Genomic DNA, 576716 nt, shown 5'->3' on the forward strand with positions numbered 1-576716 from the left:
TGTATCTCAGAAAACCGTCTGTCTTTACTAAATACCAGTTTGTCCTGAGAGTCTCAACTGATCCTACCTTCCATTTTTGAGGACTGGAAGCAAAGGGCCAAAGGTTTAAGATGATAAAACATGCAAGATACACTTCTCACAGATGTATCAAGTTGCTGAATGCTCTTGCTCCATAAACTGTACATCTTCACCTGTCTTGGGAACACATATGAACCATAAAGATACACACTTAGCACTGTACAAATATTAAGTACACCTGTTAATGCAGAATACAAATTTCCAAGGTGACAGGGAAAATCATTTTAATTCGACACAATTAATATGGTAGCACAGGAACTCTGTATCAAATTTCTACCACGAAATAATGTTATATTGCAGCTAAAAAGGAAATTCAGTTCTACCATATGCTCGACAGTTGCAACTTCCTATTTTCATTGCTATCAGCAAAATATGTGCCTACAAATCCGGGTAAGTATGAATTTTACCATTTGCTATTTCAAACTTAGGTTTTCTTGCACACATGCATCTATGTAAGCATGTTTGTTCATGTGTCTAAGTGGTGCTTTCTTAATATAATAAAAGATCTAAGACCAAGAATTTGCATAAATTCTTACATAAATGCCTGTTTCAAGTTTGAGTCATTAATCCCTTCCAATGCTCTTCCAGACTACCCTGTCCTTTTTACTTTATATTTTAAGAACCCAACAAATTAGATTCCAGAATCTGAATTTCCAGTTAAGAAATTATGTTAAGGCAATATGCTTTTCATGAGTTGAACGATGAAAGACTGTGTGCTGAATTATTACTATTGCTGCAACTTCTGGCATTATATAAATTAGCCTTTATTCCTGAATTTGCCTTCTTAGCAAAGTATTTTAAGACACTGTATTATTAGATCACTAAGAATATTGCATTTTGGAAAATGCCAGACAACTTCTATTTCCTCAAATTATTTCTAATCAGAATATCTTTAAGTCCAAATTTAAAGAATTCAAGAAAAATTGGGGGGCTTGCAGAAAAACACAAGATGCCAAAATGATCCTTGTGTTACACAAATGATAGCAATTACAAACATGACAAAAGAAATCTGAATGGATTTGATCTGAAGCTATGGTTAAGTCTACCTCTTCTATGACACAGAGCTCCTCCAAGGCAACCAAGGTTCCATCAGTCCTTAAGCATCACGACCCCTAACGTGCAGCACATGGAGGCCCCCAAATGTGCTCTGGTTTTTCAGAAGCACGGGCAGGCAGGCATGCTCAGAACTCATTACTTGAACATAAACAGCTTGTTATTATTAGAAATGAGCTCAGTAAAATGCACCTTAGATTGGACTGGACAATAATTAAATTCTGTACCTAGGGAACAAGTTTCCTGCCACAGGCCTAGAGCCAAAATAGAGAAGTCACAAGACTGTAAGAGGAAGATCTAGGAGAAAGATTAATGGTACTTACTATGTACCATGAAACTCAGGAACACCAGAGCTATTCACACTATTTCAAAGGATGTTGAAAAATGACCGATAGAGAGGAGAGCACCTTTTTGTTATCACCTCTGTTACCAGTGCAGACTACGAATCTAAAAAAAATGCCTTTGGAACAATTAGATCTCAATGCTCATTTTAAGTATCCCTTGTAACATGTTTATTTACCTTATAGAAATAATCCTAATATTTGTTCCATTATGACAAGACAACACCAGATCTGGATAACCTTCATAAAAGCCAGTAACACGTGTGATAGACATATAATACGTTTATATACTCATCAATATTATAAAAAAATTCAACAGATGGATTTCAAGAGTACAGTCAGGGGAGGCGCTGTGGTGTAGCGGGTATAGCTGTCACCTGCAGCACCAGCATCCCATATGGGCGCTGGTTGGAGACCTGGCTGTTCCACTTATGATCCAGCTCTCTGCTATGGCCTTGGAAAGCAGTAGAAGGCGGCCCAAGTCCTTGGGCCCTTGCATCTGCATTCGGAAGACCTGGAGGAAGCTCCTGGCTCCTGGCTTTGGATCAGTGCAGCCAAGTGGGGAGTGAACCAGCGGATAGAAGACCTCTCTCTCTGTCTCTCCTTCTTTTTCAAGTACATAAATAAATCTTAAAAAAAAAAAAAAGAGTATGCTCCTCCAAATCCCTTCCTTTAGAGACGACCACTGTTAGTTTCAGTATTCAACAGTTCCGCATTGAAATCTTTTTGCTACACATATTTGTCTCTGCTTTTTCCCTGAATCTCCCTTGTCAATAAAAATATCTATACCACTTGAGTAGTTTCCTCATATTTCACTGTATGTAGCATAATTTTTTCTTACTAGACGTTTAAGTTTCCAAGTTTTTACTATAAATACTACTGTGAAGAACCTCATCACAGAAATGTGTTTATGCACTTATCCAATCAATCCCTCAGCAAAAATTTCCATTATAATAACCTGTCCTAAAGAAACACACTGACCTACATTTTTGCAAGCTGTTATTTCAGGATATTCCCTTCACGTCTTCAAAGAGTTCACAGAGGGGGCCGGCATTGTGGTGGAGCAGGTAGAACCACCACCTACGGTGTTGACATCCCATATGGACACCAGTTCCTGTGCTGGCTGCTCTACTTCCAATCCAGCTCCCTGCTAGTGGACTGGGAAAGCAGTGGAAGAAGGCCCAAGAAGTGAACCAGCAGATAGAAGATCCTTCTCTAACTCTTTCAAATAAATCAATCTTTAGTTTTTTAAATATTTATTTACTTGAGAAGTAAAGTTAGACAGTGAGAGGGACAAAGAGAAAGGTTTTCCATCTGCTGGTTCACTCCCCAAATGGCTGCAACAGCCGGAGCTGAGCAGATCCAAAGCCAGGAGCCAGGAGCTTCTTCTGGGTTTCCCATGCAGGTTCAGGGGCCCAAGCAGCTGAGCCATCTTCTACTGCTTTCCCGGGCCACAGCAGAAAGCCAGATCAGAAGAGAAGCAGCCAGGACTAGAACCAGGGCCCATATGGGAAGTGGCACCGCAGCTGGAGGATTAACCTACTATATCATAGTGCAGGCCCCAACAAATCTTCAAGAAAAAAAAGTTCATGGGAGTATCACATTGTGAAAAAGCTGTGTATTGATTTCAAGTGTTTTCGCACCAAAATGTTATCTTCAAAAAAAAAAAAACTTTTCTTTTTTAATTTGAGGGAGGGAGGGAAACTCGAGTGCACATGCATTCCTGTCAATCCGCTGGGCCTTGGCCTAAACCAGGAGCAGGGGATGCTATCCAGGTCTCCCATGTGGGTGCAGAAACATAACTACTTGAGCCACCACTACTGTCTCCCAGGACCTGCATTAGCAAGACACTGGAGTCAGGAGGCAGAGCTGGGAGCTGGATCTAGGCACTCCTGTTAGACGTGTGTGACTTAACCACTAAGCTAAATGCTTGCTCCAAAATAAAGTTCTCTTTTGATTTTCCACAAACTTTTATTCTTTTTCATCTATGTACACATGTGCACACTACACTGCTTTCTTTTCAAATAGCATGTTATAAATTTACCATTTGTCAACCATTCTTATGTATTTTACCTGCACAGGTCTCTGATTGATATTATCCACTGGTTATGTCTTTTCCTTAGGGATATGAGAATGTTCTTCATGAGCTAAGCGTGTTAAATTTGTCACACGTTGTAGTTTATCGGTTTGGCTTTTAGTTCTTTCTGGTACCTCTGCCATAGCCAGCTTTACCGACTCAGAAAACAGCAGGCATGTGCTCCTCCCCTTTGCCTCTTCTGCACTGCACTGTGCAGAACCAGTGCCAGCAGCTCCCTTGTCTGTCGATAAGGGGAAGGATTCTATTATTTCTACACCAGGCTTCTTGTGCGACATAAAATAGGGGTGGGATAAAATGGGGGAAAAACATTTCCTTTATATGATAAAAACCTTACTTTAAAAATGTCCATTTTCATCTATGTGAAAGGCAGAGACAGAGAGGAGGGATTCGGGAGGGAAGAGAGGGGAAGGGAGAGAGAGAAAAGGAGGGGGAAGGAGAGAAGAGATATCGATCTTCCATCAGCTCCTTCACTCCCCAGCTGCCCACACAGCCAGCACTTGGCCAGGATAAAGCCAGGGGCTGGGCAGGGTACCTGACACATAACAGGCACTAACAGTAACAATTACTATCACTAATGTACTGCTGGACTTGACAGTTTACTTGTGACTTTGTCATGTGATAAAGTGTAATCACTTCATTGAGGAATCTGTTAATTCAAAATCTAGGTTAAGTTAGCTTTTAAAAACATTTAGGAAGCTTTCTATCCTTAAACTCTGAGGCAAGTACTATTTCATGAAAATTAACATTTTTAAAGTGACTTTTTGTTTCTAGTGCTTTTTATAAGCAGCCAAGCCAACTACAAAATGTTCAGGCAGCAGGGAAAATACGTAGATGAGGAATGGAAGGAGGAAGAGCAGCAGAAAGAGATGCTATCCAGCCAGCCCAACTCTGCCACCACCATGTAAGCCACAAGATTCAAAACAAGGGCACTGAACTAACACTCAGTGTGTCTCTCCCGCCTCTCTGGTGCCTCTATCTGAGCAGATGGTAGACATTCACAACTCACTAGTGCCCACTCATCCAATGATGGCTATCCTGTAGAGAGCAAATCTCAGTGTGCTTCCTTCAATCACCACCCTAACATTTTAACTTACATGAACATCAAGTGTAAGAGGATTGCAGCAAAGGAAGAATTGCAAGAATAATTCTGGATAACTTCTCCTATGGTTAAATTATGATGTGAATTTAGATATGAAAACTACCAACTTTTCAAGTCACTGGTCAATTATCCAGATTTGCTGTTTTTGTCATCTCTGGGCTCACTCCTACATAATTCCAAGGTAGATATTGGAGAATTATTCCATATAGTAAAAGTAATAATATTCCAAATTACCACATTTTTCTTTTCATAGGACATAGCTACTTTTGTTTACCCCATATTTGGAATATTACTATTCTTGAGACATTTTTATTCCTGAATCAGATTTTTTGTTGAAACTATATTGTAATCACTGTACTAGACATATAAATAACTGATGAAGACAGAGGACTACTAACCACTACCATTTACAGAACACTTACTTAGCATGTGACAGAGGACACTTCCTATTTATTGCATTACATAATACTTCCAACCACTCTACAAGATAGGTATTTCTTTTATTTATTTATTTTTTTTAAGATTTGTTTTATTTACTTGAAAGAGTACAGAGAGAGGTAGAGCCAGAGAGAGAGAGAGAGGTCTTCCCTCCACTGGTTCACTCCCCAGATGACCACAATGGCCAGAGCCGAGCTGATCTGAAGCCAGGAGCCAGGAGCCAGGAGCCTCCTCCAGGTCTCCCGTGCAGGTACAGGAGCCCAAGGACTCAGGCCATCTTCTACTGCTTTCCCAGCCCATAGCAGAGAGCTGGATTGGAAGTGGAGCAGCCGGGACTTGAACAGGCGCCCATATGGGATGCCAGCACTGCAGGTCAGGGCTTTAACACACTGTGCCAAAGTGACGGTCCCAATAGGTATTTCTTTTAACTTCCTTTTCATCTGAGGAAATAAAATCTCTAAACAATCAAGTCATTTACCCAAGATACTGGGGACAAGATTATAATTTAAGTTTCAAAGAAAATACTTTTTTTTTTTTTTTTTTTTTGACAGGCAGAGTGGATAGTGAGAGAGAGAGACAGAGAAAAAGGTCTTCCTTTTTGCCGCTGGTTCACCCTCTAATGGCCGCTGCGGCCGGCGCACCGCGCTGATCCGAAGCCAGGAGCCAGGTGCTTCTCCTGGTCTCCCATGGGGTGCAGGGCCCAAGCACTTGGGCCATCCTCTACTGCACTCTCGGGCCATAGCAGAGAGCTGGCCTGGAAGAGGGGCAACCGGGATAGAATCCGGTGCCCCGACCGGGACTAGAACCCGGTGTGCCGGCGCCGCAAGGTGGAGGATTAGCCTGTTAAGCCACGGCGCCGGCAGAAAATACTTTTACAATCTGCAATAAAATGGGTGGCTGATATTAAATTTAGCTATCAAATAAAGTGCAGAAGTATATTCTAGTAATTATGACGTGTAATGCTGAAAATAGAAACCTACTTTTTAAAAATACCATTTTAAAAAACAATCACCATTCTTGAAAGTGTACTAAACTAAAAAACAGCCTAAAATTTTTATTTCTAAGTTATAGAAAACTTGCCATTAAAATGAGTACTAATGGGGCTGGCGCTGTGACGCAGTGGGCTAAGCCTTCGCCTACAGCACTGGTATCTTATATATGGATGCCAGTTCGAATCCTGGCTGCTCCTCTTCCAATCCAGCTCTCTGCTATGGCCTGGGAAAGCAGTAGAAGATGGCCCAAGTGCTTAGACCCCTGCACCCACATGGGAGACCTTGAAGCAGCTCTGGCCGTTGCGGCCATCTGGGGAGTGAACCAGCGGATGGAAGATCTCTCTCTCTCTCTCTCTCTCTCTCTCTCTGTATCTCAGGCTTTCAAATAAATAAATAAACCTTAAAAAAAAATACTAATATTACTTGATATGATATTTTTGGAGGGGTCATAGATAATTTCTAAGATTAGACATGCTGATTTCATCCCAGATTTATTCAATCTTTTACAAATAAAGCACTTTTAACTGAGCTCTTCAATTGAACATGGTTTGGTAAAATATCTTGAATTTATAAACCCAAATATCAGTGACCTGTTAACAAAAAAAGAAAATAATTTGGGTCTATTTTCATTGTCCACATATACTGGAAGCCAAACATAGTATGTGTCTTATAAACGGAGTGTTTGGGCTTCAAGGAAAACTTCAGGAGGCTGCAGATAGCCACAATCTTAAAAATGTCATCTTATATATTATAATAACAAATAACAGTATAATTTATATGATTATTATTTCATGTCTTGTGTTATGATTTCCACAGATTATAAATAATGCATGTGAATTCAATAATTTTATATTTTATTTTAGTTAAGAAACAATGAAATGCTTCTGATTACTTTGACATTAAAGATACGTATTTACATTCATGAAACGGTAAATGGGAAAAGAACACTTAAACTGAAGTAGTGAGAAAGGTAAAGTGAATGCTTTAACAAAATGGAATCAGTAAGATTCACTTCAAAGAGGCCTAGAAAAAGTCCCCTGCACAGCAATCTTTGTTTAAAAAAAAAAAATCCATCTGCAATTTTTTCATTCCTTTTTTTTTTTTTTAAAGATTTATTTATTTTTTACTTAAAAGAGTTACACAGAGAGAGGAGAGGCAGAGAGGGAGAGAGGTCTTCCATCCGATGGTTCACTCCCCAACTGGCCAGTGGCCAGAACTGCGCTGATCCAAAGTCAGGAGCCAGGAGCTTCCTCCAGGTCTCCCACATGGGTGCAGGGGCCCAAGGATTTGGGCCGTCTTCTACTGCTTTCCCAGGCCATAGCAGAGTTGGATCGGAAGTGGAGAAGCCAGGACCAGAACCGGCGCCCATATGGGAAGCCGGCACTTCAGACCAAGGCATTAACCCGCTGTGCCACAGCGCTGGCCCTAATCCTTTCATTCTAAAAGATTGTCATCTAGGTGAAAGGTTTAGAGTAGATAAGCACTACTTAGAAAAGAGTCTTTTGTATCAGATGTCTAAGTAAAAAATAAATTTAATTCACTTTTGTTCAATATTTATGTCACTCCTCAAACTAATCATCTAATGAATTTTAGATTTTACCAGGTAATATTGCTACTCCAAATTCTATAAAAGTTAGGTTTACTAAGCAACACAGCTGCAACTACAGAACTTCATGCTGGCAGATGGCAGAGAAGTTGTTACAGATCCTTTGTATTTTCTCTTGCAACTATCCAGTTACAAAATAGGAAAATCTAAAAAATAAAGTCCCTGAATTAGCTCCAATACATTTACTTTCACAGACTACATCTAACGTAGCCTCTGAAGTGACCTGTTCCTCCCTGTACCTTGTAATCTACCTTGCCAAAAAACAGGGTATTAAACAACAGGAGGGAATCTGACAACAGGGCACACTACACAGATTTCACTGAATGGCTACTCACATATAACCTTGCATAGACTTTATGTTCAGTAAAATGCTCCCAGATGAGAAAGCATGATAAAATAACACGCAGACAAATCTGTGAGAACAAATGAGAGCACTGGGAAAGCGAAAGGTGCAAACCAAGGACGTGTGACAGGTTTCTCTGCAATGAGCCTGCTCTTTTGAAGAGAAAAGGCTGAAGGATACATTCTTAACTCTGGCTTCCTGGAAGACAGCAGCAGGCAGTGCCGAAAGATTTCTTATCTTAAAATCAAAGTCAGGTTGGATCGCTCCAATTCTAAAAGTGAACATTTACAATTTTAAGTTACCTGAACGGAATCTAAGCATGGATTAGTATAAACTACCATCTGATCACTGGACTGTTCTTTTTGTCTTAGAAGTGCATAGAGTTTTTTGAAAGATACCCAATTTCTGCTTTGAAGATACAGGTTCAAGGTCTATTCTTTATTATTTCAGAAACTCAGCTTGTACAGTGTTCATAATTTCAACATCCTAAAAAGTGTTTCCATTGTGAACTTTTTCAACCACCGAAGAGAACTTATGCCCACACTCAGATGTTCATGTCAGCAGCAGTTGTCTCTGTGAAGAACATCAAAATCACTCAAACATCAAATTGCTGATCTGATAGAACGATTTATTTTCCCATTACAGGAAAGTCACGAGTGACTTGTTCTGAGGTATGTATTTGAGCTGTGAAGGACATCTATTAGAAAGCTCCACACTTGAAGGTTCTCTTTAGGTGGTAACTTTTTATGGCTGAACAGTCTCTGCCGGTACCAGATTCCCTGTGGTATCCAACTGCATACACTTACACGTGCAGGCAGACACAGGACACTCTGCATGGTCCCTAAAAAATTAGGTCAAATAACAGTCAAAAATCCAAATTAAACATTCTTATATTTGTTTTTCTAAAGCATAGGCCTATCTGTACTGCAACTTTTCAAAATGGTATTAGGAAAAATACAGGAATTAAAACCTAGAAGAAAAAATGCATTAAAAGCATCAAATTAGAAAGAACTGCCAAGTCAGATTTGGGAGAGAAAGTTATTGAAAATCAATAGCTTTACTTTCCACATATATAGCAAGCTATCTCACTCACATTATAAATGTGATGGGGATGTACCCCGAGGTTAAATGGAAGCCAGTGAGACAAACTGGGGCAGGAGTATTACAGCAATGAGGAGCACAGGGTCACTGGCATTGTCTGAAGAGAAAGTTAAGTACAGCCTTCATTGCATGAGGCGCTAACCAACCTCAAAACTAGTTTAGCTGGAACAGAACTGGTGTAGTGGTTTGAAATATACTCTATCACTTCATTTGTAATTCAATTATACAACAGACTATAGGAATTTAGTCAGTTTTAAAAAACTATAAACATATACTCTTCCCAAGTAAAAAAAGTAAATAATGCTAAGACTCAAACATTTAACCCATATAAAACATTTAAACTACTTCTTATCTAAGTATTAATTTTATGGTTTATGCTTACACAGGAGATATATATATATATACACACATATATACTGTTAAGTAACAGCAAAAAAAAAAAAATAAACTCATCCTTTGGATTTACAATAAACCTAAACTATCTTATAGATTATGCACATTATCTCCTGTAACTCCAAGCTGACGGAAGAAGAAACGCATGGATTACCTGAACCAACTAAGCATGTGTCCAGCATGGCCACCGTGCCTGCAGTTGTGACACCACGTAAACCAGTTGTTAAACTGAGCTAATTTTTTGTCCTTGCTCAAGTCCACTTTTTCATCTGATTTGGATCCTCCTATGGGAAAACAAAGTCACCTTTATTAACTATGTTAAGTTTCCTAAAAGCTATTTCTTCTTTTTTTAAAGATTCACTTATTTATTTGAAAGGCAGAATTACAGAGAGGCAAAGACAGAGAGGCAAAGAGAGGTCTCCCATCTACTGGTTCACTCCACAAATGGCTGCAATGGCCAGAGCAGTGCTGATCTGAAGCCAGAAGCCAAGAGCTTATTCTGAGTCTCCCATGCAGGTGCAGGGGCCCAAGGACTTGGGCCACCTTCTACTGCTTTCCCCGGCCATAAGCAGAGAGTTGGACTGGAAGTGGAGCAGCTGGGACTCGAACCACTGCCCACATGGAATGCTGGCACTGCATACAGCAGCTTTACCCACTATGTCACAATGCTGGCCCCCCTAAAAGCTATTTCTTGGCCGGCGCCGTGGCTCACTTGGCTAATCCTCTGCCTGCGCGCCAGCACCCCAGGTTCTAGTCCCAGTTGGGGCGCCAGATTCTGTCCCGGTTGCCCCTCTTCCAGTACAGCTCTCTGCTGTGGCCCGGGAAGGCAGCAGAGGATGGCCCAGGTCCTTGGGCCCTGCATCTGCATGGGAGACCAGGAGCAAGCACCTGGTTCCTGGCTCCTGATTGGCACAGTGCGCCGGCTGTGGCGGCCATTTGTGGGGTGAACCAACGGAAGGAAGACCTTTCTCTCTGTCTCTCTCACTGTCTAACTCTGCCTGCCAAAAAAAAAAAAGTTATTTCTAAAATCATGTTCAAAATATAAATCATGCATATTGAGATATTCATTTTGATGTTAGGATCTAGATTGAAGGAATACTGAATGACCGTTCTACATTTTTTTTTTTTTTTGGACAGGCAGAGTGGATAGTGAGAGAGAGAGACAGCCGTTCTACATTTTTTAAAAAAGGTTTATTTATTTATTTGAAGTCTGAGTTAGAGAGAGAGAGACAGAGACAGAGTCAGAGACAGAGAAAGACCTCCCATCTGCTGGTTCACTCCCCAGATGGCTGCCACAGCCAGGAACTGGGCCAGGCCAAAACCAGGAGCCAGCAGGTTCCTTCAGGTCTCCCAGTCCATCTTCTGCTGCTTTTTCCAGGCCATTATTAGGGAGCTGGATGGGAACTGGGGTAGCCAGGACACAAACCAGTGCCCATATGGGTAGCCAGCATTGCAGGTGGGAGCTTAATGCATTACGCCGCAATGTTGGGCCCTGTCTTACAATTTTTTTTTTTTTTTTTTTGGTAAAGATTTTATTTATTTATTTGAGAGGTAGAGTTACAGACAGAGAGGGAGACACAGAGAGGTCTTCTATCTGTTGGTTCACTCCCCCAGTGGCCACAATGGCTGGAGCTGGGCCAGTCTGAGGCAGGAGCTTTTTCTGGTCTCCTGTGCGGGTTCAGAGGCCCAAGCACTTGGGCCATCTTCTACTGCTTTCCCAGGCCATTAGCAGTGAGCTGGATCAGAAGTAGAGTAGCCGGAACACAAACCAGCACTCATACAGGATGCCAAAACCACAGGCAAAAGCTTAACCTACTATGCCCCAGCACTGGCCCCTCCTACATTGTTAATAGCCAATTAAAAATGGAAAAATATAAATGATCAAAATCCATTAAAAACAATCTGAATCAAAGAGTTTAGAGAGAGGCCAGCATTCTGGCGCAGAGGGTTGGGCCGCTGCTCGCAACGCTGCATCCATGTCTGAGTACCAGCTGGAGCCCTGGCTGCTCTGCTAATAATCCAGCTCCCTGCTGAAGTGCCCGAAAAAGCAGCAGAGAATGGCTGGAGACAGGGACAGAGTGGGAGAAGGCACGAGTGTGCGCTCCCACCAGCAGGTCCACTCTGCCTCACGCCCACAAGGGCTGGTGCTAGGACTGCAACAGCACAAAGCCACAAGTCAGGAACTCAATCCAAACAGGGAGTAGGGACCCAAACACTGGAGCCGTGACCTGCCTCCTCCTAGAGGGAACATTAGCAGGAAGGCAGAGCTGGGAGCAGAGTTGGGAACTGGTGTAAACACTAGGCCAAATTCATGCCTGCTCCCCATACCAAATTGTTTTTTATTTATTAGGATCGGGGTCATCTGAAAAAGAGGTTGGTATACAAAATAAAAATCCCTAAAATTTAAATCAAAAACTAAAATGTACATTTAAAAACATTACATATTACCTTCATATGTTAAAAAAAAGCATCTAGATTGAAAAATGATACTAGCAAGTCTTTTACAGATGTTTTTATAACAATGAACAAGCTGTAGAACAGAATATAAAAAGTGGGAACCAGAAACAATACCAGTTCAACAGCTTATATTAAAGAGGGCTGATGTAGCTCTCAGTGTCACAGAGTTAAAACTAAAACTGACACTCTATCAAGATCTTTATTCACTACACTTCCATGCCAAATACTTGAGAAGTTTTTAATTAAAATTTTTGCCATAGTATCATTTTCAAGTTACGTAAATAGCTGGAACATCCCTAATCTTCTGATACATTATATTATCTGCTATTCTCAAAATATTTTCCAAATGTTTACTTAAAATAGTAAAAAAATAAGCAGTATATATAACCGTTCAAATATGTGTATCTATTTACTGGGTAACTGACAAACGTAGCATAACCTAGAATTCAAGGGACCTGGCTTCCAGGTTAATGATTTCCTCTATGCACCGACAGGTTCTGAAGATGAAATAAGAGGAAATGTCAAAATGTGTTGAGACTATGAAAAGCTCCTTGGGCATGCAAAGTTACAAGGTAACAGAACAGGGTAAACAGACTTTTAAATATCAAACTTGGAAGAATTCTAATAGTGGAAATAGTCATAAGAAAATGGTGTAATTCTAACATTTCATTTGAGATTAAAAAAATGGAATTCTGGGGCTACAACATAAATAATATGAAAAGTCACTATACATTTACTTCATTTTTCAAATTGACCTTCTAATAAATCTTTAACTTCACTGATTACAGGCTGCTGTATAAGGAGCTCTTCCTTTCTGTGGACAATTTTGGAGCATAACTTGTTCATGAGCATCTCCTGGCAGCAGGGCTGACACCCAGAATTAATGTCACTTCTTGTCTTGTCATTTTGGGTTCAAACTCACCTCTTTAGTAGCCACAACCAAAAAGCTACAAATCTTGTAGCAGTACTGGTCAGTCCAACTGCTACCCCTCTAATGGCCCATGGTTCAAGCTTAGCTTCCTTGCCTCAACTGGAAGTACACACCAATCCAGCTCAGGGGCCAAGGCCACCAACTCCACATTTTCACCAGAAACCAGACAATGCCAGCAAGCACCTTAAGCTTTTCTTACAAACTTTAAACACGTTAGCATTTGTGAGATCACCTGCAGTATCATGGCTACAGCGTTCACTTTTATAGATTACAAATTAGAAAGCTCACAAAAGCCCTCAAGTCAGTAGACTGCCTTATCTTAGAAATACAAACTTAACCTTCTATACATTTTATCTGCAACATTAACTCAATTGTGCAGGAACAAAATATGCAGAATGATGGCATACCAGGACAGCTAGAAACAGGTGTTCCCATATTAATGAGGCAAAGTGCACATCGAGGAAGGGGTTTTCGACAGCCGGGGCAACTTGTGACTTTGGATTTTGTTGGTGAGCCACTCACACCGTACTGACTGAAACCTCTACCCTGATGAGGCACGGTTGAGCAGCTGTAGGAGATTGACTTGCCACAGAAGTTGCAACTCACAAACACCTGCAAAACAAATGAAAGGAGGAAAAAATGTAGTGAAAATCATAATGGAATAAATAAATGTTGATTCTACGAAATTCTTTGTATGTAGTCTTTAAAACTGTGTATTATATTGTTTAATGATATACTTGCTCATTATAAGTGATTTATTTGCTAAGTTTGACAAGCTCTCATTTAAAAACTCCACTTAGCAGTTACCTTATGTGGGAACCTCCTTTCTGTTAGCTTTGTTTAGTTGTAATCTTCCCAATATCAATGACATTATTGGAAAAACTAGGGAACTTTAGGCTACAATACTTTAGAGATAAGAAGGACTTTAGGATTCACATTGGGTCATTACAAAATATCCCACTATGATTTCTAAACCAAAACCAAAGCTCAGTGATGTAATCTGGGCAAAATTTTCTTCTAAAGAAAATGCTATGTTCCTAAGACAAAAAGGAGTTAACAATCCTATAATGCTAAATAGCCAGAAACCTGGAGTAACAGCAACAGAAGCTGTTCACTCTGCTTTTACAGTAAACTACTAGTCTCTTAATTCAGAATTCTGGTTATTTTAACATAAGCACACTGACTTCTCAGTTTTCTAAACTAAGCAAACAGCACCATCCAGTGCCCACATTGAGGATAACCTAATATTTAGTGTAAACTAAAATTCTGTTATGTCATGTGCCTTATGTGATTTCACATTTTTTAGATTAATACTAACATGAAAAAAGTCCATATATACTGTTAATTTTTTTGAACCCTCAATTCCTGCCTTATTGCACGTAAATAGTGCAAAAGAACTAAATACACAGATGGGATTTATAAGATCATATGTAGATTCTGAAAGGGCTTGGAATATATTAACTTTGGGTGACACTAGGATGATTCAGGTTTCTCTAAGATTCTCTGGGCTGGCTGTGGTTTGCTCTACTGCAGCCACCAAGAAGATGGTTAGAAGTGGCAGAACTAAAGAGCAGGAAGACTAAGGAGAAAGTGCACTCTAGGACAGATAGAGACATCAACGGAAGGGATATGAGGTAGAGGCTGTGGCACAGCAGGTTAAACCATGCCTATAGCACCAACATTCCACACAGGCACCAGACTGAGTCCTGGCTGCTCCACCTCTGACTCAGCTCCCTGCTAATGTGCCTGGGAAGCAGCAAAAGATGGCCCAAGTGCTTGGGCCCCTGAACCCATGTGGGAGATCTGGAAGAAGCTCTGAGCTCCTGGCTTCAGCCTGGCTCAGCCCCAGCCATTGCAGCCATTTGGAGAGTCAACCAGTGGATGGAAGATCTCCCCTCTCTCTCTCCTCCTGTAACTGTGCCTCTCAAATAAATAAATCTTAAAAAAAAAAAAAGATATCAATGGGATGTCAATATAGGCAAACAAAAAATGAGCTAATAATTAAACTGAACTCTACTATGTTATAGTTTTATTCTCTTCAAAACAACACACTCACCTGTGCTAAAGGCTTGGAACTGGGATCCAACTTACTCCTGTGAATATCAAATTCAGCTCGTTTGTGCCAAAATCGCCACGCATCTAATAAATTTCTGTAGTTCTCAATCCAGTACTGAACCCTTTCATCTTTAAGAACATCTAACGGTGAACCCTAAAAGCAAAACATAATTACTTCAATTGTTTCCAATTTCCTGGCTAAGGGAGAGCATTGTGGTAACATCTGAGTATGAGTAACACAGAAGAAAATAGGCCTCTTTTTTTTTTTTTTTGACAAAAGTTGACTTTCAATGATGACACTGATAAAATAACTGATGGAAACGCCATTGATTTACCGTAAGTTCACTTCTACTACTGACACAAATATGTACTACATATATCATACTTGGCCTGGGAAGTGCAATTCTGTTTATGTTAGTACAGTTCAAGGAGGCAAGAGCAAACAATTCACCTTCCTGGTGGAATTCAGGAGAATTCAATGAGAACAATGAGAACCTCTGGGTTCACAAATCCTGTACACTACCTAACCCAAACACACAAAAAAATTGCTCAATCCTATTTTAAAACTAATTCTGAGCCTAATCCTTGGTATCTAACAAGGCACTGTGGACTGAGATGCTGCTTTTATACGCACATTTATTCTTGCCTTCAATTAAAAGAGACATTTATTGACTTAAAAATATTAAGAGGAAAATTCTAAATAAAATTTTTCCTAGTTCTTTTGCCTATAGGCCATAGGGAAAACAGCAATTTGTGTTATTTAAATTCACTTTAGAGCTCTTCTCATTAAGAACTTGCAGACAGAAGGCTTTTAGCCCTGAACAGGGCCTCTTCCTCAACTCTGAATGCTGGAGAAAGTAGAGATGTCTCCACTCCCAGTGACTCCTGGACCATCAATCTGGAGCCCAGTTTTCTCAGCCCAGGACCAGTCAGAGGGCAAAGTGTTAGAGGACTTGGCAAACAACTTACTTATAGGAAAAAGGAACCTGTACTAGCTAATACACATAATCTATCTCTAGACATACAATCAAAAAAGAAGCATGTCTCTCACCTAGTAATTAGGTGGAAATTTCAATTATCATAGTTAAATGTAGTTGATAGATCATGGGAAAAACCCTTCTGTGAACAATTTTATTTCTTAAAATAAAAAGATCTACTAGTCCTAAGTATGCTAACCAGGCAAATTTGAATAATACACTAGCACAGATTCTGTGGTTTAAAAAGAAATAGCACAGAAAAATGAGATAACCTCACAGTCCATTCTTTCCCCTTCTATGTCAGTAAGAATAAACTATTCTCTAGATCTGTTCTGATTGGCAGAGGAAATAATTCAGAGATTGAATATGACTAAGTCAGAAGGCTTTGGGAAATACCTTGGATTTCTAACAGAATCATAACAAGATTAAAACCAAAAGTGATCAGCAAATAACTAAAGGTCCAAAAGTAATAATAAACATCCTCTGAAAAAGTTTAAGGAAGCCAGTTCTCAATACTGAACTGTACACACACACACACACACACACAAATGTTGAATGCCCATATTCAAGGGAAAAAAATCACCAGACACATAAAGAAATAGGTAAATGTGGGTTCAAAGTAAAACAAAAAGGTGGTGAACCAAAACTAAACCTAAAATATCCCAGATGCTAGAGTTAGCAGACAATGAATTCAATGCAGCTGTTTGAAATAATGTTTAAAGACAATGGAAAACAGTATTTTAATTAGTAAGCAGACGAGGAAAGTGAGATGAGAAAGGCAAATTTTAATAAAGTTGAGATTCTATAATCAAAAAGCACAATCACTGAAATTAAGAACTTCCTGGCCAGTGCTGTGGCTCAATAGGCTAATCCTCCGCCTGTGGCACCGGCACACCAGGTTCTAGTCCCGGTCAGGGCACTGGATTCTGTCCAGGTTGCTCCTCTTACTCTTACGGTCCAGCTCTCTGCTGTGGCCCAGGAAGGCGGTGGAGGGTGGCCCAGGCCCTTGGGCCCTGCGCCCGCATGGGAGACCAGGAGGAAGCACCTGGCTCCTGGCTTTAGATCAGCACGGTGCGCAGGTCGCAGGGCACCGGCCGCAGCAGCCATTGGAGGGTGAACCAACAGCAAAAAGGAAGACCTTTCTCTCTGTCTCTCTCTCTCACTGTCCACTCTGCCTGTCAAAAAAAAAAAAAAAAAAAGAATTTCCTGGAAGCTTATAGCACATAGCAGATTACAGAAGGATCAACAAACTAATCAACAGAAATTATCCAATCTGAAGAACAGAGGCAAACAAAAAAAGATGGCAGGAAAATGAACAGTCTCAGGCAGCTATGGACAGTATCAAATGGCTTAGTATATGTGTAGTAAGAGTCCAAAAAGAAAAATAAAACAAGATTGAAGCAGAAAAACGTGTTAAAATAAATAATGTCTGAGACTTTTCAAACCTGATGAAAAACATGAGTGACAGATCCAAGATCAGTGAACTACTAGCAGGATGAAAAGAACCAGAACTGGGCATATCAGAGACACTCTGCTAAAAACCCAAAGACACAGCAGTGAAACAGCCATTTTGCAGCTAAAATGAAAAAGTCAAGAGGATCTGTAACCTGTACTACAAAAAATACTGAAGGAAAATGATACTAAATGAAGCTTTCGATCTACAGGAAGGAAGGACAAGTGAATAAAAATAAAACTTCATGCTGTATTTTCCTCTCACGATTTACATGAATGACAAATGACTGTTCAAAGGAAAACCACTTACATTCTAAGTAAGTTTATAATATATCTAGAAATAAATTACATAGCAATAGGACAGTGAGTAAAAGAAGCTGCAGTGTTGAAACATTTTTACAAAGCATGGCACATGAAACAAAGCAAAACTCAGTGTCAGCTGTGAAGCGATAAAGGGAAAGGGTGAAGCGGAAGTGTGATTCATCAGGTGTGAAATGTGAAGCACAAGGTGGTTATGTTGACCTAGAGAAACCACTTAAAAAAAGATAATGAAAGGAAGTATTGCTAAGAAGCCAACAGAGGAAATAAAGTGAAATACAGAAATATTCAACTAACCCAAAATAAGCCTGAAAAAGGACAAAAGGAAAAAGGACAGAAACAGGAACAAACAGCAAGGCAGACTTCATCTTGACCACATCAACGTGGTCAACTGAGAAACACTCAAGTTAAAGGGCAGTGATTATCAGACCGGAGTTTTACAAAGATCTGACTACACACTGTCTAAATTATTTTAAGTATATTTCATAAATCTTAAAAAGCCATTATACTCTGTAGCCAAATACGTAGAGTTGAATTTAAGACATAATCTCATTTCAGTGAAGAAAAAAAATGCTATAGAAGGATGCTTTTCTTCCACAGGCAATGGCTTGACACCTGCAAGGAGACTTTTTGTGGTTTGCAGGCCTGAGTGCATGTCACGTACGTGGGGAGGGGTGTTTAACTGTGCTGACCCACCCAGTGCACAGCACGCCATCACAGTTACACAAAGATGGAGGGGGAAAGAAGGCACCACCACCAGGAAAAGGTAAAATAGCTGTAAGGACACAGAAAGTCTCAGGGAAATACTCCCACTCCCAAGTTTTACTATATTTCCAACACAAAGTAACGCAGAAGGCAACTATGGTCAGGAGTCTGTTTTGTAAACCTGGACAGTTAAAACAGAAAAACAGACTGCCCAAATCACCCCCTCTGTTAATAAAAAGGGGAAGTGGGAGTTAAGAGAGCTGTGGTATAACTTGCTCTCCGTACTTCCAGGAAGCCTGCAGCTGAGATCATGGAAAGTGGATCTCTGTTGTAGAGGTACAGCTCTGGCATCAATTGGAAAACCACACAGTTGTTCTCGCCTTTCCATCTGAGCTCTATGCAAACTCAGATGCAGTCAAGACTGGTACTTCCCATGATGGAAATGAGGAGACTTGGGGACAGCAACATAAGGCCCCAGTGTTCAGTAAATCAGCTGATCACATTTAGGCTAAATGCCTACTAAAGATCCTAAGCAAGCAAAACTGCACCTCACTTCCAACTGAGGACGAAAATACACAGTGTCCTTAAGCTGCTTCCAAAATGCACCAACCTGTAACATGCAGTAGCTTGCTGTCTGGACATCTCCAGTTCTGTCGACGTAACTCTCCATTAAATCCACTCCATCTTTAGTTAGGCCTGTAAGCAATATTCCTTCCAAGTTTCCAGCCTCTTTCATTTCATTGGTCAACTTATCAATGTATCTATTTAACTGGAAAATCCAAAGTGATTTTTCTAAAGCAATGTTTCACTGTATGGCTATTTTGCACCTCAAAAACATATACTACATTTAGAAATTTCATTACTGTTGAAGAACATTTTAAAACAAAAGTCCCAACTAAAACCTAGACACATCCTCTCCAAGAAGTCTCTATCTATTTTAATGCTGTATCCATATTATTTAAAATATTTAAAGACATTTGGTATATTTTGATAATTATTCTATAAAAGAACTATAGATGGTGTATAATTTTAAACAGAACTGTCCTCATTATTCTGCAAAACTCTTGTTAGTTGTCACAGTAGTATATAAAGAATCATAGGATCTGAGCTGGAATTTCAGATAATCAAGAATAACCATTTCAGGATGTGCATTTGGCTTTGCTTGTGGCCCATGTTGAAGTACACTGATTCAATGTTCCAGCTCCTGATCCAGCTTCCTGCTAATTCAGACTGCATGCTGGTAACAGCTGAAGTAATTAGGTCCCTGCCACTCAGGTGGCAAACATGGACTGAATTTCTAGCTCCTGGATTTATCACCAACCCAGACCTGACCAATGTGGGCATTTGAACAATGAATGTGCAGATGGAGGTTCTGTTTCTTTCTCTATCAGATAAATAAATTTAAAAAATTTTGAAGCCCTTTTCTCTAGGTCTTTGCTGACTATTCTACCCTAAACACTAGACAAGATCCCTCTATATGGCCCCAGAACTTTATCATTATTATAGTACTTGGCAGATAATTTTTACTATTTTTTAAAATTTACTTATTTAATTTGCAGGGCTTATTGACAGAGGGAGAGATCTTTCATATGCCTTTCAAAGGGCCGCAATGGCCAGGGCTGGGCACAGCCAAAGCCTGGAGTCCAGAATTCCACCCGAAGTACTTGGGCCATCAACCACTCTCTTCCCAGGCACATTAGCAGGAAGCTGGAACGAGCACTGGGTTTTGGGATGTCTGCGTCACAAGTGGCTTAACCCACTGTGCCACGACGCAGAGCCCATTCTACTAATTTTTTACATGCTTATCTCTTTCACTAGGTACAAAGCATGGGCAGTCAGTAACAACTCACTATTTTGAAAGTGAAGGGATCTTTCTAAAGCATTACTTAGAGGGGAATATAACATCTTTATGTATTAATTTTACTCCCCAAAGCAAAAATGAACTGAAATACTAAATCAGCGTTCTAAGTAAGTACATTTAGTTATGCAAGACATGTTCACAATGTCTTGATTTAATAAATGCCCTTGTTAGAAACATTTTTACATTAAATCTCACACTTACATAATTACAAAGATTGGGTTTTCTTCTAATTATTTATTTGAAAGTCAGAGTTACAGAGAGAAGACACAAAGAGATCTTCCATCTGCTGGTTCACCTCTCAGATAGCCACTATGCTCAGGGCTGGGCCAGGCAGAAGCCAGGAGCCAGGAGCTTCTGTCGGGTCTCTCACGTGGGTGGCAGGATCCCACATACTTGGGTCATGTTCTGCTGCTTTTCCCTGCCATTAGCAGGGAGCTGGATCAGGAGAGGCTGGGACTCAAACCAGAGCCCATATGGGACGCTGGCATTGCAGGCAGCAGCTTAATCCATTATGCCACAATGCTCAAGATTCATTTCTTAAAATAATGATGTGACAGTAAATATTAATCACTTAAAATGCAGAATTAAATCAGTTCTTACCTGAGTATCATTAAGGAATTTACAAGCAAATGCCACTCTGTCACGAACTGCAACCTTGTTTTCATACTAGAAAGAGAAAGTAGTTAAACTGCACGTGCTGTAAGTTCTAAACTTTCACAGACCAAATATTTTATAAACCGAAGTTTATGTTCAAATGTATTAAAAAGGTGTTATATGCATTCTGGCAAGGCCACTGATTGTCTAAGACGACTTTCCTGCTGCCACTCTCGGGGAGTTCAGTGTTAAGGTTGCTGTCCTGGCAATGTAAACACTTACCTCCTAAACTCCGACCAAGTTCAGCTGAAAAAGTATTCAGTTCAATGTTATAGAATTTCAAAATAAAATATAAACAAAAATATACAGTGTATCAAATTTAAGATAGCATGGAATCTTCCTATCACAGAAGCTGATTTTGGGGAAACTAAGGAAATCTTTCTTTGGTGGTTATGTCAATCAACAGCTCTAGGAAATCTGTGAATTGCCTGCACCAGTATAGAATTTCAAAAGGCTTAGGCCGGCGCCGTGGCTTAACAGGCTAATCCTCCGCCTTGCGGCGCCAGCACACTGGGTTCTAGTCCCGGTTGGGGCGCCGGATTCTATCCCGGTTGCCCCTCTTCCAGGCCAGCTCTCTGCTATGGCCCAGGAAGGCAGTGGAGGATGGCCTAAGTCCTTGGGCCCTGCACCCGCATGGGAGACCAGGAGAAGCACCTGGCTCCTGGCTTCGGATCAGCGAGATGCGCTGGCCGCAGCGGCCATTGGAGGGTGAACCAACGGCAAAAAGGAAGACCTTTTTCTCTGTCTCTCTCTCATATCCACTCTGCCTGTCAAAAAAAAAAAAAAAAAAGAATTTCAAAAGGCTTAAGGACATGTTTCTAAATACAAAGTGACAAGGCATATATATAAGTATTTATAAATAAATTTTATAAATTTTCAAGATTTATTTATTTGAAAGGTAGAGTTAGAGAGAGAAGCAGAGACAGAAAGCGGGATCTTCCAACCACTGGTTCACTCCCCAAATGGCCTCAATGGCTAGGGCTGTGCCAAGATGATGCCAGGAGCTTCTTCTAGGTCTCCCAAGTGGATGCAGGGACCCAGGGACTTGGGCTATCTTCTGCTGCTTTCTCAGGCCACAGCAGAGAGCTTGATTGAAGTGGTGCAGTGGGGACTCAAACCAGCACCCATATGGAATACAGGCACTGTAGGCCACAGCTTAACCCGGTGCACTGCAGCATCAACCCCCAAAATGACATGTTTTAAAGTAGGTAGTTTGTGGCAAAATTTTTAGAAGCTTTATAACAAACTGCAAAACATTTTTTAAAATGATTACTGTAAGTACAGAAAAGTAAAATTAATTTTGTGATTACTAAAAATTAATTTGAAAGTGGAAGATCCAATTTCCAATGAAGCAAGTCTTGAAATACTTTTCACCTTAATGCTTCCTCAATTCTAAAAGACAGTTCTGCCCTAAAGAGAGAACATATTTGGTATAAACTAGATTTAATGCTTAGACTCAATTATATGTGTTACAATTCTAACCTGGAAAAGGTTATCAATACTACCTGTTTTACTTTACAGGCGAGAAAACTAAAACCCCCAAAGGAAAATCGAATGCTTAAACTAACTGGCACAGCAAAGACTTGGGGCTTTATCTTCCGATTTCCCTTTCAAGTTAGTACTTTTTACTATTCTACTGACACGTAACATGTTTTTTTTTTTTTTTTTTTGACAGGCAGAGTGGATAGTGAGAGAGAGAGAGACAGAGAGAAAGGTCTTCCTTTTTTGCCGTTGGTTCACCCTCAAAAAAATTCCTTAAAAAAAATCAAATAACAAAAACATCCATTATGAATAGTTTGATCATATAATTTCTCTTTCAATCAGAAATACATCTAAGAATGACAAACGCTAACTCATACAAAATATTTGGTCACCCTGGTGACAACTGACTGATCTTGAACTGGGCATTTGGCACAGTGGTACAATTGCTACTTGGGACACTTGTGCCTGATTTCAGTCCTGGCTCCTCTGCTTCTGATTCAGCCTCCTACTAATGTGTACACTGGAGGCAGCAGGTGATGGCTCAAGGACTTGGGTCTCTGCCACCCATATGGGAGACCGAGACTGAGTTCCAGACTCCTGGCTTCAGCATGGCCCAGACCTGGCCATTATGGGAACTTAGGGAGTGAATCAAGAGATGGGAGACCTCTGTCGTTCTGCCTTTCTTTCTTTCTTTTTTTTTTTTTGGACAGGCAGAGCGGATAGTGAGAGAGAGAGACAGAGAGAAAGGTCTTCCTTTTTGCCATTGGTTCACCCTCCAATGGCTGTCACAGCCGGTGCACCGCGATGATCCGAAGCCAGGAGCCAGGTGCTTCTTCTGGTCTCCCATGGGGTCTGGTCTCCCCTCCACTGCACTCCCGGGCCATAACAGAGAACTGGCCTGGAAGAGGGGCAACCGAGACAGAATCCAGCACCCCGACCAGGACTAGAACCTGGTGTGCCGGCGCCGCAAGGCGGAGGATTAGCCTGTTGAGCCACAGCACCGGCCCTGCCTTTCTAAAAATCAAACACAGTCTGTATACGTATATACATATTTTAAGATTTATGTATTTATTTATTTGAAAGGGAGAGAGAGAGAGAGAGAGAGAGAGAGAGAGGTCTTACATTTCAAGGGTTCACTTACAAAATAGTTCACTCAGCCAGCCAAGGCTAGGTCTGGTAGAAGTAAGAGACCACGAACTCCCATATGGTTAACAGGGATTCAAGAACTTGAGCCATGATCTGGTGCTTCTCAGTTACATTAACAGAGAGAGCTAGATTGGAAGCAGAGGTGCCAGGACTCCAGTTGACACTCTGATATGGGAAGTGGGCATCCTAAATGGTCATTTAACCCACTGCACCACAGCGCCCACTCCAACACACACAGCATATTTAAATAGCAAATACAGCTTTCAGCTTCCATAGCTGTATATTTCTAGAGCTCAGATCTTAAGTTGAAGGATACAATCTTTATTCCTTCTATATGCATAAATTGCTAAAACTATAAAATTCAAATCCAGCTTGGTATTAGTTAACCAGGTTGAAATTACACACAAGAAGAGCTACTAAAAATAGCTTAAGACACTCTGTTTAAAATAATATATACTTGGGGCCAGCACTGTGGCGTAGTGGGTAAAGCCACCACCTGCAGTGCTGGAATCCCATATGGGTAGCAGTTCGAGTCCTGGCTGTTCCAATCCAGCTCTCTGCTATGGCCTGGGAAGGCAGTAGAAGATGGCCCAAATCCTTGGGCCTCTGCACCTGCATGGGAGAACTGGAAGAAACTCCTGGCTTCGATCGGCGCAGCTCTGACCCTTGCGGCCAACTGGGGAGTGAACTAGCAGATGGAAGATCTATCACTCTCTGCCTCTCCTTCTCTATGTAACTCTGACTTTCAAATAATAATAATAAAAAAAAAACTTTAAAAAAATATATACTTGGGGCAGGTGTTTAACTTAGTAGTTAGGCACTGTTTACAATACTCATGTCCACTATTAGAGTACTTGGGTTCAATACTTGGCTCCAGCTCCTGCTAACAGGCACCCTGGAAGGCAACAGATGACGGCTCAAGTAGCTGGGTGCCTCCCACCCACATGGGAGACCTGTACTGAATTCTCAGCTCATGGTTTCAGCCCAGCCCAGCTTCAGATGTTGTAGTAGGCATTTGGGAAAGATGGGGGCTCTGTCTGTCTGCCTCTCAAATAAATAAGTAAATAAACAATATATACTCATATGTATTAATATATAAAGTACTTTGTGCAACAGACATTTGAAAAGTTAACAGATAAAAACTCCAACTGTAATAAATCATTTATTATTTATTTATATTTTAACAAGTATCTCCTGAACTAGAAATTAGCTTACCAAAACTCCATCATAAGATCCTGTTTCACTTGTCAGAAATGCAAACATGACACACAGATATGGGTTGTTTAGCTGTAATCGTAGAGTGCTGCACATTTCTCTCCAAAGGGAGTTCTTTTCATCCGTATAGCCTGATAACGCCATTGCTACCACATTGAGATTCAGGTCTCCTGCATGTTGAAAACACCTGGGTTAATCTAAGTGATCAAAAGCTCAATATCTTCTATTTCCTCATTTGTTAAATCACAAGCAAACAAAAATCAGAGGGTGACTTCTAACCCCAGAAAAGTAAGCCCACTTGAATAAGGGTTTTGATTCAGACTGGAAAATCTCGTAAGAATCATAAGCAAAAAAATTTTGTATTTGCAAATCCTATACAGGATAAGTATGAATTTTAAATTCTGTGTCTCACTCCAGGCGGGTTTCTATACAGCATGTTATCCTTCGTACCTACATGAAGAAGAGTGAGACCGCCCTACCTGAATCACCGCTGACTTCATCAACAAGCTCATTTATGCTATTTCAAAGCACTGATACAACTATTACTCTACCTCAGCACTGTAAATTTCAAAATTAATTTATCATTCCTAAATCTATAATGTACATACTTATGTATAAATGTCAGTTGCGAAGTACAGAAAGCCAGTATTTCACCATTCCTGCAATGGTATTATACTTTTCATTTCTCTAGGACAAAATGAACTATTAGAATTACCACACAATTGAATTTAGACACATTTGCAACAAAGCGTTTGTTCCCAATCACCTTTTACACATTTGTTCTTAGCAGTTTATATGGCTGCTATAAGCTGCTAACTTGGCCATCAGTCCCATATTAATAAGGCCTACTACATAAGTTTACCTTCAAAGGAAAAATCTAAATGTACCTTTAACTTTCAAGGATATTCTACATTTATTTGTTTTATTTTTGAATTTCTGTTTCTTGATTCTAATAATTTTTCTTTCTTATGGTTGTGCTTCCCACTTTATGTTCTTATCAGTCTTATTGATTTCCATAAACATTTTCCCAAAATTGGTCTGTGCATGCTTCTTCCACCGGTATCCCATATGCACACCAGTTCTAGTCCCGGCTGCTCCTCCTCTGAGTCAGCTCTCTGCTATGGCCTGGGAAAGCAGCAGAAGGTGGTCCAAGTGCTTGGACCCCCATGTGGGAGACCCAAAAAAGCTCCAGGCTTTGGACTGGCCCAGCTGTAAGCACTGCAGCCATTTGGGGAGTGAACCAGTGGATGGAAGACCTTGCTGTTTCTCCCTCTTTCTGCCTGTAACTATCTCTCAAATAAATATTTTTAAAAATTAAAAAAAAATAAAAACAGCAAAGGAATATATTTTGCTTCCATATAGAACATTTATTTCTGAGTGGAAAGGAATGTTTGACTTGGAAGTCTTTTTTTCAAACTTTCACTAGGTTACTACAATTACTGCAATGAGGTTTTTTAATGATTTTGAGTATGGATGTTTAAATGTACAACCAAATTTTCCAGGGAAGCGTGACATGAAAGTTACCATGCCTTTAGGTGGCAGCAAAATTAGAATGGGGGGGCCAGCACTGTGGCATAGTAGGTTAAGCCTATGCCTGTGGTGCCGGAATCCCATATGGGTACCGGTTTGTGTCCTGGCTGCTCCTCTTCTGATCCAGCTCTCTACTAATGGCCTAGGAAAACACTTGAAGATGGCCCAAGTTCCTGGGCCCCTTTGCTCACACAGGAGACCCAGAAGAAGCTCCTGGCTTAGGACCAGCCCAGCTTAGGACCAGCCCAGCTCTGGCCTTGCAGCCATTTGGGGAATGAACCAGAGGATGGAAGACCTCGCTCTGTGCCTCTCCCTCTCTGTAACTCTGACCCTCTAATAAGTAAATTAAATCTTCAAAAAAGGTTAGAATGGGATTGTAGAATTTAAATATATATTCTTCTTTCATTACCACATATTTTCTATTATACTCTCAAATGGGGAAGAACTTTGTTAGTGTAAAAGTAAAGGACAAGATGTCAATCTAGGTGAAACACTATTTTGACTTTTCTACTGGATGTAAACATATTACATTTCATTTTATGTATTTCCCTATGGTTCAATGTAACTATAATGGTTTCAAAATGAACCAGAAAATAAGTCAGTATTCTGAATATTCAGAAATAATTCGCCAGGTGTATTAATGGGAAGAAATCCTGAAGTTTTGGATTAAGATTTGTTTCTCTGAGGAATCTGGCAAAACACCAGAGTCAAAAAGCTTATCACACTTCTTTTTAACAAATATTAAACAAAAATTATGTTTTAATTACAGACTCAAGTAGTAGTAGCACTTTTATAAGTCAAACTATGCTTTTGATTAGAATCCGTATTTGTTGAAATAAAAGTATCAGAGCTTCCTAAAGGTCAACCAATAACCACCCAAAACACAAAGTATAAATTCAGATAAACTTAAATGTATGCCAAAAATGCTTGCAAATTGAAGTTTCCTAACCTTTGGGCAAACAGTTTTATTTAAAAAAATGTATAAGAGGGGCTGACACTGTGGCATAGCAGGTAAAGCCCCAGCCTGTAGCGCTGGTATCCCATATGGTCACTAGTTCGAGTCCTGGCTGCTCCACTTCCGATCCAGCTCTCTACTGTGACCTGGGAAAGTAGTAGAAGATGATAGCCCAAGTCCTTGGGTCCTTGCACCTGCATGGGAGACCTGGAAGAAGCTCCTGGCTCCTGGCTTTGGATAGGCCCAGCTCCACCCATTGTGGTCATTTGGGGAGTGAACCAGAAGGTGGAAGACGTTTCTCTCTCTCAATCTCACGCTCTCCACCTCTGCCTTTCTGTAACTCTGCCTTTCAAATAAATAAATAAATTTTTTTTTCGTTTTTATTTATTTTTTATTTTTTACAGGCAGAGTGGACAGTGAGAGAGAGAGACAGAGAGAAAGGTCTTCCTTTTGCCGTTGGTTCACCCTCCAATGGCCGCCGCGGTAGCGCGCTGCAGCCGGCGCACCGCGCTGATCCGATGGCAGGAGCCAGGTGCTTCTCCTGGTCTCCCATGGGGTGCAGGGCCCAAGGACTTGGGCCATCCTCCACTGCACTCCCTGGCCACAGCAGAGAGCTGGCCTGGAAGAGGGGCAACCGGGACAGGATCGGTGCCCCGACCGGGACTAGAACCCGGTGTGCCGGCGCCGCAAGGCGGAGGATTAGCCTACTGAGCCGGCCAATAAATTTTTTTTTAAAAGAGCCATCTTTAAAAAGAAGAAAAAAACAGTGAACATGGACATATTTGAACAATATTTATAATAGTAAAGAACATATAATGCACATATTTGCTTTTAAATACCTAAATGAAGACATAACTGAAAAGAATGGGCTAATATTTACTGTTATAGACATAAAATTGTGCTCTTTCAACCAATATTTACATTAAAATATTGATCAGATATTTGCAAATCATTAGCCTCCTTTACAGAATTCCACACACTGCCAATATCTTAGAATATAATTGAATACCTTTTCCTGAAGATGCCCCTTCATTCAGGATTTGGATTGCTCGCCGAATATCCAAGTTGAATAATGCTATAGCAGCAGCTCTTTCCCATTCCCCTTCTTGTACAAGTGAATTCAAAAACGGCCCCACATCCACATCTGTTCCCTTCTTTATCCACCCACAAAGCTGTAAAGCTAAGATTCTTTCTTCATTTAAATTCTGAATATCAGTCTGCTTATCCAATCCACTCCAATTGTGTCTGCTGCTGCTCTCCACCACTCCTAAAAATAGAAACATATCTGTTATCGTGAAGCAAACATGGAAAGTAAATTACTCTTACAAAGAATTATTTCAACAGCATATTTAGAATATGCAGAGGCGGTATTTGGCTTAGTGACTAAGAAGCCAGTTAAGTGCTGTGTCCCATTATCAGAGTGCCTGGGATTGATTCCCAGCTCCAGTTCCTGATCCCAGCTTCCCAGCAGCGTAGATCCTGGAAGGTAGCACGGTTTCTGTCACCCATGTTGGAGATGTAGATTAAGCTCCTGGCTTCAGCCCCAGCCCTGACCTTGTCATTGAAGGCATTTGTAGAGACAATCAATGGATGGGAGCTCTCTCTCTCTCAAATAATTAAAAAATACATGGATTCAATTTGTTAGCCACAATTTTCTTAGTTCAAATACAAAACATGCCACAAATAAAACATTTCTCCATGTTTCTAAGTATACCAGCTCCTCTACATGAGCTGATGGAGTGAGCGCAGAGGCTCAGAGGCAAAGCTGAGTCACTGCTGCAGAGAAGCCTCCCTGAACTCAACCCTCATTATCTCATTCACCACCTGTGGCTTTATTTCTTTTAGCACTAAACATAAATTCCCATACTCATTAATTTATTTTTCAGTCTTTTCTCTCACTAGAATACAGGCTCCAAATCCCAAGGTATCCCACTGCTCAGGATCCAAGTAGAAGTTTCTCTATCACTTCTCTCCTTCCTCTGTGCAGGTACATATACACAAACAAATGAGACCAGAGACTAAAGTATTTGGAAAGTTGAAGATAACTATTAACATTAAAACACAGTGGGATGGGGCTGGTACTGTGGCATAGAAAGTTAAGCCTCCACCTGCAGTGCTGGCATCCCATATGGGCGCCATTTCCAGTTCCAGCTTCTCCACTTCCAATCCAGTCCTTGCTAATGCACCAGAGAAAGGAGCAGAAGATGGCCCATGCACTTAGGCCCCAGCATCCACATGGGAGACCCGGATGAAGCTCTGGGCTTCTGGCTGGCTTCCGTCTGGCCAAATCCCAGCAGTTGTGGTCATTTGGCGACTGAACCAACAGATGAAAGATATCTCTCACTTTCTCTCTCTTTCAAATAAATAAATAAATCTTTTTTAAAAAAAAAAATAGAGTGGGAATCATATGAAGGATATTTCTCCCCTCGCTGTACCAGAAAACTTCATATTCTCATTCTTTTCTTACTACAAAGCCATACTATTCTTGCAGCATTATTTACAGTACAATCAATCCTACAGGTAGTGTAATGTAACTAGAATGAAACCTGGTGGCAATAAACAAAGACAAAACTTAACGACTCTATTAATTACAACTCAAAACATTCTAGAATGCTTTATCATCAAAACTGTCATTATTTAACCATCTTTTACTTTAACCACCTGGATTTTCAAAATAAACTCAATTATGAATTAGGCAACATGACTGTCCAATATTACCAACTTCCTTTATTATTTTTGCAAAACTTTACATATGTAACTTAGAGTAATCATACATTTATATAATTACATATAATACTATAATTATATATTTGTAAGTAACTAGATCAACAGTAAATAGGTAAGTTTTTAGAATTCTTATTGCAGACATAACTGCGAGAAGGGCTCCATGGTTCCTGCTCCCTGGCAACCACATCCTTGCATAACTCCCTGGGCAGGAGGAATCTGAGATTCATTTCTTTTCTTTTTTTTTTTTTTTTTTTTTGACAGGCAGAGTTAGACAGCGAGAGAGAGACAGAAAGAAAGGTCTTCCTTCCGTTGGTTCACCCCCCAAAATGGCCGCTATGGCCGGAGCCACACCGATCCGAAGCCAGGAGCCAGGTGCTTCCTCCTGGTCTCCCACGTAGGTGCAGGGACCCAAGCACTTGGGCCATCCTCCACTGCCTTCCCGGCCACAGCAGAGAGCTGGACTGGAAGAGGAGCAACCGGAACTAGAACCCAGCGCCCATATGGGATGCCAGCACTGCCGGCACAGGATTAACCAAGTGAGCCACGGCACCGGCCCCTGAGATTCATTTCTAAACAAGATATTTTTATGTGTGGATTTCAGAATCTTTGAACCAAATTAAACGTATCTTTTAATTCTATTCCATTTCTTGCAGTACCCTCCAAGAGCAGAAGTGACTAAGGTCCTCACTCAATTGCCTCCGAGTGAATCAGAGGGAGACATGCAATGCAGCCCGCCCCAGTCAGATGACTCCTAGGGGTTCTGGGTGCAGAGAAGCTGCAGGCTAGAGACTGCCTGCTTACTTTAGTCAGTAAAAGCTGCCAAGTCACGAAGGTCTACGAGAAAACCACGTGGCAACCACGAGCAGACTCTAGGAACTGAGGGTGGCAAGAAAATGGCTACCTCAGTCCTAAATTCTGCCAACAACCACGTGAACCTGAAAGATGACTCTGAGCTCCAGGGCTGATTTCAGCCTTGTCACACTTTGAGCCACGCCCAGACTCCTGGCCCATGGAAATGATGAAGTAATACACACGTTACAGTTGTCATTTGAAGTTACATTATATGAGAAAGTATTTCACGTAAACATTCTGTCTAAATACCTGGAAAGAGTAAAGACAGCACACAGCAAAGGTATACTCTCCATCATAGCTACTCCATACTTTTACATAACCTGTGTGATGATCTGACATTAGGTTATGGGCAGTACCCATATCAGTACATATTAGAAACTATATCTGACTGCTTTATGAAAAGATGAGTTATTATTAGAAATCCAAATAATAGCTAATTATACTTAAAATTTACTTATTTTACTTCTGAAAAGAAATTTTCTAATTCTAATAAGACTTCCCACCCACTGAAAAAAGGAAGCACACTGCTCTATTTGCAACCATGAAAAATCAGCCTAAAGACAAATATCACTTTTAGTTTATGCAAATAAGTTTTTAAAAACCATGAGAAAACTCTGATTAAAGCTAATAAAAAACTCATTTTAAAAATTAAAATATTTGTTCTGAATAACAAATTCAAGGTAAAATGTAAATTTCAGCTAAAACAAATTGCAGATGTATGTAAGATATTTAAAAACTGGTATTATTTAATTAATGGTAAAAATAACAATTCAGGGGAACATGTTTGCCATGGTGGTTAAGAGGCCACTTGGGATGCCAGCATCCCAGATAGGAATGCTTTGTTCAAGTCCTATCCCCTCCATGTCTGACCCAGCTTCCTGATAATATGTGCCCCCTGGGGTAGTGGTAATAGCTCAAATACTTGGGTCCACTGCCACCATGTAGGAAAACCAGACTAAGTTCCAGGCTCCTGGGTTAAGCCTGACCCAGCCCTGGCTATTGTGGGCATTTGGAAAATGAACCAGCAGGTGGAAGATCTTTCTCTTTCAAATAAATGAAAATAACTTTCTAAACCACAAACACATTTTAAAAGTTATCTATTATGGCCGGCGCCATGGCTTAACAGGCTAATCCTCTGCCTTGCGGCGCCGGCACACCGGGTTCTAGTCCCGGTTGGGGTGCCAGATTATATCCCGGTTGCCCCTCTTTCAGGCCAGCTCTCTGCTATGGCCCGGGAAGGCAGTGGAGGATGGCCCAAAGTGCTTGGGCCCTGCACCCGCATGGGAGACCAGGAGAAACACCTGGCTCCTGCCTTCGGATCAGCACGATGCGCCGGCCGCAGCGGCCATTGGAGGGTGAACCAACGGCAAAAAGGAAGACCTTTCTCTCTGTCTCTCTCTCTCACTATCCACTCTGCCTGTCCAAAAAAAAAAAAAAAAAAAGTTATCTATTAAGATAGGTCAGTAAAAAGCAGAAAATTACTTTTCAAATGATTTCTGACAGTTTAATGATACTCTAATTTTTTTTTGAGTCCACATTTTACAAAAATTTTGTCATGAAAGAGACCAATACATATGAACCGAGTTCACGGCTGGGAGATGGAATTGCACGTCAAGCTCAAGGATATTATATCCTGCATTTTGCCTGCTCAGAGACCTAACTATGTCACATGAAATTGGGGTTATCAAATAAGTACTATGATGTTATCCTGGGTTTTTTTAGGGGGCATGGGGGGAGGGGGAGACAGGCAGAGAGACAGACACGGCTCCAGTTCACTGGTTCACTCCCCAAATGCTGGCAGCGGCCAGGGCTAAAGCCCCAAGGCTGGGATCTGGAAACTGAATCCAGGTCTCCTATGTAGGTGGCAGGAATTCAATCACTTGAGCCATCACCACTGCCTCCCAACAGACTGCACCAGCAGGAAGCTGGAGTCACGAGACCACGCAGGGACTCAAACCCAGGTACTCTGATATGGGACGTAGGTGCCTTAAAAGCTAGGCTAAATCCCCACTCTTATCATGGACTTTTTTTTTTTTTTTTTTTAATTTTTTGACAGGCAGAGTGGATAGTGAGAGAGAGAGACAGAGAGAAAGGTCTTCCTTTTTGCCGTTGGTTCATCCTCCAATGGCCGCTGCGGCTGGCGCACTGCGGCTGGCACACCGCGCTGATCCGATGGCAGGAGCCAGGTGCTTCTCCTGGTCTCCCATGGGGTGCAGGACCCAAGCACTTGGGCTATCCTCCACTGCACTCCCTGGCCACAGCAGAGAGCTGGCCTGGAAGAGGGGCAACCGGGACAGAATCCGGTGCCCCAACCGGGACTAGAACCCGGCGTGCCGGCGTCGCAAGGCGGAGGATTAGCCTAGTGAGCGGCGGCGCCGGCCTATCATGGACTTTTAACTTAACTTTTTAACATAAGTAAATTCTTACATAATCTGTGAAGAACCATTAAAGTTATACCCACAGACAACACTGTGAACACTACCATACAGGATTACACAAGAGACTCAGAGCGTCTGTTCTGGTCCCGACTGAATTCAACGTAAGCTCTTCCAGTAAACTTGTCTTTCTGATCTCCAGTGGTCTACACTTCCCAAGACTTGACCTACTCCTTTCATGGCCACAACTCCAAATGAGCCACTTTATGACCAACAACATCTAATCTCGTAGAAATCTCAATTCCTCCACATCCCTCAACTCCACAGTGGCATTCAGCACTCATTTTTATTTACCAGTATTGTTCTGTCTTTGTTATCATCTCTATCCAAACCAACCCCAACAGTCAACAAGTGAATCGCTCTATTGTCAACAGTCTTCATTCCTTGGCCCACTCCCCTGGTAGAGCAGTGTTGTCCTGCAGTCAAACCTCTGAGGTTTCCCACAATAGCTCTCCCCTTCCTCTCTTTTCCCCATAACCTCCCTGTGCCTCAGCCTCTGGTGGCCGAACCTCTAGCAATCCCCATACCCCATTTCTTCCCCTTTCCCTTGGACTAACATGGAAGAGGTATACACTACTATGTGAGGCGGAACCTGTTATCTACATCCCACTGCCTCCCACTCTTAGACAGACAACTTTTGGCTCCACCCCTTCTCTCTGTATCTTCAACTTCTTTACAGGCATGGGATTCCTCTCACCAGCATTTACACACTCTTAAATCAATCCCATGTGAAAAATTAAAAAAAAAAAATCAACACAGAGGCCCTACCTTGACCCAGATTTGTCTCCTACTTTGAGTATCTTTTTTTTTATTTCTTCATATAGTCATCTTGAATTATTTATAACTGATTACTTCATTTCTTCAAACCACTCAAATTTCTACTCCAACTGCAATTGGCCCCCTTCATCCAATTAATCATTAAATCTGTCCCACTCTCCAATTCACCGTATTTCTCCAGTCCATCTACTACTAACCTTGGTAAGGACTCCACCACTTCTTGCCTGATTACTGTAGGCTTCTACCAGGTGTCCCTACTATCAATCCTGATCCCTCCTCCATCTACACACAGAAGGACAAATCTAATTCTGTTACAACTCTTTAAAGTTCTCCCTTTATCTCAAAGGTGAAAATCTCACTACATCCTTAACATGATTCTTCAGTCCTTCCTGAATTGGCCCAATGCTTACTTTTCTAGCCTCCATTCTTTCCTTACTTGCTGCTTCATGCTCTGTTCCACACTAACAGTTCTTCTTCTGGGCTTACTTCCATTTCTTCCTCTGGGCTCACTGCATATGCTCTCCCTAGTCTGGACTTTCTTTCTGCCTTTACCTCTTCCAGGGACGCTCTAATCCTTCCCAGCAGATTAGGAATCCTTCCTATACATAACTGTTCTTCTGACGCTATAACTGCAGGTTTACTTGCCCATCTTCTGCACTGGATTATTGACTCCCACGAGCAGGGATGACACTTCAATCTCTGTGAGGTGAAGGAATTCATCTAGCTCATTGACAGTTATGTCTCCAGATCCCAGGACCATTCCAGGGACAGAGTGAGCATGTAATAAATATTGACTGGGTGAGGGAACGTACTGCATATGGCAGTTATAAAAGTTAAAGTATTAATTTAGCAATTTATTAATCATTTAATAAATACAGAGAGTAACTGTCATGATGGCCACATCACAGTAAACACTGATATATTATTTATCACCAAAACAAAAACTTAGCTCTGTGCTCTATTAAATTTATGCATGAGGTTACCGTGGGCAAGATCATTCAATATGTTTACTATATGCTGAATACTAAACACACAATTTTAAGAAAAGGTTTTGCCAGGTAAAAGCAGAAATGAAACCTTGGAGTGCCATTTTGGACAGCAATTTCTAACTTTCTGCCTTTGGGTAGTAGAAATAAAAACAAATAAGCCAAACAAAACGAAAAGCTGAAAATGTAGCAATGAGGAAATCCTTCATCAGGAAACCTTTGGTTACTCTGACCTAAGGACAGAATACTCAGCTTGCTTCTACTGCACCAGAAACACAAGGATAGTCCACACTTTGCCTCTTGTTTGTCCTCTCAGGGAGTTTAGCATTTCTCTAAAATGTATCAAATTGCAACAAACACAATAACCAACTTCAGAATAACTGAGAATAAGATCTGATTTTAAACAGTTAAAATACTATAAATTCTACACACTTGGTGTTTAAAGTTTCACAGCAGTAGTTGTAAAATCATGAACCATGTTTATTCAGGTTGATTTATGGGGTAATTCAGGGTATTCGCCCTTTTACCTATATTAATAAAAATAGCAGTTTCTAATTAAACTCATTCATTTTACTACTTATAATAAAGGTTACCCCCCCCCCCTTTTTTTTGGTGGAGGGCTAAAGAGAACACTAAAATGAAGTAGATGTCTATTACACCTTTCAGCAATGTAGATCAAAGTCATTTGAAAATCCTTTAAGAAAGCCACACTGTAAGAACATAACAGTTCAACTCAGCTGCTTCATTTACTCTAAGAAGTGTATTTTGTATTATCTGTATATCCGTGTGATCAATCTAAGTCCTGTTCCGGGGGGAAAAAAAAAAAAAAAAAAAAACAGTTGCATTTACAACTTCTACTGTCCCTTGACTAAATAATGAGAACTACATTTTAGCATCTTGACTTGGACCTAAATTGACCACCAAAAGCTAGAGATCAAACCTTGGTTGAGGAAATAATTATAATAAAATGCATAATTAAATCCTAATAAAAAGAGCAACACCTACTGTTTAAAGCAGTCAGTGAAAATGTAACTTAAGGGTTTCCATCATTTTAATTTTGTTCTTAAAGATCATTAATTACTTTCTTACATCAATGTATCATTAATTCACTCATTCACTCATTCATCAGAGACTATTTCAGGGATGGCTCCTTCAGGTTAGTTAAGCTACATGTCACAGCTACAGTCCTTGCAATTAAATGGCTAAAAGTATTTGGGCAGCAAATACTCCCTCAACTGGAGATCTTTTTGCTTTTGAAAAGCAAAAAGCTGTGATAAAATACTAATTAACAATCAGCATCCTATAAATCATTTAGTGTAAAACCACTAAAAGTGGCCGGCGCCGTGGCTTAACAGGCTAATCCTCTGCCTTGCGGCGCCGGCACACCGGGTTCTAGTCCCAGTTGCCCCACTTCCAGGCCAGCTCTCTGCTATGGCCCGGGAGTGCAGCGGAGGATGGCGCAAGTCCTTGGGCCCTGCACCCCATGGGAGACCAGGAGAAGCACCTGGCTCCTGCCTTCGGATCAGCGAGATGCGCCGGCCACAGCGGCCATTGGAGGGTGAACCAACGGCAAAAGGAAGACCTTTCTCTCTGTCTCTCTCTCTCACTATCCACTCTGCCTGTCAAAAAAAAAAAAACATTAAAAGTGAGTCTTCAAGAAACAGTACTGAATAAATGAACTGACCGAACATTAATGTCACTTTAATCACGACTCCCTCCCAAAGGGTATTTAGGTATGAATACAATTGCATTTAACTCAAAAATTCACTAATAACCAGAAAACCAAAAAGAAAAAGGGATATTTATGTACCAAATGATGAGGGACAAAATAAAGAATACGAAAGTTGGAAACACATTGGAAAAAACAAAATGGGATTTCCTTACCCAACGATGATTTTACAATTGACTTTATTCCTGCATAAACCAATGATCCTTTGTTGCCTGGAGATTTCTGATCCATATCTTCTGTATATTGTTTCATAAGTATTTAAATGCATAGGAAATTCTAAGTGATGAAGTTTTAGACAATATTTCAAAGCTAAACGTATTTTGATTTGGAGCCAATTCATAATAGGCGTCAGGGCAATGAGAGAACTCCTGCTCTGCCGTACACTTCTCTTCCTCCTACACAAACTACAAAGCAGTTATTTCAAGTTCAAGAGTTTTTGAATCATTTTATTTTGTAACTTTAGTATTATGTAACTTGTACTTAGATAGAAAACATTCAGTGCATTTATAACTGACCTTTCAGCAAACTTCAGGGACATCTCTATCTGATTAACCACACAATTCAAATACAAAGGATATAGTGCAGAGTATACCAGAGTGACTTGAGCTGTGCATCTTCATTTCCAGCTAAAATGTGATTTCTCCACACCTGCTCTGTATCAAGTCCGTACCTCGATAAAGCCCGGAGGCGCATCTTTGTTGCTATATCTTTTTCTAAAGAATTATCATTTTCTTCTTCTGTGCATTCATACAAATGACGGCCACAAGCCCACATTAAAGACGTAACTGGACTCCAGGCGAGTGATATCCTTTCAAAAACAGTGAAGTCAGACATTGTTCTGTTGGGAGTTACAACTATCATTCGATTTTGACTTGTTGGATGCCATGCAAAGGAAGCAATGTAATTGTCACAAGGTTGCACACTTCTTTCAATTATTGTGGGCTCAGTTTCATCTCCAATAGGAGTGGGTGTATGCTGCATATCATATAATCTAATAATATTACTATCTCTTGTTAAAGTGGCAAGCAGACCAGTCCTAGTTGGACACCATGCTACTTTCGTTAAGGGTTTTGGTTGCTCAGTCAAAGTCAAAACTGGCTTCTCAAATTTCCTAAGGTCCCATATTGCAACCTGACCTTCATAGAAGGAAGCAACACGATCATGGAAGTATGGATCTACAGTCACCCCTTGAACTGCTTTCGTATTTACAAACATCTTTTGGCTTGTATTCCGAAGATCAAATATGGCAAGGTTACGATGCATACCAGCCAGGAGAAGTTTCTGGTCTCGTGGAAGCCAACAGAGAGAAAGACAAGCATCATTCTGTCCTAATTCATAAAGTGGCTTTGTTACTAATAATGTTGTTTCAGTTTCGCCTGCTGAAAGTCTCACTTTTTCCATGGGAACTATGTCAGGCGTATATTTGCTGCAGATATCCCATATCAGCACTGAAAAGTCAGCTCTGTGTTTATCAAGACCAGCAGCAAGCCAGTTACTATCCAGAGGATTCCATGCAAGGGTATTGCATTGTCGTGCATGCTTTGGAACGAATTCTTTCCCAATCAAATCTTTGAACTTTGAGTTATGATCCTGACCAAGACTTGTAAGGACAACTCGACCATTTGCTTGTCCAACTGCCAGGAGACATTCAGGATCATAATCGAGATACCAGGCAACGCATTTCATGTAAGGTGTATCTGAATTGATGGACAGTAATGTAGCCGCAGAGTCTTCTGATAAACGCAAAGATCCAGCTTTGAGTTCTGAATTCACAGTAGATTCCACATGATAAAGGCTCAGTTCTGAATCACATACAACAAATCTATCAACCTGGTGTGGTGCCCACAGAATGTCAGGTTTGGTACCGCTCATGTTGATGGATGTGCTCACAAAGTCCAGTCAGGCCCATTCACTGAAAGAGTTGTGAACAAAAACTGGTGAGATACCAACAAAGTACAATTTTGAAAAATCAGGAAACTCTCTACACAAATATCCTCTTTGGCAATATATTTGTTATTTCTTCTATCACTATGAATTCAAGACATTTACTTACTAAAAGGGAGAATGAAAAGCCACCACTTCCTCCAATAAAATGAGCTGGTAAGAACCTGAGAACTCTGTTCTGGCCTTATTTCCCATGATCAATTATCTTAATTGCACTGTTACTAGTACTTTCAATTTAACCTCAGGGTTTTAACAACTTCAGCGTGGTGAGCAAATTAATAAGTATCACCAAGCCTTTGAAGGAGGGAGAACTTAAAAGAGCTGTGAACTGTGTTCCTAAGCAATAGTTTAGAGCAGCACTGTCCAAGAGAACTTTCTACAACAACAAAAATCTGCGGTCCAGCAGGGTAGTCACCAGCAACAAGTGCCTACTAAGCATGAGAAATGTGACTAGTTCATATGTTAACTAATTATAAAATAAATGGCCACATGTGCCATCATAACGCACAATGCAGATGTAAAGCATAATGTGCTCCTAAGACACAGGTTTCTTCCAACTTTCCATGAAAAGCAGTAGCTTTATATGGCAGAGTAAACTGTTTAAAGAAGTAAGAAACATGATTTCTATTCCAAGCTCTGCTACATACTAGTTCTATTCCTTAAAAAGGAACCACCAATTTATTTTTTTTTAAGATTTATTTTTTATTTATTTTAAAGAGTTACGGAGAGTCAGAGTCAGAGAAAGAGAGAGAGAGGGGGGCTCTTTCATCTGCTAGTTCACTCCCCAACTGGTTGCAACAGGTCGGAGCTGTGCCGATCTGAAGCCAGGAGCTTCTTCCAGTCTCCCACGCAGGTACAGGGGCCCAAGGACTTGAGCCATCTTCCACTGGTTTCCCAGGCCAGAGCAGAGAGCTGGATCAGAAGTGGAGCAGCCAGGTCTCAAACCAGTGCCCTTATGGGATGTTGGCTCTGCAGGCAGCAGCTTTACCCACTACACCACAGTGCTGGCCCCAACAATTTCTTTAAAGTGACTCATTTTTAAAATGTGAAAATTGACATTAACCTAATCATAAGGTTTATGGATGGTGGGTATATAAGCCAATTACATTTTTTCTATGATATGCTAAAAAACATGACTATTAAAAATGCTTGTAGGCTTATGTAGAATTCATCCTATTTACAACCAGTGGTACACACATCATACTTACTAAGAGACTTTTGGCTTTTAAGTCTATAAACTTTTGAATATTGTTGAAATGGGCTTTTTGAGGAGATAAATATTCTAGCAGTTGAAGCACAAACTAAAAATACCTATGGTTAAAAATGATGTTTTTGGGGCCAGCACTATAGCATAGCGGGTAAAGCCGTCGCCTGCAGTCTCTTTCCTCAATCCTGGATCAGCCTAATTATTTTCCATCTCTGTCCTCCACTCAGGCTACCAAGTGCTACTAGACTGAGGCAGTGTCAATGCTCTGAAGACTGACTGTAAGAAAGTAGGGTGTACGACTTAGCTGCTCTGTGTGGCGCTGACTCAGTAATTCTTTTATCCCTCTTTCCACTCTGGTCCTTTAGAAATCCACCTGTTTTGATGTCAGAATAATCTTTTTATTTTAACTTTGATGTATTCAGAGTTTATTTATTGAGAGGCAGAGAGAGAAAGGAATCTCCTACCCACTGATTCACTCTTCAAATGCTCCCAACAGTCAGGGCTGGGCGAGGCTAAACCCAGGAGCCAGAAACTCAGTCATGGTCTCCCACATAGGTGGCAGGGACCCAAGTAGTTGAGTCATCACCTGCTGCCTCCCATGATGTATATCAGCAGAAAGCTGGAATCTGTAGTTGCACAAGGACTCGAACCCAGGCACTCTGATATGGGACGAGGGTGTCCTAAGTGGGATTTTACCTGCGGTGCCAAACACCCACCGGGAGGATAATCTTTTTACAACACAAATTTGACCAGATGAGTCAACCCTTGCTTAAAACTTTGTAATGGTTTGCAACTGCTGAGTATGCAGAATTCCGAATCTTCAATACAACCTACAAGACTATAGATGGCTTTGGCCTCTACCTGCTCTGGCCTAATGGCACATCATTCTCCTCCTCGCTAACTACACTGTCCTATTCCATTCCTAGAACAAGCCTACAGCCCTAACACCATACCTTTGCAAATCATGTTCCCTCGGATTGAAGCACTCTTTCCTCATTTCTTTTTTTATGATTGATTTATTTATTTGAAAGGCAGAGTTACAGAGAGGCAGAGGCAGAGAGAGGCTGGTTCACTCCCCAGATGGCCTAAACGTCCAGAGCTACACTGATCCAAAGCCAGGAGCTCCTTCCAGTCCCCCACACAGGTACAGAGGCCTAAGGACTTGGGCCATCTTCTACTGCTTTCCCAGGCAGCAGCTTTATCCACTATGCCACAGCGCCAGCCCCTCTTTCCTCATTTCTCAGGCAAGACAAAATCTGCTCAACTTTGGTATCAACCACTCTCTACACTCTCCCTAGGCAAGACTGGGTTATTTAGACATATACTCTTCACTGAACAGTATCCTCTCATTGTAAATCACCCATCTCTCTCTTCTACTAGAGTGTAAGCTCCTTAAGTAGAGGTAAAATGTCTCTTGTCCCTCTATACCTCTAGCAGTCAGCACAGTGAAAGGCAATCAGTAGGTAGTGAATTAAGCATTCGTTATACTTATGCATGTGTTGACTATTTCCTCTGACTCTTCTCACAACTGCTATCTCCAGGTCTTACCAATATCTGTATCTTCTACCCTCCACCATTCCTAGTAGAGGTGAGGTCAAGCCAAGGGCAAGGTATCCACAATCACAACTTGTTCCAGCGACGGGCAAGAGCCCCACAGTGAGCTGTCCTAAGAGAGGATTCATTCTAAATAAGTCATCTTTCATTTACTCTGTAACTATTGATTGGGAAGCTTCCATGTTCTTGGCACTGTTCTAAATGCTTGGAACACAGTAGTGAATGGCAGCAGGTAAGGTCCCTGGCCAAATAACAACTCCACTTCAGTGATGAAGTTAAATCCAATTTTAATAGTTTAAAATTTTAAGAATTAAGAGGAAGGGCACCTTACATAGCTACTTCATGTTAAGACAGCAAAGAGGAAACAGATACTGTCACATAGGCATTTATATTCACACACCTTCACAAACAGAAGCCATCTGTTACTGGAGATATCCTTAGATATGGCCCACCTTCCTATGTCACTAGGAGGTAAAATAAGCATTTTTAAAATCTACAACCTCGTTCTTTATAAACAAACGGTCTCTGGTAAAAGTTGATGCCACATAGAAAAATATATTTTTAAAAATTTATGTGAAAGGCAAAATAACAGAAAGATCAGAGACAGAGAGATCTTCCTTATGCTGCTTCACTCCCCAAATGCCTGAACAGTCAGGACAGGGCCAACCCAAGGCCAAAAGCCCAGAACTCCAATTGCATCTCCCACGTTGGTGGCAGGGACCCAAGTACTTGAGCCATCACCTCCTGCCTCCAAGAATGCACACTAGCAGGAAGCTGGATGGCAAGCTGAGCAGCTGAGACTTGACCAGGGTACTCTGATATGGGATGCAGGTGTCCCAAGTTTGTAGCTTAACAGCTGTGCCACAACACCCGCCCCAGAAAAATCCATCTTGCAAAACACAAATGAAAAGTGTTACTATAATTTTAAAAACTCTTTATTTATTTATATGACTATTAATAGAGAATCATCAGCATTTCTTCTGGTGCTGAACACTTATAATATTTATATTCTTCAAAATTTGATTCAAGTAAATTACACAGAATCATAGGCCTTCAATTAGAAAAAGATTAGCAAATTCTTTTCATTCCATGTGGGACAAAAGTAAAGACTAGATGTTCTGGTTCTTGTCCAAGGTCTCTTAAACCAGCTGCATAATCTGCTAGACCTGTGCAAGATAAAAATGCAGGGCTCAGAGGCTGCTGCCTACAGCAATGGCATCCTATATAGGCACTGGTTCAAGTCCCAGCTGCTCCACTTCCAACCTGGCTCATGGCTGATGTGTCTGGCAAAGCAGCGGAAGATGGCCTAAGCACTTGGACTCCTTGAGTCCACATGAGAGACCCAGAAGAAGCTCCTGGCTTCAGCCTGACCACTGCAGCCATTTGGGGATTGAACCAGCAGATGGAAGACCCCCCTCTTTCTGTAACTCTGCCTTTCAGATAAATAAAATAAATCTTAAAAAAGAAAAAGAAACTGCAGGGCTCCCTTACTTAAAAAACTGTTAAAAGTGTTGAGAGGGTCAAAAAATGTCACGCCAGTCAGAGCAGAGCTCTAAACTAAGTGCCAATCATCCTAAGTGCTGGACCCTGTGCTGCTCCACAGGTTGCACACTGTGAAACCGGCCCCCTCGAGAGGGATGCATTTACAGCACCGTCCTCTGAAGAAATGCGTTTTTTCACAGTTCACTGCACAACACAGGCGGATCCTTGCTCATGAACACCCATCGCTAGGAACCTGGTAAAGAGCAAAGGAAATAACCTGGCCTCAGAAATCCTCCAGTCACTCTCCAGCTCAGACCCCAGCAACTCTCCTAACAGTCCCAGTTCAGAAAACCAAAATAGAACCTATCCTATTTCCATCTCACAAGTCGTGACAATCAAAGGAAATGAGCTCCTTGCATCACAAAGATGGATCACTACTAGCCTCTTAAAGAGCCCAGGAAGCTAATGTTTTCAAACCCTGGAGTCCTTGAACAACTGAGTCCAAGGGGAGGGTTTGCAGTCCTCAGCCCTTCTCCTAGATCCTCACCTTCAAGTTTAACGAGTGCTCACTTCCCACCGATGCTTTCTCAGCCAAGGAAGGCCATGCTGACTTCGCGCTCAGCACCAGAGCTCCACGACAGCACTGTCCTACAAAACACGCGTGAAACCAGACGCTGTAAACTCTGCAGAAGCCACATGCCCGGGGTCAGAACAGAGGAACTAAATAACCCAAGGAATCGAAGCCAGGGTCCTCTCAACACAGAAACAATGCAAAAAAAAAAAAAAAATCATTAATGAGAGTTTAAAAAAAAAAACTGGCATCAAGCCTTGGAGAGCCTACGGGTCCTTAACACTTAACAGCCCATCTCCAGTCCATGCGTGCACTCCCACAGCGCTAAGCGTACAAAGCATCCGAACACAGGCTTTCGGCCGGGGGCTCCTACTTTTCTCAGCGGGGCAAATTTCGACAGCCGTTTCTAGAAATGGCCCACCGCCACCACCTGCTAGAGACGCCCTGCACAGCTCCCGGGCTGTCTTAAGAAAATGTCCTCACACAGCAGGCTGCGGAAGCAGTCGTCCGCTAAGCGACCGAGCAGAGCTCAGGGCACCGGAGGCGCCTCTGTCCCTCCTCAGGCTCCTGTGGTAAGGCAGCGGGGACCGGGGAGAGGCCCTTTAGGAAGTACCTCACAGGGACCAGTGGGACCGGGCGTGTTGCTATTCCGGGTAAACCAGGAACCTGACGCCACTCCCACGCTCCACGCTCGCCGCCTGGCCTCCCGATCGCGCCGCGGCCGCCCGCGGCCCCCGCCCAGGCCCCGCCGACCGCCCCGCGCGGTCATCGTCCCCGCGCCAGGACGGCGAGGCCCACGCGAGGCTCGGAGGACGCCCCGGGCCCGCCCCTGGCCGGGCCTGACCACCGGCCTCTCACGCGCCCCACGGCGCCCGGGCCGCACTCACTGACCTGAGGTGGTGGCGCGGCCGCCGCAGAGCCGCTTCCGGTCTGGACGCCGCCCCTCTCGCCGCGGGTGCCGGGACGCGGGCAAGATGGCGGCGGGCGGGCCGGGGCCCACGACCCCACCACCGCGTCTCCGGGGCCGTGCGGCCGCGCCTCGGCCTCCGAAGGGGAGCTCCCCGCCCGCCAGCCCCGCCCTGCCCTTGCCGGAGCCGCCCCGCCCCTGGGCGTGGCCCCTGCCCGAGAGGCCCCGCCCTCCGCCCCAGCGACCCGGCGCGCCCCGGGGACGCCTTGCAGGCTTGAGCTACTTTGTTCGCAGGCTCCTGTGGCTGTCAGGTACACTGGCACACTTCAGCCCCGTCGGCCCTTTCTTTCCCCATTAAAAGTATACTCTAGGGCTGGCGTTGTAGCGGCGCCCGCACCCCATATGGACGGTTTCACGTCTGGGCTGCTCCACTTCCCATCCAGCTCCCTGCTAATGCGCCTGGGAAAAGCAGCATGATGGCCCAGGTGTTCGCCCCTGCACCTACGTGGAAGACCAGGATGGAGATCCTGGCCCCAGCCCGGCCCAGCACTGGCCTTTGCGGCCCCCTGGGAAGTGGACCAATGGGTGGAAGACTTCTCTCTCTTTCCCTCTGTGTAACTCTAAAAAAATAAATCTTTTAAAAAATTCTTACTCTGGGCAATGCAATAGAAAAATATCAGGTATTTGGCTCCAGATTTGTTCATTCATTTACTCAGGGCACAAACATGTGTGAACATCTTTGGGCACCCAATCCAGTGCTGGAATGTGGGGAGCCAGGAGCAAAGCGACATGTTCTGGGCAGGAAACTGAGCCCAAGCATGACCAAAGGGCTGCACAGTGCTGCCCAGGAGGGTCACCAGTAAAGCTGAGGCAAGAAGGATGAGCCTGGGGCTAACCAGGCAGGGGAACAGAGCACAGTGGGTTGGCAGGAATTAGCCTGTTGCTGCTAAGAAGGGCAAATGCTAAGTCCCGCAGGAGGCCAGGCTGTGGGTGCATGGACGGGGGAAGTGGGGAGAAGTTAAGACAGACACTTCCTAAAGGCAGTAGTGGAGTCATTGATGGCTTGTAGGCAGGTGAGTGGTGTGATGGGTTTTTCTGCAGTTGGAGGGTTAGAGAGGGTATTGGGGTGGGGTGGGGATAAACAGGAGGTGTGCAAAAGAGCCACAGGGGGCCTGGGGCATGCATAGATGGTGAGACCAGGACAGCTTGATAGGCGACCATGTGTGTGACGGGGAGAGAGGATTCTGGGTTTCTGACCCCTGAAACTAAGTGGACGGGGCTGACACAGGTGTCTCAAAGTTTTTAATTGTCTGTTCTCGCTTAAACACAGATGGTCTTGGTAATTGGTAGAAACAACAGGATGAGCCATGTCCTGATGGTCTTTGGAGCAAAAGCATCAGGTAAGTGTTACGTACGGAGCAAGAAAGTGCCATCTTGCTGGGGCAGGGAGGGTGACACGGCAGAATCCCTCGCTTCAGATGCTATTTTGCCAGTCTTCTGTGGTTTTGGCCATAACCCCAAATATCCACACACAACCTCAGAGCCATCGAAGTCTCTCCCTCAGCCACTCCTGATACGAGACAGCCAAGGTCGATTAAAGAAAATTTAAAGTCTTAGGTAGGGATTCACACAGCCTCCGGCATTTCCTCCTTCCCTCCACCACCTTCTTCATTCACTGTTTTCTTTTTTCACTTTGTTCGAAAGGCAGACAGGGAAAAAGATTTTTAAGATTTATTCATTTTATTTGAAAGGCAAATTACACAGAGAGATATCAATCTTTCATCCACTGGTCTCCCCAGGTGGCTGCAATGGCCAGAGCTGGGCCGATCAGGAGTCAGGAGCTTCTTTCGGGTCTCCCACCAGGGTGCAGGGGCCCAAGGGCTTGGGCCATCTTCCATTGCTTTCCCAGGTGTGTTAGCAGGGAGCTGGATCAGAGGTGGAGCAGCCAGGACTTGAAATGTCGCCCAGATGAGATGCTGCTGTCGTTAGCAGCAGTTTAACCCGCTATGCCATAGCGCCAGCCTCCATTCTGGTTCTTAACTTCTTCTGGCTGACACAGAGGAACAGGAGGGACCCAACATGTTTCTCCTTTTCTGAGACCTGGCACCATTGATTTTCTCCTCTGCTATGTTGTGGTTGTGGTAGAATGAGAAGGCCATGCCAAGATGGCCACTGGCCAGCGTCAGTTACTCAGGAATGGCTTTGAAACCTACCTGGCAAACGGAGCCTGCCTGGCAACAGGCTATGATTGGATGGCTTCGGATACTGCCTGGCAGCAGGCTGTGATTGGTTAGGGCATAAACCGCCCCTTGACCCGATTGGCTGCCTTGGCTATATAAGCTGTTGGACCACCTGAAATAAATGAGTCTGCAGGCTGCTCACCTCTGGCCCGCTTTCACCCGACTCTCGGGGTCTATGTGGTGACTTTGCGCCTCTTGCCCCCACCACGCTCATCAGCCCTGTGTGTCCCTTAAAACGGAAGCTGTTTGCCACTTACTTCCTCGTCTCTCTTCCTTGCTGTCTGGTAAGTCGAAAAAAATAATCTAGACCAGAAATGGAAGCTCTGTATTAGAAGGTGAAGTTGTTCCATTAGCCTAAGTCCTGGTTTAATAAGCAACACATACAAGTACTACAGTGTAAGAAAATACAATTGTTAAAACAATTTTTAAAGAACATCTTAAAATATAGATGTTCCGAGCATGCACGTTGTTTCATTTCTCCGACTCTCACGATTAATCCATGCTCACATGGCATATTTGTTTGTGTAATAGGATGTTCAGAATAGGATTTGCATCTGTAGTTTTGGCTACAATCCCTCCAGAATGGTGTAGAATACTAGGCAGTGAATATCCCCACATTCCAAAGTGAGATGAAAGAGTTCATAACTGGAGGACCCAAACCCACCTGAACTCGGAATGGGCTTGGAATGGAAGGGTCTGGAAGAGATCTCTCTGGAGAAACTCATTTCCTAATCGCACTCCTCATCCCCTAGGAGAGGTCGGGTTGTCTTGTTCTCCACACAGAGTTCTGCCTGTGCATCTTCGGAACATGGGGTGGGTGGATATGAGGGTGGGTTGCTGGTGCAGCTGTCTGGGAAATCTGAGAATGGTGCTTGGCTGGCAAGTTTGGAGGCTGAGAGGGGAGCACTGCCTCTCCTGGAATCGGCTTCTGCTCCCAGAGTGTGTTGGGACAGAGGATGCACAAGACAGAACCACAAGCCTAGAGGAGTTACTAGGACTTTGTGGCAGAAGTGAGGGACGTTGTAGGTGTTCCACTGGGAGCAAGTTGCATGAGGTAGAGGTTGTGTTCAAGGACACCAGGCAGAGAAAAGGCCTTGCATTAAAGGCTGCCACTAAAAGAACTTCACCTGAGAGATCCCCAGAGAAACCGTCTCCAAGGCTTACACACGTGCTCTGCAGCGAGAAGAGGCCCTGTGAACACCTTTCAGAATAGAGCAAGGCTGTAGCCAGTTAGCTAGATCTTCCCTGCACTTCCTCTGGGGATGGCCCCAGAGTGCTGTTCAGGAGTTTGGGGTAGGCAAAGAGGCACAGGTGGAGCCATGAAAAAGCTGCCCGGGCAGCAAGCCTTGGCTTGGGGGAGGAGCAGCTTCGAGCTCAGAGCGTTGGTGGCTGTGTGGCACAGACATTTTCATTTATTGTGATGAGATTGTTTTTATGGCTAAATGGGAGAGAAATGCCACTCTGTGCCAAACACTGACCCAAACAGTACTGACCTCCAGGTGACAGGGAAAATCTTGCCTCCCCAAATAGAAAGAGCCGTGGGGAAGGGGGTGGGGGGATAAATGTTTTAAGATGTGTTGTTTGGGGCCTTGAGTTTTCAATGCAATGGTAACATTCAACAGTGATCAGGATAAGAAAACAACTTTACACAACTTTTAGTAACATAATACAAATTATAACAAATACACACATAAAATGTTTACACAGAGGTGTTAAATGCATCAACAGTGTGATGTTGGGGCTGGCGCCGTGGTGCAGTGGGTTAATCCTCCACCTGCAGCGCCGGCGCCCTCGCTGCTCCTCTTCTGATCTAGCTCTCTGCTGTGGACTGGGAAATTAATGGAGGATGGCCCAGGTCCTTGGGCCTCTACACCCGAGTAGGAGATAAGGAGGCTTCAGATCTGCGCAGCTCCGGCTGTTGGGGCCATCTGGGGACTCAACCAGCAGATGGAAGACCTCTCTCTGTCTCTCCCTCTGTCTGTAACTCTACCTCTCAAATAAATAAAATATTTTTTAAAAATATTGTGATGTTATAAGTGACTGAGGCATATGGTTCTGCAGGTTGGCTATGAAGTAGCTCCAGGGAGGCCAAGTGTATTGCTGTTACTCTGACCGGTGTCAGTCAGCAGGAGTCTAGAGGAAGAGGCTCTTGTCTAAAGGGAATGATGCTGTATTGTGAGGAGCATTCACACGTGATCTGTATATCAAGCAAATGCTGAGACTGCTAACAAAATTATCATGGTGATGGGCCAGCGCCGTTGCTCACTTAGTTAATCCTCTGCCTGTGGCGTCGGCATCCCATATGGGCACCGGGTTCTAGTCCCGGCTGCTCCTCTGCCAGTCCAGCTCTCTGCTGTGGCCCGGGAGGGCAGTGGTGGATGGCCCAAGTGCTTGGGTCCCTGCACCCACATGGGCGACCAGGAAAAAGCACCTGGCTCTTGGCTTTGGATCAGTGCAGTGCTGGCCGTGGCGGCTATTAGAGGAGTGAACCAGTGGAAGGAAGACCTTTCTCTGTCTCCCTTTCACTGCCTAACTCTACCTGTCAAAAAAAAGAAAAAAGAAAAAAAGAAAAAGAAAAAATTATCATGGTGATGTTTACACAGTGAATCAAAATAATCTATCCAGAAAAAACTTAGCTTTTATTTTTTTTTAAAAATGAATCTCTAACTATTTATTGAGGGTTTAAGAGTTAAAATTCTAGTTTACATTTTTTACACATGTTAGCCAAGGAAATAGTTATCTATCATATTTGCTTCCTTATAAGTTTGCCAAAAATAAGGTTATTGGGTATAAAATGAAGAATCTCAAGGGCTTTAATTTAACTGGAAAAAACTTTAAAATAGGAAGCTATTTACCTCCTGTGAGAAAGATTGAACTTTTTTAGTTTTTGCTTCTATTCTCAGGAACAAGCTAAGGTCATGTTTTGAAAATGAAATTATCTTTTTGGGGCACCTTAGTTTTGGTGTGTGAATTCTGGTACTCCCACATCTAGGTCTCCAAACACAAGTATACTTCTCTGATTAAAGACTGAAAGCATTCTCTGTTTATATAGAAATCATTCCTTATACCAGTGCTTATAAATGCTGAATTACAGTAAATACGTGTCTTATTGCCCAAGAGTTTTTTTTTTTCTTTCTTGAAACTTCAGTGTAAATGTTTGGGAAATAATATTTCATAGCCTATAAATGATGTTGGCATATGGGCGGTTCCCTTTGACATTATTGGGTACAAGTAAAACCTGCGCTGACTATTAAGTAGAATTGGATAACATTAGTCACTCTCATAAAAACATTGGCTCCAGAAGTTTTTTAGTGGTTGAATTAATATTGATGTGTCTACCAGCTCATTAAAATTCTAGTGACTGAAACTTTCTTTTAACCTGAGTTTGTTTTTTTTCATTTGCAATTAGTGGAGAACATATGAAAAATGAAATAAAATGTATGTATGATACACATATGTACAGGGAGATGGATGTTAAGGGTGATAATTACAACATTCCTCCTCTGGGTTTGGAGCTAATTAAAAAATTTAAATAGCACTCAGAGACAGGGAACTCAAACTGCCAGCATTATAATCAGTGTGGCTCGGACCTGAGACCTGCACCGGGCTTCCTGACCCCCGTCCCTGTGTCTAGAGGTCTTCTATCCAGTGGTTCACTCCACAAATGGCCACAACGGCCGTAGCTGGGCAGATTGGGAGCCAGGAGCTTCTTCCTGGTCTCCCATGTGGGTACGTGGGCCCAAGCACTTGGGCCATCTTCCACTACTTTCCCAGGCCATACCAGAGAGTTGGATCATAAGTGGAGCACCTAGGACTGGAACTGGTGCCCCATGGGATGCCGGTGCCACAGCCCAAGGCTTTACCTACTTACCACAAAGCTGGCCCCAGTGTGTGCTCCTTTCAATACATTTGCTCCACTAGTTCAAGAACCTATGGATGTTAGAGTGTCTCCCCTACCATTCAGGGTAACCTTAAGTCTTCCTCCTCCACGGAGGATTGGAAACGGGGCAGAGAGACACTAGCAGAAGTATCACAGGAAAATCAAACCAAGGGCACAGGTTTTACATGACATACTTGGTGCAACTTTGCCAGTTTAAGTAATCAAAATCTTTGGAAAGGTAAACTTTATTTTTTATTTTTTATTTTTATTTTATTTTTTTTATTTTTTACAGGCGGAGTGGACAGTGAGAGAGAGAGAGAGAGAGACAGAGAGAAAGGTCTTCCTTTGCCATTGGTTCACCCTCCAATGGCCGCCGCGGTAGCGCGCTGTGGCCGGCGCACCGCGCTGTTCCGATGGCAGGAGCCAGGTGCTTATCCTGGTCTCCCATGGGGGAAAGGTAAACTTTAGCAGACAAAGGCTGCACAGTAGTTTCAGTTATTCCTCAAATATTATTGAAGAATGGGTGTTACAAGAGGAGTGAAAAACACAAAAGTGATGCCTTTAACTTAGTGGGAGAGAATATTTTATGATATCAAATACTTCCATCTCGGTACAAAATACTAAGTATTGTTAGGTGATGATAAGTTCTGACTGAATTCCCTCAGTGTTTATCTTATTAAAACTCCCTTATTATATTTTAATTTAAAGAGCAAGACAGAGGCTGGCGTCACGGCTCACTTGGCTAATCCTCCGCCTGCAGCGCCGGCAGTCCGGGTTCTAGTCCCAGTTGGGGCCCCGGATTCTGTCCCAGTTGCTCCTCTTTTAGTCCAGCTCTCTGCTGTGGCCTGGGGAGGCAGTGGAGGATGGCCCAAGTGCTTGGGCCCTGCACCCGCATGGGAGACCAGGAGGAAGCACCTGGCTCCTGGCTTCGGATTAGTGCAGCACACCAGCCGTAGCGGCCATCTGGTGGGTGAACCAACGGAAAAGGAAGACCTTTCTCTTTGTCTCTGTCTCTGTCTCTGTCTCACTGTCTAGCTCTGCCTGTCAAAAAAAAAAAAAAGGGAGTAGGAAGAAGGATTGCTCCCAGGTCACTCATTCTGGTCAGAGGAATATATACGAAATCATATCTAAATATATCTAAATAGATATGTATCTAAAAAAATCTTATTGAAATACAGACTTCATACCAAGAAAATTAATGTAAATGTACAGATAAATTACAACTTTATCACCTGATCACACTAATAACCAACAACCAAATCAAGAACAAAGTATTGTTAAAACCTCAACGGTCCTCACTATTCCCTCCTTTCATTGATTTTTGATGTGTGTAGTAAGAGTGTATTGTGAGGGCCTACGCTGTGGTGCAGCGGGTTAAAGCCCTGTCCTGAAGTGCCGGCATCCCATATGGGTGCCAGTTCTAGTCCCAGCTTCTCCTCTTCCGATCCAGCTTTCTGCTATGGCCTGGGAAAGCAGTAGAAGATGGCCCATGTGCTTGGGCCCTTCGACCCATGTGGGAGACCCAGAAGAAGCTCCTGGCTTCAGATCAGCTCAGCTCCGGCCATTGCGGCTATCTGGGGAGTGAACCAGTGGATGGAAGACCTCTCTGTCTCTACCTCTCTCTGTAACTCTTTCAAATAAATAAAATAAATCTTAAAAAAAGAGTGTATTGTCATTTATATGGTGTGATTCATTGAAGCACTATGTACTTATAACTATATACTAAATGATAAGACATCCACATGATTTTCATACTCTATATATTAGCTACCACAAATAAATGACAATGTGGTATTTGGAGTCTGGCTTATTTCATTGAGCATAATATTCTCCACTTGCATCCATTTTGTTGCAAATGTCAGGATTCATTCTTTTTTTAAATTGATTGATTTATTTGAAAGGCAGATTTACAGAGGGAGGGAGAGGTAGAGGAAGAGCTATCTCTCTCATCCACTGGTTCACTCCCCAAACGGCAGCAATACCCAGGGCTGGGCCAGGCCAAATCCAGAAGCCAGGAGCTTCATCCAGATCTTCCATGTGGGTGAGAACACTTGGGCTATCTTTTACTGCTTTTCTCAGGTCATTAGCAGGAAGCTGGATCGGAAGTGGAGCAGTCCTGTCACACCCACATGGGTTGCTGGCTTCACAGGCCACGGCTTTACCTGCTGCACCCCAACACTGGCCACTAGATGTCATTTTTTTTTTTTTGACAGGCAGAGTGGACAGTGAGAGAGACAGAGAGAAAGGTCTTCCTTTTGCCGTTGGTTCACCCTCCAATGGTTGCCGCGGCCGGCGCGCTGCAGCCGATGCACCGTGCTGATCCGAAGCCAGGAGCCAGGTGCTTCTCCTGGTCTCCCATGGGGTGCAGGGCCCAAGGACTTGGGCCATCCTCCACTGCACTCCCGGGCCATAGCAGAGAGCTGGCCTGGAAGAGGGGCAACCGGGACTAGAACCCGGTGTGCTGGCGCTGCAAGGCAGAGGATTAGCCTATTGAGCCGCGGTGCCAGCCGATGTCATTCTTTTTTATGGCAGAGTAATAATCAATAATTTTCTTTATCCTTTGGATATATCCCCAGGAGTGTGATAGCTGGTAGATCTATTTTTAGTTTTCTGAGGTATCTATACTCTTTTCCATATTGGTTGTAGCAGTCTGTATTCCCATTAATAGTGTGTTATGTACCATTTTCTCCACATCCTCACTGGCACTTGTTTTTTAATTTTTAGATGATAGCTGTTCTAAGTGTGGTGAAGTGTTACCTCATTGTGGTTTTTTTTTTGTTTGTTTGTTTGTTTTGTATTTTCCTGATGGCTAGTGACCCTGAGCATTTTTTCATGTGTCTGTTGAACATTTGTGTTTCATCCTTTGTTCAAGGCTGGTTCATATCCTTTACCCATTTCTTCACTGGATTGTTTGTTTCATTGTTGTTGAGTTTCTTGAGCTCCTTATATTCTGGTTATTAAACTTTTAACATCTACATGGTTTGTGAATATTTTCCCCATCCTGTTGGTTTCCTCTTTACTTGGACAATTATTTAGTTTGCTATGCAGAAGCTTCTTAGCTTGATGTACCCTCATTTGTCTATTTTTACTTTCATTGCCTGTGCTTCTAGAGTTTTATCCAAGAAGTCTTTTTCAAGGCCAATGTCTTGCAGCATTTTCCCTATGTTTTCCTCTACTAATCTGAAGTTTTCAGGTCTTAAGTTTAGATCCTTCATCCACTGTGAGGTGATTTTTATACAGGGTTGAAGATAGATGTTGGTCTTGTTTCAGTCTTCTGCATGTGGAAATCCAATTCTCTGAAAACCATTTGTCTTTTCTCTAGGAAATGATTTTAGCTCGTTTGTCAAAGATGATTTGGTTGTAGATGCATGGATTAACTTCCTGTGGTTTCTAGCCTGTTCCATTGGTCTGCATGTATGTTTTTGTTTCTGTACCAATATCAGGCTATTTTGAGTACAACATCCCTGTGGTATGTCTTGAAACTGGTATTGTGATGCTTCCCATTTTGTTTTTATTATTTATGATTGCTTTGCCTATTCAGGGTCTTTTGTGTTTCCATTTGAATTTTAGGATTTTTTTTCCTACATCTTTGAAGAATGCCCTTGGTATTTTGAATGGGATTGCACTGAATCTGTAAATTGCTTTGAGGAATATGAGTAGTGTGGACATTTTCCATGAATATGGAATCTATTTCCATGTTCATATTGTCTTCTATTTATTTCACTGATGTTTTATAATTTTTATTGTAAGGAACTTTCACATTCTTAGTTTATGCCAATATATTTAATTTTTTGTAGCTATTGTGAACGGTACTGATCTTATAAGTTCTTTATCAGCCAGAGCATTGTTGATATATAAGAATGCTACTGATTTTTGTGTGTTAATTTTATATCTTGCAATATATAACTTTGGGGAGTGAACCAGCAGATGGAAGACTTCTCTGTCTCTCTCTGCCTCTGCCTATCTGTAACTCCACCTTTCAAATAAATAACTAAATTTTTTAAAAAGTGAAAGAGGGATAATTTGAATTCCTCTTTTTTTTTTCCAATTTGTATCCCTGTAATTTCTTTTTCTTGCCTAATGGTTCCAGCTAAAACTTTGAGAACTATATTGCATGATGGTGAGAAAGGGCATCCTTGTCTGGTCCTGGGTCTTAGTAGAAATGCTTCCAGCTTTCCTCACCCCCATATGATGCTAGCTGTGGGCTTGTCATACATTGCCTTGATTGTGTTGAGATACCTTCATTCTATACCCAATTTTTAAGGTTTTAAGGTTTTTTTTTTTTTATCATGAAATGATGTATTTTACCAAATGTTTTCTCTGCATGTATTGAGGTAGTCATACGGTTTTCATCCTTCATTTTGTTGATGAAATGTATCATGGTTAATGATTTGTGTATATGAACCATCCCTGCATCCTTGGAATAAGTTCCACTTGGGTGTATGATCTTTTTGACACATTGTTGGATTCAAGTAGTGTTTTGTTGAGTATTTTTGCATCCATGTTCATCAGGGATATTGGTCCATATTGGTTCTTTTTGTTGTTGTAGCTTCCTCTGGTTTCGGAACTGAGGTAACACTGGCCTTCACAGAAAGTTTGGAAGGGTTCCCTCCCTTTCAATTGTTTTGAATAGTTTAAGAAGAATTGGAATTGGTTCTTTAAAAATTTGGTCTAATTCAGCAGTGAAACCATCCAGTCCTGGGCTTTTCTTTGTAGGGAAGCTCTTTATTACTGATTCAATTGCAGTCTTATTTTTTGATGTATTCAGGTTTTCTATATTGTGCCTCAATTTTGGTAAAATTGGTAAAATTTTGGTGTCCAGGAATATATCCATTTCTTCTACATTTTGTAATTTATTGAATATAGCTTTTTTGTAGAAATTCCCAATTATTCTTTGTATATTTTATTTTTTTTAGATTGATAAAAACTTCCTCTTTAATCAAAGCTTTAAACATGGAATCGATTTCTTGAATAAAATGGAGAGTTTCCAATACATTGAAAAATAAAATCAGAAGTCACCATCCATACAATACTCAGCGGGGAAAAAACAAAAGAACAAGGTCACACGACCCCTGTGACAACCACGGTCTTACTCTCAGATGCTCTGCGGGCTACAGAACACACCGTGGCTTCTGGGGTCACATTCAGGGGAGGCCATGGCCTGCAGAGCACTCGTTGGCTGGGCTGTGGTGGTGTTGGCTTTACTCACGAAGCAAAGCAGCAGGTACCGGCATATGTGAACAGTGTATTGAGCATCCTTGAAATATCAGAGTGAGAAGTAGGAAGGGAGGCAACATAATGTTATCAGAAAGATGTCAGAAAGGAAGAACAGCTGTGTGGCTGGAAGTGGCTCGCCAGCTTCATTTCTTTGGTTTCTTCGGTAGTGGCCGCCGGAACAGCAGGATGTGGGGTTCTGGTTCATGGATCATATAATGGACCCATCCCTGACTCTGCTGAACGCCAAGGTTCCTCCATTCAGATTCAGACATCAAATGGGTTTTAGGGACCAGCTTGGCTATGTCCTTGGGCAACATAACATGCCGGTACTCGAACTCCTCGTTGTCATACTTGTCCGAATAGTAAATCTGTTTGTGCGACATGATCGCTTTGCCTATGGGCCGCCAGCCCCGCGCTGCCAACCTCCAAACAACTCCCAGCAGCACGCCTGTATATTTTATTTTTTAAAAAGATTTATTTATTTTATTTGAAAGGCAGAGTTACAGAGAGGGAGAGATAGAGGGCCTTCCATCTGCCAGGAGCTTCTTTCTAGTCTCTCACATGGGTAAGGGGCCCAAGCATTTGGGCTGTCTTCCACTGCTTTTCCCAGCTAAATTATCAGGGAGCTGAATCAAAAGTGGAGTAGTCAGGAATTGAACTAGGGCCGACCTGGGATGCTGGCACCGCAGTCTGTGCCTTAGCTCTCTAAGCCACAGCGCCAGTCCCTATTCTTTATATTTCTGTGATATCGGTTGTAGCATATCTTTTTTCATCTCTGATTTTATTAACATGGGTTTTCTCCTCTTTTTTGGTTAGCTGGGCCAATGCCTTATAGATTTTATTTTTCAAAAAACAAGTTCTTCATTTCTCTGCTCTTTGTATACTTGTTTTATTTCTATTTTGTTTATTTCTTCATGGGTTTTTGTTTTTTGGCCATTCTATGTTTATATTGACATCACAGGCTCAAGCCTTGACCAGGTACTGCTGCAGAGGGTATGGCTGCTCCTTTGGCTGTTGCTTCTTGGTTTTCAGTTCTCGTGCTTGCTGAGCCCGCGGTGCACGGCTCGTGCCTTCTTAGGCTGCAAGTCCAGGGCTGGTACTTCTTGCCCTTGTTAAATTTCCTGATGTTTTCCTTCTGGGTCTGGTGACAGCGAGAACATGGGGGATAGATCTGCAGATCTTGGAGCACCTGTTGCTTTGGCATCGCGCAGTGGAGGCAGCTCCACATGCCTGCTCAGTAGCTCCTCTCCTTGCCGGAAGGCCTGGGTCTCTGATCGTGGCCACAGCTGCTCAAGCCCCACCACCGTGATGCTAGGAGAGAGAGAGCATTTCTTATTGATTTTTATCATTTCTTTCCTCCTACTAGTTTTGAGTTTGGTTTGTTCTTGTTTCTCCAGGTCCTTAAGATGCATTGTTAGATTATTTATTTGATACCTTTCCAATTTTTTGATGTAGGCATTTATTGCTATAAACTTTACTCTTAACACTGCTCTTGCTCTATCCCCTAAGTTTTTGATATGTTGTGTGTTCATTTTCATTCATTTAAAAATTTTAAATTTCCTTTTGGTTTCGTCTACGACCCACTGTTCATTCAGGAGCAGGCTCCGTCTCTGTGTGCGTGTCTGTTTCCTTTATTATTAATTTCCAATTTCATTCCACTGTGGTCAGAAAAGATATGATTTCATTTTTTTCAATTTGTTGAGGCTTGTTTTATGGCCTAGCATGTGGTCTATCCTACAGAAAGTTCCATGCACAGATGAAAAAATGCATTCGGTAGCTGGGGGATGAAATGCTCTACAGGTCCACTTGGTCTATAGTATACATCAGTTCTGTTGTTTCATCATTGATTTTTTGTCTGGGTGATCTGTCCACTGATGAGAGTGGGGTTTTGAAGACCCCCATTACTACTGTTATATTCATGCTTATATCTCCCTTTACATTCTTTAACATTCATTTTATAAAACTGGGTGCCCTGGAATTGAGTGCGTGTATGTTTACTATAGTCATATATTTTTGTTGTATTGGTTTATTAATCATTATATAACTTTGTCTCTTTTAAGATTTTTTTTTTTTAATTTTTTACAGGCAGAGTGGACAGTGAGAGAGAGACACACAGAGAGAAAGGTTTTCCTTTGCTGTTGGTTCACCCTCCAATGGCTGCCACGGCCGGCGCACTGCGGCCAGCGCACCGCACTGATCTGAAGGCAGGTGCCAGGTGCTTATCCTGGTCTCCCATGCGGGGTGCAGGGCCCAAGCACTTGGGCCATCCTCCACTGCACTCCCAGGCCATAGCAGAGAGCTGGCCTGGAAGAAGGGCAACCAGGACAGAATCCAGCGCCCTGACTGGGACTAGAACCTGGTGTGCCGGCGCCGCAAGGCGGAGGATTAGCCTGTTGAGCCACGGTGCCAGCCATCTTTTAAGAATTTTTGTCTTACAGCCTTTTATGTCTAACATGAGAATTGCTATTCCTGCTCATTTTGTATTTCCATTTGCATGTAGTATCTCTTTCCAACCTTTCCCTTTCAGTCTGTGTCCATCTTTATTGGTGAAGTATGCTTCTTAGAGGCAACATATAGATATGTCTTGCCTTCTTTTTTTTTTTTTAAATACATTGAGTTGCCTATATCTTTTAATTGGAAAATTTAGTCCATTTATGTTCAAGGGTATTATTGATAAGTAATTAATTGGTCCTGCTATTTGCCCATAAATATCACTACTGTTTATTTGAATCTCTTTTATTCTTTTGGTAGGAGGTTTTCTACCTTCACCTTCTTTCATTTTGTTGGTTGTTTTTTTCTACTTCTAAGTGTACTACATCCTTAAGTATCATTTGCAAGGCTGGTGAAAATTTATTTTAATCTTTATTTTGAAAGGTCTTTACATCACTTTCATTTACAAATGAGAGCTTTGCTGGGTAAAATATTCTGGGTTGGTAATTTTTTTTTTCTTTTAGGACTTGTTCTATATCTCTCCATTCTTTCCTGGCCTGTACAGTTTCTGTTGAGAAATCTGCCAATTTGATGGGAATTCCTCCAAAGGTGATCTGGATTTCTTTCTTGCAAATTTTAGAATAATTCTCTTTTCTGATCATGCCCATTTGGGGTTCTGTGTGGTTTCTGTATTTGAATGTCCATATCTTTATCCAAATTGATGAAATTTTCTGCTATTTCACTGAACAAGTTTTCTAATCCATTCTTTTCTTCTATACCTTCAGGAATTCCTAAGACTGATATAGTTGGTCATTTGACAGTATTCCTTAGGTCTTGAACATTGTTTTAAGTCTTTCTACATTTCTTCTATTTTTTGTTTGGCTTAGATATGTCTAAAGACTTTTCTTCTAGATCAAATATTCTGTCTTCTGCCTCAGCAAATCTTGTTTTTAAAGCTTTTCACACTGTTTTTTGACATTGAATGCTTCATTTTGACTATTTCTTTTTGGTTTTTCTTCAGTAGCTATCTCTCCTTCATTTTCATCTATGCCATGTAATGACTTCCTAATTTCATTTAACCATTTCTTGGTATTTTTGAGTAACCTGACAATTATTCATTTGAATTGTTTTTCAGTTATTTTGGCAATCTTCCCTTCTTCATGGTCCAATATTAATGAATCATTGTGTTCCTTTTGGGGAGACATATTGCTGTCCTTGTTCATGTGTTTTTTTGTGTTTCTGCATTGATTTTTGCACATCTGGGAGGAGGTTGGATTTCATTGTGTTTTTTGATTGAAAGCTTTATTCTCTGGAAATGCATCTCTGAGACATGGTGGCTTGCCAAAGGCTTGTACTTTAGTTCCAGGGATGTGTGCTGTGTGGGATCAGGGACCTCTGGCTGGCACTTGTGAGTGAAGCAAGAGTCCAGAGTGTGTCTCTTTGGGCATGGTGGAGCTCCTCTGGCTACAGTCAGTGCGGGGAGGATATGTTGGAGCCAGCCAATGTGTTCAGTCCTTTTGTGTGCCAGAGTCAATCAGCTGATTCACAGCCTAGAGTGAACTCACAGTGCCAGAACACACCACCTGCCCAGGAACATGCACTGTACAGAGCTCTGATCCAGTCTGCAGTCCGTACCTGACACCCTCCACAGCTCCCCCAGGTGTGGAGAGCTCTGAGTCTGTGCAGTCAGACCTGGCACATGCACAGGAATCCAGCTGCAATCTGCGACCTTCTCAGTTCCATAGCCTGTGCCCACACCTCTCACATTCACAGGGTGCAAGCAGTTCACTCTCCACCATGCAAACTTCCCTATCCCAGCCCCTACAGCCTCTGGTATAGGTGAAACTATCCCCTGTCCCTCAACTCTGGACACAGTTCAGCAGCAGCTCCACTTCAGCAGATTGAGTCTGGTGCATTGGCAGGGGGAAGGGGAGCAAGGAAATGGAGCCTCACTTCACAGAGAAAAGTAGTTGCCTCAACCCCCACCAGCTCCCCAGGTGGGACTCAAAGCTAGTGAGGACTGTGGAGTTATTTCTTTGTCCAAGCTCCAGTGCTGGGAGCCATGGCAACCTCTTCTCCCCTTGCCCTGGGAAGATGGCGCTTCCCAGCGTGGAGCCAGCCTCGCTCGTGCAGAGGTGGTTTGTGGTGATGTGTCTCTTCATGCTCCTTACAGCTCCACAGAGTTTGTATTGTGTACTGAACATCTTCCATTGAAGAATTCTCTCGACTCGTCCCCCAGGAATGTGCTCTTCCTTTGTTTCCCTGGTATCTCTCTGTAGCTGAGGTCAGTGTAGCCTCTCACTATTCAGCCACCTTGTATTCCATTCTAAGTCATTGTTGGCTCTGTTTGACTTTTATCTTAAAGAAATTAAAAATGTCAATCACCCTTCCTGTTGGAACCATAATCACACATCCCTTGTAACCATAGATTGCAACTGTAGGTTGGCCAAGAATGCAAGAATCTGGTGAAAAGTCAACTGAAAGCATTCTGTGAGAATCAATTTGCTGTATGGAATTTATAATAAAGACTATTGTCTATTTGGTTGTTTATTTATTTATTTGACAGGCAGAGTTGCACAGTGAGAGAGAGAGAGAGAGAGAGAGAAAAGGTCTTCCTTTTTCCGTTGGTTCACCCTCCTAGTGGCTGCTATGGCTGGCACTGCATCTATCCAAAGCCAGGAGCCAGGTGCTTCCTCCTGGTCTCCCATGCAGGTACAGGGCCCAAGGACCTGGGCCATCCCCCACTACACTCTGGGGCCACAGCAGAGAGCGGGACTGGAAGAGGAGTGACCGGGACTAGAACCCCGGGGTGCCAGCGCCGCAGGTGGAGGATTAGTGAGCCACGGCGCTGGCCTGGTTGTTATTTATAAATTACATACTACATATCCTTTGCATCAGTATAATCAACTTAGGTGTATTATATTAGATATATAGATATGTGTGTGTATAATTTTTTTCCTGAAGGCCAGTTGTTACTTCTCACTGGTTATTGTCTTTTCCTTTCATTTCTTCCACTTTCCTGGGTCTGGAAGCTGCTATGTTCTTCAACTCTTCTTCCTAAATATTAGAATTGTTCACTTCTTTCCATTCCCGCAGCCTGGACTTGAGAGCTTTGTCTCTCACTTGTGTTACAGTAATCGTTTCCTGATAGGTCTCAGCCTGCAGGCTTGTTTTCCTGCAGTTAATTCTTCATACAGCTACAGAGTGATGTTGCTAAAATGAAAGTGTGTTAGCGTCACTTCCCCCACCTCTGGTTAAAATTGTCCAGTAGCACGGCCCAGGGCCGGCCCCTCCCGCACGACGATGGACCCGCGGGGGGGGGGTTTATTTTGACGTTGAGCCCCCGCACGCCAGGATCCCTAGCATCGCCTTCTAGACCGCTGTTGGGGATGGTCCGGACCGGACCGACCCCTGCGCCTTTACTTCCATTTCTCTGTGTTCTGAAAATAAAGCCTAATCCAGACTCAAAAAAAAAAAAAAAAAAATTGTCTGGTAGCTCTTCATTGCTTTCAAGATGAAGTATGCATACTTTAATATGGAATAAAAGACCCCCTGTTATCCTGTGCTCCCTATGCTTTCTCCTTGTGTATCAGTCTGTAGGGTGCCTCTTTCCGGGTCACTTTTAAGGATATTTTCACACTATATTGCTATCTTTTTTTTTTTTCTGGCCTAACATTTTGTTATAAAAATTTGTAAACATTAAGAAAAATTGACAGATTTATATGCCAAACCCACTCCTCACCTAGTAGATTCCACACTTTTTAAAAAGATTTTATTTATTTATTTGAAAGGCAGAGTTAGAGGGAAAGAGACAGAGAAGTTCTATCTGTAAATTCACTCCCCAGAGGGCTGCAATGGCAGGGACTGGGCTGGGCCAAAGCCAGGACACAGAGAGATCTTCCATCCACTGCTTCAGTCCCTAGATGGCCTCAACAGCCAGGGCTGAGCCAGCTGGAAGCCAGGAGCTTCTTCCAGGTCTCCCATGTGGGTGCAGGAGCCCAAGCACTTGGGCCATCTTCCACTTCTTTCCCAGGCCATAGCAGAGAGAGCTGGATGAGAAGTAGAGCAACTGTGACTAAAACTGGCACCCATATGTGATGCTGGCTTTGCAGGTTTGCTTTGTCACAGATCTATCCATCTCCCCATCCCTTTATTCATCTCCCTTTATTTAATGATGCAGTTCAAAGTAAATTATAGGTACCGAAGGACCAAAGTCACTCCATTTTAAAACAATTAAAAAAAGCAGCCTCCATTTCCCATAGCAGACCCGAGTCCTTGTAAAAGCAGGCATTCAGGCATTCCGGAGATGTCAAAGCTTACCAGGGACAGCTAGCTCCGTAGACCAAGGACAGCACAGTAGAGATTGCTCAACAAAGTAACTCCCTGTGCCCAAAGCTTCCGTGCTGTATGTAACTTTTTTCCTGCTGATGTAGCCCTTTTTTCCTTTAAAAACTCTCCCAAACAAAGACTGGGGCCTGACTCCTTCCTCCGCTGTGGCTGTGCCGGTTGGTTGGATGGGGTCCCTGTGGGGCTTGTACTCCCGAATAAACCTTGCTTTTGCAGTTCGCTGTGACAGACTCTCAGGGGGTCTCTGCGGGGATCTAACGATCTGGGCACAGCATAACTTGGGGGCTTGTCCAGGATTGTGATCCCCAAAAGCCCCCCAGCGACCTTGACCCCGAAGGTTTGCTCCAGTCGACGGGGTGAGTTCGTTAGTCTACTTGTTCGTTGTTTAACCGTGTCTAAGTCTGAATCTGTAGCACCGGCCGCCGTTGCATCTGTATTCTGAATCTGGGGAGGGTCACTGCCCGAGCGGACGTGCTCGCAGGGCACACCCCGGAGGAAACGGGAGACGTCCCGAGTCCTCGTCTGGGACCTGGGGAGGTCAAGTCTGTATCTGGGGACCTGGGAAGGTCCAGTCTGTGTCTGGGGACCTGGGAAGGTCCAGTCTGTATCTGGGGACCTGGGAAGGTCTAATCTGTATCTGGGGATGAAGAGAAGAGGGACTGCTGCAGAGTTCTCGTTCCATCCATAAGGTCTTTGGTCTCCTTCAGACTCCTGGAGGTTCGCCCTCGGAGCAGTCGAGACCTCCTGTAATATGACCATCTGAATCTGTCCGTGGGAATTCTGTATGGGCTCCGTGTTTGTTCATCTTTTTGTTAAGTGGTGTTTGTGTTACTTCTGTTGACAACGGACTTAACTGGACAGAACATGGGGGCGACTCCATCCTCTCCACTGAATCTAACTCTTGCACAGTGAAAAAATGTAAAAAAAGTGGCTCATGATAATGTAGGTTAAGGGTTGGGTCGTTTGGGATGGAGCGCCAAGCAGAGTTGGGCGCACGCCGCGGCTGGACAATGCTACCCCCCTGCCCCCCCCCCCCCCCGGGGGGAGCAGGCGGCAGGGACTTTGGACGCGAGCTGGGCCCTCCCCATGGATAGCCCCAGCTGCTACGGGAGTTGCAGCCGCCTTCGGGGAGCCTGACAGGCACTGCATGTGCGCGTGCGCGCAGCGCTCCCGGGGTCGGGGTGCAAGGAGGCAACCTGACCCCCACCCCGCGCCACCCCCCACGCCGGGCCCGCCCCTGCAGCCGTGGTTCCGCCCAGCGGCTCCTCTTGGCCGGCGCCTGGCAGCCGGCTTAGAACTGGTGCGGACCAGGGGAATCCAACTGTTAAAGCATCGTGAGGGCCCGTGGTGTGTTGACGTGATGTGATTTTTGCCCAGTGCTCTAAATGTCAAAGAAATTCAATAAAACGCGGAGAAGCCGGCAGGAGGGGAGCCCAGGGGGACCGGCGGTGGAGTCCTGTGAGCTCTCGCTGGCCCTTAAAAATCCGGGAAGAGGGTGTAAATCTTGCACCAGGCCGTACCCATATCTGCAGCAGGTCTCCAGGGTGAACAGCCTCTGGCGTGTTGGAACAATTGTAAATGTTAAAAAGGACAATTACAATTGGGTTAATTTCTGTAAAGGAGAGACTCCATGTCTATCGCCAGCCTCTGTTGGCGGGTCTCAAAGCAGCCGCGCTGCGCACAAGATTGGCGCAAAATTCGAATTTGGCCTTAGAGACTGGCGTGGACTGGGTAACTCTCCTCCCCCTTGTCTTATCTCAGAATTTGAACTTTACCTTAGAACCAGGTCTGCTCCAAAGTCTACTCTCCCTGTCTTATCAATAAAACAAATCGGATATCCCACCCTTCTGATGGCTCTTCTGTTTTATCTCGTGCAAGCCAGAAGATACTGCTTTGTAACTTGCTGAACTTATTTTACAATTTGTTTTAACAAATTTCTGGGTGATCACTACTCAATGAAACAGTAATAAGTAATTAACACTTGTTTTAGATAAATACAATTTTAATTTTAATTAAATTCAGATAGAGATATATAATATCAGGATCTTAAGTCATTTAGGTATAACTGCTAATTTAAATTGGGTAAAGACAAATAAGATAAGTGTCTAAATGTAAACTTTGGTACTTTCAACACCTTATGTTCCACAGAAAAACTACTTAAATTTGCTAACGTGTTTTCATAAATTGTCCATATAAAAATAGTTCAACATCACTTAAAAGTAATTAATGCTGAAATTTAAAGTGTTACCTTGTTTAAAAATGTTGTCTTGACAGATAAGAAACATCACAAGTATAAAAATAAAATGTTTCCAATAAGTTAAAGAGGGTTTGTAAAAGTCACAAAAAGTTATAAAAATTTTTTTTTAGACACAAAAACTATTACTGACTCTGTTAGAGCAATAAGTTAATCTATTATGTTCTCTTGATGTCTCTGTTAAATTCTAATTGTTTAAAAACAACTGAGTTTTTAATAAGAGCTATGGGTTATTTAAATATGTGCTTATTTTCAAACCTTTAAATAATCACCCTGTAACAATGATCAAATTTGGTCTATATTATGTCATGATATAAAATGATATTAATACAAATGTCTGAAAATTATAAAGTCTGGTAATCGAGTGTTACTAAACATAATGGTCATTTTGGAGAAGGGGCCCCAGAGGCCTAAAAGAGTTAAGTGTGCCTTGTAAAATCCTACAGGTGCTTTCAAAATGCTATGTAAACAAGTGTCTCTTGTTGGTTACTGTTGGTTCTGTGTTTAACTGTCCTCCTATAGGTTGCAATGGACTTTTTCTAGCTACATCTATTGTATTCAGTACTTTGGGATGACTCTGTAAACTGATAAAGCCAATAATGTATTACAGGTACCAACTGGGAAAAAAGTATAGTTAATTGAGGTTACTAAGATCAGAAAGTAATTCAAATCAATTGGTGATTTATAAAAAAGGTTAAAGATTTTAACAACTATTACTGAAACTGCATTATTGTTCTGATGTATGTAACCCTGTAGTTTGCTGTGAAACTAAATGCATCTATCTAAATGTAGTTAGCCTTTAAATCAACTCCTCTGTATCATTTATGTGTGTTTTTCTAATGTCTCTGCTGAACTAATGTTATGTATACAAGAAAGATATCTCAAGTGTTCATATTGCTGTAGAGCTTGATTATATTGTAATCTGTAACAAAATGTCTCCCGTAAGTTTAAACAGCTAAAGTTAATAAAAAATTTGTGTAACCTAAATCTCTATAAACTTGTTAAAAGAAAAAAAAACTGGAAACATTTTATATACTTGTGCTTAAATTTGCTGGTTAAACAAGCTACACCATGTTGGGTATTTAAGAGATGTTTCCAAGTACATGTATTCTTAACATTTGTAAAGGACATTGGACCTTCTTGTAGGTGTTTTCCTAAGTTGTTGTCTAATAATCAAATCTACTTGCTAAATTTTCATTGATATTACTCTTAAAATGTTTGTGCATGGAAGAGCTGCCCTACCTTTTTGACCCTATTGCCATATATGATTATTCCTTGTGAGATTACTTAATTACTTGGATTAAAGACTAGCGTAGAAAATTAAGCCACTGCCAGGCAATACCACACAGAGTAAATATCTGTTTTGCCTCTGGTGATGCAAGGTTTTTTAAGTGTGGCTGGTAACTGGTAAGATTTTGTAGTGACAATCTGGCAGTATCCTTGCATAGCTATTTGGGTAAGGACAAGGTCAACCATGTTCAGAAATCAGAGTAACTCAGCCCAGCTAAATATTCATAAGAAACATGCCTATAACTCTAGACTTCTAGTCTAGGCAACAAAAGTTAGAGGTGGGACTGAGCACTCCCTTGACTTTCATTCTCTGGTCTGATTTAACAAAAACCAGGAGGAAAAGAGAGCTGGGCATCAGAAACAATGTAAAGATGGGTGCAGGCCTATTACAGGCAGCTCTGTACAGTGATCTGCCCTCAAGGAGACCCAATGGGCCAGTCCACTGCAGTGGCTTTCGATGTGGTGAGCCTGGGCTTCAGCAGAAGTCAGCTTATAAAGAGCCCTGGGAGCTCTGTCAGCCAAGAGTTGGATCACTGGAAATGGACCTGCCCTGGAGTCGAAGGACTTCAGGTCAGAGCCACAGATCTTATTGGCTCTAAGCTGAAAAGCCCTTCACTCAGCCCAGCCTCCAAAGTGACCACCACTGTTAAGAGAATGGCCAAGTAGGGTCAGTTGCAGACAGAGCTGTAAATTTCCTGTTGGAGATGCCACCTGCCTTTACCTGGTCAGCTCTCCTCCCAGGCCAGGTAAGTAAGAAAAGTCAACAGAGTGCCTTCCCTAAGGAGGTTCACACCTCCCTTAAAATGTACCCTATGTAAAGAGATAGATAGGTCTAGGTCCCTTAACTTACAAGGCCTAAAGCCACCAGGTTATTATCAAGCCCCTTTTATCAGGTTCTTTTTGCCTCTCAATCGGAAAACTTATTTGTAACTTGGACAACACCTTTCTTGACTCTTCTAATAGCAACTCTGTCCTTTGTTCTGGACCCTGTCTGGCCCACTCCTGGGCCTCATTCCTTTGTAATTTTGCTTATTAAAGTCAGTGGTATACAGACATTCTGTACATATCCTGTGGGGGCAGCAGTAGTATCTTTTAAACAGTATTACCGTAAGTAGTGTACCTCAAAATGTAAATTACCTTGTTTAAAACTGTGACTTTAACATCTGTATAATTAGTGCATATGGTATCTACTCTCCATTATCAAGATAATTCATTATTAGGTAAATTTGGCTAGTAGAAAATACAGTTCTGTGAGCAGTGTTTCCTATTAAATATCAACTGTCTACGTTACACATAGCAGCAGCAGCTCCGCCTTGTTCAAAAAAAGTAAATACACAAAGTTAAAAAGTTAAGACATACTGCAAATAACTAGTCATTATTCTGTGTATAAAAGTAGAGCTAAAATTAAACACTGAGGATTTCTGTAAATTCTTTGTTCTCTGTAGTAGATTGCCGTTTAGCTCCCCACATGTGTGTACTGATAATCCTCTCCCAGTTTTGGCTGGAACTTGCTTTATTCTCACCCTGTCTCTATACTAGTGTCTGTTTAAATGTTTACAGCTGGTAATGGAGCGAACCAAGGCCTTCGGCAACCAGGCGGTCAACCAAATGCTACTACAGGAATGTGCTGGGCTCCCCACCCAGGAGACAGTGGCTTAAGACATCGCCCCATGGCAGCGAAGAGTGCCTCGTTGCTCCATGTCAGCAGGGGTGGCTCTGAATACAGAGTGTCATCCCTCTGCACCTCTTGGACTTCTGGGACTGATGTGGTGGGCTGTGCGCCACTCTGGGAAAGAATACTGCTTTTACGCCGATCACTCGAGCCAAATAAAAGATAACATGGCTGGCTAAAGTCAGGGAGGGGCAGGCAAAACGAAAAAGAGAACAAGAGGCCTCTCAGGGGTGGTTTAAGTCTTGATTCAATTCTTCATGGCAAGCCACCCTACTATCAGGACTCATAGGGCCCCTTGTTCTCCTGATTTTAATTTTAACGTTTGGCCCTTCCATTGTTAACAAACTTGTACAGTTTATGAAACAGAGATTGGACACCGTTCAATTAATGGTCCAACAGTCCCAATATAAACCCTTAAATGTAAAACCTATAAAATATCAGTCCAAAACCCTTGATTGGGTTTTTAAACATGTACGAAAACAAGGGGGAATGAAGAACCAAAGTGACTCCATTTTAAAACAATAATAATAATAAAAAAAAACAATAAAAAAAAGCAGCCTCCGTTTCCCATAGCAGACCCGAGTCCTTGTAAAAGCAGGCATTCAGGCATTCCGGAGATGTCAAAGCTCACCAGGGACAGCTAGCTCCGTAGACCAAGGACAGCACAGTAGAGATTGCTCAACAAAGTAACTCCCTGTGCCCAAAGCTTCCATGCTGTATGTAACTCTTTTTTCCTGCTGATGTAGCCCTTTTTTCCTTTAAAAACTCTCCCAAACAAAGACTGGGGCCTGACTCCTTCCTCCGCTGTGCCGGTTGGTTGGATGGGGTCCCTGTGGCGGCTTGTACTCCCGAATAAACCTTGCTTTTGCAGTTCGGTGTGACGGACTCTCAGGGGGTCTCTGCGGGGATCTAACAATCTGGGCACAAGAGTACCAGTACATTTTACTCCCAAATAATTCAGTGTGGAAACAGTACTGAGAGTTTGAGTTTGATTACTCTTTAAAAATATACATTTTATTTATTTGAAAGGTGGGAAGGGAGGGAGGGAAGGAGAGAGAGAGAATATATCCTATTTGCTAGTTCATTTCGTGAAGGCCTGCAACAACCAGGACTGAGCGAAGCTAAGAGCCAAGAACTCAATCCATGTCTCCCTCTTGAGTTGCAAATACCCAAGTACTTGAGCCATCACCTGCTGCTTCCCAGAGGATGCATGAGCTTGAAGCTAGAATGAAGAGTGTAGCCAGGATTTGAGCCCAGACCCTCCATTCACCGTAGAATGCAGGTGTCTCAAGTAGTGTCTAAACTACCACACCAGTGAATCTGACGACTTCTGAAAATGTTTTGGTAAAAATTTCCATTGTCTTTTACTTGACTCTCTCCTTGATAGGTTGAAGTGACTTTATTTGTTTTGTATCCAGCGCCTCACATACAGTAGAAAGTAAGTTCATATGTTAAGCAAATAAATTTCAGATTTCATCAGAAGTGATGTAGAGAGTTTATTTATACATAAAAGTAATTTTATCAATACTTTGCTCCACTACCTCACCCTCTACCCATAAAACTTATAGAAAGCAACCTACAGTCTACCCATTCAGCATCCTGGGTGACTGAGAATTTTAATCTTTTAATGATACTGAATAAACTGTCACTCTGTGTCTTTCTACAAAGCTCCACAAGATGGTGCCCAAATATCTTTTTCAAACCATAGTCCCTAAAGACCAGTGATCTATCCTAATTTGTTGATATTTGTCATTTCTGAATTTGGTCAATTATCATAAAAATACATGATTAAGTCAAAGTTAATTACATTGAAAAACTATACATGTGTAATTTCAGAATCTATGGTTCTAGGTATAAACAATGAGTGATTAAAATGAGTATTTTTTGGTAAGGTTTAGTAGTATTAAGATTTTTCTTATGCAAATATTCAAAATATTAATTCACTTGAAGTACCTTTCACTGTGAATTTTGTCAATGAATGATTTATCCTTAATACAGAAATTAAGAGTACAGAAGAAGAAACAAACTATTGTTGTATAGGAGGAAATATAGAATTTAAATATAGCAAAAATCAGATGATTCTGTTACTTTAATTAGGGTTGTGTAATCAAGCCTTGTAAGAGATTGGCATTATGTTTGGATAATAGCTATTTAATTTTCTCAAAACATTAGCCCTGGGCTGGTGCTGTGGCATAGTAGGCTAAACCTCTGTCTACAATTCCAGCACAAATTAGGGGCCATACAGCCTCCCTTTCCTTCTAGTTTCTCATGCAAAGACCCACAACTTTTTGGGGAGTGTAGGGACAATGGAAATTGACCCATTGACACCCAATAGTCTATACTTTATTCCCTCCCTGATTTGTGTTTTCACTTTTCACTGGGCCTCAATACCTGCCCACTGTTTGATCAACTGTTAAATGGAATGAATAAGAAAAGTGATTTCTATGTTTGCTTCCAGTTCTGAGATTTGATGTTATTGTTTATCCCCAATCCAGAAATGTTGAAATATCAACTAGAGGCAAATTGAAGAATTTACCAAGATACAGTACAACATTGTTACAAACGTGAAAGGAAAATCAAGGAAGTGAAAAATAGGATTTATTTTCCCCATTAAAAATAAAGTGTAAATGGATCTGATCTTTGTCTTTTGTTGGGTTTTGCATGAAATAGTTAAATTATTCCTTTCAGTCAGTGGATAGAACAGTCTTAACAAAAACATGGACGTTCACACTTATAATTGGGGTAGGTCAATCCACTTTCAGAAAGTCATTACAGAGGTAAATTGTAAATATTTTTAGTTAACACCCAGATTTTTTGAGTACAAAATGATTACTGCTACTAAGGAATAACCAACATGGAATAAGGAAATACCAATATTAAAGGAAAATTGTAGAGAAATGTTTTAATAGATATAAGATTGGGAGGCTGGTACCGTGGCTCACTTGGCTAATCCTCTGCCTGCGGCACTGGCAAACCACATGGTAGGTGGGTTCTAATCCCGGCTGCTCCTCTTCCAGTCCAGCTCTCTGCTGTGGCCTGGGAAGGCAGTGGAGGATGGCCCACGTGCTTGGGCCTTGCACCCGCGTGGGAGACCAGGAGGAGGCACCTGGCTCCTGGCTTTGGATAGGTGTAGCATGCTGGCCGTAGCAGCCATTTGGGGGTGAACCAACAGAAGGAAGACCTTTCTCTCTGTGTCTCTCTCTCACTAACTCTGTCAAAAAAAAAAAAGATATAAGATGGGGACAAGGGAGTTGATGTTATCACCATGCTTTAGAAGGTTCTGTGTGTTGCACATAAGGTACAGTTATTCAAATGGGGAACAAAATGACAAAAAATAAGCAAAACATAGAAGAGAGTAAATAATATAAAGCTAATTGAGCTAATATTTCTATAAAATTATTCTAAAATTCTTTATGAATAAAGTAATCTATTAAGTAATAAAAAAATAGAGGGGGCTGGCACTGTGGCATAGTAGGCTAAACCTCTGCCTGTTGTACTGGCATCCTATATGGGCACCTGTTCCTATCCCAGCTGCCCCACTTCTGATCCAGCTCTCTGCTGTGGCCTGGAAAAGCAGTGGAAGATGACTTGGGCCCCTGCACCCACATGGGAGACTTGGAAGAAGCTCCTGGTTCCTGGCTTTGGATCAACTTGGCTTCGGCTGTTGTGGCAATTTGGATAGTGAACCAGCAGGTGGAAGACTCCTCTCTCTCTGCCTCTACCTCTCTCTGTAACTCTTTTCTTTTTAAAGAGTTATTTATTTTATTTGAAAGAGTTACATAGAGAAGGAGAGGCAGAGAGAAAGGTCCTCCATCCACTGGTTCACTCCTCAGTTGGCAGCAATGGCCAGAGCTGTACCAATCCAAAGCTAGGAGCCAGGAGCTTATTCTGGGTTTCCCCTGTGGGTGCAGGAGCCCAAGGACTTGGGCCATCTTCCACTGCTTTCCCAGGCCATAGCAGAGAGCTGGATCAGAAGTGGAGCAGTGGGACTCGAACCCGCGCCCAAATGGGATGCCAGCACTGCAGGTTGCAGCTTTACCTACTATGCCACAGCGCCAGCCCCCCTCTGTAACTCTTTCAAATAAATAAATCTTCAAAAAAAATCTATGGAATGTGGAAAGGTCAACTCAATTAGAATTTGGTTTGGGAACAGGGATTTAAGTAATGCCATATTTCCTGCCTTTTATTACCAATATGTCATTTTATAGACATGCATTTTCACTCTTTGTTTAAATGATTCTCATTCTCAAAATTGCCTTTGAATGCTTTTATTCTTTCCTTTGTTGACAGATGGATAGAACTAATACTATTTTGGTGTTGTTTTTCCTTTTGTGCTTTCATATTTATGTTCTTTTATAACATTTTATTTTTCCAACTTAATAATTTATCATGTTTTGATTTAATGTGTTTTTATTTACTTTATAGTCAAAGGCTGAATGGCTCCACTAAATAAAGAGTTCAACAAATAAAAAAGTAAAAATACTATAATCTAGCAGGAAAATAGGTGAGGGCTATAAACAATAATCAAATGAAAAGACATTCAACTTCATTCATATAAAGTAAATTTAAAAATAGTCACAAGATCATTAAAACTATAATATATAATGTCTATCAATTTGTTTCACAAAAATTTAAAACAAAGTTTGGCAAATCACTGTATTTGCAGTAAAACCAATACATGCATTTCTCTTTTATTTTACTTTATTTTTTATTTTTTTGGACAGGCAGAGTGGACAGTAGAGGGAGACAGAGAGAAAGGTCTTCCTTTTTGCCATTGGTTCACCCTCCAATGGCCGCCGCGGTAGGTGCGCTGCGGCCGGTGCACCGTGCTGTTCCGATGGCAGGAGCCAGGTGCTTATCCTGGTCTCCCCCATGGGGTGCAGGGCCCAAGCACTTGGGCCATCCTCCACTGCACTCCTGGGCCACAGCAGAGAGCTGGCCTGGAAGAGGGGCAACCGGGACAGAATCCGGTGCCCCAACCGGGACTAGAACCCGGTGTGCCGGCGCCGCAAGGCGGAGGATTAGCCTGTTAAGCCACGGCGCCGGCCGCATTTCTCTTTTAAATTTTAGCTCTCACATACAAGGGAGAAAATGTGATATTTGCCTTTCTGTGTCTGGCTTATTTCAGTCAACATGATATTCTCCAGCTCCAACCATTTTTGCTGCAAATGATAGAATTTCATTCTTTTTTATAGCTGAATAATATTTCATTGTATATATGCATATGAGAATGATTTTTATATATGTATATTTGCTACATTTTTTTATCCATTCATCTGATGATGGACACCTTTTGGCTATTGGGAACAGTGTTGCTATAAACATGGTGGTGTAGCTATCTCTGAGTTCATGCTTTTTGGTTATACCCAGTAGTGGGATTGCTGGATCATATGGCAAGTCCATTTCTGTTTTTTTAAGAAATCTCCATACAGTTTTCCACAATGTCTGCACCAATTTGCATTCCCACCAGTAGTGTAGAAGGAGTCCCTTTCTCCACATCCTAACAATTGTTGCTCTCTTTTGGGTTATAGCTATTCTGAAAGGGTGAGATTATCTCATTGTGACTTTGATATGCATTTCCCTGGTGACTAGTGATATTGGGCATTTTTTCTGTATCTATTGGCCACTTGTATTTCTCCTTTTAAGAACTGTCTATTCATGTCCTTTGCCCACTTCTTAACTGAATTGACTTTTTGTTGTTGAATTGTGAGTTGCTGATATATGCTGAATATTAATTCTTTTTTTTTTTTTTTTTTTTTTTTTTTGACAGGCAGAGTGGACAGTGAGAGAGAGAGACAGAGAGAAAGGTCTTCCTTTTGCCGTTGGTTCACCCTCCAATGGCCGCCGCGGTAGCGCGCTGCGGCCGGCGCACCGCGCTGCTCCGATGGCAGGAGCCAGGTGCTTCTCCTGGTCTCCCATGGGGTGCAGGGCCCAAGGACTTGGGCCATCCTCCACTGCACTCCCGGGCCACAGCAGAGAGCTGGCCTGGAAGAGGGGCAACCGGGACAGGATCGGTGCCCCAACCGGGACTAGAACCCGGTGTGCCGGCGCCGCAAGGCGGAGGATTAGCCTGTTGAGCCACGGCGCCGGCCTGAATATTAATTCTTTTTTGGATAAGTAGCTTACAAATATTTTTCCCATTCTGTTGGATGTCTCTTCACTATATTGATTATGTCCTTTGATGTGCAGAAGCTTCTGAGTTTGATATAATCCCATTTGTTTCATTTTGCTTTTGTTTCCTGTGCCTTGATGGTCTTTGCTATATCAGTTGATAATGTATTTTCCTCCTTTGGATCAACATTGTGAGGGATGGTTGACATTGCAGGGAAGCTAGTGAAACATCACACAAACCTTATTCTTGATCCTTTTCAAAGTCAAGAGGCAGAGAAATAGAGATGAAGAGTGAGACAAACACAGAGAAAAAGAGAAAGAGCACTCCTATGTGCTGGTTCATTCCCTAAATACCCATGATGGTTGTGGGAAACCAGGGTTGGAGCCAGGAGCTGAAAACTCAGTCCAAGCATCTCTTATAGGTAGCAGGGATCCAGTAATTTGGGTCTGCTGTCTCCTAGGGCTTGCGTTGACAGGAAACTGGAATTGGCAGCTGGAACTGGGAATTGAACTCAGGTACTCTAATATGGGACGTGGGCATCTTAATTGCCATTCTAATCACTAGGACAAATGCCAACCTCATGGATAGATAATTTTGATGCAAGTTTGAATTAATTTCTTATCAGCCTCTCTTGTGCAGCTGTGACTTCATTCAGATAAAATGTCCTAGGTTTATGAGGGGACTTTAAATAGTTCATGAATTACAAGATAAGTTTATTTTGGTCCAAAATTTCTTGAAATCCATGCCTATTTTTTCATAATAGACATTTCAGTGAACCTTTTGAATATCCCTCAGGTGTACAGATTTCAATTTTTTTTTGCACCAAGATAAACTTTTATGAACTATTCCATGAACTATTTAAAGTACATTCATATAAGTCATAATAGACTTTGACTTCTTTTAAGTGATCCTAGAACTCCAACATACTATCAGGGCTTAGATGGAGATTTTGTCACTTGTACCAAAACTAATAATTGAATATAGATTATGGTACAGGAGAATATTTTAAAAATTGGAAAAAGATTTTCAAACCAGCAATGCTCTAGAGAGGTGCAGTCTGTTATATCATGGTTCTCAGGCGATGGACAAACACTTAAATATTACTTCTGATAGTAATTCATTCAACAGATATTTATTTTGTGCTTATTTTAGGCTATCTACATTAATAATAAAAAATAAAGACTTTCTTTTACAAAGACTTTATTACAGAACAACAGTCAGAAGGGCATGGTCTGGCCGGCGCCACAGCTCAATAGGCTAATCCTCTACCTTGCGGCGCCGGCACACCGGGTTCTAGTCCCGGTCGGGGCGCCGGATTCTGTCCCGGTTGCCCCACTTCCAGGCCAGCTCTCTGCTGTGGCCCGGGAGTGCAGTGGAGGATGGCCCAAGTGCTTGGGCCCTGCACCTCATGGGAGACCAGGAGAAGCACCTGGCCCCTGCCTTCGGATCAGCGCGGTGCGCCGGCCGCAGAGCGCCGACCACGGCGGCCATTGGAGGGTGAACCAACGGCAAAGGAAGACCTTTCTTTCTCTCTGTCTCTCTCTCTCACTGTCCACTCTGCCTGTCAAAAAAAAAAAAAAATTAAAAAAAGAAGGGCGTGGTCTCCAAGTTGCCTTTCTCCCCGTCATCATAGTTACCCACCCATGCTCTCTTATTTGGACTGGTGTGTGTCCAACTGTGCTATAGACCATCAACTTTTTTTTTCTATGTACAACGTTAATGACTTTATATTAGTGAACTCAAAATTTCTTTCAAGTCATCTACCCAATCAACTTAGTGCTGATTTTTGTAGCTGGGAATGAGAGGAAGTAAAACACAAGTTCAAGTTTCTCTGACATCGTAGGATAGAGTGGAATGACAGTAGGACTCCAACTCCCCACTGACTTCAGTCACAACAGTTCTAAAGCAGGAGGGCTCTATCCCTTTCTCCTCTGTAGGAACCACTTGTTTGCTTCTTCGAGGCACCATTATTCTGTGTGGTGTTAATTTATTCCCAGGAAAAAGAATGTTGACCTTCTGAAAACATCTCACTCCCTAGTGCTCATGTCTCACATAGTGAAAAGTGTGACTAATATGCAGGCTATCAGGTAAATATATGGTTGTTTCTGGAAAATTCTATGGTTATCTCTGGAGGATACCATTTCTTCCTTTTTTAAAAAATTATTAATTTGAAAAGCAGAAAGAGAGAGAAAGATAGCTTCCATCCCACTGGTTCTTCCCAAATGCCTGTTACAGCTGGGCCAGGAGCCGGGAGCTAAATATGAATCTCCCTTTGTAAATGGCAGGGACCTAACTAGTTGAGCCACCACTGGCTGCCTCCCAGGGAGTGTGTTGGCAGGAAGCTAGAATCGAAAGCAGACCCAGGACTCCAGGCTAGGCATTCTGAAAGGGGATACAGGTGTCCCAAGTGGCATCTAAACCGCTGTGCTAAATGCCACCCCCCCCCCCATTTCTTTTTTCTGTTAGTAAAGCCCATGAAACTTCAAACACTGCTTTGTGATGGGGAGAGAATGGAAACAGGAACATTCACATGGATGCTCAATGTAATGATGTAAAAGTTGTTGTAAGTGAGGTATAGGGTCAAATAGAGGATGAGTTAAAGTCTCATTCCAGCATTTGATAAACAATGGGAAAGTTTCTGAATTCTCCTTTGCCTCCCTGTTTGAAAACCTTGACTTATTCTTGTAGCAACTTCTGTGAGTGGATGGTGTGTTTATGGAGGATTCAGAGAATGTATGTGAGTCCTTGCACTGTGCCTGGAACCTGGTACATGACTGTGAGAAGGAGGCTGCTTCCTAATGAAATCCATGAATGTTAACATGACTTCCTAAGAAAGCCGATTTGAAACAGTTATGGCGTGAATGTTTATTCTGCCTTTTTATTCTTTCAGAGGCAGTCCACAGAGAAGCCCTCCTACACCGTGAATTGTCTGTGGGTCAGTGGGCTTCTTGGAATTACATTTTGCTTTGCTAAACATCGACTTAATATGGTTTGAACCCACAGGGTAGGAAATATAAAAAGGTCAATGAAACAGAGATATCAGAAATCGACCACTGTAAACCTACCTCTCATTACAGTGGATCCTAATAATTCTATTCTCTCATTCCCTAAGTGGGAAAACAGGGGCAGAACCAGGACTAAATTTAGACTACTCTTCCATAAACTGTTTAGATGAAAAGTTTCAAAGACTGAAGAAATAAAACTAGCGCAATGACTCTCTATGTACTTAACATCCAATTTCCATAGTTATTAGCACGTTACTTGTCTTGGACAACCAATTTTTAATCTGATTTTGGTGTCGTGTATAACTTCACCGAGCTGTTCAGAATCAGTATCTTAGAGAGCATACCCCACGCAGAGAAATATAGCATAGGAAGAGAAGGACACAGCATCTGAAACAAAAGCAGATTGTCAAGAAATGCTCCAAATGTAGAAAATTCACTCAAGTTGTTTTCACAATAGACTGGAAAACAGACTTGCTTTGAAAAGACTCTGTTTCTTTAAATTACTTACAGATCCCACCCAGATCTTCTTGCACCCTGGCGAAATGCCTGGCCACTCTCGCATTAACTTAGCCTAATAAACATGAATCAAAGATCGCAAAAGATCCAAATGCAAAGACAATTTTTGTATCCCACAAAGCAGAGCAATATCAAGTAGCTAATTCCATCCCTGGCTGTAGTCTTTGCTGTGGACATTTATGCAACCTGTCTTTAATTCCTGACGGTCATTGTGAGGTAAGACATCACTGCTTTGTTTCAAACACTTAAATCGGAAAGGACCATTTGGGAAGACCAAATGTCTTACATACTTGTTATATAAAGAATGTTGTCAAAACTTTGTATCCTCTGCTACTACCGTAAATCAGTTATTAGAGAGAAACAAATTATTGCTAAGATGTAGACATTTAAAATTTATTTTAAAAATATTTTTAAATTTTAAATTTTTAATTCTACTAAACAGGATTGTAGTAATGTTAATACTCTTTGGGATCTTTTTCTTAATTTGGGATAATTTTTTATTCAGTTTTAATTATAGGATATTTGACTAATTTGGCAATTGAAGTAACATCTTTGTACAATCATTTTGTCTTCATAAAGAAATAATCGGGATGCAAACACTTAACAAAATTGGACAACTCTATTAGAAGATAATTTTATTTCTGAAAAATTTTCTTAAATATAAAGTCTCTTAGATTCACTGATCCTGATGTTTACTCAAGTAAGTTTTAGGCAAAAAATTAAAATATTGCATTTAGCTAAAGATTGTCATTGATTCTGCAGTTATCATTAGTAAATCTAGAGATTACATTTATTTCATTTAAATAATGGAATCTCATGCCTTGAAATCTGCTTTGTTTGTATGTGACTTCTAAAAGGGAGATAGATTAGAATTATTAAAAAACTGAAGCAAATAAAATGTGATAAAAATGATTAGAAATGAAGCAGCTCTCAAGAAGCCAAACAAATGAAGAAAGAGATTTTAGTAAGTGAAAGAGAACAAGAGTAGAAAGGTAGAAGTGTGTACTCTAGCTATGATAGAGAACCAGAATGGAAGGGCAAGACTGGTTTGGGTAGGTTAGATCAAAATTGTCAGAGCAAATAGTAACTAAATATGAGATATTGTGATTATTGTAATGAATGAATTGTGTAATGAACATTATACATACTGGGGTTTGGGTATGATTTCATTATTCTATGCCTATAGAACTACATGAGCAGGTAATTAGTTTTGGGGAAAGATAAGTCTCTGTTTAAAGCCAGCATTTCCAAAGCCATAAATGAAGCCTACCAAGGAGAAGAAGATTCTAAGAAGATTCTAAGATTCTAAGGAGATTGTTAGAATCCAGCATGAAAACCACCTCTGTTTTGAAGAGTTGCTTGTGTGCAAAAAATCTCTCTTCCTCTTAGTGAAATTCAATATTCCCAATTTCTAGGATGTTTCTTATGGTATGGACTCAACCAAAGAGAAAAGTCATATGTAATACAAGGGACATTTCTCTTTGTAATGCAATAGCAGCTGTATTTTTCTGTATTGCCCTGCCTCTACACCAACCTTCAGACTTAAAGTTGTACATCTTTTTTATTATCCTCCTTGGTTATTAAGGGAATTGTTTAAGGATGAATGTGCTTAATTTGTTCCTTTTCCTTTGCACATTTTCTTCTTCTTCCCTCCTCTTTTTTAATCCAGCTGTCGTCACATGTTAGTATACCTGAACTGAAGCACAGTTGGCATTTGACCAATTGCACTTGATGCGCCTGCCAGCTGAGTTGCTTGGTCGCACTGATCCAAAGTTCTTTTAATAAACTTCCTGCTAGACAGCGGTATTTGAGGAGCATACTGTGGCATGAAGCCATCTGTTGCTCCATCCCCAACCCAACAGCTTTGCTTCTTTTTGGGTTTACCCATCTGACATGCATGAAAGAAGTCAGTCTTCCCATCTCACTCCTCACTGCCTTTACATGTACTTGTATTTCCATTCTGTGTTCAGAGCCTGGAGAAATTGTGCTTGTCATTTCTCAGTTCACATATCCTAAAGGCAAGATGCCAAAGAAGGAAAATGTGACCCCTTTTCCATAACTCCTGAAGTAGGCAAGCATTTCCAGACCAGGTTGAATACTGGCCCAAAATGAGCTTTCTTGTTCCTTGTCTCTTGGACAGACTGAGCTAGTAACACATCATTCTTTTGCCATGGAAGTATGTGGGTTTAAAAATCATTTAGCATGTAGCTGGACATATTGGCTAATGAAGATGACTGGGGATTTTAATACAGAATTAGATTTTTCATTGTCAATTTACCCAAGTAGTTTTGCAGTGCAGTTCTAAGGGGATGATTCACGGCTTCTAGTCCTTTTTCTGCCCATTAGTTCTTCCAGCTAACACTGGAAGAACAATGTTGTTTTTCAGAAAATCTGTTGCTTTTGCTCTCACACTCTCTTGATTCGTTGAATATTCAGCTACAGTCTATCCAGGAACCCTGTTGGAGACAGAGTTTCCAAAAAATGGGTTTCTATGGGAACAGGAGGGCAATTTGATTTTGACTTGTCTCTGAACTTCTTGAAGTTGTGCATGCCACATTAAGACCAAAATGGAGGTGGTTCTCTACAATCCTGCAAAATACTGGTTTGTCAAGAATCAGTTAAAATGAATGGAATGGCCGCATAGCAATCTGAATTCACCGTGAAAAATCTGGAAAGGACAAAGCAGATCCTGTGAATGTACCTCACCAGACAGAGTATGGCTGAAAAATTTTACTGGCTCCCCTACTCTCTGCTCCTCATCATATCATGGGAAATTAAGACTCCTTGAATACATTTCTTTGAATAGGGACAAATATTTACTAATAAATGCTTGGTTGTGGTGTCATGATTTCTTTGAATTAACAACATGTAAAATCTCAATGTAAATATTTTCCTAGAAGTGTTCATGAAAGCCTCTTTCTGTAGTCACATGCAAATGTTTCAACTCTGCTGGTCTGAAGTAAAAAAGTTGCGAACACTGTATTTTATTAAGACATTTATAACTGGTTTTTCTGTTAAAGATTCTACAAGGCAGATGACGTTTCACCATCTACCATAATGCGGAACAGCTATTTTGCCTTCTGCCTTCTGCTTTTGCCAGCTTTTCTGAATCAAACAGTGTATGGACAAAGAAAGAAAGGACCAAAACCGAATCCACTTGCAAGGAAAAATGACTTCTGGGGTAAAAAAAATAGTTTTGTTTCTGCTTTAAGTATCAGTGTTAACCTATTAAAACACTGATATGAGCTTTTCTGAGTTATGTTCATGTAAAGGGCAAACCACACACACACACACACACACACATAGGGCATTCTACCTGATATCATTATATTATGATAATATATTTTCTATAACTTGAGCACATTAGAGTTTTTACCCACTTGTGTGTTTATTGTTTTAGTTGAGCTTTTCAGAAACCTTGTAAGTTTTAGTAGGACAGAGATTGCCACTTTCATATTACAGATCAAGAATTGAGGTCGAGAGAGATTACGTGGCATATTCAAGGCCATAGGCAAAGTAACGAGTAAGGTACAGAGCAAGTATTCAAACCTAAATTCCCTGTTTTTTTTTTTAAGATTTATTTATTTATTTGAAAGAGTTACACAGAGAAGAAGAGGCAGATAAAGAGGTCTTCCATCCTTCCATCCACTGATTCACTCCCCAGATGGCTGCAACGTCTGGAACTGCCCTGATTTGAAGCCAGGAGCTTCCTCCAGGTTTCCCACATGGGTGTAGGAGCCCACGGACTTTGTCCAACTACTACTGCTTTCCCAGGCCACAGCAGAGAGCTGGGTCAGAAGTGGGGCAGCTGGGACTTGAACCGGCACCCATATGGGATGCAGGCACTTCTTGGTGGCTTTACCCATTATGCCACAGCACTGGCTCCACTTCCCTGTTTGAGTTAAATTTATTTCCCCGTATTTATTTCCCCATTACTCTTGCTACAGTGTATATGTCATACACTCCCTTGACTTCAAGAAAGGTAAAAACAAAACAGAAAACCACGGAGAGGACTCAGTAATGTTGCTTCTGGGCAACTTCTTCCACTATTTGTTCAGTTTTTGAACTGTGATAGACCCTTCTTTCACCCACTGTACAAGAGTTTAAAAGTAAGAAGATGCTTAGTATCTGTAACATTTTTGTTTTCTCTTTATTTGCATGATTTTACAAGGGGGAAATTTATAGACTTGAAAGGAGTTTACTTCTTTACAGCATAAGCCTTATCCCCAAAGTGTCTCTCATATTTCCTTTCCTCCTCTCTCAAAAATGTACACGATATACCTCTGGGCTTTCCTTAAGCATAGGTGTTTCATGAGCAAGGATAATTATTTTGCCTAACCATTTTGTTCTGTTTCAGCCTCTGTTTGCTTCATAGACATTGTCTTCATTGTGGACAGCTCTGAAAGTTCCAAAATTGTCTTCTTTGATAAACAGAAAGATTTTGTGGAGCGCTTGAGTGACAAGATTTTCCAGGTGACTCCAAGTCACTCCTTGAAATATGACATCAGACTGGCAGCCCTTCAGTTTAGCAGCTATGTCCAAATTGACCCACCTTTTTCTTCCTGGAAAGACCTGAAGACATTTAAGCAGAGGGCCAAGTCTATGATTTTGATTGGGCAAGGCACCTTTTCTTACTATGCCATCTCCAATGCTACCAGGCTATTTAAGAGGGAAGGGCGCAATGGTGTGAAAGTGGCTTTGCTGATGACTGATGGCATCGACCATCCAAAGAATCCAGATGTTAAAAGTATTTCTGAGGCTGCCAGAATTTCAGGGATATCATTTATCACCATCGGACTTTCCACTAATGTCGAAGAAGCCAAACTTCGTTTGATATCTGGAGATTCATCCAGTGAACCCATTCTACTCTTGAGTGACCCAACCCTTGTGGATAAAATTTGGGATCGCCTGGTAGGTACCAATGGGTTGGTCATCTATTTCTTGCCATATTATTTATAACTTGTTTCGAATTTCTGTAAGGATAGATATTGGGTCAAAAAAAAAAAAAACCCATAAAGAAACAAAGTAGAATTATCACTTTGAGAGTGGAAAGAAATCTTTCTAAGTCTCTCTCCACTTCTTTCATAGTTTCACCAGATAACCTGGGAAACTACCAGATTCATTCCTGGAATTACATTCCTAATTGTCTTACTCGCCAATGCTGAGGATCTGGGGAGGCTTGCTTTCCAGTCATATACCTCTGGCTCCTGTTTGTATACATCCTAAGATGATGAACACTGTTGACTTGCATTGACTTTGTGGTCAACTGGAGGTCTGCTCTTTTTTGGCCTCTCCCCATGCCACACCGGCAGAAGTATTTTTGACTCTGTTTCATTTATTGTCATTATTCTACTCAAAGTGTAGAGACTTCAATGTTAAAGTCTTCTCCTACTTCGCAGAAGTTAACAAGTCCATCCAATTTAAAATTGCTTGCAGCCTACACTCAACCAACAGCTTCTCCCATCACATTAGTGATTCCCACTCAGCTGGGCTGATTAGCTGTGTTGATGGTTTTCTGGATTCGTTGCTCAGCTACGTATGAGAGCCTTTCCTTGCTGTTTTGGGAAACACAAGGCAAAACAATCAAAATGAAATCCTTCTTTACAACATTCCTCCAGGAGAAAACTCCTGGAGATAAACTGGCTGATTTGTTAAGTGTTAAAAATTGATCTTCTTAAAAATACTGACTTTGTGATTTCCTGAGAAGAGGACAAAGCAGATAGATGTGTGTGCTAGGAACTGAGCGTTTCACATGGCCATTTGCTGATGGTTGCAAGTCCAGAGACTGTGTTGCTCCTTTGTCCCTTCCCCCAATCCTCTTCCCAACTTTACTGTCCCATTTTACACCCAGTTGTTTCTGGCAGAGACTAGAGTTTTCCTTGTTTAAATAATGTGTAAGTGCACTCCAAATATTAAGCACTACTCTGAGCACTTTATATATCTTATTTTTTCAATGTTCCCCACAATCTTATGTTGTAGGGGACATTAGTATTCTGATTTAATGCCTTAAAATTTAAGGCCAGCAAAGACCCTGGAGTCTGCATGCTTAACCTTGTAGTGGCATATTGAGAAGGCAAAGAGTGTCTGGTTTTAAGGTTTCTTCTATTTAGAACTGCCTTTATATGGTTAAGCAACATTCCTCCTCCAAAACTGCTGTGATTTCTGGCCTTTCATACTGGAGGATGGAGGGCTCAAAGGGGAGTTCTGCTGAGATCAGAGACAGAGATGAGAGGCCTAGCCCCCTGGTCCTTGGGACAAATGCTCATTCTGAGCAACGTTTTTCAGGAAAGGGGAACTTTCAGTCGTGCCTGGCTGACACCTAGCTCTGTTGTGTGCTATGGTGTAAGGAGTCCTCAACATTAAGCTTAAAACAAAAGATCCCAGCATGAGCAGGGAAAATCCTGGGGATGAGACCCAGTGTCATCTGTTGCTATCTCCCCATCTCCCTACCAGGGTGAGAAGCTCTCACTGCAGAGGATGGGGCCAGCAGCGAATTGTTTGGCCAGATGTGTCGGCTCAGGATGCCCCTACTCCCTCCAGACACACCCTGGCGGAGAGCTCCTGCCCACCTGAGAACACAGGCTCTTGGCAGCAGACTGGAAGCAAAACTGTTTGTTTCTGGAGAAACCAGAAAACAAGCAATGACGCAGCTCTTCCTTGCTTAGCATCCTGTGATTTCAGCCTGTTTGTTCAGATGGGAGCTCTGTGAATAAGCCCCTTCTTAGAAGGAGATGCTGCTTTCCAAACACTTCCAGGATCCTAAGTACTTCCAAGGCTCCTCAGAGAAGGCCATGCCAGGGTGCAGTGTTTCACACGGTCACCATCTGGGAGGCAGAAATCAACACTTATTCAGATCGTTGGAAAATTCCCTCATTAACCATTTTTTTGCATCTTTAGTGTTTTTTTTTTTTTTGGTTAACTTTTTGGCTTAAAATAATTCTGTATATGACTTTTAAAATAAGTTGATTAGGTACAATTTAAGTTCAAAACTGCATCTCCTTAAAGTGCATGGTTCCTTGAGTTTTTTTTGTTTTTTTTTGTTTTTGTTGTTGTTGTTGTTGTTTTTTTGACAGGCAGAGTGGATAGTGAGAGAGAGAGACAGAGAGAAGGGTCTTCCTTTTTGCCGATGGTTCACCCTCCAATGGCCGCTGCGGCCAGCGCATCTCGCTGATCCGAAGCCAGGAGCCAGGTGCTTCTCCTGGTCTCCCATGCGGGTGCAGGGCCCAAGGACTTGGGCCATCCTCCACTACCTTCCCGGACCATAGCAGAGAGCTGGCCTGGAAGAGGGGCAACCAGGATAGAATCAGGCGCCCCGACCGGGACTAGAACCCGGTGTGCCGGCGCCGCAAGGCGGAGGATTAGCCTGTTAAGCCACGGCGCCGGCGGTTCCTTGAGTTTTGACAGATGAAACTGAAACTACCAACAGGATTAGAATGTAGAACATTTCCATCGCTCTCAAATGTTTCCTCATACCTGTCTTGCTCTTGAGCAACTGTCCTTTCAGCTCTCTAGATGTGTGTATAACTTCTAGGATTTGATACAAGTAAATTTACATGGTGTGTACTTTTTTTGTGTCAGGATTGCTTTGCCTAGTATAGTGATTTTGAAATGAATCTGAGTTGTCTTTTGCATCAGAACTTTATTCCTTTTTTTTGTTGAGTAGACTTTTAATTCATCTACAATGAATAGATTTTACAGGAGCCAAGACAAATAAGGAATCACTGCACATTCCTTGATGCTTGCATAGGAAATATCATGTAAAAACCCAGTGAAAATACTTCAGTTCTGAATTACCCTAGAGAGACCTGATAATTCCAAATTGAAGGGAATATGTAAAATATTTTATTATAATTTACATAACAATATTAAAAGCTAAGAAATAATTCAACTTCATCTCCTGGATATATTGTTTAAAGCTTTAGAAGAGTAGAAGAAGGTATGTGGAAACTTCTAAAAAATTCATTCTTTTAACATCTTTGTAATTAAATATTTATGAGAATAACAATTGTCACAAATTGATCCATTTTTCTAAAACTCCAAATGTACAATATCCTGTCCCTCACGTATGAAGGTATGTCAAAAAATTCATGGAAAAATGGAATTAAAAGATATGTTTATTTTGGATAAAAAATATTTTGAAGTTCATGCATTTTTTTCCCTGAATATTTTGAAGATCACTCATTTGCATGGATTTCCCAACCATTAGTACCAAAATTCTTTGAATTCCATTTTTCATGAACTTCTTGAAGCACCCATATGTATAACATCATAAAACTTGAATCCATGACTTTAAAGTACATTTTTTTGACCTAATGAGGCCTTTGTTTCTTTGTCCTTTTGCACTGAACTCCAGGATTCCCTTAGACTGCATTGGAACACTCCCTCTCCTCTGGCCTCAGTCCTGTTCTCCCAGCTGTTCTTACAGCCTGCTTCTCTGACTGAATGGAAGCCTCACCACTCCCCAAGGCCCCCAGTGCTGGCGACACGGGCCCTTCTGTCATTCTCTTTAAATGTCCCCCATCACTGCTTGCTTTGTCCTCTTGCCCACTCTTGTCTTTGTGACTTTCTTCCTTGTAAACTTTGACATATAGAACACACACCATCCATGACTTGGTCCTTTGCATTCCTCTCTTCAAAGTCACCTGGAAACCCCACCTATTCCAAGAAACCATCTTGCTACCAGACCCCATCTAAGGCCTCCTTCCTACACTGTTGACGTGTGTTGCCCTCTGTTCCTGGGGCTTACAGGCTGAAAGTGCCCTGAGGGATAGAGCTTTGTTCTTTGTTTGAAACAGTCTCATTTATTGTGTAGTTTTAGGTCCACTTTTGTTTCCATAGAGATATAAATTCCAGCAAATATGAAATCAAATGTGTTCCCAAATTAGCTACTTGGTTGGGTTGTTATGGTTTTGAGCCTTCTGATACGTATTTTTAAATAGCAATAAGCAAAGCAGAAGTTCAATCTTCAAAAAGAAGAGATGAAAAGAAGTGTGAATGTATACATCAGGCCCAGTGAGAGGTAAATTCATGAATTTAAAAACAGACATGGCTATTGCATATTGTAAAAAAAAATGGTTGTCAAGTGACAAAACTGACTTTTTCTTTATTTCAGTAGTTTTTTCAATATTACAATTTGACTTGAATTATTAGCTGTTTTATTATTGCCTCTCCTAAAGTCCTCTGATTCCTTTTTCCTGTCTCCCAGAAGACCAAGCTTCTGATATGTTTTAAATATTTTCATCATATTGTATGCACCCATCAGCAACTTGCGTTTTCACCCAGTGGTTTTTGGAAGCTTATCAATGATGAAATAGGCAGGCCCAATGCATTCACTTTAACTGCTGGGTAGTATTTCACTTATTGACCCATTCTACTGTTGATGTCTATTTTAATTATTTCCAATTTTAATGATTAAAATTGGCAAATGTTGAATGTACAAGTGTAAGAATTTCCCCAGGGAAGGTCTCTAAGGGATGTGACGATCAAATGAGTGATCCAGCATTGCCCTGGGCAGCCTAGCATTAGTGTAGCCACAGCTTCACTCCTGTGAGCGCAGCCAAATGTCCTATGGAGAAATAATACCATTTGACAGCTACATGGTCAATGAGTTCACATTTCTCCAGATGGCCCCTTGTCTCTTGAAGATACAAATATCATCTATTTTCAGCCTGGATTTACATTGCCCAGTGATTTGAAGCATTTGGTGGTGGAGGGTAATAGGCAAGACTCTAAATTTTGTAGCTAACATCTGCTGCCTGAGTTTTAAAGCTCCTGAGACCACATGGTCAAATTTCCCCCTTTTCAATATATGGGAAAAACGACCTAGAAGGATCCTATAACCTGTCCAAGGCCACGTGGTTAGTTAATAGTTGAAACTGGATGGCAACCCAGGATGACGCTTAATTCCCAGCCTAACTTTTTTTCCTCATTAAACATTAGTGTTTAAAACATTTCACTGCCTTGTTCCTCTATGTTGTTAGTTGGTATGGCAATGAAGTGAAAACAAAACCAAAGGGTTGTAGGATCCTCCAGGAAGTTACAAACTCTGATTGTTAATTTCCTCCTTAGATTTTTCATTTAAGATATCTTGCAACAGATATTCCAGTGTTTTCTACTTCAATTTCCAGTGTTACAGAATGTAAATCGGTGCTTCAGCATCACTCACAAGGGACTAGTTTGACACAGACTTTCTACTTTAATTCTGCCTATAACCATAGGTCAGTTTCTTTCCAGTGTTTGACTTCTGAAGTGGCTTTTGATGTACTTGTCAGGTGAGACCCAAGTGAGCTGGACTATAATAGTGAGGCCAAGAAGTTGGACAAAAACCAACTTGTGACATTTCTCTAAAATGATGAATCTGAAATAGTCTTGAAAAATGTTCTGGCTAATTCATTCTTGTGTGGGTAAGTATGAAGTGGCTTTGAAGACAGGGATGTAGCTCAAGCAAGCAACCGTGGCCAAGTCACATCCTTAATGCAGAATGAGAAGTTGAGCATGATAGACATCTCAGAATCATTAGCAAACGTTTTTTCATGATGATTTTTCTATATGGGAGAGATACTATTTTTCCACCATTTAATTTTTTTTTTCTGCAAGATGGCAAGTTGAAAATATAGGTCCTTGGCCGGCGCCGCGGCTCACTAGGCTAATCCTCCGCCTTGCGGCGCCGGCACACGGGGTTCTAGTCCCGGTCGGGGCACCGATTCTGTCCCGGTTGCCCCTCTTCCAGGCCAGCTCTCTGCTGTGGCCAGGGAGTGCAGTGGAGGATGGCCCAAGTGCTTGGGCCCTGCACCCCATGGGAGACCAGGAGAAGCACCTGGCTCCTGCCATTGGATCAGCGCGGTGCGCTGGCCGCAGCGCACCAGCCGCAGCGGCCATTGGTGGGTGAACCAACGGCAAAAAGGAAGACCTTTCTCTCTGTCTCTCTCTCAATGTCCACTCTGCCTGTCAAAAAAAAAAAAAATTAAAAAAAGAAAAAAAAAAGAAAATATAGGTCCTTTTTTTAATAGAAATGATACATATTTCTATGAACTTTTCAGATTTCCTGGAAAATGTCATTTCTGATACTCTTAAAATCTAAAAACTGAATCACTTTTTCTTTGGCTGAAATTTTACAAATAGGGCACATGTAAAGCTCATAGAATTTCAAAGAGAAACCCTTTCTCCTGAGGATTACTTTAATGCAAATTTTTGTTGTGCTTTAACCTAAAAAAAAAAAAAGCCACTGACCTTTCTAAATTTCTCTTTTTGAGTTTTAGTATGATTATATAAGGCCATTAATATTTTGTGAAATTATGCCTCTAAAATTAATGATTTAATGCCCTCCAATAAGAGTGTATATGTATAGGAGAAGAAAAAAATTTATATATTCTGCCTCAGTCTTTTTAGGTAAAAGTGAGAACTTTCTCATTATGGCTCATAATTATGGCCAAATTATGAGATTATAAAGCTGATAAAGGAAACCAAAGATAAAGCATAGGGTGCAACAGGGTAAGTTCCTAGAAAATGTAGAGTAATTTTTAATGTGTGTGCCCTTCATGTCTCCTATTCTTCCATGGCTGCGAGTGCTCCTTGGGTGGCTGGATGGTCGGCTTTATTGCTTTTACAAGGTTAAAAAGGCTGAATTGCTATTCTTCTTGAAAATTGCATATCCCATAGGGAATAATTAAGGCTAATGAGAAGCTGGAAGCAGAACCATGAATTGAATTAATGTCTCATTCTTTTTCCCTCCTAGGATATCCTATTTGAAAAGAAGGTAAGCACCACATGCTTTGATTACTGTGAATTACTCTAAAAGCTGGCCTTAGCAAATCATCATGATAATTCACATTAGAAGATAAGGTGTGATTAAATAAAAAAGCTGACTTCCTTTAAAGAAAGGAGCCACTCTGTTTTGAGGCAGCCGCCTGGTTTCTTTTATGCCATCATATCCACTGCAGGTTGGAAAATTGAGAAAAGTAGGAAATGTCCAATATGTATTCTGTTTCTCTGATACCTGGTAATCATGTGAGTCCTCTACTCTGGGCGGGGGGGCATTCCTGGTGTTGGCTACAGTTAGGCGAGAGGGCCTAGCTAACAGACAAACCCAGGATTCCTCTCTTGCCACCTTTTGATTGACTTTAAGCTCACCCTCCTTCCTATTGTGTAGCAAAGAGAATCTGATGATGTCAGCCAGACCACCTGGCAAAGGAAGCTGGCCAGTATCAATGAACTGGATAGGACCTAGCACTGTAGGGGATCACCAGCTCCCGAAGGCTACTGTACTAGACATGAATTTCTTAAAGCCAGGAGTTTGGAGCACCTGAACTTTGTTCAATCCATTACTTATTTAGCATTAGGGCATTTGTAAGTATTATTGCATAAAATAATAGAAACCATCCAAACCTTGTAGGAGTTTCATTGAATTATACATGGTTAGATATATTATTATATTATGACCCACTACAAAATGAAAAAAAAAAAAAAACCTTGCCAATTAGACTTGAATATTGTGCCTTCTTATCAATTCTAATTTGCATTTTATACTTAACAGAGAGAGTCCTTTTAGAGTTATTTGAATTCTGTATCATTTTTTTTGCATATATATAAGGGAAAATGGATGGTTTCTAAAACTTCTTCATGTCAAAGTCTACACCTTCAGAATCACTTTTTGTCTGAACTGTTGATTCCTTTGTTTTTCTACACAATGCTGGCCTCTGTGCCATCCAAAGCATTGGTGATGCCATAGTCCCTAAGTGCACTCTACCTTTTTCCCATTTCATTCTGTACCATCTGAAGGGTGTTTGCAGAAAACAATTCCTTCATCATGATTGGGCCTGCTTGGCAGCTAGTTTGAGGGTTATTCTGGTTTTAGAAAGGTCGATATGAGGGGAAATGTACATCTTGGAATTGATAAAATATCATAGCTCAAATGTTTTTCCTTGCCAAGAAAATGAGCATTTAATATTTGTATTTGATTGAGTTTCCATGTGTGTTATAAAGAAAAACAGCAGAAATTCTAAGTTACCTGGAAATGTTTGTTTTCCCCTGTCAATTGCCATCTATATGTTATATATATATGTGTGCATATATATATATACACACACACACACATACATTTTTAATTTTATTTGAGATGAAGAAAGAGAGCTCACTCCTAGACACTGGTTCCCTTTCCAAATGCCCACAATGGCTAGCACTGGCCAGGACAGAAGTCGGGAACTGGGAACTCATCCCAGGTCTCCTGTGTGGGTGGCGAGGACTGAACCACTTGAGCCATCACTGCTGTCTCTGTAGTGTGCATTAGCAGGAAGCTGGCGTCAAGAGTCAGAGCTGAGAAACGAACCCAGATGCTCTGATGCGGGATGCTGGCACCTTAACTGTTTCTTAACTGCTACCATCAGTGTCTGCCTCTAAGTTATATATGCATTTTTGATGGACTATCTATTTTATATAACCATGGTAAAATTGAGTAATATTTGATTAGCTGACTCCAACTAGGCCTGAGTCTGCCTAAAATAACCGAAGGAAAAAAATCCTTATAAACTTGCAAAGTAAGATTTCTTCAGAAGACTACTTCAGTTAGATATACACTGAATAATACCGGAGTGCTATCTCTCACTGTGTGTTAATACTGTGTTTCTTTGTCAATTCAGTGTGAGCACCAGATGTGTGAGTGCGAGAAGGGGGACCCAGGCGAGCCAGGCTCTCCTGTGAGTATGTTTCTGCTTTGACCTTGCATCCTGTGCTGGGCACAGTCCATTGTCCTGGCAATGACAGCTCTGCTCTCACTTGAAAACGCTGGGATATTTCCTGCTGTTGAAAAGCGGTTGTTTGGAAATCACAGCAAAAATGGATAGACTGCTTCTTCTATTTCTAAAGGGACACATCTTTCCTTAAAAATAGGCCTCAGATTTTGCTGACCTAATGAGGGCAGACTTGGTTTAAAATGATGAGGTTTCTGCACCAAAGACATCTCACTACTTTCATGATCATTAGGAGCAGAATTTCTCAATAATGAAGTGAAAATATAGAAAATGATAACACAGATCATCAGAGCCTTAGGCAAACGTTTACCCCACTAAGGCCATGGCACAGACTGCCCTGGAAGCTACCTTCACATGAATTTAGAGGAGCGGCCACAGCAGAGAGACCTCCCAGAGAGCAAGCTGATCAGGATGCTTTGAGGGGATTAGGGGTGAATCTCTGACATGGAAGCAACCCAAAATAAAAGCAGGATTGACCATAATGCTTCAGTATTTTTTTAAATAATTCAAAGGCAGAGTTTCTTTGGGGGGTGGGGTGGGGTGAGTAGGGGACAGAGAGAGAAAGAGAGAACAATTTCTATCCACTGGTTCACTCCTCAAATGGCCTCAACTGCTGGGGCTGGGCCAGACCAAAGCCAGGAGTTTGGAAGTCCATGGGGGCCTCCTACATGGGTGACAGGGGAGCAAGCACTTGGGCCATCCTCTGCTGCTTTCTCAGGTGCATTAGCAGGGAGCTGGATTAGAAGTGGAGCAGCTGGGACTTTAACTGGCACCTATATGGAATGCTGGTTTTGCAGGTGACAGCTTAACCTGCTTACCACAATGCTGGTCCTGCTGATTCCAATCCTCAAAGGAGTCTTCCTTTATATTCTGGCCTAATATTTGGTAGGTGTCCTGTCTGTCATGGAAAGATATTTGAAGTAACATTGGGATTACTAGAGATGCTGAGCAGTTTTTATTTTATTTTATTATTTTATTTTATTTTTTTAATTAAATTTTATTTTTTATTTTTCTATTTATTTTATTATTTTATTTTAAGGAAGAGAGAGAGAATCTCCTACCCACTGATTCACTCCCCAAGTGTCCATAACAACCAGGGCTAGGCTAGGCTGAAGCCAGGAGCAAGGAACTCAGTCTGGGTCTCCCATGTGAATGCCAGGGGCTCAAGTACTTGAGCCCTTACGGCTGCCTCCCAGGATGGAGAGCAGAGCTGGGACTCGCACCTGGGCTGTGGGCATCCCAAGGGGCAGCCCCAACACGCTGAACATTTCTCCAGCACATATCAGCAGAAAGCATCCATGCTGCTTGTTCAGTATTCAGTTTATTTATGTGGTTCCAAACCTTATCCTGAGAGTTCAGAAGCCCAGTGAAAAAGTTTCACAAAATGAGTGGATAAAAATGTTGAACTAATGCTTGTATTTGGGGGTGGGGAGAATGTGGGCTGTGAATATCTTAGAATACAACATTGACACTCGGGTCTAAGGCCTATGTTTTTTTAAAACCAGGCTAACAACCAAGGCTTTAAAGAGTGAGGATGTCTGCCCACACTTGTTTTTCTCCCTCCCTCCTCACCTCCGTCCCTCCCTTTCTTTCTCTCTCTCTCCTTTTTTTTTTTTTTTTCTTCCAAAACAGTGTTAGATACCTACAGGGTAATGGGCCAGCCATAGAAACTTACTTTTGGTAAAGCAAAGGTCGAACCTTCCCGTGTTTCAAAGTATTAGTTTCACCTTGTTTCACTTAAGAGATTGCCTGGGGAAAGGATGTTCAGATATGTGTGGTTTTTTTGTTTTGTTTTGTTTTTTTTAAAGATTTTTTTATTTATTTGAGAGGTAGAGTTACAGACAGTGAGAGGGAGAGACAGAGAGAGAGGTCCTCTTCCTTCTGTTGGTTCACCCCCCAAATGGCCACAACGGCTGGAGCCATGCCGATCTGAAGCCAGGAGCTTCTTCCAGGTCTCCCACGTGGGTGCAGGGACCCAAGCACCTAGATCATCTTCTACTGCCTTCCAGGCCATACCAGAGAGCTGGATCAGAAGAGGAGCAGCCAGGACTAGAACTGGTGCCCATATGGGATGCCGGCACCGCAGGTGGAGGGTTAATCCACTGTGTCATGGTGCCGGCCCCGTGATGGGTTTTAAAATGAACAGTAAGAAAGCTTGCAGTTGCTGAGCTAATCTGATAAGTTCAGTCACTTACTAATGTTGTGTTTTAATAAGGATAAGTCATAGAATCATGATATTTAACAGTTGTTGAAGACTTTCCAAAATCAGTTCCCAGGAAAGCAACCTTTTTTGATGACTTGAGAACAGGTCTTGCCTTTGTGGGACAGGATTGAAGAGCTCCCTTCTCCCATCATTTGAGGTTGCCCCCTCGATGTCAGATTTTGTTTGCAAAGTTCCTGAGAAGTAACTGCTTAGGGAAGAAGTAGTTGATGGGAAAGGGAAGCATTATCTTCACTTAAGCAAATTTAGAAAATCTGTCTATTCAAGACAATGCAGTTTTCCTTGTGTAATAAAGGGACAAAAGGAGTTGAATTTGCTTGGCAGGTAAAGGTTTTCCAGTTTTCTTTCATTTTATGCAATGTGGATAATTAGAAATTATTAGAAAGTATCAGAAACTAATAGAATACCAATTCACAAAGATCTTTTTCTTTCTCTTTGCCTTCAGGGTACACATGGAAACCCAGGTATCAAAGGTGAGCGAGGACCAAAAGGAAACCCGGTAAATGAATAAACAGCTTTTTTTTAAACTTGCTTTTTGTATGTATGTATGTATGTATGTATGTATTTATACCTAGAAACCTTTATTTAAGGTATGCAAACTTCATGCACTTCATATGTACAAATTTAGGAACACAGTGATTCTTCCCACCCTACCCACCCTCCTGCTTGCATTCCCACCCTTCTTCCTCTTCCCTTTTCTATTCTCATTCTTACTTTTTACAAAGCTCTATTTTCAATTAACTTTATACACATGATTAACCCTACACTAAACAAAGAATTTGAAAAATAATATGAAAAATAATAAATTGTTCCTCAACATTTGAGACAAGGGCTTAAACAGCTTTTTTTTTTAATCCAATGTATCTACTACTTAGATTTATTTAAAGTACAGAACTAATAAAACAAATAGAATCAGCAAAAATCTGATATTTTGTGAGAAACACAGGATGTAGCTCTCCAATATTATCTATCTTGTGTTAGCTTACTGTTACAAGTTCTGAATTACATGAACATTTTCATCAGTAAGTTTAGGAAACCTTGGGATATTGAATAAATAGAACCTTGTACTTAAATGATAGTGGCCCAAATCAATTAAGACAATGTTTCATGAACTTCTAATGTATTTTCACATTGAATGGACATTGGCACTTGCTTTTTTATTTCTTAAAAGATTTTTTATTTACTTGAAAGAGTTACACAGAGAGAGGAAGAGAAAGAGAGGGAGAGAGCGAGCGACTGACTGACCTTCGTGTACTTGTTCACTCTCCAGATGGCCACAATGGCTAGGGCTGAGCCAATTAGAAGCCAGAACCAGGAGCTTCATCTGGGTCTCCCATGGGAGCAGGGGCCCATGCACTTGGGCCATCCTCCACTGCTTTCCCAGGCCTTTAGCAGGGAACTGCATAGTGGAGCAGTCAGGGCACAAACCAATGTGAGACAAAATTTTTACAATAAGAAATAATCATTAGAGATTGTTGTTGCATAGAGCACCAGTCGGAGTCTTGACTGCCCTGCTTCCAATCTGGCTCCCTGCTAATGCACCTGGGAAAGCAGTAGGGGATGGCCCAAGGGCTTGGATTCTTGTGCCCACATGGGAGACCCGAAGGAAGCTCCTGGCTCCAGGCTCCTGGCTCCTGGCTTTGGCTGGGCCCAGCCCTGGCTGTTGCAGCCATTTGGGGAGTAAACCAGGATGGAAGACCTCTCTGTCTGTCTCTCTCTTTCTGTAACTCTGCCTTTCAAATTAATAAGATAAATCTTTTTTAAAAAAGAAAAGAAATAATCATTAAAATAAAGAGAAAAATATCTAGTAAATATTTACATCAAATATAATGGATCATCAGTTAATTGCTATTGAATGTAAAACCTTATAAAATAGATGAGGGAATATCAAGTCTCTGATAATTACAAAGGAAACAATTTCAGGAGAGCAAATAAAGCTAGTAAAGAAAGAAATAGAAATTCATTTGCTTTCTCTTTTAAAAAAAAGATTTATTTATTTATTTATTTGAAAGGCAGAGTTACAGAGAGAGATCTGAGATTTTCCATCTGTTGGCTCACTCCCCAAATAGCCACGACAGCCAGGGTTGCGCTATTCTGAAGCCAGAAACCAGGAGCTTCTTCCATGTCTCCCATATGGATGCAAGGGTCCAAGTATTTGGGCTATCTTCTGCTTTTCCTAGGGTATTAGCAAGAAGCTGGATTGGAAGTAGAGCAGCCAGAACTGAATTAGCAATGAGCTGGTACCCATATGAGTTGCCAGTATTGCTTTACCTGCTATGCCACAATTCCAGGCCCTGAATTTGCTTTCTTTAGATAGTGAAAGAAACCTAAGTCGAGACAGGATCCCCTTTAACACGAATTATTTACAGTTTTGAAACTTTGGAATCCAGAGGATTATTTTCTTTTGGGGGGGAGCGGTTTTTTAGTCCACACAGTTCGGGGTGTGTGTGTGTGTGTGTGTGTGTTTTGAACTTTAAAAATTTTTTCTTATAGTAGCTAAGGCAATAAAGCTAAAATACTAATAACCAGTGATAGCAATGTATCGGTGAAACTGGTTTGTTCTTCCTTGCAAAGGTAATTTGGCACATGTATTTTGAAAGCAATTAGTCAATAGGTAGAAGTCATTCAAACATTCAAATACTCAAAATTTTAACTTGATAGCCTTATTCCTGAGAGTGTTTTTACGAGATTCTGAACAATATATTCAGTTATCTGCATGAGAGGATGTTTGCTTGTTATAGCATCTTTGGTAGCTCTGCAGCATACACACACACACACACACAACTGTACGGTCACTCCTCTCAGGCAAGTCTGCGTTGATGCCATGAGGCCTTTTTCTTTTTGCTGTGTTGATACCTGTCATAAGCTGATGTGCATATTTCATTTATTTAGTGTGCGATTTTGTGCCCCACAATAATTTTTCTAAGTCTTGATGAAATCATGCAGTCATTCTTTAGGACATTTTGGGGACTGTTCTCAGCCCCTTGGAGATGTGCCCGAACGGCTACTCCAAGTGAAGTCCATGCGAAGTGTGCTGCCCACACAGGATGCAGGGGAGCTCTGAAATGGACCTGGGTTCTGCCCCCACACCTCTGGCTTCACTCCAGTGGGCCGAGTCTATCTGAGCTGCCATTGCTCCCTGTTGTAAGGTGGAAATGTGAATGTCAAGGCTATTGATGTTTCCCTAGTTGGATTACCCTATTAACACGGGGCCTCTGAAGAACACATTTTACTGAGCAGTTACTTTGCAGGACTTGGATTCTGACTGAGTTTTTTTGTTTGTCACAGGGTGATGCTCAAAAAGGTGAAACTGGAGAGCAAGGGCCACAGGTACGTATACAACTGGAATGGGATCCCAGGTATTCAGAGTCTGATTGACCATTCCGACCCCGGGAGGGCAGAAATGACTTATATCCACCTGTGCTCTTGATGGCTCCAGCAGCCAGATACGATCTGAGAAGTAGAAATGTGGTGGCACGCTACCTTGCTCAACAGGACTGATGATGGGACAAGGGGTGTTCAACATGTGATGTTCCCTGATGCTTAATTAGGCATTTTTGAAGGGCTCAGATGGGGAAAGCTGTTTATGTGTTTTCTTATATTTTATGCACGGTGAAGAATTAGAATACCAAGAGCATAGTCATTTGTAATCTAATTCTACAGACAAAATAGAATTTATCATTCTGGTTGATTTCTAACCTCGCAAATTAGAAGACAGAAGAGATTTCTTGGGAAATAATTATAGCACATTTTGCATTTTGCATCTCTGTGGGCACTGCAGTAAGTGCAGAGAATAGCAGAGAATCATACAGGGAATGAAATGGAGGCACGTTATGTTGCCCTTCTCTGCCTTCCCTGTCGATGCAAGCCCTGTCTGAGACGGAGATTGAAAAAATTGTTCTCTTGGCGTTTGTAATCCATTTAGTGAAAATATCTCATAGAAAGCTTGGTAATGCCAATAGAAATTAATTCAGAATGTTGTGTTATTCATTCAAGAAACATCTCTTAGGTATCATCCACATATAGAGTATACTAGTACATGAAAATAAAGCTAATACCACTTACAGCTTTTAAAAAGTTATCTCACAGGAGAGATAAGATATCCCAAGCAGCTATAAGAAAGTCTAAATATTGTGAAAAAGGCCTGAGCAAAATATTGGCATTCAGACATTCGGGCATTCAGATGAGATCAGAGCTACCAGGTGAGGTTTTGTGGGATGACCCCTGAAGAAGCACAGGGATGGAGCAGGATGGGGGAGCAGCAGGCACTCCTGATGGACAGGACGCCCTGAGCAGCAAGGGCGGTGAAGGCTCTGGCTTGGGGAATGATGAGATAGGGTACCTGAAGAGACAGAGCATCCGCCATGGTCTGCAGGAAGGGCTGAGGTCACAGTTCATGCTCAAGTCTGGCTGCAAAATTCGTGCTTTGTTGGATAGTGTGAAGCCCCTGAGATTCTGGGTAAAGTGCTCGAAGGCTCCAAAAGAGAGTCTGACATTGGAGCAAGGAAAAAACATTGCTTAGAAGCATGTTTGGCATGTTTGAAGCTGCAGACAGCATGAGAGGTGGCAGGAATTGACAAGACCTTCTCTGTCCATAACAGGAAAGCCACTGGCCATATGTGGCTATGGGGCACTGGGAACCTGGCTGGTCTGAACTGAAATGAGCTGTGAGAGCAGAAATACACACTGAAGTTTAAAGACTTTGTTCAAATGAAAGGATAAAAAATATATCATTGATAAATTTTTAATGAAATTTATCTGTGAGATTTTTATCTCATTTTTTCAAGATAAAATTTAATCAACTGCTGAAGTGACAGTTTTTTGAACCTATTGGGATAATAGAATATATTATTAAAATTGATTTTACTTCTTTGCTCTTTTAAATGTGGTTATGAGAGCATTTTAATTATATATGTGGCTTGCATTTCTGGATCTATTGTGTTGGACAGCATTGAGCTACAGTGAGGGGAAAAAAAGGCAGAAGGGAACATGATGAGGATTTGGGGAGGGGAGAGAATGATGACATGTGGTAGTTAGGTCATGTATGCAGCAAATATTGACTGAACATTCGCTGAGCACTGGCGTTTCTTTTAGAGCTAGGAAATAGGAATGAGCCATGCAGGGATACAATAAGCAGACAAAGAAGCATAATTTCAGGCAGTGAGAAGTGTTCTGAAGGTGTGAACAAGGTAATGACGCGTGCTAGGTGGAAGGAGTGGCAGATACAAAGGTCCTGAGGTGAGAACAAACTTGGCAGGCACGAGAAATAGAAAAGCAGGACCTTCTAATGAAGCGTGGTGGAGGATGAGGCTACAAAAGTAGGCAGGGGTTGGACCACGCAGGTCCTAGTAGACAAAGGGAAGAAGAGTGGATTTCAACCAAGTAAGGTGGGAAGCTGTTGGGGAATCTTACACAGGTGAGATGACAAATAAAACAGGTAAGCAAAAGAAAGAAATTGAAGACGATTGTAACATTTTGACTCTGATTTGTCATTGTGCCGTTACTGGAAATAGGAGAATGTCAAAGACTGATGAGTACAATTTTGGATGCTTTAAAATCATTTTTTTACTTGGAGGAGGGGTGGGGGGAAGAGGGAAGAGGAGAGGAGAGATCTTCCTCCCATCTGCTGGTTCATTTCCCAAATGCCTGCAACAGCTGGAGCTGAGGTGAGGCTGAAGCTGGGTGCTGGGAGCTCATAAATCATTCCAGATCTCCCACGTGAGTAGCAGGAACCTGGTTCTTAAGCCATCAGCTCTGCCTTCCTGGGTTCACATTAGCAGGAAGCTGGAGTCAGGACGCAGAGTGGGTATCAAACACAGGATGGGACCCAGTTCACCTTAACCCGACATCTTAATGGCTTAGCCAAATGCTATTCCTAAATGTTTTAAAACTAGTAATTAAGAAGCACTGAAAGAGAGAAGAAAGAGTTGATAGCAGCCAAATAGTAACCTTACCAGTGACTTCAGAAAGAGTAGGGAAGGAAGAAAGTAATATAAAAAGTAATATATCTTTGTTTTTATTAAACTACATTTGGCTTCTTTGAAAATACAAACTTAATAGTTTAATACAAAGTAATTAGAGAAGCTTAAACATGGTCGTGTGTTTTAAGGGGCAGAGTATGCTCTAAAATTCCCGAGATTGGACGTCCTGGCTCTCTCTACACTGTAGCTATGATTGTTTTAACAGAGGTCCTGACTTCACTGATTCAGGGTTCATCTTCTGTTCAGTGATCACTCATCAGCAGAGAAGGGTTCTTCCTTTCATGATGGCCTCTTCTGATTAAAAAAAAAAAGAATGAAAAGAAAATCCATGCACAGGACAACCTTGTGCAGTCGCCCTTACCTGTAACTGCAGCAGTGGCTTGCTTATTCCATTGCTTTCACCAACTCACTTTATGTGTTGCGATTCTGTTTTCATACTTGAGAATACAGTTGTATGGGGAAAATGTGAAATCACAGTTGAAGAAGACTTGCAGTGGCTTAGAGTTGGTTGATTCCTCAGTCCTTTGGAACATTGGATGTTGTATTACTTAGAGGGCTTCGGGAAGAAACACAGTGGAGGGAGCCGTGCAGGATCCCCCAAATGGCTCTGAAGACAGCAGAGGTGTGGGCCCCCTTATTAAATGTGAGATAAAAGACAATAACATAAAGGTCGCTGTCTCATTAGTGTTGATAAAGGAACCATTCATTTCCTTGATATTATAGATTCCTGACCAAATTTGAAAGGAGGACCCTAAGTGATACAAATGTTTATGTACATTTTAAAGGTCATTATCTCAGCTCATGTTCAAACCAATTTCTCTAAGAAATTTCTATGAAACAGCCTCTGCTGCCATAGTTCATGGTTTAAAAGATAACAACTTTGAAAGGACCCTTAAATGTGGTTGCTTTGACAATGGCTTTCAGGGGACATTCTGTCCCTGTTTGGGGCCAAAAGGGAAAGAATTGGGTTGAAAAAAATACCTGGGACTGAAAATAGAATGTAATAAAGAAAAATTAGGTTATTTTCTTCTCCCTAGTAGATGTACATTTGCCAAGCACAAAGAACAATGAAATACCTTATGTTTATATAATCTTATTATCCAAGATTATACAGATGTGTTTTTGTTATACCTTATAAGTGAAAAACATCTAATACTTTCTCTAACTGTGCCTGGTAATATCACATTTTACTTTTGTTCTCTCTTCTAATTAGGGAATTCCTGGGTACAAAGGTGACAAGGTAAGTTGGTTAACAACATATAGGTTGAAATTTCAGAAAGAAAAGCAGGAACATAAGTATGCTTATGAATTTGGTAAATTGTTTTTGTCTAAGATATCTTCATTCCTAAGTGCACCCTTAACTTTGCTAACGTCATAATGGAACTTGAAGATATAGGTGTGTCTTGTTAGGAGTGGAAGCACTCTAGGATTCCTGAGATTAGAATCCAGCCTCTCTCAGCTCTGGAACATGAATACTTTCAATAGAGACCCCCAGTTTAGCATCAATGCAAGCAGATGCTGGGATACCATGAGTATGTTGTTCCCTGGGATTTAACACCCGCCCTCCTCTCTCCCCCCATGACAACCTAGGCACTAAATCCTCTTCCAGGGAACCTGGGGATTAGCCTGGCTAATCAGGAAAGAACCAATGACTCCAGGGAATTAGGCATCTGGGTAAAGTTTGCAGGTGAGAGGGGTAACATTTGCAAGCAAGCAAACAAAAGGTATGAATAAGTAGATGATTTTATGATTTTTGCAATTTAGAAAATCAGACTGCTTCAAAAGAAATGAACACACTGGTCTGAGCCACAGGAATCTCTGAGCATGCTCAGATGTTCATTGATACATCCGTCTCAGAGTTCCAGTATCTGGTTTTTGTCTGAAATCAGAACATGTCCCTGCCTTCCATTCTGTCGTACAAGTGTCTCACAACGCTGGTGCCTGGGCAAGGGGCCTGGATTCTGAGGCTCCTCTGGCCTCCCACCTGCTGTGGAGCCAGGGTTCTGCAGGGAGACCTGTGCCCTCTGGAGTACACTTGGGGTTCACAATAGCCCCAGGAGCCCTGCACAATGGCTGGGCTCACTTGGCAGGCATCTACAAACCTCCTCCTCACATTTTGCCAGGTCTGGAAGGGAACCAAATGCTAGCTGTCTGGGGAAGGAGGCAAGAATAGTCTTGTGGGGAACTTGTGCTGCCTGGGACATTCACATTTGTGTGCTTATGATGCCTTGCGCTGCCGAAGGAGCTGGAGGTAAGAAGTAAGGTAGGGACCAGGCTGCAGGCCGTGGGCAAGGGCTTGGTCTGCCACCAACCTCTGAGAAATCCCCTAATTCTTTATTCCATTTGAAGATCCATTTGCCGGCCAGCGCCATGGCTTAACAGGCTAATCCTCTGCCTTGCGGCGCCGGCACACCGGGTTCTAGTCCCGGTTGGGGCGCTGGATTCTATCCCGGTTGCCCCTCTTCCAGGCCACCAGCTCTCTGCTATGGCCCGGGAAGGCAGTGGAGGATGGCCCAAATCCTTGGGCCCTGCACCTGCATGGGAGACCAGGAGAAGCACCTGGCTCCTGCCTTCGGATCAGCACGATGCGCCGGCCGCGGCGGCCATTGGAGGGTGAACCAATGGCAAAAAGGAAGACCTTTCTCTCTGTCTCTGTCTCTCTCTCTCACTATCCACTCTGCCTGTCAAAAAAAAAAAAAAATCCATTTGCCAAGAAAGGAAATCAGAAGAGTCTTAGTTTATGAGTCTGATTTATAGTCTCCGACCAGTTAGACATGTAGTATATGGGCCTCTACTTGTTCCTCTTTCCCCTTAGCTCTGCAAATATTAGGGGTGAACTTGTGAACCTGCATACAGTTCTCTAAATACATCCCTAGGAGGGGAAGAGGTAAAAATTCACATGATTTTGCATTTAGTTGTCATAGGAATTCAGAGTGTCTACTTCTTCATCCATGTAGAACTGGATTAATACAAACCTGATGGATTTAGAGGGTGGACAATGAATGAAAAACTGTTTGCTGGTCTGTAAATGTAAGGGGTATCGTGAAGGGGCAAGAAACAAATATTCTTATGGGAAAGTTAAAAAATGTCAAGATGTAAAATTCTCTGTATGTAGTTGGTGATGATTTTGGATGACCTCTTGCCCCAACTTGAATTCCACAATAAGCTAGTTGTCAACAATAGGGACATTTATAGATGACTGTTCTTCAAAATGTTCATGGGAAATGGAATTAAAATATAAGCTTCTATAGGTATGCAATTTTTTTTGAGAGCTTGTTTGGAGGTTCTAGCAGGGGAGCGCAGCTACTCGGATACCCTTGGCCGAAGACCTGTCCTCCTCTAGCGGGGAAGGTCGTCCTCTTCGACCGAGTGCGCAACTTCGGGAGGGACGCAATGGAGCGGTAAGGGAGGAAGGGGACACCCGCCTAGCCAGCCAGATCAGCTGAATCAACCCTGGCGATCAATGGGGTGACAGATGTCGCAGCCAGATTGCCCTCACATCCCACAATTTTTTTTTGGAAGTCTGTGTATTTGAAGGGTCTCCAAAAAGTCCATGGAAATATGCATTATAAAGAAACTGCATGGACTTCCATTTTTGTTACCAAAATAAACTGATCTTATATTTAAAAAAAAAGATTTTATGTATTTGAAAGGCAGGGTGACAGAGAGAGAAATGGAGAGACAGAGAACAAACTCTTCTATCCATTGGTCCACTCCCCAAATGGCTGTAAAGCCAATAGCCCAGAACTTCATCTGGTCTCCTATGTGGGTGGCAGGGGACCAAATACCTTCCCAGGTGCATTAGCAGAGAGCTGGATGGGAAGCAGAACAGCTGAGACTCAAACGGGTGCCCCAGTATTGGATGCCAGCATCACAGGCAGAGGTCTCGCCTACTGCATCGCAATACCGGCCCCAATAAAGTTATCTTTTCATTCCATTTTCCATGAACTGTTAGAAGTACCCTCATGTATGTCTTTAAAAATATTCGCCTAAGCTTCTGGAGAATTACAGATTCCTTGGAAGAGTTCTTGCTTGGAAAAAAGAAGCTCTCAGAGCAAAGTGACCCTAAAGCAAAAGCATTCACAGCAGAATTTCAGCAGAAGCAAACAGCATCAGAAGTCAGAGGCTGGGAACAGTGCTAATCTGTTCATGGCCTTCTAAGGCACTTGATCTCTGGAACTATGCAATTGTGGCCATTCCTCAGGGATTAATGGGCCCACCAAAAAGGAAGGACGCCTTTGCAGAGGCAAATAGCATGAGTACAATATTTTCATTGATGGGAATCTGCCCCCAAAACAAATGCTGTTCCTCGGGACCCTATAGCTAACAAATCTGTCTGGACAAATGGAATGTGAATTCTGGCCAAAAGAATTTTGAGTGTATTTATGGTGCTTTCTATTTGATATTTTGGTGGTTGACTCATTTTATTCCCATCCAACATTAGCAAATTAATTGCTTTCTAATTGAGTCTTTAAGAGTGATTTTCCATTTGCATTCAGAAATAAATGTTCAACTTGTTCTATGGGAAAAGTCAGTTTTTCCTGGGTCAGTTTGACTCACAACATGATGAGGAGAGAGAACAGATTGCTTTTGAACAGAGGCATAGCTGGTTCTAAAGAACTGCCCCTCCTTCTTTCCTTCTCTTGATGCCAGCAAGAGGCTAGGCAGTATTCTCGGTGAAGTGCCAGGTTAGTGGGAAGAGACTTGCTGCCTTTGACGATGCGTTCAGCTATGGGTAAACTGGTGAGAACTTGAACTTGGGAATCTAACAAATATAAACTTGTAGTCATAGGCAAGCTACTCAATCTCTCTGAGCCTTAGATTCTTTATCTATTAGAGATCTATCTATCCATCCATCAATCCTTCTATGTATCTATCATCCATCCTTCTATGAACCTACTCATCTATTCTCTCTCTCTGTCTATCTAGTTTACCTTTTGCAAGCCGGTTGTGTGGCCCAGCCAAAATGCAGAGGTCTGGCACACACTTGGCCTCTGTAATCGGTGGTTAGAGTTGTGATTTCCTTCCCGAGGGCAGTGCTGGTGAAGGTGTGGTCATCGGGCTGGCTGGCAGGCTGTTGACAGTTGCTGTTCTGCGATCTGAGATAAGCTTGCAGCAGGTTGTAAATCCACTTATTCCAGCTATGCTGGTAAGTGCAGCTGACATTTGTTTTTCATAGCAAGACCTCCACAGTGAAGGAAGTAATGCATTGATTTCTATGCTAGTGCAGTGTTCTTAGATCACTGTATAGAGCAGCATGCCCAAGATCAGCTTAGAGATAAGGCAGAAGCAGGAGCTGGTACTGAGGGCACCAGACAGGGAGCCATTGACTACCATATACATTTAGGTAAATCATTTAACTCTCCAATTGGATTTCCTTATCATAAAAATAAGAATTGATTTGGGACTCAGAATAAATACATACATAAAAGCATTTTGAAATTTCTAAAGTGATCTATAAATAAGATGGTATTATAATGGTAAGACAAATAATTTTTCTAGTTGACTATTATGTTTTAGTTGAACTATTAGAAGTCTTGAAAGTCTGTTATAATGGTCTTATATTCACAGGTCCCCATTCTGATACTACTTGAAAAAACTATCATTTTAAAAAAGATTTATTTTTAAAAAACTTTTCTTTAAAAAGTTACTTTTTAAAAATATTTATTTATTTATTTGAAAGAATTAGCAGAGAGGGAGAAAATGGAGAGATCCTCCACTGCCAGTTCACTCCCCAGGTGGCCGCAATGGCCAGGGCTGGGACGGGCCAAAGCCTGGAGCCAGGAGCTTCTTTCAGGTCTCCCACGTGGGTGCAGGGGCCCAGGCACTTGGGCATCTTCCATTGCTTTTTGAAGGCCATTAGCAGGGAGTTGGAATGGAAGTGGAGCAGCTGGGCTACGAACTGGCACCCACATGGGATGCTGGCATCAAAGGTGGCAGCTTTACCTGCTGTGCCATAACACCAGCTCCTTAAAAAACTTTTAATTAACAAAAATTGCATGTATTTATCATGTATAACATGATGTTTTGAAATATGAACACACTGTAAGATGCCTAAATCAAACTAATTAACATCCTCACATACTGTCATTTGTGTGTGTGTTTAGAGCATATAATCACTCTATCAGTGTCTTTCAAGACTATAATCTATTATTAATCCTTGTGTTGTACAATAGATCTCTTGAGTTTATTGTGACCATCTAACTGAAGTTTTGTATCTCTTAACCAACATCTTCCCAGCCCCCCACCTGCTACCTCTGGTGACCCTCATTCTACTCCTGAATCTATGACTTCAATCTTTTGGGGCTCCATATATAAATGAGATCATGCGGTATTTCTTTCTGTGCTTGGTTTATTTCACTTAACATAATGGCCTCCGGGTTCACCCATGGTGCCACAAATGACAAAATTCCCTTCCTATATGCTGAATTATGTTCTGTTGGGTATTTACAAAGAGCCTTCAAAAAGTTTGTGGAAAGTGGATTGAAAAGTTTACTTTGGTACAAAAACTATGCATAGTTTTTTTCATAGTATCTGTTTTCCATGAACTTTCTGAATATCCCTCATAACATCTCTGAACCACAAATTTTCAGTCTGTGAGACTGGGTTAATAATATCTATCTCAGATGGTTCATGTCAAGGTAACTGAAATAAGTGTAAAATGCCGTATTTCTAAACTCTAAACATGATTCAAATGTTAGGGTTTTTCTTCCAGTAATAGTCAAAGGCAGGTAAATGAGTAGAGCTTGATCATGGACACTATGTAAGGCACTTGGCACGGAGCCCACACTTTCCCACCACACAGACCTTGTGGAAGCCTGATGGCACCCTCCCCTCCCATCTCCTCCCTTCCCCTCCCCTCTCCTCCCTTCTCCTCCTCTCCCCTCCGTTCCTCTCCCATCTCCTCCCTTCCCCTCCCCTCCCCGCCACCCCTCCCCTCCATCACACAGATTTGTCCCAGAACCTTCCTTCCCACTTCTCTCAGCAGATGCTACTAATTGGCCAACGTTGATACACTGGAGCCGAGTGTTGTGGAAATGGGGACTCTAGTTAGAGTAGAGCTGGGTTCAGACCTACTCCTTCCACTTACTAGATGTGTGATCTGGGGAAGTCATTTCACCGAATTTCAATTTTCTCAATTACAATAATTGTGAAGCTGATCTCATTGGGCTATCAGTAAATCACATCGACAAAAGTTATCTAATATGTGGTAGATGTTCAGTTTGTTTCCTTTTGTTTCATCCTTTGCTTGAAAATGTTAAATCTCATTTGGTGGCATCACTAATTTGTTCCTGTCAGGTAAGGGTGACTGATAGGTAGAAAATTTCAAGTTCAGTGCCCATTCAACTCACAATATTGAGGATAAAACTGTGTAAAAATTAACAGTGCTTGTGTGATAAGTTAATGGTAATGTTAAAAGAGTCCTAACAAATTTTCTCATATTTATTTTTTAGGGTGAACGTGGAGAATGTGGTAAACCAGGAATAAAAGGTGACAAAGTAAGGAACATTTAAAAAATTATGTATGTATTTATTTGAAGAAAGGAGAGAGAGAGGGGAGGGATAGGGTGGAGGATGGGGAGAGTTCTCCCATCTGCTGGTTTACTCCCCAGAAGTTAGAAGCTAGGAAAGCAATTCAGGTTTCCCACTTGGGTGGCAAAAAACCAATGACTTGGGCCATCACTGCTGCTTCCCAGGGTCTGCATGGCAGGAAGCTAGAGCCGGGAACCAGACCTGGAAGTTGGACCCAGCTACTCTGCTGTGGGACTTGGGTGCCGTAACTGCTGGTCTCACCCCCACCTGCAGGAACGCGTTTCTAAAATGCGAACGATAGCCGGCACCGTGGCTCAACCGCCTAGCGGAGTCAGCACACCGGGTTCTAGTCCCGGTCGGGGTGCCGGATTCTGTCCCGGTTGCCCTTCTTCCAGGCCAGCTCTCTGCTATGGCCCGGGAGTGCAGTGGAGGATGGCCCAAGTACTTGGGCCATCACCTACTGCCTGACTTTGAAATTGAAATCAGGAGCAGAGCAGGGACTCAAACCCCAGCACGTGAATGTGGATGGGGCAACCCAAGTTGTTGTCTTTACCGCTAGGCCAGAAATCCACCCCACACAGTTAGAGTTATTAGCAAAATGCCACCAAGATTTACTAAACTCTTTCAAAACAAATATTGTAATGATGGGTGGGAATCAAGATGAGAAAATGAGGCAGAAGTTTAAAAGAAGAGAACAACATAATGATATTGAAACTGGGGTAGGGGAGGCTGACACAGAGGCTAAGCCCCTGCCTGTGGTGCCAGCATCCCACATGGGTGCCGGTTTGTCTCCCGGCTGCTCCTTTTCCAATCCAGCTCCCTACGGAGGGCCTGGGAAAGCAGCAGAAGATGGTCCACGTATTTAGGCCCCTGAGCCCATGTGGGAGACCCAGAAGAAGCTCCTGGCTCCTGGCTTTGGGTTGGCCCAGCTCTGGCTGTCGTGACCATTTGGGGAGTGAACCAGCAGATGGAAGACCTTTCTCTCTCTCTCTGTCTCTCCCTCTCTCTCTCTCTCTCTGAAACTCTACCCCTCAAATAAATAAATAGAATATTTAAAAAAAGCTTGGATGGAACTGAACACTTTAAAGAGCCTGAGACTTTCTGAGAACTCTTCAACCACAGTGGAGTTTAAGGTGAGGTAGGTCTGCACAGGGTGTGCTTGGTAATCATCTCTGGACAGAATGAAAACTTGATAATAAATAGTTTCTCCTGGAGGGTAATTGAAATGGAGGGTGGACATACAGAAGACAGCCATAGAATACAACAGAAACGAAAGTCAAACAGTGCCTAAGAAACTTCATAAAATAAAAGCTGTTAACACAGCATCAATACATGGTATTTTTCAACTGAAATGCCAGGAAATGCTAAAGGCATCATTTTCTGTGTCAAGAGAAAGGAAAAGGAAACACTGCTAATTATAAGATGCAGCAGAGGAGACTATGTTTAGTAGAAGATTAGGATGCTGCTCCAGACACCCACATCCCACATCAGAGTGCCTGGATCTGGCTCAGACTCTGCTCCTAGTGCCAGCTTCCTGCGAACCCAGACCCTGGGAGGCAGCAGGTGATGATAAAGTAGATGACTCCTTGTTATCCACATGGTGGACCCAGATTGAGTTCCTAGCTCTTGACATTGACCTGGCCCAGCCCCAACTGTTACAGGCATTCGGGGGAGTGAACCAGCAAATGGGAGATATCAGTTTGTCTCTGTCTTTGAAATGAAATAAATATGTGATTGAGTATAAGACATACCCCAATGTTGGAGATGTAAACATTTGAAAAAAAAATTGTTTATAAGAGTCAGTGAAATCGTGTCCTCGTGTCCTTGTGATGAGAATTCACAGAAATTCAAATTTTCAAAGAAAAAAGAGGGCCGGTGCCACGGCTCACTTGGCTAATCTTCTGCCTGCGGCGCCAGCACCCCAGGTTCTAGTCCTGGTTGCTCCTCTTCCAGTCCAGCTCTCTGCTGTGGCCCAGGAAGGCAGTGGAGGATGGCCCAAGTGCTTGAGCCCTGCACCCACGTGGGAGACCAGGAGAAAGCACCTGGCTCCTGGCTTCGGATCAGCGCGGTGCGCCGGCCGCAGTGGCCCCTGGGGGGTCAACCAACGGAAAAGGAAGACCTTTCTCTCTGTCTCTCTCTCTCACTGTCCACTCTGCCTGTCAAAAAATAAAATTAAAAAGGTAATTCTTTCACTCTTATTAAAATGTCAGTATAGGGGCTGGCATTGTGGCAGAGCAGAGCATCCCAATTCAGAGCTGCTGCGCTGCTCATTCAGCGCTCAGCTACTGTGCCTGGGAAGGCAGTGCAGGATGACTCAAGTCCTTGCACCCCTGCCACTCAAGCAGGAGACCAGGATAGAGTTCCTGCTTCCTGGCTGCAGCCTGGCCCAGCCCTGACTATTGTAACCATTTGGGAAGAAGTCTGTTTCTTCCTCTCTGTTGATCTGCCTTTCAAATAAATAAATTCTTAAAAAGTCAGTATTATAGGCCAAGAATTTATATCTAAAATTATATTTGCACGGAATCTTTTTGGTAAAGGCAAGTGTGGACCGTCATTGGCTCATTAATTGGGATAATTTCAATTTGCTGGCTGAGCTGCGTGGATAACCGTGGAAGACTGGGTATTACCCAGAGCAGATTTCCTTCCCTCCCTTCTAAAGTCACTGTGTTCATCAGTGGGTATTTGGAGACACTGACCACCCATTTATGCCACAGGGATCTCCAGGACCACATGGACTGAAGGGACCAAGAGGACTTCAGGTAAGGAGTCTGCAGCCAAAGCTGGGTCTGGATTACAGTCCCTGGCATAGATTTTAGAAATCCCTTTGCCTACTTGTACTCTCTGCCAGTGGAGCCAAAATGTCTGAGCATTGGAGCCAGGCATCAATAGTTTTAAAGACCCTCCCCCCCAATAATTCCACTGTGCACCCAAGTTTGGACATCACTTTTATAATGTTTTGATTAACTAAGGCTCCCTAAAATTACCCTTCCTAAAACGTGCCAGCAGGTAAGTCAGCTTGCTGGGTGAGTAGTTGAGGAGATGAAAAAACTTACTGTCTAGAGAGATGAAGAAAGTCAAAGTAGTTAAAAGTAAGAAGTAACTTTTTTGCATTACTGATGGAAGAGAGATGGAATAACCTATGCATTTTATCTAAATTATAATATTTGTGTTGTTCCATCACTATCAGTAGTTAATACTTTATAATATGGAATGATTCTTTACAGCACTTGTTTAAGTTATACATGTTCTATGGATTTCAGGAGGTAATTTGGACACAATTTTTTCCAGTCTAGTAAATGCTGATTCTATATGTATACTAGTGGGTGACTGTGAAGAGTTAATTACAAATACTTTCCAGCAGTTTACTGAAAATTATACTTGTACCCAAGATTTCTTAGATAACATCTGTCAACTCCTTTGCTTTGTCAGATAACTGTCAACTCCTTTGCTTTGGCCTGGAGTTGTCCTGGCAGAGCAGTAATTAATCATCACATGGTCATTGGAAACTCTTTCAAGTATATAAGCTTTAGACATTTAAGAAGCCATTGGATATTCAAAATCATCCGAAAATGGGATTCAGCACAGAAATAAGTTTGGAAATACAGGTTTAGAAAATAAAGACCTCTTTATGAAAATATTTGCTGTCAGCTTAATGGCCATTTTAGAAGCATCTTACTTGACTCGTGGGATTTTATCTCATCCCATTTCTCAATTGGATGTAATCTCAGTTTAGCTCTCAGTTATATAGTCTGACTTCTAACATCCAGGATCTCTAAGGATCCTAAAGGATTGGTTCATTCCAATCCTTTTGCACTTTTGTACACAGAACTAATTCTTGGTTTTTATCTCGGGACAGGGCATTAGTGGACCTCCAGGGGACCCAGGCCCAAAGGGATTTCAAGGCAATAAGGTAATTTTCTCTATTGATTACCTTTCTCTAGTGCACTGTGGCCATGCAGGTTTTTGTTAGGTAGAAGTCAATGGACTGTGAAGAAGTACATTTGGAAATACATAATAAACTGCAGGTATGTACACAGAATCAAGTTCAAGTACAAGTCAGCAGCATAGGTTTTCCGTTTATTATTCCCTCATTCGAGAGAATGATTGAATATAAGGCATTATCTACACTCTTTGCTGTATTTCTTTCTTATTCCTGACCATTCGTCATTTTATGGCTCCTGGAAACTGAGAAGCAGTAACAAATAGTGCAGTTCAAATCACTGTTTCCCACAGGTGATGCCAACTCCATGGATTATTTATAGGTAAAGTGAATTTACAACCTCTGTACCAACAGATGTCGAGCCATTAAAAAAATTACAAGGCAATTGCAACCATCAGTCCTGACTTCTAATGTCATTCAACAGATAGCCAGGCAAGACAGAAAGGTAGCAGTTGGATAGGTGCCAAATAGAACCCAAAGACACTGGTAAGAGGATCTTTACAAGTTGTGGTTTTAAGGCTCTTGTTCTCCCGAGGAGAATGGCATGAATTTGATAAAAATTAGATTTTTGATCTTCTTTTAAATTCTTCTCAATTCTTGATAAATTTCATGAATATAGTAAATATCCAAGAAATGGTGCTGACTTAGTGACTAGAGCTGTGTGGAACTGGTGCCTGCAGAGAATGTTGTCTCCAACTGAGCCTAGGCAAAGGCAATTTTGTTAGCGCCTACTTTCAAGGGTGATAAGAAATCTCAGTTGTAGGGAGTAGTTGGGCTACTTGAGTGTTCATTTTCCCAGAGAGAGGAAAGAGGGTGACAAGTACAGTATTTTTACTGAGATAATGACAGCCTGTGATTTCCCAGGCCACTTTTAATTGGCAAATTAAAATCAAATGGGCTTCTCCACAGGCGTTGCTTAAGCTTCACCTGGAGAAATGGTCTTTTCCAGTTCTTGCCTGTGATTAATCCTCCCTGGGGGGAAAGAAAGGGTCCTGTTGCATACAGAATAGAAATGCTCATAAAATTGCATTGGCTATAGGTAGAAGTCTTACAGCAGGAAAAAATGTATTTTGACAAGATACACCTGTTTCTAGGATTCTTTTGTTACTTACAAAGATGATTTTCACACATTGGTGAGAAAGAGGCTTAAAATCAGGCATCAAAACTGGAGCTTGCAACAGGGATAGAATCACAGTATTGGTGCCACTGAGCATGTTAGAGACCATTCTGGCCAACAGTTTCATATTGGAAACAAACCTGGAGGTCAGAGGCCCAGCCAGCTCCCATCATCAGCTCCCAGGGCAGTGGAGAGGTGGTGGGCTGGGAGCAGTGTGTGCATCTTAAGTGACAGTGCCACGGCAATGGGCAGGGGGAGGGACAGATCCATGAGAAGGTGCTGTTGCGTGATCACTTCTCTGTACAGCCAGGAAAGTTACTACTTAAGCTATTTTTTATTTTATTTTTGACAGGCAGAGTGGACAGTGTGAGAGAGAGACAGAGAAAAGTCTTCCTTTTGCCATTGGTTCACCCTCCAATGGCTGCTGCGGACGGCGCACCGCGCTGATCCAAAGACCTTTTCTCATCCACATTATAGAGATTAGGCTTATAAAGGTTTAAGCAATGCATGCAAATCTACAGAGCTAGAAAGGGACAGAATCAAGATTCAAACCCAAAAGTCTGCTTTTAACTACCATATTGTATTCATTTACTTATGAAAAACAGCGGTGTTTCCTGACTATTTGGCCTGAGATAAATGCATTTCTTCAGGATGCTGTGGCACTCACCTCTGTCTCCCTTTCAGGGCCCTCTGGCTGGGAACAGCAGTGTGTTGAAAGGTGCATTTCTACTCAATTGCAATGCTCATCTGAAAGTTCAGGGAAGATCAGGGGGGAGTCACTCGGGGAAAAGAAAACAGAATGCTAACTGAGCATTTTCAAATACTGTGTCTCCTATTAGACCTTAAAATAGAAACCTTTGGACATGGAACATTCGCAAAGATTCCCGGAGAGCTTCTAGATGGGTCTGCCTGTGTCTTTGCATTTATGAATGGCCTCTCTCACAAACTACAGTCACTTTATGTTGCTGGAGGGCTTGGATTTTCTCAAGCAAGGAGTTTTCCAGAAAGGGTGGCCAAAGAACAAAAGGGGAAAAAAAATAGTATGTGTTAAATCAAGGAAACATGTGCTTCTGGCCCAGTGTCTCAAATCACTTCTGTCATTAATATTGTCCACACCTAAGGTAGCTTTGTGCCCTGAAAGTCCTTGTTGCCTTAGCAACAAAACCTAGAAGTTTCTCAGAATAAATTTTGGCTTGGAGGCTACTCAGCCTCCCGTTCACATGAGGGTCACAGAGTGTCATTCAGGCACTCTGTCCCAGGGCTCTCTGGAAGCAGCAACAGCAATGATAACCCAAGTGTCCAAGAAGTCGTATCCCTGGGATCACAGTGAGGGTGGAATGCTGGTGGGAGCCTGCACTCGTGCCCAGGTGCCTCAAGTGGAGGTCCCATAAGAGTGAGAAAGAGTGGCTCATGATTGGCAGGCCTTTCAAGTCACAGAGGACAAGTTACCAAATTTAATTCTGAACAGATAAGCACAGTGGAACACTGGGTGGGGCAAGCCCATGTTAGGTCATTTTTGCCATTTCTTGATGTCTGTTTGAGGTTATTGCTGAAGGACATTCTCAGACCTCATGTGATTTGCTGCTGCTAAGACCCTCTTTGTGCTCAGGGTAGGGGCTGGGGGAGGGACAGCACTGTGGCATGTGCAGGAGCCAGCTTGTGACACTTTCAGGGTTTCAGCATCAGAGCTGCAGGGGGCGGGCCAGCAGAGCCCTAGGAGAGAACCCAAAGCCTCTTCCCAAGGCAGAGTATGGTATTTTGTCCTGCGACAATGGAAAAAATGCTGTCACATTTGCTTACACGATGGTTTATCTTGATGGAGAGATGCCCTTCTTCTAACCCCTTTCATTGCTCTCCTCTCTAACAATCATATTTCCTGTGGGGTTTTCCCCTGAAATGCCTTACTTTTACTCCACACTCAAGTGTAAAAAACTCAAAGTCCTTTGGCCTGAGACTTGATCACACTTTATATTCAGCTTACATTCTAAGATGCTAAGGAAACCCATGGAGAAATAGCATCAGACTGTTCCAGTTTAATAAACAGATATGGATACTGGTCAATCTCCAGTGAATCAAACATCCATCACATTGGACAAAGACCTAATGTTAATGAGTGAGCTGAATCTGTGTTTCAAACAGAGTAGGAATATTTAGCTTGCTCTACACCAAACCACAGTTCTTGTACACCTTCCTTCTCCTAATCCTACTCAATCAAGCCTCTGTTCTAGTTTTTGAAGTTCCTAAGAAAAGGCGGTGTTTTCTTTTTTTAAGTAAATGATGTACTAATGAGGATATTATATAAGCTGTAGTAAGATATGCAGACTCTGAGATTAACACTGTAAGCCTGGCAGACACAACATCCTGTTTTCTTCAGAGCACTTTGAAATTGGGTTGATTTTAGTCAGAAGACCGGCTGTCAGTCTTTAATGTCAGTGCTAGGAATGCACATACAGCTACTTCCAAGAGTGGGGAATCACGTTTCCATCCTTTTCCCAGCAATTTGTTGCTTATACTTTTAAAATATTATTTCTGTATTTGTTTATTTGTTATTTATATATTTTTATTGGGGGGGGGGGGAGAGAGAGAGAGATCTTCCATCTGCTGATTCACTCCCAAATGGCCACAACAGCCTGAGCTGGGCAATCCGAAGTCAGGAGCTTCTTCCGGGTCTCCCTCGTGGGTGCAGGGCCCAGACTTGGATCACCTTCTGCTGCTTTCCCAGGCACATTTGAAGGGAGTTGGATTGGAAGTAGAGGAACCGGGACTCAAACTGGCGCCCATGTGGGATGCCAGCAGTGCAGGTGGTGGCTTTACTTGCTACACCACAGCACTGGCCCCAACACAAATATTTCTTGAATGAATGAATAATTGAAAGAGAGAATTAACGGTTTTACAGTAGTCCACCTTATCCACAGGAGGAGAAGATTCCTAGTAGATTCCTGAAACCGTGTATAATATTATATATCCATTCCTATGACAATGCTTAATTTATAACTGAAACACAAGAAAGGACTAAAGTATAACATAAAACAAAAAATTATAAAAATATTCTGTAAAACATTCTAAATTCATGAATTGCTTCATTATGGAAATTCTCATTTAACATCTTCAGAATATGATTTGCCATGGGTATGTGAAACCAGGAACAGTGAAACCATAGGTGAGGGGGTGCTACCATAGATGGGCTGAGTGGCCAGCTGTACCGTACTGGAAACAGAATAGACAACAGCCTGAGTTATCACTTGATGTGGCAGTGTTGAGGTCATCGGAAACCTTTGCAATGGTGGTTTCAACAGCAATGGGAGGGAGATGGTGATGGGGGTGACAGAATCAGAGAACACAACACAGTGGTCTGGAATGTTGACCCTTCTTCCAACACGCTGGTAATAAAGAGCGCTCTGTGTAGACAAAACCCATCAACAGTTTCTGGGCATTAAACACTAATGTGCTATTTATACTTTTGTTTCAAAGTGGCGTAAAGACTTGTGAGTTGAACTTAATTTTTACAGTTCCATATATATTCATACAACTTAAGGTCTCTTGCTTTCTATAATACCAGTATCTTTATTAGAATGGAAAAATCACTACTAAGTGTTCTGGTTCAGTAGATTTAAACACACATTTTTTGTTTTGGTCATTATCTCAAAACTTGGTTTGGCTCAGAGCTTTGTAGCTTTAGTAGGCCAATCTGTTAAACACAAATATTATTTCCAGTTATAGTTTGGAAATAGTGTAACACCAGAAATATGAACAACTATGAAGCATTTTAAACTTTTTCCTCAAACATGTTGCATAGATCTCAGATAACTCAAAATCATGTTGTTTTCAACCACTAAAAGAAATCATGGTGGTGGGCCCAGCAGTTAAGATGCCAGTTAGGATGCTCATGTCCCACATCATTAGATTCGATTCTTAGCCCCAGCTTCCAGCTAATGTTCACCTGGGAGGCAGTGGTGATGGATCAAATAGCTGGATACCTGACAGCCATGTGGGAGGCCTGGATTGAACTCCTGGCTTCAGCTTGGTCCAACTTCAGTCATTGTGGGCATTTGGGATAGTGAAATGGGTTAGGAATGCTCTTTCATGGTCTCTGTCATGCTGCCTTTCAAATAAGTAAGTGATTATAAAGTCATGATTTTAACAGAGTATAATTACATCGAACTTTATGTGAAATAAATCAGGAAAACATATGCAGACATATGTAATTCCTAATAAAGAATAACCAAACAAAAAAAGGTTTTAAGTTCACAGCTCTCTTAACAGAATGACTGTATTTTTGGATTCCCGTAAAATGGTTTAACTATAGGGTTCTTGACTGTGTCAGCTTTTCTGGTTGTCAAAAAGCAATAATGTGCTGTCTGGTTCTTCCGGCAGGCTAGCAACTATGAATAAGGTTGTGACTGCTCAGCATAAAGGAAGAATTCCTTTACGCTTTTAATTATAAATATCTGTTAAATGAAGAACAAGGGCCAACCTGCCAAACTATGTGCATGTTTTTCCTTTAGAGATGTCAGAGTCTGAATGCTATTTCTGTTCTGGGCCTAATTAAAGGGAAAGAATCATTAGACATCCAGCAATTCTTGCTGTGGAAAGAGCTTTGACCTACACGCACATCTGCCCACCAGGACTCTAAATGAGCTTATTAACTCACTTGACATGAGACAAGTGATAGTGACAACTGGAAGTGGCTGCCAGAACATGTGGATGTCAGCCAGTGGCTTCAAGGTAGATGATTTCCATTCCCAAATCTCCGAAGCATACAGCTCTGGGCAGATGGGGTGCATGGTGTGTGTGTGTGTTTAGAGACTGCCAAGAAAAAGGCTTTGGCAAACCAGGGAACCCAAATTGCTGCTAACATTTCCCACAAAGTTGTTGAGTCTCACCTGCACGCTGTGTTAAACTGGGCCCTAATGTGGAGCAGGATCAGCCACCATAGTATCTTCAGAGGGATGTCACATTTTAAAATGTCCTTAACTCTTTCAAGTAAGTTGTGATAGCAACTTTGCAACAGAAAGTTAATGTTATCTCAAGGTTAAGACTTTTAAAATTGTGATAAAATGTGCATAATATAGTGTGCATCATTTGAATCACTCAAGGGTGGTAAATATATTCCCAGTGTTTTGTAACCATTACCACTATTTGTACCCAAAACAGCTTTTTCATCATTCCAACAGAAACTCTATACCCATTGAATGGGCACTCCTCATTTCTCCCTTCTCACAGATTGCGAGGGCAAGCGTTTAAGAAACGTGTCACGTGGGCCTCCTCTTATCATCGATGTGCTGTTGTCACATTAGGGGAGAGTGTCCACTCTAACATTTCCCAGCAGCTCCTTTTTGTACTATGATTCTCAAAAGCTCTCTTGATAGGCTGCTGACTTGTCCTTGCTTTCAGCAAAAATGTCACATATTTCCTTAGATTTTGTTATGTATGATGATGTCCAGTTTTCCTATTAGATTGTTAGAACACTATGCATAACCATTTTTGTTGGTCAAACATGGTCAAGTATTGTCAATGTCTTGTGGCTTGTCCTGACAGCAATCTAGAGAGAGAGATGGGTGACTAAAATCTAATGCTACAATTTTCATTCTGTTCTTCACTAATTCTTTGTCTTGTGGAGTTTTTGTGCTTCAGAAGGCACAAATGATAGCGTGTGTGTAGTGTAACCTTTTTTCATATGCAGGTGAATAATATTTAAAGCAAAAGAATTTAACTAGAGATTTGAAATAATGGTAGTTCCAACCTTAGTGCCATTTGCTAATTACTGTTTGTGAGTAAGGTTACATATGTGATCAGTGTTGCCAGCCGTAATTTAGTCCAACTTGACCACTAATTCAGTGACAAGACCGATCCAGGTAGACGTGTTGTACTGAAATGCTATGTGAGTCAGCTTGTGTACATTCAGTTTCCTCTTGGCTTGTGTGTTGTTTTAGACTGTTCATCTTCATGTGATGGATCTTTCATTATGGATAGAATGCTAGTATTTGATTTTTCTGTTTTTCATCCTATAAACAAAGATATGAGTTTAGTCTGATTTTAAAAAATATTTGTTTTGAAAGTTAGAATTAGAGGAAGGGATGTGAGACATAAAGGTAGAGAAAGAGAGAGAGACATAGATTTTTCAAACTTTGGTTCACTCTTCAGATGGCTACAATAGGCAGAGCTGGGTCAGACTGAAGCTAGGAGCCAGGAGCCTCATCCAGGTCTCCCATGTGGATGGCAAGGGTGCAAGCACTTGGGCCATCTTCCGCTGTTTCCTCCAGTCCATTAGCAGAGAGCTGGATTGGAAGTGGAGCAACCAGAACATGAACTGGTGCCCATTTGGGATTCTGGCATTGCAGGTGCAGCTTAACCCACTGTGCCACAATACAGACCCCCTAGTTTGATTTTTGAAATACTTTAAGAAAAGACTTAAAAATTCTTAAGAGCCACTTTGGTACAGTGGTTGGCAGCCAGGCCATAGGGATTGAAACCCAGCACTGTATTTTTTTACTGTGTGATTTGGGAAAGTTATTTTACCTCCCTATGACTCAGCACTCTCATCCATGTGGTGTGTTAAGACTGGAACTACCTTTTACAGTTTGTGAAAATTAAATGAATGTAAAATTCTTACAGCATCACTTGTTACATTTTTAGTGCCATATGGATTGACAATTTTTATTAAGCTATTGGGTACTTTTATTAAGCTATTAGGTATTTTGACAAGTTTATATCAATCAAACCAAATCTACCCTTCTGTTTCCTAAAAAAACAAGCTTTTTACTAATTACAATACTTTCTGTGATACAACATAAATCAGATGCAAAATGGGGCTCGATTTAACAAGTACATGACAAATATCAACCGTATCCATCCCTCGGTCCCTCCCCTCCTTCCTTGCCTTCCAAATAAAATGTTTATTCCTCCTTTTCTCCCATTTGGAAGGCAGAAGAATATTAGCCATGAGACTTAAAATATTAAAGGTGTTGCCACATGTATATGGGAAATGATTAAAATAAGTCACTGAAATGTTTTTCTAATATTTATAAGAGCCCAAAGTGTGACTGAAATGTTCCTAATTATATTATCCAAGAAAAGCTAAAGTTCTGGCCTCAAACAATTCCAAATCTTAGAGAACCATTTGCTGTTTGTTATTGTAGGAAAGGAAGGCTTTGCTTTTGGTTAGTGCTTGTGTCATGTATAGAGAATGTTGGCTTTTCTCTCGCTGAACTTTCCTCAGGCTGTTTAATTCTGATGCCATTACCATTTCAGCTGAAATCAAAAAAGATAGTTAATTGCATTTGAGCAAGTTTGTAGGAGAAACCATGTAATAGGCTCTTGATATATTTATGCAATTTGTATATAGTTGCTTCTGGTTGAAAACTCAAGTAAACTAGAAGGAACTCCACAGAGGCATTTTCAGGCCCATAGCTCCCCTCAGTCTAGAACTGGTTTTCTGCTTGTTTATCTCCCACAGCTAGCACAGATCTGATGCCCTGGTGACTGCTCACCAGTAAATGTTTGTTGCCTGAGTAGCTAAGGGAATGATAGTAATTAGCTAAGCATTGAAAATGCAAAGCTGAGAAAAATCACATGCATCCTTCCCACAGTCTAGTGGGTAACACATTAACACGCCTACAAATGCAAAGTTGCAACTGTAGTGAATGCTCAGAAAAACAAGAAAATTGTGTTATCGAAACTGTAGTGGCAACAATAGGGATTCCACCTGATCCTTATATTGCTCTGGCAGCAATATAAGGAATGAATTGGAGTGAAGTAGAGTGGATGCAGGCTGAGTGGTAAGGATTTTGGGGTAGTATAAACAAGAGAGGATATTAATTTGGTGGAGAGTATGGAGGTGTGGTAGACAGTTGGAGATGGATTTAAGAGGGATTTAGGAATCATATTGATAGATGTTTGACTCAGGAGGGATTGTGGTATCTTTCCCAAAGATAAACAGCACTAGAAGATGACCAGGTCTGGGTGTGAATGATTATGAGTTTGACTTTGGAAATGATGGCTCCCTTTTGAAATTTTAGTTTCCGCCAACTCCGGCAAGCCATGCCTGCATTCTTTTATTCCCCGCCCACTTAAATGTTGGCACTGTCCATGGTTCTGACCTGAATCTCTGTTGTCCAATAGAGTAGCCACAAGGGGCTATTGAGCACTTGAAATGTGGCTAGTCCAAATAGAAATGTGCTGTAAGTGTCCTCACATTGGCTCTCAAAGACTTAGCATTAAAAATAGCAAAAAAATGCAATCAGTAATACTCTAAAATTATTAATTACATGTTGAAATGATATACTTAACATGTATCAGGTTAAGTAAAATACAGTATTATTTGTTATTCACCTGGTTCTTTTTACTTTCTTAATGTGGCTACTAGGAAATTTCAAATTAGACATAGGGCTCACTGTATATTCCCAGTGGAAGGCACTGCTGCAGTGACCCTCTATTGTGACTTCATTCCTGGCCTGTGGGCCCACAGGAATGCTCAGTGTCCCTGGGACATTGTACCTCATTTTATGCCTTATTCTCTTCTCTTCCTGAACTTTTGCTCCTTTTCTTTCCTATCAGATTAGCTATGACTTCTACTTCTTTGTTCAAATGAGAAAAGCCCTCTATAATGAAACTTTCCCAATTCCTTAAGGCATAATTAAACATTTCTGCCTCAGAAACTTATGTGCTGTGTTAATACTTTTATTATAGGTAATTCACATGCTTGTATTTGTTTTATATTCATTTATCTCTCTAGCCAGATTGTGTAAGCTTCTGCAAAGTGCAGGTGCAATCTGATTTATGTCTCTAATTATGTAACCTGATACTCAATTATAGGCATAAATTGTTATGTACCAGAATGTTATTGACCACCAACCTGGTACAATTGAATCTACTCACATTAAACAGCTACTGTGTGACTGGTTATGACTTAGATATTTTATCAGCAGCATTTTTAATGTCCTCAACAATGCTGCAAGGTAGATATCATTATCATCATTTTGCAGGTGAGGATCTTACAATGTTTGAGCTACTAATAAATGAATGGAGCCAGTATTCCACTGGACTGAATGACTCTAAGCCATGTTTCTTTCCCCTCTGATTGAACATGGGTTAAAATATGGAGAGTATATTTCTATACTATAAAATGGAAAGAACGCTTATTTCCTAGGCTTGGTAGAAGATTAAGTGAGATAAAGTATATAAAGTATCAGGACAATACCTTTTTATAATCATGCTATTCAAGTAGTATAAGTTTTTAATTAAAAATATTTAACATACATACAAAATAGTGCATATTTATGTGGTACAATTTGCTGTTTCATTACACATACACATTGTGTAATATCCAACAGGGTAGATGGATTTATCATTTTAAGCACTTAGCATTCCTTGATAGTGAAAACATTCAAAATCCTATCTGCAAGGTATTTTAATAGAAAAATATATAATATATTACTTTATCTATAATCACATTGCTGTATAATAGAATCCCAGAACTTCTCACTCCTATCTAGCTATAACCTAGTACCTCTTACTGAATCTTTCCCCACCCTTTCTCTCTACTTCCTGCCCCAGTCTTATGAGAACACATATTTTTTCAGAATCCACATATCAGTGAAATCATGTGATACTTGTCTTTCTCTGTTTGGCTTATTTCATTTGATATAATGAACTCCAGTTCTATCCATATTGTTGGAAATGGCAAGATTTCATCCTTTTTTTTTGTGGCTGAGAAATATTCCATTGGGCATATGTATCACATTTTCTTTATCCATTTATTGATAGATGTATACTTTTTTAAAGATTTATTTATTTATTTGCAAGTCAGTTACACACACACACAGAGAGAGAGAGAGAAAGAGAAAGAGAAAGAGAAAGAGAGAGATCTTCCATCCACTGGTTCACTCCCCAGTTGGCTGCAATGGCTGAAGTTGCACTGATCCAAAGCTAGTAGCCAGGAGCATCCTCTGGGTCTCCCATGTGGGTGCAGGGACCCAAGGACTTGAGCCATCCTCTACTGCTTTCCCAGGCCATAGCAGAGAGCTGGATTGGAAGAGGAGCAGCCAGGACTCAAACCGGAGCCATATGGGATGCCGGCACTGCAGGTGGCAGCTTTACCCACTATGCCACAGCACTAGCCCCCAGATGTATACTTAAGTTGTTTTAATTTCTTGGCTATTGTGAATAGTGCTACGTTAAACATGGGAGAGCAGATGACTGTTTGCCAGATGTATTTCATTTCCTTTGGATATATACCCAGAAGTGGGATTGCTGGATGATATGACAGTTCTACTTTTGTTTTCTACTGTAGCTTTATGAATTTATATTCCCATCATCAGTGTGCAAGTGTTCTCTTTCCTCTACATCCTCACCAACATTTGTTATCTTTCATCTTTTTGATGAAAGCCAATCTTACTGGAGTGTGGTGATATATCATTGTGGTTTGATTTGCATTTCTCTGATGATTAGTGATGTTGAGAATTTTTTCCATGCACTTGATGGCCATTTGTATGTCTTCCTCTGAGAAATGTCTGTTTATATCTATGGTCCATTCTAAAACTGGATTATTTGGTTATTGTGCTATTGAGTTGTTCGAGTTCCTTATATATTCTCAACATTAACCCCTTGTCAGATGTGTAGCTTACAAATATTTCTCCCCATTGTGTAGATTGTCTCTTCACTCTGTCGCAGTTGGCAGTGATAGGACAATGAGTCCCACCACCTGGAGCCCCAGTTTCCTCCTGATGCTGGGCAAGCTTAGAGGCTCAGTCTGAGCTGAGGTCTTGGGCTTCTGGATTTGAGTCTGATTTCCTCCCTGTCCCAGCCTGTCTGTATGGTTAGAGTTTAGTTTTCTGCTGGTGGTTGGAGGAGGCCAATTGGCTGAGGAGGGTCCAAATAGTCACTCTACAACTATGGAGTTGTAGAGGAGTGCTCAGTCCAACTGAACTTTTCATAGCAGGCCTGGCACTGGGATTCAGTTTATCCTCCCTCTTTCCAGCAGGAGGTGCTCTCTGGGCTATATCATTTGGAGCTGGAAAGGGGTGATGTAGGCAACTTGTTCCATATTGCTTTCTTCAATGTGACTTTTCTTGTGATTATATCAAGATAAGGCACTATTGGGGCTGGCACTGTGATGCAGTTGGTTAAAGCCCTGGCCTGCAGTACCAGTGTCCCATATAGGCACCAGTTCAAGTCCCAGCTGCTCCACTTCGGATACAGCTCCCTGCTATTGTGCCTGGGAAAGCAGCAGAAGATGGCCAAATGCTTGGGCCCTTGCACCCATGTGGGAGACCTGAAAGAATCTCCTGGCTCCTGACTTCGGATTGGCTCAGCTCTGACTGTTGCAACCATTTGGGGAGTGAATTAGTGGATGGAAGACCTCTCTCTCACTACCTCTCTCTGTAACTGTTTCAAATAAGTAAAATAAATCTTAAAAAAATTAAAGATAAGGCACTGTGATTTTTCACTTGGCTACCATAGCTCTTGTGAAGGTGACTTGGTATACGGGTGTTTGTATAGCTGTTCACTTGGGTATCTTTTCTGGGAAGTGGTCGCTGATACCTCTTACAGAGCCACCATCTTGGTTTCATTCCCTTATGAAATTTAAGATCCAATATCATTAACTCAAACACAAGAATATTCAGAAACCTTCTTTAGTATAAAAACTAAAGGTGCATGTGTGGACATTAAAAAAAAGGAAGAAAACAAACCCCAAATTAATAATAGTTACAGATGAGTAATTTAAAATATTCTTTGAATAGTTTTAATATATGGCAATTTTCTGCTATGAAGATATATTATTTTGATAAACAATAAATTCATATTATAAGAAAAACAGTTAATCAATAACCACCCTCTTTCCCCCATCATAACATCATAGGGTCCAAAGCCTGAGAAATCTGAAGAGCCTTGTCTGTGTGAATCACATTGAGGCATGAGTTTGGGCAGGCCAGGTAGCCTCTCTTGGGGTCATCTGTGAAACGGAAGGGTTTGAGTGCCATGGTCTCATCCAGTTCTGGGATAGCTGAATTCTATGTGCCTGCCACATGGTAGGCTGTCATTAATTGAGAATGATCTGGCTTGGGTAATAATAATGTTCACTAAGAAAGTTTTAAGCTACAATAACTCTGTTGAGGACATGGAATGTTGACAGTAGGTTGTCTAGGACTGGATCAGTAGCTTAACAGGGGCATCTGGAAGCCAGGATCTGCCCAATTTCCCCTGTGTTGTCCTCTTCAACCATTGGCTTTCACTCTAGAGATTGGTGCTTCATGGTCACAAGATAGTTATCACACCTCCATGCAGGAAAAGAGGCAAAAAGCTTGTCATTTATAAGCAGAAAGCTCCCTCCTATCTCACTTGTCAGAAATGAGCACAGGTACAACCAGACTAATCAATGGCAAAGGGAAGGTGGCTCTAACCTGCATTGGACTGGTGATCATTCATCCTCCATCCGAGTGCAAAGAATAGCTGCTCGTTGGCCTCACAGATCAGGGCAGATCAGGGTTCCATCAGCCGGGAAGAAAAGTAAGGTTGAGAACAGCCGTTGAGTAGGAAGGAGAATGGGTGTGCTAGAGCACTCAACTACAGATTTGCTGGATGAATGAGTGAGGGCTTCTTTATGACTTTCATGAATCCTAAAGTATTTTGCCCTGTGGGACCCTTTCTCCATTAAATATAAAGTTAATATAAAGTTAATATAATATAGGGTGGATTCAATGTTACATGTTCCTTATTATTAGGATTATATTTTGTTCTGGTTTAAGAAATTAAAACATTTTTATGGACCCTTAAAGTACTGTGGGCTAGATACTGTCTGTGTCCATGGTGTCTAGTGGATAATTTGACTCTAGATCTTTGTTGCTTTTCCAAATGGATTATAAATAATTGAAGGAAGGATTCTCTACCAGGTTTTGTTGTTACCCTCAGAATCCCTATTGCAACACTGAACAGCTATGCGCTGCTACTATTAGGTTGACCTAACCCATCACTGTTTCTTCCTCTAGGGTGAGCCAGGACCTCCTGGTCCTTATGGTCCTCCAGGAGCCCCTGGAATTGGACAGCAAGGTATTAAGGTAAGAATACTAGTCTCTTTGCCCATTGATGATCTTTGAATTTACAGCAGGGCACAGGGCAGTGTGATTTAAACTCTGTTCAGCCTAACCTTAATAGTCTGAAGGAAGCTTCTTGCAGAAGCTACTTAGATTCTGTATGCTTGGAGAATGAAATGCCCTGGTCAGGGGCAAGTACCATAATCATGACTTTTGTTTTTATTTGGTTGGAATGAAAATGTCTGCAAATACACACTCTCTTGCCAATCTTCGTGTACTTCTGTTGAGATTTTATGGTGTTTAAACACGAGCATGTGAATATGTTATTAGGAAATATCACACCTTAGCCATCAGCTATCATCTTTATCACATTAAGTAAGCATGGAAGAACACAGGCCAGTTGGCCCATGACACTAAATAAATGTTGACAGAAGGTTTGTAGGGAACTAAAAAGGGACACTTCCTTTTCTGGGGTACTTTGCATCATCCAGGCCATGATAGAGCATAAGAGCTTATTTAAACGGCCTTTCCATGTGGAAAATTGCTGAGCAATAAACCTTTGAAGTGGTACTAAAATAGAGATCATAGAAAAGAGTGTACTTTCAATGTAATTAAATGTCATCATGGACTTCAAAAAGTTTGTGGAAAATGGGATTAAAGGATAAGATGATTTGGTGCAACACATTTGAAATCCATGCATAATTCTTTCATACTAAGTATTCATGAAAATTTTGAAGACCCATTGGATAGCATTTCAACAATAAGTACATTGAGACTCCTGGAAGGTGGAGTTTATATTGGCAGAACTTTTGGAGAAGAATTCCAAAGGAGATGAGTCATGAAACAGCTTGAAGGATTGGTGAAATAGGACACAGAGGGGATACGGAAGGGAAACATTCCAGGAGGGTGGCTCAGAGGCAGGACACAGCACAAGCATTGTCAGCTTGATCATCTCAGTCACCAGAAAATGAATGGCCGCACAGTCCATCCTGCCAGTTAGTGCACAGCAGTTCCTGAAAGTTGAAAACATTGTGTTGCATCTAGACAGGAAGAGATGATAAACAGGGAGGGTGATCTGCTCACTTAAATTCTAGAAATTTCTCCTTTATGAATCTTTATTGTGATGAATACAAAAAGTTTGTCTATTTTACTATTTGTTCTTGTTGAAATCTCAGCAGTATTTTGTACTATATCTCTTTTTATTTTTAATCTCAAGCTTTCATTCCATTCTCTTTCCCCCAGGGAGAAAGAGGTCAAGAAGGAAGAACAGGAGCTCCTGGAGCAATGGGAGTTGGTGAACCTGGGCAGCCAGTAAGTCGTGAAAATTTTAAATGGAGTAAGAGGGGAAAATATAGATCCCAAGTGTTCTGTTTTTTTTTTTTTCCTTAAGGTTTATGTATTTATCTGAAAGAGTTATACAAACAGGGGAAGGGACACAGAGAGAGATATTTTAAATCTGTTGGCTCACTCCCCAGATGGCTGCAATGGCCAAGGCTGAGCCAGGCCAAACACAGGAATCAGGAACTCCATCTAGTTCTATGTGGGTGCCAGGGGCCCAAGTACTGGGGACATCTTGCACTGCATTCTCAGGTGCATTAGCAAGGAGCTGGATCAGAAGTGAAACAGCCAGGACTCTAACTGGTGTTCTTGTGAGATGCCAGAGTTGCAATGATTTTACCTGTTGTGCCACAACACTTGCTCCTCAATGCGTTCTTATGCTTAGGATAAATGGTCAAATCAATCCATTTTGTTCTTTTTGAATAGCAGAAGACAGTGAGTATACAAGGACCAGATTTAATATTATTTTGCATTACTTTTGAAATAGAGCCACTTATATGAAAGTGCTCCAAAAAGGTCTTAGAAAAAGGGATTTAAAAGATAAGTGTATTTTAGTGCAAAAATTTTTAAATCCATGTATACAGTGGGTCTTCAGAAAGTTCATAGAATGTGCATATTGTGAAAAAGCTATGCATGGATTTCAGTTTTTGTACCAGTTTACACTCATCCTTTAATTCCATTTTTTCATGAGTTTTTAAAAGTCCCCTCCTCTCTCTCTCTATACTCACATGTGAGCTTCCTCTTACTGTAATTTCTTACAAGATTAATCAGCTTGTCCAAGAAGAAAAGGGTTCTCATTTGTTAACATTTTCTAGGAGATAAAAGATCTGGATTCAGGCCTAACATCTATGCTATGTAATTGACTTTCCTGTAATCATAGAGGAAAAAAAAAAAACAAAAACACAGAGAATGAGGACCTTGTTCATTATCTAATCCATGAGTACCTCCAAGGCTAGGATTGATGATGGTAGAAAGAAAAAAAAAAGTTATTGAGTGTCTGGCTAAGTAGCTTTGAAGTTTAATGTTTTTGGAGAGGAAAATATTTTTCTATCAAAAGAGATCTGGAGAAGTCTTGAATAAAACATGATAACTTACTGCTTCCTAGGTTAGAAGAGCTGTTGGCTCACCAAAGTATGAGTAAATACAACTGATTGTAGACAGTTGGCCTCCCAATTTGGTTTTGGCATTGAATGGTTACTCACATGTAAATATTAACAGAAACGTGTTTCCGTTTTGTAAAGTATGAATGAAATGGCAGCTTATTGTTAAAGCATTAGGCTTTCACTAAAGCCTGAATGTTAAAAAACCAGAACATCATATGGATGATACCTAATCATTTAGGTCTAATCATTTAGAGATCAAGGATCCAATCTGTTTCTGTGAGCTACATAGTGCTTTTGAACCTACCTTCTTTGAGTCTTATATTCCTGTTTAATATAATTCTTATATTCCTGCTTAACAACAACCTCAAAACCTAATGTCTTCGAATAGTGACTTGTAATTTCTCATGATTCTGTGGGTCAGCTGGGGAGTCCTACATCATGTGAACTTGACTGGAGTCCCAGAATGGCGGGAATGTTAAACGTGGCCGCACTTAGATGATTGACAGTCGGCTGCTGGTTGTTGTCTGAGAGCTCAGCTGGCGCTGCTGCCCAGGCCCCTCAGCTCTCCTCCACCTGAGCCTCTGCATGTGGTTGCCCGGGCTCCCTTACATGGAAGCTTAGATGCAAGCAGGAGTTTTCCAGAAACCACTCATTTTGTAAGCCCTGGCCTCAGAAATCATGGCACGATTTCTGTAGTGCACTTGGCTAAAGTAAGTATCAGACCAGCTACTGAGTGGAGTGGAAGAAGACTCCACTTCCCTAAGAAGAATGTCAATCAATGTACTGGGACATCCGTAACTCACTGTAGCCTCGGATTTTAACTTTTTTTTTTTTTTTTTTTTTTTTGACAGGCAGAGTGGACAGTGAGAGAGAGAGACAGAGAGAAAGGTCTTCCTTTGCCATTGGTTCACCCTCCAATGGCCGCTGCGGCTGGCGCACCGCACTGATCCAATGGCAGGAGCCAGGTGCTTCTCCTGGTCTCCCATGTGGGTGCAGGGCCCAAGCACTTGGGCCATCCTCCACTGCACTCCCTGGCCACAGCAGAGAGCTGGCCTGGAAGAGGGGCAACCGGGACAGAATCGGTGCCCCGACCGGGACTAGAACCCGGTGTGCCGGTGCCGCAAGGCGGAGGATTAGCCTATTGAGCCACGGTGCCGGCCAGATTTTAACTTTTATAAAATTAAAATACTGAGTTCTTTCTGATTCTTTAATTTTCAGAACTGGAAATACTGAATTAGAGTTCAGAAAATATGAAGAGAACAAGTATAAATTTAGTATAAGTTGATAATGATGGTATTTTCGTCAAATAGCTTTATTCTTTGCTATTATTATTATTCCAAACTCAGCAATAAACTTAATGAGTTTTACTTATTCATTCTAATTCTTACCACATTTTTATTTTTAACTATTGAAATATTTTAAGCATATTAATAAATATGTTGGGAAGAAAAATTTAGTTGGTAGATTTGCAACCCTTGCTTTAGATTTTCTTTAAAAATCATAAAACATTCTGAATAAAGTTTTCATAGTCTCTTCCAAAAAATGGAAGAGGAAAGAACATTTACCAATTTATTTGATGAGCCAAATGTTCCCCTGATACCAAACAAAATAGTAACAATATATCAGAAGAAAATTACAAACCAATATTCTCTGTGAATGAAGATACCAAAATCCATAATAAAACATTGACAATGTAGTTCAGAAATACATAAAAAAGAATTATACTAAAGAATGAAATGGGACATATTCTATGAATGTAAGGCTTAATAATTGAGAAAGAATATAACATATCATATTAAAAGGCTAAAGGAGAAATATCTCATGGTCAAATCAAAAGACACAGAAAAGCATTTGACAAAATTCAAAGCTCTCCTGAGCCTGATTAAAAACTCCCAAAAAACTAGAAATAGAGGGAAACTTTCTCAACTTCTACCCAAAACCTACAGTTAATATTACACCTAGGAAAGAAAGCTTGGGTGCTTCCCACAGAAATCAGGAAGAAGACATGGATGACCACTCACTTCGGTATTATTTAGTGCCATACTGGAAGTCCTCGCCGGCACAATCAGACAAAAAATAAACTGAGAAGCATGGAAACAAAGAAGAACAGAGAACTGTAACAGTCCCTATTTGCAGTTGACAGTCACGGTTGTAGTGAAGAGTTGGGGAGTAAACTAGTGCATAGATCTCTCTGTGTGCCTGCCTTTGTCTTGCTGTCTTTGAAATAGAATGAGACTAAATAAATGAAAACTTAGAAAAGAAGTTGTTCCCAGTGAAAGTATGTTAGCACTAAACTTCAAGTTTTTAGCTCAATTATGTAATTGGTTTTCTTTAAGAATATTTTAGCTGGTATGGAGATCTGGATTGTATACCAACTCCACGTTCTACTGACAACCATTGCTCCTTTGAGCTGTTTGCAGTCTGTAATTTCTTAGAAATTCGTTCCTTTAACTTTGGCTGACTGTGCAATTTTTTTATGCCCATTCTTCTGTACAGTCATTATGATGCACATAAAAACTGATATACTTTCATCTGTATTGTGTCAGATTTGCCATTTTATGAACCTAAGAATTCAACAGATTTTGGAAGTTTTTAGCTATTATGTCTTCAAATATTTTCCTTTCTGATTTCTTCTACTGATTTAGAAATCCTATTATATTTGGACACATTTTGGGTAACTTTTTCACATCTCACTTATAATCCATAAATTTATCTTGATCTGATGATAAAATACTTTCAACTAATTCCATTGTATTTTTAATATTAGAATATTTTTAACATTCTTTTTTTAAAAAAGATTTTTATTTATTTGGGAGGCAGAGTTACAGACAGTGAGAGGGAGAGACAGAGAGAAAGGTCCTTCATTCACCAGTTACTCCCCAAATGGCCACTGTGCCAATCTGAAGCCAGGAGCCAGGAGCTTCTTCTGGGTCTCCCACGTGGGTGCAGGGGCCCAAGCACTTGGGCCATCTTCCATTGCTTTCCCAGGACATAGCAGAGACTGGATGGGAAGAGGAGCAGCCAGGACTAGAACTGGTCCCTATATGGGATGCCAGTGCTACAGGCAGAGGATTAACCTACTGCATTGCAGCACTGGCCCCTATTCTTAACATTCTTGAAATTATTTCTTTATCTGCCTTTTAAACTATTTTTAGCTATATTTTTTGATTCTTGTATTTTCTTTAAGTTATTAAGCATTTATAGTATATTTTTGGGTCTCTTTTGAAAGTCTGGGTTAAATTTGCTCACTTTTATTAATTATGAATTATTTCTTTGAATGTTTCATACTTTAGAATCTGAATTGATTTTCAGCAGATCTTTCGTAGTGAAAATCCCAAGTGCTGTAGGTGGAGGGTGTTTGAGAGGAATTTGAGATTGCATCTCTTATGTCCTCTAGGGATTTCCTTGATATTAAAGTCTAAAGATGTTCATAGACCATCTAGGTGATGTCAGTCAAAGCCACAAGCCCATTCACAGCACAGGGCCATGCTAGGAGTTTTCAGGATCATTCATAGCCCAAGGCAAGGCATGCAATATTCTTGTCATCCATATTGTTGTGTTGGTCAGGTGGCTTTTTCCTACTCTGCCTTCTCATTCAGTGTATGTAACTGTGAAGTGCCTAGCTTTTTGTGGGAATCTCAGCTCTAATTCTCATGTTCCACTGGGTCAGCCAAATCGTCTGCTACTGTCTCTCCCTTTGGATTTCCTAGATGTCTTGCCAGCACACAAACACATTGTTCTACCCTGGGCACTTAAGTTTTCAGCTCTTGTTTTTGCACCCTGTAATTTGCTATGTTGTCTGTGGGCTCAGTTACACCTATACAATTTATTTTTATTTTATAATTTAAAAAATTTATTTGAAACTAGAGTTAGAGAAAGGGAGAGATGGGGAGGGAGGGAGGGAGAGAAAGAAAGAGAGGGAGAGGGAGAGAGAGAGAAATCTTCCATCCTCTGGTTCACTCCGCAAATGATGGCAATGGCTGGGGCTGGTCGAGGACGAAGCCAGGAGCCAGGAACTCTGTCTGGGTCTCCCATGCATGTGCAGGGACTCAAGCACTTGGCCACCTTCTCCTGCCTTCCCAGGCGTGTTAGCAGGGAGCTGAATTGGAAGTGGAGCATCTAGGTCTGGAACCGGCAACCATAGTGGATGGCAGCTCTGCAGGTGGTAGGTTTACCTCTATGCTACAATACCAGCCCCTACAGTTTATTTTAAGGCAAATTTTATATTGTCTTTCTAATTGTTTGTAGCTAGAGAATTTTCACAATATTGACAGCATATGAAATTCTTGTTTGTTTGCTTTCTTTTCAAGCTACATTCTCAAAGTGATGCTATGAAGTTTTGGGATTTAATTGGAAATAATGTGTCTAAATGTTGCTGCAAAGTGTCATGCAGTCCCCTATTTTCTTTCTTTGCCTGAGTCAATTAAAGTGATTTCACGTTTAGTGCCAGTTTTTCCCCCAATACTGTACTAATATAAGTCTGCTAATAAATTAATATTCCAGTTCTAAAACTTAACTTTGAACTGTCAGATATCATCTTACCTCAGTTTTGGTAGATCTGGTAGATATAACTTTCATGAAAAATAAATTACGACCCTGAAGGTAATCTATTTTTGTGTGTGTGCAAGGTTATTGAGGGCAGTCTCAGTAGGAAAAAATACCCCTAAAGTAGAACTAAAATTACTTTGGGGTTAAAATAGATGACACTGGTGACAAAGGACAATTTCTCCTTTTTTTTTTTTTTTTTTTTGCATTTTTATCTTAATGCTTACAATGTATATTGAAATTACTTTATGGATTACTAACACTATTGAGATTAAGAAAAATAAGGGCTGGTGCCGCAGCTCACTAGGCTAATCCTCCGCCTGCAGTGCCGGCACACCGGGTTCTAGTCCTGTTCGGGGCGCCAGATTCTGTCCCGGTTGCTCCTCTTTCAGTCTAGCTCTCTGCTGTGGCCCGGGAGTGCAGTGGAGGATGGCCCAAGTACTTGGGCCCTGCACCCGCGTGGGAGACCAGGAGGAAGTACCTGGCTCCTGGCTTTGGATCGGCGCAGTGCGCCAGCCGTAGTGGCCATTAGGGGGTGAACCAACGGAAGGAAGACCTTTCTGTCTGTCTCTCTCTCTCATTGTCCAACTCTGCCTGTCAAAAAAATATATATATATGGGAAATCACACTTTATCTCATTGTTAATTTCTCAATTGAGGTTCTGCACTGATTAGACTATGTTAACTGATAGAGTCTTCCATTTTTTTTAAAGAGGAGTTTGTTAGAATTCAAGTAAATAGAAATTTTTATAACAAAGAATTTTTTATGACATAAAGAATTCATAGTTGTAGTTGGTTCTCATGGCTTTTAAAAAGGGTACTGAAGGTTTTTTCCTTAGAAAAATTATTTATTTGAAAGGCACAGTTAGAGAATCTTCTATCTGCTGCTTCATTCCCCACATGGCCGCGACTGCCAGAGCTGGGCCTGTCCAAGGCCCGGAACCAGCAGCTTCTTCTGTCTCCCACGTGGGTGCAGGGCCCAGCGACTTGCACATTCTCTGCTGCTTTTCCGAACACATTAGCAGGGAGCTAGATCGGAAGTGAAATGGTGCCCATTTGAGATGCCGGCACCACAGGTGGCGACTTGACCGGCTACACCACAGCGCTGGCCCCAGCACTGAGTGTTTTTATAGAAGCATTTCTGTCTTTTAAAAATGATCCCTTGCTACTGCCTAATGAATTCAAAGTATAGTTCACCTAACACAAGTGTATGCTATTTTTCTTCTGGTAATAATCGCCTTCCATGCTGTTTAACTGGAAGACCTGGTGTGGGATGTTATTTTGACAGTTCACAGTAATTTGTCCTTGGACTACTGATTTTTTAACTCCTCTGAGTGTCTGCAAGGATTGAATACTCTGAGCAGCTTCAAATACATGATTCTTTAGAGCCTCCAACATTTTCTTCTCACCTGAGCTGATCCATCCAAGAGATGTAGGCGAGGAAGGGAGATGCGGTGTTTATTGCGTGGAACAAGCCTCTCTCTACATCGCTGAGTTTAAGCCATTCTCTCTGAGATTGCCTTATTCATATAAACTTCCTTCAAATGACGTTCTTAACAATTGTGGGGCTCCAGTCATTTTGACAGTATTAGCAGAGGATTACCGAGTGCTCCATGGGTAAGAGCTTTGCATCTGGCTGATGCCAACCTTACACGGACAGTGACGTTCGTGGAAGAGTAAGATACGGTGTTTAACCATTTTGTGTTTGATGCTGGGCTTTGAGAAATGCAACGCCTGTTTAAGGTCACGCTGCTAAGATGTGGCAGAGTCTAGACTTGAACTTGGGTCTGAATGACGCCAAGATCTGCTTTGCACTTTTGTGTGAGACTGTAATCTTCATGACACAGCAGCAGGTCTGTCTGTGGCTCTGCCTCCTGGATGTTTGATAAGCAGTTGTTGAGTAATGAAACATATGGACTCAAGAAAGACTCCCTTTTAAAAAAAAATATTTTATTTATTTGAAAGACACAATTACACAGAGAGGGAGAGAGAGATCTTCCATTCACTGGTTCACTCCCCAAATGACCTCAACAGCCAGGGCTGAGCCAGGACGAAGCCAGGAGCTCCATCTGGGTCTCCCACGTATATGCAGGGGCCCAAACACATGGGCCATCTTCCACTGCTTTCCCAGGTGCATTCGCAGGGAGCTGGATCTGAAGTGAGGCAGCTGGGACTTGAACTGGTGCCCATATGGGATCCCGGCATTGCAGGCAGCAGCTTTACCTGCTATGCCACAGTGCCGGCCCTGACCCCTGTATGTTTAATGTAAATTGTGATTTTTTTTTAATTTGTCATCTCATAAGGGAAGGAGAATAGTTGGTTAATATTTTCCTTTCTAAAATATGTGTTGTTGGCTAGGCAGTTCTCAGTTTAGTTTGCAATCTAGTTTTCATGCTCCTTTCACTTTTTCCTCTAGCGAATTGCTCTGCCTTTAGAGTAAGCGGTCATGGATATTAGCACTTTGATTAAGGTTTTGGAGTGTAAAGAGTGAGATTTCCCAAAAGCATTGCAATTTAAATTGAATTAGATGTAGCTGTGTTTTTTTTCTTGTAATTAAAGTCTTTGCGAAAAAGACTAGGCATAAATACTAAAGACTGTTTCTTAAAATATACAATACTAGGATAGTGCAAAAAATTAAACAGTGACACAAAGCTAGTTTTCTTTCATACGAATCTGTAACTCTGCTTCATTACTGGTGAGCAAAATACTGCATCCTGGTTCTGCTACCGGGCTTGAGCAGAGAGCACCTTTTAGATCACCCTGGATCTCAGGTCCAAGATCACCCAGAGCCTGCAGTGTGCTGGCTGTGGAGCTTGTGGGAAATGTGGTAGATTTTGATCCATCATAGGTGTACGTTCCCAACAAGCTAACTCAAATTATTTGTTTAGGTCCATTACAGTACAAGCTCCAGGGTGTGCTTCTTAAATGTTTGCTTTTGCTGGTTCTTTTTCCATCTTTTTGTCTTCTGGCCGAGCAGGGGGAGGGGACATAAAAAGGAAAAATGTGCAGCCTTTGAAAATTCCTGGCTTCTGTAAAACTCTGGTTCTGGACTTTGGTTTTTCCAGTTGGCATGTTTCTTACTAGTCCGCTTCAAAGCTGGGGCTGTGTTGTTTTTCTGTGTGAGAAGTTCTTTCCTAGTGCTTTCTGAGAAGTGTTACATGGACCTCTGAATTTTAATCAAGAGAGAAAACCATGGTTCTCCTTAATGATCCTATCAAGAGATCCAATTTGCATGTAAAACTGTCAGTGGGTTCAACCCATTCCAGAAATAATGCAAATTACAAACCAAATTTATCAGATCAGAAATTAAAACACATGTGAGAAGTACTCACTGCTTTGCAACAGCCATGTAGTCATTGCTTCATAGGACTCCCCTGATACTTTGTTAAATTATGGCATCCTTCTGCATCCTCCTCCCAGCACTCCGTCCTGGATCTTTAGCTTTTCCTCATAGGATTTAACTCCTGGTTCTTATTCTGAAGCCTGACTTTATCTTCCGTTTTCCTTTCATTTCAGAATTCTAGAAGGCCTTATGCAGTCAAATGGAATGAGTATTTCATGCAGTGGGGATATTATTTGTTACAACTCTACAGTTCTATTGATCAGTATGGAGCCTACTAGAAAAATTTTCAACAAACACTTAAATAGGATGAGTGCATTGTCATGTCCATGTGAACTGATGTGTAACCATTCTCTCTCTTCCCCCCTCCCTTCCCATCTCTTCTCATCCCATTCTGTCTTTCTCTGCCTATTTCTCTTTCCTCTTCTCCCACCCAGGGTCCCCGTGGTCCTGAGGGAGCTCCAGGAGAGAGGGGCTTACCTGGAGAAGGATTTCCAGGACCAAAGGTAACACTACCTTCTGTAGCAGGAAAAGCTTCTTTGCCTCACATGCTCATGAATTAAAAATCTAAAACATTTGTCCTGGCCAGTTACTAACGCCAAGTGCTTTCCTGCCTGTCCTCACCCTAGGAAATGAAGGGGAGCATATACTTCCCCTTAACATGAAAGTACAATGGAATTTGTGATTATAATAAGTAATTGATGAAATTCAACATCATGTAAATTCCATATGTAACATTAGAAAAATCTTTTAGTGTGTAGTCATTAAGGCTACAGTATATTTATTTCCAAAAGTTAAGCTACTGAGTATAGCTATGGAAAGACTTTCCTTATAGCTTTGTTTTGTGAAACAGAGATAAGATACTTAATCTAACAAACCAATTTGTAATCATATTGCCACCAATGTAATAAGAAAGGAAATTTTACCATCAGAACACAAGGTACGAAAGACCTGCCTTCCACCTGGAAGATGGAAATTTGAACTCTTCTACTGCTTCCCACATATGATTCTCAGAGCTCAGTTTCCTCTATACCAGAGGTTGGCACCTTTTCTCTGCCGAGGGCCAGAGAGCAAATACGTTAGTCTTAGTCATTTGGTATCCGTAGCAACTTCTTAACTCTGCTGAGGTAGCTGGCAAGCAGCTGCAGACAATGGACAGATGAATGAGTGTGGTTCCAATAAAATCATGTTTTCAGAAAACAGCAGTGGGCTGGATTTGGCCAGTGGGTCAGCATTTGCTGTCCCCTGGTCTAGGCAGTTTACTCAGAGTGTCTGGCACATTTGCTAAAGGCCACATAGGAAATAGTTTTCCAAAAAAAATCTCTGAACAGCATCAACAGAATTCCAGAGCGAGTAAAGGTAGGTTTTGGAGTTGTTTCTTCATTTCTAAAATCTGTCTCCCAAGCACATCCTGTGAGTATGCACACATGCCCTGCCCAATCACGTGCTGCTGTGAAGTGTTCAAGACCATCCACATCGTCCTTCCATGAGGCCATTAGGATCTGACCGTCCCATTGTGGCCTCCTGCTCTCAAACTGCATCTTGTTCACAGCATCTCCCGCTATGATCAATATTCAATTACCTATGAGAAACCCAAATCTCAACTAGAGGCCAGCAATTTGCTGAAAACAAATCATTCGGACTAAGTTATGGGTGACTGCTGTGTTGAATTGCAAAAGAGGCCTCTGTCAACAAATTTCAGTTTGCTATAATAATGAAATAATTTGTTGGATAAAGGAGACATTACTAATGACCTTGCCATTCATAAAGTATGACTATCAGAAGATAGAGTTCAACAATTTGGAAGTACATTTCAGAGTTTCTTATTTTTTTTTGTCACATGGTATATTTCCATTTATGCATAGCCCAAACCATCTAGAGAATTATTTCTCTTGTAATCTGTGGATTTTTTTTTAAGATAAAGAAGCCAATGAAAAATGGTTGTGTGAAACACCATGAAGAATATTCCAGGCATGTCTTAGTGGCATCTTCAATGTACTTTTATATCATCTGAAGTATTACAAAATAAAACACTCGACTATCACAACCCAAGGGCTCTGCACTGCCTTATTTCTCACCAAAAAAAGGATACTTTATCTTTAGGTTGCTTAAGGGTCAAATACGTGTAGCAATGATCAGAAGAACCAATTTGTCAGAAGACTTCATTCCTGTATCAGTCAAATCACTGGGAGTTTTCTATATGAGTAACTTGTGGCTAATTTGCAACAATGTAGCTAATTTGCCATGATGGGGTAAAAATCATGGAAATAGAAAGCCAGATAGTTATGTTCTCCTAGGTTTCCTGCAATTGCTGTTTGATTTACTCTTGGTTCCATTAAATTCATTAAATGAATGCCATTTCTGACTAGTTACATGGCTTATTTTTCATTACAAAGGCACAAAGTGATACAGTTTCACTGATATTACTTTAAGACCAGAACCATTCACCTAGGTCATGTGAACACAGAAGCATAGCCAAGAATATTTCCCATGAATTCTTTAAACCTAATTTTTAATGACTTTTTATAAATTTTGGTACAAAACATTTAATAAATCATCCAATCCTTACAAGTATTAGTTCATATACTTACATGACAGACAAAATTTCCTGTGTGATGGATTCATTTTCAGCAATATTAAGGAGGCTTTATCCAGTTGGTTGTACTATGTGATGTTGAGTTCTCCCCCCGCCCCTGCCCAGAAATTTCTGTGGAGATCAGGGATTGAGCGCTTTTCTACCTTCTGCAATGCTACATGTGTGTTTGTGTGGACAGACTCCTTCCTGTTTAAGGATTAGGACAAATTTTTTTTTGCAAGTTGCAAATATTAGAGTTCATTAGAATTACCCATTTGTAGTGAGCAGAGAATTTAGATGTTTGATTTACAAAATCAGCTTGCAGCATAATTCATATGAAGTATAAGGTAAACTCTTTTAAAATCCTGATTGTTATTGTTGGACTGATGTTCCTCCCATGTTTCACTTTCAGGGTGAAAAGGGTTCTGAAGGACCAATCGGCCCACCTGGATTACAAGGCCTGTCAATCAAAGGGGACAAGGTATTGTGCATAAGATACAGTGTAGAAAAAATGTTACTATACTCTTTTTTAAATGGATGCATTTTTGAACTACATACAACATAACAACCATGTCACATATGTATCCAGTTATCTAGTTTATGCAAGGCTTTTAATTCTATAGAACAAATTATGATCTGGGAGGTAATCATTATTTATGTTTAATGTCTCAGTTATTTGGGTTCTCTCTTCCAATGATTCCTACCATCAGCAAAGCAGCTTTGAAAGCAAAACAAATGCACTCCTGGCTTAAAAAATAGTTGTTAGAAATACTGACCTGACCTCATCACAGCAGTGCATGTCTGTTCTTAGGCTCTCACTCAAAGGCATTATTTGAAAATGAGATTAAACTAAGGGCACTCGTTTAAGAAAACTAGTGCTCGTGCCCTCTAGCATGCACAGGATAGCACCGATGGTTGAACAACAGTTACCTGATTCATTTCAGTGAGGGAGACCACATGCCATGAGAAACCAATAGAAGTCAGGAAGAGAATGGAGGTAAAGTTTTTCACGGAGTTTGAGCTTGTGTTAGAAAGATTCAAGAAAGCTCTAGTTTGGATACAGTCAGGAAGCACTGGTAATTTTAATATTGAGTGTTCTAATGAATCTCACACTGTAGTTGGGGAAAATTCCTTCATTTTAGCTAGCATAGGGGGATGGTTCTGAGGCACTTGGACAGCGTTTGCTGTTTCTGTCTGGGATCAGGCCTGATTCGGGGGAGGTCCTGTTTTGTCTTGGGCCAGCCCATTGGTGCAGCAGCCTTGTCTGGTGCTGATGATCTGTACCGCTGTGTGATTTCAGCACCACCGCCTGGCTCCTGGCTCTCAGGCTTTGCTTCTCTCTTTTGCACTAATTACTTGTTTTCATTAAAACAGGTGCCTCTTAGAGCCAGATTAGAATTGGGGGTGAGCCCCACGGCCGGAAGGAGCCTCCACTTCCGCTCCAGCCGGGGGCCCTGGCCCTGGGAGGAAGGCCCCGGGCACCGGCCTGTTTTTCCTCTTCTTTAGGGCAGTCTCATCACTGATGGAGTAAGGAATGACCTGTAGATTGTGGGACTTTTTTTTTCTTTTAATTTTTTAAAATCAAGAGTGATCTCTCCTGCTTCCTTCTCACCATCTTCCCAGACGGAGTTCAAAGGCGGCTTCTCAAGCAGCTTTTGGCACCTTCAGCCTCAAAGTGGAGTCTTTTAAAGACAGGAACCCACGTCCAGGAAAGGGGAAAAGGAACTCTGCCAATGAGAGTGACCACAGCAAAAGCAAATAATAATAATATTAATAATAATAAAAGAAATAAATAAATAAAAAACCAATAGCAAAAAAAAAAAAAAAAAGAATTGGGGGTGAGGTTTAGAATAGCAGGTATTGGAGGTTAAGAAGACCCAAAAGAGCAGAGGGGAGTGATAGCTGCCAGGGTGGGGTAAGGGGAGGTGGCTTAAGAAGTATACAGGACCAAAGACCTCCTGTCAGTTTGGGGTCAGAATGTCAACCTCTGAGCATATCATCATAGGAGATATATTGGAATAATGATTGATACTCACAATTCACTCAAGTGTTACATTCAGTCTTAAATGACTTATTTATTAGTAGTTGTCTCTTTTTGCTATCTATTTAAATAGCTGAAATAGTGATAAATAGGGAATCAGATACATTTTAAGATGTAACATAATTTTTTTTTCTTTTACATAGCTCAGCTCTGTTCCTAACTGCAGCTCCAAAATACTCCAAAAATATGCCAGATGCTCCTTCTTCCTTTGGAGCAGTGAGAACTGAATACAAGAGAACCATTCTTTTACGAGTTCAGTAAATTAACTTTTTCCAGTGTTGCTGTGACATGGTATTTGTGTTTTCCCATCTGGAGCTCAGGCAAAGAAAACACTTGGAAATATCAGGACATTATCACATAGCAAAGCTTTTGTCTGCTGTTCCCTTACCGAGTGAAATCCCCCCTCCCCTTCTTTCTTCCTTTGCTATCCTTTGATGTACAACATTACATTCAGAGACTCTGGTCTCTGTGACTCAAGTGATAATGTAAGTATCCCTATGATAAAAGCTCTCAAGTACATATATAATATATTTATTTGTAAAATTAGAACAAAACAAGGAAGTACTTATGACACTGATATTTAATTGCAAATAACACTGCACAAAAGGGATTCTCTCTTATGTGTTACCAAGTATTTGCAGAATAGTGGGGTCTGGAGTCAGAGTGGAGTTGAAATTCACCTAACAGTCATGTGACCTGGGGTGGAAATGGAAAATGGGGGTGCTCGGTCCAGACGTCGCTGTGAGGATTCAATGAGATAAAGCGCGAGGACCACTTGGCCCACTGTGCCACAGCGCCAGCCCGTTGTGCAGGATCTCTGCGGCCACTGTGAAGACTTCAGCTTCCCTAGGAGTGAGATGGAGGGTTCTGAGCAGAGAGCGGTGCAGCTCAGGCGTGCAGGCTCCACCTGGGGCTGCGGAGAGAGCAAGATGAAGGGAGGTCAGTGAGAGGTGACGGGCAGCTGGGCCAGGGTGTCACCGACAGAGGTCGTGGGGAAGCACTCAGAGCCTGGCCGTGCTTTGAAGGTAGATATGACAGGATTTTCTGTGTGCTGAGAGGATGTCTCTGAGCTTCTCTGAAGAATGAAGTTATGGTTTACCCAGAAGCAGCAGCCTAAAAGACAAGCAAGGCTGGGGTGGGGGTGAGATATCCAGAGCTGAGTCTTCGCTAGGCTAGATTTGAGATGCCAAAAATAGACCATCCAAGGGGGGAGAGGGCCCGGCTGTGTACAGATGGGATTTAAGGCCATGACTGGGTGAATTTACAAGTAGATGGAATAAAAGTGAGGAGTGAGTCCTTCGTGTACAGCAATCGTTAGAGGTCAAATTGATAAAGAAGTGGCAGCAGCAGAGACTGGGAGTGAGCGGCTGGAGACCAAGCAAAGGGAGCTCTCAAGAAGGTGAGGGACCGATCTATCAAATGCCACTGACAGGTCAACGGAGTGGACGGCTGACAATGGACCCCTGGGTAAACAGGCTTCTTTCAGCAGCAATTATATTTGGAATACACGGGATCAGCAAACTTTTCCTGAAACAGTTGGGTAGTAAATATTTTTGACTTGAGGGCCATAATAAGGTCTCCTTATAAGAGACATTTTATACAGTTACCTTTATAACAAAGGAACTGGTCAGTGCTGCTCTGGTAGTGCCAAAGCAGCCTCTAGCATTACATAAATGAACAGGTGCGCCTGGGTTCCAGCAACATTTTACCTACAGAAACAGCCAGCCAGCCCCATAGGAGGCCAATGTTTGGGCTAAAAATACTATGTTTTCATGAACAAAACTGGATCACTTGATCCTTCTTTCTGTGCTATTAAAGTGCATTGAGCCCACACTAAGACACACCCTGGAGTGTGCTTCATAGTGTTTTGCTTTGCGTCAGCCCTGATCAAAATAAATCTCATGGAAAGAAAATGCAATAGCATCAAGTTCAGATTAACGGTTGGAATCTTTTGACACAGAACTTGGCTACTTTATTACTTAGAATTCACAGGGCTTTCATTCTAAAGACTTTCAAACAAACAAATAGTATACACCACCCTGTAAAGAAACGTTGATTTTTTTTTTTTTTTTAAATGATCCTGTTCATCCTTCTGCCTGACCCACTGTGTCCTTCTTGGACTCACTGAGTTTCATCTCCTTGCTGTTGCTGGAATGTGCCAAGCCTCCTCTGAGGACTAATTGCTCTGTCTACCATACTTTTCCTCCAGGTTTTTAATATGCATCATTTGCTCTTATCAATGAAGCCATCTTGAGCCACCTTGTCCAAATTGATTAATTTTTTTCTTTAGCACATATCATTAGTCAACAAACTATTTATCTTATCTGTCCTGTGTATTATTTTCTATTGCCCCTACTGCAATGCAAACTCCATTGAGGGAAGATAGTTGGGTCTGTTTGGGTCACTGTTGTTGCCCCGGTATTTGGAATAATTTCTGCATATAATGGGAACTCAGCAGTATTTGTAGAAAGACACAACGAATGAATGGCATTGTTCTTACTCAGAATTCTCACTGTTTTCCCAAATTATTTCTTGGAAGGAGACAGTAAATTTCTTTAATATTAGCTTATTGACCTTGGATCATTTCTTAATTTTTAAAATATATTTTTATAAGATTTGAAAGGAAAAGTTATTTAGAGAACTTAAAAATATTTTTCTTCTATTTATCTCTCAAATTTCAGTTTTCTTGTACCCAGCACATTTTATACTTTTGAGTATTTCTATCATGATTCTAAAAGGAAGTGTGTATGTCACAACATATGGAAAAGAGGAATTTTTTGAGAAAAATGATAAACATAAGCTGATGCAAATCCTCACCAATATAGACTAGATAGCAAAACATGTCATTTATTACGCTGGCGAACTTGAAGTGTAAACTGCTTAAAAGGAATGAAATTCTGTGATTTTTCCACCTGAATTTTTGTATAGTATCAATATAGATTTGATGTAGTGGAATTCCTGGTGAGCAGAGTGTGGAAGAATGAGATCTTGTTATCTTGTCCTGTTTCTGACTGATTTTCTGTACAGGGAGACTTGGGACCTGTGGGACCCCAAGGACAGATGGGCATCCCTGGAGTTGGAAGTCAAGGGGAACAGGTAATTCACGTCCTCTTCCTTTCTCCTCAGTAAAGAATGTACCAGAACGTTCCGGCCCAATCTGCATCTAACGGTGTCCCCTGCTGGCCAGTCCTGCGTGCCCCTCTGAGTGGATTGGGTGGTCAAGCTGTAGAGGGGAACACAGGCAAAGACCAGATGCTCCTAGGATGCGATTTCAATTCTTAGAACCCTGAAGACTTAAAAAACAAACTGTATGTTTCTGGGTCTTTGCCTGTTAACAGGCTAAGAGTTTTGGGGTAATATTTCCTATGTTTAGCTCCCCTTGGTGATATCAGAATTTGGGCACCCTAAAATATATATGAAATGTAGCCCCCTAAAATTTTCCAGATGTCCCATCTGGGGTGCCATATGCTATCGGAATGTGACCCTTTAAAAATATATCAGAAAGTGGCCCCCTACAGTTCCCCAGAAGTCCCATCTGGGGTGCCACATACGTTATCGGAATTTGGGGTGCCATATGATATCACCATATGCTTATTAATAAATCTCTAATATTAATGAGCCCGAGTGAGTTCATACCGAGCACCAGGAACCAGCCACATGGTTAAGCGTCTAGGCCAGGAAGCCTAGAGCGGGTGGCGCAGGGCTACAGCCAGCCCCCTATTGGCAAGAGGCCAGGGGGAGGAAAAAGAAGGAAAGGGCCGGGCACACCCTGTCCCAGGCTTTTAATCCACTTCCAAAGGGAGTGGTTCATTAACCTGATTGGCCAGTGGACGCTCAGGTGTGGCCAGGGAGGGGCATGAGGTCACACAGGGGCTTGCTGAAGGTGTGGTCTTCCAGCTCACAAACCTAACCAATTTTAACCTGTATACCTGCCTACTTCATTGGGAGTAATAGTTTTACCTATTGGTTTGTGTGGGGTTTATTTCCCCTTGAAGTTCAGTGAGTGATAAAATTCCTCTCTCTCCCATGCCCGTAGAATAATATTTCCCACACCACTGACCACATACCGACCTAAAAAGGGTATTGAATATAAGGGCCAGCTACTTCAGAGGTAACTGAATTTGAAGGGCACTTAATTGAGAGGGCCTCCCCCCTGAGTGGCCACCAGCCACAGAGGAAAGCTGAGGTCTCTGAGGATGTCTCGACAAGGGTGGCGGGAACGAGACCGAAATCTGACGATTTTTGAAACAGCTGGTCAATTTTGTTAAACTAAATAAAATAGAGATAGCGTACAGTACTGTTAATTGTTGTTGTGTACAAGCTCTTTTTACATAGTTTCATTTAACCTAAGTGTCCAGCAAATCCAGATTTATGTTGAATATCCTGCTCATTAGAAAATGACAAATCAGTTTGATTAAAATTTATGATTAAGGTCTGAATTATCTTTTGTCTGGAGAATGAATAATGTGTCCTTTATCTGAAGTAATTGAAAGAAAGAATTTTAAAAATGAGATAATTCCAAATCTCATTGTTGACACTTAAGTTTTACTTTATTTCAGACCATCTGCTAATTTGTTGTGAGCTCTATACTTTATTCACTAGCCCAGGCACAGCGAAGTTGGCTGTTACTCCTTGTTCCATTTCTTTGCCCTTGGCAGAGGTCCTAGTGTGCTCCATTAGGAGGATTAAAGTGCGGAAGCAGCCAAGATAAATCTGTAAATAAATATTTAGATAACAATCTAGGACTGGATATTTCAGCTTCTCAGGGATCATGGGTTGACTCTCCTGCCAGGCATTCTCAAGCTCTGTGGTTTGTGTGCTGGCTTCAGCAGGGCTCGTGGTCTGATCCCAGAAGTGGCTGGACGGGGCTGTCACATCCTGGGGCTCTGGGGCTGAGAAGAGGTTGAAAGAAAGGGTGCAGATGGCCGGTGGATTCTGGACCTCCCAGGCCGGCTTCCTCGTGCTTTTAATGCTGGTCCTTGACGGGTTCTTCAGCTAAAAAATAAACTCTTCTTCTTTTGTTTTCTCATCCTCTTTTCTTCTTTTCCAAAAGGAAGAACTGTGAGCTGGATGTAACCTTGTAGAACTGATGCCTCTTGGTTAGGAGGGTGAAGGGATGCTGTTCTGAACAGGAAAATAATTACTTAGCCTTTTTCAGAACTCCCCATTCGATTTTCTTCTCATCCTCAATTTAATGTGTTCATCCACTGAATTTTTTGTTATTAGATCTTCCCATTTCTCTTATAGAAATGGCATTTCCCACTCATCTGTTTGTGAGAGAATTTTTTTTTCCAGCACTATGTTTAAAATAGCTCTGATCATTTCAGATGTTTTACAAAATGAAATGAAATATAAGCACGTGCACACATGCCCGTGAGTTTCTTGGGGGCTGTCCCATTGTCTGCTACTTGTGAACCAGTGTAAAAGTCAAAGCTTCTTAAAGCGACTCAGTATTTATGGTGTAGCTACCTGAGCTTCCCTTAATTCTTTGGGCTGCTTCAGTGTTAGCAACCAGAGGAAGGGGAATCATATGTGTAAATTAAAAGTGAACAATCAATTGTATCATCTAACTGGAGAAAATGCGCTGTTTGTTAGGTTACATCAAAGCATACTCCTAGCACACGGGTGAAGGGCTCTCTTCCTTCAGCTCTAGCTGTGTGTGTGTCTTTCTCTCTCAGCATCTTCTTTTCTGAGGTTACTCTACAACCACTCTCACCACTGGGTTCAAAGTCGTTCCAGGCCAGCTGCAGTTGCTCCTGGAATACACCTGGTCTATGAGAAACCTCACGTGGTTCTGCCCTGACAAACTCTGGATGCCTGGGCTGACCCCATCCTAGCCCTGTTCTGGCTGCCAAAGGCCATCTAGCTGTCCCAGACATGAGTCTTGTGTCCTGAAGACCAAAGTCAAAGTCTTCAAGTGGTTTCACTGAAATCACCCTTTGAGACTAGAGTAAGGAGAGAAGCAATCCAAAAACCATTCGTCTCTACAAGGAAACTCTATAGTCTAGGCCACTTTCCCCATAGAAGAAATTCCCATCTCCCTCCTCGTTTCTCTCCCTGCAGTGTGAAGGAGAGGATCAGGTGTCTGAGTTTGGTGGCTGCTGGCTAGCTATTTGTTTCTTAGAGCCTACAACAAAACTTCACGGTAATAACCTGAAAGACATACCGATTGGCATAACCAGGATACAGTTTTGCCTGCATATGATGGAGATGTGATATGGGTTGACAGGGGGGGTTTTATTTTTCCTATTTAAAAATCAAGCTTGGTGTGATCACTCCATTCATCAGTGTCACCAGGGGTTGAGGCTTCATCACTACTGTGATTCTCCCATCCTGACCACATGATCCAGGGTAGCTACGTGCCTTATTCCAGCCACCAGGGAATGGGAAAAGGGAAGGAGCAGGCATTTTGCTCCCTTTGCATTAACCAAAAATGGCACACATAACTCCATTCACATCCATGGAGGCAGAATCGAGTCCACTCTTGGCTACAGTAGGGCCTGGGAAATGTGATCTTTATTCCAGGCTGCTGTGTGGACCTAGTGAAGTTTCTCTGGCTATGGAAAATGTGGGAGACTGCATATTATAGCTCACGTAGCAGCTTCTACCGATGTGAATTGGAGATGAGTAATCTATGACGGGGTGTGGACTAACCTTTCACTTTAGAGAACTGGAAACTACTCCTATCGAGGTATTTTCTTAATTTTACTGATACCATTTGTTTTTTATTTCAAAGGGAATTCAAGGTCCTATTGGTCCACCAGGTCCACAAGGGCCCCCAGGACAAGGCTCACCTGGTCCCAAGGTAATCTCTAACTGAGATCAGAGTTCAATATATCTCTGGGTAATTGTTTTCTGGTCAACGGTGATGCATTTGGAAGAGAGCAGATAGAATGGATGTCTCTCTGGTTGGCTAATTCTCATGCCCACCAGCAGTCTCACAGTTAAGTCCAACTGCCAAACACTTACAGCAATGGACTCTGAAGTGACCTGACGGTAATTTTCTTCTATGAACTTGAGAATCAGATGATGTCCTAAATTGGAACTATTATTTATCCCTTAAGGATAAGCATGGCGCTTATTATTTTACTGTTGTTTCAAAGAACGAGTCGTCATCGTTGCTGCATAAAATACTGCGCTGAGACAGCTCAGCTGAGAGCACGCGCCCCGAGCAGCGCAGGTGCGAGCAGCTCTCTCCAGCCCTGTGACTGTGTGTCCTTGAGAGTGTATCAGTGACAGCTGAGACGGCTCTCTGCCACTCACAGTGCTCCTGATCCGCAGTCACCTGGGCTTCTCTCGTGTCAATTTTAGCTGCTCTGGATCGTAACTGTCAAACTCTTCGTGATGCCCTCCCCAGGGGCTCCTTAAAATCAGTTTTGAATACACTCTGAGGCCTGTACTTTAATTCATGCCACATATATAATTCATTTGGTGAGAATCCAACCATCTGAAGGCATTTCAAGCTGTCTATCAATTTTTAGAAATCTATGCAGTTTTTTTCACTATGTACATTTTCTTGAACTTTTTAAAGACCCCCTCATATATGGATATTTCAAAAAATTGTTAAAGATTTATTTTATTTATTTGAAAGGCAGAGTGACAGAGAGAGGGGAGGCAGAAAGACACAGGAGCTCTGTCTGGGTCTCCTACATAGGCCCAAGCACTTGGATCATCTCCCCTGCCTTCCCAGGTGCGTTAGCAAGAAGGTGGATGGAAAGTGGAGCATCTGGGACTCACATCTATTCTTCAACATGAGATGCTACCCCAAGAAACTGTTTTATATTAATTTGCTGGTGTAAGATGCTTTTAGGGGATGAAAGGAAGGAATATATTATTTTTATGTGTTGCTATCCTCTATTTCTTACTAGGGAGAAATAGGCCAGATGGGGCCTACAGGCCCTAGAGGACCAATAGGAATTGGAGTACAAGGTCCAAAGGTGAGTTGACTATGCTGCTTGGAGACAAATAAACAATTCATGTAATCTTAGTTAGGTCTCCTTTATAGCAAAGTGCAGTACAGACCATGCGTGTGTCACATGACTCTGTAGAGCCTTTTCTCTCACCTCTTTAACTGTGGTTGCTGGAAAAGTCATAATTGCCTGTATAGCTTGTGTCGTACTTCTACTGGACAGTGCTGTTCTAAACCAGACTCCACTGGGGCAGGGCCTTTGCTCGTCTTCTCTGGAGGACATGACAGGTACTCAAGAAGCATTGTTCCTATAATTCATCCTGAAGGTATGTAAGGGCTGCTGAGTCACGCTGGGCCCCAGTCCTTACTATTGATTGTTCTGCTGTCATTGGCATTAATCTTACAAACATTTGGGTATGCAAGATGTAGGTCTGAGAAGATTATCCATAATTTTATCCAAATGCATAAAATATTTAATTACAAAGGATAAACATTTATGCATATAGTTATAGTGGCTGCCATTTTTTTCTTTTTTTTTTTTTTTTTTTTTTTTGACAGGCAGAGTGGATAGTGAGAGAGAGAGACAGAGAGAAAGGTCTTCCTTTGCTGTTGGTTCACCCTCCAATGGCCACCGCAGTTGGCACGCTGCAGCCGGCGCTTCTCGCTGATCCGAAGCCAGGAGCCAGGTGCTTCTCCTGGTCTCCCATGGGGTGCAGGGCCCAAGGACTTGGGCCACCATCCACTGCACTCTCGGGCCATAGCAGAGAGCTGGCCTGGAAGAGGGGCAACCGGGACAGAATCCGGTGCCCTGACCAGGACTAGAACCCAGTGTGCTGGCACCGCAAGGTGGAGGATTGAGCCATGGCACCGGCCATTTCTTTTTTTGCATTTTTAAAATATTTATTTATTTATTTATTTGAAAGTCATAGTTAACAGACAGAGGGAGAGAACAGAGATAGAGAGAGAGTGAGAGAGATACTCCATCCACTGGTTCACTCTCTGGATGGCCGCAACAGCCAGGGCTGAGCCAGGCTGAGGCCAGAAGCCAAGAGCTTTATCCTGGTCTCCGATGTGGATGCAGGGACGCAAACACTTGGGCCATCTTGTGCTGCTTTTTCCCAGGCCATACCAGGGAGCTGGGTTTGAAGTGGAATAGTTGGGAATTGAACTGGAGCCCAAATAGGATGCCAGGTGGCAACTTTACCTGCTATGCCCCAATACTAGCCCCATATTGCATGATTTTGATGTGCTAGACAATATGCTAAATGCTAGGTATGATTCATATGTGTGTGCACAGAAACATAAATATAGTATACACATGTATGTATGGGCATACACATATTATGTCATTTTCATGTCAATTTCAGAGCAGTAATGTATGTTATAATAAGACTCAGCAGTTAGACTATCTAAATTCAAATCCAAGTTTTACCACTTACTAGATATACAATCTTTCACTTTAAAAAATGTTTCACATATCTTAATGATTATAGAGAATAATACAAAGAACACCCATTTTTCCAAAGCCAAATGTTAATATTCTGTCATATTGACCCCAAAAACCTTGTCAGAAGCATCACAAATCAGGCTGGAGCTCCCTGCCTGTCCTCCCCACTGCCATTGTTGTCTTCCCCTGTCTCAGACATAATCATCATGAATTTGGTGTTGAACACTTTGTCGAAGTTTTCATAATTTCCCATGTTTTAATTCATCAGCCATATGGATAAAAGAGCTTGTCTTTTCTGTGCGTTTTTGTGTGCCTCTAATTCATTCGTTGTAACTGATCTTCAGTATTCCACCGGATGAGCATATCTTGTTAGTATTTATTCAGCTTCCTGGTAATGACTATCTAAGTTGCTTCTAGTGTTTTGCTTTTGCCAACTGCTGCCATAAGCATTCTGTGTTTCCTTTTGTATACGAGTACAGATTTCCCTGGCTTTTAGAACACAGATAGCTAAAGGTAGAACGGGAAGATCCCAGACTTTATATGCTTTCCGTTTTGGCATGGGGGAGTCCTGTCCAAATGGTTGTGCCATGTTGCCTCCTCCCAGCAATAGGTAATGGTGTTCCTTCTCTACCCTTTCTGATGCAAAGTGTGTAAAAATCTATCTCATTGTTTCCGTGGGTATTCCCTGCTAACTAAATGTTTGAACGATTTTTCATGTGCCATTTTACTTTATTTTTTTGAGACCAAATTCTTTTCTAACTAGACTTCATTTTTAATCTGGATATTAACCCTTTCTTGTATGGGCTGTAAATATTGCCTCCTGGAGATACCTTTTAGTATATAGGCATTTTATATTTTGATATTTTCCTGTCTTTGAATGGTTTGTGTTTTTCGAATATTATCTTTAAAATGTGTTGGCCTTAAAGTCATAAAGACATTCTTTTTAATGATATTTTTAGCATTTTGCTTTTTAAATGTAGGTCTTTAATCTACATTGAATTTATTTTTGTGTATGGGCAATGTAGGTCTGTTTTGCCCCCACATATATAACCAGGTATTCATCATCAGTTATTGAGAGTATACACTGATCTGTAATACCCTGAATGACTGATGTCAATTTTCTGTGTTTGTCCCTGTGATAGTGAGCTTTTTGGTACTGTAACTGAAATACCTGAGAGAAGCTACTCGGGGAGGGGGAAGGTTTGTGTCAGCTCACAGTTTGGAGTCTCAGAGAGCATGATGGGCCATTGCATCGGCTCAGGTCCCTGGGGAGGCTGCAGGATGGAGGAGGGCAGATCACATCATGAGCCAGGAAGCAGAGAGCACACTCATCCCGGCTGGTCCACTTGGACTCACATGCTAATTTGTGCTGGAAGTACCCCCACAGACACACCAGGAATACTGCTCTTCCAGGTTTCTAGGTGTTACTTAACCCAAACAAGTTGACGCCATAAAATTAGTCACAAAGATGATAGGAACCTGAGTGCTCTGCCCTAGTCCATTTGTCCATTCTCATCTCTCAGTGCTATTACCTCCCTACCTTCTGACTTATTTAAAATAAGTTTGTTATCTGATAGGGAAAAGCCTTATCTTCTTCCTGGTTATTATTGATTCTAACATATGTGTTTCAGAATTTCTTTTTAAATTTAACAAATTATCCCATTGTGATTGAATCAAATCTACAGATTAAATATTGAATCTTTCAAATGACTGAGTAAAATGCTCTAATTTTTCAGAAAGTATTTATCATGTTGTCCATAAAAAATCTTGTACATTTCTTGAATTTATTCTATGAGTAACTTGGAGAAATTTTTGCAAAGTGAATTTTTCTCTTTTGTACATCTTCTTTTTATTTTTTATTTTATTTTTTTAGAATATTTTATTTATTTGAAAGAGTTACAGAGAGGTAGAGACAGAGAGAGAGATCTTCTATCCACTGGTTCACTCCCCAGATAGCCGCAACGGCCGGAGGTGTGCTGATCCGAAGCCAGGAGCCAGGAGCTTCCTCTGGGTCTCCCACGTGGGTGCAGGGGCCCAAAGACTTGGGCCATCTTCCACTGTTTTCCCAGGCCACAGCAGAGAGCTAGATCGGAAAAGGAGCAGGTGGGACCAGCACTGGCACCCATATGGGATGCCGGCACTCAGGCCAGGGCATTAACCTGCTGCGCTACAGTGCTGGCCCCTCTTTTGTACTTCTTCTAACTGGCTGTTACAGGTCTGTAGGATAGGTATGTTTTATTTGTCTGTTTTTTTTTTTTAATAAAGATTTATTTATTTATTTGAGAGGTAGAGTTACAGAGAGAGAGAGAGAGACAGAGAGACAGAGAGAAATGTCTTCCATCAGCTGATTCATTCCCCAAATGGCTGCAATGGCCAGAGCTAGGCCAATCCAAAACCAGGAGCCAGGAGCTTCTTCTGAGTTTCCCATGTGGGTGCAGGGAACCAAGCACTTGGGCCATCTTCCACTGCCTTCCCAGGCCATACCTGAGAGCTGGATTGGAAGAGGAGCAGCAGGAACTTGAACCGGCGTCCATATGGGATTCCGGCACTGTAGGCAGCTTTACCCTCTATGCTACAGTGCTGGCTCCTTGTTTTAGTTTTGACACGTTTATTTTTTATATCCAGCCACCCTGTAAAATTTTACTATTTCTAATTGTTTGTAGAGCCCCTTACATTTTTATACCCTGTGTACTTACCTATCTAAAAATAAAAATAGTTTTACCTATTGTTTCTTAGGGTCCCCCCTGCCATTTACTTTTATAATTTTGCGCTGCTGAGATCACCAGTACAATGTTTAAAGAAGTGACTTCAAAGGAAGTCCTTCTACAATTTTGCTGTTAAATGTGACATTTGCTGTAGGTTTTTGAGAAATAGTATCTATTAGGTGAGTGAAATTCTCTTCTATTTCAATTGTAACAAACACTGCTTACTAAGGATAAATGAGTATTGGATTTTACCATTATCTGTTTATACTAATTGTGTTTTTGTTCCTTTTAACCTGTTACTACATTTTTAGATATTGAACCATCCTTGCTTTTTTGAGATAAACCCAACTGATCATTATGCATGCTTTCTATGAGAAGAGTTGAACTGACTAATATTTTATGCAAGATTTCACGTCCACTTCTATAACTGTTATATGATTGACATATAACAAATATGCACACACATGTTCAAACTTAATATGATAAGATTTGGCAATGTGTATGCTCTTGAAACCATTGCCACAACAAAGTAATAAAGATATCTATCACTCCCAAGAGCTACCATGTGTTCTCTCATAATATTTTCTTTCCATCTCTCTCTAACTTCTCTCATCTCTACTGATATGCTTTCAAATGATCTGGTACCTATTAATCTTCTTTTTGTCAGTACAGATTAGTTTTCATTTCCTAAAATGGAATCAGACACTATGTATGTATTTTATGAGGTAGGGGTCTGGCTTCTTTTCACTCAGCAAAATTATTTTGAGATCCATGTCGTAACATATTTGAAGAATGTATTCCTTCATATTGCTGAATGGTGCTCCAATGTTTGTGCATATGTATGTCCGCAGTCTGCCTCCATTCATGTGTTGATTGACATTTTGGTTACTTGCAGGTTTTTGATATTATAAATAAAATTGTTATGAATATATATATATATGTATTTGTATTTGTATTTGCATGGACATATGTTTCCATTTTCCTTAGGTGAACACCCAGGAGTGAAATGACTAGGTCATATTGTATTGGGTAGATTTCATTCATTCCCTATTTTTTGTAAATCTTTTTGTAAATAGGGAATGTGTATTCCTCAAAGGCAAAATGGTTTGGTAATGTATGACCATTAAACCAACTAAACCTGTTATCCTCAGGGGAGAGGAGGTTAAACATTTCAGCACTGATTCAATTTGTTTAATAGGTTGATTTACTGAGCTTGCTCATTCTTTCTATTTTTGTTATTTATATTTTTTCTTGAAAAATATGCACTTTCTAATGTTTTCCAATACATGGGTTGAAAATTATCCTGTAAATTTTTATGATTTTTAAGCATATCTACTATGTGTGTAGTTGGGTCTGCCTTTCATTTGTAAAAGTGCTTGTTGTGCATTTTGTTTTTATATATTGATCATTTCTGCTGGAGATTTATTTATGTTTATGAGTTTTAAAAAGTATTTTAGGGCCGGCGCCACAGCTCAATAGGCTAATCCTCTGCCTGCAGCGCCGGCACACCAGGTTCTAGTCCCGGTCAGGGCGCTGGATTCTGTCCTGGTCGCTCCTCTTCCTGTCCAGCTCTCTGCTATGGCCCGGGAGTGCAGTGGAGGATGGCCCAAGTCCTTGGGCCCTGCACCCCATGGGAGACCAGGAGAAGCACCTGGCTCCTGGCTTCGGATCAGCACAGTACGCCGGCTGCAGTAGCCATTGGAGGGTGAACCAACGGCAAAGGAAGACCTTTCTCTCTGTCTCTCTCTCTCTCTCTCATTGTCCACTCTGTCAAAAAAAAAAAAAAAGTATTTTAGGTTTCTGGAGCACTTAACTTTTTGTTTTCAAGTTTTCCCCCTACTTTTGTTATATTCTTCAACTTATTTGTAGGCTTACTATGCTTTTTATTTTCCACTCGCTTTTTTAGGTTAGCAGAGATGACTTTCAAGCAATTCAAAGCATTTTGCTCTTATAAATGCAGTAAGAACACTTTAAAAAAAGATTTAGTTATTTATTTGAAAGAGTTACACAGAGAGAGAAGGAGAAACAGAGAAAGAGAGATGACTTTCATCCACTGGTTCACTCCCTGATGGCCTCAATGGCCAGAGCTACGCCAATTGGAAGGCAAGAGCCAGGAGTTTCTTCTGGGTTTCCCACGTGGGTGCAGGGGCCCAAGGACTTGGGCCATCTTCCACTGCCTTCCCAGGCCATAGCAGAGAGCTGGATTGGAAGTGGAGCAGCTGGGTCTCGAACCTGCACTCATATAGGATGCCAGCACTGCAGGCGGCGGCTTTACGTGCTACACCACAGCACCGGCCCTAAGAACACTGTTGAAAGTGGCATGTGATTTTTCTTTAGATTTCAAAAGACTTTTTATCATAGATTAACTAGAAAGCATAAATAATGGTTGAATATTAGGTCCAGAAGTAGTGTTTGAGCCCCAATTTTTTATTTTATTAGTTTGCTGGAGCTGATGTAACAAAGCACCACACACCAGAGCTTTCAAAAGCACAGAAAATTATCGTCTCACAGTCGTGGAGGTTAGAAGTTAAAAGTGTCTATGGGGCGTGCTCTCTCTAAAACCTGTGCAGGAGGCTCTAGCCTGACCTCTCCTGCTTTCCCTGGCTTCCTTAGCTTGTAACTGCTCCCTCTTAGCTTTGCTTCTTCCCCCACGTGGGGCACTCCTGTGTCTGTCTCCACCTGGCGTTTCCCCCTCTCAGAAGGACAGCGGCCATACCGAGTTAGGGTCCACCCTTGTGAGGCATCCTAACTTGATCGTATCTGCATGGGCTCTATTTCCAGCTACAGCCACACTCACAGGTCCCAGGAATTAGGGGTTAACATATCTTTGGGGAGATCACAGTTCAACTCATATTAACAGAAAACAAGCCCAGAGAGGACAAGCGTCCTGCTCAATCAAATAATTTAATTATAATTACTTAATAATCAATGTCTCAGCTCAGAGGCTTTTGTTAGACACTATATTATATGTCCAATTGTGAGTCCCTCCAAATACAGGTACATGCTAAGTATCAACTTTCGGGAAATAACATCTCTGTTCGTCCACCAGGGGGAGCCAGGCTCGATAGGGTTGCCAGGACAACCCGGAGTACCAGGAGAAGATGGAGCTGCAGGGAAGAAGGTAATGCCTAGTTTTTTCTATTACTAGAGTGAGAACTGCAGAGTCACGTTGATATCTGGGTCCTGCAAGAGCTCAAATGAAACCGTGCAGGAAAAACTGAGTTCCCTTAAGAAGAAATAACAGTCACAGTTCTAAATTTTCCCTTTTACTTGCCCTAGACGGAAAGAGCGCCAAGTCAGACACTGAAGTAACATCACGTCGTCTGCTATCCCTGGCCTCTGGCCGTGGCATTCTCCAGTAACCTCGTTCTCTCAGAATTTCTAGAAAGCACAATAATTTAAACTGTGTATCTGAAAATGCAGTCAGTAAGGCCATTGTAAAGATTTCCTGAATTATTTTGAGTTGACATTTTAAATCCTCATTTTTCAATAAAAGTAGTGAAAAACAGCAGATGGAGAGGCTGAAGGTCTTTCTTCTTTTTCAAAAATATCCACAAAATGTGAATGAAGAGCCAAAGGAAAGTGAGCTTATTGCTTTGGAAATTGGCTAAGAGACTGTACTTTTTCATGATATTTCATCTGCTCCAGTTAAACTGGAGTTTAATGTTAATTTATTCGAGTTGACAAACTTCCAGATTAATTTTGAGATGACAGTGAAGTTCTAGTCTCTCTTGGAGGGTCTCAGCTGAGTCCACTGGCGGAAAGAGGAGACAAGGTGGGATTTTGCGTGCTGTCTGTGGAGGGTCAACTTAGATGTCAGTGCCATTCCCTCCAGGGAGAAGCAGGGCTTCCAGGAACCAGAGGCCCAGAAGGACCACCTGGGAAAGGACAACCTGGCTCCAAGGTATGCAAATGACAGGGTGCTGGGGCCAGCCCCCTGCCTTCTGGTGCTGATCCAAAGAAACCGACGCCGGAAAATTTGATTGTTACTCTTGCTATGTCAGTGTGTTCCCATCTGGCTCAAAATCATGGATTCTGTCTTGTGAACTTTTGAAAGACAGAAAGTACAGATTCATTTTTATTTTCCTAATGTTTATGATGAGACTCAGCAAACAGAAGAGCCCAACATGTTTCTCAATAGGTGATCAGACTGACATTGAAAACACATAGGAGGGAAAAGAAGGAAAAGACACAGCATTGAGACCTGGAAGTCCATACATTTTCTTCAAATATTTATAGACTCTCACATAGTAGGAAACACCACCTTATTAAATGCAATATCACCTTACCATTGTCATAAATGTATTTTATACGCTGTAGAAATGCTGGATGAATGACCTCTTCATGTCAACATGACAATATGCAAGTTCATCAATAGGGTAACATAACCTCCAGCTTAAGTGTCCAGATGCTTCTGTATATACACTTATCAATGCCCGTATATTCTTATTTTTATAGATCAATGAAGTAAAAATGTGTTTATTTATTAGCACTTTAGAATTATCTTAAAATAGTAATTGATAGATTAAGCGGTCTATATCTTATGAAAGTATTAGCTAACTGACTCCTTACTCTTAAATGCGAGAATTTGACATTTAAATATATTTCAAACATTTTAATTTATGACTTACCAGATTGTGGAATCCTTTCTTGAGGCGTGAGGGTAGGGAGGTGGGAATATCTTTTTAACATCATGCCAAATATAAATTTAGAAATATCGGCCTATTCACATTCAGTAGAATTAAAGTTTTCTAGACTATACTTCTGGGAAATAGACAGTAGCAGTTAATCATTGACACTGTGAGAATGAATGAATGATATCTGAGGAAGAGAGGTGGGGTTCAGGCCCTGTATAGGGAGGTTACTGGAGAAGGGGCATTCAGAACTGCAGAAGCACAATAGGACCATGTTAGGAAACCCAAGTGGGAAGGGAGGGTTTCAGGATGGAAGCATAAATGGTATCAAAGGCCACCAACAGGACAAGGAGACCGTGCCTTGGAGAGAAAGCCGCTAGATCTGTGGCTTGGAAGAGGGGTAGGACTATGCCACATAGCCCCGGCAGGACACGGTTCAGCATTGACACATTGTTACATTTAACCTGGCTTCTGGGGTTGAGGTAGAACAATAAGTTAAATCTGGTAGTGAATGGGAAAAAAATAAGTAGTTGTGGTTGAGTTTTTGCTCTATTGGAAAGTGATAATATAACTGAATCTTGGACATTCAACTGTTTTGTTACTACCTGTGTCACTGCTCTCCATTGGCAGGGACACAGGGAGTTAATTACAGCTCGGGACATCCTTCCAGGGTTGCTTTTTCTTAAGAATCTGTTTTGATGATCGCTTTAGTGTAGCCCAGGTATGTTAAAATGTAAGATCTTGGGCCCAATGCAGAACCACTAAATCAGGAACTGGGGTGTAGGGCCCAGCTGTGTGTTTGCCCATGCTCTCCTGGTGATTCTGATGCTCAGGTTTGAAAGCCAGGGGATAGTCGTGGATATTAAGACATGTGAACGCCTCAGCTGCAATACCCAAGGAGCTCTTCCTCTGTGGAACGCAGCACACAGCTGGAGAGAGGGCCTTGCCGCTGGGGAGCTGCAAGGTGGTTTGACAATGCCACGAGACTTCTGGCTGGAGGTAACAGCATGCAAGGTGGTTTGACAATGCCACGAGACTTCTGGCTGGAGGTAACAGCAGTCCTCTGTCATACACAGCACAAAGGGGAACGGCCCAGAGACAGTTTTTAGCTCTGTCGCAAGTTAATTCTCAAACATCTTCCTATCGATATAATTATCAACCTCCTTGGGGGGGAAAGAACTAGACTCCTGCCTAGGAAGAAATGGGGCTGTGCTTTGGAAAATGTCTCATTTTATGTTTCAAAACTGGAAGCAGTGTGAAAAAGCATAGATAACACTCTTTTCTGAAACCATGAACGTCTCACAACCATCTGTGAGTAGACCAAGAGTGCGCAGAAATGTCCATGCAAAGAAAAGTTCCCAAAGGAAGTTATGGAACTTGGGTTTAATGCAATATTAACTCATACTGAGTCAGTGGCGAAGCCTGAACAGTTGTGAAGTTATCCGGACTGCTCGGGAACACTGACAGACCCCACGCAAGGGAGCTGTGCCTGGGGCACATGCTGGTGTCACTTGAGAATCTGGGCCATTGTCAGGTTGGGGAGTGATTGTTCATGTTACATCTATCTTTTATAACTGCTTTGTCAGGGCGATGAAGGGAAGAAAGGGAGCAAAGGAAACCCAGGACAGAGGGGATTTCCAGGGCCAGAGGGGCCGAAGGTATGTTTGTTATTTCCTCCTTAATGCTTTGGGGAGATGGTAACTGTGTCGGATTTCAGTAGACGATTTGATTTCCAAGGCAAGTTTGATTGCTTGTTTCCTTCCCCACAAATACAAAACACCTCCCTCCCAAATAGTCTTTAGAGAACGTGCAGTTCCCAGACTATCATGGAATAGAATGAAGAGGTTGTACAAGTGTGTAATCTTCATGCAAATACTTAGGCTTCTCGGAGAGAATCCATAGGCCAGGATCCTCCAGCGACAGCCAATCAGAAGCTGGCAGAGGGTTAGGCCAGGAGATGCCAGTTCTCTATGGTCTGGATTTGCTGAACAGCAGCCACAGTGGCCACAGCCTGGGAGGGAGTGCAGTGGTGAGGCAGGGTGGCCTTCCGAGGGCGCTGCTTGCCTGGGGCCTCTCAGAGCTGGTCACTTCCTGATGAAAAGGAAACGACTGGGTCACCCTCCCAGGGCTGTTGAGAAGAGAGACGAGTTCGTGAAGCCTGTGTCTCAGGTCCCGGCACACAGTGCGTTCTCAGTCCGTGTGCTATTTGGAGAGGTAGCTCAGCAGCATGGTGAAATGGCAAGTGGGGAATCTACGTCCTGGTCAGCTGTCCAGACCGGCGCTGACAAAGACGTAGGGAGATGGTGAGGCGGGACGTGGAGTGTGCCCTGACTTCATGGGCAGCAGCAGTGAGGCCCTCGGACTGTCTTGGGACGCAGAAACTGCAAACTGGTGTTGGTAAGAAGGCGATAAGGACTATATTGAAGGACTGGATGATTCAACATCAGATTTTTTAAAAAATGACATTGGAAAGAGCAGGTCCAAAAAAAAAAAAAATGGAGTATAACCTGTAGACCAGTGATTCATAGCCTTTAGTGTCAATCAAACTGGAAGGCTGTTACCAATCCAGACTTTATGCCATCCACAGAAATATGGACTCCATAGGTGGTGAGCCCCTGAAATGGAGATTTCTTAAATAGGTGCCCTGTGCTGCAGGCAGTTCAAGAAGCACGCTAGGAAGGATGTCACTGCATCTGAGTGTTCGGGCCTGTGATTAACGGTGACTGCTCTTTATGTCTTGGTTGCTCTTAATATACCTTTTCACTAGGTCATCGTATACAAGACAAGTGTATACTTTCTAAAAGTAAATATAGAACAAATTAAATCTAGAAGTGTCATTTTGTGTTACCCTGGTTTCAGGGAAGAATTTTAAGAGGTTACTGTTTTGTTCCTACGTCGTTGTATTGGAGAGGGTGTTTATCTGTTGCCAGGTCCTGACTGTGCCACGTGCTCCTGCCTCCCACATGTGGATTTAAGGACTGGCACACACACGCCCTGGCCTGGGCTGCCGCCGGCTGTGTGCTCAGCTTGTTTGCACTGGGTGATCAGCGTGGCAGGAAGCCTCGGCTGGGAAGACGAATGTGGCTCTTCCTGGTGACTGATGGCTGAGTCCCTCCTGGAGGGAGAGGCTGGCAGAGTGGGCAGCTCATTCTGCTACATTTTAGAGGACAGGAGCTAGGCAGAGGCAGCGTTAGCTCAGTGTGAGATTCTGGAGAGCGGAGTTGAAATACAGCATGAGCACATTCATTCCACCTAAGATAGGTGCCCCCAAGTGTTTTTCTTTGAATTTTTGTTTATTTTTATTTATTTAAAGCAAAGAGAGACAGAGATCTTACATCCACTGTTGCATTTCCCAAATGTCCTCAACAGCTGGGGCTAGACCAGGCCAAAGCCAGGACCCCAGAACTCCATCTGTATCTTCCATATAAATGGCAGAGACCCAAGCCCTTGAGCCAACACCTGCTACCTCCCACGATGTACATTAACAGGAAACTCATACCGGCAATGGAGCCAAGACCCAAACTCAGGTGCTTGAATATGGGGTGCAGCTGTCCCAAGTGGCCTCTTAATCATTCCCTCTATAACTTTTTTTATGAAGGGCTAGATAAGCATTTTTAGCTACCTAGGCCAGATGGAAAATTGAGGAGATTACACAGGTACTGGAATTACAGCCATCTGAGAATGCAAACATTCTTTGCCTGGGGTTATATGAGCTGGGGCAGGATGGGTGTGACCCAAGGGTTGGATGCCTACTCTAGAGCAGTAGCTTCTGAGCTGCTTTGATTATAAGCCTCTGTCATTAAAATTTTGACCACACCCCAACATAGGTTTGCTTTTCATTTGTAAATTGTATTTATTAACTATCATACTATTGTATGTTATGACATTTGCATAAATAACTGAAATTTTATTTATTTTTTATTTATTTATTTTGACAGGCAGAGTTAGACAGTGAGAGAGAGACAGAGAGAGTTACAGACAGTGAGAGAGAGAGAAAGGTCTTCCTTCCATTGGTTCACTCCCCTAATGGCCGCCACGGCCAGCGCTGCGCCAATCCGAAGCCAGGAGCCAGGTGCTTCCTCCCAGTCTCCCATGCTTCCTCCTGGTCTCCCATGAAATAACTGAAATTTTAAAAGGTGAGGTTTATCTTCTGACATCCCAGTGGGAGTGGTATCTGCATCAGTCACCAGGGTTCTTTAATAAAATTCACATTCCGGGCCGGCGCCGCAGCTCACTAGGCTAATTCTCTGCCTGTGGCGCCGGCACCCCAGGTTCTAGTCCCAGTCGCTCCTCTTCCTGTCCAGCTCTCTGCTGTGGCCCGGGAAGGCAGTGGAGGATGGCCCAAGTCCTTAGGCCCTGCATCCGCATGGGAGACCAGGAGAAGCACCTGGCTCCTGGCTTTGGATCGGTGTAGCACCGGCTGCAGCAGCCACTGGGGGGGGGGGGGGGGTGAACCAATGGAAAAGGAAGACCTTTCTCTCTGTCTCTCTCTCTCACTGTCCACTCTGCCTGTCAAAAAAAAATAAAATTCATATTCTAGGGGCCCAGCCTCTAGGTCTGTTGAACTAGGATCTTTGAGGCTTGAAACACAGAACTATACATTTACCAAGCTCTTAGGATAATCCCTCTATTCTCTCAAGTTTGAGAATCCTTGGTCTACATTCAGGTGGGACAGAGGTATTGCCTGTTGCTCCGGATCAAGTGTTTGAGACTTAATATTATACAAATGTTTTTACTTTTCTACTTGAATGTTTTACTAATGAACTACTTTTTTTAAAAAGACATGCAATGGAAGACTTATATAACATGGACTATTAAATAAAAGCAATAAAGGAAAAAAATTGTAAGCTAGAGTGTACCCCAAAGCTTAAACTGAAGATAGGTGTTACCATTAGGCAAAAAAATTTGCCTCTGAGTTCCCAGCATGCAACACCTAAGGGAAGAACTATGAATTGCATAATTCTTATTAGTTAATAAGAGGATGCACAAGAGACAAAATTTTCCTAACATTCAGGAATTAATTGAATGTATTTATTTAAAGGCATGGAAATCTTGCTTATCAACAGCTTCAGTAGTGGTTTATAAAAATGCTCAAGTTATTTTCATGTTGGTCTTTGAAATAGAGATGATGCTATCATTTAAAAATCTGCAGATCACTTTCTGCTTTTACGGATACAGTCTTCATGTATTTCTCTGCTTAAAAAGTAATGTGTTTGTTTTCTCTTCTTCAGGGTGAGCCAGGCATCATGGGTCCTTTTGGGATGCCTGGAGCATCAATTCCTGGACCACCTGGACCCAAGGTAGCTTTTCCTGGGAATCTTTATCTTTCTTCTCTTTGGATCTATGGTAGTTGCAGGAATATGCATGAATGTATATTTAGAGATATAGGTGTGTATCAGGATATCGGTGAACTACAATTTTTGTTTTGGAAGCACCCTAAGAAATGACCCCATTCAATCCTGATATTTCATAGATAAGAAAACTAAAAACCAGCAACAGAGTTAGGGCTAGAACCCACATCCCCTGTTCTGGTGCCAAGCTTGTCACCACGCCCTGCACTACCTCTCCCAAAGCCTAGACCTCAATGCAGGTGGGAATTCATTGCACTGATTCAGAAGAACCTAAGATTTAGAACTGAAAACGTCGGCAGAGAAGAAATCCAGTCAGTTGTAAAAGCATTAGCAGGCTTTCTTAGTCTAAATATTTGAGTCTAAATTGCCAAATCCCCTCTGAATGGGCCTTTTCTAAACAGCTGTGATAGTTGTAACTGAGGATTTGAAAGTGAACGTGTTGTCTCCACGTCTGAGTCTCAGGGATTCAGCATGTTGCAGATTAGCCGATCTCCTCTTGACCACCTCACAACCTTGTGGTTTCTCATGCAATCTATAGCTTGTAAATGTTCTTTAAAATGCGCAGGGCGATAGGGGAGGACCAGGGCTGCCTGGATTTAAAGGAGAACCTGGACTTTCTATCCGAGGACCAAAGGTAGGCTAATTCACATTCCGTTCCTTTTTCTGCTTATGAGAAAAATGAAGGTAGACTTAATGCAGGATAAGTTGATTATTCTATTCGCAAAGTGTCTATGTTGGTGAATTAGAAGGCAATAATATAGCTAGTCCATTTTTGTTTTTAAAAAAGGCAATCAGATAGCTTACTTTTCACACATGGTGGGGCTGGAGATAGTAGCTCCTTTGGTTAAGTTTTTGCTCACTTGACAGTTGTTTGAAAGCGCTGTTTCAGCCAGGTGTGTGATATATGGGATTAAAATGGCCTCTGGTCTCTTCCATTTTTTTTCAATGGCTGAATTATCTGTTTTGCCAAAACACTGCCCCCAAATTTCAAGTTTGGAAGATTTCCCCTACTCTATCTGAATTATTTCAAAAGACAGGAAAATAATTACAGGAGAAACCAATTTCAACTCATCATGCTTGGTTTTCCATGGCAACAAAGCTCCATTTCCCTCCTCACTCTGCCCCACAGCACAGCAAAATTCGGCATCCATCTCACTCCTCCGTGTCACGTAGGACACCTGTGTGCCCCAGCACAGGCTTAGGGGCCCATCGTCAGCACTTACTGAACTAACAGCAGGTTTATGTAGCTTTGAAGCCAGCTCGTGTGTTTTCTTAACAGTCTCCTCCAAATAAAAGAATGCACATACTTAACCAATGACTTTTAGCTTGAAAACTTGGAGTCATATCTTCAATGAAATATAATGCAAAATCTCTTTTATAAAATGGATGCAAATTGAAGTGGTTCTTACGGAAGGTAGAGTTAGGATCCTGAGCCCACACCGTTCTGACCACTCTCACAGCCCTCACCACTACCCTTGTTTTCCCAGGACTGAGGGTTCCCTAGGATGCAGGGATTTCAAGGCTACAGTTGTGAAAGCCTTGGGCAGAGGGAGACAAGTGTTGATCCTACTTTCCAGCCCCTGAGGTCCGTGGAGCCCAGATATGCACGCTCCTTAGAGCAACCTGAGCTATGTAGATGACTCAAGTAAATGCCAAGTTTCTTAATGTGAGAACTGGAAATATGACATTGATCAATTGCATTTGTGTGACAATTTTCATATTCTTTGATAACTATGTATTTAAAACCCATGGTTATCTATACTTACTTCTCTCTATGGGTACTCACACTTTGCAATAGTTCTAAGATGCCGCTACAGTGCGTAGACCCTGGTCATTTCTGAGCATTGAATGAGAGGATGTTAAAGATACCTCCTTTTCACACACACATTTTGCTAATCTCTTAGGCTCCAATAATACTGTTGCTGCCATTCTGTTCTAATTCATTAGCTTTTAAGCACTGGGAGGCTCAGCTACCTCTTTGAACGTCTGGTGGAGGTTCCAGCATATTAATTCAGTTTTTTTTTTATTTATTTATTTACAGAGTTAGAGAGAGAAAGGTCTTCCTTTTTCCATTGGTTCACCCCCAAAGTGGCCTCCATGGCCAGCGTGCTGCGCCGATCTGAAGCCAGGAGCCAGGTGCTTCCTCCTGGTCTCCCATGCGGGTGCAGGGCCCAAGGACTTGGGCTATCCTCCACTGCACTCCCAGGCCACAGCAGAGAGCTAGACTGGAAGAGGAGCAACCAGGACAGAATCCGGTGCCTCGACCGGGACTAGAACCCGAGGTGCTGGCGCCGCAGGCAGAGGATTAGCCTAGTGAGCCGCGGCACCAGCATTAATTTAGTTTTGTTTACTACTTTAGTGAGCTTGTCAGACCTACAACCCAAACCACACTTCAAAATACCAGCCTCCACTTTCCCCACTAGTTTCTATGAGCAACAGAGCCGAACTTGGAAGTGGGTGACTTGTAGGACATTTCCTTCAGTCCAGTGCAGAAAAGCTGAGTGGTAACAATTCCATCTATAAAAATCTTGTGAGGGATCCTTGATGCAAGTCTGCCTGCTGGTAGCCCCCATTAACAGTAGAAGTAACAAGCCAAGGGCATTCTTTGTGAGAGAGAGAGCAAGAAGATCTCTAGGAAACAAGACTTTGTAAACTGTGAGCTTCAATGTTTTTTTCCCCCTCTGCTGTAGGTGCCAGAGGTTAAGCTCTGACAGCTGCTGATGATTTGTTATGGGCTTGGAAGTTAAACAGAAAAACTGAGACATGAATTAGGATTCCAACTGTCTTTTCCTTTTCCTAACTGGGGAGCAATGACTGCTTTATTTTGTTATTGGCCCTTCCTTATACAAGCAGGGAGAGAAATGTGCCTCTTAGTTTGGGATGGGTCTCAGCTGTGAACATTTAGAGTTTTAATCTTTTTTTCTTAATTAATTAATTTGAAAGGCAGGGTTACAGAAAGGTAGAGGCAGAGAGAGTGAGGGGGAGAGAGAGGTCTTCCATTCCGCTGGTTCACTCCCCAGATGTCCACAATGGCTGGAGCTGTGCTGATCTGAAGCCAGGAGCCAGGAGCTTCTTCCAGATCTCCCATGCAGGTGCAGGGGCCCAAGGACTTGGGCTATCCTCCACTACTTTCCCAGGCCACAGCAGAGAGCTGGATCAGAAGTGGAGCAGCTGGGACTCGAACTGGCGCCCATATGGGATGCTGGCACTGCAGACGGCGGCTTTACCCGCTATGGCACAGCACCAGTCCCATAGTTTTAATCTTAAATGTAGTTGGAATAGCAGAAAAAAATTGCTTTTGTCAGGTGGCCAGTTCCCTTTAGTTGGGAATCTACCCAAATTCACCTGTCCTAAAGGCCTTGTTCTTATTCTCTATCATACAGCTTTAAGAAATCCTCCTGGGGTTTTGTTGCTGACAAGTAGCACATGAAGATTTTCTAAGTGACCACATACTTTCTAAAGATGATTATTTTTTTTTAAAAAAAGATTTATTTATTTGAAAGACAGAGTTAGAGAAAGTGGTGGTGGTGGGGAGAGTGAGAGAGAGAGAGAACACCAGGGAAAGTCAGAGAGCTAGTGAAAGCTATCTTTAATCTCCTGGTTTACTCTCCAAATGGTCACAATGGCCAGTTCTGGGCCAAGCCAAAGCCAGTAGCCTAGAAATCCATCTGGGTCTTCCACATGGGTGGCTGCCATCTTCCACCGCTTTCCCAGTATATTAGTAGGGCTAGATCGGAAGTGGAGCAGCTTGGACTTAAACCAGTGCTCATAAGGGATGCTGGCATCAGAGGTGGTGGCTCAACCCACTGCACTACAACACCAGCCCAAAGATGATGGTTCTTATGCAGCTAACCACACAAAACAAGTCCGTTAGACTGAATAAGAAAAACCAACTATTGGATTTGGTTTTTAAGATGAAAAAAAAAATGTTTATTGCTTAAAGGGTATGTAGGTCTTTTTTTTTTCTTTCCTAATCAATCACTCATTCATAGTAGTACAATTAGGAGCAGTTTTGGGGAGCTGGATTTGGGACAGCATTTTGGACTAAAATAATGGCAACTGGATCTCAGAATTTGCTTGCGTTTAAGGCAAGTACTTGAAACAAAGATCTGTTAGGGGAGTTTTCTCCTGATGTACAAAACCATGAATATTTAAAAATATGTACAGCTCTTTATTAAAGCAAACAACATGAGTTGGCAAGGGCTGTTCATAGAGTTATAGTAACAGAATGAAATATGGTGTAACAAAGAAATACTGTAAGTTTTAGAAGTGTAATGATTCTTTTTTGTTCCTCTCTCCCCATTTTACTTTAGCCAGGCACTGCTTTCGTTTCTACGTGTAAGAGTTATACCTCTGGGAAAACTGTTGCCCAAAAGACAACAACCACCACTTTGTGCTCTCTCTGCAGGGGGCTGATGGCTGCCCCTAAATGTTTTTGATGCCTTAAATGATTGCTATAAAGGAATATTTCCAACTATTTCCCTAGGTCCCAAGATAGGAACCACAGTCTCTTGGTATCTCTTCCCCCAAAAAACTTGTTTTTTAAAAAAACTGATCTGTTTTGTTTGGGGTTTACTTACTGCCTGTGTAATTTGGGCCCCATTATTGAAGACAATACACTTAACAATAAGTATGAAACAGTTACCTTATTGCACACTCGGCATATTGTTTTATATTCTCTTCTCTTTTGTCACAGTGCTTGTTAAATTTTCCCATTTAATACTTCTCCCTAATTTATAATGTAACAGTTGTACTTTCAAAACTGAAATATTAGCTGACATTTCTCAATCCTATGGAGTGTGTTTTCCTAGAGGACTTTGTTATGGTTCATATATGTATATTTCCTACCTTTATCCCACGCATTCATTGCCACTGAATTCAGGTAAATAAGAGATACATGCAGATAACAAGCTGCCTTAAGTGGTGGGATTTCTTCTCAGCGTGTTTGAAATCGATCCTTCGTACTGATCAGACCCATCTTTGGTGTATGAAGTGGTGCTGTGCTATGTCTCATTGTCTCATGACGTCACTTGGTGTTGGAATTTACTCAGGGTGCTCAAGGCCCTCAGGGACCAGTGGGTGCTCCAGGACTCAAAGGAGATGGCTATCCTGGTGTGGCAGTAAGTGTGGACCTTCCTCCCCTCCCCTCCCCTCACTCTCTCCTCCCTTTCTGAGCATTGCGCAGTACAGTGATACTCCTTGTCTTCCTTATGTCGTCCCAGGGACCCCGAGGATTACCAGGACCCCCAGGACCAATGGGTTTACGAGGAGTGGGCGATACTGGAGCAAAGGTAAGATTTTAAAGTGGGCAAGGTACTAGCTTGAAAAAAAGTACAAATAAGTAAGTGACTTAAGTAACGAGTTTTTTTCTATCAGGTATGACAGGACAATAGAGGTGTCTGAAACAATTGATGAAATGATTTATCCTGTTTTATGGACTTCCTGCGGGAACTTGCATTAATATGAACATGCAGATTAACTTTATGGTTTTTCTCCTGGAAGCAATGCTCTCATTTCTTGTCTGTTTCCTCCTTCCTCTGAGCCAGGATCATGGTTCAGGTTGGAGCCCCCCTCTCTGAGTTAGCCATGCCCTATCCCTGGTGCTCCCATCTAGAACCATGCCTTTAACCTTGACCCATGTATGGACAGTCAAAATTCCTGTCTTCCTTCCTGCAAGCTCTGGTTTTGCAAATCTAGTTTCTAAGCAGATACTTCCTCTTGAATTTCTCACAGATATCTCTACCCTAATGTCCAAAATACAATCTTTGAGTCTCACCCGACGAGTCTGTAAATGGCTCTGCTGTCACCCATTGCTCAAGTTGGAAGATCTAAGAGTCACCTTGCTTTCTGCCTGCTCCTCTCCTTTCCCCATGTCTAGTCCTTTGGGATATCCCGCTAGTTCTGCCTCCCAAATGCGAATGCGTCTGATCCAGGCGGCTTTTCTCCTCTCTTCTTGCCAAGGACCACTTTCGTTGCTTGCCTGGGCTCCCTTTTGCCTCTGCCTTCCTATAATGTAGCAAGCAGAGTGGGCTTTGAAAACCATACTTCAGATCGTATCCCATTCTGAAACACACCAGAGGCTTCTCTTTGTGCTCAGAACAAACTCCAACCTCTTTGCATGCCCCATGATACCTGACCACAACCTGACCACAGCCTCTCTTTCTCCCTCTCTGCTGTGTCTGGCTGCGCTGGGCCATTCCACTTCAGCTCATTTCTGCTTCAGGACCTCAGCTCTACTAGGGTGGCCAGTTCTTAAGGCCTCAGCTCAAATTTCACTTCCCTGACCACTCATTCAAAAATCGTCACTGTCTCACCCTGTTGTGCATTTCCCATGTAGCATGGATCACTCTCTGACATTGTCTTGTTCATTCATGGTTCTGCATATTCTAGGGGAGTGTTGACTTCTCCGGAGGAAGTCTGCCCCTCCCTCCCTCACTCCATCCTCCCTCCCTCAATCCTCCCTTCTCTTTCCCCTCCCCCCCTTCCCTTCTCCCTCCCTTTGTCCCTCCTCCCTCTTTCTCCACTCCTAATTTCCTGCCAACAGAACTAGGTATACTACCCAATAGCAGCTCTTTAACCTGTTGAATGCTTGGGGAATAACTGATTACAAACACCTTAAAGAGAAACTGTTTCCTTACAATTGTACCTATTCACATAGTTTTTCTTATGCTTCCAGGTCATTATAGAGAGTAATTGTATGTGCTCAATGCTCAGTTCTTGTCTTGTCAAAGCATTTAGGAATGACAGTGCCCTGATACTGCTCCTGGACAATTGGGCAGGTGCCCTTTTATCTTCTCCTAGGTAGAATGAAAGTCAGATGGGAGATCATGGCGCTCAATACTGTCTCTAAGGGAGATCTTGACATCTGCCCTGTCTCTGTTTCTTGGGAGTAATTGCGAGACCAGGGAGAAGATGTGTCTGAAAGTTCTAGGCAACCTGTACAGCAGAGACAAACCCAAGGTCTTTGCTGCAGGTTCTGGCTTGTTCTGACTCAGAACTAGATCAGATCCTTGAGTAAACCCCAACAGTGTCGCTAAACCACACTGAATTTGGGGACTGAGGTATTCTTTCTTCTTCAAGGCATATTTTTCAAAATGTTACAATGATTAAAAAAAAGAGATATTGAATAGGAAACATCATTATTTTCAACTGTGCATGAAACATTTCTGAAAATGTTTTATGGTAAATATCTCCTTAGGGAAGTAGAAGCTTATTCCTGTGTAAAATAAGGCCTGAAATAAACTCTGTTCGTGTGTTCTGGAATCTGGTGGCCTTCCAGTGGAACCAGATGATCATTTGTTTTTAGAGTAGATTGTTATGATTTTAATCTAAGTGTGTGTTATATCCTGTTAACTTATACTATTACATTGCTGTTTTCCATTTAGCAATAACATTTAGACACAGAGAACATTTGAAAATTTGATCTTTGTGAATATTCTACTGTCAGATTATTTAAGACAGACTTAAACCAGGTACTAAACAGTTTTGTATACCCTTCCAAAAGCCCCTTGTAATTGCTTTTATACGCATTTGAGAGGGAGAGCATTTTAAAAAGATGTTCCTTGAAAAAAATTCAGCTTGCCTGGTTTTTCTTGTAAGAGCCAGCATGTTGCCAGCTGAAGCTCCCCTTGTCTTTGTCAGCCCACACAGGAGGCTGGTGAAGCAGCAGGCCAGAGCTCCCAGTGAGACGTTGGCTGGGACCCCCTCTGCCCGTCGGCCTCCCACTCAGCTGCCTGCAACGTTTCTTTTGTTGCTCGCGTCTCTTTCTCTTGGTGCAAGTTGGGAACATGCATTTCCAGGATAACTCATGCCCTAAAGGTGATGTTCAGGGAGGATGCTGGTCAAAGGGACTTGGATCATCAACTTGAAAGTAAAGAAAATCCCCAAAGGAAACATCCATTTGTAAATAACTTTCACAATCATTTCCCAAAGTCTCTATGTGGACTTTCTTTCTGGAGAAAATGTTTAAACATGCACACACACACACACACTCCCATGAGTGTGCACACACTTAGATACACATAGACAGAAACTGGGGGAGAAAGAGAGACATTTTGAAAAGCTTTTGTCCAGTTAATTTTGTTTGGCAAAGTGGAGGCGAGACTCTCAAAATATGAAAAACTGTCAGTGACAGCAGAAGCCTAAGACCCAAATGTGTGCAAAATTCCTTCCTTCCATTTTGAGTTAAGATGACAAACTGTAGGTATGTGGTAGTGAGGCTGTTTAGACGTATATACCTTGGTATGTTTTTCATTTAAACTCTATGTAGTCACCTTAAAATCTTGGCCTTAAGGCATTAAGTTGCAAAGCAAATGTATTCTGAAATGAGGAAACCATTAAAGTTGACAATTAATTTATGATGGATTTTTCTGATATTTAGTTAAGGTCACATGTGTTTAGCATATGAGACAGACATTAGAATCAAAGCTTCTGTGTTCCAAACATATCAAAGCAGTTCTTGACAGCTCTCCCCTTGTAATGCTCTGGCTTTTTCTCAAGTGCAAGAATTCCATATAACATCGCTGGCTAGTATTTTTCTATCTTTGATGACTTTGAATTTAATTCAAATTTTGGCAAGATCTTTTGAGATGTTTCCAGTATTCTTTCTTTAAAAAAAGGGAAGAAAAACCCTTAAGGGACATAATAGATATGTGGAGATTTCAAACAGTTCATGGAAAAATGGAACTAAGAGATAAGTTTATTTTGGTGCAAAAAAAAATGAAAATCTACGCATAGTTTTCCATAATTGGCAATTTCCATCAACTTTTTGAGGACACAAATTATAGCTTTATAATCTGTTTTTTTTGAACCATGGTGGGAAGAGGAATGGCCAGTTTGGTCTTTTGCTAAGTGGGAAATAACTCATCCAGTGTCATTACTCCTGGCTCAGTGATGGGAAGGGAAGGCAAGCCCAAAGCCCCTGCCTGTAACTCCCAGCATTTCTTCACTAAGACTGGGAGGACGCCTTGTAATGTGAGGACGATCGTGCTATAAAATCTTGTCATCCTTTGAGAAGCTGCAGATAACTCTTGCGCCTACATTTTCATTCCTAAAAGCTTATGAAGCTCAAGAACTGGTAGCCTGCTGTCCCAGCGTCTGAGTTGGTTCTGGCCTTGCAGAAGAGACACACAAGGGGTGTCTCTCCTGCGCTCCACAAGGGCAGGTCCATCCTGCCTGGAGCCTCTCTTAGCTCTTCCAGCCCCTTCAGTGTGTTGGTTCATCACGGGGAGAGCCACGGCCCTCCCCAAGCCTTCTGATAATGGGACTTGCTCCATTCATTGCATAGGGGAAGCTTAATCAGGATTTGGAGTTCTTCAAAGCCTCCAAGGTTGAAATAAAGTGTTTGGGCAAGAAAGACATTAGATTCTTGTTGTAAATATTACTTAACTGCTTCCAGAATACAATGGCCTCACAAGAAATCAAGGACCAGAAAATTTGAACAATTTGCCTTGTTGCAAAATTTTTTTTTTAATGGGGCCAGCGCTGTGGTGCTGCAGGTGGGGCCACTGCCTGCGATGCTGACATCCCATATGGGTGCCAGTTCAAGTCCTGGCAGCTCCACTTCTGATCCAGCTCTCTGCCTGGGAAAGCAGTGGAAGATGGCCCAGGTCCTCGGGGCTCTGAACCCACGTGGGAAGATGGGAGGAAGCTCCTGGCTCCTGGCTTCGGATCGGCGCAGCTCCGGCTGTTGCGGCCAATTGGGGAGTGAAACAGCTGATGAAAGACCTCTCTTTCTCTCTCTATGCCTCTCCTTCTCTCTCTGTGTAACTCTGACTTTCAAATACATAAATAAATATTTTAAAAAATTTATTTATGTATTTGAAAGTCAGAATTACAGAGAGGGAGAGACAGAGAGATCCATCTTCCATCTGCTGGTTCACTCCCCAAATGGCTGCAACTGCCCAGAGCTGGGCTGATCCGAAGCCAGAATCTAGGAGCTTCTTCCAGGTTTCCCATGTGGGTGCAGGGGCCCAACCACTTGGACCATCCTCTACTGCTTTCCCAGGCCATAGCAGAGAGCTGGATCAGAGGAGGAGCAGGCGGGACTCGAACTGGCACCCATATGGGATGCTGGCACCACAGGTGGAGGCTTAGCCTATTATGCCACAGCGCCAGCCCCAGTATGAACATTTTTGATCCCATATTTGTTTTATATATGAGAGGGAGACTATGAATATGGATGAAAGAATGAAACAGTAAATGGATGAATAAATCGGAGCAGCAAGAATGACTTACTCTCTCTCATTCACGGGTGCTTTGTCTGCAACACATCATTTTGGGTATGGTAGGGTTGTTTCTCTTTCCATTCTAGCTTTTCCACTGTCAAAACTCAAGTTACATCATCCTTAAAAAGAAGCATAAACCAAACCCAGAAGAGTTAAATATTTTTAAACAACTGTAAATGTTTGACTATTGTAAACGCATGCTTTATTTGACAAAAGTGGCCCATAGTCATAAATTAGAATGCAAGTCTCTGTGAAATTCCACCGAGTATCATTATTCCAAAAATGTTCCCAGCCCCTGAATCGCCGCTGTGTTCTCTGCAATGGCTCACATATGTGCGCACCACCAGCAGGCGGGGTAGAACAGAGGGCCGATTCACAGCGACGCCTTAGGAATTCTTGGATTTTTCCAGCAGACATGGACTGAGCAAGGAACTCCATTTTGGACAGCACCCAGCCAGGAGGGCTGGCCTAGGATATGGACTTCTCGATAATGAAGTTAAGAGTCCATGTGTCCAAAATGAACTTGAAACCCATCTTCCCATAACATGATGGCAAAATTGCTGTAGGCTGGACAGTCAGCTCAAAACAGTGCTGATTAAAACCAGAGCCGTATAAAGTTTGAAGGCCAGGTGCTTTGAACTGTATGCTTTAGAAAAACAGGAAAATTTGACAAGATGATTTTGCAAGTTAGTCTTCATTTTAGTTCTGTGTGTAAGCTCTAAAAGCAACTAGACCCCAGCCCTCCTTGGGACTTTTAATGCTGCCTTCATCTCTCTACTGTTTTCCTACCATTGTGCTTCTTCCCCAGCCAGACCTAAGACTTTCCCTTCAGGGCTGGAGATACACAGAAAATCCCCACATCACTATCAACACATTGTGATTTTTCTTTGAAGATAAGCATACTTTGTGTGTGTGTGTGTGTGAAGCAGAAAGATGGTGTAGGGGGAGAGAGTGCGAGTGAGCGCTTACTTCTGCTGGTTCAGTCCCCAGATGACCACATGACTGTGGCTGGGTCAGGAAGGAGCCAGAAGCTGGGAACTGAATCTAGATCTCCCACATAGGTGGCGGGGGCCCGAGTATTTGAGCCATCATCTGCCCTCCAGGTTACGCATTAGCAGGAAGCTGGAGATGGAAGTGGAGCCAGGATTAGAACCCAGGCACTTTGATATAGGATGTGAGTATCTCTACCGGCAACATAACTGCTGGGTCAGAACCAGCCCCAACACATTTGTATTTTTAATCATACAGACCAGAGGCTCTTATCTTACGGACTTCTATCAAACTAAGTACAAGAGCCTCCTCCTCTCCCTCTCATGATGATGGTATCAATGTCTCTACATTCAAGGTTTCTAACTCAACTCTGTGAAGAAGCCTCTCTCTCTCTCTCCAGTGAGTTCTTGGCACAGGGCAATGGTTGGCTCATTTTCAATGAATTGATTTTGAGAAAAGGAAGAAATAACAAAAAATCTCCCAAAATCCTAAAGCAAGATTTTAAATTATCAGGGGGCCCTGAGGTATAGCTGTTTTGGAGTGAATATTAAAGTTCTAGGGGTGAAATTGTTTCAAAGAGTTGAAATTTAATATGTTGAAATTTAGATCTGGGAAAATACTTGAAATGTAATAGCAATGTAAGTGTACTTAGTTTACTAAGATTCTCTTAATTATGTTCCCATTGCTATGCTGATGGAATTGGTAGTGGTCATGGTTTCTTTTCACACTGAAGTGTATCAGTGAGAAATGACTGAGGGATGAGCCAATGGCTAGTCAATAATCAATACATTTGTCTATCCATGAGCTTAGCATAGAGCCTCTAAAATGTGCTTTCACATAGTGGCAACCATAAGTGAGGTATAGAAGGGTTAGCAAACCATGACCTATGCTGAATCACCTAATTGATTCCAGAGCAGTGCTTTTGTTGGTGGTAGTTGAAGACTTGGTAGTTACATATATCTTAATTTTACTTAAAAGCCAGAAAAAAAGAAATTTTAAGCAGGTGCTAATAATCACTTTGACTTCTAACTTTATTTTTAAAAAAAAAGATTTTTATTTTATTTCAAAGTTAGAATTATGAAGGTGTGGCATGGAGAGAGAGAGAAAAAAAGAGAAAGAAAGAGAAAGAGAGAGATCCTCATTCGCTGGTTCACTTCCCAGTTAGCTGCAATGGCCAGGGCTGGGCCAGGCTGAAGCCAGGAGCCAGGTGCTTCCTCCAATTCTCTCATGTGGATAGCAGGGGCCCAAGCACTTAGGCCATCCTCCACTGCTTTCCCACGCACATTAGCAGGGAGCTGGATCAGAAGTGGAGCAGTGGGGACACAAACCAGCACCCATATGGGATGTGAGTATTGCAGGCAGTGGCTTTACTCTATGCCACAAGGTCAGCCCCTCCTAACTTTTTTTTTAAAACTCAGTCACTTTTTGGTTCATCATTGAGGATCTTCAGAGTTCCATTCTTCAGAGAATTCTTGGAGGCTGATTCTTTTTATCATGAATTCACTTTGATTTTTATTGTCCCCAAAGTGGTAAAACATAATGTCACTATCAAAACAACCGAGTTACTTCCACAGTTCTCTTCAAAGAATGGTAGGGACATCCTTAGTACAAAAGGAGAGATAGTGATTAAGGTCTTGTTATGTGGATGTGGAGCAGGGGTGGGGGAGAGGAGATAGATCATTTTCCAAATATTACATATGTTTTATAAAATTTGTGAGTGTGATGGGCTTTTCCTTATTACTGGTCCACCTTGAAACCTCTGTCACTTATTAGCTGTGTGACCTCAGCAAGTCATTTAGTCTCTCAGAGTTTTAGCATCTTCATCTGTGATTTCAAATAATAGTGGCCACTTCCCAGGTTATTCTGAGAAATTAATTGAATTACACACAGACATTTTAATGAATTATATATATCTAAATATGTATTAATATATATTAATATTTAAATAACATTTAAATATTATTAGTAGTAGTCATAGCATACATTATTCTGCCAAACCTAGTACCATGTATGATAGATGAAAAGACATATTAAGAGCTTTTTAAGGTTGAGACCAATTTGTGGTGTAGTGGATTAAACTGCCACCTGTAAAAAAATAAAATAAAAAAATAAACTGCCACCTGCACGCCAGCATCCCATACAGTCACTGGTTCAAGTCCCGGATGCTCTACTCTTAATCCAGCTGTCTGCTAATATTCCTGAGAAAGCAGAGGGTGGCCCAAGTACTTGGTTCCTTGCACACACGTGGAAGACCTGAATGGAGTTCCAGGTCTACTTCAGCCTGACCTAGTCCTGGCCGTTATAGCCATTGGGGAATGAGCTAGTGGATGAAAGATCTGTTTCTCTCTTCCCTTCTCTCTCCCTCCCTCCTTTCCTCCTTCTCTGTAACTCTGCCTTTCACATAAATAAATAAGTCTTTAAAAATTTTATGTAGGCAGAGAAATGGATAAGTGCTTAAGGAGTTGGAAATGCTAACTACCCTGATTTGATTATTATATTGAATTATCACACTGTATCCCATAAATATGCCAATGAAAAGTATGCGTTTGGGTAGCAGATCTGGAATTAGACCAAGGAAAACATTGTGGTGAACCACAAAACTGAGGAATGGCAGTGGGAGGAAGAGGGGAAGGGAGGCTTCAGGCAGCTGGGTTCTTGTACAGGTGTGGGTTCTGTGGCCCTCGTGGAGTCTAACTTGAGTTTCTGCCACCTAGGATGTCGTCTTTTCTGCTTGAGAGGGTGTGATTGACAGCGTGGGGGAAGGAAATTCACAGCCGCACAGTCGTGATCTGGGCATGAAAAGGCAGCTGGAGGGAAGTCTACGAAGTTGCCACTTGCGTTAGTCCCAGGCAACATCGAAATGGGAGGCAGATTCTGGAGTCATGCGTGGTTAGAATTGCTTCAGGCTGCAAGTTTTGACAAGTCAAGGGTCCTCTCTCTTCAGTTTCCTTATCTATAAAACGGAGTGAGCTGATGTTGATAGGATTGGGTAAGAAAATGAAGTGTACCTGCTCTATAATAGAGTTAATAAATGCTGGTTATTATTTATCATAATTGTGTTAATATTAGCCAAAGCAATGATTTACTACTGAGAAAATGAATGTGATAATATGGGTGCCCTTTTTCTTTCTTCTTTTGTTGAAAAAGTGACAGCTTCAACGTGTGATTACTAGGACCATCATAAGATGTTTCTAAAGGGTTTAGCATGAGCTGTGCAGCGAAGTTATGGTCTAGGGGAAGCCTTCACTGAGTCACTCACTCACATATTCTGCAGATGATCCTACACTTGGTCATGTCCTATAAAAATGAAAGGAATATTTGCCAGCTGGAGTCACTTGTGGGCCAAGAGGAAGCAGGAGACCCACGAAACAGTTATTTATTTTGGAGGTGGAGGCGGATAAGAGTAGGGCTAAGGCTCTGGTTTTATGAAATTGATGGGAAATAGTGTTTACTCTGTGGTCGGTTCATAGCTCTTGATACAAGGGCTCCCCCTGCAGGTTTCAGCAACTGTAAGATGTTATGTGGGAAGCTAAGCCCAGCCATGTGAGAAATGTTCTAATGTCCTTCATTTGTGAATGTCACTCCATCCACTGACTGTAAGCTTTAGCATTTAACACATATCTTAACTACTGATGATGTGCTGTGGGGTAGCCAAACCGGACTTGCCCACTGCCCTGTTGCTTACATTCACCAGGTGTAGTGGCCTAACAGGGGCACATGGCCTGTGGAACAAAAATCACACATTTGGAAAGATCCCATGATGGTGGGGAGGTAGTGTGTCAATGTATTTGCAGCTCATTTGGTGCCTGATAGCTCCCTACTTGGGAAGTATTGTGTGTGTAGGCCTATGGTGTTGGCCAAATCTACCATCTAAAGGGTAAGGTAAGACTTGATTAAATGTCTGAGATTCATAAAAAAATAGGTATATATCAGGTTATATTCTCGTAGGCTGAAAGACATAAAAGATTTTTCTGATAGATAAAACATAGCTGTATATCCATGATTTTATGGAAAGGATGGACAACCTATGAGAAGGAAATATTGAAATACTGATGCTGTGGGGGTCACACAATGGAAGCTCCTTGGCTGAGGCTCCAGGGCAGAAAGAATAACAAGTTGCCCACAATGTCAGACCATGGCTAACACTGGGCATTGACAAGGCTGGCCTCAAGTCAACTCACTTCTTTCAGCTTTTTCCCATCTGGAGTATGTGTGTGTGTGTGTATGTGTGAATTTGATTAATACTAATTGAAAAGGAACTTCTTAACTAAAATCATGAATTGAGAGTGTCAACTTCTTTCTTAAAAGAGACCCTACTTTATTTTTAAAAAAAAACTTATTTTCCTTAATTTAAAAAAACTCACGTGACATTTGTGGCATACCAAGATCACATGAAGCAGATGTGAGTTCTCATGATGTTGAATCCACCTGTGTGCTCTTTGCCCATTTTTAAAACCTTTTAAATCATGTATTAGGTTTCTTTAAAAGATTGATTATTTATTTGAAAGTCAGAGTTACACAGAGAGAGAAGGAGAGGCAGAGAGAGAGAAATAGAATCTTCCAATCATTGGTTCACTCCCCAGGATGGCCGCAATGGCCAGAGCTACGCCAATCTGAAGCCAGGAGCCAGGAGCTTCTTCCAGGTCTCCCACATGGGTACAGGAGCCCAAGGACTTGGGCCATCTTCTACTGCTTTCCCAGGCCATAGCAGAGAGCTGGATCAGAAGTGGAGCAGCTGGGACTTGAACCAATTCCCATATGGGATGCTGGCACTGCAAGTGGCGGCTTTACCCACTACGCCACAGCGCCAGCCCCTAAATCATGTATTATCAATATCAGTGAACATTACAGTGGCGCTTCCTCACATTCATTGGTGAGACTTTTGTTGTGTATTATTCCTGGGTTTTTAAGAATGTTATTGAAAATATTTTGTGAAAAGTATTAAGCATATACAAAAGTAGGAAGACTAGTGGTATGAGCTCTCATTTACTTATAATTCTTTAGCAACTCGTAAATCTTTTGTTGTCTGTATTCCTCATTCCTCTTCTTACTGCTTTTTTCTGAAGCAATTTTCAGACATCACAGAAATAAAACTTTAATACTCATGTCTCAAATGCAATAACTCTTTTAAAAACAAAATTGTGGTATATTATCAAATCTGAAAAATATTAACAACAATGTCTTACTATTGCAGATATCCAGCATTCAAATTTTCCAGCTTGTGTCATAAATTTGTTACAGTTGGTTTGCTTGGATTGGGAGCCAAATGTTGTTCCTGTGTTGTATTTGATTATCTCTGAAATCTTTCTGAATCACAGTGACTTCTCTCTTGTTTCCCTTGTACTTTTTTGTGGATGTATTGTACTTGGGGATTTTTTTTTTTTAAATTTTTGGCTTATTGATTTGATAGGGAAAGGTGGAGATAGAGAGCAAGAGAGTGTCCCCATCCACCATTAACCCCCAGTTGCCCACAGTGGCTGAGAACCAAGAAGCCAGTCCAGGTCTCCCACATGGGTGGCAGGAACCTAATGACTGCTGCCTTCCAGGGTCTGCAATAGCAGGAAGCTGGACTCTGGAGCTGGAGCCAGAGGTCAACCCAGGTGCTCTGATATGGAGCATGGGTGTGCTAACTGGTGTCTAAACTGCTAGGCCCAAGGCCGGTTCTGTACTTTGATCGTATAGTTTAGTGCTGTTTAATGTACTTCTCCATCATCTACTTTTGTAAACTGGGAGATCTAGAGATCTGTTCAGATCCAGGTCCAGTTTCCTTGACCAGAAGATTCTCAGGTGGGGTTGTGCATTCCTCAGACATCACAGTGAGAGGCGCAAGGTGGTGGGCCACATCCTTTCCAACCTCATCAGGGAAGAACAGAGGTGAACAGAAACCTGAGCAATGAAGCCGTCATATCTGGGATGGCCTTGGAGTAGGCAGGAAAAGCAAACAATTATAAATTGTTGATAAAACATTAAACAATTCTTGGTGCCAAGAATTGCACCCGCATGGGAGACCCGGAAGAAGCTTCTGACTCCTGACTTCAGATCGGCTCAGCTCCAGCTATTGTGGCCATCTGGAGAGTGAACCGGCAGATGGAAGAATCTCTCTCTCTCTCTGCCTCTCTATAACTCTGCCTTTCAAATAAATAAATAAATATTTTTTTTAAAAAAGAATTCATTTAGTATTAAATATAGTTTAAAAGTTTTACTCATTTTTGTAGTTTTACCTAGAAGTCCAAAAATCATGGAAGATATAGATTCAAAACTTGGCTCTGGGGTTTGGTGTTGTGGTACAGTGGGTTAAGCCACCACCTGCAATACTAGCATCCCACATGGGTACCTGTTCAAGTCCTGGCTGCTCCACTTCTAATCCAGCTACCTGCTAATGGCCTGAGGAGAGCAGCAGAAGATGGCCCAAGTTCTTGAGCCCCTGTATCCAAGTGGGAGACCCAGATGAAATTCCTGGCTTCAGCCTGGTCTAGCCCTGGCCACAGCAGCCATCTGGGGAGTGAACTGGTGGATAGAAGATTTCTGTCTCTCTCTCTTTCTGTAACTGTGTCTTTCAGATAAATAAATCAATCTTAAAAAAGAAACCCAGCTCTGTTTTATTATTGTATAACTTTATTGAGGCATATTTTTTATATTGTAGGGGTCACCTATTTCAAATAGACTACTTAATGTTTTTTGAGTAAATTTGTCCAGCTCTATGGCCATTACTTTAAATCAGTTATTTTCACCCCTCCAGTGAGATTCCCCCTGCTCATTTGTAGTTAATCTGTGTTCCGGTCTCTGGCCCCAGCAGCCACTACTCTATTTTCTCTCTGTGTAGATTTAGCTTGTCTGAACATCTCATCTGAATGGAGTCATAAAACATCTGGCTGCCTTCATTGTTTCTGAGGTTCCTCTAGGTTGTGGCATGTATCTAGTTTCTGCCTTCTTAATGCTGACTGTACCACATTCTGTCTCTGTTCACCGGCTGATGGGTATTAGACTATTTCCCGTTTGGGGTTATTATGAATAAGACTGTTAAGGACATTGCTATGCAAGATGCTGTGTTGACATATGTTTTTATTTTCCTTGGATATGTGCCTAGTAGTGAAATTGCTGGATCATGTTGCAAATTTATGTTGAACTTTTAGAGGAACCATGGAACTGTTTTCCAAAGGGCCTGCCCCAGCCATGATGAAGGTTCTTGTTTTACCACATCCGCTTAGCTCTGCCTCTTACTAGCCCTGCAGGCTTGGGCAAACTTCAGTTTCCTCTGTAATAAAATGGTGGGCAGGGATCTGCTGTTTACCAAGTGCCTACTCAGCGTTAGACGACGTGATAGGAGTGCTCATTCCCTTTGTCCCACTTCATTTCTTGTCTGTGAAGTGTGTATCTATTTTTTACATATTGTGATGATTTTGCTGAAGTTCAGGGAAGTTAGATAAACTAGTCCTCGTTGTAGCACTGCGGGATTATTGTGAATGCTGAATTATGCCAAACAACTTACATGAGCATGCTAAGCAAGGACTGGGGCATACAGAAGGTGGCTAACAAAGAGATTCTTCTTCCTCTGGCCAGTTTTAATCATTAGCATCTTTTCAGTTTTTATTTATTTGCTTCTTGCCATCATTAGCGTTGGGTTCCACCACTGTTCTGTTGCTGGTGCCTGCTATGAGACTGCCATGCTTTGGAGAAATGGAAAAGTCCTTACAGCATCTACCCTGAGCTCAACTACTGTAGTGGCAGAAATATCAAGGGTCAGTCCCTGATTCAAATAGCATCAGCATGTTGCATAAAACTATAGAAGCAACTAGTTCAGGATGTAGTTATAGCTGTTAATGGTTATTCTAATTCTCTTCTTTTGTACTCTGTTCACAATAGTGGTAGTTACTCTTCTTAATTCTAGAGAAAGGAGTTCTGAAAAATGTATACAATGTATAGGTTCATGTCACAAGAAATTAGGTAAGTTGATTTGAAATGGACCCATACCAGTTGGTTTGAAACAGGCACAAATGGCAATTAAAAATTCCACATCCACAGAGAATAAATTTCAGAGTCAAATTCAAGAGATTTCAAACTTCAAATACATTTTTGAGAATATGTTTGAATGTGAAATACACAACAGAAAGTTTTTCAAAAATCAGTAAATTGTCATTCATTGTGTCTTTTCAGGGAGAGCCTGGGGTCAGAGGCCCTCCCGGCCCCTCAGGGCCTCGGGGCATAGGAATCCAAGGGCCAAAGGTGAGTCAACTGTTCTGTGCTCTGTGAGGGTCCGAGAGCATCTCTAACAACCAGATCAACAGTCACTTTATAGGAAGTGTTCACTCGGGTGCTGACTTGTGTTGTATTATTATTATTGGTGAAGGGTCTTATTTTTCCATATCGTGTGAACGTTCAATAAAATAGAACATTTATGTTGATTAAGCCATTTGCTTACCCCAAAGAAATTAGAAAGACAGCTTCTGTTACGCAGGTGCAGAGTACCCAGAGTATTTCCTGGAGGCTGTGCATCATCAGATGACGCGTCTTCACTTTGACTGGAAGGGCTGTAGGTGCCTTTTACCAGGTCCCTAGCTGAAGCGCCTGTGTGCACGATGCTGCACCACCTGGTCAGGGCTTGGTCCGAGGGTCTGATTTCTTGTCCTTGTAGAAGGTGAAGAGGAGCTGCTTTGCCCCTGTGCCCTCATGTCAATGTCTGCTCCTCTGTCTGCCCCAGCGTGGTGATGTTTTTCATCCATGTATTCTTTTAATCCAGTGCTTCTCACTGAGGGAGCTTTTGTCCTCCCCTCCCTGTCCTGGGGGAACACCTGGCAATGCGCTGAGACCTTTTTGACTGTCACAAGTGGGCATACTACTGGCATCTAGTGGGTGGAGGAGCCTGGGAATACTGCCAATCATCTTGCAGTGTGCAGGACAGCCCCCGTAACAAAGAATTATCCAGGTCAAAGTGTCGCTAGTGCTGTTTGAGATGCCTGCTCTCATGGTTCACTTACTTGTGCAACAGTTTCTTTAATTTATCCAAAAAGTGAGGTTAAAGAACTATCTGGCCTATTCGTGGGGAGAACAGTTGTCCATGAGCCATCCATCACAAATTCAAATTTCAAACGGTACATTCACACCCAGAATGCTCAGAGATGAATTAGAATCCCATCCTCCGAGAGAAGAGGGAAAAGGCTTCATGAACCAAAGCTTTTACGGAGAACCCCAGAATTACCAAGATTTTTAGTTTATCTGTTTTTCTGGTTTTTTTTTTTTTTTTTTTTTTTTTTTGGTCCATCAACTCCACTTTGGCAGTAGATGATTTTTGAGCCTTAGAGTTCACTCTGGATGAAGCTCTCTCCAAGATGTCAGTAGTCAGTAGGACTGGGTGATGGGATGGGTCTGTTTTTCTTCAGTGTCATTTCATGTCTGTTTTTGAAATGTCTTTGCAATGAGCAAGCATTTTTCTTACAATTAGAAAAAAAAAAACAGTGCTTTTTTTCATACTGGAAAGAAACAGACTGACTTATAGAGTAACTTAGGTTAACCTAGCATTCCTCAAAGTTTTTTTTGTATCCAATGTTAATTTAGGAACTTCTGGGATATACAGAAATAAACCAATTTCTCTATTGTGGGGTTTCTTAGAGCCTTGACTCTATGAATGTGTGAGGGAGGCACATACCATGTTCTAATTTTACTGCACTACAGAACTCTTTCCTCAAGATACAGGAGGTCCCCTAGGAGCACAGACTAAAAACCTCCGTGCTTGCTTGTGGTTTCATCTAGATATTTCCTAAGAAATTCTGACACCTGGAGTGGGCATTTGCCCCCTCAGTTGAGATGCCTGCATCCGTATTGAAGTACTTGGACTTGAAGTATTCCAGCCCCTGCTTCAAGCTTCCTGCTAATGCATGCTGGGGGGGCGGTGGTGATGTGCAAGGACTCAGGGCCCGGCCACCCACGTGGGAGACCAGGGTTGAGCTCCGGGCTCCCACTTTGGCTGTCTGGTTGTTGCAGGCATTTGCAGAGTGAACCAGCAAGGGGGAGCTCTCTCTGTCTCTCTTGTGTGTGCACGCGTGTATGTGTGTGTGTGTGTGTGTGTCTTTCTCTTTCTCTCTATGTATCTCATAAATGATAAAATTTTTAAAAATCTAACATGAATCCACACTAATAACCACTGACTCTTCAGCTCCAGGTCCCAGTGAATTGCCGCTCTGTCTTGAAATGCAGCAAGACTCAAAGGCCGCGTAGGATCCTGTGCCGGTGTTGTCAGACTTGGCGCAGGGCGGCCCTGCTGTCCTAGGCTTTGTGATGGAGCGGAGAAAACCAAATGGAGGACACACTGTGTGTCTCCTCCTGCTTAGGCCCAGCAGCGCTGCCTTACCTCTTTCTTCATATTTGGATTATATATAAGATTTTGTTTGCAGCTGATTTTATGGCTTAAAATATTTACAAAAACACTGCTTTGAATGGAATACGAGCTAGCTAAAGGGCAGCTGGGTGCTCATCAGACTGGGGGGTAGCAGTGATCCTTAGCATTTGTGCCTCCCTCTTCTTACTCTTTGTCTCCCCACATCTTCCAGGGTGACATTGGGCAGAAAGGCTTGCCTGGTCCCCCAGGACCCCCTGGCTATGGATCCCAAGGAATTAAAGTAAGTGAATATCATTGTGATGGAGTCACCTCCCGACTCCCTGGAGTGAGGAGGAGAAGGGTAAATCATGGCAAATGTGGCTTTTATGAGCTGGGTCTAATGTGAGCCTCGCAGTTAAAAAGGCAGTCGGTGTTCAGGAACATCATCAGGGTGTGAGCACGTCTAAGTGCAGTAGTTTCACGAATGCTGACATCACACAAGCTGGGGGCGAATTGCACTCGTCCATGCTTTGCTGTTCTCCCTGAGTTCCAAACCGAGTAGGGGATGTACGTCTGCTGCCTGCTCTTCCGATGGTACCTTCCTCACCGGTAGCTTCCATTCATAGCCCCAGGCTTCCCAGTCTTAGCTCATGATAGAGTCAGCTGGGGTGTGCTTTCAAATACCCGGAGGATTGGCACAGGACTCTCAGGGGGTGCGGTGTGAGGACACGGCTCTCAGCCCTCCCAGGTGACGGCCCAGGTGCGTCAGGCGAGGAACACTGCTCTGAGCTCTGAGTCGGCGTAGAGGGAATTCACAGCCGTCTGCATTTTGCTTTAGTTCTGCCCGGCAGCCGCAAGGTGGTCTCTCCTATCTCAGTCGACAAAACTTTGGCATCTAAAGATGACTTTGCCATTTCAAATCATTCCCTTTCCTACTTCAAATATGCTGACTGAAAGAAAACAAAACCGGCTCACTTGTCTACCTCCCTCCCTGAAACGGACTATTTATTTTTGCCAAGTTAAGCTTTGAGACTGAGTGACTGATATCTGATAACCGTGGATAATCAACATGGACTCTAAGAAAGTAGCAACATTCAAAGTACACTTTTTGGAGTAGCAGAATTCCTTAGGAGATGTAGGAGCTCAAGGTCAAAAATATAAAAGCCCTTACTCCTGGGTAGAGAGTGAGCTTAGAGTGAAGAGCAAAACTCATAGCATCTGTGTGAAGACTCCAATCTATCACGCAACGTCCAGGGGCTCCCTTGGTAGGGGTTTGCTGTCACAGCGGTTCACCTGCTGGGCTGAGTGTCCAGGCACAGGCCAGGCAGCATGTTGATAAAACAGGAACAAAGGAAAATACAGCAAACCCTGGTTCCTTATAGGCAACATTGCCCTTAAGTTCTGCAGTCCAAGGTGGCAGTGCTCGGCACATGGCTTTGCATACGTTTACTTAAGAAATGAACCTGCGTCAGTGTGCCGGTCTTGTCACCCGCATGAGCTAAGCTCAACACGGGCTGCTAGGTCATTTCCTCCACCTCTTTCAGTCCAGTTTTTCTCCCCTCAGTTATCTGGAAAATACTTCCTCATTCACCCTGTGGTGCCCTGGGTTCCATTTAATTAAGCCTTACCGACTGTGACTCACCTGGCTCCTGGCCCTTTCTTGTGCCCTCAAGGTGATGCCATACGCAAACTCCATCCTGAGTGAAATCAGGTCATGGGGCATGTCCACGCAGGGCAAGTACCAAATTCGGAACTGCCACGTCTTAACAAACGAGATAAGCTCTTCCGTGACTCAGGTCTGCAGCCATCAGGCACCAGGCTACCTGGTGGGGAACCTTGACTCAGGAAACCACCATGACCTGTGACACTGTGGTGATCCAGCAGACAGAAGAGCAAAAGTGTTCCCCACAGGACTCCAGGCACTCTCACTGCAACGGGGGCTGGTGGGGGTCCCTCATAGTGCTTTGAGATCCTCCTGAGCAGGGATGTTTCATCACTTGCATTCATTTGTGGACATTGTTCCCACGCCTTCTCAAGGCCACGTGGAGCCGTGGAACCTGCTTCTGTGCCCGTGGCTCTCAGTGAGGAGGCTTTGATGGAAGCCATCCTTGCTGGTAACCTTTGCCACTGGGCCCCCGCCTGTGTCCCTGCCTCTCTTTGCCATCCCAACCATGGGGAAAATAAAGGCTGGGGAGGCAGACATGGAAGGGATTTGCCTCTGCACCCACCTGACTTTGTTGCGAAAATAGTGCCTCAGTTAGTCTTTCAACCAACCAACGAAAGCAGGATCTTTGTCAGGGCGATCAGCTAATTTTTTTTAAAGATTTATTTATTTACTTGAAAGTCAGAGTTACACACAGAAAGAAGGAGAGGCAGAGAGAGAGAGGTCTTCCACCAACTGGTTCACTCCCCAGATGGCCACAACTCCCCAAATGGCCAGAGCTGCGCCAATCTGAAGCCAGAAGCCAGGAGCTGCTTCTGGGTCTCCCACGCTGGTGCAGGGCCCAAGGACATGGGCCACCTTCTACTGTTTTCCCAGGCTGTAGCAGAGAGCTAATTTTGTCAAATGGTGAGTGCAAAGCGGTGAACTTAGTCCCCATCTAGTTCATAGGTTGTAAGGTCTTCAGATTCGAGCTCCAGAGAGCGAGGCGGGCTGGCACGATGCAATGAATTGGCTTACAGAGCACTGCGGGGCCCTGCATCAAGAGTTGGTTGGATCTCGATCCTAAGGTCACAGAAGCGCCGTGATCGGGTTCTAAAAGATGCATTCTACTCCTTTATAATGGGGCGGGGGGCATGATTAGAAGAAATGGGGACGTGTAGACTGCCTTTGCCCACGCCCCTTCCCTTTCTCCCCGTGGAAGTGTGTGGCTGTCCGGGAACCCCTTCTCCCTGCCTTTCCTGGGGCTCTGGGACGACCCCGGGTTGCTGCTGTGGCAGTCCTGATCCCACGCAACCCTGGCTGGCGGATCTGCCGGCCAATGTGAAGAAAACTCAACACAGTACTATCGAAGAAGGCATTTACTTAGAGTTTTGAAAGAATTACATGTATAATCGGAAGGAATGGCAATTTGGGAATGCTAATCTAGTTGGAAAAACCAGACTGAACTCCAAAAAAAGAAAAGAAAAAGAAAATTCAGATGGAACAGGGCTTTTAGGAGGTGGGGGGGGGGCAGCTGGCGCAGGTGTCACCAGGGACGGTGACCGACACGGACGGGGCTCTCTGGGCTTGGTTGCTGCGGCTGTCTCTAGGTGGAAGTTCATTGCGCAGTCACAGCTGTGGTTTTAGGATGCTTATGGCTTTTGCAGACGTGGCCAGATTTAGAAGTGCTCACTGCTTTCTGGGTGGCGATGTGCGTGAGTTCCTTCTCAGCGGGGCTCCCTCACTCCAGTTTTGGAAGGTGCTGCTGGGGACTGCGGCTCCCTCTTTGAAGCTGGTTTCCCGAGCCCTTGCTGCCCCCTGCTGCTCCCCTACAGTCCCCCTGTGGCCCTGCTGTCTCTGCAGTGCGCAGGAGCTACCAGTCTGTTAGGCCTCTGTGCTTTGATTGGCTAAGTACATGAGAGGGGATGTGGCTCATCCATCCCTGATGGCCTTGGTCTTTCAAGTTCACAGGACAGGAGGTTCTTATCGGATGCCACCCTTGTGTCTCATTGTGAGCGTCCAGTTCTAACCGCTTCCCTGCGAGCCTAGTTACGTCACCGATGCCAGAGGTTAAGTCAGGCTGGAGAAGAGATCGAGTTGCATCTCGGGGGATTCCTTGATATAACAACAGCTAAGTGAGGCCAGCTCTTACAGAGACCACCAAGAGGGACATAATGAGGTGGTGGACCATCCAGGTGGAAAAGCCAAGGACAGACAGAGATGGGTCTTCCTCTGTCCTTCGTTTCTACTGAGGAGTTGCGCCCACCTCTCTCCCTCCTTGTGCAAGTCAGCTCCCACGTCCTGGTCAGCCCAGACATTCCCCTAGTCGTTTTTCTCTAGACGCAGGAGGTCCTCTAATAAACAGGTTCCTGGTGGTCCTCCTTGATTTCATGGGGTTTCCGAGAAAGCTATGTGGATGGGGCTTTCCTATAACTCTTGCTACTCCCAAACCCTGTATCCACTGAAAGAACCAGTCCCCATGCACTGGCTTCCTTTCTTCCTTGAAGCCTGGACAGGGCTGATGATACTGGGCATGCCATCAGGCTGTGGTGAGGGTTGGGCCATTACAGGGTGGCCATTTTGTTACCGGTGTCAAGAAACAAATAGGGCTAGTGTTGTGGTGTAGCAGGTAAAGCCACTACCTGTGCTGTGGTACCAGCATCCCATATGGGCACCGGTTTGGTCCCAGCTGCTCCACTTCCAATCCAGCTCCCTGCTAATATGCCTGGGAAAGCGGTACACATGCTGGGCCCTTGCTACCCACATGGAAGACCCAGAAGAAGCTCCTGGCTCCTGGCTTCTGATTGGTCCAGCTCTGGCCATTGGGGCCATTTGTGGACTGAACCAACAGCTGGAAGATCTCTCTCTGTCTCTCTATCTCTCTGTAACTCTACTTTTCAAATAAATAAATAAATATTTTTTTAAAAAAGAAAAAAATAGCCTTCATGACATTCAGGGGAAACTAGTGAGCATATCTAATAACAGTCCTAGTGACTCCCAAGGTGACAAATAGTAATAATGGCTGTAATTATGTGGTCACACAGCTACAGATCAGTCTAGACATCTGGCTCCCGTACAAGGGAGGAAAGTTGGTTTCATGACCTCTCCCCTCTTTATTCTGATCCCAGTGGTGTAAATGAAGGAGAATGAGTCTTGGAGCTGCCCAGACCTTGGCCTTGGCCTGAATCTGGGTTGTGATTTTTTCTAGTTGTGTAACCTTGAAAAAATTAGTTTCCAAGTAATCTTAGGCCACTTATCTTTTTTTTTTTTTAAAGATCTTATTTATTTATTTGACATGTAGAGTTACAGAGATAGAGAAGGAGAGACAGAGAGAAAGGTCTTCCATCCAGTGGTTCACTCCCCAAATGGCTGCAATGGCCAGACCTGAGCTGATCTGAGGCCGGGAGCTTCTTCCACATCTCCCACATGGGTACAGGGCCCAAGCAGGTGGGCCATCTTCCACCACTTTCCCAGGCCAGAAGCAGAGCACTGGATCGGAAGAGGAGCAGCCGGAACATGAACCGGTGCCCATATAGGAGGCCAGCACCGCAGGCAGAGGCTTAGCCTGCTGTGCCACAGCTCAAGCTACTCATCTTTAAAATTAGGGATAACAAGGCCCATTTTACAAACTGCTGTTTGTCAAAAGTGTCTAGTCCACAGTTGTGGATACTCAACCTGAGCTTGGGCTTAGGAGACAAGGGATTTGAATCAAGACTTTTCTTTCTGAGGACCATAGCTATGCCCCAGTTTCCACATCTGAGTATTGGCAACAATAACAGTACCGTTTCCTGAAGTTGTTAGGAATAATTGAACTTCAGTGAGATAGTATTGCAATGCATTTAATACATGTGTGGTAAGTGTTTGCAGTTATTCTCATTATTATTCCTTCCTGTTTCCCTTCTCTTTCCTTAGTTCTTGTTGTATTTTTATAGGAATAAGCCCTATAATTTTGACATCCACGTGATTTAATACTTTAAAACATAATATATTGTTTGTGTTACTTAGTGGAGGTCTGGTTTCAGTACCAAATGTGAGTTGTCTGCATTATCTTTTATCTTTTATTTTTTAACAAAGATTTTATTTATTTGAAAGGTGGAGTTACAGACACAGAGAGGGAGAGACACAGAGAAAGGTCTTCCTTCTGCTGGTTCACTTCCCAAAAGGCTGCAACAGCTGGAGCTGAGCCAATCCAAACCCAGGAGCCAGGAGCTTCTTCTAGGTCTCCCACAAGAGTATAGGGGCCCAAGGACCTGGGCCATCTTCCACGACTTTGCCATGCCATAAGCAGAGAGCAGAATTGGAAGAGGAGCAGCTGGGACATGAACCGGCACCCATACAGGATCCTGGAACCGCAGACGGAGGCTTAGCCCACTATGCCACAGTGCTGGCCCCTGCATTATCTTTTAATTCCACATTTCCATGAACTTTCTGAAGCTCCCTCATAGAACCCCAAAGGTGTAAAAAACTCACTAGAATTTTTTGCTCTATAACAGCCCAGGATGGGTGTTCCTTGTTGGTGGGTAGTTTTCTTCCACATGGAATTACAAAGAACCTTGTTTTCCATTGACGATTCCTTCCCTCTGCAGGGCGTCTTTGCTACTTGCACTTAGCATCAGGAGGGAGTGTGCAGGAGGGGCACACCTGCTTCTGCAAGTCTTGACCACTCACTGCATCAGTGAGAAGTAGCTGCAAGGTGCTGCTTAATTGCAAGGAAGGCTGGGAAATGTAGTCTGACTGTGGGCCCAGGAAGAAAACAGCTTGGGCTGGTGAAGAACTGGTAAATATGCCACACTTGATATAGTTTGTTTCTAGCAAAGATGGAGAAATGAACGTTGTTTCTTTGAAGTATACTGGTGCTTTGGGAAGAGAGTCAAAAACTTAGGTGGTTTCCATGGCAGCTTCCAGACTACTCCATCTTTGTCCTGACGCTATGGGGTAGAGCTATCTGGGACTATAAGCACTGTGTTCAGCCCTGTCATTGCGTTCATCCTATCCTAAAAGAACACTTGAAAGGCCTTTGTAGTCGTACTTATTTCAAGCAGCTTCGAGTACCAGTGGATAATTGAGAAGCTACGTGAGTAGATAGGCTAAGTGCCAGCCAAAGAACTGGAGGAGGCATGGGTTCAAAGGACCAGGAAATGCTCACTGGTGTCTATGACAAAGCCAGGGTCAGAGCGGGAGGGACACTGACCATCCGGCTGGAGACCTGTGGTTCCAAGGCGTGTGCACAGAGACGAGGGGCGAGGAGTGGAGGGGGGGGAGGACATCCTAGGAGGGAGCAAAGCTGGCAGAAAAGGCAGGTTTCGAGAGATAAAGAGGGAGAGGAGGCAGCAGTCAGTGTCAGGTGGGGAGTGGCGAAGTGCTGGCGTCTTAGGGGGCTGTTGCCTTTGAAGCCAGCAGGGGTGTGACGGTGGGCGGGTTGCCCCCACTTGCTGGGTCTAACATGGCACCGCTAGACAATGGCTTTTCTCTCTGAAGCACTCTGATCTACGGATTCAGGACAGACCCCGGAAGTTTGTAACATTCTTGGTTCAAAGTCTTCATGTAATGTCATTTCTTAGTAGATCTGTGCTAAAATCACCATGCTTCTGTAAACTCCAAGAGCTCTTTTCATTGAATCAGGCATTTTTGCTACCTCTGGTGTCCATTCACCTGAAAGGCTACAGCTTGGACTGTCAGGATTCTGTAGCAGGGCTCTCACACAGGCCTGCCAGCCTTCTCTTACCTGTGGCCTGATTGCTTTGAAAGCGTTTGCAGAATCCATTTGACTAGATTTGTGGTTAGAATGGACCCATTACAGCATGGAAAATTACACCCTTAAAGGCCACATGGAAATGATTTATTTAGTAATGTAATTGCCTTCAGGGAAAAAAAATGTCGCGGTAGTTTGATGTATACTAAGTTGCAAACACTGCAAAGGGGTTAAGAAGCGTGGACATCAGGATTTTTTAGTCTTCTAAATTCGTAACTGTGCCAGATGATGATATTAAGGGAGTAGCACACACATGTGCACACACACACTAATATTACAGGTTCCTGGTATTCGAATTGAACATTTTCTTTCTTCTCTCGGCTGCAAACAAGCACCAACACAAAAAATTAAAACAAAGCTAACTTTGGTAATAGTACAATCACTGCATTCAATCTGAACACACCTAAGAAATTAAATAGAAATGCTAAGTCATGTAGCTAATAGCATAGCAAGTAGATCCTGTATGTGCTAATACCAGAAACTTTGTTGTTGAGTTAGTGTTTGATACTTATCTTTTATTATAATTTTCAAGTGCACACATGGTTGCTGTACCTGGAGAGTCAAAACCACATGAGAGGTTTCAACTTTTAAAGTTTGGTGCTTTGGGATTACACCTGCCAAAATGACTGTGACAGATTAAGGCTGGGGCTGAACACTGATCCTGCAAAGTCCCACAAGCCCAGTTTAAAACAGAAGGCATCCCTAAGTCTTTACGCCTTTTATTATCTTTAAAATCAAATTGAAAACAATTGCAGGGGTCATACATGAAAGCCGAAAGCGCTGAGTCCACAGTATTCTGTGCACAGGTTACTCCCATCGGGAATTATTTGCATTTATTAAGTGGGGCTGACTCGGAGGCTGCTTTCTTGCTTTCATTTTCTTCCAGGGTTGAGATACTTTGATCCCTTCATGCCAGTTAGGAAAAAGAATGGTTCTTGCTTTTGTAAATTTCTGAATTTGGTATTATGGCAGGGTGCTCTCCTCTCTCAATGTTAAATTTTCCTTTTTTTAAAAAAATGTGTTCTTCATTTTTTATTTGAAAGGCAGAGAGAGACAGAGAACGATTGTCCATCTATTGGTTCACTTTCCAAACGCCTACAACAGCTGGGGCTGGGCCAAGCTGGAGCCAGGAACTCAATCCAGATCTTCCATGTGGGTGGCAGGGACCCCACTTCTTGAGCCTTCATCTCAGGGTGTGACATTAGCAGGAAGCAGGATTGGAAGTGGAGTAGCTGGGACTTGAACAAGGCATGCCAATCTGGGATGTGGGCAACTCAAGTGGTAACTTACCCACGCATGTGCCCCCAAAGTTTCCTTTTTACTTAGCCAATGCTGGGTCAGGAATTGTGGCAACATTGGGTTAAGCTACTACGGAGACACCTGCATTCCATATGGGAGTGCTGGTTTGCATCCCAGCTCCTCAGCTTCTGATCTAGCTCCCTTATAATATGCCTGAAAAGCAGCAGCTGATACTTCAAGTCCTGAGTCCCTGCACCCATGTGGGAGACCTGCAAGGAATTTCTGGCCCCTGGCTTCATTCTGCCAGGTCCTGGCTGTTGTGGTCATTTGGGTAGTGAATCAGTGGACAGAAGATCTTTGTCTCCCTCCCTCCTGCCCCCTCTCCCCTCTCCCCTCTCTTTCAAATAAATAGTTTCCCACATCAGAATTGGTTCTCCATTGGGTGAGGCTTAAGTCACCATTGTTAGCAGCTTTTAATTCTTGCCTGTGTACTGTGAACACTGTTCCCTGCCATGACCAGCAGCTGTCAGATTTCTCTTCATTTCTACACACTCCTTACACTGCTGGGAACCTAAAAGGAAAAACATATTTTGACATCACATTTACTGAAGTAAATACACTACCCTACTTCAAGGTTTTACTATTTTCCATCAATCTGAAAAGTCAAAATGAGTACTGAGTTGGTAGCAAACACATTGTTGATGTCATGTGTTGATATTGAATATTTAAATAAAATTAAATATCACCGAAAGTTAGAAAAATATATGAAGGATTGCAGAATGACAATATACTACATCAAGTCATCATAATAGAAAGTGTATAATTTACAATTATAGTAGGCATGCTGCTGGTTTAAATTGGTCTTTTCCTCCCCCTTTTATTCCTGAATTTCTTCTCTCCCCCTTCCTCCTATCCACCCACTCCTCTGTCTAATATAGAAAATTGTAGATACTATGTATTTATTCTTTCTCATTCTTGAAACAGATGGTGTCCATATAAAACCAAGTCCAGTGAAAGACATGGATAAATTACTCTTGGCTGCCTCTACCATCTTTGTATCCCATGAATTTCACTGCTGAAAACATATAAAAGGAGTATTATCTTTCTCCCATCCATAAATGGTGACTTGGAAGTTAAGATACTAATACAAGGGATCTTTTAAAAAAGTTTATGGAAAATACAAGTAATGACATAACTATGTACAGATTCAATTTTTTTCTCCAAAATGTGCATATCTTTTAATTCCATTTTCCCATAAACTGTTTGGAGCACCCTCTTACAAATATTCCCCTCTTCTCTTTAGCAAGAGAAGAGATTCCTTTTGTACTCATACTTTGAACTCCTGGAGAGAGGTAGGGCCACAGGTGGGAGCTTCAAAGGAATAAAATTATGAGTTTATTATGAAAAAACTGTGCTTGGATTTTGGATTTTCTTTGGCATCAGAATGAATTCATACTTTTAATTCAATTTTCCATGAGCTTTGTGATGCACTCCTGCATCATGTTACTTTGTTCAGGTCTCGTCATCCTATCCAGTAGGTTCTGGGAAGCTGAAGTACAGAGATGAGGATATGCTGGGGTCACCCAGAGCCGCCCTTGTCCATGGCCTCCCACAGAAAACTGAGTTGGTAGGAATCCTCTGAGGGCCGATTTCAGAGGGAAGGAGCTGATCCACTTGGCCCTTTCACAGGTAAACGTCAATGGGAATGTGAATTTGCATCTTGAAACTAAAAGTTGACACTTCAAGATGTGAGTTCCTTGCAGGCCGAAGAATTAAAAAGCATTTAGTTTTCCTAAGTGCAGTTCTGTGAAAATCTAAGGGCAGGAGTTAGGAGTTAAGTCCAGAAGCCAAGCTGGACTTAACGAGGAGTGACAGCAGGATCTGGGCTGCGTGAGAAGCCTTTGGGTGGGGCTGCAGTCATTGCACACTTGTTGCATACTGCAAGGCTTATCGCCTTCCTTCCGGTCAGCTTCGTGACAGACATACTTTTCTGAAGTTCAAAGCTCTGTGACAAATTGATGAGGAGGAGTCTAGTAATCTGAGCTGATTTTTATTGTTCTTGGAAACTTCTTAACAACTTCAGATTGTTGACTTTTCATGACTATCCTTCTTTTCCTTGTCCAGCTGCAAATAAGAAGTGAGGGCAAATGAAGTCAATTACCTGTTTAGGGTCACTCAGAGAATCTGGAACACAATGGAGCTTATACAGCTTTCTAAGTAGTTGTACATGGCAGACCATAAAAATAGACCCAGATCATCTTTCTTTCATCTTGTGAGAAATTCTTCAAAAGCAATTATTTAAAATTTTTTTAAAGTTTATTTATTTGAAAGAGCCAGAGAGAGAGAGTGAAAAAGACTTGAGAGAGTGAGGGAGAGAAAGAGACTCTTCCATCTGCTTGTTCACTCCCTGGCCGGCCGTGCCTGGACCAGTTCAAAACCAGGAACCAGGAGATTCATTTGGGTCTCCCACGTGGTTGCAGGGGCCCGAGCACTTGGGCCATCCTCTACTGCTTTCCCAGGTGGGTTATCAGGGAGCTAGATGGGAAGTGGAGTAACTGGAACTTGAACCAGTGTCCGTATGGGATGCTGGCATTGCAGGTGTTGGTTTTACCTGCTCTGCCACAGTGCTGGCCCCTCTAAAGCAACTCTTCAGAACTGCCCTTCCCCTCGTGGAGGTGGAAATTAGGGGCTCAGCTACAATGCAGGACCTGGAGCCCTACCTCCTTATCCAGTCATGAAGAAAGGTGACAGGAACAGAGCATTCTGCCTCTGAGACAGAGAGAGGGAATTAGGGCGAAAAAAGAGGAAGAGTGGGTTTTTTTTTGTTTTTTTTTTTAAAGTGAATTTTTAACTATGGAGTTTTTCCCTTCAGTAGCTGAGAAGTTACATATTACTTTTTCCTTCTTTTTTTTTTTAACAATGATCTCTACATTATAAGCTACCAAATTATTCTTTTTTATTTTTATTTGACAGAGTTATAGACAGACAGAGAGAAAGGTGTTCCTTCTGTTGGTTCACCCCCCAAATGGCCACTACAGCTGGCCCTGTGCTGATCTGAAGCCAGGAGCCAGGTGCTTCTTCCTGGTCTCCCATGCCAGGTGCAGGGCCCAAGCACCTGGGCCATCCTCCATTGCTTTCCCGGGCCACAGCAGAGAGCTGCACTGGAAGAGGAGCAACCGGGACTAGAACCTGGCACCCATATGGGATGCTGGCGCCGCAGGCAGAGGATTAACCAAGTGAGCCACGGCGCTGGCCCCATTTCCTTCTTCTTCTTCTTCTTCTTTTTTTTTAGTATTTATTCTTTTTAAATTTTTTATTTTATTTGAGAGAAAGTGGGAGAGAGAGGGGGGGTGGGGAGGACGCACTCCATCTACTGCTTCACTCCCTAATGTCCCCCACAGCTGGCCAGACCAGAACTGGGATCCAGGAAGTGAATCCTGGGCTCCCACATGGGTGGCAGGCGTCCAAGTACTTCATCCAACACCACTGCCCTCAGTGACTGCGTCAACAGGAACCTGGAATTGGGAGCAAAGGTGGCAGACACTCCAGTGTGGGACGTGGGCATCCTTAGTAGCATCTTAACCACTGGACCAGATGCCAATCCTTCATTCTGAGCACTAAATTAAAGTCATTACATTGACCGTACCAACTTTCTGGTTGCACAATAATTCAGAACATTTTAATTCCATTTACTCACCCTGGTGCTATTTTGATATTTTAATCAATTTTTTTAAATTTTTTAAATTTTTTGACAGGCAGAGTGGACAGTGAGAGAGACAGAGAGAAAGGTCTTCCTTTTTGCCGTTGGTTCACCCTCCAATGGCCGCCGCACTGCGTTGATCCAATGGCAGGAGCCAGGTGCTTCTCCTGGTCTCCCATGGGGTGCAGAGCCCAAGCACCTGGGCCATCCTCCACTGCACTCCCTGGCCACAGCAGAGAGCTGGCCTGGAAGAGGGGCAACCGGGACAGAATCTGGTGCCCTGACCAGGACTAGAACCCAGTATGCCGGCGCCACAAGGCGGAGAATTAGCCCAGTGAGCCGCGGCGCCGGCTGACATTTTAATCAATTTTAGACCCCTCAAGTTTTTATTTTTTATGCAGTCACTGTATAATTAGATTTATCCATTTTCTGATTCCTTCTTATTAATCCATCTTGCATCTCAGATTAGAACCACTCTCCTTTCTTGTGCAACTGCGTTCTTTAGAATATTTCTTGGTGGAGGTTTACAACAGCAATTTCTCTCCATTTCTGTTTTCTCAATATCTTCTTAAAATGTATTTTTTATGAGAATAGAATTCTAGATGCACAGTTTTTCCTTAGTGCATAGAATGCTTTCTTGTCATTGGCCTCCCTTATTGCTCTTGGGAAGTCTCCTGAAGATCTATTCCTCTCATTAATAATTTATTCGTTTCCAAGGGTGTTTGAAGATCTCTCTCTCTCACTCCCTTTCTATTGTTTCTGTTTTTTTTTTTTCAGTCTTATGTGTTTAGGTACAGATTTCTTTTTATTTTTACTGCTTAAGATTCATTTGAATTACTGATTCTGTAGACTAACTTCTAGCATTTCTGAAGAATTCTCTGCCTTTTAAAAATTTTTTTATTTTTATTTTTTCCTCAGAAACTTTTTATTTAAGGAATACAAATTTCTTGCATTTCATAATTACAACTTTAAGAACAAGTGATTCTTCCCACTGTACCCACCCTCCCACCCCTCTTCCTCCTCCCTCTCCTATTCCTGTTCTTAATTTTTACTAAGATCTATTTTCAATTAACTTTTTTAAAAAATTTATTTATTTATTTTTTTGACAGGCAGAGTGGACAGTGAGAGAGAGAGATAGAGAGAAAGGTCTTCCTTTTTGCCGTTGGTTCACCTTCCAATGGCCGTCGCGGCCGGCGCGCTGCGACCGGTGCACTGCGCTGATCCGATGGCAGGAGCCAGGTGCTTCTCCTGGTCTCCCATGGGGTGCAGAGCCCAAGAACTTGGGCCATCCTCCACTGCACTCCTGGGCCATAGCAGAGAGCTGGCCTGGAAGAGGGGCAACCGGGACAGGATCGGTGCCCCGACCGGGACTAGAACCTGGTGTGCCGGCGCCGCAAGGCGGAGGATTAGCCATACACATATGATTAAATGTATGTTAAGTAAAGAGTTCAACAAATAGTATGAAAAGAAGTCATTGCTCTCAAAGTGTCAATTTCACTTCTGTAGATTGCCTTATAGGTGCTCTATTAGCTAGCACAGGTCAGGGAGAACATATGGTATTTGTCCCTTTGACACTGGCTTATTTCACTAAGTATTATTTCCAGTTTCATCCATTTTATTGCAAATGACTGCATTTTTTTTTTACCACTGTGTAGTATTCCAAGGTGTACATAATCCATAATTTCTTTGTCTAGTCTTCAGTTGACGGGCATTTGGGTTGATTCCATATCTTAACTACTGTGAATTGAGCTATAATGAACATGGGGGTACAGATAACTTTTTATATGCTGATTTCATTCCCCTTGGGTTAATTCCCAGGAGTAGGATGGCTGGGTCATATGGTAGGTCTTTATTCAGATTTCTGAGGTATCTTCATACTATCTTCCATAGTGGTTTTACCAGTTTACATTCCTACCAACAGTGGATTAGTGTATCTTTTCCCCCACATCCTCGCCAACATTTGTTGTTTGTTGGTTTCTGTATGAAATTCTAATGGGGGTGAAATGAAACCTTATTGTGGTTTTGATTTGCATTTCCTTGATGGCTAGTGATCCTGAGCATTTTTCATGTGTCTGATGGTCGTTTGAATTTTCTCTTTTGAAAAATGCCTGTTTAAGTCATTTGCCCATTTCTTAACTGGGTTGTTTGTTTAGTTGTTGTTTGAGTTTCTTGATCTCTTTATATATTCTGGTGATTAATCCTTTATCAGTTGCATAGTTTGCAAATAATTTCTCCCATTCTGTGGGCTGCCTTTTCACTTTACTGAGTGTTTCTTTTGCAGTACAGAAGCTTCTCAATTCAATGTAAAATCATTTGTCAATTTTGGCTTTGATTGCCTGTGCCTCTGGGGTCTTTTCTAAGAACTCTGCCTTATCTTTTCAAAGTTGCTTCTGACTTAGTCTCCCAATCCATCTTTCTGCATCTCTGATTGGTTAGACCTTTTCATCCTTTTCTTTCTACATATATATCCTTTCATATTTTCCATCTTACATTTCTGAACCACATTATGATTCTTATTTCTCTAGTCTACTTTCCAGTTCACTAGATCTTTCTTCAGCTGTATCAAATCAGTTATTTAACCAGTCCACTGAACTTTTAGCCTCACTACATTTTTTAAAAATATTTATTTATCTGAAAGTCAGAGTTACACAGTGAGAGGAAGAGACAGACATAGAGATAAAGATTATTCATCTGCTAGTTCACTCCCCAAATGGCTGCAATGGTGGGGGCAAGCCAGGATGAAGCCAGGAGCCAGTAGCTTCTCCCAGGTCTTCCACATGGATGCAGGGCCCAAGCACTTTGGTCATCATCTGCTATGTTCCCAGACACATTAGCAGGGAGCTGGATCAGAAGTGGAGCAGCCGGATCTCAAACCAGCACCCATATGGGATGCCAGCTCTGTGTGCACTGGCTTTACCACTATGCTAGAGTGCCAGCAACTTCACTACATTTTCTATTCCCAGAAATTCTATTTGAATTTTAATATCTACATAGTCATTCTGTATAAAAGCAGAGCATGGTTTTAGAAAATGGACTGAAGCCATATCACTTCCTTTCTTCAAATCTTCTAAAGTTTCCTTGTCATAAAAGGAAAGAAGGCAAGACACTGCAAAGCTGTTGATCTGAATGCTGTGCACCTCCATGACTTTATCTTGTGCATCTGTTTATCTCACTAAGTATAAGCAATGCACATTGTGCACATTGGCTTTTGTCTTTTTTTTTTTTCCACAAAGTTCTCTCCATCAGTGGGGCCTGTGTGCACTGTGGTGTCTTCTGCCTTGTCATTTCACATGGCTGGCTCCTTGTCTTTATGTAAGTCATAGCTCAGATGTCATCTCCTTAGACCGTCCCTGTCTGTACTTTTGTGTCCTTTGTCCCAGCCATTGTATTATCCTGTCTTATTGTTGTCCTAGCACTAGCACTATCAGAAACTGTTTTTTCTTTGTTTACTTCTTACCTGTCTTCTCCAAGTTAGTGGAAACTCTTTTAAGGGACTCATTTATTTCATCTGTCTCTAATTCCCTAGGACCTGGCATAGTATCTGGAATCCAGTAAAAGCTTTGTATTTGTTCAAAGAGCAGAGTAATGAAAACTTCTTACATGGTGGGTGATGGAGGTTGCCTGGTTAGTGACTGCAACCAACAACTGTACTATTCATAAAGTGATTCATCCGGGGCCAAGGGCCATTTAAATATTTCTCATTTATGGTTCATACAAAATTATCAGCTTAAAAATTAGCCTGCTGTAGATGTATTGAATTTTGAGCCCTGCCTGCCTCTGCAGGCCCAGGGCAAATGACTCTGCACAGGCCTTCGATGGCCTGTGGGCCAGGCGCTCCTTTAATTCAGTCAGTAATTATTGAATTCTGTCACTAATGTGCACCCTAGACCTGTGAAGTGATGAATGCTTTTCTAATGATAGTGGAATTACTTTACTCTTAGTTTGGTATATTTAGTTGTTCTAACCGGTAGCCATTTGCTTAAAAGAGCTAAAGTTGGCTTTCCGGAATGTGATTCTACAATGCAATGTGATCACAATGAATGCAACAGAAGTGAATGTATTTTTTTTTTAAGATTTATTTATTTATTTGAAAGGCAAAGTTACAGAGAGGCAGAGTCAGAGAGGTCTTCCATCTCTACTGGTTCACTCCCCAAATGGCTGCAAGGGCCAGAGCAGTGCCAATGTGAAGACAGGGGCCAGGAGCTTCTTTCTGGTCTCCCATGTGGGTGCAGGGGCCCAGGGACTTGGACCATCTTCCACTACTTTCCCAGGCCATAGCAGAGAGCTGGATTGGAAGTGGAACATCTGGGACTCGAACTGGTGCCCATATGGGATGCTGCCACAGCGGCTTTACCCTGCTATGCCACAGGGCCGGCCCCGAATGTATTTGTTGAATGTGAACATACCTAAGGTTATTTTCCTGTTTGTTCTTTTGTATGCTCAGTGGGTTTTGCCATGATAGGGTACATATTCAGTAAATTATTGATTAATTTAAGCTAGATCCTACTTTTAATGACTCATGTTATCTATATTTAATCTATTACTAATAGATTAAAATGCTAGGGTGGAGGAAACTTAATACATCCCTGCCTATCAGTAGATCAGCCAAACATTATGCAGGTTGTTATACTTTCTACATCCTCTTAGATTAATAAATTAGAAATAAGTGATATACCTGGTGCTATCCAGCTGCTACATTTTTGACAACTTTGCAGTTTCTACCAGGGACTTTAAGCCTTGGGAATAAACAAATTTTCCTGTCAATTTGTATTTATAGAGACGATATTTAGACTTGTGCTAACACATCCACTACAATTTCTTTTTGTTGGCATAAGGACAGAGAGCTTTTATAGGACTTTTTTTTAGCATTTGCAATCATGCCTTTAAATGGTGCCTCTTAAATTTCAAAGCAGAAAATAGGTTTTTAATCCATGATGATATGAGTTTTCTGAAGGCTCTCCAAGTGGTTCCTGTTGAGTTAGAAAAATGAAATTTGATGAGTTAATAGTGTCCTTTGTGATCATCATGCCAGTTTTACAAAGAAATTAATTGTCCACAGACCACAGTCTTAAATTACATTACTGTGGTGATTTTTGTAAAGTAAACCATCATATTTGCTGTGCTTGCCTGCTATGTCTATACCTCAGTATAGTGTACACATGCTCTTTGCCAGTCTTATGAGATGAATAATGTTAATATGCCCTTTAAAATATGAGTAAAATCTGCTTTTGTTTTGCACTCAAGGAAAATAAGTTTATATACAAGTTTTAAAATCAGATCTTCTTTTCAGCTTAAAATAGAGGATACTGACTCCATTAGTCAGCCCTAGGTCAGCAATTCTGTCATCAAATGCTTATTGACCACATGTTAATACACAAGGCTGTGTTCTAGGTCTTGGGATACAGCATAAGTGAAAGAAACAAGGATTTCTGACTTCATGGAAATTATGTTCTATTGGCAATAAACATAATGACATCCAGAAGTTATATAGTGGGGCAGGCATTTGGCACAGCAGTTACATGGCCACTTGGTACTCCCACATGCCTTATCAGAGTGCCTGAGTTAGCTCCTAGCTTCCTCTAAAGCACAGCCTGGGAAGCAACAGGTGACAGCTCAAGTGCCTGGGTCCATGCCACTCACATAGGAGACCCGGATTGAGTTCCGGGCTGCTGGCTTCAGCCTGGCCAAGCCCTGGCTATGGTAGGTATTTGACAGTGAACCAGCAGATGGAAGACCTCTCTCTGTCCATCTCTGTCTCTCTGCCTTTCATATAAAATGAAAATAAGTAAAACTATAAAAAGCAAGTGAGACAATGTATTGAAAGAGGAAAGAGGAATGGCAAAAGAAGCAGAGAGAAGGGAGAGGAGGGTGTGATGAAGTTTTAAGTTAGAGTCCTCGTGGGAGGGAAGCATCTGAGCACGGACCTGAAGGAGTGGCGCGAGGGAGCCTGCCTGTATCTGGGGGGAAGTGCATCCCAGGGAGAGAGTGTGGAACTAGTGCAAATGCTCCACGAAGAGCAGCAAGACCAGCAGGGCTGCAGATGAGGTCAGTGAGGGAACAGCAATGAGGGTGGATGAGGACCTGTAACCACGTGAACTTGGAGGGTGCTCAGCTGTCCCTCACAGTGATGAGCTGTTTGCGCGGCTTTGACCAACAGTGTGGTGTGGTCTGACTTTGCCTTTGAGACAGAGGCTGTAACCCCTGGGCTGGGAGAGGCTGTGACAGGGCCAGCAGTGTGCCCTAGGGCTATTGCAGGACTCCTGGACATTACAAATGTTGTGTTAAAGTCCAGTTCACAAATGTTAAACTTTTTAGGAAGTAAAGTTAATAGAAGGCATTCTACTATGACAAAGTTGGTGCTAGATATGTAAGTCCAATGGCAAATCTATCCACTGAATTTTTGACTATTGAGTCATACTGAATTGTATGAATTTTATATCTAGACTGTAGTGTAAAGGAAAACAGAAACTCTTAGCCATAGAAGCATCTTCTTATTACCTAGCTGGCAAGCACCAAGTAGAATCTGTCCTTTCTTTCTCTTTGCTGACTCTACGCTGATTCCAGGCTGAGGCACAGTAGGGGAGGCTACTAGCTTTCAAGCACACACATGACAGGAACAAGCGCGTGGCCTGAACTGCCTTCCTTGTCACAGCCCAGGAAGGAGCTATCAGTCGTCTCCTGGGCTCAACACTTCCTGGGATGACTTCTCCATAAACTGAACTTCATCCATAGTAAGAGGTGAGCATGAACGTTTAACCCAAAGCCCATTTTATAACATGAAACATCTTTACAGACTAATTCACAAAGAAAACAGGCCTGAAGCACTTTTAATGTGTGCCCGAAGAGGCCAGCTTCAGCATCCGCGAGGCTCGTGATCTGGCAGCCGTCTCAAGTCTTCACACTTGCAGTTCTCAGAGGTCAGCACACCACGAGTCCTCCGGTTCCCTGTGGAAGCCAGGCTGGCTGGTCCCAGGGCTTCTGCAGATGAGGCTCTGTCTTCTTGAAGAAATTCCCTTTGTGCGTACTTCAACAGGTTGATTCTTTTAAAAAAAAATTATTTATTTATTTATTTGAAAGTCAGAGTTACAGAGAGAAAAGGAGAAGCAGAGAGAGAGAGAGAGAGAGAGGTCTTCCATCTACTGGTTTACTCCCCAATTGGCCACAATGGCCAGAGTGGTGCTGATCTGAAGCCAGGAGCTTCTTCCATGTCTCCCTTGTGGGTGCAGGGGCCCAAGGACTTGGGCTATCCTCTACTGCTTTCCCAAGCCATAGCAGATAGCTGGATCGGGAGTGGAGCAGTCAGGTCTTGAGCCAGCACCCTCATGGGATACCGGCACAGCAGGCAGTGGCTTTACCCACTACGCGACAGTGCCAGTCCCAACAGGTTGACTCTTACTCATATATCAGGGCTCCTAGTAGGTAGCACTTTTTGAAGAAGCCACCCCTTGTCTCCGTAAGTCTGTGTTCCGAGGGTACACTGGGTAATCCCACTTCTCACACTATAAATTCTCGTTCTCTTGCCTAACCACCGGACCATGAGACAGTAGGTATCTTAGTTCCTGTTGCATACCAAGCACCTAACGTGAACCTGGTACTTAGTGGGTATCCGGTGAAGAAAATTTGAGTCTGATTTGTAGCTTCCCTTAACGTTTTTTTTAGAAAGACTCATTTATTTAAAAGGAAGAGTTACAGAGAGAGAGTTAGAGAGAGTTACAGAGAGAGAGAGAGAGAGAGAGAGATGTCTTCCATCCACTGGTTCACTCCCCAGATGGCTGTGCAATGGCTGGAGCTGAGCCAATCCGAAGCCAGGGGCCAGGAACTTCTTCTGGGTTTGCTGTGTGGGCGCAGGGGCCCAAGGACTTGGGCCATCTTCTACTGCTTTCCCAGGCCATAGCAGAGAGCTGGATCAGAAGTAGAGCAGTCAGGACTTGATTCAGCGCCCATATGGAATGCTGGCACTGCAGGGATGGCTTTACCTGCTACGCCATGGAGCCGGCCCCTTCCCTTAGCATTTTTAACCTTGCCAGTCTTCCAGAGCATTTATTTAACAAACTTTAACAAGTACCTACCGTGTTCTAGGCACTAAGTGCTGGGGATAGAAGTGACTATGACAACGAAAGTGCCTATGCGGATTAGATCTGACAGAGTCTCCATTTGCGTTCTCTTTTATCTATTAGGTTATAAAAGCTTAAAATGGGCAGTGGAAGAGACGAGAATAAGGACATGTGCATTGAGTCTTGGCCCTTTACCTTACAAAGGATAAAGTGGCCTTGTTTAGTGCTTTGACTTGATATTTATTTAACATCCTGATAGAATTAGTTGTGGTGTTTTCAGCTCCCAGTGAAAACTGGAATTCGACACAGTCTGACTCTCTAAGCATCTGAACAAAGCAGTTTTCTTCCTATCCGAGACATTTGCTGTCTGCATCCTCCCATATGCTTATTGACAACGGATCGCGTTTGTGATGAAAGTGTTCAGGAGAGGCTTAGAAGGTGAGGTTGGGAACTAGTGAGAATGACCCCTTGTTTCGCACTCTGTAATGAGCCACCTTCTGAGCCCTAGAGAACAGATACATACCACTGACCACTTCTCGTTGTGGAGGAGAACGACATTGCAACCAGCTTTATCAAGAGGAAGCAAAATGTTCTGTAGTTCAACCTTGCTATTTGATGATGAAATCATGAACTGGAACTAATTCTAATAATGTCAGCCAGTGTGCAAAATAAACAGTTTCCCAGAATGATAGCAGCTGTATTGATGGGAGATTTTCAAGTATGAATTAAAGGAACAAGGACTCAGGCCAGCACCTTACCCATTGTGAGAATCGCTTTATCACCTGCTTTGGCTTACTTTGTCAGAAACATTTCCTTATTGGATTTATTCTTTGTCCTTTATCACTTTGCATTGCTGGCCCTTGACATTCATTGCTGCAAGGTTAGGGCAGAAGACCAGGTCATGGGTGGGAGAAATGTGGGGAGTTCTGACTTAGAGATTTAAAGTAAGAACCCACGCCTGGAGGCAGATGCTGCTTGTGACACCCATATACCGTGTTGTAGTGCCTGTGACCAATTCCTAGCCTCGGTCCTGATTTCAGCTTCTTGCTAATGTGCACTCTGGGAGGCAAAAGTAATGGTTCAAATACTTGGGTCCTTGCCATGCACTCGAAAGAACTAGCATTTCCTAGCTCCTGACTTTGACTTGGGCCACCCGAGGGGCCATTGTAGGCATCTGGGGAGAGAAACAGAGGATTGGAGCTCTTTCTGTCTCTCTCTCTCTCTCTCTGCCTGGCAAATAAAACAGTTAGAAAAAGTTACTTTAGAAAAGAATCTGCCTGGCATGTTCAAGGAACATCTCTATCAGTTTAACTGGAATGCAGCGAACTCTGGGCAACAGGAGAAGCTCTGGAAGGGCTTTGCATGGAGGAGTGACCCGACGGTACTCATGTGAGGGAGCAAAGACAAAGAAGAGGTGAGATGAGAAGCTGCTGCCACAGTACAGGTGAGGGATGGTGCAGGCTTAGCTCAAGGCGGTAGTGGAGGACTTGGTAAGGGGTGACTGGATTCCAGATTGGACACGGGGCATAGCATAAGCCAAGGAGCCCAAGATGACTGAGATCTGGGGTCTGAGACACTAGAAGGGTGGAGCTGCCCTTTTCTGAGATGAGAGATGTTACAGGAAGAATGGGGATACAGAAGAGTAGGTGTAGAAAATTTAAAAAAATTAAATTTTGGTATATAAAGATAAACCTTCCAGTGGAGATGTTAAGTAGATATTTGGGGTTAAAATTCTAGAGCCTAGGGGGAAAGATCTGTACAAGAGGTAAAAAATAGATGCAACAATATATAGATCTCTTCAGGTTGGGCTTGAACATGTAGAAGAGCGAGTGTAGATAGAGAAGGGAAGAGATCAAGGTCTGGGCCCCAGGCGCTCCAGTATTTGGAAGTTTCTGTGATGAGGACCTAGCCGAGGAGGCTGACAGTGGAGTGGGGAGGACCAAGGTGCAGTGGTGGCCTGGAGCCAGGAGCAGCAGCCTCTCAGGGAGGACTGAGCTGATTGGGTGAGAACTGAAGCAGGATGGTTAGGTTTGACAGCATTGAAGTCATTGGAGACCTTGACAAGAGGGAGAGCTGTGTACACCCTCCCCCTCTGCCACACACACACACACACACACACACCCCAAGAGAAACAAATATGGAAAATCTTAATGATGGATGAACCTGGGTAAAGAGAATAGAGGAAGTATTTGTAGTATCCTTGCATTTCCCCCTGTAATTTGAACTTAACTTTTTAAGAAGTATTATATTTTAAAACAGTTGGATGGTAGTATATTTTTTGCATGTCCCCTACCTTAAATAACATTGGAGAGAATTTGCCATATTTTTTCACACTGTACTAATATTTCCATTTCATTGGGTTTTGAAAGGTTTATGCTGTACTTAATTTGGTAGATTTTTCTCCCTTAAATGGCTCTGCAATCTGCCTACTTGCAAATTTTTCTGCTGCTGCTAAGCCTTTGATGAGATGTGGTTTTCTACTTCACTTTGAGCATGAGTCTGAGCTTTCTAAACATTTGTGAACACAGTTTCATTATGCACATATTTGTGTCTTTCACTATTAAACCTCCCATCAGGCATTCTCATGCTTTGTCCTGGAAATAAACAAGGCACGGTAAAAACGTGAGTTAACCCAGGGACTGTGGCTTTGTGGGTCTTTTCATAGCTCCCTGTTTCTTGGCCTCAGCTATGCTCCCTACATGGGGGCCTCTGCGGTATAGCGAGGCCAACGACTTGACTGTCATCAGTCAAGTTTTGAGGAAAATCTCAGAGTGAGTCAGCCTTAGCCCCCTGAACCCTGGTCTGGGTTGTCAGGAATAGTTCTTGTGTCAGGTGGAAGCAATGGGAAGGAAAAACATGGTATATAGGTGAAGGAAGTTCAGGGCTGTCTACAGGAAGTGCTAACCACAGGACTTGAAAAATGCTACCTCTTTAATCCTTGTAAAGTATCCAAAAATGGGACTGAGGTCAGAACAATTTTCTGGGAGGGCTGTTGTTAGTCCTCTCTGTGCTATGCATTCCTGGTAGACAACCAGTTTATAGAATGTTAGCGTCTTTCAGTTGCTTTTTGACAGGTGGTAAAACCGTAAGAGCAATACAGAGGCATTGTGCCCTGTAGGTCACATCTCAAACACAAGAATGTAAAAGCACGACGTTTCCATTGTGGCCTTTTGATGTCCCTGACAGTGGTGCCTCAAGGATTTCTGCATGAAACAGGCCAGATCTAAGTGCCCAGATGGCTGGGAGCCTGACCCGGAAGTTGAGTTGGCCTTGCAGACCCTCTGCATGCGGTGGGCTGGAGGTCCCGGGGTGAGGTGTGAGGGCAGCCCACCCTTCGGCCTGCTGTTTGGTGCATCACCCAGCAGCCTACTGATGGCAAGCGGCTAAAGAATACGGGCAGAGCTGGCTGACTGTCACATTGGACCGTGTTTTGGGTATTTATATGATGAACCATGTGACACGTGAGCTGAACAGTTCCCCTCTTCCCAGGATCATCGGGTGATGATAAGTAGACATCATTTTTTACCAGCCTTCACACCTCAAAGAGTGACAGTTGAGACACTTCCGTCTTGACAGCTGGTGCTGCTACCTTCGGCTTACCTATAAAGCTGCCTGCTGTATTCTCTGTTCATCATTAAGTATACACCAGACTCTCGCCATGCATTTACTGCTGGCATTTCTGAAGTTTATGGTTACTGGGGCTAGTTAACTCTTAATTAGAATCTTCCCTCTGGCTACTTGCCCACATACTCATGGCTTGTGGACTTTGCACTATTTGAAATTTTTTAGTTTAGAGATTATGCATATTATTTGGCTTTTCTGTTCCCTTTTTTTAAGGTTTACTTTATTTATTTAAAAGAGTTACAGAGAGAGGTTGAGACAGAGAGAGAGGTCTTCCATCCGCTAGTTCACTCCCCAGATGGTCACAATGGACCGAGCTGCACTGATCCAAAGCCAGGAGTCAGGAGCTTCTTCCTGGTCTCCCACGTGGGTGCAGGGACCCAAGGACTGGGGTCATCTTCCACTGCTATCCCAGGCCATAACAGAGAACTGGATCAGAAGAGGAGCAGCTGGGTCTCGAACCGGCGCCCATATGGGATGCCAGTGCTTCAGGCCAGGGCGTTAACCTGCTGCGCCACAGCGCTGGCCCCTCTGTTTCTTTTTCTTTATGGCCCCTATTCCAGGGGATTTGGACAAGCACTAGCTTTAGGAAGAAGTAGTTAGTGGTTTGTGTGAGATAAGGTGCTGGAGTGGCCTGGGCCCCATCACTGGTTCAGAAACATTAATTCAGCCTTGGCATAGACATTAGGGGTACATAAGTGTCTAACAGAGGACCAGAAAGTATCAGTAAACTAGAAATAGATCTATGTAAATTGGGGTTAAGAAGAGACCAAAGAGGCTGCAGAAACAGAGCCAGGTTTGTGAAGGACCTTCATGGCCAGACTAGAGTCCCTCCTGAATCCTGCCATTCAGCAAGGTTGCCAATCTGCTCTCCCAGTGTCACCTAGGGACGTGTTGGAAATACAAGATCTGGGGCTCTACCTCTAACCAGTGAAGCCGTAACTCTGAGAGTACAGCCCAGTAGTCCCTGTTTCAATAGGCTCTGATGAACAGTATTCTGATGAGCATCAAAGTCTGAGAACCACTAACTGATGAAAAGGAATCCTGGGAGGGTTTGTTTGTTTTTAATTTTATTGAGATGTGATTCACATACCGTACAATTCACCCAGTAAAGAATCCATTTCAATAACTTTTAGCATTTTTCACAGAATTGCATACTTATCACTATAACCTAATTTTAGGACCTTTCCACTGGTCCTCAAGAAACCCTGCACCACTTGGTGGTCACTCCCTATCCCCTTCCCACTCAACCCCTAACTTGGCAGCCACTCATCTGTTTGTACTTTTTCTCATTAGCTTCGCCTATACTGGACATTCTTATAAAAAGAATCACACAATACGTGGTCTTTCATGACTAGCCTCTTTTGTATAATAATATGATCAAGGGTCACCCATAGTAGTATTAGGAGGTCATTCTTTATGGCCAAATAATATTCCACTGTATGGGTATACCACATTTGTTTATCCATTATGCCCATGGATGAGCATTGAGTTGTTTCTACTTTATGACTACTACAAATAGTGATGCTGAGAACTTGCGTGTGCCAGTGTGTGCGTGGACAGATGTTTTCCTTTATTTTGGATATATATTCTCTGGCAGGGTTTTAAGGATAAGCATGACCTGGTTAGCTAAGCACTGGGTGTTTAACCGCTTGGAGCCATTCTTAACCTCAGTCTCCTGCCTCCATACCCAACACATGGCCATTGCACTCCATCAGCAATGGCTCCCTTTCCAGGCGGTGGTGTGGAGGGAGCAGGTGGGCTGTGTAGTTATAGAGCTCCCCCAACCCTGGACTCTGATGGTCTCCTGTGGCATCTCCTCCTCCCAGCCTGCCTTTGAGGATCTGTAGTGTAGATGGATGGAACTGAAGGAAAGACCTGGATTGAGTAACTGTGGTGACAAGTTAGTCCACAGGTGATGGGGTGTGTACCAGGGCAAGTTTAGAAGAGTTAGGTGAGATGATTCTGCACCCCTTCCCCCAGCAACTCCTGGCCTTCTTCCATGCATCTCTGAATATATAGCAGAGGCAAAGCAATGCAGTAAATGGCCATCCCCTTGTTGTGAAATGTTGTCTTTCAGCATCGTTTTCTCCCTGGAAGGAAGCAAATCCCAGAAGAGCATCAATCTCTGGAGTCATTTCCCTGTAAAACCCTAAGCCACGCTGGACACTGCCCGTGGCCCCCTCATTTTAAATGTCGTAATTTTCACTGTGTGGTACTTGAAACAGAGGTGAGCCAAATTATCTCTTTTGACAATCCACTGCAAAGCATGCTCTGTTACGGTCTGATCTTCTACAGTGGTGGTGGTGGTGGGGGGGGAGGCGGTAGATGATGTATCTGTGTCCGTTTCCTGTGGTTGCTGTAACAATTTACTGCAAGTTCAGTCCGCTGGTTCAGAACAACTCGCATTGTCCTCACAGTTCTGGAGCCGGAAAGTCTGCCGTGGACCCTGCAGAGTCAGCAGGAAGGCGTTGGCAGGAAGTCCAGAGGCTCTCAGGGAGAACCCACTTCCTAGCCCTGCCTCTTCCAGGGTCTGGGGTCCCACTCCTTGTGTTCTTTCACTCGCGGTACCTTCCTCTGTCTGCAGCGTGGAGGGTTTACGTCTTGTCTCTCTGACTCAGCTTCACTCTGTTGCTGTCCTACGGCCCCTTCTCTTCTGCTGTGAAGTCTCCCTCGGCTTCCATCTTAGAAGAGTTCTTGGGGTGGAGGTAGAGGTTTGGCACTCTGCATCCCATGCCAGAGAACTTGGGTTTGAGTCCTGCCTCCTCTTTCTATTGCAGCTCCCTGCTAATGGCACAACCTGGGAGGCAGCAGGTGATGGCTCAAGTACTTGGGTCCCTGCCACCCAGAGGGAGACCTGGATTGAGTTCACACTTCCTGGCTTTGGCTTGCCAGCCTCAGCTGTTGTGGACATTGAGGAAGTGAACTAGTGGATGGGAGATTTCTCTGTCTTTCAAATAAAATTTAAATACGTGAATACATGTTGGACCTACCCAGATGATCCAGGATGCTCTCCTTATGTTGAAATTTTTCAGTTAATCATGCGGCAAAGGCTCTGTCCATAGAAACTAACACTCAGGTGTTCTGGGTTAGGCCCTAGATGTCCTTGGGGACCATTATTCAGTCCAGTCTAGCATTAAATCAGGACGACGGGGGCTTTACTGTTCTGGTTGCCTCTGGACCCATGCTTGTCTCTTAATGGACTGGCATATGGCGAAGAGAAGAGTAGTTTGGAGACCATACAACACTTCATGGAATGTTTCCATGCAGCAAACATACAGGGTTTGAATGTTGTGCTAGGAGGCCCCATTTCCTGCCACTGTGGAAGCAGCAGTGCCTGCCCGGGTCAATGATTTCTGCTGTCTTTGCTCCCTTGCAGCTCTGCTGAAATAGACTTGGAGCCAGCAGGATGCTTCCAGAGTGGGTCACAGTGGTTTTCTTACCTGCTGCATTCAGCTGCCCTGGAAGCCAGTGTAATAGATGCTGTTAGGAAAGTGGCCTTGGAGTTCTCTGATTCCGGGATCAGAGAACCTGGTTGGAACACTTCCTTTGGTGGACTCCCATAATCAATTCTCTGCTGGTACTTTTTCATGGATAACTACACTTCTATCTTTTCCACACTGATCCCCAAAGTTTATCATGAAATTTGCCTTGTGCTAACCTCAGAGGCACCTAGGCCCTTAGAGGATTCATGAGGCTAAGCAAGACAGAGTGTAGGATGCAGGGTCTCTAAGCAACTTCTGCCAGAAGATGGTCGGCGTCCATGTGTGTTCTCCCAAGTGCTGTGTGCCATGCAGGCCTCTGACGTCGGTGCCTCTGGTGGCAGGTGGAAAGACGATTTGCCTCCACTTCAGGAGCGGATGACAACTAGGACAGCAGGCTGTGAGCACCCAATGTGTTGTGAGATGCTTGCTACAAGACAGGTGCAGGCTGATGTGGGGGATATGGCTGGGATGAGGGTGGATCAGGAAAGGCTTCTTGGACAAAGAGGTGAGACCAGACACCAGAGTTAGTGATAAACCCTGTAGGGTCTCTATCTAAAAGTCATTGACATGGACAAGATTACTAGGGACAATACGAAGGAAAAGCAAGGGCCCTGACAGACAACTCTGTTAAGGGCTCAGGGAGCACCAAGAGAGGCATCAGAGAAATAAAAACCAAACTGAAACCAAACCTACAAACCACGAGAAACCCAGGTGGAGAACCAAGAGACTGCATGGGCAGATAGCAGGCAAAGAGCTTTCCACAGGAGACGTCCTTGTTCCTAGCGCAGTCACTGGCCCTGAAATCAACCCAGTATCTCTGTATTTGTCACTTGGGATGCAAGTATACTCAAATGCCTGTGAGACAGTCATGAGTTTTGCCAGGGGCAGGAGGGCAGGACAGGTTATGTGTGAAGTGAGTCCAGCTGATAAAGCACCCTAAGGCATGGTGCTTTTTTCACTTGGACCTCTCAAGGTATTTAAATACAGGATTAAAACTGAGCAATCTTATTATCAGAAAACAGAATGAAATTCTATGAATTGGATAGAAAATGGGGAGCACAGGTTCATGAAGCAATCCAACAGTTTAGTGAAGTGGCTTGACTTTTGTTGTGATTGTTTGTATGTACTCATTTGCCCCTTGTTCAATCACTTTATTATCTGCTAGTAGTAATAAACAGGAAAAAGGGAAGCACATGTTCAGTGTTTAAGAAAACTGGTCGGGGGCCGGCATTGTGGCCTAACCAGTAAAGCTACTACCTGCAGCGCCAGCAACCCATATCGTCACTGGTTCGAGTCCCGGTGGCTCCACTTCCAATCCAGCTCCTTGCTAATATACCTAGGATAGCAGTGGAAGATGGCCCAAGAGCTTTGGCCCTTGCACCCATGTGGGAGGCCTGGAAAAGGTTCTGGCTCCTGGCTTTGGCCTGGCCCACACCGGGCTATTGCGACCATTTGAGGAGTGAACCAGCAAATGGAAGATATCTCTCTCTCTCTCTCTCTCTCTCTCTCTCTCTCTCTCTCTCTTTCTCTCTCTTTGCCTGCCTCTACCTCTCTCTGCAACTCTGACTTTCAACTAAATGAATAAATCTTAAAAGAGGGAAACAGGAAATAGCAACTCCAAAATGAGGACATTTGGATCTAACTATTGTGAGCTCAGGTAGGTCAATTTGAGTATTTACAATTGGCTGGATTCTTTCTGATGATGGTCAGTGGCCTCTGTCAGTGAGAGCTACCTGCTTCTCCTAGACAACCTTGCGTCAGTTAAAACCAGTTTCAGACAGAATTCTACCATATGTTTAGCTATCCATTAACAAGCAGACACGAAAGCATGTACCGAAAAAGAAAAAAGTACCAAAAGATCAAAGATCCAATTCTACATCTTTTCAAGCACTTTAATGAGTGCTTTGCATAAAATGATCACTCTGAGGCAAATGCAGCAATAGTCTCAGGACAAATTAACCTTTAGTCAGCTCACGAGAAGGAATTCTGCGTTACGAGGTGAGGGTAGGAGGCACCTGTTTGGCACGGAGTTGTAGAACTAGGGTGCTGTACTAAAACTGTTTGGTTCATGGGCTCCTCAGACGCTTATGCCCCATTCGTACAAGCAGCAAGGTACCTGCACAATATTTTGAGCTACCATATGCTTGAGTACCCTTCCTTTCACCAAAAATAAATTATTTTTTCTTTTCCTTCTGGAGAAAATCCAGCTAATTGTAGTTGAAGTGCCTACTACATTTCTAGCCACCATATATCTTAAGTACTACTTACTTGGTCAAAGGGAAATTATTGCTTCTTTTCCCTCTGGAGCACGTGGACTGCTGATTACGATACAGTCATGCTTTGCGCAACAGTGGGGATGTATTCTGAGAAATGTGTCATTAGGTAATTTCATCAGTGTGCAAACATCGTAGTGTACACTTATACCAACCTGGACGGAACAGAGCAGTCACTTGACGTGGGCTCTTGATGCAGTTAAGAGTCATGGCAAACACAGAGTGTATGAGGTTCTTGCTGACAAAATACAGTGTATTGTTGAACAATAAACATTTTTTAAATAAGTAGAATGAGTACACTGTAAAACAATGATAAAGAGTATAGTGTAGAATGTACATAAAGCCGTAATGTGATTTATTATCATCATCTAGTATCATACACTGTACATTATTGTATATGCTCTACTTTTATATAATTAATAGCACAGTAGATATGTTTACGCCATTATCACCACAAACACACGAAAAATATGTTGTGTGATGACTTTCACATGGCTTCAATGTCACTCATTGATTGAAATTTTTCAACTCCATTATAAACTTAATGGACCACTGTTGTAAATACAGTCCATGTTGACCAAACAGCACATGACTGCATTTCAGCTGTTAACTCAGCACCCTTAGAGTGTAAATTAACTCGCATATACACATATTTGGGATATTCTCTAAGCAGAAGGATATGAAGGTAAATTACAGGCAGTCTAACAACTGTGTTACCTTTTTTGCACAAAGAAAGCAAAAGTCACTGTGGGAGGCGGAATAATGGCTCCCAAAGATGGCCACATGTCCTCATACCCAACCTTGTGAGAATTACCTTGTGTGGCAGAAGGAATTCTGAGAAGGAGAGCAGCTTGGATTAGGTGGGTGGGCCCTAAGTATAGTAACAAGCAAGGGGGAGGCAGAAAGAGCCTGTCAAAGAGGTGATGGTGAAAACGTTCAGTGGAGTGGAGGGAGGTGGAGGAGAGCGAGAGCCCCTGGCAGCCATAGCAGCTGAGAGGTCGGGGAAGCAGCCATTCTCCTCCCAGACTCCAGGGAATCCAGGCCTGTCAACGCCTTGACTGTGACCCAGCAAGATTGATTTCAGACTTCCAAATTCCAGAACTGTAAGAGAATAAATTGGTGGTGCTTGTAGCCACTCAACCTAGAGTAATTCGTTACGGCAGCAACCAGATATGAATATGGCCATCAGTATTCGTGTCAGCAGTATCTTGGTCAGCTCCTGGAAGTCTCCATGGAGGCTGTTCTGCAAACCTTGCTGTCCTTGGCTCACCATTCTCGTGTTTTTTTTGTTTTTTTTTTTTTTTTTTTTGACAGGCAGAGTGGACAGAGAGAGAGAGACAGAAAGGTCTTCCTTTTTCCATTGGTTCACCCCCCAAATGGCCGCTGCGGCCAGCGCATTGTGCTGATCCGAAGCCAGGAGCCAGGTGCTTCCTCCTAGTCTCCCATGCGGGTGCAGGGGCCCAAGTACTTGGGCCATCCTCCACTGCTTTCCCAGGCCACAGCAGAGAGCTGGCCTGGAAGAAGGGCAACTGGGACTAGAACCCTGGGGTGCTGGCGCCACAGGCGGAGGATTAGCCTATTGAGCTGCTGCGCCCTCCTGTTCTTGGGTTGTTAACAAAGGCCCTGCACTGAGGGCCACGGAGAGAGGAGAAAAGGAACACGTGGTACAGGTTTCCAGGAACAGACCCCAGATCAGCCCAGAAATCTATGAAGAGTAAATCCCCACCTCTCACTAGACACAAGGGGACTAGATCCCCATTGGAATGAAAATCAAACAGAAAGAAGCCATGTTTTTGTTCCATTAAGTCCTTTTAGGACAATATCTGGCCAGGTACCAGACGAGCCAGCTGCACTCCAGCAAAAAGTCACCCGATAGCAGGTGACTTACTCATTGACTTACTCAAGTGACTTTGTCTAAACCAAAGGCGCTGCTGTATTGAGCAAGCATTAGGCTGCCTTAGTCCCCATTATAGAACATTAGCTCATCAAATGGGACATGAAGTTAGAAGCATTCAATTCCACAAAGAAAAGGGTTTTGGAAGCTGGAAACTATCGATTATCAAGTTAAAGAGCAGAAACCACTCAGCTTCTACTTCATACCAGGATAGTGCTGAAGAAATGTTGTGAGCCAGGTCTGTGTTGGGAGGGACTGTCAGCTTTGGGCTTGGGAAAGAGTAGTGTTTAAAATAATGGTTGACATGCAAGAGTTAATTACAAAAGCCTTGGTTTTATCATTTACACACTTTAATAAGCACATTCACACACAGACACAATATATGGCAGTTGATAGGTGATTGCTTCAATCAGAACCTCAGGGAAATCAATGCCCAATGGTAGACGGTTGGGCCGATCCAGACGTATGTCGATGTGGATGATTTTATGTACCACAAAGGCCTCTGAGAAAGTCCATTTTCATTCTCAAATGAACTAGCTGTGCCCACAGTGCAGAAATTAATCCCTTTCAGTACAAATCACTTCCTGGATTCCAGGCCAAATGCTATGTAGGCAGGTCACCGAGTCCTCACTGTACCTTTTGCCCACTAAGTCAACATCTTGGTACAATACTGGCTCCTTTATTCAAGCTGGCACAGGGCCTTCTTCTTCACTCTCAAAATGACAACTCCCTTGGCCCCTAATTAGCAATACCATAATCACCATCAGAAAGGACGGAAGACAAACAGGAAGAGAAGCAGAAGGAAAAAAAGGCATCAAGAGGTTTTGGGGGCCCCTACAAAGTGATGGTTAAAGGTTTAAACTATTAATATGGTTGTACAATTGCATCCTAGCAAAGAAAATTCTAGACCTTGGCTGAGCATCTCCTCTCACCAGAGCTTCTATGCCAAGTGCTGCAGACCCTGGAATGTTTCAGTTAACTTATAGCTGAAGGGGAGCCAGGGGATTCATTTGTTTTCCATCTGCAATGAGGTCTTTGCGGTTTCTCACACAGGACTGCAAATCTCCTTGGAGGAGAAATGCAAGCTTCTATTTGAGCTGGGAATCCTGGCCATTGACACCTTCTATGATTGACTTTAAGCCATCTTCCCCCTTTTTAAAATAAGAAACGGAAAACAATGAAGAAAGCAACTCTACAGTAAAATGGAAAAGTTATAGGCATGAAACATATAATATGGCCAAATGTGCTCACCAAATTGAGCCTGTATTTGGGCTAAAATCACATTCAAGTACCATAGCTGGCTCTTGTCCCCTCTTCCCATACAGTAGGTGAGGCTGAAATCCTAGAATATCTCATTTCCTTTTCCCTTTGATAGAGGACCCCCTCTGGTCAATGTGAAGTCAGCATCTCTCAGAAATCAGTAACTCCGAGTTATAAATAATTACTCCCTGTGACTACCTGTGAGATGATGAAGGGAGCTTGGGAGGTGTGAATCCTAGCAGAATGGTAGCGGGAGAGGGCCAGTCATGCTGTGCGCCCTGGGCTGTCACTTCTGTGCTAGCGTTTATGTTAACTCTGTAGAGACAACAGTCACAGGCTGGTTGTCCATAGCCAATGTCAAACTTAGGAACCAGCTGTGGCCAAGCGGGCCCATGCTGCTAGTGGTTGAAAAGATTAGGCTGGATTTGGCATGGATACAAGGGCTAGGTAATGCCATGGTTTCTGGTACCAGTGGATGTTTCTGGAATGTAAGCAGCAAAGTTGTCTCTGTAGGCAGAAATCCACACTCGGGACTTTGCTTTAGGTTTTTTGGTGGTGGTGTTTAGCTTCAGCGCTCCTGACATTTGGAGAGTCTATCAATACACTTCAGCTGCTATGGTGTTGATACATGACATCTTTTTACAACCAGTTAGGGCATTCATTGATTCACTCATTCATTTTATAAATTATTTTCATTTTAACTTTCATTCTGAAATAACTTCAAACTTCCAAAGAGTTGTAAAGATAGTTTGAAACACTCCCCTACATCATCTACCCAGATGCCTTAAATGTTAACATCCCCACATTTGCTTTATCAAACTGTGTGTGTGTGTGCGCACATGCATGTTATTTTCCTCAAACACTTCAGAGTCGGTTGTAGCCATGGTACTCCTTTACCTCTAAATTCTTTAGGATTTTTGCAACAAACATCAAATTCTCTTCCATAACACAGAACAATGATACACATCAGAAAATTATCATTGACATGATACTATTTAATCTGCAAGTATAGAACTTTCTCAAATGTCACCAAGCATTCTTTTAGTTATTTTTCATTTTTTAAAGAATGTTTCTCACTCTTTAGTAAATAGCTTCTACACAGTTCACCCTTTTTTCAGGTACAGTTCTGTGAGTTCCAGTAACCCCCTAGGAGGCCTGTTCTATTCTGGGCTGGGCATGATTTTCTGACCCTCCCCAAGCAGTCGTGGGTCTCCCAAGGTCCGGGCCCAGGATTCCCTTCTTGCCCCTACTGGTCGTGGGTCATCATCTGTGCCCCAAAGATGGCTGTGTTTGCTACTCTTCCTCCAGCAGCCTGAAGTTGTTCCAGTGGGGGCTGCATGCCTTTCCTGGGCGGGGGGGTGCCATGGTCTGAATGTTTGTTTCCACCCAAAATTCCTCTGTTGGAATTTAAATCCCCACAGAGATGGCATCAGGAAGTGGGCCCTCTTGGAGGGCACCTCTGCCATCAGGAACAGGAAGGTGGTCCCTTCCGAAGAGGCCCAGAGAGCTCCCCCACCTCTTGTGAGGATGCAGCAAAAGGCGCCACCTGTGAACCAGGAACCGAGCCCTCACCAGACACGGCTCCTGCCAGTGCCTTGGTCTTGGACCCCTCGGCCTTCGTGGGGAATACCTTGCCATTCTTTAGAAACTGTTTCTCTGGCAGCCCGAACAGTCAGAGACACAGGGATTGCTGCTTCCAGGGCTACAGCACAGGAAAGTGTTTCCAGACGCTTGCTGGCTCCCAAACCCAGAGGGCTCGGGTCCTCTCACACTAGGCCACACTTGGCTTTGAGCAACTGGTTGAAAATTTTAGCTGAATTCCTGTTACCTGCTTATGGGATGGCTGGCATCTCCACCAGGCAAGCAAGTGCCCACGTCCTGCGTCTCCTGACAGAATCCTGTGTCTCCACAGAGGCTGAGTTAACTGGCTGCCCTGACCCACACTGTGTGATGCAGTCATACAGGCTGGGATCTTACAGATCAGTTAGCGGTTTTCGGTTGTTGACTTGGGAATGAGAGTAGCATTTTTTTTTTTTTTTTTTTTTTTACTTTTCTGCTCTCAGCGGAAGCTAGATGTTCATTTTACATTTTTGATCATCTGTGAATTTGATACTTTTTTTCTAATGCAATTTACTGAGAAAACATTTGGGGAAAAAAAATCCTGTTTCCTGACATACCAGTGATGCGAAAAAAAAATCAACAAAAACCATACCTCCACGTCGATGAAAGCTTTCAGGTGGCTGTTCGTTGTTTTTGGAAATTTCTCTCCCAGAGAACAAATCCTCATCGGAAAAATGAAAACCATCACAGTGTAGGAGTACAGGTCTAAGACTAGAATATAATGACACAGTGATTAAGAAGCTAGGTTTGGAATTGGGGTTTAATTATGCCTTCTAGTAGACAGGTTCTCTCTTGCAGCTGCTTCTGACACGTACTGAAATAATCATTCATCATTTTCCTGGGACTTCTAACGAAAGCAGTCTGATTGGCTAGCTGTCGCCTCTGCCAAGCTGAGGCACGGATTTGCCTGCTTGCTTGCGAAAAGCTATATAGTCTACCCTGAAAGTTATGAGAACCTTCAAGTATTTGAAGGGAAGCTGGTAATTAAAAAGAAAAAAAAAATGTGTTTATTACAAGGAAGTGCAGCTTCCTGGAATAGCTACAGTGTGCTAACTATTATATTGAAAATGTTTAATATTATGAAGTAACACACAATAAATTCCTGAACATGGAACGGATCCCAACATGATAATTGGTTGCTCTGAGGTGTTGCCCCCAGGGCATGGCAATGAAGCCACAGTAGCTTTTAACCTTGTTGGGAAATTGTATCCTTTCTTTTTTTTTTTTTTTTAAAGATTTATTTATTCAAAAGTCAGAGTTACACAGAGAGAAGAGAGGCAGAGAGAGAGAGGTCCTCCATCTAATGGTTCACTGCCCAGATGGCCGCAATGGCCGGAGCTGCCCCGATTCAAAGCCAGGAACCAGGAGCTTCTTCCTGGTCTCTCCCATGTGGGTGCAGGGGCCCAAGGACTTGGGCCATCTTCTACTGCTATCCCAGGCCACAGCAGAGAGCTGGATCAGAAGAGGAGCAGCCGGGACTAGAACCAGCGCCCATATGGGATGCCGGCGCTTCAGGCCAGGGCATTAACCTGCTGAGCCACAGTGCCGGCCCCCGGAATTGTATCATTTCTTCAAGACAGCTATTTACTCACAAACATTGATGGGATTTCCTCTGTATTAGCTGCTGCGGGAATGTGAAATGTTGTAAAGGAAATCATTCTGAATAATTATCAGCAGGCTATGGGCTCTTTCTTGTCTCACTTTGCCGAAATACAGAATTCCCAGCAGCGAGTCCCCCATTGTAGCAAAGTCCTAGCTCCTTTGTCTGCCTCTGGGGGTCAGGGTAAAGCCACCCATAGATTTCTTTTCCATCTTCCCCGTAAACTGAACCTTAGTGTCCCATATACTTGGCCTGGCACCTTCCTTGACCCCTAGCTTCAGGTACTAAGGGTCTGAAGCATCTCCCTGACAACCCAAAGCTCCTGTCCGTCAGGTACCTCGTTGAATGAAGATGTCCTTATTGGCCTCCACAAAAAGCCTGAGAACAAATTGACACCAGTGTCCTTCACTGACACACCTCTGTGTAGAGGGTAACTTTCTTATGCTATTTGGGTGTGTTTTCTTTTTAAATTAGAACAGAGGATGAGGGAATCTCAAACAGCCGTCTCCCAGGGTACTTGGTCCCACTGTGTGGGCTGGCCGCCTTGTCTGCACCAGGCTGGACATTTTAACCTTCCCAATCTCGGTGAGGCTACAGATCCACTTTTCCTAGAGCAGGTTTTCCATGAGAGGAACAAAGGGATCGGTCTGTGGGTCTACACGTTCCCATCAGTTTCTCCTCACAGCACCTGTGTAGGTGTGCTCCATTTGCAAACACAACAGATTTTTCTCCTTTTTGCTCTTGAACATTCTGCCTGGCATCCAAGTATTGGTTTAATATTTTGGACAGATTTAATTGGACAAAATCCTGTCCAAGTTTCTGGAACTCCCAATGCCACCAGGTTTCCTTTTAGGAAAAAATATTTTCTATTGACTGTAAACTGAAAAAGGAAGACCAAAAATCCCTGTGTGTCCCCTCCGACCAACTGAGCAAGTAACCAAGATGCTCTTCTTCAGGATCAGTATCTGTGGGTGGGTCCAGGCCATTGTCCTTAGCATGACAAGGACACCCTCCCCATGGGGGGCCCATGGTGTTATGGTGTGGGGTTTAGCTAAAGAGATAGCAAGGAGAAAACACATTGTATGGCCATTGTATGGAAGCTGTTGTAAGTCCTCTGGTGTTGAGGCGGCGAGATTGCCTTCCCATATTGTGATCCATCTGGAGACACAACCTGTCAGAAGAGAAAAGGAACCTTAGAGTTCAGCCAAGCCGCTCTGTGGAGAGAAGTTCAGAGTTGGGTTCATGAAGAATTGATCACTTCAGTTCAACTTTAAAGAAGCTTTACTTGTATTCATTTTGTTTTGTACTCGTCTGTATTTGTTTTGATATCAGAGGTCCTTCCTAGGGATTATACAAGTCTGTGAAAATATCTATAAAAGAGTATTCACTGAGGCATTCTTTATCTTCACTTTTTCTTAAAGATTCATGTATTTATTTGAAAGTCAGAGTTACACATAGAAAGAGAGACAGAGAGGTCTTCCATCTACTGGTTCACTTCCCAAATGGCCGCAACTCCCAGAGCTGTGCCGATCCGGAGCCAGGAACCTCCTCCAGGTCTTCCCACATGGGTGCAGGGGCCCGAGGACCTGGGCCGTCTTCTACTGCCTTCCCAGGCCATAGCAGAGAGCTGGATTGGAAGTGGAGCAGCTGGGACTTGAACAGGTGCCCATATGGATGCTGGCGCTTCAGGCCAGGACATTAACCCACTACGCCACAGCGCCAGCCTTTATCTTCAATTTTTATGGGGTATCGTGATATTTTGATGCATGCACACACTGTGTAATGTCTAAGCATTTCCTCATACATTCAACATTTCTTTATGGTGAAAACACTAGAAAACCCATCTTCTAGTTTTTTAAATAGAGTAATATACAGTACACTAACATTACCTGTAGTCACTCTACAGTGCTATAGAAACCCCAAGCATCTAACTCCTGTCTGACTCTAACTCAGCCCCCACCCACCAAGCTTTACCCATCCGCCCCACTCTCCTCCTCCCTCGTGCCACCAGTAACCATCATTACACTCCTAACTTCTGGAAGACCACCTTTTTTAAGACGCTGCTCATGAATGAGATCATGTGTGACTTCCCTGTGTGTGCTTGTGTTATTGTACCTAATGGCCTCTCGTTCCACCCATGAAGCATTATTTTTAATAAAGAAATATTGGGAATAACCTAACTGTCCCTCAATAGAGTAATTATTTGTATGCTAGTCGATGCATTCACAGCTTGATATCAGCCAGGGTAGGAGTGCTTACAGCACCAAACTAGGCAAATACTATAAGTCAGGGCCATCATTCCTCACCCGGATTTGGTTGTTCAACATTTGATAGCCATTGAGTACATTTTGAGATATGTGTGTCTCAGAACACACAGAATGCTATAATAGAGTTTTGAATCTACAATTATGTTTCTGACCCAGAAAAAATTCTGAATTGTCTTGAGAAATAAACAGAACATTCTTTTCTTGTGTCTTTTGTAGGGAGAACAGGGACCTCAAGGCCTTCCAGGGCCAAAAGGCACAATGGGCCTTGGTCTCCCAGGCCAGAAGGTAAGTATTCTAGGATTGTAGAGACATGTTTAGGTTTAAGATCTTATAGCTTAATCCCAGAAGAGTTCTGGTCTCTGTGTGTGCACGCGTGTGTGCATTGGGGTGTGTGTGTGTAATGCTTCTCCTTACAACTCTCACAGGGAAGAAAATCCCATTGAAATTGAATACATACTTTATATCTACACACAATTTCACTTTATAAATTCTCCTTTTCTGCATTGTTAAAAGCTGGATAGTGAAGGAATACATCATTACCACATACCATGTAGGAGATACCAGCTAGCTCAGGAGTCTGGTAAATTATATAGTAGTTCAATTTCCTGAAGGCAATGAGCTGATCAGAAGGTATCTCAGGTCTCCTGACTTTGGGATTTCTGGTTCATCCTGATTTAGATTATGGGACCTCAGAGCATGAAAATAACCTGTCCTCCATTTTCTTCATATGGTGTATTTTTATCAACAAGAACTGCACGTCTTCAAGAGATTCCAGTTGCCAATTAGCCAAATTATAGAGGTTTTTCTTAGTTGGCTTTAATGATCACTTTCTGAACTTGCCTTCTTACCATGTTTTAAAGGGAGAGCATGGAGAACGGGGCGACGTGGGAAGGAAAGGTGACAAAGGGGAAATTGGAGAGCCCGGATCTCCAGGAAGGCAGGCAAGAAGCGATTTTCAAAGTCCCACCATGATTTTGTATTCTAACTGCTTCCAGCTTGTACTGACTGTTACTCTTCTCCTGATACGTAGGGGTTACAAGGACCCAAAGGAGACCCAGGACTTACAGTGAGTATCTAACATAGAGGGTCATTGAGGGTCTTGTGCTTGCAAAATTCTTACATTCATGTTTTGACTTTAGAATTCTGAATATGTTGGATGCAGGTTCTGTTTAAATGATAGCAACTGCTGCCATCCCAGCACTGATGCGTGAGGTCATTGAGTCTGAATGCGAAAGGAGGAGTGACGGCAGCAGCCTCGTGTGGCCTCGTGGTGGATGCACGTGACCACTCCTCTCTGACCACTGTAGAAATGACCACGCTGCTATTCTTGATAACAAGGACTTGGGCTGCTTAAAAGGCCAAATGACTTTATTTAATGTGTTCCTTCTCACTTTGACCGAGGGCTCTTTCTCCCTGAACTAGTTCCTTTAGGTGGTGTTCAAGGAGAACAGCAGTCACAAAATTGGCATTGCGTTGAGAGGACAATGGAATCTTTTCCTTTTTTGGCTTCTTCCATGGTTCATGATCCAGAGATACTCATCTTATGCACATTCCGGAAAAGTCAGGTGTGAGCTGCTAGGAGCACAGGCAAGAGCAGACTCAGCCTGTGACGAAGAAATCTGCGTGTGTGTTGCGGACCTGTCTTCCTTTCCTCTTTGTTCCCCACCACAAATGAGACCCCCACCGTTGCCTTCAGCGGGTGAGGCAGGGAGGCCTGCAGCAATTCCTTCCCTAAAGTAGCAGGGGAAAGTATAAGCACGTGACCCCTGGAATACTCCCTGTAGGTGTTCACCTGCCCCAGTGTTCCAGCCTGGGGAGTAGGACTCTTTTGCTTCACCCGTTCACTTGTTTATTTAGTCGTTAGCACATCAACGTTTGTTGGGGTTGGGCTCAGAGATCGGCACTGGGGAGATAGTAGAGAATAAGAGACAACTTCCCAGGATTCAAGGAACTCACAGTTTACTGGAGAAAAGACACAAAAGATGTTGACTTCATAGTGGGATAAACGCTATGACAGCAGAAATGGTTATAGGGGTTCAAGGCAGAAAAATTGATGTATGATGATGTTTGGGTCAAGATAGTTTCTGTTTCTTGAACAGAAACTTTTTAGCCAAGATGAAGAGGCCGTACAAATGGAGACACTATTTTGACAAATGGAGACACTATTTTGTTGACCTTGGCTTTCTAGAGTATAGAAGAAGGGACTAGCATGAAGGGAAGAACAAGGGATAGAAGAATTTGCATTAACTGAGAATCTAGTTTGTGATGGGTAACCTGCTAGCCCATACCCATCAATTCCACTGCTACCCAGTACTGCAAGTGCTTGGGGGACCCTGCTTTATAAAGCTGCACTTTGGACTCCCAGTCCTTCTCCTGTTGCAGTCCTTCCTCTGGGCAAAGAGTCCCCAGAGCCTAGGGTGTCACCACCCTGGGCATGTGCCCCTCCAAGTCACACTTTAGATACCCAGGATTCCAGAATTCCTGGCCCAAATGACCCCAGATTTGGAGAACTGATGAACTTGTCCTAATGCATGGGCTCATCTAGGAGGTAGCCAAAGGGTAGTGTTTCAAGAGATACTGCTGGAGCGTGGAACTGAGGACTGTGTTAATCAATGTTGGCCAAGGCTCCATGCAGTTCAGGGAGTGTTAGGGATAGGGTACAAAAAGAATGGGGCAGGCTGATAGATACAGCCTTCTTTTGCCTAAGATCCCACATGTAATCAATGTGACAGCTCCGTTGGCTCCATAGCATTCTCTCTCCTTCAAATGAAAACATGCCAAGTCAGACAGAAATATGGAGCAGTATGCCCCAAGCTAGTAGGTAGCAGAGCCCTTCTGGCTAGCATGGGGCTTACATTAAAGTTGATGCCAAGTCCAGGCTGTCGCCCTGTGAAAGCTGTTCTTGGAATGCCTCTTTTGGCTGATCAGACGAATCCCCAGGTGACTATCAATCTCAGGTTCATTCCAGACTATGAACTTTTCTTCAGAGAGGCAAATACATGGGAAGAGTTAGATGCTTTCCTAATTCATGCCAAATGTCTTCAAGAGACCCAGATTCTGTGCCTGTCCTTTTTCTGTTAGCAGTTGCTGCTGTCAACCCTCAGTTTTCTCTTCTCTGTCTTCAAACCAGGAGGAAGGAGAGCCAGTAAAAGCAGGGTGGGGGTGGGGAATGTGCGGTTTATAAAGATTATTAGTTAAATCGCATCATGAAATCATATGATGATTAAAAAGTATCATTTTATATTATAAAAATGGAAAGAATATATTTATCAAAAGAGTTGGGGGAAGAGTGGCCGGCACACTGGCTAAAATAGGCTGAGAAGCCCTGCTCCACATAATCTCCTTTGCAGTCCCTGCTTGCACAGTCAACTGTAAGTTTCTAAAATCTGCTTCCAGCATATACTGTGCCCTAAAACACCAGATCATGTGTGTTATCACCCATGAGACATCTCCAGCTGCACGTCCTACAGGGGCAGCAAACTGCCTGGCCCAAGCCAGGCCCCGTCATCTTCATGAGCCTGCCCCTATCACATGCCTTCTTATTTCAGAGCAGTCATCTATCTCTTCTTAATGTTTGACAAATTATACTTATTTGAAAAACAGGGAAGTTGGAGGAGAAGGAGGAGGAGGAGAAAAAGAGAGATCGAGAGAGCAAGAGCGAGAGAGAGAGAGGTAGCAAGATCGATCTTCCATTCACTGATTGACTCCTCAAATGCCTACAATAGCTGGGGCTGAGTCAGGCCAAAAGCAGGAGCCAGGAATTTGAGCTGTGTCTCCCACACAGGGCGGTAGGAGCCCATGTCCTTGAGTGATCCCCTGCTGCCTCCCAGGGTGTGCATTAGCAGGAAGGGGGATCAGAAGTGGAGCTGGGACTCACACCCAAGGACTCTGGTGTGGGATATGAGTATCCCAAGAGCATCTTCACCACTGCACCAGACATCACCCCATAATCTGCTTCCTCTTGGGCTCCTCTCTCCCTCATCCTTTCTTCCAGTGACTCACCCTTCACTCTCCCTCTGCAATGTCCCCTCTACTTCTGCCACTCTATCACTACCGCCACAGTTTTCTGGTCTCATTTTCTTCTCCGGAACTATTTAGAACCTTTAACCCTCCCAGTCAACTGCCTTGATTATTTCTGTTAAATAAAGCTACCGGCACTCTTCTCTGGTGTACCCTCTGTCCAGGATCAACTTTGTACCTTCTTCATGACACCAAGGCCTTTTAGATTCCTTCTCTTGTCTCCATTTTTTATTTGTTTTTTCTGAGTCATAAATTTACTCAAATACTGTACAGCAGTGTGTGTTGTGTGAATGCTGTTCCCCTTGGCTGGGTGCTCCTCCTCTCCCCTGTCCTCTGCCGCCTGCCCTGATGCTGGGAGAATCCACCTCTGTGGACCACAGTCCCACTGCATCCTTCCACCCCTGGGATTTCCAGCAGATCAGCACATTTCCTTGGCTCTGCCAAGCTCTTGCAAGTCTTTCTCTGCTTCCTACTACATTGGAGTCCTTTGATTCATTTATTAGCATTGGTACCAAGTTTAAGTGGAAAGACTGAATTATTCCAGTCACTTAAAAGAATGTGAGGAAAAGATTGATATATGTGACTACTTAAAGCATTTTAAACCTCTTTATACAATAAAAACATGTTGAAAAGAAATAAAATCCATTGTCAATGTGTATACCTTGCTCTTACGAATCAACAAGAGGCAAACATTCCATTAGGAAGCCTAGACAAAGGGCATGAAAAGAGTATACAATAGTAGACAATACAACTTGGAAATCAGCACATGGAACAAAATTTAGCCTCGAAACAGAATAAATGAAATTTAAAACAATGAGATAGCTTGTTCTGCCAAGTGGCAAAGATTATATAATAACTAGTATTATATATCTAAAATAAAACAAGTTTTCTTAGCTACTGCTGTTGGAGGTTTCTGTTCCTACGACTCTCCGAAGTCTAGTTTGGTAATGGGCTTCAAAGAGTTTTAAAGTGGTCATGCATTTGACTTTAGTGGTATAGTTTCCAGACTACTTAATGTGAGAAAGTAATTATGATTTAAGTGAAAAGCTAGTCATAAAGCTTGTAATATATCTCCAAGTACAAAATGTTAAACAGAAATACATAGATATTTCTACATGCAGTTAATATAAATGTATAAATAATATACTCTTTCTATACATGTTCTAGTTTTAGATTTATTAAAGGTCTCTCTAAATTTGGAAAAAAATGATAAGGCCTAAAAACAGATAGCCATTGAATCCTCATTTTACATAATTCTACTAATGTAATTCAGCATCATATTGGGAATTCTTCTTAAATAGCAACTTTGAGTCATTTGGCTATATTCAGCTTATAATAAAAGTATTAAATTATACTGAAATGTCCTAGGGAGTCCCCTTATACACCACCGTTAAACCATGTCAACAGCTATGCTGCCTCTACTCCAGTTCTGTCATTGCTCTTAAAACTTTTTGAAAAACTAAGGTATACAAACTTCATGCATTTCATATATACAGACTTAGGAACATAATGATTCTTCCCACCCTACCCTCCCTCCTGCCAGTGCTCCCAGCCTTCTTCCTTCTCTCTCTCCTATTCCCACTCTTAATTTTTCCAAAGATCTATTTTCTATTTACTTTATGCTCATAAGATTAACCTTACAGTTAGTAAAGAGTTCAACAAATAGCATGAGGAAAAAAAAAACCACTATTCCTCAACAGTAGAGACAGGGGCTGTAAATAATCATTGAATCTCAAAGTGTCAATTTCAGACTTTATTATTGTACCTGTTAAGCTTTATTTTCTTAGACTGGGCCCCCTGAGATCTGCATTTCCATGACTTGTCCCTTTTGGCTGCACGTCTTTGGTAAATGTAGCATCTTGCCTTGTGTAGTCTCATCCTAGTGGCCAGTAAACATGCTGCACAGGGTAGATTTCCCTGTGGTTCCCAGGAGGCTTCTAAAGGAGCCGATGGCAGCAGGTCAAGGGAAGAGCATTTGGGAACACAGGAGCGTTTTCTAGAAGAGCCCAAGTTAGAGTATTCAGAAGCTGAGGAGGAAGCTTGCTTAACTGGGGCATAGTACAGTAATGGGGAGGGAGGGATACACCATAGAGTGGGTTCTCATTAGGCCCTGGTGCAAGTCTTGATTGCTCTGCACACACGGTTTAGATCATAACACTGACTGCACATGCTGCACCATGCCATTGGAGGGAGTGCTTAGTGGGGCTCTGTGTGCGTTCGCCTCACTTAATCTGCACCACAGCCCTGGGTCACAGACATTGGTAGGTCACCTGAAGGCCAAGGTCACACAGCTGATAAATGCTAGAGCTGCAGTTTGAATTCCAAAAGTCTGAGCTGTTAAGTTTTATAGCTCATACCCATGTCAGTTGTGACGTACTACATCCGACTTCTAACTTTCATGCTATATTATTTTCTGCAGTGGAAGGAGTAAGTCAAATGGCCCAATACGGATTGTAATAAGACATATCTCTTAGGACTACAAGAAAACATATTATAGTCATATCTTCCATGCTAATATGGTTTTCTTATTTTCCTCCAGAGAGAAGAAATCATCAAACTTATTGTTGAAATATGCGGTAAGATTTGACTACCAAAATCCACCCATCGCTTTAAAGTAGCAGCTCACTATGGTGAGATGGTGTGTTCATCCAGAAGATGTGTGATAATTTAGCTGGTGGAAAGTGTGAAGCCCATTTCCAAAGTCAGTGAGAAACAGAAAGGTAGCAGCTAGAGAGGCCATGGGATTCCTGGAGCATGGTCTTCCCAGGCTAAAGAGCATGAAGGAACCAGCCTAGGGGGTGTGGGCAGCTGGATGTTTGTAAACACCGTGCCTATTTGCACACAGTGGCATTTACCTGTGCTTGGGAAGAAAAATCCCACAAAGGAAATATGACTGCCAGAGCCCAGTTGGTATCTGAGTTGGCCTGGTTGGTGGCTCTGATATTCATGTTTTTCCTGAAGCCAAGAAGTCTTTCTGAATCTCCAGGGTTGCACTTGTCCAAGCAGGAAAGCAGAGGCAGGGGTCGCCATGATTTGCAACTATGTCTAAATGCTTCAGGCTGAAAGATTTAGACTTACAATAGAGGAAGTCAGGGAAAGAAATTAGTCAATAGGCAGGAGATGAACAGAATAACAATGAAGGAAACATTGGTGTTTTTTTTTAAAGATTATTTATTTATTTGAAAGAGTTACACAGGAAAGGAGAGGGGAGGGGAGAGAGAGGGGGAGAGGGGGAGAGGGGGAGAGGGGGAGAGGGGGAGAGGGAGAGGGAGACAAGTCTTCCATCTGCTGGTTCACTCCCCGGATGGTCACAATGGCTGAAGCTATTCCGATCCGGAGCCAGGAGCCAGGAGCCTTGTGGGTGTAGGGGCCCAAGGACTTGGGCCATCTTCTACTGCTTTCCCAGGCCATAGCAGAAAGCTGGATCGCAAGAGGAGTAGCCAGGACTAGAATTGGTGCCCATATGGGATGCCTGCACTTCAGGCCAGGGCATTAACCCGCTGAGCCACAGCGCCAGCCCCAACATTAGTGTTTAAAGTGGGAGGGATGGGGCTGGCATCATGGCTCACTTGGTTAATCCTCCGCCTGTGGTGCCGGCATTCCATATGGGTGCCAGGTTCTAGTCCAGCTCTCTGCTGTGGCCCAGGAAAGCAGTAGAAGATGGCCCAAGTCCTTGGAACTTGCACCTGCATGGGAGACCAGGAAGAAGCACCTGGCTCCTGGCTTTGGATTAGCTCAGTGCTTGCCGTGGTGGCCATTCGGGGTGTGAACCAACAGAAAGAAGACCTTTCTCTCTGTCTCTCTCTCTCACTGTCTATAACTCCACCTGTCAAATAAATTTAAAAAAAAAATGGGAGGGCCATCACTATCCTTCTGTACACTGGGTCCTGGAATTGGTTTGCCCCCGCCCCCTTTCTGAACTTAAGAGTAGCCTGGCTTTCTGTGGCTTCTGGCATCTGGAAGTCCCGGGAAAACAGCGCGTGGTCTTTCTACAGCAGGTTGTTGGGCAACGTGAGTGTGCAAATCAAGAAGCAGTGCCTGATCGTTTGTGTTTCCTGCTCACTCTGGCACTGGTTTTGAATGGTTGTTTGTTGACCTAAGGAGAAATTGACCAGTGACCAGTTCTGTGTAGGGCGACTCCCCTCAAAACTTTCATAATCTGGACAAAGTACAAGGCTCTCTGAGAACCATGAAGTCTCCATAATTGTCACTGTGGAGGACAGGCCATGCCAGTGAGCAAATCTCCATTTCCATGGAGCACTATGGTAGAAGGCTGGGACATCAACTTTCAGATTTAGATTAAATCCATATGGAGGAATGATGAAAAACAAATTTAGGGTGGTGGTTACCTTTTGAGAGAAGGAGAGGAATGTATTTAAGAAGGCCTACATAGGGCATGCTCACTCTTTCAAAGTATTTTATATTTTAATCTAAGAAATGAGCCTGTAGATATTTGTTAGTTTATCAAAGACAGTATGTTTTTTCCTAGGATGTTATGTTTGAAAAAGAATCAAGTCTAGGAACCAGAAGGGAGGCAACTATCAGTTATTTTTATTTTTTTTAAAAGATTTATTTATTTATTTGAGAGGCAGAGCTACAGAGAGAGGGAGAGACAGAGAGAAAGGTCTTTTGTCTACTGGTTCACTCCCCAAATGGCCACAATGGCTGGAGTTGGACTGATCTGAAGCCAGGAGAAGGAGCCTCCTCCAGGCCCCCAACACAGGTACAGGGGCCCAAGCATTTGGGCCATCTTCTACTGCTTTCCCAGGCCATAGTAGAGAGCTGGATAAGAAGAGGAGCAGCCAGGACATGTACTGGCACCCATATGGGATGCCAGCGACACAGGTGGAGGCTTAGTCCACTACACCACAACACCGGTCCCATTTGTCAGCTATTTTTACAGTCACAGAAAAGCAAAGTTGATATTCAGGCCTCAGGTGCATCCTTTCTCTTCTCACCCCTCCCCTGCCACTATGATGCACTCAGCCTGCAATGCTTTGATTTTTTCGTTTATCGTTTAGGTTGTGGACCCAAATGCCAGGAGCCCCCCGTAGAGCTGGTGTTTGTGATTGATAGCTCAGAAAGTGTGGGGCCAAAGAACTTCCAGATCATCAAAAATTTTGTGAAGACTCTGGCTGACCGGGTTGCCGTAGACTTTGCCACAGCCCGCATCGGCATAATCAACTATAGCCATCAGGTGGAGGAGGTGGCCAATTTGAAGCATTTCTCCAGCAAGGATGACTTCAAGCTGGCTGTGGACAACATGCAGTACCTGGGGGAAGGCACCTACACAGCCTCGGCTCTCCAAGCAGCCAACGACATGTTCAAGGTTGCAAGGCCAGGCATACAGAAGGTGGCCTTGGTCGTCACCGATGGGCAGGCAGATTCCCGAGATCCAAAGAACCTGACTGAGGTGGTGGAGGAAGCTCGGAACATCAGTGTGGAGACATTCGTACTTGGGGTGGTGAAGAAAAATGACCCCAACTTTGACATGTTCTACCGGGTAATGATTTCGATTGCTACTGACCAGAAACATGTCTATCTGTTTGACGACTTCTTTGACCTGCAAGGTAAGCCTGGCTGCCCTGGGAGAAGGAATTGATGCTGTTCTTCCAGGTATCCCATCACTGGACCAGCTGGACCACAGGGGGAAATCAAAGGGCTCCCGAGGTTCACGCCAGGGTTCAATTGTAGTGCACAAACTCCGACAGGCATCCTCTGCTTTAGAGGGTACAATCCGTTGTCTTTATTCACACGCAGCAAATGCTGAGTCAGCCTCGCAGTTGTTCACCTCGAGTGTCCCCGCTCCATGGACAGGGATTGAAGAGAGAGAATAGGACTTGGAGGTATTGCTAAGATCGGTTCACATCCAGAAAGTTACCTAACTGGAATGAATGGTAGAGCAAGCCAGCAGCAAGACAAAACACAACCCCAGAATTAAAATAAAGCATTGAATGAGGTGTTATGGTAATGGAAAGAGATGAGAAACACAAGTACCTGGGATTTTCTATTCTGTTTTAGTGAAACACAGAAAGCAGTGAGTAGATAGGTTGATGTCAGAAATTTATCACAAAGAATAACCTTTAGCTCGACCCCATGCAGTCAGTGTTAATCCATGAGCTCCATATGCTAATTTTACCCTTTCACCGTAGCTGGTATTTACTAATGAGGCAGCCCAAGATGCTGACTCATTTGCGATTAAATCATGGTCAGTGTCGGTTCACAGGAAATACACTCCAGTTATTTGGAAACTGATGACTTATCCAGATAGGGCCCGTCCCTGGCAAGCGTGTGAAGGGAGAGGCTTCAGCGGGGCTCTGCTGTGCCTTCCAGCCTCCCGACGCTATGAGCACAGACGCTCGGGGCTGCAGGTGCTGCCTGCCCCAGGGCAGCACAGCCCGCTCAGGAGCTTCCATGTTCACCTCCCCTCCTTCTCCAGAGCTTTCTAACCTGGGGTTCTAACTCCTCGTCACCCATGTAGGTGACCGGCGGGTTTATTGGCTACAATCCATCCCACTGGGCTGTTCATGTGGTGGAATGGCCAGAAGAATTATACATTCCCAGGAAAAATTATATTTTAATGACTGAAGAACTTTATTATCTTATTTGAAGGCATTAATAATTTGTTAGAAGCAAGAACCAGTGAGGAATGTATTTTCAAAGTGCCTGGCCTTTTGCTTGTGCTAAAATCAGAAGTATAGCCTATTCAGCTTCTTTTTTGAAAAAAATTTCATCTGTGTATTTTCCTTTTATTTGAAAAGGAGGAGGAAAAAGAGAGATCTAGCCCAAATGCCTGCCACAGCCAGGGCTAGGCCAGGCTGAAGCAAGGATGCTGGGCCTCCAGTTGGGTTTCCACAGGGGTGGCAGGAACCCCAGTATGGGCGCCAACGCCTGCTGCTTCCCAGGGTGTACATTAAAGGAAGCTGGATGTGGGTGTGGGGGGAGGGACTCAACCAAGCCCTTTGATATGGAATGCAGGTGTGCTAAGCAGTGTCTTAACCACTGTGCCAAACACCCACCCCTCTGTTCAACTTCTTATGGATGAGGTCAGCTTTTGGCTTAGAGTAATTCACAGTTAAGTGATTTGTTGGGCAAACAATCAATAAGATAATTCTGTTGCCTCTTTGTGCACATATTATTAATTTATTATAGGTGATCTCTTACAGAGGATGTAGAAATTCTAAGTTCAAGACTGCAGCTCTCTAACTAGATTTTAAGTAATTTTTCATTTCATCTCCCTTTTTCACTTCTAAGAAACGCTGAAGCGAAAATTGTCTCAAAAAATTTGTGCGAGTATTGAGTCCTACTTTTTTCAAGTTTTTGGTTCACCTGCTCTTCAGCCTGAACTTGGGATATCAGGGGGAAAACTCAGTGAGTCTACTCCGGAGCCATGGAAGGAGATTTTGGAGTCGGTAGGTGACCGTCTTGTCTACTCTGTGGGCCGAGAGTGGTGCGTTCTGTCTGTATCATCAAAGATCTTCTTGCCTGGGGTGGTCAAGGATCAGTTGGGGAATTTCCAGGCTCTTGGTTCTCAGTGTTAGCACCTCAAATCCAGACTTCCAGTTGAGATAGCTCTGGAATAAACATGAAAATAGGATTTTAAAAAAAGACCCTATTTTATAGATGTTTTAAAATTCAGTATTGCAAATGCTAGTTTATATCATACCACTGCCATGGCCACATTATCACGTGCACTGGAACAGCGAATGCACACTGCTTGTCTTTACCTGCTTATCATGCTTTTCAGGCTCCTTGGTACCAGACTACAGCTCTCTCTTCCATCTGCGTACCTGCTCCCTGCTCTGTACTCTCTTGAGGGTTTTTCAAGCATTCACACACCCAAGTGACACCCTCCCAGCCTGCGAGCCACGGTGTGCTCAGAGTGGGGACTGGAAGGGAGGCTGTGTGTCCAAGCTCCCAGTCACATTGCTCGAGAACTACCTCCTGCACAAACTGAGCCGAATGTGTCTGTCCTCATAGCAAGCTTCCGGGGATGGACCTGGGCCAATCAGATCATGAGCAACTGATAGGTTCTTTTGGGTAAAAACCAGGGATCCTCTAGTAGTTATTGCTAACTGGGTACTGTAACCCCTTGCCCAAGAAGTTATAACTAAAGCAAGTCTAGGTTGATTTCTGTTGCACATATGGATGTCACCTGCACACAGTTGTCGTGCCCTATCCCCTAGTTCAGTGAATTCCTGTACAGTCCTTTTGTGAAGGCTTCCTGTGCACGGAGGAGTCATGAGCAAGTGCAGCAGTATTCAAGCATCCGGATTCAGCTACCTGTAGTTAGACAGAGGCCTGGAGCACACCCAGCTCATAGCAGGACGCAGGACCATCGAGGAATCAGGACTGGGATGCCATGCTGAAGGGCACAGACTACAGGAGTCACTCATCGGACTTTAATTTCTTTTTAGTCAACTCCATTGACTTCAGCAGGAAAAGAGCGATGGTGAATAACAGACGTGAACACCACAAACATGTTGATGAATGCTGCATCGTAAGGCATGTAGTGAAGACACTTCTCACTTCCCATTATCTTGTAGCTTTCAGGCTTCCACCTCGGTGTCCTAACCTAGAAAGTTATATATTACCTCCTCATTCTACTTGTGTACCTGTTCTGGGGAACCTAGTAAAAATAGTAAACATGGGACTGTAATTGTCTATATTTGTGCTCACTGTATATCTTTCCATCGATTTGCATAGTCAGTTTGGAAACCCACATTTCAAGCCAAATAAATAATCCAGTACCAAGCAAAGTCCAGTTTCTAATCTAATATTGAGCAAGTGTATTAATCTCACTTAAGTTAAAATATTTTCAACCAAAATACAGTAGGGCCTCAAAGGGTTCAGAAAATATGCAGTTCCTTTTTATTCCAATTTTCCATGAGTTTCGATGCCCCTCACTGCTTGTATTTAATTTATGACCTCTATCGCTTATTTAAAGTACTCAGCTGAGTATGTGTGCATGAATTAAGGATGAGTTTATAATCAATTTATCTTGTGGTAATATTTGCACTTTCCAGGGAGAACAGTATTTGTCCATCCTAAGCCATGGATGCAGAGGATCTTCTGAACCAATGCATAATTAATTGCATAAACTTCATCTAGAACACTTCAGCATCTCTTTTTGGTTCTTTAGGTTTAACTCCTTTGCATTAGTCCTGCTGCAAGCAAGCAGTTGGCATTAACTGCAGGGCCATCAATGAAGTCTAAATCCATTTGCAAGATGAAGCAATTGATAATTATATCCAGATTTTTACCAATTGCTCTGACTCCTTGCTGTTCCTCAGCTATACTTCCTTCATGCCCTGACTATTGCTGACTTCAAGATTACCACGAGGCTGGGTCCCTTTGCTGGGCAACCTAAGAAATACTCTATTCAGGATTTAGTTTTATGACATAAAGTAAAGCCATTCACAACATTTATTTTTTGACCAGTCTGGCATGAGATTTTTTTAAAAAATTTTTTTGACAAAATGCTATATTAGCAGTAAAATTGATATACACAGGCATTTCTTTTTTTTTGTTTTTATCTTTTAATTAAAACTGTTTGTGCTCCCACACATGAGGGAGAACCTGCAAAGTTTGTCTTTCTGTGTCCGGCTTGCTTCACTCAACTTGATGCCCTTCAGTTGCATCCATTCTGATTAGGATTTCATTCTTTTTTATAGCTGAACAATGCTGCATTGTGTATGTGTGTGTATATATATTTTTCTTTATTCATTCAGCTGATGATGGATACCTTGATTGATTCCACATTTTGCCTACTGTAAACAGTGCGGCTACAAATGGTGGCATGGGTGTTTCTTTGATACCATGTGTCTTTGGGTATATACCCAGTAGTGGGATTGCTGGGGCATATGGCAGGTTTATTTCTAGTTTTTAAAGAAATCTCCATGCTGTTTTCCACAGTGGCTGGACTCATTCACATTCCCACCAACTGTGTATTGTAAGAGTTCCCCTATCTATATATCCTTGCCAGCATCTGTTACTCTCTGTCTTTTGGATAATAGCCATTCTGAGAGGAGTAAGGTGATATCTATCTCATTGTGGTTTTGATTTGCATTTCCCTGAAACCTAGTGATGTTGGGCATTTTATCATGTATTTGTTGGCCACTTGTATGTCTTTTTGAGAACTGTCTATTGAGGTCCTTTGCCCATTTGTTAGCTGGGCTGTTTGTTGTTTCTTGAGTTGCTGATATATTCTGGATATTAATCCTCTGTCTCATAGGTAGATTGCAAATATTTTTCTCATTCTGTCGGCTGTCTCTACACTCTGCGGATTATTCCCTTTGGTGTGCAGAAGCCTCTGAGTTTGATATAATCCCACTAGCATGGTTTGCTTTGGCTGCTTATGCTTTGGTGTCTTATCCAAGAATTCATACCTACACCTGTGTCTTGAAGTGTTTTCCCTATATTTTCTTCTAGCAACTCATAGTCCCAGGTCTGAAATTTAGGTCTTTGATCCATCTTGAGTTGGTTTTTGTATATGGTGCAAGGTAGGGATCTAATTTCATTATTCAACATAAATACATTGTTTTTTTCAGCACTATTTATGAAGAGATTATCCTTTTTCCAATGTACAGTCTGGGCACTTCTGTCAAAAATCAGCTGACTGTATGTTCAGGGGTTAATTCTGGGCCCTCTATTCTGTTCCATTGATCTGTGTTTCAGATTTTATGCCTGTACCATGCTGTTTTAATTAATACAGCTTTGTAGTGTGCTTTGAAGTCAGGTATTGTGATACCTCCAGCTTGATTTTTTTTTCCTCAGCATTACTTAGGATATTCTGGATCTTTTCTGAGTCTATGTGAATTTTAGGATTGTTTTTCTAATTCTGTAAAGAATATCATTGGCGTTTTGATGGGCATTGCATCAAGTCTGTAGATTGCTTTTAACAGGGGTAGAAATTTTAGTATTCTTAATTTTTCCAATACATGAGCAAGGAATATCTTTCCATTTTTTGGTGTCCTTGATGATTTATTTTACCAATGTTTTACAATTTTCATTTAGAGATCTTTCACTTCTTTGGTTAAATTTATTCCTAAATATTTGAAATTTTTTTGGCTATTATGAATGGGATTTCTTTTTTGGTTTCTCTTTCAAGGAATTCATCATTATTGTACAAAAAAGCTACCTCTTTTGGGTATGTTTGTTTTATAACCTGTAACTGTATTGAATTTATTTATCAGTTGAGCATCTTTTTAGTAGAGTGTTCAGGTTTTTCCACGTACAACATCATGCCATCTGCAGACATGGGTACTTTGACTTCCTCCTTTCCAATTTTGATGCCCTTTATTTCTTTCTCTTCCCTAACTGCTTTTGCCAGTTTTGCAACTGGAGCAACTGGGACATAAACTGGCACTTCAAGTTGTGGCTTTACCTGCTTTGTCACAATAACAGACCTAGACTTCAGATTACTTGATTTTTTTAATTTCAGAGGCAGAGTGACACGCATAGGGGAGGGAAGCAAGAAGAGAGTGAGCAAGAGAACACCCCCATTCATTGGTTCTGTCCCTGAATGCAAGAGCTGGGCCTGGCCCAAGTCAAAGACAGGAACTGGGAATGCAAACCAAGTCTCTCACACAGGTGCCAGGGACTCCACCTGTGTAACCAAGTTACCTCCCAAAAGCCGCACCTCCAAATGCCTTCACCCTTGGGATTCAGGTTTTAATGTATGCGTGATGGAAGGACAGGAACACAATGGAAGACTTCACAGAGGAGGTGGCATTGAACATGTTAGTGGAGGGAACGTTTGTAGCAGGAGGAGCATGTGGGCAATGGGACGTTCCAAACTGCATGGTCTGAAGAAGGATGGGCAGCTCAGGCTAATTGCAGCCCAGGGTGTGTGTGCTGAACGGTAAGAGTTAAAGCTGGGTAGATAATCTGAGGACTAATTGTGATCGCTTCATGCGTTCAGCTGCGGAGCGTAAACTTGGTTCATAGCCAGGCAGCCGAGAGCCAACAAAGGTGGTTTTTAAAAATTATTTATTTGTGTTTATTTGAAAAGCGGAGAGAGGGGGAGGGAGATTGATTGAGTGCCTATCCATTGGTTTATTCTTTTAGTTTGTTTGTTTTTAAGATTTATTTATTTACTTGAAAGGCAGATTTAGATAAAGGGAGAGAGAGAAAGAGGTCTTCCATCTGCTGGTTTACTCCCCAAATGGCCGCAACAGCTGGGGATGGGGCAGGCCAAAGCCAGGAGCCAGGAGCTTCTTCCCAGTTTTTCACAGAGGTGCAGGAGCCCAAGGACTTGGTCCATCTTCTACTGCTTTCCCAGATCATAGCAGAGAGCTGGATTGGAAGTAGAGCAGCCGGGACTGGAACCGGCGCCCATATGGAATGCTGCCATTGCAGGCAGCAGCTTTACCTGCTACGCTACAGCGGTGGCCCCAAGAGGCATTTTTAAAGAAAAGGTTGCATTTGGTTCACAGAAGCCAAAGTCACTGGTCGCAGTGTCAGGATAACCAGAAGAGCTGGGGAGACCAGAGGCTGGGTTCAAGGTGTGGTAGTCCAGGTGGAAAACAATGAGGCCCTAAGATAGGGAATAAAATCGAGGTGTAGCAGTTCTGAAAGTCGATTGTAGGGTAGAACTAGAAGGATTTAGCAGTTTTGGTGTGACTGTTGGATTTCTAGCTTTAGGGTGGGATGGATTAGAACACCATATGGGGTAACAGTAGGACTTCTGCAAGGAAAATAGTTTGGTTTGTACCATATCGAGTGCCTAAGGGACACAGAATGGACATGCCTCTGGTCTCATGTCCCAGAGCATCTGACGGCCCCATGAGACAAGTGACACTAGCAGGCTATGAAAGATGAAGCATTCTGGTGGCTGGTGAGGGAAGAGCATAAGAAGAGTGATGGATAAATAGTGTCGCTTTGTAGCTAAGAGTCACAGTGAAGAGGAAGCTGGGCATCAGCTAGGTCTTTCTGGGGGTGCTGATGATTAAGATGGTAAGAGCTTGCCATGCGCTTGAACCTGGATAATGCATCTTGTCTTTAGGCTTTCTGACTCCGGCTGTCTGCACCAAGGCAAAACTGAAGTTTTAAATAATTAATTTCCTAATATTTAGCCTGAAGATACATTAATGTATTTATATCCACATCTAAATCTCTGAGGGTACCCTAGAGTTTAGAGGAAAATGAGATTAAAAGATAAGGTTATTTTGATACAAAGCCATTTTTTTCCTGATTTTGAAGATACTGCAATTTTTATATAGTTCAGTGACTTCTCAACATTATGCAGCTATTTGGCCATAATGCACATTTTCCATGAACCATTAGATTTCATTTATTTTTGCTTATTTGAAAGGCAGAGACAAAGAGATGGATAGACAGAGATTTTTTATCTGATTCACTTATCACATGCCCACAACAGCCAGGGGTAGGCTGGGCCAAAGCCTAGAGCCAGAAACTTAATCTGGATCTTGCATATGGGTGGCAGGGACATAAATACTTAAGCCATCACCTGCTGCCTCGTTTGGTGTGTGTTAGCCAGAATCTGGAATCCGAAGCAGAGCCAAGACTTGAACCTAGGCTCTCTGCTGTGGGATGTGGGCATGCCAAGTGGTGTCTTACCCAACATGCCAAATGCCCATTCCCCTTATAAAGTTTTTAAAGACCCCCATTCATGAATTGCAAAAAACTTTTGCTCCAAAATACACTTGTATTTCAATTTTGTTTTCCAAGAGCTTTGTGAAATACCCTAGTGTAAATAGGCAGTAAATGCACTCACAAATACAAAAACATATTTATGTCTCTGTGCATTCACTACTGCCTCTAATAAATGTAATTGCAGTATCCAAACATCTTAAATAAAGGGAATCTGTCAAAACTTTCATTTCTTAGATTGCTCCCATGTATACTCTGAGGAATAATGCAAAACAAGAAAACAACTCTCTTAGAAGTCCCATTTTCCTTTTTGTGTCTCTCTTTCTTTTCTTAATTTTTTTTTCATTTCTTTGAAAGGTAGAGTTACAGACACAGAGACAGAGGAACAGAGAGAAAGGTCTTCCACCCGCTGGTTCACTCCCCAAATGGCTGCAATGGCTGGAGCTGGTCCAATCCGAAGCCAGGAGCTAGGAGCCAGGAGCTTCATTTGGGTCTCCCATGCAGGTGCAAGGGCCCAAGGACTTGGGCCATCCTCTGCTGCTTTCCCAGGCCATAGCAGAGAGCTGGATTGGAAGAAGAGCAGCCGGGACAGGAATGCACGCCCATGGGAGATGCCTATGCTGCAGGCAGAGACTTTAGCCTATAGCACCAGCCCCCATGTCTCTCTTTTTTACTGTCCATTTTATCTTTCCCTTAGCAAACCTACCTCTTTCTTCTCTTCTTTCTAAAAAATCCATTGTTGGGGGGAAAATCTCATATCAATTATTTACACGTCAGTGTCAAAATCGAAGTCAATGAGTTTCCACCTTGGAGAAGGACTTATGTGGTAAGCAGTCTATCTGATTGTGCAGTGAGGCTTGATTCTGACTCAGACGTCCTCTAAATATATGGGAGCAGAGGTGCTGGGAAGTAGAGGAAGTAGAGGATGTCCCCAGGTTTAATAACTTCATAACACTTGAGGGGCTGACACTGTGGCGTAGGGGGTAAAGCCACTCCCTGCAGTGCCGGCATCCCATATGGGAGCCGGTTCAAGTCCCGGCTGCTCCACTTCCGATCCAGCTCTCTGCTATGGCCTGGGAAAGCAGCAGAAGATGGTCCAATTGCTTGGGCCCCTGCACCCACGTGGGAGACCCGGAAGAAGCTCCTGGCTTCAGATCGGTGCAGCTCTGACAGGAAACCTGGATGTGGCCTCCCCATTCTCACTTGACCGTTCACACCCATGGGTGCTGTCATCTTGTGCTCTGAACACCCCTCCAGCCACCCCACCAACTCATTTGCTCATCCATGCCTCTCCTCTCTTAGATCAGGATCTCTTCACTTTTTGTCTGTATTAATGATGCTATCATACAGTCATAATCCATGTCCTGTCTCTTTTCTGTGTCCTCTCCAGTTTATCCTGTTGATTGTGTCATTTATTTTATGTATATAAACATATATGTATATATTTCCTTTTGGATGAATTTCCTCAAAACTCCCATCTATGAAATGACGGCATTTTTAAAAAAGATTTATTATTTATTTGAAAGTCAGAATTACACAGAGAGAGGAGAGGCAGAGAGAGAGAGGTCTTCCGTCCGATGGTTCACTCCCCAGATGGTCACAACAGCCGGAGCCGCATGATCCGAAGCCAGGAGCTTCTTCCGGGTCTCCCACGTGGGTGCAGGGGCCCAAGGACTTGGGCCATCTCCCACTGCTTTCCTGGGCCATAGCAGAGAGCTGGGTTGGAAGAGGAGCAGCAGGGACTAGAACCAGCGCCCATATGGGATGCCGGCGCTTCAGGCCCGGGCGCTAACCCACTGTGCCACAGCGCTGGCTCCAATGGCATATATTTTTAACTTGGTGCCAAGCCTCTGGGATAGTACAGCTGGAAAAATAACATGTTTGAGTGCATCTATAATTTCTTCCAATGTTCTGTGCCAGGAACATTATGTAGGTTGCTCAATCATATCATATTGAGTGATAAGTGAAGTAGCTGAATCAAAGGCTTTGATCAATGCTCTTGGAACTTTCAGCACCTAGTGTTCAGTTTATTTCAGTTTCTTCACTGATGGGAAAATTATGTTGCTTTCCTGCTGTCAGATTTGGTATTTTATAAGTGGCCTTGACAAATCACCTATCCAGGTATGTTTGTATTGATCAATACCACCATTTGACTTATTTATGAAATAAAATTAATAATCTCATTGTGGAGGTCAAAAAATTCAAATTCTTGGATACAACCTTGTGTAACAACAAATTGTTAGTGTTATTGTCATGTGCAGGTGCTCAGGCACCCTTGTATAATGTTAATAATAGACTTACTGTCCTTAGGATAGGAAATGCTCCTGTCCCAGTGAAGAGAAAACAGGAGCAGCAAAACAGGCTGTCACCTGAGCTGGGACACAGCCTTGTGGTCTCGATGCTGAACCACAACACTTGTGTTTTCCCCGTTTTGATATTTCAGAAACTGGGATACATGTTTGATGCAGGTGATCTTGAAATGCTGTCTTACATCTGGGGTTAGTCGCATGACGGTGATTCCTTAGAAGGGAAGCCTGACATAGGGGAGTCCCCCGTTTTCTTGAGGTCTCAGCTTCCTGTCTGTCAAGGCAGGGGGTCACTCCCATAGTGCCAGTCCTCTGCTGTGAGAATATCATTACAGCAGCCAATACGTCCGCTGAACAGTGCCAGAACCAGGAGCATCACCCTAGCGCGTGAGGAAGTTACGCAAAGCAAATCCTGCACTCTGCCCTCCGTGAGAGCGGGAAGCCTGGGGCAGTCTGGGGACGAGCAGCCCCAGCTCCAGGTGTCCCAAAGGTGCTCAGCACCCATGGAAGGCAGCTGAAGAGCCTTCGATCTGTGTACATGCGATTGCTGAGCCACCTGGCAAAGACAAGGTATCCCCGGGACAGCTCCTCTCAGGAGCTCCAAGTCCCTGGCTGTGGAGCCAGCGGCCAGAGACCAGATCCCTGCGGCTGAATGGGGGAGACTCTGACCCCACTGCTGGGAGAATACTAGGTCTGAACACAGAGGCCTGCGCAGGTGATCATTAGTATTCATCCAGGGAAGACATGAGCTCAGATGGGAAGCGTTTGTGTGTAATCTGTGAAAGGCACTGGGCCGTAAATTACGAGGAGAAACCAGAAACCAAGAGACCTGCACGAATCGCCTGGTGCCTGCTCAGTCCGGATCGCCCTCAGCTCCTGCATGCTTGCTTCGTCTTCTTACAGATAAGCCAGAAGGCTGAAGACAGTGACGTCAGCACATCTGCTTGTCCAGCTGCATGGAGCAATCCCAAACTCCAGTTGTCGGTTCCCACCCCCTAGGCTCTTCTTTTGCATCTTTGACTGTGGTGGGCCCCTGCATGAAGCTGAAGCTGGCCCTGTCCTCTGGGACCGGGCAGGTGGCAGGAAGAGTCTGGCAGAGCTGCTAGGCAGGCTTGTATTTGTAGGCTTTTGATTGAGAAACAAGTGCAGGAATCCGGCAAGCACCCGAGCATCCACCCCAGAAGTAACGGAGCGTCCCCGTGTCCGCTGCTCCAGCTTCAGATGAATTCCAAGTCCAGTGGGTTTCCCTCTGGATCTCCTCCCCCTCCTCCTCTCTCCAGAGACTCCCACTGGCATGCATTTAGCATGTTTTCTGCCAATGGAGTTTGGAAGAGTTAAATCTCCTCTCTCAGAGTTGGGAGGTACAGTGGGGCCTAATCTTTCTTCTTGTCTTAAAGATGATGACATTAATGCCTAGAGGGAATGAATAATCCACATTTGTCTCTCCACCCCCTCTCTTTGCACATCTTTATCAAGTTCAGTGTCAAGATGAGAGTGACAGAGACTCTGACCTGTTGTGAATGTATTCAGTGGCTACTGTCAGCCTCTTCTATGCTATGGAGATTTAAAAAGAAAAGAAAAAGGAGAAAGGAGGGAAGAAAGAAAGATGTTGTGTGGTTTAATTTCTCTTGCTGGAGAAGTGCTACTTACACACGTGAAACAGGAAAGATGAAAGATAGAAGAGGGGAGATTTCTTCTTTATCCTCCTTCCATCCCAAGTTCATTGGCTGGGGGTGTGTATCTGAGATGGTGAGACAGATTGTAAGAGAAAAAGAAGCACGGTTATTAGCATGTGTACACCTAGAAGCACTAGGGATGAGGAACCCAAAAGGATGGGTACAACTTGAGCTTTATTTTGCATCTCATCAAAAGAACGGTAACCTTTCGAGGGTGACAAGTCACAGGAAAGGAGCTCAGAGTTTCTGGGATAGCACATTGAGGGAAGGTCAGTAGATGGGGGTCAGTAGAAGACAAGGTTTCCTTGGTGAAGCTCATGATGGGCACCCCTCTGGTGCTGCCTCTGATGATCTAGACTTCTCTCTTTACACATTTATGTTCTGCTTTTAGGCAAAGAGGAGTAGGAAGAGAGCTTTTCTTGGATCCGCTGCTTGCCAGTTGTCTTGAACTCCATCAGTATCCCAATGTGGCATTTTTGGAGGGGTGGCATCTTCTGTCACCGTGTCATAGACTAGGGCTTGGGGTTGAATTCCATGTGACTGGGGCCAAGGATGGAAGAGTCACAGTAATGTGTATCATCTCAAAGGAGGAGAAGAGCCCTCACTGGGGTGGTGCAGGAGGGTCTGCAGATGGGGATCAGCTTTTCCGGGGCTGTGCTAGAAGGGTTGCTTTTGAGCGCCTGCTGCGCAATGGAGAGGAGGAAGGAGTGAAAGGTGGCGGCTGCGCGTTGAAGAGGGTGAGGTTATAGACATGTGCAGGGACAGAGTGTGGAGAGGCTCTGTCCAGCGGCTGAAGTTTTCCTCTGTCAACCTGATAATTACCTAATTTTGCAATCATAGTAGCTAGGGAATGGTGAGATTTTAGGGAAAGAGACTCCTAGTGGGTGTGCAAATTTGTAAACAGATTTTGGAGGGTACTTTGTCTCAAAGCCTCAAATATGCACGTTCTTTGGCCCAGCAATTAGTTATGAGGTTTATAACAGGAAATAGTCAAAAAACTCACTCTGGTTATGTATATTATATATTTAAAACTGCTTTGGAATCCTGGTGAGCTATATAGAATGATCATAGCTTAGTAACTAAAAATAGGTACCATGCCAAGTTAAACATACAATTTGTTATTGTTGCTGTTGTTTAAAAAAGTGTATGCTTATAGGAAAACATCTTGGAGCTGGTATTATGGCATAATGGGTTAAGCTGTCACCTGTGATGCCAGCATCCCATATGGGTGCTGGTTCAAGGCCCAGCTGCTCCATTTCTGATCCAGCTACTTGCTAATGCACCTGGTAAAGCAGTGGAAGATGGCCCAAGTCTTTGGACCCCTGCACCCACGTGGGAGACCTGGATGAAGCTCCTGGCTCCTGGCTTCTGCCTGGCCCAGCCTTGGCTATTGCAGCCATTGGGAGAGTAAACCAGTGGATTGAAGATCTCTCTCTCTCTCTGTCTTTCTGTCTCCCTCTCCCTCTCTGTAACTCTACCTGTCAAATAAATAAAATAAATCTTAAAAAAATACATTAAAAAAAATAAAGTCTGAGGAAAAATATGCCTGAAAGTCAGCAATTTTTATCTCTGGAAGGTAGAATTATCTCAAATTTCTATTCTTTCTGCTTTTCTATATTTTCTGAAATTCCTTTCAATGAACATGTTTGCTGTTGGAATAAGGATGAAAATTATAAAAATTGCAAACCATAATGATTATGGATTTATTTAAAGAATCTAAAATCTCATTGAATCTAAAGATTGTTGACATTATTTTCATTTATGAAAAATTATTTTTGCTTGTTTTAGAACCTATGGAATACTATTACCATCAACAAAATTCCCAAAAGATTGTGATTAAGAAAAGACACATATTCTTAAACTTACAAGAAGTAAAGAGTAACTTATAAGGCCTCAGAACCTAAACACAGTAAAGATTTAAATTCTGAGTAACTTCTATTAAGAAAACCTTGCTGGAAAAGGGTTTAGTGTACTGCAGATGGTTAAAACACTGGGCATGGCTGTTCCACTTCTGATCCAGCTCTCTGCTATGGCCTGGGGAAGCAGTGGAGGATGGCCCCCATATTTGGGCCCCTGCACCTGCAGGGGAGACCAGGGGGAAACTCTTGGCTTCTGGCTTCAGATCAGCCCAACTCTGGCCATTGCGGCCATTTGGGGAGTGAAGCAGTGGATGGAGGACCTTTCTCTTTCTCTCTCTCTGCCTCTGCCTCTGCCTCTCTGTAACTCTACCTTTGAAATACATAAATATGGGGCCGGTGCTATGGCGCAGTGGATTAACGCCCTGGCCTGAAGCGCCGGCATCTCATATGGGCGCCGGTTCTAGGTTCTAGTCCCGGCTGCTCCTCTTCCAGTCTAGCTCTCTGATATGGCCTAGGAAAGCAGTAGAAGATGGCCCAAGTCCTTGGGCTCCTGCACGCATGTGGGAGACCCGGAAGAAGCTCCTAGCTCCTGGCTCCTGGCTTCAGATCGGCGCAGCTCTGACCATTGCGGCCATCTGGGGAGTGAACCAGCGGATGGAAGACTTCTTTCTCTCTCTCTGCCTCTCCTCTCTCTGTGTAACTCTGACTTTCAAATAAATAAATCTTTTAAAAAATGCATAAATAAAAAAATCTTAAAAGAAAAAAAAAAAAAAGACTTGGGACACACTCATTCCCATATCAAAATGCCTGGGTTCAGGTCTTGCCTCTGTTCCTGATTCGAGCTTCCTGTTAAGGCCAACGCTAGGAGACAACAAGTGATAGCTCAAGCGGTTAGGTCCCTACCACCTATGTGGGAGACCCGGAATGTTTTCCCAGTTCCTGGCTTTGCCTGGCAGAGCCCTGGCTTTTGTGGGCATTTGGAGAGTGAACAGGTAGATGGGAGAGCTCTCTGCTCCTCAAATTAGAAAAGAAAAGGAAAAAAAAAACAAAAGAGGGAAGGGAAAGGAAGGGGCGGGAAGGGGTGGAGAGGGCAGGGCAGGGAGTTCCTTAGATAGCAAACATTTCTCAGAACTTCTTGGAAGCCAAGTATCTTCAGCCTTTGGCACTGGCTGGCATCTGGGTAATGAGAAGGGCAGGCAGGGGCGTTTCCGGCTGAGGCTTGTGTATGCAGTCCAACAGATGGCAGGAGTTGTTCCTGGTTTTATTTTACCTGCTTTATTGTCCTACAATCCCCCAAGTCTTAAAACTGATTAGGCTCACAGCAGATGTTTTGGAATATATTGCTAAGTTCTCCAGTGTTAAGAAATGGAAAGAAAGGGGCCATGGCCAAAAAAAAAAAAGTAAAGAAATTAGTGATTGTTTTCCCTCCTCATAGCAGTGACTGAGAAGAGAATGGAGACAAAAGGCTCCCAAGGTCACACCTCGAGCACCCTGTGTGCAGATCTCCACCTGGGTGTTCAGGAATACGTGATACAGAGGGGAAGGTGTTATTTCCTGAGCTTTGACTTGAAATAGTTCCTATCAGGGACTTGGGGATGTGCAGAAATGCTGAACTTTTCCTTAAATGTTCTGCAAAGCAAGGTGGCTTTTTAAACTCGGTATTTTTATAAACAAAAATGTGACTTTGTGTGTGTGTGTGTCTGTGTGTAGTTCAGTGTCCCTGGAGTTCCGGATGAGGAGAAGGAAACTTCAGAGCCTACACAGGCAGATGGTTTGGTTGCCACTACTTCATTGGAGGCTGCCACCCGCCACGGGCCATTGCTCAGCCCCACTCTGCATGGGGCAGAGGCTGTGGAGACCAGAACTCCAAGCCCTACACTGATTTTACAGCCAGGGAGTCTGGTGCACAAAGGTAAGAGATACCTGCTGGCCGGCGCCGTGGCTCAACAGGCTAATCCTCCGCCTTGTGGCGCCGGCACACCGGGTTCTAGTCCCGGTCGGGGCACCGATCCTGTCCCGGTTGCCCCTCTTCCAGGCCAGCTCTCTGCTGTGGCCAGGGAGTGCAGTGGAGGATGGCCCAAGTTCTTGGGCCCTGCACCCCATGGGAGACCAGGAGAAGCACCTGGCTCCTGCCATCGGAACAGCGCGGTGCACCGGCCGCAGCGCGCTACCGTGGTGGCCATTGGAGGGTGAACCAAAGGCAAAACGGAAGACCTTTCTCCCTGTCTCTCTCTCACTGTCCACTCTGCCTGTCAAAAAAAAAAAAAAAAAAAGAGATACCTGCTAATCAGCTGCTGTGGCTCCAAAGTAAGGAAAGCAGAAGGGTGGTCTCTAGAATCTCACCCAGAGAGAAAATACTGTAACTCCAACTAGGAGAGGAAAAAGATTCTTCCCCCATTGGATTGTATATAGAATTTCTTTTTTGACAGGCAGAGTAAAACAGTGAGAGAGACAGAGAGAAAGGTCTTCCTTCCGTTGGTTCACCTCCCAAATGGCTGCTATGGCCGGCGCGCTGCACTGATCCGAAGCCAGGAGCCAGGTGCTTCTCCTGGTCTCCCATGGGGTGCAGGGCCCAAGCACTTGGGCCATCCTCCACTGCCTTCCCGGGCCACAGCAGAGAGCTGGACTGGAAGAGGAGCAACCGGGACTAGAACCTGGGGTGCCGGTGCCACAGGCAGAGGATTAGCCTAGTGAGCCATGGTGCCAACCTGTATATAGAATTTGAAAACTGGATAGCTGTGCAATAAATATGGTCTATAGAAATTTTTGAAGCTCTTAAGGTATTTATTATTATTTTGATATAAATGCCCTTAGGATTGTGTTCTCTTGTTTGCCATGGACCCTACTGCTCCCTATTGTCTCACCTGTACTCTTTTACACTTGTAGGCATTTGAATTTTTGATCCCTTGATTAAACAAAAAAGAGAAAAGAAAAAAAAGCCAAAACCTAAATTCTGATCCATCAACCTATCTTTTATGGAGTTAATATCTACAGAAAATCTGTTCTCAACTGTGTATTTTCTGCAGAACACACGAAAGAGACAATATCCTTGCTCAAAGGAAGCTTAGATCGTCTTGAAAACAAGTTACACAGAATACAGTATTTGGTTTTTGTTTTTAATAACAGATCTACTGCAAATCTGCTGCTTTCCACTTGGTCCAAGGAGTCTTCACTGGAGAGGGAGATTTAGATGTTAGTTTTAGAAGAGAAATGAATCAAGACAGTCTCCAAATCTGGGGAAGTGATTAAAGGCGATGGAGAGAGGGCTGGTTTTGCTGTAGAGAAATGCAGCCTTTGACATTTGAACCCTCTCTCGGAATTCAAGAACCAGAGAGCAATTGCCTATTTGGCCTTTGCTTTTGGCTTCTCCCACCTAGGAATGACGTCCTCAAGTAGGAAATCCCACAGGAAAGGGCTCTAACCACTGGGGAGCTCTGGTTCGATGGCCTCCTCCATATGGGTGGCTTCCTTGTTTGGGCCATGCTTTGCTTTCTTGCACTTGATACATTTCTGAAATTCATCTGTGCACTGACACTTGGATGTCCTATCCTGTTTTTTAGTTCTTGGAAGAGCTGCTCTTTGAAAAAGAGGATTGGGATTAAAGAGAACCCCTTGTTTGGCTTCTTTTGAAACAAAGAATGTTCATTTTTGTAGTAGGCACAACTACATGTGGTCATAGTGATGCTCTCTGTGAACAAACTGGGAGGGAATGTGCACAGAGGCTGAAATCATTTCATCCCAAATATTAATTTACTTTTAGAATAAATCCAAAGTAAATGAAAGAAGTCCCATCTTTGCCTGTGGACACATCTCCATGAAACTGTTAGCCCGTGAAGTCACACCTGTGCTCTCAGGGAAATGGGCATTTCAGGGATGTTTCGAGAAGTTCAAAACCTTTTCTGTTTCTAAGGTGCTGAGTGTCTAGTGGTGGAGTTTCAGGTGGTGAAGGTTATTTCCGGCATTCGCCAACTCTTCTTTGGCTAGCTTGAAGCCATGCTTTCTCAATTAGTCTGTTAGTGTGCACGGAGAATAAATATTTGTAATAACTCTATAAAGCTCTTATTCTTTTAATTCTTTGGTTCAAACCCCTATTCTAACACAGGATCCTTTTCGCCCCGCAGATCCCAGATGTAGGGAGGCCCTGCAGCCTGGCACCTGTAGGGACTATGTGGTCCGCTGGTACTACGACGAGCAGGTCAACGCTTGCGCCCGCTTTTGGTTCAGTGGCTGCAACGGCTCTGGAAACAGATTCAACAGTGAAAAGGAATGCCAAGAGATCTGCATTCGGGATTGAGCAAGGGAATCAACTCGTCTCCACCAAGAGCCTGGAAAGAGCCTCTATAACGTCACAGTACCCACCCAGTACAAATAAAGCACGGTCTTCCAGCGTGTGCTGAGTATTTACAGCTCGCGAACACGAGCCAGTCCTCCCAGCAGCCTAGGACGCAGGATTCTCAGGCACACATGCGCAAGAGGACCCTGAGACTCTGGGAGGTTTGGTAACCGGACACCCCAATAACGATGGCAGAGCTGGGGATGTGCACTTGGGGCTGTGTAATTTTGATGCCCATCTGCTTCCCAGCAGGCATTGAGGTTTGGATGCCTGTGAATTCCTGTTGCACGGATTATCTCAGATTAAATCCCCAACCTTGCCCACACCCATCCCCCTCCCTCCCCCAGCTCTGCGAGTAGGGAAAGGTAGGTGGTGATGGAAGATCGCTGGCTGGGACACGAGAAGTGATGGGAACAGGTTTGTGTAGGCGTGCTGGGCGGGAGTGGGAATGAGGAAGCTGGCTCCAGTTTTGCCACACATGCCTTGAAAATGGTAACAGAAACCAATCTGAGTTAAAGTTACTTAACACCAACGATCACAGCCCATTCCTCTGACATATTTTTATAACAAAGCTTTATTGGGTGTTTAAACTATGTATTTAAACAAAGGAACATTTCACCTGCTTCCTTTCAGTTTTATGGGTTAGAATGAGAAGGCACTTGGCAGGCATGATCCACCTGGAGCTCACATCTAGTCTTTAAAAACAAAAATGATTCATTTGAGAGGGAGAAACACAGAGGCCAGGCCGAAGCCAGGAACTCAATGCAGGTCTCTCCGGGGGTGGCAGGCATCCAAGTACTTGAACGATCACTGCTGCCTCCCGGGGTGCACAGTAGCAGGAAGTGGGCGTCAGAATCCAGAGCTGGGAGCTGGACCAAGGTGCCCCGATTCAGCACACAGGTGTCAACCACTAGCCCCACTGCCCACCCTTGTATCTGCTTTTGAGCAGGGCTTTTCAAAGATAGGATTCACACTGAGAAATGAGCCACCAAACTAAAATGTAAGTAATGGAGAGTTAGAATTGGCTCTGTCGTTTTGCGAAAGTTTTGTGAGGTTGTGTCTGGGGAGACCGTTACTTCTGAGCTGTTTGTGTGGATTATCTCACGACACACCTCTTCTCAGACCTGTGACCTTCCTTCCAGTTCAACAGTTCAAAAAAGAGCCATCACAGCAACACTAATATTAGTTTGAGGGACTTAATTAATAATTGACAAAAGAATACAGGCAACACACTTGTAAGTTACAAACACACCAGTGAGGTGAACACTTGGAGAATGAACCAAATATTCACAATTCTATTGAGGCCACCTGGCTGCCCCTCCGCTATCCCAGCTGCCTGTTCCATGCCAGGGGTATTGCATCTTGAACTTCAGTGTTTACGCTGTCAGTTCACAGTTAGTGTGCTCTGTGTATCTCTAAACAATGCCTTTTCAGTCTTGCAGACTTTAGAGCTTTCGCAAAGTGGTGCTATGTGCCAGCCTGCTGCAAATATCAGTCAACGTGATAATTGATCCATGTGTCTTATCATATATAAAATGCATGCCTAAATAATTTAGTGTTTTAAACTTTAGAACATTTATATCATAATATATAATTCTCCCAACTTGCCAGTTTATTATAATTCACATGTTCATTTACTTTCAGTTATGTAGTATCTATGAGAATATAGCACAATATATTTAACCATTATCGTCTCTGTGATCAATTTCATTGCTTCTATTTCAGATTTTTCACTGTCCCACCAATGTTGCTGTGAATGCTTTTATTTATATCGGTGGGTGCAAATACGCCGGTGTTTTTCTAGGGTATAGGCTCCAGAGTAGAATTGCTAAATTTCAAGGTATGTAAATGTTCAAAACTAGTCAATCATATCAAATTTTTTGATGTGTTCGTGTCAAATTATTATAAATTTTCACCAGTCAATTGAGAGATTTTCCATAGCTTGATAACTTTGTCCGAGCTTGGTGTTGTCAGATTTCTTAATTTTGTTGATATAGATGTAAAATGGCATTTTATTTTAATTTTTCATTTCTCTGATAGCAATCCTACTATATGTCTGTGCTGCTGCTGATTTGAAATGCCTGTATACAACTGGAGAGGACTTTTTTCTATTGAGTTGTCTTTTATTGAATTCTTAGAGTTCTTGTGTATTCAGAGAATACATTCTTTGCTTACTATTCACGTTGCTAACATCTTTGTAACTTGTCTTTTTGCTTTTTGTTTTAATGAATGGAAGTTCTTAATTTTTAAAAAAGTTCATGGAATGTTCACGCTATCTTTTTAAAGAATTATTCAGTTGAGAGTCAGAGAAACAGACGGTGGTAGGGAGGAGAGAGTAGAGGAGGAGGGAAGGAATATTAATGTCACCCCTAATTCAGTCCCCAAATTCCTGGAACATCTGGAGCTAGGACAGAAGCTCAGTTCAGGTCTCCAGTGCGTAGCAGAGGCACCGTAACTTGAGCCTTCACCATGGCCTCCCAGAGTCTGCATTAGCAGGAAGCTGGAGTCCAGTGCCAGCACCGGTGATCAAGTGCAGATGCTCTGATGCGGGACGTGGGCACCAGAACCACTAGGCTAAATGCCTGTCCCTGAGATGCTTACTTTAAATGCAGTCAGGTTTGCCCGTCTTTACCACTAAAGCAGGTCTGGGCTGAGGGCAGGGAGCATGTGTGTTTGTAAACAGCCATGGGCGATTCTGCTCGGACACACCAGGGCCACGTCTGAATGGTACTGATCTTGGGAGAGGTCTAACAGTTGACTTGCTTTGTTAAGCGACAAGCTGTTTGTGTGCTTTCCCCACTGGTCTGTGACTCAGTGTCTTTAGTGAATAGCAATGCAAAGATAGTCATGTTCATGTGTCCAAAATCTTTTCCCCTCCTTATTAGTATCTCTAAGTCAACTGTCATTAAAAGTATGATGTTTTAGAATGAATTGGAAATGTTTGAGTGACTGCTAAAACAAGAATAGCTCCAAATTATTTCACATATATATTTATGACATTTTCATCTTTAATTTTTTTAAAACGCTGGACTGATTTTATTTCTAAAAGTAGTCATTTTATATAAATTGGTAATCTTTGAAAATATTCTTCTATTTAATTAAGGTCATATTTGACACTAAATATTAGGAATTTTTAAACCCTGTTTTAATCAAATTAAGAAAATATGGTCTTAGGCTAGCATCGTGGTGTAGTGGTTTAAGCCAAGGCCTGTGATGCCAGCATCTCATATGAGCCTGGTTTGAGTCCCAGCTACTCCACCTTTGATCCAGCTCCATGCTAATGTGCTGGGAAGGCGGTAGGAGATGGCCCAAGTACATGGTTCTTCTGCTACCCACGTAAGAGACCCGGATGGAATTCCAGGCTCCTGGGTTTGGCCTGGCCCAGTCTTGGCTGTTGTGTCCATTTAGGGAGGAAACCAGTGGATGGAAGATCTGTCTCTGTCTGTGCCTCTGTGACTCTGCCATTCAAATAGGCAAATCATTCTTTACAAAAAGAAGAAGAAGAAACAAAAACATGAGTTGTGAAGGGTGTCGTAGAGCAGTGGCCAAGCTGCCACTCAGGATGCCCGCACCCCATGTTCAAGTGCTTGAGTCCCAGCGTCCTCATCCAATCCGGATTCCTGATAATGCACCTGGGAGAGACCAGCTGAAGGTCCAAGTACTTGGGATTGTGCCGCCGACCACACACACACACATACACACAAACACACACACAATGTGGGAGACCCTGGCAGAATGCCTGGCTCTTAGTTTCAGCCTGGCCTAGCTCTGGCTGTACTAGACATTTGTGGAGTGAACCACCAGGTGAAAAATTCTGTTTTTGTGTGTGTGTAAAAAGGAAGAAGAACTTTTCTAGAGAAAATTGACTTTAAAATTAATTAGTTAATACTTTTAAAACAGAAAACATGGGCTCTTAGAAGCAACAAGAATCTTTCGAGCCTTCCAGTCCTGTGTCTCCGCTGCTTTTCACCTTTGGACAAGCACCCTAAGAGGTGGGACATTCCTGGGGTTTCTGGTAAGCCATTGTCTCCTCCTGAGGTGGCCCCTTCTTAGATAATACTGACTCCCACTGTGGGAGCTGGAGCCGGGGGTCTCCTGTGCCTTCTGCTTTGACGCTTGCAAACTCCTGCTCTGACCTTGTGGAGCTGTGCCCAGTGACCGTGTTACTCAGGACAGCCATCGTGTCTTCTCCACTCTACAGCTTCTCCTATCCATGGCTTTTTGACCATCCTTCCCTCTGATTCTGTGCGTGCCCTCCCATTTGTAAGGATGCTCTTGTGATGGGAATCAGAAAAGGAACAAACCTGCACATCTCATCTCTTGTTCTACAAATGCTGTTCCTGTGCTCTGCCTTCAAGGGGGCTGTTGCATACATGGAATGCATAGGTAAGCTTCTCTCCATCTCAGAAGCAGAAAGAACCAGAGGAGTTGCTTCCTAGGATCCTAAATAACAATTTAGGACTTAGGGATTACAAAAACAGCAAAGCAAAGGACTTCTCTCCCCATCTCTTTTTGAAGTTGATTGGAGCCTTCATTTTATTTTTCCCATCCTTCAAATCTGCTCTTGAACGCCATGCTGTTTCTGGACATTATCCTAAAACATCATGACACTCTCCAGTTCTTTCTTCCTTGGCACGTCAGTGGGTATTACGTTGAATCTGTCATTCAGCCATCTTTCCTCCCTTGCATCTTGATGAGGAGGGCTATGATTTGCCTGTGTTTGCAACTTGGGATTTTTCTCAGACTGATTCTCTGACAAATGAATCACTGCTTAGACTTACCTTTAGCTGTGTGAGCAAACAGATGGACATATGCATCCCGGGAAACAGAACAAAGGCAAATCTTGCCTTTATCTAATCATCTCACCTCTAAACGCCTAAGAAATAAATGTTGAGTTGGTATAGATTCTGTGGTGTGTTACATGCTTTGTTATTGTGTTAGGTAGGTAGTCAGTTATGAGCTTATGTGTGTGTAACAGGCCTAAAGAGAAGACATCTATGTCTAGCATATGCATCTGCATCTCAAAGTCATCCCGATAATGTTTCAGGGGCAGCCTGGCCCTCGCATCCTGTCCTGCCCCCTTCTACCTCATAACCTGCCAGGTGGAGGTCCCCACCCCCTCCACCTGACAATCTTCCACAATCTCCCAGGTGCAGCCCAGTATCTGCATCTCAAACACCCTGCTCCCTTCCTCCTGTCTGATAACATTTGCATCCATAAAGTCCTTTGTGTCAGAAGTTTTTCTATTTACATCCAAAAAGCCCTTTGTTCCAAGAGGAGCAGAGGTGGGGAAGCCAGACCCATCTCCTTAAAAACCCCCAGCCTCAACTGGACTGCGCGCTCAGCCCTCTGCATCTTTGCTGAGCCGCCCGCCTGGCCTGGTCAGGTGTAATCTCTCCACTCAACATGTAACCTCCCTCCTTCCTCCTCCCCAGTCTCTCAGGCTCTGTCTGGAGAGGTGCCCATCCATCCTTACAGATGTCCCTTCCTAATAAACCTTGCTATTTTACCTCCCCCTACTCTCTGTCTCACGCCTGAATTCTTTCTTGCGCGAAGACAAGAACCCTGCAATTTCTCCGGTAACAATTGGAAAAATATTGACAAATGTAGTAAAAATGGGCTAAAGTCATGCTTCTCAAAATTTTTGAGTGTTAGCTGAGCTTTTCCCGTTAAATTTGCTTTGTGGGAACCTCCATGGTCACTGCCAAGCGGCAGCTTCTCCCCGTGCGTTTCTGTGGGTGGTGCCGTTCCCAGCCCGTGGCCTTAGCTGCACTGAGAAGGGTTCCCGGATCCCTTCCTCCCCCGACTCCTCCTATCCGATTGCTCAGAGGATCTGCCTGTCTTCTTTACTCCTGATCCTTTCCAACCTGAGTCCTTCTCGCTCCTGGCTTCCCTACTGCCCCCCTCATCCCCAGTATTCTCTCTCTAACTCCCATCTTTATCCATCCAGTGCTGTGGCGTTCCAGCGACTTTGACCCGATCATTTTTCTCCTTAGAATTCATTAGGGGTTCTCCATTTGCTTCCAGGTGCAGTGGGAGCCTGGTAGCACAGTAGTCCAGGTTCTCAGGGCCCCACTGCTGTTTACTTTTCCAGTCTCTCTCTCCCCATGTCCTCACACGTGTTCTGCAACTCAGCTGTACTCAACCATCTGAGAACACCGCTCCTGTCTCTTAGGAATTTTCCCTTCTTTGCTTCCTCTCTTCCCATCCCCTCCCTCCTTCTCTCCCTTCTTTTTTAATTTACTCAGCGTTAGGGAATACTTTCTAATCAGTGGATAAGCAGCTGTCTTACTCTTTTTTAACATTGTTATATCCCTTCCTTTAGTTTAATGGCCATCTTTTCTGGTTGTTTAGATGTTTCCAGCCTTTTGCTATTATGTCTGGAATTTAACAACCATCTTGTATACACTAGTCTTTGGGTAAGTGTATCTGCAGGGTGTATTTGCAGAAAAAAAAATTGTAAGAGCAAAGAAGTGTACTTTTTTGAATTTTTTTTTTCTTTCTTTCTTTGAAAGTCAGAGTTACAGAGAGAGAGAAGGAGAGACAGAGAGACATCTTCCATCTGCTGGGTCACTCCCCAAATGGCCACAAGAGCCAGGGCTGAGCCAGGCCAAAGCCAGGAGCCAGGAATTTCATCCAGATCTCCCCCGTGGGTGGCAGAGGCTTGGATACTTGGACTATCTGCTGCTGCTTTTCCCAGGCCATTATCAAGGAGCTGGATCTCGGGTGTGGAGCAGCCAGGACATGAACCAGCGCCCCTTTGGGATGGCAGGGATGCAGGTGCTGGCTTACTGTGCTACACAGCACAATGCTGGCTCCAAAGCGATGTCCTTTCTGGCAGGTTTGCCAAGTTACCTTCCTTAAAGAAGCTCCCAGTTTACACCCCCAACTACTGAGCCTGCTAGCTCTTCCCGTCCTCATCATCACTGAATGTTATCAGTTGTTTAATTTTTGCCTGTTTGATAGGTGACAATGGGTTCTAAGTTAAATGGTCATCCGTATTTCTTCCACTTTCCCATTTTTGATTTTTCTGAAGTATTTTATATATACAAGAGACTAGGCTACATAGAAGCAAGTTTATAGTAAACTAAGCATGAAAATACCTGGGGAGCTACTGCCCAGCATAAGTAAGAGATCATTACCAACTCACTGGAGCCCCTCTAGGTTTGCCTTAAATGGATAAAGCCAATCTCAACTTAAAAATAAGTGGTCATATGATTTGTGATGCCCAATAATGTGCTACATGAATCCCCAGAGCACATATAGGCAGCCATGTGCTATGTGGACCTTGAGGTTACTGTGTCCAAAGTTATCTCATGTGGCTTCCCAGAGGCCACTCTTTTAAAAAAAAATAATTAAAGATTGACTGATTGATTTGAAAGACAGAGGTACAGAGCAAGAAGGAGAGACAGAGGGAGACAGGTATCTTCCATTCACTGGGTTGGACCAGGCCAAAGCCAGAAGCAAGGAGCTTCATCTGGTTCTCCCACATGGGTACAAGGGCATATGCATTAACAGGGAACTGGATCAGAAGTGGGGCAGCTGGGACTCCGTCTGGCGCCCACATGGGATGCCATCATCACAGGTGGTAGCTTAACCCACTACATCACAGCACCATCTCTTAGAGGCCACTCTTGAGTGTAGTTCAAAACAGTATGTGGGTACTTAAAATGTTCATGGAAAATGAAATTAAAAGACAAGTTTAGGCATTACATGTTTGGTGCAGTGGTTAAGCTGCTGGTTAGGATTCCTGCAATGCAATTTTAGAACACATGGATTCAAGTTCTAGCTCTTATGATTCCAACTTCCTACCAATGTGCACCATGGGAGGCAGCAGTTTTATGCTTTCAAGTTCATTTGTTTTAACTCTTGTCTTGACTATTCTCTTTCTTCTTCTTATTTACATTTCCTTTATAGTTTCTTGAGGTGGATGCTTAAGTCAATGATTTGAGCCCTATCTTCCAGTGACATTGTGTGCTACAAATTTTCAAGTTCTGCTTTAGCAGCGTCCCACAAGAATTTATATGTCACATATTTATTTTCATTCAATTCAGAACATTTTCTAATACCTTCTTTGATTTATTTTTTAATCTATGTTTTATGTAGTATAGAAATGGTTGAGAATTCTCCAAATATATTGTGTTAATTATTCCTAGTTTAATTCCATTTGTGATAAGAGAACATACGATATGGGATTTGAACTCTTTAGAATTTATTGATACTTACACAGGACCCAGAATATGTACTCTCCCCAATATCTTGTCCAGTCTGGCTGGTGTGATGAGTACTATTCCTTGTCCAGTACTAGCATCTGCTCCTTCTAGTCCTTTCTGTTGCTTCTGTTTATGCATTTCACTGGTTTTATCACGAGTACTTAACTAAATATTTCCAAGTCCTCCACCTGTGAATTTCTCTCTTTTGTAGTACTGTGCTCAGAACTCTAGCTGCCTCGGTCTTCCTTGAACTCTCGGTTCTTTTGTCTCAATCCAGGGATCTGTTTGGCCATGCTTTGGTTTTCTTTCTCTGTGCTGCAGCCTGGAAACTCTTGAAGTAGTAATCCGGGGTCTGTCTCTCTCCTCCCCCTGCCTCTTGGGTATCACTATTAGTCCTTGCCTGATTTACAGTGTCTTGTAAGCCATCTTTATGTATGTTCTGTTTTTTGTTATTTTGAGCATGGAGCAAATATAATCCCTGTCACTCCATCTTGCTTGGACTCCAAGTTGTCCACCTCTTTCTCTCTCTTATTCCAAGAAAGTCAAAGTGTTGGAACTAATTCCTGCATGGGCAGAGAACTAACCAAATCTTAATCCCCACTCTTGTCTCACATCAGCCAGATCAGGGACTATAGTCTCCCAACCACACACTAGACAAACTCTAGCAGTAGGAATTTGTGTTTGTCAACTTTCACCATGGTAACGACCCCAAAACTAAGTTGCTTACAAAAGCAAACATTTGTTTCTTGCTCACATTACTCGAGGGTAGCAGTTGGCGCCAGCTCTGCTGGGCTCAGCTCGGTTCGCTTGGTTCAGCTGGACTTCCCTGGGTAAGTTCAGCTCTATCTGCCTTCTCTTTCTAGAACTGAAGACAGGAGTGTGCTGTTTTCTCAGTGGAGGTCCAACACAAGAGACCCCTGGCAAAAACAGGCACACCCTGCGCATTTGTGGAGAATTTCACGTCTGTGCACTTTCCATTGGCCAGAGCAGAGCAAGAGCGGGCTCAGTCAAATGCGTGGGGGGGGATGTAGGCTTTCCCTACAGGGAGATGGCAAGCACAGAGAAAGAATACTCAGGAGCAGCTGTGGTCTCCTGCCGCCATGAAGACTCGTCGTCTCGTGCTGTGTTTTCTCAACTCTGAGTTTTACCAGCACAATGGACATTTCTTCATAATACCACACCATAGTATTTCCAAGAGTAAATTTAATTGAATGATTATTTGTGGGATTGTCTTTCTTCCACTAGAAAATAGACTTCATGAAGGCTGACGCAGTGCCAGCATGATGGCGTGCCAGGGACTATCTTTACTCCATGCCAGGGCTGGGGTTTGGAGCAACACTCAGGCAGGCCTGTGTTCTTGGCATAATTCCAGATGAATCCATCCATAGCCACACCTAATTCCAATAGCTGGCATCAAGAGAAGTCGAGCACTAGGTGAGAAGTTCAAGGCTCCTGTGTTGGGCAAGGGGTAGTGGTGGTGTTTAGAGCTTAATATTGCATTCCCGTGTGTCACAAGGGCTGGGCAGGCTCCAGTGGAGCTGCAGTTGGATCCTTTATCAGGGTGCCTGAGTTCAATTCCCAGCTCTGTCTCCTGACTCCAGCTTCCTGCTTATTTATACCCTTGGAGGGAGTGGTGACAGCTTAAGTAATTGGGTCCCTACCACTCCCATGGGAGACCTGGATTGCGTTCCAAGTGCCTACTAGTCTAGTCCTGGCTGTTATGGCCATTTAGGGAGTGAACCAGTTGTTTGGAGTGCTATCTCCCTCTCTCTCTTATTCTGTCCCTTAAATTAAAAAAATACAAAAAAAAATGGAATTGAAATATAAGTTTATTTTAGTGCCAAAAATATTAAAATCCATCCATACAAGTGGTCCTCAAAAATTTCCTGAAAAATCTGTATCATGAAAAAACTGTCCATGGATTTCAATATTTTTTGCACCTCTCTCTGTCTCTCCCTTTGCTTTTCAAATAAGAAAAAATGTTTATTTTAGTGCAAGCAGCAACTTAACTACCATGCCAAACACCCATCCCCAAACTGTGTGCTTTAAATACATGCTGTTTGTTGTATGGCACTTCTATCTCCACAATGCTGCTCAATATCTTATAGCACCTTGGAGGGAGGAGGAGTGAGAAAGAGAAATGAGAATGAGCTGATCTTTCCGCAGCCTGGGTGAGAAAGAAAAAGGCGTCTCCAGGGAAGAGAGCTCCTGCGCGTGGTGGGTGCTCCCCTCTGGCCCAGAGGTAACTGTGACCTGAGTCTGATCGCATGGCCATTCCTGCATCTTAGGGGAGTTCAGGGCGTCTGAGCCACGGGTGGGGATGGCAACCTCCTCCTCCTCCTACCTAACTCAGAAAGCAGGAGGAGCAGTCGCAGTAAGAGCCCCAAGTCCTCCGAACCCAGCTTTGTCCTGTTGTCTCCCTCTCAGCTGACTGCACCGCTGTGGAGCCCATCTCCCAAGTTCACCTTCAGCTCTTGCATTCCATAAGTCACCCAGTCCTACCAATTCAATTCCGGAAATCTCCATCAAAGCTGTCCTCCCCTCTCTATGCTAATGGTGGCTCCCTCTGAACGTTCTACTGCCAGTTCTTCCTAGATTCATCGAAACTATTATAAGATGCAAATCATATTATTTTCAAAGTATCCCCAACACCTCCACAGTGAGGTAGTAGGGTGCCTTGTGGGCAGGACTTTCTCCACAACCCAGTTTTTGCTTGCTTGCATCACTCTCTCCCCCCGAGGTGCACAGGATCCAGCCATTCTGCCTCATAAACCCAACATGGAAGTTGGGTCTGTTTTTGGTGCTGTTGCCTTTGTGTCTTTTTCCTTTAGCTCTTCTCCACAAGACAGCCTTCTACTTTTTCTCAAGACTTCATTAAAAATCCTATTTTTGATGAAGCCTTCCCCAACTCCCTTAAAAAAAATGACACCCTTTTGTTTCACTTCCCAAATAGTTTTGCCCTAGTGGCATCTACTAAGGGTACAGATGCTAAAAGCACCTGAGGTGGTGAAGCTGGGTTTCTGCAGTGGTCTGGGCTGGGAGAAGTGACCATGAAGCTAGCATAATGCAAAAGGAAGAGAAAGGACTGCTTAGGTTTCAGTATATTCCTTTCTTGGAACTATGGGGAGACTAAGCTCATTTTTAGAAATTTAACATTATGGGGCAGTTATTTGGCAAAGTAGGACACCACTTGGGATGCCTGCATCCCATATCAGAGTGCCTGGGTTCAAGTCCCAGCTCTGTTCACAGTCCAGTTTCCTACTAATGTGTACCCTGGGAGGCAGCAGGTGATGACTCAAATATGTGGGTCCCTGCTTCCCAAGTGGGAGACCTGGAGTGAGTTCCAGGTTTCCAGCTTCAGTCCGGTCCAGCCTTGGCTGTGGCAGGCATTTGGAAAGTGAACCAATGAATGAGAGAATCCTCCTGTCTCCTCCCTTCTTTCCTCCCCTCCTCCTCCCCTGCCCTTCTCTTCCCTCTCCTCCCCCCGCCCCCCGCCCCGCCTCTCCTTCCCTCCTCTTACCCACCCCGTCCCCTTCCAGATAAATGATATAGTAAATAAAGATTTTAAAATGAAGTGTAGCAATGAAATATGAAGAAAAGTCATTTAGATGTAAGAAACAGCTGTGTTCTGGTCCTTTAGAAGCTTGCCATTACTAATCCCACTCACTGGGGAAACAAAGGGCGCTGTGCCCCTTAAAGGAGGCCATAAGCAGGTGTTTCAAACGGGGGTTCATGCACCACACTCAGGGAGGACAGGGAGCTGTACCGCACAGTGGCTGATGTTTTGTTTTTGGCTAGTGTGCACGTTCTGATTCATTTTAATCAAGACCTATCCCCTATGGGGAAAGCAACTTGGTAGAAGGAAGCAGCTCCCCAGAGACATTTTCTTAATTCATTTCTGCTGAAATATTGTGACTGTTTTATCTCATCTGATAAAGGAAACAAATTTAAATATCATGAGATAATAATGCTTTTAAACTGAACCCTATGGATAACATTTGTATTTCCACTATCAGGAGGCTCTGGCAAATAATCTTAATTGGAAATTTGGCACAAAGAGAAGGAAAGTTTTGCCCCTGATATATTTGTTATCTGCCTTTCCCCAGAACTGTTAGTTTCAAATTAATGGATATCTCTCCTAAACCCATTTTACCAGTCCAAATACTAGCCCTCCTTTGTAATTTCTGTTTTACACTCTGCTTAAATGAGCTTTCGAAAAGAATAGATTTTTCATTAATTTATTTTGAGAAAAGCCTCCCAAATCAACTACTACAGGAAATTTAGTGATACCATTTGATGTCCTGAACCATCAACTACAGAATAAACATGAACATATCTGAAACACTTGAGTATATTTCCAGAACATTCTGTATGTTTTATTTAGTATCCCACTTCCACAGTGGAAAAAAATTGTTCTTTCCAGTTCAAACAACATTGTACAGCCTCTAGTGGGGCTTTTTGATTCTCTAAATTTTCTTCATTTTAGGAAGAATGTGTATTTTTCTAGAAGAGTTCTTTCATGAGTGTAGATTCAGATTAATCAGAAAATTTCTGAGCTCACTTAAAATTGGAATTGTGGCTGGCATTGTGGCGCAGTGGTTAACTTGCCACTGGCAGCACCTGCATCCCATATCAGAGCTGCAGTTCAAGTCCAGGCTGCTCTACTTCCAATCCAGCTCCCTGCTACTGTGCTTGGGAAGGTAGTGGATAATGGTCCAAGTACTTAAGTCCCTGCCACTCATGTGGGATATCCAGATGGAGTTCCTGGCTCCTGGCTTCTGCCTGGCCCAGATCTGGCTCTTGTAACCATTTGTGGAATAAACCAGAGGATGGAAGATTCTCTCTGTCTCTGTCTGTCTCTGGCTCTCTCTCTCTCTTTCTACCTCCTCATTCTGCCTTTTAAATAAAATTCTTTTAAAAATATAAAATCAGGGACTTCTATTTATGTTAGGGCAAATCTTTGTGTTGAAAAGCCTGGGAAAAAGCAGTGGAAGATGGCCCAAGTATTTGGGACCCTATCACCCATGTGGGAGACCCAGATGAAGCTCCAGGCTCCTGTGACCTGGTCCAGTCTTGGCTGTCGTGGCCATTTGGGGAGCAAACAAGCAGATAGAATATTCCTACCCACCCCCAAACTCTCCTCCTCTCTGTCTATCCAAAAAAATATTTGCCCAAATTTATACCTTTGTACCAAAATTGTCCATTGACCTGAACAATAGACAGTCATGGAGATCTTGGTAAAAGCATCTCAGAGAAGTATCAGGGCTGGTGCAAGACTGAGGGGCCCAGGGAGTGAATTTGGAAGAAAGGAAGGGGAGACAGCAAGTGCAGTCAGTGTGTTCTTTGAAGAAATTTAGCTTGAAGGTAAGAGGAAAAAGACTGAGTAGTAGCTAAAAGGGGACCTGGAGTGTACTGGTTAGGTATTGCTGTATAATAAGCAACCCTAAAACTCTGGTTTCAAGCAATAAGCATTTAGGATAATAAGTATCTATGACTGAGTCAGATTTTTTAGACTTATTTATTTGAAAGGCAGAGTTATGGGGGCAGAGGGCTGCAGAGAGGTCTTCCATCTGCTAGTTCACAGCACAGATGGCCACAACAGCTGGGGCTGGGCCAGGCTTAAGCCACGAGCTTCATCCAGGTCTCCAACTGGGTGCAGGGGCCTAAGGAGTTGAGTTGGGCCATCTTTTGCTACTTTCCCAGGTGCATTAACAGGGAGCTGGATCGGAAATGGAATAGCTGGGACTCAAACTGACACCCATGTGGGATGCCAGCACTGCAGGCAATAGCTTAGCAATGCTGACTCCAAGTCGGATGTTTTGATCTGAGCTTTGCTGGGCTCACCTGTGCATCTGTGGTCACTTGCTGACTGGCTTAGGTAAGATGATCCTGCTCACAGTTTTGAAAGTTGATTTTCTTTTGTCTGGACTGATAGAGGTGACTGGGTCAAATGTCTCTCATCATCCAGCAAGCTAGTTCATGTGGCCATAGCAGGGCTCTGAGAGCTGTGGTCTGCAAGGTCTATTGAGTCCTAATCATGAGCTGACTTGCCATGCTGTCTGTCACAAAGCCACCAAAGTTCAAGGTATTGGGGAAGAGATTGACCTTTCCATAGGGGTAACTCCAAGGTTTCATTGCACAGTGCATCAGTAGGAATAAAAATTGGGTCTACCTTTTGCAATCAATTGACTACATGAAATGAAGGCCGATTTTTACAGTTGTTTTGTTTTCAGTGTTAACGATTTGCTTGTGATCAAATGATGTTGGAAGGGAGTCATCCTGAGGGATAGGTGGATGATATGAGAGAGATCTCTGAAAGAAGGAAGTTTCTGACGTGGAGGGAGAACCTGTGAGCCATGGTACAAATGGGAGTTAGCTGGAGTTCACCGCTTCCATGACAACAGGAGGGAAGGGGGACAGTTGGGTGCAGGGCAGAGACATGTGTTGACTGGGTAGTGGGATGTTGAATAAATTGTCAGGTTCCTTTGCATTGAGAAGAAAGAGGCAACGTACATTGTCAAGAGTGAGAGGAGAGTTTGGAAGGGTTGGATGTCTACGAATGCAGAAACCATGCTAGCCAGGGAAATGGTAGGTTTGGATGAGAGTCTGGAGATGACGTCAGGCTTCTGTCAGCTAGCAGGCTGCTGCTGTCTTCTCCAGCCGCACTCAGCTGCTGCTTTGCAGGCGTGGACGAGCTAGACTGCTCTGTCCATCTAAGGGCGAAACTTGGCTGGGCCAGTGGACTGGCAGGACAGTGGAGTAACGAAGGAGAAAGAGTGGTGGGTGGCTCGTGGAATTCACAGCAGACTGACAGAGAAGCAAGAATGGAAGGTGGCATGAATTCGTTTCCTAGGCCTGCTCTAAGAAGTTCAAAATCAAGGTGTCAGCCGGTCTGGCTTCCTCTCCAGCTTCCCTCCTTGCCTGGCAGATGGCTGGCTTCTGTGTCCTCCCACGGTCCTCCCTCTGTGCACGTGCGTGGCTGTGTGCTGATACCCTCTTCTTGGACACCAGTCACAATGGAGGAAGACCCACTCACGTGACTTCATTTTTTTATTTTTAAATGTGTCTTTCATTAAATATTTTTTGAAATTTATTTTTATTCTATTTGAAAGGCAGAGAGAAAGGGCGGGAGGTGGGGGGCGGGGATCTTCCATCTGTCGGTTCATTCCCCAAACGCCCTCTATAGCCAAGGCTGGACCTCGTTGAAGCCAGGAGCTTGCAACTCCATCTGGTTGCCCCACATGGGTGTCAGGGACTCACATACTTGAGTCAACCTCTGCTGCCTCCCAGGGTGCACATCAGAACAAAGCTGGAATCAGAAGTGGAGCTGGCTTTGTCTAGACTGTTGAGGAACAACTTACTATTTTATTCCTTTTAGTATTTTTGTTGTTGTGGTTGTTGTTGTTGTTGCTCTGTTTGTTCTACATAAGACCACTGGTTGAACTCTGTAATCAATGCACAATCATTCTTAGGCGTTTAAAATTAACAGAAAAGTGATCTCTGTTAAACATAGGAGTGGGAATAAGAGAGAGAGGAGATACATAGGTTGGCACATGCTCACTCAGACTTACCTCCAATGGTGGAACTAGAAATGTGCCAGGGGATTTCAACTCAATCTTACCAAGGAGGCAGGTACTATTGCCAGCGCACTTGGTAAAGTGATAAGTATAAATACACAACCGATCAAAAAGATAGGGTATGTGTCGAAGAGATTTCACAAATAAGACCAGTGTAAGCAAATAATGAAGGATAGAATTAAAAGGGAGAGAATGATCCTGCGGGGGAAGCAGGACACACAGCAGACTCATAGAATGGCAAACGCCCAAAACAGCACTCCTGCCTCAGAATCAACCCTTGGGACATTCGGATCTGGCTAAAAGGTCCATGAGAGTCTCACAGGCATGGACAGCCATAACACGGTGGCAAAAAAACAATCTAAATGAAAGATCCTGGTGAACAAGACTCCAGCAGAAGGAACAGGCCATCAAGGAGAGAGGCGCCTTTCTCTGAAGGGAGGAAGGAACCTCCACTGTGACACGGCCTTGACTAAACAAGTTCAGAGTCGGTGAACTCAAGGGGCTTCCATAGCCTAGACAGCTCATAGCAAGAGTCTCGGGTGATTGCTGACGTCATAAATAAGAGTGCCTATTGTTAACAATGGGAGTCACTGGGTACATGCTCCCCACGTAGGATCTCTGTCCTTAATGTGTTTTACTGTGAAACTTAAAAACACTTCTAGTCGAACAATACCCTATACTTTGTGCGGTTGTGTGAGTGCAGCCTATTGAAATCCTTGCTTAGTATATACTAAGTTGATCTTCAGTATATGAAGGTAATTGAAAATGAAACTCGATGAAGGGCAGGATGGGAGAGGGAGTGGGAGAGGGGAAGGCCATGGGAGGAAGGGAGGTTGGGGGGGGGGGAAGCCACAACAATACAAAAGTTGCACTTTGTAAATTCACATTTATTAAATAAAAAAAAAACTATATCAAACAAACAAACAAAAAAAAGTTAATTAAATTTCTAAGAGAAAAAATAAAAGTGGAGCTGGGACTCAAAGCAGGCACCCTCATGTGGGAGGTGCGCATTCCAAGTGGCAGAGCTGAACTGCTGCATCAAATACCCGTGCCTTCGTTTTATCTTAACCTCCCGAAAGGCTCTGTTTCCAAACACAGTCACATTTAAGGGCCTGGGGGTTAAGACTTTTGACCATATGCATTTTGGAGGGACACAATGCAGCCCAGAACAGTGGTGATAACTGGGAAATGAAAAGATTAAGTCCAAGAACCAGTGTCATGGGAGTGGATAAGAGAATTAGAACACACATTTGTGTTTAGACAGTGGGACACCTGCATTTATTACTTCAGAGGAGTCTCTGCCCCTCAGGCTTTGAGTTTAAAGCAAGGCTTTGAGAGTGGGGGACTGGACAGGAAAAGGGGAACTGTGCGCTCAGGAGGCCAGCATTCTGGGGGGGGGGGTTCCCTGGAAGTGGCAGCCACTCAAGCTGAAGCAGGATTGGGGTCCAGGGACCTGTGGTCATGAGGCCCTCTGCGTTGCTCTTTGAACTGAAGTCAGATAACAACCCTGAAATAGCGGGAAATGAATGTTACTCTCCCTGTCACTAAATCACGGATTTCGAATTCTATTCCACAAATTTGCCTTCCTAGTGCCTCATCACTATGGTTACCATGTTTTCCAAACCAAAAACCCGAGACACATAAGCTGGCCATGGGACATAAATTCAAAACCTGAGGGTCCCAGGCCTTCACTCTGATTAGTTAATGATGGTAGTAGGGTATGCCAAGTGAGCCCATGTTGTAGTAATAACAATAATGGCATAAACCAAGTGAATGCCTATTATGTGCCAAATCATACACTGAGCCTTTAACATTTTTTTTAAGATGTATTTACTTGGAAGGCAACGTGACAGCGAGGGAGAGTGCACGCCCTGCCCGGGGCTTAGGGCCCAGGACAACCAGAGCTGGATTCTGGACAGGTCAAGAACAACTCGGAGTCATTGAAGGGTTTATATATCTTTTACTCACAGTGGCAGTGAGAAAGGCACAAGGAACAGCTACTTGCCTCCACAGTGGAGAGACCACAGAAGATAGCTGCCTTTGTGTCCATGGCAACAGACACACAGACACACAGACACACACACATACACATCTACATACACACACAGCCACTCAGCCACAAACTAAAGGCAACCGTGAACATGTCCACATCCAAGCACAGGCAGCCATGCCTAGCTTGCATATATGAGTTTACAGACAAAAGCGGTCCAGAGACAATCCATTAGGTAACAGATTTGTGGGCAGCTGGCCAAGCAGGTGAGCCTGTCGGTTACCATGACACCAGTTAACATAGAGATATGGGAGCACAGAGATATGGGGGGATGGGCAAAAGGCATGGACTGGAAAAGCACCGTAGTCCCAACCTCATCTCCTCGAGAAACAGAGCGAGAGAGAAAGAGAAAGAGAATATCTTCCACCTATTGGTACACTCCTCAAAAGGCTGCAACAGCCAAGGTTGGGCCAGGCCAAAGCCAGGAGCCAGCAACTCCCACACCTGTGGCAAGGGCCCAAGTACTTGTTCCATCTTCTGCTGTCTTTCCCAAGTGCGTGAGTGAGGAGCTGGATTGGAAGTCAGAAGAAGAGCATTTGGGACTGGAAGCAGCATTCTGATACGGGGAAGGCTTAAGCCACTGCACCACAGTGCTGGCCTTGTTCTAGCAATACTGGGCAAAAATCAAGTCAGACACCTGTATACCATGTTTAAATCTTCAATCCATTTGGAATTACCCTTGAGGTATGTTGTAGAGATGAAGGCGTTTCTGCTACATGGCTCTCAGTTCACTGAGGCCCTGTCGTGGACAGTGCGCTGCACTGTCACCTTTGTCACAAGTCAGGTGAGCAGACGTGGTGGTTATGTTTCCGGGGTCTCTAACCTGTTCCATTACTTTATTGTTGCAAGGTTACCATATCATGAACCTAGTTTTACAGACGAGCAAAGATGGTTACAGGAAGGTTAAGTCACCTTGCCCCAGGCCACAAAGCTGCCAAGGCCACCCTGTTACACCCATAATGCAGGTTGAGTATTCCTGATCAGAAGAGCTTGAGGACAGAAGCATTTTGCATTTTGGGTTTTTTTTTTCATATTTTTGGAGTATTTTCATATACAAAATGAGATGTCTTGGGGGTAGGATCTGAATCTGTGAAACCTGGAATTCCGGTGCTTCCTGTACACTACATACATACCCTGCAGAGCATTCTGTATGATGATTGGAGCACATCTGTGTTCTGACTGTGACCTGTCAAGAGTTTAGGTGTGGAATTTTCCACTTGTGATGTCATGTTGGCATTCAAAAATCTTCATATTTTGGAGCATGTTGGATTTTGGATTTTCGGATTAGAAATGTCAACACGTATGTGTATCTGAAGAGCACATTTAACAGAAGTTACCACCTTTTCCAAAGAGGTGAAACCGCATTAAGAATGAATGGAACAAGGTTCAAGTGAGACAGCTCTGGATTTGTCATCATTCCAACATTCATTAAGAGTGCCAGCCATCAAACCCTCCAAAATGTGTCTTTAATGTTGAAATGAGCTAAGCAACATCTATGTAGGAAGGCTGGACAAAAACCAAATCAGACCACACAGCACATAGCACTTTCTACTGTAATTTGTTTTCTAAGTCCCTTGATAAAACCATTTCAACTTGAAGATACTCATCAATGAATTCTCTGACAGCATATGTTCTGAGCAACTTTGATGGTTTTAGTTGGTTATTGGTTGGTTTGTTTTGGGGATTAACTCTAATAGGACATCAAATTTGGTTCTTCCTAGGAAAAATAAATGGATAGTTGTCAATGCTAATGACAAAGAAACAGAGGAGGAGAGCTCGCTGAGAAGAGAAAAAAAATAGTAATTTTGGCTGCATAGCCAAATAATAATTGGGCTAGTAATTTTTATTTATTTATCTATTTGACAGGTAGAGTTATAGACAGACAGAAAGGTCTTCCTTCCGTTGGTTCACCCCCAAAATGGCCACTACATCCGGCGCTGCGCCGATCCGAAGCCAGGAGCCAGGTGTTTTCTCCTGCTCTCCCATGCGGGTGCAGGGCCCAAGCACCTGGGCCATCCTCCACTGCCTTCCCAGGCCACAGCAGAGAGCTGGCCTGGAAGAGGAGCAACCAGGACTAGAACCTTGCACCCATATGGGATGCTGGCGCCGCAGGCGGAAGATTAACCAAGTGATCCATGGTGCTGGCCCTTGGCTAGTAATTATAACTAGCCATCAAATCCCAGTCTTTACTTTCATTCTACTTGGCAAATACTAGCTACCCTGGGATTATGAAGGAAAAATACACAGAAAGGTAGCAACTTGACTAAAGCATGACTGGGAGATTAAATCGGGATTAGGATGCACTGCTCGTTCCTTAGCTCAGACGCTTGCATTTCCTGATTTGCTGCCAGGAATCTATAAATGGTGGAAGCAGGTTTTGCAGGCAATTTATATCTCCAGCAAGAATAGGTCCTCCAAAAATTATTTTTTCTTCTCTCTCCTGTCTGTCTCTCACCTTCTTACCACTTCTATTTTTTTCTCCACCTCAATTTTTTCACTTCACCTTTCTTTTCTTGTTATGGTTTAAACCCAACTGCTTGTGTTACTTCCTGGAGCATTTCCCTGCAGCCTCGTGGAAGGCTGAGCACCAAGCAGTGTCTGGGAAGTGAAATGGTCCTGCACTTGAGACGCTCTCGTACAGCAAAACCCAGCCTGCTCACTGTGGCTGTGCAGGGTGACCTTGGTTCCAGAGTCGGTTTGACTATTTGCAAAGTGATTTTAAATTTACCCTACAGCTATGTTTGGGGAAGTGGGCGGTTGGCATAATGGTTAAGAAGCCTCTTGAGAGTCTAGTTCTAGTCCCAGCTCCACGCTTGATTCCAGCTTCCTCTTCATGTGCACCCCAATAGGCAGCAGGTGCTGGCTCAGTCCTTGGATGCTTGCCACCCACATGGGAGACCTGGATGGAGTTCCAGGCACTGATTTCTGTGTAGCTCAGCCCTGTTTGCTATAGGCATTTGAGAAATGAGCCAGCAGGTGGGAAACCTCTGTTTGCCTTTCAAAACAAAACAAAAGCCCCTCCCCCCCCCCATACAGTGGTTCTATCGTGTCCTAGCTAGAGCTCGTGGGGCATACCAGCTCATAGCCGGATGTGGTGCCCGGGTCTGCCCCTGAGGACAGATGCCTCAGCTGTCACTCAATGAGGGCTACAGGCACTGGCATCATCTTCCAAGTCCCCTTGCTCTGATTCAAGACTCCTCTGGAAGCAGCAGTTATGATTCCCACGTGCTGTGCCTGATCAGCTATGTTTTATTTGGGTCCTAAAGAATAGGAGAGACTGAAATTTAACATCAGTCATTTTTTTAAAGACCTGAGCTCATGCAATTCCTCTGGGGAGCTGAGAGAAGAAAACATAGGGAAAGAAGCCCAAAATTCTCTCTGGAGGCACATTTCCCACTAATGGTTAATATGCAGAAGTCATTTAAATGGAATAAAGCTTTTAATTTCAGGATGCATAAGGAATGCCTGAAGACCATTTTTAAAAGCAGAAATAACCATTTTTCCTCCGCTTGCAGAATCTGAGGCTATTTTTTAGCTTTATTAAATGCTATATGCCTCGGGCTTTGCTTTTTAATAATTCCATTTTCCCTGGAACTGTAACTTGGAACCATTCTGGGATCTAATAGTGCCCTGGAATTTTAAGCATGCGAGGAGGATAATTGAGAAACTCCATTATGTTTGCCTCCCCCAGTTCCTTAGAGAGCAGTTACAGACATGTCTGGCACCATCTAAGACCCAGAGCCCTTCACACTTTGGGCGGAGTCCAAGATTTCTAAACCTCTGTGTCCTGGTCACAGACCATGAATGCGGCTTGTGTCTGGGAGCAAAGTAGAAAGCGTGGAAAGAGAAGTGGGGGGGCCTTTGAGTCGGTGACAGGACCCCCCCACCCCAGACCTGGAAGGGGCAAAAACAATGACCCCTCTCCTCATGCCCCAGATTTCTGGAATCCAGGTGCAGAAGACGAAAGATGCTGTCTATGGTCTAGAACTGGATTCTTCCGCTTGTTCCGGGTCTCCGCCCCTCCCCTCGGGCCACCCCCAGCTCCTCTGTCCCCTCCCTAATGCTACTGTCGAAGAGAGGAGCGGAGTCCGCTGGAACCTCTGTCCCGCGCTCCGAATTCCAGGAGGCGCCTTTGCCGGCGTGCCGGTTCCTAGAATCCACTGCCTGCTGGCGTGGGCTGGAGGTTGGAGGCTTCGTTCATTAAAAGTCCGGGCTCGTGTAACGCATCCGTCGCTCTAAGGAGCCCGAGCCCGAGCTGCATGATAAAATCCGCCGGCTGCTGCGAGACGGAGGTTTTGCCGTGGTCTCTGGGACACAGGGCAGCTGTCTTGTCTCTCCATCCCCACACAGCCCCATCCGCTGCAGATGGGGCTCTGCAGAGCCCATTTCAACATCAAGTTGGAAGGAAATGGAAAGTTGTAAGCAGAAATGAAGAGAAACTCCACTGGAATTAATTTCGTTTTCTCGGGCAGCTTGCTTTGCGGAGGCTAAATTTATTCAGCTGAGGGTGTTGAGGCAGTGGGTGGGGGTGGGGTGATGTTTACCAGCCCTCCTCGGCTACAGCCCTCAGACTCAGCTCCAGGGGAAATCGAAGGGCCAGCCATTGTGTAACGAGAAGTGCACTGCACGGGGAAGACAGACAGGGCTGGTGCACACCCGCATCACTCTGCTAATCTACTCACTCGGCTTTGTGTTGCCTGCTCTCCTGGTGCACCCCGAGCAGCAAACTCACTGCAATCCAATAGCTTGCATGTTCTTCTCTTACACATCGTAGGTTCCTTCAGAGCCAGAATCACGGCTTGCTTCTGTGTATCCTGAGCCCCAGTGCGTGGACAAACTCCCAGGCACAATTCCCAGGGAAAAGGCAGTAAAACATCAGAGGAAGTGTTTTCGAAAATTAGAAAAATCGTGCACGTGAGAAGTCCTTGTTCATTGTAGAATACTTCCAGTAGTGAAGGAAATCAGAATTTTCAGAGGACCATTTGCATGGTCGAAAATCCCTTTTTCTGCTTTTTGTGCAAGGCTGAGTTTTGGGTCAATTTGCCCCGGCTTCAGAGCCCACTTGTTGGGTCAAATGCCAGTGGAGGTGTGGCTGTAAAGGCGTTTTGAAGACACGTGTAAGTAATACTTAAGTGAGTAGACTGAGTAGAGCACATTGTCTTCTATCGGGCTGGGCCTCATCCAAACGGCCCGGAAGCCTTAAGAGCAACACCTGACGCCCTGTGCGGAAGCAGGGTCTCTGCCTCCGGCTGCCTCTGGACATGAGCGGTGCCATCAGCTCTTCCCTGGGAGGCTCTCCACTCTGCAGACTTCAAGCTTACCCCAACCGGTGAGCTACGCCTTCAAACCAATCTCTTTCTCTGTCCATCCTACTGGTTCAGTTGCTTTGGAAAACACTGATATAAAAAGTAACATTTACCTTGAGAACATCATTAACGTAATTGGGAATTGACAATGAGTGTGTTGGCTGTTCTTGCTACTCTTGAAATGTTGATGCTTTTTAAAAAAAGATTTATTTATTTATTTGAAATGTAGAGTTAGAGAGTGATAGAGCGAGAGAGTGAGAGAGCGCGGGCGCTTCCATCTGCTGGTTCACTCCCCAAATGGCTGCAATAGCCAGAGCTGGGCAGATCCTAGCCAGGAACCAGGAACTTCTTCCGGGTCTCCCACAGGGTGCAGGGGCACAAGAACTTGGGCCATCTTCCACTGCTTTCCCAGGCACACTAGCAGCGTGCTAGATTAGAAAAGGAGCAGTCGAGACTGGAACCGATGTCCACAGGGGATGCCAGTGCCGCAGCAATGCTACACCCTCTGCCCCAGAAATGTTAACACATTAACAAGGAGTCCTGCAGGGAAATATAGGTGACACCTGGGCATTTGCTCCGCCTAGGGGAGCACTTGTGAACATTTTTCTAGTCTGATCACTCAGGCCTCGTTTTCAGCCACAGATTCTTCAAAGGGAAGGTGACACCGGCACTATGCTGGGTTATTGACTGATTAGCTAGCAAGGCAAAAGTGGCATCAGATCTGAGGGGCAAATAACAGTCCTTCATCCTCCCCAACCATCTAGATGGAGTCAATAAAATACCTTCCTATTGAATGCTGACTTGTTAAGAGTGCTGAATGACCTCTTACTGGAACTGAAGAACCAGTTGAAGAGCTTACACCCTCACTACAAAAGCACGCTACCTACGAAAGGAGTCAGAATGAAACCCACATGTGGACAGCAGAGCCATGCTGGGGAATGATACCTACTAGGTAAATGAAGTTTCTTACAATCTTAGCTTTTTCTTCCAGTTCTGAAATTTTATATTCTAACGTAAACCAAGTAGTATTTGGAGTTTTATGAAGCAAAAATATTGCCTATTTTTAAGGAAATACAAAAAGAATACTATATCAAATAGCATCTTTTTAATTTTTTTTTTGATAGAGTGGACAGTGAGAGAGAGAGAGAGAAAGGTCTTCCTTTTGCCGTTGGTTCACCCCACAATGGCTGCTGCGGCTGGTGCACCGCACTGATCCGAAGGCAGGAGCCAGGTGCTTATCCTGGTCTCCCATGGGGTGCAGGGCCCAAGGACCTGGGCCATCCTCCACTGCACTCCCGGGCCATAGCAGAGAGCTGGCCTGGAAGAGGGGCAACCGGGACAGAATCTGGTGGGCTGGTGCCACAGGCGGAGGATTAGCCTATTGAGCCGCGGTGCCAGCCCTCAAATATAGCATCTTTATAAATCCAAGAATGACTTAATGGGATCATTGAGGAAATATCTTAGGCATATCTAAATATCTAAGTGAAACAGACCTAGACTGTTTAACAACAACAACAATGAAAATATTTATTTATTTGAAAGGCAGAGCAAACACACACACAAACGGGGAGAGAGAAAAAACCTTCCATCTGCTGGTTCACTCCCCAGATGGCTGCAATAGGGAGAGCTGGGCCAGGCTGAAGCCGGGAGCTTGGATCTCTATCTGGGTCTTCCATGTGGGTGGCAGGGACCCAACCACCAGGGCCATCATCTGCTGTCTTCCTAGGTACACTAGCAGGCAGCAGGCTGGGAAGTGGAGGAGCTAGGACTTGAACTAGCACTCTAATATGGGATGCAGCTAACTAAGTAGCTGAGTCAAGGCCTTCATTTCAGAGTGCAGAACTCAGTTCCTGGAGGTAGGATGTTTGCCCAGTCATATAGCTACAGACTTTGATGAGTTGATCTATCTAGTCACACAGCTAGCTATATGGTAAGATTACTACCTAAAAACAGCTCTCGCTACCAGGTTTCTGCTCTGGGTGTTTGGAAATGGGGTAAATGACCCACTAGGTGTCTGTTTCTGGCCTCAGTGTCTGATAGTGAAGAAACTGCAGTTATAGCCTTCCGGCTCTGGGCTGCTCCCAGATTGCAGGTGCCCAGGGGGGGCAGCTCAGCTCTGAGTCACACCTGTGAAGCTGGTGGGCTCCGGGCCGTCAGATTCCTGAAACAGAACTTCAGCTGGTTTCACAGGGGAAATGGGCTAGAACCAGGAGGCGGGCACAGCTGTAGCTACTTGCAATGCTGCTCTGGGGTTATTCACAGAGCAGCTCTGAAAGTGGAGTTGAAATTGAAGAGTGTTCATGGGGTCTTTTGAGTGTGTACCCTAGGCCTAGAGATGATCTACACTCAAGTGTGTTAGAATTTTAAATCCACACGACCAAACTGTGTCTCACAATCTCAAGGTCTGGATAGGCCCTGTCCAGTCCACAGTTCTCTGGAAGCAGGTTGTAATCTAAGACAGCCCCAGGGCAAGTTTGATTAGGACATGTATCCACTTCTAGGCATTGCGCTCTGAGCATTGTTTTACAGTCATCACTGACTTGCTCGTAAAACACCAATTCTCCGTCACATTAATACTGAGTCTCAGCTGTAATTTTCACAATGCAGTTTCTTCTAATTCAGCTGTCATCCCAGAACTTTCTTAAAAAAAAAAAAAGTATTTATTTATTTGAAAGGCAGAGTGACAGAGAAAGAGACAGAGAAACTTTCCATCTACTGGTTGGCTCCCCCAAATGACCGCATCAGTCAGGTCTAGTCTGGCTGAAGCCAGGAGCCAAGAACTCCATCTGGGTCTCCCACATGGTCAGCAGGGGCCCAAGCATTGGGGCCGTCATCCACTGCCTTTCCAGGTTCATCAGCAGGAGGTTGGGTCAGAAGAGGAGCAGACAGGACTAGAAACGGCACTCCGATGGGAGATGCGGCATCCCAAGCAGTGGCGTAACCCACCGGGCCACAACACTGGCTCTTCCATCTCTCTTCAGGATTAGGTTAGAAGGTAACCATTGGTCAGTGTTGCAAGGGCAATGGATCTATCTCAGAACAGAACCCAGTGGCTGAGTAGGTGTTGAGACAGTCGGCGGAGGTAAGCAAGGTGACCACTGTTTTGCTCTTTCCACCTGGATGCAGGGTGAGGCAGCAAACGCCTGCTCAGTGGGGGAGTGGGCTGCCTGTGCCCTGAGAAGCCGTGGTACAACACCAGGTCTGGTCCCCCGTGGATCACAAGGTTAGCAGTGTTCACCTGTTTGAAGCAGTACTCAACGTGAGTCCTCGCACTGGTTTTGTTGATTGACCACTGCACGGAACACTGCCCAGCCCCAGGTCTTTGTCCTTCCATGGTGCAAAATCCAGGTCTTCCTGCCTTGGCTCAGTGCCCTTCATGTGTGCACCTCACTGCCACTCACAGGCAGTCCCTTCAGTGATCCAAATGCGAAGAGAACAGTGATTCCTAACACACCAAGCGACTGTACAACATCATGCATAAGCAATATATTGAAATGCTTTCTATGGCAAAAAGCCATCCATGTTTCTTCTTTTATTTTCCTCATTTGTTTAAAGAGACTTATTTCTTTATTTCAAAGAGTTCCAGAGAGAGAGAGAGAGAGAGAGGGAGGGAGGGAGGGAGGGAGGGAGGGAGGGATCTTCCATCAGCTGGTTCATTCCCCTGATGGCCACAACAACCAGTGTTGAGCCAGGACACTGCCAGGAGCTTCATCCGGGGCTCCCATAGGGTGACAGGGACCCACAGACTTGGGCCACATTCTACTGCTTTTCCCAGGTCATTATCAGGGAGCTGGAATGAAAGTGGAGCAGCTGGGACACAAACTGGCGCCCATGTGGGATGCTGGCTTCACAGGCAGCAGCTTAACCTGCTGCACCACAGCCCTGGCCCCATCTGTGTTTCTTTGTAGATTTTGAGTTTGGTTTAATGTCAGCTCTGGTTTTCCCATTCATTTCCCTCATATCCTCGCCAATTACAAGATCATAAACATCGTGTTCTTCAACACTCCTAAGAGCCAAACCAAAAACTCTGAGAGGACTTCAAAGAGCTCACAGGAAATACATATTATGAAAAAACCAGGCATGGATTTGAAGAACTGTTGCACTACAATAGATTTATCTTTGAGTTACGTTCTCCATGAACTCTCTGAAGTTCCCTCATGCTTCCATGCTTCCTCTTGCTCCCTGTGGAGGTCTAACCTGTTGGGGTCATAATTTCCGTTCTCTCCCCACGTATAGGAAAGTCTGCTAACCATTGCCCATGTAATTAGCAAGACATTCATGCTTGATTCTGCTGTATCTGGTTCTTGTAAATCAAATTATTAGACTCAGATGACAAGAAAGAGGCTCGCTGGTGTAACTCATGACAGTAATCCCCAGGGAGGGCAGACAGTGAGGAGAAAGGGTCTCTCTGCCCAGGGCCTGCTTCCATCCCAGGACTGTCAAGGCTAGGATGGCCAGATAGCCAGGGGGAGAGCAGACCAGAGACGCTGCCATTCAAGACAGGAGCTGCACTGATGACCCAGATGCGGTACTGTCTACTCATTGCTTTCTTGTTTTTCATTTTCTATATATATATATTTATTTGAAAGGCAGAGTGACACAGAGAGGGAGAGACAGAGATCTTTTATCCACTGTGTACTTTTCAAATGGCCACCATGGCCAGGGCTGGGACAGGCTAAAGCCAGGAGCTCAGAACTCCATCTGGGTCTCCCACATGAGTGGCAGGGTCCTATGTAAATGAGCCACCTTCCCCTGCCTTCCCAGGCACATTAGCAGGGGGCTGGATTGGAAGTGGAGTGGCCAGGATTCAAACCAGCACTCTTGTGGGAAGCTGGTGTGGCAGGTGTACCACAATGCTGGCCCTTCTCATTCCTTTCTCTGGCTGATTGGGAACTGCTTTTTGTTCAGGTTGAAAAGTTAAAGCAATTAGTAGTATTTGAAAAATGATTGAAGAAATGTGGCTGCTTTTACAAGCCAGAGGTCCTCAGCAACAACATGTAATTTTTATATGTGTGAAATGAAGGGCATAGCTTAGATCTAAGTTTCATGTCTGCCTTGGGAATTCTAGAATAACAGAGCTGGCTGTGAGTCCAGTTTCTATAAGAACATTCTCAGACTCCTGGGAGAAAAGGCAAAAGCAACTTCAGGTCTGATAGATTGCTGAGGGAGGGGCCCCCTCCACTGGGCAGAGATCTTTCCCCATGGGGACACAGTCTGGGAGAGCTGGGGCTGGCTGTAGCTCACTGGTGGCAGAGCAAGTCTGGGGCCGATGGAAGAAGTTGTTGTCCATATTCTTAGCAATGCCATCCACAGATGGTCCTCACCAGGGACAAAAGTCAGGTCTGCAAGGGCTAAGGTCAGAATCACATTGGGTCAGATTGAGAGCAGGATGGGACTGTGTGAGGGCAACGCAACTGTTGCTGAGGTAACGCCAGAGTTTTGGTTGTTAGAAGAAGATAGGAGGTGGCTTGGTTGGAGACAAAGACACAGATGCAAAGCAAGCCGTTGGCAGAACACTGAATTATCTGTATGCTGTGTGGCAACCAGTAGTGACCTTCATATGCACTCTGGAAGGAGGCTAAGACCTTCTTTTCTTCCTAACACTTAAAAAATTTAATTGACACACAATTACTTTTATTTAAGGCATGGAGTGTGATATTAATACATGTGTTTACATATAATGTGTAATGATCAGATCAGGGTAATTAGCATATTTATTACCTCAAACATTTGTCATTTGTGTTGGGAACATTTGAAATTCTCTCAACTAGCCATTTTGAAATATTTAATCAACTATTGTCAACCACAGTTACCTGTTGTACTATAGAATAGTAGAAGTTATTCCTTCATTGTACGGTACCCCGAACCCGTTAATTATCCTCTCTGTCTTCCCTTACCGGTCTCCAGAACCCGTGTTCTACTCTCTCTTTCTGTTAAGTCAACTTGTTGAGCTTCCACACATAAGTGAGGATATGTGGCATTTGTCTTTCTGTGCCTAGCCCATTTCTCTTAACAGAAGTCATCCAGTTCCATCCATTGCCACAAATGACTGAATTCATTCGTTTCACATCTAAATAGTATTCCATAGTGTGTATACACCACAATTCCCTTATCCATTCCTCTGAGGATGGACACGCAGGCCGATTCATCTCTTGGCTATCATGAATCATGCTGCAATCAACATGGGAGTGCAGATAGTTCTCTGACATACTGATTCCCAGTAGTGGGACTGCTGGATGATATAGTGGTTCTACTATTTTCTGAGGAATCTCAAAGCTGTTTTACATAATGGCTGTACTAATTTACATTCCCATCAACACCATAGGAGAGTTTCCTTTTCTCTTCCTCCTTGCAGGCATTTGCTATTTTTTATGTTTTTCATAATAGTCATTCTAACTGGGATGAGGTGATATCTTTTTGTGATTTTGACTTTTCATTTCTCTGATTAGGGATATCGAGTGTTTTTGTCTATGTAAATTTGTCATTCTTTTGAGAAATGTCTATCAGATTATTTACATAATTTTAAATCAGATTGATTTTTTTGCTGTTGTTTGAGGTTTTTTTAAATTCTTAATAGTTTGCAAATATATCCTTCCATTCTGCAGGTTGACTCTTAACTCTGGTGACTGTTTGAAGAAAACATAGGGAAAATGCTTCATAACATTGGTCTGGGCATAGAGTGTTTGGGTATGATCCCTAAAAGCACAGGCAAAAAAAAAATCAGAATTTGAAAAATAGGACATGGGTCAAGCAAAATTTCTTGGACCATGGGATGAGAGCCATCCTGTTCTCTCCTTCCCTGGACCAGCTTTGCAGGAGCTAGAGCGCAGGGGAGCCCTGGGAGCAGGGGAGCCCACGTGTCCAGGTGGCAGCAAATGTAGCCACGCGATCAGCGCTGCCCAGAGCATGGCCACGTGCCCCCTGCAGAACAGACACAGACGGCCACAGAGGAAGAGAAAACACCGCCCAGGTCTTTGGGACTGGAGAGAGTTCTGGGTGAGGAAAATACAGTGTGTGCTTCCCCGGGCTTTGCTTCCCACCTTAGCTGTGGAAATCCTGCAGAACGAGGCTGGGGCAGGAACACCTCTGCTCCTCACAGTCGCCATCAAGCTTCCTCCTCGCAACACACAACATAAGCAGAATTCAAAAGGTTCATGCAAATTAAGAGGCATTTATTTTGGCACAAAATGTTGGAATCCATGCAGTTCTTTCATGATATACAATTTCTGTGAACTTCTTAACATTCTTCTCATGCATTTTATAATTTTTTCCATCAAATAAATGTATCTTCTAATTCTAATTTCCATGAACTTTTGGAGTCTGCTTCTAATACTAATTTCCATGAACTTTTGGAGTCTGCTTGTACGTTGTCCCATGGCTGTGCCTTAGTCTTTGTTCATCTGAATGGCACTGAGCCACCCTCCCACTGTGAGCTCTCAGTGGCCTCTCATGAAACCTACAGGGCAGTGCTCATACTGACGTGGCTCCTGCTGCCACCTGCATCTCTCACAGCTCTCCTCCTCTGTGTCCCCTCACTGCCAGCCACACTGGCATCCTTTCCGGCCTCCAGCTCATGGTTTGCACTTGCTTTTCCCTCTTCCTGGAAGGCTCTTCCCAGTTCTGGACAGCAGTTCATTTGATCTTGATCTCTCAAGTCTCCGCTCCAGGGTTATGGCCCGCCCTGACCTCTCTGTTTAGATTCACCTGCCATGTTGTTTATTGGTTCACTTTTTCTTGCCTCTTCTGAGAGCAGGTGCCTTGGATGTCATGCTCACTCTCTCTCCAGGACTAGCATGCTGTCTTGTGCATAATGGGTCCTCTAATGAAGTTGTGTTGTTTGAATGGATGAATGGAAAAGTTCTCAGGAAAGCAGGGTTGAGAGGAGAGGGTGAGAGAAGGAACAGGCCCCACAGCTGTATGCCTTATTGAAGGATTCTCAGTCATTGCCACATCAACCCATTCACCCCATCCTCCCCAGTGCGTGGCCATCGTTCTCTCTCATGCCTCTTGTCCCTTGACCCAAACCAGGGGTGTCAGCTGCAGACATCGCAGATTTTGGTCATACAGGAGGTAGGTTCCAAGGTCCTGTATGAAGGAAAAAGATCTTTATTCTCTACATGTTCAAGTTCATAGCTGAGGCCTTGATGAGAAAAGACAATTTAGCACGAGGAAAGCATACACATTTATTTAAGAGACGTTTTCACCGGGATGGAGACCTTCATCAGGAAAAGAAGACCTAGAGAAAGAAGGTTGAGCAGTTCTTCTTACAGGGTTTCTGAGGAGTCGCTAGTGGCACAGCAGTAGGACTCAGCAAACCGAGTGAAGGGCAGCAAGATTTTTCTGGGTGTCCCTGTGTCCTTGGCTCCTTTCCTCTGGTTATACGGAGGGCAGCTCTCACATGAGGGCTTATAACTCACTCCTTGGGCAGGTGAGCAAATGTTTCAGAGGTTTTATGACCTGCTTCAGGGGAGAAAGGCAGAGGGTGGGGGCAGGAAATGTGAGAGGCGACTTTCCTATTTCATCTGTTTTTTCCAAGGAGTCATATTTTGGGGGTAGTGTTGATATGGGCAATGAATATATTAATTTCTGATGCAGGTTCTTGTCTCTGCCATAAATAGAAATACTAAATGGAGACTAGTATTGTGTGCAAATAGGAATAGAATCTATTTAACCGCGAGGGAAGAAATGTACATTCACATGTGAGTGTAGGCTGCCCCACAGAAACAAATACCCATAATGAGTGGGCCAGAGGTTTGTCTGTGCACAAGACAGAAAATGAGAACAGTACCTATAAGCAGTATTTCTTTTGTTTTTTCAAATGTCATTATAGTAGTTTTATTTGCCAAAGTATGAAAGTGCTTAAATTAAAAGGGCAATTTTCATTGGTCAACTAAAGAGCTAACTAGTACTATCAGTTCTACAATTTCTGGATTATTGCGTGTTTTCTGGCTTTGAATATGTCTTATCTACTTTTTTTTTTTAAAGATTTATTTTTTGAAAGGCAGAGTTTACAGAGAGAGGGAGAGACAGAGAAAGAGAGAGAGAGAGAGATCTTCCATCCACTGGTTCACTCCCCAAATGGCTGCAATGGCTGGAGCTAGGCAATCCAAAGCCAGGAGCCAGGAGCTTCATCTGCTCTCCCACATGTGTGCAGGAACTCAAGCACTTGGTCCATCTTATGCTGCTTCCCCAGGCATGTTAGCGGGGAGCTGGATTGGAAGTGGGGTAGCTGGGACTTGAACTGGTGCCCATGTAGAATGTCAGTGTCTCAGGTGGTGGTTTTACCCGCTATGCCTCAACACCAATCCCTATCTACTTTGACCTGGTTTTAGGTATATAGCATATTTTAAAAAATCATCAGGCCGGCGCCATGGCTCAATAGGCTAATCTTCTGCCTGCGGCGCCGGCACACCAGGTTCTAGTCCCGGTCGGGGTGCCAGATTCTATCCCGGTTGCCCCTCTTCCAGGCCAGCTCTCTGCTGTGGCCTGGGAGTGCAGTGGTTGATGGCCCAAGTGCTTGGGCCCTGCACCCTATAGGAGACCAGGAGACGCACCTGGCTCCTGCCTTCGGATCAGCGCGGTGTGCTGGCCGCAGCGCAGTGGCCATTGGAGGGTGAACCAACGGCAAAAGGAAGACCTTTCTCTCTGTCTCTCTCTCACTGTCCACTCTGATTGTCAAAAAAAAAAAAAATCACATTTATGAAGAGACAAATACAACTTGAGATGCATGACCTTCTAACTGAAATTAAATACCAAAACCTCCCTCTCTCTCTCTCTCTCCTTGTTTCTCTCTCTTTCTCTCTCAGAGCAGTACTTCTAAGTGCAGTCCACAGTAAAAAGAGCTCTCTCAATGCCTTCTGCTCCTTTTTGTAAAGAGGGGGATGCTACTTAATAGGATACACAAATGAGGTGGGGACTTAGCATGTGCGCTGGTCCCAGATATGAGAGGTGCATCTTGGAAAGGTGGGGATATCAAGCCCACAGTTAAAGACATAGGGTTACACTGCAGGGCTCCAAGGATTCCAGCTCACCTAAACCTTAACTGCCCTAGGTATGCTGTGTCAGTGTGCCCTGGACTCGGCCGTTCTGTGACATGAAGAGCTTGGCAAATCCTGTGTCGTCTTAGAACATCTATTCCGTCTGCTTGCCACAGTGCCCGAAGCCCTTCCATGAGCACTGCTCAGTCACACCTTTGAATTTTAAAATGTTGCCTCCTGGGGCCTCCCTCTTGTGAGTGTGAGCAGTTCTGTGCAGGGGAACAGGAATGATTGCCACCGACCACACAGAGCAAGCCTCCTGCTGCCCAGTCCCAGGGGCTGAAACAAACCAGGGGAGGCTCTCTTGCCAGACATGAAAAGAACCCAGTGACCACCACTCCTACCCTCATGGCAAAAGCAAACCCATTAAGAAACAGAAGCGTCATTTTTAAAAAGTGTTTGAAATGTAGAGGAAAATAATAACTCCCCAAAAGATTCTTAGTGGAAACAGACCACTGTGACAAAAGACAGGAAAAACAAACGGAAGTTTATTGATGCACATATTTCATATGTATGTGGAGCTATCCAAAGAATGAGCAGTTCAAAGAGGAGAATTTAAGATCCATTATATATGATCTTCAAAAAGAACAGTGTGTTTTTCCGGGGAAGTGATCAGACAAAAGAAAAGGACTTTGAGTCCTTGTAAGTGTGGACTTGGGAAAAGGTAAACAAATGGCGGATAAAAGTTGCTTAGGAAAGCTGGTTAATATAAATTCCTCTGGCACCCTTGCCAGCTGATAAGGGGCAAAGCTGTCTTCAGTGGATGGCCTTTGTTCTCCTGATAGGGGAGTTTTTTGTAAATCTGTGTCCTGCTTTTAGGCAAACAGAAGGAAGGCAGAGAGTTCTCCTGTGTCCCATTCTCTCTATTTGCCTACAGCTCAGCCATTCCCCATCTTTTAGGGAAGTGTGGGCCGTCCTCCCATAGAAGCAAGTGATGGGTGGAATCCAGAAAGGCCACACACAGCCTGGTGCTCAGTAGCTCAGTGACACAGATCAGATCAATGGGGGCCTTCTGTGGCTCCACCAAAGCCATCACTCGGCTCAGAGGGTGTAGCCTCCCCTGACTGCTTTTGGAGGCCCCCTCTTCCACAAGTGTAAGATTGACAGGGTGGGACAGATGATGGCCCTGAACCTGCCCAACCTGCCTGATGAGGTAATTGTGAGGCTAGGAGGTGATCAAAGTTAAGCTCTATCCTAAACTATGCAAATGAAAGCATTGCCATGGACTCCAGCGGTGCTGCCCTGGGCTGGGGCTGCTCTGCCCTCTGCCTCTCTAATGACTTGGGAGAGTTTCCAACAAGAAAATCATTTGAGCCTGGCACATTCTATGCTGTAACTGTCAGTGCTTGTAGACGTCTTAGCCAGTTTTCTGTTGCTAGTAACACAATATCACAGACTAGGTTTTTGTTTGTTTTCCTTTTCAAAGAGGTTTCCTTGGCTCACCATTCTGGTGGCTAGAAAGTCCAAACAGCATTGGCCTGGTGTCTGATGAGCTCCCTGGCTGTGTCCCATCAAGGCAGTTGGCATCGCATGGCAGAGGCACATGTGAGAGAGCTCACAGGCAAAGGAGTGAACCAAGGAAGCCAAACTCTCTTTGCTACAACCCATTCTTGCAGGAACTAATCCAGTTCCATGAGCCCTGGTGCACCCTCTCAAGATAGCCTTAATCCATGAGTGGCAGCCCCAGAATCTAACTACTCCACATTAGGACACCCCACTGGGAGATCTGCCTCCTCCCAACACCATTACATTGGGGGCCAGCCTGCAGCACATAAATCGTATCCAGACCATAGCGGTATATGACACCTTGAAAGGGAACACCTTTCCCCCTCCCGCTCTTACATTTTTTATTTTTCTGTTGCATCACTTCAACGTCATACACACGCATCCTTCCAAAGTCAGCCCCCCTGCCCTTACACATGTCTTCATCCCATTGATGTTGACCTCTGTGACCCCACCCATTCTCTGGAGGGCTGGTGGACTCTACCAGGGTCTCTGGCAATCATTGCCAAAGTCTTCTGCAAGCCCACGCTTCTCCGACTTAGCTAGACCTTTGATGGAGGTTTCTGACTTTGTAATTCACACGTAGGCCCTTGAATGTGTCAAGTCTTACTTTCTTTTGCAACTGAAATTTCGGCTCTTGTGTTTGCTTTGCTTTACCAGGCAGTCACTAAAGCACAAAGCTTTCTATTTCAGTAGCTCAGGCTTTGTTCGAGTTATTTGCATTGCAGCTCATGGATTCTTTCCCACAACCTTGGTTTAATCCAGGCCCCAGAGGTGTACTGCATTCACATTTCCTTCAAGTAGTATAACCAAAACAGCTCACAGATAACCAAGAAAGAATTCAATCTGAAAGTGTTAGGGAAAGAGGCACAGAACAGAGAGGAGGCAGATATACAAATCTACAGCCAGACCAAATTTATCCAGAGAAAATAAATCCGCAGAGGTGACCAACTGCCACCATGCTCACAGACCAACCACGCTGCAGAGGCTCCGACCCCAGCAGGCTGGGCCTTTCTATATCTTAGGGGAACTAGAGGTGGGAGTCAGGGCAGTAGGCAGAGTTGAGCTTCTCCGTACTGGTTCTTCTTGTTTGGCCCACTGGCTTCTAAACCTGGGGAAGAATGCAAGGGGTGGGGTGGGGACTAACACAGGGTGTGAGAAGAAACTGATCTCTTGAAAGAAGGCAGGGGAATCAAGAACCTGAAATGGCTGAGGCTTCTGTCCTTGTTCCATTAGTCCTGACTCAGTATAGAAAAGGAGATGGCGCGCCAAATTCTTTCTGGCTACTTCCTGCCGATGTGGGGTGTAGATGTGGGATGAGGATCTGTACTCTGGATCACATCATTCCTGCAAGAACCTTTGGAATAAGTTAATTACACATGGTGGAAATAGCACTATAATTATGAGGATAAAAGGAGATATTAGAGACATTGATATTGGGAGATATTAAGGAGATGTTAGAGCCTAGGGTGGAAATGACGGCCGAAGTGAGGAAGACAAAGAGGAAAATCCAAAAGCAAGAGTCCTGTCCAGTTAGCAGGAAGAGAGGTGTATGCATGGATGCTACCAGGAAAGAACGCTCCCATTTTGTTTAGTGTGTATGTGCTGGCAAGGAGCTGTGGGACGGAGTTAGTCTGGCCTGCTTCTAGCCCTGGGCTCGCTCGTTTCCTCCCTCTGCTTATGGAAACCCTGGCTGCTGTCAGGGGTTTGGGCGAGGATGAAGCTGAGTTCTTCAGGCTGAGTAGGGGCGGAGTAGGGACCCATGGTCCAGACAGGGTCTTGAGGGGGCTGCAGCACTAGCTACAGAAATGGTCTCTGTTCAAGGTTTCAAGTGCATGGCCATCAAGAATTTTATTGCCTGGAATAAATGAATCTAACAAGCAGATTAAATACACAGGGTCCAAAACAAAAGATTAGTCATTAGAGAATCTAAGAAAGATGCTGTCCAAGCCAGGAGGGAGTTTTCCCATTGCTAGGCAAACAGAAACTGACAGAAGAAAAAAGGTAAAGTCATAAAGGAAGGTCAAGGTTGACTCTTCTAACACACCTATTTTTTTAGACAAAGAAAAGCTTGAAGATTGCTCAAGCAACTTGACCAAATGCACATCAATAGACTGTATTAGCCTGGAACCATGGCCTGCTGCTTCCAGCCCCACCTTGTTTCTGGGAAGACAGGGAGTGCTTTGGTAAGGAGAGCCAAGGCAAACCCTGCCCAACTAGCATACCACTTAGGGTTAGCTTCAGTTGGCCTGTAACAGAAAGTGAATGCGTGGCAGTGTACTGAACAAATATCTACCTACATATCTATATTATGCAAGTTTTTTATGAAAAAGAATTCACAAGGTAGACAGTCCCTGAATGGCTTGGAACCTCTAGAGTGTCATTGAGTAATCTGGACTGCTCCTAGATTCGCCATAGACCTTCTGCAAAAAGTGTCCACACCCCTTCCATCGTCGGGCTGGATTTCCAGCACCACATCCATGTTTCAGGCAGGAAGACAGAGGTGAGCAGCAGGCATTTATGCCAGCTGAGTTAGTCCCTCTTGGAGGAGAACCTTTCAGAATTCCCCCATTCTATGCCTTCTGTCCACATCTCATTGCCTAGATGTGTGCTGTCTGATTATTTTCAGCTTCAGAAGAGGTAGGTCCATGAATGCCCTGGAGAAAACTGGCGCTCTGTGAATAAGGAAGAAGAGGAAAAATCCAATAGGCAGTAAGCAGTCTCCCCACACTGGAGAGGGTTTGCTGTAAGTGCCAACAGGGAAAAATATACCTGGGGAGAAACATGGGGATGAGGAGCCAAGGCTAGTGAGAAGCCTCCTTTCACATAATCCCCTGGCAGCCTTTCGCTCCCTCCCTCTTAAGCACCTGTAAGGGAAAGGGGAGCAGAACAGAGAGAAGACAGGATACGAACTCAAAGCCAAGACAAATTTATTCATGAAGAAAAATAAATTTGCAGAAGTGGCCAGCTGTCAGTGTACACACAGACGAAACACGTGGCAGAGGGCACGGCCGTCCTGCAGGCTGGGTGGGTCTTATACATCTTAGTGGGGGCTAAGGGCCCGGAGGGAGGATGGGGGCATCATCACAGGTGAGTTTCTCCATGCCGGTTTTCTCGGGCTTTCACACTTGGAGAAGAATGAAGGGAGTGAGATGGGCTGAGCTGGTCTCTTGAAAGAAGGCAAGGAGAAAGGGTGAGAGGGCATTTGTCTACTTTCAGGCAAGGAACTAAAATGGCTGAGGCTAATGTCCTTGTTCCATTGTTCCATCAGCACCCACTTCTCCCCTCGGCTTCTAGGAAACCCCCTGGTTTTCTCCTCTAACGTTCGCCTTTTCTTCTCTGTCTTGTGGTCAGGTGGCCCTGAGTCTCAAGCCAAGGACTTCTCCCTGGAGGGTTCACCCAGCCCCGGGCTTCGTGTATTCCTTATATGCTGAGGACTCCCCAGTTTTATCTCTGACCCTGCCCTACCTTCTAGTCTCCCACATCTGTCTGCCTGAATCCCCCATTTAGGTGTTTAATGGGCCTGTCCATTCTAACACACCAAAGCCAAGTTTTTTTTTTCAGCCCCTGTCCTAGTCGCCTTTTTGTGTTGCTGTAACAGAATACCCCAGACTGAGTACTTTATAAAAAAAAGAAATTTATTTATCAAAAATCTGGTATTGTGGCATAACAGGTCAAGCTGCCACCTGTGATGCCAGTACTCCATATGGGCACTACTTCCAGTCTTGGCTGCACTTCTAATTCAGCTCCCTGCTCTGGCCTGGGAAAAGCAGCAGAAGGTGGCCCAAGTGCTTGGGCCCCTGCACCCACATGGGAGACCTGGGAGAAACTCCTGGCTCCTGGCTTTGGCCTGGCCCAACCTTGGCCATTGTGGTCATCTGGGGAGTGAACCAGTGGATGGAAGATCTCTCTCTCTCTCTCTCTCTGTCTCTCTGTATCTCCCTCTCTCTCTTTGTAATTCTGACTTTCAAATAATAATAAAATCTTTTAAAAAAAAATCTGGAGACTGGAAAGTCCCATATCAGGAGGCCAGTATCTGGTAAAGGCCTTCTTACTGAATAATAACATGCTAGCAGATATAGCATGGGGAAAGGGAGGGGGGGAGGGGAGGGGGAGGGGTCCAGAAAAGAAGGGGATCAAATTCACTTTTACAGTAAACCCTCTCTTGCAATTACAAACTTCCTGCAATAATGACATCAACTCATTCTTAATGGACTCACCACATCGTAAAGGTCTTCTCCACACCATTGTATTGAGAGTTCACTTTCTAGCACATGAGCTCTGGGGGACATGTTTAAACCATAGCAGCCTCCATAGCACATTTCTCCCCTCGTGTTCTGTATTTGCATAACCACCGTTCACACACTCAAGCCAAAAGCCCAGTGTCATCCTCCACTTGTCATATTTTCTCCTTTTCCAAGGCAAGTCCTTCTAAGTGAATGCGGAACCCGAGCCCCTGCCACCAAGTCCAGCCCTACGTTCCTGGCCCAAGCCTCTACCGTGTGAGTTCTTGGCAGGCCTATCCCTCTTCAGTACTGTCTTCACTCCAACCCTGCTTTTCAATGGTCCCGTCTTCATATTGCAGCAGCTGTCGGTCTTCTAAATGTGAATGGCATATGTCCTTGCTATGTGGCTTTAAATTGTTGTAAACACAGTTTACTATGTGAGCGACATGCATATGTTTTGTGAAAAGAAAACGAAACGTAATCCTCCTGCTCCTGGGAATATTAGGCCAACCATAGATGTCAGTTAGTCGCCTCGACTCTTGGGCTCCAAAATACATACATGCCTAAGATGCTGGCAGGCACTTTGAGAGCTAAGTGTTTCGAAGCTGCTTTCTGCTAGCCTTGGAGCCATTCTCCGAAACCTGTCCCGCTAACCACGGGCACCAGCATGGCTCCCTAGCACGGTGGGATCTTGTTTATTGTTGTGGATCTCTGCTGTGTTGGTCAGGGATCTCTCTCAAGGATGCCTTGTAGGAGGGATCCCTCAAAACTTTGCATAGTCTTAATGGAGGCCTGCTTCTGTATTAATTGAGCAACTAGTCTTTAATAATTGGACTCAATGCCAAATTGAAATTCAGCAGCTTCCATTCTAAGTGAACAACTAAACTTCAATAATTGGACTCTAATTGGAGCTCACCTCCTGTGTGGTTAATAGGCCTTGTCTGCTAAATGTATTTCCTATGAGATTTGTTCTCATTATTTTCCCCTGTTTAAGCATTGAAACAAAAGACCCCCGCCCAACGCCCAACTCTTAGCATGGCAATAATCTATGTGGTTCGTGAAATCAGACTTTAATCCTCTTTCTTTTAACCATACAAAGTGGTCCTCTTGGAAATTGGCAAATGGCTTCTAGAACCTTCTTTAGTCTCTATAACCACTTCTGTTTCCTCCATTGTTCATACTTCTCTAGCTACTGGCCTGCTTGCTGGTTCTTAAACACCAAGCATGTTCCTGCTACAGAGTCTTTGCACTTGGCTGTTCCCCACGCAGGAGTTCTTTGCCTCCAGATCGTTCCATTGCTCGTTCCTTCTGCTGAGTATGTCACAGCTGCCGTGTTACTTCTTCAAGGAGGTCATCTCTGCCAGCATGGTGCCCGCTGTTCTTCATGTGCTTACTTGGCATTATTTCACGTTCATAGCATCTACAAGGGTACTGCAAAGAGTTTGTGGAAATTGGAATTAGATGATTAGCTCATTTAGGAGCAAAATGGTTGGAAAATATGTATAGTTGGTTTTTTTTCCATAATATACATTTCTGTAAACTTTTTGAAGTGGGGCTAGCACTGTGGCACAGTGGGTTAACACCCTGGCCTGAAGCGCTGGCATCCCATATGGGCACTGGTTCGAGACCTGGCTGCTCTGCTTCCAATCCAGCTCTCTTCTGTGGCCTGGGAAAGCAGTAGAAGATGGCCCAAGTCCTTGGGCCCCTGCACCCACATGGGAGACCCAGAAGAAACTCCTGGCTCCTGGCTTTGGATTGGTGCAGCTCTGGCTTTTGTGGCCAATTAGGGAGTGAACCATCAGATGGAAGACCTCTCTCTCTCTCTGCCTTTCCTCTCTCTGTGTAACTCTTACTTGCAAATAAATAAATTAATTAAAAAAAAAACAACTTTTTTTGGCCGGCGCCGCAGCTCACTAGGCTAATCCTCTGCCTTGCGGCGCCGACACACCGGATTCTAGTCCCGGTCGGGGCACCAATCCTGTCCTGGTTGCCCCTCTTCCAGGCCAGCTCTCTGCTGTGGCCAGGGAGTGCAGTGGAAGATGGCCCAAGTCCTTGGGCCCTGCACCCCATGGGAGACCAGGATAAGCACCTGGCTCCTGCCATCGGATCAGCGCGGTGCACTGGCCGCAGCGCGCCTACCACGGCAGCCATTGGAGGGTGAGAGGGTGAACCAACGGCAAAAGGAAGACCTTTCTCTCTGTCTCTCTCTCACTGTCCACTCTGCCTGTCAAAAAAAAAAAAACAACTTTTTGAAGTAACCTCATATAGCCATATAACACTATGGCTATACTGATTGGCTTATTTGCATTTTCTGTCTGTCTGCTCCGGGAATCTAGTGTTGCTCAACTTTATCTTCAGTGCCTGTTCAGTGGTGAGCCAGTGAATGAACAAGTGAATTCGTAACAGAGAAAACAATATTTAGGGCATTATTAAATGTAATAAGCCTTTTGTGTCTTTATTAGGGAGGCTTATATAGGGCTTTTGAAAATCATTCTTTATCCCAGAGAAAACTCCCAAGAAACAGGTGAATCCAGCGGGCACCAGCCTACCAGGTGTCTTCTGACAAAGAGCAGGATGTTTAGGTTATGTTTACGTTACTACCAATTCCTTCTGTCTGGTAATGACCACTGCTGACTTCCAACCCCAGCATCCCTATCCAGCAGGCAGTGAGAATCCTGGACAGTAGAACATGAAGACGTTGCTTCATCTTCAAAATGGCACTGAAGCTATAACCCAATCCAAGCCCTAGAAATAGGGGAAAAGATGATGTTCTGGACCATGGGGACTGCTACTGATCTCAACTTTTAGGAACTGACTGGGTCCCTACCATCAAAGTGGATCTTGTAGATAGAGTAAGAATGCAATGGAGTTTCTCTTTTCTTTTTTAATATTTTATTTATTTGAGAGGTAAAGTCACAGACAGTGAGAGGGAGAGACAGAGAGAAAGGTCTTCCATCTGCTGGTTCACTCCCCAAACCGCTGAAGCTGCACCGATCTGAAGCCAGGAGCTTCTTCCAGATCTCCCACATAGGTGCAGGGGCCCAAGCACTTAGGCCATCTTCTGCTGCTTTCCCAAGCCACAGCAGAGAGCTGGATCGGAAGAGGAGCAGCTGGGACTCAAATCAGTGCCCATAGAAGATACTGGTGATGTAGGCAGAAGATTATTAATCTCCTGCGGCACAGCGTTGGCCCGTGATGGAGCTTCTGATCAAGCGACTCCTTGAACTGAGAGTCAGTGAGAACAGCACATACTTACAGTAAGGAATCAGGTATTCATGTGACCAAGAAAGAATAAGAGCAACAAGCAATGAGATGGAATTGTTTCAAGAAAACCTGGAGAAGTCAGTGATCCACAGCCAGTCAGGAGACCACCAAAGGGGAGAAGAATACCCAAGTGTGAGTGCACGAGTGCTAGAAGGGCCAGTTGCCAAAGCAGCAGTAGATGCTCTGTCTTAAAGGCTAGTTCACATTTCTCAAGACAGCATTAGAAACAAAAGAAGAAAGTCCCAGAAGAAACGATGGAACAATTGCTTTTGCTATTATTCTAGGAAAAGGAAAGCTTTTCTTAGCAAGCCACAAACCTCAGAATCCACAAAGGAAAACCATGTCAAATTAATTATATAAAAATATCGCAACAAAACATCATTAATGATGAATGATGCACAAATGACAAACTTGGAAAAATATTTGTCTAGCCTATGCCAACTACTAATTTCCTTAGGATATAATTAATCAATGGGTACTGATGACAAACCAATGGAAATCCAGACCAATGACAGCAAAGACATTAAATTGCTTACAAACATGATCATTTTGAACAAGCCAGCTCCACTCACTGCTATTTAAACAAAACATAATTTTTGTTTTCCTAAAAGCTTTCTCTCTTCAGGTACACCACCTCTCCCCCACCCCCACCAGCATCCTTTAAAAATAAAGATTTATTTATTTATTTGAAAGGCAGAATGAGAAAGAGAGGGGGAAGAGAGAGAGAGAGATTTCTTCCATCTACTGATTCCCTACCCAAATGGCTGCAACAACCAGATGTGGGGCAGGTAGAAGCCAAAAATAGGCAACTCCATCTGAGTCTTCCATCATTTGTGGTAGGGGAGCAAGCACTTGAACCATATTCCACTGCCTTCCCAGGCCCATCAGCAGGAAGCCAAATTTGAAGCGGAGTAGCTGGGACTCATACCAGTACTCCACTATGGGATGCCAGTGTTGCCAGCATTAAGGATGGTAGCTTAATATGCCATACCACAACACTGTCCCCTCACCTGTACCCTTTAAAAGTCAGGTAGTTTAATGTATCAATCCAGTTTCGTGAGTTTTCAGTCAGTCATTAAAAAATCTTGTTGGCTGGTGCCGCGGCTCAATAGGGTAATCCTCGGCCTGTGGCGCCAGCACCCCAGGTTCTGGTCCCGGTTGTTCCTCTTCCAGTCCAGCTCTCTGCTGTAGCCCAGGAGTGCAGTGGAGGATGGCCCAAGTGCTTGGGCCCTGCACCCCATGGGAGAGCAGGAGAAACACCTGGCTCCTGCCATCGGATCAACGTGGTGCGCCGGCTGCAGCACGCCGGCCGCGGCAGCCATTGGAGGGTGAACCAACGGCAAAGGAAGACCTTTCTTTCTGTCTCTCTCTCTCACTGTCCACTCTGCCTGTCAAAAAAAAAAAAAAAAAAATCTTGTCCCAGTTTACATTTTGGTCATGTTCATAAATGAATCCTCAATCTCCTACTCAATAAAACTTCAATGCCACGTTCAGTCCCCCTGTTCCCCTCCAGCACAGGCTAGAAGGGGGCTGTTCTGACCCCAAACCCTCCTTCTCTGTGAATGATAGGGAGGCAGGGAGCTGCGCTCTTGCCTAGGCCAACACTGGCCCCTTCTCTTGGTCATCACCATCTCTCTCTCTCTCTCTCTCTAACACTGATTGATTGTGGTTTCCACAGATGGGGACAGTGGCCGAGGCCAGCCCTCCAGGACAAGGAAGCTCCTATCAGGGGCTCGTTCTCCTGTCATGGCCCCAGGAGCTCTGGCTGCAGCCTGACCTCTTACCCCTGCATCCCTAGGTCAATCTCGGGGACGGCAGGGCCATCGCACCTGTCTTTCCTGATGACGCCTCCTGTCTCTGCACCCTTCTTTTCCCATTCCAAGTGGGCTTCTCTTGCAGTGAGATGGGAGGTGAGAAATTCTACCTGCTGTGCTTTCTATCTTGTTCATGGCATGCATTTTGAAACTTAGGTCTTCAAGGCAAGAAGCGAGTGTGTTAATATGGGTTAGCAGGTTTGAGGCACAGGGTAAGAGGGGGTGATAGGGAGAAGGCTCCCTCCCCTGCTGCTTCCAGTCACGACAGCTGGGTTACTACCTTCTCCAAAGGAAGCACAGCCTTGAAGTGCAAGTGCTGTTTTAGTTGGCTGGCGAGTGGCCTTGACAATAATACTGTGATTGTCACCTGCCTCCTTCCCTGTCTCTGTTAACCGTTTGTCCAATGGGAAACCCACAGGATTCCCACAGCCTCACTGCCAGTTTGTGTTTACAGAGGAATCTGTGTGCACACTCGTGTGAAGCTCGGTGCACAAACATGAGGGTGTGAGAAGGCCCGTCCCTGCCTAGAAATGTGGTTTTATACAGAGTCCCCAGGAGACTAACCTGGGAGGAAATTCTACCTCAAGTGCACTTGGGCAATAGGGCACCTCCAGGTGCTCGGGCCTTGAGGTTGTCAGCCCTCTAGGGCTGACCACAGTGCTGAGGGGGCTGGGTGAACTGTGGCCGTCAGTTTCATATCCTACAGAGTGCTGTCCATTGTCCCCAGGGGTGTGGCACCTTGGGCCTGGCCCCACTCTTTACCTCCCTTTGACTCTGAGACCATGGAAATCTTTTTGGTACTGTGGCTTAGAATACCAGGGACTAAGACTGCTTCCCCTGGGACCTGGCCCTGAGCCCTGTGTCCCTGGGGCTCCATCCCCTCCTCACTCAGCTCAGCCAGGGCCCTGCTCTGCCTGCCCCATAGCCTTCTCTTCTCCTCGAGCCAGGGGCTATCTCTCCTCACCTTATTCTTCTCAGTCTTTCTGAAAATGAGCCCCTACAGTTACCCTACCCTTGTCTCTCTCCAAGCTTCTGTGTAGGTCTGCATTCCACATTTGGACAAAGCTGCCTCCGAGACAGTGGGGCAGCCAGGATGCCATGAGCTGGGATGGGGGTTGTGGAGGAGATGAGAAAAAACAGACAGATGGAGAGAATACGAGTTAGACACTTCCTACAAAGGAGTATTTCATACAAGTCTTGTCCCTGTGCCACACTTCCTCCAGGCTAGAATTCCCATCACACTGGGAGTGTATTCTCACACTGGGATGTAAAGGTGAGTTTCCCAGAGCTAGGGCCTGCCAGCTTGAGACGTCACAGGTGGCTGTTCTGTATGTCAGTCTCAATATGAGTCAGCTTCCAGACTCATACTGGTGGGAAGGAAGGGAGTCTTATTTCAAAGACACCTACTCCTGAGGTTGTTGAGTTCATCTGCAAACCCATGTCCTCCTGAGCTTTCTCTTTGGTTGGACGCACAGGCGTGCGATAGTCAAATAACTGGACGTGAGTAACTTGCCTAAGCACACAGCCAGTGGGGTTTAAATGCTCCCTTTACACGATCCTTTCAGCTTGCAGCCTCGCTACTATCCTTGATTCAGGATGGAACTTTTCTATGAGTAGGCAAGTTACAGCATTATCTATTTCTGCAATCTAAAGGGTTAAAAAATCTCACCCCAAAGAACCAGAAGTCTTCTCTATCTACCTAATGCTCCTATCTGAAATTCTACTAGTTCACTGTTTGTTTGTTTCCAACTGGCAATGTCTCTGGGATAATGAATGTATCTGTTTAAAAACGCAAGTATCACCCTTGGGCAAGGGGATGCGTTCATGTGACATGATTTTATCTGATTGCATCCAATTGGAAAGGAGCAGCTAAGGTCCTGACTCTGCTAATGTCCTGAGGAATGTGCAGAATAAGGACTGGGAAACTGGGGTGTACATGTTATACCCCCAGTCTTGTGCTTGCAGCTGTCAAATGAGGCCCGATAACGCTTTTTAAAGGAGCCATAATTGAACAACACAGAATCGTCCTTCATTGACGAAAATCCGCTCTTCCCCCGTGTCCACTCCTCAGTGAGGAGTCTCTCCCTGGTCTGCAGAGTCCTCCATGCAGGGATTTGTCACTTCTGCCACACCCTGAGGGTTCAGGAGTCACATCTTCACATCTTGTCGTAGGCGCCGCACTTTGCTGGGTGGTTTGGTTTTAACCACTTTGCTTGATGTGTAGGCCCTTTGCTAACTCCCCTGAATAGCAGTAAAGCCAAAAACAGAGAGGGTTTAAAAACTGATGACAGCAGTGAAGAAGCGCATTCCAAGCAAGAAAACTGAGCACTGTACCTGGGCTACTGTGGCTGCTGCGGTGCGGGACCACACGTCCTCCAGGGTTTCAACAGCAGCCTTATCTAGCTCCGTGGCAAAGGCTGCCCACCTTGTCTCACCTGGGTCACACCTCACCACCAACACAAGTTCACCTCCAACAGTCCAGTTCTGCCCTTTTGAAGAGAACCTACCGAATTGTAAGATGCAGCAGTTCAGCATCTCACTTCTTAGATGAAACGGACAAATTCATAGAGAACTACAAACTTCCCAGTCTGGCTCAAGAAGAAACAGAATAGCTGAGTAGACCTGTGGAAAGCCAAAAAAAAAAAAAAAAAAAAAAAGCCATTAAGATTTTTTTAAGAGAATCTGAGGCTCAGATAGCTACACTGCTGATTTTTAGCAAATATTTAAGAAAGAAGCACTCTCAATACTAAAAAGCAAAGCAAAACAGAAAGAAAACTCTCTTAGAAAGTAGAAGAGGGTAGGGTGAATGTTTAGCTTAGTGGTTAGGGAACCATATTGGAGTGCCAGCTCTAGCTCCTGACTCCAACCTCGTGCAAATGTGGACCCTGGGGGCCAGCGGCGATGGGCTCCAGTGATTAGGTTCCAGCCACTCATGTGGCAGACCTGGATGGCATGCCTCGCTCCCAACTGTGGTCCAGAGCAAGGGGCCCCTGGGGCATTTGCTGAGTGAATTAGCAGACCGGACTCTCTCTCTCTCTCTCTCTCTGTCTCTCTCTTTCTCTCCCCCCCCCCCCACCTCCATGTCCCACATCAGTTCCATTTGCCTAAAAGCTCTAGAAAGACAAAGTGGATGGGGTTGGGGACTGACTACAGGTGAGCATGAGGGGATTTTGAGGGTGATGGACGAGTTCTAAGGCCCAATGGTAATGGTAGTACAAGCGTATGCATTTCATCGAGTGTACAAGTTTATTGTAAATAGTCTAGTGGCGTACAGTCTGAGGTACTGTGCTCATTAACCCTGAACGGTAGAATCTATAGCTACATTCCACACTCTGCCTGCTACTCCACCTCCTCCATCTGAGCCACTCGCTGGGCCTCTCATCCTGCAAGGTCATGCTGACTCAGCAAGTCTTTCATTCACAGCTCTGGCCAGTGCCCATTTAAGCCTGGGAGTGAGGCTTGTCCCAGGTCCCAACAGGTTGTTTCAGGCCTGTGTGTGCCTGCTTGGCCCTTAGATAATATTGCAAGCTAGCAGATTTTAGTCTGCGATTTGTCTTCATAATCTTTTGCTCTCTTATAGTCAGGGTTCTGATTTCATGGTTGACTTAGTGACTCTGAAGTGCCTCGACCTGATCCTACAGATAACCTCTACAAAGAGACTGACGTCTGCAAATTGGCCTAGGTGCGTCACACAGAGGTCGCCTCTGAAGCCCAGCACCGTCCTGGAGAGCTGCCACGGTCCCTGCTTCAGGTCACTTCTGGCCCAGGAGGTTTGGGCACTGCCCCACTGAAGGATCCCTCCCTCTGCTTCTCCACCCTTCTCTCCTGGTGGAGAAGCACTGGAGTATCTGCTCACTCTCCCCCTCTGTTCTCAGTTGTCTTTCCCTTCTATGGTACAGGAATTTCCTCAACGTCTAACCCTCCTGGGTAATTGGGAGCTACGGAGGAATACCATGAGCGGTTTTGTCGTAGTGGACACTTGTCCTGTATCCTAGGTATCTCTAATGCATCAAGAAGAAGTAATTATTAAAATCTGACCAATGTTATTAACCAGTCATCTTGGTGAAGGGTAGCACAAATGAAAATAGACAAAGTGAAAACACTATTTAATACAATTTTATTGTTCCAGGTCGTAGGGAATGAATACTAAAATAGTTATCAGGGACATTTTAGAGGTGGAAAATTTGAGAACTTAGTAGAAAGGGAGAGGAAAAATACTCCCAAGATATCGATAGCCACCATTAAAACTTGAAAGTACGGTTGCATTCTTGGTGACAGTGGCAGGTGGGAGTAGTAAGGGAGGCGGCTTACCAGGAGATTTGGTTTTAGCTTGAGTAACCACGAGGACCTCAGGCAGAAGTAGCCAGAATGTGTTCAGGAGAGAAGTCGGTGACTTGAGAGTCAAGGAGAGAAAGTACCGGGCGAGAGGCTAAAGGGGAAAGAGCGAGGGGGACAGTGCTGGTCCCTCATGCAGCTTATGGGCCCTTGGGCCACGGGTCTTCTTTTTCGTCTTGACCTCACTGGGCATGAACTTTGGCCCTATTCAATCTTCTGCGTGAGACTATTAGTTCACCTAAAGATATTGTTGCCTCGGGCTGTGTCAGATAAACATGCCTTCAAGGTCGGTCCAGAGCCATCCGGCCTCCTGTGGCTGCCTGGTGTGGGTGGCACTGCCACAGGACCCACTTGTGAGCTGGAGCAGCTAGGACGGCAACCAGCACACCTCCTGTTTGAAGAAACTCACCCTGGGGGACCACAGGTAGGAAAATAACTCCTATTAAAAACAGTGCTTTGGCAAACAAAAACATGAACAACATGAATTCCTTAGGCTGGAATGAAGCCAGCCAGAGATGGCATCGACGCTGGGCAGTGCGTGTCTTTAAAAAGGAAAGGTGATGTAAAAGTCATCTCGTTGGTAAAGGGGAGATCAGAGGGAGCAACACCTACCTACACTGCTGCCTCCTTCTAAGAGACGGCCCTCCCGCTGCTCTGCTGCCTCGGTGGCCGTGAGTGGATGATGTCGCTTTGACTCCCTTGGCTGATGTGGCTGGGCAAACAACAGGTGTCTGATCCGAGGTGATCCAGTTTCCAGGTCTGCCACAGGTAAGCTGTGGGTATTCACTTCCTCAGGCTGCTGTAGCAACGGGGGAGGGGGACTTAAAACCAGGGAACTGTCTTCTCCAACAACCCTGGAGGCTGAGCCTGCAACCAAGGAGCTGGCGGCACTGTGCTCTCTCTAAAGGCTCTCGGGAAGATTTCTTGCTCTTCTGGCTGCCGATGTGTGCCTGCTGTCGCTGCCTCTGCCACACCGGCCTGCTCCTTGGGTGTCTTTTGTTTCTATGCTGAAGTGTGACCTCTTTGAGGATACCGGTCATGGTCTCAGGATCATCTAAGGATATCGGTCATGGTCATGTTGCATGTAGGGCCCACTCCCATCTAATATGACTCCACTGTCATCTAGTGACATCTGCCAAGATTGTGTCTCCAAATAAGGTCACACCTATAAGGAGTAAGTCAGGATTTGGACACGTCTTTCTCTGAGACACAGTTCTACCCCCAGCACTGCGTCAACGTTTTCCTCTTGAGAATGTGAATGAAGAAACACGCTAGGAACTAACCAGCTGGCTGTGGGGTTGATGGTACAATGGTGTGATAACCCCAATACCCCCGAGTTGGTGTGATAACCCCGAGTTGGTGTGATAACCCCAAGTCTGGGCCATGCTGCTGAGAGTCCTGTGCAAGCAGGGGTTACTCGGGGGCGGAAGAGAGGCAGCATGGAAACCAAGGATGCTGGGAGGGTCTGGGAGACTGGAGCAGCCACGGGGTGGGGGGCAGGGACCCCAGCGGGGTGACGATGCTTCTGAAGCTGCCCTGCTCTTTCCTGACTTCCCACCTCCAGTCCCCCAACAAGCAGCTTTTGGAAAATGGCGCTAAAAGTTCACTTTGTGTTGGTGCAAAGGAAAGAAAAGAAATCCATGTCCATGAAGGATCTCCACGGAAAACGCAGGTTATCAAACTACCACAGATTTCAAAAAGTTTTTGCTCCAAAACAAACTATCACTTCCTGCCATTTTCCAAAAAATGTCGACATCCCCCGCATGGCAAATCTCCCCTTTTTAACTGCTCTAACAACTGGTTCCTTAGGATGACAGGAGCTAAAGTGAAAGAGTCCAAGCATAGTCTTTGTTTTAGCTACGAAGGATCCAAGGCCTGGAGACATGCAGAGACCCCAGCAGGGCCCCTGGTCCTCCTTGTCTGGCTGCAGGCAGTGGGAGACAACATTTCCATCAGCACCGTGCTGGAAGAGGAATAACTCCCCACAGGCCACCAGGAATGGGCCCGCGCCTGCCTGGGAGGCACGGAGGGGCACACACTGCCTTTCTTCAGGGACTCCTGGAGTGCAGGCCAAGTCCTGAGCACACAGGCAGGTTAGGGTGTGCTGGTTCCTGCTTGCCTGCCCAGCCATTGTCTCAGGGAGGCTGGCGCAGGGCTGTGATGGCATAGGCTGACTTAGTCAGGAGCCGCCTGCCCTGGTATCTCCCTCAAGCCAGCACGGAACTCCGACTCCTGGTTTCCTGCCACGGGCGGACGTGCAGCCGTCGGAGCCCATGAAAGGTGGGGAGGTGATGGGGAGGGGCTCATTCTGGAATTATTTTATACCCCATTCCCACTTGCTTCTCTACACCGCAAAGAAAAGTTTTGTGTAAATAAAAAAATAATTTGTCATTCCCGAGCTAATACAGTTGATGCCTATTAAGAACTTCCTTATAAAATTCTCCTTCACTGTGAACGCTTCAAGGACTGAGAAATTAATGCTATTTCGAATTGAAGAGGAGAAAATGCAGAGAAAATGCAGGCCTCTGGTTGTGCTGCTCAGCCAGGGAGCCCCAGCAAGGTTTGACGAGACAGGGAGAACGCAGAAGGGGGCCTCGTGCAGCGCCCTGGTCCGTCCCCTGTACGTGAGTGCCCTGCTGGACCTGGCCGGAGCGCCTAGCAGCTGAAGTGCTAGAGAAGCGGAGGACAATTAGGCCGCGGAGTGCTGGCCATTCACCGCAGATGATCTCATTTAATCCTCGGGACTACAATAAGAAGTAGGCTTAACGAGTGGGGAACCGGACCCGAGAGGTTAAGGAGATTTCTGGTACTTGAATTTCTGGTTGAGCAGAAGCTCCGGGGAGATCAATAGCACTGCTTGTTTGCCTCAGCGTCTTCCTTTAGAAGGACCGAGAAGCTTAAAAAAGTGCAGTGAGAAGCAGCCTCCCCTCCCTGCTGGCCTGTGTCGGAGCAGCTAAGGACTAGCGCCCGGGGTACCGGCCGGCTCTTCAGACCTTTGCACCACGATGCAGGGCAGATGACAAGGGAGGGAGGTTTTAGTGCTGGGCACCTGGGGGGAGGGGCTGAGAGTGGGGGGAAAGGGAAGAAGGGAGAGGGAGGAAGGGGGGCATGTGAGGAGCAGACGGGAAAGTCTGTGGATGACAGTCCCCAGCGTTTCTTTGATTGGGTAGCCCAATGAGGACGCGTCAAGCACCAGACTAAGAAGCCTACCAAGCTCCAATCATGGCGCCAGCTGTCTCCTGCTGAAGTAGAAGATAAAGACCTGTTGGTTTATTTAAGAGGAGAAACAAAGCAATGGTGTTCTTTCTCCAGAGTAGAAAAGGAAACCAGCCATTCCAGCCCCGACATAGATTTGTTCTGTGTCATGCTGTCCCGACACCCGTTTTTAGGCCTGGCACAGTTACCTAAAATCCAGTCGCATCTGTCACCTTCGGCCTGGTTAAAACGTCCCCTCCCTGGGTGGCAGTTTGGGTTGGAGCCCATTTGTTTCTCATCCCACAAACTCAAACCCAACACTTGCAGAGCTGCTGACCATAATGAACTTACCAGCCCAAACCAGAGCTTGGTAAGTGACAGCCCCGCTCGCAGGTGTTTCCTTTCAGACAGCCATGCCTCCGCCCCTCATGACAGTGAACCGGGTGACGCCCCTGGACCTCCGTAAAGGCGTGGCCCCACACACCCTTCCCCGAACTCACTCAGGTACAGGGCCCAAGCACTTGGGCCATCCTCCACTGCCCTCCCAGGCCACAGCAGAGAGCTGGACTGGAAGAGGAGCCACTGGGACTAGAACCTGGCGCCCATATGGAATGGTGGTGCCGCAGGCAGAGTATTAACCAAGTGAGCCACGGTGCCTGCCCTGCTATAAACTATTTCATCCATCTTTACTGAGGTGTGATAAACAAACATGGTGTTGGACCCTTGCTGGCAAGGGTCCGACAAATGGTGCCATGACTCGGATAGTTGGACCGGTCACTGGAAGCAGGAAAGAAAAAATTAGAATGTGTGGAAAACACGGGAATCTAGGCAGTAAAGTCTAGGGTTGGTACCGGGAGAAAATTAGAACGTGTGGAAAACACGGGAGTCTAGGCGGTAAAGTCTAGGATTGCTACAGCGGAAAAAAGGAATTCCTCGACAACCAAGTTGTCTTTTAAAAAAGTAGCGGGGACGCCCGTGACAGCAGCGGCTGTAAAGCGGTGAGTTAGAACAGGAACAATGGCGTAGGGTCGGAAGACAATTGAGGGCAGCAGAGAAATTGCCTGAAGTCCTTAGGTTATGGCAACTGATCGACCAAGCTCTCCGTAATGACTCGGAGGAAATAGCAGCCCTCTTAGATGAAGGGGCTGATCTACTAGAGGAAACGCAGAGAAAATCTCAATCTGGGAGCCTGGACGGAGACAAAGAGGACGGAGACAGAGAGGACCAACATGGGTCGGGACAGAGAGAGGATGAGAGACCCCTTCCTTCTGTACCCCCCTATTCAAACCAAGAAACTCCTCCTCCACAAGAGAGACAAAAGGCGGGGGCTTCTCCCCGGAACCTCAAGAAAAACGGGCAGGAGAACGAGGCACTCCCCCTAAGTGGGAAGAATATCACCACATAAATCAGGCTTTCCCTGTGATAGTGGACGTGCAGGGCAACCGGGGATGGACCCCCCTGGACCATAAACTGTTGAAGGAATTACAACAATCGGTACAGTTATATGGACCACATGCTAACTTTACTAAAGCGGTCCTAGATAACATAGGCACCAATGGAGTAGTCCCAGAGGACTGGAGGAACCTAGCTGAGGCAGTGCTTGGTGGGGAGACTTCCTCCTCTGGTCCGCAGCTTATAGAGAGCTCGAGAGGGCTCAGGCCCATGATAACGCTAGGAACAGTCAGCCAGCCTGGAACGAGGATATGCTAAATGGGGAAGGAGCTTTTAATGACGAACAGGCCCAGGCTAGTTGCCCTAATGAGGTTTTGATGCAAGTGAGAGAACTAGCCTGGAGGGCGTGGAAGGTCATTCCAAGGAAAGGGGAGATCAGACACAGTTTATCCAAGATTACACAAGACCTGACAGGTCCCTATGCTGATTTTGTGAACAGATTAATGGAGGCTGCTGGCAATATCTTTGAGACCATGGATGAGGCTATGCCCTTAGTCCGAAGGTTAGCCTATGAACAAGCAAACAAAACCTGCCATGAGGCTCTAAAGACTCTGGCAGCACAAGGACATTCCCACCTTTCTAAAAATCTGTAGGGATGTCATAGATGAAGTAGCCTCGGGAGAGCACGCAGCAGTTGCCAGGGCCAAAATTATATGCAATAATGGGCTAGGACAAAGATGTTTTAAGTGTGGAAAAGGTCACATGAAAAGGGAATGTACAGGACAGAGACAATTGGGACGCCAATCAGGACTGTGCCCTCGATGCGGTAAAGGCAACCATTGGGCAAATGAGTGCTATTCCAAGCAAGATAAGGCAGGCAATCCGCTCCTATCGCCCACCAGATTAAGTGGCCAGAATAGTACATTCCAAAAAAAATGAGTGGCGGGCCCCCACACCCAGGGGCCCGAAAACTCAATGGGTGAAAGGACAAACCATGGGAGGAGTAGGACCGTCTCAAAAGGACCGGCAAGCGTTTACTGCACAGAGCTGCGAGCCACCAACTATTTAGTATTAACACCTCAAATGGGAATCCAGGCAATAAATGTGGAACCTTGGGAGCCCATGGATGATATCCATGGTTTAGGCGTTACTATAGGAAGGGCTACAAATTCATTAACGGGGCTTATTCAGTTGCCTTGCTCACAGCTCGAAGTAATGTTCCAATCTACTAAGGGGATAGGGCAGCTGTTGCCATTGCAGCCCGTGCTCAGCTGCTAATAATAAGCCCTGTAAAGGATGCTAGAGGTAATCAAGGAAAGCATTTTGCAGCCCTCACTATGACTCTTGGCGAGCGCCCACTATGGACTCTTATTATCAAAGGAAAGGCAATCAAGGAGCTGTTAGATACGGGCGCAGATGTTAGTATTATCTCCAAACAAGACTGGCCTCCTTCATGGCCCCTCCAGGAAAGAGATAACATCTCGGTAGGATTAGGCACGGCTGTTGCCCCATCTCAAAGCGTGCAAGTGCTAGACTGGAAAGATCAAGAAGGCACCACAGGCAAGGTACAACCTTACGTGTGTGTTATCCCTGTAACTTTATGGGGGAGGGATGTCTTAGAGCAACTTCATTTGCAGACCTGTTGGCAGCTGCGAGAGAAGACACCCTAGAAAGAGCGTTTACCATGCTAACCTCATGCTTGCAGACGGCGGGGTTACAAATTGCACCAGAGAAGATTCAAAAGGGCACTGTGGTCCAGTATCTAGGACTAAGGTTAACACCAACCACTGTGGCTCCTTTAGATTTTGTCACATCCACCGCAGGACTTAAGACCTTAAATGACTTCCAAAAATTATGTGGTAACGGCCTTATTGTAAACTAACCACTGATGAAATGCACCCATTGTTTAACACTTTGGAAGGCCATTCACAGCTTGCCTCACCTACAGCTGCAATCTTACAGAAGGTTGAAGAACGCCTTAAAATCACGCAGATGCAAAGACGCCAGAGCAGTTTGCATGTGTCGGTGGACACATTCTCTGGAACTGTGTCAGCCACGGCTCTAAACAAAGAAGGAACTCAACAGATTATTCAACACTGTCTACAGTCCTTTGCCGCTTGGGGGTGCCCAAAATTATCAAAACAGATAACGGGCTAGCGTACACTTTGGCCTGTTTTGCTACATTCTTAAAAGAATTCGGCATAAAGCACGTTACAGGTGTGCACTATAATCCCCAAGGGCAGGCAATAATTGAACAGACTCACCTGTACTTAAAAACTTTAATAAACAAAGGAGGAATAGGAGAATATGTGGTAGCTAATTGCGATGCACTGGCTATAGCTCTATATACTATAAGTTTTTTTTGAATAGGAAAAGGTCTGGCAAAACTCCTGAGTTCATGGTGTTTACTTGCAGTATTGTTTGAAGAATTGTTTTGTCTTAAGGAAAAAGATGTTGCACATGATTTGTACTGCAGCAAATCAGCGAAGTGACCTGAGTTAGATATATTTGAAGGTATTTTGAAAGTTACGTTCAAGGCTAACACCTAAGCTTTGTGTAATGTAAATAAGAATGTTTTTGTATCAGTTTTTTCCTTTGTAAATAGCATTAACATTGTTACTTGAGGTCTTGCTTAATCACTTTTGTTGTCCTGAGGACTTGAATTTCAAATTTCCTTACATTTTTCATACAAAAATCATAAATATCTGTAGTGGTCTGACAGGCTATGCTTGCTATGTATCGTTCTGACCCTCAGCAACAGATATGGCTTAGCATGATGAAGCGGTAGCCAAAGACGGGTAATCACTGGCGAGTGCCCCTAGCAACCTAAGAAGCAGGTGGCGTATCGCTGGGAACCTAAGACAGGCACAACTCCGCGCCATAAATAACAAAAAAGGGGGAACTGTGGGGAACCGCAGGCTGGCCACCTGTGAGAATCTCCTCATCTACATAGTTTGCAGCAATCGGTGGACCACAAGGCCTACGAAAACAACCAGGTGAAACAGATGAAACAGAATGGACTCTGCATAAACAACTAGGAAGAACCAGGTGAAACAGATGAACTTTCGACCTGAGGCTATGCGCGCCCTTTCCTCTGATTGGACGATATCAGCATAAAGGGACATTGGGATCTGGGCGGGCTGGCGCAGCGGGCACTGCCGGCGCTGCTGCTGCGGCCCCTCCTCCTCTTTTCTCCTCTCCTCACTTTCCTTTTGCCTCCACAAGTAAAAGTTCCTTGAGAGCCGATGAACAGTGACCTGTCGTGACTGAGTTGGACCCTTGCTGGCGAGGGTCCGACACATGGTACATATTTAACTCGATTCAGGTAAGCATCATGACAGGGTTTACCTCAATAAAGCTAATTAATTATCCACCAATCTGTAGGGTTACCTTTTTTTCCCTGAAGGACACACGAATTTCTCAGAGCACGTTTCAGGTCTGCATTGTTAACTGCAATTGCCAGGCTGTACATCAGGTTTCCAGAACTTCTTTAAATTCTGTTGGGAAGTTTGTACCCTTTGACCACCACCCGCCTTGCCCCATGTACCCCCCCCCCCCCCCCCCGTCCCTGAAAACCACGATTACACTCTGGTTCTCGAAGTTTGTGGATTCCGCTTTTTGACATTTGTGAGTTTTTAGATTCCGTGCTGCTAACCACTAGTCTATTCTGTCTCTATGAGTTCAATTTTTAATTTCATTTTTTAGACTGTGACGATACAGCATTTGGCCTATTTCAGTTAGGACCATGTCTTCTAGGTTCATCTATGTGGTTGCAAACATCAATATTTCCTTTTTAAAGGCAGAATAATATTCTATTGTGTATATACACTATTTTCCTTATCTATTCATCCATCAACTGATACTTAGGTTACTTCCATGTATTGGCTATTGTGAATAATGCTGCAGTGAACATGAGAGTGAAGATAACCTCTGGGTGTGTGTATGGATGAGGGGTTATTGTATAAGATGATAGTTGTAGTCTCAGCTTTTCTGAGGAGCCACTATATTCTTATAATAATGGTAGTACTAATATACAATCTCATCAAAAGTTTGGCTTCTTAAACATATTTTTCAGCACTTATTTTGACATTTTGATTACAACCATTCACATGTATAAGGTGATGTTAAAATTTTGATTAACATTTTTCTGATGTTCCGTGTCTTAATTCATTTTCTGTTGGTATAACTGAATGGCATAGACTGAGCATAGATGGTGTCATTTAAAAAGAATAATATGTTTAAGATTTACTTACGTATTTGAAAGGCGGAGAGACATGGAAAAAGATCTTTAATCTGCTGGTTCACCCCCTAAATGGTCACAATGCCTGAGGCTAGGCCAGGCTGAAGCCAAGAGCGAGGAATTCCATCTGGTCTCCCCTGTGGATGGCAGGGGCACAAGTGCTGGCGCCATCCTCCGCTGCTTTTTCAGGTGCATTAGCTGGAAGCTTGGTGAGAAGCGGAGTAGCTGGGACTCGAACCAATGCTCTGAAATGGAATGTCAGCATTGCACAGAGGCTTAACCTGCCGTACCTCACTGCTGTTCCCAGGCCAAATGTTTAGCTGGTTTTGAAGGCTGGAAAGTTCAAGATTGGACTGCAGCATCTGTCTAGCTCCTGGTTGCTGGTGCAGACTCCCTGCAGAGTGCCAAGGTGCCATAGGGCATCATGTGATGAGAAAGAACAGTCTAGCTCAGGTCTCTCCTCCTCCTCTTCTAAGGCCACTGTCCCACCACAGCAGGGCCCCACTATTATGGCCTCATTTAGCTTTCATGACCTCCCAAAGGTCCCACCTCCAAACATTACCCAGCATTCAGTTTCTACAGTACCTCACCATAGGGATTACATTTCAACATGAGTTGAAACCATAACGTTGAGTACTTCTTCATACACCTGTTTGCCATTTGAATGTGTTACGTGGGAAAATATCAGATCCTTTGCCAAAGCAGGTTGTGCTTTGCTGGTGAGTTGTAAGAGGGTACTTCAAAAAGGTTGAAAAAAATTAATTAAAAGACAAGTTCAGGAGTGGGCATTTGGTGCTCTAGTTAAGTCACCACTTGGGATGCCTGCCTCCCGAGTTGGAGTGCCTGGTTTGAGTTCTGGCTACTTTTCATCTCATCCCGCTTCTTGCTAATGCACACCCCTGGAGGAGGCAGGACATGGCTCAGGTGCTTGGGCACCTGTCACCCACACGGGAGACCCGGATTGAGTTCTGGCCCTGGCTGAAGCCCTGGATGCACAGGCACTTCAGGAGTAAACTAGCAAAGGGAAAATCTGCACCTGTCTCTCTGCCTTTCAGGTAAAGTGATAATGAAGAAAATTAGACATTTACTTTAGTGCAAAAATACTTAATCCATGCATAATTTCTTCATAATACAAATGTACCATGAACTTTTTGATGTATCCTTAGGAATTTCTTATATTCTTATATTATCCACTTATTGGATATATAATTTATAAAAATTCTCTGCATTCCATGGGATATCTTCTTCTTCTTTTTTTTTTTTTTTTTTGACAGGCAGAGTGGACAGTGAGAGAGAGAGAGAAAGGTCTTCCTTTTGCCGTTGGTTCACCCTCCAATGGCTGCCGCGGTAGGCGCACTGCGGCCGGCGCACCGCGCTGATCCGATGGCAGGAGCCAGGTGTTTCTCCTGGTCTCCCATGGAGTGCAGGGCCCAAGGACCTGGGCCATCCTCCACTGCACTCCCTGGCCACAGCAGAGAGCTGGCCTGGAAGAGGGGCAACCGGGACAGGATCGGTGCCCCGACCGGGACTAGAACCCGGTGTGCCAGCGCCGCAAGGCGGAGGATTAGCCTAGTGAGCCGCAGCGCCGGCCGGGATATCTTCTTATTTTGACTGTTTGCTTTGCTGTATAGAAACTTTGCTTTGAAGTGGGTCCATTCGTTTTTGTTTTCTTACCTGTGCTTTTGATGTGATATCAAAACTCGCTACCAGGTCTAACACCAAGAAATTTTTCCTCCATATTTTCTTCTAGTAATTTTACAATTCAGGCCTTACGTTTAAGAGTTGATTTTTGCATATGGTAAAAGAAGAGCCCAATTTCATGCTTTTGCTTCCAGATATCTAGTTTTCCCAACACTATTTACTGAAGAGATAATAACTACTCCATTGTGTGTTCCTGGCACCTTTGTCCAAGATGGTTTGACAGTATGTACATGAGTTTGTTGCTGGGCTCTGTGTTCTGTTCCATTGGTCTCTGTGTATTTCTATGCAAGTAGCACATTATTTTGATTGCTAAAATTTTGTAATAAAACTTAAAATCAGGTAGTGTGATGCCTCCAGCTTTATTATTTCCCAAACTGACTTCAGTTGCCTTGGATCTACCCTAGTTCCATGTGAATTTCAAAATGGTTTTTCTGTCTCTCTAAAATAAGTCATTGGGATTTTGATATGTATCGCAGTGATCTATAAGTTGCTTTGTAACAGGAGTCACTGTGCACTTGCTCCTCATGTGGGATCTCTGTCCTTAATGTGCTGTTCAATGTGAATTAATGCTATAACTAGTACTCAAACAGTGTTTTACACTTTATGTTCTGTGTGGGGGCAAACTGTTGATCTTTACTTGGTATATACTAACTTGATCTTCTGTGTATAAAGAGAATTGAAAATGAATCTTGATGTGAATGGAATGGGAGAGGGAGCGGGAATTGGGAGGGTTGCAGGTGGGAGGGAAGTTATGGGGGGAAAAAGCCATTGTAATCCGTAAGCTGTGCTTTGGAAATTTATATTCACTAAATAAAAGTTTAAAAAAAAAATAAATCTTCCAATCTATGAACACATCATCTTTCCTTTTATTTGTGTCATCTTTGTTTATTTCACCAATGTTTCATAATTTGTCATCTCATTGATTAAATTCACTCCCAAGTATTCTTTTTGATACTTCTATAAATGGAAATGGTTTTCTTAATTTGTTAGGTCAATCCCAATGCTTTAGTTGATTCTCTACCTGGATGATTTACCCATTGTTAAACTGAGGTGTAGAATCCCCTTATTGTATTGTTATATGTTTCCCTCCAGATCTGTTCATATTTGTTTTATATGTTCAGGTACACTGGCATTGGGTGTATATATTTACAGTTGTGTGTCCTCTTGATTTATTGACAGCTTTATCATTATGTAATGGCCTCTTTATCTCTTATGACAGTTTTTGGCTTAAAGTCTATTTTGGCTGAAATTAACACAGCCACCTCTGTTCTCTTTAGGTTACTGTTTGCGTGGAATGTCTTTCTCCATCCCTTTGGTTTCAACCTCCATGTGTCCTTCAGCTGAGGTGAGTCCATTGTAGACAACATGTATTTGGACCTTGTTTTTTAAGTCAATTCAGCCACTCCATTTATTTTGATTTGAAAATCCAACATTTATATTGAAAGTAATTTCTAATAGGTAAGAACATATTATTTTCATTACATTGTTTTCTCCTTTTTAGTTTCTTTGTTCCTTTTTCTCCTGCTGTCTTCCTTTATGATTTGGTTTTTTTGTAAGAGTATACTTTGATTATTTTACTCTTGTATATGTGTCTATATTGTCTATATACTAAAGGATTTTTGCCTTGGGAATACAATGAGAATTACATAATGTGTCTTGAAAAAATATATTTTAAGCTGATAACAACTTAAATTCAAGAGCATGAAAAAACTATACTTCTCCCTCCAACACACTCATTTTGTTTCTTGATGTCTCTATTCCTGCATTTTTCCATTAATAAAATATTATAGCTAGTTATTTCTAATTTCTTTTTAACTTTGATATCATAGTTGAAATTGATTTGCACCAGCCATCAAGTATTACAGTATCTTGGATTTTTCTATGTATTTATCTTTGGCAAAGAATTTGACTTATGTTTTCATGTTGTAAAATAGTATTATTTGATTTAAAGAACTCCCTTTAGCATTTCTTATAAGAGAGGTTTGAGGTGATAACTCCCTTGATTTTTGTTGGTTTTGGAAAATATTTTCTATTTTCTGAAGAGCAGTTTTGCCAGATAAAATATTTGTGTTTGGTAGGAGTTGTTGTTGTGGTTGTTACATCATTTGGAACATAGCTTCCTATTTTCTCCTGACCTGTAAGTTTTCTGCTGAGAAATCCACGGACAGCCATGTAGATATATATAATAATATGATAAATGACTTTTCTTCTTGCAACTTTCAAATTTTGAATTTCAACAATTTGAACAAAGTGTGTATCACTGAAAGTCATCTTGATAAAGAATTGTTTGAAAACTGAGCTCCATAGATTTGGAAGTCTATTTCTCTGAATATTTGGGAGATCTTCCATTTACTTACTAATATAAGTTTCCTCCTCCTCTTGCACACCTGTGCGTGCATTTTCTTGCTCTCGCTCACTTGCTCTCCTAAAACAGCTATGATGGGTATATTGGTTCACTTAACAATGTCTCACATGCCCTGTAGACTCTCTTATGCTTTATTTTTTTCCCTTTCTTAATTTCAAAAGCTTTGAGTTCATGTTTATTTTTGCTACTGAAGCTCTGTATTACATTCTTCATTTTATCCTTGTATCCTTTAGCTCCAGAATTTCTGTATGGTTCATTTATGATTTCTTTCTATCTCTTCCTTGAAACTATCATTTTACTCATGTGTCTTCCTAAATTTTAAGGGAAAAAGTTCCTTACTACGATTATGTTGAATCCCTTTTCAGGCAATTCATATACCTCCACTTTAGAGCAGTTGGTTACTGAAAGTCTTTGTTCCTTTGGAGATGTTATGTTTGCTTGATTTTTTTTTTTTTTTTGACAGGCAGAGTGGGTAGTGAGAGAGAGAGACAGGCAGAGAAAGGTCTTCCTTTTTGCTGTTGGTTCACCCTCCAATGGCCACTGCGGCCAGTGCATCTCGCTGATCCGAAGCCAGGAGCCAGGTGCTTCTCCTGGTCTCCCATGGGGGTGCAGGGCCCAAGGACTTGGGCCATCCTCCACTGCCTTCCTGGGCCATGGCAGAGAGCTGACCTGGAAGAGGGGCAACCGGGACAGAATCCGGCGCCCAGACCGGGACCAGAACCCAGTGTGCCGGCGCCGCAAGGCGGAGGATTAGCCTGTTGAGCCACGACGCCGGCCATTTGCTTGATTTTTTTTTGTGTGTGTGTGTGTGTTTCTTATGGCCTTGCCTAGGTATCTGCACACTTGAGGGAATAGTAACCTTGGAGTGAGTGCAAGGGTGCTGGCTGGTGAGGTGGACACTCCAGTTGCAGGGTGAGTTCAGTGGTATAGTCTCTATCTAGCTCTGTCAGTTGAGGCCACCATCAGCAATGATTACAGAAGTCCTTGGTGGCCCAAGCTGTGGCAGTGTGGTGGAAGTAGCAGAGGTAAATATTATTGAGGACCTTGGTGATGAAGCCTGGTAGTGTCCTCCCCTTCTCCCTTTACCTTAAAGGGCAAGTCATGGCCAGAGGTATCCCTTTGGGCGCCAAGGCTGGGTATACACATGTGTGGGCATGCCTGCCTCAGTGATCCTGTTGGGTTCTAGGGCACAGGTATATCTACAGCAGTGATAGCCCTGGCATTTTTAGTGCAGGTTCTGAGAGCAGCTACAGAGACAGGGTCCTGGGCTCAGGGGTGCATGGAGATACTGTGGTGCCTGTATTCAGGGCCATGGGCACGTTTGGTCTGGTGGTAGTATGCATGTGGTAAGATGAGTGAGAGTGGATTATTTGGAGAGCTGGGGTTCAGGTCTCTGGTGTGAGCTACAGAGGAGACCCAAGGAAGACATGGTACAGTGGTATCCCAGGTCCCTGTGTCGGCATAACACTGACAGCTCAGTTCCTGGGGACGAGGAACAGTATTTCCAAGTGGCAACTTGGGCTTGGACGGTGGAGTGCCACAGGAGAGGTGGCTTTGCCCCTGTGAGTTGTGTAGTGCTGTGGTCGTTTGATCACTGGGAAATGGACGCAGGCATGCCTCCTTCTCTGAGAGCAGCACAACATTACAGACTGGTGTAGACCATTCGGGTCCATCAGTATCGACTATAATTGTAGGGGGTCCTTGGCTCCTATGATTTCAATGGTCAGAGAGGGAGGGAGGAGGAGGAAGGTCGAGGTCAGTCTGTCTTCCATCTGCTGGTTCACTCCCCAGTTGGCTGCAACGGCCGGAGCTGGGCCAGGAGCTTCCTCCGGGTCTCCCACATGGGTGCAGGAGCCCACTTCCACTGCTTTCCCAGGCCAAGCAGAGAGCTGGATGGGAAATGGAGCAGCTGAGACTCGAACCGGCACCCTTATGGTACTCCAGCACTGCAGGCAGCAGCTTTACCTGCTATGTCACAGCACTGGCCCCTCCATGTGTTTTTCTATGCAGCCATTTTCACCATTTGCTCTCTGCAAAGCTGATGAGGCTACCATTTCATGATACTGCAGCGGCCTCCCAGAGCTATTTTCCTGAGTATATGTTTGTTGATTTTTTTTTTTTTTTTTGTCTTTGTGGGGAACTTGAGAGTTTTGACCTCCTTGCCTGCTACTGATGGTGGTAAAGACTAAGGAAATCTGATCCTGAATGAGGTTTTTTGTGAAGATTACTGTTCCTTGTTTTACTTATAACTATAGCTCTTCTATCACCTTTATGACATCTTCATCTTTGTCATTGATTTCTATCATGAATAAAACCTACAAACCACCCATTCAAACAGCCCTTTCTCAACACTTGGCCCTTACTCTTGATTGTGATAGTGTTATCACAATAGCGGCAGGTGCTGTCATAACTACCTCACTTTGCCAGTATCCAGAATTGAGGGAGAAGTGCCTGTCAAACAGTGTGTGATACTCAAGTCAGGCCAGAATTTGGCCCAGCACTATCCTGTAGAAAAAGGAGCCACAAGCGTAACCTGAGATTTTTCAATAGCTACATTTGAAAAGGTAGAAATTATTAATAGTAATAATCTACTTAAGTCCAGTCTACCAAAATTACTTTCAACACATAATCGGTATTAAATATTAGAAATAGTTGAATTAAACTTTCAAAACCATGCGTATTTCACATTCACAGCAAGTTTCTCTTGACTAACCACCATTGGAGTGCTGCGTAGCCACCTGTGGCTGATGGCTACTGTATGGGAGGACTCAGACTGGTCCTAGTCTACCCCATCCTTCACACTCCTGTCGGATACATCACTCATTCCTCCTTGAAAACACGCTGCTGCAGTCTGAATGTGTCCATCCAAAGTCAGGGTGAAATGCTTATCCCCAACATGCTATTGGGAGGTGGGGTCCGTTAGTGGTCCTGAGCTGATGTAGACTCCACTCTCCAGTGTAACTGCCCTGAGAAAAGACGCAGAAAGCTAGCTCCTTCCGCATGGGGGAATGAGATGATGGCCTCAGGCAACCTAGCAGAGGACTCCTGCTATACGCCATATTGGATGGCACCTTAATTCTGCCCTTGCCCATTTCTAGAACTGTCTGAAATAATTTGTTTAGAAGCCACCTCATTTATGATATTTCATCAGAGCAGCCCAAAAAAGATGGAGGCACACTGCAGGATTCTGTGCCTTGTATTTTGATAGGTACTGTTCTCTACACTTAGAAATTCCTGCCTTTTCTCAGTCGTTAAACTCTTGCCCAGTGTCATCTTCCAGTGTCATTTCAAATATATATAAAGTGGATTGTGTAGAATTCATTGTAAATAAAAGGAAACTGTCGTCTATGAATCACTAAGCAACCGGGGACAAGTGAAACAGCTGCCAAGGTCAAGTTTTCTGCCTAGCGTGAAACCAGAAGGTTGCTGTCTTAGTCACTGTGATCCTGCACAACAATTGATTGTATGGAGGGGCCCATGTGTGGCACAGCAGGCTAAGTTTCCATTTGTGACTCTGGCATTCCCTTACTGGAGCGCCGGTTCGAGCCCTGGCTGCTCCGGTTATGACCTAACGCCCTGATACTGCACCTGGGAAAGCAGCAGATGATGGCCCAAGTACCTGTGCCCTTACCACCCACGCAGGATACCTGGGTGGAGTTCCTGCCCCTGGCTTCAGCCTGACCCAGCCCTGGCTGTTACACTCATCTGGGGAGAGAACTAATGGATGGAAGATGGCTCTATCTCTCCCTCTCTCTGGTTTTCTCTGTCACTTTGCCTGTCAAATATTCTTTATAAAAAATGGAAAAAAAAAAAAAACCTCATTATATGGAAATAGCTCACATTGTGTGGTAGCTCACCAGTTCAAGGACAGGCTGTTCTACTTCCTACCCAGCTCCTTGCTGATGCACTTGGGAAGGCAGCAGAAAATGGCCTAAGTACTTGATCAGTGCTGCCCATGTTGGAGGCTGGGATGAAGTGCCAGCTCCCAGCTTAGGCTTGGCCCACCCCTGGCCATTGCCACCATTTGGTGAGTGAACCAGCAGATGGAAGGCCTTACCTCTCTCTCTATAACTCTGCCTTTCAAATAAATCTTGGAACAACAACAAAAGTTGGATTTTTTATTCTGTTTTCAGGAAGAATGATAGGGCATAAAACTTATTTTTCTTGATGTCTATGATTTCTTAATTGCCTTCAAGTTAAGAATCCTTTGCCAAACTGGCATATTTGGGTGGGGGGGCATATTCTAAACCTCTGAAGGGGTGGGGAAACTTTTTGCCAAGGGCCATTTGGATATTTAAAAACTCGATCTGGATCTCCCAGGTGGTGACAGGCCAAGCACTTGGGCCATTTTTCGCTGCTTTCCCAGGTGCATTAGCAGGGAGCTAGATAGGAAGCAGAGAAGCTGGGATTCGTACTGTACAAGGGAGAGAAGTTGGGCTTGGAAACATTAAGGCTACCTAACTCATAAACAGCTAATAAGCAGTGATGTTGGGTTTTGCAGTCTGAATGTGCTCCCATTAAATGCATGTGTTGAAATGTAGTGAACAGTGTTATTGTGGTAAGAGGTAGGACCTTGAAGAGGTAAGCAGTGAGGGCAGAGTCTTCCTGGACGAGATGAGCACCTTATAAGAGGGTGGGGGGATCCAGCTGGGCCCTTGTGCCCTTCACCCCATGCTGTGTGAGCACACAGCAACAGATGTCTGTTCTGGAGAGACTGGGCCCTTAGCGGACACTGGTCCTGCTGCTGCCTTTACCTTGAACTTCAGCCCCAAGAACTGTGCAAAATAGATGAGTGTCTTCTTTTGATAAATCATTCAACCTGGAGTATTTTCTCATAGCAATAGGGGTGGTCAAAGATATGGAGCCAGAATCTTCAGGAATCCTGAAAACATTTGGTCAAGTCAACGTGTTTGGTGTAATTGTCAATTACTTTTCATAATACTTCTTGAACTATAGATTTGTGTGCACTTATAAGAAATAATAGAAGCAGAGGGAGAATCAGGATACCCAGTTCTCCACACAGTAACATCTTGCAAATCTACAGCTCATGTTCACAGGTAGGGTATTTGTGATGGTGTAGGCAAGAGACCAAGTGTCTCTGTTACAAGGATTGCTTGTTGTGCCCCTTTGTAGTCACACCCGCTTGCCTCCTGCCTCAACCCCCTCTGTAGCCCCTGGAAAGCACTAACTTGGTCTTCAATTCTATAATTTTGCCATTGTAAAAATGTTATGTAAATGGAATCCTGTGGCTTTCTTGTTGCTATGGACAGAAGATGTGAAGCAAAGCATATGTGTTTCTCTGAGTTACAAAAGTGAGTGTAGGCTATATGCACAGAAATTGAAAGGTTATGCAGCTGGACAGGTGGCCAAGGGCTAGCCCCATATGCCAAATGGAATAATGAGGGCATCATTCTATAGGCCATGGGAAGTTATTTATGGATTTCACTTGGGAAAGTAACAATTTTGGGTATGTGATTTTATTTTATTTTAGATTTATTTATTTCAAGTCAGAGAGAGAGGTCCTCCATCTGATGGTTCACTCCCCAATTGGCCACAATGGCTGGAGCTGCACCGATCAGGAACTTCCTCTGGGTCTCCCACATGGGTACAGGGGCCCAAGGACTTTGGCCATCTTCTACTGCTTTCCCAGGCCACAGCAGAGAGCTGGATAGAAAGTGGAGCAGCCAGGTCTTGAACTGGTGCCCATATGGGATGCCGGCACTGCAGGCCAGGGCATTAACCCACTGTGCCACAGCGCTGACCCCTTGGTTTGTGATCTTAAAAAGGTCACTCTGACAGCTGGGTACTGGATGAGCCCAGGCCGTGAGCAAGAAGAACAATAGGGACCTAAGTTCAGTGTCCAGAGAGCTTTGGAAGAGCTGAAGCAGTGACAGAAAGGGAAGGCACTGAAGAGGCATCAGGGAGGCGGAGGGCTGCAGGTCAGGACCCTGGCTCGTCCACCTGGTTGGGTGCATGGAAGTCTGGCCTGGAAAAAATGAGGTCAAGGTCAGAGTTTGCAAATGATGAGTTTGGTTTTAAATACCAATTTCAAGGCACTTGTGAGACATTATGGAATGTCCAGGAGAATATATGGGGTTGCTGTTCTAAAGAGGACTAGTTTAAAAATAATGATTTGTCAGTCTCACCCTTATACGTAAGGGGTGATGGAATCCCTAGGGATGGGGGGATTCCTGCAGACAGCAGTGCAGAGATGGCACTGAACAGGGCAAACCACTCTGCTTCTGTTTTTGTCAGCAAATTAAAATAACCATCAAACTGGCCACATATTTCTAATGGAGAAAGTATGCATAACAAGGGTTAAAACGTTAAAGAACTCTAAAGATTCAAAGGCTTACTACTGCAATAAAGATCATCTTAAAACATAGAACAACGGAACCGGCATTGTGGCAGGTTAAGCTGCACCTGAATCGGTGCCCACCCTTGTGGGAGAACTGGAGGAAGCTCCTGGCGTTGGCCTGGCTCCACCCTGACCGCTGTTGCCATCTGGAGAGTGAACGAGCAGACGGAAGATACCTCTCTTTTTCTCTGTCACCCTGCCTGTCACATAAATCTTTAAAAATAAGCATAGAACTATAACAAGATACTGGTAAGTTTTTAGCCTATTTTCCTTTTAGCACTAAGAGCTTCTTCAGCCTTTTCTAAACATACAAGTCCTGTCCTATTTTTGCAGAACTCAGAAGGGCAGATGGATAATTACAGTGATCTGAGTAGTTGTTGGGCAAAAACAGCAGCTTCAACAGCCAGGATGTTATAATTAGGGTCAAATCCTTAACCACGTTTTCCCAAAAAAGTAGAAGATTGGGACTCGGTAAAAGGCTTGGGTCCTCCCGGGAAGAATGAAAAGGCCACGTCCACAGGGATCTTGTCTCCCAACGGTGCATTAGTTTTGAATTTTCTGCTCATGTAATGCTCTGAGTACTTTTTGCCATTGCAGAGTGGATGTGATGGAGGACAGCCAGTTACATGGGAGAGAACCGAAACGTACCTATTCATCCCGGAGGGACTGCCTCCTCTCCTCCACTCCCCACTCTATCCCAGCCTCATCATGGGGATGACCTATCTCCTCGCCTTTCTTTCCATCTCTTTTTCTTAATAGGATCCATGGCAAAAAGCTCAGGGGACAAAGACACTAAGACGAAGTTAAAGACGAGGTACTCAGAAATATCTATCTACATAACATTCCATGTTAGAACTGCAAATTCTGTGTCTGGGAGATGAAATCACAGACCACTGAATATTCAGGAGAACTCACAAATCCTATCAGCCTGTTGATCGGTCTGCTTCTCTCCCGTTAGGGAGAAATAGGAATCATTTATCCAAATTCTTGATGTCACATTGATTAATGAGTGCTTTCATTCATGTAATGAGTATCTGTCCAGGAAGGCTGTGAGCAAGTCACTATGTTGGACTCAGGATGAGGCTTGGGACCTGCGGAGAGAATTGCTTGAAAAAATCATTTATTTTGGTGGATGCTAGTGATTTAATAGGATCTTGATTGTGATGTTATTAAAGTTTACCTGGAACTTCAAAAAATTTGGTTTCATCTAGCGGCTGTCAGGAAGCCAAAGGCATACACACTCTGAATCCCCCGTATTTTCTCATTCTCTCCCTGAATATAGCTGTCTACAGGAAATTACCTTATTTATCACTGCCAAAGATTTTGAGGCAGCGAGTGAGGGTTTCCAGTTCCGAGCTGAAAACGAGAGACCTGTACAGTGCGGTAAGGAATCGCACGGAACCCTGTGTTGCATGGAGGCTTCCTCTGTCCCTGGAAAACCTGAACAGTAGGGTGTCTCTGTGTGCCGTTCAGAAGCTTTGCTGAATCCAGCCATGCAGCCAGTGAAGGCATTCAATTGCTAGGGCTGGCTTAATAATGGGTTTAATAGTGGATGAAATTCGGGCAGTTGCCATCCACTCCTTGCCTATGTGTCCCTCTACTTTGCGGCTTGGCTTTATCGGTAGTGTGGAAAATTGTTCAGAGTTACCACCTCCCGGTTACCTTAGTGGTGCTGCTAAAAGCTCCCTGCACAGAGGGGTCAGCACGAGGCCCCACCCTGTGGTGCAACAGCGTTGGGGTGGGGGTTGGGCCTCAACAGGGACAAAACAGATCTTTCACAGGTCACAGAAAAGTGATTTGGGGGACAGGAAGAAGTAGAGAAGGGAAGGAACAAAAGAAGGATTTACTGCTTTTACCTGAATGCGTGGCTGCTTATTGCTTCTAAATCCAGAACGTGTTTTATAGGCTGGCTGGCTGTTCATCTCCCCAGTAATAAAAGTGAGCTGAAATACTAGCCAATTTAATTCATCACTCACTCAATGAATATTTATTATGCACCTGCTCTGTGTGGAGCTCTCCAGGCACAGGGAGACAGATGTGAGCAAGACAAGGAACTCCTATTCTTGGGTTGGGTGTTGGGGGGAGAAGCATTATAATAGCAACATCCTGACCCTGAGTAGCCAATGTTCTGTCTGCCTGTCCTTGGCCTCCCGTCCCCATGGTGTGTCTGTACTGGACACCACAGCAGCTATGCACCCTGACACTCAGTCTCGGCTGTTATACCTTTGTGCTTATTCCTCCTTGTGGCCTCACTTTCTGCCTCATCCACTCCTACGTTGGCAGGAGCAGAAGCACAAGAAGCAGTTTTTAGGATTAAACAAGACCTGAGGCCTGAGGTCCCACCCTACCCACTTTGCTGTCTCTGAGGCTTTCTGGGTCGGCCACACCCCTCTTTGGCTCAAGCTGTGCTACAAGCCCTCAGCCTTAGGAAGGGTGAATGGTTACCCACACTGCTCCCTGCACCTGTTGGCACACGCAGCTTTGGTGGCCAGGACATGCCTGTGCTGGGAGATGAGGGAGTCCCTTTTCTTGTTCATGCCTGCACACTTCAGTAGGAGTGATGCCCATACACCATGCTCCAAAGTATCACTCAGCCCATTGGAACAGTCCTTGTTGAACAACTGCCGCCTTTGAAATTCAGAATAACCACAGCCCCCTGAGACCTGAGCCTGGACACCCCAAGGAGAGTGGGAGAGGGGAAGCCAAAGCCCTCGCCCTCTGCTCTTGGGCACAGCCACACTGGATTAAGCCTGAGATTGCTCCCTTCTAGGACATTTGAGAAGCCTTCCCCTAATGCAGCTCGAGTCAGTTACTGGCATCTGAGAATATTGTTAAGGTATCATGTTTTGTAATGAGAATTGTTAGATTTTGTGTATGTAGTTTACCCCAAGGTAAAAGCCAGTGGTTGCTGTTGGTTGAGGCGTAGGCTCCCGTAGGAGGTGACAGCGGAAGTCCGGCTTCCCTGCCCAGCACACCCTGTGTTTGGGGACAGGTATTGTGACTTTGCATCCCCTCTTCTTCCTCTACTCGGTAACGTTGGGCACTTGCCAGTCTGAGAGTTTGCCATGGGAAGAGTGTCCTTACCGGCTATGGAATCGATCAAAGGTGTGGTGTCCAGGGAGCTTCTCTGTGTCAAAGAGAATTGGGTCCTGCAGGCTCTCTGATCTGCCACAGAGATCAGACTTGTGAAATAGAGAAAGGAGATGTGTCGCACAATGTAACGAAAAAATGCCAATTGAAACTGTGCTCGTACGACTATAAATTCTAGTGAGGCTTGGAATAGAGATGTTTTCCAGGGCTGACAGCAGAAGACCTTGCTGGAAACAAAATCCTCGCAGGATCATGCGTATCGTGCCTCTTGGCAGTCTGCATCCTCAAAGCCGCCAGAATGGATGAAACCCAGCCAGGATGCTGGGAAAAAACCCAATGTCTATGACAAGCTGTCAGACGGCCATTAGCATTGCCCTGACCACAGAGGAGCTCAGATCTGGAGGTTTCGCCTGATCACACACACTTGCTCAGTAATGAAGTATTGAGCCAACTCTTGAAATAAAAAAACCTAGAAGTCTCCTTGGAACTATACTTCCATTTGGAACATGTTCATCCCCTGATGTGGGCATGTCCCCACTGGGACTGTTTCCCCTCTTAAATTTCAACTAAAATGGAAAAAATGACTTAGTCCATTTAAGGTGGAGCTGGGTTCTGGTCCTGCTCTTCCAGACTAAGTATTGAAGCTGTAGGTAGTTCTGCTGTATTAAGTAGTAAGTTGGCCTCTAAGACATTTTTGAATAAGAAACTAAAGAAATTCTGAAAGAATATGAATAGGATTGATAATATTTGCCTTCTGATGAATTCACCCACTTGTACATTACATATATTTTAAAAATGCTTTTACTCAACAAAAACATCACCTTTTTCTATTTTCCACATTTTAGAAAATATATTCCTTTTACCACATAGGAAATTTGAGTTTATATTTAATATTACTAAGAGGCCATGGGAAATGCATCCTCTGCCCATACTTATTGCATTAACAATAAATACGTAGTTTATCTAAGGTAGGTTCAATCTATGGAATACGATGATTCAGAAATTGGAGTGACTGGGCTACCCTCCCATGCTTAGATTCCTGTGACTCTGTAGTTAATCCTCCATCACTCACCTTGGGTGTGTAACGTTAGGATTTGCCCTGACAACAAAGCATGTGTTAGGCAAACTGTGGGGTGAACAGCTTTTTGGAGGTGTTTCTTCCTTATCCGGCTAATAACTTGGCTTCGATGGGGTTATAGCCAAATCCAAAAAGCTGCAAGGAGAACAGATTGAGTGCTTGTAAGGCTGTGATTACTGAGATGTGTGTATCCCTGGGCTCAAAGTCTTAGAGAATCATAACACAGTAGACCACGCCCTACCAGCTGTATTCCTGAAAACACCTGAAGAAGTACTGTTTGAAGCTGAACACTTTGAAACCTCATGCAGAAAAATTAGAAACACTTCAGACTCAGTTTGTATGTAAGTTTAGGAGATCTCTCTTGTTCATAGGTTTACTAAAATAGAAGAAAGCCAGAACCCAAAATAGAAATTAGTCATACTATTTTATTTTACATGAATGATGATGAGTAATTTACAGTTAATTTCCATTTATCAGTTACTGGAAGTTTAATCCCTCCCTCACCATTGCAGCGAGAGGTATCTAATGTGGTTTTGCTTTGCTAAGGATACCTTTGCAGGACTCCTTTTCTTCTGGGTGTATCTGTTCTCAAATATACCTATGCTCTGGCAGAATTGCACCAGTCATAAAAAAAAGTGCTAGGCCAGGATGTTGTAGGGAGTCATACTCCTGCTGCCCTGCAGCTCTCAGCCTCTGGGCATAGCCTTTGTTTCCTGGGAGATGTAAGACAGCACAGCACATGCAAACACCAGGACCACTCACGGTGAGGGAAGAAAGAGCAGGAGCAGCGTTCTCTCCTTCCTGAGGCTCCCCCACTTACTGGACAGAGACGCTTGCAGTGATAGGCGCCTCTGTCTCGTTGGTGTCGCATCAGACGGTTAGCTGCAAGGGAGTCCAGTAGGGGCAGTGTCTTGTGGTGATGACATTTCTGCCCTAAACAAGTGAGAATTCTGTTCAGAAGAGGAAAGTGGAACCAGCAGACAATTGGCCATCTTGGCTATGAATATTTTTCTGAGTTTGTAACTCTGGAATTCTGGGTTTCTGTCTCTACCTCCCAGCTTCTCGGCCCCCAGTGCTTCTTTCTGTTCATACTACCCAGCAGGCCTGGGTCATCTTGAATTCTCTTCTTTGATCTTGCCAGCAAGGTGGGCTCCTTGTATCCATGGGTTCTGCTTAAACAGAGTAATCCAACTGTGGATGGATAATACTCAGGAAAAACATTATATTTGTACTGAATATGTACAGAATATTTTCCTTGCATTATTCTCTAAATAGTTTAGTGTAACAACTACTTATATAACATGTGTGATATATGAGATGTGATAACTAATCTAGAGATGTTTGAAAGTGAGTAGATGATACATGAATATAACATTTTATGTAAGGAACTTGAGCATCATATTTTGCTAGACGTGGTGTCACGGAATCAATCCCCTGTGGATACCAAAGGACAATAGTGTTTCATTGCACAACTTTCCATTCCTTTCCTGCCAATTTCTCTGCTTCCTTTTGTCTCTGCCTAATTACTTTATTTTTTCTGTGTACCCCAACAGCAGCTTCTTCTGATCTCCCCAGTAGATCCCTTTAGGACCTGGAGATGTGCCTGCATGGGACAGAGTTTCTTCTGGGGAGCAGAATTCCTGGGCAATAACACTAACTGAACCCAGACAGTCTAATTGTTAGCCAATTTTGTTAGCTAAGAATATACCCGAAAATAAATTTGTGTCTTTTTCTAAATCTCAGTAAGAAGCAGGCATTAGTCAGCTATTTTAATATCTGTAAAAGTTATATATCCATAATATTGACGTGAGATTACTGGGAGTTCTTCTCAACGGAGCTGGGTCTTTGGTTCTGGATTGAAGGACCAGGGGCTCAGGTGCCCCAAGGATATTTTACTGGGCCAAGAGGAAGAGTTAGTCAAGTATAAGGTCTTCTGATATATATGGGAGTTCTCTTTGCAAGCATGTGAGAGTACTTCAAAAGGTTCATGGAAAATGGAAAAGACAAGCTTGTTTTTAGTATAAAAATCTTTTGAAATCATGTCTAAAAGGGTTTTTATAGGAAAAACAACTATGAAAATACTATACATGGGCTTCAAAATTTTTGTACAAATAAACTTGTCTTTTAATTCCATTTTCTCCCCCAACTTTTTGAAGTCCCCTTGTGTTGATGAAGCTATGAAGAGAACATACATGCACCCAAACGGAATGTACTTTGAGATAGGGAGGGTTGGGTGGCTGAGATGCTAAAGTGGCAGCCAGACTCTTTCAAACACCAAGTGAAGTGAAAACATCAAGTCCACAAGGCAGAGCCATGTGCAGCAGCTGGGGCACCTTGGGGAAGCTCCACTCTCATTTGTTCCCAAGAAGCAAACTCGCACAGCCTCAGTGTACTCCCCGGGACCTGGGGACATGACTACTTGGGACAAACTTTCTTGGGAGAAGCAGAATTATTTGGCAGCAGAACTAACTGAATGCAGACAGTCTTTTTCATGGCCCCATTCTAACCAATGCTTGCTTATTAAAATGCTGCACATGTAAGAACTTTCCATGCTGTGTCTTTGCGTGATTGGGTCCTTGAATATCAATTTAGTGTCCCACTGGTATGTGAGAAGATAAAATACCTAGACATCGAGAGTGAGAGTAAGGGAGGGGCAGGCCCAGAGATGTGGAATGCTGGCAGCCCCAGTTTCAAATAAGGCCAATTGCTGCTGCTGAAGGGAGTGAGCTGCAGTGGTGAGTGGTTGTATGGTGAGTGGTTGTATGGTGAGTGGTTGTATGGTGAGTGGTTGCACGAGGTGTGCCAACTGGAAGAGCCTGGGAGACAGGTGAGCACTCACTGGGCTGAAATACTGGAGGACACAGACACACAGAGCCTTGAAGAGCCAGCAGCTCATGAGAACCCCTATTTAAAATGATTTAATGTTCAACAAGTGCTGTTGCAATTTATACAAAGTTACTACATTTGTTTTCTATCAACAAGAGTGATTATGTAATGCTCCAGGTTTTCAGATGGCTGCTTAACAGGCATTCCAGTCTATCAGAACCTATAAGACATGGTATAACATGACCGCTGACTCGGTGTCTCTGTTGGGTTAGTTACATCTGGATCAGAGCTTGCTGTAGAGTTGCTGCTGTTAGAACTTGGGTCCCAGATCTGTGGAAAGCTATACTGATGGGGAATTTTGAATCTTGATCCCTAACTCTATGGGAACTGGCTTTCTTTCTCAAATTAAATCCTTAAACCGTCTAAGGAGCCTCTGAGAAGAGATAATACTTTTTTGACAACTACAACTATAGAACAAAAATGCAGTTTGTTTATAATCTTGAGTTAAGGATACTTAAACTATAGCAATAAAATGCACATACTCCTATAGCTTTTGTTCAGATATATTGTAGAAATAAGGATATTTTATTTGTAGGTGATTATGCCATTAATTTCTAGTCCTTATTGTGGAGTATAAAAATGATAAAACTCTAAAATCACATGATCTATACTGTTTATCATTTGTAGGATATGCTAATCAAGTGTGTCAAATTCCCAAGCCTTTTTGGTTAAAATATATTCATGAAATCGTAACTGGATAACATAATCTATCACATGGAAGGCTCCCACTGGTGGGATTGAGGAGTTTTCTTAACGGCTACGGTAGTCTCAGCTTATTTTTGTTGTAAAGGAAATTCATAGTGGCAAAATATCCTGGAAAGGAGTCCCTTAGCTGTTGCAGATATGTTGTCACATCAGTTGTGATGGTCATATCTTCACTTTTCTTTTTTTATTTGACAGGTAGAGTTATAGACAGTGAGAGACAGGTCTTCCTTCCATTGATTCACTCCCCCAATGGCTGCTACGGCCAGCGCTGCACCGATCTGAAGAGCCGGGTGCTTGCTCCCGGTCTCCCATGCGGGTGCAGGGACCCAAGCACTTGGGCCATCCTCCACTGCCTTCCCAGGCCACAGCAGAGAGCTGGACTGGAAGAAGAGCAACCGGGACTAGTACCCAGCACCCCAACAGGGAATAGAACCCGGGGTGCCGGTGCCACAGGTGGAGGATTAGCCAAGTGAGCCACAGAGCTGGCCCATTTCTTCACTTTCTAAACCTGGTTCTCTGAGAAAAGTAAAGTTATGTCAGTGTGCTTTATCCCAACTCAGATTTCCTTATGAGAGCAAATTTCTTTTTTTTTTTTAATTAAACTTTTATTTAATGAATATAAATTTCCAAAGTACAGCTTATGGGTTACAATGGCTTCCCCCTCCCAAAACTTCCCTCCCACCCACAACCCTCCCCTTTCCCACTCCCTCTCCCCTTCCAATCACATCATGATTCATTTTCAATTCTCTTTATATACAGAAGATCAGTTTAGTATATATTAGGTAACAATTTCAACAGTTTGCCCCCATATAGCAACACAAAGTGAAAAAAAATACTGTTGGAGTACTAGTTATGGCATTAAATAAGAGTGTATAGCACTTTAAAGACAGAGATCCTACATAATTTTTTTAATTAATTTTCTATGCCATTTCCAATTAACACCAGGTTTTTTTTCATTTCCAATTATCTTTATATACAGAAGATTGATTCAGTATATAATTAGTAAAGATCTCATCAGTTTGTACCCACGCAGAAACACAAAGTGTAAAAATATTGTTTCAGTACTAGTTATAGCATCACTTCACATTGGACAACACATTAAGGACAGATCCCACATGGGATGTAAGTACACAGTGACTTCTGTTGCTGACTTAACAATTTGACACTCCTGTTCATGGCGTCAGTAATCTCCCTAGGCTCTAGTCATGAGTTGCCAGGGCTATGGAAGCCTTTAGATTTTGCTGACTTTGATCTTATTCTGATAGGGTCATAGTCAAAGTGGAAGTTCTCTCCTCCCTTCAGAGAAAGGTACCTCCTTCTTTGATGGCCCCGTTCTTTCCACTGGGATCTCACTCACAGAGATCTTTAATTTAGGTCTTCTTTTTTTTTCTTTTCCATAGTATCTTGGCTTTCCATGCCTACAATACTCTCATGGGCTCTTCAGCCAGATCCGAATGCCTTGAGGGCTGATTCTGAGGCCAGAGTGTTGTTTAGGACATCTGCCATTCTATGAGTCTACTGTGTATCCCACTTCCCATGTTGGATCTTTCTCTCCCTTTTTGATTCTATCAGTTAGTATTAGCAGACACTTGTCTTGTTTGTGTGATCCCTATGATTCTTTGACCTATCAGAGCCATTGATTGTGAACTGAAATTGATCACTTGGACTAGTGAGATGGCATTGGTACATGCCACCTTGATGGGATTGTATTGTAATCCCCTGGCACATTTCTAACTCCATCATTTGGGGCAAGTCTGATTGTGCATGTCCCAAATTGTACATCTCCTTCCTCTCTTTTTCCACTCTTAAATTTAACAGGGACCACTTTTCAGTTAAAATTTAAACACCTAAGAATAATTGTGTGTTAATTACAGAGTTCAACCACTAATACTAGAACAACAACAACAACAAATACTAAAAAGGATAAAGTGTTACATTGTACATCTAGAGTCAGGACAAGAGCTGATCAGGTCATTGTTTCTTATAGTGTCCATTTCACTTCCACAGGTTTCCCCTTTGGTGCTCAGTTGTCGCCGATCAGGGAAAACAAATGAAATTTGTCTCTTTGGGACTGGCTTAATTCACTCAGCATGATGTTTTCCAGATTCCTCCATCTTGTTGCAAATGACTGGGTTTCATTGTTTCTTACTGCTGTATAGTATTCTATGGAGTACATGTCCCATAATTTCTTTATCCAGTCTACTGTTGATGGGCATTTGGGTTGGTTCCAGGTCTTAGCTATTGTGAATTGAGCTGCAATAAACATTAATGTGCAGATGGCTTTTTTATTAGCCAAATTAAGTTCCTTTGGGTAAATTCCAAGGAGTGGGATGGCTGGGTTGTATGGTAGGGTTATGTTCAGGTTTCTGAGGAATCTCCAGACTGACTTCCATAGTGGCTTAACCAGTTTGCATTCCCACCAACAGTGGGTTAGTGTCCCTTTTTCCCCACATCCTCTCCAGCATCTATTGTTGGTAGATTTCTGAATGTGAGCCATTCTAACCAGGGTGAGGTGAAACCTCATTGTGGTTTTGATTTGCATTTCTCTGATTGCTAGTGATCTTGAACATTTTTTCATGTGTCTGTTGGCCATTTGGATTTCCTCTTTCGAAAAATGTCTATTGAGGTCCTTGGCCCATCTCTCAAGTGGGTTGTTTGTTTTGTTGTTGTGGATTTTCTTGATTTCTTTGTAGATTCTGGTTATCAACCCTTTATCTGTAGTATAGTTTGCAAATATATTTTCCCATTCTGTGGGTTGCCTCTTCACCTTCCTGTTTCTTTTGAAGAACAGAAACTTCTCAATTTCATACAATCCCAAATGTTAATTTTGGTTTTGACTGCCTGTGCTCCTGGGGTCTTTTCCAAGAAGTCTTTGCCTGTACCTATATCTTGCAGGGTTTCTCCAATGCTCTCTAATAATTTGATGGTTTCGGGTCGTAGATTTAAGTCTTTAATCCACGTTGAGTGAATTTTTGTGTAAGGTGAAAGGTATGGGTCTTGCTTCAAGCTTCTGCACGTGGAAATCCAATTTTCCCAGCACCATTTATTGAATAGGCTGTCCTTATTCCAGGGATTAGTTTTGGATCTTTGATCAAATATAAGTTGGCTGTAGATGTTTGGATTGATTTCTGGTGTTTCTATTCTGTTCCATTGGTCTATCCATCTGTTTCTGTACCAGTACCATGCTGTTTTGATAACAACTGCCCTGTAGTATGTCCTGAAATCTGGTATTGTGATGCCTCTAGCTTTGTTTTTGTTGTACAAGATTGCTTTGGCTATTCGAGGTCTCCTGTGTCTCCATATGAATTTCAGCATCATTTTTTCCAGATCTGAGAAGAATGTCTTTGGTATCTTGATTGGTATTGCATTGAATGTATAAATTGCTTTTGGGAGAATGGACATTTTGATGATATTGATTCTTCCAATCCATGAGCATGGAAGATTTCTCCATTTTTTGGTATCCTCTTCTATTTCTTTCTTTAAGGTTTTGTAGTTTTCATCGTAGAGATCTTTTATGTCCTTGGTTAAGTTTATTCCAAGGTATTTGATTGTTTTTGTAGCTATTGTGAATGGGATTGATCTTAGAAGTTCTTCCTCAGCCGTGGCATTACCTGTGTATACAAAGGCTATTGATTTTTGTGCATTGATTTTATATCCTGCTACTTTGCCAAACTCTTCGATGAGTTCCAGTAGTCTTAGTAGAGTTCTTTGGGTCCCCTAAATAATGAATCATATCATCTGCAAAGAGGGATAGTTTGAGTTCTTCCTTCCCAATTTGTATCCCTTTAATTTCTTTTTCTTGCCTAATAGCTCTGGCTAGAACTTCCAGAACTATATTGAATAGCAGTGGTGAGAGTGGGCATCCCTGTCTGGTACCAGATCTCAGTGGAAATGCTTCCAACTTTTCCCCATTCAATAGGATGTTGGCCGTGGGTTTTTCATATATTGCTTTGATTGTATTGAGGAATGTTCCTTCCATACCCAGTTTGCTTAGAGTTTTCATCATGAAAGGGTGTTGTATTTTATCAAATGCTTTCTCTGTGTCTATTGAGAGAATCATATGGTTTTTCTTCTGCAGTCTGTTAATGTAGTGTATTATGTTGATTGTTTTGCGAATGTTGAACCATCCCTGCATACCAGGGATAAATCCCACTTGGTCTGGGTGGATGATCTTTCTGATGTGTTGTTGCATTCTATTGGCCAGAATTTTATTGAGTACTTTTGCGTCTATGTTCATCAGGGATATTGGTCTGTAATTCTCTTTCAATGCTGCATCTTTTTCCGGCTTAGGAATTAAGGTGATGCTGGCTTCATAGAAAGAATTTGGGAGGATTCCCTCTTTTTCGATTGTTTTGAATAGTTTGAGAAGAATTGGAGTTAGTTCTTCTCTAAATGTCTGGTAGAACTCAGCAGTGAATCCATCTGGTCCTGGGCTTTTCTTTGTTGGGAGGGCCTTTATTACTGTTTCAATTTCTGTCTCAGTTATGGGTCTGTTTAGGTTTTCTATGTCTTCCTGGCTCAATTTAGGGAGGTTGTATGTGTCCAAGAATCTGTCCATTTCTGATAGATTTCCCTGTTTGCTGGCATACAAGTCCTTGTAGTAATTTCTGATGGTTCTTTTTATTTCTGTGGTGTCTGTTGTTACATTTCCATTTTCATCTCTGATCCTATTGATTTGGGTCTTTTCTCTTCTTTTTTTAGTTAGTTGGGCCAATGGGGTGTCAATTTTGTTTATTTTTTCAAAAAACCAGCTCCTCGTTTGGCTGATTTTTTGTAATGTTTTTTTGGATTCAATCCTGTTGATTTCTTCTTTGATCTTAATTATTTCTCTTCTCCTACTGGGTTTGGGTTTGGTTTGCTGCAGATTTTCTAGATCCTTGAGATGACTTGAAAGCTCATCTATTTGGTGCCTTTCCAATTTCTTGATGTAGGCACCTATTGATATAAATTTTTCTATTAACACTGCTTTTGTTGTATCCCATAGGTTTTGGTATGTTGTGCTGTTATCCTCATTTACTTCCAGAAAATTTTTGATTTCTCTTTTAATTTCTTCTATGACCCATTGTTCATTCAAGAGCATGTTGTTCAATCTCCATGTGTTTGCACGTACTCTAGGGATTTCCGAGTTGCTAATTTCCAATTTCATTCCTTTGTGGTCTGAGAAGCTGCATGGTATGATTCTAATTCTTTTGAATTTGCTGAGACTTGCTTTATGGCCTAGTATGTGGTCAATCCTAGAGAAGGTTCCATGTACTGCTGAGAAGAATGTAAAGTCCTTAGATGTAGGATGAAATGTTCTGTAGATATCTGTTAGATCCATTTGGGCTATAGTGTCATTTAAATCTACTGTCTCCTTGTTGATCTTCTGTCCTGTTGATCTGTCTATCTCTGAGAGTGGAGTATTGAAGTCCCCCAGTACTATTGTATTGGGGTCTAAGTCTCCCTTTAAGTCCCTTAACAAGTCTTTTAAATAAGCTGGTGCCCTGTAATTAGGTGCATATACATTGATAGTCATTATATCTTCCTGTTGAATGGATCCCTTAATCATTAAATAGTGCCCCTCTTTGTCTCTCCTGACAGTTTTTGTGGTAAAGTTTATGTTGTCCGATATTAAGATGGCTACGCCCGCTCTTTTTTCATTTCTGTTGGCATGGTATATATTTTTCCAGCCTTTCACTTTCAGTCTGTATGCATCATTGTTGGAAAGATGAGTTTCTTGTAAGCAGCAAAAAGATGGGTTTTGTTCCTTAACCCAATCAGCCAATCGGTGTCTTTTAACTGGACAGTTCAAGCCATTAACATTCAATGTGACTATTGAGAAGGAGTAACTTTGCCCTGCCATTTGCCAAAGATACTTTCTAATATATGGTTTGAGATTCCTGTGATCTTTTGGTGTGAGGTTTCCTTCCTTTATCTTCTTTCATATTGGTGACCGTGTTCCTGTTTTTCTGTGTGTAACACATCTTTAAGCATCTTTTGCAGGGCTGGATGAGTGGCGACAAATTCTTTCAATGTCTGTTTGCTGTGAAAGGTCTTTATTTCACCTTCATTCACAAATGAGAGCTTTGCAGGATATAATATTCTGGGCTAGCAGTTTTTCTCTCTTAGTATCTGGGCTATATCTCGCCATTCTCTCCTAGCTTGTAGGGTTTCTGATGAGAAGTCAGCTGTGAATCTAATGGGAGATCCTCTGAGAGTAATCTGGCGTTTCTCTCTTGTACATTTTAGGATCTTTTCTTTGTGTTTCACTGTGGTGAGTTTGATTACGACGTGTCGTGGTGAGGATCTCTTTTGATCATGTTTATTAGGGCTTCTATGAGCTTCCTGTACTAGGATGTCTCTGTCCTTCTCCAAACCTGGGAAATTTTCTGCTAGTATCTCACTAAAAAGGCCTTCTAATCCTTTCTCCCTCTCCATGCCTTCAGGAACTCCTAGAACCCGAATGTTGGTTTTTTTAATAGTATCCTGTAGATTCCTGACAGTATTTTTTAGATTTCTGATTTCTTCTTCTTTTCTTTGATTTGACTGTTTCCTTTCCTGTTCTCTGTCTTCTAATTCCGATATTCTCTCTTCTGCTTCACCCATTCTGTTTTTAAGGCTCTCTAATGTGTTTGTCATTTGATCTATTGAGTTCTTCATTTCATTATGGTTTCTTGTCACTATCACAGTTTCATGTTCTACTAGTTGTTTCATTTCATTTTGATTCCTCCTTAATATTTCATTTTCACGAGAGAGATTTTCTATCTTGTCCATTAAGGATTTCTGTAATTCAAGAATTTGTTTTTGAGAACTTCTTAATGTTCTTATCAATTTTTTGAGATCCGCTTCTTGCATTTCCTCTATCTCTTCATCTTCATAATCTTGGATTGGGGTGTCTTGTTCATTTGGGGGCATCATAGTGTCTTCCTTGCTCTTATTACCTCGGTTTCTACATTTGTTATTTGGCATGTTGGAGATAATTTATGGTGTTTTTTTTTTTTCTTTTTTTTTGGCTGTGGTGTTTTTTTCTCGTTATACTATGCCTCTAAGTGTGCTGTCTGCTTTGATGGATCCTTAGTGGCTGTGATGGGTGTGGCCAGAGAGCTTCACTTGATTCTTCAGGTTTAAGGCTGTGCAAAAAGCGACTCACCCAGATTGTTCTCTCCCTTGCTCCTTGCTGGATTTGAGTGTAGTTGAAATCTGGCCTCTGTGAGTATTCGTTTGATCTACCCCTGGGACCACACAAAGAGTTTATGCAGCCCTCAATGTGTTCTCACGTTTCACCCAAGTTCCAAGGTTACTGAGTTTGTGAACTTGTTGGCGGCGCTTTACATATGTAAAATGGCGTCTGCTCTTTGTATTGCTCAGTGAGTGAATAGAGAGGCCTCTGCTTCCCCCCCCCCCCCAATGTCTCGGGTTTCTGACGCCTTTGTCTTACCTTCCGTTCATTCCCGCGCTGGCGAGATTCTGCGGCTCGTCTCCCGCGTTGGGTTTCCACGCAGTGGGCTCCCTGTAGGTCCTCTGTGTCACATCCACTAGATCCGGAAGCGTTTCCTCTGCAGTTTTTTTCTTGAATCTTTTCCTGAGGCTACAGTAATTCCACTTTTATGAAACTTTATTTTCCCAAACTACGGCACACATCCTCACTATCCGCCATCTTGGCTCCGCCCCCGAGAGCAAATTTCTCTCTGACTTCTGTGTTCTTATTGGACCGATAGAGTGTGTTCATCTTCATGTTTCAATATAGCCACTAAATATGATAGGAAAATTATCTGATTTTTTTTATTAAAAATTTCTTGGAGCTAGCCTGTGGTGTAACGGGTAAAGCCGCCACCTACAGTGCCAGCATCCCATACGGGCACTGGTTTGAGTCCTGGCTGCTCCACTTCCGATCCAGCTCTCTGCTATGGCCTAGGAAAGCAGTAGAAGATGGCCCAAGTCCTTTGATCCCTGCAACCCCATGGGAGACCCAGAGGAAGCTCCTGGCTCCTGGCTTTGGATCTGTGCAGCTCCGGCTGTTGCAGCCATCTGGGGAGTGAACCATCGGATGGAAGACCTCTCTCTCTCTCTGCCTCTCTCTGCCTCTCTAACTCTGACTTACAAGACTTTTTTTTTTTTAAATATTTAGTTTATTTGTAATTTTATTTAGAGGCAGAGAGACACAGAATAGAGCATTAGAGAGCCAACTCCCAGCCACAGGTTCACTTCCAAAAATGCCTGCAGCAGCTAGGGCCAGAGCCAAGAGCTGGGAACTTGATCAGAGTCTCCCACATGAGTGGAGAGAATCCAGTTACTTGGGCCATCACTGCTGCCTCCCTGGGTTGGCGTGAGCAGGAAGCTGCTGTAAGGAGCTGGAATTGGGAGAGCAAGCAGGTACTTGGCTGTGGGACACAGGCATCTTGGTTACTAAGCTGAATATACGCTACACACTTTCTTTTGAAGTCCTATTACTTTGGCTGTAAATGAGCAGACTTGTGTTTCTTGTGACTTTCTTTTTTTTTTTTTTAATATGGTTTTACTGAACTGTATGTCATTTCAAAGCAAAAGTAGTTTATGATGTCAATTCTAACATATAATACATTTAAGTCATTACATGAATTTAACTTTTTATTTATGTATTTCACTGTAGTGCTGTGACAACAAAATGACATCTGTGTACCAGAGCATACATACATACATCAACAGTAAAATGTAACCTTCCATTACACCACTGCTAGAATATTTAGCTTTTAGTAGGAGACATAAGCATGTAAGATGGCCACACCAAATAATTTTCTGTTTTTTTCTTAATCTTAATTTTTTAGCAATAATATTTTTATCAATGTCAATGTTAATAGAACTATAAGTTATCTGGGTGATGGGGTACGTGTGTGTGGGAATCATTCAACTGCCTCATGTTGTAATTCTTGCTAGAGTAATCTCACACACACCAATAGGGAACTGTCACCATAATTAAGGGCTAGCTACTGTTGTTAGTTGCACAATGATAAAGTTCTCTTGAAAATATTGGTTAGCCCACTTATATGTGAAAAATGCCCTTTCCACTTATACAGAAGAAAAAAATATTCAGAAAGTTATTTTTGGCCTTGCTATGTCAAAAAGTCAACTGTACAAAGATCTAAGTTAAACTAAAATTATAGACAAATATAAAAGAGTTGCCAATGCTCCTTACACTGCAATGGAGATGTGCTCCTTGAAGAGTCTTCAAAATGTCTGGAAGATATGTACAGGAAAACCCTATGCGTGCATTGCAAAATTCTTTGCACCCAAATAAATCTATCTTCTAATTCAATGTTTCTGTAAGATTTTTGAAACACCCTCATGTTGCCGTTGATTTCTCTACAATGTTGCAGTGGGTTCGTTTCTGAGAAGAGCAGCGTGGTGGGGGCAAGAGGCGCGGAGTCAACACACAGACCCCGGGAGTCGGGTGAGACCAGGCTTGTGGCGAGCAGCCGGCAGACTCGTTTATTACAGTTGATACAACAGCTTATATAGCCAAGACCAGCCAATCTGGTCAAGGGGCGGTCCATACCCCAACCAATCACAGCCTGTTGCCAGGCAGTTTCCAGAGCCATCCAATCACAGCCTGTCGCCAGGCAGTTTCAAATCCATCCAATCACAGCCTGTCGCCAGGCAGTTTCCAGAGCCAGGTGGGTTTCAAAGCCATTCCTGACTAACTGACGCTCGCTTGCCAGTGGCCACCTTCACATGGCCTTCTCATTCCACTATACCCTCATATTTTTTATCTGCAAGTATTGTAGGCTTCTCCTTGACTTCAGTAGGAAAAGAAAAAAAATCACCTTTTAGCTCTAATAAAGAAGAGCAAACATTTCAGATAATGTCCAAATTTTAAGGAGGGGAAAAAAACAAAAACGGGACTTTATTTCTTACCAGGGGTGCCCCATCAATACCCCTCCAAGATGGCTTCAGTGGCTGTGTGGGGACAGGTGTGGGTTTTATGACATCTGGGGCGCAGTGTCTGAGGACGGTGGGCCTAGCCTACTTCGTTGGTACTAGCCCAGCTGATGCTTGTGGCTCAGTTCTATGGTTGTGGCAATAGCAGTGTGCCTAAGAAGTCTGCATGGTGCCCTCTGTTCTTCATATGCATTTCAACCTCGCATGTGCACTTCAGGACGTCTGCTCCGATGCAATGGTTAGGAAGGCGCACGGCAGCCCCCCGAAGGCTGCTCTTACATCTCCATGTGGTTAGGGCAAGTCTGTGGCCACTCTGTTATCTGGTTTCTCCGGTGCTATCACCCTTTGGATTCCTAGGAGTGGGCACCTGCTCTGTAACCCTCTCTACCAGCAAGCCCCTGACCTCTGCAACAGTTCCTACTGGGAAACTGCCGCAAAGAGCCAGTAGCCACAGGATCCTCCACATATATGCAATTGGGAACTGGGGCCGTTTGGGAAACCGTAGCCGGCTCCTGACCTGCTGCACTGCCGAGTGCCGTGGGAGCCTCTCCAGCTTGCTGCAGGTCAGCTCGTCCCTCCGGCAGTCCCAAGTGGAGGGTTGGGCCGGGAGCCGCCCTTGTACTCCTGAACTCTTGTCAGTGAGCTGGAGGAGCAGGTGCTTGGCGCACACAACACTTCTGCCCCTCGCTTTCCTGCTCCCCCTCCTCCAGCCAGTCCCCAGGAAGAAGAGTGGGTGCATTGTCTGTTACCCTGTGATGCTGTTTTCTGCCACAAAAGAGCAGGTCTGGGAGCTCTTCTAGCATGGACGGCAGAAGTTTCTTCTCCGGCCCACTGGAGGACTCGGTCATCTGGGTCCTCCAGGCTGGAATGGGATAGGTTAAAGGGGAGAGGTGAGAGTGTCGTGAAAAAACCCTTTCTCAAGGCAACAGCCTGACTTGGAAGTGTTTTATTTTTTTAATGCGTAATCTACTTTCTTTAGGCTAGAATACAAACACTTCAAGTTTTTCTGTATTTCCTTATTTTAAAGTGGAATCTTTGCCACTGTACACTCAGCGTTCAATGTCATTTAGTACCCAGGCCAAGTGGGAGAGGACTGAGAGGGGCACTTCAATAATTATGACAGTTTACCCTGTCACAAGATATGTCGCAGTGTGAAGTCGCCTCATTTCTGAGGGGATGACTCTGGCTACCAATTCCTATACAAAAATCATGGGAGAGGCAGACTTTGGGTATAGGATTTCTCCTGGTGGAGGCTTTGTTATTCTTAGAGTTATAGAGAGGCAGAGAGAAAGGTCTTTCATTTGCTGGTTCACTCCCCAGATGGCCACAATGGCCCAAGCTGAGCTGATCCAAAGCCAGGATCCAGGAGCTTCTTCTGGTTCTTCCACATGGGTGCGGGGGCCCAAGCACTTGGGCCATCTTTCACTGCTTTTCCAGGCCATAAGCAGAGAGCCTGGATCAGAAGAGGAGCAGCCTGGATACGAACCGGTGTCCATGTGGGATGCCACCCCGCAGACAGAGACTTAGCCTACTATGCCACAGCCTCTCTTGTTAAAGACGGGGCACAACAGGGGATACCATCAGCTCCAATTGATCACTACACGTGAAGTGTCAGCTTAAGGTTTAAAAAGAAATCTCCGAGGAGATTGAATGCATTGATTTCTTTCAAAGGTAACTGAAGCAGTTGACAAAGGCACACTCCATCTACGCTCTCCCTGAGATGCCGCACACAGAGCGGCTGACCACAGCCATTAGTATCACTGCGCTCAACAGGCTGAGTGGCTGCTTTAAGAGGGATAAGGTTTGCATCCTCTGTTACTCCCTTCTAGATATCCCGTGTTTCCATAGAAATTTTAAAATATCTCATTAGACAGGGTATGTACTGAAGCTTCTTTGGTACATTTTTCAATACAGTTTGAAAAATAGCACGAACTCCTATCCAGTGATTTGCCCAAGAATTCCTCCCACGGCTGGGCCAGACCAGGAGCTGGGAAGTCAGTGCGGGATCCCACGTGGGTGGAAGGAGCTCGGTCACTTGAGCCCTCGCTGCCGCCGCCTCTCAGAGGTCACATTAGCAGGAAGCTGGAGTCGGGGGCCTGGTCTGAGGTTTGCACTCAGGTACTCTGATACAGCACATGGGTGTCTTCACTGCCAAGCCACTCGCTCACACCTTGATATAATCAAGAATATTCCAATGCTTGACAGCGTACCTGTTCTTTGGGCATTTTACCCCTCAGCAGGTGGATTTGCCATTTGATGTGTCCAGTGCTTCTCAAGTCACACAAATGCACATATACTCAAGGCTGTGTTGTGACTGAATCACTTCCATGTACCTGCATGATAGCAAGTGCAAGTTTAAAATCAGGGTTCGAACATTGGAAACAACAAGGTGACTGGGGCCAGTGTTGTGGTGTAATGTGTAAAGCTGCCATCTGTGAAGTTGGCATCCTATACAGGAGTCGATTCAAGTCCCAGCTGTTCCACTTCCAATCCAGCTCCCTGTTAATGGCCTGGAAAAAGAAGCAGCAGATGGCCCAAGTGCTTGGGCCCTTGCCACCCATGTGGGAGACCCAGATGAAGCTCCAGGCTCAGCTCTGGCCATTGTGGCCACTTGGGGAGTGAACCAGCAGATGGAAGATGCCTGTATCTGTCTCTCCCTCTCTGTAATACTGACTTTCAAAAAAATAAATCTTAAAGTTAATGACTAACAACTCAAACTAGCTATCTAGGCTTCTGACAAGTCATTATCTGTGCCTGCATTGAGAAATACCCCCCGTGTGACAAGCTAGATGACGCCATGACAGATAAGTCACTTACAGAGAGCTAACTCACGGCCGCACATGTTGACTGATGTTGTCTTTTTATATGTTCATTGATAGAGAGTCGTGGTTGACTTGGTTGTCTGTAGCAAGGTGAGAGGCCTAGCGATCCTCCCGAGATGATGAAGTCTGTGTCCGCGCTACTGAATGGAGCACACCCACCTTTCAGAAAGGGAGGTGCTCCCTCCCCTGAGTGACGTTCAGTGCAGAGGGGTCAGGTGGAACATTCAACATCAAGACGTGGTGTAAACTCCATGTGCGTCGTCCCCGGTGAGATTTGGAAATAGTTTATAAACTGAAGCCTATGGATCCTTTGAATTTTACCTCCAAATATTTCTTCAGCGCCTCTTTCTATGTGAGGCTGGTGCAGAAGCCAGCTCAGGCTTCCATCCTTTGTACTCCAATGGTGAGAGCGGTCGTGCTCCGTCCACTGCATCCACACTTGCTCGGCGAACATTTGGTACTGCTCCAAAAGGCTCCCGGAGGCCTTGGCGCTCATCCTGAGCAGGACAGCAAGATAGTCCTACTGTTCTGGCCAACAGACTTCTTCATCTTACTGTGCTTCTAGAAGTGTCTTCATCATTTATAGTCCAGTGCTTCTGCCCAGTTGAACTTCCCTTTAACCTGGTTTTGAAAAATCTAAACCCTGGAGAAGTTTTTTCCTAGATCTGGGTGGCCACATGTTGATGGTATTGATTGGAGAGGAGGCAGCAAGAATGTGGTAAACCAGCCCCTAGAAGCTGCAGACTCAGACCTACTATTTCATGGCACTGCGGAGTGCATGAGGGCTGTAAGCCTTAGTTACACAATCAGGAATTGCAGATGTGAAATGAAAACAGAGGGCCTCTTTCTTCATCCCCCTCCCTAAATTGGTAGATGTCTTTGTAACTTGATCACAACTCATGGGGTGTAATAGAAATGTCAGTGGCATGCAAGTGTACTTTGAAGAGTTAGTGGAAAAATGGAGTTAAAAGTGAAGTTTATTTTTCTGAAAAATATTAAAAATTCATGCATAGTTTTTTTTTAATAATACACATTTTCTATGACCTTTTTGGAGACTCCTGTAAACACTTATGGTGGCAGATGAGATTCTTGGGCTCTATTTTCCTTTCTGAGATAGAAAATGTTGGTCATTTAGGATAAGGACTGAAAGGGTCAGAGTCTGATCTTAGGAACAAGAATACAAGAAACCAGAATGGGCTCCTTTGATTGTCTGTTCTCCAGCATAGATGTGATTGGTTAACGTATACAGCTTAAGGATATCGAAAGGATTTTTTAACTCCTTGCATATCTCAGACACTGGCTAAGTGAGATATCTACTTGCTAAAAACATTGCTTATGCTTATTTTATGGATGAGGAAAGTGAGGATCAAAACTTTGATAAATTGACTTAAGATTCCTATTCAAGAAAGTTAATTAATCACTGCTTCATTAGTACATATGGATAATGAAGCCTACCTTGGTTAGAGATTGGGAGGATTCATGGCAAATACATGGCAGGTGCCTGGCACCTAGAACTAGGTGTTGAGATGTACATACTCTGCCAATAAACTTTGCTCCCCCAAGTGTCTCCTCTGCAGAATGAGTTTTGGTTTCTTTCTCTTCCAGTTTTTTTTCTTTACATCCATAGATTAAAACTCATTGACTAGTCTTCTGTTTATTCTTCTGTTAAAGTACTGTAGTGTAGTAATGTCCATTGCACCACGCATCTCCCAATGGAGTCGTGTTTTAAACTCAAAGCAAGATGAGGGAAGGTATATATTTCTTACTGTATTTTTTTCTTTTGAATTTTGTACTGTGGACACATATTTTTCAGAAAGTACAGATATTTATAAAATGCACTCAAGGAAAGTATGTTGTAAACATACCTTATCAATTAAATGATTGTCTTGTCATATTTATCAAAATGCCACCCTTGAACAGACGTTAGCTCAGGAGAGGCAATGTCATTGCCTCCAGACCACCCTAACAAAGAAAAATTGCAGTACAGTGAGTCACATAAAATTTTTTGTTTTTATATAAAATGTATGTTGGCACTATGCTACAGTTTGTGAAATATCTACAATATTCATTATGTCTAATAACACAACATACCTCAATTTAAAAATATTGCTTGAAAATCCAATCACCTGTGCCTTCAGTGAGTTGCAATAGGTTTGCTGGTGGACATTGCTGATGGTGGGGGTGGCTGTGCAATTGCTGAAAATCGGACAACAATGAGTTTGCCACATCAACGATTCTTCCTCCCAGGTTTTCCTGCAATAGGCAATGCTGGTTGGTAGCTTTTCATTCACAGAACTTGTTTCAAATTTGGAGACAATGTCTCAAACCCTGCCATTACTTTACCAGGTTGATGGAATATGTTCAGTCCTCTGGCATATCGACAATATTTCTAGCATCTTCACCCTAAGTCACTTCTGTATCGAGAAGCTACTCTCATTTCAGGCATGGAAAGCCAAGACACTGTGGCAAAAAAAAAAAAAAAAAAAGACCTAAATGAAAGATCTCTGTGAGTGAGATCCCAGTGGGGAGAATGGGCCATCAAAGAAGGAGGTACCTTTCTCTGAAGGGAAGAGAGAACTTCCACTTTGACTATGGCCTTGTCTAAATAAGATTGGAGTTGGTGAACTCAAAAGGCTTCCATAGCCTTCACAGCTTAAGACAAGAGCCTCGGGTGATTACTGATGTCATAAATAAGAGTGTCAATTATTAAATCAACAACAGGAGTCACTGTGCACTTACTCCTCATGTCGGATCCCTGTCCTTAAGGTGTTGTACAATGTGAATTAATGCTATAACTAGTACTCAAACAGTACTTTACACTTCGTGTTTCTGTGTGGGTGCAAACTGTTGAAATCTTTACTTACTATCTACTAAATTGATCTTCTGTATATAAAGAGAATTGAAAATGAATCTTGATATGAATGGAATGGGAGAGGGAGCAGGAGTTGGGATGGTTGCGGGTGGGAGGGAAGTTATGGGGGGGGGGGGAGCCACTGTAATCCAAAAGTTGTACTTTGGAAATTTATATTTATTAAATAAAAGTTAAAAAAGAGAGAAATCACTCTCAACGCTCCTGCACAAAAGTACACTTTAACTCTTTACTTATTGAACGTGTTTACCCCGAGATTGCCTCAGTTCGTCACATCTCCAGGCCCCACTTTAACTCCAGCTCTTTTGCTGTTTCCGCCTCATCTGCGGGTACTTCCTCACTCAGTCTTGTTCCCCTCAGAGTCATTCATGAGGGCTGGAATCGATTTCTTCTGAACTGTTACTGCCATTGTAACATCCTCCCATGAGTCATGAGCGTTACAATGGCGGATCTTTTCCTAAGGCTTCTTCTTTTTTTTTTTTTTTTTAACTTTTATTTAGTGAATATAAATTTCCAAAGTACAGTCTATGGATTACAATGGCTTTTTCCCCCCTATAACTTCCTTCCCACCCGCAACCCTCCCAACTCCCACTCCCTCTCCCATTCCATTCGCATCAAGATTCATTTCCAATTCTCTTTATATACAGAAGATCAATTTAGTATATATTAAGTAAAGATTTTAACAGTTTGCACCCACACAGATTCCTTAGCCAACATCATTTACTTTGCCAAGAATCACCACCTATGACAGCTATCGTCTTACAAGATGTATTTTTAAAAATACAACATGCAATTCCTCCTCACACCGTGAGCTCCAGAACGGATATTGTGTTAGCAGGATTGAAAACACGACTCTCGTATGTCTCCAACAGAACTCGGGAGTGACCAGGTGTGTTGCCAGTGGACAGTCACATGTTGAAATGAGTTTCTGTTTTCTGGCCTCAACAAGTGGACTTAAAATACTCAGTCAGCCATGTTGTGAACAGACGTGCTGTCATCCCGGCTCTGTGGGGTTCCAGTTACAGAACATGGGCAGGGTAGACTCCGCACGATCCTGAAGGGCCTGGGCGGGGGTTTTCAGACTGGGAGCTGGGCACTGCCTTCGGCTTAGTCACCAGCTGCGCTAGTCTCTAGAGCCAGTCTGTCCTCTGAACCTCTGAAGCCTGGCAGGGACTTCTCCTCGCCAGCTATGCAAGCTCTGGATGACCTCTTCTCCCCGCAGCAGGCCTCGCCGTCTGCCTGGGTGGATCTGTTGCTGCCGTGCTCGCCTGCCCCAGGTGGGTCCGGTGGATGACTTCCTGCAGCTCCTACCTCATCCCTGCTCCTGCCCGCTGCCCTTGTGCAGCTTACGTCGGCCTCTTTTCTTAAGCCTCCCGGAGCAACCCGTGCTGGCGTCAGACTTTTCCTCTGCAGGTGTGTCACCTTTCTCAACCTTCACAGAACTGGAGAGTCAGGGCTTGGCTCTGGACTAGGTTTTGGCTTAGGAAAATGTGTGGCTGCTTTGATCTTCTATCCAGACCACTAAAACAGTTTCCTTATCGGCCATGAGCTGTTTGACTTTCTTATCATTGGTGTGTTTATTGGAGTAGTACTTTTAATTTCCTTCAAGAGATTTATTTTTGCATTCAAGACTTGGATAGCTGGAGTAAGGAGCTGAGCTTTTGGCCTTTCTCATCAACTTTCAACCTAGGTTTTCTCCACTAAGCTTAGTCATTTCTAGCTTTTGATTTAAAATGGGACACAAGGGACTCCTCCTTATACTTGAACACTTAGAGACTATGGTAATGTTATCAACTGGCCTCAATTCAATGCTGTTGCATCTCGGGGAAAAGGGTAGGCCCTGGGATAAGGAGAGGGAGGGAGGGAAAACAGCCAGTTGGTGAAGCTGTCAGGACACATTTGGGTAAAGCTATTATTTATTTTATTTGAAAGAGAGACAGAAATCGAGATGGTCCATTCACTCCCGTGTGTGCACAGGAGCCAAGGCTGGAGAAAGTGGAAGCTAGGAACCTTGCAGAGTGCACATTCGCAGGAAGTGGGAATGGAGGGCTGCTCTGGGTCTGGAACGCCAGCACTGTGACGTGGATGTAGACATCCCGAGTTGCTGGCTTCACCACTGCCAAACACCCAACCCCCCGGCAACATTTTTTTTTTTTTGATATCTTAAAGATTTATTTATTTATTTCAAAGAGCTACAGAGAGACAAGGAAAGACATACAGAGATCTTCCATCTGTTGGTTTACTTGGCTGCGATAGTCAGGGCTGAGCCAGGCCAAAGCCAGGAGCTTCCTTCAGGCCTCCCACGGGGGTGGCAGGGACCCAAACACTGGGGCCATCGTGTGCTGCTTTTCGCAGGCCATTAGCAGGGAGCTGGATTGGAAGCAGAGCATCCGGGACACAAATGGGCCTGCATATGGGATGCCACAATGTTGGCCCCAGGCAACATGTATCTAATGTTCACCTTTATATAGGAGTGTAGTTTGTAGTGTCCCAAAAACAATTAGAATAGCAACATCAAAGATCACAGGTCACCGTAACAGGTATAATAGTAAGTTTTAAATGTTGTCCTAATTACCAAAACGTGACTCAGAGACGTGAAGTGAGCGTGTGTTGTTCAAAGTGGCAGTGCCGGACCTCCTTGATGCATGGTTGTCACAGTCCTTCAATTTGTAAGAAAAAAAAATGCAATATCTGGAAAGCTCAGTAAAGGAAAGCATACAAAAAGAGGATGCCTTTACAGGTATTTTAGGGTTGGTAAGTTCCTTAGCACTTAGGCTGATGTCCTGTGACATATTTAGTACTTAGAAATATTTTTATCCAAGGAGTTTTTGTGCGATAAACTATCACCAGCAAAAGACTCTTTCTGCAGACACCAACAGGAACCCCTCTGCCCCCCCAAAAAAATCTCAGGCACCCAGACCCAAAAAAACCCAACTTGCCATTTGGTACATAGCCAAGTGTATCCTTAACTAAGATACAGTTGATTTAATGATGAAACAAAGTTTCAGACCTGTCCATCAAAAGCTAATACCCCGTTCAGGAAACTTTGACTTGGAAAAACTGCCAGTTTCTGGATTGACTGCATTTCTCATGCCAAAGCTAGTAAGTCCCTAAGCCGTCCAAGGAAGCCTGTTCTTTGTGTGCCATTGCCCTTCCTCCTGCCTGTGCCAACAGTGGAGATCCCATCTGCTGATAAGATTTAAAGAGCACACAGATCCTGAGAGGGTGATTTTTTTTTTTTGGGGGGGGGTGGGGGGGACAGGCAGAGTTAGACAGTGAGAGAGAGAGAGAGAAAGAGAAAGGTCTTCCTTCCGTTGGTTCATCCCCCAAATGGCCGCTACGGCCAGCACGCTGCGCCGATCCGAAGCCAGGAGCCAGGCACTTCCTCCTGGTCTCCCACGCAGGTGCAGTGCCCAAGCACTTGGGCCATCCTCCACTGCCTTCCTGGGCCGCAGTAGAGAGCTGGACTGGAAGAGGAGCAACTGGGACAGAATCCGGTGCCCCGACTGGGACTAGAACCCGGGGTGCTGGCGCCGCAGGTGGAGGATTAGCCTGGTGAGCCATGGCAATGGCCACCGAGAGGGTGATTTTAATCTGCCCGAGTCAGGTTTCCTGTTACCTTTCTGTTTATTTGCCCTTCATTCCAGGAAGTCTCAGCCCACACAGACCTTCTTCCATGGCTGGTTCCCCATGCAGCCCTGACCTTGAAACACCTTCATTCAACAGATGACGTCATCTTAGACTTTTCGGTAGCTACAGCCTCACTCATTGGCAATAAAGTTTAACATTCCAATAATGGGCAAAATCAAATTTCAACTACTCTGCACCATACTGATGTTTTAGAGGGAGATGCTACCGAGTAATAACAAGGGCTTGGGCGGTTGGGAGCAGTCAGCAAGTTGCTCAGGATGGTGCCTGCGGAGGGCTTGGCCTGCACTGTCACAGTTCTGGTTTGCTTTGCTGCTTCTGGAGCCATGTGGGAAGGAGCTCCTTCCTACAGAGAGAAGGCCTGTCTGGCCACTTTGGGTCAGATAATCATTGAGACCACCAAAGTCTTTGGATATCGTAGGAAACCCAGAGACTTGGTCCCTGCTTTCTAGAATGCCAGTCCGTTTATTAAAAGTACAAGAGTTGCACACCGTGGTTGTAGCACAAGCTGCCAGAGAAGAGCTGCCTGCTCTTCGGCAGCCTGAGACGACGGAGAGAACGGGGAGGGTGCACAGTGACCATGGACTCAGATCAGCTAGCTCATCACGCGTTGCCTCGTGGGTTCCCCCCAGTGCGGGGCCAAGGAACCCCCACTGCCTGGCACTCCCTCCACCTCCACGGTGGGTGGGAGGAATCCACAAAGCCAGCGGTGGGGGATTAGCGTAGTAAGTTCATGTCCCACAGATTGCGCCAGCAGAGGAGAAGCATGGCAGTCTGAGTGGGGATGACCCGGGTTGAAGAGAACAATCTCCAGCTCCCCACGGGAGACTTTTCCTCCCAGGTGAGCAGCTGGCCCTTTGCGTATCAGCGCAGTTAGCGGAGTTCAGAGACCTTTGCTTTTCAGTTTATCCAACGTTCCCCCTAAGGCAAGAACATCTGCTTTGTGAATCTGGGGAAAACATACTTTTATTTCATTATGCACTGAGGGAGCTGTGAATTCCGGTTGCAGAACAGCACAGGGACATGAAGAGGGGAAGGTGAACGAGTCAGGTCAGAAATCTGGTGCTTGGATGTTTGCTCACAGTGAATGCATGCGACATCGCCAAACTGGTCATCTTGCCGTCTATAAAAGGATATATGCTTTTGACAGAGTTAGAGAAAGACAGAGAGAAAGGTCTTCCTTCCGTTGGTTCACCCCCAAAATGGCCGCTATGGCCAGCGCACTACGCCGATGTGAAGCCAGGAGCCGGGTGCTTCCTCCCATGCGGGTGCAGGGGCCCAAGCACCTGGGCCATCCTCCACTGCCTTCCTGGGCCACAGCAGAGAGCTGGACTGGAAGAGGAGCAACCGGGACAGAACTGGCGCCCATATGGGATGCTGGCGCCGCAGGCGGAGGATTAACCAAGTGAGCCACAGCGCTGGCCCCTATAAAAGGGTATTTTTAGAAGGTCATGAAAATGAAATTGTTTATTTGGGTGCAAAAAATTTTGAAATCCATGGTTGATTTTTTTCATGTTCCACATTTTTCACAAGGTTGTAAAGACCCCCCCACCCCCCAACGTGCATGGACTTAAAATGCTGTGCATCAAAATAAACTTACCTTAATTCAACTTCCTGCAAACTTAAAATTTTTTAAAATATTTATTTATTAACTTGAAAGAGTTACACACAGAGAGTGAAGGAGAGGCAGACAGACAGAGAGAAAGGTATTCCATCTGCTGGTTCACTCCCCAGATGGCCTCAATGGCCAGAGTTGGCGCTGATCCAAAGCCAGTAGCCAGGAGCTTCTTCTGGGTCTCCAAGGCGGGTGCAAGGGCCCAAAGACTGGGCCATCTTCAACTGCTTTCCCAGGCTATAGCAGAGAGCTGGATCGGAAGTGGAGCAGCTGGGACACAGACCAGCACCCATATGGGGTGCTGACACTGCAGGTGGCAGATTTACCCACTATGCCACAGTGCCGGCCTCCTCCTGCAGACTTTTTTTTTTGACAGGCAGAGTGGACAGTGAGAGAGAGAGAGAGAGAGAGAGAGAGAAAGGTATTCCTTTGCTGTTGGTTCACCCTCCAATGGGCGCCGCCCCGACCAGGACTAGAACTCAGTGTGCCAGCACCGCAGGCAGAGGATTAGCCTATTGAGCCGCGGCACTGGCCTCCTGCAGACTTCTAGAAGTGCTCTCGGCCAGCGCCGTGGCTTAACAGGCTAATCCTCCACCTTGCGGCGCCGGCACACAGGGTTCTAGTCCCGGTTGGGGCGCCGGATTCTATCCCGGTTGCCCCTCTTCCAGGCCAGCTCTCTGCTATGGCCCGGGAAGGCAGTGGAGGATGGCCCAAGTCCTTGGGCCCTGCACCCGCATGGGAGACCAGGAGAAGCACCTGGCTCCTGGCTTCAGATCAGCACGATGCGCCGGCCGCAGCGGTCATTGGAGGGTGAACCAACAGCAAAAGGAAGACCTTTCTCTCTGTCTCTCTCTCTCACTATCCACTCTGCCTGTCAAAAAAATAAATAAATAAATAAAAAGAAGTGCTCTCATAGGGTCCGGTAGAAGAGTCACCGGCCACCAGTGGAAGGACACTGAATTCTGATTCTACAGGACTCCACGATATCCACATTTCCTGTCAAATGGCAGAACGGCTTTTGTTGAGGATACGTAATGACCGTTCTCTCTCATTTAACCTCCAGAGCAGATGTTTGAGGCTGCTTTCAAAGAAGGGTCAATCAGGCACGACGGGAATAAACCCAGGAGAAGGCGCACAGGGGTCAACCTGGAGAGTGCTGCAGAGCCCTCCGATCTTTCCAGGTGCAATTCATGTCCCAGTGTCCTGGGTTCCGTCTGCGACAATGCGCTGGCGATTTATTCCAGCTGTCTCAGAAAACACACGCCCCCAAAGCCGAGGGAACTGTTGGGATCAGCCGTCCACATCGGTTGAACACTCCCTACCGTGTTCAAGGCATTGTTCTTTTCTTTCAAAGATTTATTTATTTGAAAGGCAGAGCAATAGAGAAGGAGAGAGAGAGATCTTCCATCCTCTGACTCACTCCCCAAATAGCTGCAAAAGTCAAGGTTTGGCCAGGCTGCACTCAGGGGCCTGGAACTCCATCTGGGTCTCCCACAGAGGTGGCAAGGGTCCAAGGCACCTGCTGCTGCCTTCCCAGGCACATTAACACAGAGCTGGATCAGAAGCGGAGCAGCTACATCTCGAACCAGTGCTCTGTTAAGGGATACTGGTGTCGCGTGCTCCACCTTAACAGGCTATGCCACAACGCAGGCCCCCAGGGCATTGTTCCGTGGGCTCTGGATAGGACAACAAACCGAAGGGGCATGGCTACTCTCTTCAGGAAGCTTGCACACAACTTAGTATGCAATGAAATCTTTAAGATACCAGCAGTGATGGCAGGAGTTCTGATGAAGATAAGACACGCAAATGGGATGCCTAGAAGATTCTGGGCAAAGAGATGATGTCTGTACAAGCCTCTAGGCTAAGAAGGTATATTCTGATAGGTAGAGTGAACATATGTGTTTGTGAAACCCAGTGCACCCTGATAACAGCATCTCGGCAGCCCTGGGAGCACCTATCCTCCAACAGGGACTTTGTAATTCCTATGAAAAGTCAGCACTACACCGGCGTCCCCAGCCCCACTCCCCACTCCTCTCGCATACCTCTTAATTCCAGATTTATTTGCAAATATGGGGTTTTCGGATTGGGTTTCCTTTTTGTTTTTCAACAAAAAGCCTGCAGAATTGTTCTTTTTTTTTCCCCCAAGCTACTTCCTTACCATTTTCAGATAGTCTGATGCCAGCGTTCCCACAGAGAACGTGGTAACAAGGGAGCAAGGCAGATGTCTCCTGCTCATCTGCAGAGCTGGAAAGTGGGAGGCAACACGGGCAGTTAGAAGTGTCTTCATTTTCTGGATAGGTGGCCTTGGGACATAGCACCTAGGCTTCAGTGCACAGAGAACTGGGTGGTGGCTAATAGTGCAACTAACCCAGGCCCTCCACCAGCAGTTCTTACTTGCGTTCTAAATCATTCTGGCCTGCACTTAGCCATGCTCTCAGCTGCAGGTCCTATGTGCCCAATAGGAACGAAAGTGTCTCATCTAAGAAGCCATCTCATCATGGTTTCTGGGTTAGTGCAGCTCGGTGGTGTCTGCAGGGCCCCAGGCTCTCCTCTGCCTTCTCGGCATGTTAGCATTTCCTCTAGACACGTCTCTGCTTGCAGTCACAGATGCTGGGCTGCAGGAGCCCGTCCTCTCTCCATGCCGCTTGACGATGGCACCAGGCAGTGCTCCCTGTCCGCCCGTAGCTTCGTCTTGTATTCAGAAGCAGCTGCTCTCCCGGGCGCTCCCCACTTCCCAGAGTCATCTTATGCGTTTTTGGCTGGAACTGTGTCCCAAGGAGGTGGGATGTGTATTAGGGTCCTTCAGAGAAACAGAACCAGTAGAAAGGGTTAATGTGTGTGTGTGCACTTATTTGTGTATATATATGGGCTTCAAAAGGCTCGGAGAAAGTGTGTGTTATGAAGAAACTATGCAGGGACTTCAAAATGTTTTGTGTCAAAATTCTTTGAATTCTAACTTGGGTAAATTTCCTTGAAGTGCCCTCGTGCACATATGTATATGTACAGATACCGTGGGCGTTTGATCAGTGGTTAAGACACTGCTTGTGTTGCCTGCATCCCGGGTCAGAGTGCCTGGTCTCCAGTCCTGGCTCTGTCTCCGATTCCATCCTGCTCCTCACTTGCACTCTGGAGGCAGCAAGTGCTCGAGCCAAGTGTTTGTGTCCCTACCACCCCGCCACAACTGGGAAACTCCTGCCAAAGTGACACACAGCACCATCACAGGAAGGTATTGGGGACAGTGAGATGGACTAACTTGACCAGAATATACACCTGAGACAACCATGACCCATCCCCTAGGGCCATGCTGCTGCCTGAGTGGGACCAGGGTTCTGCTATACATGCAGCAGCAGAGGATGGTGGTTAGACTGGCAACCACTGGTGTCTGCCCCGACCCCGAGAGGATTCTGATGTAGGTGTCCAAGGACCACACTTCAGGGTTGTCAAACAGCATCGGGGTTCTACCAGGGTGATCATGAAGCTTTATCAGTTGTCAGTGGCCAGGACCTCACTGACGCAGTTGGTCAAGGTTGAGGCCTGAGCGTGAAGATCTTTGCAAAGCTGACTAGGTGATTGCAATGGGCATCTGTGATTGAAAACTCGTGGGGCCAATGGTTTGATTTCTCTGAACACAAGTCTGTGGAGGTAATGTTAGTGCGATGCCAGTGTTTATCAATAGAGTACGGACCAGATGCAGCTCGGTTGGTATGCGTTAAGGTGAAACCAAGCTTTGACAGGTGCGAAGTTTTGAATCTCAATTCCCCCTTCTCTTAAGCTAGATGGTTTCAGGGGCTGATTGACGGTTTCCTCCAGAGAAACAGTGCTTTCCAAACCTGTGAGGAGCAGGCTGCCCTCAGCTGCTGTGCTAGTTCTATATTGATACAGAAACCAATGACCACAAACGTAGCAGCTGAAAATACCACCAATTTATTATCTCCCAGTTCTGTAGCAGTCCAGGCTGGCTAGGCTGGGTTCCACCCTTGCTCAGTCTCTCGAGGCGCTGGGTGGGCTGGGCTCCTCTCTGGAGGCTTGGGTAATCCACCTCCAAGGAGATTGAGGTTGCTGGTGTGATTCAGTCTCTTGTCCGATGTAGGACTGAGGTTCCTGGGTCTTTTTGGCTGGTGGTGGATGTCAGCTGTGGTCCCCTCCCTACTCCTGGAGGCCATCACAGTCCTCTCCACATTCAAAGCAGCCACAGTACATCAAGTCCTCAAACCGCAGCTCTCTTGGACTTGATTCTGGCCCCCTTGGAAAAACTATCTTCATAGGTTGATGTGATGACCCTGAGCCTGAGGGAATAACCCAAGATAATCTCCTTGTTTATTAAAGAGTATTTATTCAGCTTCCTTGTAGGGTTAGAGAGACCGAAGTTACCACTACATTGTAATATAGCCTAATCGTGGAAGTGACACTGTATTTCCAGGTCCTGCGCCCAGGATGGGACATCTTTGAGAGGCTGCTTCAGCCGTCCTTCCAGCTCCCTGTCCAGCATCCCTTCACCCCAGGTGCTCTTATCCATCCTTGAATATTTTTAAGAATTTTTATTTGAGGCCGGCGCCGTGGCTTAACAGGCTAATCCTCCACCTTGCGGCGCCGGCACACTGGGTTCTAGTCCCGGTTGGGGCGCCGGATTCTATCCCTGTTGCCCCTCTTCCAGGCCAGCTCTCTGCTATGGCCCGGGAAGGCAGTGGAGGATGGCCCAAGTCCTTGGGCCCTGCACCCCCATGGGAGACCAGGAGAAGCAGCTGGCTCCTGGCTTCGGATCAGTGCAATGAGCCGGCCGCAATGGCCATTGGAGGGTGAACCAACGGCAAAAAGGAAGACCTTTCTCTCTGTCTCTCTCTCTCACTATCCACTCTGCCTGTCCAAAAAAAAAAAAAAAGAGTTTTTATTTGAAAGAGAGCTGAATGAGACGTGATTCTTATCCTCTGTGAGTCTGAAAGGTCATCTAAGTTTCAACTAAATACAGAAAGATTGTCTCCTGGAAGTCATTTAGTACAATGGCCATGAGATTCCAACTAGTGATTTTATTTTACTTTATTTTTTTGTCTTGAACTCATCTCCTCACTCTTAAGATCAAGACCAGGGTGTTCCATGGGTGAGTTGGTGAATAGGAAAATAACAATAGACTATGTTGTGAAACCCGAAACCAGCTCAGGCATGTGGCTTTAACACAGAGAATTCTCTGTAATGCGTATGCTTGTATGTTCGTTCGGAGTTTGTGCAGAGGCTCTCCAGGCCACGCTCCCCTGCCTCTCTGACAGGATGATGTCCCAGGCCCTTAACTGTTTCAGAGTTCTTTGATCCAAGAGCTTAATAAGTTTCAGCCTCAGGAACAGCTCAGACCTGATCTTTGTTCTATATTTTAAGACCTGACTATAAAGATCAAGAACTTGCAGAGAGCTAAGAGTATGTTTAACTTTCTAAACTCCTCAGAGACGGAGCAGCTGTGGGGCTGTGCTGTCTAGGCGAAGCCTTGGAGCTTTCTTCCAAATGTGGCTTTTAATTAGTTTAGGTCAGCTAAACAGACAGGGTATGGCTTACTTCTGAGACGTAACGATGCTGAAGGAATGAGAGATACACTTTAGCACTTGAAACTTAAGTTTGGAGCCGCACTGAAACCTAACTGCTAATGGATTGAGGACAAGCTTCTCCTTGCTCTTTTTTTTTTGACAGGCAGAGTGGATAGTGAGAGAGAGAGAGAGAAAGGTCTTCCTTTTTACCATTGGTTCACCCTCCAATGGCCATTGCGGCCGGCTCATTGCACTGATCCGAAGCCAGGAGCCAGCTGCTTCTCCTGGTCTCCCATACGGGTGCAGAGCCCAAGGACTTGGGCCATCCTCCACTGCACTCCCGGGCCATAGCAGAGAGCTGGCCTGGAAGAGGGGCAACCGGGATAGAATCTGGCGCCCCGACCAGGACTAGAACCCGGTGTGCCGGCACCGCAAGGCGGAGGATTAGCCTGTTAAGCCACGGCGCCGGCCTCTCCTTGCTCTTAAGACCATATGGGAGCCAGTGCTGTGACATAGTAGGTAAAACTGCTGCCTGTGGCGCAGGCATCCCATATGGGCGCTGGTTTGACTCTTGGCTGTTCCACTTCTGATCCAGCTCTCTCCTAATGTGCCCAGGAAAGCAGTGGAAGATGGTCCTAGTTCTTGGGGCCCTGTACCCATGTGGGAGACTTGGATGAAGCTCCTGAATCCTTGCTTTGGCCTTGCCCAGCTCTGGCTGTTGTGACCATTTGGGGAGTGAATCAGCAGATGGAAGACTTCTCTCTTTCAAATTAAAGGAAGGAGGGAGGGAGGGAGGGAAGGAGGAAGAAAAGGAAGGAACCACATAGGTCAGTTTTTTCTTTTTTAATTTGGAGAGAATCTTCCATTTTCTGATTCACTCCCCGAATGCCTACAACAGTTGGGGCTGGCCAGGCAGAAACTGGGAACCCAGAACTCCATGTGAATGTCCTACGTGAGAGGAAGGGACCCAAGTCTTGGTATGACCTGCTGCCTCCCAGGGTGCACTCTAGCTGGAAGCCAGATGGTGAGCAGAGGCGGGACTCAAACTCTGGGGCATATGGAGCGTGGGCATCCTAAGCAGTGCCTATACTGCTGCACCCCAAGGCCTGCCCAAGCTGTGTCCATCCTTGATTGTCTGAAATGAGAGGATTTTCATTAGGTTGAATGCCAGTCAATACAATGTGTGTGTTGTACACGCTGCAGGAATCAGGGTGGGGCCTTCTCTCCTTTGGTTTTCCGAGGGAACCTCCTGACGGAGCTCTGTGTAACTTCCCCAGGAAGTCCGTCAGCAGGAGCGCAGTGACAGATACAGCATGGTCACTGGAGGACTCTGGGCAGCACAGATTGGATGCTTCCATCTCAGGTTCATTCAAAAGGCTGCCGCAATGTGTCTTGTTCCTGACAAGGATGGGGTTCAACTAAAACTAGCAAGCCACGAAAATGTAAACAAATACTAAAAGAAATAGTAGACAACAGAGCATGACCAAATGGCAACTCGGATAACGCTATTTCAACACGGATTCACTAATTATGCTTGATACGTGTGAGGAAGTTAAGATTGAACACATTGGGAGACACCTGGACATTGGTTTGAACAATGAACAAATGGGAATGGCAGAACTGAAGTTTGAGTGAAACCAAGAACTCAGTAGATGGAATGTCTACCAAGAAAACTTTTTATTGTAGAGCTTCTGGGTGACCTCTCCAAACTATATTCCCAGGAAATGCGTGGCCTCCAGGAGGCAACCTCATTTGCCCTGCACAGCTTGTTAGGGCTTTATCTTGGGAGAAAGGGCCTTCGGCATCTTTGAGTTTTGCTCTTTAGTTCTAACCCCTGAACCCTAAATGCTCACTTTGGTTTAGTATGTGTGAAGGATGACATCATTGGTCCTAGAGGACCAGTACCTGTTGGCTGGAGGAGCTACCTCTAGACTTCTAAGTTCCTGGAGGCAGGGCTCCTCTTTTCTCTGCAATCCCATGAGTAGCAAAGTATCTAGGGGCAAGGATAGTCATGTATACGAACGCAATACTTGGACTTGAAGAGCAGAGGGAAACCAAGGGAATGATTAATGAGAAAGACTTTGGGGGAAAAAAAAAAAAACCAGCCTAGGCAAAGGCCTGAATGAAGCATATTTGGAAGCTGCTTCGCCTCTCCTCTGCTTCCCCTACTCCACATCAGCCGTCTCCACTGGGCCGTCCCCACTTCACGGTGACGGCTCATCCACTGGGCCGTCCCCCTTCACGGTGACGGCTCATCCACTGGGCCGTCCTCACTTCACGGTGACGGCTCATCCACTGGGCCGTCCCCCTTCACGGTGACGGCTCATCCTGCCGCTACTGACAGACCCTGAGAGTCGTAGGAAGCACTCACTGGTGAGATTCTTGGAGTAACACCCTGAGAGTAACAATCACTAATAATCGGTGGGAGAGTCTACCAAAGACCTGATTGCTGGTGACAGAGCGGGGCTGTTGGCCCCCACTTTCTCAGTGGTATCAGTTTCTCCCATATGACACATTTAGAATGAGCTCCAGTGGACACACATACATACTCCTTGGGAAAAGAAAACAAAAGGTAAATAAAGCCCCAAGCATACAAGGGACCTTCAAGTATTCATGGAAAATATGAATTATTTTTAAACTATGCATGGATTTCAAAGCTTTTTGGTGCTAAAATAAACTTCTAATTTTATTTTCCGTGAACTTTTTGAAATACCCGTGTACAACTAAATTTGCTCTGCTTGAGTATTTCAGTCTTGAGTCAAGGTAACAAAAGAGCAACTTTAATTGTGTACTGAAGACAAAGGAGGTGGTGGGGCTCCCAATACATGGCTGAAGTTCCCTTAAGTAAGACTAAAACATCAATGTAGAAGAACAATCAAGTTTCTGACCTATTCCTGGTGTGCAAGACAGTGAGGTAGAAACTGGGTCTATTGTATCTGGGTTCCCTCAAGATAAATCCCCCCATTTCCATTCACACCGAATAGTGAGGGCCTCAAGGGAAACATTTTGTACTGTTGGTTCAACGGGGTGGATGAGTCTTCCCAAGAATGCTCCATACTGTTGGCCGGGACCATTCGAAGTTCACTGCTCCCATCCTTGGCTCCAGGAGCCTAACTGTTCGCTTTCAAATTGTTTGTGTCTTTCCCACAGCAAAGAGGGTGTTGATGGAGTCTATTCATTAGGGTATCAGAGGATTTAAAGTCTGTTACCACACCCCAGCCTCTTGGGTGTGACTCTGACTTGTATTGAAGTTAGCAAAAGGCACGCTAGCTTACTCTGAGTGTGCACAGCCTTGGGTTGAGTCTTGGATAGAATGACCACTAGGAGAGGTGAAAGTGGAAGTAACCGGAACAACTCCTGATTTTCCTAACCATGCTATAGGTGAAGGGTGAAGTTGATTTTTAGTTTTTAGAGAGGGAATCCCCACTAACCTATAATACAGAATTACAGAAAACAATGTCAGTTCATAGGAAATCCCTACTTTAACTTCACTGAGAACACAACTAGCTCCCTGAAGCTAAGAACAGCACTGCTGGGTCAAGTCACTGGTGCCTATTTTCATTGGTTCAGTTTTCCTTGTCTCACTCAGTTTCCTAGCAACAGAAGTTTTGGTTAATTCTATACCGAGTTTCATATACAGAGTAAAAATGAACTCTTTAAAAAGACATCATGATGATCAGGTAACTCTATGCAGTGACCTAGAGTCATAATCTGCATTTAGCTAGGATTTGTAAAGACTACCGAATTAGTAAGAGGCCACATATATTTCTACTGCCTAATATATAGCAAAAGTTATAGATTAAACCATTAATTTATACTACTAGGAGATTATCAGCCTTAAAATTAGCCCATTTATGACTGAGGGAAGATTTATGGGCACACAGCAGTTTTTCTTTCCACCAAGTCTGCGTATTACTCACGTACAAAGACAATCTCGATGTGGCTCAGGTGAAATTTCACTGCTCTATTCTGCTTTTCCTGCTCTTCCTCTGAGTCGCTTGACAGCTGGATGCCAGTTTTCCATTTGACACCTTTGTGTGAAGATTTGTCCAAGTAGCCTGAGAGGGTCTAAGTGTAGTAAGACATGGAATAAAGGGCTCGCCTGGTGAAGATCGTGAGATTTTGGGAAGAAAAGCCACGACTTACCTTAGGACCACAGGGGCTAGCTGCTCAGTGTCTACCTTAGGCTAAGAAAACCCAGGTGATTTCACTTATGTCCCCAACCCTTTTCCATTTCTACTTCCAAAATCTTAGTATTTAGAGGAAGATGGATTTGGAAGTCACTGGCTTAAAGGGACAATGATGAGTGACTTCATAAAGTAATATTCTGCTCAATTTTGAGCCAGTTTGTAGAGCAAAGTGACCATGTGAAGACTAGATTTCAAGATTTGAAACCCTTAATGCACTGAGACAAACAGGAACAGAATTCAGCCTATATTTGGCTGTTGATGCTCTACTTGTGCAAGCAACACAGGACTCTGTGAAATACACTTGCTGGTACCAGGTCACTGGACAATCTTATTGGGGCCACAAACCAAACTGCCACATCACACTCTCCCCATGTAAACATGGGATTCTCTGACAGCCAGTGTTTTCATTGTCAGTTTCCCAGTAAGAGGTCACTTTTCCAGCAGTATGGGGTTGGGGAAAAAAAAATCTTCATTTCTCTGAGTGCAGATGTCAATCTGGCTCTCATTCTACAGATGGGACGGCATCTGGAATGCCTCTATTGGGGCGGTTGGGTTACTTGTCATGCCTTGAAAACACATGGCAGAGAAGACACGGAGAAGCCTGGTGAGAGGTAAGAAGACCTCTCTGGAGTCAGCAGCTCTCATAAATTATTCTTTGAACTTTTCCTTACAATGAAGCTTTCTGGTCTCTTGAGTGCTACGGGTAATAAGGACAAGTCTTCACCCAGGGTCACACAGGATGCTAGCAGGGGCATCCCCAGAGTAAGCACTGCCCACCACATTAGATGGTACAGGAGTTGACAGCTCTGGAAAGGCGGCCTGGGAGTTGGGTGACAGGGTAATTCATTTCTGGGTACAAGAAATACCTGGGAACCTCTTGGGATTGTTAAGGGAGGCGGTTGATGGCAATAATGACAGGGTTCACGGGAAAATGCATAACATACAGCAGTTGACTATAGTGTCTATACAAAATGTTATCTAAACTGATTTCTTTTTGTGTCTATACAAAATGTTATCTAAACTGATTTTTTTAAAAGATTTATTTTATTGATTTGAAAGAGTTACAGAGAGCGGTAGAGACAGAGAGAGAGGTCTTCCATCTGCTGGTTCACTCCCCAGATGGCCACAACGGCCAGAGCTGCGCTGATCTGAAGCCAGGAGCCAGGAACTTCCTCCGGGTCTCCCACATGGGTGCAGGGGCCCCAGGACTTGGGCCATCTTCTACTGCTTTCCCAGGCCGTAGCAGAGAGCTGGATCGGAAGAGGAGCAGCTGGGACTAGAACAGGCGCCCATACGGGACGCTGGCACCTCAAGCCAGGACTTTAACCCACTGTGCCACAACACTGGCACAAACGGTATGGGCCTTTGGGGAGTGAGCCAGCAGATGGGGGCATTCTGTTTCTCAAAATTTTTTTTTTAAAAGTTGAAAAAAGGATTCTTAAAATGTATTGGGTCAATTAGACAGTCATCCTATAGTTACTTTCCTACATGACTAAACACAATTAAAGAATATTGAGAGGAATCAAAAATAACAATGTACAAAAAATAAACTGTAAAACAGGAACATTTAGCATTTACTATAACAGGAGGTTACTTCAAAAAGTTAACAGAAAAATGAAACTGAAAGTTTTTTCTACAAAGGTTAGTTTCTCTCACTAAAATTAGAAGTTATGGATATTTTCATCTTGTAAGAGATGCTCATTTTTTTTTTTTAAGATTTATTTATTTATTTGAAAGAGTTACACAGAGAAGGAGAGACGGAAAGAGAGGAGAGGTCTTCCATCCGCTGGTTCACTCCCCAATTGGCCACAACGGCTGGAGCTGGGACGATCTGAAGCCAGGAGCCAGGATTTTTTTCCAGGTCTGCCACGCAGGTGCAGGGGCCCAAGGATTTGGGCCATCTTCCACTGCTTTCCCAGGCCACAGCAGAGCGCTGGATCTGAAGTAGAACAGCTGGGACTAGAACTGGCATCTATATGGGATGCTGGCACTGCAGGCAGCGGCCCCAAGAGATGCCTCATTCTATGAACTATACTTCCTATTCTCCCTTCTTCTGCTTGTCAGATCTGACAGTCCTGAACAGTAGATAGCCTTGTTCTTGGACATCAGGGGTCCAGTCCCTTTAGTTCTGAGACCACTGTTGATCTACTGAACAAAGCTAAGGATGTGTGCTATTGATCAGAATCAATTATATCAACACACATCTCCTGGAAGTCACTACTTGTGATGAGGTTTTGAATCTAATTTTTTAAATGTTGGAAGGCATCAGTCCTGGCCCCTTCTCATGAATTATTTCTATATAACCTCAGCACCTGTGGAATCAGGTAACAAGACATGTGTGTATACTTAGCATAGGGAGCTGAGTGCCTTTTAAGTTTTCTTCCTCCACCTCCACTTGGAGAAGCTGTGCTTGCATTCAACTGCATTTCCCACGTTAGTAGAACTTCTGGGTGCCAAGGACTACTAGCAGCGACAAGACATGCTACCTTTATTATGTAACTGATCTATATAACTCCCTGTGGTCTGAACCATGTGCTACCAAACCAGACTCTTCTGCCCCCCTTGTTCCAAATAAGGGGAAAACACCTTCTAATTCTGTTCCTAAGAACTCCTTGCTGTCACGAGTGCCATTCAAAATCTCTAGGACCATTTTGGCACGAGATGACATCAGCTGGGATTAAGGACATTGAGGGCAGGCTCTGAAAGGCTTTCAACTGTTGAAACACACCCCCCCCCCCCAATTTTCACTGTGGAGGTCGCAGAGAAAACACTTCCTTGGGTTGGAGGGGTTGGAGGTAACTCTAGGATTATGTTGGTGTGCATTCTGTGTGCTGCCTCTCCCTCCTCTTAAGTGACGTCTAGAAAAGCTTCTTAAATTAGAGGGAACGGAAGGAAGTTCATGAAAGAACATCATTAACAAAGTGGGGCAATGATACAACGTCTTCATAAAAAACTGCTGCCAGTGACAAGGGAGAAAAAGAGCGGGGTAGGGGAAGGTTCAAACAGCCAGAAAAAAGGAGGGGAAGTTGGAGTTTACCTTCAACCCATCAAAGAAAACAGCTTATTATAAACATCTCATCAGTATCAAAAAGAGAAGTATTCATGTAACCATAACCAAGCCATTCTGTAACTGGTACACGTACACACACACACACACACATATCATTCCAGCAAACAATACAAAATCAAGAAAAACATCCCGGGGTAGAACTAAAGGAAAAGCTGAATCGTTACTTCTATCCCAAACTACTTTTTCTTCCTGACCTAACAAAGACAGCGAAGTTAGTGGAAAGTGAAATTCAGTCTAGATGCTACTGATGGCATGATTCTGCTGTCGTGGGAAAAGCAGCAGGGAAACAGTGCAGTTTGGAAAAAGTTCTGTGGGGAAAAACTCATTGAAGTTAAAGCCTGATCAGCTGTTAGGACATTGTATCCAAACCAGTATTAAGATGGTACAGGATACAGCAATTGTACAAATGAGAAAATATTGTTAATGTTTCATCAGGCACTCATTAGAAAACTAAGGTTAAGTTCTAGGGTGGAATCTTATTTAAAAAGACAGTTTTTTGATACTGCAAAGTAAGCTGCTGCATTAAGCTAAACAATACAGAGGTAATTGTATGTGAGAACTCGGAAAGGTTCATGGAAAAATGGAATTTAAAGATATATCTTGGTGTAAAAAACAGAAGAAACCACTATGGGTAATTTTTCCATAATGCACATTTCCCATAAACTTTTTGAAGGCCCCACTTACTGAAAAGTGTTTCCATGTCCTGGATGAGATTTTAGTCCTGCAAACAAACACCAAGAACAGACTGCAGAAAGCACCAGGTTTGGCAGAAGAGATGATGCCACACAGGCAGTTTCAAGAATGCCAGCAGCCGACATTCTAGGCAGCAATACTAAATGCATGAGTTGGTAACAAATCACTTATGACCAAGTTCATGTCTCACTCACACAGACTTACTGGAGAATGCCAATGTTGCTGAACTTGATCCACTTTAGCTGTTAAGTGTTCGTTCAGTCTTAACTAACCACGGCAAGGATTTCTCTGGGACAACTGATACTGTCCGCATTATTAGCCAAACCCTTCCCTCCAGCAAGGAAACACATTCACATAATTCTCCTGTATCTTTTCCAGTATTATGAGGTTATACTTTGGAAAACTTATAGTAGTAAATCTGTGTGTTTAGTACATAAATCTCCTTTCCAATGACATCAATTAACAAACACAGCTACCTGGAAAATATTTGGTTATCTGAATATGTGAGAGTATACAGCTGTGCTGCTCCAGCAAGAGCAGCATTACCTAACCCAAAGAACTGTACACACAAAACTATACATGCACACACCGGAACAACCAACTAGTGAACCTAATGAATCTACTGGGTTACTGAAAATTGAGGCATACTGGCCAGACTCAAGGGCCTTATGAACACTTGATAATAACTTGCCTAGAATGATGTAGAATATAGGGCCGGCACTGTGGCGTAGCTGGTAAAGCTACCATCTACAGTGCCAGCATCCCATATGGGCACTGGTTCAAGTCCCAGCTGTCCAGTTCCAGGCTCCTGACTTCAGATTGGCCCAGCTCTGGCCACTGCGGCCATTTGGGGAGTGAACCAGTGGATGAAGATCTCTCTCTGCCTCTGCTTCTCTGTAACTCTGCTTTTCAAATAAATAAATAAATCTTAAAAATGTAGAATACTAGGTAAATTTTTATGCATACACCAGAAGTCCTAGACACATTTAATATCAATGGACCTGAACTCTGCATGAAATATGCCTTAAAAAACTTTTTTGTTCAGTGCATTGCCTTCAGTCAGCTTTCACACAGGCCCAGAGCCAGCCAAGCTGTGAACATTCTTTACTACTAGGTGTGAAGAAACGCCTAGATGTTAGTAACTCCTCAGCATATAAAAGTCCGTCATTCAGGTCTCAGCTCAAATGCTTCTTTCTGATGTGTTCCCTGATGCCCTATGCAGGAAACTGCTCCAACAGCTCTCTGAAATGTCTTGTTCACTCATCTTTCTCAATCTCACTCTCTCACACACACACACACACAAACAACAGAGAAGGTGCTTCTGTTTTAAGGTATGCTGTTCTAAGTCAGAGGTGGAATATTTTGTTACTTTAAGGTAAGTAATAGATATTGCTATAAAATTATGTAAACTATTCAAACTGAAGAACTATGATTGGAAAACAATTTAAAATTTTTGGAAAAATAACCCAGAAACTACCCATAAAAGATATTTATCTCACAACTGTTATAGTTTAAAAATAACCAGATGAAACAACTTTGAACATGGTAATTTATTTTATGCAGTTGTTTAAATCTGTTGCTTAAAAATTTTCAAAAGGCACTTTAAAAAACATTTAAAAATACATTTTTCTGACTTAATGGTGATCACTTAAAATAAGCAAGTCACCAGACATTTTCAAACCATTCATGACACTATTACCTTAAATAATTTTAAAATTCCAAAACACAGACATTCACTATGTAGTACAACACACTGCTTAGCAGTAAGATTAGTTTCCCTCTAACAATATACTCCACGCAGATTATTACTTGGCAGGGCCCTGCAAAGTTATTCAAACTTAGCTAATATCAACTGAAAACTAGAGAGGTAAAGGAGCTGAAAACTAGAGCAGTTCTCTCAAGAGAGTTTGTAAAATTTCTTCTTCCCATCTGTGTTAAAATTTTTTTCAACTCAGATATAAATAACTCCTTTTTTTAATCAATAGAACTTACATTTAGCATAAAATATACCACAGATTGTCCCCCAGATTTCTTAAGTACAGTTCTGTCTACTGTAAGGAAGTAGAGAAATGAAGCAGGGTTTTGCTGTTTGTTTCTGAGAAAAGGGTGAGTGGTGACAGGATCAATAATTGTAGATGTAGAAATAGTTTAAAAACTATAGGCTTTTAAACAACACAAGCATCCTGAGAGCCAGCAGGCATTATTCTTAGATGTTTACTTTCAATCTCATAGGGAAACCTATAGTTAATTAAGCCAAATTAACCTTGTAAAGGCAGCTTTAAGAATAGCTAGAAAACAGAAGTTAGTTTTAAAAGAAATAAAGAAGGGCGTTAACACAAACAAATTATCAAAGACAGAACAATGGTCTAACAAACTGAAACTTTTAAGAATAAAAGGTTAGATGGGAGCTAACACATTGAGGATTCTTTCAAGTACAGTAGCGCCTCAATCTGGAAACAATGGTTTAATAGGCGCAAGGAAGTGCAAAGCTGATACTCAATTATGGAAAGTAACCAGTTAGCAAATCCAATGCCCAATTTTAATTATCATATTCAAAAAATATTAAAAACTGGTTAGTGATTTATTTGTGAAGCTTTTTACAGTAATAAAACCTCCTCTGAAGTTTTAGGATTTGGAAGGAAACTCTGGGACAAAAATTTGCCTTGTATCTATGAACTTGCCATTAGAGAACATAAGAATACTGCTGTAAGAGAACCTAAGACATCAAAGCCTTATGTTCTGAGAGCACATCAAAAGCCTTCGCTCAAATGACGAAGATCTTAATCTAAGATGATAAATCATTATCATGAAATCTGGTTTGATGTACTCTATCAAATACTAGAATTTTTTTTTACTAAGACAAATGATTCTTAAAAGTGATGAAATTTTAAATTGATATTATGAATTAGCAGAAAAATGCTCTGCATATTATAAAATACCATTTTGCTACCCCTATTTAAAAACTCTAGTTACAACTGTGGACACTTTTGATTACATTTATGTATGCTTTTAATGAAGCAGTATGTACTTATTAATACTTAAGGAACCCTGCCTGCCCCACTGTGAAATTGCTGAACTTCAGAGAATTACAGATTTTACCATGGGCTTTGATATTAATCAATCTGGAGGAGCTAAAGAATTTTGCTAAAATGAATGATGTAGTGACCCTTGAAATTGTATTTTAAGTATTTTACACTGAATATAGTGTAATCCTGGACTATACTGATTTAAAACATTAGTTATTTAAGTGTTTGAAAAATATGTATAGTGCAGTAACCTTTGGTGTGTGCCAGACTGTCGGCACCAGAACCATGTAAGTAGCTGGGTAATGGTTCTCAAACTAGGGTGAAAATGATTCACCTCTAGTGCTTGTTTAAACATAAACGTTAGGCTCGCCTGCGAAGTTTCTGAGGCAGTGGGTGTAGGGTGAGGCCAGAGAGAGGCTGCATCTTGGACAAGTCCCCAGGTGGTGCTGATGCGGTTTGTTGGGACCACACCTTGGTGGCCACTGCCCCAGGCCATCTAGTAAGAATACAGACTCTTGGGCAACATGCTAAAGTTAGAGATCTGGTGGACTAGGGTTTTGAGATCTGTACTTCAACAGTTCCCAGGCAAGAGTGTGAGACTCAAAATAAGAATCACTATGACAACAATTTGGCTGGTTAGTCTAGTACTGGTTGATATACTGTCACATACTATAAATTAAAATGGAAATAATGCTACATGACTAACACAGGACTTGAGCGTAAATCCTAGCTCTGTTAGCTCCTAGCTTTGTGACAGTGGAAAAGTGATCTTAACTCTCTGAACTTCAGTTTCCTCATCTATAAAGTGAGATTATCACCCAAATGGTGAGGATTCATGCTGATATACATAGAGCATCTAAGCACAGTACCTGTCAAATAGTAGGCACTAGATAAATACCAGCTATTACTTATAAGTAATGTTTAAAATACTTACTTCAGTGTCTCATTTAATCATCTATTTAAATATTTACACACAAAGGTAAGAGAATAATAAATCTTATTGCTCCCTGTTCTGGCCAGTGTTCTGAGCCTTACATACATGCACTTATTTAATCCTCATGTAAATCCTGTGAGGTAGGTAGTAGTATTATCCAACTTACAGACAAGGAAACTGAGGCACAGAGAAATTAAGTAAATTGCTCAAGGTAGCAAAAACAGTAAGTGATGGAGCAAGACTTTCAATCCAGGCTGCCTAACTCCAGGGCCCAGGATTCTCCTCAACATTTACTTTTCATGAGTAAATTTTAGGGTTTCTGGATGTTTATGATAAAGAATTTATACTTCCAGTAAAGAAAAGCATATATGGATCACAAAAAATTTCATGTCCATATCATGGCCAAGAGCTGTTCAAAGAACAGAATGAATACCTTGAATTCTTGGCAGATGATATTATCATGAAAACAACAAACAACAACTGAACAGATAAAAAGTGGTACGTGTTTTCATTATGCAGAGAGAGTACTCCACAACCAGCCACTGAAATGAACATCTTCTCAACAGACCATCCAGGGAGGTCATGGTTTTGACATGTTTTGGCACAATAAATATATTTAGGGAAGCAGCACAGTCAATGGTGTGACAGCCAAGTAAAGTTAGCATAATGACATGAAAAATGCCAATAATTTGTAACATAAAAAGTAATCTGATAAAGTCTAATATATTCTGTTACAATACACTCAGCACTTAGATTACTAAAGACAACAAAAATTGAGAATTTTCTTTCCTTCCAGAAACTCTTTAGGGAGTCACTACAATGAAAATGGAATTATTTGTGACTATTTTTGACAACAGTATTGGATGGGTATTCTGCTGTCCACTGGCAAGACAATTACCCCACAATCGTTAAGTCAGCATCAAACTTTCCATTGTGACCCATAAAGTATTTGGTTTTTTAATAGGTGACAGTTTAGCTTGTTTAAAAACATTAGAAAATGCAGAACGCTTAACTAACAAAATCTCCCATTCAAAATATCTTGCCAGAGTAATAGCCACCTGCGATCCTAAAAGTGCTTTACAAACTTTGCTTTAAACAAGTTACGAAAGGCACAAACAAGTTATCTTTCAACAGAAAAATAAAAGGAAATATAATTATGTAGTTGGAAAAAGTTTTAAATAATCAATTGAAAATGTCACTTAATGATTCCTGAGAGTGGCACTGATACAAAAGAATGCCTAAACGGCATGAAATTTACTTATTCGTTACCTAAAAGTAACGAGAAATCTGGGAACCAAGTAACTTAAAATGCATGTTTACAGAAAGCTATTAATGCTGTGAGTAAATAAATATTAAAAGTGGAGAATAGTATTCAAGAGTGGTTAAACATATTTAGAAAAGAAATAACCAGGAACTGGGGGGCTAACTGCTAATTAGAACCCAGGATACAATATAGTCAAGGCCCAGGATAATTTCAAAATGTGGTTTTATTAATGCACTTTAGGATAAGTGCCATTCTTACTCTACGTTCTTCTGGAAGAAATACTGCCAATAATAAATAATCTCAGCCAAACTTTCACTTGACAAAAATGCTGTTTGTTGGGGTTTGGTTCATTTATATCATACTGCAAATATAAACTCATTTTTTTGAGTTTATAAACAACACTGAGCAACAATATTTCCTTCTAGAATTTTCTTTAAGGCAGATCAGTTTAGCATCATTTGTGTTACTAACAGTGCAGTACTGTTCTAGCAAATTAACTGTTTGAGTTTCTCAGTGACAATAATATACATGGTCAGGAACAGGCAACAAAATCTTTCCTGGTTCCTCTCCCTGGCCACCATTTTAAAAACACAAATTATTCATATATATATATATATTTATATATTACTGTATCAAAACACATTTTAACAGACTTCACAGCTCATTTAAAGCTTCAGTTTACAGTCATTTATATGTCAAAGATCTCTATTATGGAATGTTCACTTAGCATTGCTCACTGAGATTCCAGGGTTCTGTATGTCAAAAATGCAGAAGTCCTCCTTCAATGCAATAACAGACATTTTATCGCTGTTAATTCATGGTTTCTTTCAAGGGTTTCCTAATTTTACTTTTGAATCTTCATTTTTGTTTGCTTGACTTATTTCCTTTAATATATTTTCAGGTAAGTCAGGTTGATATCTGTATAAATAACCATATGGACGAAGATGATAAACGAGGTATTCTAATTCATACATAGTTGTAGAATCAACATAATGAAAAGAAACTGCAAGATCAGAACAGCAACCCGGACCCTAAAAAAAAAACAAAACAGTGGAAACACGCATTGTTAATAAAGCACATTGCTAACATACTAAATAGCTACTTATCAAGGAAATACACAGTTTAAAAGAATCTAAGCGTGAAAGCTGGCAAGGTAAAGCAGAGGCACCTGACTTGCTACTGTCATTATTTTCATTATGTATTTATTTAACTTATTAGAAGAAAATGAGAATCCTTCAGAGTTTCTGATGATTTAAAAACAAGAACAAATGCCAAAGTATTTCTAACTAACACTACTACATTCTTCAGTTTTGTAGATAAAATTCTTGAGGCTTCTTCAAGTGAAAGGGGCAGCTACACAAAGGATAAAGCTTTATTTCTCCAACTTCTGCTTTCTTTTCCTAACTCTCTCACTGGAACTTTCTGCTTGGTTTGGTCTTAAAGAGACAACTACTTGAGCATCCAATGACTACAAAGCCTTGCCTCATTGTGTATCCACAACCTAATACTTTATAATCTCTGTAAGCTTCTCTTTCCTCATCTGCAAAAAGTGGTTGCTTAAAGGAAACAATGTGTATAAAATATTTGGGATTATGCTTCCTTATGATAAATTCTCAATATTATCTACTATTGATAAAATAATCACATTCAGATCCCATCAGGATGGTCAGTTAGGTTTAAAACTCTGTTCAGTTATCCAGTTCTCATAGATTGTTTATTGGGTTGGCATGAGAAAAAGCTGAAAATAAAACAAAAATTTATAATAAATGAGAAGCCAAGAAAACAGAAAAAGAAACTGATTCAGAATCAAATAGTCACAAGGTCAGTCCTGGGATGTGGCAAATGTTTCATCCAGCTGACCCCAACTAAACTTCAGACTCGGACGTCTTGGCAAGGAACAAGGGAGATAATCTGGCAAGTTCTCAGAGAAGATTCATAGTCAAGCAGCCTGAATTTCCTGAGTGGTATGTCATCTGTTAAATGGAGAATCACTGCAAGGATTAGCTATCCTGTCTATGTAAGTCACAAGGAAACTGGTGGTGGACAGCAGAAGCAGCAGGGATTGGCTTTAGCATTTCTTTTTACAGCTAATCACCCATAGCCAAGGTCAAACGTCCTAGACCTCAGCACTACTGACATGTTGGGTCACATAATTCTTTGTTTAGGGGGGCTGTCCTGTGCCTTGTAGGATGCTAAACATCTAGTGGGTTTATAATTCAGTGAGTTTCTATCCACTAGATATCACTAGTAACCTCCTAGTTGAGACAGTGAAAAAATCCAACATCACATGGTATCCCATACATAATGCACAATTTTTATGCATCAGTTAATTTTTTTTTTTTTAATGTCTCCAGACCTTGGCAAATGTCCCTGCAGAAACAAAGCTGCCTCTGGTTGCAAACCACTGTTCTAGCTGATGATTTGAAAGCACTGGCTTGTGCAGAACAGAGTGGCATCATGAAGTGTTCTTATTTGCATGTTAAGGGTCACAGCAAACAAGGCAGAGAGAACTAGTGACTCGCCTAAAGGCATTATTAATAACAGAATTGAGTCTAAAAGCTTACTTTCATGGTTTCTGGCTTCAACACAGCAATGCTTACAATAGTAAAAAGTTTACTAAACAAGTATCAGCAGCAGAATGTATAAATTATGGTACATTCATAGATTAGTCAACCGTTTAATAAAGCAGATACATATATTAATGCTGATGAATTGCAATGTTGTATGAAAAGGGCAACTTGTACAAAGATGCATATGATATAGTTAAATGTATCTTAAAAACCCATAAAACAATACTGCATTGTATTTGTGAATACACAGAACAAGTAGGACGATATTAAAATGTGCATGGTAATAAGCAATACTAATTTCATGATAGTGTTAACTCTAGGGAATAAGGTAAGACAATCAGATTGGGGAAAGCATGTAGTCCTCAACCATACAACATGTTTTTCTTTCAAAAATTAAGCAAATGTGGCAAAGGATTAATATTTAGTAAAGCTGGCTGCTGAGTACACAGTATTATACTCTTCTCAAATATCTGTACTTTTGGAATTTTCATAAAAAGGGATAAGTCCATTAGCCTGTTCCCGAAGTCTCCCATTTTTAAAAGGTCTTTTTTTTTTTTTTTTTAAGATTTATTTTATTTATTTGAAAGAGAAGTAGAGAGAGAGAGGTCTTCCATCCACTGGTTCACTCCCCAAATGGCTGCACCGATCTGAAGCCAGGAGCCAGGAGCTTCTTCTGGGTCTCCCACGTGGGTGTAGGGGCCCAAGGACCTGGGCCATCCTCTACTGCTTTCCCAGGCCACAGCAGAGAGCTGGATCGGAAGAGCAGCAGCCAGGACTGGAACTGGCACCCATATGGGATGCCTGTGCCACAACACCAGCCCCTAAGAGGCCTGCCTTAATCAAACCAGAGTACTCCATCCCCTTGTTGGCTTTCTTTTTCTAAAAGGCTCTTAACATTCCCTGAATTCATATTAAATCCTTAGCTAGTTTGGCTGTGTTCACTCACTTTTCCATTTTCAATGGCTGACATAAACAGGACCCAAAGATAGTAATTAAAAGATTATTGCTGATGCCCCTGGTCTCATCTGTTTAGTTATACTATCACTCTCTATAAAAAGGAACAAGGAAGATTCCTAGTTATTGGCACTAAAGACAATATACTATTTTTTTTTTCTGAATCAATGAAAGTCAACCAGAGAGACCAGCATTATGGCATAGCGGTTAAGCCAATGCCTGCAAACTACATGGGTGCCAGTTTCAAGTCCTGGATGTTTCACTTCTGATCCAGTTCACTGCTGATGTGCCTGGGAAATGGCCCAAGGGCTTGGGCCCCTACATTCATGTGAAAAACCCAGATGAAGCTTCAGACTCTCGGCTTCAGCCTGTCCTAGCCCTGACCATTGCAGCCATCGTGGGAGTGAACCAGTGGCTGGAAGATCTCTCTAACTCTGCCTTTTGAATCTTAAAAAAAAAAAAAAAAAAAAAAAAAAAAAAAAAAAAAAGGTGGGGGGGGGGGCAACCAGCACAAGTATTTATAGTAATAACATTTCTAAACTTACCTCTATAGGAGGATAATAGTTATAATTCCAGTACCAAAAGGTTCTGGGGAGATAACCTTTGATTAAGTGGTGTTCTGGTACAAAGGGATGAAAAGTTTCTTTTCCAGTGGTATCTCTGGAATCTCCTGCTTGGACATTTATAATTTCCATGCATCTTCCCAGTGCTAAGTCTTCAATGGAGGAACTATGTGTACATTTGTCTGTTTTGAATGCATCAACAAATCTCCGTAGGGCTTCTTTGCTTAGTACATATCCCGCTCCTCCACTCATGTAGCCCTGCTTTACATAGGGCTTAAATCTTCTCCCGAAGTAAATGGGTTCTTCAGGGTCATATTTTGAAAGAAGCCATCTCAAGTTGTCTAGTATGACATATGTATCATCATCAGCTTTCAGAAACCAATCGGCATCTTCTAAATAATGGTCATGAACATACTGAAAAGCTTTAATTGTTTTCCAGTATAGCTGATCTCTGCCTTCTTTGGTTTTTAATCCCACAGTAGGGAAGTCTTTATTTTCTTCCGAACTCATAAACAGCACTTTATTACAACGCTGAGCCCATGTTACTTTGACGTGTCTGGCCTTTTTCTCTAGATTTTGAGGGCCTGTCATAACCCAGCAAAGAATTTTAACTTTCTGATAGAGGTTTTCAGCGATGTCTGTGTTTTCATCTATTAAACAAATATTTTTAAAGAGTTATATTTACATAGACAGAAAATCCAAATAACTTGCATTGAAAACATTTTGTAAACAATTTCAAAGTCCTTCCTATCAGTAAGGATTCAGCTGAAGGAAAGCAAAACTCAACCAAATGTGAACTGACATTCTGATTGACTGGTTTAATGTCACCCTTACTGAGATCACTGTAGCTAATAAGAGTTGTCACTATGACCTAAATTGTTAATCAAACTGGTCTGGGAACTTGCCAGAAATGCAGATCTCGGGCCCCAACTTGGACTGGATCAGATTTTTTGTTTTACAAGTTGTTCTAGTAACTCAAACATGTTACATTAAGTATTGCTTTCAGTAGTCTCTGCTTGGTATTTCATGCTACCAAGCAAGCTGCAGCAGGTTTTCAGTAGAACACCGACAGGAATTTCTCAGTTGCTGAAGGGACACCTGAAGTGGCAGTTCACTTCTGAAGCTCGCAAAGTCCACTGTTAAAATTTCCTTTTGCCAAAAGTTTTATTTATTTGAGATATTAAAAAGATTTATTAGAGTCAAAGAACTCCAGCCAAAGCAGCATGGAGAGGGACTTCCAAGAGAGGAAAAACCCAAAGGGCCCCATAGCACTGGGGTTTTTAAATACAATTTTGAAGGAAAAAAACTTGACAAAAGTTGTATTTTTACTGTTGAAAGGCAGAGTGACAGAGATAACTCCCATCTGTTGATTCACAACCCGAATGCCCACAACAGCCTGAGCTGGGCCAAGCTGCAGCCAGGAGCTCAGAACCCCATCAAGGTCTCCCACATGGGTGGCAGGGACCTGAACACCATCACCTGCTGTCTCCCAGTGGGCACATGAGCAAGAAGCTGGACTGGAAGTAGAGCAGAGATTCAAACTCGGGCACGTGGGTGTCCCAAAGCAGAACCTTTAACTGCTTGACCATGCCCACTCCACTGATAAGAATTTCTACAAGGACCCTGAGGTAACCCTGAAGGCTTTCATGAGACCCCAATTCAAAGCAGAGGAGTTAATGGCCAAACTTAGTTCTGATGCTAATATACTTCAGTCCAAAATGCAAATCAATCAGTCAGAAACAGAGCAAGGGGTACAAGTGGAATTTCCAAGACTGTCTTAAAGCTTTATTTTTAAAAATTATCACTTTGTAAAGAAATGAAATGAGGACCTGGGAGTTGGCAATGCGGTGCAGCAGGTTAAGTCGCTGCTTGTGATACCAGCATCCCATAGGAGAATGCTGGTTCAGAGTCCCAGCTGCTTTGCTTCAGATCAAGCTTCCTGTTCATGTGCCTGGAAGGTAGTGGATAATGGCCCAAGTGCTTTGGGCTCCTGCCATCCACATGGGAGACCCAGATGGAGTTCCTGGCTCTGGCAGCCATTTGGAGAGTGAATCAGTGAGTGGAAATCAATCTCTCTCTCTCTCTCTCTTGCTCTTTTAAATAAATAAATCTTTAAAAAATAGGGATCTTATGCCAGAATACAAAGCAATGTATAGCTCCTTTCATCAGGGATGTCTTATACTTACTCCCCACCCCCTGCCGCCACTACCACCACCAGAGTCCAATTCAGTAAGCAGTGAACTGAAGGACATAAACTGACTCACATTCTAGTACAAACTTATTTTCTGGGTGTAAACAAACAATTCAAAGTGATCAGGCCAGAACCCCACAATCTGAGTAGCACTGATGTGGAGAAAGAGCTCGATGATGAGATTCTAGACCAGTGCTTCTCAAATTATCTGTGGTAAAGGACCAACCTTTATTCCTTACAATTAGACCTATACTTTTGTGAAAATGCATCACTTGAAAAAGAAAAGAATCATAAGCCCTAAGTTTTTAGACTCAGATGAAATTACTGTGTCAAATTCCTATAAAAGTTTAGTTTCAAGCGTAATATTTAGTTGACCAGTGTGAGTCTTGCAACCCATAGTTTGAACAATTCTTGAGGCTGTACCCACAGGAAGTATACCCTTAAAGTTAAGGTCAAATAAGGAGTTACAAAGGCTTGGACCTGGAAAAAAATAAAAAAGGTTATAATCCACAAGTAACTGAGAGGGAGTTGGAAGAAAAAGGGTGGGGTTATCATGAAATTATTCATATACCCCTCCAAATTCCAAGAATTCAATCTAAAAGGACAAAACTACGTAATTTTGTCAGAAAACATTCACACTGCATATACTTGCGGAGCCAACCTTTTAGCTCCACAGATACACCAATCACTGAATGGACACAATGGTGCATACCAGGATCCCCAATATGTTTCACTTAAGACAGCTGTTGGGGCTGGCATTTTTGTGTACTGGGTGATGCCACCACCTGCAACACTGGAACCCCATATGGATGCCAGTTTATAAGTCCTGGCTGTTCCACTTTCAACCCAGCTCTGTTAATGGCCTGGGAAAAGTAGCTGAAGATGGAACAAGTATTTGGGCCCCTGCCATTCTTATGGGAGGCCTGGATGAAGCACCTGGCTTAGCTTTGGCCATTGGGGCCATCTGGGAAGTGAACCAGTGAATGGAAGATCTCTGTCTCTCCCTCTCCCTCATATTTTTTTTTTTTAAAAACTTTTTCCTTACTGCTGAGGTCTAGTAGATTCTCTCATTCTTCCAACTACTCATTAACTGTAAGGATACTTCAAAAAGTTCATGGGAAAAATGGAAATTAAAGTTGATTTTCCTGTAAAAAAAATTTGAAGTCATCTAATTTTTTCCCCAATTCACATTTTCCATGAACTTTTTGAAGGCCTCTCCTATTTGTACACAGGCATGTGCTGGCAGAGGAGATGAAAGATGAGTAAGACGCATCTCCTACCAGAGAGATTCACTATCTCGTGGGGGAGCTTGCTGGACATCCAAACCAGTGACTGCTACCTACTGAGACACACCATCATAGAGGTATTTACCAAGGGTTCAGTGTGCTGAGCGGACAGCAGTGGGAGATACACAGCAATGGGTTGAACACAGAAAAGCAACAAACAGTAGGAAAAAAAAAAGATGCAAAAAAAAAAAGATATTTAAATGAGTAGGTCACCAAAATAAAGCTGGACCCATCCAGCTGAAGCCTAAATTTAGGGAGACTGTACTGTGAATGGGAAGAAAGATATTGGAAAAGTAAGAAATGGGATTGGTATGTGGAAAAAAATACCTACCATGATTTCATAGTTTTTAACTTAGGCAGATGATACTGAGCTATATAAAATTAGGAATATAAGAAGAACAAGTTTTAGGAGTTAAAAGGAAAAAACTGTTCAATGAGACAACTAGACAGACTTAACAAACTCACATGTTATGAATCATTCAAGGACAAATAGGAAGGTACTTCAATAAAGTTCATGGAATTGGAATAAAGGTAAGTTTATAGTGGTGCAAAATTGTTTGAGCTCATGCACATAAGGAGTTTCAAAAAGTTCATGAATAATACATGAAAAAATTACACATGGATTTCAATTACTTTTGCACCAAAACAAACATCCTTTAATTCCATTTTTCAAAACCTTTTTGAAGTACCCTTGTATGATGTGTCTAACATGTGTCCTTAGTGCAGCCTGGCAGTGCTAGGGAAGCCTGGCTCCAAAGGATCATGTGAAGCTAGGATGCTGCACCACAGAGCCAGCGCACAATGGTCAAACTTCCGTGCTAAGAACACAGAGCACCTGTTCAGAACTGAATCACGGTTGTTTAAACAACCACATAACACAGCAGCGTGTGATTGCCGGTTGATGAAACTGGATCAGGCTTTGATACTGACCCTTTAATCTCTTCTTGAGAGGTAGGGAGAAGTCACTTACTATTGGAAAGATAAGAAAAATAACTCTCAATGGGGGAACCTCTGCATCCCATAATTCTAATTGTTTTTTTTTTTTTTTAAGGTTTATTAATTTTCAAAGAGTTACAGAGAGGGAGAGAGATCCTTCATCTGCTGCTTCACTCCACCCAAATGACTGCAACAGCCAGCGCTGGGCCAGGCCAAAGCCAGGAGCCAGGACCTCATCCAGGTCTCCCAATTGGGTGACAGGGTCCCAAACACTTGGGCCATCTTCTGCTGCTTTGATCAGGCCATTAGCAAGAGCTGGATCGGAAGCAGAGCAGCCAGGACATGAACCAGCGCCCATATGGGATGCTGGCATGGCAGGCAGCAGCTTTACCTGCTTTGCCACAACGGCAGCCCCTCAGATTGTTCTCAAGCTCCCTGGGTATTCTTTTTTGTCAAATCACAATTTGTAGAGATCTTTGTATTGTGTAAATGTTTTCCTACACTGTCTGGAACTGGGCTAAAGTTAAAGACGATAAGAAATAGATAAAAAGTATGAGAGTTGATGGCATCTTATGATTTAATAAAATACTCTAATATCTACAGTTTTTTAGAAATACTGCTTATGTTACTCTTTAATAAATCATACCTTTATGTTGGCTGGAATCTGCATTGAAGTTCATTTGTCCTTCTAGATGATTCTGTCCATTATCATCTGAATGCCTAGCATGGGGGTCATTATGAAGAATGTTAGGCTGGGTGTCACTGTGTTCTCCCAGCAAAATACTAAACAGTTGAGAACATAAAAAAAATCCTATTGCTGATCCACAGAGAAAGATTAAAAAATTCAGCCAAGATTTAGAGGCCATTTCCCGAAAGTTTATTTCTGTAAGAAAAAAAATAAGCAAGTGTTATAAAATTATAAAGCAGTATATATATGAAGAGTAAAAACTCTGATAATGCTTAGCTATAATGAAATGTTAAATCCTTCCATATAAGAAAACATTCCTAATAGTATTTTTTTTATTACCTATAACTTTATCCCTCTTGTCACTAAAATAGCACATTATGGACAATTTAATAAAATCGATGAGTAAGAATGTGCTACTCACAGTAACAGAAACATGGTCATCACTATGAAAGAAGATGAAGGCAGAAAATACCCCGGTAAATGTACAAAGGAAACCCAAAGTAAACAATAGGAATGTTTATGGAAAAAGGCAAGGCCAAGTCATTACTTATCAAGAGTCACCTTAATTGTAAATAGCCTCAACTTTCCTGTTAAAAGACTGGCTGAAAGGACTGAAAAACAAAACATTTATTTGATGCCTACAAGAAACACATCTCACCAACAAAGATACAGGCAGACTGAAAGTAAAAGGATGGAAAAAGGTATTCCATGCAAACAGAAACCAAAAAAAGAGGTGGCGTAGCCATCTTAATATCAGACAAAGTAGACTTTAACACAAAAAAAGAGACAAAGAAGGGCACTAAGTAATGATTAAGGGATCAATTCAACAGGAAGATGTAACTATTATAAACATAAATACACACCTAATTACAGGGCACCTGGCTCTTTAAAAGAAATGTTATAGATATGGAAAATGCTGAAATTCATATGGAGACACAGGAGACCTCGAATAGCTAAAGCAATCTTATACAACAAAAACAAAGCTAGAGGTATCACAATACCAGATTTCAGGACAAATTACAGGGCAGTTGTAATCAAAACAGCATGGTACTGGTACAGTAACAGGTGGATAGACAATGGAACAGAATAGAAACACCAGAAATCAATCCAAACATCTACAGCCAACTTATATTTGATCAAGGACCTAAAACCAATTCCAGGAGCAAGGACTGTCTATTTAACAAATGGTGCTGGGAAAACTGGATTTCCACGTGCAGAAGCATGAAGCAAGACCTCTACCTTACACCTTACACAAAAATCCACTCAACATGGATTAAAGATCTAAATCTACAACCCGACACCATCAAATGATTAGAGAACATTGGAGAAACCCTGCAAGATATAGGCACAGGCAAAGACTTCTTGGAAAAGACTCCGGAGGCATAGACAGTCAAAGCCAAAATTAACATTTGGGATTGCATCAAATTGAGAAGTTTCTGTACTGCAAAAGAAATAGTCAGTAAAGTGAAGAGGCAACCCACAGAATGGGAAAAAATACTTGCAAACTATGCAACAATAAAGGATTAATAACCAGAATCTACAAAGAAGTCAAGAAACTCCACAACATCAAAACAAAAACCCACTTAAGAGATGGGCCAAGGACCTCAATAGACATTTTTCAAAAGAGGAAATCCAAATGGCCAACAGACACACGAAAAAATGTTCAGGATCACTAGCCATCAGGGAAATGCAAATCAAAACCACAATGAGGTTTCACCTCACCCTGGTTAGAATGGCTCACATACAGAAATCTACCAACAACAGATGCTGGCAAGGATGTGGGGAAAGGGACACTAACCCACTGTTGGTGGGAATGCAAACTGGTAAAGCCAATTATGGAAGTCAGTCTGGAGATTCCTCAGAAACCTGAATATAACCCTACCATACAACCCAGCCATCCCACTCCTTGGAATTTACCCAAAGGAAATTAAATTGGCAAGCAAAAAAGCTGTCTGCACCTTAATGTTTATTGCAGCTCAATTCACAATAACTAAGACCTGGAATCAACCCAAATGCCCATCAACAGTAGACTGGATAAAGAAATTATGGGATATGTACTCTACAGAACACTATACAGCAGTCAAAAACAATGAAATCCGGTCATTTGCAACAAGATGGAGGAATCTGGAAAACATCATGCTGAGTGAAATAAGCCAGTCCCAGAGGGCCAAATATCATATGTTCTCCCTGATCAGTGACAACTAAGACAGCACCAAAAAGGAAACCTGTTGAAGTAAAATGGACACTATGAGAAACAGTGACTTGACCGGCCCTTGTCCTGACTGTTGATGAACAACTTAAATACTAAAAGGGATAAAGTATTATCTACTTAATACTATTGGTTGAACTCTTTAATTAACACAATTATTCTTAGGTGTTTAAATTTAACTGAAAAGTGATCCGTGTTAAATGTAAGAGCGGCAATAAGAGAGGGAGTAGATGCACAGTTTGGGACATGCTCAAGCTGACTTGCCCTAAACGGCAGAGTTAGAAATGTGCCAGGAGATTCCAATTCAATCCCATCAAGGTTGCATGTACCAATGCCATCTCACTAGTCAAAGTGATCAGTTTCAGTTCACAATTGATCATAATGATAGGTATAAGAGTCAAAGGGATCACATAAACAAGACTAGTGCCTGCTAATACTAACTGATAGAATTAAAAAGGAGAGAACGATCCAACATGGGAAGCGGGATACAAAGCAGACTCATAGAATGGCACATGTCCTAAACGGCGCTCTGGCCTCAGAACCAGCCTTAAGGCATTCGGATCTGGCTGAAGAGCCCATGAGAGTATTGTAGGCATGGAAAGCCAAGACACTCTGGCGGAAAAAAAAAACAAAAACAAAAACAAAAACTAAATGAAAGATCTCTGTGAGATCTCAGTAGAAAGAATAGGCCATCAAAGGAGGAGGTACCTTTCTCTGAAGGGAGGAGAGAACTTCCACTTTGACTATGGCCTTGTCTAAGATCAGAGTTAGTGAACTCAAAAGGCTTCCATAGCCTTGGCAACTCATGACAAGAGCCTAGGGTGATTACTGATGCCATAAATAAGAGTGTCAATTGTTAACAACAGGAGTCACTGTGCACTTACTCCTCATGTAAGATCTCTGACCTTAATGTGTTGTCCAATGTGAATTAATGCTATAACTAGTACTCAAACAGTACTTTACACTTTGTGTTTCTGTGTGGGTGCAAACTGTTGAAATCTTTACTTACTATATACTAAATTGATCTTCTGTATATAAAGAGAATTGAAAATGAATCTTGATGTGAATGGAATGGGAGAGGGAGCGGAAATTGGGAGGGTTGCGGGTGGGAGGTATGTTATGGGGGGGAAAAAGCCATTGTAATCCAAAAGCTGGACTTTGGAAATTTATATTTATTAAATAAAAGTTAAAAAAAAAGAGAGAGAGAAATGTTATGGGATCTAAAGGGGGAGACATAGACTCAAATCCAGTAGTAATGGGGGACTTCAATACCTCACTTTCAGCAATGGACAGATCAACGAGACAGAAAACCAGCAAAGCAACAACAGAGTTAATCAATACTATAGACCAAATGGACCCAAATAATATCTATAGAATTTTTCAACATACAGTTGCAGAAGACACATTCTTTTCACCAGTGCATGGAACTCTAGGATAGACCAAATGCTAGGCCATAAAGCAAGTCTCAGCAAATTCAAAAAAATCAAAATCTTTTTTTTAAAAGATTTTATTTATTTATTTGAGAGGTAGAGTTACAGACAGTGAGAGGGAGAGACAGAGAGAGAGAGGTCTTCCATCCGTTGGTTCACTCCCCAGTGGCCACAATGGCCGGCACTGCGCCGATCCAAAGCCAGGAGCCAGGTGCTTCTTCCTGGTCTCCCATGCGGGTGCAGGGGACCAAGGACTTGGGCCATCCTATACTGCTTTCCCAGGCCACAGCAGAGAGCTGGCCTGGAAGAGGGGCAACCAGAACTAGAACCAGTGCCCATATGAGATGCCGGCGCCACAGGTGGAGGATTAACCTACAGCACTGGCCCCAAAATCAAAATCTTACCATGCATCTTTTCTCGGACCACAATGGAATGAAGCTGGAAATCAATAACTGAAGAATCTCTAAAACTTATGAAAACACATGGAGACTGAACAACATGCTCCTGAATGAACAGTGGGTCACAGAAGAAATCAAGAGAAATCAAAAAATTTCTGGAAACAAATGAAGACGACAGCACAACATATCAAAACGTATAGGATACAGCAAAAGCACTGTTAAGAGGAAAGTTTATAGCAATTGGTACCTACATCAAGAAACTGAAAAGTAACAGCAAACAAAATCCAAAACTAGCAGGAGAAAATAAAAGGTCAAATTAGAGAATGAGCAAAATTGATTTAAAAAAATACAAAAGATCAGCAAAACGAGAGCTGAGTTTTTGAAAAAATATACAAAATTGACACACCACTGGCTCAACTAACCAAAAAAAGAAGGAAGAGGACCCAAAAATAAAGTCAGAGATGAAAAAGGAAATTTAACAACAGATACCACAGAAATAAAAAGAATCATCAGAAATTACTACAAAATGCTATAAGCCAACAAACCAGTAAACCTAGAAGAAATGGACAGATTCCTGTTCACATACAACCTACCTAAATTGAGCCATGAGGACATAGAAAAATCTAAACAGAACAATAACCAAGATCAAATTGAATCAGTAACAAAGACCCTCCCAAATAAGAAAAGCCCAGGGCCAGATGGCTTCACTGATGAATTCTACCAGACATTTAAAGAACTAGCTCCAAAATTTCTTCAACTATTCAAACAGTTGAAAGGGTGGGAATCCTCCCAATCTCCTCCTATGAAGCCAGCATCACCTTAATTCCTAAACCTGAAAAAGATGTAACAGAGAAAGAGAACTACAGACCAGTTTTCTTGATGAACATAGACACGAAAATCCTCAACAAAATACTAGCCAATCAAACCCAACAACACATCAGAAAGGTCATTCACCTGGATGAAGTGGGATTTATCCCAGGTATGCAGGGATGGCTCAACATTCACAAATCAATCAATATGATACATCATGTTACCAAACTGAAGAACAAAACCACATGATTATCTCAATAGATGCAGAGAAAGCACTTGATAAAATACAACACCCTTTCATGATGAAAACTTTAAGCAATTTGGGTATAGAAGGAACATTCCTCAACACAATCAAGGCAATTTATGACAAACCCATGGCCAGCATCTTATTGAAAGGAGAAAAATTGGAATCAGTCTCACTGAGATCTGGAACCAGACAAGGATGCCCACTCTCACCACTGCTATTCAATATAGTCCTAGAAGTTTTAGCCAGAGTGATTAGGCACAAAAAAGAAATCACAGGTATACAAATTGTGAAAGAGGAAGTCAACTATCTCTATTTGTAGATGACATGATTATATATATAGGCGATGCAAAAGACTCCACTAAGAGACAACTGGAACTCATAGAAGAGTCTTAAAGTGGCAGGATATAAAATTAACACACAAAAACCAACAGTTTTTATATATACAGACAATGCCATGGCTGAGAAAGAGTTTCTAAGATCAATCCCATTCACAATAGCTACAAAAAAATATATCAAATACCTTGGAATAAATTTAACCAAGGATGTCACAGATTTCTATGATGAGAATTACAAAATATTAAAGAAATAGAAGAAAATACAAAAAATGCAAAAATCTTCCATGTTCATGGAATGGAAGAATTACTATCATCAAAATGTCCATACTACCAAAAGCAATTTACATATTCAATGTGGTATCAATCAAAATACCAAGGACATTCTTCTCAGATATAGAAAAAATTATGCTGGAATTCATATGGAAACACAGGAGACCCCAAAGAGCTAAAGCAATCTTATATAACAAAAACAAAGCTGGAGGCATCACAATAAGAGATTTCAAGACATGCTACAGGGCAGTTATAATCAAAACAGCCTGATACTGGGACAAAAACAGATGGATAGACCAATGGAACAGAATAGAAACACCAGAAACCAACCCACACATCTACAACCAAGTTATCTTTGACAAAGGAGTTAAAATCAATCCTTGGAGCAAGGACATTCTTGTCAATAAATGGTGCTGGGAAAACTGGATCTCCATATGCAGAATTATAAGGCAAGACACCTACCTTACACCTTATACAAAAATCCACTCAAAATGGATCAAAGACCTAAATCTACAACTCAATACCATCAAATTATTAGTGAACATTGGGGAAGACCTGCAAGATATTGGCATAGGCAAAGACTTCTTGGAAAAGACTCCAGAGACACAGGCAATCAAAGCCAAAATTGACACATGGGATTACATAGAATTGAGAAGCTTCTGCACTGCAGAAGAAACTCAGCAAAGTGAAGAGGCAACAGACAGAATGGGAGAAAATATTTGCAAACTATGCAAGTGATAAAGAATTAATTTGCTTTAACTATGAAGAGCTCAAGAAACTCAACAAGAACAAAATGAGCAACGCAGTTAGGAAATGGGCAAAGGACATACACACACAGGCATTTTTCAAAAGAGGAAATCCAAATGGCCAACAGACACATGAAAAAATGCTCAGGATTATTAGCCATCAGGGAAATGCAAATCAAAAACCACAAATGAGGTTTCACCTCACCCCTGTCTAAATAACTTTCACATGGAAATCAACGAACAAGTGCTGGCAAGAATGTGGGGAAAAAGGTACCCAAATGCACTATTGTAAACTGGTAAAGCCACTGTGAAAGACAGTATGGAGGTACCTCAGAAATCTGAATATGGACCTACCATATGACCCAGCCATCCCATTCCTGGGATATTACCCAAGAGAAATTAAATCAGCACATGATAGAATTATCTGTACCCCCATGCTTACTGCAGCTCAATTCACAATAGCTAAGATATGGAATCAACCCAAATGTCCTTCATCCGAAGACTGGATAAAGAATTTATGTGCTATGTAAACCAAGGAATACTACACAGTGGTTAAAAAAAATGAAATTCTTTTGTTTGCAACAAAATGGATGAAACTGGAAAACATCACACTTAGTGAAATAAGCCAGTCCTAAAAGGACAAACACCATATGTTCTCTCTGACCTGTGGTAACAGAGTACCTAAAAGGAAATCTATGGAAGTGAAATTGACACTGAGATGCAAAGACTCTGAACAGCCTTAGTCTCAACTGTTGAAGAGCAGTTTTTTCCATACTATTTGTTGAACTCTTTACTCAGTACAGAGTGAATCGTATGTATATAAAGTTAATTGAAAATACATCTTAGTAATAAATAAGAATGGGAATAGGAGAGGGATGAGAAGAGGGATGGGAGGGCGGGTATGATGGGAAGAATCACCATGTTTCTAAAATTGTATTTATGAAATGCATGAAGTTTGTATTCCTTAAAAGGTTTCAGCGGGGAGGGGAGTCAATGTAATGCTTTGCTTTGGATGTGGCTGATTCCCCAAAGGTCCACGTGCTGGAGGCCTGGTCCCCAGAGTGGCAGTATTAAGAGGTGGTGCAATCTTTAAGAGATGGTGCGTAGGAGAAGGTGATTAGGTCATTTGGGGCACAGCGTTCAGAAGGGAATTAATGCTGGTGTCCTGGAGTTAGTTCCTATGAAATTGAGTTGTGAAAGAGCAAGCTGGCCCCTCTATCTCTCTGCCTTCCTGCCTCACCATGGGGATCACTTCTGCACTGTCAAAGCATGAGGCCCTTACCAGAGGCCAAACCAATGGGGGAACTGATTTTAGATTTTCAAACCTAAAACTATAAGCAACAGGAAATGGGCTAACACAAGTAATAAGTAGCATAATCATTGTTCAGGTGCTAATAAATATATCAATATTTGCCCACAGAATTTCCTATTCTTTCTACCAGGATCCCTCATAGACCCACACTTACTATGATCTTTCTTCCTGGCAGCAATTACCACTTCCTCTATTCGCCAACCCAGCAATCAGGAAACTTTTTCTACAGAGTACCAAAGTAAAATACTAAGTTTCTCTGGGGTACATGGTTTCTGTTGCTGCTGCTGCTGCTGCTTTTTAAGCAACCCTTTAAAAATGTGAAAATTTAGGATGAAGAAGGTTGGGCTCAGCGCAGTTTGGGGACCTCTGGGCCATAACTGGCCTGCATCTATTTTTGTAAATGACGTTTCATTTGAATACACATCAATGCCTCGTCTCTTATGTACTGACCATAGCTGCTTTTGCACCACAATAGCAGAGATGAGTAGTTGCAACACAGGCAATCATCCCACAAAGCCTTACCTGGACCCCTACTGTAAAAATCTAACCTCTGCTCTAAAACCCCGACTTCGCTGCAGTGCTGGATGTAGCTTCCCCTGTTCACTTCTTTTATTGTTATCCCACTGGACTACAAGATCCAGGGCAGGGTCTTCAGGAATAGGCAGGATACCTGAGACATAATGGCTGCTCAACACATGCTTAACTGCTGAGCCGATAATTACTATGTGGTAAAATTTTTAAGTTCCTATTAAATTTCTATGAATGATCCTAAATCTGTAGTTTCCAATTCCCCAAGGTACTTTAAAAATTGTCTGCAAAGGGCGGTGCTGTGGCGCAGCAAGTTAAAGTACTTGCCTACAGCTCCGGGAACCCAGCTCCTTGCTAATGACCTGGGAAAACAGAAGATGGCCCAAGTCCTTGGGGCCCTGCACCTGAGTGGGAGACCCAGAAGAAGCTGCTGGCTTCTGATCGGCTCAGCTGCAGCCACTGCGGTCATTTGAGAAGTGAACCAGTGGATGGAAGACCTCTCTCTCTGTAACTCTTTCAAATCAATAAAATCTTAAAAAAAAAAAAAAAAGCTAAAACTCCATCACCTGCCAAATGCTGTCCACAAACTATTTCAGGTAAAATTTAATTTCAATTATGTACTTCATTAAAAAAGTTAACAGATAATCTGCACACTGGCACAATTCAAGACAAAGCCTGTGTTCTTTCCATTATGTCTTAAAACTCTCCACCCAACCACCAGTGGAGCACAATGAACAGTGTAGGGGCCTGGGAGACATGAGCCCCCAAATCAAAACTGTGATGAAATATTTTATAAAGACAAAATCCATAAGATAACAATCACTACCACCACAATGAACCAAAATAACTTCACATTGTTGTTATTTCCTAAATGGCTGACTGGATTCTACTGACATTTAATCAGGAAAACTGAACAAAATGTGAAAAATATTTGAAGACCCTGTAAAGATAAGAAGGCAGTGACAATTAATGGGGCAAAACCTTTAAGAGGCAAGTCAGGAGAGGGGGACTTGACTCAGCACAGCTCTGCGCAAGACAATTACTGATTGCAAAAGAGCGAAGAGGAGATGAGCAGCAATGAAGCTGACCAGAAATACAAATTAAAACAGAGACTGGGTCCTGACAGCACCTAGGCTTTTAACTGAGGATCCTGAAAGGTTACAACCTATGAATAAGGGTGAAATAAAAACTGATGAACCCTCTCAAGAGCTTAAGCTTAGGATAGAAACATCTCAACAACTGACTGATTACTGGGATAGCGTGCTCTAACCCAGCTGCAAAAATATTCTCCAGGAGAACTATACAGAACAGGGGTGAGGAATGTCTGGCCTGGGGGCCATGTGAGGCCTTTGAGATCGTTCTGTCTGGCCCTGTCAGGCGACCACAGGCAGGACTCAAAATTCAGTAACTCTACAGCAGGCCCATTTTTAACCTGATGATTTTGTGTGGCCCACAAATGATGTTATAAGTATCTAAATGGCTGCTGGCAGAAAAAAATGATCCCCTCCCCTGATTAGAACTTCAAATTATCACTATAATTTTTGTGTATTGATAATAAAAAATAACCAAGCATCAAGTGTGACTGAAAACAGCGGAAAAAGTTGCCGATAGAAAAAGTCAAGGGCGACTCAGGATAAAATCTTTTCCTGTCACTAGTCTTGAAATAATTGTTCTTATGGCCTGAGTTGTGACAGAGCGCAGTAAGTCTCCACCCGTGATGCCAGCATCCCATAGGAGAGCACCAGTCTGAGTCCTGGCTGCTCCACTTCCCACCCAGTTCCATGCTAATGTGCCTGAGAAAGCAGAAGATGGACCAAATACTTGGGTCCCTGGCATGAGGGAGACCTAAATGAGACTCCTGACTTCAGTCTGGCACAGCCCTGGCAGTTGAGGCCATTTGGGAAATCAGTGGATGGAAGACTGATCAAATTTCTCTCCCTTACTCCCTCTTTCTTCTAATTCTGCCTTTCAAATAAATAAATAAATAAATAAATAAATAAATCTTAGATAATCACTCTTTTCTTGGCCATTTAAAATTGTTTGATTAAATTAAGAAGTAGGCACAGGCTGCATAGCTCAAAGAAAATAAAATACCACAATGAAAACCAAAATCCCTAGGTATCCCATACGCAAACAGTTGAAAAGACAAAGGTCTAACCCTACAAAATAGAAGCAAGACCTCAGTAGAATATAGTAGTTTTAGTACCGGAAGAAGAAAATTACCAATATAGCACTTCTTCACCCAGCAAAAATATCTTCCAAAAATGAACTTGAAAAACATTTTTCAGAAAAATAAAATTTGAGACAATTCATCACTAGCAGACTTATCCTAAAAGGAATACCAAAAAAAGAGGCAGAGGAAATTTCAGAGGTATGAAGAAAGACAGCTATAAAAAGGATATATGAATAAATAAATACAAATGAATCCTGGTTATATAAAACATTTTTAAAAGGTCCATAAGATATTAACTTTAAAGTCAATAACAACTCAAATGGATCATTAAAATATGCAAGGACAAAAGTTTTAGAAAAAAATTAAAAATAATTGGTATCTATAGCTAGGAAAAAGTTCTCAGAGTTGATGCCAAAAGGAGAATTCATAAAACGGAAAAAAATTTTTTTAAAGATTTATTTTATTGATTTGAAAGAGTTACACAGAGAGAGAGAGGCAGAGAGAGGTCATCCGTCTGATGGTTCAAGGCAGGAGCCAGAAGCTTTCTCTTGGTCTCCCATGTGGGTGCAGAGGCCCAAGGACTTGGGCCACCTTCCACTGCTTTCCCAGGCTATAGCAGAGAGCTGGATCGGAAGTGGAGCAGGTGGGTCCCGAACCAGTGCCCAAATGGGATGCCGGGGCTTCAGGCCAGGGTGTTAACCCGCTGCGTCGGCCCCGGGAAAAATTTCTAAACTACAGTTTTATCAAAATTAAAATCCTTGCTTTTGTGAAAGATCCTGGTAACAGGATGAACAATCTATAGATTGGAAGAAGAATGTACAAACCAAATACCCAAAAGGGAACTAGCTTTTAAAAAGCAAATGAGCATTTAACCTAGTGATTAACATGCCAGTTAAAATGAGCAAGTCCAGTTCCATCTCCTGACTCAGCTTCCTGCCAGCAGACTATTGGAGGTGCAACTGGGTTCCTGCCACCCTCACGGCAGACCTGGATTGAGTTCCTGGTTCCCAGCTTCAGCTTTGCCAGGCCATTGTGGGTATCTGGGTAGTGAACCAGCAAGTGGGAGCTCTCCCTTCAAATAAATAAAACCAAAACAAACCAACCAACCTACCTCAAAAGCAAAACCAAAACAAAACCCCAAGAAAAATGTAACTAAAAAGTGGCAAAAATATTTCCTGACATTTTACCAGGTATATACAGATGACAAGTAAGCACAAAAAAAAAAAAAAATTCAGCTTCATTCTTCACCATTAAGAAAATGCAAATTACAACTATGAAATACCTGACACACATGTAAGGTTGGCTAAAGTAAAAATTTGTGACACCATCAAATGTTGGGGAGGATACAGTGAAAATGGGTCAGAAAACATTGTTAATGGAAATGTGATATGGTGTGTAGTCACTGTGGATCAAAGTAAGCACCCAAATAAAAAATGTTTTAACCCATTAAACAAACTTAACTTCTTATCAAAGTGGGGAAAATATTAAACAAATTTGAAGGCTATGACCCTAATTTGTTGAAGCTCTCCATACCTACCTATCCCTAATCTGAATAGTGGTCTTGGAGACTGAGTCACAATTTAAAAAAATTAATAGATCATTTATCCTCTCAACTGATTACAATATTTTAATGCACATTGCAGACATCAAGTCATACTATCCCCACATACTTCTATATTCCTCCCTGCAGACATAAACATCTTATAAGCCACAATGCCATGAACAAATTCCTAACATAATTAATGCTTTGAACTCATCCTACCTGATCTGTAATCTAATTTGTCCAACAGTCTTCAATAATCAACAGTCCCAATAAGCTCAATCTTTTTACAGTTAGTTTGTTCAAATCAGAATTCAAACTGTATTTGCATTCAGAGAAAAAATAAAGTAAAACTTTAAATAACAAATAGATATTAAAAATGAAAAGCTAAATGAAACATATTCCTCTGGGGAAAAAAAAAAAGCTATCAAAGTTGACTCAAAAAGTAAAACTTAAGTAGGTAAGTAACTTAGAAAATAAAAATTTTAAGTGCTGTAATAGAGCCAGATTTCTAAAGTTCAGATTTTTCTTGGATGGAATCTATCTTTTCAAAATAATTTTTAAGGGGCCAGCGCCGTGGCTCACTTGGTTAATCCTCCACCTGCACCGCTGGCATCCCATATGGGCGCGGGGTTCTAGTCCCAGTTGCTCCTCTTCCAGTCCAGCTCTCTGCTGTAGCCCGGGAAGGCAGTGGAGGATGGCCCAGGTGCTTTGGGCCCTGCACCCGCATGGGAGACCAGGAGGAAGCACGTGGCTCCTGGCTTCGGATCAGTGCAGTGCTGGCCGTAGTGGCCATTTGGGGAGTGAACCAACAGAAGGAAGACCCTTCTCTCTCTGTCTATAACTCTACCTGTCAAATAAAAAAAAAAAATTAAAAAAATAATTTTTAAACCAAATTATTCTAGAAAAATAAGGAAAACTTAACGAATTCTTTTCTTTGATTCTAACATCTAACAAACAGGACCCTTCCCCAATACTCAGCATTGAAAACCTCAATCTAAATCTCACTCCAAAATATCAAGACTATCAAAGAGAATGCAGGGCAATTATTAGTTATTTTCTTAGGCTGGCTTCTCTGGAAACACACTCATGGTGAGGCACTCGTGTGGCAGTGATTGATTAGCGAGTATTCCTTGGAAAAACCTGGAGGCAAACAGGACAGGAAAGGCAATGTGATGATCAGCAAGGGTAAGGGTTCAGTGAGGGTCCAAGGAGGGTACTTTTGGCTCAGTCCCTCAGGGGAGCTCTCAGAGTTTTACTCATACAGATTAAGGGCTGCCCTTAGGAAACAAATTTCCCATACATTTCCACAGACTGTACACTGGCAATGCAGGCTCTGGATTTGTAAGCATGGTCATCCAACAGAGAATCTTAGAAACTACATGTTACATATGAGCACAAATCAGGAAGGAGCCTGAGAGTGCCAAGCAAATAGAGGCCTGGAACAGAGAAATGACATAATTTGCTGCAGTGAGTTTAGAATAAGGTGAAAGTTAAAAGAAAAAAACCTGTCTGGGGAATAGGCATTTATAGTAGTGGTTAAGAGGCCTACATCCCACCAGAGTGCCTGCATGTGATTTCTGGTTCTGGCTCTGGTTCCTGACTCAAGCCTCCTGACAACACAAACCCTGAAAGGAAGCAAGCAATGGCTTAAATAGTAGGATCCTGCCACCCATGTGGGAGACCCAGATTGAGTTCCTGGCTCCTGGCTCAGACCCAGCTCAGCCCCAGGCACTGAGAGCATCTGGCGTGTGAACTAGCAGATGGAAGCACGTTCTTTCTTTGCTTACTAAATAAAAAGAAAACTAAATCTTTAAAAACAGGAAAAAAAAAAAAAAAAAAAGATCTGAACTAGAATAGCGGCTAGGAAAGGTAGGCAGAGGTACCAAAACCATGACAGAAGGACTAAGTTCTAATATTCCACAGCACAGTGGGATGACTATTCCAAAATCATGTATTATGTACTGTAGGGAAGAACTAGAAGAGAGGTGTTCAGAGGTTCCATAGAGAAATGGAAAAGCGAATTACCCAATTTGATCAGTTTATGCTGTATACAGTCACTGAGTTATTGCTTCCCACCAGATAAAAATGTTCAATTACATGTTAATCAAAAATTAAAGGGAAAAAACCATGGTTTGGATTTGCACAATGGAACCCCCAAAAGATTGAGCAATGAAACACTCAAGTAGATCATCCTACAGTTGAAGATCACCGGTGATCAGCCCCAGCGACATGTGCTGAGATTAGTTTTTCAGTATCTACTCTGAATTATGAAAAGTCAGCTAAGAATCATCACTTTAAGAAAAAGCCATTAGGGGCCGGCGCCATGGCACAGCGGATTAAAGTCCTGGCCTGAGGTGCCGGCATCCCATATGGGCGCCGGTTCTAGTCCCAGCTGCTCCTCTTCCGATCCAGCTCTCTGCTACGGCCTGGGAAAGCAGCAGAAGTTCGCCCAAGTCCTTGGGCCTCTGCACCCACATGGGAGTCCTAGAGGAAGCTCCTGGCTCCTGGCTTCAGATAGGTGCAGCTCCAGCCGTTGCGGCCATCTGGGGAGTGAATCAGCTAATGGAAGACCTCTCTCTCTCTCTCTCTCTTTCTTTCTCTCTCTAACTCTTTCAAATAAATAAAATAAATCTTTATATATAAAAAAAGAAAAAGCCATTAATAAGAATAACATGGTCCATTTAAAGCAACTTGGAAGAGTCTGCACAATGTCACAGAAACTTACGCAAAAGCTACCATTAATATCATGACTGAGATGCAAGATGACATATAATCACATTCATAAAATGATACTAATTTTCTAAATATCAGAGAACAAAAGCAACTTGCACAAATTAAAATATAATAAAATTTAAAATCTCAATAGAACTTTTATAGTTCAGATAAAGAAATCTCCCTGAAAGGAAAAAGATAATGGGAAATTTAAGAAAATTTGTTAAGATCAGTTTAGACATCTAGATGAAAGAGAGGAGAGGCCGGTGCTGTGGCACTGGCACCCCATACAGGTATCAGTTCAAGTCCTGGCTGCTCCACTTCTAATCCAGCTGCCTGCTAATTTGCCTAGGAAAGAAGCAAAAGATAGCCCAACTGCTTAGACCCCTGCACCCACATGGGGAACCCAGAAGAAGCTCCCCGGCTTCTGGCTTCAGAATTGTCCTGCTCTGGCTGTTGCAGCCATTTGAGGAGTGAACCAGATGATAAAAGATCTCTCTCTCTCTCTCTAACTCTTTAGAAATCAATAATCAAATATTTCAAAGATGTTCCCACATTAAAAGAATCCTATGAAACACAGCACAGCAAATAAGGAGACCCATAACACATAACGAAATTAGAGAACACGTCGGTCCAAGGAACTATCCAATAAGCATTCAGAGAAAGAGACAAAAGGCCACATACAAGAAATAAGGAATTAAATGGTGTCAGGCTTTTGCACAACACAAAACAATGGAGGAGGTGCCAGTGTTGTGGTCAGCAAGTTAAGCTGCTGCCTACGCTGCCAGCATGCCCTATGAGTGTCAGTTTGTGTCTCACCTGCTCCATTTTGGATCCAACTCCCTGCCAATGAGCCTGGGAAAGCAGTGGAACACAGCAAAAGTACTTGGGCCTCTGCCATTCATGTGGGAGACCTAGATGGGGATCCAGGCTCTTCGATTCTGTCTGGCCTAGTGCTGGCCACTGCAGCCAATTGGGGAGTCAATCAGCAGATGGAAGGTATCTTTCTCTGTGTCTCTCCCTTTACGCTAACTCTACCTTTTAAATAAATCTTTTAAAAAAATGTAATGAAGGAACCCTTCAAAATGCTGAGGAAAATTATTTCCAATCTAGAATTTAATACCCAGCTAAACTATTAAACAAGTGTGAGGGAAGAATAAAGATATTTTAAAGACATGACAGATTTTAGTTACCCCATTATTCAATGTATCTGTTTTAAAGCACCCCAAGACATTCAAAAGTCTGGAGGCTGAAAAAACATTCAGAATGCTATCTGTATATATGAATTATAAAATTTAAAAGTCAAATCTAACATAATTTAGCACGTAAAATTGGTAACACTGAGAAAATTACTAGTCAGGATATCCTTTTTTTTTTGACAGGCAGAGTGGACAGTGAGAGAGAGAGAGAGAGTGAGAGAGAGAAAGGTCTTCCTTTGCTGTTGGTACACCCTCCAATGGCCGCCGTGGCCGGCGCACTGTGGCCGGCACACTGCGCTGATCCAAAGGCAGGAGCCAGGTGTTTATCCTGGTCTCCCATGGGGTGCAGGACCCAAGCACTTGGGCCATCCTCCACTGCACTCCCGGGCCACAGCAGAGAGCTGGCCTGGAAGAGGGGCAACTGGGACAGAATCTGGTGCCCCGACCGGGACTAGAACCCCGGTATGCCGGCGCTGCAAGGCGGAGGATTAGCCTATTGAGCTCCGGTGCCGGCCAGGATATCCTTTTAAATTATTTATTTCCATCTTTTCTTCAACTTTCTGCAAGCTGTTACCTAAATTTCTAAAATTTTATTGTTAAAAAAAAACATTTACTTATTTATTTGAAAGGCAAAGAGGCAGAGGTGGCCGGCACCGTGGCTTAACAGGCTAATCCTCCGCCTTGTGGCGCCAGCACACCGGGTTCTAGTCCTAGTTGGGGCGCCGGATTCTATCCCAGTTGCCCCTCTTCCAGGCCAGCTCTCTGCTATGGCCCGGGAAAGCAGTGGAGGATGGCCCAAGTCCTTGGGCCCTGCACCCACATGGGAGACCAGGAGAAGCACCTGGCTCCTGGCTTCGGATCAGCACAATGAGCAGGCCGCAGCAGCCATTGGAGGGTGAACCAACGGCAAAAAGGAAGACCTTTCTCTCTGTTTCTCTCTCTCACTATCCACTCTGCCTGTCAAAACACACACACACATACACACACACACACAAAAGAGGCAGAGGCAGAGAGAGAGAGAGAGGTCTTCCATCCACTGGTCCACTCCCTAGATGACCCAATGGCCGGAGCTGCACTGATCTGAAGCCAGGAGCGTGGAGCTTTTTCTGGTCTTCCACGTGGGTGCAGGGCCCAAGGACTTGGGCAAACTTCTACTGTTTCCCAGGCCAAGGCAGAGAGCTGGATAGGAAGTGGAGCAGCTGGGACTCGAACAGGTGCCCATATGAGATGCCAGCACTGCAGGCAGCAGCTTTACCCACTATACCACAGCACTGACCCCTCTAATAATCTTAATAGCTTTCTATATGACTTGCTACTGTTTAAAAAAAACATAATTGAGAAGGGTAAATATTCTCTATAAGCATGTTCCCTTCTTTGTCTTCAAAATGCAGGTGGCTTTTACTCACCAACTCTTAATCTAACGAACTCTTAATAAAAACTAAATTATGAAAAGTGTCTAGATATAATATGCCTTCAAGTATTTGCTAAATAGGAGATTCACAGCCAGAAGTTATAATCCTAAAAATAAAAATGAAAATTATACAAACTAAAATATACCCACTAAGGAGATGATATAATCACTAAAATTTTTTTGATAATTGTAATATGGAACATAGTTAGAACATAGCAAAATCTTATACATAATATTATTTCAACTATGTGCATTTAACAAAGCTATCCTGGGGCTAGTGCTGGGGTGCAGTGGGTTAAGCCAACACCTACGGGGTCAGTATCCCTTATGGGCATCAATTCAAGTCCTGGCTGATCCAATATGGGTGTCAATTCAAGTCCTGGCTGCTCCTTTTCCAATCCAGCTCTCTGCTATTGCCTGGGAAAGCAGCAGAAGATGGCCCAAGTCCTTGGGCCCCTACACCCACGTGGGAAGACCGGGAAGAAGCTCCTAGCTCCTGGCTCCTGATAGGCGCAACTCTGGCCATTGCAGCCATTTGGGGAGTGAACCAACAGAAGGAAGACCTTTCTCTCTGTCTCTTCTTCTAACTGTCTGTAACTCTACCTCTCAAATAAATAAAATCTTTAAAAAAAAATTAAAGGATTGGGGCCAGTGATGTGGCATAGGTAAAGCTGCCTACTGCAGCGTCAGCATCCCATATGGACACCACTTCAGGTCCCAGCTGCTCCACTTCTGATCAAGCTCTCTGCTATGGACTGAGAAAGCAAGTTCTTGGGCCCCTGCATCTGCATGGGAAACTTAGAAGCAGCTCCTGGCTTCAGAATGGCGCAGCTCCTGCTGTTGTGGCCATCTGGGGAGTGAACCAGATGGAGACCTCTCTCTGCCTTTCTGTAACTCTGTCTTCCAAATAAATAAATAATCTTAAAAAAGAAATCAAAGGAGTGTCACTACTTTAGGTTTTTCAAATCTCAATGTTTGGCTTAACAGAAAACAGCTGGATCTGGGAATTCTATATCTCCTCCTGCATTCAATTTGTTGGATATCACATATCATGTAGTTTCTAGAAAACCTGACAGTATACTTGTGAGATAATGAGTGAAAAAAAGTCAAATGACATCTTGATACTAGTATGAGTAGTTCTGACTTTATGAACCTACAATGGTCTCACAGAGACCTAGGTTTCTCTGGACCGCAACTGAAAATCGTTTCATTAATACGACCCCAAAATTTCCCATCTGAAAATACTGAATGGTGACTGCTAGCTTGAGGATCATGAAATTAAACAGAATGGAAACTTGAGAATTCTTTGGAAACTTCAACTTCCACGTCCCACAGAAATAAGGAAGCATGTTTTTATGTTTCATTCGATTTACATTCAATTTCTTAACGTAAGCTCTAACCAGGCATGGAAATCCAGTCTGAGTGTTGGCTATTATGGAGTACATGTGAAATGAAATCTGTATGTCACTTTCTACTCTCCCCCGTCTTCATTTTGATATAATAAAGTGGTGTAACGTATCACTAACTTTGGATATCACAGAAGCAAAAAGTATCTGTGGACTCATGGCACACTAGTAAGCCATTCTCACCTTTTGATCTTCTGAACTTGGTATTGGTGGGAATATTGGTATTTTTTTAAAAATGCAATCACAGTTTGAGATTTATACCCTTGATTTTAAACTTGACTGCAAGCTTTTTGGGAATCTTTTCGAAGGAAGGTGTTCCTGTGCTGTTGGTTGAGTACTTTTTCACATGTCAAATACAGATGCTCTTCCTCGTACATTGGAATTCCCTCCCAATCCTAAGTCAGAAAAGCACATTTAATACCCCCAACACACCACTGCAAAGTAAAAAAAAACATAAAAGTGAACCACTGTTAAGTCCAGATGCTCCGTGACTTTCTATCAAACTCCTATCAAGTTTTCTATCAAAGTCACAGGCAAATGGGGACCATCTGTACTGTACTAGGGAATAAGGAAATACTTATTGGTGTATTTTCTTGTTTATAGGATAAGCTCCCAGAAGGCAAAATATATCATCTGCATAGTAACATTCAAGAACATTATAACTGAAAAATATTAAATGTGATGCCCTGATAATGAAAGAAAATAGCTATAGAGAAGGAAATGAGACCTTAAGGCAGGAAGTGGGAAGAAAACAGCTAGAGAACACAGAAAGCAAACAGCAAAATGACAGAAGGGCTTCCTTATTAGTAATTACATTAAATGTAAATGGAATAACCTCTCTATTCAAAAGGCAGATATTGGTCGAATGGAAAAATATCCACCTACATATGCTTTCATTTGTTTCTAAGGACTTTCTAATTTGTCCTTTGATCCATTGGTTAATTTTCTTTAAAAAAAAACAAAAACAAAAACACCTGTATATCAGTCTAGAATATTGCCTTCTATTTTTCTTTTTCTTTCTTTAAAATTTATTTATTTATTTCAAAGGCAGAGTTACTGAAAGAAAAGGGGAGGGAGGGAGAGAGACAGAAACCGATCTTCAATCCACTGGTTCATCTCCAAATGGTTGCAGTAGCTGGGGATGCGTCAGGCCAAAGACAGGAACCAAGAGCCCCATCTGGATCTCCCACATGGGTGCAGGGGCCTCAAACACTTGGGCCATCCTCTGCTGTTTTTCCCAGGTGCATTAGCAGGGAGCTGGATCAGAAGTGGAGCAGTCAGGACTTGAAACGTACTGCAGGCGGAGGTTCAGCCTTCTATGCCACAGGGCCAATTCTGGTTGTTTAATTTTCACAAATTTCTGTATTTTCCGGTTTTCCTACTGTTATTGATTTCTAACTTCATCATGTTGTGATCAGAGAAGACACTTTGTAGCCTATCCTTTGAAATCTATTCAGACTTTGAAGACTAACTTAGTTTATCCTGGGAAATGTTCTTTGTGTACTTGAGAAGCATATGCACAACACTTAGTGGGTAGAAAGTTCTGCATTTGTCTGTTAGGTTTAGTTGATTTATTGTGCTATTCAGATCCTCTATTTCCTTCTAACTATTCATTATTGAAAGTGAGGTACTGAAATCTGCAAGTATTATTACATAACTATCTGTGAGTATGCAATAAAGTGTTAGTATCCAAAATATACAGAGAATTTCTAAAATTCAACAAAACATCAACTGATTAAAAAATGGGCAAAGTACTTCAATAAATATTTCTCCAAAGAAGATATGAAATGACCAATAGCATAAGCAAACATGTTCAATACCACTGCTCATTAAAAATACAAATTAAAACTACAATGAGATGCGACCACGTACCCACTATGATGACCACCATCAAAAATCAGAAAATAAAGTGTTAGAGAGGATTTAGAAAAACTGGAACCCTTGCGCAGTGTTAGTGGGAATGTAAAATGTTTCAGCTACTGTGAAAAACAGTACGGCAATTTCTCAAAAAATTAAAAATAAAATTACCTATGATCCAGCAATTCTACTTCTGGGGGTATACCCCCAAACTTGAAAGCAGGGTCTCAAAGAGATATTTATACAACCACATTCATAGCAGTTGTATTCACAGTAGCTAAAAAATGGAAGCAAAACAAGTGTTCAACAAGTGGGCAGACAGAATGGAATATCCACATGTAAATAATGAGCTATCTTGGGGATGGAACTTAAGTCTAAACACAAAATTCATTTACCTTTTTTAAAATTTTCAATTACTAATTTTTCATTTTTTTGAAGGTACATAGAGATCTTCCAATCTTCCATTGTTATTTCACCTCCTAAATGGCTGCAACAGCCAGAGTGGGTCAGGCTAAACCCAGGAGCCCAGAACTCAATCCAGGTCTCCCGTGTTGGTGGCAGGGAACCAAGTACTCAGCCATAATCTGCTGCCTCCTAGGGCATGCAGGCTGCAGTAGGAAGCTAGATCAGAAGCAAAGGAGCTGGGACCTGAACCTGGTACTCCAATACGAGATGCAGGCTTCTAACCCACTGTGTCGCATGCCCACTCCCCGTTTACATTTCCTACACACACAGGTTGAAGGTAACTTTATTCAGTATTTCTAGTGCACCTGCATTCTGACTGCAACCTGTCACCATGAGGTCAGGTATGGAATTTTCCACTTGAAGCATCATGTCAGTGCTCAAATGTTTCAGATTTGGGAGCATTTCAGACTCTGGATTTCAAATTCAGAGATGTTTAACTTGTAACACCTCCAAATGTTTCTAAGATTTTAATGTTTTTAAAATGAAACAAAAACTGGAAAACATCTTTTTGTATTTTTGTTATCACGAACTGAGATTTTCCAAAAACTCAGAAGCTAAGACTACTATAAAAACTAAATTTATTCTTTGGATAAATTTCTGGCAATGATACTGTTGGCTCAAAGGTATGTTTCTACATAAAATGAGTGTATAAAAATACTAAAAACTGCTATAAATAAAAAGACAAATGATCGACCCAATATAAAAATGGATGAAGAAAATAAGATTCACAGAAACAAAATGTAATGGTCAAGAATGTTCAAATTTCCCATTTAATTCAAGAAAAGTATATCAAATGAAGAGGTTTCTGAAGTTTTTTAATAGCCACATTGACACAGGTATGAGAAAACTAGCACTTAAGCACTCTTTCTCACAGTATTCACTTTCATTCTCTTTTGGAAGGGTGGTTTGCAAGACCTTCTTCAATTTTTAACCCAATTTATCTCAATTACTTCATAATCAAAAGTGTATGGACACAATCAGAGGTATGCCTACATATTTATGACATCCATAATCGTTGAGATGTTTGTTGATGATGAATTAGTGAAAAAACAAAAATGCATCTATACACTTGAATGCTCTGTAAAACAACGCAGGGCCAACACTGTGGCACAGTGAGTAGAGCCACTGCCCAAATGCCGGCATCCCATATGGGTGCCAGTTTCTGTCCTGGTTGTTCCACTTCCAGTCCAGCTCCCTGCTAGTGGTCTGGGAAGGCAGCAGAAGATGGCCCAAGTATTTGGGCCCCTGCCACACATGCGGGAAACCTGGAAGAAGCTCCTGGCTTCAGCCTGGCCCAGTGCTGGCCATGTGGCTATCTGGGTAGTGAACCAGCAGACAGAAGATCTCTCTCTTTTTTTTCTTTTTTTAAATGTTTATTAACATAAAGAGTCTCTCTGTCTTTGTAACTCCAACTTTCAAAATAAAAAAAAAGTGGTTTTTGTTTTACTTTTTTTGTTTTAAAGATTTATTAATTTGAAAGTCAGAGTTACACACAGAGAGAAAGAGAGGTAAAGAGAGAGAGAGAGAGAGAGGTCTTCCATCCGCTGGTTCACTTCCCAACTGGCCGCAATAGCCGGAGCTGCGCAGATCAGAAGTCAGGAGCCAGTAGCCAGGAGCTTCTTCCGGGTCTCCCAGGTGAGTGCAGGAGCCCTAGGACTTGGGCCATCTTCTACTGCTTTCCCAGGCCATAGCAGAGAGCTGGATAGGAAGAGGAGCAGCCAGGACTAGAACCAGCGCCCATATGGGATGCCGGCACTGCAGGCGCTGGCTTCACCCACTGCACCATAGCGCCACCCACCAAAAAAAAAAAAAAACTTAAAAAAAAAAAAAAAAAAGTATAATCATCTATGCTGACCAGGAACATATTTGGTACTTTTCAACACAACCTCTAAAAACTAGACTAAGCTGCACGGGCAGGAAGGACAAAAACTTTTTTCATTTTATAACCTGATGTTTTAGTTTTTTTTTTTTTAAATCAAGTATATATCAACTGTTTTCCTGAAAAAAATTAAAGATACGCTATTTTATCTGGCAAGTGAAATAACATAGTAAAATCTAAAGTGCACTAATTTCCCCATGTTAGTTACCCAGAAAGATCCCTTACCCTTTCTGGAGTTCTCCAAGCTCCAGGTTCACAAACACAAACACCCAAACATTTCCACCTGGAACACAGGTAGCTCAACTTCAACATGTCCAAACTGAGTCAGTACCTTTCTCCCTGAAACCTGCTTATCTCACCTTAATTACTTAATTACCTATTTTACTCCGAGCCACCTCACTGCCTAAACCAGAAATTAAGGACACAGTTCTAATGCTTCCCCTACCCTGACCCCAAATCCAGTTACCAAGTCTTGCTAATTTTATTTCCTAAATATTATTTCAAATCCATCATCTCCTCCTCCATTTGTTTGGCCCACTTGAGACCCTCCTCATTCCCCTAAGCTACTTATCTAACCTGCCTCCCTATCCCAACTGCTATCTCTCTTCCAACTGCTCCCACTACCAGAATTACCTTTCTGGCATGAAAAACTCTAGCTGTATCACTTCAAAACCCTTTCATGGAACCCTCCTGGCTTTAAGACAAACATTAAGCATCTGTGATTGACACGACCACAACACAGCTAGACTCGTTTCCAGCCTCACCTTCTACTACTCCATCCCTTCTAATTTACGCTTCAGCAATCCTGAACTAGCAAGTCGCTTCAGCACACTGACCCAGTCAGCTTGTCCATGGCTACTGTCTCTTCCCTCCACTTCCCTCAGCCTCCTCAAATCTCTTCACCTTGGCAACCACTGATATCGCGAATTGGAAAATTCTGTTTTCTGAGCTGTCCTGTTTACTTTAAGATGTTTATCAGCAGCGTCGCTGGCCTCTACTTACCAGATGCCAGTAGCAGTCCCCCTCATTATGATGTGCAAGAATATTTCTAGACTGCTAAATGTGTCCTGCGGAGACAATCAGCCCCAGTCAGGAATCACTCCGCCAACTTGCTAAACTTAAGTTTCTCATTTGTACATAAACCATCTCAACAAGAATATATAAGGGCCGGCACTGTGGCATTGCGGTTCGAGTCCCAGCTGTTCCACTTCCAATCCAGCTCTCCGCTAATGTGCCTGGGAAAACAGAGGAAGATGGCCCAAGTCCTTCGGCCCCTAGCTCCTGGCTTCAGATCAGCCCAGCTCTGGCCATTGGAGCCATTTGGGCAGTGAACCACTGGATGGAAAATCTTGGGTGTGAGCGCTAATTCTGCCTTTGAAATAAATCAGTAAATCTTAAAAATATATATATATAAAGACTACTTGTACAACTAGTTGATTTTTAGGAGGCCAACTGAGTGAGCTAACTACAGAAGGAGGAAAAAGCTTAGCTTTCCCTACACTCTGCATATTTCAGTCTATACCTTTTCTCACCTCTCCACTACTAGCACCTTGGTCTGAGCCATCCCCTATTTATTTATTTTTGAACTGCTACAATTTCCTTCTTCCTCTACCTTCAGTCCGTTTTCACCAGTGGCCAGAATGATCCCTTTAAAACTGAAATCTGATCTTGTTATTCATTTGCTCAAAACCCTCCATTGTCTTCCTAACCTCACTCAGAAAGCCAAAACCTTAAAATGATTCAAGCAACCATCAAACTACTCCATCCCTTTCTGGTCTCTTCCAACATCTGCTGGTTTTGTAGGTCAAAAAGGGACAAATGGCAGCAACTTCATCAGATGGAAATACAAGCTGTTTCCTACACCATATTTTAATGCAGGACTCCCTGCTATGCCTTAAACACACTTTCTGTTCCCTGCTGGGAACACAACCCAGACAGTCACAGGGATCACTCCCTATTTCAGTTCATTTACCTCTCAAAGGGTCTTCCCTGGTCACCCTTTCCACACCCACAGCACCTATTACCATCTCATATCACTTATTTATTAATCTCATGTACTGTCTTTTCCATCTTCCTCAGTGGTTCTCCAACCTGAAAACGCCTCAGAATTACTTGGAAGGATAGTTACAACAACTTCCTAATCAAGAGATCGGGATAGAGTCTGAGAATTGGCATTTCTAATACATTCCCAACTGACAGAGATGCTGTGGATCCAGAGACCACATTTTGATACCAGTACTTCCAAACATAGGCTTGATGAGGCCAGGATTTTTGTCTATTCACTGTTTTATCACTAAGATAGGGCACACAATGGGCACTGGCATATCTAAGTGGATACCGGTATTTCCTTTGTTCCCACTGTATCCTCTATTTCAGCCTGTCACATGGTGCTACACACTACACTTACTGAACACTGTAAAAGATAAATTACATAGTTGTTATGGGTTACATTGTGAGGTTTTTAAATTTTATTTTCCATTTGAAAGCAGCAAGACAGAGAGAGAGAATCTTCCATCTGCTGGTTCACTCTCCAAATGCCCCCAAAAGCCAGGGCGAGGCCAGGATGAAGGAGCCTGGAACTCAACCAGGTCTCCCACATGGATGGCAGGGACCCAAGTACTCCAGCCATCACCTACTGGTTCCCAGGGTGTGCATTAGCAGGAAGTTGGGGTAAAGCGGAGGAGCTATGACTGGAGCCAAACACTCCAATATGCGACGTGGCATTTAAACCACTGCAGCGAAGGCCTGCCCCTGTGGGCTACATGGTACCCCCCATGTTGAAGTCCTAACCCCAGTACCTAATGCATATAACCTTATTTGAAAATAGACTATCTACAGACATAATCAGGTTAAGCCAAGGTCACCAGGGTGAACCTTAATTCAAAATGACGGATGTCCTTATAAGCAGAAAGCACCCTAAGAAGACAGCCACACAGAGAATTCTCCATGAGACAAGAGAGGCAGGGAATGAAGCGACATAGCTGCAAGGCAAGTGAACAGGAGGAAGCCAGGCAGTGACACCAGAAACCAGGAGGCACGGAACACATTCTCCACCAGAACCCTGAAAGCTGGGCCTGCTCAACTTCATGCTTCCAGACATCCAGCCTCCAGAACTGACACAAAGTCCTGTTGTTTTAAACTGCCCAGTTTGTAGAACTTTATTAACAGCACTTGAGAAAACAAGAACCAAGAATGCAAAGGACTACACCAAGCTGTATAATTTCAAATTATCCAACTTCTACAAGTTTAAACGCCATTTAATAATTTAAGTATGGGCATATAGCTCTCATTGTTAACTAATCAGATCTGTTTCCAAATCAATGTGCCCCATGGGGATGCCGCTGTGGCATCCCATATGGGCACCAGTTCTAGTCCTGGCTGCTCCTCTTCCAGTCCAGCTCTCTGCTGTGGCCCGGGAAGGCAGTGGAGGATGGCCCAAGTCCTTGGGACCTGCACATGCATGGGAGACCAAGAGGAAGCACCTGGCTCCTGGCTTCAGATTGTAGCAGCCATTTGGGGAGTGAACCAGTGGAAGGAAGACCTTTCTCTCTGTCTCTCTCTAACTCTGTCAAAACAAAAAAACAAATCAATGTGTCCCTTAAATGCGCAAAGCAGCTCTTACTACAGGTGCCAGATGATTTATTCAGATTTTGTTTTCTCCCACTTCCTTATAGGCTTCTTTACATCATAAATACCAGTTTATCTAAACATATTTTTCCTTCCAAGATATACTTCTTATCTTCCTACTTTACAGATTCTGGTGTGTTTTCCCTCTAGACACTTGAATTAGATGCAAAATAAAAAGGTAAGTACACACTGGACAAGACTTTAAGATAAAATGCTAATTTCCCCCTTCACAGGACTTTTTTTTTTACTTTCTTTTAAAAGAAAGACCTTAATCCCACTAATTTTGGGTAAAAAAAAAAAAGTGTCATTCCTTTTTCAACCTTGCGGTAAGATGTACACTAGTGTTTCAAGTGTGTTTTAAAAGAAAAGGTAGTTGTATTCAGAAGCTTCAGCTTTTAGGCATATCTGAACTGAACTGCAGCATGAAGCTGTTTATTTTCTATTTAAAGTTGACTTATAACTGCATTGTCACAAAAATTCCAATGATTTTACCACAAAAACTCTAACTTACCATGGTTTATAAAGCTAAGCGATACTCACAATGCAATTTTATTTTTTATAAAAATGAACAAATAGTATATAGCATATACCCAGTGATACACTTTTGTATTTCTATGATTAGGCAAACATTTAATTCATTACATGCACTTCTATGAAAGTCTATGATAAAAACTAAGAATTTCTGGATGGTGACTTTACTTAGAAATATAAATAGTAAAATATTAAAAAGTCTAATTCTGAAAAACTTTAATGGGGCCTGGCATTGTGACAGCGCAGGTTAGGCCACTGCTTTTGATGCTGGCATCTGGTGTTGAAGTGCCCGCCTGTTGGGAGTCCTGGCTTCCTGCTATGTGCCTGGGAAAGCACCAGACAGCCTGAGCACTTAGGCCCTGCCACCCACGTGGGAGACCTGAATAGAGTTCCAGGTCCAGTTTCTGCCGGGTCTGGACCTCCCTGTCGCTGTTGCAGTGATCTGGAAAGTGAGCCTGCAGATGGAAGACATCACTCTTTCTTTGTCTCTCTCTCTCTCTCTCTCTCTGTTGCTCTGCCTTTCATAGAAATAAACAAATTTATATTTCATATAAATAAATAAAACAAAAACCTTAATGGTTAATAGCCACAAAATATTTTTAAATGACACAGAAACACAAATTCTGGACAAACTTTAAGAGGCATTTAATTGCTCCCCACTAGTACTGAAAAATCATTTTCTTTCCCTATGAAGAATTCTCAATGAGTCATAGCTTCCTTACTAAATCACTGTTTTACTTAACATATGGTGAAAAGAGTTAACTGTTTGGTAACTTGAAACTTTATATTCACTTAAATTGTACATCAATATATACCAAGGCTGGCAGGAAGTAAGTCTGGTTTACTACATTAGAACACACAGCCCTCCCGTGCCTAAGTGCCTAAGGCTCCTTACACATTTATCTGATAAGAGCCTGCCCAGCTGTCACCTAAACACTTTCCACAAACTCCCATTGCCACCTTCCAAACTCACACCAGAATTAAACAACTTGAAATTACGGACGACACTTCTTCCCGGCATCTGGACAGAGCTAACTGTGTCCCATGGTCATAAATCAATATATTCCTGTCCCTCACACGCTGGCCTAATTAGTCTTTGACACATTAGCGTCCTAACTTCATACCTATCTTTTAAACTCAGAACGCAATCAGTGCACCGCCGGCGTAAGAGTGTACTCTTAAAAGGAAATACTGTGACATCCACCAATTACTCCGAGAGCAAGGTTACACATGTAATCAACGTTTTCCAGAACGCGTGTTCTTTTTTTTTTTTTTTTTTTTTTGTCGCTGAAGTTGTTTTCAACGACTGGGGGGAGTATACAGACTAAACGGGTGTATTAAGAATCCCCATCCCTAAATTAAAGTCATCATTAAAAGCACGCATTTATGGAGACTCAAAGCTGTGTGCACAACTTCCATCCGCTGCGAATCCCAACACAGTTTGCTGGGGGCAAGGGAGAGGCAAAATAATAATAATAGTAATAATAATAGTAATAATAACAACTCCCTCCCACCTCCCCGCAGAAGGGCCCCGAGACGCACCTGCCCCGCTCACCGGCTCAGCGGCGGGGAGGCTGACAGGCTCACATCGGCGGCTGGCAAACCCGACGATCCCCACGCGCCCCGGCGCGCTCAGGCACTTGTGGAGGGCGGCGGGCGGCTCCGGCCCGAGGGGCTCCGCACCTGAGCCCGCGTCCGCCGGACGCCGGCTGCCGAGCGCGGCCCGGGGCCCGGGGCCCGGACCGCTAGGCGGCCCGACGCGGATCGCGGGGGCCGAGAGGAAGGAGCCGCGGCGGGGAGGCTCCGCGTCGCCCCCCGGGCGACCCGAGGGCACCGGGAGCAGGAAGTGCCCCGCGTCTCCCTCAGGAGCCCGGCGACCCCCGGCCGCGGCCCCGGGACACCTGCTTGGCCGCGCCCGGCGTCGGCCCCACCCGCGACGCCCCCCGCGCCCCCTCCCCACCACCCCGACACTCACGCGAGCCCCGAGCCGGGGAAGGCGAGGGCAGCCCACCCTCGCGCCCGCAGCCTGAGGGCGCCGCCGCCGGCCGTACCTGACCTCAGCCGCAGCTCCCTCGCGCCCCTCCCGGGGGGCGGAGAGGCGGACGGCACGGGACCCGCGCCCTCCGCTCCTCTGGGCAGCCGCACAAGTGGCTCGCGGCCGCTAGCCGGGGCCGCCCGCTGCCGCCCAGATCAGTCCCGCCGGCGGCGGCGGCGGCGCGGCGGCGGCGGGGGCCGAGGCGGGCCCGGCGCGCGCTCCCGCCCGCTCGCTCCGCCCCTCCCCGCAGCGCGTCCAGGCCGCGGCCCGCCTACGGCGCAGCCGCCACCCAGGGGTCTCCTAGCGCTGACGTCGCGGCCGGCGCACCAGCCCCGGGGCAGGGCGGAGCGGGAGGGGGCAGGGCGAGGCGGGGCGCCGGCGACGTGCGCAGGCGGGGATTGGCCGCCGAGCGCGCGCTCCGCCCTCTGCGAAGGGGTCTGGGAAGTCGGGGCTTTCGGGAGCTGTGGGTTGGGTTGTGGGCCCCTTGGGGCTGCGCTGCTGCCGGCGTCCACGGCTCTGAGTGAGCTGTGGTGCGGGGTCGTGAGCTGGCCTCGCGGCGGGACACTGAGACTGGGGATGCCCGAGGGACCTCTGAGGAAGGGCAGACGGACCCCCGGAGGACGCTCTCGGGCTGTCGCCGGCCCTTAACCCTGTTCCTGCTCCCGCGCTGTGCCTCAGCGAGAGGCGCGCACACGGGCCCTGGGCAGCCAGATGAGGGAACCGGGCGACGCCGGAGCGCGAGCGGCCGCCACACGCGGGCCCCGCGGTTCCGTGGGGGTGGTGTCATCGCCGCTTTCCTGGGCACAGGGCTGGGATCGGGAACTTTCTCTAGGGTGGAGTTAGGGGGCCGGCCCCAGGGCTGGGGATCAGGAACCTTCTCCGGGGTGGAGTTAGGGGGCCGGCCCCAGGGCTGGGATCCGGAACCTTCTCTGGGGTAGAGTTAGGGGTTCTCCGGGGTGTAGTTAGGGGGCCGGCCCCAGGGCTGGGGATCAGGAACCTTCTCTGGGGTGGAGTTAGGGGGCCGGCCCCAGGACTGGGATCGGGAACCTTCTCTGGGGTACAGTTAGGGGGCCGGCCCCAGGGCTGGGGATCGGGAACCTTCTCTGGGGTAGAGTTAGGGGTTCTCCGGGGTGTAGTTAGGGGGCCGGCCCCGGGGCTGGGATCGGGAACCTTCTCTGGGGTGGAGTTAGGGGGCCGGCCTCAGGGCTGGGATCCGGAACCTTCTCTAGGGTGGAGTTAGGGGGCCGGCCCCAGGGCTGGGATCGGGCACCTTCTCTGGGGTGTAGGTAGGGGGCCGGCCCCAGGGCTGGGATCAGGCACCTTCTCTGGGGTGGAGTTAGGGGGCCGGCCCCAGGGCTGGGATCAGGCACCTTCTCCGGGGTGGAGTTGGGGGCCGGCCCCAGGGCTGGGATCGGGAACCTTCTCTAGGGTAGAGTTAGGGGGCTGGCCCCAGGACTGGTATCGGGCACCTTCTCTAGGGTAGAGTTAGGGGGCCGGCCCCAGGGCTGGGATCAGGAACCTTCTCCGGGGTAGAGTTAGGGGGCCGGCCCCAGGGCTGGAATCGGGAACCGTTTCTGGGGTGTAGGTAGGGGGCCGGCCGCAGGACTGGGGATTGGGAACCTTCTCTAGGGTGGAGTTAGGGGGCCGGCCACAGGACTGGGGATCGGGAACCTTCTCCGGAGTGTAGTTAGGGGGCCGGGGCTGGAATCGGGAACCTTCTCGGGGTAGAGTTAGGGGGCCGGCCGCAGGACTGGGGATCGGGAACCTTCTCTGGGGTGGAGTAGGAGGCCGGCCCCAGGGCTGGGATCGGGAACCTTTTCTGGGATGTAGTTAGGGGGCCACCCCCCTCACGGAGGAGGTGGGAGCTGAGTGCCTGCCCGCAGCCCGACTCCCGCTTCCTATAAACTTCCTACCTAGTGCGCGGGGCACCGCTGTGGGGGAATGTGGGCTCAGAAGCCGCACTGTCGGGCTCCGTGCTCTGGTAGCCCGGACGTCAAGAATTACAAAGACATTTTGGCTGTGGATTCTGGTCCAACGTCAAAGGGCCGGCCCTGGTGATGGCCATCTTTTCTAGTCCAGAGGCAGCACAGGGCATCACAAGACAGGAGCCCTAGCCAAGCGGGGTGGTGTAAGCACGTTAACCCACCATGGTTTAAAGGTGACTAATCCACTGGGGAGGGCAGAGCCCGGTCACCCCATGGAGGCTGCACCTGGTCACACCTGCACGTGTTCTAAGTGAAATTTCGACATCAATTTCAGGGAGAAGAAGCCACGTTCACGTCAGAGCAGGCTGGAAGCTTGGCTCCTCCACCTGTTAGTGCCGCTGGCGAGTTACTTAACAACAGACCGGGAACACTGTACACCGTACGTTAGCTATTACAGTTGTAATTTTTCCTTTCATTTGGTGAGGTTCAGCTCGGGCATGGTTTACCTATATGTGCCCTCATCAGACTCCAACGTGGTTTTAAATGTAAAGCCTGTCTAGTGATTCTCATCCAAATGTCCCATTTTTCAGATGAGAAAACAGAGGCCAGCAAGGTACACTGATAGGCCCACGCTGGAGGCACGGGTATTCTGATGTCGGGTCAGCCTTGTTCTTTCTTCCCTTGCCTCTCAGCTGCTGTGGCTGCTGCCCAGCCACACCCCCTTCCAGAGCCTTCCACAGCATCCTTCCACATGGTGAAACAAGGCAAGGAGAGGCATAGAGGGCACAGTGCTCCAAGTAGAAAGTAAAACTCAGGACTTTTTATTTCATTTTTATTGTACGGAAAGTTGTAATGGAGGAGGAATAACCCAGTGAGCAAAGATAAGAAACCCTTCCCAGGGTTTTATAGAAGCCATGGCCATATTTAGGAAAATCACTGGCAAAAAGAAATGCTGATAGGAACAAGACTGTGTTAAATTACCCCCACCCCATAAACACACTTTGTGGTGTGTATTTTTAAATAGCTATTGTATGAAAACAGTACATGCTCTTTCAAATAAAATCAAAGAGTTTAAGCAAAAATGCAGGGAAATTATTATTTGTCCAAACCCCATAATCTAGACATGATCATTTTTAAAATTTTGTGTTACCTTCTTCAGACCTCTGGAATGAAAAATACATAAAGACATATAAATACAACATTTTTATAATTTGGATCTTAGACACACAGTTCTTTTCTCCCTGAACAATGTGTCACAACATCATTTTTAAAAATAGCATAGCGAGAGTCAGCTTGACGGTACAGCGGGTTAGGCTGCCACCTACAATGCTGGCATCTCATATGAGCACTGGCTTGAGTCCTGGCTGCTCCACTTCCCATCCAGCTTCCTGCTAATGTGCCTGGGAAAGCCCAAGTGTTTGGCCTCTGCCATCCACGTGGGAGACCCGGATGAAGCTCCTGGCTCCTGGCTTAGGCCTGGCCAAGTCCTTGCCTCTGCAGCCATTTGGGGAGTGGACCAGTCAGAGGATGAAGAATCTCTCTCCCTCACTCTTTAAAACTCTGCCATTCAAATAAATAAAATAAATCTTTTTAAAAAAAGATAGAATAGTATCTATTAAACGGATGTACCATCATTTATCTGGCCAGTATTCTACTGATTGACATTTGTGGGTGTTTTCCAAATGTTTCTATTGTAAATAACTCTTTAGTGAATTACTATATATATACACCCTTGCCCAGCTGCACAATTATCTCCTTGGACATATTTGACATTTTTATGAACCAATTCTTCAATGTTATCAACTAGACAAAAGATTGAGTAATACATTTTCTATATGAGACTCAAAACTGACCACAATATCCCATTTGAAACACATTTGAAACTCAGGTAAGCTTTGGACAGTTTTGCTGTGTCTGGTGTCTAGTGTTTTAATAAAGAGTGTCAGACTTCCTGGGAGTGGAGAGGTAAACATTGCTAGTTGTCTAAACCAATATCCTTTCTTTCTTACTGGAGAGAAAACCTGATCTTTTTTTTTTTTTTTTTTCGGGATGAGAATGTGTCCTGTTAAAACTTTTCAGTTCTCCAGTTTCCTTTAAGTTACGGCTGGCCAAGTGACCCATCAATGAAAGTTGTATAGAAGCAATGTCACCTTAGCCATTCTGCCTGTCCCCATCTTTTTTGTTTCCTGGAACAGACATGATACTGAAGGTGGAGCAGCTATTTGAGGGTGCTTCAAAAAGTTCTTGGGTTTAAAAGATAAATTTATTTTATGAAATCCTTGTGTAGTTTTTTTTTTCATAATATACATTTTCTAGTAACTTTTTGAAGAGTATGCATGTGTTTCAAATTGATTTGGTGCCAAAATAAACTTATCAGTTCTATTTTCTAAGAATTTTTTTGAAGTACCTTCTTATTTTAACCATAGTTACAGGAGCCACACACAAGGTTAATAGCGTAGGAAGCCAGAGGTGCCTGGTTCATGGTTGCGTTGGGTGGCTGGCTTTTCAGCTCTGCGCATTTCTGGATTGTTGTTGCATGAGAAAAATTAGTCCCTTCTGAAAAAAGGTTTTCTCATTTGAGTTTTATGCTATTATGTGACACCAATTGCTACAAAAGATAGGTCCTGTTATTTATTTAACTCTCCATAGAGAATGTTTCATAGGGTGAGATGAAAACAGACAAAAAATTCAAAGCAATAGCAATACAACATTCTCATCTGTAACAGATTTTGTTTCCCTGTAAGTACCTAATTCTCACAAATACATTAACAAGTCATTTCATAATAATTAAGCTAACTTTTGTAAATTAAATTATATTTACCTGTATGGTGATTTATAAAACATACCCACAAATGCTTTGGTGCCTCTTCTTACAGGGTAGCGCTTGCTCCCCCTTAGCTTAAGCTGAATGTAGTGACTTATTCTAATGAAGAGGATGCAGTGGAAATAATGTAGTGTGACTTCTAGGGGAGTTTACTGAACATACCAGCTTGCTTCTTGTTCTCTTTCCCAGATTCCTGACTGGATGGTAGCTGTCGTGTCATAATCGTACAGTTGCTGAGGCCACTTATGGAGAGGTCTGCGTGAGTCGATGAGGTTTCCAGTCCACAGCCAGGGAGGAGGACACCCTGTAGTCCCAATCAAGCCCTCTAATGGCTGCATAAATCTTTGGTCAGCATGTTTTTATTTTCTTTTTTAAAGATTTATTTATTCACTTGAAAGGCAGAGGGGTGGGGAAGAGAGAGAGAGAGAGAGAGATCTATCCTTCCATCCACTGGTTCACACTGCACACAAATGTTTGCAACAGCCAGGTCTGGACCAGACTGAAGCCGGAAACCAGGAACTCCATCCTGGTCTCCCACTGTGAGTGACAGAGGACCAAGTATTTGGGCCATCTGCTGCTGCCTTCCCTGGTGCGTTAGGAGGAAGCTGGAACAGAAGCAGAGTCATGTAAGCCCACGAGTGCAGCTTAACCTGTTGTACCACAACACTCCCCTACCCCCATCAACATATTGACTCTAGCCTCAAGAGACTCTGACACAGAACCACACACCTAAGCTGCTCCTGAATTCCTGGTCCACAGAAACTGTGAGATAAAAATTTAAAGGACTATAAACCACTAAATCTGGAGATTATAAACCACTAAATCTGCACTGTGGTGTAGCAGTAAAGCCACCACCTGCAGTGCTGGCATCCCATGTGGACACTGGTTTGTGTCCTAGTTGCTCCTCTTCTGATCCATAGCTCTCTGCTATGGCCTAGGAAAGCTCCTCTTCTGATCCACAGCTCTCTGCTATGGCCTGGGAAAGCAGTAGAAGATGGCCCAGGCGCTTGGGCCCCTGCACCTGTGTGGAAGACCCTGAAGAATCCTGGCTCCTGAATTCAGATCGCTGCAGCTCCGGCCATTGTGCCATTTGGTAATGAGCCAGATGGAAGACCTCTTCTTCTCACTGTTGATAACTCTACTCCTCAAATAAATAAATAAAATCTTAAAAAAAAAAAAAAACTTGGATTCTGCTCCCAGTTTTACCACTGATGAGCTGAATGATTTATGGCAGGTCACTTAACTAAATCTCAGTTTCCTTCTCCATTAACTGGGGACAATAATCCCAATGTGCTTCAAAAAGAAGTCATGAGATTTATGTACTAGGGAACTTTGAAACCTTCATGTAAAAGTGAAATTCAAAGTTTATTTTGGTGCAAAAAAGTTGAGACCCATGCATAGATTTTTCATCATGCTCATTTTCCCTGAACTTTCTGAAGACCTTATACTTATGGACTTTCAAGATTTTTATATCACAATAAACTTATCTTTCCTTTAAAAAAAATTTACTTATTTACTTGAGAGGCAGAGTTACAGAAAGAGAGAGGGAGAGACAGAGAGAAAGGTCTTTCATCTGCTGGTTCACTCCCTAAATGGCTGCAAGGGCCAGAGCTAGGCTGATCTGAAGCCAGAACCCAGGAGCTTCTTCCGGGTCTTCCATGTGGATGCAGGGGCCCAAGTACTTTCCATTTTCCACTGCTTTCCCAAGCCATAAGTAGAGAGCTCTATCAGAAGAGGAGCAGGCAGGACACAAACTAGTACCCGTTTAGGATGTCAGCGCTGCAGGTGCAGGCTTAGCTTACTATGTCACAGTGCCAGCCCAGACAATAAACTTATCATTTAATTCCTCTTTTTCATGAAAGTTTTAAGTGTCCTTGTATGTGACAGTAACTCCAAAGCATTAATGAGTGTTAAATTAAATTAGGCTAATGACATCTACTTATTTTATTTTTAAACAATTGTGCGTTAAAATTTTCATCTGAAAACACTGAGGACTTTTCCTTCAAGAGCTGGCAATTTATTTAGTGATTTTACTGTGTACCTTTTAAAAATAGTGGCATTATTCATAGCAAGCAGTTTGGATTTAAGAGTATAACAGAATGGTAGCTTATTAAATGTCAGATCCCATTTTAATAGCCTATTGAAAATTTATTGCACTTTAAAAAGCGTATGTAATTATGACTGGCTCCTTTTTCTTTTCATGAATTAATTTGTGACTGTGGCAGAGTATCTGCCCTCTTTATAGTAACAGTAGTACTTAAACATTCTTAGTAATAAACTTGTATCTAACCAATAATTTGGTCTCAGAGTTTATCCTAGAACAAATTGCACTGAACAGCAAGAAAATGAATGATAGAATATACGTCTTTCTCTTCCAAAGTACAGACGTAGGCCACACAGGGGAAGGCTTTATACACTGGAACACCGGAGGTAGAGATTCTGCAATTATTGACAATACACAAATTGGCATAAGTAAGCTAAGAGGTAAGTGAGAAAGACAGAGCTTAGTGCAAGATTTAATCCCGATTGTGTAGTGAGTGAACTATGCAAACTCCCTGGTTTGGTTGTGTTCTTGTTGTTTCTTGCTTTCTGCTATTCCACTGTGACCCCAAACTATTGGCTTAACTAGACATCAGATTATTTGTAGTTATAGATGTCTCCAGATAGGAAAAGGAAGGATTCTAGGGGGAAAGAGGACAAAGCTTCATGTACAACATTTCCAATATGAAATGGGGAAGTACATGAGAAACAGACGGCAGGGGAATGGGCTAAGGGACAGCCTTCTGGTGACAGTGTGTTTTCCTGCCCTCAGACCTCATTGTCCAGTCTTCATGCCCTACAGCTACAGCTCCACAAAATCCACCAAGATTCTGAGACTCTTGGAAAGGCTGGGTGGTTTTCTGAAATGACTGACACAGGAATGGGGTAAAGATGGAGACCAGAGCAGAAGAGGAGATAAGGACAAAAAAAAAAAAAAGCCTAGGAAATACTTTTAACCTCGAGGGAAGAGGACTCAGCATGACTCACAACATATTAGCTTGAGAGCAGGCACTGCTACGTGTGCACTAAGAAACTGGTGTCATCTCGGGAAACGGTCTCAATTTAAGAGGTTAGGCTCCCTGGGTGCCTCTGATTCCCTGCAGCAGCATCATAATATTTCTTAATTGTCTTCCCTTGTGGCTCACCAAAAAGTAGAAAATATTTGTTATAAATGGAATGGGTGAAGTTTGCTTTAGTTTGAAATCCCAAAGGGGTAAATTATTTATAAGTGTATTTTCTGCTTCTATTATTGTAATGAACTAACTAACTGACTTACAGATTTTAGCTGCATAATTTTCCTCATTTCTTTTAAGTTGTATTTCTTTATTAAATTTTATTTAAGATGCACAAATTTCATATATTTCCTATATACATATTTAGGAACATAGTGATACTTCCTACTCTACCCTCCCTCCCATCCACAATCCCTCCCTTCCCTCTAACTCTAAGTAGGGACGATGGTAGACCCTTTGTAGGGTTTTTGGCACTCTTTTCTCATCCTTCTTCTCTAATGGCCATACACTGGTTGAGTCCCCAGAGCCATGTTTGTGTCGGAGGACCTTTCTGCCTCCCTGACCATAGCTGAATGCATAGGGCTGGGTCTGTAAAGCAATCACAGTCCACCAGGTCCTCTGTGCTGGGCATGTGGAATTAGACAAAGAGTTCTTATTCCCTATTGAACACAGATGGGACTAAAATGTGAGTTGTAGCCCGATCATGTAACCCTCAAATAAGGGGAAGTTGCTCTGCAGGGATAGAGAGAGAAATTTAGTAGGTATGGCTGACCCTGGGCTATGGAGCTCCTCCAGCGCAAGAGAAAGAGGAGAACAGTTTGGATCTTCACAGATTTCCCCTGGCCACGGTCCTACAGATGGCCTGACTGTTCTTGAGTTCCCTGAATTCCTACCCTATATTCTTATATTGCATTACATTACACGGGCTTTGTTGCTGTTGTTAAATTAGCTGGCGTGTACGATTTTTCCCATCTTTAAAATACATTTGATCACTTCATTTAAGAGAGATAAAAAGTTCTCCTCATTTATATGAAGTACAAAAGTGTGTTTGAAAGCTTTGGTCTGAAGGAATAACATAAGGCATGTGAATATATGCAAATATTATATACAAATATTATAATCTTTTGAGTAAAGAGAGCAAGATGGCAGAGTAAGCAGCTCTAAGCTCTTGTCCTCCCACAGAAACAATGCAAAACAAACAGAAACTCCTAGCACTGATTTGTGAGAACTATGGAAAACACTCCAAAGCCTGCAGCAATCAACACAGCCCTCAATCAAAAAAAGATACCCCAAAACAATGGGCTTGGTGATTTTACTCATCCTCCCCCTACTCACCCTCCTGCATGCAGAAGTTTTCAAACGTCCATCATCTAAAGGTGGCCCCAGAGAAGCAGCTGTTTTAAAAATGGTAGCAGCCTGCAAGCACTAGCAGCTCGGCACTGTTTCCCTAGACCCAGGAAGGAGCAAAACAAACCGTGTTTGCAAATTATTGTGTATGTCTGTTCTAACCAGTCTAGAGATGCTCCCTCTCCCCCACCAAATTCATATGCTGAAGCCGTATTCTCCAACATGACCACATTTAGAGATGGGGCCCATGAGCAGGTCAGAAGGCTAAGTGTGGGCACAGGGAAGAGCCTGTGAGATAGAGCCGCTGCCCTTTAAGAAGAGGAAGAGAGGGGCCAGCACTGTGGTGCAGTGGGTTAAAGACCTGGCCTGAAGTGCGGGCATCCCATATGGGTGCCGGTTTTAGTTCCAGCTGCTCTCTGCTATGGCGTGGGATAGCAGTAGAAGATGGCCCAAGCCCTTGGGCCCCTGCATGCATGTGAGAGACCTGGAATAAGCTCCTGGCTCCTGGCTTCGGATCAGTGCAGCCCTGGCCATTGCAGCCATCTGGGGAGTGAACCAACGGATGGAAGACCTCTCTCTCTGTCTCTACCTGTCTCTGTAACTATGTCTTTCAAATAAATAAAACAAATCTTTAATAAAAAGAAAAAAAAAGAAGAGGAAGAGACCCCAGGGCTCCACCCTGTGTCCTTCCATACTGTGTGGACCCAGGGAGCAGGTGGCCATCTGCAAGCCAGGGTGAGAGCCCTCATCAGAAACTGGATCAACCAGCACCTTGGTCTTGGAGTTTTCAGCCTCCTGGACCATGAATAATAAATGCTTGCTTTTGAAGGCACTCGGCCTGTGGTGCTGTGTTGCAGCAGCCCAGGCAGACTGCGACCCTGGTTGCCTTAGGCCTGATGAGAGGTGCTCCTTTCTGTTTGGCCCAGGTCAGAATTTCCTCTGGAAAAGCTGGAAAATACTGCAAACGAATCAACATCCTTCAGACACCTGGGCGCGAAGATAAGGTAGAGACATACAGAAGGCTGCCTAAGGCCAAAGCTGGAAAGGGTTCCTTCAACAAAGTGGGACGCTCAAAAGCAACCGCATGCGCAGGGGAACTCACAAAGTCTTGCACATGCCCAGAGCATGACACATTGTCTAAAAACACCCGAGGAAGCCCTGAACTTTCACCCGGGGCTGATCCCTCGGCACACCGCACGTCCAGCTAAGACTTGAAGGAGGCTCTGGCTCAGAGCCAGCTTGTTAGGACTGGGAGAATTCCTGGAATTCAAGAAACTTTTTGTCAAAATTCAGGGGTGGGGAACCTTATTTTCTGCCAACGGTAACTGGATATTTATAAAATCATCTTGGTCCATACAAACTTACCACATTAAGAATTAGCCTTCTGTAGATTGAACTTTGAGTCCTGCCCATGGTTACTTTGGCAAGGCCAGATCAGATGATTTGGGGGGTCTTAACATTCCCCACCCCATTAGCTGAACACAAATTAAGGAAAAGCCACTTCAATGACTATAGTGACAAGGAATGGAGTCTTTACAATAATAGTTTGTGAAAGGCGTTAAATAAACGGATTGCCACATCCTTCAACAACCAGAAAATAAAAAATTCCAGGAAAGGGGGGAAAACCTGCTTTCCAGTTACAACATTATGAGAGTCTGATGTTCAGTTATCTTCCACTCCCCAGATCACAAGGCATACAAAGAAACAAGAAAATGTGGCCCACTTAAAGGAACAAAATAAATTTATAGAAACTGTTCTCAAGGAAGACCAGACATTGCATTACCACACAGTGACTGTATTGTTTTTGTTTTTTAAAACTTTTTATTTATTTTCATTTTACTTAAGAGGTTGAGAGACAGAGGGAGAATGAAAGGCAGACACAGGGAGATCTTCTGTCTGCTGGATCACTCCCCAAATGTCTACAAAAGCCAAGGCTGGGCCAGGCCAAAGCCAGGAGCCTGTAATGTCATCTGGGTCTCTTGTGTGAATGGCAGGGACCCAGTTACATTCGCCTACATTTGTGCCTCCCAGGGTGTGCATTAACAGGAAGCTGGATGTGAACCAAAGTAGCTGGGATTCACACTGGCGCCCTGATGTGAGATGCAGGTGTCCAAAGCAGTGATTTGTCCACTGTGCCAAATGCCTGCCCCTGCAGTGACTTAAAAACAACCATCTTAAATATGCTCAAGAGCTGAAGGAAAATATGAACCAAAGGAAACCAGGAAAATAATAGGTAGATAAAATGAGAATGTCATTAAAGAGATAGAAACTATAAAAATGAACCAAACAAATTTGGCTCAACAATTTTTTTAAAAAAAGTACAGTTAAATATTTAAAAAAATCTAGGGGAGTTCAGTAGCAGAATTGCACAAGCAGAAGAAAGTTGAATATAAGTCAATTGAAATGATCAAGTCTGAGGAGAATAAAGGAAAAAGAATAAAGAAACTCTCACTCATTGTCAAAATGCAAATAGCACAGCCACTTTGGAAGAGTTTGTTTCCTTACAAAAATACTGTTTGCATATGATCCAGCAATTGTGCATACTCAAATATGGACACATGAAGTGAAAACTTATGTCCCACAAAAACCTGCATACGAATGTTCATGGCAATATAAAATGACGCAAGAAGGACACATGTGGAGCAGGAAAGAACTGATGGAGGGGAAGAGCATGGGGAATTTAAATCATTTGACTTCTTGTATTCAAATGGCCTCTTGAGGTGTTGCTGCCTCTTCTCTTTGAGGTGCAGACTCTCCTCACCTTAGGCACCTGGGGTGCGCTGGGAGGGAGGACTCTCTAGGGTGTGAGGGAGGAAAGGAGGTGCTCTGCTCCAGTTTACTAAGATTCCTGCTAATAGGGGAGAGGTCGGTTCCCTTTTCTTCTATTATACCTTAAGTGTGTTTTAATGAACCGTTAGTGACAATTTCTATAGAAAACTATATCCTTCAGATTGGATCACCTTAAAATGAATTTGTGGAATGTAGCTAACATTATCTAATTTTTTTTTTTTTTGACAGGCAGAGTGGACAGTGAGAGAGAGAGACAGAGAGAAAGGTCTTCCTTTGCCGTTGGTTCACCCTCCAATGGCCGCTGCGGCCGGCGCACCGCGCTGTTCCGATGGTAGGAGCCAGGTGCTTCTCCTGGTCTCCCTTGCAGGTACAGGGCCCAAGCACTTGGGCCATTCTCTGCTGCACTCCTGGGCCACAGCAGAGAGCTGGCCTGGAAGAGGGGCAATCGGCACAGAATCCGGCGCCCTGACTGGGACTAGAACCAGGTGTGCCAGCGCCGCAGGCGGAGGATTAGCCTATTGAGCCACGGCCAACTAACATTATCTAAATGTTGCAGATAAAGAAAACAAAGGTGGAAAAATTGTGACTTTGCCAAAGGCATTGCAGTCAAATTAAGCTAAAATTGAGATTATGTGCACCTTTATTCAGTCTGCAAAATTTCCTTTTCTCTTGGATCTCTGGTGAGGTTAGCCTTGAAGAGATTATTGTGGGGTGAGGTTGAGGGGATGGGGGCGGGCAAAAAGGACAGAGACAACCAGCACCATCCAACAAATATCTCTCTCTCTTCCTCCCTCCCTCCCTTTCTTCTTTCCTTCCTTCCCCTCTCTCTGCTTCTAATTTCCATTTCTATTTCTCTTCCAATCTTTCTTTCCCCTCTCTTCTTCTGTGTGTTTCTTTTGCATCCTGGGCTTATACTGCTCTCCAACCTGCCTCCTTTTATTTTCAGTTCTAGTTTTTAAACCTGCTCCTTCTAGTAGAGAAAAGAATGTTATTATTACTGTTATTTTTTTTGAAGTTCTTAACTCTTTCTGGCTCTGTGCCAAGCATTGTAAAAGGGAAATTACATAGAATTTAATCTCCAAAGGCATACAACTTATATTGAGTGCCGGCTGTGGTTTTATAACACTCTTATCATTCCTGATTTTTTTTTCTGTTTTCCAAAACAGTTAAAAATCTGGTGATAGCAATGAATTGCCTACTTCCAAAAATGCATAAATTGCAGACATAACCTTTCTACATACAATTTCAGAAGATTCTCAATCTCTCTGCACCCCTTAGGAGTCTATGATCGCAAATCAAGACCCCTGATAATTATCTCAATGTATTTCACAAATGGGAAAAAAAGGAATAGTGTTTTAAAACAATATATTTTAATTCATTTCATCAAGAAAACCAATAGGCTGTATCATAGCCATTTTGTGTGAGTGGGGAAGGAAAAGAAGAAATGTTGTTAAATTACAAATAGATCATAACATCTAAAAGGAACAAACATACAGTACATCTACTACATATATGTATATATATTTATGATACCCATGTGATACAACTGTCACAAAAATTATAGATAAAAATATATACATGTAAGTGTGTATATAAAGTATAAGTGCATATAACATGTCAATTATATATAATACAGTACATATAAAATTTTTGTGATGGGGTATCATGAAGAAATTAAGTATCAGGGCACTAATGAACACCTGAGTCAGAATTCTAACCCACCTCTAACTCCAATGCCCCATGGAGAATTTATCTTTTCTACTTAGCACAAAAATTGTACCGATGGAATATTCAAATGTTGACTGAGTTAAAATGGACAGAGTCAAGTGAGGAGCCCAGTAGTAGATCATGGAGACTAGAGAACACGCTCTCCACCCGACCCCACCTCCCACTGAATTTATTTTCTTTAGAGAAAAGGGAGGGGTGTCCTAACCTATTCTAAGAGTAGGGGGACTATACAACATTTCAGGGAAATACGGTAGCTTTGCCGTATTTCATCAGAGAACTCTGTGGCCTCCAAGCATGTGAGAGGAACAAGCTCAAATACACCAGTTCTCAACTGAACAGAACGTGCCGCAGACTCATGGTGGAGTAGCTTGAGGAAACCGTTTTCCATCTAGCAAATCCTCTACGTGCTAATGGAGGCGTCCTGAGGTCCTTGAAATACAAAGAGCCATGGGAAACCTGCCTGGGAGGGAGATACAGCAAGTTGAGTGTGAAGACAGTTCTTAAGTGAGAACTCATTGACTGAAGACACTGTTCAGAGTACACACGTACGGACTGTAACGGAGGCCCGCTAATGAAGGACAGTGGAATTTGAAGAGCGACAGTGAAGAACAGGACACAGTATCAGAATGTGGGCAAGGCTGAGCTAGACACCGATTTTACTTCAAAGCAATGTCTCTAGGGAATCTAACCAACTGACTGGACGCCAATGTCATCTTAGACTTAAGACAAAATGCGTGACTGTGCTGCTGTGGTTGATAGGGTCATGATTTAAAAATACGCCCATCTCAGCTTCAGGTCAGAGCAAGTTCAGAACGCAAAATTTTTGAATTTCCTAAGAACATGCTAAACAGCGGGGAACAGTGACAGAAAATGTCTGCTGGCCCCATGCCCCTGAAAAGCAACTGAGATAACACTCCCATGAGTCCCAGGACACCGGTGAGCCTTGGCCCACCTAACCAGGACCCATCCAGGGCAAGCATGAGTCTGGCAGCTGTGCAGAGGCAGTGGAAGGGGAGAGAACAGGAGTTTTGATGAATACAGAAACTGCCTGCACACACTCAGGAAGAGAGCATCTCACCCTGGCGGGACTCTCAGCGAGTGAATATTGTGAGGATGGCAGTGAAAAGGAGAAGGTTCCAGTCTTCAGTTTCTGGTAGAATAACAAGATGTCAGCTACCCACTAAGGGACCCTGGAGAGATCAGAAGGTTTTGGAGTGGCTTAAGCACTCAAACAACTCCAAAATAGTGGACAAAACTTCTTTCCTGTGAAAAATCCTTCCATGAAGAGAATTTGGATTGAAAGAGTGAGTCAGAAGGTAAAGGGCCATGAGGCTTTGAACAGTGAGAGGCAAGGGGGCAGTTGAGAGGAGACAGAACCCTGACAGTGATGTGACTAGGCTACCTACATCTATATGCATCTACTTTTCTCTCTTTCTATTATCTCTACCTGTCACTCTGGGTTCCTATCTGTCTATCATCTGTCCATCGCTGTCCTGTCTATCCATCATGTGCTAATAATAGAGGAAGAAACCCTCAGCAGTGAAGCTACTAAGGCTACTATGGAGCATCCCAGTCCCCTACAGGGGAACCGCTTTGGAAAGTCACGGAACATAACACTGAACAAATATATTACTGTAGAAAATGGAAAAAAAGGATGAAACAATGGATAATTAATGTATAACAGAAAATACACAGTCAAAAAGAGATAAAAGGGGTTGGTGCTGTGGAGTAGCAGGCAAAGCCACCGCCTGCAGTAGCAGCATCCCATATGGGTACCAGTTCGAGTCCCGGCTGCTCCACTTCCTATCCAGCTCTCTGCTATGGCCTGGAAAAGCAGTAGAAGATGGCCCAAGTCCTTGGGCCTCTGCACCCATGTGGGAGACCCAGAAGTTCCTGGCTCCTGGCTTTAGATCGGCCCAGCTCCGGCCACTGTGGCCATTTGGGGAGTGAACCAGCAGATGGAAGAACTTTCTCTCTGTTTCTCTCTCTCTCTCTATCTGTGACTCTCCCTCTCAATTAAATAAATAAATCTTAGAGAGAGAGAGAGAGAAATAGAGAGAAACAGAGGGAGAGAGGGAGGGAAGAACTAAATAGTAAAGCAAAGTTATCTAAATGAAATCAAGGGAGCAGTAACAACTGTCAACGAACAGCATCTGTTAGGATGAAGACACTGAGAAATGAGATGGCTACCCATCAACTGGGGATTGATAGAATTCATAATTAGATTTAAGTCACTGACCTGTGAGGGCTGATCCATTTCCAGTTTACCTTTACTCATACGCATGTTCTCTTTTGGTTCTAGCTGAAAGCCTACAGTGTTTTACAGATCACTCATCCCTGGTATCTCTCAACCTCTTAAATCTACCAGACGTCTTGCTCCAGTGCCCATCCTTCAGCTGTTTTTCTCGGGCAAATGCCTCAAGGCTAAAAGTAATGGCACATACCAGGCTCAGATCTTGGGATTCTCCACCTGAGTGACTTTTTAATACCATGACCTTGTTCTGAAACTACCCAGTTTACCATAATCCAAAATAGAACTTGCTAAATACAGTTAACAAAGAAAGGGGAAAAAGACAAGAGATAAAAAGTGTTCAGAAGGAAAATGATAGTTACAGAAGGCAGGAAAAGAAGACCCAACAGAAGTAGAACTTACGTTAGAAAAAGAAAATTGGAACAATGGAAGAAAGCAAATAAAATGTCCTTAGCACAAGAAGATTCTCTTGAAACAAAACAAAACAAAAATAACACCTATATTCAAAGATCACACTATTAACCTTGAAAAAGAATGCAGAATTGTCAATACCAAAACATATTCCAGTAAAATTGGGCAAATAAAAACTTTTTGGCCTTCCTGTTACTCTATTTCAATGACACTCACAGAAGCATTCAGAAGGCCAAAGCTCCCCCCAGAGGCCTGGAGGAGTTCATGGAAAGAGACTCTCTTCTGCGGAGGACCTGGCAAGCAGGCAGTATCGCATCTGAGGTTCCTGGCTCTTCTCGGGTACATAATGGGACTGAAAACAACCAGTGTTCTCTCCACCCTTTCCAAGTGAGCTTCCGCCAGCTGGGCTGGGATCACTGGATCATTGCTCCTCATCTCTACACCCCAAACTACTGTAAGGGGGTCTGTCCTCGGGTGCTGCGCTATGGTCTCAATTCCCCTAATCATGCTGTCATTCAGAACCTTGTCAATGAGCTGGTGGACCAGAGTGTTCCTCAACCCTCCTGTGTCCCTTATAAGTATGTTCCCATTGGCATCCTGTTCACTGAGGCCAATGGGAGTATTTTGTACAAGGAGTATGAGGATATGATTGCCCAGTCCTGCACATGTCGGTGACAACCAAGGTACAGTTAAGGTTTCCCAAGAAATTGGAAAAGGGTTTAAAATAAACAAAGACTGATATCAAACCAGCAAATTATCCTCTACCTAATCTATATAGCTCCTATTTCTTGCCTGAAGTGCTACTGTTTGTCTCTTCTCCCACTTGCGAAGGACTCAATTTATAACAGTACTTCTAATACCAATCCACTAGCATGGATCCGTGTGGTTTGACCACTAGTCAGAGCCCTTATGCTTGCATTGGGTGTTCTCTTGGAGGTGTGTTCTCTATTTTCTTGACCTTTTTTATTGTGACTGTCAAAAGTTCTAGTCCATGGTGGTAGACCTTCAGAGGTTGTTCCATCAGAATCTGGGAGTGGTAGACTGTTCATAATGCCCATCCTCTAAGGCTCTCAAAGATTTGCAGTGGTGAAAGTAGGTTGAGATTTTATATTCCTCTTCCTTGCCTCCTATCTCCTAGAAACTGCTAGTTCCTAATCACACTGCCTCTCTCTGTGCCTGTATTGCCTTGTATATATTGTACCTAAAACGTTTCTCAAACTAGAATTTAGGTAACGGTCTCTAATAGAAATCTTTTTCTAAGCTACCAGGGCTTTTCCTCTCAGCCCCTGAATCTGGAAAAAGCACCTGGGATTCCTTCATCATAGGATAAGGACAACCTTTAATGAGACCCATGAGGAAGCTTGAATATGGAGCTTCCTCAGATGGCAGTCATTTCAAAACTCGGGTGTGTATGACGAGGGCCATCACCTGATGAGGATTATGTACGGAGGGATATTTTAAACTGTCTATGAAACAACAGATTTCACAGGGCAATTTTAAATTTTATATAACTTAAATTCTTGTTAAATATCCCACAGAGAGCTCCCTGGTGGCTCAGAGGCTAGGAGCTGGCCTGACTTAGGGATGCGAGGGAGCAGAGGATTGTGGGGGAAGGGTGCAATGTGCTGAGTCCTGGAAGTGAGTTCATTCTGTGCTTGCCTGTTTCCTGTGGCCAGTTTGGCTCTGGGCCTGGGCCTCTGAGGGAGGCAGGCTCGCTGTCTTTTGGGAGGCATGGGACCCTTGGGCCAAATGATGCTTGTAGCGTGACTCCTATCTCTATGCTGTATTTTAATAATGGGACTGGGCTGTGTTGCAAATAAATGATTTTTTTGTTGTTAAAAAAAAAAAGCCTTTTTGGATATCTAGGCATAAAGACTAAGTCATTCATAAAGGGAAATAAAATCACATCCACTTCAGATTTTTCGCTACCATAAAATAATTGAACAACATATTTAAGATACTAAAGGAAAATATGAATCAAGGATTTTATACACATGCAAACTTACTTTAAAATATCAGAACTATAGTCAAACAAATTATAAGCATGCAAGAAATCATGGATTATTTATTTCTTTATTTTAAAAAAAGATTTACTTAGGTGAAAGGCAGAGTTACAAGAGAGGAGGGGAGAGAGACAGAGAGACAAGGAGATCTTTCATCTGCTGTTTCATTCCCCAAATGGCTACAATGACTGGAGCTGGGCCAAGCCAAGTCCAGGAGGCAGGAACTCCATCCAGGTCTCTCAAATGGTGACAGGGGTCCAAACTCTCGGGCCATCTTCTGCTGCTTTCCCAGGCACATTAGCAGGGAGCTGGGCAAGAGGTAGAGCATCTGGGACTCAAACCAGTGCTCACCAGCTTACTCTGCCACACCATGACACTGGCCCCTCAAGGAATACTTATTAATCCCTGAGAATCTACCTAGAAAATGAGCCTCAACAAAAAATTTACAGGCAACACTTCAGCTGAGTTACAGATGCACAATAGCTTGCCAGTAAATGCTACTGGGACAAATGGGTAGATGTATGTACACCGGGATAGAGGAATAAAGTAGAAGAATTTCAGGATGTACCTGGGTAGGAAAAGGAAAGACTTGTCCACATTCCTGGTTATTACAAAACCAAGAACATGAAGTCAAATAATGCTAGTTCTGGGAAAAAAATTTTAGATGAGTGCTTTCACATTCTTATTTTTTAAATAAATAAACTGTCTCAGTGATTTGTACAAAATGCACAGATGGTTCATGGCTGAGCCAGGAAATGGATTCAGGGTTTTCTGATGCTTGGTGAAGTTTTCTTTAAAAATGTGTCCACTGCCATTAAATAGCATTACTCATTTTCCCTATCAAGTAAACAAATTCTGTTTCATATATCTCTTAATAAAATCTTTCTTGAGGACTAGGCCATGATTTTTTAAATTATCTTTATTTTTATTTTATTTTTTCTTAAAAATTTTTTAAAAAAGATTTATTTACTTGAGAGCAGAATTACAGAAAGAGAAAGGAATATAGTGAGAGACAGGAAGAGAGAGATCAATATTCCATCTGCCGGTTCCTTCCCCAAGTAGCCACAATTGCCGGGGCTGGACCACATGGACACCAGGAGCCTGGAACTCCACCCAGGTCTCCCATGTGGGTGGCCGGGGCCCAAGGACATGGACCATCCTCTGCTGCGTTTCAGAGGCACATTAACAGGAGATGGATAGGAAGCAGAACAGCCAGGACTCAACCCGGAGCTCATAAGGATGTCAGCATCACAGGTGGCAGCTTAACTCTCTGTGCCACAACACTGGTCCCTTTTGTTCATTACTTTTAAAAATTTTAATCAATTTATGTTTATTATAGAAAAATTAGAAAAACTCTTAACTTACAGTCATACCACCCAAAGTGTCATTAATTATAAATATTTTTGCATTCACCTTTTTAGACTTTCTGCTCTGAACAAATGCATACTTACACGTTTAAAAGAAAATGGGGATCATATCATCTATTGTTTTATAGTCTTTTTCACGATATATAATCATGATCATGCTTCATTATTAACATATATAGAACTAACTCACCAAAAAACACTAAAGTGGATTTTATATCAAGAAAAATGGAGATTTTAATATTACCTTACATTTTATTTTCCTAAGCATTTTATGAATTTGATACATTCAGTGTCACAAATAGTTTAACTGTTATCTGTCTCCCTTTATATTTGGTTGACTTAAGTCTTTGTTTTAAAAGATTAATTTATTTATTTGAAAGGCAGAGTTATGGGCCAGTGCCACAGCTCACTAGGCTAATCCTTTGCCTGCAGCACTAGCACCCTGGGTTCTAGTCCCTATTGCTCCTCTTCCAGGCCAGCTCTCTGCTGTGGCCCAGGAAGGCAGTGGAGGATGGCCCAAGTGCTTGGGCCCTGCACCTGCATCGGAGACCAGGAGGAAGCACCTGGCTCCTGGCTTCAGATTGGCTCAGCGCGCCGGCTACAATGCGCCCGCCATAGTGGCCACTTGGGGGGGTGAACCAACGGAAAAAGGAAGACCTTTCTCTCTGTGTCTCTCTCTCACTGTCTAACTCTGCCTGTCAAAAAAAAAAAAAAAAAAAAAAAGAAAGAAAGAAAAAAAAAAAGAAAATGAAAGGCAGAGTTACAGAGAGGCTGAGGCAGAGGGAGGGGGGTGCCCTCCATTCGCTGATTCACTCCCTAAAGCCAGCAGCCAGGAGCTTCTTCCAGGTCTCCCACAGGGGTGCAGGGTCTCAAGGACTTGGGCCATCCTCTACTGCTTTCCCAGACCATAACAGAGAGCTGGATCAGAAGTGGAGCAGTGGGAACCTACACCCATATGGGATGCCGGCACTGCAGGCGGTGGCTTTACCAACTACACCACAGCGCTGGCCCCCACATAAGTCTTACAGTTGCCACGGTGATCAGTGAGAGCTCTTTGGTGCCTCCAACAACCCAGAGGCAGTATCACTAGAAAGAGTTTTCGCCCAGGCAGGAGAGAAAATAAGAAGGGGAAAGAATTGCTGTGTGCTGGGGGAAGCTGTGAGGAAGTCAGCTTGCAAGTGAGTTTGTCTGGTTCTGTTTGCCAGGCCTCTGAAGGAGATGCCATCAACAGTTCAGGGCCTGGAGCTGAAGAAGCCCAGGCAGGTGGTGGGGGTGGGGCTGGGGGTGGAGCCACAGGGAGCAGCACAGCCTGACCTCTGGAGCTGGGCAGGGGGAGCACCAGGCAGCATGCCTCTGCCCCTGCATTGCACAATGCAGCCCAGAAGGCAGCCTTCCGTACAACCAAGGGGAGAGCTAGCTGCAGCTGGTCTCTTGACCTAGGACACCGTCCTTTATAGACATTTGATATTTGCTAATTCAAATTTTTTTTGTATTGTGAACAAAATGACTTATTTATTTTAATTCATCAAACCATTTTTCAGGCCCCGGAAATTCATGTAGACCTGAATACTTTGTCTAGATTGCCCAAAGCATTGGGCAGGAAGAGTCTGCAATCAATACTTGGGTCCTTGTCTACTACATAGTACCTGCTGTCATCCTGTCTCGTAGGCAATGTAACAAGCAGGGCTCTCACCTCTGTTGATCATGGCAATACCATGTGTAGTAAAATCAAACAGAATCACAGCTATGGGGACTTCTGCTGGTAGATTGGATTTTCTGGGTTTCTTGCCTCAAACATACCCCTAATGCTGAATAAATCCCTTGGGGAGAAAACAATAGCACCCTCGTTTATGCTCTAGAGAGATGGGGCAGAGTTATTTAGTCTGGATAGTCATGTATGTTGTATAGGATTTACTTACTATTTTACCCATAGCCATATGATTTGGATTCAATGACCAGATCAGCTACTAGCAGCTAAGTCGTTGAAGAAGATGATTTCGCCTTTCTAAGCCTCAGTTTTGCCATTCAAAATAGGAGAAGAATAACAGTACTTGCCTCGGAGGACTGTTGTATGGACAATATGAAGCAACACAGAAAAGTCATTTTAGTACAGAGCCTGGCATGCATTACTCTCTTTGATAATGTTAGCTATTTCTCTAGTAATGCCACTTGCAGTGGTATCACCAAAACATGTTTTAACAGAGCCATGCCAACAGTGAATGTTTGCATGTTAGAAGTCTGTCTCTCTCTCTCTCATACACTGAATATGGTATGAATCACTGTTATCAATAGTCATGGTCTTTGCTTCCAATAAGGGGCTGGCAAACTCCAGCCCGCTGTATGTTCTTTTGTGGCCTATAGGGGGTAAAAAACGATTGTCAGTAGTTGGGAAAATTTGGAGATTTAGAGACGTTAAGCCTTGGCATAATGTGACTAGGGCATTAGTTGTTAAGAAGTGCAAAGTTATTTTAGAAGTAGAAATTTCCCTGCTGAGGAGAGAATATTTCTATACGCAGTTAGGATCCATAATGTGATTAAGACTTCTGCCGGCCAAATTTCTCCACAAGGCTTCTGTTTTCTTGTTTGTAAAATGAGAATATTAAGAGCATCCACCTTGGAGAGATATTATGATCACATCAGGCAACATTTGCAAAGTGCTTAATGTAGTTCTTCACGGGTCTCAATAACTGTTAGCTGCTGCTGCTGTTATTGTTGAGGGTATTATTATTATTACTATTATGAGAAATGCAGAGACCCAGTCTAGTCCCTACCCTGGCTTTCTGTGGGCATTTGTATCACGGGTTTCAGCTCTGCCAGCTTGTACCCACTTACAGGTGGCAGTGACTTTTCCACGTGCAACCTCTGCATGTGAAAGACTCCACCCTTTCTTCAGGAAGTTTTTGCAAGCAGGGTGTCTAACAAGTAGCCAGTTCCTCTGGAAATGGTGGGTCACATCTTTTTGACAGAGTTTTTGCACTGTCTTCATGGCTCTGTATTCTAGTTTGGTGTCGGCAGTATATGATGGGGAGTTCAAATAATTCTTGGAAAATGGAATTGATAAGTTTATTTTGGTGCAAAAATTTTTTGAAGTCCATATGGTTTTTTTTTTCACAATATGTGTTTTTTTCATGAAATTTTTAAAGACTTGATGGGGCTGGCACTGTGGTGTAGTGGGTAAAGCTGCTGCCTGCAGTGCTGGCATCAGATATGGGCACCAGTTTGAGTTCTGGCTGCTCCACTTCCAATCCAGCTCTCTGCTAAGATGAAAGATGGAAGATGGCCCAAGTCCTTGGGCCCCTGCACCCAGCTGGGAGACCCAGAAGAAGCTCCTAGCCTCAGATCAACTCAGCTCCAGCTGTTGCGGCCATTTGGGGAATGAACCAGTGGGTAGAAGATTCTCTCTCTCTCTCTATGTCTCTCTCTGTTTCTCTGCCTCTGCCTCTCTGTATCTCTGCCTTTCAAATAAGTAAATAAATCTTTAAAAAACAATAAAGACTCCTCATATGCCCAGATTTCACAAATTCTTGCACCTCTTTTGACTTGGTTTTTCCATGAACTTTGTGAAGTCCAGGTGTTGCTGTTATTGGTAGCGTTGTGACCTGGTGTCCTCGGCCCTCGACTCCGGCCCAGCCGTCAGTCCTGCTCCACCCCACACCCAGGATCCCAGCCCTGTTGCCGGAATTTCCGTTGCCAGCGCTTGTTTCATCGGGTCAGAAAAGCGACTGGACTGACCTGTGGTATTCAGCAAGTCTTCTGGATCTGGGCAGACCTAGGTTCAAATCCCAGTGCCATTATTTGCTGGTTTCCTGAACTGAATCCATCACAAGAGTTTTCTGTGAGATAGCTTCTATCAGTAGTAAAATCGATAAGGAAATCTATATCCCAGTGGGTTTGGGAAAGATGAAATAGAGTAGTAGATGTGATTGGCCTAAAGAAAGACCCCCAAATGTTAGTTTCCACTTAAATTGTATATAGTCAAATTTGCATGTGCTTAGATGTAAATATTTCCTTCTTTCTTTTATATTGCAGTACAAAGGTTGCAACAGATATATGCAAATAATGGTTTCAAGTTTGTTTTCCTGCCATATTTGAATAGTAGAGATGATCACGTTCTAGCTAATAATATACTGCCATTAGGTAGGTAAGCCTCTGCTACTATTCTTCAGGCAATTGCTTTTCTTGGAACCATCTGTATCTTTGTGCTTGACCTTGGCTTACTTTCTGATTTTACTACTTAACACAACCATTAGCTTGTGTGATTACCTTTAATTAACTTGTATTTGCCCCATAACCTGTTTCTTGGTGGGCCAGGTTTCTCCTTTGCAAATTATGACAATTCAGTCAACTCATTTTTCCCTTTGTAACTAAATTAGGAATTTCTGTCCCAATATTTCTCTCAGAGGAAATACCAACCAAAATATGTTTAATAATAGAACATATTTTTAAAAGGAGAAGTTATTGACTTTTTTTAAATTAGTAAAAATACACATCTCATTTTTCTTGTAGGAGTTGTGTTTGATGACTCTCACTTTCAAGAAACAGCATACTGGCTGTGTCATTGCAGGCTTCCATCTATCTAGCTGTATACACTGCGACGCCATAGCTATGTACTTTATAATTGATTAAATGTGGCCTTCCTGATCATCCTCTAGGGCTTCAGTCAAAGATTAAATCTCCTCGCAGTGTTGTTTTTTTGAAAAATTGGTTGCAGTTATGTTGCTTTGATTTCTATCACTATTTTAATTTTCCCTAATGTTCAAATAACAGGATTAGCTGGGTGGTGGCTTATGGAAGAAGGGAGGGGCAGGTGGCTAGGAGAGACATGGTGGGTGCACACACACACACTTACAGGCACAGAGTATTGACAAAGAGTGCAAGGAGTTCTTTGTCCTTCCAAGTGTCTAAATTCTCGGTTCTTTTCTCCTCCAGGGAGGATAAATCAGCTTTTCTAAATTCTGGGATCTTTCTCGAAGGTTTTGAGCGAAGCAGGAGACCTGTGCCCAAGGGCCTAAGCAGAGGAAGCCAGGTCCTGGGGATTAATGTGAGACCCAGGTGGTGTCAGGACCTCCGTTCATGGGAAAGAACCTGGGAGTGAGCCCTGTTGCGTGCGCCACACGGTGGCCAGATGAGCAGTCCTCCCCAGCCCTGTGTCCTTGGGAGTGACTCAAAGTCTGCAGCAGGCAGGCTGCCATTCTCGTTTCCCTGAACTCCCAGGTGTAGCTTAAGGAGAACTCAGAGATTTTATACTTCCTTGGTTGGCTCTACTTTGATTCTAAGGATCCCTCGGACCAGAAACACCCTACTGTGCTCACCAGCAAACGCACTGGAGACTCATGCTCACCCAGGACCTCTGACCACCTCGGTAGTCATGTAACACACATTTATTGAGTGCTGACTAGATGTCCAGTTCTAGACCTGCAGTTGGACGTTGGAAGGAGATAGGACAGAAATCCCTCCCATCGTAAAACTTACTTAAATTTTACTAGGTAGAGAGCGTCACACCATAAGCAAACAAACAAAATGTTTAGGATGTCAGACAGTGATATGAGCAGTGGAAAAAAATCAGAGAAGGGGGAATAGAGAGTGTGTGAAGTGATCATTGCGATATTAAACAGGGTGGTCAGTGAGAAGCAGACATTTTAAGAAAGACCTAAAGAAGTTTGTGATGATTTCAAGGACAAGCAATTCATGGCACAGGTAGTAGTGTATGCAAAGGCCCTGGGGTGGGAGCATACCATGTGTTTTTGGGAAGAGCATAGTAACTGAGACTGAAGTTGAATGAGAGAAGAAGGACTTAGGAGGAAATGTAGTACATCATAGGCCTATTAAAGAACTCTGCTCTGAGTTCAGGACCACTGGACAATTTGGGGCTGAGGAGTGATATGATCTGGCTCTGTACGTAGAGGAGCAAGAATGGACGTGGTGGTATCAGTTGAGGGGCTATGGCAAAAGGCAAGACAACTTGGAGTCTCAGTACCTCCTAAGGAGGTGATGAGAAGTCTCTGAGTTTGAAAGCAGAGTCAGCAGACTTGCTGATACCTACTGCATGTGGGGTGCGTGAGAGCAGGCACATCAAACACAACTCCAAGACTTCGAACCTGAACAACTGGAAGGATGACATTTCATATCTTCTTGGGATGGGGAACTGAGGAAGGAACATTTTTGCCAGAAGATCCCAGGTTTGTGTAGGGTGTGTTAACTCGCATTGCCTGCTAGTTGAAGATGTTACGTAGGTAGCTGAATTTCTAAGTCTGGGGTTCAAGGAAGAAGCCTGTGCTAGAGACACACATCGGGGGTCATTGGTGAAGAGATGGTAGTTAAAGCCGCATGGATGGCTGAAGTTCTTGCTCTTGTGATCCTAATGTTCTCATGGGACTTTGGGGGCAGAGTAGGGTACATTGGTACACATCAGACAGGGTCTCATCAGAGAACTGGTGATCCAAACACCCAAGGGGGTTAACCAAAATAATGCTGGATAGGAGTAGAGGAGAGGAGAGAAAATTTTTGCAATTATACCTTAGCAGTTTGTGCAGAGTCCCTGTGCAGGAGTAATGGGAAATCTAGAAGTTTCTGTGATCCTTGTGTAAACAAGAATGACAGTGTGCACTGCTGCCCAAAATAGCAGTTGTCTGGTTCATGGGAGGGATCCGTGGAGAGCAGCTCGGCGGCAACAACCAGTCTGCAAGCGGGAGTGGAGGTCTGGGACTTACAAGGCAGGCCCAGCTCTTCCCACTGCTGAGAACCTGCATGGTGTCCCTCCAAAGGCCTGCCAGCGGGTTCCCACCAAAGCCAAGAACATGAGTATCTTTAAAATTCCACCATGAAGTGGAGGAAGATGCTCACAACTGGATAGTAGTGTGGACTTGAAAACATGGTTGGCAAAAGGCTAACGAAACTGGCAAACGGCAAGTATGTTTTAGAAAAGCATTTTTAAATTGTGAACTAGGTATACTCAGGGCCAATGAAGAAATCGATGAGATGTCCTACTGGCCTCAGTGGGAGCACAGTAATAATTTCATGAAGGCTACTTATGTTATGAAGCCATGTCACATTTTGAAATCAAACAGTAGTTTTAAGCCAATGGCCATGTCTACTCCCACTTCACAGCCAAACTGGCTATGTGACTTTTATTTGGGGCCAGCACTGTGGTGTAGCAGGTAAAGCTGTCGCCTGCAGTGCTGGCATCCCAAATGGGTGCCAGTTCAAGTCCCAGCTGCTCCACTTCCAATCCAGCTCTCTGCAATGGTCTGGCTCCTGGCTGAAGAACAGCACGGCTTTGGCCATTGTGGCCAACTGGGGAGTGAACCAGTGGATGGAAGACCTCTCTCTCTCCCTCTCTGCCTCTCCTTTTCTCTGTGTTTAACTCTGACTTTTAAATATATAAATAAATCCTAGGCCGGCGCCATGGCTCGATAGGCTAATCCTCCACCTTGCGGCGCTGGCACACCGGGTTCTAGTCTCAGTCGGGGCACCGGATTCTGTCCTGGTTGCCCCTCTTCCAGGCCAGCTCTCTGCTATGGCCCGGGAGTGCAGTGGAGGATGGCCCAAGTCCTTGGGCCCTGCACCCCATGGGAGACCAGGATAAGCACCTGGCTCCTGCCTTCGGATCATTGCGGTGCGCCGGCCGTGGCAGCCATTGGAGGGTGAACCAACGGCAAAAAGGAAGACCTTTCTCTCTGTCTCTCTCACTGTCTACTCTGCCTGTCAAATATGTGAGATTTTCAAGACAGAGACTGCTGAGTCTTAGAGAAAGCGTGGGTCCATTGTGAAAGCAAGGCCTTGCTTAACTGCACTGGCCGCACACCTTGCCTCATGGCCTTTGAACTTAGCATCTTCTCTACCTGGGTGCCCTCTCTGCAGGAGGCCTTCCCTGAACCCCTGACCTATGGAGATTCATAAGCTAAGCTCTCTTCTCCTTTATTGACCCTGAATTATCTTTCTTCGTGGGACCCTATTATTTTTAAAAAGATTAATTTATTTGCTTGAAAGGCAAAAAGAGGGAAAAGAGAGAGAGAATGAATGAATGAATGAATGAGGGAGATCTCCCATGTGCTGGTTCAATCCCCAAGTAGCCACAAGAGCCAGGTCTGGGCCAGGTTGAAGCCAGAAGCCAGGAACTCTTTCCTGGTCTCCTCTGTGTGTGGCAGGGAACCAAGCACCTGGACTGTCTTCTGCTGTCTTCCCAAGAGTGTTAGCAGGGAGCTGAATTAAAGCAGAGTAGCTGGGACTAGAACCAGCACTCCAGTATGGGATACTGGCTTCCCACGCAGTGGCTCAACCCACTGTGCCATTACACCAGTCCCCCAGACCCTACCATTTTTATATGTTTTTGTTGTAGTTTAGTTTCCCTCCACTTGAATGCAAAACTCAAGGAAGCAGGAACTTTGTCCCCAGCTCCTGAACAGACACAATGAATTTCACAAATATTTACTGAATGGATGATTCAATGAAACCCATGACTTTAGTCAAGGAAGGCCAAGTAGCCTTGTATGATATTTTATTGTCCTGATTTCAAATGCTCTTAAGCTTTATATACCTAAAGTAAACATTGCCTTTCCTGCCTCTTTCCAAAAAGTGCTCATGGTGTCGCTGCGGCGTTTATAGCCCACAGCTCCGCATCAAGGACAAAAGGAACGCTGTGAGCCTTGCGGAGTCTCTCGTCTCCCTGAGCCTTGTAGGGACAATTCTGTTAAGAAAGTCCGCTTTTGAAAATTTTGTAAAGCTCCAGAATCTTCTGCTTCAATTTCCATTTATAATTTGAAGCCCCCAAAGGAAAAAATGTCCAACTTCTACATGAACAGCAAACCTGACCTTGGGGTTGTTCCTTGTGAATGTGTGATAAGGACAAGGAGGCCATGGCCACCCCCTGCTGTCACTGGGCTGCTTCTTCCCACTCCTGTCCCCCACCTGGGTGGAGGGAAGAGAGAAGGGCAAATCACAGTCGATCGAGGAGAGATTGCAGAAATTTATCTTCAGATGCATCATCTTCTAGTTCTATAAAGGTTATTTGCTAATAAAGCCTTTATTGTCAACCCCCCACCCCCACCCCATCCTGTAAAGTCATTGCTTAGACAGTCCCTGTGACCATGGCCATGACCTGTCTTTCATCAGATGGCAGGCACAGCCCGCTTCAACTTCTCTAGCGTGATTGCCTTTAATAAAACCCAAGTCATCAGGTCTCAAAGCTCTCATCACTTGGCGTTTGCAGACTAATTTCTTTATAGTGTTCTTGACCCTTAATCTGAGGACTGACATTAGATTTTTAGCTCACTGGTCTTCTCTTTTCCTTTCTTAGCACAAGAATTTTCTGTGTTTTGTTTGTGAGGAGTCCCTTGACTCTTGAGATTTATAATGTGTTTTTTTTTTTTTGAAGATTTATTTATTTATTTGAAAGGCAGAGTTACAGAGAGGCAGAGGCAGAGAGAGAGGTCTTCTATCTACTGGTTCACTCCCCAATTGGCTGCAGTGGCCAGAGCTGTGCTGATCTGAAGCCAGGAGCCAGGATCTTCTTCCAGGTCTCCCATGTGTGTGCAGGGACCCAAGGATTTGGGCCATCTTCTACTGCTTTCCCAGGACATAGCAGAGAGCTGGATGGGAAGCGGAGCAGCTGGGGACTCTAACCAGCCCGATTTTACCCTCGTGCCTAGCCTTACCTTTTTTGCCTTTAAAATCGATTTTGCTATAATCCCACAGATAACACTACATCGTGATAAAAGACCAACTTGTCCAAGTGACATTTTTCATGTTCAAGCTTCTCTTGAGTTTCTAATGAAAAGTTTGTTTTTCCTTTACTGATTTAGTTTTTTTTGTATTTAAAAACGGGTCATGGTGGTGGTGGTGGTGGTGGTGAGGATTTGGCACAGCAGTTAAGATGATGCTTGGGATGCCTGATGCATGAGAGACCTGGGAAAAGCTCCTGGCTCCTGGCTCCTGGCTTCAGATCAGCGCAGCTCCGGCCATTGCAGCCCTTGGGGAGTGAACCAGCAGATGGAAGATCTTTCTCTCTCTCTCTCTCTCTGCCTCTGCCTCTGCCTCTCTGTAACTTTGCCTTTCAAATAAATAAATAAATCTTTAAAGCATCAAAATTAGCATCCTATGTTGGAGTGCCTGGTTCCATTCCTGGCTCAGCTTCCAACTCTTCCCAATTCCAGCTTCCTGCTAATGCACACCTGGGGAGGCAGCAGGTGGTGGCTCAAGTCCTTAGGTTCCCACTACCCACGTAGAGGAGCTGGAATGAGTTCTGGGCTCTGCCTTTGGCTTGGCCCAGCCCTGGACATTATGGACATTTGGGGAGTGAACCAGCAGATGGAGGATCTCTGTTTCCCTGCCTTTCAAATGAAATGAAAATAAGTAAATAAAAATTAAGAAAAAAGCAAATATGCACAGTTTTGGAAGAAATTTTAGCATGCACAGTGTAACATACTTTAGTCTGACCCCTGTCTTTTTCTTTTAAGCATCGCTTTGCCATTTCAGTCCTAGTTCTCATCTGTGTGACTAGCGGTGAGTGCTCACTGAGCATTCACTCATGGATGAAGCACCAAGATGAGCACTGTACTTGTCCTGTTCTGAGTCTCAGCCTAGGCCCTAGATACACACTACTCTTCAGTTACCTTTCAGGTGAGGAAACAGCAAAAATCCCACCCAAAGCAATAATGTAGAACATGGCCAAGCTGAAATGCACACGATGTCACTCAAGAGTTTGTGCTCCGTTCCAATGTATTTTAGTGCTTCTGTGTGAGTCACACCTTGGATAATCATCCCTCCCCAAGTCCATTATTTCTTCAGTTGTCCATCCTACCTTCACTACAATTGTTCACACTGTTGCTAAGGCAGCAAAGCCTGTAGCTCGGAGCACAGGCTCTGGAGCTGGAGGCAATGCATCCAAATCCAGGACCACCCACGAGGTATTTCATCTTGGGCAAACTATTTGGCCTTTGTGTCTCAGATTCCTAACCTGAAAGTGGAGAATAATAGTGCCTACCTAATAGGGTTGTCATAGTTAACTGAATCAACACATCTAAAGTTTATTTTGAACAGTCTCTGGTATGTGGGAGTGCCCCATAAATAGTGAATATTGCTATTAATTTATTAATTAAACACAGAGAATTACTGAGTGCTTCCCCCCTTTACTAAGTGCCTGGTACCACACTGAATTCTGAATTTTGAGGGAAGACTTAAGACAGTCTTTCCCTTTGGGTGTTCAACTCTACTGGGAGTCCTGAACGAAGGGCCCCCGAGGAGAAATCCTCATGCTTAGAAAGGCAGCGCTGATACTGGGTTCACCACGTTAGGGAGGAACTCTTCAAGGAGCAGGTAAAGCCGGGGCTGTGGCCAAGTTTGTAGATCTCTCAAACAGGTGCTTTCTCACCGGGCTGGTTCATCTCCCAGGACAGTCTCCTTTAGTCCTTATCAACCTGCTTGATTTTACAGAAATGAGGAGAAACTATGTGGACAGAGTGAAGTCCCAGCTTCTAGCCATCCCTACCATGGCCCCAGTGGTGAGAGCGAAGCCACTATTTCAGAACTCGTGGCACAACCTAACCACCAGCTGAAAGCAGCCACACAAGAGAAGCCCCAGTAGGACCAGCAAAGAATCACGTAGACCACTTGCACACTCATGAGGTGTGATTTGGGGGTGATTTGCTATGTAGCAATGGGGAACTGAAACACCCAGTGTGCACCACTGCTTCTCAGAAGTGAGAATAGCAGGGTTCTTGCTTTCTGGTGTTTAGGAAATAACAGCTTTTACCACTAATCAAGAACTTCCTGTGTGCCCAGCACTTTACATGTGCTGTCTTGTTGAATCCTCATGATAACCACAGGAGGCAGGTAAAGTGGCAGGTGAGACATCCAAGCTTTGGAGATGCTACGTAATTTCTGGGTGGCCTCGCAGGTAGCACAGTCACAGAAGGGGGATGTGTAATGTGAATGCCTCACTTCAGGCTGTCCGTCTCCAGCTTTTTAGTGGCCGTGACAGTGGTCTCCTGCACATCCCAGTGCATGGTCTCCCACCCCTCCAGTAGGTCCCACCGTCTCTGCAACTGAAGGCAGTGGTAACACACAGATGTCCATGGGATCCTCCGACTCCTGCTTTCGGCCCTTATGAAAGAGGCATCCATCGGTACTCTGATTCGCTCTTACCAATCCCCACTGCCGGGATAAATTCCGAGGCATCCAAGGCCTCTCTTGTTTTTCTAGCTGCAGTTCTGAGCATCCCCTTTCCTTATCTTTTTCCCAAGAGGAATCACGGGGGGTTCCCTCAGGCCACCCCTCCATGTCTGCACACAAAGTCCTTGGCCAGGAAATGCCCCACTCACCTCTTCAGACTTAGCTCAGTCTTTGCCTTGACGCTGGAGATGCCTTCCCTGGTCTCCCTAGCCTCAGCTGACCACTTCTAACTTGAGCCCCTGCTGAGACTGAACCCTTACCTACCACGTCATTCGTAACACCTTGTTGTTTGGAGTCAGCTTTTATCCACCTGGCTGTGAGCTCTCTAGTCTTACATTCATCCTGTGCCCCCAGCACCCAGCCCGGGTTGGTCCTCAGTGAGAGAAGGGATGCAGGCAAGTAGACCAGTGAGAAGCAGTGAGGGTGAGGGTTGGGTGGCATTGCCAAGGGGCTTGGTGTGCCACCGCGATCCTGAGTTCTTCCGTCCTTACAGGGCCACCCTTTTTTTTTTTTTTTTTTTTTTTTTTGATAGGCAGAGTTAGACAGTGAGAGAGAGACAGAGACAAAGGTCTTCCTTCCATTGGTTCACCCCCCATATGGCCCCCACGGCTGGTGCTGTGCCAATCTGAAGCCAGGAGCCAGGTGCTTCCTCCTGGTCTCCCATGCAGGTGCAGGGCCCAAGCACTTGGGCCATCCTCCACTGCACTCCTGGGCCACAGCAGAGAGCTGGCCTGGAAGAGGAGCAACCGGCACAGAATCCAGCGTCCCAACAGGAACTAGAACCCGAGGTGCCGGCGCCACAGGCAGAGGATTAGCTTAGTGAGCCGCGGCGCTGGCCCTCCACCCTTTCATCCAACATCCAGTTAGTCTGCAGCTCTCACTCCACATTCTGTGGGAAGCCCAGCCTCACGCTCCCCTCCTTGGCCTCGCCTCCTCGGTATCTCAGGAGCTGCAAGGAGCAGGCGTGGAGGGGCTCTCCGTTCCTTTGGTCAGCTCTCCTCCCATTCCTCGCTTATCCTGACATCGCCATTCTCCGGTGGCTTCGGCCTTCTCTATATTGCTTTGCTCTTGATGGATTCCATCCGACTCATTTGTTCTCCCCCAGACAGCTTGAACACAAGCCTGTAATGGTCGGAAGATTTGATTTTTTTCCCAAGGCTTTCAAAGTTTTGAGTGGATCATATATTCCTATAATTCAAATCTCTGATAATATAAAAGGGGGCATAGTAAAAATTCTCATTCCTGCTTTTTCCCTCCTCTGCCTTATTTCCCTACTTTGCTCAGCCTAGGTAGCTACTTGATTAGCTTCTTTGCTACTCTCTAGGTTTATTGATGCAAAGATAATACAGCGAAAACACAGAGACATTTTCCCGTTTGTGCTGAACATTGCTGGTAAAAGCTATGAAAAGAAGCTGGCTGAAGCCACTTTCAAATCTGTGCTGTTGTCTGCACAGGAAAATCCTTTCTTTGTTTCCCCACAGGGATGATTTCCACAGGGACAGTGTTTTTCAGAAAAATGGAGGACGCAATGTCTGAGACGTGAATTCTTGGGCAATACGGCAGCAGGTAGTGCGCTTGTCCTGGGAGATGTGGGAGCAAGGTTTCTGCAGGTGCTGCTCCAGACTTCTAGTCTGTTCCAGTGGACAGGACCACCGGCCAGGAGAGAAGGGACGGTGATCTCAATATCAGACGTCACTGTCCTGAGCTATGTCCAGCACTGCCCCGCTGCCGTCGGGCTGGGCCTCTGCTGACCCCTTGCCTCCGTCTTTTTACTCCTGGCACTCTCCTACGACCGCCCTGCTGTCCCCAGGTGTCGCTGAAGACTCCTTATTCTTTTATGTTTTATACAAGCAGCAGTTTAGCTTTGGGGAGGTCACATGTGAGGCAATCCTTTGGGAATTCCCAGAATAAATGGGGGTTTCTTGACTGTCATTTAATGTTAGCAATCAAGCTCTGCTGTTGTAATTTGCATATAATAATTTGCATATAGATAGGAAGGCATCAGAGCACCCCCTCCTTAAGATTAATGAGATAAGATTCTCATTTCACTTATTATCTAACACACATCTCACTTTGGGGTTAATGTGTTCTCTCCACTTATTCCCGGTATTCTTTTTACAGCAAGGACAACTAGTCTTCCCAAATATTCCAGGGGTTCTCCCACATTCCTCAGTGACTTATTCTAGCCAATGAACTGTGAAGAGAAGTGGCTTTATGTCTCCTGGCCTGAGGCAGTTAAGAGCCAGTGTACCTTCATCTGTCCCTTTAGCAGAGGCCAGGGTTCCACTTGACATAACCTGATCCACGTTGGACTGTGACATGAATGAAAAACAAGCTGTTGACATTTTTTTACATTGATTGATTAATTGGATTGCATAGCTGTGCTACTGGAGCCAATACTTTTGGAAACCGATTACACTTAAAATCTCTAGAACAATAATGTATGAATGTATATCTTGTGTAGGACACATTCCACGTGAATCACAGTTTGCAAATCTTTAGTTTAGACATTTGGAGGTCCTCTGGGTATATAAGTGAATTCCGTGGAAAGTGTTCTAGTATTTTACCACTCCTATTCTCAAAGCCAGCAGGGATGTTAAATATTCAATACATCCTAGTTCTTATACTGCCTTCAGAGTGACTCCCGTTTCTATATAGTCACATGCGGGTACACGTTCTATATGACCCACTTCCAAATTTCTTGAGACCTTCCCAAAAACAATTATGCAAATTCTGGCTTCAGCTCTTTTTGTTTGTTTTTTCAAGATAAATTAGGTAACCTTCGGAGAGTAGAATCAACTTGGAGTCATTCTACTTAACAGCCTGTCCACTGTCCCTAATGGCCAACTCCATTTTCTGTTATGCAGCACAGGTGCCTCCTAGGCCCTACTCTGGCTACTCGAATACCTCAGCGGTCCAGGCAGCAGACATTTCCATCCTATTTCCATGGTATTTTCATTGGTTTCTGGCATTGCCACAGAATTCACAAACTGGGCAGCACTGAAGTCACAGCCTGGGGTCTCCAATGTTGAGATCCAGGTGTCTGTCTGCAAGGCCATTTGCCCTCCAAAACACTAGCGATGGTTGGGCTCCAGGGCTCTCTCCAGCCTTCATTGTTCCTGGGCTTGGCTTGTGGAAGTGTGCCTGCAGCCTCCAGGAGGGGCTCTCCCCAGGTGCGTGTGCCTGTGTTCAAGGATCCTTGTCCTAAGAACGCTGGAGTAGGGGGTCACACTGCAGTGGCTTCAGTATTTCCAAGTAAGGCCACATTCTAAGGGCTTGGGTCTTACGACTTAAACATGTGAATTTTGGGGGACACAAACTTACAGCATTGTTAGTGTTTGCAAAGACAATCATACAAATATAATAGTTAATAGCTAAGACCTCATAATCAGACTCATTTGTGTTAAAATTCCATTTTCTGCCACTTTTTTTTGAAAGGCAGAGATCAGAGACAGATAGACAAAATAAACCCAAAGATATTTTCCATGTGTTTATTTGCTCCCCAAAGTCCCCCAACAGCCAGGGCTGGGCCGAGCTGAAGCCAGGAGCCAGGAACTCAATCTGGGTCACACACACATGGAAGCCGGGGGCCCAAGTACTTGCAGCCTCATTTGCTGCCTGCCAGGGTGTGCATTAGCTGGAAGATGAAATCAGAAGCAGAGCTGGGGTTGAACTCAAACACTCTGATATGGGAGCGGGCATCCCAAGAGGTGTCTTGGTAACAAAACACTTACCCCCCTATCATTTTCTGCCACTTGAACCTCAGTTTCCTAAAACAAGGTCACTGGACATGACCTTGTAAAGTTGTTGGAATAATTAAATAATGGGTTTGCAGCATGATGTTAGGTGGGGCTCCTTCTGTTTCCATTTTGGCCATGGCCTCAAAAACCAAACCAAAGTGATTTATTGTACAGCACTGCCACATTCCAAAGCGAGTTGCCGGACCACTAATGCAGGATGTGCTTAGAGAGTATTAAAAGATCTGGGCTGGTGTGTGCAATCACTTGGCTCTGCTGATGAAGTTTGATGGGGCCAGGAAATTTCCCAAGAAAGAGTTGTTCTTCTTGTTACCCATGTGGGAGGAGAGAACATCGCTTCCCCCTCACCTCAGGTCAAGTGACAGGGACACTTGAGAGCACTTGATGGGGAGTAGCCAGTGCCGTCTGACACAAGGCTGTGAGAGTAACCGTGGAAGGTTTTGGCTGGTGGCTGCCGGCTCAGCTGCTTTCCCACTGAGGGCAGAACAATGAGTTGGGAATTTTCCAAGTCCCAGGCTGGCTGGGGGTGGGGTGGGCTGAAGGTAGCTAGCCTTAGCTTTGCCAAGGGAGCTTTCTGGTTTCTTCCTCATAAAGAAGATGGGCTTTACCACTGGATGTAGAAATGGAGGGGTCTTCACCCAGCCTGGCAAGGAGCCGTGGTTGCAAAGCAGAAATGGGGGTTCCTCCGAGGATGATGTGACAGCGCTGAGCAGACGGAACCACCCTGGGAACCCGCCGGGCGAGCCAGGGTATGTCAGACTGGGTTAGAGACTTCCCCACCTCTGCCTGGCTTTCCTACTTCCCACTTGTGTTCTGACCTCACAGGATCCCAGGCAATCCAGTGGGCCAGGGGAATGTGGAGAGGAGGAGGAGGAGGAGGAGGAGGAGGAGGAGGAGCAGCAGCAGCAGCATCTTACAGAGGAATGGCCCGGAGCCCACCGCGCTGGCGACAGCAGATTTTCCAGGCCAAGGAAGCAGAAGCTCCTACTAGCGCTGCATAGGAACCAGCGGGGAACATGGGGGACGCGATGTCAACCCTGGACTGGACATTCTAATGGCCAGAATGAGATCATTCTGGGGGACCAAAATGAACTGGAGGACTTTTTATGAGTAACTGAAACATTGATGAGCCCTGCCTCATTTTGTTCACAGGGAGGGGACAGACCTACCTACAGAGTCTGCGTGGGAAGGAGAGAAGAACAAAGCTGTCCTCTGCTTGCATCTTCGCTTGTCCTGGCAAAAAGTCAGGATTCAGTGCATTTTGCCATTAATTGGACGATGCTGTTGGTTATTTTTATCAATTTTATATTTTTGAAAGACAGAGCATGAGAGAGAGAGAGAGAGAGAATATCTTCCATCTGCTGGTTCACCATTAGTAGGAAGCTGAATTGGAAACAGAGGCGGGACTTGAAACCAGGCACTCTGATTTGGCCAGGCACAGGATTTGGGCATCCGAAGCAGAGGTTTAACGTGCTGCGCCACAACGCATGGCCCCCTGGAGCTGATGAGCCTGGGTGCAGGAGCCGCTGCTCAGTCATACCGTGTGGCATCAGTCTGCCACAGGAGCTCTGGGGTTCTGGAATGCACTGCCCTTGTACCAGCTGGGGATGGGAAAGTCACCATCATCCTTGCTGGCACTAGTTCTGGCCCTTGAGGAGCTGGGCACGGCGTGTTGGAATGGTGCTACAGAAAAACCCAATACCAGCTCTATTGCCAGCAGCAGAACAGCGCAGCGACCAGGTGGCCCAGTCTCATGCCTGCCTTTCTAGTCTATTCAGTTGGAAGTTAAACTCACACTCAGGCCTTATCTATAAGTGGAGGAATCAGAGAAAGCTGATTTTGAGCTGTTCAGCTTCCACAGAACAGGAAGAAATCATTGAAGGAGGTTGGAAGGGATGCTAAGAGTCCATGTTTCATGTCCACCATGATGATCTCACGCACATGAAAAGGATGCATTCTGTGGGTGTTCCCAGCCTCTGACTAAAGGACCAAATACTGGATTCAGCTAGGCTTCTCGAAAATCAAATTTTTTGAGGTGTTATTTGCATACAATAAAATGCACCTATTATAAGTGCCCTGCTCCATGAGTTTTGATGAGGATAGGTAATCACCAACACAATCAGGATAAAACATTTTTCCATCACTCCCCAAAGTCCCTCTGTGTCCCTCACTCCCTACCCTCAAGAAAACACTGATCTGCTTCCTATCCCTATAGACTAGTTTGCCTTGTTCTAGAATTTCCTATCAATGAAAGCATGCATCAAGCTACCACTATTTTTAATATTTGCAAATCGTTATTTTCTTCTTGCCAAAAATCCAGCACGGCATAGTGAAACAAGAAGCGTCTCTGAAGTCAGACAAACTCAGTTCTGAGACCCAGCTTTCCTATCCACCCACTTTGACCTTGTGCAGCTTGAGCGTGCTGAGCTTAGATGGCTTCTATGTAAAATGGTAATTAGAAAAAACACCCGTGACAGAACTAATGTATGAAAAATGCGCTTTTGGCTCTCCAGCAGTGTAACCATCATTATTCTTCCTGATGCTGGCCTATCATTTTCTGCTACATTCACCTGCACCACAGTGCTCCTGGGGCAGGTGTGACTCAGGGCCTCCCTGTGGGAATGCTGAGGCAGCGGTGAGAACATTCTCTGGAGTTTCAGATGATTGGGATTCACTTCCGGGTCCTGCCACTTGCTCTGTGACCTCATGCAAATTCTGAACCTTGCTATGCCTCAGTTTTCCCTTCTAGAAAATAGGAATACAACACTACCTAGTCTGGCTGGGGGATTAAGTGAGACAATGTGCAGTACTGAGCAATGTGAATGCTCAGTAAAGGTTAGCTACGACTAGCAGCATTATTATTTCACGTCGACATCTCTCTCGGAGTAGATACCATGCCTGTACCTTCACGCTAGCTCCTTATCCCAAGAGGAGTGTCTCTCCCATCTCTAAGTTTTCCTATTTTAGACTCTAGGGCCTGCTTCTTCCTACAAAATGCACTTATCCCACACTTCCTATTAACATTGAACCATAGAATGTGTGGCTCATACTCTCTCTTCTCTAACTCTGCCTTTTCTTTTCTTTTTTTTTTTAAGATTTATTTTATTTATTTGAAAGACAGAGTTACAGAGAGAGGTAGAGGTAGAGACAGAGAGAGGTTTTCCATCCAATGGTTCACTCCCCAGATGGCTGCAATGGCTGGAGCTGTGCCAATCTGAAGTTAGGAGCCAGGAGCTTCTTGGGCCATCTTCTACTGCTATCCCAGGCCATAGCAGAGAGCTGGATCAGAAGAGGAGCAGCTGGGACTAGAACCAGCACCCATATGGGATGCCGGCACTTGAGGCCAGGGCTTTAACCCAATGCACCACAGTGCTGGGCCCCCTAACTCTGCCGTTAAAAAAAAAAAAATCTCTGTGTGTCTCTGTCACTCTGCCTTTCAAATAAATATATATATATATATATTTAATTGTGGTTCACTCACACCTTTCATTATATAGCTAGTATAATGGAAGCCCAGAAAAGATAAATTGCTTTCCCAATGCCATATCTTTAGAACATAGATTAAGTCAGAACTCTTGGCCCTATGTCTACTGCACGGTCTAAAATGCATAGCAGGGATCCTGCACATCACACTCTGTAGCTTACTTGGTTATTGAATGAACAGCCATACTATGCTCAGTTGATTTCTAGAGCCAAATCTAAGAGCTTTGCTTGTCATAATGCATAAGCCCTCATTATTCTCCAAGAAAAAAGAAATATAGTGATAAAGCTTACCAGGAAAGCCATCTGAAAATAAGTTATGTATATAACACAGTGTGAGGTGGGTATGCTGTAAGGCAGAGTATCCTGTTTGGATTTTTATATGGTAGATTTAGATCCCTGCTAATGTCTCATTTTCAGGTTTTTTATTGACAAGCCATAAATTTAAGAAATCCTGCCATGTAATTGCAAAGTAAATACTATATCACCAAATCAGTCTTTGGGTAAACACTTTATAAGGAAATTTCAATATCTTTAGTCTAATAAGATAAAAGCCTTTATACTACACCCACATAAGGCAAACACACTGGCTAAAAACAGTGAAATATAGGTGAACCACTGTGGTGCTGGTAGCAAGGTAGCTGTTATACAGCTCCTCTATCATTGAGGAGCCAGAAATGTCACCTCGGACACCCACGCTCGTGTCCACAGGCCATACACTTTGGTTGGAAATGACTAAGAAAATTCAGTACACCTGTTTTGGGAAGGAGGAAAAGCATGGAGGCAGCAAGTTTGCAGGGATACTTCCTTTGATGGAAAGAGAGTTGAAGAGCCATCTCTCCTCTCACAGTGCGTGAAGACTTGTGCAACAAGGATTCCAAAGACCAGCCTTCAAAACCAGTGATTTCAGAGACAGAGTCACAGAACTCAGCATCTCTTTGTACTCAGGGCTAGGATTTCAGACCATGAAAAGACACAAAGTCAGATCAGAGAAGGGAAAAGGTGTAGGGATAAAGCAGGGGGAAACCAGGCCCAAGTTTCCAAGAGTTCTCTTACAGTGGAGTGGCTTAATTCCGTCGATAATGAGTTGTGATGACACACGCAGGGTGTTAGCTACTTGGATAGTTCATTACAGAGTTGGTGGCCAAGGTTTCCTTTCACATCTATTCTTATCGAGGACTGGCCAAACAGGAACCTTCTACCTAAAATTCCATACTCCAGAAAGCAGGTATTCCAAACATAGCACACTGTTGCACAAGTGGTCTAGCCATAGTGAGACATGATTGTTATTAAGGGAGCATTTCCTTGTATGGGAAACTTACCAGCCAGGTTCTTGGGGGCCAGCCCCAGGAATCTCCTGCAAGCAGCCCTCTCTACAGATAGCAGTCTCGAGCCTGCTCTGGTCTCCCTGCTGCGTGCCCTGTTGTCCTCATCCCAGAATGCATACAGACATGGAATGATGACTACCATAACCCCAGTTGAGATAACTCATCTACAGCATAGACAGATTAACCAGCCTGTCTGAAGTTACATCAATTTAGTTGGCTAGGACAGTTCAGCCGAGGCCAGAGGTGTGGGGAACAGGTTCTTCTCCATTTCGTGTTTGCTAGGCTATCGAGATGCTACTTCTTGACATGTTTGCTGCCCGGACTGGTACAGCTGGAACAGCCAGGTCTACTGTATATCCATGCAGATCCACCAGTTGGACATCTTGGGCTTCCTGACAGCATCATGACCCCCTGTACTTGGACTTCAATAAGATGTTTGGCTGTCCCCCTTCCTTCTGGAGACACAGTGGAAGCCCTGGAACATCACTTCTGTCACCTTCTGTTAGTTAAGCGAGTCACTAAGACTAATCTGATTCCAAGTGAGGGGAATTAGACTTAATGGCAGGAAGAGCAACATACTAGCCATCTTTAGTACTGTATTCATCACACGTTCATTACTTTAACTAGAATACCTGAGGGGAGCTACTGAGGAAGGATCCGAGTTTGCTTAGGCTACGGTTTTGGAGATTCACAGTCCTAGGTCATGTGGCCTCATTGCATCAGGCCTTTGGAAAGCCTGGCAGAAGGTGGAGGGATCCCAGCAAGCCAGGATGCAGAGACTCAGGGAACACACTCTCATCTTCCCTCTGCGGGGTCTCTCCTTACAATGGCATCACGATTTGATCATGAGCTACACCCTAGCAACTTAATGCAGTTCAGTCACTTCCCAAAGGCCTCACCTTCAGGTGCCATAATTGGATCTAGCCTCCACCTAGTCCATCAACCATTAATCAAATGCTTTTAACATAAAACTTTGGGTTTAAACATCTACATGAGCTTGGGGAGACAAACCCTGTTCAAACTGAAACAAACAATAAAACTTTTATTGGATTAACTTAACATATGTCCATCTCTACTGTAAATATCCACTTTATATGTTTTATCTCTCCTATAAGATGTCCAACCTTAAGGGTAGGAACCCAGTTAACCTCATTTTCCAATTTCCAACGGCGTTATGTACTACTTTGCTTATAGCATACATTGGGTGACTAGTTTGAATATCAAATGCTTACTTCATGTCAAATATTGTATTAAGCTCCTAACATTTATTGTCTTATTTAATCCTGACAACTACATTGTAAGGTAAGCATTATTATAATTCTTAGTTTTTAAACTTTTTATTTATTTATTTGAAAGACAGAGGGAGAGAGAGAGGTACAGAGACAGAGAGATAGTGGGAGAGAGATCTTCCATCTACTAGTTCACTCCCCAACTCCCCACAACAGCCAGGGCTGGCTCAGGCCAATGCCAGGAGCCTGAAACTTCATTTAGGTCCCCCAGGAGGGCGGCAGGGACCCAAGTACCTGAGCCACCACCTGCTGCCTCCCAGGGCGCACATTAACAGGAAGCTAGTTCTAAATCGGAGCAGCCAGGATTCCAGCCCGGCACTCTCGTACGGGACGCAGGGTTCCCAAGAGGCATCATCTTGGGGTGCATTGCTTCCTAAGAAGCACTGCCTAGACCCCCATTCCCATTCATCCTGTTTTTCAAGGAGGAGACTGTGGCACAGAGCTGTTAAGTAATTTGCCTTGGGGCAGATAGCTGCTACTGTGATGTGAACTCCTGTTGACCCTAGAACACTTACTACATCATTATCTTCTACTGTTCTTCATGAGCTGGACTTTGCATGAAGAGGAAATCCTCAAAGATCCAAACTGTGGTCCTGAACTGTACAGAAAGTTGGACAGATCCTGGATGTGAGAGGCCTTTTACCTGGCTCCTTTCTGCTTTACTGGAAAAGGAAGGAAGGAGCCAGGGCGGGAAGGTTGAGGATGGTGATGGACTTGAGAGGCATCCTACCCAGCAGTCATGGTACACAACCTTGAATATTACACAATCCTGAGGCATTTGTAATCTTGAAAAGCTGCTTTTTAAAACAGAGAACACAAAGGGTGAGATAAAAAAAATAACTGAAAAACATGATTATTGCAGATCATGTTATATGGGCTTTGGCTTATATTTGATCCTGAACAACTGATCATGTTTTAGTTTCAAAGTCTCATGTGGTAAGGTAGAGTCTAAGGACAAAATGTCTGACTCCGGATGTATCTGTCGTTGGAACATGGTTAAAATCAGAAATCGGTTCCTTGAAATACAAAGGGGAGTGATTAAGTCGCCACCTAGGGAGCCCCCTGGCGGAGTAGGCTTTCTGATGGGAAGGGGTGCCAGGGGAGTGCAGAGTGTCTGAGAGGGCAGGGCGCACGGGCCAGGAGAGCATCCTCAACCACAGGTGCGGACCAGCCTGAGGCGGGGAGGGTAAGCCATGGAAGCCGTCCATGGAAGCTGTCCATGGGACGGTCACTGGGGCATCGGAACTCTAAGAGTAAGTTCTGCTGTGGGTAACAGAGAACTCAAGATGGTGATGACTGACACTGTGGGAAATTTATTTCTCACTGAGTCAAAACGCATCTGGAGGAGAGCAGGCGAGACATCTATGGAGGCTCCACCGGCTTCAGGAGATCCAGCCTCTGGGTCTCCACTGCTCTGTGCTGTGCACTCAGTTTGTTCCTACCTGGATCTTAGGAATTTTTTTCTGGCAGCCAATAGGAGATTGGAGGTGAATGTGTTAGCTGCTTCACACCCTTTGCTACTGAGTTATACAGAAAGTGACTCTCAGAACAAACTGGCTCAGAATTTGTAACAAAGCATTGGTTTGTCAAAATACAAATAGTCTATTTTTTCAATTCAACAAGGTCTCCATTTTCACTCCTCCAAACTCCAATCTCATTGGCACAAAATATTCAACCGAGGCAGGAATGACAGTACTCTAGAAGCGAACTGGTTGTCTATGGGGTCAGAATCCGGAAGCCAAATAAACCTCTAAACCCAAAGGCTGAACTCCAACAGTTGGAAATTGAGGCACAGATGTGGCTTCTAAAGGTGTAGGCTACAGGCCTCGCTGGATTCTGTGTCTATTTACGCCAGGGTAGGAAGTGTCTCTAAAACATTTTAGGGCACCTTATACCAGGACAGCTTAAATTAGCCAATGAGAGCTCCTTGTAGCATTCATTATGCTAATTGGTAGTCTGTAACTTTCATTCACCCTTAAAAATCTGTTTCTGAAATTCATGATTAGCAGAGTTCCATGTTGATCCTGATACGAATGACAGGAACAGAGTGTTTCTTCACTCTTAGCAGAGCCACTTAGAGTAGCAGACACTGAGTCACTTCTAGGATCCGGGCATTTTGACTGTGACATCCGTGCTTCCTCTGGATCATGAACTTCCCGTTGAAATCTTTGCAGACTATACCTGGGTTGTAACTTAACCAAGATAAATACAATATCTTAATTTAATGTAATTGTCATCCTCAACTGACGGCTTGTTGATGTCCTTTGCTTCAATCCCATTGGCTGGAACTTGGTGACTTGGCCACATCCCGCTCCTACAGCCTTTGTCCTCAGAAGCCAGGTGCCCAGATAGGAGAGGTGTTACCACTGCGGGAGAAAAGATGAACAGATGGTTTGTGAGCCCTGGAAGGCTTCCTGTGCAAAGAAGAGACTCATCCTTGTTGCTCAATATTTTCACTTGCGTTGCAGTAAGTAAGTGCTACTCCACCCTTGGACTGTGGGAACTTTTCCAGGTATGAGAAGCAGTTCTATGTCTTCCCAGAAACCGGGTCAGTGCTGTGGCAGTGGTTGGACAGTAGGTAGATGTGTGAAGGCAAAAATGTCTTCCATAAATTCCCTATGTTATAGGCCATGTGATGATCTTGCTATTAAATAAGTGTCCGTAGACGGCCAGTTTCAGCGTCACCTAGAAACCTATGAAAACGCCAACTCTGCACTTTAGCAAACTCAGCAGAGGAGCTGTGTGCCCAGCAAAGTTTGAGAAGTGCTGTTTTCAGAACACACATGTGCCGGAACATTCTGTTCCTTCGACACACATGCACGAGAACAGTTTGTAAGTGGAACCAAAGTGTTCCTCCCAATGGAGTAGCTGACTGACGGCACGAAAGAAAGTGTGGGAGAGTTCACGGGCAGGCGGCACACTGTAATGTAGACATTGCTCCGCTCAGCATTTAATGCAGGCTAACTTCTGATGCAAAAGCAATTAATCAAATATTTTTTTGTCTGTGATAACAACCAGAAGAATGTATTAAACATGGGTTTGGTTGGAGGAAGGAACTATAAATCATTTCTTTTTCCAACTTTGTCATACTTTTCAAATTTTTCTTTGCTGAACATAAACTATTTTAAAGTGGGAAATATTGTTGTTTGAAGATGATATGAAAATATATTTGTTTTAGCTTAAGAAATCAGTTAGATAGCCGAACAAAAAACCAATCTCCACTGGTCTGGGAGAGAACAGTTATGGTATGGGATCATTATGAAGCCACCCAAGACAAACGCCAGCAGCTGCCAAAGTAAACCGCTTATTCACAGGAGACGGGGCAGGCTTATTCTGGAATATTACTCTTAATTGCTTACTTTTGCAAGTCGAAAATTTTAATGTCACTTCTACACTTTGCTTAGGAAGTATTTTCATATTGGAACTTGGCACAAAAGTTTAATAAAATTTTCTCCTACTAATTGGAATGATTCAATGCAACCACATTTGTCGGACACTTGAAGGTTACACAGCTCTGAATTTTTTTTTTTTTTTTTTTTTGGTGGGGACAGGCAAATTAAAAGACACAGTGCCTGCATTTGAGAACTTGCTTTGTAGGACTGTTGCAAAATTATAACTCTCTCCCCAAAATAGGGCTTTTTAAAGGATGTTTAAATCATTTTCATTCTGGTTGAATGTTCTTATAATTCTATGGTTTCTTTCCAAAACCTGCGATCCATTTGACATTTGACATAAAACCAAGAAGAAACTCTAGGACAGGGTTTCCTAATAGCAAGTTGGAAACACATTGCAAGCATCGGGCGACCTCTGACTGCCTCTGCAGCATGATGAGGGATGCTAAAGGCGGCGCGGGGCCTGTGCTTCCTTGATCTGCCGTTGGCAGAAACACAAGAGTGCTTGCCATGGAAAATTCGTGCCTGATCCTGGAGTCTTGAAAACAAATTTCCCCAGGAGAAATTTTCACTCTCATGGTGGGATTGCATTAAACTCACTGGAGACAGCCAAGAATTGGTGAGAAAGATTCCACATTCAAATTGTTTCTAATTCTGTGGGCATTTTAATTTGTGTACTAATTAGTTTGGATGTTCATTTTCATGCATTGTCTTGCTAGTAAAGAAGACTTCTATAAAAAAGAGAAACCAAAACCAGAATGTTAAAATAATAAAGATAAGGCTTTTTTTTTTTTTTTTTTTTGGCAAGGTATAGAAACCTGCTTGTCAGAAGGGAAGACTTAGGGGCCGGTGCTGTGGCGCAATAGGTTAAGTCCTGGCTGCTCCTCTTCCAATCCAGCTCTCTGCTATAGCCTGGGAAAGCAGTGGAGGATGGCCCAGGTCCTTGGGCTCTTGCACCCACATGGAAGACCTGGAAAAAGCTCGTGGCTCCTGATTGGCTCAGCTCTGGCTGTTGCAGCCCTTTCGGGAGTGAACCAGAGAAAGGAAGACCTCTCTCTCTGTCTCCTCTCCCTCTCACTGTCTGTAACTCCACTTCTCAAATAAATAAATAAAAACCTTAAAAGAGAGAGATTTATTCAGTGTTACAGATAGATGACATAATTCTGTGCAGCTGGGCCTCTCACACACAAGAAGGCTGCTTAAAACCAGCACAGATCCTCTGTCTCCTCCTCTCTTCACCTAGTGCTTTTTCCATACCCTGTGTCACTTGCCTGCACACATGCTGTTGAAGCTGCTACTAACCAGCCCTGAAAATGTCCCTGCTGCTCCCAGAACATCTTGATATTGCCATAATTAACATTCTTTAAAATGTTGGCACAATTTAAATTGATAGAAAAGTCAGAAGAAAAATACAAAGAATTTCTGCTTATAACATGCCTAGGTTCCGGAAATAGTACCATTTTAATATGTGCACTGTATCCCTTTTCTCTTTGCTCACCAAGAGGCAGGTAAATAGAGAGATAGAAGGAAAGGTCAATCAATATACATCTTATTTTCTGAACCGTTTGAGTCAGTGGCAGACATACTGTCTTTTGTACTCACTCTAATACATATTTCTGGAAAGTATTTTTGTACATAATTACAGGATAATTTCAAAACAGAGAATGAATATTGATATCATCCAGTCATCCGGTCCTGCAACACATAACTGGTTTAATCAATGACTGATCACTTACAGGCTAGTGATCCTGTAATAGTACAATACCACTGGCCAACCCCCATTGCCCAGGGATGTAGTCATCTGTGGGACCTGACATCACAGTGCAATGCTTAATTCATGTGGTCAAGGTGATGCCGGTGCCAGCAAACCTCCTGCACTATCAGTGGGGTGAAGGTGTAGCACATGCACTAAGTACAGGATGTAAGGCCTGAAACTGATAGTGAACAGCCGTTACTGCTTTATGTGTTTACTACACTATGCCTATGTCTCCTCTATTTTTAAAACACTGATTGCATTGATTCCATCAAGAAACCACAATGATTGACCTACATTGCTGAGGTTTGTGCACATACACTGTCGTGTTTGCATGCTAACCATGCGTTTCTCAGAATGTATTCCAGTTGTTATGTGACACGTGGCTGTCATATTATTATCTAATTATGCTTGTGGACTTCAGAGTTAGTCAATAAGTTTTAAAAAATCCAGAGTATGTTGCATCTGGCTGTCTCACTTCTAGTCTCTTAAAGGGAACCAGTCTCCTGGTCTTTGAGTTTCATGGTGTTGAGATCTGAGGCTGCCAGTCAATTATGTTGTAGAACGTCTTCAGTTTGCATTTGCCCGATGTTTCTTCATGATCAAGTTCAGGTTATGCATGCTTGGCAGAAACATCACAGAACTTGGTGTTTTTCTCAGTGTTTTATCCAAAGGCACGTGATGATGTGAATGTGTTCTGTTACTGTCTCACAAAGACAGCAATCAAGGATCAATAAATACCAGATGAGACTCTCCAACATGAAAAGGAAAACACAATAAACCAAGCGAGAAACAAGAGTGACATCAAAGGAAACAAATCATTTAGGGAACAGATTCAAAACAGGAGAGGCTTTTCCAAGTGGTGGCTTCTGAGATTTCAAAGCTATTGCATACACAAAACAAGAAAGCTCATAATATATATATATATATATATATATTTTTTTTTTTTTTTTTTTTTACGGGTAGAGTGGATAGTGATAGAGAGAGAGACAGAGAGAAAGGTCTTCCTTTGCCGTTGGTTCACCCTCCAATGGCCGCTGCGGCCGGCGTACCGCGCTGATCCGAAGCCAGGAGCCAGGTGCTTATCCTGGTCTCCCATGGGGTGCAGGGCCCAAGCACTTGGGCCATCCTCCACTGCACTCCTGGGCCACAGCAGAGAGCTGGCCTGGAAGAGGAGCAACCAGGACAGAATCCGGCACCCCGACCGGGACTAGAACCCGGTGTGCCGGTGCCGCAAGGCGGAGGATTAGCCTGTTGAGCCACGGCGCTGGCCCCGAAAGCTCACAATATTAAAAGAAATAACTTTAGAGCATAAAGTTGTAACTGCAGAAATTAAAAACAATTTTAAAGATGAAATCAAGAAGGTCACCTGGAAAACAGAACAAAGAGACAGGGAGGCTGGCCAGGTAAGAGATAAAAGACACAGTGCAAGAAGTCTACTACAATCAGATCTCACTGCCTACAAAAGAATATCGCACAATGACTGAAACTTGGTGAGACAGAGTTCCTCATTCACACACAGAAGGCATTGCCAAGGAGATTTGGTGACTTCAGTGAGTCACTAGGAAACTCATTCTCTTACCTTTCCAGTCTACCAACTACTAAATATTTTCCATTTGCACAGCTACCTCATGGTCCAAAATGGCTGCTAGAGCAACAACCACTATGTCTGAATTCAGGCCAGAAAAATAGTCAGAAGGACAATATCAAAAACCGCCCCTCAAAGCTGAGTAATAACTTGAAACAGCTTTCCAAGAATCTGACTTACATCTTGCTGGTCAGACACAGCTCAAGGAGAGCTGGGAAAGGTAGTCCTTTATTTCCAGCCATGAAATGATGGCTAAAAGCTAAGGAGACATACTAAGGGGTTGGTGTCCAGTTAGGCGGCTGTCAGAGTTTGATGCTTGCTTTAATATGCAAAATAACTTCCAGTGAAGTCAGAAAATACAAGTAACTAAATTCAATTTATCTAACAAATACCTGATAGGATATATATATATATATTTAAGAAAGCTTTTATTTAATAAATACAAATTTTATAGATTACAGTTGTTCTTCCTCCCATACCCGCCCTCCCATCCCCACTCCCGCCCCACCTCCTACTCCCTCTCCCATCCCATTCTTCATTAAGATTCATTTTTAATTAACTTTATATGCAGAAGACCAACTCTATACTAAGTAAAGATTTCAACAGTTTGCACACCCCTCCCCCCAAAGTATAGAGTACTGGTTGAGTAGTAGTTTTACCGTTAATTCACATAGTACAACACATTAAGGACAGAGATCCTATGTGGGGAGCAAGTGCACAGTGACTCCTGTTGTTGATTTAACAATTGACATTCTTATTTATGACGTCAGTAATCACCCGAGGCTCTTGTCATGACCTGCCAAGGCTATGGAAACCTTTTGAGTCCACAAACTCCATCAGTATTTAGACACGGCCATAGTCAAAGTGGAAGTTCTCTCCTCCCTTAAGAGAAAGGTACCTCCTTCTTTGATGGCCCCTTCTTTCCACTGGGGTCTCACTCACAGAGATCTTTCATGTAGGTCATTTTTTGCCATAGTGTCTTGGCTTTCCATGCCTGAAATGCTCTTGTGGGTTTTTCAGCCAGATGACAGGATATTTTTTTTTTTGACAGGCAGAGTTAGAGAGAGACAGAGAGACAGAGAGAAAGGTCTTCCTTCCATTGGTTCACCTCCCCCATATGGCCGCTATGGCCGGCACACTGCACCGATCCAAAGTCAAGAGCCAGGTGCTTCCTCCTGGTCTCCCATGTGGGTGCAGGGCCCAAGCACTTGGGCCATCCTCCACTGCCTTCCCGGGCCATAGCAGAGAGCTGGCCTGGAAGAGGGGCAATTGGGACAGAACCGGCGCCCCAACCAGGACTAGAACCCGGAGTACTGGCACCACAGGGGGAGGATTAGCCTAGTGAGCTGCGGCACTGGCCCTGCAGGATATATTTTTAACACACAGTCCTAACAATTGGAAGTTTTAGAAATTTGTGTAGAAAAAAAGTGTGATTTTAAACAAAATAGAACGTATTCAACAAATATATAAAAATGCTCAATTTTTTTAAAAAATTAGAGGACTATAAATGAAAGCAAAATTAAATATTTTCCAGGACAAGCTTGGAAGAATTAAGATACTGAAAATTACCCATGTCTGTGAAGAAAGTTTAAGAAAGATTTTTCTCAGCAACTGCGGGTATACAAGTGTAAGTAAAATGATTTGGGGGTGAAATTTTGGCATTATTGATTAAAACATAAATGTACTCATCGTCTATTGCTGCTAAAACAAATTTCTGTGAACTTAGCGACTTAGAAGGACACATAGATAGATACATGTTCATCTATTTATTAGCCTAAGTTCCAGAGATCAGAACTGGGACAGTTCTCACTGGATCAGAGTCGCAGCATCTTCAGAGCTGCGCTCCTGCCTGGAAGCTCCTGGGATACCGCTCTAGGTTCTAGGATTCTCGCCTCTGCAATCTGGTTCCCCTTTGTTCTGTTTGCGGAATTCAGCGCCGTGCACACGTCCTCCGACGTTCAGCCTCCCTACTGCCCTGCTGGCTGTCCACAGAGGGAGGCCCAGCCTCCTAGATCCACTGAATTCTCTGGTCTGTGTTCCTCTTCATTTGTTTTCATGCTCGGCACAGTGGCCCACATCCCTGTCCCACTTCCAATCTCCTCTTCCCTCTGTGTCCCCTCTGCCCCAGTCAGGAGAGCCTCCCTGTAAGGAGACTGGCCCACCCCGGCAATGCAGAACGGTCTCCCCTGTGACGGGCAGGGGCTAGAACCACACGGTCAGAGCGCCTGGTAGTGAGCTAACACAGCCACAGGTGTTGAGGACTGGGCCCGGGGAGGGGAGCTTGATTCTGCCATAGGACAATGCACAGGTCCCTTTCCTCTGACAATAGCACACATGGACACAGCTCACATACCATGGAGCCCGAGCTGGGCAGGTACCGGGTACAGATAGACAGAGAGAACTTTAATTACCAAGTGTTGAACTTTTCATCAGCATTGTGAGCTACTAAGAAAAAGTATGGGGCAACGCTTCTATGGTTCTGGGGACATTTTAAACCCAGATATCTATGCTGTGGCCAAATTATCAATGATGGTGGTGGGGATGCGGCGTGGGCATTTCAAATATTAAGGATGAGACATTTTATCTTCAATCCAGCATTTCTTAAAGAGATACCTTGGGGATGGACTTCAGCAATGAGGGGGCCAGGGAAGAACAGGAGAGCTGGGAGACACAGGGCGAGGTCACTAACCCAGGAGCCCCTCCCAGTCCCGGGAGCCTGTGGGACAGCAGCCTAAACAAGACGCTGCCTGCAATCAATCATAGCAGAGCCATGAGGACCCCAGAAACGGCTGGGCTGGGTTGCACTTGCTTGTCATTGAGAGCTTGCAAAGCCCAACGATATCATAAGGGCAGAACACGTGGCCCGAAGCGACAGGACATAACCTGTTGGAAGCAACTGGTGACATGGAGAACAAATAACAACAACAACAACAAAAAACCCTCAGAGGTTTTTGTTTTGTTTTGTTTTGTTTTGTTTTTGACAAGCAACAGGCAGAGTGGACAGTGAGAAAGACAGAGAGAAAGGTCTTCCTTTGCCATTGGTTCACCCTCCAATGGCCACCGCGGCTGGTGCACTGGCGCTGATCCGAAGCCAGGAGCCAGGTGCTTCTCCTGGTCTCCCATGCGGGTACAGGGCCCAAGGACTTGGGCCATCCTCCACTGCACTCCCGGGCCACAGCAGAGAGCTGGCCTGGAAGAGGGGCAACCAGGAAAGAATCTGGCGCCCAGACCCGGTGTGCTGGCGCCGCAGGCGGAGGATTAGCCTATTGAGCCCCTGCGCCTGGGCCAGGAAGCGTCTTGTTTACGTAAGACTGCCAGTGTGAAGAGTGACACTGCCACAAAAAGCCTGGTCCCAACCCGGACGTGCAGCGACAATATGCGGGAACAGGTCTCGAAGGCGGTGTAGACAGAGGCACGGGGACTGCCTTTAGGGATGGGATCCAGAGGGATTGCGTTCTGTCTGTAGTCTCTCAGTTTTCAGAAGTGATCCCGTATTTATTGTCATGCAACTTAGGGTTGATAAATTTTAAAACCAGGTAAGGAAAACTGTGACATTAGTAAGGAAGGGAAACCATGGGCTTCGGAGATAGGAGCTGGCTTCTTGTCCTGACTCTAGGACTTGGGAGCACTCTCCGGACAGTCGGCCACCCGACAACCCCCTGTGAGTGAGCAGGGCGAGCCAGGAGGCAGACAGCAATAAAGGACCCTCTGGGCTCCCATTCGGCTCTGCTGTGCCCTGTGTGGGAAGCGCTATGCCAGGCACCAGAGACTGAGATGTGCCAAAGAAGATGGTGTGGGTCAGAGCAGGAGGTGATCAGGAAGCCCCGAGCCACAGAGGGCCAGGGTCGTGCTTAGGGTCAACCAGGGAGTGTCCTGTTCACCCCCTAGGGAGATGAGCGGGTCCCTTAGCCCTAGGGAGGGCCCAGTGAGGCATCTCCTAAGAGAGGTCCTCAGAGGGATTGTGCAAGACAGGCAGAAGCCAAACAAAGGGCACGGGCATGGCAGCAGAGTAAGCAGTGGTGTGCAAGGTCGTGGCCCTGAGAGGGTGGAACCCTACAGGGATGCAATCCTGATTGGGAGGGGCTTGGGAGCCCTACTCAGGGCTCCAGAGTTTCACAAAAATGGCTCTGGTGATAGCCCAGGGCATAGGGCAGACAGCAAGGGAACCGTGGTTGCTGGTGTGCTGACAGTTTGGCAGGGAATGGGGTTGACCCTCCGAGAAGTGTCTCTGCCTTCGCTGCCCAACTCGTTCCTCCACCCCCCCTTCACTGCGCTGGTCTCCCTCGCAGCGTCTGCAGGTACAATTACAAACCTCTGTCCATTCACTTGCCGCACTCCCCCCACCCCCCGCCCCCACCCCAAACAGCAGGCACCCTCGGTTGTGTTCAGCATTCTAGGGCCCAGGAGGCATCGCTCCTGTCTGCGGCTTCACTCTCCAGTTTCAGTTACCTGAGGTCAACCGTAATCCAAAAAAGGTTAGATAGAAAATTCCAGAAATAAATAGTTCATAAGTTTTAAATAATCTTCACCACGGTAGCTTATAATTGTTATACTATTAGTCCCTGTTGCTACTCTCTTACTGTGCCTGCTATGTAAATTCAACTTTAGCATAGGTATGTATTATAGAAAAAGCCATACATGGTCATATACAGTTTGGTATGATCCATGCTTTCAGGCATCCCCTGGGGGCCTTGGAATATATCAGATATGGGCGCACTGTTGTATATGCCCTGTACCTGCAGAGTAGCACGCTCTCGGGAATGACTTGTTCAGTAAACAAATGTCCAGAAGAAAGTAGTAACTATGGAGACAGAATGGAGAGGCAGATTTGGGAGCTATTACAATATGGAGAAGACAGAACTTGCTATTAGGTTAACAGAGTAGCGCTAGAGTGAGAGCTGGAGTTAAGGGCGGCACAGAATCTTCCAGAGTGTGACATGGAGAACATCAAAGCCATGATGGCTCAAGTAATTCTTGGGTCCCTCCCACCCCCATGGGGACCAGGATTGAGTTCCCAATTCCTGGCTTTCGCCTTGCCAAGACCCAGCTATTGTAAGCATTGTGAGAGTAGATGGGGGGAGGTAGCAGCTCTCTCTCCCTTTGCCCTTCTGCCTGTCAAATAAAGATTATTTAAAAGTCAGCTCATCATTGGCATGTCAGTGTGTGTCGGGCGAGGCAAGATAGGGGTACGGGGAAAGGATGGATTGTAGCAGGGAAGCTACACTGCCTCACCTTTCTGCACAGGTGTTACCTCTGCCGACGCCTACTTCTTACAGTGATTCCTAACCCGCACTGCACCCTGGATTCCCCAGTAGTTTCAGGGAAATCTGCAGACCGGTCCCCTCCCTAGAACAATTCAATACAGAGAGCGGAGAGCGGCTCCGCGCAGGATTAACTGTTGAGCTGCAGAGCTCACAGCCAAGCTCTTTGATCTCCAGGCTTCCAGAGGGGTGGCTCCCTTCCAGTCTCTTTGGATTTCGCCTGGGGCCTCTCTTGCCCCACCTGCTGCAGGAAGATCAACTGCCTCACATGCTTCCTCTTTGTCAGGGCAGGGCTCTGGCACGGAAGCCCCACTGCAAATATTTGTCTCTCTCATTTACACTGCTTTGCGTGTGTGTCACCTTGGTCAATGTTTGCATTTGTAGAAGGCTGCACTTAACAATGCTTAATTATATGTTTTGCTTAGAAGGTGTAAAGGCTCATGTATTACTTGAGCTTTCCTGTTTCCTTTTGAACCTTGGAAAGTATCCAGACAATCTTCTTCATGCATTGAGCAACTTGGGTCTACAAGAATAACTCAGATGGAGCAATACCCAATGTCTAACTTCTTCCAGCAACCAGGAGCACCTTACGGTCAGTAGTATGGATGGGGGAGGCACACCTGCTGTGCACCAAAACAAAATCAGGGCTGGGGTTAAAACCAGAGGTGACCCCTGTATATTCCTGTGGTGACTGAGACCCCATTTACTCAAAGTGATGAGAGGCTCAGCAGTGCTGAGAAACTACAATGAATCCTGGCTGTTCATGAATGAAGGTGTGAAAAATTAATGTCTTTTCCTTCCTAGTTTGTGCAGCATTTGACAATAAAGGCTGCTTGTCTCTTATGTTTGCTCATTTGGTTTGCATTCACACTCTTCATGCCTACCAATCCTGAAGGCGAGTTTTATGTTTTGCAAGCTTTGCCTTACTGTATGGTGAAAGTCCTAGGAGCGCAGGAGTGGGGCAGTTGTCTCTTTCAAGGTCAAGCCTAGTGAGGAAGCAGAGTAAGGGCCTTTGGTGAGAACGAACCCGGGCACAAGACTGAGAGGCACTGGTTGGGCGGAGTGGTTGGCTGACTGATCTGCTGAGAGATGGGATGAGGGCAAGGAAGACCACAGGGATCTTGTGCACTGCTTGTCTGTGGTCCCATCCAATCCAGTCTCTCCTTCCTCCACTGTAGCCTGTACGTCGGTCTTCCCAGTCCAGAGCATTTTGTTTCTCACTTAAAAACATGGCACTAGCTCCTCCTGTCCAAAGAATGAAGACCATATTTTTAGGGCCTAAGGGAGTATCAACTAATGAGGACCCCTGACTGTAGCCCTATCCCAGCGATCAGTGTAGAAAGGGAATTTTCGTGAATGTGTTTGCAGAGTAAATTTTTGCCAGCTGGGGAGTAGATCAGTGATTGAAGGCAGCCCAGACTGGAAGTTCTCAGAGAAGCAAACCTACCACTTGTAACGCGGGGCCTATTTTCCTGCTTCAGGCATCACTCCAAGTTGATCGCTATGAACAGGCAGAGAAATCCATGTACATTTCTTCCAAAGGCAAGGCTCTGAACCTAGGCGCGATATCGGTCAACCCGTTCCGAACTTTTTTCAAATGACACGGTCATGTTTTGTTTATTTTGCTGCCATTTGCATAGGGCACTTAGAAGCCTACAGTTTAAGAATGCGACAGACAGATCCAGAAGTCTCAAAAATGACACAGTATAGGGCGTTGTTATTGTTTGTCTTAAAGCAATACTGCCACCTCTTGGTGGAAAGAGAACTTTCTCTCAGGGTTTTAATTTCAAGTTCTAAGATTGGAGCAAGTTGCAATCAACCATGGCCAAAAACAAAAGTGAGGTTAATTCAACACTCACACCCCACTGGTCCCCACAAGCCTCCCTCGAGACACAGCTCACTGGATTATCAACAGTATGCCGTAAATCCAACAGGAGAGAGGACATTTTTGCCGCTTCAGGAAGCTGGAAACTTTGCCTTCGACATTTGCTTACAAGACATTTGCACTATCATTGTCTCATTCTTCATTTTCATTCCACATGACAAGAGTTTTAGGTTAATATATTACTCTTTCCTATCTTTTGTGGTAGAAAATTGTCCTGATAGATCTCACACTTGGAGGAGATGTGTAGCCACTGTTTAGCTTAATGTTTTTGGCAAATTCTACTGTATTCATTAACTTTTATCATTAAATGTTACTATTTTTATTGATGGATGCAATAAAATTTACTTTAGCATACAGGAACAAGCTTTTAAAATAAAATTAAGGTAATATATTGTTTGAGAAGATACTAAAACGTGTGTTAGCCACGATACTGATATACAACAGAGATCATGAGTATTCTGCAGACAGAAAACAAGATAGCAATTTTCTTTTCAGCACAACTGTCTCTTATTTGCTTATTAATTTGTCAAACATTTAAGGATCTGACCAAATGCCTGCCTGATGCTGGAAGTTGGGAATCTGAAAACTAACAAGACATGGCCCATGCTCACTGAGAAGTCATGCTTAGGGAGGTAGCCATGGACATAATGATCAATTGTCATAACACTCTGCAGAAAGTAAAGTTATCAAAATATTCTGAGGAGCCAGGGAGAGGCACCCAACCGTGATGGAAAGATAAGGGGACAACAGGGTGGCTGGGGGAAGCTGAGTCCTATGTAACGTGTAGGCCTTGGCTTGGCTCAGGGTAGGGGTTGGGTGGTGGGAGGGTGGTGTGGCCTCTGCAGTGTTTGGGATTTCCAACCAGGGTGGTACAGCAGGGATGGGGACCGGGGTCAGAAGCAGGGACACAGAGTTAGGTTGTCACCAGAGACACGGTGCTGCAGGGGCTCGGGGCAAACCCTGAGTAAGCAGAGGGACGTGGATTCACAAAGACCCTCTGGATGCCAGACCAGAGATTCTCAGACAGCCGGGATATTCAGGCTTGGGATCCTGGAGCACCACGTGCAGCCTTTCTCCCATCTCATTTTGTGCCCTTCACTGGTGTTTATAACACTTTTTATAGAGTTGAGATAAAATCCACACCCCTAGCCTCCCTGGAGGGCTGGAGAATGGGGCTGCCTGGGGCGGGCAGAGGCGGCACTGGCAGCTCCCTGGAGGCTGGTTAGGAGGATGCTCACGTGCTAATGGGGCTGCCTTCATGAACTGACGTGGCTCCTCTGGGGACTGGAATCTGAAACGTCACCTTGGAAGCACGTGAGTAACAAGCATCCGTGTGGCAGAGGAGTCTCCTAAGAATGAGAAATTTCCCCTGCCTTTGAATTGGGGATTGGGAGTGACCCGAGGGAGCCCAGGAAGGGAAGAGTAAAACGGCGGTAAAGGTGCAGGGCGTTCAGACACCTGAGTGCCTGGACCACTTTCCAGCTCTGCTTCCTGACCCCCACCCTTCCTGTTAATGCAAATCAGAAACAGCGATGATGGTGCAAATGATCGCATTCCTGGCACCCATGTGGGAGACCAGGGGCCACTGCAGGCATTTGGAGAGTGAACCTGAGGACAGAGTTCTCTCTTGATATCTGACTCTCATATATAATTTTTTCTTTAAAAAAAAAGGAAGGTGATGAGGCACAGCAGTCACATAACAGCGAGGGGTTGGACAGTGGCCAGGAGGAAGGGAGGTGTAGGGTGGAGAGGGGTCAGCCGCCCATCTCCATCTCAACTTCGGAACTCTGGGCTTGTCGCAGGAAAGCAGCCCTAGATGCCACATAAACCACAGAGCACAGCTGTCCCCCAATACAACAGTCTTCACAAAGCCAGGCTCGCTGTGGACCACAGCTCGCCAAACCCTAGAGTGGGGTGTCCCGGGAGGAGACGCGTGTGAGTAGCCCACGGATGCCAGGGGAGAGGCGCGTGGGGCAGGCGAGGTTGCAAGTAAAGAAAGGCTGATGGAGCTGTTTCCAGAGCGAGCCGCAGGCAGCAGGCCCCTGGTGGTGGTGAGGGGACCAAGACCTTGCCCACGGAGGCCGAGCCCAGGAGGCGACAAGGTCATGGCACACACGGGGATGAACCTGGATGTTGGTTGTGCTGCTGCAGCCAACTCTGTGGATACAGGAGGAGGTGAGCAGTCCTGTGAGAGCCATGGAGAAGATGGGATGAAGGAGCAGGTGCGAGGCACAAGGCTGACACACAGTGCTGGGCACTTGGCATCTGAGAAGCTAGGTCAGAAGCCAGATCGTGGGCTCTGGTTTTCCTGGGGAGATGGTCGTGTAGCACAGAGTGGGTCCGGGCTGGGTGGTGGAAGCAGAGAGGCACAGGGTCCTCTTGGACAGGTCAGGGGGTCCAGGTCTCTGGGAACAGACACTGCGGGGTTGCAGGTGGAGCCTGGGATCCGGGAGGTGGTCTGAGAATCAGTGCTGGGGTGAGCATGTGTGAGTCGGGGCGTTTCTAGGAGGTTATGACCACTGATGGGCTCCTTGGATTTGGGGTGCTCAAAGGCAGTGAAACAAGGGGATTCAGGGTCATGAAATAACATGGCTCCCGGCTCTCTGTGGGGAAGTTGAAGTCTCTCAGGGTGGGGGGGTGGGGGAGATTTTAAGCAGTGCGGGTGACCGAGGGCAGACGATGACAGCAAGGAAGAGGCATGAGAGGAGGTAAATGTAGTGCAGGGGTGGGGTGGGGCGGGGCAGGGCAGGGCAGGACAGGAGCAGCCACTGCATGCCTGGCTGCCCGCCCCTGCCCACAGCCCTGAAGGGAGAGTGTACCTCCCGTTGCCAAGGAGACACCCTGGGGCCATCTGCACACCCAAGGCAGGCCAGGCCGTCTGTTTGAGATAGGAAGCAGTCTGTTGTTTATCTGCAGCCCCTCCCCTGACGCAGGCAAGCCCTGCTGTGTGCCCTCCTGGGACATCATCTTGTCAACAGAGAGCCTGTCTGCCTCCCAACCTGCCCAGCGGCCCCCTGCTGCTCTCTGCCTGGCCCAGTCTCTATTCAAGTTGCAGCTCCAGCTAAAAACACTCTCTTCCATCTGCTCTCTCTTTCCAAGACATTCCTGTCTCAGCACGCTCACAGAGAAGAGTGGACATCTTAAGTGACTGTCAGTTAAGCAGGTTAAATTGCCCAGCCTGCAGTGCTGGCATCTCATATGGGTACCGGTTCAAGTCCCGGCTGCTCCACTTCTGATCCAGTTCTCTGCTAACGTGCCTGGGAAAGCAGCAGAGGACGGCCCAACCACCCATATGGGAGATCTGGAAGAAGCTCCTGGCTCCTGGCTTCAGATCCGCTCAGCTCCAGCTGTTGTGGCCATTTGGGGAATGAAGCAGCAGATGAAGACCTCTCTTTCTCTCTGCTTCTGCCTCTCTGTGACTCTTTCAAATATATAAATCTTAAAACAAAATAAAAATAGAAAATGACGGTGCCACATTCTACAGGGGCTGTAAGAGCTGGTTTGGAGCAAAACACACTTAGAATTGTGTGGTGGGGACAGGGCAGGTGGAGACAGTTGGTGGCTGCTCCGCCTTGACCTGGGAGCAGGGCTGTGCAGGGGGAGGGGTCCGAGGACTGAGCAGAGGGAACCCCAGGGACGGGTTCAATGGGACACAGGAGACAGCTGGCGTTTGCTGATTTAAACCACACACAGGTCACATCTTATGTTTTCTTACCATTTCGTTCACTATAGTACTCCCCCCTCTTCTCTCAGTAACCCAAGCGTTGCTTTTGGTACCAAGTATGAGCAGCCCTTCTGGTCCAGAGAGCGTGACAAGCAGCACCCAGGAGCTGAGGCTGAAGATGCCAGCACGCGGGGCCGGGCTGTGCCTTCATCTCTCGAGCCTAGAAACAGAAGCCGAGTCCACGCTACTTCTTAGCACTGGTGCCTGCAAGGGGAGCTTCCCTGCCAGGTGTCCACTGGAACAGCTGGGGAAGGAAGGTGGTGCTTTCCTGGGTTCCGACAACCACCTGACCTCAGGGCTGGCATTGGTTCACTCCATTAAGACCCAAATCCTGGGGCCTGGTGCTGTGGCGCTGCAGGTTAATCTGCGGCTTGTGGTGCTGGCTTCCCTTGTCAGATGCTGGTTCATGTCCTGGCTGCTCCACTTCCAATCCAACTCTCTGCTAATGTTCCTGGGAAAGCAGCAGAAGATGGCCCAAGTCCTTGGGCCCCTGCCATGCACATGGGAGACCCAGTTGGTGTTCCATGCACCTGGCTTTGGCCTGGCCCAGCCCTGGCTGCTGCAGCCTTTTGGGGAAACTAAATCAGCAGGTAGAAGACCTCTTCTCTGTCTCTCTCTCCCTGCTCTGCCCTTCAAATAAATAAATAATAAATCCATCTTTTTGGAAGACAGCCAAGTGCCCTATCTCTCCAACAGGCTTCTCTCAAAATAGCCAATGCCTGGCGACAGCTGCGAGGCGGCATGCCCCTCAGAGCACAAAGTGCTTCCCGACCCTGTGAGAGTGAGCTGGGAGACAGACAGCTGTCAGCCTCCCGTTAAGATGGGAAGCTGGGGAGAATGTCCTCACTTTGGAGATCAGAATCAATCCTCAGGGCACGAGCACTCTAGATGCCATGTCTGAGCAAGTCTTTAGCTATCACCCAACACATCGGTCCACAAATGAGAAACAGGAAGAGACGAGAACCATCCGTATCTCTCTAGCTCGGGAACCCATTCGTTTTCTAGGCGTTCGTGTAAGAAGCATGGCTATTTCCTTTTGAATAAGCTCAGGTCTGGGTCTCCCACTCCAACACTTCATACAGAACAAGCAGGTGTAAAGCATGCTTATTTCTCTGTTGACCATCATGCCGTCACCTGGCGGGGAAGTCGCCATGGAATGTTCATAGCTTGTCTTGGTTTTTCTTACTTTGTGGCTCAATGGTTGGGAGCCAGCTATGGGCTGGTCTGCAGAACTCAATAGAGATACCCACCGCCCTGGACGTGCTCTGTTCACATCAGAGACGTGTTCATTTTGAGTATGTAAATGAGTAATATAGGAATTAGGCTTTCTGTTCCTTGGGAAGTTGATCCTAAGCTGTGGATTCTGAGGTTAGAGATTGGATGAAAGAATGCATGGACAGGGCCTCCTTGACTCGAGGCCAAGGCCCTGGTCTTGTCACGAGCTCTCTAATGAGCAGCAGCAACTTGTTTTCTGGGAGAAGCTGCACAGTACAGCGGATGTGCAGAGGTGAGCCAGGGAGAGGCAGTGTTCCTGTTCCACCACTCACAAAGCTGTGCCTCCTTATCTTTTTTATATTTTTTCCCAAAATTCCTATGTCTTCAAATACGTTTCATTTTCTTTTTTTGCAAAGTTTTATTTATTTATTTGAAAGGTAGAGTTACAGACAGAGGAAGGGGGAGAGAAAGAGAAAGGTCTTCCATATGCTGGTTCACTCCCCAAATGGCTGCAATGGCTGGAGCTGGACCAGTCTGCATCCAGGAGCCAGGAGCTTCTTCTGGGTCTCCCATGTGGGTGCAGGAGCCCAAGGACTTGGGCCATCTTCCACTGCCTTCCCAGGCCATAGCAGAGAATCGTATAGGAAGTAGAGCAGCTGGGACTTGAACCAGCACCCATTTGGGATGCTGGCGCTGCAGGTAGTGGCTTTACCCGCTAAGCCACAGCACCGGCCCCATGCAGTTTTCAAAGTATCCCTCTCCTTTGGCTTTTTCCTGTGTCACTCTCTTTCCTTGGACAAAGTTGCTCCAGCTGCATATATGACACAATCGAAGGACCTTCGGGTCTCTTTGGGGCATCTTCTATGGCTGGGTTGTACTGAGGGCAGGCAGGGCTGCTTTGGGTCGAGGGAACACCTTTGTGTGTATTTGTAATGGGTGCCCCTGCTGCTCAGGCACTAAGGGCCACACCAGCTCATCGGAAATGGTGAGAACAGAGGTTGAATCTCAGCCACTCTTGCTTCTTGCCCAGCCACCCTCGGCGGGTGTAATCCTGACAATCACACGCAGCGACCCTGAGTCATGAACCCATGTGAATTCTCCAGGTCATTGAGGAAGAAAAGAAAACATGTCAGAGAAAGAGTGGTCCTGGGAGAAGGAAAGCTGTCTGAGAAGCCAGCCTAACGGGAAGCTGGGAAAACATTGTCGCTCTTATCTAAGTGCTCTGATGGGTGGCCCTTAAAAAGGAGCTTTGCTTTCTGTTCCAGCAAACATTTTCTGGGGAGGATTTATTTATCTATTTTAAGGACAGAGTTATACAGAGAGAAAGAGAGGTAGACACACACACACACACACAAATGGCCTCAATGGCCTGGGCTGGGCCAGCATGAAGCCAGGAACAGGAGCTTCTTCTGTGTCTCCCACATGGTTGCAGGGGCCCAAGAACTTGGGCTATCTTCCACTGCTTTCCCAGGCCATTAGCAGGGATCTGGATCAGAAGTGGAACAGCCAGGACTAGAATCGGCACCCATATGGGATGCTGGCACTGCAGATGGTGGGTTAACCTGCCATGTCACAACACCAGCCCCAAAGACTTTAAATACAGAAAGGAAGAAGAATTACCTACAGACCCCCAGGTCCAGGGCAGCCCATTCCAGAGGGAGGTGGAGCCTGCAGGGCAGATCTGTTTACCCAGAATCACCGCTTCAGGTCCATTGAGAGAGAAGGGGGTGTTCCTACCTCTTGCAGCTCTTTTCTACTCAATAAAGTTAGCATCAGCAGGTAAGCAGCGAGGAGATTTGATTCAAGGACACGCATAATCAAAGCTGGGACTTTTCTAGATATCTGGAGAGAGGACAGCTAAGGAAGGAGAGCATCCTGCTAATTTGGTAGGCAGGATCTCTGATCACTGCAATTATTGCGTTAAAGGAAATGGAACTAGCACAGCGAGATGGTCCTTGGGAAACAGCTTATGTAGGACAAAGGACGCGTGTTATGTAAACAGTCCTCCCTTAACATATGTTGAAATTAGGACAAGGTACAAAACACAGACCTGCACACGAACAAATGTATAAGCAGACGGCCACACAAAAGCAACTCTAGGAGGAGTGAGCATTTAGCAGGGAAGTCCAGATACCCACATCTGGGGCTGGCATTGTGCTGCAGTGGGTTCAGCTGCCACTGGCAATGCTGGCACCCCATGTCAGAATCCAAGCTGCTCTGCTTCCAACCCCTGGCAAATGCACCCAGGAGGGCAGCAGAAAACGGCCCAAGTGCTTGGCCCCCTGCCATCCGTCTCTGGATGGAGTTCCTGGCTCCTGGCTTTGGCATGGCCTACACCTGGCTGTTGCAGCCATCTGGGGGATGAACCAGGGATGGAAGAACTTTCTTTCTCCTCCCTCCCCTTACTCTGTCTTTCAAACAAACAAATAAGTGAAAAACAAATAAGTCATTCAGGTGTCCATATCCCACATCAGAGAGCCTGGGTTTGATTTCTGTCTCTGGTTACTGACTCCTGTTTCCTAATAATGCAGATCCTGTGAGACAACAGTGATGGCCGAAGTGGCTGGGTCCCTGCCACTCATGTGGGAGATTCTGATTGGATGCCCAGCTCCCAACCTTGGCCTGGCCCAGCCCTGACCATTGGGGAGTGAGCCAGCTGATGGGAACTATCTTTCTCTGTTTGTCTGTCTCTCAAATTAATGAACAAAAGCAACTCTAGGAATGTGTTCTATTCTTCTGTATAACTTTTGAAATATTCTTTCATTATCTTAGAAACAAAGATATAAAGAATAGTTTAAAGAGTAATCAAATAGTACAAAGAATAATACAAATTACACAGCTTTATGAAAGCTCATGTGTAAACACCTTTTAATATTTAAGATTTGTTTTATTTATTGGAGAGTCTGAGTTACATATAGAGAGGAAGAGATGGAGACAGAAAGATCTTCCATCTGCTGAGTCACCCTCCAAAAGACCTCAACAGCCAGGGCTGGGCCCAGCCAAAGCCAGGAGCCAGGACTTCATCTCAGTCCCCTGTGTGGGTGGCGGAGACTAAGCACTGGGGCCAGCCTCTGCTACTTTCCCAAGCACATTAGCAGGAGCTGGATCAGAAGAGGAGCAGGTGGAACTCAAACCAGCGCCTTTATGAGATGCTGGTATTTCAAGTGGTGGCTTAGCTCGCTGTACCACAACACTGGCCCCTAAATATAATTTACATAATAAAGGAAGCTTTAAAAAATTCCAAAATGTCTATCAAGATTTTAAGCACAGCTAGACAATTGATGCTCCTCCCGACACTCACTGGGGGATCGTGAGACACGCCCAGTGACTCCTGCCTGCTGGCATTGCAGCCTGGTGTCAGCTTCTCACGTTCAGGGTGCACTGAGTCTAACGTCTCATTGGTAATGACTGGGCTTTTGGCAAAAGCAAAGGGGAGGTCACTTCTGATACTGGTGACCAAGAGTCAATGCTTCTCTCTTAGGGACTCTCTCTTGGTCTCTGGCTCACTTGCTCTGAAGGAAGTCGGTGGTCATGTTGTGACTGCTCCACTCACGACAAATGCAAAGGCAGACCCTAGCCTGGCGCCTGGAGAGGAACAGCATCCTGCCAGCAACCACACCAGTGATCTGGGAAACAGGTGCTCCCACAGTCGAGCCTGTGGATAAGACCCCCACTGTGGAGAGCACCTGGGCTATCGCCTGGTGAGGAACCCCGAGACGGAGCCACACAGCTGAGCTCTACCCAGAAACTGTGAGATAATAAATGAGTATTAAGTCACAGGTTTGGGGGTAATTTGTTTTTGAGGATATCATACACAATATGGTTTTCAGAAACATGGTATAGCCAGAGAGGTGTAGCCCAAAGACTTGGTGACAGCAATATCCCAGCAAGGGGATAAGTCCCGAGCTGTCCATTTTAGCAGGCTCTGGACATTGTGTTAAGAGGGGATAATAACTCCCTTTTGTGATGATCAATGAGAAAATTCTGTAAGGTATTTTCTTATTCAGCACATGGTAAACTCTCAAAAATAAGTCATCATGATCAGTATCCTGAGAAGTTTATTTAAGAGTTGGATTCCGAATGAGTTTGAGGGTGTGAATGGAAGATGGTAGTGTCCGGAAACCAGGGGAGACGCAAGAAAGCAGCGAGGCTCTGGCTGTGTTGGCGGGGGAGGCAGATTGGGGCCCCAGACAGAAGAGCTGGGACTCTCATGAGTGTCCCGTGTGCATTCCTATGCCAGAGGCAATCCTCTAAGGAAGCTAGGCCAGGCCACCTGATCCCGTCAGCTTGTTCAAATCTGTTTTTTCAAGTTTTCAAAGATCTCTACTTTCCTTTAGACTAAATTGGGTGAAAATATGTGCTTGCCCACACCCTTAGTGATCACTTCCTGCCTTGGTTTTCTCCTGCTTTCTTCTTCCTCAAATAATGATCCTACATCTTTCAAATACGTCTCCTCTCTGCCCTAAACTTAGGTGCAGTCGCCACGTGAGTGCTGTGGCCCCTCGCCTTGTGCCGGTTTCCCTGACACCTCCCTGGGCACATCTTCACTGCCTTGTGCCTGGATTACTGATGGGTTTCGAAGCGGGACTTCCCCTGCGGCCACCAGGGAGGAGTCTGGGCTCCCAGCAGGTGTTTTTCTAATCCTCATTGACAGTGAAGCTGAGAGATAGACTGAGAGTGACAAGGCCAATGAGAAGGCAATGGCCTGGGCAGAAGCGTGCCGACTGAGAAGCAAAGGGATACAGACGCTGGGGATCAGCGGGACACATAGTGTGGGCGGCTGTGGCAGTGACACTTACCAGGCCAATTGAAGGCTTAAAGAGGTGACAGATTTGCTGGGAGCAATTGCACAGAGGCCAGACGGCCTGAGGAGCCAGGAGGCTAAATTAGGTCATCAAGTTTAAGACATGGAGCAAGCTGAGCTGCTTGGGCCCAGCATTTGTGTTTGGAATCAATAATGTGGGAGAGTGATTCTTCCCAGCCACCCCCACCCCACCAAGGGGTATAGTTGGGATGAAAAGAAGGCAACCATTTACACCCTGGCTCGCAGGACTCAACAAAGAAGAGGTTGGTTTTTGACAGTTCCTCCCGATGCTGTGAAATCCAACCACCGGCCCAATCAGTCCCAGTGGCTTCCCCATGGCCACCTCTCTCTTAACCGCCTCAGCAGGAGCCTAGAGATCGAGCACGGCCTTCAGTCCCAGGCAGGGTCTCAGCCCTGGGTTAGAGAGATATAGACAATATGCACAATCCCCTGCCCTTCTCCCTAGGTACCAGGAACTGTGTCAGACAGGGGCACACAGCCCTTCCTACAGGCCTGCCCCTGCCCAAGCGAAACTTCAGTGTCTGGGCCAGAATTTGCAGATGACCATATTGGTCTTCAGCAGGTTCCTTTCTGTGTAGCAAAACTAGAGGGAAGATCTGAAAATAGAGCTCTGGTTGCTTCTCACGTTAAAGACATTTAGACTCCGCAGAAATCTGGAGAGACAAGCATCCTCACACCTGCACACAGGAGGGTGCCTGGCTGTGGGTGGGGCCATCAGCATGGTCTTGCTCATCTCTCATAGCTTCCTCACAAAAAATAATCTATGACAATTTAGTTAAAATCGTTGCATGTTTTTAATTTCCACACACCGTAATGGTAATAGATTTGCCCAGACACCCACACCAGTGAATCAGCTACTGTAAGTTTCCATTTGTCTTTCTGACCTGATCTGTGTACCATTTGGAATGAGAATTCCTAATCCAAGAATAAACACATTCTGTAACACCTGTGATTCCAAGGTTCTCTGGCCCCAATGTTACATAGAATTGAAGACGTCTCCTTGAGCACTGGAAAAGATACAGCATAAGTCCTGGAAACTTCCAAAAATAACAGCTTTTTTCATTTAGTGGTTTTGTATAGTTTTCATTGTTTGCCATTTGTTTGGTTCCATAAGGAATAGTTCTGGAAACCTTTGAGGGTTGCAGGTTATAAGGCAGGATGTGTAGAATTAGGTCTCCCTCCCTGTCCTATCTTATGATTTCTGGGGCTGTCCATCACAATGTGGAAGGCCAGCAGGAGGGAAACATATCACAGCAACATTGATCAATAATCACCGTTACTGCCACTGTTTGGCCGGCACCCACCACGACTACACCAGTGTCCCTTTAAGGCTTCAGTCCCTTCTGGTCCCTTAGGGAAGCAGCGCAGTCCTGAGTTGCTCCCAGCCAATAATCTCTCTAAACAGACACCACGGAGCACACACTCTACTATCATCGGCTCCTCTTCCTAGGCTTCCCCCCAGCAGCACCCACATTGTGACCGGGTCTCCAATCCCGAGACAGAGGAGGCCCGTGTCTGCCTGAGGACAGCAGCCGCTTGTAGTCTCTGTCTGGGGTGAGCTCTCTCTGCAGTCAGTGTTTTCCTCTCCGTCCACACACACTGGAGTCTCCACCATCCACAATAAGAGGGCTTCACGACCTTGCTGGCCACAAACCTTCCTGAACAGGATTGTTGTTGTCACCTGGTAAATCCCCTTCTGCTCATTAACAACTACATTCTGCTTTTAGCACTTACTGCAGTTTAGAGAACAGACAAGACAGTAGGATTTTTCTAAGGGGATGCTGACACATCGGTTATTCAGATATGTCCTTGGGGATGCTGCTATACTGCGGGAGAGTTCAAGCTTTGGAATTTTCCTAGGGTTGATCAAACCTTGAAACACTTGACCTACTACTCAAACTTATAAGTGATGGATGTGTAAAATAAAATTCCAACTTCTTAAGTTGCAATGATAAATATTATTGTCATATAAAGCAGAGAGCTTATGTTCAGCTTGTGTGTCTAATGCATTCTTTCTCAGTATGAAGGGTTTGAAGAACAGGGAATTCAAGCCAGGGGACCTGCTTTATCGTGGGCTGGTACAGCGTGTGGCCTCAGGCTTAATGATCAGATGCACCTGTTCTTATAAGACTCATACAGCAGTCCTGAGGGATCAGGGCTCATGTTTGTTAGTGGTTCAGAGTATCTTAGGATACCAATCTCTCTGTCTCTAAAACTTTCTGTAATTTATGAAGTCCAATATATATATTCTTTTCCCCATAGACATGTTGATGTCTGGTTAGCCCTCTCTGCTTCATGTTAGCGTGGAAGCTGGCATTTATTGAATAATTACTGTATACCAGGCATTATTTTAATCATTGAACTGACAAAAGCTTGTTTAGTTGTTATTCTAACTTGAGAGAGATTGTTATGTTTATTTTGCAGGTGGGGCTTTACAAAGTTTATTATTTTGCCCAAGGTGACACAGCCAGTAAGTAGCAGACTTGGATTTTGAACCCAGGTTTCTGTGACTTCGAAGCTGTCGTTCTTAAGCCTTACACAGCCTGTGGCCTGGACGCAGCTCTGGCTTGGGGTCCAGAGCAGTGATTTTCATTTTTGTTTCAAATCATTCTGATCGATGGAGATTAAAAAGAAATACACTGTGTGCTCCCCCTTTGACCCTGGTGAACCAGGCTCACCAGGACTGAGGCCTCCACTGGTACTTTGTCACTAAGGCTCCATGAGGAGCTCTTGCCTACACGGAAACCTGTGTTGTGAGGGCTGATATCCAGTTACCTACTGCAGCCATGCATAAACTCACCATGTAGAACCTGAGTACTTCCTCTTCCTCTCAGATCTCCTGCTCATGCAATATTCCCAGTAAGACAAGGACACAGCAAACCTCATACGGGAAGGATTTTGGTGAGCAGTGACTTCAAGTTAGATCTCATTAAATAGGAGACTTAAGGTTTCCAGTGCTGTCTCTACCCCGTCTCCCACCATAGAAGCATCAGAATCATACAGCACCTGCCTCATCTGTTAGTCCACGCTGCTGCCTTCCTTCTTACTGCCTGCCTTAGAGTGTGCACCAGTCCCTCTGCCTTCCACCCTGCACGCTGCCTCCAGAGCTGTATCGTCAGCGGACACGGCACCACTTCCTGTGTCACAATGCGGTATCATTCAGCCATCAAGTTGAAGGAAATCCTGTCATTTGCAGCAACATTGTTGGGACTGAAGGACATCCTGTTAAGTGAAATAAACCAGACACAGAAAGACAAACACCACCAATTCTCCCTCGTCTTCGGAAGCTAAGAAACAGAAACAAAAACAAAGAAAACCCAATATGAACGTTGAACAGCGATTATTACAGGCTGGGAGGGGTGGAGGGGTAAACAGAGGGAGTTTGGATAGTGAGTATCAAATCAGAGCTGGATTGAGGGAATAGTTCCAAGTATCCCACAGCATGGAGGAAGACTAGAGTCTGTGATAACCAGGTACACACTGCATGAGCAATAAAAAGCTCAAGCCTCCAGTCATTCATAAAGCAATTCCGCAAACGGCGAAATGTTGACTGTCCTTCTCTGAGCAGTACATGTTGAATGCTGCCATTGAAATGCTGCTCTGCGGCCTGTAATTGTGCAATTATTGCCAATTTGCAATTAAAAAGAAAAACCTGTGTTAGCCATGTTCTCTCGCAAAGGAAGCGTGCTCTCAGCATTGCTTCCCAGGACTTGTAAAGGCGGCTCCATTGCATCTACCCAGCCCCAGCTTGCACCCTGGTCTTCACACCCCTGCGCTCTGGTGGGTGACCGCTCCTGCACCCACCCTGTCCTGTGTGCCCCTCCCTTCTCTGTCTGACTTCACCACTACTACCCAACAAGCCGCAGTGCTATGCTCCCCACGCCTGCCTGACCATGAAAATCTTCGATGCTCACTTTTAAACGCACGCACACATCACGCACTCACGTTTAGTTCACAGAGACCTGGAGATTCTAGAAGCTGTATTTTATAAATCCTTCCAAAGTAAACCTTGGGATCTGCTGCATAATTAAAACTGCTATTGGACTGGAAGTCATGTGGGATTATGCTTGTTTGGTCCTGGGTTTGAGTCCCATCCCAGCAATTCAGTTCAGTTATACCCTAGTTATGGGATGTTTGGCAAATAACTTCTAAACTAATATGTAGGGATAAAAACACCTATTTTTCAGTATTAGTATAACCACTTTTTTTTTTTCAATTAGGGGATATTGAAAATATAATGTACATCATGTGGAATTCTGTAATTTTTTATTTTTTTACCTTAAGGGCTTCCTTAAGTTTTGTTTTGTGTTTTTGTTGTTGTTTGTTTTCTGAATGGCTGAGAACTACTGATCCAGATAGAATGTATGGGCCAGGATTTTCTTAAGGAGACATGAATTTTACTGCATTTAAATATGTAATTGTTTCCTGAATGCACTGCTTGGGCCAGACACTCGAGCTTTCCAGGAATGAGCACATTTAATCATCACAGCACCATGTGTCACGGTCAGGATAGAGACAAAGTTCTTGTTATGTGCAGGCTTAGAAACCAATTATATTAACTTATATTAATATATAAACATAATATACATTATAAATCATAAATATGTAGTATGTAAGATATTAACATTTAAAGATTTATTTATTTACTTGAGAGGCAGAGTAAGAGAGAGAAGGAGGGAGAGATCTCCCATCTGCTGGTTCACTCCCCAGATGGCCTCAATGGCTGTAGCTGGACTGATCCCAAGCCAGGAGCCAGGAGCTTCTTCCAGGTCTCCCACGTGGATGCAGGGGCCCAAGCACTTGGGCCATTTTTCACTGCTTTCCCAGAAGATAACAGGGAGCTGGATCAGAAGAGCAGCAGCCAGGACTAGACCTGGTACCCATATGGGACGCCAGCACAAGGAGTGGCTTCACCTGCTATACCACAGCACCAGCCCCAAAGTATATTAGTTTGATTTAAAAATAAAAATAATTTATTAACTTTTGTCAAAGTGAGCTTTTTTTAAAATTTATGACAGGCAGAGTGGATAGTGAGAGAGACAGAGAGAAAGGTCTTCCTTTTTGCTGTTGGTTCACTCTCCAATGGCTGCTGCGGCCGGCACATTGTGCTGATCCGAAGCCAGGAGCCAGGTGCTTCTCCTGGTCTCCCATGGGGGTGCAGGGCCCAAGGACTTGGGCCATCCTCCACTGCCTTCCCGGGCCATAGCAGAGAGCTGGCCTGGAAGGGGGGCAACCGGGATAGAATCCGGCGCCCCAACTGGGACTAGAACCCAGTGTGCCGGCACCGCAAGGCGGAGGATTAGCCTGTTAAGCCAGGCGCTGGCCGAGCTTTTTAAACTTAAAAAACAAAGGTTGTTTTCTCTCGTGATAGCTTTTTGGTAAACAAAGCAAGAAAAGGAAAAGACAAGTTTTTTTTTTTTTTTAATTATACCTCAAAAAACCAACCGGACAAAATCGATCACACTTTAAATTTGTATAGAAGGGGATGGGGCAGGGGCCATTGCTGTGGTACAGCAGGTTAAAGCTCTGGCCTGCAGCATGGCATCCCATATGGGCGCTGGTTTGAGTCCCGGCTGCTCTACTTCCAACCCAGCTCCCAGCTAATGTGCCTGGGAAAGCAGCAGAAGTTGACCCAAGTCCTTGCACCCCTGCACCCATGTGGGAGACCTGGATAAAGCTCCTGGCTCCTGGCTTTGGATTGGCTCAGCTGCAGCCTTTGCAGCCATTTGAGGAGTGAACCAGCAGGTGGAAGATCTTTCTCTGTCTCTACCTTTCTTTTAACTCTGTCTTTCAAATAAATAAAAGGGGGGGGGGTAGAATGTGCATCTGGCATAGTGATTAAGATAATGTTAGGGATGCCTGCGACCCATATCAGAGTGCCTGGGTTTGAACTGGCTCTGCTCCCAATTCCAGCTTCTTGTTAACATGCAAACTGGAAGACAGTGGTGGTGGTAATGCAAGTACATGGGTCCCTGCCACCCACACGGAAGGCCATATGGAGTCCCAGATTCCTGGATCTGGATTGGCCCAGCCTTGGCTGCTGCAGACATTTGAGGAGTGCACACACAGATTTAAGATCTCACTCTCTCTTTCTCTCTCTGTGTGTCTTTCTGCTTTTCAAATAAACAATAAACTAAAACTAAAAACCCTAGTACATATTTTGTGAGCAAAAATGTTTGACAACAGGAAAGTCCCCTGAAACACAGAAGAGGAAGCCTGTCATGAGCTATGTGAGGGAGGGAGAGGGAGAGGGAGAGGGAGAGGGAGAGGGAGAGGGAGAGGGAGAGGGAGAGGGAGAGGGAGAGGGAGAGGGAGAGGGAGAGGGAGAGGGAGAGGGAGAGGGAGAGGGAGGTCTTCCATCTGCTGGTTCACTCCTCAAATGGCTGCAATGGCTGGAGCTGTGTTGATCTGAAGGCAGGAGCCAGGAGCTTCTTCCAGGTCTCCCACTCAGGTGCAGGGACCCAAGGACTTGGGCCATCTTCTACTGCTTTCCTAAGCCATAGCAGAAAGCTAGATCAGAAGTGGAGCAGCCAGGACTCAAACCTGTGCCCATATGGGATGCCAGCACTACAAGCCGCCACGTTACCAGCTACACCATAGCGCCAACCCTGAAACCTCCTTTTTTCTAAAACACAGGAACTCCTCAAAAACCTGAGCTGGAGATCAGCCCTCCCAAGGGATGGCAGAGGGACTCCAGGAGCCAGAGCCTCTTTCTTCAGGGGCCTCCTTCCGTTCTGACCATGGCTTCCTTATTACATCTCAATGAGGGTCCCTCTCTCAGTACACCCTGAGCTAGAATAAAGTCTATTCTCTGCAATGCCCAGAAATCCATATTTCTGGGGCTGGAACTGTGCTATAGCAGGTTAAGCTACTTCCTGTAGCGCTGTCATCTCATAAGGGCACTGGTTCCATTACCAGCTGCTCCACTTCTGATCCAGCTCCCTGCTAATGCACCTGGGAAAGCAGCAGCAGATGGCCCAAGTGCTTGGGCTCCTGCACCCTGGGTTCAGTTTGGCCCAGCTCTAGCCATTGTGGCCTTTTGGGCAGTGAAGCAGCAGATGGAAGAGTTCTCTCTTTGTCTCTCCCTCTCTCTATTTTTCTGACTTTCAAACAAACAAATCTTAAATAACAAGAAATCTGTGTTTCTTTTCTCCCAAGTGCTCTGAAGACAGGCTTTGCCAAGTGGGGTCCACACCCACCTCTCTTCTCCATGTAGAGGCAAGGAAGGCACTCGGCTGACAGCTGGGGCGTGCAGAGCTGGGAGAAGAGGGAGAGAGGTCCCAACACAGACATCCTTGGGCTACCCCGTCTTTGCCAGGCTATTTGTGGTTTTTTCCCTGGGCCCTTGGGTTCGCCACTTCCCTTCCACTCACACCCCTCCTTCTTTTTACCAGACCTCCATTCAGAGGGTTTTCCTCCTCCAAAGCCACATTAATGAGTGATCACAAAATGTACTATTTCCATTTTCTGAATTTAGTGCCCAAAAATTTAAAAATTCAAATCACTACCCCAAATCTTATCTTAAAAAGTCAACTGTAGTCATTTTTTTGTTTTTATTTTTCTACTGTGCCTTCTCATCTGTAGCCATGTTGACATAGCTTTGCAATAAGAAAATTAATCCATGGTTCTTCCTCATGACTGTCCTTTAGAAAGTATTGAGGAGTTTAAAAATACCCAGATGACTAGGTTCCTGCACAACATAGGGTTCCCATACAGCTCCAAAGTCACACTCCTAGGTGTATAACCAAGAGAAACAGAAAGATACATCCACACAAAAACATACACCTAAATATTCACAGCAGCGTTATTCATGAGAGTAAGACAAGTGGAAGAAACTCAAATGTCAACTGATGAACAGATAAACAAAACACAGTATTTGCACACACTGGAATATTATTCAGCAATCAAAAGAAGTGAAGGCTTGACACATTCTACGGCAAGGATAAACCTTGGAAGTATTATGCTACATGAAAGAAACGTATTACATATATTACGATTCCATTTATATGCGATGTCCAGATTAGGCCAGTTCAAAGAGACAGAAAGTAGAGGATGGGGGGCCAGGGGTGGGAACAGGAAATGGGAAGTGAGGGCTAAAGTGTGTGGCTGTCTTTTCTGGAGTGTTGACAATGTGTTACAATTGAACTGTAATGATGGCTGTACAGTTCTGAGTACACTAAAACCTGCCCAGTTTGCACACTTTGAATGGGCGAATTGGATGGTATATGAAGTAGACATCAATAAAACTTCTAAAAAAGTGATAGCAATAAACACACACACACACTATCCAGATGCCTGGGCCACGCTGCAGAGCTGAGGTTTCTAATGTATGGAAGTGTATTTGAGGATCATTTCCAGTATGAGAAGCACAAAAGTGAGCAACATTTTTACTCATGAAGTCTTCATGGAAAGGTCCATTTTTGAATTTCCACAATTAAAACTAGTAAGCATATTTTTTGTGTGGTAAATACTGGCAGTAGTAGAAAAAAAACCTTTTAAATGTTTGTAAGCACTCTTCGACCCATTCAAACCCTATCCACGTCGAGCCCTGTGAGGTTAGAATGGTGGGGACCTCTGAGGGGAGGCAGGAAACATCTGACCTTGTTCCTCCCACCTGGAGAGGTGGGCGCAGGTGCTCGGACCTCAGGTGCAGAGAGCCAGGTTAATTATATTTCTCAGCTCACACAGCCTGTCACCGTTTTGTGTCCATGCAAGGCCCTCTTGTTCTATCTACTCCTGTTTATCCCCTGGACCCCCACAAGTGACCATTCTCAAGTGTTTCATGTCTATTTGCACGAGTTCTTATACACACAAAACAACATACATTCTGTAAGTTCTAATTTATGGAAATTTACATAAAGGTTATCAGGTTATCCATCTCCCCTTGATTTTCAGACCTGGCTTGACATTTTGGAAGGAATGGGATGGCTCACAGCCCTGGAGTGAACGTTCATCTACCCTGCTGTTTAGGGATGGCTGCTACATGCATTTCTCCAATAAGGAGGCAACAAAGCAAACGGCCTGAGAACTTCGGCTCTGGGTTCTAAATGCCAGGGTTCAAATCCTAACTCCTTCAGTTAGCACCTGCACACTCTTAGATGAGGGTATTTGCACAAGTTTACGGAAAGTGGAATTGTAAGATATGCTTGTTTGAGGAGGTAGACATTTGGCCTAGTGGGTAAGACGCTGCTTAAGATGCGTGCATCCCGTGTGCGAGTGCCTGCTTTCACGTCCCAGCCCCATTCCTGATTCCAGTTTCCCACTAATGTGCATTCTGGGAAGCAGTAGCTGATGGCTCAAACGATTGAGTTCCTGCCACCCATGTGAGAGACCTGAACCGAGTTCCCGGCTCCCCGCCGGCTGGCCCAGCCCAGGCGGTTTTGGGCATTTGCAGAGCAAACCAGCAGGTGGGAGCTTCCTGTCTATGCATGTGTGTGTGTGTGTGTGTGTCTGCCTAACAAATGATTAAAATGTTTAAAAGTGAGAGAAGCTTCTTTTGGTGAGAAAAATTTCGAAATCTGTGCCTAGTTTTTTTCAAAATATGCATTTTCCAAGAACTCTTTGAAGAGCCTGCATAGATTCTAGAACCCCCTTGGCTTTCATTTCCTCTCACTTGTAATGCAGGGGCGGGGTGGGGGGAGATGTGGTGGGGGGACACTTCTGCAGATATCTCTGAGGTTGGGGGACTGATCTGAGCATACCCGGCTGTCTCTGGCGCTGCGGAGAAGTCACACCGCACATCACACCATGAGCCATTCGAGCCTCCCATCCGTGTCTGGAAGCCAGTGGTGCTCAGTGGGTGCCTTTGCTAATGGCAGGTTAAATCCTACTTACGCCCTGGGCTCTCGATTCCAAATCACTCTGTCTCCAGCAGGTTCGCACTCAGCAGACAAACCCGCCTCTCAATTTTTAAAGAAAACAGAGAGCTTGAAGTACAATCTGGGGTGCCTCTTTTCTTACTCCAGGAAAAGCGCCTTACCCACTTGCTGCTTTCCTGTTTCAGAGAAGTAGAAATCCTGCCTCCCCAAGCTTAAATCCCTACCACGGGGAAGTAGGTAACAAAGTGGGGCACAGGAAACGCACAAACAATCCACGTGAAGAACACTCTCGGCTGGCAGGACATGCTTTGGGGCTAACGAAGTAGGAGACGTTGATTTGGATGCTAAGGGAAGGCCTTTGGGTGGGGGCTGACGTTGACGCTAAGACAAGCCTGTCCTATGGAGACCACCAGCAGCAAAATCTGCACTCAGAGAATAAGATGAGCAAAGGTCCCTGGGGAGAAGGAACTTGGCCTTGGAGATGAGAAGGGCAGCTCAGGATGCCCATGATAGAGTAAGCAGGAGAGAGTGAGTGAGTGAGAGCAAGCAAGCGAGCGTGCGCACAACAGTGACACCAGGTCTGAGCATGGCTATTGAGTGGAGCTTCCTGCAATGGTGGAGGTGCTCTACACCTGCTATATAAGAAAGTACCTGCTGGCCCAATGCAGCGATTTATACTTACTACAAATAAAATAAAATCTCAAATCCAGCTTTCCAATCCCACGGTCTACATTCAAATGCTCAGTAGCCACCTGTAGCCAGCAGCTACCATATCAGATAAGAAGAGGTTGACGGAGGAAGTAGGAACCAGCGAGTTGGGGCTTCGTTCCCCCAGGGTCAGCAGTTTGGATTATTTGCCCAGAGCAGCAAGAAGCCGTTGGGAAGCTGCAAGCAGGGGACTGCTGTGCTTGATGGACACGATGAAGCTCTCTGAGGCTGGTGACAGCAGAGGTGTGGGGCCATCCAGGAAGCAAACTGGAAAACCGGTGGCAGCCCTTGTGGGTGCTTGGAGAGAAAGGAGGACAGCTTGGACCTGAGCAGTAGTGGCGCAGGGGAAGATGTGTTTTGGTGTAGATCCAACAGAAGAGGATGATTTCGATGTGAGACACAAAGGAAAGGCAAGAAATAATGATGACTCTTAGACTATGGATTTGAGGAAAGTTCCATTATCCACATTAGCATAATTAATTAGTGTTATTAACATATTAGTGTAATTAACGAGTGCATCCCGGTTACTACACTGGGAGCATTCCAGGACTGTTTGATGTTGTCCGTAGATCTTTGCCTCAATCTTCACAACTCCATTCACGTCACCATTTTCCAGGCCACCAGTGACTTCCTCACCATCCAATAAAATGGTCCATTGCTTGTTCCAATCCAGTTTAATCACAACAACACGAGCAGCCGGTGATTCACTTCTTTCCTCACTGGCTCCCACACCACTCGCCCCGAGTCTCTTCCTGCCTCTCACCTGTGTTTCCCGGCGGTCCCCTTGCCTGCTCCTCTCCAGCTGCCTCCCAGTGCGGCATCCTCAGGCTCCATCCCTTCCTCTCGTACACAACCAAGGTCACCAGCTTCACTCTCCTGTCTGCATTCCCTCTGTAGTCTGCAGGCTCACAAATCTGTACAATAGAGCAGCCCTTCTATGATTCAGGAGCCTGGATAGTTGATTAATATATGTACATTATCTCCTTTAATCCCTCTTGGGACTCTGAGGAGTAGGTATGGTTATTCTAGATGTCAGATGAAGAAGTGATGTCTCAGTGATGTAAGAGGTTTCCCACACTCCAAGATTTCAAAATGGCAGAACTTGAACTTGAGCAAGGTCCACGTGGCTCCTTAGTTGTGGTTACTGCCGTCTGCAGCCCCGGCTCAGGCCTCACATGTCCAAGCTGATGCTTTGTGCATTTAGCTCTGACGCTGGGAAACAGGCGGAACAAAACTTTATCGCCTGTCCCTACTCATCACAAACAATGACAAAACCAAAACACCTGCTTCCTTGTATTCATGATTTGGTTTCATGATCCAACAATCCATCAAGGTTCTAAAATTAGAAGCACGTTTATCAGTTCCTTCTCTATCTTCCTGAATTTAACTGGTCTCCAAGTCTTACAGAGTGTGCCTCAGAGATGCCCTTTATTTGGGGAAACTTACCTTCCTCGAGTTTGGGATCCATTCTAGCCTGCACTGGGATCACCTGGACAACTCAGTAAACTCCAGGTTGTTGGGCCCCAGGCTCAGAGAATCCAACTCTGGGCTGGGCTGCGGCATGAGAATGTGCTTGTCTAAAATTTCTAGGGGATGCTTCTGCTCCAAGGACTACACTCTGAGAACCAGTGGGCTAGAGTGAGCCATGACTCTCAGCCACTGAACACAAAGCAGGTTCGCTGGAATAGCAGCCGTGTAGAAGAGCCAGGTGCATATTGAAGTTCCCGGGTCAAGTTGCAGCTGCTCCGCTACTGATCCAGCTTCCTGCTAACGCAGACTCTGGGAGGCAGCAGCTGATGGCTCATGTACTTGGTTTCCTGCCACCCATGTAGGAGACCTGGGTGGAGTTCTGACCTCCTGGTTTCAGCCTGGCCCAGCCTTGGTTGTTTCAGGCATTTGGGAAGTGAATCAGTGGGTGGAAGAACTCTGTCTGTCCATCTCTCTGGGTCTCTCTCTGCCTTTCAAAAAAACGAAAATTTTTTTAAAAAAAGAAGTGCCAGGTGCAGCAGATGCAAAAGGAGGGAGGGATTTATTTTGTGTGGGGCTCACAAGTCGTGCCCCGGGAAACCAGCTGTGTATATGATGAGCACCTTCTACTCTCCCAGCCCTTTGCCTCAGCCTTCATTAACGTGGTACATTCAATTTGTAGTGCAAAAATTATTACTCCGCACTGCGAACACAACTCATGGTTTAAAATGAAGAGAGTGGGAGGAAATCAGATGCAGAAGGGGATGGTTTGGTTGGTGAAAGAGATGCCATCTAGCTTCCTAGAGGGGAAAACCAAGCTGCCACCAAAGGGCTGGGAGTGGGGCTCTGTGGCGGTCTGAACAGGTCCTGTGAGTGAACACCTCATTCCCCATGTGACGTCTCCTTCCCTATGCCCCAGTCTCTGATCTAAACCAGAAACCGCCAGGCTGCATCAGAGTCCGTGCCCCTGCCTACGTGATGATGAAATGTCTGGTGTGCATTCAAATTGCCAGACGGGCAGGGCACAAGAGGGCAGAGAGAAAGGAGAGAAAGCTGCGGCTGGCAGCTTCCTCTGCTTCCGTGTCTCCGCTCTGCAAGAGCGCACTCCCCTCCAGGGACTCGCAGAGGCCCCCGGATCTCGGGCTGTGCCCTGCAGGGAAGTGTGTGTCACCGCCCTGCCCACATCTGGTCAGGGCAGGATGCTTGGCTCAGGGTCGGAACCCATGAGAGGAGCACCAGACGGGGAAAGCCAGTGCTGTGAGCATGCTGTTTATTTTCTCGCTCTCATCACACTGTTAGGGCTGCAAGCCAATGCTTCCTTTTAGAAAACAAAGGCAGCAAATGAGAGCCCTGAGGGGTATAATGCACCCGATTTTAGTCATTGCACAGAACAACATCCTAAGAGCACAAGCAGCCACGGTCAAGGAAAGAGCAGCTTCACAGTCCCACTCTCCAGTGTAACTGATGAGCCACAGCCCTCGGGCAAGAGACAGGGGCTCCAGGCCTCCTGACTCTGCACAGATGTTTGGGAACAGTGTAGTTATCAGGGGTCCCAGCCCTGCCTGCTACTGAATCGCTGGGAACACGGACATCCGGGAACACACGTCTCTATTTTTGTTAACTTGTTACTGATGCAGATATGTATCATAAATGTAAACTGAGTTTTCACACACTGAACAAACCAGCACCAGATCCGGAACGCGCCATCCCCACAAACCACAGTCACCAAAGCCCCTTTCCTGCCGCTGGGGCCCAGTGAGAGCCGTCAACATCTTGACCTCTCGCATCAGGAATTACTTTTGTTGTGTTTTTGAAATTAAAAAACAAAATTAGGGCCAGTGCAGCGGCTCAATAGGCTAATCCTCCGCCTGAGGCATCAGCACACCGGGTTCTAGTCCCGGTCGGGGTGCCGGATTCTGTCCTGGTTGCCCCTCTTCCAGGCCAGCTCTCTGCTGTGGCCTGGGAAGGCAGTGGAGGATGGCTCAAGTGCTTGGGCCCTGCACCCGCATGGGAGACCAGGAGAAGCACCTGGCTCCTGGCTTCGGATCAGCGCGGTGCGCCGGCCGCAGCGCACTGGCCGCAGCGGCCATTGGAGGGTGAACCAACGGCAAAGGAAGACCTTTCTCTCTGTCTCTCTCTCTGTCCACTCTGCCTGTCAAAAAAAAAAAAAAAAAAATTAGAGGCTGGCACTGTGGTGCTAGCTGTGGTTCTGGCATCAGGTATGGATGCCGGTTTGCATCCATGCTGTTCCACTTCCAATCCAGCTCCCTGCTGATGCGCTTGGGAAAGCAGGGGTAGATGGCCCAAGTCTTTGGGTCCCTGCACCCATAAAGGAGACCCAGAAGAAGCTCCTGGCTTCAGACTGGCCTAGCTCTGGCTGCTGTGGCTATTTGGGGAGTGAACCAGTGGATGGAAGCTCTGTCTCTGTCTGTCTCTCTCTCTGGAACTCTGCCTTTCAAATAAAAAAGTAAATCTAAAAAAAATTAGAATGAGAACAATACATGCTCTCATGATTCACCCCATGTTACACATCGCTGTGATTTGTGCATTTTCATTGCTATATCCTATTTCACTAAATGCTTAAACCACAATTTATTTATTCATTTTACTATTGATGAGCACCTAGGTAGTTAATTTCTAAATTGAGATACACTAATATCAGGAATGTCTATCCAATAAAAGTCACCGTAAAGAGAATGGTATGTGAAAAAAAAAATGTGTAAAGGAAAATATTACTACAAATAGTTAAAACAAAGGACCTGTACCCTGGGGAGATGGATATGCATATATTCTACATATTAATAAGAAAAGCTTAGTTTTAATGCTGCGGCTCACTAGGCTAATCCTCCACCTGCAGTGCCAGCACACCGGGTTCTAGTCCTGGTCAGGGCACCGGATTCTGTCCCAGTTGCCCCTCTTCCAGGCCAGCTCTCTGCTGTGGCCCGGGAGTGCAGTGGAGGATGGCCCAAGTGCTTGGGCCCTGCATCCGCATGGGAGACCAGAAGCACCTGGCTCCTGGCTTCGGATCAGCGCGGTGCACCAGCTGTAGTGCGCCGGCTTGCGGCAGCCATTCGAGGGTAAACCAATGGCAAAGGAAGACCTTTCTCTCTCTCTCACTGTCCACTCTGCCAGTCAAAAAAAGAAAGAAAAGCTCAGTTTTAAAAATACTTAACACTTCTCAAAGAAAACGTGCAAACGATCATGCTCCATTTCATTACTGACACAGGAAATGAAAGCAAAAACACCCACCAGAATAATTGTAATTAAAAAAGACACGAATTTCCCAGCTGGCACTGTGGTGCAGTGAGCAAAGAATGTTGCCTGTAACAGCAAGTTCAAGTGCTGGCTGCTCTGCTTCCAATCCAGCTCTCTGCTATTGTGTCTGGAAAGGCACTAGAGGATGGTCCAAGTGCTTGGGCCTCTGCCTCTCATACGGGAGACCTGGATGGAGTTCCAGGCTTCTGGCTTTGGGCGGGCATAGTCCTGGCTGCCATACCCACTTGAGGAGGGAACCAGTGGATGGAATATTTCTCTCTTGCTCCCCCTGCACCTCTGCCTCATGGCATCACTCTGCCTTTCAAACAAATGAATAAAACTTAAAAACAAATACAAAGTTCCAAACAATAATATTGATCAGTGGGAATTCTCTTAAATTGTTGGTGTGAGTGTTAATTTATACAACTGCTCTGAAAACCTCTCTGGTTTCTTTGAAAGCTGACCACATGCACATCCTAAGATTTAGCAATTCTGTTCTCAGATACACACCCTACAAGGAGGGATGCACTCGTGCCCCAAAAGCAAGCGTAAGATGTTCTTAGCAGTTCATGTGTAACAGCTCAAAACCACCTCCTTTATGCTTAAGATGTTCTATAGGGGATGTTGAGGACCTATCAGCTGAGAACCGCAGCAATAAATGAACTTTTAAAAGCTCCTTTGCGTGTGCGCACACACACACACAGCTCCTATCTCCTATCTCCATATCTTCCCCAGATGTCCACAATGGTCAGGGCTGGGCTGGGGCAGAACTGGGAGCTGGGGACTCAGCCCAGGTCTCCCGCATGGGTGGCAGGAATCTAATCACTTGAGCCATCATTGCTGCCTCCCAAGGTCTGTGTCAGCAGGAAGCTGGAGTGTCAGAATGAAACCAGATATGTCAGTGTGGGATATGGGCATCTTAACTGCCAGGCCATATGTCTGCCCCAAGTACACTTTTGATTGAATTTTAATTAAAAATTGTATGTGCTGGTTTAGTAGAAATCCTCAAGCTTTTACAGGAGTTTAAATAAAGCTTAAATGACATGTATGGTAATCATTTGTTTATAATATACAAAATGGCCACAAAGGCTGGAGCTGTGCCAGGCTGAAGCCAGGATCCAGGCACTTCTTCAAGATCTACCACGTGGGTGCAGGGGACCAAGCACCTGGGCCATCTTTCACTGCTTTTCTCAGGCCATTATCAGGGAGATAGATTGGAAATAGAGCAGCCAGGATTTCAACCAGTGCGCATATGGGATACCAGTGTTGCTGGTGGCAGCTTAACTTGCTATGCCACGATACAGGCCCTGATACATTCAAGAATAAAAGTTATTTACAGATTTTATTTTTCTACATTTTAAGTCAATTACTTATGTTTCTTAATCCTTTCTATCAGTTTTTTTCTTTTTTATTTGAAAGGCAGAGTTACAAAGAGGTAGAGGGAGAGAGAGAGAGAGAGAGAGAGAGACAGAGAGAGACAAAGAGAGACAGAGAGAGACAAAGAGAGAAAGAGAGAGAGAGAGAGAGAGATCTTCCATCCATGGGTTCACTCCCCAAAAGGCCAGAGCTGGGCTGATCTGAAGCCAGGAGCTTTTTCTGGGTCTCCCACGGGAGTGCAGGGACCTACGGACTTAGGCCATATTCTACTGCTTTCCCAGGCCGTGGCAGAGAGCTAGATGGGAAGTGGAACAACTGGGACTTGAACCAGTGCCCATCTGGAATGCCAGCACTGCAGGCGGCAGCTTTATCCACCTTGCCACAGCACCGGCCCACTGTATCAATTTTTCTTATACTATTTTGTTCTTTTTAAGACTTCTTTAGATTTCATGCTAAGTTTACTGTATTTTGTCTTTCTTGCTGAATAATGAAAACATTTAAGACTATGGATATTTGATATAAATTTAGCTTCATCCTATAGGAGGTTAATAAAGTAGCCTCCCAGGAAAGAGTTTGTAATGGCTTCAGCTGGAGGAAAGAGCAGAAGGGAAGTAGAAAAGCACGGATTGGATTTGGATCGACTTTGGATGGCAGGTGTTCATGGATTGGATTTGATAAATGAAAGGGGATGATGAAAGGAATGCTTACTTGATATTTCTAGTTTAAACAAAGCCTTCTTTTGGTTTGTTAATATGGTTCATCATATTCTTCCTAATCCAGATTGCTTTTTGTCTCTTGCCACTAGGTAACTTTTAGACAATCAACCTCCCAGGGGTCCAGAAGTACCTGCATATTGTCCTTGTGTATTAACATCAATCCTGCATTACTCTTCAGTCTACTGTGTGACTCTCACTGCCAAATCCAAGTTGACTGTTTTGTCTCAGTTCTCAATCACAGCAAGCTATCATGGATTGACTCATGGTCTGCTTGTTGAAACTCAAGAGGTCACAGGTCTCTGGGGAAAAGGCTTTCTCAATCCTAGTGACAGTGGACTGCCCTTTTCACAGCTCTCCTCTTGAAGCCCCAAACACAAAAGCCTCTTACTATACTTTCCAACAGTTTTCCTGAAAGCATCCCCATCTTATGCCTTAACAATGGGTCTGATCATAATTTTTTTAAGTCTCTGCTTTTTAGGCCATGGGCAAACATGCTTGAGGGAACCAGAGCACAGAACGACATGTTATATAATCTAGGCATGCACAAAAGAAAAATTAACAGGCAGTACATCAAGCTAAGAGGCTTCTGCACAGCAAAGGAAACTCTCAACAAAGAGAAGAGACAACTGACAGACTGGAAGAAAATATTTGCAAACCACACATCTGATAAAGGATTAATATCCAGGATGTATAAAGAGCTCAACAACAATCCAATTAAGAAATGAGCAAAGGCGTGAAAAGGCATTTTTCAAAGGATGAAATACAAATGGCCAACAGACACTTAAACGGTTAGGCTCACTAGCCATCAAGGGAATGCAAATAAAAACACAATGAAGTTCAACCTCACCTCAGAATAGTCATCTCCAAAAGTCAAAAAATAATAAATGCTGGAAAGGACCCTAACATGCTGTTGGCAGGAATGTAAATCTGTACAACCATTATGGGAGACAGTATGGAGATTCTCCAGAAATCTAAAAATAGATCTACTGTTGACCTGGCCTTCTGCCTAGGAATAGACCAAGGGAAATGAAATCAGCATGTGAGTTACCTATACCACCATGCTTATAGCAGCTCAAATTGTAATAGCCCAAGATTGGAATCAACTCAGATTTTCATCAACTGATGCCTGGATAAACAAAATAGGGGGTATATGTACATGATGGATACTACTCAGCCATAAAAAAGAATGAAATCCTGTCTTTTGCAACAAAGTGGAGCAACTGGAGACCATTGTGCTTAGCGAAATAAACCCAGACTCCAAAAGACAAATACCACATATTTTCTCTGATTTGTGGTAGCTAATATCTAAAAGTACAAAAAATTTAATGTATATATGTATGAAATGACATCTTAGGATTTGATTGTTTATAGTTTTATCTATAATAATGTCTTTTGTAAATACTCTATACTTTGTCTATACTCCGACGGGACAGTGGTCTTTCTACTTTTTACTTGTTGAACTCTATTTAGTGGAGGATAAAGCCTGTAATTATAGATTACAAAGTAAATTTAAAATATGCTTTCACAAAAATTAAAAGAAAATAAGGTGGAGGAAAGGACAGAGGAAGGGCAGTATCATTATAAGAATTGTATAGGAAAGCTGTTCTCTTTATATTAATTAAAAAAAAAAAGATTATAAGGCAGAAGCCAGAGCAACACTGGAGCTGGGCACACTGGGGCCCTTTCAGAAGGGAGAGTTTCCTTAAGCACAGAAATCTGGAGATAAAAGTCCAGTGCACCCTGCTGACTGATTCTAAACCTCTCCAATCAAAATTTGCCTTCCTGGGCATTTCCACATACCAGCGTTCTCCTACTTACTCCTTAAAGCCTCCCCTCCACCCCAGTCAGGGCAGACTGGAGTCATATTCTCCTATCTCCTTACTTGCAAGTAACGATAGAGTCTTTCCTGCTAGAAAGGGCAGGCTTCACAGAGTGTGACTGGGGATGGCAGGTAGGGACCTGCACCGGCGCTTTTCACATTTTAGGCTAACAACACTTTGTCATGGCGGGCTGCTCTATGTCTTGCAGGATGTTTAACAGAATCTCTGCCCGCTCTCCAACTGGTGCCCGTAGCACATTCACAGTTGTGACAAGCAGAAATGTCTCCAGACATTGACAAATATCCCTTGGGGGCGGGGCACTGCCTGGGTTGAGAAGCACTGGACTAGAGTTGGGAAGAAGACCTAGTTCACGTTTTTTGTCTAGGAGGAGCAATCCTCAAGGAAACCCTGGTCCTCTTTCTTTCAAGTGGCTTTGGGTCTTAGAAAACTGGCTAGGGTTCTGCAATTCTTTATTATGCGGTTCAGGCATGGCCTCGGGTCACCAGATAGCCTATATGAATTGAGACATTAATGGATTTCTCAATGCATTGGATGTGTAAGTCTCCCCACCCCAATTCATTGTTCAAACCCTGACATCCAAGGTGATGGTTGTAGGGTGAGGTCTTTGGGAGGTGGTTAGGTTCTGAAGGCAAAGCCTGATGAATGGGGTGAGGTCCCTTGCCACTTTGTGAGGACAGAGAGGAGCAGCCATCTCTGAGGAAGATACCTGCTCTGCTGGTGCTCTGATCTTAGGCTCCCCAGCCTCCTGGACTGTCAGAAATAATTTTCTGCTGCTCACAGGCTGCCAAGGGGACTGAGACATACGGTCATCAACTATGTCAGTTCTAGGGACACCATGATCAACTCTGGAATGGAAGTTATAGATCTATATGGGTTACACTATTCTGATTACTGTTTGGCTCTACTGTCTACAAGGCATCATACCTTCCTTGTCGTTTCAGATGAAAAGCCACCTAGGATCCTAGCTACTCTCCATGAAGTCAGAAACCCCAGTTGGATGATAACATTTCTCCTTCTCCTTCCTAACCTTTAGAGAAGAGTACCACAGTGCGTCATGGGTTCTGGGATTTCCTTCCCTAACGTGCCGTCAAAGCCTTAGTGAAAGATGTATCCTTTGGGCCACTCTGGGTGGTTTATTTGGAGACTGGATCACTAGATAGGTCTTACACAGTAAATCCACTTCAGCAGACCAATCTCCCCAAGTCTTTGTCAGCATACCAGGAAGGTTATGAAACATCCAATCATTCACGTAAACTACTTTTCACTCACGATTTCAGTTACCAACCAAGCACTTTGAGAGCTCTCTCATCCCCTTGAGTGTACACTCTGCTTCCGGAATCGCCACTTAGTGCTCCCAAATCAGCCAGTTCCCATGGATCCAACATTATGCTTCTTCTTTGATCCAACAGGATCGAGTCCAGTACACATTACCGACGTGGTATTGATATAAACCGACAAAATCTTGGCATTTTTTTTTTATGGTGTACACTGACTTATGAGTCACATTGTATTGCTTACCTCCCGGGCCTTGAGCCTGGTCGCAGGTCTAGAAGTAGTGAGAGGTGTGAGGGTAGCTCTGGAAGACGATCAGCTGTCCCGTGTAGAGCAGTTATCTCAGGGAAAGACTGTATCCTTCAGGCTGGGAAAGATCAATCTCTTTAGACGGGGTGGAAAACCTTCCTTTATTGGCAAAGAAAGCTCAGTAGAATTTAGGGGCTTAAGGCCCCCAATTTCACTGCAATTTGCTCACATATTTACAGTCCTATTTTTCAATCCTAATCCTTCCTAACCTTACTATAAGAGACACTGCAAAAGTAGAGTGTTTGACTTGTGTTAAAGTTTAGCCACACTGGATGTCATACTTGGTTTTGAAAAGCCATAGCTTTATAGTACAGAGTACCCTTACCCTGCAGCACAGCCTTGTGTCCTAAAGCTCGCCATTTTCTTCCCTCACATCCTGTAGTGCACTAAGAGCCAACCATTGTATCCCATACTCTTTCTTTATGGTCACTAAAATCTTCATTGGTAGCGATTGTTCCACCCACATTCCCACCTTCCACAGACACTTGGTTACAATATGTAAACTGGTGATAATTTAAGTAATTCTTTTGGATGCCATGAACCAGCAGTGTTCTCTTTCCCACTGGCTAGTTACATCGGGAAGCCAAGTCCAGCTAACATAAAAGCAGCCCTAAGATTCTCTTCCTGTGGAATCACTCTGCTGTCAATTTCTGTATCAATCAGGATTCAATCAAGGAAACGACCATAAGTGGTATGAAGCCCAGGATTTATAATGGGGTGTAAACTTACCTATGAGATGAGGTCTGCAGACAGCTGTTGCCTCAATGTCTCCCAGCAGGTGTAAGGTCACTGAAGTTAGTAGCTCTAGGAGTTAGGAGGAAAACCTGAGTGTGAAACAGGGTTATTTATGGGCAACCTGGATCTGCACCTGTCTTAGTGCCTTAATGGTGCAGGTGATTCCCTCCCCCTCCCCGCTGTTACTCAAGTTCTGACCCAGGACTTGGAGAGAAAAGAAGGATTTTGGGCCCAGGTACTGTCCCACTCCAACAAGGGGAGCCAATAGATCTGTGAGTGACCACAGGACACCCCACACTAAAGAGGGGATCCTAGTTAGTAGTTCCAATGAGCTACATCAACAGTGGAAAAGCAACAGAGGAAGGGTTGTATTTCTGATTGGCTTTGGAAATTAATCTAACAGCATTTGCTGATGGTTGGACTTCCTAGAGAGGGAAAGAGTAACTCATATAGTTTACTTTGAATAAAACCCTACAGCCCCCGTTTTAGAGCCTTTTTTCTTATTTTTGGTGTAAAGCAGACTCTATGGTTGACAAGATTGCTTCTGGCTTGCAGAAACTACCCCCTCTCCCCCCAGCATTGTAACTCAATTCCCCATTCAATTTTGACTGCCAAAACAGGATAGAAAGTCCAAGGACACTTTATTCCTGAAGGGACAATTAAACCCAGCGTCATGAGCTGTGAGAGAACTCACCAGAGCAGCTTGACACAGAGCGAGGTGGCAGAGGGAAGGAGAGCCAGATACTGTCTCCTGCAACGGAGCTGCAACCTGAGGAGTTTCCTTGACAGCAGTCCCGTCTTAAGCCAGGATGAGTATTTCCTGTGAGCCAGCAGGTTTTCCCAGGTGGGTGATTGGCATCTGCGTGGGGCTGGGGAGCCTGCTGCACCCTTAGGTTTGGGATTTCCCCAGTGCCCTGGGGAAACCTTCCATGGCTAGCAACAGACATTAACTATTCCTGTCTTTAGGAATGCAATCCACTTGCTGCTTCTTGAAACTCTTTGCTCTGGTGACGGCCAGGTCACCATCTTTTCCTGGTTCTCTTTCTTTCCCAGGGTTCTGCCTCTTCCTCTTTCAGTGGTGTCTCCAGTATCACAACCCCAGGACTCTGCCTTTTATTTTGTTCTCTTTTTTTCTAAGGAGGATAAATTTCATTACCTAAGGGAATGGAACCAACACCTTGCACATTCCTAATACATAAGATCTCTAATTAAAAAACCAACTGGAATGTTTTTGAAAGATCATATGTATTGGGAATGCGCAAGGCCTGTGGTGGTGGTGGTGGGGGGGGCGCATCAACTGGCAGGTGCTACTATGACGTTGATTTCAAATCCCTGGGGTGATGGTGAAAAATAGCTAATCCCAGTTTTCAAATGAAAAAAACAAAGTTCTGTAAAGTTCAGAATTTTGCTCTAGACAATTGGTAGGTAGATTTGCACTAAGGACCTACTGACTTACAAGCTATTGTCAAACATAATTATGGTTTATTGCTAACCAAAGATCTCATTCAGACTTAAATACCCAGGTCCATGCCAAGGGTCATCACCTGGGTGCACTGCGTCACTTCCAGCTTAATCCACAAAAATCCATGTTAGTCTTGTCAGTCTCACCCATCTTTCCACCACTCCAGTCCCCCATCCTACCCCAAACATGCAACTCAACAAAACACATGTCTTTCGGTATTTCTTATTCTTTTCAAAGTAATGTTCTTCCAAAGTTTCCAAGCCAAGAAATGTCTGCAGGCTTTAGCCCCTGCACTGCCGGTGTCTGACTGTTCACCAAGCCCTTCCCTGCTGGGGTCGAGGTGTCTGTAAGGCTGTGGCTGCTGCATTGTGCCTCGTCTCCTTCCTGACTTCTGTCTCTGTTCCTGCACTATATTTGGTTCTCCACACTGCTGCCAACTTATTCTCTGGGAAAAAAAATCAATCTAATTCTGCCAGTTTGATTTAAAAATCTCTCTTGATTTCATTTGGCCTACAGAATAAGTCTCAATCTCTTTGGTACACTACCCAAGGCTCTTGCCAACTGGCCTAGCCTGCCTCTCAGTTAGCTACTTTTCACACACATATAAGTGCTTATTTTTTAGATGGATACAAACACTGTTGAGATATAGAAAAAACAAACTTATTTGAAAGCTTGACAAGTCATGCTGACTTTTTTCTCACATGTTTTCTCAATCAAAATTTACTAAAAAAGCAGAACAATTGTCACGTGGAGTTGCAATTCTGTGGTGGGAAGGGGATTTCAGAATATATTGAGAACCAACTAGATCAGCTATTCAGCAAGTATTTACTCTAGATTTCAGAGTTTCAATGATTTAAAATAACTTTTTTAGTCAAAACCAGTTGGAAGAGTATAGATTGTAAGGTCAAAGGTGTATACGTATGGATAAATTCGATTAAATTTGGTATTCAGGGAGTGCATTAGTCCATTTTCTCTTGCTATACAAAAATACTTTAGACTGAATAATGTATCCACAAAAGAGTTTTCTCAGCTCATGGTTTTAGAGGCTGGACGTCCACGATCGGGCAGCCTCAGGGACCAGGGCTGGTGGATAGCATCGTGGGGGGAGACATCACACGGTAAAACCTTGAATCTTAGGTCAGGCTCTCCCAGATGCAGACCCAGCCCAAGGTTTTGCTAGTTATTCATTAAGGACAGGTTGCAAAGAGAGACCAGTAAGGGAACCAGGGGGCGAGGAGTGGGTGGAGACAAGTAGGACAGAGAAGGGAATGAGGCCAAGCAAAGAAGCCCCTGGCTTGGCCTGACCCCACTGGAAGTTGTGGAGCATACATCATCTCTGGGTGTGCCTTGCCTGAAGGGAAAAGGGGAAGTCAGTCCCTGAGAGGAAGAGAAACTTCTGGCCACGTCTTGCACTGTGTGTAGGCAACGTGACTCCATCGCCAAGCATCGATCCTCTGGAGAGGGCCGGAGTTGAGAGCAGTTAGCAGCACAGCCCTCAAAAGCTGGATATTACAGCCGAGCTGCCAGAAGGCATCCAAGAGGGGTTTTAATGGGGCCCTGAGAGTCTGTGCACTACATAAGTGGTTAATGTTGCTATTTCTAGGTCTGCCTGAGTTGTTAGTGGTCTGAACAAAGCCGTTAGGGATCCTGTTACATAAAGTTTCTGCTTCAAGGACTGAAAAGCAATCTTTATTATTAATAATACTTGCCAAACATCATGAAGTGTAAAGGGTCTGAGATTTTCGCCCAGCGTTCAAATGAACAAGTTAATGGGACAGTTTCATGGGTGCTGGCAGAGGAGATGGACCCCTGAGTCAGGATTTAGCTTTAGGAATGGTGGTAGCGGGAGCATTTTTTTGGTGATGGTTCCAATGTGAAGGGGCTCATGCTCTGAGCAGATGGGGTTACAGAGAAGAACCTGCGCTTAGAGAACCTTAATCTTTTCTAATGAGCAGTAAGCCAAAGTTCTCCTTGTTCCAGAGGGAGAATTATTTATCTTCTAAGCTATCTCTTCCACAAGCATTCTTAAAACTGTAGTAAGTGACAAAAGCAGTCAGGGGGCCAGCCCTGTGGTGCAGTGGGTTAATGCCCTGGCCTGAAGCGCCGGCATCTCAGGTGTGCACCGGTTCAAGACCCGGCTGCTCTACTTCCTATCCAGCTCTCTCTATGGCCTGGGAAAGCAGTGGAGGATAGCACGAGTCCTTGGGCCCCTGCACCCACGTGGGAGACCCAGAGGAAGCTCCTGGCTCCTGGCTTTGGATCGGCGCAGCTCCAGCCTTTGCGGCCAACTGGGGAGTGAACCATCGGATGGAAGACCTCTCTCTCTCTATCTCTGCCTCTCCTCTCTCTATGTAACTCTGACTTTCAAATAAATAAATAAATCTTTCTTTAAAAAAAAAAAAAAGCAGTCAGTACCTCTGTTTGCAAGATGTGCAGACATGAGGCACCCGTGGAGAACTGTCTCCCAGCAGCAAGTAGGCGAAGGGGCAGAGCCTTTGGTAGAAAACCTGGTGATGATACCCTGCCCCACCCTACTACCCACTGTTCCTGGGGACCTTGGCTTTAAAGCATAGAACTGGGCTACATCAGAGTTGACCTGGGCTGTGCAAGAGGCGCACAGACTCCTCAGCTGCTATAGTCAGATGGACAGAGGACACCCCTCTTACCCTTCTTTGGGAGGTCACCATCAGGACCATCAGGGTGGAGAAGTCGTAAATGGATTGGTCATCTCCAACAAGCTTCAGACCTCATTGCATGTATGTACATGCTGGGGTCTTTCACGAAGGAAGCTCCTGAGTCTTTGCTGACATCTGTGAGCATCTTAACACATAATTTCCAAGACAGCAGCAGATCTAAAGATGGCTCATCACTGATTCTTTAAAAGTCAGTGTCATAAAAGCTTTGGTGCATTGCAGTTTGCGGTTCTCTCATTCAATGCTCTTAAAATCATAAATACTATCTTTCTCCAAATCTTCATTTTGCATCTAGTGTTCCACTGCCTTACCTTGCCCAACATGTTGAAATCATGTTGTCTCATTCTCCACGTTCTCCACCTGCCAACCTGCCTGTGGTTTTGGTTCTTCTATTTTTCAGTTAACATCTTGTCTCTCCAGATCTTTTATTTTTCTTTCTCATTCATCTTCCCTGATACGTACAATGATCTCCAAACTTGGATCAACTGGTTACCCTCTTCCTTCGTTTCTGCTTCTGAGTATTTTTTTTAGAAAAAATTCCCTCCCTGGTACACATTTGTTTTTACCTTTGCTGAATTTGATGTTAGCAACCATGCCAAAGGTGTTTTATTTTCCTTTTTGGTTATCCTACATTTTACCACTTCATGATACAATGACAGGAAACCTACAAGACTTCTTTGGGTTTTCGTATGTGTAAACTGTGTCAGGTGCTCTAAGTATGCTCAAAGGATCCTTCCAAACACAAGAGTTGAGGTCTTCAATATATATGAGGTATTTGGGAGTATGGCACATTTACTAATAGTAACAAATAAGGAAAAATTACAGTAATACCCACAAGAACAACTCAACTTGATTTAAAGTCATCATAATGTTGCAAAATGTATCAGGCATTCCAATCACAAGAAAATGGAATCTCAAAGAATGACTTGTTCAGTGTTACACAGTTATCACTAGAGGTCCTAGGATTTGAGCCCAGGCTACTCCCTGTAATTACCATAATCTAATTCTGTGATGGGAGATGGTATTCTGTTGATGCTACCTGAAAAACTGGTGTCTTCACTAAGGAAGAAACTTGTAAAACTTTGTTATTGCAGGACATGATAGAAGCCTAAACTATATGATGAATTGTATTTCATTACTCTAATTTATTATTAAAGCCTACCTAAGCCAGAGTTGCCTCTCAGTTAAATTACTGAGAATAAAGTATAGCATCTTAACCTATTTCCACAAGCCCTGGACTAATCTATTATTGACCAGCCACCGTCACACACACTTTATACACTCATGCTCACTCTAATACAAAGCTAACTTATTTTTGGCGAGATACACCATGGTTTTTAAGCTTGATCCTTTGAACGACCCTGCCTAGAACAGTAACAGCATGAATTAGTGCTAAGAGCTCAAAGAGGACTTTGAAAAAGTTTAAATGTAGATAAAGACACTCTACCAAGTGATATAAAGCAGCCCAGGAGGACAAATGCTGCCCAATTACACTTTACCTGTCTGAAGTAGTCAGACAGAAGTAGAGTAGAATCTGGTTGCTGGGGGCTGGGGGAAAGGAGAAATGAGGAGTTGCTAGAAAACAAGTGCAAAATTCCAGTTATGCAAGCAAGGTGAAGAAATTCTAGAGATATGCTCTACACGCCCCGATGGATAACAACATCATATTTTACACCTAACATGTGTTAAGAGAGCAGATGTTGTGTTGAATATTCTTACCATATTTTTTTAGAAAAAGAATGGTATCCCAGCTTTGTAAGTATCAGAATCCCTTTCTTAACATCAAAAATTGCAGCTGCACATTATTATAGCTATGCTTTTTAAATATATTCCATGGATTGAAAAAATACATGAATGAGGTCAGTATGAATTTAGTGAAGCTTTGAAACAAATTTAATTTTCTGTGCTGCAACAGTACGGGTATCCATCTGTAAAATAATCATTCATGCATATGTGAGGAATATCTGACTGTAAGGAGGCAGGACCAATAGTCCAGGGCCTTGGGAGACAAACCTAGAAGATTGAAATGTATCCCCTAGGCAAATTGAAGTCAAATGAGATTTCAAAGCAAAACAACAGAATTCAAATGATTGTGTTTTCTGAATGATAATTTTGTCAGCAGTGTGGAGACTCAAATGCTAAATGGAAAGACCAGTGGCAGAAGGTCCATGCTGAGGTAGATGATGATATCAGGAGCCCCAGCGAGACAGAGACACCTTGAGTCCTACCTGGATGGAGCATGCCAGAGAAGGCATAACTAGGGCTATTTCCATGGAAAATACATTGGTGGATGGGACCATGGGGAGAGTGGGAATAGCAGAGGGAGCAACATACTGACTTCTTCTGGTATGGAAGGAAATAGGAATAGCTCAGGGCATAGATAACATTAAGCTTGACTTTATATATATGTATCATTGTTACATACACACATATGTTACATACATACATATGTGAAGTGTGTTCTACAAGGTAATGTCCACCAAGCAGAAACTGAGGCCATATGAATTAGAGCTTCAGGTAGCAGTAAACCCAGTTGGCCTGAGCATAGAGATTTAGGGGAGGTTTGTTTTTAACCCCAGTGCAAGTTTTTAGTCCTGACTTCTCTTGAGAGAAGAGTAAACTTATTTCTAGTGTATGTTTACCTTGACCCTTGTCAAAGGAGTTGAAATTTCTGGGGATTCCGTATGTTGTTCCAAGCGTATCTTTACCCCAGGTGATAAACAGCAAAGGTACATAGGAGGTGTGATTTTAGTTTCAGTGTTTTTGTTCAGATTCTCCTAGAAACAGAGGCTGAGACAAATGGTTCTAGTACAAGCAGTTTATTTTGGAGTTTCAGGAGACACTGATATGAATTGGAATCATACCACCCAAAAAATAATAGCATAAGGAAGGAAATGGAATATTAAGATGAGTGTACAATCCATAAGGGCATCCCGGGAAATGATGCAAACTACACATCCAAATGGTAGACAACCCAGGGATTTATGCGCCAGTGGCCTAGAGTTATGGGTTGAGGGTCACTCCTCATGGATCATATAAATAAGATCAACTGTCTGGTAATAATAATGATAGAATTAAAAAGGAGTGAATGTTCCAACATGGGAAGTAGTCTACACAGCAGACTCATAGAATGACAATCGCTTTAAACAGCACTCTGACCTCAGAATCAGCCCTTAAGGCATTCTGGACTGGCTGCAAAGCCCATGAGAGCATTTCAGGCATGGAAAGCCAAGACACTGTGGCAGAAAATGTCCTACATGAAGGATCTCTGTGAGAAAGACCCCGGTGGAAAGAACTGGCCATCAAAGAAGGATATACTTTTCTCTGAAGGGAGGAGAGAACTTTCACTTTGCTTATGGCCTTGTCTAAATACTGATGGAGACTGTAGATTCAAAAGGCTTCCATAACCTTCACAACTCATGGCAAGAGCCTCAAGTGGTCACTGAGGTCATATATAAGAGTGTTAATTGTTATATTAACAACAAGAGTCACTGTGCACTTACTTCCCATGCAGGAACCTCTGCTACAATGAGTTGTATGTGAATTAACTGTAAAACTTGTTCTCAAATTTTTTTTGTGTTTGTGTGCAAATTGTTGAAATCTTTACTTAGTATAGAGTTGGTCTTCTGTGTATAAAGTTAATTGAAATTGAATCTTAGTGGAGAATGGGACTGGGAATGGAAGAAGGAAGAGGAGGTGGCCTGGGAGTGGGGTGGGAGAGCGGGTATAGTGGGAAGAATCACATAAGTTGTACTTATGAAATTTTTTAAAGATTTATTTATTTATTTTAAAGTTGGAGTTACACAAAGAGAGAAGGAGAGGCAGAGAGAGAGAGAGAGAGAGAGAGAGAGAGAGAGAGAGAGAGTCTTCCTTCCTCTGGTTCACGCCTCAATTGTATGCAACTGCCAGAGCTGCGTTGATCCAAAGCCAGGAGCCAAGGAGCTTCCTCCGGGTCTCCCATGTGGTTGCAGGGGCCCAAGAATTTGGTCCATCTTCCACTGCTTTCCCAGGCCATAGCAGAGAGCTGGATTGGAAGTGGAGCAGCCAGGACTTGAACTGGCACCCATAGGGGATGCTGACACTGCAGGCAGTAGCTTTACTCTCTATGCCACAGCACCAGCCCCATACTTATGAAATTCGTACTCCTTAAATAAAAGATTTCTTTGGGGAAAAAAATCCACTTTTATTTATTTTTATTTATTTCAGGAACATCAGGCGGTAGCTCAAGTAGTTGAGTCCTTGCTACCCACATAGGAGACCTGGACAAGGTTCCTAGCTTCTGGTTTGGCCTGGCTCAGCCCTAGTGGTTGTGGGCATTTCAGGGAGTAAACCAGTGGATAGATGGAAAACCAATCTCTCTCTCTCTCTCTCTCTCTCTTTTCTCTCTCCCCATTTCAAATAAATAAATTTAAATGTTTTAGAATTTAAAAAATGGACTTGGCTGTGTTCCAATAAAACTTCATTTATTGATGCAGAAATTTGAATTTTATATAGTTTTGATCTGTAATGAAATATCTTTTTTGGCAATTTTTCAACCATTTAAAATGTAAAATCAATTCTTAATTCAAGGCTGCAGAAAAACAGGAAATAGGTCAGATTTAGTTTCTGGCCACGATTTGCTGGTGTCAGTCACGGAAATGGAGACGGATGAAGGCCTCCACCTGTGCTGATGTGGAGCTTTGGTCATTTCCTGCCCGGTGAGAGAGTCGGTGCCCAGCCGACAGTGTCCTGTACAATTTTGCCTCATTGGGTCTCGGCCACCCAGAGGGCTGTACTCTCTTCATCTAACCAGAGGGGGTTTCATTTTTCCCATTTTTATATAGATTTTATAACTTTTTTGTTAAGTCCCCATTTTTTATATGATATAATTCATATATAGCAATGTTTACCATGTTCACCTTTTTAAGGTGTGGAATTTGGTGGTTTTGAATACTTTCATGAAGTCATACCATCATCACCATGTAATCCTAGGATGGTTTTTCATTGCTCTAAGAAGGAACTCCATACCATGGGCAGTCACTTCTTGTTACCCCCATCTCTCAAACTTTGGCAACCACTGACTGCATCTCAATGGATTTGCCTGTTCTAGACAATTCAAACAATAGATTCACATGTGTAGATGTTTGCACCTAGCTTGTTTCATTTATCATATTTCAGTGGTTACCCATATTACTATTATTCTTTTTATGGCTAGTTATGAGCCCATTATGTTCATATACCACATTTTGTTCATCCATTCATCAGCTGATGAACATCCAATTTGTGCTTGTGGCTCTTATAAATAATGCTGCTATAAACACCCAGCTACAGGTTTTTGTGTTTATGTGTTTTTTTTTTTTTTTTTTTTTTGACAGGCAGAGTGGACAGTGAGAGAGAGACAGAGAGAAAGGTCTTCCTTTTGCCGTTGGTTCACCCTCCAATGGCCACCGCAGTTGGTGTGCTGCGGCCGGCGCACCGCGCTGATCCGATGGCAGGAGCCAGGTGCTTCTCCTGGTCTCCCATGCGGGTGCAGGGCCCAAGGACTTGGGCCATCCTCCACTGCACTCCCTGGCCACAGCAGAGAGCTGGCCTGGAAGAGGGGCAACCGGGACAGGATTGGTGCCCCGACCGGGACTAGAACCCAGTGTGCCGGCACCGCAAGGTGGAGGATTAGCCTAGTGAGCCGCGGCGCCGGCCTATGTGTTTTCAGTTTTGTTGGATACACATCCAGGACTAGAGTTGCTAGATCAAACAGTAACTCTATATTTAACTTTTTGAGGAACTGCCAAACCAACAGAAGATTTAAATCTACTATACGATGGTTGCCACCTGGCTGATGGTGACTGTACAACATAGTCACTTATAAGATGCCTTATGGTTTCAGAGATATTAAAATGTGAAGAAAAAACAAAAATGTATTTTGGGATTGTTGGAAAAGGTTATAAGGATATGTCTTCTGTTGTACTGTTACAATTGAGAAAGAAAAGCAGTAGCAAATCGTGGGGGCATAGGCATCTAAATCCACAATCAGTGATTTTTCTTATAAATTGTAATTTTGGAATGCCAGCTTACATGTTTGTCTAAGTGAGTTGGACCACGTGTCTACTTATGGTTTATATTACCCCTAGGTCCTGGAAAGATATGATTTTTGGATGTAAATGTATAACTTTGAGATTGTGTTATCTTCAAAAAATAGCACATTCTTCTAAGACTGCTTGGGCAGCTGTCCAGATAAGTTAGCCTAGACTTGACCGTCTGTGCGCTTTAGAATGTCTCAAGCTCAGACAGTCTGAGCAACAAGGAGGGAGCCATGAAGGAGAGACGTGCAGAGATTTCCCCTTATAGATTTGGAGGTGAGGCAGATACAGACATCTGATGACCATGGGTCCAGGAGGAAAGGGAAGCTGAGGGTTGGGGTGGAGATGGTGCAGGTAGTCACCAGCGTTAATGGAAGAGATGGTCTGCATGGGCATCTTAGGCTGTTCATGCTGTTCACGTTCAATAACAAAACACCTAAGGCTGGGGAGTTTAGAAAGCACAGAAATGTATTACTCTGTTCTGGAAGCTGGAAAGTCAAGATCAAGGTGACAGGAGACGTGGTGGCTGGTGAAGGCTGCACTCTGCCTCCATGATGTGTCCTCGCCTTTTTGTATTTCTTTGTGGCTACTTCACATGGCTTCACAGTATAGCATCACCAATCTCATTTGTCAGCTTAGGTTTCCCAAGGTACAATTCTAGGATGGAGAGCAAGCTAGAAGCCGTATCTCCTTTTATGACCCACACTGAGAAGTTGCGCAGTATCACTTCTGCCACATGTTGTTTGTTGAGGCAGTTACAATTGTCTGCCTGATTAAGGGAAGAGAACACAGATCCTACGGCCCAGTCACGTTGCTAGAAGAACAGATAGAATGGGATACACGCAACCATCTTTGATTCCATCAAAGGCCATCCTCCACGAGTGTAAGTTCCATATTGCTTCCAGTTGTAAATGGCTTTTCTTAACAATGTCCTCCCAATTTATCTTACCCTGAGCAACTTTAGAACATCTGTATCCCAACCATTTGCTTCTGAGAAGTGGTCCTTTCTCCTGCTACATACACTGGACCAGATAATCTGTGATATTTCCCAGGAATAAGTCTGCCTTTGTCTTTCCACTTATTCCAGCTTCAAAGTTAGGGTGCCTTCCTTGTAGTTTTATTTAGCTCCTGGAGAGTAAACAAATCACAGAAGTCCATTTTGGGGGGCTGGCATTATGGGGAGTGTGAAACTGCCATCTGCAAAGGTGCTCAACCAATACTCCATCTCCAGGGATAACAATCCTGATTTCTGTCACCTCCTAATTTATTTGTAATCTATTACCTGAATTACTGTTTAAAATCTGAATTAAGCCACCAGCGTCCCATATGGACACCAGTTTGAGTCCTGCTGCTCCACTTCCAACCTGGTTCCCTGCTAATGTACCTGGGAAAGCAGCAGAAGATGGCTCAAGGGCTTGGACCCCTGCACTTATGTGGTAGACCCAGACAAACCTCCTGTCTCTGGCTTTGGCCTGGCCCAGCCCTGGCCAATGAGGCTATTTAGGAAGTGAACCAGCAGATGGAAGATCTCTATCTCTCTCTATCTCTCCTCTTCTCTCTGTAACTCTGACTTTCAAATAAAAAAGAAATCTTTAAAAAAAAAAGCCCATTCTTGTGGCTCTGATAAGTTCACTTAATCAATGTTTACTGAGTATCTATTATTTGGCAGGCACTATAACATAGAGAAGAGGTTAACGTGATGGTGACAGGCTGTGGAGCAACAGTGGCTCCAGTTTCATGAGTCCCAAGGCTTAGGTCACCACGCAGCCCCTTTTAAAACATACAAGAAAAGAAGCCAGAGCATTACAGCTGCAAAGTAAAAAGCGAGGGATGTGTGGGGCGGAGAAGGTCAGGGAGAGTGTCTAGGCTAAGGCCATGCTGGACCACACTCATCCCACACAAACTCCTTGGTCTGGGTTTTAGTCTACGTGTAAGTGTGGATCTCTGGCAGGTTTAAAATGCTGGTTTCATTCAATTTGATTCATCGGATGCGTGTGTTAAAACAGTACTGTGGCAGCTGGCATGATTTGTAGGAGCAAGAGGGGAGGCGAAAGACAGGGGAGGTGTGGTGCAGGGAGGACAGACGGTGATAGCTGCAGACATGAAGAGGTGTGGATGCATCGAGCTTTGTTTTTGACATGGAGTCAAAAAGAGCTTACATGTATTTAATTAGAAGATAAGCCCCCCAAAATCAAAGACAACTCCCACGTTTTTAGATTGAGCCTGTTTCTGTTATGTAATATCTTTGCTCTTCAGGTGTTTATGAGATCATCCTTAAATAATGGAATGGGAAAAACACCTTTCCCTCCAAAAGTAGCTCCTTTTTCTTAGTTTTACACGTGATGCTGCGAGGGAGGGTTGCAGGAAACGCTAGGTGATGGAGGGAATGGGATTCCTGTTCACAGCCCTGGGTTGATGGTCAGGGCCATGACAAGACCAGGAGCAGGCCTGTAATTGGCCACTGTGCCGTGGAGCTGGTGGGCATGGCCACACCAGGCCCCACGTCGCTCATGGCAGAAGCCATGTCGTGGAGTTCCCTTGTGTGTGAAGCACTATGTGAAGCATCTCTAATCTTCCAGTTCCCTCTCATTTTCACAGCTGGAGCTAGAACGTTGTTTTTCTGCTTTCAACTGACAGGAGAAAGAACCAAAACCCAATGAACTAAAGCAATGTTCTCAGCATCACACAGCTGGCAGGGGATTTACCCAGAATCCCAGCACTTATCTGTCGTCTGATTCTAAAGCCAGATTCTCCTGCAGGTTCCCAGTGTGAGCATCCACTCTCCGCTGCCCAGGGCACTCTAGGCTTATTCCAGTCTCGTGACTTCAAAAAGCACTCCCTTTGCTTCTCAGAGGTCCTGCATTACACAAGAGCTTGTAATGGTCACCCTACCCAAGTTTGAAGGAGAGTGCCACAGAAACCAGGCTTTAAGCCCAGCGAAGGGGTGTCAGTTGATCCAGGAGGAGCAGGGGAGGGGCAGCCTGGAACATTCTTCTCCATGGTCTGCAGGTCACCGACTGATCATGCAACTGTAGACTTCTGAGTTGATTGAAGAGTGAACAGTGGCTGGTGCCGGGGCTCAATAGGCTAATCCTCCGCCTGTGGCGCCAGCACACCGGGTTCTAGTCCCGGTTGGGGCGCTGGATTCTGTCCCAGTTGCTCCTCTTCCAGTCCAGCTCTTTGCTGTGGCCCGGGAGTGCAGTGGAGGATGGCCAAGTCCTTGGGCCCTGCACCCGCATGGGAGACCAGGAGAAGCACCTGGCTCCTAGCTTCGGATCAGCGCAGTGCGCAGGCCGCAGCGGCCATTGGAGGGTGAACCAACGATAAAGGAAGACCTTTCTCTCTGTCTCTCTCACTCACTGTCCACTCTGCCTATCAAAAAAAAAAAAAAAGAAAGAAAGAAAGAAAAGAAAAAAGAGTAAACAGTAAAGTGGAGTGGAAGTGAGGTGTGTTTTCTGGGCAGACAGTCCATAAGGAGGGTGGGCAGAGAAGCACTGGATCTGTAGCAGGTAAGGCAGATAAACACATGGCTGCTTCTCCCACTTGGGTGTTACTGGTTTTTGCTATGATGTGACTATCTCCTCTCTGAAATTCATGCTGAAAGTTTATCCCCATTGCTGTGGCAGGAAGAGCTGAGGTCTTTGGGGAAGTGGCTCAGTCATGAGGCTCCATTCTCAATCAGTGCCTTAGACAAGGGCTAGAGGGAACTGGGTTGGGCCCTCCTGGCTTGTCCACTCTGCTGTCATCTGAGGACGCAGCATCTGCTCCCTCTTGCCCTTCTGCCTTTCACCATGTGAGAGAGCAGCTAGAAGGCTGCCACCAGACCCCAAATACCAGCCCTTTGATCTTGACCTTTTCAGCCTCAAGAATTGCTAGAAACAATAGTCTACTCTATAAGTTATCCGGTCTCTGGTATTTCGCCATGGCAGCACAAACAGCCAACTCATGATGATTCTTACTGTAGAAGGAGAAATGTTCTCCCTCTATTTTCCCAGCTTCTCCATCCGGGGGCCTATAAATTAGATGGGTGAGACATGCTAATAAAGGAAAGCCAACATGTTATTAACACAGTGGAGGGCACATCCCAGGGAGCACGCAGTGATGAGTAACGTGAAGGGGTGTGCCTCTGTCCGTTTTCTGTGGCAGTGGCAGGATACAGAGGCTGGGGAATGTGTAGAGAACAGAAATGCGTTTCTCAGCTCTGGGGCTGGAAGTCCACTATGAAGGTGCCGGCACCTGTAAGGTCCTTCCTGCCATGTCACGATGGAGACAAAGCAAGCATGCAAATCGGGGTCTCTCTCGCTCTTCTCATAAAACCACTGATCCCATATAACCCCAATTACCTACCAAAACCCCGCCTCCAAAGACCATCAACATTATAATTTGGTGATTACATTTTCAACACATGTGGTTTTGAAGAACACCTTTAAACCATAGCAGGGTGATTAGCACTTGGATTTATATAGCACCTTAGTGAGTTACATCACATTTGCAGAGAAGTGCCAAGACTAAGGGGAAGGGTATTGGGCTTCCAAGGGTGGCAAAGTAGGGGAAGGTAGGTGCATACATGGGGAACTATGGCAGACAAGGGTTGTTTTAGTAGGCTTTGTTGTGCAGATCCACCTTGGTGCTGTCTTTTATATCCTCTTCGTAGTGAGGTTGTATCCTCTCCTGGAGTGGTGTGTGTGTGTGTGTGTGTGTGTGTGGTGAGAGAGGACACCTTCACCAGGGGAAGTGGTGATGAGCATTTGGGAAATGGGGCAGGGCAGAGAGCCCATCCCATGTCTGTGTTTTTCCTTCTTATTATTTATTTTTTATTAGGCAGAGTTAGACAGTGAGAGAGAGAGACAGAGAGAAAGATCTTCCTTCCATTAGTTCACCCCCCAAATGGCCACCACAGCCAGCGTGCTATGCCGATCTGGAGCCAGGAGCCAGGTGCTTCCTCCTGGTCTCCCATGCGGATGCAGGGGCCCAAGCACTTGGGCCATCCTCCACTGCCTTCCCAGGCCACAGCTAGAGAGCTGGACTGGAAGAGGAGCAACCGGGACTAGAACCCAGTGCCCATATGGGATGGTGGTGCCGCAGGCGGAGGACTAGCCAAGTGAGCCATGGCACTGGCCCATGTGTTTTTTCTTAATTGCCTTCAGCTCAAAAGAACCCTTATGTCAGAACTCTGAACCCCCTCACATTTAGAGGCATAAAAATGAATGTTTGCTTAACCCACGGAGGGAGTCAGGCAGACATGATAACGTACATAGGAAAGGTCAAAAAGCACAAATGCATATATATAGGGAGAGGGGTGTTGCATTAAAGGGGCAAATGGGAGTGCATTTTGTTACACAGGTTGGCAGAGAAGACAAGGACCCTCCTCAAGACAAGATAAAATTTGCATATGTATCAGTGCCCATAACCTGCAGAGCTCAGAGGCGACAGAGGGACTGGAAGGCGAGAGCCTGGAGGGCCGTCTTCTACACAGGCGTAATTTTCCCTGGAAACGCACATTCTTTACTGCATTAGACACATGGCAGGAGGAGAACACGGAGATTTCTGGATTGAATTCAGCGAAGCAGAGCTGTGACCATGGGTTGAGTCGGGAACAGTAGATATGGTCTGGACAGGATAATTTAGGATGAATGTGACAGAGGCTGAGGAGGCACCCAAACTGGAGGCTGAGGTCAGGTTTCCAGTGCGGTACTGAGGGAGGGTAGTTGTCCCTCGTGCTGCAAGCTTGTCCTTTCCTAGGGTTGGCACAAGACCAAGTGCTCAATAAGCCTCTTGCCAGTCTCTCAACCACCTGTAATCATCAAGGAAAGTAACTTATCTTCCAGTGTCAGGAGCAGAGGGCCTAATTTCAGCTCTTACCAAACTGGAAACCACTCTGGTCCTAATGATATGGCCCAGCCTTGTGGCACAGGGGGTAAAGTTGCTTCCAACACCAGCGTTCCATATGGATGCTGATTTGTGTCCCAGTTGCTCCACTTCCAATCCAGATCCCTGCTAATCGCCTGGAGAAAAGCAATGGAAGAGGACCCAAGTGTTTGGGCCCCTGCCACCCATGTGGGAAAACCAGATAAAACTCCTGGCTTTGGCATGGCCCAGCACTGGCAGTTGTGGCCATCTGGGTAGTGAACCAGTGGACAGAGCTCTTTTATTCTGTCTTTTCTTCTCTCTCTCTGTAACTCTTTCAAATATAAATAAATCTTTTTTTTAAAAAAGAGAGGGTAAATTTAGTTACTTTATCTTGAAAACACGAATACACTTAGCTATATAAACTAATAGAACTTATATTTTTCTTTTATTTATTTATTTATTTATTTATTTTGACAGGCAGAGTGGATAGTGAGAGAGAGAGACAGAGAGAAAGGTCTTCCTTTTGCCGTTGGTTCACCCTCCAATGGCCGCTGCGGTAGCGCGCTGCGGCCGGCGCACCGCGCTGTTCCGATGGCAGGAGCCAGGTGCTTCTCCTGGTCTCCCATGGGGTGCAGGGCCCAAGCACTTGGGCCATCCTCCACTGCACTCCCTAGCCACAGCAGAGAACTGGCCTGGAAGAGGGGCAACCGGGACAGGATCGGTGCCCCGACCGGGACTAGAACCCGGTGTGCCGGCGCCGCAAGGCGGAGGATTAGCCTAGTGAGCCGCGGCGCCGGCCTCTTTTATTTATTTTTTAAGGCAGAATAATAGAGAAAGAACAGAGAGAGGGAAAGACATCTTCCATCCACTGTTTCACTCCCCAAATGGTGCAACACCCTGGGTTGGGCCAGGCTGAAGGCAGAAGCCCATAACTCTATCCTGGTCTTCCAGGTGAGTGGCAGATGCCCAAGAACTTGAACTGTCCTCTCCTGTTTTCCCAGATACATTATCAGGGGTCTGGGTCAGAAACAGAGCATCAGGACTCAAACTGGCAGTCCCACATGCATAAGATGCTGGAATTGAAGGCAACAGCTTAGCCCACAGTGGCTCAATTGGACTTGCCCCAAATGGTGGAGTTAGAAACGTGCCAGGGGATTCCAATACAATCCCATCAAGGTGGCATGTACCAATACCATTTCACTAGTCCAAGTGATCAATTTCAGTTCACAATTGATCACACTGATAGGTCTAAGAGTCAAAGGGATCACACAAACAAGACTAGTGTCTGCTAATACTAACTAATAGAATCAAAAAGGGAGAGAATGATCCAACATGGGAAGCGGGAGACACAGCAGACTCATAGAATGGCAGACGTTCTAAATAGCACTCTGGCCTCAGAATCAGCCCTTAAGGCATTCGGATCCAGCTGAAGATCCCATGAGAGTATTTTAGGCATGGAAAGCCAAGACACTCAGGCCAAAAAAAAAAAAAAAAAAAAAGACCTAAATGAAAGATCTCTGTGAGTGAGATCCCAGTGGAAAGAATGGGGCCACCAAAGAAGGAGGTAACTTTCTCTGAAGGGAGGAGAGAACTTCCACTTTGACTATGACCCTGTCGGAATAAGATCAAAGTCGGCGAACTCAAAAGGCTTCCATAGCCTTGGCAACTCAGAGCCTAGGGAGATTACTGATGCCATAAACAAGAGTGTCAAATTGTTAAGTCAACAACAGGAGTCACTGTGTACTTACTTCTCATGTGGGATCTGTCCTTAATGTGTTGTCCAATGTGAAGTAATGCTATAACTAGTACTGAAACAGTATTTTTACACTTTGTGTTTCTGTGTGGGTGCAAACTGATGAAATCTTTACTTAATATATACTGAATCGATCTTCTGTATATAAAGATAATTGAAAATGAATCTTAATGTGAATGGAATGGGAGAGGGAGTGGGAGATGAGAGGGGTGTGAGTGGGAGGGAAATTATGGGGGGGGGAAGCCATTGTAATCCATAAACTGTACTTTGGAAATTTATATTTACTAAATTAAAAAAAAAAGAAAGAAAAAGAACCACATTGTCTTGCCTATGTTAATATTACTATGCTAGTCTTCTGTGATTGTTAACGTTAATTTAGTTTTAGTTTTCTCATCTCCTATGCAGGCAGATAGCTTATGCACTTTAGGAGATTCCTGAAAGACAGAATAATGGCTCCCTAAAGATGTCTGTGTCCTTATGCCTAAGCCTATATAGGAAAGGAACTCTATTACTTTCCCCTCTACCACCTTAGATCCTATTGCTGGGGCCCTAAGAGAGATGAACAGGAAATAAACAAATTTATTAAAATGAGCATCATGTATAAACATTCAGTGATGAGAAGCTCAAAAGAGTGGTTAGTATTTGGGCTTATACAGCATCTTAAGAAAAGAACAATTGATCAAAAGAGAAATGATAAGACAAAGGAAAAGGATTAAGTTTCTAGGGCGGCAAATTGTGGGAAGGTTAAGCTGTTGGGGAACAAGCGGGAGAGAAGGGTTAGTCCGTGGGGTTTGTTATTTAGATTGCTTTAGTGCCATCTCTAGGCTGATACAGGTATAGCGTTATCCCAGGTGATTAACTCCTGCCCTTCCTGGCAGAGAGGAGGGGCAGGGTACCGTCACAAGCTTATGTTCTTCTTGGCAAACAGGGAGAAGGCAGAGAGTTTTTCTTTTATCTGTTCCTTTCCCATTGTTTTCATCTCAAAAAATAATCCTTGGGTGGAATAGTTTATGTTGAGGTGGCATATTCTGCTACACTGCACCTGTGAATGTATTAACTTGCGTGGCAAAAAGAACTTTGCAAACACAATTAAGCTAAAGATCTTGCCATGGGGAAGTTATCTTGGCATATCTGGGTATGCCCAATGTGATTCCAGGAAACCTTATGAGAGAGAGCAGGAGAGTGAGAGTCGGGGAGGATGTGGTAACGGAAGCAAAGGCCCATGAACGCAGGTCACCTCTAGAAGCTGGAGGACCATGGGAATGGCTTCTCTGCTCGAGCCTCCAGAAGCAATGAGGTTCTGTTGACACCTTGACTTTAGGACTTCTGACTTAATAAATAAGAGTTTGTGGGGTTTAAGCCACTAAGTTTGTGCTAATCGGTTATAGCAGCAACAGGAAACTAATACAGACCTATCAGATCCTCAGTGGGAAGCATCAGTAGAAGGTCTGGACCATGAGATCCTCTTTTTTTTTAAGATTTATTTATTTATTTGAAAGTCAGAGTTACAGGGAGAGAGGAAAGGCAGAGAGAGAGAGAGAGAGAGAGAGAGAGAGAGAGAGGTCTTCCACCTGATGGTTCACTCCCCAGTTGGCTGCAAAGGTTGGAGCTGTGTCGATCCAAAGCCAGGAGCCAGGAGCTTCTTCTGGGTCTCCCACATGGATACAGGGGCCCAAAGACTTGGGCCATCTTCCACTGCTTTCCCAGGCCATAGCAGATAGCTGGATTGGAAGTGGAGCCACTGTGATTAGAACCGGCACCCATATGAGATGCCGGCACGGCAGGCGCCAGCTCTACCTGCTATGCTATAGCACTGGCCCCTAGTTCCTTTTAATCTCATGCCCCAGCTCAATCACTTTGCTGTTTTCACCCATCCTGCACTTGCATCATGAGCCTTTTCCAATCTTAGTCAAGCCCCTGCCAGCTGCCTTGGAAACCCCACCTAAAATCAAACTTCTAACCTATAAGTGTCAGCCTTGCTGTGTATTTCTCTCTCTTCCATTAAGACACTGCCAAGACACTGTAAGACATTGTTTGCTTACCTCAGTAACAATGAACTCAGCTTTGTCTCATCAATAAGCTGGATTTGGTGATATTTGGGGAGCCGGTGTTTGACAGTTGTCCGAGGAAAGCCATTACCACTGCCTGCTCTCTTAAATTACCGCTTGTAGGGCTGAGCAGGGCTCAGTAGGTTCAGTGATGAGAGATCATTAACACTGCATCCAGCCAGCATATGCCAGACTTGCCTGGATGGAATGTTTGCCTTTGTCTTTGTTGGAGGGCTAGGATTTGGGAGGAGGTGAATGGGGCGGGGGTTCCCATGGCCCACACTTGTGGTGGGATCCAGCTTGGATAGGGATTCCCATCAGGATAGGCAGAACAGGGAGGCAGACGGGGATGGGTAACACTCAACAACCTCAGGCAACGCTGGCTGTCTCCATCTCAGGGTCTCTCAATCAGGATTCCCAACCAGACACCTGGAACTTGTGAACATCTTGGCCCAGAATTTCCCAAGGAGAGTAGCCCATAGAGCTTTCCTTCCACATGGGGGGTCTCATCTGGGAAAGGTTTTGACAAGACCCTAGCTTTGGCTCTTTAGGTCTTGTTAATGTCAAAACCCCACATTGCTGTCCTCATCACCCCCGATACCCCCATTTTATTAAGACGTTGACTTCCCCCACTCCATATTCTCCTATTCTGTAAGCCTACTTAATGGCTCCCCCTCCTTGCCTTCTCAGTGTCACACCTAGATTGCATCATATCAGTGGCTCTTTCAAAAAGCCTGACTTTCTTGCCCTGTCAGACTGCACCTCTGTCCCAGTCTGGAGCAGATGACTCCACGGTAGCCTCTTCTCTGCTGTCTGCTTCCCTGGTTTGGGCCACAGCTTTTTGTCTCCCCCCTGATTGCACTAGAAGTGGATGGTTCCCGGCCACTTTGTGAGCTCAGTGATATTCATCCTCCCTATGCTCAGTCAAAATAGAGGGAAGATTGCTAGGCAGGTGGAAGTGCTGGCCACGAAATGATCTCAAAGGAGTGTGCCAAGTCCTAAGGTCACCCACCCACCAGTGACATGTTCCAAGTGTCCTAGTAGTGACAAAGTAGATAGATTCACGGTGACAAAATCTCTAGTGATCTGACATGAGACCAGGATGCAGAATACCACTTTTGCAACTGGAAGCATTTCTACCCTCAGGACCAGAATTCTTTCTCAATATTGCACAAGAAGACAAATTATGTACAGAAATTTATTTGTGAGCCAGCATTTCATGCAATGAGTTTGATGACATTAGTTTGATATTTAAATGGCTCATGGTTTCAATCTTATTCCACATGGTGGTAACAATTTTTAGAAGGTTGGCATTTGGAGGGAGGGCCTGGACAAGTTTGTAGCTTGGAATTGTCAGAGGCCAGGGCTGTGCTGAACAAACAAATTGTGTTTCTTTGAGCATATTTGTGGTTCCCACGTTGACCAATTTATCTCTATGTTAGAATCATTAATTTAGCTTGAGTGAAATCTTCTCTCCTTGCTTAGTCTTGGCTATATTGTGCTTGTTAGAATTACCTATTGCTGGGGCCAGTGCCGTGGCTCACTTGGTTAATCCTCCACCTGTGGCGCCGGCATCCTATATGGGTACTGGGTTCTAGTCCTGGCTGCTCCTTTTCCAGTCCAGCTCTCTGCTGTGGCCCGGGAGGGCAGTGGAGGATGGCCTAAGTGCTTGGGCCCCTGCACCTGCATGGGAGACCGGGAGGAAGCACTGGGCTCCTGGCTTCGGATCGGCGAAGCGCCGGCCGTGGCGGCCATTTGGAGGGTGAACCAAGGGAAGGAAGACCTTTCTCTCTGTCTCTCTCTCACTGTCTGTAACTTTACCTGTCAAATAAAAACAATACCTATTGCTTACACTCAGCAGGACCTCAGAGCTCTAATCTCATGATTCTAGATCATCAGTGACTTCATCACTGCCAAACCCAGTAGCCAAGTTTCATGGCCAATCGTCTTGGCCGTCCTCCCCGTCGTCCTGCCGTATTATTCTGCTGGCTGCTTGATCCTTTCCTTCAGGATTCTCTTCTTGGCCCTGCTGGTGCTTCTTGACGTCGAAGGGATCACTCTATGCCACCTAAAACACGCCACTTTGGTGTGAGGATTATTTTGAGCTGAACGTAAATGATAAGTAGCAGAGGAAGGAAACCCTCTCTTTTCTCCAGCTGTCTAGAAGTGGGGCCTGCACTTCCCTTTGTGAAGATGTCCCCTTGTCTCATGCCAGGAAAGGAAGGGCAGCTTTTATCACTGGAGAGGAAGGTGGCACTGAGAAGGGGCTGCACAAACAGAGCCTCTCTAGATAACCCGTGAGCTTTGAAACCCCGGCTCTGCCTTCCCACCACTTTCCACCCTGGGAGCACGACTCCTCCCCTTTGTCTGGTCGTATCTCTACAGTTCAGCATCCTTTGTGAAAACAGAATGAAACATGCCAGGTCCAGCTCCCTCTGTGAGTCTCTGCTTCTTTTTTTTCCGAAGAAAAAAAGCGACCTGCTTATGCTTTCTCCCTTGTGAATAGGTCTCCTGTCGGTTCAGTTTGCAGATCTCAGCTCTAAACTAGCCACTCTTCAAAAGGTTCAGGAGAAATGTGAATTGTGAAAAAACTATGCATGGATTTCAAATTTTTTTTGCGAATTTGTCTTCTAATTTTACTTCCCACAAACATTTTGAAGTACCCTCATGTAAGAGGGTAGAGGAAAAGTTGTGTTTTAGGCTGTTTATCTTCCGTGTTTCAAATACAGATATTTTGTAGTCAATTCAGCTCTCTCTGGCTCTCAGGCCAACTGACTCTGCTCCTTAAATATGCTGGTGCTTCGATCTGTGCCATTTACTCACCCAACCTATATTTTTTGGGCACCTACATTGGTGTCACCCTGAGGAGCAACTGGGATTAGAAGAAATTCCCTGCTTTCTTGAAGGGTAGCTTATACAGTAAGAATACAAATACATAATGTTATGCATGTTTGATAAGTGAAATGCAAAAAAAATAAAGCATACTCAAAACATGAGGACATGTACCCATTATTCCTAAAATATTATGACGTGAAGACTGATGAGAAACATTTTGCTTGTTTTCATCTAATTTAATCTTTACATTTTAAATAGCTTATTATGGCTTCCCACAATTTGTACAAGATGTTTATCATAATTGAAAGCTACCTCTAATAGAAGGCAAAACTGGGATGTAACCCAAGTTTAATCTGACTACAACACTATTTTCTTGGGCAGGCATTGTTCTAGCAATTAAAATGCCTCTGGAGACATCGGGATCCCATTCACAGTGGCTGGCTTTAAGTCGAAACTCCCCTCCTGATGCCTGTTTCCTGCTAATGTACATCCTGCAGCAGATGATCGCTCAAGACTGTGGGTCCCTGCCTTGTGTGTGGGAGACGCGGCTGGAGTTCCTGGTCCCTTGTTCTGGCCCGGCCCAGCCTCAGCTGATGCAGGCACTGGCAGAGGAAACAGGGAGTGAGAGCGCTGGCCCTGTCTCTGGGTCTCAAATGAATAAAAGAAACAATTTTTAAATTTGTTTCAAAATTGTACCATGTATTGCCAAAAGCAAGGGTAGTTCGAAAATTTGTAGTGAAAGTGGCATTAAATGGCATGAAGTCCATTTTTGTGCCAAATCTTTGAAATCCATGCATAGTGGTTTCCTAATGCACATTCCCATGAACTTTTGGATGTCTCCTTGTATCTGCCTGCTGCCACACATGAAAATCGTCTGTGAAGGCTGAGAAAAGAGACGTACAGGTGTCTCTGCTCCAACCCAGATCTGCGTTTCCATGGACACCTCAGTGGGCGGAGTTAGACATCAATTTCAGAAAAGCACCGGATAATATGAAACCCCGAATACCCAGGCCCCAAATGTGTCAAGGACCTCGATCAGACATATGCAAAACAGACCACGTTGTTTTCTGATCTCCTCTTCTCTGTCTTTTTTATATTTATTTGTAATGTCACCATCCTTGCGAATTGAGGAGCCAGGTGTATCAGTCTGGACCCAGTCAGGAGACAGAAACCACACAATAATGGGAAAGTTCAATATAAAAAAACCTTATTAATTGTAAAAGGTGATAGAAGCAACCCAAGATTGGCCAGAAAGTGAAGTGGAAAGAATCTGAGAGCCGCAGCTCCACGGGGCAGCTACTGCCCCAGGGCTGAGATAGTGGGCACAGGTGGGACCCCGCCCTGCCAGGCTGGGCCCTAGAGTTTGTTGGAGAGGGTGGCAGGGAGGTCGCAGTGGTCCTGTGTGGGCAAAATTTGCCAGAAATCAGCCCCGGAGGGTGCGGAGCAAAGCAGCTCACAGAACGGATCTCACTGGAGGAGGCGTTCTGCAATGAGACGGTGTGAGGAGGCGCCTGGCTGGTGACTGCCGGCTGCCAGCACCTGGGAATGCTTCCAGGGCTCAGGAGCAGGTGCAGGGGAGAGACGTGCACGCCTGAGCACCCCTGAACAGGAAGCGAAGCCCTACCTCCTCTCCCTCTACTGACAAAGCTTAACCTTGTACCAGCTGGCCACGAGAAACTATTTAGAGGGACCCAGATCCAATTTCACAGAGAAGGCTTTGGGTAAATTTGGAGCCGGGAGGCTATAAACTGATCCCAGGCGCATGGGCCACTCATCGTAGACTCACTCCTGGGTCCGGCCGGCACCACGTCCTGCAGAGCTTGCTCTGGGCACGGCTGGGCATCTCCGTGACTGTGTCATTGTCTCTGTCTCTTTCTTGCGCCCCTGGCTCCTGAGTCTGCACACCACAGCTCTCCTTCCCACTGCTTTTAGAGGCATTTCTTTTTCTTTTAAAAGATTTATTTATTTATTTGAAAAATCAGAGAGAGAGGGAGAAACACAGAGAGAGAGACAGAGAGCGAGCTTCCATCTGCTGGTTCACTCCATGTGGATGGCAGGGGTCCAAACACTTGGGCCATCTTGCGCTGCTTTCCAACGACACTAGAAGGGAGCTAGATAGGAAGTGGAGCGGCCAGGACACGAACCGCACCCCCATATAGGATACTGGTATCACAGGCTGCAGCTTCACCCCTACACCACAGTGCCAAGAGACTTTTTTTCTTGAAGCCAAATGCATATAGCAATGGACTAAGATAACTCCTCTACTGAGATGACCTTGTGGCACAGTGGGTTAGGCGAGCATCCCAGATAGGAGTGCAGGTCTGAGTTCTGGCTGCTCTGTTTCTGATCTAGCTCTCTGCTAATGTGCCTGGCAAATCAGCAGAAGACGGCCTGAGGGCTTGGGTCCCTGCTCCCCATATCAGGGACCTGGATGGAGTTCTTGAGTTCGAACTTCAACGTGGCCCAACCCCAGCTGTTGCAGTCATTTAGGGAGTGAACAGCATTTGGAAGACCTATCTCTCCCTCTCTGTGTCACTCTACTTTTCCAATAAATAAAGTAAAACTTTAAAAAATAATTCCTCTGGGGCCAGTGCTGTGACGTAGCTGGTAAAGCCGTCTGCAGTGTAGGCATCCCATATGGGCACTGGCAAGTCCTGGCTACTCCACTTCCAATACAGCTCCTGTTAACATGCCTGGGAAAGCAGTGAAAGATGGCCCAAGTCCTTGGGCCCCTGCACTCACGTGGGAGACCTGGAAGAGGCTCCTGGCTCCTGGCTTCAGACTGACCCAGCTCTGGCCCTTGTGGCCATTGTGGAGTGAACTAGTGGATAGAATATCTCTCTTGCTTTCTCTCTCTCTCTCTCTCTGTCTATCTCTCTCCCTCCCTCCCTCTTTTTCTATTTTTGTCTCTCTGTAACTCTGACTTTCAAATAAATAAAATAAATCTTAAAAAAATTCCTCTGTACAAAATGCAAACAAAACTAAGAGATATGATGTGACCAGATCTAAAATGATACAATAAACAGGTTTGGCAATGTGGTACATATGGAAATGGAAAATTCTCTTCTTGAACTTTCTGTCCTGTGTTTTAATATATTGAATTATGGGTTGGGATAGGTAGGTGTAAGGAATTTTAAGAATCAATGAACAGGATAGGTTCTGAAGTTTTGCTTTCTCAAGTCTGTACTTCACATGCCCTCCCTGTGGGTTACTGATTGATACACAACTTAACGAGTGAGCCCTACATCCACTCCCTGAAAGGTACTTTCTGTAGACAGGGCAAGTTCTCCATCAGGCACAGGGCTGAGGCACAATATGAAACCGCTTTCATGTCTTTGAAAATCAGGGGGAAAACAAACTTTTAGAGCAAGGAAAAGACTTCACTATGTGATATCAGCATAATTATCTGAATACCATCACAGTTGTAATGTAATTTTTAATATTTTTAATAGAGGAGAGACCCATGGAGGCAGGGTGCTTGGAGCCCATGAGAGTCCCAGTGTGGTCCTATATTGGGGGCTCACACAGAAGCTGGGGACTGTGTAGCATTTTCTAACCTGTTAACTGTGGACTCAGAGTGACAGCAGGGCTTGGTGAATCTGAACACTCTTGTCGTATTGTTCTTAGACGGAATGAATAGATTCCAGAAAACAATTATTAAACATATCCTTGATATGGGTTAGAACACACATATATTTTAAAGATTTATTTATTTATTTATTTGAAAGGCAGAATTACAGAGAGGCAGAGAGAGAGAGGGAGAGACAGAGAGAGAGATAGAGAGAGAGAGATAGAGAGAGAGAGGTCTTCCATCTGCTGGTTCAATCCCTTAATGGCTGCAACAGCCGGAGCTGAGCCAACCTGAAGGCAGGAGCCAGGGGCCTCTTCCAGGTCTCCCATGTGGGTTTAGGGGCCCAAGGACTTGGGCCATCTTCTGCTTTCCCAGGTGCATTAGCAAGGAGCTGGATCAAAAGTGGAGCAGCCAGGACTTGAACCAGAGCCCATATATGATGCCAGCACTGCAGGCTGTGGCTTTACTCGCTATGCTACACTGCCAACCCTTAGGATGTATTTTAAAGTGTCTCTACAGTCATTCTTTCATATATATTCTCAGCAATATTATGGTATTAAAATACCATAATATTTATACAGTGACGGTCTATGTAATTTTATAAGAAAAGTGATTCAAAAATTAGAATGAGAGGCACTGATTAGTAGATATCAACCCAGCAACTGTATCAACATTTGGAAACCTTTAATTATTATGACTAATATACTCTAGACTGAGCTAGAATGTCTTCTTGGCCAAGGATGTACATGTACCATACATAAATCTGAGACGTATGGCACCTGTTGCTACTAGTAGACAATAACTAGGACCTAGTGCCTTTACTTGGAAGGGGAGGATTTTATTCTAGTTTTCTATGGTCTTATTTGAAGTGAGGACATTGGAGATGGGAGTTCATGATGCAATGTAACTGGCCATGCCTAGATCCGAGGGTACAGGGGTGCAGGTGGAGGACACAGCATGAGCAAAGTGCTGAGGCACAGATGACCTTGGGACACGTGAGGAAGAGAGTCGTGTAGGGTGTCTGGTATCTGGTCAGCAAGGGACTGGTGTAAGAGGAGGCCAGAGAGGAACCAGCTCACCTAAGGGTTGAGGAGTGAAGTTAACTCCTTCAAGTGCTCCTGATGGGAGTACCCAGGACATGATGTGTGTCTGCGAAATCAGTGGCTGTTGTGTTGAGCTAAGGGGGGATTAGGCGGAAGAGCCAGTCCCTGCTTTGGGAGCTCCAGGTGCTCCCAGGATCAACCCTCACTCACTATTCCCTCTGCCTTCCCAGCTAGCACTGGCACTGAGCACTCTGCTGGGGGGCATGGCTCCCACTCCAGGCTGGAGCCTCAGTCATACGTGCCATTCCCTTTTTTGGGGTCATTATTTACTATTCTCCCCAAATCACTGCCAGCACCTTTGCTCTCAGCAGTGAAAGATCCTTGGAGGAAATAGGGCATTGGGGGCAACCTTTTTGAAGTAAGTATTCCTCACCAACGTTCCCTTCCCAGACTTGGGCATGCCAGGGCATACCAAACCCCCTGCAGTCTATTTTCAGCAAAGCAGAATCTGGGCCTGTCCCAAGTAATCCCTTCGCGTCAGTCCCATGAGCTAAATACTAGTGTCCAGGAAGTTCATATTCCGGGAGTGGAAGATGAACACTAAATAACTTGAGTAGCTTTTTGTTGATGTATACAAGAGAAAACAAGGCAGGGGAGGGACTGAATATTTGGTTAAAATATCACAAAGCGAAAATAGCATGATTTTATGGCAAACTGGGTGTTTATGAATTTCCCCGTCTGCTACTTTACCTTTCGAATTGTGGTTAGGAGGTGAACAGATGGAACAGGGCCTTTAGGAAATCACGAGAGGATTGATAGCGGACTGGAGAATGCACTAGGAGGCTTTCTGTTTTCCCCATTCAGATGTGTGCAGACAGAATCCCTGTGAGTAATGGATCGAAATGAAGAAAAACAACGATCAGTCATTATTGCAATCATCTTCTCACGTAGCGTTCACACGGTAGCCAAGGCTTACAGACGCAAACGTGGAGATGCATGTAAATTCGCTGGCAATCTAGTTGTTTTTCAACCTGTGTGGCCTTGATATTGGGATGCTGGTGAGTGTGGATGTTTCTGCATCACCTTCTACAGATTTTTAAAAAATGTAATAGATGCACCAGTAAAAATTGTTTTGGAAATGTGTGTGATAGTGGATGAAATACAAACTTCAATTATGACTGAAGTCATAAAATGAATTTTAAATAGAAAGGTTGAGATGAAGGCATACATAGTAGTTTGGGATTTCTGGAAAGTCCAGGCTTAAAATATTAATTTCAGAGTCACCAACATGGAAGTATTTTTCTGAAGTCATGAGTCTGGACAAGACTGCTGAGTGGTGAGTGTAGATTTTAAAAAGAAGAATAGAAGTCCAAGGACCAGGCTGTAGGGGGCTCCGATATTAAGAGATCAAGAAGATAATAAAGAACAAGCAACGGAAACTGAGTGACTGGTGGAAGAAAGGAGGAAAATCAGGAGAAGGTGTATCCTGGAAGCCAAGCGAAGAAAGCATTGAAAGGAAAGAGGGGGATTAACTGTATCAAGTGTTGCTGATCGGTCAGCTAAGGCGAGGACCGAGAACTGGCCACTGGCACTTGCAATGCGGATGTCACTGGTGACTCTGAGAAGCGCAGTTTTGGTGGAATGTGGGGAAGAAACTCATCTGAACAGATGTAGGAGAGAATCGAGGAAAAATGGGAATGGATTTAGAGCAAACGCTGGAAGAATTTCTCTGTGAAGGGGAAGAGGGAAGTGGAGCAATCCATGGAGGAAGATAGATATAGCATTGCAGAGTCAGCAGGTTGTATGTACGTGTGGGGGTTTTTACACTCCGTTTTTTTAAGAGAGGAGAAATAATAGCACCGTCACACACTGAGGGAAGATTCCTGGAGTGAGCCTCTTGGCTGTTCTATACCATTCCTTTCTGTTTTTAGCTAGATTCTATTCTGTTTCTTAGGATGATGTCGCCAGGTTTAACAATGCCGCTTTCACACTTCGGGGCACTGCCTCTCCCTTGCTTTTATTCAAACCACTGTTTGTTCAGGTCAACAAAGACCTCAGTGACAGCTCTAACACTGACGTTTGCTCCCTATCTGTGAAACGTGGTGATCCCAGTCCATCGCCCAACAGGTTCAAGTTCTCCTTTCATTGACTTTTATCCAATCCTGGTTCTCCTTTCCCCCTTGCTCTGTGCTCTCTGTCTGTTCTGCCTGTTCCTGTTCTGCCTGCCCCCCTCCCACCGCCTCCAGTGGCATCTTAACTACTATGCCAAATGCCCACCCCAATGGCAGAACTTTGATGAAAGCCATTGTTTATTTGTCTCAAAAACTGTTGCTATCACTACTACATTTTATTATCTTCTAACCCTGCAACTCAAAACTCCTTAGTTTTTGATCAAGACATCCACTGCCTGATGAGTATAGCTTAGACATTTCTACCTGGTGGGCATCAAAATAAATTCATAATATCTTCCCCTCAGGCCAAGGCCTTCCCTACCTCCTGAATGATCCTATTTCAGCAGCTCCATCTCTGATATCCCTTAGTTATTATCATAGTTTCTACTTTACTTTATTCCCTAACTGTAAGAACACTGTAGATTTTCTCTGTCCTCCATCCTGCGTCCATTGGTTTCTGAGTCACTGCCAAGGCATCTTTGGATTCCACTGCAGCTGATCTCAGCTTGCTAAGTGAGCCCCTGCCGCTAGGCTGTCCACTGCAGTTGGTTCAACTCTCATTGCCAAGATTAGCGTTTGAAAATGTCACTCTGATCATTGTACTCCACTCAGAAACCTCTTGCGGCCTACGTCGCCTACACAAGCATTTCTGCTCCCCCTAGACCATTACTCTATTAATGGCCATGCCCTCCTTGCCTGTGAGTCACTATGAACAACTGTGAGGGTTATATTTTAAGATACATGTAGATGCCTCTTATGCTGAGGAAATCAAAATGAGTTTCAAAATCTTTACTGCATTTTAAATAAATGAACTAAATGAAAAGCAAATAACCACTTATTTTTCTCAATGCTAAATAAATTTACTCATTTATTGCTTTTTCTCATGTAAGTCTAAAATTTTTGATGCTTGAAAGACACTGTTTCACAGCCACATAGCAGCTGGATTATTTTCATGTAAAAGCTCTCAGTTTAGGCTGGCGCTGTAGCTAAACAGGCTAATCCTCCGTCTTGCGGCGCCGGCACACCGGGTTCTAGTCCCGGTTGGGGCGCCGGATTCTGTCCCAGTTGCTCCTCTTCCAGGCCAGCTCTCTGCTATGGCCCGGGAAGGCAGTGGAGGATGGCCCAAGTCCTTGGGCCCTGCACCCGCATGGGAGACCAGGAGAAGCATCTGGCTCCTGGCTTCAGATCAGCGCAATGCGCCGGCTGCGGCGGCCATTGGAGGGTGAACGAATGGCAAAAAGGAAGACCTTTCTCTCTGTCTCTCTCTCTCACTGTCCACCCTGCCTGTCAAAAACCAAACAAAACAAAACAAAACCTCTCAGTTTAACTAATATTCCCAGCTAGACGCGTTTTCTGGCCGTGGACCCTGGAACGGGGCAGAGTAAATTTTCATAAGAAACTCGGAAGGAGCATGGCCGACTAAAGGAAGGAGAAGAGGAGGCTGGGGATAGTAACGCCAGGGGCTTGTCTTTTATTATTTTTTAAAAAGATTTATTTATTTCATTTGAAATGCGTAGTTACAGAGAGCCAGGGAGAGACAGAGAGGTCTTCCATCCACTGGTTCACTCCACAGATAGCCACAACAGCCCAGTGCTGGGCCAGGCCAAGACCAGGAGCCAGAAGCTCCTTCCAAGTCTCTCACATGGGTGGCCAGGGGCCCATGCACTTGGGCCATCTTGTGCTACTTTTCCCAAGCCATTTAGCAGGGAGCAGGATCGGAAGTGAAGCAACTGGAACTCATACTGGTGTCCATATTGGATGCCTGGGTTGCAGGTGGCAGCTTAACCCTCTATGCCACAATGGCAGCCCTCACCACAAGATCTTTTCAAAACAGGAAGGGAATGAATTCTGCTTTCTTCATAGCTCAATTAAAATCATAAAGAATTTCTCCTGCTCTTGCTAGCATCCAAAAAAGGTATTCAGAGGAAGTCTGAAAAGCAGATTGCATGTACTCTAAACACATCTGGGATTAGACCGTGATTTCTATTCTAGCCTTGCCCGGTTAGCACGCTTCATGGGGCTGGCAGCAGCTCCCTGTGTCACCCACCCCACACTGTGACCCTGCTTCCTGGTGAGTTCTACGAAAGGCACCAGAGGGAGATGCTATGCAAGTTACTTTATTCGCAGCAAATAAAAAGACCACAGGAAGTAATTTCCAAAGCTGTGACTCTATGAGCAGGGGAAATGAGTATCTTTTATTTTAGAGAAATGAGTCTTGTAGAACAGAAGTGCTCAATATCACATATAGGGTTCGGTACAACCCACACAGGTGTAGTTTAGAAACATGGTTTAGGGGCCGGTGCTGTGGCGTGGCGGGTAAGGCTGCTGCCTGCAGTGCCAGCATCCCATGTGGGTACTGGTTTGAGTCCCGGCTGCTCCACTTCTGATCTGGCTCTCTGCTGTGGCCTGGGAAAGCAGTGGAAGATGGCCCAAGTCCTTGGGCTCCTGCATCCGTGTGGGAGAACAGGAGGAAGCTACTGGCTCCTGGCTTCGGATCGGCCATTGCAGCCATTTGGAGAGAGGACCAGCAGATAGAAGACCTCTCTCTCTCTCTCTCTCTGCCTCTGTGTTACTTTGCCTTTAAAATTAATAACATAACCTAGGCTGTATGTTGAGGTAATAAGGCTTAAGGTCCTCCTGGGAAAGAGATCTCAGTACAAAAATGAAGTAAAGGTGTCCTAGTGATACTTGCTGACCCAGCCGTGCAGGTGTTGCTCCTGAGCTGAGTTTGGGACAGTGCAGGGTGGCTGGTGACAGTGGTGCCTTGACTCAGCAGCTCCAACGTGACGTGGGTCCCGCTGCGGTTCCACTCCGGCCAGTGTCGGATCATCCCGCCAGACTGGTGAGCAGGTGGACAGCTCTTGCTTTTTTTCAGGGAATTTCACTCTCCTCTATAGCAACTCTCTTTTTTTTTTTTTTTTCAAAAAACATCAAGTCCCTGTCAGCCAGTTAAAAACGAGTATCCTAGCTGTGGACTTAAGACCCAGGGACCAGGCTTGCTGATTAAGGCCCGAGGAACCCCCTGGAGCTGAAACTCTAATCTAACCCCTCTCTTCTCCGGTGTGGGCCGGGCCTTCACGTAGGACGGTGAGAAGGCCTCAGGACAACTGATGGATCCTGGCCATCACACCAGTGCTCCCAGAAGATCTCGTGGCCGGGCACCGGACCCCGACACCCAAAATGCAGATGGTCTGGGAAACGCACTTTCCAGTGGGGAGCCAGTCCCCTGCTCTGTCGGAGTCCTCATGCGCTGGAGAGCCAGAGGCTCCACTCTTCATACTTCTGGGAATGTTGGCCTGGTCCAACTCAGCTTCCTTTCACGGGGATCAGCCGACACGTGGGACTGGGAGAAGGGCTTGGCGTAACCTTGAAATTCAGGCCAGGGCCACTCTGGCGTTTCTCAAGTCTCTCACTGGACAGCAGGCCCCAATGGCCTGTTAGGGCGTTGGCTGAAAGCTACATTCTGTTCTTCCTTCCTCAGAGATGAATTTGTCCCTGAGACTCGGTGCAGCTTGGGGCGAGGCCATGGGCTCCGGGCCCCTCAATGAGTTTTTCCTTTACCCCTTCCCTGACAAGATCTCTGTCTCTCTCTGCTCCCCTAAAAGCTTTCTGTACCTCACCAGGTCTCCTCAGTTCCTACAAACTCGAATTCCTGGTTCCATTAGTGGGTATTCCCTAGATACTTTATTTGTTCATTCTGGGTTAAAGTCTAATTATCCCATTTGCAGACAGGTGACTTTTGGATCTAGACTCCCATTAGATGCAGCTCCCCACGTGACCTGAACCTGTAGACCAGTCTCAGCATGTCTCTGGTGTCCCCTATCTTCCTTCTTGGGTCACTTCTCTCTGGTCCTTCCTATGTAGCATACACCTCAGAGATTACTGGAGATTTTATTTCCCCACTCTGCCTTTTTGTAACTTCACCTGCTTAGTCACAACCTCGGTGGTAACCAGGATTGGCACTCTCTAGCTCAAAACCCCTTTGTTTGCTAAGGCTCTCGCCATGAAATCTCACTGCTGAAATCAGGCCTGTTAGATAAGACTCATGGCTAAGAGGCGTAGAATGACTAGTTTTCTTCGTGAAGGGGAACAAACTGACAGTGTATGTTTGACCAGGCAGAGGCCCAATCTAGCACACCGCTGATGAAGGGAACTGATCATTCCATGTGTGTGCTATTCTGATAAATACATACCCAAGGTTATAGGCATGGACCTCTGAGTGAACATGGGCAATACGTGCTAACCCCACTCTCACCTTCTTCCCTTCCCTGTGGGCTTCAGTGCATATCTGGACACCACAGGCAGTGAGAGAGCTTTGAGAGACGTCTCAAACTCAGGAGACGTAAGACCTGAAGAAGGCTTCTGTTTCTATGCTCTCATTCCAGCCAGGAGACAAACCATCTTCTTTGAGATTTCTTTGATCCTTGAGCTTAAAGAAAAATTCTTCATCTTTTTCAGCACCACCATCTGGCCTGCTTACAAGCCAGAGGATGGAGAAGTTAGCCTAAGTGAGTTGTGAGAAGTGCCAGCGCCCCTACTCTGACTCCCCATCTCAGAACTCCATCTCCTAACTGGCCTCTTGTCTCTGTCTCCCTACATGTGCTTTGATATGCATTAAGTTCTTTTCCAGAGTATCACAGGGTCCTTGGGTCTGTTTAGTGATCCACCATGGACCCTCTGTTTTAGTGTCTGACGACTGAGGTTTTGGATCCCCAGTGCAGGAGAGCTTTTTAATCAGGCAACCGTTGCTCCCATTGTTTTAACTTTGCTTGGGGGTTTCTAGGCAAGAATCTAGGCCCAATAACCTTATATGCTGTTTGTACATAGGGATTAATACTGATGATGAAGACTTGGACTTTATGAGACAGCTCTTGACCTGACTTCTCATCACTGAGGCTGGTTGGATGGACTGCCCCACAATCAGACACTTTCTGGTCTGGAGTATAAAGTTATTGTCTCTTTGTGGGGCCTCCAGTTTATTTCTTTTCTTTCTTTTTTTTTTTTTTTTCTCCAGCCTACCTCTTCGCAGGCTCCTACTGGAGCCTCCATGTGTTTGTTCCCCTTTATTCTGCCTCCTATCAGAGTCTCCTTAGGAATCTCTGGAGGAGTGCTCGCTGCTCTGATGGATGTCCTCTCCCATTAAACCTAACATATGGTGAATCATCTCCAGGACACTTCTGGTCCCTGGCACATTGGTCCCTAGCCCACAGTCACCCTTGGGATCTGCCTGGCAGCTGCCTGAACCTTTTGGTTTCAGAGGCAGCCCCAAGTAGCCGACTGCTGACAGGCATCACTGGCCTAAGGTGTCTTTTGGGGTGGGGTGGTAAATAGAAAACTAGACTCCAATTCAGTTAGAATCTAAAAAGATGTCTTTGGTAAATAGCAATCTCATGCATGAGAATTTGGTTCCACTGTAACTGAACGCTTGGTTTACAGGAATTTCTCTCTTTTTTATCTGGGAAAATCACTGCCTTTAAAAAATATTGCTTTGTGGGGCTGTGCTGTGGCACAGCGGGTTAACAGCCTGGCCTGAAATGCTGGCATCCTATATGGGCACCAGTTCTAGTCCTGGCTGCTCCTCTTCCGATTTAGCTCTCTGCTATGGTCTGGGATAGCAGTAGAAGATGGCCCAAGTCCTTGGGTCTCTGCACCCACATGGGAGACCTGGAAGAAGTTCCTGGCTCTTGGCTTCTAATCAGCACAGCTCCAGCTGTTGTGGCCATATGGGGAGTGAACTAGCGGATGGAAGACCTCTCTCTCTGTCTCCACCTCTCTCTGTAGCTCTGTCTTTCAAATAAATAAAATAATAAATCTTTAAAAAAATATTGCTATGTGGGACTGGCACTGTGGCATAGCTGGTAAAACCACTGCCTGCAGTGCTGCCATCCTATATGGGCACTGGTTTGAGTCCCGGCTGCTCCACTTCTGACCCAGCTCTCTGCTATGGCCTGGGAAAGCAGTAGAAGATGGCCCAATTCCTTGGGCCCCTGCACCTATGTGGGAGACCCAGAAGAAGCTCCTGGCTCCTGGCTCCTGGCTTTGGATCAGCACAGCTCCTGCTGTTGCAGCCAATCAGGGAGTGAACCAACAGTTGGAAGACACCTCTCTCTCTCTCTCTGACCTCTGTGCCTCTGCCTCTCTGTAATTCTGCGTTTCAAATAAATAAATAAATAAATCTTTAAAAAAAATCGCTTTGCAACTTGCTGAACTGGTTTTGCAACTTGGTTTAACAGGTTTCTGATGAAATAGCAATGGGTAATCAGTGCTTGGGAGAGCCCCGTAAGGTAGATTTTGCAATCTTGGATTTAATGTCAGTGATTTATAGCTAGAGTTTTACAAAAAGGAATATAATTCCATATAAATGTAATATGACCTTAATTCAGATAGAGGTATGGTAATATCAGCATGTTCAGCCATCTAGGTATAATTGCTAAATGTAAATTGGGTAAAGGCAACTGAGACAAATGTGTCTAACTAAACTTTGGTACTCTTAGCACCTTATGTTCTATGGGAAAACTATATGGGTTTGCTAAAATATGTTTATATAACTTGTCCATATGAAAATATTTCAACACCACTTGAAAATTAGAATTAGAATCTGATCCTCTGTTAAAGCCATGATTTTTTTTTTTTTTGCAAAAGTCTATTTAAAAACTCTAGCATCTCTTTTTAATAGTTTTTGTTTAATTGATGACTCTGTTAGGTTTCTAGCCAGCTCCAGTAAGTTATTTTCTCTTCCCTAGTCCTGACTCTGTTAAAATTGTTCCAAGTTATGTGATGATTTCATGTGCTAACTCTTATATTTAAGGTTTTATTTCCGATTCTTGGGATAACCAAAGAGACATAGATTTTTACATTCTGTTGAAGCAATCTATTGTGTTCTCTTAATGTCTCTGTTAAGTTCTGATTGTTTAAAAACAGCCGAGTTTTTTTTTTTTTATTAAGAGTTATGGTTTGTTTGAATATATACTCATCCTAAAGCATTTGAGTAATTACTTTGTGACCATGATCAAGTCTGGTATATATTATATCATAATGTTAAGGGATCCTATTTCCTCTTTTTTTCTCTCAGAAACCATTTATTTAAGGAATACAAACTTCATACATTTCATAATTACAACTTTATGAACATGGTGATTCTTCCCACTGTACCTGCCCTCCCATCCACTCTTTGACTCCTCTTCCTCCCCTCTTCCTCCTCCCTCTCCTGTTACCACTCATTTTTTATTAAGATCTATTTTCAATTAATTTTATACACATATAATTAAATCTATGTTAAATAAAATGTTCAATAAATCATATTTTTTTTAAAAACTGTTCCTCAGCAGTCGAGAAAATGGCTCAAAGACATTGCTTCTCAAAGTGTCAATTTCAATTTCCCTGACTGCTAGTGATCCTGAGCATCTTTTCATGTGTCTGTTGGCCATTTAGATTTCCTCATTTGAAAAATGTCTATTGAAGTCCTTTGCCCATTTCTTAACAGCATTGTTTGTTTTGCTGTTGTTGAGTTTCTTGATCTTGTCCTATTTTCTGGTTATTAATCATTTATTAGTTGCATAGTTTGCAAATAATTTCTCCCATTCTGTTGGTTGCCTCTTCACTTTGTTGAGCGTTTCTTTTGCAGAACAGAGGCTTCTCAATTAGATGTAATCCCATGTGTCAATTTTGGCTTTGATTGCCTGTGCCTCTGGAATCTTTTCCAAGAAGTCTTTGCCTATGTCTTGATGGTTTCCCCCAGTGTTCTCTAATAATTTGATGGTATTGGTTCATAGATTTAGGTCTTTGATTCATTTTGAGTGGATTTTTGTGTAAGGTGTGAGGTAGGGGTCTTGCTTCATACTTCTGCATCTGGAGATCCAGTTTTCCCAGCACCATTTGTTGAAGAGACTGTCTCTGCTCCAGGGATTGATTTTAGCTCCTTTGTCAAAGATAAGTTGGTTGTAGATGTGTGGGTTGATTTCTGGGATTTCTATTCTGTTCCATTGGTCTGTGCATCTGTTTTTGTACCAGTACCAGGCTGTTTTGATTATGACTGTCCTGTAGTGTGTCTTGAAATCTGGTATTGTGATGCCTCCATTTTTGTTGTATAAGATTGTGTTAGAGGGGCTGGCACTGTGGTGCAAAAGGTTGATCCTCCTCCTGTGGCACTGGCATCCCATATGGGTGCTGGTTCTAGTCCTGGCTGCTCTTCTTCCCATCCAGCTCTCTGCTATGGCCTGGGAAAGCAGTAGAGGATGGCACAGATCCTTGGGCCCCTGCATCCACATGGGAAACTGGGAGGAGGCACCTGGCTCCTGGCTTCAGATTGGCACAGCTCCAGCTGTTGCAGCCATTTGGGGAGTGAACTCTACCTCTCAAATAAAAATAAATAAAATCTTTTAAAAAAAAGATTGCTTTAGAAATTGGAGTTACCTGTGTTTCCATATGAATTTCTGCATCATTTTTTCTATATCTGAGAAGAATGTCCTTGGTATTTTGATTGATATTGCATTGAATCTGTAGCTTGCATTCAGTAGTATGAACATTTTGATGATATTGATTCTTCCAAACCATGAATGTGGAAGACTTTTCCATTTTTATGTTTCTCCTTCTATTTCTTTCTTTAATGATTTGTAATTCTCATCATAGAGATCTTTGACATCCTTCATTAAATTTATTCCAAGGTATTTGATCACATTTATTGAGTTGCGAATGTTGAACCATCCCTACATACCAGGGATAAATCCCACTTGGTCCGAGTGAATGATCTTTCTGATGTGTTGTTGGATTCAATTGGCTAGTATTTTGTTGAGGATTTTTGCATCTATGTTCATCAGGGAAATTGTATTGTTCTCTTCCTCTGTTTCATCTTTTTCAGGTTTAGGAATTAAGGTGATTCTGGCTTCATAGAAAGAATGTGGGAGGATTTATTCTCTTTCAATTGTTTTGAATAGCTTGAGAAGAATTGGAGTTAGTTCTTTAAATGTCTGGTAGAGGTCAGCAGTGAAGCCATCCAGTTCCAGGCTTTTCTTTGTTGGGATGGTCTTTATTACTGATTCAATTTCTGGCTTGTTTATGGGTCTTTTTAGGTTTTCTATGTCTTCATGGCTCAATTGAGGCAGGTTGTATGTGTCTAGGAATCTATCCATTTCTTCTAGGTTTACTGGTTTGTTGGCTTACAGCTCTTTGTAGTAATTCCTGATGATCCTTTTTATTTCTGTGGAGTCTTTTATTACATTCCTTTTTCATCACTAGTTTTATTGATTTGGGTTTTCTCCCTCCTTTTTTTCATTAGTTGGTTCATTGGTATTTCAATTTTGTTTATTTTTTCAAAAAACCTTTCCATTTTGCTGATCTTTTGTGTTGTTTTTTGGTTTCCATTTTGTTTATATCTTTTCTAACTTAATTATTTATTTTCTCATACTAGTTTTGGGCATTATTTGCTGTTGTTTTTCTAGATCCTTGAGATGCATTGACACCTCATTTATTTGGTGTCTTTTCAATTTCTTGATGTACGTACCAATTGCTATAAACTTTCCTCTTAACGGTGCTTTTCCATATCCCATAGGTTTTGATATGCTGTATTGTCATATTTATTTATTTCCAGAAACTTTTTGATTTCTCCTATAACCCACTGATCATTCAGGAGCATATTGTTCAGTCTCCATGTGTTTGCATATATTCTAGAGATTCATGAGTTGTTGATTTCCAGCTTCATCCCATTGTGGTCAGAGAAGATGCATGGTATGATTGCAATTTTTTGGAATTTGCTGAGACTTGCTTTATGGCCTAGAATGTTGTCTATCCTAGAGAAAGTTCCATGCACTGCTGAGAAGAATGTATATTCTGCATCTGTAGGATGGAAAGTTATGCAGATATCTGTTAGGTCCATTTGTCTATAGTCTCTATTAACTCTGCTGTTTCCTTGCTGATTTTCTGTCTGGTTGGTCTCTCCATTGCCAAAAGTGGAGTATTGAAGTCCTCCATTACTACTGGATTGGAGTCCATGTCTCCCTTTAGATCCATGAACATTTCTTTTAAATAGCCAAATTCCCTGTATTTAGGTGCATATACGTTTATAATAGTCATATCTTCCTATTAAATTGATCCCTTAGTCATTACATAGTGCCCTTCTTTGTCTCTTTTAAGAGTTTTTGTATTAAAGTCTATTTTGTCTGACATTAGGAGGGCCACATCAACTCCTTTTTGGTTTCTGTTAGCATGGAATATCTTTTTCCATCCTTTCACTTTCAGTCTGCCTGTATCTTTGTTGGTGAGATGTGTTTCTTGTAGGCAGGAAGTAGATTTTTTTTTTAAATCCATTCCTCCAGTCTATCTTTTAACTGAAGAGTTGAGGCCATTTACATTCAATGTAACTATTGATGAGTTGGGATTTTGTCCTGCCATTTTTCCATAGCCATTCCTCTTGTTTACTTTGGGTTTCCTTTGTACTTTCACTGGGATATTTTCTGCCTTCACCTTTCATAGTGATGACCATGTTTCTGTGTTTCTGTGTGTAGTACATCCTTGAGCATCTTTTTTGTTTTAAAGATTTTTATTTATTTATTTGAAAGTCAGAGTTACAGAGAGAGGAGAGGCAGAGAGAGAGAGAGAGGTCTTCCATCCGATCATTCACTCCCCAGTTGGCCACAATGGCCGGAGCTGTGCTGATCTGAAGCCAGGAACCAGGAGCCAGGAGCCAGGAGCTTCTTCCAGGTCTCCTACATGGGTGCAGGGGCCCAAGGACTTGGGTCATCTTCTACTGCTTTTCCAGGCCATAGCAGATAGTTGGATCGGAAGAGGAGCAGCTGGGACTCGAACCGGCACCTATATGGGATGCTGGTGTTTCAGACCAGGGCGTTAACCTGCTACGCCACAGCACCGGCCCCTCTTGAGCATCTTTTTTAAAGCTGAATTGTGGTGATTTATTTGAAAGGTAGAGTTAAATAGAAGCAGAGGCAGAGAGAGAGAGAGAGAGAGGTCTTCCATCTGCTGGTTCATTCCCCAAATTGTTGCAAAGGCTTGAGCTGTACTGATCTGAAGCCAGGAACCAGAGCTTTTTCCGGATCTCCCGCATTAGTGCAGGGGCCCAAGGACTTGGGCCATCTTCTGCTTTCCCAGGCTATACCAGAGACCTGGATCAGAAGTGGAGCAGCTGAGACTTGAACCGGAGTCCATATGGGATGCCAGCACTGCAGGCAGTGGCTTTACCCTCTACACCACAGCACCGGTCCTGGAAGGTCTTTATTTCACCTTCATTCATAAATGAGAGCTTTGTAGGGTATGGTATTCTGGGTTGACAGTTTTTTCCCCTTAAGACAGAATTTCGTCATTTGCTCCTAGCCTGTAGGGTTTCTGATGAGAATCAGCTGTGAGTCTAATTGGAGATCTTCTGAAAGTAATCTGGTGTTTCTCTCCTGCACATTTTAGAATCTTTTTTTATGTTTTACTGTGGAGAGTTTGACTACAATGTGTAGTGGTGAGGATCTTTTCTGGTCATGTCTGTTAGGAGTTCTATGTGCTTCCTGTTCTTGGAGGTCCCTTTCTTTCTCCAAATTAGGGAAGTTTTCTGTAAATATTTTGCTAAAAAGACCTTAACCTATTAACCATTAGCATGAGATTGGGGAGGGGGGCGTCGATCCCCAATACCTTAGGGCCTTTGGAGGACTTCTAAACTATGACCCAAACCAAAGCATGTTGAAGTCTACCCATTTCCTGTGGTGGCTTCATAGTCCTGATCCCTTTCCTCTTGTGCTTTTACAAGGGAATTGCTTTCTCCTTATTGGCTTCTTCCACCCTGTGCCTCGGGGTCTGTTCTTGGCAGGGCTTCGTCTATCCGAGCTGCCCGTGGAGCAGCTTCCTGGAGAGTCACTCTTGAGTCACAGCACTGGGTTTGAAGCCCTGGCTCCGTCACTTCTGTAGCTGCTCGGTATTGTGACGCTAACTTATCTTTTTGAGCCACCTGCTACTTCTTTAACTGTCAAAAGAGAAAATAAGGGGAGGGCTTTTGGCACAGCTGTGGCTTGGAACGCCCACACTCCCTATCAGAGTGCGGAGTTACAGTGCCTTCCTGCTAACGTGCCTCCTGGAGGGCAGCAGGTCTTGGCTCAAGTACTTGTCCTCCTGCTGCCCATGCTGGAGACCTGGATGAAGTTCTGTGCCTCTGGCTTCAGGCTGGCCCAGCCCTGACTGTTGTGGACATTTGGAAGATTTCTGCGTGTCTGTTTTTCTTTCTTTATCTCTTTGCCTTTGAAATACACTGAAAATAAGGAAACAAAAACTTAAAAAGAGAAAATAATGATTGTTTCCTGTGTAGAATAGAGAGGACTTGCACAGGATGCATTGCAGATAAATAAATGGAGGCCAGTAGCCTCCTGAACATCAGCCTCAGCCCAGACGTCATGACTCCAGGTGCTCCACGCTTACAATTCTCTGTTCATAGTAATACTTATTCTGATTGTAGCCACTGTTCTTCCCCTGTAAAATTTCAATCTCTTATATCGAGATTTTTCTTTCTCTTTTTTATCAGCTTTGCCCATATTTTCTTACATATATTGTTTGAATCCACAGGCTAAATCGCTGGCTCTGTTTTATTTGGGACCAAGTAACTGATTGGAAGAATTAAGTAATTCCCGGTTCTGCGACATTTAAAGTTGTACAAAATGAATGTATCCATAATCCATGTTAACGTGTCACTTTTTGCAGGTGTCATCATAGAGTGATCTATGGGGAATTTGGAGCTTCCTGGATTTTCCACATTGCTCTTCAACTTGCTGATTTAAACGCAGGCTTCAGGGAGATTGTTCTGGAACTGGAGGACAAGTAGGGGCCGTGGAAGTAAAGGTCAGGAGTGCTATAGCTAACAGAATTCCAGTGCCTGACTCAAAGGGTCCTACACGTTGGACCGAGCAGAAGCCGCAGCTGCAGAAGCGTGTGTTACCTTGTGTGGGATGGGCAGGAGACACGTGGAGGCTTCAACTCTGCATCAGGCTGTCTCATTGTGGCTCCATCCTGCGTCTTGAGAGCTCATCTCTCCAGGAGGCTTCTGGAAGTCCTCCCTGAGGGAGCAAGTTCCTGGTGAGAGGGAAGTTCAAGAGTGGGTGCAGGGCAAGGGTTCAGGTTCCTGGAATGCAAAGGTGATGTGATTGTTAACCTGCAATTCACCCAGTGTTTGGGAAACCATGCACCCTGCTCTGAAAGCATTTTAGTTTTGGCTGGTGGAGTGGATGAGTTTATAAACCAGGTGACACTCTAATAATGCAGTGTTATCTGGAGAGGGGATCACAGACTCTGGGTAGCTTTAGGGTTACTGCTAACAGCTGGCAAGTCTGAAGGCTTTCACAGCACTTTCGATAGACTTAGTAAATATGAATTACTTATCAGCAAATACTAACTTCACAGAGGACGATTACGTTGAATAAAATGCAACTTTATTTAAAGACATCATTAATTTCAGTGAAACTTTTTCTTACCCACATTTTTATTGATGCATTCCAAAAAGTACCTATTGCTATCCTTTTAGTCTTTTAAATTATCATATATATAATTTTTTAAGGAAATGGATCTACCTACCAAAATACTATTGAGAGGAACTGATTTAGTTGATTTTTTCAACATTGTCTTAAAACAAATTCCCTTTTAAGGAATGCTTTTTTATCTTCATCTACTTGAAAGGCAGAACAGGAGAGAGAGAGAGAAAGAGAGAGAGAGAGAGAGAGAGAGAGAGAGAATCTTCCACCTGCTGGTTCACTCCCCAAACCAGCAACAGGGCTGGACCAGGCCAGGAGCCCGGAATTCCACCCAGGTCCCTCCCATGGGTGACAGGAATCCAAACACTTTAGCCTTCATCTGCTGCCTGCCATGTACATCAGCAGGAAGCTGGATCTGAAGCTGAGTAGCCAGGACTCAAACCACCCCCAATAAAACTTCATGTGAATTAACACTCAGGGTGGAGGAAGTGTAATCTGGCATTGTAGATTCCTTTTGGGGATGGGGACTAGACTTGACAGTAGAGGATTTTTCTTCCGATTCCTCAGTGATTTTAAAAGCTCCTGAAGTGCTCTGTGGTGAGCGGAGTGAAATGTGGGGAAACAGACCCACGTAATGTAGTTTCCATTTGTGTTGGATCAGGAAGGACGTGAGTTGTTTTCCATCCTTATTAAATCTGCACATGCTCAGTTCTTGTGTCTTAGACCAGCGTATGGGGTAGGGTTCTGACGGGATGTAGGTGGCATTCTCCAACTGGGATACTCTCGGAAGAGCAGGGAGAGTTTAGGAAAGCAAGGTGGCTTGGTACCCTAGGGCCTGAAGGAGAAGCGGAGGGGAAAGGGCCGGCCAGGAGGAGCTGTGGTTCCAGGAGAGATGCTTCCAACTCAGGAGCTGGGGAACAGACACTGAGACTGTGCCAGCCCGGCCTCTGCATTTCCTCGTAGTGACTCTCTGGACACTCTCTGGGAAGACAAGTGGCTCTGCAGGACCGGTGGAAGACACTCACTACCTCCAGATCTGCGGGGGAGCTTAGACAGTGCCTGCTTCCACTGTGTAGGCAAGGGGATGGGAAACAGGCTCTGGATTCACACCAGTCATGATTTGGTTTTGTACCGTTGTGAACCTACGTGTTTTTGGATCAATTCCTCAATGTCTTTGAGTTTTTGTTTTTCATTTGTAAAATGTATATAGAAGACTTAATGTCCCCAAGTTGATCTTGGGTTTGATATGTTGATTAGAACATAGTAAAGTCTGTTTTGATATTGAAACATTTGGAGAAGGAACCTTTTTAAAGTAAAGATTTATTTATTAGAAAGGCAGAGTAACAGAGCAACAAGGAGAGGAACAGAAAGAGAGAGAGAGAGAGAGAGAGAGAGAGAGAGAGAGAGAGAGAGATCTGGAGATCTTCCACCTGCTGGTTCACTACCCAAAAGCCCACAACAGCTGAAACTGGGCTAGGCTGAAGCTCAGAGCCTGGAACTCCACCCAGGTCTCTCATGTGGATGGCAGGGACCCGTGTACTTGCGCCCTCATCTGCTGCCTCCTAGCGCACTAGCAGGGAGCTGGAATGGAGAGCTGAGCTGGGAGGGAATCTGATAAAGGGAGCAGGCATCCCAAGCAGCGACTTAACCTGCTGGACCTCAGCGCCCACCCCAAGAAGGGACCTTTGGACTTAGACATCAGCATCTTTGCTCTCGCCCGTCAGCTACCAAGTGTCTCCTACAGGCTCTGTGTTTAGGGATTTTATATTCTCTGCAGTTTTGAACTCGGGCATGTATTCTGTGGGGGATGTCAAACTTGTATGTTGTAAGAGCATCAGCTGTGGTCTGATCTTAGTAAGGGTCCTGAACACATAATTTTTTTTTTTTTACTAGTTTTCAATTTGCTTTTGTGCTGATGTGATTAATAAGATACAAACTTATTTAAGAGTGTTACAAAGTCACAGCACTTTTTTTTGCAAGTCATGGTGTATTTTCCTCTATCACAGGGGCCCCAGAGGCACACTGTCACCTGTGGGTTGAGAAACATCTTTTTTTCAGATTCTAAAAGGAGTCTTTGCAGATAAAGCATTTCAGAAGCACGGTTGTATTTGGGCTTCAAGAATCAACTTTACACGTCAGTGTCTTGAGCCAACCCCTTCCTGTGCTGCACACTTACTCTGAAGGCAGTGCTAGGCCCCATTCAGTAGCGATTTGTAAATGGAGACCCCCCCCCCCCCACTTCAAACTCTCCATGTAGATCCTAAACGGGAAAAAGTCAATTTTACAGCAACGCCCCAATAGGGGAATGGGAACGAACTCTGGAAAAGCAGGTGCACATCATAAGCGCATCTCCCACACGTGCAGTAAGAACAAGGAAGCATCGCAGCCTCCTGCTCTTCCATCAGGGGCTCCCGGGCAACCGGGCTGTCCTGGTCCTGCTGTTAGGTAGGAAGTAATGTTAGGTAGGAAGTCAGTTATGAGCTTATGTGTGTGTGATAGGCCTAAGGAGAAGACATCTATGTCCAGCATATGCATCTGCATCTCAAAGTCATCCTGACAATGTTTCAGGGGCAGCCCAGAGTTCGAATCCTGCCTGCCTCCTTCTACCTGATAACCTGCCAGGTGGAGGTCCCCACCCCCTCCACCTGACAATCTTCCACAATCTCCCAGGTGCAGCCCAGTATCTGCATCTCAAACACCCTGCTCCCTTCCTCCTGTCTGATAACATTTGCATCCATAAAGTCCTTTGTTTCAGACCTTCAAGAGAAGTTTTTCTATTTACATCCAAAAAGCCCTTTGTTCCAAGAGGAGCAGAGGTAGGGAAGCAGGACCTATCTCCTTAAAAACCCCCAGCCTCAACTGGACTGCGCGCTCAGCTCTCTGCATCTTTGCTGAGCCGCCCGCCTGGCCTGGTCAGGTGTAATCTCTCCACTCAACATGTAACCTGTAACCTCCCTCCTTCCCCCCCCCCCCCCCCCCAGTCTCTCAGGCTCTGTCTGGAGAGGTGCCCATCCGTCCTTACAGAGGTTCCTTCCTAATAAACCTTGCTGTTTTACCTCCCACTACTCTCTGTATCACGCCTGAATTCTTTCTTGCGCGAAGACAAGAACCCTGCAATTTCTCCGGTAACACTGCTACGGCTCTGGGCGCAGCGTGACCAGAGGGGCGACTGCGCATGTGGCCAAGCCCGGCTTTGTACTCCTGAGAGTAGGAGGCCAGGGGGGTGAATCTGGACAACTGACTTCTAACTGCGGCTGATGCACAAACAGTCCTGTTACAAGGTTATTTTGACTTCTGACAAGATAGCTCCACATTGTAGGGATGGAAACATGCCATGGTTCCAAGAAGTCTTATTACAGAGTGGCAGGACTGGAAGACCCTGTTGCAGTCTGAATTTCTTTTCCAGAATCTTCCATCTGATGGTTCACTCCCCAGATGGTCACAGTGCGCAGTGGCCAGGGCTGGGCCAGGCCAAGTCCAGGCCTGGACCTCCACCCAGGTCTCCCAGGCGGGTGGCGGGGGCACAAACTCTTGGGCCATCTTGGCTGCTCTACACAGAGACCTGAATCTCCCCTCTTTGGGGGCTCCGCTGCGGCGTAACCCTGTGCCACAAGGCGGCCCCACGGGTTTTTACTTTAAAGCTGAAAGCCTAAAGAGGCGATTGGACCCCCGGACAGCCACGTAAGTTGTGGTAAAATTCGGACCCTAACTCAGTCGGGCGAGAACACAGCCTCTACTGAGGGTGAAGCCAGCAGGCCGCGGTCTGGGCTCCTGGGGACCCATCTCAGAACGCACGCCCCGAGCTGCGACCCACGGAGGAGGGCGGGGGCTGACCCTGCCCGGCCACACGAGATGTACTTAGTACAAAGAGGCCACCCTTCTAGGTAGGCCTGACGGCCTCACCGTGGAGTAGTTTAGCAAATTATCGGGGTCTCCACCTCTGCGTAGGAGCCGCTCTCCCAGTGAGGCGCAACGGCAGACTTTAAAATCCAGGGAGAGGCGGGGATCTGCATTGGTGGGGGCACTGCCCCCACACCGGTTACCAAGCTGAGAACAAGCCAAGCCCTTACGTGCAGCCCAGCAGCCAAGGTCACCCCGGGCCCGCGCGCTGGTCCTGCTCAGCCACCCGCAGGCAGGCACCGCAGAGCTGGGGGCCGCCTCCCTCCGCAGCGCGCGCTCGCTCGCACCCGCGCCCCCGCCCCGCCCGGGCCTGTGCCCGCGCCCCCGCCCCCGCCCCCGCCCCCGCCCCGCCCGGGCCTGCGCAGGCCCCGCCCCGCGCGCCGGTTGGCGCTCTCGGACATGATGAAACCGCGCGCACGCCTTACGCGAGCGGGCGAGCCCCGAGCGCGCCGCAGCCCGAGCCCTCGCGCGCAGGTGAGCCGGGCCCGCCGCGGCACCGGGGAGCGGGGCGGAGGATGCGCGGCCCACGCCGGGCGCGCGGGGCGGGGCGCACCTGCCGGCCGGGGTGCCCGGGGGACCACAGGAGGTGCGGGAGGCCGGCCCCTGGAGACGCGGTGCTGTGGTTAGCTGATGGCGCCGAAGCCCGGGGCGCTTCTCGCACCCGAGGGCTCTGCGGCCGGCTGGCTGCAGCGCCCACGTGGCCACGCGGTCGCTCTCCCCGGGCCGGGAGGGAGAGTGCTGGCGTTGACAGCTGGCAGTCACAGCCCGCTGTGCGCGCTGCCCCGGCCGGCTCCGGGACCGCCCCAGCAGAGAGAGCTGCTCTGGGCGGTGGGAAGGCCGAGGGGGCCTGGTTCTCCGTGGCTGGCTCCTGGTGGACGTTACAGTTTCAAATGAAGGGGCGGTTTCTTCGCGGCCCGTGGTCTCCGTTATGTTTTCAGGGTCGGGTGCCCCTGGTGCCGGATCGGTTCTTGTTTTAGAAGCACCGACCGCTGCTTCTGCAGGGATCGATCGCAGAGTCATCAGAAATAGAGCGGGCCTTGCACCTGTCCAGGAGTAGGTCAGTGAGGCCTTACCGTGAAAGTGAGATGCTAGGCGGGGCTTCGGGACTTGCTGCAGACCTGAACTGTGCCGAAGCGGCGCTGTCCACTTCCTTGGGCGCTAATTGCACACTTGCGAATTGATGGCTGCTGCAGGGGTAAAATATGCTGGATTTTGACTATTTTAGGAGGAAGAGTTGCAGCTCCTGTCACGGTTTTATGTTGATTACGTGCTGTAGCAATACTGTTTTTTGTACATTATGTTACATTGTTTAAAACTGATTTGTTTTTTAATGGGGCTATGAATAGATTTGACATTACATAGCTGGCTCCCGTTTCTGTTGGATAGCACTGCGGTAGAAGTTAATGAGGAAGTGCGGAAATTGCTGGAACAGGCGGCGGCAGTGGGCACGAACATTGCAAGCAGGGGCTTTGTGCGCCTCTAAGAGTGATCCCTATAACAATGATAGGTTGTAGTTTTAATTTGCTTTCTTCTTGCTGAGAAACAGGTGCAGGTCACGGACTTGTTCGCAGTCTCCCCCTCAGTAGTGCTGGACTCACTAGGCAGTGAGAAGACTTTGGTCGATGATTCCCCGACGGCCAACTTCATTTTCTTTTTTTAATTAAGATTTTTTTTTTTTTTTGACAGGCAGAGTGGATAGTGAGAAAGAGAGACAGAAAGATCTTCCTTTTTGCCGTTGGTTCACCCTCCAATGGCCGCTGCGGTCGGCGCACCGCGCTGATCCGAAGCCAGGAGCCAGGCGCTTCTCCTGGTCTCCCATGCGGGTGCAGGGCCCAAGGACTTGGGCCATCCTCCACTGCCTTCCCGGGCCATAGCAGAGAGCTGGCCTGGAAGAGGGGCAACCGGGATAGAATCCAGCGCCCCAACCGGGACTAGAACCCGGTGTGCCGGCGCCACAAGGCAGAGGATTAGCCTGTTAAGCCACGGCGCCGTCCAGGCCAACTTCATTTTCAAAGCACTTCCCATTTTTCGTTGGACTAGGTCAGAGGTAGATTGCTTGTTAGTAGTCACTTTGTTACCGCTGATGGAACCCTGGGACTTGTTCTATTAGGGAGCAGATGAGAAGGCCATGTTAGCCTAGCTGATTGGGGAAAGTGAAGACAGAAATCCCTACACCTGGTAGACCGGGCGGCGGCTCAGAAAAGGGCTGGGGGCCAGTCTGCGTTCAGCCTGGGCTTTTATGGAAGTAAGGATGGGTCCCCCATGCCCTCCTCCGTCTTCTGGGGGAGTCTGGGTGGGAGAATTTGGATGTGGAATTCCCCTAGACAGACTCTGTGGGCAGTACTGGCCGCCAGGGGTCTTATCCATTGGAGAAGCACAGGACCCCTGCAGTCCAGTAGGGCCAGCTGCTTCACTCCCTCAACTCAGCAAATTCCCGTTGCTAAAGGACAGGCAGGGGCACCTTGGGCAGGGAGACGGACAGCAGGCTGCGTCTTGCTTTAAGGACTCGTGTCCTCACTCCGTTGCAATTCAGTTTATTTTCTTCTCATTGTCTTCGGCCCCTCTTACACACATAGGCCAATATTTGCTGGCTACTTTAACAGCCTCTCTTAAGTCTGCATTTTCTTCCCAGCTATTTTTTTTGGGGGGGGGGGGCAGGCAGAGTGGACAGTGAGAGAGAGAGAGAGAGAGAGAGAGAAAGGTCTTCCTTTTACCGTTGGTTCACCCTCCAATGGCCGCCGTGGCCGGCGCACCGCACTGATCCGAAGGCAGGAGCCAGGTGCTTCTCCTGGTCTCCCATGGGGTGCAGGGCCCAAGGACTTGGGCCATCCTCCACTGCACTCCCGGGCCATAGCAGAGAGCTGGCCTGGAAGAGGGGCAACCGGGACAGAATCTGGCGGGCGCCCCGACAGGGACTAGAACCCGGTGTGCCGGCACCACAAGGCAGAGGATTAGCCTATTGAGCCACGGCGCCAGCTCTTCCCAGCTCTTAAAGTCAGTCTTCATTGTAGGCTCTTGGGCCAGGTGTGTGGAAGAGACTAAGGCTTCATTTCCAAATTACTTGAAATGCCACAATTTTCCATAACTTCACTTTGGTCTTAGTGAAAGGCCAGCCAGAGCATTGGTTCATTTAGATAACAAAAATGATATCACTTCCAAGGATTGCTCCTAGTGAAATATCTATATATAGATTTAAATCTATAAATCAATTCATCTCTTTAGAGTTTCCCCAGATTATCTAGGCATTTGCTGAAGACTTGGCAATTTTTGAAAATGCCAGAATAGTTACTTTCCAAGGCATGGAGTTTGGTAAAATAGCTGATAGCATCCAAATGCAGTCGCTTCTTATTTCATAGCTTAGAATTTGAAATTGAAAAGGAATTAATGTTTGTAGAAATTTGGTGCTTGCTTCTTGGCCTACAGGGATGAGCTGAGTTGCTTTTTAAGGCTGCTGCATCTGTGTATGTCCTGCCTACCTTGATTTTTTTTTTTTTTTTTTTTTTTTTTTTTGCTGCTTTCTGAATTTTTTTTCAGATTTCTTTTACTTTATTAAAGAATTTTACATTTATGTGCAGGAGCTACCTTGATTTCTTACTGAGCAAGCTAACTTTGAGACAGAAATGTTTGAGAACATTTTTATCATTTAGAGCATGCGTTTGTTTTGTTTTGTTTTAAAGATTTATTTATTTGAAAGGCAGAGTGATGGAGAGAAAGAGGGAAACAGGGAAAGAGATCTTCTGTCTTCTGGTTCACTCCCCAGGTGGCCATAACAGTGAGGGCTGGGCCAGGCCAAAGCCAGGAGCCTAGAACTCCATTCAGGTCTTCCACATGGGTGGCAGAGGCCTGAGTACTTAGGCTATCACTCATTGCCTTCTCCAACATTAGCAGGGAGCTGGATTGGAAGTGGAGCAGCTGGGACTTGAACCAATGCTCTGATATGGGATGCTGATGTCGTAGGGAGCAGCTTAAACTTCTGGGCCACCATACTGGTCCTGGGATGAGAACATTTTTAATAATTAATATTTATTTGTTTATTTGAAAAGCAGGGAGATATTTCTCATCTGCTGGTTCAGTCCAGATGGCCACAATGGGCCAGGCCAAAGCCACGAGCCAGGATCTCAATCTGGGTGGCAGGGACCCCAAGTACTTGAGCCATCACCTGCTACCTCCCAGAGTGGGCATTTAGCAGGAAGCTGGTATGGGAAGCAGGGCCAGGGCTAAAACCCAGGCACTCTGAATTGGGATGTGGTTGTCCAAAGCTGCATCTTTGTATTATTATTATTATTTTTAAAGGATTCATTCATTTATTTGAAAGGCAGAGTTAGAGAGGGGGAGGCAGAGAGAGAGAGACAGACAGACAGACAGACAGAGAATCATCATCCTTGTGCTGGTTTACTCCCCAAATGGCTGCACTGGCCATGGATGGGCCAGGCTAAACCAGGAGCCTGGAACTCCTCTGGGTCTCCCACATGGGTGGCAAGGGGCCCAAACACCTGGGCCATCCTCTGTTGCTTTCCCAGACACATTGGCAGAGAGCTGGATCGGAAGCAGAGTAGCTGGGACTAGAACCATCACTCAAATGGGATGCTGGCCTCGCAGGCAGCGGCTTAACCCACTGCACCACAACGCAGGCCCTCACAGCTGCGTCTTAACCACTGCACCAAATGCCCACGCCAGGACATTTGGATAGCCAACATTTTGTATGGTTTTTTTTTTTTTTTTTGACAGGCAGAGTGGGCAGTGAGAGAGAGACAGAGAGAAAGGTCTTCCTTTTGCCGTTGGTTCACCCTCCAATGGCCGCCGCGGTAGGCGCGCTGCGGCCGGCGCACCGCGCTGATCCGATGGCAGGAGCCAGGTGCTTATCCTGGTCTCCCATGGGGTGCAGAGCCCAAGGACTTGTGCCATCCTCCACTGCACTCCCTGGCCACAGCAGAGAGCTGGCCTGGAAGAGGGGCAACCGGGACAGGATCGGTGCCCCGACCGGGACTAGAACCCGGTGTGCCGGCGCCGCAAGGCGGAGGATTAACCTAGTGAGCCGCGGCGCCGGCCACATTTTGTATGTTCTATCAACATGTTATGTTTATTACAAACATATTTCATTATATTGCTTTCTTTTTCTCTTTAGACTTTGGTTCGTCACAGTTGAACAGATCACTTGGAGGTAAGCTAGACATTGCAAAATGCTTATAAGGACTGTGTATCTTAATATTCCCCTTCAGCAGTATGTATGATCTTCTTGTCTTCCCACTATATTCTGCCTACGCTTCGTCTAGGGAAAGAAAGGGCATATTACATTGTCAAGGAGACCCAAGAGAAGACGAGTAAGGTGCAGAGTCTCTTCCACCTTTGAAAGATTTTGAGATTTTGGGGTGGAAAAAGTTGAATCTGGGCTCCAGTTGGAGTCAGCAGCAGGTTGACCTGTGCCTTGGGGGCAAACTCAGGATATAGAATGTGAACAGCCTGCGTGCTGCCTGTTCTAACCAACCACCAAATCCCCAAGTAGGGGAGATGTAGGCTGTGGTGGCTGCCAAGCTGTTGTGTAGCTGGTTGGATGTAAAGGTTATTCACCTTTTCTGAATACTTGTAAATAAATTAAGTCGTTCTCTACTCCTGTGCACCTGCAACCCTAATAGAAAAATCACTATAGATAAGGTGGCTTGTTCTCAGTGTTGAAGTGTTATGCAAGTTTCTGGCATCAGGGCTTAATGCAGACTCGGACTGGATATTGAACATTTGTCCTGCTCTTCTCTCCGTAGAGTGCCCGTAGCTCCGTTGCACCATGTGTGGCATTTGGGCCCTCTTTGGCAGTGACGACTGCCTGTCCGTGCAGTGTCTGAGTGCCATGAAAATCGCACACAGGGGTCCAGATGCGTTTCGTTTTGAGAATGTCAATGGATATACCAACTGCTGCTTTGGATTTCATCGGTTGGCAGTGGTTGACCAGTTGTTTGGAATGCAGCCAATTCGAGTGAAGAAATACCCTTATTTGTGGCTTTGTTACAACGGAGAAATCTACAACCACAAGGCGGTAAGCGAGTTGAAAGCTGGCGATGTCTGGAGGGGATGTAACCTCAGAGCTAGTTGGTCGTAATAGTATTACACGCTCCGTGTGATGCCTTCTACTTTCAATGCCCTTTTCTTGTCCATTATCTCATTTGTTTCAGTTACACAGATAGACAAGGCACTGATACACCAAGAGAGAACTCGGTCACACAAACACACACAAAATAAAAGTCACGACAACTGAAGTTACCATTTGGGTCTTTGACTCTCAGAATATGTTTTTCTTTTAGGAATATAAATATTCCCTAAGGGCTGTGCTAGGCTCACTGTTCTCTGCTCTGGGCTGGGCATGGCGGGGCAAATGAGAGCTGTCAGTTGCCGGAGGAGATTATTCTGTCCGGGGACAGAGAGGGAGTCGTTGCTCATGCCGCGGGTGTTCTGGAAGAATGAATGCAGAATTGCTGAGCAGGGGGTCCACCCTGAGGAATGGTGGTCGGAAGTCTCCTGGAGAAGCGACGCTTGGCTGAGACCTAGCAGTCAAGGATCAGCTAGTGAGGCCGGGAAGCACTTCCTGCAGCAGGAAGAGCGTGTCGAAGCCCCAATGTGGGCGGCAGCCCTGGGAGTGCAGTGAGCGGCCGGCAGGTGGGGCAGTTGAGCTTAGGTGGAGGCAGGGCCGCTAAGCAGCTCTTTTTTTTTTTTTTTTTCAAGATTTATTTGTTAGGGCCAGCGCTGTGGTATAGTGGGTAAAGCTGCCACCTGCAGTGTCTGCATCCCGTTTGGGCTCTGGTTCAAGTCCCCGCCGCTCCACTTCCAATCCAGCTCTCTGCGATGGCCTGGGAAAGCAGTACAGGATGGCACAAGTCTTTGGGCCCCTGCACCCGTGTAGAAAACCCAGGAGAAGCTTCTGGCTCCTGGCTTCAGATTGGTGCAGCTGCAGCCATTGTGGCCATCTGGGGAGTGAACCAGCAGATAGAAGACCCCCCCCCCACCCCCTTTCTCTCTGCCTCCCAGTAACTCTGCCTTTCAAATAAATAAATAAAATCTTAAAAAAAGATTTATTTGTTTATCTGAGAGGCAGAATTACAGAGAGGCAATGGCAGAGAGAGAGAGAGAGAGAGAAGAAAGAGATCCACTGGTTCACTCCCCAAATGGCTGCAAGCAAGAGCTGGGCCAATCTAAAGCCAGGAGCCAGGAGCTTCTTCCAGGTCTCTTGTGTGTGTGCAGGGGCCCAAGCACTTGGGCCATCTTCTGTTACCCTCCTAGGTGCATTAGCAGGGAGCTGGATCAGAAGTGGGGCAGCCCGTATGGGATGCTGGTGCTGCTGGTTTTACATTAACTTCTTTTCTCTGCAGCCTCAACCAAACACATTGAGTATAAGCACGAGGAGGACGAGGGAGGCCTTGGCTCCTCAGGGTTGGCAGGGGTGGGGGAGAGCCACAGAGCTTTGGGTGCACCTGCCTGGGACCTGCTCTGCGTGTGGCGTCAGCGGCAGCCTCTGCTGTTCCGCTGGGGCTTGTGGGCCGAAGAAGCTTCACTAGGAGTTTGTCAGAAGTGGGGGTGGAAGGACCTCCCCCTGATGACCAGCACGCTTGTCGTGGACCACGTGTCTGCCATTGTGCTGGGACACATTTTTCAGGGAATGTTGCCAAGTTCTCTTTATCCCTGTGCTCTGTATTTTCGTGGGTAGCTGTTTGAGGCTGAATTGGCAGAACCTTGGCTTATGCTGTTTCCCAAACCAAAAGTTTACAATCGCAGAAAACACCTTTTGAGTGGCTTGGCAACCAGACAACCTATGTTCTTAACACACATTTGTGTGTGGATCATGTTACCTGCCTACTATGGACGTGTATGGTAGGCACGTGCTTCCCTCCACATGTCACTCTTCTGGTATGTTACCATTCTCCTTTTCAGAATGCAACTGAAAGTTTCACCATTCGGCTTTGTGTTGTAAGAAATGCAACAAGCTCTGTTTTGATAATGCCTTGATTCTTCCACATCACCTAAGTGCATAAAAGGCTCACTGAGCACGGAAGTCACTGAGGTTACTTCCACATAAAACGTCTTTAGCATATGCACGAGGATTCTAATGTTTTGTTTTGCTGTTGCCTCCCCAAGATGCAACATCACTTTGAATTTGAATACCAGACCAAAGTGGATGGAGAGATCATCCTTCATCTTTACGACAAAGGAGGAATTGAGCAGACAATTTGTATGCTGGATGGAGTGTTCGCATTTATTTTACTGGACACGGCCAACAAGAAAGTGTTCCTGGGTCGAGACACTTACGGCGTCAGACCTTTGTTTAAAGCCATGACTGAAGATGGATTTTTGGCTGTGTGTTCAGAAGCTAAAGGTACTGGTAGCATTTGTCTACAGTGCCTCGTTGTTGTCGTAGCCTTGTGTTTTCTTCAAGAGCATAGCTGCAAATTCCATGCGGGCAGTTGGGAACTTTACGAGTGGCTGCGTAAATGCTGGATCCTCTGAGCTTGGCTTTTTGTACAAAACAAAGGCGTTGGGTCCTCGCTTCCACCACTCAGACTCTGACTCCTTGAAGGACGATGAGCCTGTGTAGGCTCACCTCCTTTTCTGTAGGGCTAACAGCTTTGCATCTGATTGGATCCTGTATCTCTCTTCAGTTTACCTGTGTCGTTATGTAATGGGAGGATTGGGTCTGCCACACTTAGAGCCTGAGCAAACAGGACTTTTTTTTTTTTTTTTTTTTTTATTTGACAGGTAGAGTTAGAGAGACAGAGAGAAAGGTCTTCTTTCCATTGGTTCACCCCCCAAATGGCCACTATGGCCGGTGCTGTGCTGATCCAAAGCCAGGAACCAGGTGCTTCTCCTGGTCTCCCATGCGGGTGCAGGGCCCAAGCTCTTGGGCCATCCTCCACTGCCTTCCTGGGCCATAGCAGAGAGTTGGACTGGAAGAGGAGCAACTGGGACAGAATCCAGTGCCCCAACCGGGACTAGAACCCGGGGTGCTGGCGCGGCAGGTGGAGGATTAGCCTAGTGAACCGTGGCGCCGGCCCAGCTGTCATCTTAATTGCTAAGTCAGATGCCCGCCCCTAACTGTCTTCCTCAGAAATGCCAGCTAGGGAGAAGGAACTCAATCCAGGAGAGTGCCTGTAGCTTTGAGTAGCAGTGTAACGTGGCCGTATGTTTCTGTGCCGCTCTCCTCTTGCGGGTGGGTAGATGGCAGGGCTTTGGGTAATTGAAAGTGTTTCCCTCTTTTGCATATATAGCGGGCATGTGTTGGTATTGGAGAAAGTACCTTGGCGTTTAGAGGCTATCACCTACCCACGTTGAGTCTGAATAAAGCCCCACTCTGACCCCGCAGGTCTGGTCACGCTGAAGCACTCCACAACCCCCTTTCTGAAAGTGGAGCCTTTTCTTCCCGGCCACTACGAAGTGTTGGACTTAAAGCCGAACGGCAAGGTCGCGTCGGTGGAGATGGTCAAATACCATCACTGCAGGGACGAGCCCCTGCACGCCCTCTATGACGGCGTGGAGAAACTCTTCCCAGGTAGCAGAGCCCGCCCCCTGCTCCCGCCCCGCGGGAATGGCTGCCTGTGGCCACAGCGCACCTGGATGTGGCAGCCTCTGTGGCTGCGCGGACGCGGCAGGTGTCTGTGACTGTGGCCGTGGCTGTGGCGGGCACGCACCTCGAGCCACGAGCCCAGTCTGCCTCCGGCTCTGCTGGAGCTGTGTCCTGTGCTTGCTGTTCGTAGGCTTCGAGATAGAGACGGTGAAGAGCAACCTGCGGATCCTGTTTGAGAACGCGATTAAGAAGCGGTTGATGACAGACAGAAGGATTGGCTGCCTTTTATCAGGTGAGGCCGATTAAGAAGACCTAGTAACTGGGAAAGAAAGGATTTGTAGCTGTCCCTGAGGTTTCCACTATGAAATATTGGCTGTAGGATTAATCTCTCATTGCATTTGCTATTCCTAGTTAATACCACAGCGTATTTGTGCATATGTGTGTTACTGATGTAAGGATGAGCTACTCATTTCTTTAGAATACTTTGTAGTTTTTTTTTTTTTTAATTCATTTATTTATTGGAAAGGTAGAGTGAGAGAGACAGAGAGATCTTCCTGTATTAATTCACTCCCCAAACAGCTGCAACAGCCCGAGCTGGCCTGGCTGAAACCTGGAGCCAGGAACTCCATGGGGTCTCCCACATGGGGAGAAGGACCCAGATGCTTGGGCCGTCCTGTGCTGTCTTCCAGGGGCATTAGCAGGATGTGGGGTCAGAAGCATAGTAGCTGGGACTCGGGCCAGGCACTGCGTTATAGGACGGAGGTGTCCCAGACAGTGGCTTTACCCGCTGCACTGCAAGGTGCACCCCCATGTGCTTGTTAAACCAACTCAGATACACTTACATCGTCACAGGTTACTGTTCAGTTTTCCCCTTGTCAAAGTTGATTTTCAGTTTACAAAACTTGAGGATCTTCAAGGATCAAACCGCCATGGATGTTTAGCCGGAATGTGAGTCGCGTGTGTCCCTGTGTTATGCCCGCCCCCCCGGGTGACCAGCACACTTGCTCTCTTCCCTGTAGGGGGCTTGGACTCCAGCTTGGTCGCTGCATCACTGTTGAGGCAGCTGAAGGAGGCCCAGGTGCAGTACGCTCTGCAGACGTTCGCCATTGGCATGGAAGACAGCCCCGACTTACTGGCTGCGAGAAAGGTAGGACTGCTCCACCTGTGATGTACTTGGGATGGCCTTGGGGCTGGGCTGAAAACCGGGTCTGTAACCAATGATTCCTTTTCTGTTGCTGTAGTGACTCAGGTCATTTTTATTTTAAGATTTATTTTATTTATTTGAAAGGCAGAGTTAGAGCGCGCGAGAGAGACAGAGAGGTCTTATCTGTTGGTTCACTTCCCAAATGGCAGCAAGAGCTGGGGTTGGGCCAGGCAGAAGCCAGGAGCAAGAAGCTTCCTCTGGGTCTCTCACATGGGCGCAGGGGCCCAAGCACTTGGGACATCATCCACTGCTTTCCCAGGCATGTTAGCAGGGAGCTGAATAGGAAGTGAGGCAGCTGGGACTCGAACCGGCAGCCATATGGAATGCAGGCATTGCAGGCAGTGGCTTTAATTAACTGTAATACAATGAGTGGCATGTCTGAATCTCCGCTGTGCTGTACACGGGACTCTGGGCTATTTCTCTGCCTTGACCCAGTCGCTCCTCCTTGGGGAAGTGAGCGCCCGGAGTGGCGGGAAGGCTGAGGCATTAGAGTCTGGTTGCCGGGCTCCTGGCTGTGCCGCCGGTCCTCACATGGTGGCAGTAGCTTGTCCAGGATGGTGCAGTTTTGAGGGGAAAATGGTATCTTTCGTACAAGTACATAGGATGGAACCTAGCATGTATCATACACCTAGCGAATGTTAGCTGTTTTTGTTATTTTTTGTTGTCTATAAGCACTGTTTAGAACCATGGGCAGAGGGGACCTTGTACCCATTCAGTGTGCAGGAGACTGAGCCCTACTCTGGAAGAACTGAGAAGGGAGGAGAAAGACCTTAGGCACAGGCCCAGGGCAAGTGATCAATATGGGAGAATCCAGGAGAGCCCCAGATAGCAGAATGAGAGGAGGGGCTGTTCCATGTGGGGTTAACGTTGTAGATGTCAGGGGAGGCACAAGGAGACCACGTTTACCAGGGCACTGTGTTGGACCAGAGAGGCAGGGCAGGTTAGGTGAATGGGCGGGGAGGAGGGGGCACCAAGTGCCTGTTGGGTGGAAGCCTGGGGGTGGGAAGAGCTGGTGGGAGGTTGGCTTCCTGTGGCTGAGCACGGGGTGGAGACATTGGCGGGCACAGGCCCCTGGCTGGGCAGTTGCGTGTGTGGCCTGGCGAATCGTTTCTGCTTGTTTTCTGCTATTGTTAATGCACAGTGCTCTCTGAACTACTGTCTTGTTTCTTCTTCTTCTTCTTCTTCTTTTTTTTTTTTTCCTTTATTGATTTGAGAGGTAGAGAGGGAAGAGAGACAAACAGTTGCACAGAGTTCCCGTCCATTGGTTCACTTCCCAAATGCCCCCAAAGAGCTGGGGCTGGGCCAGGCCAAAGCCTGGAGCTGGGAACTCAGCCTGGTTCTCCCTTGTGGGTTACTTGAGCCATCACCTGCTGCCCCCTAGGGTGTGCAGTAGCAGGAAGCCGGACTCGGGAGTGTAGCCAGGACTCCAACCCCGGCATTCTGGAATGGGATTCTAGCGTCCTCAGCAGCGCCTTAGCCACTATGCCAAATGCCTGCCCCCTGTGTAATCTTCAGAGGGTGTTCTTTATAACAAGTGTATGGGTGTTTATTTAACCAGGTAGCAAATCACATTGGAAGTGAGCACCATGAAGTCCTCTTTAACTCCGAGGAGGGCATTCAGGCCCTGGATGAAGTCATATTTTCCTTGGAAACTTACGACATCACAACCGTTCGTGCTTCAGTGGGTAAGGTATTTTATGGTACTCAAAAAAGATTTTTTTTTTAATACCGGAGAAGAATTAGGCTTTAACAAAATACTATTTCAAGCAGCAGTTTTAGAACTATTATTGATGAATGAATACAGATACGATTCCTGTGTGACTAATTAATTGTTCAAGACCATTTGAGAAGTCCTTGATGTCTTTTTAGTGAACAGAACAATACCTGGTTCAGCCTCCACATCTCGGGGGTCAATGTCTGTGCTCCCAGGTGTGGACACCTTTTCCTGCTCCTCCCTTCCCTTCCCAGTTTCTTTCTGTAACATTTCTTGGGCTGAAGTCTGAGGAAATGGGAAGTGGTTCTGTGACGTCATGCATTTTCATTAAGGACTCCTTATTTTAGATGTATTTTGGTAAATATCCCATCACACAACCTTTCAATCACTAGCTAGCGCTGCCCTGCAAACAGTACTGGTTTTATCCTGGGGACTCCTACGGACACTGGAGTAGACCCCAAGTCAGATGGGGCCCATGTTGGTGAGCCTCTAATGTGATTTTAATTTTTAAAACTCATTTGAGAGGCGGACAGAGAGAAGGAGAGGGAGAGAGAGGTAGAGAACAAGAACACGTGTCAAAGTGCTGAACCATCCCCAGTGCTTCTGGGAGCTGGGGCCAGGCTGGGCCTGTAGCTGGGAGCCAGGGACTCTGTCCAAGAGTCCCAAATGGATGGCAAGGAACCCAAATATTTGAACCATGCCGGCTGCCTCCCGGGGTCTGTGTTGACAGGCAGATGGAGTCAGAGCCAGAGCTGGGGACTGAAGTGGAATGGAGGCATCTTAACCACTAGACTAAAGAGCCCCGTGCCCCCCGATACACCTGTCTTTGAAAAGCCTTGCAATGGAGGGCAAAAAAGTCTTAGATACGACAAAGGTTTTAGGCCCTGCAAAGCATCATAGTAAATAACAGACATATCCTAGACCTGCGTTGCTGCAGTTTCATAACGTGGGGTGGGATTAGGAAAAACAAAGTTTGAAAGCTCCTTAGGGGGGTGATAGTAAAACAGAGTTGCGAAGAAATACTTGTTTAGAGGAATGGAGGCTAGGCACCCAGCAGGCAGGGCGTAATAAATTAAGTAGTCTCTTCAACTTCATGTGAAATTTGGGAAATGAGAAGCAGCAGTAGGAAATAAAAACAAAATTAACAATTACCCAAGTCCTCCATATCATTGTGTAGTCACACCAGGGTGAAAGGCAGGATTTTTAGGTTTGAGAGTCATTGTTCAGTTTAGCCAGATTTCAGGGTGCTCCCTCTTGGTCTAAAACACTAGAATTTTAAAACTTGTTCCGAATTACAGAATGGTTCTTGGTTACGCTATTGCAACAGGGCAGTGTAGCTTACAAGGTCATTATTCTGGAAACCGTGAAGTTCAGTGCAGTTGTAAAGCTTGTAGTTGCTTCTGAAAACCGATTCATAAAAGGCATCTTGGGAGGGGCTTATGTTGACATTGATTTCTCTCGTCTAAGGCATGTATTTAATTTCCAAGTACATTCGGAAGAACACAGACAGCGTGGTGATCTTCTCTGGGGAGGGCTCCGATGAGCTTACGCAGGGTTACATATATTTTCACAAGGTAAGGCCGCTGCATGGATGGATCTTTGAGCTCCGCTAAAGAAAGCACGAACTGTTTGATCTTTTCTGTTGTCTGTGCTTGTGGCGTGACAGTCAGATCTCTGAGTATCCCACGAGCTTAGATGGGGAGCTCTGAGTGCCTGCTTTGTGTTTCCTTTGGGAAGGAAGAAGTCACGGAATTTCCATTCTTTAGTGAGGTGGGGTGGGCGCTGCATTTAGCCGCCACTTGTGACTCCAGCATCCCCTATTGCAGTGCCGCCTTGAGTCCTGGCTGCTCTGCTTGTAATCCAGCGCTCTGCTGATGCTCCTGGGAAGGCAGCAGAAGGTGGCCCAAATACTCGGGCCTCTGCCGCCCCGGTGGGAGACCTGCATGTGGTCCCTGACTCCTGGCTTCTGCCTGGCTCCGCCCTGGCTGCTGCATCCACTGGACAGTGAACAAGCAGATGGAAGATCTCTCTGCCTCTCTCCTTTTCCTTCTGTCACTGTGCCTTGCACATAAATAAGTAAATAAATTAAGTAAATACTAACAACAAAGCTAGTTAAGCATGGGAATCACCATTCTGTCATTCCTTAGGCCCTTGTGACATTATGGCTGCTGCACAGGGTGTCTGTTTTAAGATTTATTTACTTATTTGAGGCCAGCGCTGTGACTTAACAGGCTAATCCTCCACCTTGCGGCGCCGGCACACCGGGTTCTAGTCCCGGTCGGGGCGCCGGATTCTATCCCGGTTGCCCCTCTTCCAGGCCAGCTCTCTGCTATGGCCCGGGAAGGCAGTGGAGGATGGCCCAAGTGCTTGGGCCCTGCACGCGCATGGGAGACCAGGAGAAGCGCCTGGCTTCTGGCTTCAGATCAGAGAGATGCGCTGGCTGCAGCGGCCATTGGAGGGTGAACCAATGGCAAAAAGGAAGACCTTTCTCTCTGTCTCTCTCTCTCACTGTCCACTCTGCCTGTCAAAAAATAAATAAATAAATAAATAAAGATGGCTTAAAAAAAAAAGATTTATTATTTGAAAGGCAGACAGACAGGGAGAGGCAGAGATCTTCCACCTGCTGGTTCACTCCCCAGACACATTCTTCCACATGGGAGGAAGAGACCCCAGCACCCGGGCCGTCCTTCACTGCCTTCGCAGGTGCGGTATCTGGGAGCTGGGTTCGAAGCAGAGGAGTCTGGCCTGGGACAGCGCTCCGATGTGGGATGTGGGTGACCCAAGCCGTGGTTTGGCCCTCTGCGCTAACGCTGGTTCCTGTGCTGCCTGTTCTGATGCTCCCAGCTGTGGGCGGAGGGAAGGGGTGCAGCCTCGCTTGCGCCTGTGCATCCCTAGCCTTCGGGAAACCTCTTGTCTCTCTCGCTGGACCTGTTGGTGTTTCCGTGACCTGAGCTGTTTGTGTGTCTTAGGCCCCTTCTCCCGAGGAGGCCGAGGAGGAGAGCGAGAGGCTGCTGAAGGAGCTCTATCTGTTTGACGTGCTCCGTGCAGACCGAACCACCGCCGCGCACGGGTAACTCGGGCTTCTCGGAAGCCGTTGCAAACAGAAAGAAAACCAAAGCAAAAATGAAAAACAAACTCCGAACCCAAAAGCTCAGTAGCTGATTTTTTTTATTCAGTTGGCTGAATGCTGTGTGTATGGCTTCTATAGAGAAAACAAAGCTGTCTCTTAACACGGCCCGAGAGGCTGAGGCCAACTGCAAAGTGCTGCTGTGCCGAAGGGCAGAGGGGTTGTGTGGGCTGTTGTAGATGCAGTGTCCATTTTTAGTTACTTTTTAGACTTAGGATTTATTTGAAAGGTAGAGAGATGGAAAGACAGAGGGACAGAAATCTCCCATCAGCTGCGGCAGTGGCCATGAGAAGAGGCAGTGAGAGGTCTGACTCAGTGATAAACCCATGGTTCTTGGGGTTTAAAGTTTTCACATCTTCGCTGGTTATGTTAGAGAATTGAGGATTCTTACTATTCACGATCAGCAACGGATATTCCATGTTTTAGTTGCTTCCATGGGATCACTGTTAGATTAGGACATGATTGAAGATGGGGTTGAGGAATGAACTGAACTTGTTGCTCAATATGGGCTCTGATTCAAGTCCTGGCTGCTTCCCTGCTAATGGCCTGGGAAAACAGTGGAAGATGGCCCAAGTGCTTGGGCCCCTGCACACATGCTTTGGTCTGGTCCAGCCCTGGCCTTTGCAACCATCTGAAAGACCTCTCTCTATGCCTGTGCCTCTCTCTCTGTAACTGTGCCTTTCAAATAAATAAAATGAATCTTAAAAAAGAGTCACTAGGATTCAGGGGACAACCAACGTGGCATCTGATGCAATGATGCAATACCGTGGAATGCTGGTTTATATTGCTTACTGTGTGTGAATTATTCACCACTTAGTAGTAGAAGTGGAGAATTGGTACTGCAGTTGTTAATAGGAGATGGGCTCTTCTAGAAAAACCTCTGAGTTGGAAGGGTCTGGGCAAGGTGCATTCTTAACGATCAGATTTGTGTTTAAGTGTTCAGGGCAAGAGAAGTGAAACTCACCACGTCTAGTGGTTGATTTCACGTCCCGGCTGAGTTAATATGCATTGCTTTGAATGAAGATTTTTGGATTTCCCCATCAGCGTAGGGCAGCCATGAAGAGGGCTGTGAGCTGACCCCGTAGTGTTAGCATCACTGCGAATCTGGTTGAATTACGGGCAGCTCCACCTCGGAAGGCAGAGTGACAGGCGCTGCACACCCATTCTGACGCCGACTTTTCTTCTCTCTCCTGGAAGCCTTGAACTGAGAGTCCCCTTTCTGGATCACCGCTTCTGCTCCTATTACTTGTCTCTGCCCCCGGAAATGCGGATTCCTAAGGTAGGTAAACCAGCTCAGCGGCCGCACCGTCCCTGCTCTCAGGTTCCCCTGCCGACTCAGATGTTCCTTTTGTTTTCGCTTCAGAATGGGATAGAAAAACATCTCCTGCGAGAGGCCTTCGAGGACTCCAACCTGATCCCCAAGGAGATTCTCTGGCGACCAAAAGAAGCCTTCAGTGATGGGATAACCTCCGAAAAGAACTCCTGGTTTCGGATTTTGCAGGAATATGTTGAACATCAGGTAAAATGGCCTTAAAATATGTTTTCAATAGGACACTTTGGAAAGAGCTCGAACCGTTTATCCATTTTGCCTTTAATATAGGCATTTTATATAGGTAGGCATGAGTCATAGTTCCTAAAGCCGGTTTTATAAGAACTATGTAAGAATTAAATGGCGTGGAAAACTACAGAGTAGTGCCCAGAATCTAAGGAGGGAGGGCTCCCTGATTAGTCCTCCCGGGCCTTCCTCTGACACCTGGGGACGTCTGCTGGGTCTCAGGATCGTTAGACACCACTGACTCCAACGCCCAGCGCCTCCAAGCATGAGAACTGTGCACGTGAAGGTCCCCTTGTGTCCTGCGGCTGTTTTAGCGTTTTCCAAGTGATGGGTGATTCGGAAGCCGTTTGTGAACTCCAGAGACCTGCCATGCCTTCCTTCTCTGGCTCCATGAAGCCAGCTCAAGAGTACAGGGATTCACGTGCCCTTCCTTTAACAACCGTTGAAGGACCCCAAATCTGGGAATCCAACGCGCTCGGGTGGTCGCCCAAAGACCCAAAACTCCAGCCCAGTAGATGCAAAAGCAAGAGGATATTTATTAATACGTTTGCGCAAACGGGCTCCCCAGCACCTCAGGCAGTCCAGAGATCGAGAGAGCCCGAGCAGGGGTTACAGCAGTTTTTAAAGACAATAGCCACCTGATTAACATATGTATGCGGGGCGTTTGGTGATTGGGCAAACTCTTGTTGCGATTTTAGTGAGGGAAGGGGTAAATTTATACAATGGTCACAGAACCTTATTGCAACTCTTTTCCGGACTCCTGCAAGTGTTATCGCGTGAGACAGTTACACAGAGCAGTTTCACAAGGCAGTTTCCCAAGGTTATTCTGTAGGCAGGTGGAGACACAGTTATCTTAAGGAATGGCAACTGTCAGCAGCCAAACTTTTTAACCCTTGCTAAAATTATTTTAATATTTACTTTTAGCAGGGGTCTTACACCGTCTGGCTCTTGCACTTTCTCTTCTGTAGGTTGATGATGCTATGATGGAGGCAGCAGCCCAGAGATTCCCCTTCAATACTCCGAAAACCAAAGAGGGCTACTACTACCGGCAGATCTTCGAACGCCACTACCCGGGCCGGGCTGACTGGCTGACCCATTACTGGATGCCCAAGTGGATCAGTGCCACGGACCCTTCCGCCCGCACTCTCTCCCATTACAAGTCCACTGCCAAAGCTTAGCTGCTTTCCCCAATGTCCAGGGAGACTAACCGTTCCTTTCGGTGTGAGGGTAAGGGGCTGGGGACGGATATGGGGACAGTGAGGGCCAACCACTGAGTCTTGCCCGAGTGGGAACAAAATAAATGTCTTGCATCTACAGTGTCGCACTAGTCGTATCTCTTCAATCAGCTCCTCGCTTAGAGGTCAGTGGGTTGGCAGCTTTTCCTGTGTCAGGGGGAGGCTGTGGGCAAGCCAGCTCCTGTCCGGATGGAATTCCTGGCTCATGGCTTCTGTTGCATTTGGGGTGTTGAACCAGCAGGTGGAAGATCTCTCTGTCACTCCCTCTCAAAGTCAGTCTCTCTTTTTTTTTTGGACAGGCAGAGTGGCAGTGAGAGAGAGAGAGAGAGAGAGAGAGAAAGGTCTTCCTTTTGCCGTTGGTTCACCCTCCAATGGCCACTGCGGTTGGTGCGCTGCGGCCGGCGCACCGCGCTGATCCGATGGCAGGAGCCAGGTGCTTCTCCTGGTCTCCCATGGGGTGCAGGGCCCAAGGACTTGGGCCATCCTCCACTGCACTCCTTGGCCACAGCAGAGAGCTGGCCTGGAAGAGGGGCGACTGGGACAGAATCCGGTGCCCCGACCGGGACTAGAACCCGGTGTGCCGGCGCCGCAAGGCGGAGGATTAACCTAGTGAGCCGCGGCGCCGGCCTCAAAGTCAGTCTTAAAGAAGCCTATATCTCCCTGACAGGCATGCCTCCTCTTTGCCTTGGTTCCGGCCTCATCCCCAACAGCTGACTAGGTCGACCCTGGAGCCCAGAGTCCTTCAGTGCTGCATTCCAAGATAGCTCATTTTTTCTTTTTTCAGGCTGAGCCAGCATCTCTCTGGAGACTGCTATCTAGGGCAAGGGCTGAGCTTTAATTATTGGACATGTTTGAATTTTGCTAGTCATAACATAATCAGAAATTAAGTGTTATAAATAGTGGCAGTTGTCACATGTGAAAACAGAAAAATAAGATAAACCTGGAAATTCTTTTAGGCGAACAAAGTGTTCCCAATTCTACAGAAAGTAAAAACAGCAGTGAGTGACAACGGTGACATTTTAATGTATTTGAATTGTAAATAAGACTTTTAGAAAACAAGACTCTGGTATTTGTGTACAGTCACTTTCTGTATTTATACTAAAAAGCTATTTCTTACCTCAAGTATATTGAAAATTTCCCTTAACTAAAATGAACCTGTAGGATATTATGTAAACTAGGTCACCAAGAAAATGATAAAACAACCTCAGATCACATCATTTCTCATCTGCACTTGAACTACAATAAGTTCATCCTAACTTGCTTGGAATTTGATACTACTGGATCAGGTTTGTGGCCTGATTACAAAAGTTTAAGCACCAAGTTGATTGAAGAGAATTGTGATTAGTGTCTTTTTTTTTTTTTTTTCACTGAAAAAAAGTATCCAAATAGATCCTTTTATGTATGAAGCAAGCATTTACTATTCCAGCGACTTCACTAATGAAATGTGTGCTTGCCCTGTTACTGAAATACTTAACCAAATTTTGTTTTGTAACTCTTTTAGGCTCTTGGACCTCCGCTGGAAGCAACAGCTCTGCCGTTGGGGTACAAAAGCAGTTGCTTGGATAATATGCCAACAAATGGGCATGTCTGTGTTCTGTTAAAACTATAAAAACATGTAGAAGTGGGGCAGGTGTTTGGCTGCACATTAAGACCCCACTTGGAGTGTGTACCCATATCAGAGTGCCTGGGTCCAAGCTCAGCTCCCCAATCCAGCTCTCTGCTAATTTGTACTCTGAGAGGCAGTGGTGATGACTCAAGTGGTTGGGTCCTTACCATCCACATGGGAGACCTGGATTGTGTCCTGGGATCCTGGTGTGGGCCTGGCCCAGCACTGGCTGATAGACATATTTGTGGAGTAAACCAGTGAATGGAAGCTCTCTTCTTGCCCATTCTGTTTACCTCTCAAGTAAAAATAAAGCAAACTAATGAACAGAAAAATGGGTTAATTCAGATATGGTCCCTGAGCTATGTAGTTTGTTGACTTCTGCCCTATAAAGGGCCCACACTAAGCATTTTGGGTACAAGGAAAGTCACCTAACCCTGACATGGGGAAGTAGATTTTCATCTGAATGCTCACTGGAGATTCAGGGACAATATATGGAAACACACTGTGAATTTAGTTATTAGGAACTTGTGAAAAAGGAACAACTAGAAGAATGCTTGGTGGGAAAGGCGAGTAGGACAGGGATGAATCTACTTGGCAAGTGGAAAATCAGGAGTGTTGGAGGCAAGGCGTGGGCCATCACCTACAATTTATTTATTTAAAGACTTATTTTATTTATTTGAAAGAGTTACAGAGAGAGGGAGAGACACAGAGAGAGGTCTTCCATGTGCTGGTTCACTTCCCAGATGGCCGCAATGGCCGGAGCTGAGCCTATCTGAAGCCAGGAGCTGCTTCTGGGTCTCCCATGTGGGTGCAGGGGCCCAAGGACCTGGGCCATCTTCTACTGCTGCCCCAGGCCATAGCAGAGAGCTGGATGGGAAGAGGAGCAGCCAGGACTAGAACCAGCACCCATATGGGATGCCGGCGCTTCCAGCTAGGGCTTTAACATGCTGTGCCACAGCACCGGTCCCCATCACTTACAATTTAAAAATGTTTCCCCAGAACTCTGGATATATCACTTGTGGCTTGGTTCCTGGCATACCTGCTGCTGGTTAAACCTCCCTCTGCCAAGCTACAAGATGTCAAAAACACTTTGGGAATGTGGTTGATGGTGATTACCCAGAGTGCAGTGCAGGACTGAGGGGTGCCATCAGCAGGAACTGCCAGTGTGCAGTGGCAGGGGGTTAGGCTCCAGGTGTTTAAGCTTCGGTGACCGTGTGCTCCTGTCCGATTTAGATACCTCCCAGAAATCCTGACAGTACAGATCCAGAAGCCAATTTTATAGCTGCAAAGTGTAGGCCCATCGCCATGGCAGCCGCTTGCTGGATTTCCGGTCACATACAAGACCCATGGAAGGGGCAGGTGTTTCTCCTGATGGTTAAGGCACTGGTTGAGACACCTGCATCCCATTTTGAGGCACCTGAGGCTCCTCAGTGTGCGGTTCTGGCTCCCAATTCCAGTTCGGTGATGGCTCAAGTGTTGGGTCCCTGCCACCCATGAGGGAGACTGGACTCAGGTGCCTGGCTCCTGACTTTGGCCTGGCCACCGCTGGCCATTGCAGGCATTTAGGGAGGGAGCCACCATGGAACTCTGTGTCTAATTGCCTGCCCCTACATAAGGTTCAGTATAACATTAGCCTTTCCTCTGTGACTTCCATAGTGGAAGCTTTAGGAGATGGTGGCCCTGGGATCCTGCGCACAGGACCCGATGGCCTGCTGTCCTGGACCGTATTCCTGGTAATTCAGTGCCGACGGGCAGGTGGTGTCTATCCACACAGCACGCTGACAACAGACAACCGGTGCTTTCATGCAGGACCTGGAAGGTGATTAGCTGTCAGTGTCCCGTATCAGTCTGAGTGCACTCCCCGGGGGGACCTGCCCTTTGAAAGTCCCACTTGCCTTTAATATCTGCTATAATGATATATTTATAAAAACAGGCGAAAGCCACCTAGAATCGCAACGCTCTTTTAAACAGGCTTGGCATTTTTCATGCAACCCCCTCACTGCAAGGCCTAAGTAGGCAGACTGTTGATTGCCAGGGCCTGGGAGCTTGTTAAGTCCCGTAGAAGGAGCATATGGAAAGGCCCGAGGCTACGCCCCACACGCTCTGAGATGGGTGCGTGGGTCCCCCTAGTCGGCCAAGTCAGCGCATGCTCTGCGTGGGGGGTGCTTTCGTTTGGTCTGGGGATCCTTGGGTCCCTTGGCTGGGAAACGCGGGCCGTGAGGCAGCAGGACAGAGGCTGGGCAGGGCGCCCGCTGCGTGTGGCTGCAGATCCAGGCAGTGCAGGAATCACTAGCACCTGCGCTCTGCGCTTGGCTGCGTTAGCTCGCGCCGCCTGCAGGGGGCGGAGTGTGGCCAGGGCAGCGTTGCCGGCTCCACGCACAACCCCCGAGGCCTGGCGGCTGCTCCTGCTTCCTGGAGCCCGGCAGTGTGTTCTGATTCCCCGGGCGTTGCGTGACTTCTGAGGTCAGGTCACAAAAGGTGGTGGCTCCTGCTTTCTCTTTAAAAAATTTGCTTCTCTTTATTTGATAGGCGGGGCCACAGAGACAGGAGGGAGTTGGGGGAGAGATTGTCCATCCACTGTTTCACTCCCAAATGCCTGCAACAGCCAAGGCTGGGCCAGGCCAAAGCAGGAGACGGGAACTCCATCCAGGTCGCCTACCCGGGTGGCGGGAGCCATCATCCGCGGCCTCCCGGCGCCGTAGCAGGAAGCTGGGTCCCTGGCATCTGGTCTGGGATGCGCACATCCGCGCGGCAGCTTGCCCTGCTGTGCCAGGAGACCCCGGCTGGCTCGCTCTCCTGAGGCCCCGCCTACACGGAGGAGCTGTGTGGGAGTCTGGGCTCCGGGCCCCCAGGGAAGGCCGCTGTGAGAGCCACCATCAATCGCCCGGCACGTGCGGGAGGGAGCCGCAGGCCGGGGCACTGAGAGAGGCTTGTCCTGCCCAAGCTCTTCACCAGGAGTCTGTGAGTATCAGAGACGGCTGTGTGACAACGTCAGGTGGGGGGTGGCTTCGTGAGCAAGGAGAGTCAACGGGAACGGGGAGACTCCGTGACCCCTGCTTTGCCCAGGTTAAATAAATCGCCAACACGAGGTGGTTCTGTTAATTGCTTGGAGCTGCAGCCGGAGACGCTGGCTCAGGTCCGAGGGGTGCTTCCAGGGCGCTGGTGCTGCCTGCGGACGCTGCAGCCCGGGTCTCGGCTGGGAATCGGGGGTCTGGGGCGCCTGTTGAGAGCGGGAGTGGGGGAGCAGGCCACCTCCCGGACAACCGCACTGCGCTGAGCCTCTCCTGCCACGGCGCTGGCTGCAGACGCTGAGAAGAGAGGCCTCGCGTTTCGTTGTCTTGGCCACGTGTAAGTCATTGGCGCCCAAACCGGACGTCCATCCTGGCCCGTGGGGGCCGCTGCTGGCTGCAGAGGGGGCCGGGACCGCCAGAGGCTCCTTCTAGACCACTCGTGTCTGCCATCAGCAAGGCAGCGGGTGGAGAAGGTGGTGAATGGCGGCCCCAAACCTGCAGCTCCTACTGCAAAGGGAACGTCCCTCGCGTTCCCTACAAGTCACACGGCTGCACCGCACTCAGCCCGGCCCGCTCCGGAAAGGGGAACAGCAGCGAGACGCCCAGGAACTCGGGCCCCTGTGTACGAGACACTCAGGCCCTCGTGGGCAGCCAGGTGAAGATTCCATCCCGTGTGGGCGCCCACCGGGAGGCTGGCCAGGACCCGGGAGGGGCCCTGATGTGGGAGCTGGTTCCGGGGCTGGAGCCGGCCCTTCTGCAGCACTGGGAAGAAGCCGCTCCTGTTGCCCACGTCATAGGGCAGAGCAGAGAAACTTCAACACGAAAGCTCATTCTGGTGCCCCGGGGGGCAGAGGGGACACGGCGAAGCCCGGCGGAAGGCTGCCCTCAGACGGCACCCCAGCTGGCGGGTGTCTTGGCGGAAGTGGCCAGGAGTGAAAGAGCTGGGAAATCAGTGCCTGGGCAGCGGTGAGAAATGAGGAACACGTGGGGTGGGGTGGGGTGGGGCGGGGCAGCAGGGGCTGATTGCTGGCAATAAAGTGATGGCTCCTGGCAACCTCGTTTTGGTTACACAATGGGAGTCACTGTTTACTGATCATCCTGGTGGCCCAGGACCCCTCTAAAAGCTATAATCATTTTTTTTTTTAATTTAAAGATTTATCTATGTATTGATTTGAAAGAGTGGCAGAGAGAAAGACAAAGATCAGTTTCCCATCTGGTGGTTCATTCCCCACAGTGGCTGCAACAGCCAGGGCTGTGCCAGGCCACAGCCAGGAGCCTGGAACTCCATCCTGGTCCCCTACATGGGCGGCAGGGCTCAAGTACCTGTGCCATCTTCTGCTGCCTTCTCGGGAGCATTGGCATGGAGTTGGGGCGGAGGGAGATTAGCCTGGTGCTTAGCACCTTGAACTGGTGCTCCCGAATGGGATGCTGGCATTGCAGAAGGTGGCTTGACCCTCTGCGGCACGTGCTGGCTCTTGCTGTGACCCGTCCTCAGAATCGCCCTGTGCGGGATGCACCCTTGGTGTCATCCACATTTTGTGGGTGAGGGGTGTGATGTGCAGGGGGCTGGTGCTGCACGCCGAGCTCACAGAGCTGATACTGGAGTGGACTTTGTCTTTAACCTCTACTCTTTGTGACCTTTCCAAGGGATAAAAATATCAAATATGATGGCATATGTGGAAAAACAAAATTGCATAATTTTTTCTAATTCATTTTAATGGGAACATATTTCATTTATGGGTAGCTCATGTTAGCACATGTACTAATTTAAGATACATGACGATTTTTGAAATTCGTAATGTACCCACCTGTACATGTATTCTTTCAGTGGTTTGGGTCTTCTGTGAATTCTTCCCAGATTTCAGGCTCCATCTGGTCAGGAAGTGAATGCCATTAATTTATGGTCCTCTTTGCAACTTGGAGAATGTTTAGTACTACTCAGAAAACAAGCTGCTCTCATAAATTGTCAGTGGCTTTCAGAACCTGGTTTTGCAGCAAAGGTATTTGATTTCTGAGTGTTTGGAAGATAATGCACAAAACCACAAGGTGGCACCCATGACATGTTTGTCCTGTTCAGGCATGTTTGTGTGTTTCTAGAAGGTGGTAAGGGAGAGAAGAAACTCGTTTATGCCAAAGCATGGAGATGACATGTTCATTCGTAGAATCATCTCCAGCACAGTACCTCCGCAGGTGCCCCGAGGTACTTAGGGAACAGCTATAACCTGTGAAGAGCTTAGGAAATTAAGTGAGGGGGCTTTGAAAGTTCACAGGGAATTCTCATGATCTTCTCATTCCATTTCTCCACGAACTGAGCCTTAAATCTCCCTCTCCTTTGACCCTCCATCCTAACCACATTTACAGAAAGCACTTCCTAAGAGAAGTGAGATCCCTTACACCCCAGAGGGTAGGAAGGATGTGAACAACCCCAGGTCGGCTTTGATTTGCTTTTTGAATGCACTCAAAAATCCACATGGGCTCATTTTCATAATCACCCGTTCTGCCTACCCTGACTCATCCACTGAAATGCTGCTGCTAACAGATCAAATCTGTATTAAATTCTCTGCACAGAATCCCAGCTACCACGTCCTGATGACTTGGTGTGCCCCTGACATGCTCTAGGATCCTTCTCAGTCTCCAGCACTCTTGACAGAGACCCACTATTGCTGCTATTCCCAAGCAGCCCAAGCATTGAAGAAGAAAATAGCCAGCTCGTGGCCAATGGAGTTGCCTGTTGATGATAAGAGGTGCCACTGGGAGGAGTCCTGTATATCAGGGCAAATTTCATGGTGGTCCAATGACCCATGGCCACTGGGTGGGTCTCCCCAGCACTGACCATCAGCCTTTGCAAGAAGGGTCTTCTTTAGTTCTTTCCAATAAAGTGGTGGCTTCTCCCCATTAACAGCACTGATGAGGTTGAGCTCATGGACCAAGGCTTTCATGGGATTGCTAGCCATTAGGAGCAGAGGTTTTGAAGGTGAAGGGGCAGAGAAGGCCCCAGGTGGATGTTGGTCTGTTTCAGGCATGAGAAGAAAACACAGCTGGAAGGAATGAATCCTTGGGTCAAGTGGCAGGATGTGTGGGGCTGTGCATCCAAGCAGCAACCAGATAAAATTCCATGAGCTTGGGATTTTCTTGAATAAACCTTCTGCTGTAGCTGGTGCTGGGGTTCTCTGAGTTGTGGAGCTCTCAAATGACCACAAGGTGGGGCTAGAGGATATTTGATGGACTGGCTCACACGTGTGATGGGAGTTTTGCTGTCAGATTTAACATCTGAATCTTGAAAGCATGTGTGCATTTGCAGTTTAATAGTTTTTGTGGCCTTAGAGATTTGAAAAGATACAACCCCAGGTGGTGACCTTGCCATCTTTGCCGTATTGGATCATGTGACTGTGATGTCACAGAGGGTGGCTTGCTTTGCAAAGCCAGCTCTCTCCCACCATCCTGACCTTGAAGTGCACCCACCAAGTATTCCTTCCTAAACCCGTGACTCACCTTGACAGGTGGAGGGGGAAGGTGGTTTTCCCCAACTCAGATCCCCACTGAGGCAGGGAATGAAAGAGGAAGTGGGGGTGGGGAGACGTGAGCTCTGTGTTGGGCGGACAGCAGCAGACAGGTGAGCATGCACAGTGCTGTCACACATGCTCAGAACCCACACACCCCGATGCTGAGAGGAGTCAGCCTGGGGAGCTGCGGCCAGTAACAGGAAGTGCACCTCCTGAGACCCAGCCCTGCCACGCCGAGTGCCAGCACTGTTGTTCTTTGTAGGAGAATCCAGAAATCCAGAGCTTTGTGGAAAATCTCTTGAGTTAAAAATATTGATGAAAATATGAATTTTCGTATCAAAGAAAACATGTCCTACATGCTGACAATAACCTGTGTAAATTAACCTGTACAGTTCCCACAGCTCAGTAACCCGCCCTGACTCCTGTTCTTAATATAAAGGCTGAGAAGCACATTGGTAACTACAAGTAAGAATATTTTTAATAGAAAACTTTTATTTAATAAATTTCAAAAGTACAACTTTTGGATTATAATGGTTCTTCCCCCCATAACCACCCTTCTACCGGCAAACCATCCCATCTCCTACTCCCTCTCCCATCTCATTCTTCATTAAGATTCATTTTTAATTATCTTCATATTACAAGTAAGAATTTTTTTTTTTTAAATTTCATTGTATTTGAAAGGGAGAGAGAGAGAGACAAAGACACAGAAAGAGATCTTCCAGCCATTGGTTTTCTCCCCAGATGCCTACAACAGCTGGGGCTGGGCCAGGCCAAAGCCAGGAGCCCAGAACTCAGTTTGGGTCTCGCATGTGGGTGGCAGGGACCCAAGCACTTGAGCCATCACCCTGTCTCCCAGCGTGTGCACGAGCAGGACCCAGAGTGGAGGAGCTAGGACATGAGCCAGACATCACCAGGCGACATGCAAGTGTCACATGTGGCAAATGCCCTGCCCAAGAAAGGGTTTTGAGGTGGTTCTGTTCTCTCCTTCAACAAACCTGCGCTGAGAGCCTTTGTGGCCAGGATGTTGCGCTCCTTAGAGAACAACCGAGTGTGTGTGTGCAGGGGAGGAAGCATGTTTTTCTCCACCATCTTTGCTCATGGCCAAGGCACCTATGACAAAAGGCTGATTAACAAGAAAGACATACACGTGTGTTTAAGTCTTATGTGACACAGGTGTCCTAATTGGAAATGAAGCCGTGCAGAAACACTTAGGGTGAGTGAGTGTTACAGATTTGGTGATCGGTGGAAAGTGCTGTAAGGCAAACAGGACTTGGTCAAATAGTAATCTGCAGAGACAAGCTTAGTGAATCTGTGTGTTCAGTTCTCTGGGTGTAGCAAGGGCCCATGTCACACCAGAGTCTTGGGAACTGCTTCCGGAAAGACCCGAAAATCCCCCCTAGTTTTTATGACCTGCTTTGGGGAAGCCTGGAGAGAGCTTCTTGGTTCTGTGGCTCATCAAGATGCCAAAGTGGCGTACCTTGGGGTGGCATGTCCTGAGCCCCACCTATGTGTGTGCCTCGTTCTGTTTGGGTATTTTGGTTCTCTTGTCTCCTGCTATCAAGTGTTAATTCCCCATGATCATGCATCAGAGCTCTTTAGCCTGAAATGTGGTGTGGAGATTAATTTAGGATCGTGGTAGTAACCAACTCTTAATAAAGGTGTTGATTGAGTTACTTACCATGTTGTGCGCATTCAAAAGACATCTATAATGTCTCTATTTTGCAAATAGAGACATGAAGTTTTTAAAATTATTTTAAAGATTATTTATTTATTTGAGAGGTAGATCTGAAGCCAGGAGCCAGGAGCTTCTTCCAGGTCTTCCATGCGAGTGCAGGGGCCCAAGGACTTGGGCCATCTTCTACTGCTTTCTCAGGCCGTAGCAGAGAGCTGGACTGGAAGAGGAGCAGCTGGGATGTGAACCGGTGCCCATATGGGATGCCGGTGCTGCAGGTGGAGGCTTAGCCTACTATGCCACAGCAGCAGCCCCTGAAGTTGTTTGTATGTTTGTTCTAAGATTTATTTGAAAGGAAGAGCAATGGCGGGGGGGGGGGGGGGGGGAGGGAGGGAGGGAGACAAAGAGAGAGCGCGAGACTCCCCAAATGGCTGCCATGGTCAGGGAGGGGCAGGCTGAAGTGAGGAGCATGGAAATCCATCCGGGTCTCTCCCATGGGCGACAGGGACCCAGGGCTTCAGCCTATCATGTGCTGTCTCCCCAGGTGCATTAGCAGGAAGTTGGAGCTGAAGTGCAGTAGCCAGGACTTGACCAGCACTCCAACGTGGGCTACGGCCTCCTAAGTAGCAGCTTAACCCGCTGAGCCACAAGGCCGGCCCCAGCCACGAAGCCTTTTTAGGCTGTGGAACAACCATCAGCGCAAGAGAAACAGGGCGCATCTCCTCCTCCGAGCCTTTCTCTTACTTGCTCTGAAACGAAAGCCTCGTCGGGGGTGTGGCTTCAGTGTGCCAATGACAACAGCGTCAGCACTGTGGACCCCGGACTCAGGCCAACTTCCCCAGACCTCTGCTGTCATCTGAAATTTTCTGGGACTCACACCCCCACCCCACTTTATGTTCCACACCCTAGCTCAGTGGGGGATCTGAGTTGGGGAGGCTGCCCCCCATGGCCAAGGTGAGGCACAGCAGGGGAGAGAGCCATGGGTGTGGGTACTTCACCCTGAGGCCGAGAGGAGGGGGCAGGCTTTGCAGTGCAACCCAAGGTCTGAGGAAGACCCAGAGGCTGGGGCCCTCCTGAGTGTGGCTGATAGAGCTCGCTCAGACTTTCCGGACGCTGCGATGGTGGATTGTCAGGGCAGGAGGATAACCTGTTCTTAGCAGTTGTGCCTAGGTTACTGCTGCTCACGTGGGCGCAGGTACGGGGACTCCGTTCAGGCTTTTGTTCTGACCCCTACAAATGTTAGCAAGGTTAGAGTGATGCTCCTGTGGAGGTGACAGTCTCCTGACTTTTTCTTTATTTTAGCCTCCAAGTCTGGCTTTGCACCTGGATTCTTTCTGATTGATCCATTCTTTCTTTTCTTTTTAAAAAAAGATTTAATTATTTGAAAGAGTTTCAGAGAGGGAGAAAGAGAGACAGAGAGACAGAAATTTCTTTCACTCCCTAAATGGCTGCAATGGCCAGAAGTGTGCCAGGCTGAAGCCAGGAGCTGCTTCTGGGTCTCCCACATGGGTGCAGGGACCCAAGCACTTGGGCCATCCTCCACTGCTTTCCTGGGTGCATTAGCAGGGAGCAGGATCGGAAGTGGAGCAGCCAGGACTCGAACCGGCATCCATATGGGATGCCAGCCCCCTTTCCAGCTTTAAGACCAGCTTACTCAGACATCAGTTTCTCTGGGAAGCCCGTGTGATCCTTTCAAAGCTGGGAGTTGCCTGCTACTCAGCCTCATAAAACCAGACAGACTGCCCCTCTCAAAGCGGGGCAGCGCAGGAGAGCCGTCTCACCACGCGTCTGCAACACTCAGAGTCTCGCCAGGCGAACCACTCCCTGCACTCTGGGCATAAAGGGTTTGCTCCGAGGAATTAGGGGTTGGCTCACCTAGGCGGAGAGCTGGGGAGTCATGAAGGCCAGGGAACCCGACTGCGACCGCTCTGTAGTTGGGTCGCTTTTGTCCACCTGGGAGACCTGGACTGGCTCAGTCATGGCTGTTGCAGGCATTTGGAGAGTGACCAGCAAATGGGAGCTCTCTTGGGGAGAAATGAAGTCAGAGACGTTCCCCATTGTGCGCCCAGTCTCAAGGTGTCTGGGGACACACGCTGGTTCTCCAGAGCTCACCAGGGAGCTGCTAGGAGCCTCGTTGGCTTTGAAGGCTGGGGGTGGTTGCCGTGGGCAAGTGCAGCTGCTTTCTTCCACAGCTCCAGTGCCTTCCCACGGCTTCCCACGGCCGCGCCCCCTTCCGGGAAAGGGAGTTGTGGGAGCAGACTTTCAGGGGTTGTTGGTTTTGCCCAGTTACCAACAGAAAATCTCATCTCATCTCTGCCAAAAGACAACTTCTCTGCTGACTTGGGTCAGTGATCTAGCTGGGATTATTTTCCGTATGTGAGCCAGGTGGCATTTCATCTAGACAGCCAGGCGACCCATTGGACCTCACCAAGCTGCCGTTTCTTAGTGCAGTTGGAGCAGTGACCAGGAAACAGCACAGCAGGGAAAGCGATTCCCTACTGCAGGTTCCTTCCCACGTAAGCATTATGCAGGCACTTGCTTTTCGTGCACGCTAAAACTGGCCGGTCTGGGGATTCGGCCTCTCCCTCTCCCTCTCTCTCTCCCTGTCCCCCTCCCCCTCCCCCTCCCTTCCCCCTCCCCCTCCCCTCCCCCGCCCTTTCCCTCCCTCCCTCTCTCCTGATTTCTCAGAAAGCACAGAGACAACTCAGTTTCAGTTTGGTGATGTGCAACTTGAGCTTGATTGACTTTTATTTTAAAAAATGACATTTTTTACACTTTTTTAAAGATTGACTTTTACCTATTTGAAAGGCAGAGATCGTCCACCTGCTGGTTAGCTCCCCAAATGGCCACCATGCCTGGGCTGCAGGCAGAAGCCTAGAACTCCATCCAGGTCTCCCACATGAGTGGCAGGGGCCCAAGCACTTGCTTATCTTTCTCAGGCTCATCAGGACTTTCACATTCTTGAAATCTAAAATTCTAGGTAGGAAGGAAGCTTTGCAAGTCAGGCCACTGGACCTGGTGAGGCCAGAGGGCCAGGTCTCCAATATTAGTTCACTGGATGATTATTCCAAGGCACTGTGCCTATTAAGTGAACTGCCACTAGGTGGTGCTCTTGCTTATCTGTTGTGCTAAGATCCCTGCCTTTTTTTTTTTTCTTTTTTTTTAACTTTTATTTAATGAATATAAATTTCCAGTGTACAGCTTATGGATTACAATGGCTTCCCCCCCCATAACTTCCCTCCCACCCGCAACCCTCCCCTCTCCCGCTCCCTCTCCCCTTCCATTTGCATCAAGATTCATTTTCAATTCTCTTTATATACAGAAGATAAATTTAGTATAAAGATTTCAACAGTTTGCACCCACATAGAAACACAAAGTGAAACATACTGTTTGAGTACTAGTTATAGCATTAAATCACAATGTACAGCACATTAAGGACAGAGATCCCACATGAGGAGCAAGTGCACAGTGACTCCTGTTGTTGACCCAACAAATTGACACTCTAGTTTATGGCGCCAGTAACCACCGTAGGCTGTCGTCATGAGTTGCCAAGGCTATGGAAGCCTTCCAAGTTCCCCGACTCTGATCATATTTAGACAAGGTCATAAAAGACAGAGTGAGGATAGTAACCAATGATCCTACGAGTGGCATTTACCAGGTTTGAACAATTATACAGCATTAAGTGGGGAAGAGGACCATCAGTACACACATGTTGGGAGTAGAGCCATTGGTGGTAGAGTAGAGGTTATGATTACAAAGGAATGAGGCCCAAGTGCACTAGACAGGGCCTAGAACAAAGGACAGAGTCATTATTAGAGGAGCTAAGAAAGGTGCTGTCTAAGCTACAATTAAGTTTTCTGATTGAGAGGCAAATAGAACCTGATAGAGGGGGCTTGATAATAATCTGGTGGGCTTTAGGCCTTGTAAATTCAGAGGCCCAGACCTATCTATCTCTTCACATGGGGTATATCCTAAGGGAGGTGTGAACCTCCTTGGGAAGGCACTCTGTTGACTTTCATTACTTGGCTGGCCTGGGAGGAGAGCTGGCCAGGTAAAGGCAGGTGGCATCTCTAACAAGAAATTTACAGTTCTGCCTGCAATGTTGCTGACCCTACTTGACCATCCCCTCAGCTGCAGTGGTCCCTTTGGAAGTTGGGCTGAGTGAAGGGCTTTTCAGCTTAGAGCCAATAAGATCTGTGGCTCTGACCTGGGCATCCTTCGACTCCAGGGCAGGTCCATTTCCAGTGATCCAACTCTTGGCAGAGCTGCCAGGGCTCTTCACAAGCTGACTTCTGCTGAAGCCCAGGCTTACCACATTGAAAGCCACTGCAGTGGACTGGCCTGTTGGGTCTCCTTGAGGGCAGATCACTGTACAGATCAGCCATTAATAGGCCTGCCACCCATTGCTTTTGATGCCGAGCCTTCTTTTCCTCCTGGTTTGTGTTAAAGCAGACCAGAGGATGCAAGTCAAGGGAGTGCCCGTGTCCCATCTCTAATCTTCGGTGGCCTGAACTACAAGTCTATAGTCACAGGCATGTTCTGTAGTAGTTTTTCTAAGGTAGACAATGCCCATGAGGACAATTATATTCTCACTTTAAAACTTTCTTTCCCTTTGGTCTGAAAGGGAGGTATTTTCTACTTACTGTATACTTCGCTGATGGTGAAGTGAATCTAGCTATGAGATTATTATTTAAGTTCTTATTTTGGCTATGCTATTGCAGAAAAATGTTAGCCATCTCTTTTATAAGGTCTAAAGATTAAATTGTGCGTCCTACAGATTCCTTCATAATAGAATTAGTTTCCTACCTTGAAGAGAATAGAGAAATGAAAGAAGAAGTTGGGCTTAGAATAGAGAAATGAGGGAGCAAGTCCTAGATCGCTTGCTGACAATAGCAATATCACATGAATACTTAGCAAACCGTTTCAACCATTAGATAACAACTTAAGAAAACATTTACCAGAAGGTCCAATGCCTTCTATAAATTTTAAGAATCATGTATTTGAAAACACCTCTTAAATATCTAACATGGTGTAGTTTGTTTAGCCAGTAAACTTAAGCACAACCATCTAAAATGTTTTTAGTTTCTTTCTACCAAGAAATCTAAAACATATGATACACAGATTCAGGTCCCACAAATTAAAATGTATCTTTGATTGATTTTAGCAGCTTAAATTTATGGACAATCTTATCTATAAGCCATTTAAAATAAAACTCTTAATAAAATTTCCCCATGTGGACATACAATATGTACACACATATAATATAGCATAATAGACCAATATAGCAATTTTAATAATAGCTTTTAAAATCTTTAACTCTTTTTGTAGATTGCCAATTGATTTGAATTGCTTTTTCTTTTTAGTAACCTCAGTTAACCATACTTTCTCTCAGTTGGTACTGTTAATACATTATTGGCTTCATCTGTTTACAGAGCCATCCCAAAGTACTGAATACAATAAAAGTGGCTGGAAAAAGTCCATAGGAACCTATAGGAGGACAGCTAAACACAGAACCAACAACGCTTTAGTTTTATGAGCAGCACATCATATATAACTGTGGATGACAAAAGACTTTAAGTCACCATGTTTAAAATTATAAACTCATCAACCAACAAGAGGCACTTGCTTACTTCACAGTATTTTTGAAAGCACCTGTAGGATTTTACAAGTATTTAACCCTTTAAGCCTCTGGGGCTTTCTCATTAAGATAACTATCATGTCTAGTAACACAAGATCATTAGACTTTTTAATTCTCAAACATTTGTATTAATAGCATTTTCCATTATAGAAACTTAAAGTCTGGTACCACATCACATCTTGACAGTACTTCTAATATACTCCAAATAGACTGATTAGTTGGTGTCTCTATAAGATGAGAGACATAGGTCCTTCGATTTTTTCAGTTGGGCCCAAACTGGAAAAACCAAAGTCCAGGATTTACTGGAAATTTTAGAGACCAGATTGTTTGAAACTTTGATTTTTTGAATGCCTGTCAAGAATGCCAAGAAGGCTCAAAATCCAAAATATCTGGTTGAAATAAGATTCCTTAAAATAATGACATAATATAGACCAAATTTGATCATTGTTACAAGGTGATTATTCAAATTTTTGAAAAAAGCACATATTTAAATAACCCATAGCTCTTAATAAAAATTCAGCTGTTTTTGAACAATTAGAATTTAACAGACATCAAGAGAACATAATAGATTACTTTAACACATTGCTTTAACAGAGCATCAGAGTTTAATTCTATGTCAAAGAGAAATTGAGCTTCCTGTGATCTTTTGCTGTGAGGTTTCCTTCCTTTACCTTCTTTCATATTGGTGACCATGTTTCTGTGTTTCTGTGTGTAACACATCTTTAAGCATCTTTTGCAGGGCAGGATGAGTGGCAACAAATTCTTTCAGTTTCTGTTTGCTATGAAAAGTCTTAATTTCACCTTCATTCACAAATGAGAGCTTTGCAGGATATAGTATTCTGGGCTGGCAGTTTTTCTCTCTTAGTACCTGGGCTATGTCTCGCCATTCCCTTCTAGCTTGTAGGGTTTCTGATGAGAAGTCAGCTGTGAGTCTAATTGGAGATCCTCTGAGAGTAATCTGGCGTTTCTCTCTTGCACATTTTAGGATCTTTTCTTTGTGTTTCACTGTGGTGAGTTTGATTACAACATGTCGTGGTGAGGATCTCTTTTGGTCATGTTTATTAGGGGTTCTATAAGCTTCCTGTACTAAGATGCCTCTGTCCTTCTCCAAACCTGGGAAATTTTCTGCTAGTATCTCACTGAAAATGCCTTCTAATCCTTTCTCCCTCTCCATGCCTTCAGGAACTCCTAGAACCCGAATGTTGGGTTTTTTAATAGTATCCTGTAGAATACTGACAGTATTTTTTAGATTTCTAATTTCTTCTTTTTTTCTTTGGTTTGCCTGTTTCCTTTCCTGTTCTCTGTCTTCTAAGTCTGATATTCTCTCTTCTGCTTCGCCCATTCTGTTTTTAAGGCTCTCTAATGTGTTTGTCATTTGATCTATTGAATTCTTCATTTCATTATGATTTCTCATCACTATCACAGTTTCTTGTTCCACTAGTTGTTTCATTTCATTTTGATTCCTCCTTAATATTTCACTTTCACGAGAGAGATTTTCTATCTTGTCCATGAAGGATTTCTGTAGTTCAAGAATTTGTTTTTGAGAACTTCTTAATGTTCTTATCAATTGTTTGAGATCCGCTTCTTGCATTTCTTTGATCTCATCATCTTCATAATCTTGAATTGGGGTGTCTTTTTCATTTGGGGGCGTCATAGTTTCTTCCTTGTTCTTGTTAGCTTGGTTTTTGCGTTTGTTGTTTGGCATGTTGGAGATATTTGGTTTCTTCACTGTGGTGTTTTTTCTTGTTACACTATGGCTCTATATTAAGTGGACTGTCTGCTTTCAGTGGAGCCTTAGAGGCTTGAGATAAGTGTGGACTGAGAGCTGTGTTTGGTTCCTCAGGGTTGAGGGTGTGTCAAAGATGACACTCCCAGGTTAGGTGTGGTAAATCTCTCTTTCTTTTTTTGATTTAAAAGGGACGTAATTCTGCACAGCTGAACGTAATTGGAGGTAGTTAGCAGGCAAATGATATACCCACAGGGGCCAGAGATCGGAAGCTCTTTCCCAAGGACCACACAGGGAATCTCTGCTGCCCTCAGTGTGGGCTCTAATTCTCCTGCAGTCTCCCACTGGGTTGCCAAGTTAGATGCTAAACTCCTGTTATTTCACCCCTCCCCACAGAGTCAGGTTTTTCTGCTAGGCTCAGGGCTGGTGCAGACCTGAGGTCGCCCTGCTTATGACGTATGTCCAAAATGGCGCCTGCTCTGTCTTGCTCGCCTTTGAGAGGTGAGCGGAGAGAGAGAAACTTGTGTCCATATCAGTCACTTTTTTTATTTTTATTTTTCCTCTCTCTTCTAGTTAGCCTGGTGAACTTTTCCCCACGGAGTTTCAAGCCTCGTTCCCTCTAGCCTCCTCTTTCCGCTTGCCTGCTGGTATCTCGGGCTATGGAGGTTCGGCTCACCTCGCGTTCCAGCGCTGGTGCGTTGAGTCTGCCGCTGGTGTCCCGAACTTGGGCTCCCACGCTCTCCACGCAGGTCCACTGTGAATCACTAGTTCCGGAAGAGTTTCCTCTGCTGTTTCATCCCCTACTCTTCCTTGACCCTGCAGTATCTCCACTTATATTAAACTTTCCCCCCGGACTAAGTGTGCTCCCTGCCTATTCCGCCATCTTGCCGCGGCAAATTCCCGATCCCTGCCTTTTTCAAAGAGGATTGATTTAAACCAAGTCAGGAAGGTTACAACTCTTTTAAAGCAAATGAACTGTCCTTCAATAAGGGCGGGGGGGGGGGAGGAGGGAGGGGGGAAGGAATATGTCCTTAGAATTGTATCTACAAATCACATCGAATCTGCTAAAAACTAATTAAAAATTAAAATTAAAAAATTAAATAACTGTTGGCCTGAAGTGCACATGTTGTTTCAAACAAGAACCTAGGGAGGAGGAGCATTGTTAGGCTTCATTACAAATTATACTTGAGAATTAACACCTTTGTATCTTTTAAAAAGATTTTTATCTTTTTATTTGAAAGATAGAGTGACAAAGTGACAGAGGCAAGGAGGGAGGGATATCTTTCATTCACTGGTACACTCCCCAGATGAGCCCTACAGTCAGGCCTGGGCTAGGCTGAAGCCAGGAGCCTGGAACTCCATCAGAGTCTCCCACAGGGCTGGCTGGGGTCCAGGCACTGGGGCCAGCTTTGCTGCTCTCCCAGGTGCATTAGCAGGGAGCTGGATGGGGAGTGGAGCAGCTGGTACCCGGATGAGCGTGCATATGGGATGCTGGTGTGACGGCTTCAAGTGCTGAGCCACTGGCTCCTCTCTTTTGTATCTTTGATTTAGAATTTCTTGAAAGAATCCTTAACCATACAATTAGGAAATTACCTATGAAATTCTTCAACTCCTTTTGGGAAACCTTACAAAAGGATTTTAATTTGGAAGGAGGCCAGCACCATTTCCCTAGGGACTATTTTGAAATGTGTGGGAGCACTGTTGGTGGTCACAAGACTGGGAGAATCCACTTGTACCTGGAGGATGGGGGCTCCGATGCTGAACATCACAGAATGGGAGGCATTGTCCCTCCTGAATGCCAGTCGCAGCTCCTTTGGGAACCACCGAGTCACACTGTCATCCAGGCACATCTTATAAAGCCCATTTCTTGAAAGCCTTATATCAAAAAGGGTTTCTAGTTGGGATATATTAGTAGTTTTTCTACACTCTATTTATATGTGCAAACTTAATGGGCTGCAGCACTCCAAACTTTGCTTTAATAACAGACAATACAGCCTTCTGCTAGGCACGAACTCTGACAGCCCAACCAGTATCAATTTGATTTATCAAGTGAGTTAAATTAGTAATTTGCTCAGCAAAGTTGCACTGGGAGTTGAAATAAATTAATTAGATTTGTGAACAGAGTAGTTAGTAGTGCTCCGAGAGAAACACCACTGGGGACACCTCTATCTCCCGTTCTCATTGGGGGCTCCCCTCTGGGTCCTCTAGCAGAGACAGTGACCCCAGGGCGGCCAGCATTTGCCGCAGTATTTGCTCAGTGTTACCCTGAGTGCTTTGGGTGCAGTTTGTTCTGTGGCAAATGTGGAAGGCAGGAAGTAACCAAGTCTGTTTTCATCTGTGAGTGCATTGTTCCTGGAAATATAATTATTCTGTTCATTTGCAATTGCCTGTCATCTAACAACACATTAGTCTAAGCCGAAGGATTTTTCTTGTTGGCTGCAAATGGCCGTGATCATTAACTTGTCATTCTAAACACAACGTGTCGGTTTTCCCCAGGAGTTCCAGGGTGCCGTATTAATGGTAGGGTTTATCATGTTCTAACACAAATTGGTGAGACTCACACACTGCTTTGGGAGGACAGGGCTGACTTTCTTTGCTTAACATGATGCCATTTAAAATATTAGGTGGCCAGACGTGGAACACAAAAGACTTATTTAATTAACATATTTCACCTGATTATGCAAAATACTGAATAGTGACAAAAGAGCTTGAGAACAGGATTTGATTATTGTGGCCAAACTCCTGTAATGTTTTCTGGGGGAAATTAGCTCCTGAAGCATAGCTAATGTGTTGTAAACTTTGTGCTCTAAGTTTCAGCTCCAGAGCAGGACGTGGTGAAGGTTGGCTGTCCTTCGCAGATGCTGGAGAGAGGCATTCTGGGATGCAGACAACACACACGGAAGCAGTCATCAGAAAGGTAGTGGAAATCCAACCTCAACACCATCCTCCTCTTGTGTGCGGGACAGTACCCACAATGCTTCAGTAGTGAGGGCGAACTGACAAGCTAAGTCTCCAGCAGGATGAGGAAGGGGGAGTGGACGTGTAATCAGAATCTTTTTTTTTTTTTTTTTTAATGGTCATTGGAACTTGCTTGGTCTTTGAAGGGAGTTAACGTGGGGCCCATGTAGAGGAGTTCCGCTTTCCGATGTGTATGTTCTGTGTGTTGAGAGTGTGTAGAAGACAAAAACGCACACGTGGTTAATCAAGGTGATGTGCTCAAATATGGTACTTGGTTTAAAAAAAGTTTTAAAAGGGAGGAAATGGAAGTTTTGTGGGTAAATCGCTGGTCTTCTGAGGAGGTAGCTGAGTGAGCACAGCTCTGCCTTTGTCCACTCTGCTCTGGGGACAGCCCACTTGAGCTGGGAGGACTTGAAGTTCAACTCCATGCCAGTGCTTACGTTCCTGTTGTCACGGGGGTTAAAAATCAGTCTGGAAACAAACATCCAAAATGACCTACTAGCACGAATCTACAGTCACTGACGTATTGGACAGTCTTACTGGGGAAGCTCAGGGGAGGCCGGATACGATCTTGTTGGAGATGCATTAGACATGGCCAGATTAGATTTGTAATTCGATGACTTACTTTTTCAGTTGGCCTTTTAAGAGAGTACAGTAGGATCAAGATTATGTAATGCTGTGATGTGTAATAGACAACGGAGCTTCCGACTCTTTTCATTTCCTTATTTCCCTCTCTCCAAACTGAACCTCACTTACTCACTTGAGGCTTGGCAGCTCCCACTATGAGCCAGCGTTATAGACCAACAGTAGTTTTTGAATGCTTATTTGTTTAGCAGGTAAATTATGATAACTAGTAGTAAGACAAAAAGATTAAACCAGTTTCCTTCCTCACATGGGCAGAAAGAAAATAATGAAAATAGAGGAACAGAACTGCAAAGTTGAGATATAGATCTCTTAAGGAAGTAACCATAATAACAGTACACTGTGATTTTTCCCAATGCTACTTTAGCATCATTGCATAGATTTTGAAATGCTGTGTTCTTATTTTCATCTGTTCAAATATTTTCTGATTTCCCTTTCGGTTGCTTCTTTGACCTATGGATTTCCTAAAAGTGTGCTATTTAGTGTTCAAGCATTTGAAGATTTTCCAGGTTTCTTTCTGTTGCTTATTTGCTAATTTAATTCCATTGGGGTCAGAAAGAATACTTTGTATGATTTGAATATTGTTTTTATTTATTTTTAATGCCTGCACAGAATGGAACTCTTTGGACTTGAGTAGTGTATTGTCAGATTAAATGAAATGAGCTGCTGTAACTCACAAATCTTTGTGGCTTCACGCAATAAATGTTTTCGTATTTTTCCCAGCCCAGAAAGTGTTTGCTAGGCGACCTTTCTAGTGATGATTCAGGCAATTAACCGCTTCATTTAGTGGTGCTGTCACTGTCTCTTCCCATCTCTTCACTGGCGCCTCTGTACCTAGGTGCCCAGTGAGTGCAGAGAAAGAGCAGGGAGCTTACACAGGAAGCTCTAGAAGCCGATGTGGGAAGTTCCTTGTGCTACTTCACTCGCTTTCCACTGGCTGTCACCCAATCAGGTAGCTCAGCCTCCCAGTCAGGAGGGGAGATGATGTCACTAGGTGTT

The 576716-nt window shown here is 44.3% G+C and overlaps 6 protein-coding genes across 14 annotated transcripts; 3 read left to right on the forward strand and 3 right to left on the reverse strand.

Annotated features, from left to right (window-relative positions):
• Positions 1-8662: 8662 nt before the first annotated feature.
• On the reverse strand, positions 8663-44541 carry MIOS (meiosis regulator for oocyte development). Of its 4 annotated transcripts, XM_062179362.1 has the most exons (13): positions 44436-44541; positions 43521-43621; positions 41892-41955; positions 37365-38698; positions 36942-37040; positions 28290-28547; positions 24796-24965; positions 20899-20964; positions 19048-19206; positions 14987-15139; positions 13338-13542; positions 9697-9826; positions 8663-8889 (listed from the first exon to the last, which is right to left on the reverse strand). In XM_062179362.1, exons 4-13 carry the CDS (start codon positions 38656-38658, stop codon positions 8793-8795), a joined length of 2631 nt encoding a protein of 876 aa, XP_062035346.1. In that variant the 5' UTR covers positions 38659-38698; positions 41892-41955; positions 43521-43621; positions 44436-44541; the 3' UTR covers positions 8663-8792. The 4 variants fall into 4 exon arrangements, with proteins under 4 accessions (XP_062035346.1, XP_062035344.1, XP_062035345.1 ...); XM_062179360.1 differs by lacking the exon at positions 41892-41955; XM_062179361.1 differs by lacking the exons at positions 41892-41955; positions 44436-44541 and adding an exon at positions 44158-44246.
• A 2297-nt stretch (positions 44542-46838) lies between these two features.
• Positions 46839-251620, forward strand: COL28A1 (collagen type XXVIII alpha 1 chain). Of its 2 annotated transcripts, none has more exons than XM_062179058.1 (35): positions 46839-46975; positions 80435-80595; positions 81772-82325; positions 89149-89169; positions 91049-91105; positions 93826-93879; positions 96669-96710; positions 100575-100601; positions 106816-106860; positions 109608-109652; positions 110750-110803; positions 124937-125005; positions 126224-126292; positions 135744-135812; positions 138294-138362; positions 142950-143018; positions 146659-146727; positions 147791-147859; positions 155033-155104; positions 155819-155887; positions 158204-158275; positions 161849-161917; positions 162534-162602; positions 167020-167088; positions 167191-167259; positions 181339-181407; positions 183729-183797; positions 222120-222188; positions 222764-222844; positions 222934-222969; positions 228463-228499; positions 230945-231493; positions 233178-233335; positions 247089-247290; positions 249500-251620. In XM_062179058.1, the coding sequence occupies exons 2-35, from the start codon at positions 80472-80474 to the stop codon at positions 249670-249672; spliced, it is 3438 nt and encodes a 1145-aa protein (XP_062035042.1). In that variant the 5' UTR covers positions 46839-46975; positions 80435-80471; the 3' UTR covers positions 249673-251620. The 2 variants fall into 2 exon arrangements, with proteins under 2 accessions (XP_062035042.1, XP_062035043.1); XM_062179059.1 differs by lacking the exon at positions 46839-46975 and adding an exon at positions 62904-62921.
• Positions 55916-56222, reverse strand: LOC133749690 (cyclin-dependent kinases regulatory subunit 1-like). Its single transcript, XM_062178983.1, has one exon. It carries the CDS (start codon positions 56169-56171, stop codon positions 55932-55934), a length of 240 nt encoding a protein of 79 aa, XP_062034967.1. The 5' UTR covers positions 56172-56222; the 3' UTR covers positions 55916-55931.
• A 109268-nt stretch (positions 251621-360888) lies between the features above and the next one.
• Positions 360889-403052, reverse strand: C1GALT1 (core 1 synthase, glycoprotein-N-acetylgalactosamine 3-beta-galactosyltransferase 1). Of its 5 annotated transcripts, XM_062178291.1 has the most exons (5): positions 402909-403052; positions 394527-394632; positions 373728-373964; positions 368651-369318; positions 360889-365612 (listed from the first exon to the last, which is right to left on the reverse strand). In XM_062178291.1, the coding sequence occupies exons 3-5, from the start codon at positions 373945-373947 to the stop codon at positions 365409-365411; spliced, it is 1092 nt and encodes a 363-aa protein (XP_062034275.1). In that variant the 5' UTR covers positions 373948-373964; positions 394527-394632; positions 402909-403052; the 3' UTR covers positions 360889-365408. The 5 variants fall into 5 exon arrangements, with proteins under 5 accessions (XP_062034275.1, XP_062034274.1, XP_062034278.1 ...); XM_062178290.1 differs by lacking the exon at positions 394527-394632; XM_062178294.1 differs by lacking the exon at positions 394527-394632 and having other exon boundaries at positions 402914-402935.
• Positions 403053-412263: 9211 nt separating this feature from the next.
• On the forward strand, positions 412264-419896 carry LOC133749405 (bone morphogenetic protein 15-like). The gene is made up of 3 exons (XM_062178554.1): positions 412264-412296; positions 412968-413045; positions 419402-419896. Exons 1-3 carry the CDS (start codon positions 412264-412266, stop codon positions 419894-419896), a joined length of 606 nt encoding a protein of 201 aa, XP_062034538.1.
• A 117090-nt stretch (positions 419897-536986) lies between these two features.
• ASNS (asparagine synthetase (glutamine-hydrolyzing)) lies at positions 536987-555042 on the forward strand. Its single transcript, XM_062178886.1, has 13 exons — positions 536987-537059; positions 541711-541746; positions 542342-542613; positions 544704-544941; positions 545926-546111; positions 546317-546418; positions 547146-547273; positions 548889-549015; positions 550512-550618; positions 552014-552114; positions 553369-553450; positions 553535-553690; positions 554695-555042. The coding sequence occupies exons 3-13, from the start codon at positions 542365-542367 to the stop codon at positions 554902-554904; spliced, it is 1686 nt and encodes a 561-aa protein (XP_062034870.1). The 5' UTR covers positions 536987-537059; positions 541711-541746; positions 542342-542364; the 3' UTR covers positions 554905-555042.
• Positions 555043-576716: the final 21674 nt, after the last annotated feature.

This window comes from Lepus europaeus, chromosome 20, assembly GCF_033115175.1.
Source record: "Lepus europaeus isolate LE1 chromosome 20, mLepTim1.pri, whole genome shotgun sequence".
Taxonomy (NCBI): Eukaryota; Metazoa; Chordata; class Mammalia; order Lagomorpha; family Leporidae; genus Lepus; species Lepus europaeus.

What these genes read in the sequence shown, in the direction of transcription:
- MIOS (XM_062179360.1), bottom strand. Translation starts at nt 38,658, where the DNA reads ATGAGCGGTACCAAACCTGACATTCTGTGGGCACCACACCAGGTTGAT. An exon ending in ACTCTGGTATACTCTGCACT is followed by an intron (nt 37,041 to 37,364) that starts ATATCCTTTGTA and finishes GCATTTAAATAC; the next exon opens with TTATGAAACAATATACAGAA. An exon ending in CAAGCTACTGCATGTTACAG is followed by an intron (nt 15,140 to 19,047) that starts GTTGGTGCATTT and finishes TTTTGCTTTTAG; the next exon opens with GGTTCACCGTTAGATGTTCT.
- ASNS (XM_062178886.1), top strand. Translation starts at nt 542,365, where the DNA reads ATGTGTGGCATTTGGGCCCTCTTTGGCAGTGACGACTGCCTGTCCGTG. An exon ending in CGAACCACCGCCGCGCACGG is followed by an intron (nt 552,115 to 553,368) that starts GTAACTCGGGCT and finishes CTCTCCTGGAAG; the next exon opens with CCTTGAACTGAGAGTCCCCT. An exon ending in AGGAATATGTTGAACATCAG is followed by an intron (nt 553,691 to 554,694) that starts GTAAAATGGCCT and finishes TCTCTTCTGTAG; the next exon opens with GTTGATGATGCTATGATGGA.
- LOC133749405 (XM_062178554.1), top strand. Translation starts at nt 412,264, where the DNA reads ATGACCACATTTAGAGATGGGGCCCATGAGCAG. An exon ending in GAGATGGGGCCCATGAGCAG is followed by an intron (nt 412,297 to 412,967) that starts GTCAGAAGGCTA and finishes TGTTTGGCCCAG; the next exon opens with GTCAGAATTTCCTCTGGAAA. An exon ending in CACCTGGGCGCGAAGATAAG is followed by an intron (nt 413,046 to 419,401) that starts GTAGAGACATAC and finishes AATAAAAACTTT; the next exon opens with TTGGCCTTCCTGTTACTCTA.
- C1GALT1 (XM_062178290.1), bottom strand. Translation starts at nt 373,947, where the DNA reads ATGGCCTCTAAATCTTGGCTGAATTTTTTAATCTTTCTCTGTGGATCA. An exon ending in AGATTCCAGCCAACATAAAG is followed by an intron (nt 369,319 to 373,727) that starts GTATGATTTATT and finishes TTTGTTTAATAG; the next exon opens with ATGAAAACACAGACATCGCT. An exon ending in ACTATTATCCTCCTATAGAG is followed by an intron (nt 365,613 to 368,650) that starts GTAAGTTTAGAA and finishes TTTTTTTTTTAG; the next exon opens with GGTCCGGGTTGCTGTTCTGA.
- COL28A1 (XM_062179058.1), top strand. Translation starts at nt 80,472, where the DNA reads ATGCGGAACAGCTATTTTGCCTTCTGCCTTCTGCTTTTGCCAGCTTTT. An exon ending in CAGGCGAGCCAGGCTCTCCT is followed by an intron (nt 91,106 to 93,825) that starts GTGAGTATGTTT and finishes CTTTGCCTTCAG; the next exon opens with GGTACACATGGAAACCCAGG. An exon ending in ATGGCTATCCTGGTGTGGCA is followed by an intron (nt 167,089 to 167,190) that starts GTAAGTGTGGAC and finishes ATGTCGTCCCAG; the next exon opens with GGACCCCGAGGATTACCAGG.
- LOC133749690 (XM_062178983.1), bottom strand. Translation starts at nt 56,171, where the DNA reads ATGTCGCACAAACAGATTTACTATTCGGACAAGTATGACAACGAGGAG.